This window comes from Podarcis vaucheri (assembly GCF_965113315.1).
Source record: "Podarcis vaucheri genome assembly, chromosome: 6".
NCBI classification, from domain to species: Eukaryota; Metazoa; Chordata; class Lepidosauria; order Squamata; family Lacertidae; genus Podarcis; species Podarcis vaucheri.
Genome location: NC_138764.1, coordinates 40358708 through 40814971, shown reverse-complemented (window position 1 = coordinate 40814971; position 456264 = coordinate 40358708). Strand labels below are relative to the sequence as shown.

General features: G+C 41.9%; 2 protein-coding genes and 1 long non-coding RNA gene across 10 annotated transcripts; 2 read left to right on the top strand and 1 right to left on the bottom strand.

Moving 5' to 3' along the window:
• The first annotated feature begins 11392 nt into the window (after nucleotides 1-11392).
• On the top strand, nucleotides 11393-296922 carry ST6GALNAC3 (ST6 N-acetylgalactosaminide alpha-2,6-sialyltransferase 3). 6 transcript variants are annotated; one of them, XM_082227313.1, is made up of 6 exons: nucleotides 11393-12313; nucleotides 12950-13087; nucleotides 141015-141206; nucleotides 193520-193929; nucleotides 285236-285343; nucleotides 288375-296922. In XM_082227313.1, the coding sequence occupies exons 3-6, from the start codon at nucleotides 141138-141140 to the stop codon at nucleotides 288559-288561; spliced, it is 774 nt and encodes a 257-aa protein (XP_082083439.1). In that variant the 5' UTR covers nucleotides 11393-12313; nucleotides 12950-13087; nucleotides 141015-141137; the 3' UTR covers nucleotides 288562-296922. The 6 variants fall into 6 exon arrangements, with proteins under 6 accessions (XP_082083439.1, XP_082083437.1, XP_082083436.1 ...); XM_082227311.1 differs by lacking the exons at nucleotides 11393-12313; nucleotides 12950-13087 and adding an exon at nucleotides 34660-34799 and having other exon boundaries at nucleotides 288375-288608; nucleotides 292353-296922; XM_082227310.1 differs by lacking the exons at nucleotides 11393-12313; nucleotides 12950-13087 and adding an exon at nucleotides 34660-34799.
• On the top strand, nucleotides 34736-449745 carry ST6GALNAC5 (ST6 N-acetylgalactosaminide alpha-2,6-sialyltransferase 5). 3 transcript variants are annotated; one of them, XR_014220874.1, is made up of 7 exons: nucleotides 293877-293968; nucleotides 364854-365054; nucleotides 366248-366550; nucleotides 430429-430838; nucleotides 441432-441539; nucleotides 448102-449530; nucleotides 449599-449745. XR_014220874.1 is itself a non-coding variant. In XM_082227296.1 (6 exons), exons 1-6 carry the CDS (start codon nucleotides 34782-34784, stop codon nucleotides 448331-448333), a joined length of 1272 nt encoding a protein of 423 aa, XP_082083422.1. In that variant the 5' UTR covers nucleotides 34736-34781; the 3' UTR covers nucleotides 448334-449745. The 3 variants fall into 3 exon arrangements, 2 of the variants coding, with proteins under 2 accessions (XP_082083422.1, XP_082083421.1); XM_082227296.1 differs by lacking the exon at nucleotides 293877-293968 and adding an exon at nucleotides 34736-34799 and having other exon boundaries at nucleotides 448102-449745; XM_082227295.1 differs by having other exon boundaries at nucleotides 448102-449745.
• Nucleotides 437617-448509, bottom strand: LOC309534857. Its single transcript, XR_014220894.1, has 4 exons — nucleotides 448371-448509; nucleotides 447327-447391; nucleotides 443263-443364; nucleotides 437617-437822 (listed from the first exon to the last, which is right to left on the bottom strand). It is a non-coding gene; the product is annotated as an uncharacterized lncRNA (long non-coding RNA).
• Nucleotides 449746-456264: the final 6519 nt, after the last annotated feature.

Genomic DNA, 456264 nt, shown 5'->3' with positions numbered 1-456264 from the left:
AGAGCATGAGGCTAAGCAGCTAGATCTCACTCAATTTGAGGGGGTAAATCTTCCCTGGATGGTGGTTGCCAGGCAACAGCTTTCGCTAATGTCCTCTTAGCCAAGGGAGTCCTGTAATATTTTCTGTTCTTTCTTTGTATACCTCCAGAGAGAACTAAAATTCTTGGTTTGTCAAATCTCTCATTGTCCTGGCATAACCCATCAAACCCATTTTGGGCGGGGGTTGTTCTACCAGGCAGATAAGTGCTGCCTGTAAGTGGGCACGTGGTCTTCTTTGGGTGGGGATATGTCTTCCGGTGGGGGTACTCTACCAGGAGGGGGATGTGGGTGGTAGTGTGGTCTAAACCACTGGGCCTCTTGAGCTTGATGATTGGAAGGTCAGCGGTTTGAATCCAAGTAATGGGGTGAGCTCCCATTGCTCTGTCCGAGCTTCTGCCAACCCAGCAGATCAAAAGCACACCAGTGCAAGTAGATAAATAGGCATTTCCGTGCACTCTAGTCTTCGTCAGTGTTCTTTTGCATCAGAAGTGATGTAGTCATGCTGGCCACATGACCTTGAAAGCTGTCTGTGGCCACTCTCTTGGCCTGAAGCAAGATGAGTTCTGCACCCCATCGTTTTCTTTCACTGGACTTAACCGTCCAGGGGTCCTTTACCTTTACCTTTTATACCAGAAGAGCCGTTGTGCTATATTACATAAACCCCTCCAGCTTGGTGGATCTGGAGTTTGATTGCACAGTATGTTAATAAATCTAAACAGGATTACACAACCTTTTTTCAATCACAGTAAAATATTTATGCAATGCATCCATTTTAGTCATTATGGATGCAAAGGTTTATTACTTGTGTTCTTATAAGTATAGTTTAATTTTGATATTGAGGACAGAGAGATTCTAACAGATGGATTTGACTACATTCTTTTGAACACATTGATTAGATGAGTATTCTCTTCACTTCTATAAACATGAGGAAAACAATTAAATGTAATATTTACCATTAGCTCCATATTTGTGGTAATTAAATCTACTTGTTAGAATTCATTCTTGACAATCATGTGAACATAACATTTGGCAATGCCATTTCCCCTAAGAATAAAAATTGCTTCTTGATTTGATGGGCCCTAAATAATACAGTGCATATATCTTTGCCATAAGAAGCGCCCTGCTGGGTCTGATCAAGGGCTTATCTACTTCAGCATCCTGTTCCACTGAATTCCCAAGCAAAATTCATTCATTCAGCATTTTTTTACACACCTTTCAGGGCCACAGTGCCCCTGAGAAGCCAACAAGCAGGACAGGTGGACAGAGTTGTTTTCCACTATTCCCCAGCAACTGATATTCAGAAGATGTTACCTCTGATCCTGGAGATAGCATAGCAGTCACTGGTACTCTTGTTTTCCCACTTGCTAGCATATATTTTTGTGCTTCACTTTTGACCTTAAATTTCAAGGTGACATTTTAAAAGCAATTTTTAAAACAAAGCATTATTAGCCTTTCCAACAGCTCAGGGCTGCTACAGTGATGAGGACAGGGAAGAAATTTCATTGTTTCTGCATTTTAATAGGGTTGTGACCATGAATCAGATGCTTCCTAAATAGATCAAACAAATCCCTGTCTTAAGCAATGACTTGATGGGGCATTATAAGAACAAGGCAATGAAATCTAATAATGCTATCCTTCCAACTGACATTGGAACGTTCTCATTTGCTATTAAGCTGCTGCGTGATAGTGAATTGTCTTGTACTACTAAACATAAGTGATTGTGTTATTAGCATGCAGAAGGATGTAAATTGTTTAGGATTATCTTTAAAAGCCCAGAATTTCAATTGGCTCATTATCGGTCTGCTTATTTCATGCTTGCTTCTATTACAGATTAAGAGACTCTAGACAACCTGTTTTTCCTTCCTGCCCCATTTATAAACCAGTATTTATTTTCCTGGTATAGTGCAGTGTAAATAAATAATGGGTTCAAGCAGAGAAAATGGAAGTGTGAGACCTACATAATAATAATAATAATAATAATAATAATAATAATAATAATACTGCAGAGAAAGGTTTTCCTGAGTCCCATTTGGCTGTCTCTTAATTATGTTAAGGTTAGAAGGAAGACAAAACTCCCCCCCTCAAAAATATGAAATTAATATGGATTTTGGAATTTTTGTTGGCCCTATTAATATGGTATTACCCTAAAATGGATTATGGAGGTAAATCCTCCTACAAAATCCCCTATACCTGTTTGTCTAGAATTTGGTGGGATTAATACACCATGGAAGGAATCCTATTTCATCCACTTGGGCCCAAAAGAGAAAATGTTATGGCTACTTTTAGACTCCCAAGTGAATGCAGAACACAACATTTTGTTTTATGTTGATGACCTCAGAAGCTGGAGAACAGAGCAAAGTGTAGAGTGCACTGAGCAACTCAGAAACAAACCAGAATGCTAAAAAATGCAGTTACAAGGCAAATCTTAGGGCATGTACACACCCATAATATATAGCTCCTGTCTAGCACTTTGTATTATCTACCACAATGTCCTAATGAACATGCCTGGTTTAACCAGGGTATAATAATACAGACACTCTTCTTCAATGAGCTTGATTGTATGAAGGCTGCATGTTTCACGAGAGTTTCATTCAGTATATTGCATTATTACATTTAGTTCTTTCATGTCTCCCAAAATGTGGTCAGCAGTGTCAAAACTGACAGTGACATCTGCCATGTGCTGGGTATATGATTCTAATGTAATGATTGGAATGGCATGTATAACCCCAGGATGCAAAAATCCACCCATAGGTATTTCATATTTCATACCTACAGGACCACCTCTCCTGGTATGCCCCACGGAGGACCTTAAAGTCCATATATAGCAACACCCTAGAGGTCCCAGGCCCTAAGGAAGTTAGATTAGCCTTAACCAGAGCCAGGGCCTTCTCAACACTGGCTCCGGCCTGGTGGAACGCTCTGTCTCATGAGAACAGGGCCCTGCGGGATCTGATTTCTTTCTGCAGGGCCTGTAAGACAGAGTTGTTCCGCCTGGCCTTTGGCTTAGAATCAGTTTGATTCCCTCCCCTCTTTCTTTTTCCTTTCTCCTCCTGTGAAGAGGCTGCATCCTAATGTTTTAATGTTGTATTTTAATCTTTTTTTAAATTGTATTTTAATCAACTTGTTTTTATTATTGGTTGTTAGCCGCCCTGAGCCCGGTCTTGGCTGGGGAGGGTGGGGTATAAATAAAAATTTATTTATTTATTTATTTATATAAAGCATTCACAATTATCAGTCCCACTGGGAATCTGCACACACAAGCTTTCATGTGCATGACTATTCCCTTTAACAGATGGTGTATGTGTGCACATACAATGTTTCATGTTTTGCTTCTTTGTCCTAAAAAGGCAGGTGGCACAGCTATCTAAAACATCTGCCACACAACAAAATAGTATTTTGCCCTGAATGCCTAATACTAAAACTTGCTATATATTTTTAACGTTGACTCAAAGAAAAATAGGTTTACTTGCAATATTTTTTTTTGTTTCTCAAGTGTGTGGTTAAAAACAAAGTGTAACAGAATGGATTTCTGCATTTCATAGTCATGGATGGAAGCACATAGATACACCCAGGTATAGCACATAAAGAAAACTGGACGTTTTAATAAAATCTGACAATTTGACCTGCTCAGAGCAAGTTGTTGCCTTGTTGCTTAGAATTCTGTTTATCTCTTCAAAAGAAAATTGCCTTGACAAATGCTATCCAGGCGCTTCCTGATTACAGGGATACAATTATCCAAGGGACAAACGATTTCACTACCATCTCCTGTTACAAAAGGATTATATTACTTTTGACAGAGAATCTATTCCATGTACCTTGTGCCCAGTGAGGTCATTAAAAAATTGCAAGGTCACCAAACAATGAAAAATTGACTGTCCCAGCTGCCTTTTTTATATGTTCAAGTAACACAGTATTGTCAGAAGAAATGATAATCAAATTTTAATGTCTTTGTCCTCCAAATATCTTTCAAGGCTGTCTTGCGATGTAAGAAAGGGTCAAAAGCATGTAAAGATGTAACCATGGTTTACTACTTTCATAAAGCCCTGAAAAGACTACCGGTAATCATTACTCTAGATACTTACCGTACTAAAAGGAGCTAGATTACTGTAAAAGAAGTTCTTTATTACTTAGGTTTAGGCTATGATTCCCAAAGTGAATGCTTTCCATCTGCAGCACCCAATTCCCACTGAAAAGCTGAATTGCTCTTGGAAGGGTGTGAGAAATTAGTGATTCCCCTGAATGAGCAGATATGTTCTGTTAGAAGAGCAGTTTAAAAAAAACACAAACCCAGGTAATTGATTTTATGTATGATTCCAAGTAATAAAGCGGACGACTAATTCAAGCCCCTCCCTCCGTTGATCAGCTCTCTGAAACTTATTCTTTAATGATTGTGAATCCTATGCATACTGACTCAGAAGCAAGTCCCGCTGAGTTCAAAAGGGTTACAGGTATACCGGAATATAGCCACAATATACATTTTGCAATAACCATGGTATGGATGGCAGAAAGATAAAGAACAGCTTCTTTTAAAATGTGTGGTGGCTATAACCTTGTTTATCTTGCTTATTGGAAAAGTCACCTTTAAGTCATCTTTTTATCAACTTTGGGAATACAAAATATTACAAAAACATACTAGATGCAAAAGGCCTTCGGAAATAAACACATTCATCATTATTGCTAAAAATCCAGATTTATCACCTTGCCTGGAGTTTCATGTTGTTTGAAGAGCAATTCTAACTTAACTTTTATTCATCTACTAGTTTTGGACATAACATGAAGGGAAAATCTAACCTAAGTGTCCTTTTAATCATAGCCCAAAAATTCAACACTTTCTCACGCAAATTGTGAGATCCAGTTTTCCTCTCCACAAGAAAGCTTTCCTGTGGGCTCCATCTCTGGACTTCTGACTGAGGGTTTCTGGTTCCAGGAGTGACTCAGCCTGTGGGATGCAGCCGGTAGCATTAGCATCCCTGCAATGGCTTCCCTGCAATGGCTTCCCTGTTGCTTATTGGGAGCATAGCTGTCAACGTTTCCTTTTTTTAAGGGAAATTCCCTTATTCCAAATAGGATTTCTCGCAAGAAAAGGGAAAAGTTGACAGCTATGATTGGGAGGGGTGAGATGACTGCAAGGCACACTGGTGGGAGCATTGCGTTGGCTCCACTGGTGGAGCTGGACATTCACAGACTCACAGGAATGTAGAGTTGGAAGGAACCTCAAGGGTCATCTAGCCCAACCCCCTGCAAAGCTTGAACCCAGGACCCTGTGATTCAGAATCTCATGTTCTACTAACTGAGCGTAATAAGCAGCGGCTGTGCTGCAGCCAAGGGTGTATCCAGGGCTTTTGTTCAGCTAGAAGTCTCCGGAATGGCATTCCGGCACCTCTCAGCTGGGGCCTGGAAGTGTGGGGATCTGACTAGCCTCAGCAAAGCCCCCCATGAAGAAACCCTCCCTGGAGCTCGAAGGGAACATCGTCTACGGACTCCGGAGAGGATATCCTCACGAGCCGGAGGCAAAGTGGGGCTTTGCTGAGACTCTTCAGCCGCCCAGCTAACAGTTGACATGTGGGAAAGCCACACCTCAGCTGAGGGAAAGGAGCCCACAGCTGCTCCGGTTCACAGGAGCCAGAGAGGGGCTCGTTAAGCTTTTCAGCTGAGAAAAGACACCGCCTTGCGCCTCAGCAGAGCAGCCTCAGCAAGCCTCTGGATGGAGAAGACCTGGGAGGAGCCGTTCCATCAGACTGGCAGGGGCATCTTGTTTTCATGAGACGTGAGTCATTTTGGGAGCTTTTTTGGCCAAGGAAGGGGTACAAATGCTCTAAAGAAAGAAACAAGGAGTCTTGGGGACGTTTGGCCTTTGGGCCTGAGCTTCCTGAGTTAGAGGATATAGGTTTGATGTCAGGGCAAGAAGACTATAAACACAAAAAGCTCTATTGTGTTATTATTAATATTATGTGGATGGCCCCACTTTCCATGTAAGATAAAGCTGTGTATTTTCATTTTATTGTGTGTGTGTGTAGGTGTGATGGGAGGGGGAGAGAGAGAGAGCGAGAACACAAAATGGTGCCTCCATAGAGTCGTAATATTTCGTTTCATGCTCCATAGCTACTAAACATTAAATATCCATTACCTATCCATGTGCCAGAAATTCCTTGGGACAACGTATCTGATTGACTCTATTTGTTGCACTGAGCTGGCAATTTGCACCGAGCTAATATATAAAATCCAGCTTGCTCCCGACTATCCCTGCGCACCAGATGTTTTCCATTAATAAGGCCCCCAGCTACCTCCTGCAGCAGAATGTTGCTTGTCTGCCTGTCACCGAGCTCCTTCATGGCTTTCCAGAGAGTACGGCACGCACCTGGAGCCGTGCAGATGCGTGGGTAAGACAAGGAAAAGGGAAATGCCGGGAGTGTAGAATAAATGCTGCATGCCATGCACATTTTTTTGACAGAGGCAATTGAGGGAATTTGGAATTATCAAGTTTTTTGAAAAGAACTACAGGCAGGGCCAAAGAATCGCCACACTGCGTTATAGCACTGAATTTGAGACCTTGCTCTTGAGTGGCACTGTTTTGATTACTCTGCGCAGCAGGGGTTACAGTCCCTGGTAATGCACCTGGCTCCTGATCATCCATGACCGGTATAACAATGGTCAAATCCTTCCCAAGGTTCCTGGTTCCTGGACACATGATGTTGGATTGTTTGTGGGACAGCAGTTCAGGGTGTTCGTTCCAAATGGGTGATACTGTTGAATGATTTCATTGTGCCAGCTCCACCCATCACACTACCTACCAAATAACCCAAAGTCCAACCAGTGTGACTGATGCTCTTCCAAGTGCCTGTCCACCTCCCCGTGTTTGCAGTCATAGACAGCGGGGGGTGGGGATGTGATTTCTAAAAGGAAGTTTTCAGCAATTTCTTTGAAGTTTCATAGCTCAAATAAAGCAGTACTTCTGCTGTTTCCAGCTCCCCACTTGCTGTATGGCCAGCTCAAAAAAAACATTTTTCTACAAAGACCTATGTACTTGCAATGGAAATATTAGTTTATTTCATGCTGAAAAATTAGAAGCCATACATAGTGCACACCTAACTTTCATTGCAGAAGGGGTCAGAAAGACTGCTCTTTGTGCTATTGAACTTGGGCAATGTTGTTGAATTGCTGACTTCCTTTACCAAAGCTGTAATCGCCAGCAGCCAGACAGTTATTAATTCACATCACACACTGGGACTTGGGATCTCATCTAATCAGGACTCTGCAATATACTGTCATATTTATGGCCACTGAACAAAAAAATGATTCAAGGTAAAATTCTTTATGACATTTAAGCAGGTACGGAAATAGCTAAGTAAGGCTGGCAAAATAATGTTCATGTCCAACTGTCCAGTCATGAAAATGTTTATATATAGGACCAGACTTATTTTATTTGTGTCTGTTTGTTTGTATGTGTTCCACCTGTCTTAGCAGCATGCCTTTCCAATCTCTCCTTAAAATGTTGTTTAAGCATGTTAATGGATCTCATACTTTTTCTCTCCCAGTTTGCCTTTATAAAATGCTGATCTGTACTCTTCCATGGTGGGAACAGGAAAGAGGAATAAGCATTTAATGTACTTTAAATTAGATTCTCTTTCCATCTTCTACTTAATGATAATTATACTTCCCTATTATTTTACTTCTTTCCTACTCTAACTTTGGCTTCAAACATATTTAATTCCAAGTGCTTGACTTCCAGAACTGCTGAGCACCTATCATCAACTAATGGTTTAAATTGTTATCATTGCTGGCAATCTTATAGGATAGTCTCCAAGGTTTCACATATGGAAATATTATAGACTCCCTTAGGGTATCCTTGGGTTAATTATATACTGTAAGTTAAATGAAAAAATGAATGGCCCTACAGTGTGTTATCATTGCTGTTGCAGTATATGAAATGACAGGTTGTCTACCCAGAAGTAAGGCTCATTCAGTTCAATGGGCCTTACTCCCAGATAATTAGATATAGGATCCCAGCCTTAATGTTCATGCGTGTGAAATTAAACTTGAGCAGAATCAGGATTAATTCCTTCCCCACCTTTCAATCAGAAATTTAATTCTGAGAGCCCTGGGGAACTGAGTGCAGAATGACATTTTAAATAATATGGACAGGTTTTTTACAAGGTATCACTAAATAGCAAAAATGAGGACAGTAGGTAGGTGTCAGGAATGGTTACCAGAAGGTAAGGACAGCAGTCAAGGGAAACTGGAGCATAACTCATAGCATAGGAATGGGAAATATGTGGCCCTTCAGATGTTCCTGGACTACAGCTGCTATCATCCTTGACCGTTGGCTTATGCTGACTCCATCTGATGCGAGTCCAGCCAAATCTGGAGAGTCATAGGTCTCCCACCACTGCAGAAACATAGGCCTTCTATGGCTAATGGCACCAGCAGATCTGTCTGAATTCATGATGCAAGAGCCCTGCACTCTGATGAGCAAAAGTAGCATTACAGCAGTACAGGTGACCTTGCAGTTCTGAACAACAGACAAGCATAAGTATAGGTGATGAAAGAGATGATATGTCTTTACTTCAAGCACCTATTCTAAAACAAGAATTCAGGAAGGCACATAAGATCAGGCAAATTGTACTTTCAAACACCAGGTGAATTTCTTGCAGTCATGCACTGATGAACTGACTCCTGGGCTGAATGCTAGCCCCCACCCTTTCTGGCTCAAAATAGTTCAACCCAGAAGGTAGATGCTTCCAAAATCACTCTAGCACATAGGCGCCGACTCCATGGGGCTTGAGGGGGCTTGAGCCCCCTCAAAAAAATTTTTGGGGGGGCTCAGCCCCCCCAATAATCTCGGGCGCCCTTGCTGCCGTCCCCCGCCTCCTCCCCACCTGCTCCCTCCCCAGCCAGCCAGCCAGCCGCGCGCCCTAGCTGGAGAGCCCCGGCCGTCCCCCGCGAGAACAGGGGAATCCCCGGGGGCGGGGGCTTCTGCCTCTAGCCCCAGGTTTCCCGCATATCAGCTGTTCCGGAGCTGATTAATAGGCAGCAGCACGCTCTCCCCTATTCGCTCACGAGGGGGCGGCGCCACTTCATTTGCATATTCATGAGCTTATTTGCATATTCATGAGCTTATTTACATTTCACGAGCTTTCCCGGCCCCCCCAATATTTTTTATAAGTCCGCGTCCCTGCTCTAGCAGGGGCAGTAGGTACTGTTTCGCTGCTTGAGGAGAAACAGGAAGTGGTGCTCTGCCCTGCCACTGCTACCTGCCCCACCTTTGCCACCAGCAGAGAAGATTTCCGATGCAATCTCTTTGATTTCCAGCAAGATGTCACACACCTGTGATTTCTGTGAGATCTCACAAAAAATTGCCAGAAATCAAGGTTGATGCTGGTGCTGCATCTCCAGGGCAGTGGAGGCAATGGGGTGGGCAGTGGCTCAGGGGTTTCTGCAGCCTGAGGCAGCAGCCTAATCCCACCTAAGGGCTGGGCCGGCACAGTCCTCTAGCCTAAACTAGTAACAGAAGTGATGTCAGGCTGTGAGAAAGATGGAATGTGAAAAGGAGTCGTGTCAGAAATAAACTATAGGGAGTAGGCAGCCTTGTGAAAGGCTCTGGAAGCCTTGGGATGTTGGTAGGTCCTACTGAGCTCTGGTCTCCCAGAATGAACTGAAGAAGGATTTCTGCAAGACATATACCCTTCACGCTAGTGAACTACTGTCAGTAAGAAACAACTCAATTTGACACCCATTGTTATATTGTAGCTCAGAGCAATTACTATTCATTTCCCCACCCTAAATTCAAAATTCTTTCTAGATTGACATTTGTGATAGTTCCTCCCTGAAATGATCTACTTAGTGCTATGGGACACACAGACAGGCACAGAAACTCAAGGTCTTCCCTGTCTCCCAAATCACAAGACTAGTTAAATTTGACATTTAGGGTTTTCTTTCTCCAGATTTATGATCCCTGGATGGCTTCTCTTTAGCCTTCTCATGTTACATTTGTCATTGTTTGAAAACATTTCTGGTTGAAATCCCCTTTTATGTCCTGCAGTGTCCTCTAGTTCAGGGTCATAACTAAGTCCAAGAGATGTGAGCAAGCACAAATGAAAGCAATATATCTACCAGAGTATTAATGATTGCCTAACTGGCATGCACAAATACTAGTTTTGTTACAAATCTTACAGTCCAATTAATGTGCAAGTTTCACCAGAGCAGAAAGAGGGCACTAGAGTCCTCTGTGAACATCTGTGCAGTTTGTAATGTCTTTGCAACTGCCAGGAGAACACATAAAAGCAAACATTATTTTACTCTCGTTTTTGTACTGTATTGCTTCTGCCTTAAGGATACTTAGCACAAGACCAATTCCTTCCTTTTTGGAAATGGGATAAATTAGCTCAGCATATTTTAGCAGACGAACGTGTGTCCATTTTAATGCAACAAGTTACCCCCATGTAGAAGGCATTTCCTTATGTGACATAGAAGCAAACTGGGAGCAGATTAAAAGATCTGCTGATCCAGTTTGAGGGAGAATTGAATTCTTTTCTTGGAATGCTTTTTGGGAGACTGAAGCATTCCTTATGTTTATCCAAGGCAGTTTATGGCATAAGCTCAGCTGGTGATCCCTGTGATCTCTTGTTAACCTGTAGAATTTGGAACCCCATCCACATGTAGTATGAGCTAAAAGTAAAAGGAGATTTGAAGCCATAAATTCTTGCCACCATAAGACATTCTGGGGATGGGACATGGATGTGAGTAACAACCTGATATTCCATGTCTTCACAGCAATGTAAAAGCAATTAATCCTTCAAGGAGAACTGTGTGAGTAAATAGACGGTTCACTTAACTTGCTGATTTCTAAAAACTATGCCTCTTTTATTAGGAAGGAACTTACCGTAAAATGCAGGGTTAAATGCCTTATTGAATGCACTTGAAGCTATGGCTTAAGCATACAGAAAACAAAGCTCAATTAACTACTGTGTTTTCTTTTACGTAATATTTAATTCTTTTTCCATATAGAAAATTACATTTGTTGCTTGACAAATAACCTTTTATATAGACTAGAAATGGTTTCTATTCTTCTAAATTTGTATCTTTTATCAGTGCTGTAAAATTTGCCATGTTCTCATACTGCTGACTGTGGTGAGTTGGGGAACAAAATCTCAGCTTGGTGTTTGGGAATGGACAAGGCAAACAGCAGAGGTGGATTTAGGGCTGTGAGACTGGTTCTGCTGCATTGGGTGCCGAGCCTAGGGGATACCGCAGAGCACTGCTACTACTTGTAGTAAATTGAGCAGAATGGAAGACGAGAGGCAAGGGGTGCCAAATTTTGGCCTCGCAAAGGGTGCCACAGAAATTTCAAAGACCAAAGTCTGCATCTGCAGACAGGATATCCTTTGTAGAAAATATTCAGGGCTGTAGTTTGAAATACACTTTGTGGTACTAGAAGGAGAAGGTAAGATACTTTCAGCATCATATTTGCAATTTGCAGGTTTACAGGCAAATTGCTGGGTGATTGATGGTTGAAAGGCAGTTGCCCTAGTGGCCCCAGGCAAGGGCTAGGCAAGGATGCAAAAGCAAGTAACAGACCAGGAGACAGAAATAGGTTGAAACTGGCCACAGCTTCATTAACTGCGCTGGAGACAGATTGTTATGCTAGTGGTGTTTTATTCTGACTCAGTGGGAGAATTTTTGAATCCATAGATCTGAACAGTGTTTCCTGTTCCATGCAAGATCCATAACTGCTTTCAAACCGCTTTTGTAATATCTAAAAACACTATTGCTGCCCTTAAAGCTGAGAATACATGTCTTCTATAATATATGGCAAGGGTTTGCTATGGAAAACTGCATACAGATCATTGCTTTCGCATTTGAGCTGATTCTGAGGCTAACAAAGTATAACAGCTTAGAAGCATGTTGGACTCCTTCACTTTCTCAGGAAGCAACAGACAGCTCAAGGTTACCTGCAAGGTCTGAATACCGTATATAGTTCTGCCTGAAACTGGTTCAGCTCACTGCTGTCGAATTGAGTTTCCAAGCTTCCAGTCTAAAATGAAGTTAACAATGAAATATTGAATATGTTCCCTGAGGTCACCATGGCGAACTGGAGATGAACTTCTGTACCAGACAAATCTTCAAGACTGCAGGAGACTGAAGAATTATGCTGACAGAATTGTATTTGAGGATTCAAAGTGCAAAAATGAGGCCTGTGTCCCAAATCCCAAAGAGAAATTGGGCTATAGTGGCAGAAGGAGTTTCAACAAGGAAACGTTAAGCCTTTACATAAATGGTAGGATTTTGTAGTCTCCTCTCAGCACTATAAAACATGTGCAAGGTTGGGGCTGCCAGAGATTCCAAGACAGCTGCTTTTCCCCTAGACACATTTGTGGTTTCTTTTATTATTAGGTACTTAATCTAAGCAGCTTGCCTCACTCTGAATAATGGTCCAGATGTTAGCATCTTCCTTCCAAAGAGCAACTAGAACTTTTCGTCTCCAGAGAAGGTCCAAATAGTATTTTCTTCTGGAAATAGGCATTCCTTTTTATGCTTTGCCCATTTTTTTTCTATTGAAATGAGCGTCTCCTTGGCAGTTTTTGAAATATGATTGTGTGCAAGAGCACTTCTAAAGTTTGGCTCCTAATTTGTGTGGTTCCTGTATTCTTGTTCTGACTTAGATGGATCTTGCTAATATATCCCCCATGAATGAGTTGATTTGGCATGGTAAAGGGGGAGTCCCACAGTGGATTATTATCAAGAACTTGATAATATTTCTGGGCTCTTATCACTCTGCATAAGGTCATTTTAATTTATATAAATGCATGCCTAAATTTACATGTGGTTAATTAGCAAGGGGGTGGGGACCCCCTTTTTTGTATATCTGGCATTGTATATGTTATAATTTGTTATCCTTGGATTATACTTGCAGGTCTAGGTCCTCCATACAGCCACTTGCTGCAGTTGTTCTGCCACTTTGGGACTGAAAATATTTGCAAAGCAGCATCTCTGAAGTGTCCAGCACCTCTGCAAATTAGAGAACCACTTGGGCTGACTACAAAGTTTGCAAGTAAAAAATGTTTTATTTTACTCTCTGTACATAGTCACAGGGACTGTTGCCTTGTTAATCTTTTAAACAAATTACTTATGCATTTAGCTCTTTAGGAGCATTTGCTGTATTCTACGTACATAATTATGTACATAATTACATATGTACATACATACATACGTACGTACGTACAGTTCCAGTTAAAGAAAATTGGCTTACCAGTATTTGTCCATTTTAATCCCTCCTAAGGCCCATAGGACCCAAACAGGCAGAGGTTGTGTTTTCTCTCAGGAGCGCTTAGCTGGCTGTCACACCCAGGCACAAAAAGATGCTCCACAGGTTATGGAGGAAAACCTGAATTGACTGGAGCTCCAGTTCCACTGACATATTAAAGCTGCAGTCCTAAATACACTTATTAGGCAGTAAGCCGCAACGAAGTAAATATGCTGAGGATTGCACTGTGAGTGGGTATAAAGTAAGAACAAACAAAGGACAGAGCTCTTGAAACAAAATATCCAAGGGCATAACCTGCCAAGGCTTTTGAAGAGGAAAATGGGTATGGGTGAGTGTAAAGCAGGAACTTTCCCAGGGTCCAAGTCAGGCCCATCTAAATTTTTCAAACACAGTTAAAATACTGTTAAAACACAAACGTCTTCTAGACGAGCACAAGCAGAGTCAACATTGAAAAACAAAATATTACAGCAGTAAATGAGTTATCTAAGGGAAGCTTAAAAAGTTGATTTATAAAGAAAGGTCCCAAAATCCTGGAGGGCAGAATTTAACCAAGCCTCTTTAGGGAAGACATTCCAGAGTACAGGCAGCATTTCAGAGGCTTTTGTTTTGTGTTTATGCCAATCTAATATTCTGGCTGGAGGAATCATTCCCATTTGAACATTCCATTCCCTCCATGCTTATGCCATATACATCACAGGTGCCCTGTTCCATTGAAGTGAATGAAATGGAATGGAATGTATGTGCATGAGAGACAGAGAATGTGCAAGAGGGAGGGGTAGAGGGAGAAAATATGGCAATGGTACATTGTATGAGGATTGGGGGCCCTGCATCCCCCCCTACTGGCAAGAACTGCTGCTTATGTACATATATTAACTTAGTCCAGCTTATATCACAGGGCTGTTGCAAAGATATAAAGTGGGAGGGGAGGATAATGTACGCAATTCCTGAAAGAAAAAGCAATATACAAATATTCAACCACAAATACAGATGATGTAAAGAAAAATAAGCATGCAGAAAGTGAGAAAACCAGCCCCCCTTGCTTTAACTGTGACAGTTCATAGTCCTGATTTCTTCTGTTCTGGGAGGCACCCCCCCCCTCCATCCTGAATCCCAGAATTTCTTCCTCTGGTTTCTTAGCAACAGTGATTGATTAAGCGACCTTAGCAACAGCAGATTCTTAGAAGCTTGCCTCCACGTTTTGCTTTCTAGATGCCTCCATGTTTAGATTTCTTGCTGACTTCCTTTTTACAAAATGAGAGCCAAGAGTCTGGGTCCACCGCTGGCTTGGGGATGGTCTATGAACTCCTTATGCTCACTTGTTGGCATCCCTGTGATTGAAAAAGACTAGAGTCATTTTCAAGTTTGTTAAAGAGGCTGCAGCTATGCATGTAGTTCATAAAATCGGTATAATAGCTGGTAAAGCAATTCTAATGTAAGTTGTGGCTGTCACCTCATTCAGATTCTGTTCCTCTTGGCTTCAAATGTTGGCATATTTTATGAGCCGTGGACATAAAATACCCCTAATGTGTTAGTTCTAGAATTAATTTAGCCAGCATGTGTACTGCAGGAAATCTTCTTACTAGTTTTGCCAGAACAAAAGTTTTGTTGTGTCTTCTAATGATCTTTTATTGTGTTGGGGCTGACTTAGAAAGCCTTGAGATAAATTATGACACCGGAATACCATAGGAGGGCTGTAAAAAAAACCAAGCATTTGCTTATAAATTATAGTTTTTTGGAGAGTGCACATGAAAAATACACACTTGGTGAAAGGCTGTTTTACTGCCTCCCAGAAATTGTGTGAATTATGGACAAATATAATATACAATAGCAGTAGCCAGCGTGAAATCCTACCATGCTTGCTTCTTAACCACCATGCTCATTCGTTTGTGAACAAATACAGCCAACAATACAGATGTGATAAGGATTGCTGAAACTCCAAATTGCTTGTAGCTAACAAGAGTTGCTTACTGGGGGAGGGGGTCATCCCAGCAGGGTGACCATTATGTGATGTCTGGGTGCGTGCACTGATTGGAAAATAAGATTCTTGTTTGGGATGTAAACTGGGGAGAGAAAAGACCATGGTTGGAATTGACTAAAGTGTTGGATTGAACCAAAATCATCACTATCTGCATAATAAACGCAGGGAATCCAGTGGCTTAAAAAGCAGGTCACACCATTACTTTGCAGCATGGTTGCTGCTTGAAAAGAGAAAGGTCTAGGGGTTGTCCTACATGGGAAGCTATTTGTGTGTAGTGGCTAGTCATAGTTTTCTGACGTTATTGGGACTAACCCCCCCCCCATTCTAGAGAATATACACAAAATGATACAGGAATACAAAAGAGTGTCGAGAATGACAACTTTAAAAGGGTATAAAATGCATGTTACACACACATAAACAAACATATATATGCACAGACACATTCAATGATAATGATTTACTTTTTAAAAAGAAATACTGCAATAAATAAATGGATTCTCATCCAAATCCCAGAAGGGTATAAAACTGTGTCAAAAAGAAAATAAAAACCGGGGGGAAATTAGTTAAAAGGTTTTATGTGGGGTTTTTTTTAAAAAATTAATTCCTTTCTCACTCAGATACTGTTGCTATTGTAAGTGGCAATTCTCTGGGGACAAACAAACCCTGGATTGTGGTTTCTAAGTGCTTTGTAGAGGTGTTCAAAATGAAAGTGAGCAATATAAAAACTACCGTATGTGGGTCTGTGGGTCTTGGTGAATGACAGGCAACATTCAGCTCTCCATATAAAAGATGGGGAAATGATGGAGAGAAGAGACCCAGGTGAGATCTGGAAGGAAACGCTGCCACAAGTGAGAAGTCTGCTGAGTACCATCCAAAACATGTAAATTAATTCTGGCGAGCTTATGTGGAATGCCCTGATATGTGCGTTTCAGGGAAGCTTTGACTCAACAGGAAGTGGTAGGCAAGCTACTCTACTGAGGTTTGCAGAGAAATTAGGCCTTTCATTGGGGGAGGATGGTCGTTTTGGTGGTTACTGTGGAGAGCTGGGTATTTTTTATTAAACTGTTGCAAACTAACTTCTTTAGGCTCCTGAGAAGGGCTTAAGTAGATCAGGTGTGGAATGCAGGAAAGGATTGGGGGCAAGTAAAGGATTGTGGATCTAAACCACAGAGCCTAGGGCTTGCCGATCAGAAGGCCAGAGGTTCGAATCCCTATGAAGCGGTGAGCTCCCATTGCTCGGTCCCAGCTCCTGCCCACCTAGCAATTCGAAAGCACGTCAAAATGCAAGTAGATAAATAGGTACTACTCTGGCGGGAAGGTAAACGACATTTCTGTGTGCTGCTCTGGTTCACCAGAAGCAGCTTAGTCATGCTGGCCACATGACCCAGAAGCTGTCTGCAGACAAACACCGGCTCCTTCGGCCTATAGAGCGAGATGAGCATGCAACTCCAGAGTCATCCGCGACTGGACCTAACGGTCAGGGATACCTTTACCTTTACCTTTAAGGTATCATGCGTAGGGGGAAGCTTGGCATGAGTGGGGAGGGTGGGTTATGTGATGTACCCATTTAGAGGGGTTTGTATTTGGCCTCATAGAACTGACATAATCAGATTTTCAGTGCTATGCTGAGTGCTGTTTGATATCTGCATGGTGCCATAAATGTGTGGCATATGACACCCTATTCTGTTTCTGCTTTTCATCTGTATTCAGATGTTGTGGTTGGTGTGCTAAACAGGTGCCTGACAGTGGTAAAGGACAGGATGAAAGCCAATAACTTGAAGCCTATTTCCCAACAAGCTGTGTGTGGGTGATTCCTCTGTCTGGATAAGTGGGGTTCAGCTAGTTTTGGAGGGCGAAGAATCAGGTTCAGAGTGTGGCAGCACCAATGTATCAACTTATTTTGTTATCTACATAGTGCTCTATAGGTATATTTAATATAAGCTGAATCCAGGGGTTCAGTGTTTGGCACAGTTTAACTCCCCAAACCTTGATTAAGCAGACGACGATAAAACTCCTATATAGAAGCTAAAAACAGCGAGCCTGGATAAGAGGGTGGGGGCTGAAATGTAGAGAGGAGCCTTTGACAAGTCAGGGCCGAAAGCCTGAAGAAAAGTGCCGCAGCTGTGAACTAAGATGGGCCAAGGGCATATCAACTCCAGGGAGTCCTTGAAAGCGAAGAGGGAGTCTCAAACTGTCAAAGCTAAATCTGATCAGGAAGGCTACACTCCTGCTCTGTCATGTGAGGAGAGAAATCCCATGCGGCGAATTCCAGTGGGGAAACCACAAAACCCAAAATGTGGAACTTCAATCTCACTTTGGTTGTTGAGGAGAAAAACGTATTCTCCTTTGAGTCCAACTTTCTTTCATTACCTCTTGGGAGCCAAAAGACCCAGAGAGGAAGGAAATGGAAAACAAGTCTTCCATGTGGCAGTTGTCACCACATGACAAGCTATTTGAGTGCAGCAGTATATTACCATTCAAATCAGGCAGCTTTCTCCATTATGCTGCAGGCCACCTTCCTTTCCACTAAAGTCTGAAACGGGGACAAAGGCAGACAACTAGGAAAGTCCTTAGTTCAGTTCTAGTGTCCATTTAGACGCTCACAGGTTCAGTATTGCTGGTTAAGGAAAGATCATGAGCACTGGAAAAATGTTTTTATTTACCTGAGGACACAAAAAGACTTTACCAACCAAAGAAAGAAAATCTGATTAGTTGGACTAATGGTCTCAGTATATGGCAGCATCATACATTTGTTTATAAATATTAGTTTTGGAGAATTACAGGTGGCTTGAGAGAAGCACCACATCTTGGGGTATACACCTGCTTCTGTAGACTCCACATTTGCCTCTGAATGTTTTGAAACAAATTTGCCAAAACTTGCAAACCCCATTCACCAGAGGCAAAAGCAAAATTCATTTGCACATCACAAGCAGGCAGTCCTTTTTTCAAGCTGCCTTCTGCTCAAAGAAAAAAGAAGAAACTATTTTCTGTCTTTGGACTTTGTTGAGTCACAACAGCGCCTACAAACAGCTTTTTTCTTCTGTCACCAGCACGAGTGAAGAGCCTCCTAGAAATGCACAGAGAGACTAACGCCTGATTTTCATGCTCCTCTTCTTACCGGTAGTTTCCTTTTGCTCTGGTTACATGAATTCATCCATTGTGCTCTTTTCATTAAAATGAAAGTAGAAATTACATAGCACCAAGGCATGAAATCACAAAATCCAGATATTCAATCATGGATGGGGTGCTGGTTCTATGAAAGGAGTCTGGGAAAGACATTACAAACTAAGTTTCAAAACACCATTAAGTTGCTTCTACAGTATAAAGAAGGGACGTAGGTGGCGTGTCTAAACCGCAGAGCCTAGGGCTTGCTGATCAGAAGGTTGGTGGTTTGAATCCCTGCAACGGGGTGAGCTCCCATTGCTCGGTCCCGGCTCCTGTCCACCTAGCAGTTCAAAAGCACGTCAAAGTGCAAGTAGATAAATAGGTACTGCTTTGGCAGGAAGGTTAATGGCTTTTCCCTGCGCTTCTCTGGTTTCGGTGCTCCGTTGCTCCATAAGTGGCTTAGTCATGCTGGCCACATGACCTGGAGAAAGCGTGTTCTCCAATAAATGAGAGCACGTGTTGCGGTGTGGGCCACCAGGCCAGGCCTCTTGTTGCCAGGCAGGTTAATAGTTGTTGCCTGGCAATGTGATTGGGTAACCGGGTTGCTGGGGCAAATTGTATGTTGCAAATTGGGTGGGTGGGACCATAGTCTTTAAATATTGGGGCACTCTGGTTTCTCTTTCTCTTTGCAGAGTGCATCGGATCACCCGCCCGCCCGCCCGCCCTCTTTCCGGTTGACCTTGCTTTGCCTGTCATGGGGTCGTCTGCTTTGGAGCAGGGGCCTAGTAGGAATTTTGCCATTTGGTGATTGGCTGTGCCATTTGGTTTTTGCCTACTACTCAGCAATTCGTCACAACTTGTAAGGTTGCAGTTAGGCATTGGTTATAATATGCTGGTGGTGGAGGGGTCAGGCTGGGCCTGCCCCTCCTATTGCGCTGAAGGGAATTCCGTTAAAGGAATCCTGGGGCTTGCCATGATTTCGTCCAATCCCTGTTATGGGACCAGGGCCGCCCAATCCCTGTTATGGGAATCCTTGTCATAGGACCGGGCAGGCAAGCTTTCGGGGAGCTGCTGGGGTGAGCGGCGTGGGTCCGGCGCTTAGCTCAAATGACCCCAAGTTTGACTTTCTCTTCTACTGGCTACCGATCAGACCTCGAGATGTCAGTTCTGTCCCAGGCGGGGGGACAGATAGTCATAACCAATGTCTAAACAACCACTCACTGATTTTGTATTTTAATAAAGTTGTGGCCAAAATAGTGCCCAAAAACCAAAACTAAAATTACGTGTTATGTGTGAAGTTATTTGAGGGGTGGCCTGGGGACCTACACACGCAAACTTTCTGCGGACAAACACTGGCTTCCTCAGCCTGTAAAGCAAGATGAGTGCTGCAACCCCAGAGTCGTCTGCAACTGGACTTAACTGTCAGGGGTCCTTTACTTTACAGTATAAAGTGAGTGTTCAACTTACACTCTGGACCAAAGGTTTGATCTCTCCTTGTTGCGCAGCTTGGCACCTTGTGACGGTGTCCTGCTTCTTCCATTCCTCCAGCCCCAACCCTTACATTGTTGGCAGGAGACTACATGGAATTGGCTGAAAATTATCCTTGTAGATATTGTGGGAAATCACCAGTGCTGATCAGAAGGTGAGTGTTTCAGAGCAAAAGCTCAGAACAGAACAATAGAAGACTGTGGAATGACAAAGCTTTTACCTTTACTCCTGTGGAATAGTAAAATTAATAAAACCGCAATGAGGCATTAAAATAAAAGAAACATTACCAAGCGAGGCAAATGATCAAAGTTCAAAGCCATGATCTGGTTCATTTATGTACTACACTGTGCACAAATACATAGTGCTCAAAGCAGTTCACACAAGGCAATTTAAGTGAAATAGAACCAAAAATATAGATGAAAATAATATGCTGTCATATGCCATCGATATTTCAACAGCTACAATTTATTTGAAACATATGAAAAGTTTACTTGAGGATGAAACATACCAACAATACACTTGCCAGTATCCAGCATCAATAATATCAACATTATGCCTCAATGACAGACTAGCCGTCAAGGAGAAAAGGGTAAAATTAACAGAATCGAACTACCTTTAGCAGCCACTAACTGCTCCTTATCCTCATTTAAATCAACTGGATAATAACAATGCACAGAGCTTCTGCTTGCAATATCCACATACGTTTAAGCTACGGTTCTGCACAATCTCTGCTGTGGAAATCTGACCCAATGCCTCATGGTGTTGCTTAAGCTAACAAGGTGGCATGCATTTTCCCTTCAAAGAGCATCTCCAATGAGACCTTTAGTCAAAGCCACAGAACGCCCTGGGACTTGGAAGTGCCTACAAATGAAGCTGCTGTCCGGATTCAGAATGAATTAGCTGCTGTATTTCAGCAATGCCCTTATTCCCTTTTTTGTTGATGCAAATGAGGCTCCTCTGCAGTGTCTCTGGGGCTCCCAGTTAACCAAGGCTGAAAGGAAGCAAACTGCAGGAGACTTCAAAGTGAAACTTTTTTCCACTGAGCGGTGCCTTCTTAATTGAATGCAAGTAGTTAGTCATGAGTTAATGAAAACTTTTGAGAATCTGCCTGATTGGCATGCTCCCTAAAGGTGCTAATTACACACATTCCTAATTGAAAGGACATCTGCTGCATCCTTTTAAGGCTCTTTCAAAATGTCTAAGGCCATATCTAAACTACAGGCTTAGGCTGTGCATACACTCCTGCATCCACTGGTTTGCGAAGCCACGTGTACAATATGTTAGTCGCAATCCATGCATTTATCCTGTTGTTTCTCATAAAATATTGCATTTTGATGCATTTCCCCCCACAAACCAGCTTCGACCCAAGTTGAGAAAAAGAACAACCTAGCTGCATTTTGAGTCGATAATGTGTGCACAGCTTCGTTTTAGTTTTATACCAGTGCAACTGGCTTCTTCCTGCCCTTCACAAAACAAAACAACAGAAAAGAACCCCACCCAACATCCTGGGGATTATAGTTTGACAAGGATGATTAGAATTATAAGTTTCAACATGGCAATTCCCAGTAGAGAGGGGATGACTTTTAAATCAGTGTATGCCTGCAGAAAAAGTACAACTGGATGTAAAAATGAAGCTAGGAAGTTGTGCAATGAGGCAGTGGGGAAAAGGGTGACAGTGCAACAAAGCTATGTAGCCAGTATACCTGGTAAAACTTTGGTTGCCTTGTGTGGCTAGATCCCATGATCCCTGGCAATGCTATTTCTTTATTGAACCAGTTTCTAGTCCAGGGTCTCTCAGGTCCCAGGAACTGCATATGGCCTCTCTTCTGGCCCTTAGAGGTCTCCCCTGGTCATACATCACTCGCTGGCCCTGCCTTGCACCCCAAGTAAGTTCCCTGCCCACCATGTGTACTTCAACTCTGATAGAGCATCTTGTTTGGATGGAGGACATAGAGGGCTGTGTGTATAAACTCGCCTACTGTGCAAAGGTTGTTCTGCTCACATTTGCCTCTGGCCCCACTGACCACTGTCATGTGACCCTCAGAAATGTAGAAAGCAAAGATCACAAAATTAAGATAGAACAAAGTATGGTACATCCTGTCAATATCCCAATAAAAATCCAGAATCAGTACACTGAAGCAAAACACACAATAATTCAATAGAAAAATCAACAGTCAGGAAATGCCCAAATTAACAAATGTATTTTTAATAGGCATCTAAAACATGTCACAGTTGATGCTTATTGGATTGCACAGGGGAACATGTTGCAGAGGGCTGAGGCAGCTGTGGAAAAGGCCCACTTTTTAGACTAGATGGCAGTCTGCCAGCCACAGCAGACTCAAGGCAGAAGCCCAGCCCACCTACTTAATTTCCCAAGTCACGAAGAAACTAGATGACCTGAGACTTGCAGCTCCATCATCCCCTGCTGGCAGCAGTAAGGAAAGCTGCAGCCAATCAGCCCTGGAGGAATCAAGTGACTGGGGAAACCAACAATCCCAGCTCTACTATGAGCCCAGGTGAGCCCCTGGACTCGGGTAGCAGATCAGGAATGGTAGCAGAGCCATCCACCCACCTGTTAGCTATCTGCAACCTACAGCCAGTCATCTGCATGCTTGTCCATTGCTTCTGCCAATGTGCCTTTGCCTACCAATGTCAACAGGCTACTTCCCAAAAAAATAAAGCAGGAATATGGGTATGCCTACTGATTGACCCATTCCCTCCCCTACAAGAAGTAGCCTTGGAACCCATACACTGGATTGTTTTGAGTGGTGCCATTTGCGTCTGACCCTGACAAGCCCTGACACCCACCCACTGCTAAAAATATTGCTGCAGATGGTCGCTTGGTCAGCCAGCTTGGCCTTGTCTGTGCATTAAATAATAATAATGGTAGAGTTTGAATTTGACATTAGCATTCTTTCTCTTTGCTGTAAGCTTTGTGTGTGCAATGGTGTTTGTCCTGGGTAGATAAAAAAAAAAGCTCTGAGCAATGGAAATGAAAACAGCATTCTGTAAAGCAAATAAAAATAAAGCAGCCACATTACAGGAATGTAAATGTCACTGAAGTCACTCATGGGCCCCGTGAGTCAGCTCTGAAGATTCACAGGTCTGGGCTGACATTCCTCATGCACCTTCTCCTGGGGCTGCATTAAAACAACAACATTGCACCTTAGGATAATGCTTGTCATTTCTGTCTCCATTTGCAAATGTGATTGGACAGAAATGTGTCGGCTTTCCATCTATCAATTCCACCCTGATGCCATTCTGGTTAAATTAGATGTCAGTCTAAAGCCTGTGCAGTTTCCAACTGGAACCAAGCTTTTCCTTGCAGAAACTATTGGCGCTGCCAGTGTCCTTGTTCTGAGAGGTGGTTTGTTTGTTTGTTTGTTTTAAATGGGACACAATTAATGGGACATAAATACAACTAAGCATTTAAAAAATATATATAATAAAGAATTGTATGGCTGCCATTTTTTTCTAATGCCTGACTGTGCAATATAGCTTCATTTTCATGCGTTATTCTGAAACTGTTAAAAAGGCTCTTTGTAGGAGAGTTAGAAATAACATTGCTTGGGCTACAGTTAGTCAGGCTGTGTTTTGGGTCAAACCTAATGGCAGAACTATGTTTTTGGACAATAAGAATCAGTCCCATGATGACCTTCCTACACCTCCCCACCACCACCACCACGTTTCCTTCTCTTGCACACTCTTCTTTCCTCCTCCACATCAATTTAGCTTGCAATTTTGTCTGAACTGGGTAAATTATGATTTGGGGAAGTGTAGGTTATCTACAATCCAGGACCAAAAACCCCAGTTCAAACTCTGCCAAAACGTGAAAGACCAAAACATGATTGGATGCAATTTCTGAACCAGCACATTGGCTTACTATACCTTTTTGGCTATTAATTACTGTTCTAGTGCATAATACAAAATTTCATAAAGCACAAAGAGAAGTGGAAAGGTGTTTATTGGTAGTGCAGTGGTACCTCGGGAGTCAAATGGAATCCATTCCGGAAGTCTGTTTGACTTCCAAAATGTTTGGAAACCAAGGCACAGCTTCTGATTGGCTGCAGGAAGCTCCTGCATCCAATCGGAAGCCATGGAAACCACATCGGACATTCGGGTTCCAAAGAATGTTCGCAAACTGGAACACTCACTTCTGGGTTTGTGTGTTCGGGAGCCAAAACATTCAAGTTGCAAGGCGTTCATCAACCAAGGTATGACTGTGTTCAACTATACTCATTTACCAGAGAGTCAGTCCCACTGAAAGCAATGTTGCTTACTTCCAGAGAGACGTGCATAGGATTGCACTGTTAAGTGAGAGGAGAACTACTTAAATCAATGGACTTGTCCATCACAGCTAACTGCTGCTAAGAAAATGAAAGTAATCACATAAACAAGCTACAGGGTAAAGTCTTATACCCAACCCATAACAACTGGGGCAATGTTTAACTCTATAATTACCCAATGCTGGCTTTGTATCCTGCCTTTCCTGAAAGACTGCTGCTTTGCCACTATACACCTCTGAATTCAGGTTAGAAACACAGAAACAGCTGTGAGCAGTGAGTGTGCAAATGCACCCAAAGCCACACAGATGAGACCAGAAAGGCCTTGAAGAAATTGCCTGAAGCAAAGCTCTGTCCAACAGAATAAGTTAGTCAGTGTTATTTCAGAAATGATAGTTTTTCAGACACTTAAAGGCAGTATGTAGGGCTATCTTTGCCTGGGGCTACATACATCTACCCCCACCCTATCCCACTATGGTTTCTGGTCAAACAGGGTTTTAAACAAAATTCTTATTTTATGATTTGTCAGGTATATACAACAGGTGAGGCCTGCAGCAAAATGTTGCAGCGTGTTCAGTGACAAGTTACATTTCTTTCCCAACGCTCAGTCTACAGCCCGTGGCTACTTATTGGGCTGCTCTGTTTTGTTTGAATATTTTGCTCTCGTATGCCTTTAAAAGAGACATTTTTGTACTTCTGAAAACCCCAGGGTTTCCCCAGAGCATGCTGATACCACCTCCTTGTTTCTCAGTGGCCCCAATTTGCCTTAAATGCTGCTGGCATTCACCACCAGTAGAAGGAAACTATGGGCATCAAAATGCCTCATTGTGCTGCTAAAGTGGCCCATGTAATCAAATCACAGAATTGTTGGAAGGGACCGTGAGGGTCATCTAGTCCAACCCCCTGTAGTGCAGGAAACCTTTGCCTAACATGGGGTTGAAACCCATGACCCTGAGATTATGGGTCATGTTCTACCAACTATAGGAGCCTACTCAACTTTCTCTTCTGTTCAATCACTCATTCAAAAATGTTTATGCCCCTACAGTTGCTCAAAGCAGCTTACAACATAGGCTGGAGAAACATTATATAAAATATACTAAACTCAATAGCTTGGTAGGTTTATTTATTTTTCATTAAATTTATATCCTGCCCTTCCTCCCACAGAAGCCCAGTGAAAAACAAGGAATAAAATAAAAATGTCAGTTTAAAAAAAACACAGTTTAAAAAGCAGTTGCAATACTGATACAGAATGGGAACGATTTCAATTTGGAAGGTTTGTTGAATGAGGAAGGCCTTCTCTAGGTGCTGAAAATATGACAGAGACAGCGCCTGCAACACAAAAGGCCCGATTCCTACAGTGTGTGGAACGGACTTCATGATAAGATAGCATCTGCACAGCGCAGTTATTGACTGGGTGTATAAGGGGAGAGATTATCTTTCAGGTATCCTGGGTCCAAGGTGCACAGCCAGCACTTTGAACTTAGGCTGGTAGCTCATTGACAGGAAGTTAACTTAAGAAAGTTCACAGAAGGAAAGTTTCCCCTCCTTCCTTTCCCTCTTCCTGTTAGCCACGTGTGTCCCAAAGAGTTTCTCTGCAGGGTCAGGGACCCTCCTGAATAACACGGGCAGGGCTGTGTGGGCTTCTGAGGAGATGACAGGGCAGGAAACTTTCTGTTTTTGAGCTTCCCTTCGTTAACCTTCCCAAGGATCCAAGTTTGCTTTTGGGCAATAGCCCATGTACCTGCCCCCCACATTGGTCCTGCCCCCCACAATTTGATCACCTCACATTGATCATGAAGACCCCATGGAAGACTTTTCCTTATTTACTTCTTTTTTAAATAACTTTTTTATTCAAAATTAAAACAAAACATATTATCCAGAAACATATCATCTTTATTCCCCCAATTTTCCTCCCCCTCCCTCCCCCCACAGAACCCACCCCCACCTTCCCTCAGTTCCAGTCTTTGATTTCTCTAAAAGTGCTGTTTTCTGCATGTTACACAGTTGTATAGATCCTCAAACTATTTAGCTGATTATTATCAATAAAAAGTTTGTGAATGTTTATTCAAAGCCAGCCAAGGAGTCCAGTTCGCTTTGTTGCATCTTCAAATACTTTGTAAAGGGTCCCCATTCACCTTTAAAGTCACAGTTATCCTTGTCCCGTAGCTTGTATGCCAGTTTTGCCAGTTCTGCATAGTCCCTCAATTTTTCTTGCCATGATTCTTTAGTTGGGGTTTCTTCAGTCTTCCATCCTTGTGCTATTAAAACTCTCACGGCCGTTGTCACATACATGAAGATGTTTTTCAGCTTTTTTGGCAGGTCTTTCCCTACAATCCCTAACAAAAATGCTTCAGGTTTTTAAACAAATATTAAATGGAACATTTTCTTCAATTCGTTGTATATCATTTCCCAAAATTTTTTCATTACCTTACAATCCCACCACCTTATTTAGTTAACATTTCTCTTCTAACTTTTATCCAAGGTGCTTGAAGGGGTATTCAACCAGGCCTTGGACTGATTAATATTCTACAGCCTTTTACATGTGTCTTTGGGAAGGGGGAAGTTATTGTTTTGCTGTTCTGTTTTACTTATTTTTATCCTAATTTAACTGCTCTGAGTTCCTATGGTGAAGGGCAGTCTAATAAATCAATAAAATCCTAAAGTGATCAGTCCAAGGTGACCCAGTGAGTTTCATGGTTGAATGGAACTTGAATCTTGCCCCCCACCCCCGCCGGTCTTAGTACAACACTCTGCTACACTCACTCACGCAATCAAATCTTTTATTATGGTCATAGACCAGCATAAGTAGGGTGGGGAACAACCATTTAAAATCTGCAAAACGTTTTGGAAAGCTAAAATTATTAAAACAAAGTATATATGAAAGACTATAAGAATCTAAAAGAGGCTAAAAGAATCTAAAAGAAGGGTTAGGAGCATTAAACGGATGTGGAAGAGCATAAAAGGTTAGTATATAAAAGGCTATGGCTATCAATTTACAGAGCACTCTGATATGAGTGTTCATTTGTGGCACAGGTCATCATCCGACGAATTTTGAATGCTGCTATGCAGAACCTAACAACATTGTATGTTGTAGCAGGGTTGGTATCTGAAAGCAGCAGGGGGTATAGAATTGTCCTGTGCACCCTGGGTACTTATGGAGTAGTGGGGAAATGAGGCCAATACAAATGTCTCTATAATATAGGCACTGGAGAAGCACATGCTATTGTTTCTGTTTGTCCAGAATCACAGGGGCATTGTCCCTCCGAGTAAGCAATCTTCCCAAATCGACCTTCAATGACAGCCGAGGGGAGGGTGTGACATCGTGCCAGGGTAAAGGCCCTCCGGTGCTTAGGGACTTTGAGATTAGTTAGATATGCCATGGGGGAGGCAGAATACCTGATGGATTCATTGGTAATAGAAGTTGGGGTCCACTCTGCTACACAATTATTATTTTTGTTGCTGTTGTTGCCCTTTATGGGTCATGGGATGCCCTAGATCATTGAGCACCTTTCAGCACATGTCATCACTTGAATAAAGGAACCGAGAAGATCCCATGTGTGTACACAGAATAATATGGGTGGAAATGGGTTTTTAAGTACTGAAAGTGGAAGGTACTTGTGCTACATAACTATCTCCCTTTACTTATAAAAAATCAGTCACAGGCACGATCTCTCTCTACATGAGGTTGAGCACTCCTGTTTCAAGCAGGATTTGCCTTTCATTTTCTTAGCAAGGCTTACGTTTCTGCGGCTGCCATGCTTCACCTAATGCTATTTAAAATAATAATTTGGAAGCTACTTTTTTTAAACAATTCTAATTATCTAAAAGTTCATCTTGAACTATAAAATGTGTTATTGACGATGCTGTGCAGAAGCATAAAACATACCATTAGGCATACTGCTGTCACATCTTGATAAGATGAAAACTGGGGAGTTTCAAAAATAATAATAAGAGCTTATTCAGATATGCTTCAGTGCCTTCAGAAAATTACAGACTATTTTTAAACTTACATTTCCAACTTATGAAGCAACTAACTGTACAATCTTATACACACCTACTCAAAGTAAGTCCAACTGAATCAGAGTATTACAGTATTTTCACAGTCGGGCTGTATGCTTACCATAATATGTGAACGGTCCAAGTTTCTGATTTCATACACATCTTAACATGAGAAATTTCCATTCATTCTAATGGCACGTGATGATTAGAGTGGAGGTCTGCAACAGAAGTGTTGCAGTGCAAAGTGCTTCCTTTCAGCCTTCCAGCTACTGCATACATTTTTCTCCTAATCTGACAGTCAGTCAGTCATCATTTTTCCTTTGGTTTCATGTGACATAGGATGTATACTTGATAAAGGTAAAGGGACCCCTGACCATTAGGTCCAGTCGTGACCGACTCTGGGGTTGCGGCGCTCATCTCGCTTTATTGGCCGAGGGAGCGGGCGTACAGCTTCCAGGTCATGTGGCCAGCATGGACTAAGCCACTTCTGGTGAACCAGAGCAGTGCATGGAAACGCCGTTTACCTTCTCGCTGGACTTTGACGTGCTTTCGAACTTCTAGGTTGGCAGGAGCAGGAACCAAGCAATGGGAGCTCACCCCGTCGCGGGGATTCGAACCGCCGACCTTCTGATCGGCAAGTCCTAGGCTCTGTGGTTTAACTCACAGCGCCACCCGCGTATACTTGATAGGGAGCACCAATTTTCTGATGAGTGTAACTGCTATTCACATGTTTACAGCGATGTGTCATATTCACATATAGGGCTGCTTCCTTTATCTCAAAAAACTGCACAAAACATAACATGTGATCACAACCTAACCTTTAAGGTAGTCAGTTTTCAGTGTTTACAAAGCAAGATGGATTGTATCCAACTACGTCATATTCAAAGCAGAACCATTGAAATCATGCACTTAGGTTAGTCATTATTAACTTGTCTGTTGATTGCAATGTACCTACTACTCCATAACTTGGTCAGATACAATACATTATGTCCAAATAATCAGATGCATTTTTTCAAGCTGTTTTTTTCTAAGCAGGTCAGCTTTATTAGTTGCAATTTTAAGCCTGATAGCAAAATATATTATTTGTGTGTAATGTTAATCATGCCAATTGCATTGTCGTGAAAATTTAGTCTACACCAGAACATTCTGAGGCTGACTTGGCTGATAATTAAATTTCTTCGCTGTCTTGAAACAAAGGAGGCTCTTTATGCATTCATGATCCAGCTATCCTTTCCTCAGAAAGAAGTAACACACCATCATTCTGAAGTTAGGTTCTCTTATGTCTAACTTTTGAGAGAAACACTGAAGCAAATAGACTGTAGGAACAGTCATTTAATCCAAACAGCCAGCTGGCAAAACAGTAGAATTCCCTTCCATGCCTCACATCACTCAAGAAATGCAAATCTCAAATGGAATTTTCTCTACTTAGCACTGTGTTTTGTTTAGGATATTGGCTTCAAAGGCCACCCATTTCAGGAAGGCGTCTAGCTAACTTGCTCGTGCTGCTTTTATAGTTGCTGTGTTTTTATTTGTTTATTAAATGTTATATGCATTCTACCTGTGTAATTGTTTAATGTTTTGAGTTTCTGGGAAGCTTTATTTCTACCTTATTTAAGAGATTTTTAAGGAAATCCTCTACAAAATGGCTTACAAGAAGCTTCAAAGCCAATTTGCACATAAGACATATTACTATACTATTAACGACAGTGAACTAAAACCCAGAATAGGCAACTGTTTAATCACATCCATGCAAGCAACCTTTATTTACAACTCCCAATTAAAACCTACAGAGAAGTCTTCAAGATTTTTTTTAAAAAGACACGAGGCATTGATAGTGGATGCTTATGTGGCCCCTATGAAAAAAATGCTGATCAGCTATTTTATACCTTTATCACAGAGGATGAGGATGGAGTACAGATTGAATTATATACACAGAGGATGGAGAATGGTAAACCTTTTTGTCACACACACACACACACACACACACACACACACAGTATTCAACCTTCTTGATTTTGGTTTCTCTTCCCAATATTTCCCCCTTTCCTCCCCCCCCTATTTTCTTTCAACTCCCGCCCCCTACAGCCCTAGTATTTATTTTTAACTGAGGGAACACAGGGATAAAGTTAAATTACTTTAAATCTAAATGTGGCAGGATTTACCCCATTTAACATATGGAGATTAAACAAATACATCAAAAGAAAAACCTAATGTAATCTTTAGATAGGAAACTCATTTCAGGATAGCAGAAGAGACTTTTTGAAATCCTTCTCTGATAAGAAATTATGCTGCTGAAGTTAGTTCAAACCAAAAGAGTTGTGATACAGATCCAAAATGTCCCTAAGAAGTTTACAGAAGAATAGAACTATCTAGATGAAGATTAATTTTTATAACAGTATATTTGAAGTTACTGAAATTAATACTACTGCTTTTTCTTCTTCTTCAGATAATGGGGAAGAGGATTATTATAAATAACTGATTCTAAAGCAGGATAAGTTCCTTTAAATGGGGATGTGGTTTTTTTTCATCAATTGGGAATCACAGTAGATTATTTAGTAACATTTTTGATACATTTTTGAACACTTGGTCGGCTCTAGTTATGTAATAGTTTTTATTGTGAATTTGATTTTCTAATGGATTGTACCACATTCTGAGATCTCTTATGATGATGTATTGTGCTAAATATAGAAATACAGTAAGGAACTCAACCTATAATTTCAAAGGCGTTTGGAACCTCTTTCATAAATTATTTTTAATAGATGCATGGAGGGGCCATTTTCTGTTGGAACAGAATTACATCAATTTTTCTGAAAAGCATAAATCTTGCCTTTTATCACACAGAGAATCTTAAAGGTTATAATATATGTAAATATTATCTCTATAATATGAGTATTGTTTATTTGTTTATATCTTCTTCGGCGATTGTCTTCCATAATCATGGTTTGAACAGTGAGTCCATAAGTGACTGTGGAGGCCAATTCTGGATTCACACGTCCTTCCACAGTGGGGACATTGGTTTCCGGGTGGGAGTTGATCACGGTGTGAATTTGCCAAGCGTGCCTTCCTCTTAGCACATTTCTCCCTTGTATCTTGAGTTCGAGTGTCTTCAGAGCCCATGGCACCTTTGGTAAAGGCTGTTCTCCAACTCGAGCACTCGCAGGCCAGTGTTTCTCAGTTGTCAGTGTGTATACTACTTTTTTTTTTAGATTTGCCTTGAGATAGTCTTTAAACCTCTCTTGTTGACCACCAGCATTACGCTTTGCATTTTTAAGTTCGGAATAGAGTAGGTGCTTTGGAAGATAAGCATCAGGCATCCACACAACATGACTAGTCCAATGAAGTTGATGTTGAAGAATCATTGCTTCAACACTGGTGATATTTGCTTCTTCCAGTACACTGATATTAGTTCATGTGAAGTGTAAAACTTTTCGGAGACACTGTTGATGGAATCTTTCGAGAAGTTGGAAATGGCATTTATAAGTGGTCCATGTTTTACTTACCAACATGTAAGTATAAAAATAACTGCACTAAACTAAAAATAACTTTCAAAAACCAATGAGTTTTCAAGACCTAAGCAAGAAGCTGTTCTTTTTCTTTATTTTAGCAATACAGTCTCATATTAATTGTTATATTTATATCCCACCTTTCCTCCAAAGAGTTCATGGTGACATACATGGTTCTCCTTCACCCTATTTCAGCCTCACAGCAACCCTCTGAGGTAGGTTAGGCATACATCTTGTGACTGGCCAAGCTCACACAGTGAGCTTCATGACTGAGTAGGGGTTTGAAGCCTGGTCTTCCAGACCCTAGTCCAACATGCTAACCACTACATGGCAGTGAATATGTTCATCTGCCTCATGTTTGGGACATAGTTAAATCACATATGAGGGAACAGTTTATTCATGCAAGCTTTCTTTAAAAATAAAAAGAGAAAACCAGCATATAGTATCAAAGAATGTAGTAAAATGGAATAATAGCAGAATAAAATTCCCTTGAGGGTAAGCAATTGTTAAATGCTGTGACGAAAACATTACAGTTAATGAATCCACACAGCATGGCCAGAAGACTGCTCTGGTCTAAATTTTAGTTATTTGAATCCAAGCACTAGCCAGGAAAATTATTACTAAGGTTATTATTGCCTTTGGACAATAGGCAATAGCATGGCTTTGCACAAGTATATTTCAGTGAAATCAATGATGCTTAAGCACACGTAATACAGTTAAACCCTTTCCAAACAATATATCCAACTTCATGGGGATCATGGGGGCAGGCTCACTAGGTAGAATACTGGTGATTAAATGTACCTAAAAATGCCAGGCCTATATACACAATAACAACATCAAATGTGGGACTAGGAGATTAATCAGAAAGCATGAAGAATTATCTCTGAAGTCAAGTCATGATGATCCTATGCATCTTATGCTCTAATTAAAAAAAAAAAAGTGGAATAAAAGCCGTAAATCAGACCAAACCTTTATCCATATGTTCTAATCAGTTGCAATGGTGGGATGTTGCATATTTTGATTTCAAGAAAGTTGGAAATAGTTTCTAGGCAGTTTGGCTTGCAATGCCTTGAGAGATCTTAATAAATTTCAGTAAAGGGACCTAATAAAGCTACAAATAGCTCCTATTAGTGTTTATGGAGAGTAAACAATAATAACCATTAAGCTCTACAGGACCCCGAAGAGCTTTACAAACAACTTTTTTAATTAAAAAAAATTATCAGAAAGGATGGACAATTGTATTGGTTGGGTAGTACAGCTTTGAGTTAAACCTCTGGATAAAACCAGTGTTCACTGTCATTTAGGTGGGGATTGCTGTGGTTTACATTATAAAGATTTTATCACTGTTTGTTCTTATATTGTTTCAGCACCACCATCCCTGAAAAACAGATTAACGGTAACTGGGTAGCTTCCTGGGCAGGCTTCCTGGCCAGAGATTAAAGTTTGCTTGGGTTTTTTTGTTTTTTGTCTTGCAATGTGTAAGTACTAGAATTTTAGCCTGGTTTACGGAAGTCACTCTGATTCAGAAGTCACCACAAACAAAATTACAGTTAGAATACAGATGTGTGGCCCACACAGCATGTTAAGAAGATAAGGAGAACCTCCTGGATTGGGCCAATGATCCAACAGGAAGCCTGACCTCCTGTTCTGGCTGGGTAAACACCATATATATAAAGCACATTTAAAGCTCCATCAGATTTTGGGCACTGTGGTTTTCAAAGCTACAATTCTCAGCACCCTTGACGTCATTTATTATCCATATGTTATACACATTTGCACTGAGACTTTGTTGGTGGTGCCACCACTAGGGGATGCCTGGTTGGTGCTGACTCATGACAGGCCTTTTCTGCTTGCTCTTGTTCATTGTTCCTGGATTGCCCTCCCTAGTGAGGTGTGCTTGTCTCTAGCATTATGAAATTTCAGGAGGAATTTTGAAACATTTACGTTTTTACCCAGGCATTTGGCAGCTGAAGAATACTGTTCCCGGCAACTATGAGATCACTGAATGAAATAATGTTTCTAACTGTAACTGTTTTTAGAACATTTTGTCTGTTTTAGGATGCCTTTAAAAAAAAAAGAGTTTATGTGAGGTTGCCCTTAAGAGTTGATTCAGATCTGTAGCTGAAGCAGAAGGTGGCTGCTAAGTTGCTCAGTGAGGCTTCCTACCATGAACATGTTACATCTGCGCTGAAAGAGTTTGAGCTGGCAGCTGGTTAGCTGCTCAGAACCTATCATTGGGAAACGAATTCCATTTATTTGTTCCATTTATCCATAAATTACATTTAGTTATCCATATATTTCCCAAGGATAGGTTCCGAGCTTCCTGGAAACAAATGGAATGGAATTTGCATACGTATTCTTTCCGGTAAGAACAGCAGCATATAAGTAGACACACTCAGGGCAATGCGATCCGGCGTGTGTGTGTGTGTGTGTGTGTTGTGTGTTGTGTGTGTGTGTTGAGTCAGGACTGAGTGAGCCTCTTTCTACCGCAGGCAGTTCTGCAGGACTTTCAGACAAAGGAAAGTTTGTTCTCCAGACGAGGAAAGACTGCAGCGTGGCATTTAATAAATGTTTGCAGATGACTGATTTGTGTATGTGTGTGTTTGTGTCTGCGTGTGTGACCCCCTCAACTACTGGGAAACACTCTTGTCCTTGTAAACTGACCAACGCAGCGGAGAAATGTTCCTTTAAAAAAAAATACTGGAATGATCGGAAAGATAATTTAATGAGCAACTCTTTAAAACCCAGAACATCTGCACAGTGCAGATTTGCTTTCGCATACCGTAAAGGCAGAGAGAGCATCCAGCTGAGCTTTTCCCTCTTAAATTGAAAAAAATAAAATCCCCCAGCTAGAGCCATGAATCAAACTCAGTCATGTGACGGAGGGGAGGTACTGGGCTGGCTTGCAGCCAGTGGCAGAAGCTGATGGGTGGAACAAACAGGGCATGAAAAGACTAACATGACTAACGGATCTTAAGAATTGTGGCTCCTTCTCTGGATCTCCAGGAATGTAGGCACGGGCACCCCCCGCAGCTCTCCGGCCAACCTCCTGCCTCAGACTGGATCTGTTACTCACAAAGCAGATCTCCTTCTGCTTTGCGGGCTGAGGAAGGCTAGGGAAGAACATGGCCTGCATTTTGAAGGTAAACCTCTATCTGTTGCTTGAATGGCTTGGTTAGAGAGAGGGAGAGAGAAACCCGTTTGCTGCTCTGTGTATGCAGTCCTTACATGGTCCTGCTGCAGCTTGGTCGTAATTGTACATTTCTGAGCATTGATCCCCACCCCCCACCCCCAAACCCCCGCCTCCAGCCCCGCTGGAATAAGGAAGACCGAGAGATTCAGAATCGCCCAGCTGTGGCTCATTTCCTCCTCTGCCATTCTTGTCCTTTTTTCCCTTGCATTGTTGGAGCTGCAGGCGAGCAGCTTGCGGGTGTTGGGAAAAGAGGGAGGGAAGGACTGTGCGCAGCAATGATAGGCTTGGCTAAGGAGAGAAGCGCCGGCTTCGCCTGCCTGACTTTCTTGTGTTTAGGTTTAGGAATTGCTGTAGGAGCCACAGTGGGGAGAGAAAGAGCATTTCGACTGGGCCGGAGAGGGTGTCGTCTTCTTCCATCGGTGAAAACACCGGAGATGTTTTTCTTCTTCCTCTTCTCCCCTCTCACCCTGCTCTCCTCTTCTTTGGGAACCGACGCTGCAGAACTTACCACTCCTTGCAGATTTGCAACAACCGTACAAGTTGCTCCACAAGCACACGCGCCCCCCCCCCCCCAGTTTTCAGCAGAGCCCAAACCTGGCCTTAAATCTGTTTGAGACGGTCAGACTCCACAAAACATCTTCTGGCTGGCTTCCTCCCTCGCTGCCTACAGGCAGCAGCGACATCCTTCTGGGTCGTTATCACCTTTACACCCAGTTCTTTTAGATACAGGGACGTGGGCAGGCCTCTATGCAAATAAATATAGCAGTGGTGGTATATGTGGATCAGGGGGCCTCCCAGGAGGCAGACGTGAGGGGTAGAGAGAACACTAGTTGCCTCTCACAAACCACATTTTCAAGATGCATCCGCACAGCCATCTGAGGCACCTTCTTTCTGGTTTCAAAGTCTCTGCTTTTGCTTTACCTGTAAATGCATGCATGGCCTCTGCAGGCAACACACTAGTCTGATTGTGCGAGTCCTTTCCCCTTATTATTCTTGCCCCTTGTTATTAGCCCCCAAGGTTCCTTACTCTGCTTGGTTCAGATCCTCAGGGTTGTTTACTGAAACATCTGCCCTTTGGGTGGGATAGAACCTGCTACCTTGGCATTCTCAGCACCGTGCTCTAACCAGCTGAGCTATCCAGGTTCTGCTTCTCACAGTGTGCCCTAGGATTAAGATATGCCCAACTTCTTGAAGTCCTTATTAGTACATATGCCAAGGAGGCTGTTTCCAAGATATCTCATTAAGAAGCACAGTTCCATTTATGGCAATAACTACACAGCTGGAAGAAACCTTATGCTGCGCCAGACCATTGGCCTGTGTAATTGACTACATCATGGGTGAGGAATCACCAGCCCATGGGCCTGTAGCACCTTTGCATCTGGCCTGCAACCTGCCCTCTTCCCCAGGGGCAGAGGGAGGCAGCCACTTCAAGGAACATTTGCTGGGAGGCAGGGAGTGGCCTGTGGCCTGTTGTGACTCTCCAGTGGGACACACTGTCCTGTGAAGCAAGACTCCACTGCCAGCCTAGTTAGCTTCTGCATGTGGAAGTGGGAGCGGGCACTGTCTTGTTCTTTGCCCCAGGCAGCAGAATGGCTTTGACTGACCCTGCCTGCCTGCCCTCCCCATTACAAAACTCCTATTTGTGCAAGTAGGGTATTCCCCCACCCCAACCTCAATACTAGAAGTTAAAATACTAGAAATTAAACCTGGGGATTTCTGTGCCAGGGAGCTGTCGACCTTCACTAGGCATTAAATCTACAGTCTCAGGGTTAATAGGAAGGCACCCTTACCTACTGAGCCAAAAGGCCCACTGGAGGAAAGCAGCGTTGCAAGAAAGCATTGCCAAAATGTGATGCTGAATTTGAGCTGTCCACATTCCGCATTTGGCATTAAGTAGATACCTTCTCCTATGTTTCAAACAGAAGCAAGAATGTGTATCTAGTTTCTGTGCCTTTATAATGCTCACACCTGACCTAGAATACCTAAAATAACATGCAAGAAGGATTCTTATCAGACTTGGAAAGACGATCTTGCTCAGACCAACCTCCACTCTCCCCACCTCCCCTCTTCCAGAGGCAATTCTTAGACATCACAAAAGTAGCTAATCCCCTTGCTTTTAAGGCTCTGGGCTAATTTAATTATATAGATGGCTATCAGAAAGATGTGGAAAGGTTAACCAGAGCCACTGGCTTAGTCACTGCTACATTGTTCTAAGAAGTTTCCAAATGTTATGGAAACTGGTTAAAATAAACAGAAGTAGCTTTAGAAGTGGATGAACAACTCAGTTTCCCAAGGACTCTCAAAGGAGTCTGACAAGGGGCAGTGAACTGGCCAGGCCTAAATGTGTCACCTCAGAAGCAAGCCCTGTAGAGTTCAGTGAGGTTTACTCCCAAATAAGTGGATATAGATTACAGTCTAAAAGTTATTTTTCATATGCCACTGTTGGATATAGAAGTTTAGGTCTTCTCTGCAGATCTTATAGGTTACCCCCCAACCCATTATTTAATAGTACTATCAAGATATGACCCTTTCCCAAGCTATTATTTTCCTTCACTGAAAAAGACTTAACAAGCAGGAATTGTGTAACCAAACCAGTATTGGCCAGGCTAATGCTTAATCTTGTTATTGCAGGAGGGTGTGAGGATAAAAGGAGGAAGGGATACTGGGAGATTAGCCACACCATAAGGCAAGCGGCAATGTTGTTCCAGTTAAACATCACTCAAGGAAAGTGATCTCAAATAACTTCTCTCCAGTGTTTACAGAATTGGCTCCAAATAATGAAAACTGAGTTCACATTCTGTGGGGTGGCTTTTTGCTCCCCATGATTACGAAAATGTCCCACCGAAGCTCTCCAGTGAAACTTATTGCTTTTCTCCAGTAAGGGCTTTTTATTTTTTTGACAGATTTTATTGCAGGGGTCAGCAAACTTTTTCAGCCATGGTCCAGTCCACCATCCCTCAGACCATGTGGTGGGCCGGACTATATTTTTTTGGGGGAAATGAACAAATTCCTATGCCCCACAAATAACCCAGAGATGCATTTAAAATAAAAGGACACATTCTACTCATGTAAAAACACACTGATTCCCGGACTGTCCGTGGGCCGGACTGAGAAGGCGATTGGGCCTTAGGTTGCCTACCCCTGTTTTATTGCAATGGTATAGCACTAAGCTATGATGGCTGGCTTCTGTGTTTCCATGATGCTTTCAGCTGCAAGACAAGCAAAAAATAAACCTTAGACTGCAACGGACAATGGTGTAGGAAAGGGCACTGAAACAGCAAAGTTGTTTACATGGTGGCAACTTTTATCTTCCCACTCCTTGCACATTTTGGCTGAGAGGTGCATAGTGCATAGTCTCTAGCCTCTTTGAAGGGGCTCTGGTAATGTCTTGCCAGAAATGCCAGAGCTTTGCTCCTGCCTCATCGTATCGCTGGTCAATGCCCCAGCACCTTGTATATTGACTCTATGCCCTATTGATAACTTATTTCTCTTGGTCAAAGGAAGTTAGGCACTTTTCATTCTGATTATTGTCATTGGATTTATGTCCGCTCACCTTTCCTCTGGGTTGTACACAACACAGGTTCTTTAAATATGTGCAGCTGACAGTGGTTCTTACATCAAGCAGTTCTGCACAGCAGTTCTGAAGAGAGCTGTAGACACATCGATATGAGATGTGTAATTCATTATTTATTTATTTATTAACTGAATTTGCATAGCTTCCCAATGGCCTAAGTTCTCTGGGTGCCTCATGTTACAATTAAACCATTAAATCAAGCTATTAAACCTAAAAACACAATTAAAACTTCAATGTTTAACTGGAAAAAAAGAACCAAACAAACCATATCTACAAAATTTTCCTCGCCTGCCCCGTACATCATGCAAGAGACAACGGTTTGCATGAGGCTGTGGTACAATAGAGTCGTGGTGCCTTAGAGATATGGGCATTTCTTTTGTTCGCTGTCATCTGTGGTAGAACAGGTTTTGCAAGCCTTTGAAAAGTGACAAAACTTACAAAATCTGTTTACTAGAAACAATTGTGGAATGACTGTACACACCGCAAACATTGATGCCTGCTCCAGATCTTCTCCATCATTCTGAGGCAACCATTGCATGCCTCTTTTGATAGACTTTGACCAGCCCCTTCTCATGCTTTAAAAACATGCATATGTGCCCAGTTCCCTACATTTATTTCCCAAAATTTGATTAGGTAATGGTTATGACAAAACTGACCCTTAGTATGATGACAGGGTACACAGATCTGAGTTATAAAGGATCTGACTCACCCAGTCCTGACAGTTAACATCTGCTGCTAAGTTCGTCATTCCCCTTTAAGATTAATGGGAGCACAGTCTAAATGGAAAGATGTGAAACTTGTTTTCCTTGCTGTTCCAGCAGGTTTTGTGGAAGCCACATGACTGTTCAAAAAGCTTGTTTTGTGGTTTCTGAAACCATGAGAAGACCTCTGACCTTGCCTTTAAGAGTAGTGCTTGCAGTTACCTGTAGTGCTTAAACATCTGGGGAAGCTGAGGTGTAGCAACATTGTATTTATGCATGGGGCAGTAGTTATGGTGACAGTAACTACTTCATAAACAGTGACAGCCCATGACTTCCTCAACTGTGAGTGAGTGCCTATGTGCTCCTTCTTCCCCCATCCACCCCTTTCCTGGCCTATTGTTCTGCCATTAAGTCACTGCTTCCAGGTTTGAACATAACAAGAACTCTGACTTAACGCAATCTAGGATCTCCATTGCAAAGCTAGTGTGGAATGAGGGAATACAAGGCGTGAGTATGTGTCTATGGCACACATACCATGGTTACTGAAGCTGTGGATGATGGTCCAAACACAGCCAGCGAGTTTTCAAGGGGTTACTTTGCAGCTCTCTGTAATCTGAGTCCATTTCCAATTTTTAGGATTTTGTGCATGTTAGTCTATAGAGGTCTCAAGAGATTTTCCCCTTCCATCAGTTGATGCGTTGGTGGGAAGCTTCTTTCTTCTCCTCCACCCCTTAATAAGAACACTCAGGCTAGCAAATACTGTGTACACCCAGCCTAAATAACTTGTGACTCATGAGGTCAAGCACAACCCACCAGCCATATATTGTGGTCTGCCAAGTACTAGCCAACTTTCTGCACTGTGTTTTTGCAAAATTCCAGACAGGAACTCAAAACAAGTGACTTGCCACAGGTCCTGAGGGCCAACATAGATGGATGATGAGCTGCGGTCAACTTGGTGCGTCACAACTACTGCAAATCCATTATAAACCATGCACTCGTAAGAATAAGTACCGTAGTTAATCGCCTGGTTTGCATGTCACATTATATTAACCATGAAAATAATCCATAAATCTTAATGTAAATATATATGTTAATATAGGGAGTCTATAGTTTACCTCTTCAGGACAAACCACAAGCTATAAATCAATAAAAAATATCTTGGTTATAGCTCATGGTTAGTCTGGAGATCGTTAAACCATGGGCCTGAGTTCAAGTGAGACTTTAAGTCAGTGATGGCCAGACTTGGCCCTCTAGCTGTTTTGGGAAAACAACTCTCATCATCCCTAGCTAACAGGACCCAGTGGTCAGGGATGGTGGGAATTGTAGTCCCAAAACAGCTGGATGGCCAAGTTTGGCCATCACTGTTTTAAGCCAAGCTATGGCTTAACTCAGAGTGTGCAGCAGTAGCAAAACAATCAGAGAGGAGCAGAGTGGCTGCATTTTCTTCCCTGGGAGCTCACATACTTGTGCATCCACACTAAGCCATGGATTGACTTAATTGTGATATGCAAATCAGACCTGTGTCTATAGTCTTCCTAGCCTTGACATCGCCACAGTCTTTAAATCAGTCTCTAAACACAGAATATTGTTTCTCCTTTTGCACAGCCAATCTATGCCTAAAGGAAAGGGTAGTATTTTTTAAAATGGAAAGTACTATGGCTTATGTGTATTGTCCTTTTTATATTGGCACAGATGCTTTCCTAAGTTGGAGCCAGATCAGAATATGTCTTTAAGAAAAGCAGGACTTTGTTGAGAAAAACTTGCTCAGTTTGGGTGTTGCTCTTAGCTTCAGCAAATAGATTTAGCCAAAGTAACCCCTGGTACTTATGTGATAAAGAAGCCCAGGTGGTGTGGTATTGTCTAGATATAATGAGGGCATTTTTCATAGATTATACACTTCCTTTTCCAAGGCTAGCATTTTCTTTTGTAAATCAAATTTCTTGTTCTCCTGATGTCAGCTTTTCATATAAATACAGCAGAGGATTACTGTATAAAGATTAGTGTCTGATCTTGGACGAATATGTAGGTTGGAGCTAAACTGAGAATCCATAAATGTGTTTTCATCATATTTTAGATTTGGCCGATGTGTGTGGTGTCAATAAAGAGTTGGCAGTGTTGAGAAGCAAAAGTTGGTGGTGTATTGTGGTTGCTCCCTGTTCCTTGGTACTTGAAAACTGAAGTTTGAGATAGTTATAAATATGACATAACCAGCATTCATATGAAAAGCCTTGAGTTACAGTGCAACGCTATGCATGTTAAATCAGAAGTCAGCAGCAGTGAGTTCAATGGGGCTTTATTTCATTTAAGTGTGTATATAAAATTGCATCTTAACTCACTCCCTTGCCAACTCTGTTTTTCTTGACAGAGACATCTCTAAAGTTATGGTCCATTGTAACCCTTTCATGTGGGAGGTATTCGGTTATTCTTATGGTTAGCTGAAGCTACCAAATTTACTGCGTGGACAATGTGTTATTCTTTACAGAATACATAACTAGTTGGATTAATTGCCACAAAACTGTTCTAACATTTGTCTAATTAAACAATCCACTGGCCTTTTAAATTCTGTGTGTATGGCGTATTGTTTTTATTTGTGATGCATTTTTGTGTGTGGTCTAAACCACTGAGCCTAGGGCTTGCTGATCAGAAGGTCGGCAGTTTGAATCCCCGTGATGGGGTGAGCTCCCGTTGCTCATTCCCTGCTCCTGCCCACCTAGCAGTTCGAAAGCACGTAAAGTGCAAGTAGATAAATAGGTACCGCTCCAGCGGAAAGGTAAACTGCAATTCTGTGCACTGCTCTGGTTCGCCAGAAGTGGCTTAGTCATGCTGGCCACATGACCCAGAAGCTGTACTCAGGCTCCCTCGGCCATTAAAGTGAGATGTGCACTGCAACCCCAGAGTCGTCCGCGACTGGACCTAATGGTCCTTTTACCTAATTCAGTAAGACGGCTGGTAGGTTCAGTACTGGTTATTATGTTGTTTACAATCCGCCTATCCTGAGTGAGAGAGGCAGTGGCTGCATTTCAAGGTAATGCTAAACTGTTGTTTAATGTTATATGAATGAGCCTACATAGTTATTTCCTAGACTTGTACACTCTCTTCCCCACCCCCTCCCCTCCCTACTGCACAGCCAGGAGTTGTAGTTCCAAAACTAATGCTTAACTGTGGTGTGTCCCTTTATTTAAACCAACAAACTATGGTCAATGCTAGCTATGGTTAGTTTAAAAGAATTTCGCTTCAAAACAAGGCTTATGAAATGGATTTGTGTACAAGCTGTCTTGCATTTAATGTTAATTGCTGTTTCTGGTTTGGGCAAACATTGGTTTAAGTGAAAGTGATGGCAAAAGTTTTCAAACATCTGTCAATTCCAAAGATAGCACCTCTGGAGTTTAGCTCCACAGATATCATTATAGTGCCTGTAATAGAAGATGGAATGTTCAAAATAGATTGACATTTAGGAATCATGCAAATTTAGAAAGAAAATGGATTGTTTCGTTAGCAATTTTTGAACCTGATGAAAACATTTCAAAAAGTTGGTAAGTGGCCCACAATCCTCATGCTCTTCTCAGAGTGGCTCTGCAGGAATTCTGCTTGCTGACTTTGCTTTCCTGGGGCTGAACCAATCCTCTTGTGTGCTGGCTTAAGTAGAGGTCTGCTTCCTTTATGGGTGATTCTCTGCCTGTTAATTTTTCTTTTTTCTTTTAAAGAAAGAAGAACCAGGCCTCACCTTGAATTTTGTTACTGCCCAACCAATTAAAAACACACTTTTACATGATTTGCTCTTTGCACTATATTTAAATTTAAGGACTTTTCATTACCAAAACGATGGAATAATACAGCATCAAGGAGTGACAGCGTATGCTTTATTGGCTCATTACTGTACAATCAAGTAGGGCTGTGAAGCTTCCCCAGGCATGTATTAATAGGCCCATAAAATCACTCCAGAGTATTTTCAATAATAATAATGACCATTATATTTTTTTGTGAAGCTAAGAGAATGCATTTTTCTCCCTGTGTATCGCTTGCCTTGAAACTCCACCATTCCCCCTGCAAAGCAAAAACCCACCCACCCCTTTTATTATGTTGTAGCATGGGTTGACAGTGTGGTGCCCCTGGGCACACAGGTGCCCTCAGAGGCCTTCCCTGGTGCCCTTAGGCTCTCATTTCCCTCACTTGAAAGAGAGCTTTTTTAGCCAATAGAAGACTTATTTTCAAGCCCAATTGCAGTATGGGGTCAAATACGGGACGCTTACAGCTGGGAGAAGGGAGTGCCGCGGCATGTATGTGGTGCCCACAACAGTTGGAATTGGAAATGTGCCCACAGGCTCAGAAAGCTTAGTTACACATACCTCAGAGTATTTATGGAAGAGAAGAATGTTAGCATTCCCAGAGGAGTTGACTCTTCTTGCAGACACAGTGGAGAGATAGAAATCAGAAAGTTGTTGATAACTGTGTTACTCTTAACCCTTGCTACATGACATAACAGTCCTCTGTTACTCTCTCTGAAACATGCAGGTTGTTATGCTGGCGAGAGATTTAAAGGGAGTCAAAGGTGGCATGATGGAACAATTTTTTAATCATGATGCATATCCACATTCCCTCATATCACGATTGTTTTGTAGGGAAGGCACTAGATAAACCTCTTTACAATAGAGATATGTACAGAAAGAGTGCACAACACGACTATGAGCGACACTGCTAGTTCAGTACCATATTTAACATTTTTTGTTCTTATTCTTTTTTTAAAAAAGCCTGTCTCCAGCCTCAGGGTTCCTGAGCAAGAATCATAATGTTGTTTACTTATTATGCATTTATTTTTTAAATGTTCTCTGGGTGTCATGCTGGAATATGGAGAGTTCTGTTCACATGCTTCTCATGCGCTGGAATGCCTTAATGAAGAATGCTGCAAATTTCTTTTTTAAAAAAATAAATATTTATTGCAAGTTTTCAACAAAAAACAAACCATCAAACATATACAATACCATCACCATAAAACCGAACAGAAAAAAAGAAGACAGAAAAAGTTTAAAAAATAAACATAGAATGGAGAGAGAGAAAAAAAAGTATAACAAAATCAATTATCCATAAATCATATTTTCATAATCTTTGGACTTCCTCGCATCACCCTTTCCTGCGTTCTCAATCATATAATTACAGGCAGTAATTTATTACCTTATTTCAATTCTTATTTTATAGTTCTAGAATATTATGTCCCAATTTTGGCTATTTTTATCATATGCTGAACTGCTTAACTTAAACATAATATTACTTCAAATTTCATCAATTCCTTAAACATCACTTATTCATACATCTTACAACTAAGTTACTGATGCCGTATTATTTTCTATCGTGCATTCTCTTAGCATTCATACAGCTTATAATGTTTTTGTAAGTAGTCTTTAAATTTTTTCCAGTCCTCTTCCACTGTCTCTTCTCCCAGGTCTCGAACCCTGCCAGTCATTTCAGCCAGTTCCATGTAGTCTATCAGTTGCGTCTGCCATTCTTCCAGAGTGGGCAAATCCTGTGTCTTCCAGTGCTTTGCGATGAGTATTCTTGCTGCTGTTGTTGCGTACATAAAGAAAGTTCTATCCTTCTAGGAAGAAAGATGCAAATTTCTTTTTTTAGGAGCCATGACTAATTTTAGGTTCAAATACTAGGTTTTCTAACACAAATCCTCCACACAAGGGTTGGATAATGACACAAAGTCTCAAAAGGGGAAGAAAAGTTTGACTGAAAGGCTTCTACTGAATCCCATAAGGTGGGAATGTGTTGTTCTAGAGTCCTGTTGCCATGTTCCTTCAGAGGCTGAGATTACAGTGTTGGATAAGCTAATGGTTTTTTATTGGCTCTGTGTGTTTCGGTGAGGGTGTACAAGCTTTCCAGTTTCTTCCTTTGTCAAATTCGCTTCCCATCATATCTGCCTTGATTTGAACTGCATCAAAATTTAAATGTGGGAACTGTGTATTACCAGGTTCTTGTTTTTTATGGCCATGGCTAGGTTCTGTAGAATTACGTCAAACCGCTGTTTATGCAAATAGCTAGGAAGAAAACATGGTCAGAGGGAAAAGTATGAAACTGAAGTGGCAATCCCTAATGACAGTGCTAACAGTTTCAGAGTAATTGGGTCACCGGGCAACAGAGCTCATTTGGGATATGGAGGCCTAATTGTCTGAATCTTGCCTGAGGAAATCTTAACTGTTCTTTTGTGACATAATTTTCCTGATCTCTCTCTCTCCCCCCCACCCACCCACACTCTCTCTCTTTGCAGTTTGAGCACAAAGTTCTTCAATATTTCTGTTCTGAATACTGGTAGCAAAAGCTGTCGGCCAATACTCTCAATTTTTTCACATATTCCTCCCCTCATCTTCAGTTCTGAAAATTCTGAAGTCTCAAATGCAAACCAGGGAACAGCCCCTGTGGTGAAGAGAGAACTCTGCCTTCCTAGTCACCCTGTGTGCTCAGTAGGTTATGGACCTCAGGAAATGGAGTGTGGCTGCTTTCAAGAACAGCATGAAAATGTTGACAGTAAAAGCAAAAAGATGAAAATGACACAGCCCACCTTCCATTTTCCTCTGCTTCTGAAAGCTGGCAAAGTGTCTCCCCCCACCCCATGTCAAGAAGACCAAGACTGGTGATGCATCCCAGTGATGCAAGGAACTGTGACTGACCGTGCTTTCCTAATGGCTCTATTAACACTTACTGCCTCAGCTTTATCTGAAAAGTGCCCTGTGAAGCGTTGCATGAACAGAGGCAGAAAGCACTTCATGGGGAAGTGTAATCCATTTATGAAAATACATATCCTTCTAGGAGGAGGCAAATGGAAGGTACATCAGTAGTTCAGGTGTAACCAAGGAAAGGCCTTGTATATTTTTTTTTTAAAAAATCACAACATACTGGAGTTATCTGAAAATTCTTTGCAGATTTAAGAAAAGCCCAAACGTTTTCTAACATGAGCAGAAGTACTGTAGCTTGTGTAAATGAACACAGTTTAACAGCGCAATGCCTTCCTGAAGTAAGTTTCATTGTGCCTACTGACCAGGGATAGCTCAGTCGGTAGAGCATGAGACTCTTCATCTCAGGGTTGTGGGTTTGAGCCCTACGTTGGGCAAAAGATTCCTGCATTACAGGGGGTTGGACTAGATGACCCTTGTCCCTTCCAACACTACAATTCTATGATGCTATGATTCTATACCGGCCCATCTTCCTGGTATGTGCATTTGGGATCATAGCCTTATTCTGCAATACCAAACATACTTAAAGAGTAACCCTGTTTATACTTACAGTGGTACCTATAGTTGCAATCAGGATCCATTCCGGAGCCCCATTCTCAGCCTGAGCAGAACGCAACCCGCGACTGCGCATGCGTGGGTTGCAATTCGCTGCTTCTGCGCATGCGCGTGATGTCATTTTGAGCATGTGCACATGCGCAAGCAGCGAAACCTGGAAGTAACCCTTTCCGGTACTTCCGGGTCGGCATGGGACGCAACCTGAAAAGATTTAACCCGAAGCGTCTTTAACCCGAGGTATGACCGTATTCAGAAGCAAGTCCCAGTGAGTTCAGTGGGTGTGCACAGGATTGCAGCTTTACTAGGGAGTTGTTTGGAGAGCAGCCTTCAGTGCCCTGCATTGTTTAACACAGGAGTTCCCAAACTGTGGTCCATGGAGCATCAATGGCGTGGGAGATTCATTCAGGTGCTCTGCCATGTGCCTACGGATTTGTGATTGAAGAGCGGTAGACAGCATTTCAATTGCATTAAATAGCCAGATAGATATTTAATTGTGTTTTTATTGCTTTGCTTTCTTATATTGATTTTTATTGTATTACACTTTGAATTCTGTGGAATTCAAATTGTAATATAACAAAATACAATATATAATAAATAAAAGAAGCAATAAAAATACAACTAAAAATGATGCTGCATCTAGAGCAGCACATTACAATTGCTACATTATTAGTCTGCCAGGATCTTCAGCAATTTTGAATAGTTCTGTGGTGGAGGGGGGGGGGGCTTGGGAAGCACTGGTTTAATAAATGTTGTAAGATACTTTTTGAACTCTGTAAGGATGTTAGGCAGAAACTAAAAAAAAAATCAAATTATTTTCCTCTTTTTATGACTATCAAAGGCAGAATATATTAGGTGGAATAAGCAAGTAGACGCAGGTGGGAATGTATGTAAGAATTTGGGTTAATTTTGCACCATTTTAAAGTACACGTAAGTGCAAATATACACAGTCCTTCCTGAAGTAGCTGCTGCCTTTTAGTTTTCATTGTTTTATGATGGTTTATGTTTTGCTTTTATTGTATTTTATGATTGCTATTATTGCCGTACGTTACCCTGGGATCTGTTTCGATGATGGATGGTTTAGAAAAATTTAAAATTACACCAGTGATAAACACTAAAAACACATCCACCCCCGTAAAAGCTCCAAGATCCAATAAATAAATAAATATAACTAAAACCATTTCATAAATTCAGTAACTCAATAAAAACCTGTTTAAGAGAATCAACAGTGAACAACTCTTTTTACAGTCTGCGGAGATGGGGCCATGATGTACCCACATTTGCAAAAGAATCCACAAATGGGAGGCACCTTCTGGGGGGTGGGGAACACTCTTGCTTCTGCCTTAAGGCTTCTGCAAACTTAAGGCTTGTACACACCTTAACAATGAGCATAGCTACAACCTGTCTCTACACATGTATAAGTGTTTGCATGAAAATCTGTACACTTGTTGATCCGTGAAGCTCAATTACTTGCGAGCATAGGAGCACAGGTTGTGCACTCATTGAATGTAACTTGTGAACACCCCTTCTGTTGTTCTCAGAGGCACAAAACTGTGAACAAGGCTTGTATGGATGGTCTCAAAGTGCAGCCCACAGCTTTATGGGCTTTTCAAGGGAGGTGGTTCAAAGTTGATGCTTTTCAACATCTACATGAAGCCGCTGGGAGAGATCATCAGGGGATTTGTGCTGGGTGTTCATCAGTATGTGGATGATACCCAGCTCTACCTCTCTTTCAAATCAGAACCAGTGAAGGCAGTGAAGGTCCTGTGTGAGTGCCTGGAGGCGGTTGGAGGTTGGATGGTGGCTAACAGATTGAGGTTGAATCCTGACAAGACAGAAGTACTGTTTTTGGGGGACAGGAGGCGGGCAGGTGTGGAGGATTCCCTGGTCCTGAATGGGGTAACTGTGCCCCTGAAGGACCAGGTGTGCAGCCTGGGAGTCATTTTGGACTCACAGCTGTCCATGGAGGCACAGGTCAAATCTGTGTCCAGGGCAGCTGTTTACCAGCTCCATCTGGTACGCAGGCTGAGACCCTATCTGCCTTCGGACTGCCTCGCCAGAGTGGTGCATGCTCTGGTTATCTCCCGCTTGGATTACTGCAATGTGCTCTACGTGGGGCTACCTTTGAAGGTGATCCGGAAACTACAATTAATCCAGAACGCGGCAGCTAGACTGGTGACTGGGAGCAGCCGCAGAGACCACATAACACTGGTCTTGAAAGACCTACATTGGCTCCCAGTACGTTTCTGAGCACAATTCAAAGTGTTGGTGCTGACCTTTAAAGCCCTAAACGGGCTTGGTCCAGTATATCTGAAGGAGCGTCTCCACCCCCATCGTTCTACCCGGACACTGAGGTCCAGCACCGAGGGCCTTCTGGCGGTTCCCTCACTGCGAGAAGCCAAGTTACAGGGAACCAGGCAGAGGGCCTTCCCTGTGGAACACCCTCCCACCAGATGTCAAAGAGAACAACAACTACCAGGCTTTTAGAAGACATCTGAAGGCAGCCCTGTTTCGGGAAGCTTTTAATGTTTGATGTATTATAGTATTTTAATATTCTTTTGGAAGCCGCCCAGAGTGGCTGGGGAGGCCCAGCCAGATGGGCAGGGTATAAATAATAAATTATTATTATTATTATTATTATTATTATTAGTAGTAGTAGCTTTGAAAGGGAGGGGAGGTTTAAAAGTCCACCCGACAGCTCCCAGAGTCTTTTACTGATAAAAGTTGGCAGATATTTTCATAGGTTGAGCCTTTTTATCAGGGTAATTTGATCATTAGAGCTCCTACTCACGCAGCAGAGACTCAGTTGAGACTTGACCCATCTTCTCTGCTACTCGGATGGTCTCAAAGTGCAGGCGGGCGAAGAACCTCCATGCCAAACTACTACTACTACTACTACTACTTCTTCTTCTTCTTCTTCTTCTTCTTCTTCTTCTTCTTCTTCTTCTTCATGGATGTCTGCATGGAAGGGCTCCCTGCTTTGGACAGTTGCCCCCAGTAGGATAAACCATCATGCTTGCCCTTGGTGCCTCCTTCAAGTGTTTACAACTCCTGAAAAGGGCTTGAGAGAAAACTGGATGTTTTTCACTTGCAATGGGGGCAGATAGCCACATATGCCCTCATATCCCTTATTTCACAGTGGGTCCTCTTGTCTCTCTTCCCAACCCCTGCTAATAGAAATGTTGTATATCTGTTCAGTTTGCAGCATTGATAACCAAGAGTAGAGCAGAGTAGCTCACCCAGCCTCGGTTGAACACCCCTTTCAGCAGAGGCATTGCTGAGGAGTTCTTTCCTTCAAAACCATAGCAACATGCCAAGTCTATGGGTTCTGCTTGTGAATACCAGCAGCTGCCATTTTGGCATATACCTTTCCAGATTGGTGGGCCCCTCTGTTTCACTTCCCAGTTTGCACTATGGGAGCTCATTCATCAGTATGCTTAACCTCCACACACAAACAAAACAGATTATTTAGTGGTTGCTCTCTCATAATTGCTTTCCTTTTGAACACAACCTTTCCCATGCAAGTCACAAAAGGACGTAATGGAACATAACAGGTGTCATTCTCTGTCTGAAAATGCAGCAGGAAGTGGTTTAATTTAGCCGATGTTGTTTCTTTGAAGTGTAATGGCAGGTTCAAAGAGTTGCAGCAAAGGAAGTTTAAGGCAGCATATGTTTTGAAACTCCGGCTTCAAATATCCATAATTAATACCACATTAAAAAAAGAGGCTTGTGGCTAAAACTTCCTTCTGGAGTCTCTGAAAGAACAGATAATGAAGTTCAAAGCCTGACTTTAATTTATATTTTTTAACTACTAGAATGCCTCTCCAGTCCCCATGGATTCTCTGAGTTTATATTTATGCTTATAATGGGTTTCACCTGCGACTTCCATTTCCTGATTTATTACATATTTTATCTCAAGATGATAAAACAGATGAGCTGTTCCCATCTTTGCTATATTCTTGTCATCTGATTGAGAATGAGGAGTCTGAATAAAGTCCTCCTGGAGATACTCTCTTAGAAGAATCCTATTATATGGAAGCCTCTTTAGCATCTGGAGTAGATCAGTTTTCACATTTAGAAGGCTGGAGAAACTGCACTCATTAGCAGGAAATCAAATTACGGTTACTTAGAAACTACTGCTTGACAGGTGTAAAGAGATTTTGTACTTACCAAAATGTTAGAGACTTCAGAACTTCAGTCAACATGATTCAAAGAGCCCAAACTAGTTCTGATTCAGCGATAAACAGGATAATTTATGGATTTTCTTTTCCATATAGATCAAATATGAAATGCACTTAACCTTTGCATCATCTTTCTTGTCTGCTGAATTTCAGAGCTTCTTTCATGACAAGATTCTTTGCAAAACTAATGCAAGCAGGCACGCTTTCAGCTTAAATCAGAAATCCCAATGCTGCAAAATGCCAGTTGTGAATTCATTCCTGACTTACAGTGTTCGGTACAGAAAGCCACGCATCTCAGTTCCCTCTCTCTCCCTTCCTCTTCTTCTCTCCTGTGGTCCTGTCACTTGCTGACTCACCACTGAGCTGTGCCATCCTCCTTTCTTCTGCCCTCTGCTCCCCGCCATAGTCACTCAAGTCTCCTCCCACCTTGCCGGACCTCCACGCTTCCCTGCTTTCTCCTCCACATTGCCCCCAGTCAGTCTGTTCTCCTACCACCCATCTCTCCACATTCCTTTCGCCTACAACAATTAGTGGCTGGCAGTTCTTTCTCTCTTTACATTTTTACGGGGTGTCTGGGTCCACTGTAAAGCAAAGACCATCAAGGCTCCAGCTGTCTACCGTCTTCATCTTACACCAGTGCCTCTGGGCCCAGATGGAATTGCTACAAGCAGATTTGGTGTAGCATTGTGGGTATTTTGATAGTACTTTTCAAGTACTCAAAATGGTTCATGTATATTTTCTCAGCAATCCTGTCAAAAACCTTCAACAGGTAAGATTTGAACTTGTGGCTTACACATATTTACACCGAACGCATGTATTTTCCCACTGGCCTGGCATCTTCCTTTCAATACTAAAAAAAATTAAAATAAAAATCAGCTAAATTCCACTCCTTTATTAATTTCTAACATTCCATAATTATGAGTGCCTTTGCACTTCCAAGCTCTGTTACCCTAGATCTGTAACAGAAATAGTAAAAAGAAATTGTAGTTTTCTAGAAGTGACTCAGCCAGAGAGAGAAAGAGACTTTTCTAAACCTGCAGGTTTCTCTGGAAATCTGGTGTTAGGAAAGTAGTAGCTCTTTGCCCCGCCTATGCTGTCCTTGTATATTTGAAAATAAACCAAGTATTGCAAGAACAATGTGTCTCCAGTTCTCCACCAAAGGAAGCCAAACCCCAAAACTCTTTTTCCTGCTGGAGGAAGTGAGATGTGTGCAAGGAGAAGGAGCTGCTCAGCCGCATGGTGGTTTAAATAGTGTAAACCATGCCCCCTGGTCGACTGGATTGGTTGGCCGCGGGGTGTGATGTGGCCGGGACTCCCCAAAGACGCGGGTGGCATTGCCAGCCCTCCCCCACTGTACATGTGGCCTGCCTGAAACCCTGCCCCCTGGGAAGGGGAGCGGCCCTGCTGAAGAAAGGCAGTGACATTGCAAAACGTCAGAACACTACTGCTCAGTGTATTGTTTCTACAGCTATCATTGTAACATAGTGAACAATGCAAAGCTAAAAAACAGCAGGAAGGAAAGCATGTGAAGTAGATGTGGCTGAGTTTTGTATATCAGCAGGTTGCACACTCAAGAAGCTTGATGGGTAGCCTTGGACAAATTCTCGTTATTGACTCGCTCTGCCTTCCGGGGTGACTGTGAGGATAAAATGTGATGGAGGCACTGTAATCCCAGCTTAATACTTGGGATAGGGCAAGAGGGAAATCTTGAAAAGATTTGACTTAAAGGAACTAATTCATGACTCCATCCCATTGATTACAGTCTAAGCCATAGACATCCATATTCCATTGAAAACAAACCAACCCTAAACTTTAGCTGGCAAAACTTATCCTACCCCCATCATGCATCTTATAAAACTGCTTGAAACTGCAGCCAAACTTCTGCTCCACAATTCCAAATAGATGTGATTCTTTCGGAGCCAGGGAAAAGCTGGTAGGAGTTTGTGAGCTCAAATCTCTGAATTAATATGCTGTTCTGGTTGCTGGTCATGAAGCTGATAAATCCCTCAGCTGCTTCTCTCTCTGGAATGGAGCGATGGAACCTTGTGAGTGCGAGAGAAAAACTTTTCCAGAATCAGTTCGCTGATTTGCAGCCATTTGCTGCTCTGATTTTCCCCAGGGCTCTCTTCAAAGTCCATATTCAGGTTGATTAAATTTCTCATAGAGAGAATATGACTTTGTGAAATTATACAACAGGGAGTTGGCATGAGGGAGGTGTGTAGCTCATTACCGACAGACCATTTCCATGATGTTTCTTAAATATTAAGCAACGAATAAGGAAATGCCTGATGCGTAAGATCTGTATTAGGACTGAACTAGGGTGACTGGATCCAGCAGTCTGTTCCTGCTGGAAGCTGTGCTTACGAGCTCTGAGAAGTCTGAGGCAATTTTATTTCATCCTTAAATAATTCTGGTTCAGCTTTTGCAAGTGTATGTTTAAGCCCTGTTGAGTTTTGCCTGTAAGGCATGTTATACCAGAGCCAGTCGAAAGCCATTTTATACTGGAAACAACAGCAGACTTGACTGGCACCTTCAGATATATGCTGGCACATTTCTCACATATCATGTCTGTTTGTTGTCTTATAGCTGTCATATATGCCTAAGTGAAGGGGCCTTTTCTGATCACGGCAAGACTTGTGATTGAAACTAAGTGTATATGGAAAATATGTGAGTTGTGCTAGCCAATCTCACGTAAATAAATCCACAGGATTCCAACTGAATTTTCAGTTGGAAAAATGTATACTTCAGTCCTGTGTAGATCAATCATAAACATGTTTACTCAGAGTAAGTCTCATTCAGTTCAGTGGGATTTACTCCCCAGCTCTTACGTTTAGTATTGCAGCCTAAGTTGCTGAGAGGGTACTTTAGGATAGAAGTCCAACGGTGATTTAAATGTTTTAATTTTGAACCTTTGCTCTTAGTCTACCACTGCAATGGAGATCTGAGCCCAGTGCAGTGATGGAGAAATCTACCCATCACGGTGCTGAGATGAAAGGAGAAGTTTAAACCTTTTTTCTGAACTGCGTGCTCTGATAGAGCAATTTTCCTTTTCTTGACAGCACTGCCCTGGGAGGAGAGGCATTCCTCCTCTCAGCCCAGGTTAAAAGATCGGGGCAGTACCAATGCAAACAAAACTGATTTTGAACATAAATGCATCAAGTTTGTTTATTTATTTTAATTGTATGATTAAAATTTAATACAGTATTTTGTCATATATTTTCATTTTAAGCTATTAATTTTCATAACCATCAGTGATTAGTAATGAAAAACCAATAGCATTATTAATAGCTTTATTAATAAAATTGGGTACAATAATGTCATAGCTGCACCTGCTGTCTAGGTAAACAGTTTTATTGGGCAAATGCTATACTGTATATCTGACAGAATTGATAATATACTATATTGTTATGGGAGCCAGAAACTAGCAGGTCATCATAAGACACTTGGATCTAGCCCCTGACTCCAGGGGAGGCTATTCTGAATATCACTACTGTACAAAGATCATCAGTTGTGATCTTCTGGGTGATCTTACATACCTCCATTCTTATGCTCTTCAACTACCTGACCCCAGAAATTTGCTCAATTCTGTTTATGAATCACTTTACTCACTGTTAAGGACAGCCTAGGCAATATTCAGTGCAATCTGTGCATGTCTTCTCAGACAAATGTCCCAGTGAATTCAATGGGACTTACTCTCGTGTAAGCGGATGGTGCTGCATTGTTAGAGGACTATTGTAAATGTGAATAGTATAGTTAAACTGGCTAGTATAACTATTTGGATAACTAGCCAGTTAAAAGGTCAGTACAGTGGTACCTCAGGTTACATACGCTTCAGGTTACATACGTTTCAGGTTACAGACACTGCTAACCCAGAAATAGTGCTTCAGGTTAAGAACTTTGCTTCAGGATGAGAACAGAAATCGTGCTCCAGCAGCACGGCAGCAGCAGGAGGCCCCATTAGCTAAAGTGGTGCTTCAGGTTAAGAACGGACCTCCAGAACGAATTAAGTGCTTAACCTGAGGTACCACTGTAATTGCCATATTGAGAACTAGGACTGCTCTCTTCTGCTTCATGGGCATTCCTTTACAGGTCTACAAGCAAGATTTCCTTTTGAAATGCTCTTTTATCATTTTCATGGTAATCATAATCATTATATGTTTAGGGAATTTTTTTATGACTGGTGTTTTAATGTATTTTTAATCTCCTGTTGGATGCCGCCCAGAGTGGCTGGGGAGAACCAGCTGGATGGGCGGCGTATAAGTAATAAATTATTATTATTATTATTATTATTAGTAGTAGTAGTAGTAGTAACATTTATAACTCTTTAGTTTAACGGACATTTATCATTTATAACTCTTTAGTTTAACGGACATATTGCTATGTGAGAGAGAAATGTCTGACATTTCTAATGCATTGCAAGTTGACGTGTAATAAGCAAAGTTATGTGGTAAATATGCAGTGAACTATGTAAGCTGAATTCTGGTAAGATGGAAGTCAAACAGGTGAATGGTTTTGGGAAATAGATGAATTGTCTGTTCTGGATGGAGTTGCACTCCCTGTCTGAAGGAGCAGGCACAATAATCTTCAGATACTTTTAGATCCATATTGTTGCTGGAGGAAAAATGGAAACAGTGGCTAAGAGTGCCTTTTACCAGCTTCAGCAGGGATATCAACTCTTCCTAGATGGGGATAAACTGGCCACATTGACCCACACATTCATAATCTTCAGATTGGATTACCACAGTGCTCTCTGTGTTGGGCTGCCCTTAAGCTTGGCTTGGAAGCTGCTTCCTGGCAGCTAGCTGCAGCCTGTTGAATCAGGCCTTCCAAGAACTATTTGTTCGGATTAGCTGACAGCTGTAGAACAGTGAGCTGACAAAAGGAGTTTTGGTGGCTGTCATGTTGGAACTTGGGTTCCCATCTCTGATCAGCCATCTGGGATGACTGCAATGCTCTGCGGAGTTACCTGGGAGTAAGTGCCATTGAACTCAGTGATGTTTACTTTTGACTGCAGAGGTTCATTTGGTAAAACACACTGTGCTTTCACTAAAGATCTTCGGCTAGCTGAAAGCCTTTTGCTTTTAATTAGAACTGCTAGCCTGAAAAAAGTGCAGGAGCTGCTCTGTTCATCACCATTTCTGGTCCACCACACCACCAATGTTCATCAACACCCACACCAGCCTGGCCTATCCCTACATCCTTGCTCAAAGTCGGATGGTAGTGGTGGTGATTTTAGGTCCTGAATTGCATTCCCCTGTTCCTTATATTTCCCCCCTGTAAAGTCTCTTCTATCTGCTGTCATGTGAATATAATTCAAGATTATCAGCCCAGGATATTTTGCTGCCTGTGGCAGAGCAGCAGATGTCCCCTTCCCTCCTAAATCACTGTATATAGTATCTAAAGCTGGTAAAATGATTTGGCAATGGAGGCAAAAAACCCCCACAACTGCCTCTCTTCCTTGGCACTACAAGTGCAATTCCAATAAATAAAGTAATTTAACCATTTGTCGCCATTTCGTGGCATCCAAAATTAGCTGCATGAGGCTGCCATCTCACTGTCTAATAGTTGGGCCAATCCTCTCTGGCTCCACGTTCGCACAGGAAGACAGGACTTGACTTAGTTCAGCTTGCCTGCCGTATATCAAACTGTATGGAGAGGCCAAATTGAAATGGCACAGCATCAACACGAACACGTTCCCAGGTTCAGGCCTTGGGAAGTCCATGTGGGGCAAGGACAAATTCCCTGTCTCAACTCCTGAAGAGCCACTGCCAGATAGCCTATGATAGATAACACTGAGCTAGATGGGCCATTGATCAGATTTGGTATAGGGCAGCTTCCTAGTATTAACAGTTGCATACAGGATTTGGATATGACAGAGGGAATGGTGTCGCAATGTCCTCACAGTGCACATATGTACATACCAAGCAGAGTAGTACCTGCCAGTGCCCTAATCCATTTTTAGATCCCTGCTCTCAGTACAGGAAGCATGTCATTAAAGTAGTCGCCGTACAAGCATCCAGAGTAATCATTTGGAGAGAGATGTCTTCAAGCTACTTAGCTTCGCTAAGAAATATGAGAAAAACATACTTCTTGCATGCTGTCGAATCTAAATAGATCTCCAGTTGTCACAACTTGATGAGTCTCCCCTCCCCAAAATCTTGCCTGACTCAGTTCTGAAGATGCTGACTCAGTATAAAGATGTTTACTTTGCTGCCTAAAAAAGAAGCGGATAGCTTACTCATCGGAGATGTCATTGTATGTTTTTTTTAAAAAAAAACCACCTGAAACCAGAACAAATGGCAATACATGCCAGTACTTCCCTTTGACCATTAGCCCTCCAACTCAGTCTTTTCTCTCTCTGCTCATCCAGTAGCCATATCTGGAGATGCCTGGGATTTAGCCTTCAACCTTTTGCATTTACACTGACAGGGTGCTTTTGTTGAAAAGCAGTTGAAACATTTTAAAATAAATGATATAGCCCATTGAGCCATTCCGTAAATTGAATCTATGCGAATTTATTGATTCAGTTAGAGTAACATGCACAGGAGGACTGTTTTATCATTTCTACCATTCTTGGATCACATTTAACAAAGCATAAATATCTGGCAGGATTCATTTTCTCCTTTCCTTTCCCCCAAGTCTCCTTTGTTTCCTAAATTAAGTTTGCAATGGAATTTTGTGGGGGGCAAGAAGAACCATAAGGATGAGGAGGAGGAAGAGGAGAAAATAGAACTAATAAAGTTCTAGATAAATACATATGAATATTCTGACCACCTGAGATCTTTAACTGGCTATGCCAGGGTTTTAGCAAATTGTACATGGAAAGCATGTGCTCTGTCTACTACAGAGCCTCTCAGTGTTATTCTTTCATGACCTATTTTTTGTATTGGAAAAGTTCAGAATATCATGGACGTCGATGGAACTGTGAGCACTACAAATTCTCCTCAATTTGCGATCGGATTTCTCTCAGGCTCCTTGCCCATGTATGTGTGTTTGTACAATTATATGTGCTTCTTTTATCATAGTTAGCTTTAGCTTGGTTGCATGGAATTCATTAGCTGCTCTCATGTGAGGCTTAAATTTCTGTGCATGTAAGAGAGTATCCTATTTCTTGCAGAATAAATGTTCATTTCCTGGCAGAAGTGTAATAATAGAATAGGTTCCCCCTCCCCTCTATTCAAAAAATATTCTGTTTACAGTAAAGGGAGAGAAAGCCACAGTAACTGGAAATAGCTATGCAAAATTATTCATGGGCAAGGATTGTTGAACTTCAGGAAGTTGCTTTCCAGGAGAGGCATGCAAAATACATTTCTCTTCAGTAACCAGACTACTGATGACTACGGCCTAGAGACACCATTTTGCTTTTCCATATTTTGCCAACCATGAAAGTGCTAGGAGGTATTTGATGTACCTGTGCCTCTTTTTTAAAAATACAACTTGCTCTCAGGGAGGGAAAAAAAATCCAATTTAAACAGAAACGAAAAAAATAAAGAAATAAAGATAGTTTGGGGATATGCGCAAACTGCAGCCAAGTGTTTTGGTATTCAGAGCAGATTATGCCTACTCTTTGTGAAGGCTTTTGCAAACAGGCTGGGAGATTTATATAAACTGGCACACTATTTAACAGGCAACAAATAGATGCCTTAAAAAAAAAAAAAAAGGTCAGGGCTTTAAATTCCCTGTTTCTGGATAGTGAGGGTAAAAGTTGGAATTATGCTGGCTGGCTTACTGGTATAAATGACAGGGCAGAGGCAGACATTGCTGGTGTCTCAGTGCAAAGCATTAAGGAATTTTGTGGTGTGGTTGTTGACTGACTTGTTTCAGTGTCATCAGAGCAGGCAGAAAGACATAGAGAAGATGGGTAGAAGAAGCACGAGGCTGAGAAAGGAAGAGGCAGCAGGCAAAGGGATGGTCTAGAAGACTGAGGAGAAGAAAAATGCAAAAAGATATGTCTGAGGAGGAGGAGACAATAGCTAGCAGAAGCAACAGGCAGGCAGAAGAGGCTAAGAACTTAGAGGTGAGGAGGGCTGAAATCCAATGCAACCAGTTTACCATCAGGAGTATGAACCTGCACAGGCTTGTGTTGTTCATTCTCTTTTTCCTTCATACATGTGTGGAGGAGAAAAAATGTTTCTGCTTTTGCCTTCGAACTATCCACAGACACTTGACGTGTCCAAACTCAATAAAGTGTGGCTTCATGTAACTTTAGTTACTTAAAATAAACCAGACTCAAACTCTTTAAGACCAGCATTAGCAGCCAGGACATCTGGGAAGCTGAGGAAGAGCATTTTCTAACATTGCTGTACATGCCACTTCCGTTTTGTCGCTGTCAGCCTCTGCTGGAGGAGAGAGTCAGTTGAGGGAGCCAGTTGTGAACCTTGGACTATAGCAAGAAGACCCCAACCCCCAGAACAATATTTAAGCCAGGCTTCTGTGGTTCCTTGGAAGGAAAGGAAGGGCCAGATTTTTCCAAATGTATACCAGGAGAAGACATGTGAATACATAAAAGAAACAAGAAAGAGGTCAAAGGTAAAACCAATGTTACTTGTGTGTTCAACAGGAGGATGGTAACACTAAGGTTGTCTACATATTACTCTGAACACAAGTGCAAGCTGCCTCTACAAAAGTACAAGTGTTTGTACTTTGATGATTAGTGCAGCTCATTTATTGTGTACACAGGTAGACCGATAATACACTCCATGAATGTTGCATGTGAATAACGGTGCAAACTCACCCATTTGCATACAGGTATACAGATCATACACTTGCTGAATGTAATATGTGAACACCTCTACTGTCAATGGATATGACAGGGGGAACTTAGGAGGAAAGATGAGAAGTTCATTGAGACGATAGAGAAGCATCCATGCAGAAATATCAGAGAAGCAGCTAGAGATGGAGGGTTGGATAGAGAGGGAAAGTTCTGGGATAGAATGACAAGGCTGGATGCCATCTGCATATAGTTGATATTGAAAGCTATGGGATTTGATGAGATCACCAAGGGACAGTGTGCAGAGAAAGAAAAGCAAAGAGCTATTTTTATAAACTGTGTACAAAAAAGTTTTTTTTTTAACTGTGTCAACCCTAACATTACATGTCTTAATGTTGTACTTCAGAATAAATAGTTACTCATACACATTTAACTCTATTTAACTATATGAGCATGTCTTCTATGTTTAGCTGTATGTCTGTAGTGTTTTATATGGAAAGTTACCTATTACTGCAGTAAACAGCTTCCTAAGGCTGGAACTGTATATATAATCTATGCACAGGCTGTTTTATAAATGCTTCATTAAGCAGTTGATCAATAACTGCTTTACAAATGAATTTACGACATTCACTAAAATTCTAAGGGCTGTCTACTTCATTATAAATGACTTATTGAACATCTATAAAGCAATTTTAGAGAGATGTGCTGCCTTTAAAATAATGCATCTCTAGTAGTGATAGTTATAATAAATACTTCAGAAATTACAGCCACAGTGCTTGGCAATTTACTGTTTATCATCTAAAAGTGCTTGTTTATGAACAGCTCTTTAGCATTTATTATTTAGTAATCTTTAAAGTACATATGGTTGAGATCTTGAAAACACTTGCACTACTGTGCTCTTACATTTCAGTGAGACTGAAGTACAATGAGAGCATTGAGGACTGGGGCTATAGTACTTCAGGCTTTGTCAAATGGGGCAATAAAATGGGGTTGTTTGTTTTTTACTTCAGTTTTTGTATTTAATAACATTATAATACTGTACTGGCTGCGAGAAGGGCCAGGGATTTGCGATACATTACGTGATTGGAAATTTTGAAATTGCTCTTGGGATTTTAACTTCAAACAGGTTTCAGGCAATGTATTGATAAGGGCCTATTTCAGTCCAAATGATTTTCTTCCTAGGGAGGCTACCACTCTTAAGAAATGGTGCACAGTGGGGTCCATTTTCAGATTCTACAGTCTTTCTGCAAGGAGATGTCAGTTGGTAATTGATTACAAAGCATCGTGTGTCATTTGCACATTGCTTATCATCTAGGCAGAGGATGTGTAGCACAGGAGGTTACTTGCTGTTCTTCATGCACAGACAGCTCAAATGTCAACTGTGGAGCCCAGAGCAAATTCCTGTGCAGATTTAATCGGCAACATGTGTGGCTCAGATGCTTGTATGTACGCTGAATACAAAAGCATTTTGAGGAACTTTCCCTTTTCCCGCACAAGCTTCCCTAACAGACCTCGTAGATACCAGCCATTCCATAAGGTGTAAACCATAGTAGTAAAAAAATAAAAAAATAAAGTTACTTAACTTTCAAACATGGAGGTGTCTCTCTTTTCCCATAAAGCAGCAAACCTTTCTCTTATAACTGTGCTTCTGGATACACATTTTACTTGGATGGCAATATAGTGGGTAGGATGAAGAAAACCATCTAAGAAAAACCCCTAAGAAAACCATCTGCTTGGAAGTTGGTGAGTGGGGTGACCCCTAGAGTGACAACATTAGCCTTGTTGGTATATCACAATCTTGGCCACTTTGCTCCCCCTCTTTCAAAAACCACGGTCCTTGGCTAGGTCACATCCCAACCCGGGACTGTGTTTTGTTATACTCCCCCTAAACCACTACCTGGAACAAAGTTTTGTTCTTGGCTTGGTGACCATGTTTCATTGCACCAAACCAATGAATCTGATCCTAGATTTGGACATTACACTCAGCCAGGCCTCATGCACTACCAGGGATGTGGCAAACAGCCCACAAAGTTGCATTCACAGCAAACCATTAAACGTGTTTACCGTAAATGGGTGAACTGGACCAGCGAAAGGAAAATCAAATGTCCAGCTTGAAAAGCAAACACTTAAGGGAACATTTCCTTTTGATTAGCTGCAGAACTCTTTCTGTGTTAGAACTGTGGCAATCTGAGGTGTGCAGAATTCTTTGTCATGCAGAAGCCAGCATATGCTTATACAGCAGCTTTGGAAATTGCAGATGTATGAATCTGCCTTACACCAAGTTGGACCATTAGTCCATCTAGCTCAGTATTGTCTACACTGAATGGAAGTGGCCTGTCAGGGTTTCTGGCAGGGAATCTTTCCAGGCCTACCTGAAGAAGCCAGAGATTGAACTCTGGGTCTTCTCCATTCAAAGCAGATCCTCTGCCACTGAGCTGCATTCCTTCCATGCTTCTCAATCATTTTCTGAAAAAACTGGAGATACCAGGAATTTCTGCTTACCCCCTCCAAAAGCTGGGCGGGGATTGCAACACTGCACAGGCTTCCTGGGACCAGGGAGCCACTCCCTGTGTTACAGGGTGGCCATCGCCCCGCCCCCATTTCGGCAGGCCAATGGGCTGCCAACTGGAGGTGGGGGGAAAGTCGGGAAAGGGGCCGATGCTCTTTGGCCCAAGTTTGCTTGTTTTCTTTCCAGGAGATACCAGGAATTGAATAGGAGATGTTCCTCATGTGAAGCATGTCCTTCGCTGCTGATCTGTGGTATCTCCCCAAGGAAGTGCCAACAGCCAGATGCGCAGTCAGTCTGAGCTCTGGCTGCTGACACTTCCTTACAGTGTCCAAAGGTGAACTGAAGTAGGGGAAATGTGCAGCAGTCAGCTTGCTGCATGTTTAATTAGTGTTGCTTCTTGGTCCAAAAGACAAAGAAAACCAGGCTGTTTCAATAAAAGACAGTGCCCAGGTGGGTTGTTTTAAGCCATGATTTAATTCACCCCAAAATAAGATTTATTTAAATGATGCATGTATGTTACTATTTCTCTTTGGGTTTCTCCCCCTCTTTTGTGGCCATGTGGGCATGCTATCTAGGGACGTGGGTGGCACTGTGGTCTAAACCACTGAGCCTAGGGCTTGCTGATTAGAAGGTCAGCGGTTCAAATCCCCATGACAGGGTGAGCTCCCGTTGCTCGGTCCCTGCTCCTGCCAACATAGCAGTTCGAAAGCAGGCCAAAAAGTGCAGGTAGATTAATAGATAGCGCTCTGGTGGGAAGGTAAACAGTGTTTCCGTGCTCTGCTCTGTGGACAAACGGCTCCCTCGGCCAGCAAAGCAAGATGAGTGCTGCAACCCCAGAGTCATTCATGACTGGACTTAACTGTCAGGGGTCCTTTACCTTTTTAGGCATGCTATCTAGTTGCTAAACAAATCATTTGAAACCAAATAAGAGCTTCCATACAGCCTAGGCACATGTCACAAAACACATCTTTAGAGACAGATTCTGTCTGGGCATTTGGTACACCTGCAAGGGTATGCATATCACTTCCTTGAAGACTCTGCAACCTGATTTATGTCTTCAGGTATTAATGTTAGTGGGCATGGGGAGAAGAATAGAGGCTTACCAGGAAGATTCCGCATTCGAAGTTTGTTTATGCTTTTATATAATTTTATTCATGCGTATTTTATTTATTTCAACATAATGTTAAAGAAATATTTTAAACGACAATAATGGGTCTTGCAAAATGAGATCCAGTTTTTGCTTCAATATGATTTTATTTGGGTTTATATACATTTTATTTGTTAACTTCCCTATGGATACATAGTTTGCTTTGTTAGTTTCCTTTGTCATGGCCTGATAACTGGATACCATCTAACAAGCATGAACCTCTGCCTTTTTATTTCAGACAGTTGTATCCCACCTTTTGGTGTCACTGCTTCCAGGCTAGCTAACAGGTGTATGAAAAACGATAAAGCCATAAATCAATTAATTGGTGTAATACCATTGTAGCTCAAACAAAAGCAACAAGGCAAATAAAGACCCCATCCCCACTGCAGCCAACTAAAAGAATCAATGTTTAAGAGGCTTAGGAAAATAAAAGTGTTGGTATTTGCAAAAAAAGTAAGACCGGGTACCAGGAGACCCTGCTTAGGAAGCGTGTTCCTAAGACCACACCTGCACCATAAACCATAAACATTATTATACCACTTTAGCAGTCATGGCTTCCCCCAGAGAATCCTGGGTACTGTAGTTTGTAAAGGGTGTTGAGAGGAGACCTCTGTTTCCCCTACAGAACTACCATTCCCAGAATCTCCATGACTGTTTGGGTATAAAGGTAAAGGTATCCCTGACCATTAGGTCCAGTTGTGACCGACTCTGGGGTTGCGGCGCTCATCTCGCTTTATTGGCCGAGGGAGCCGGTGTACAGCTTCCGAATCATGTGGACAGCATGACTAGGCTGCTTCTGGCGAACCAAAGCAGCGCACGGAAACGCCGTTTACCTTCCCCCCGGAGTGGTACCTATTTATCTACTTGCACTTCGACGTGCTTTTGAACTGCTAGGTTGGCAGGAGCAGGGACTGAGCAATGGGAGCTCACCCCATCGTGGGGATTTGAAACACCGACCTTCTGATCGGCAAGTCCTAGCCTCTGTTGTATGATTTGGATGTGGCATGAAACAAAATACAACAAAGACCTTTCCCTGCCTAACCTCTAAGTGGAAAGTCACCTAGAGAAAGGCCTCCAAAGATAATATTAGTGTAGCTTTCCCTAACCTGGTGCTCTCTAGATATTTTGAACTACAGTTCCCATCATCCCTGACCATTGGCTCTGCTGGCTCAGGTGGTTGAAGTTTTAGTCCAAAACATCTGGAGGTCTTCAGGAAGAGCATTGTGGGCAGGTTCACGTGGGAGAAGACACATTCTCATGTACTTTCAGGTACCAAGCCATACCAGCACTTTGAATTGTGCTCAGAAATGGACTAGTATCCAGCAAACGTACTTCAGAATTGGCAATGTATGTTCCCATTGTCAATTCTCAGCTAGCAACCTTGCAGTTGTACAGTGGTACCCCGCAAGACGAATGCCTCGCAAGACGGAAAACCCGCAAGACGAAAGGGTTTTCTGTTTTGGAGGCGCTTCGCAAGACGAATTTCCCTATGGGCTTGCTTCGCAAGACGAAAGCCCATAGGGAAATCTCCGGGGACCTCTTTTAAATGCTGGTGGTGGGGAGCAAAGCCTTTCCCCCCCTCCGGCCTTCAGAAGAGGTCCAGGAAGGCGGGCGGGGGCCGAAAGGCTTTGCTCCCCACCGCCAGCATTTTAAAAGCAGTCCGGGATAGCAGGGAAGAGCTTCCCGCTATCGCGGACGGCTTTTGAAGGCAGGCGGGGGGGGGGAGCAAAGACTTTCGCCCCCCGCCCGCCTTCAGAAGAGGTCCAGGACCTCTTCTGTATTTTGAACTGAACAGGGTGCATTTCTGAACAGCCATCAAAGGCAGCTTCATTTGGAAGAGCAATCTTGCTTCCCGGTAAAAACCTGCACAGGATCAGGCTTTGTCTCCAAAGGGAGTTTGGAATTTTCAGCAGAGATCTTATGAGAGTCTTGGCTACCCTGCAAGGCTATCAGACTTTACCTGCGAATTTCAGCAAGTTATGTTAGGGACTCTGGTCACTTTGTTCTAGAGATTTGGTCTCATAATGCTTCATCAAAATGAGATGTTGTTGTTGCTACTGAAACTGCAGTGCAAAAATCTTTTAACAGGCTTGTAACTGAATAATAAAATTTGATTGATTGAGTGCAAGAATCTACGTATTGAGTTTGTTGATTTGCACAGCAGCGCTCTCTCTCTCTCCCCCTCCCTCTCCCCCCTCTCCCTCTTCCTCTCTCTCCCCGCCCCCCATCCTGGCTCTTTCACTATTGGCAGGGCATTTAGCATTTCTTCTCTGGGCGATTTCATGTAGTACCATAAACGAACACTTGTTAACCTTTTGTTTTTGTCTTGAGTGTTCTAATCATAACCTTTCTCCAAGGTTATTCTTCTGTTATAGACCCCTTTTAGGTTCTTGTTAGGTTCATTGTTAAAAAGAGAGGGGAAGGTGCATGACTGAAAAAATGATACAGTTTTGCCAGGACAGTTGAATGGCTATTATTTGTGTCCTCCAGACAATCCCTAATGGCAGTGTTTGCTCTTGGTGTGCTCTAAACCTTTTGCTTCTATTCCTGGGATGAGAAGTGCACGTATGTCTCCTAACACCTGTGGCGGGTCACCGTCTAAACGACCTATTTTGAAGTGAGCACAAAATTGGGTTTTGTAGGAATGACACTGAAACTTCTGAACCTTCCCCAGCACCCCTAGTGTGTTTCTTAATGACCTTGGGACTTTTGAAGTCAAGAGCCTAGGATTCAGTTTTTCCTTCCTGCACAAGCAGAATCAGGTCCCTGCAGTCTCTTAACAGTGGGATATTGACTCCTAATTGATTCCAGAGACTGCTGGATGGGAATGTGTTGAGTCTTTCAACTCTCCCTCCAGGGTGTCAGCCTGAAAGTAGGTAGCTCAGTTGCCTAATGTGCTCCCCAGATTCATAATAACCCACTAAGCAGATGTCTAGGGAGGAACTGCAGATCACCTTGCCATAGCTTCTCTCCCGAACAATTTGCAAGCTGTGATGCAGAGCTACAGCCAGGATTTTACAAGATTAGGAGAACTTGGAAGAAATATTGGAGGGATTTCCATGGTCTGTTTATATAGGAAACAGTATTTAAACCATTGAGGTTTGAACCCCAGAAACACATGTAAACACAACCTGTCTTCATTTTTCTTTTATTTGTTACATTTGTGTATACCACCCATGTAACTTAAGTTCTCCAGGTGGTTTATGGAGCCATGAAAAAATATAGAAGCAAACCAGTATTTACACCATGTAAACACCTCTGAAACTAATTATAAAATGAATCGCAAGAGCTGTAACCATTGTAAGCATGTCAGCTAAAAAAAATATAAAACCAGAAAGGTGAAACTTGGTGCAGGGAGGGGAAGTCTGACACGCCAGACAGATGTAGCCATTGTAATGAAAAATCATGGGCGAACAGAAAGTTCTTCACTTGGTGCCCAGAGACCATAGGATATAGATCACCACGGGGGCCATCTAGTCCAACCCCCTGCAATGCATGAATCTTTTGCCCAATGTTCCTTAAGATATAAAGGCAGGGGTCAGGATTCCTGGAAGAGGAGTTGCAACTTGAGACTTCACAGGAGCATGAAGTTGTTCCAGCAATTAGTCCCACTTACCTGCCATGCTTTGAAACAGAAGCAGCGGGGGGGGGGGGGCAGGACTGCAGCTGCTTGCAAGAATGTCTTTCCTTCCAAAAGCTCCTGGGCTGAAACCTGGCAGTCCTTCTTGGGGACTGGGTCTGCTCCTGCCTCTTAATGCACCTCTGTTCCTTGGAGACAATGCCTGCCTTCCCTCCTTCCCTGACAGCTCAGTCTGTGCTGTGGACCCACCCCTCTTGCCTGGCAGAGAAGTGGCCTGCACAAAGTTGCATGGTCCTGTCTCCTTGCCCTTAGCCAAGGAAAAGGATGCTTGTGAAACTTTCAAAGGGAGGGTCTCAATGGACGTCACTGAGCCCCAAGTTAGAGGCTTGAGTGGGAGGGCTCTGATCCATGTCCCACTTCCACCTTTTTGTCATCCTTGTCAGAGTTATAGAATAAAATAATAGAATTGTAGAGTTGGAAGGGACCACGAGGGTCATCTAGTGTTTGGGAAATGCCCTGACAGATGGATGGAAAAATAAGTCTTTTCCCAATCCAGTGGACATAATATACTCCACACCTAACAAATGCAGCATTTGTATTTCCAGTAGGATTGATTAAGCCTTATATGTTTTATTGATTAGCTATCCCAAGCTGTTCAAATTTGTATTTGTTTTGTAAAATGACTTGTTCCTCTGTATTTAAGCCTATCAGAGAAACAGCAACTACAACTCATGGGCATTCTTTTTATGACTGCAGTGCAATTACAATTCATAGCTTTAATATGACCTCTGCTTCTGACCTCATCTTAAGCCCTTCTTTGAGTCTGAACAGCCAAATGCCTTGCTTTCTGAATTGTCAAAATTCCATATGCTTGAAGTGACCTAGATTTTGTTCCCTGGCAGAAACTGATAGAGACTGATCACCTGGGGGAGGGGAAAGGTGAGCTAAGCTGTTTTCTATTGGAGTCCTAAGTCCCCCCCCCCTTTTTTAATGTTAGAAAGATTATTACTACTTATTTTATTGTTAGCAATTTTGTCACTGGAATCAAGGTCAGGTGACTTAACAAGCCCTTCAAGTCCTCTAGCTCTGAATCAGTGACACCAATTCTGTTATCAAATTCAATGCTCACTGCTTTCTTTTTAAACAGAGGGGATCTCTGCCTCAAGACAGCTTTTCAAAGGTGACTACAGGGCTTTCAGTTAAGTGCTAGGAGACTTGGGGGTAGAGGGAAGCACCCTCATGGGACTTGAGATTTCTGTAGATTGTGCTGTAAGAAACTCAAGATGGATGCATGAAGTAATACTTGGTAGCTGCTGGAATTGCCATTTTGCTGGGGCTGACATCTGGCATAAACTAAGGTGGAAGAGAGGAAGGAGTAGTTCTCTCGTTTGGTCTGTGGTAGTTTGCAAGTGGTCCTATGCCAAATATGATCTGAAAGAGGTCACCACTTGTCTCTGTAGCTTAGGAAGATCTTTTCCTCCTGCTGCATATGCAAACATGCTTTCTGTCTGGGTGGGTGCCGCAGAGTCTCCTAGCCAGCTCTATTCTAGCAAGAGCACATCATAAGCTGACACAATCCCTCCAATTGCACCCCCCTTTTTATTCTTCGACTTGGCCTTGGGCCAGCATGTACATTTGAAGTCTTCAATGAAAGGCTTGCAGGTATTCCTGCCATCCGAGATGAGGGCTGTCCTCAGTGGCAACGGTCCCATTTCTGCAGCACTCATAAGCCCGTGACCCAACAAGCCAACAACAGCAACTATGAAGACTGTAGAATTGGCCCTAGTAAGGACATTTTGTATTGGTACAGGTCATCTCAGAAGTTCATTAACTTTCTGTTCCAATTTTCTCCATGGATGTTTTTCACCTTCATTAATAATAGCAATAGCTTATTGTTATTGCTGATATTCAAAGAAGAAGAAAGTTTGTCATTCCAGAAAGTTCAAATACCATACTGGATACTACACTAAAAGAATAAGGAAGGCAGATCTCATTCTCCCTTTTCAGACAAGGTAAAATAGAGGACCTGAACAGAATCAAAATGATAGGTTTAGGGTTTTTTTTAAAAAAAAAAGCATTGCAAGTTTGTCAAGGATATGGGAAGGATTGTTGAAACTTTTTCTCATGACCTAGATATAATTTTACCATGCAGTGAAGCAAAAAAGGTGTTTTGAAGGTATTGTTGCTTCCTCTAGTAATATGAGTATATTTAATAACATTGCTGCTCCGGTTAACAAACAGACTAGGAGGGCTTAAGTTAGCTGTACCTGTTATCCAGTGTCTGGAAAAAAACCCTTTCATCTAAGCCCCACCATGATCTGCCCTGCACCTTACAATCATACCTCATGTTATGTCCGCTTCATGTTACGTTCTTTCAGGTTACGTCCCGCCATGACCCGGAAGTACCAGAACGGGTTACTTCCGGGTTCTGCCGCTTGCACATGCTCAGAAGTGCAAAATGACGTCACGCACATGTGCAGAAGCGGCGAATCGCAACCCGCGCGTGCGCAGACGTGCCGCTGCGGGTTGCCTTCTTTTCATGTTGCGAACGGGCCTTGGGAATGGATCCCGTTCGCAACTAGAGGTACCACTGTATATGACATCAGGGGCAGGGCAGATAAAGGCAGGACTTTTTTCAGTCAGAACTCAGTTCTGGTACCTCTCAGGTGGGCACCATTGTCATCATAAGAGAAAAAGGTGCATTTTGGTTCATGGTGCATTTTGGCACCATGGCTGGCTTAATTAGGCTCCCACCCCTGAACCAAGAGAACAATCCTAAACTCAACTGAATGGCCTCAGAAAGCAGTGGAAGTGCTGCTCTGCTATTAGAGATGGCTGTCTGCTGGTGGTAGAACTGCTGGAAATCCCGTGGAGAGCTCCATGAGTGGCAATCCATCAGTTGAGAGGGGGAAATTTAGGAGATGCCATGTACAAACCCCTTTCATTTCCATGACATACTCAGAGAACCAGCATGCACACCCTGGGGCTGCTGTAGTTAATTCCCTCTCGTTGACTATGATGGGAAGGATGAAGAAAAGCGTACCTTTACCTTCTGCCCTTCCTGCAGTGATAAAGCAGGCAGTGGTTGCATGTATTTCTCAACCAGTAGATCTACCCCAGCCCCATGAATGAGCAACAGAATTGCTCATTGCAACAGAATTGTTCAGGTACTCGTTGGAAGTAACTCCATTCCTTGGGTTACAATATTAATTTCATTATTTCAGATTTCATACTTGTTCAGATTTCATCTACTGCTTTTAGAATTGCTTCCCAGAGATACCTTCCCCTTCACTCATTCTGCCTGTATAATTGCAGTTGTTTCCACTGAAATAGGTGCACCTGCCTCTGTAAATCTGGCTTTGCTTTCGCTGGGAACAGTTGTGAGGCCTAATGAGCACCTGCAGTTTCGGAATCCATGGCGTTAGTCAATATGTTACCTCGGGGCTACTGCTGCTGAGCCTTTCAGTTTTCATTTTCCTTTGTGCCAAATGATGCTCTCTTCAGACATCCCTGAGTAAATAGGCCATTATTCTCTGGAAATCGCCCACTGAAACCCTGTCTGAGCCGAAGATGGGCAGCAAAAAAAAGCAGGAAAGCTTCTCGGTTTATCTCTATTGTCTAAGTTATTTCCAGTCTGAAGAAAAGATTTGCTTTGCTTTATTTTTTATTGAGACCTGGGATATCTCACTGTTTTGGCCTGTAGGACGGATGACTCCCACAGCACTGAATTGAACCAGAGAACCTTGATGAAGTCTTCTGCTGTCGCAGGGGGAGAAATAACACAGAATAAATGCTTGCACAGTCTTTTGCCTCTGCCTTTTCTCTGTAATTCGTTCACATTTGTGAGGATGCAGAAACACAGCGGAACAAACTCGGGAAATCGGGCTAGAATAGCATAGCACGTCAGAAGGAAGGGAAGATGTGAAATCAGAAGCGACAAGCAGAGAGCAATTGTACCTGTTTTGCTGCCAATGTTACATAGTGGGACATCCTGGTAGGTGAGATGTTGTGGCACTTCCTCACACCAGAGGGCACTCTTGGAACTTTGAAAGTAATATTAAGAAGAAATAATTCACAGGGCCTTATTGAATTTAGCCTTGCTTAACAAGCTGAACAGATTCTATTGGTATTGCTTTTGCTTGACACTGGTAAATAAAAGTGGAAGCTTTAAACCACTTTGAGTTCTCAGAAATGTTTGATTTATTTTATTTTCTGCACTGGCGCAGGTCAATTAGAACTTTGGTGGTGGTAGGAGAGCACATGTGTTTCTAAGTACCAGATTTGAACAGAGAAATTTAACCGGTGTTTCAAAAGTGTTTTGTATCCATAGCATTCGTGTGGCAGCGGTTCTGGTCAAGTAGGTTAGGCAAAGCTGTCTTCTTGTCCTGGTTTGCAAAGCATATTTGTATTTTCAGCTGTTTTTGGACTACAGTTCCCATCACCCCTGACCCCTGGTTCTGCTAGCAAGGGAAGATGGAAGTTGTAGTCTAAAACAGCTGGAGACCCAAGTTTGGGAAACCCTGACATATTTGAAGCTACAGGCAGGGAAACTGTGGCCTTCCAGATGTTGTTAGGCTTCAAATCCCATCAGCCTATAGGCAGTTGCCAATGGATGATGGGGATTGTAGTTTAGCAACATCTGGAGAGCAAAGGGTTCCCCTACCAGTGCTAAATCCAAGGCTGTGTGCTGACTGGTCCTTGACATAGAAGGCATTGGGTAGCTCATAGCTTGTGTCTGTGCATGTGAGACATGTGCAAGTTGCTTTTTTCAAAGTGGTAGGATTAAGGAAGCATGGACAGAAGAAGCATGATTACTTTGCAGTTCTGTTTCAGCATCTTTTGGGATGCCCTCAGCACATTCCACACAGGCTTTGTCACTGCATGCAAGAAAATATCAGCCTTGTTACCGACTAAGGTTCTTTGGACTTTTGCGAAATGCAGCTGAAGAATAGCACCTAGCAAGCGCAGTTGATCAATGGCTTTTTATAGTGGCATATGAAATTGGTGAGAACTTGAGCTGTGTGTGTTGTTAGTGAGAGGAGAGAAATGTGCCTGGGCAGAGAGAGAGGGAGGGAGACATGTATATGTGCATGTGAAGTGTGTGTGTGTAAGTGAGAGAGGGCTAGGTGCATGTGTGTCTGTGGACTGTATGTATATGGTGAATTCATCTGTGTGCTCTGTGTCTGTGTGCAAGAGAGTGTGGCCACCTTCTATGCTTTCCCTGGTACCAGTGAATGCTCCCTACTGTGTGTGTGTGTGTGTGTGTGTGTGTGTGTGTGTGTACATACCACTTCCAATGTAAGCATTCGGGGAAGAGTGGGCAAGCAGCAATGACTAGTGTCTCTAGTTTTGTCCTGTGTTGTACCCTTACATTGTGTGCTATGCCACACACCCCATGGTAGCCTTTTTGTAACTGTTATCCTTGGTACCAGTCTCAATTTTTTAATTATTTATAACTCGAAAGGATAATCTATAAAACAGCATACATTTTTATTAGGTATTTTCTCAACGAAGGGAGCCTGAAATCGCACAACCCTTATAGCATGTGGGGTTCTACAAAAAGTTTAGAGGTTCAAAAGAGGTCCTCAGCCTGGCAGCATCTCTGCCCACTTGGCCTCGCCCATCTTTGCTGGATTCCTCCTCTGGGGACTAGTCCATGCCCTTTCCAAAGGTGAGATTCTCCAAAGATGGAGACAGGGTAACTGCTGGAGGTAAGGGCTTGGGGTGTGTGTGAGAGAGAGAGTGGAATTGCTCAAGGTGGTCTGTGCTTGCCCCAGTTCTGCTCACAACAATTTGAGCAGAGATGCTCACTTACAATTCTGTCACACCCCTGCTTTGAACTCTTGACTGATCTGTAGCAATATGTCTGGGCAAGTGAAAAACTCAGTTGCTTTGCCTGCAGGACATGCTGGGTTTGATGCCACCCATTTCCAAGTATGTCTGGAAAGGGCCTCCTCCATCTGAAATCTGCTGCCAATCAGTGCTGACGATACCGAGTTTTGGGTCAATGGTTTGACTTGATTGATGCAGTTTCCTTTCCGACTGTTTTGGTTGACGTTAGAAGAAGGAGACTTCCCATGCTCTCAGGTTCTGCCCCACCTCCCGCTGCTGAAAGGAGAATATACAGATAAGAACAAGTATTTATTATCACAAATTAAACCATCAAGCTAGAAGACCTGATAATTCCCCTCTCCCTCAGATCTATAGACTGTTATGCTTTAAATCAGCCAGGCTACCTAGTTCTTATTATTTCTGAAGACACTGCATGCTCTTATTCATTTGGGTCTCATCTCCCAGGAACAGCTACTAATCTACTCAGGCACCCCCCTGCCCCCATCCCCAGTCTTTTTAATAGAATGCTGGACTTTTGCAGCTGTTCCTCTGAAATAATTAGGGTTTTTTAAATAACAAACACACACGGTTTTGTGCTGGTTATCTATAGATAAATGGATAGATGTATACTGGAAGTATACGCCCTTTGCTTTGACAAGAGAGCTTCAGAACTAATGGTGAAATATTGGAAGTGTCTTGCAAACTGTCAGACCTTCATTTATAATTCTGTCAGCTATTTATGCCAGCCACTAATGACTAGAGAAGAGAAGGCATTTTGTTACTGGGCAAAAAGAAAGAAAAAACCTAAATTATATTCCAGACAGGTTGACACTGATGCCCCAAAGTGCAGGTTTGCAAGATAATTCCTAATCTCAATAGAAAAGAGGTGTCAAATTCAATTTCACTGAGGGACTGATCGCAATTTGCCTTTTAACTCCAGAAGTCCACTGAAGGAGGGAAATGGCTTGATTTCCCCCTCAAGTGTTTCCACAGCAACTTCCCTTCTGTCTGCAGTCTGTGCACAAATATCCAGCCCTCTGTATTCATGGTTAGGCTATGCTCTGAATCACAGCTCACTCTTTGTCTTCTAAATGTGAGGTTGTGCTGTCATATCGCATCCACTCGTACTGAGATAACACCTACAAGTTCATTTTGTTGACTGCTCTCCTGAAAATAACTCTGTGAAGTTTCATTATGGGCCACTCTTGAGATTTTGTCAGAACGTTTTGCCCCCTAATCTAGTGCTTTTAAGGGATGCAAGGCACTGACAGCTCCCATTTCATAGCAGTGGTTGGGGCAGCACTTTGGGGTGCACAAACATCCTTCTTCATTGAAATGAAAAGGCAATTCACAGCACACAGGACCTCCCTCTGCGGGTCTGTGGGTGTTACTCTGTGTTGCTTCTAAGATGTCAGAAGGGAAGATGCCTACAGTTGCTGCCTTGTTAGTTTGATAAAATGAAAGTCATAGTCAAGTGTGTGTGTGTGTGTGTGTGTGTGTGTATATATATACCGCATATAATACATCTATGCTCAGAGTGGTTCACATAACTGAAACAGTCCAAATACAGTATAACAATGCAATGGTGATACATAATAAAAAGTACATTGTTGCAATTCAACATTAAAAAAACAAATTAACAGTTAATCACACACACCTAGAGAGATGAAATGTCCTTGGATGTGTGTGTGTATGCAGACTCACATGCTTGTGCACACACGCACGCACGCACGCACACACACACACGTGTGGAAGGAGCCTTCTCTGCTCTTCTGGCAGTGTGCAACTTCTTCTTTCCATCTCTGGGATACAGCATTTCCTTATTCTTACAACAAAAGTCTGACCTCTAACAGAAGATGAAAGATTTTAGATGGGTGCTGTGATTCATCTGTGACTTTTCTGAAGAACCATATGGTGTTTCCAAGCGTGCATGCACATTATTCATTTAAATTCAGGGATGTAGTATCATGCGAGGCAAATACTCATGGATTCACGATTAATCAGTCTGCACAGGTGTTCCAAGATGATCAGCATCTAAAATGGGTATGTGAGGATTTGTGAGGTTCCACTTGAGCCTTAAACCTGCTTTTCCCGACCTGGTGTCCTTCAGTTGCTGTTGGACTACAAATCCCATCATCCTTGGCCATTGGTACACTGGTTGGGGAGTTATAGTCCAAGACAACTGAAGGGCACCATTTTGGTGACAGCTACATTGCATGGTTTATGGCTAGAAGGGTGTATTAAAATGTATGTGAAACCTTTCTTTTCATAATGGAAGCCCATGCCTTCTCAAAAAGGCAAGAGGAGGTAAGAAACAACTACCCTACGTCTAGACAAAAAGAATCTTCCAAATTCCCCCAGGTCTGCAACTTAATAGACAGGAGCAACCTTACAGGGAATACCAGAGTCTCATTTTGGAACTTTTGACCAGTCTTTGTTGGCCACAGCTAGAAGAGGACTGGGCTTATTCTAGTTAGGCAGAGAAGAAATAATTCACAGGGTCCTGAATCTGTTATTTCAGAGGGAGCACAACGCAACCCAGAAGAAGCAAATGCCTCCTTCTTTCCATTTATTGGACCTTATCCAGGCCACCATTGCACCCAAACAACAGTCCAGACTATGCACAGCCTCCCCTCCCTCAGATGTTATGGAGAAGTGGAGTTGTGTGTCATTAGTGTATGCCAGTTACTACGCTTCATATAGATGTTAATCAACACTGAGGACAAGACTGTACCTTGTGGCAAAGACCATGAAGCTGAAATACAGTCTCCCAATGCTAGTCTCCATACACAACCCTCTAGATAGGCTTGGAACAGCTGTAAAACAGTGTCCCCAGTGCCCATACCACAGAGTTCATCATGGAGGACACCAAGGTCTATGGCAGGATTTCCCAAATGTGGGTCTCCAGCTGTTTTTGGACTACAACTCTCATCATCCCTAGCTAGCAGGACCAGTGGTCAGGGATGATGGGAATTATAGTCCAAAAACAGATGCAGACCCAAGTTTGGGAAACCCTGGTCTAGAGTATCAAAGCCACAGAAAGATCGAGAAGCAGAAAGAGTCATACTCTCCTGTTCTTGATACAAGCCATCCATTATGGCAATGAAAAACTGTGCCTGGACCCGGATTGAAATTGAGGTAATTTGCATCCTCGGGGAACTCCTGTAATTAGGGAATTTACCTTTCACACACCACAGTCTGTCAAGATGTAGCAAGTGCCTCTGAAAGTACTGAAAGGACTCTTAGCTGAACTAGCATTACATAACAAACAAACAGGGAAGGAGTGGGGGATTCTGCTGATGGGTGACATACATTGGTCCCCACATGAGATGAAACAGACACTCGTGTGCGTGTGCACACACAGGTGTGCAATCAAAGAAAATTGTACTTATTTTAGTCCTGAGAAAGATGGAGCTCAGCTAAGCTGATGAATATTAAAAACCCACCCCATTTCCACTACACCACTGTCTGTTGCCAGTGCCTTTGCTGTGACATTCAGATCATACCAAGAAATTCTGGAAGTGCCAAAACTGTCATCTCATGTGACTTTTTGTCATCCTCCTTTGTCTCGGCACTGAAAGGAGCTAACGGTTTGCCCTTCCCTCCCTACAGATTCACAAGCTGCAGCAGAAGGCTTGCCCTTTCTGCTGTTGAATAGCAGCACCAACTCTTCCACTTATTTGCAGTATGACCTTGAACAGCTCATTCATTTCTCCCCAATTTGCCCAACCATGTGTGTTTTTTTAAAGGGAGGCTCACTGTAGCATTACTCTGGTATTGTGTGGGCTGATTAGTTAAATTTTGAACAGCACTTTGAATGGATAAAGTGCTATTATAGTGGAAGCTGAAATGTCAGTCACTCTTTTTTTTAATATAGAGGAGATGAAAATTAACCTTTGAAATCTGAAAGCCACCTTGGTTGCTGAATAGATTTTTTTTTTTGTATTAAAAGCTTTGTTCCACCTAGAGTTGGCTCAGCAGGGATAAGAAAAGGTTACTTAGCCTTGGCAGGAATTGCATAAATATAGGGTAATATTAGTAATTACATACATGAAGGCAGTATCCTTTTGTGATGCATCAATGATGGCTTAGCATAAGTTATTTGAGCTTATATTGCCTAAAGATACCTTGAAATCTAGAAAAAGAATATATTCCTTTCTGTTAGGGTCTATATGCTAGCAGGGATGGAGCCTAAGCAATAGGGGAGCCCAGTGTTACTTGAAACCAGGGGATGCTGGTTTGAATCAAGTGGAGAGCCTTTCTAGGGAGAAGACATGGTTGCATGGGAACAGAGGAGTCTGAATGGAATGGAGTGGCAAGTCCTCTTGGGAGACAAAGGCAGGGTTACTTGGCAGGATTGGTAGGAGGCTAGATGGCATGGAGTGATGAACAAGATGAGGAGCACCTGGAAGCAGAGCTGAGTGGATACAGTGCACTGCAGAGTTCAGTTAGGAAGCCACAGTTTTTGGCATTGAAGGTCACCAGAGTCAATGAAATCAGGAGGTTAGTGTCAGAAGCAAAGCAGGCAGCAGGAGGTTACTTCACACACACTTCTTTGGTTTTAAGTAAATGCGTGAATGCGTCAGTGGGGAAGAGCACTCTAATTCCACCTCCCATTGGCCTCCATGAGTTGGAGCGTGGCCTTGTGAAGAGAGGAGGCTGCTGCATTCATGGAAGCGCCACACTTGTTTTACAGTCATGGAAGACCAGGGTTCTGAAATGTGCAGAGACTCCATGCAGCAGGAGACTCTTCATTTTTGAAGGTCACCCTCTATGAGTTGGAACTAGGCAACATGGACAGTAATGTGGCTCATCACTGTGCTGCCGCTCCCCCACCCCCATGTTTACACATAAAGAATACCTGGAGAGGGTTTTGATCTATTCCAAAAGGGTTCTCCTTGCACATTCACAGTAATTTGGGAAATTTATTAATGCTTGTAAAACAACAAATTACTGGAATTCTAAAAAAAAAAAGAACAACCAACAACGCTACCCTGGCCGGGAATACAGTATTCCTAGTAAGACATATTTTTCAAGAGTGGCTGTTTTTATCACAGGCTTTATAAATATTCAAAGACGTCTTGTCTGTAAGCCAAAGGCTTATCAGCCTAAACTTGGGTAAGCCTAAATTAAAGTGAAAGCAAAGCTACCACATTAATGCTTAAAATGATGACATTAAATTACAAATGTAAAAGTCTTTATGAGCAACCAGAACTAACATGCCTCTATCAACCTGCACAGTCTGAGACCAGAATAATCAATATTTTCATTCAAACCAGGCAGAGCAATGCAGTTCAACTTTAGTATCAATTACGCTTCTTTCTGCAGCAGTAAATGGTTTGGGGTGTATTGAATCGCTCAGTTCAACTCACAGAATTAAAACTCAGTTGATATTTGAGTAAAACTGTGAAATGGCCCATAAGAGGGGCACAATTCTGGTTTGTTTTTTGTTTTTTTATAATAATATTTATTAGTTTTCCAACAAATTGAACACAACACTACAAAAAACCAAGAAAGAAAAAACATACAATAATACAATACAATACAAAAAACAACAACTGCAAAACACTAACATACAACTAACAAAACAAAACAAAAACCATTTAAAACACAGTCCAATTTCAATATCTTATCTTTCTTTCACTAATTTCCACGACCTCCTCACACCTCCCTTTTTGTATTCCACTTCTATTAATTATTTCAGCAATTCCTTTCCATCTTCCTCTGTTTTCTATCCTATAATTGTCTTAACACATTCTAACCTTATTTTTCCCTTTAATGCTCTAATAACCTATTTATACTTAATTACTTATAAGATTTCTACTAAAGCCATATAACTTCATTCCAACATCTTTCTAACATTCACCCAACTCTATGATTGTATGTAATTTTACAGTATTTCTGTAAATAGTCTTTAAACTTTTTCCAGTCTTCTTCCACCGACTCTTCTCCCTGGTCTCGGATTCTGCCAGTCATTTCTGCCAATTCCATGTAGTCCATCAACTTCATCTACCATTCTTCCCTGGTGGGTAAATCTTGTGTCTTCCAATATTTCGCGATGAGTATTCTTGCTGCTGTTGTTGCATACATAAAAAAAGTTCTATCCTTCTTTAACACCAATTGGCCGACCATGTCCAGGAGAAAGGCCTCTGGTTTCTTAAGAAAGGTATATTTAAATACCTTTTTCATTTCATTATAAATCATCTCCCAGAATGCCTTAATCCTTGGGCACGTCCACCAAAGGTGAAAGAATGTACCTTCAGTCTCATTACATTTCCAACATTTATTATCGGGCAAATGGTAGATTTTTTGAAGCTTAACTGGTGTCATGTACCACCTATAAATCATTTTCATTAAATTTTCTCTTAAGGCATTACATGCCGTAAATTTCATACCTGTGGTCCATAACCGTTCCCAGTCAGCCATCATTATGTTATGTCCAACATCTTATGCCCATTTAATCATAGCTGATTTCACCGTTTCTTCCTGAGTGTTCCATTTCAACAGCAAGTTATACATTCTTGACAAATTCTTAGTTTTTGGATCTAACAATTCTGTTTCCAATTTTGATTTTTCCACCTGGAACCCAACTTTTTTGTCCAATTTGTATGCCTCCATTATTTGATAGTAATGGAGCCAATCTCGCACTTTGTTTTTCAATTTTTCAAAGCTCTGCAATTTTATTCTCTCTCCATCTTGTTCTAGAATTTCCCAATATTTCGGCCATTTGGCCTCCATATTGAGTTTTTTCTGTGCCTTTGCTTCCATTTGTGACAACCATCTTGGGGTTTTATTTTCTAGCAAATCCTTATATCTTATCCAAACATTAATGCTTTTCTGACAATATGGTTTTTAAACACTTTGTGTGCTTTAACCTTGGGGGTTGTTGTTGTTTAGTCGTTTAGTCATGTCCGACTCTTTGTGACCCCATGGACCAGAGCACGCCAGGCACTCCTGTCTTCCACTGCCTCCCGCAGTTTGGTCAGACTCATGTTTGTGGCTTCGAGAACACTGTCCAACCATCTCGTCCTCTGTCGTCCCCTTCTCCTTGTGCCCTCAATCTTTCCCAACATCAGGGTCTTTTCCAGGGGGTCTTCTCTTCTCATGAGGTGGCCAAAGTATTGGAGCCTCAGCTTCATGATCTGTCCTTCCAGTGAGCACTCAGGGCTGATTTCCTTAAGAATGGATATGCTTGATCTTCTTGCAGTCCGTGAGACTCTCAAGAGTCTCCTCCAGCACCATAATTCAAAAGCATCAATTCTTTGGTGATCAGCCTTCTTTATGGTCCAACTCTCACTTCCATGCATCACTACTGGGAAAACCATAGCTTTAACTATACAGACCTTTGTTGGCAAGGTGATGGCTCTGCTTTTTAAGATGCTGTCTAGTCTTGTCATTGCTTGCAGTGATCATGGAGCCCAAGAAAGTAAAATTTCTCACTGCCTCCATTTCTTCCCCTTCTATTTCCCAGGAGGTGATGGGACCAGTGGCCATGAACTTAGTTTTTTTGATGTTGAGCTTCAGACCAATTCTGGTTACTATGTATATTATTCTTAGGCTCTTCAATGCATTTCTAAGGGTCTAGTTGTTTTATCTACATGTAATTTATTACATGGACATAAACCACATGAGAGCTATTACACATTGTAAAAAATTCCAGTACATATAATATTTGATTGAATGGATTTATAAAGTGCACCCTCTTAAAAATCAGACTGGAATATACTTTTATATATTAGTTATTTTATATAAGATGATAGACTTGTCCTCTCAGCCAGGTATGTCCCTAACCAGATTCCATAACATCCATTGCATTTATTCATTGTTGTGCTAGTATTGTCAAAAATAAGACTGCAAACTGACACACTGATCAACTAAAGATTGAGTTGGTTGATCTGGCTACTAAATGGATTAAAGACTGTAGCCCTCCATTTTACACTCGGAATACTGCATTCTTTATGAGCTTATAGGTTCAACTAAATACTTAGTCCTGGTTCACTGCTAAAAGTAAAAAATCCAAAGCATTCTAAGTTGTAGCATGTTTTATGGTGGTGACAACCACTCTCAGTGTACTTAGTGTGATTACTCTGCTACCATAAATCATGTAATAAATACACTGGATGATAACTCATGTCTCCCTTAATATGCTTTGGTGAAATATAGCTCTTAGTCTGATCAAGCAGACTTCCTCAGGGTATTTCAGTAGATATTATGTATGTAACAACAACAACAACAACAACCACAGCGGCAGCAACAGCAACAAATAATAATAATAATAATAATAGAATGCCATTTCCCTCCTCTTTGCTTCAAATTTACCTCTGAGAAGGAGACACAAGGCTGAATATGTGGATCACACCAGACTTGGTATTTTGCTGCTATTGACACCACTATAAGGTATTTTGTTCCAGTTTAGCAAAATGCCATTTCAGTATCACCATTTCTGAAGAACATGTCTGTGAGGTATTATAGTAGGGACCCAGATCTGCTGGCAACAATTTCAGATTTATTTTTATTTTTTGCTTATTTATTACACACACAGAGAGAGAGAGAGAGAGAGCACTTAATTACTTACGGTTGCCTCTAAGCAATGGGAAAAAAAAAACTAAATACAATGAAAACTCAAAAACTTCTAAAATCAGATTTCAGTTAAAGTACCTGCTGGAATTTTTGTTCTTTAAAAAATTTTCAGTAGGTGTTGGAATTTCAACAGGAGCCCATTTGACTGCAACTGGAAGGGAATTCTGTTTTCTGTGAGTCCTGAAACTGAGTGGTATCCAACCCAGTTTTACTCCAGACCCATTGAAATTAATGTACCTAATTTAGTTATTTTCATAATTTCAGTGGGTTTATTAAGAGGAAAAAGTAGTTGACTCCCGCCCTTAATATTTTCCCTGGAGCTTCAGCCTAGATTGATGTCCTCTCGACCATCTTTGATACCTTGGTGTTCTCAGAAGGACTTCTGGAAATCAGGTTTTAGGTTTTTAGTCATTTTTATTTTGCTTCAAAAAAGGAAAGAGAAACCACACTTGCTGTATAAACAATGAAAATCATAGTTTAAAAAATGACAAGCCAGGTTGATTTATTGCATGGGTAGGCAAACTAAGGCCCAATCGCCTTCTAAATCTGGCCCGCAGATGGTCTGGAAATCAGCGTGTTTTTACATGAGTAGAATGTGTCCTTTTATTTAAAATGCATCTCTGGGTTATTCGTGGGGCATAGGAATTTGTTCATTCCCCCCCCAAAAAAAATATAACCCGGCTCCCCACAAAGTCTGAGGGACAGTGGACCGGCCCCCTGCTGAAAAAGTTTGCTGACCCCTGCTATTAGGAAGGGAGCATCATTGTTCTATCATTAAAAAATCCAGAAATGTATATAATTATTCTAACCTCTTACCCTTGTTGAGGATCTAGCTGTACTTTATAACAAATTACTGTTTTCCAGAGATGATTTGGATACCCTTGCAATGTCTGCTATGCCTTGAGATTGAATAGCATTGGACTTAATTATGGCTTTCATTATGACAAATGGCTGATGAGTATGTTTCATACTACTAAAATCTAAGCCTTTTAAACAAAAATGTGTGATTGTTCCCCAAGCATTTGTCCTGTAATTGTTTCCTGTATTTTTCCAATGATGCAATCAACAGAGTGATTCTGTGTGACTTCTAGAAAAAAATATACCATCCTTTTTAAATTTGTTTTTGTGATTAACATTGTGTTATGTAACCATCTGGAGGTGATAGATTGTTCAGTTGTATGCAGGTCTGAATAGAACATTGTATTAGATTTCTGTGAAATGTGCCATTTATGCTTTTCTCCCTTTTTAGATGTTTATGCTCAACGTTATTCTTTTCCTTTTTAAATAGGGTAGTAAATGACACAGTATTTAATTTATCTACCTTGGAGTAAACAATGACACCACAGCCACTGCTTCTCAAACATGGCACGTCAATTTCTTTTTAAACTTTAACTAGATGCAAAAGAAACTGTTTATTGATCCTCTCTCCAGATTTTCCTCTAAAGGTCACTTTGCAATCCCCACGTAAGGTAATTTTATAATTTTTTGTTGTAAAACAAGCTCCATAAAGGGGAAACCTGACAGTCATTTTGTATATATTTCAGCAGCAGCACAATCAAACTAAAGGAGGTTCAAAGTAATGAAAATTTTGTCTGATGTTTTCCAGAAAAACAAGCTCCTCTAGAGGTCTGGCCACTAATATAATAGAATGTCGTTACCTGCAAGCTGTGCCGTTTTTAGTGGATTATTTGTATTCACTCAAAAATGGGACAGCTCATCAGCAGAAACTAGATGAAATGGAAACATTCAAACAATATCTGCATTGCTTATGTCGTTCTCCCAGTTTTTACTTTTGGGTTTTAATATAATGTAGAGCAGAGCAACTTCAGAAGAACATGAGACTCCTCCATGCATACTGAAAATCATCGATACATTGAATGTATCTGATCTTAAAGTCCTCTGTAAATTTTTTTGAAAGGGTACAGGGTACAATTTTCATGTGCTGCCTGCATCTTACTTATGATTTTGCCCCATTTCAGCCATTTCCTCAGATCATCTTCATCAGTGATAAGGGGATGTGATCTAATTAAGCCTGGCAGGACAGCTTATTCTATGGCCTTATCACCTTCATGCATTAATTGGGCATGTTGGTTATATGAGGCTGATTATCCCACACTGTGGCTGAGCGGAGACTTGAACCAGTGTTACCAGTCCAACATACTAGGCTAGTGTGATGTAGGTATGTTGGGTGCCTCCAGTGTGCTTGTATTTTGCAGGAGGGGTTGAAGTACATACCAGAACTTTAGGTTTTCCACAATTTAAGTGAATTAAATATCTCTGTTATTCCTCAAGCAAAGCATGGGAACCCATCAGGGAAAGTAACAGGGAAGAGCAATGCTGAAGGTGAAAATTAATGCGAAGTAGAAGGATACTCTCCATTTTGATACAGCATGAGCTGTTCTGTGCTTGGCATATTATGTACATTTAGTATTCAGTGGCTATCTCCTGCAGCTCCACTTCATAAAGCAAGTTAAATCCTGACCCCATGTCAAATATCTGAAGTGATGACCTTCAGACCAAGGAGGCTTTTATAATTTCATTTCCCATCAGTCACCCATGCATCTTCTTTCTGGCAGAAATACTGTGTAAATCTTCCTTAAGTTTGATTAACATGAACCTGTTGCACAATGCACAAAGAGAATTGTACCTAGAGAGGAAGCAGAAGGACACCAGCCAGGGATATCAGCTCTGGAGAACACTGAGATTTTGTAAATTCAAGGAAGAGTTTTCCCAGACTTATCTGTAGAGTAAAGCCTCATTACCCCAAAGCCAGTAAGAGGTGCCAGGGAAATATTTTCTAGCCACAACAACTGATCAGCAGCAAGGACTTTTTAATGAGTTTTAATGAACGTAGCAAGATTAGTTCAGTAGTAGCATTAGAAGAAATATATCCTCATGAGTAAGTGAAAACAGGGATGGGTTTAGATCACATATCTCACTGATAAAGGGCCCATGTGTCTCATAGGCAATCATCCTATTGGCCATTGTAGAAGCCAGAAGTGGTGTCACCATTATAGGCCTTGGGAACAAAGGCTCAAAATGGTGCTATAAATCAAAAGTTATCCAATAATATACCCCTTATAAAATACTGAAAAGCCCAACATGTTTCTGTTGAAGACAACCTTCATGAATTTGATGATACGGCACAAGTTTAGTAGCTGCTTCAGCATGTATATAAATGCACTAATATTTGAGATACCTAATTAGAAGTGGGTTTGGCAAAAAGCTTTTTGTAGAAATTGGCAAATATCTAACAAAGTTTTTGGGATACTGACCGTGTCAAGTTTCTCTTTTAAGGTTAATTAGGATGTTCTCTCCCTTTTACCATGAAAACCTTACTGTTTTGTAGGTAATGGCATTCAAAATGGAATGATCAAATCTTCATGTCAAACAAATTGTTATAATTAACATGCACTATAAATTGAAGCCCTTATTTTGAACTACTGTACTCAGAAATTAGCAACGAGAAGCTCAGTGAAACAAAGGCAAATTGCACTGTAAATGAAACACCAGATTATAGGAGTGATCTTTGAAAATGATTCTAGTCCTGGAGTTGCCATATGGTCAATGACACATTGCCAATATTTTAGCAAGAAGCTGTTGCAGAAATGTTCTCCTTCCTCTGAGCTTTAAGCTCCAAGGTTTTTGTTTTTGTTTTTAGAAAAGAAAGAAATGAAGGGACTCAGAATTGATTTGCTGTCCACCTTTCCCCTTCAAACAAAGTGCAGTGTCACAGAATGAAGGGGGGAGGAATGGAGAGAGATGGTGTACATGTTTCTGCTTTGTGTAATTATTATTATTATTATTTTCATTTTTGACATGTATCACTTGTTTCACTGATATAAAACATGCTTCATTTGCTACGGGAGTGTGATCTGACAAACACGGTTCCTTTAAAAACAAATTTCAGATAACATTTATTAGTTTTCAACTATGCCATTGTGGCAAAATTCCCCCTCTGAGCAACTGGTGGGGTGAGGCAGAAGCCGCCATGTTGTTTCAAGCAGGTGTGGCACTGTTGCTTATGGGGGGGAAGGGAGGGGCAATGTGAGGCAAGCACACTGGCAGGCACTCTGGATTGGCTCATCATGTGACACACCCACTGGAAGCTAGCATAATAGGTCCATCCCACCCAGCAAGCTTCCACTGGAGTACACAGCTGTCATTTCATTTTACCCTCAAAACAAAGTCGCAGTGGTGAATTTAGGGCAGCTCAACCAGTTCTGTCACACTGGGCTTTGAGCCTGGGGTCGCTGCAGGGCACCGCAACTATGATGTGTAGTGAATTGAGCAAAAGGCAGCGGACACTGAATTTTGGCCTCACAAAGTCTGCCCCTGCTCTATGGCATAACTTAGGCTGAGATAAAGAGTCTGAGCCAAAGTCATCCAAGGATCTTAATGACCAAGGAGAACAAGAGCACAAGCATCCCAGGTCCAAAACAAACCCTCTTTCCTCATGTCTAGTACTTTCTTTCTTTTTTAGTGAGGTGTAATACTTGCATCCCTTCTCACACCCCTGCTTCTTCGTTTTCCTCTAGCACTCCTATACACAGATGATATATATGGATCTACCTCTATCTACGAATCATTTGAGTGCTGACTGCATGCTGAGGCAGCAACCCAGCTGTGCCACAATCTGCACTGAGTCATTTGAGAATTAACTGCAAATGAACTATGGAATCTACGAAGCAGACCGATGTGACTGCCTGGTATTTGCATAGGTTAAGGAGCCAGGTTTTCCCATGCCACGCCACCCCTGATTTGTAAGATATTTTATACTACCCATGTACTCCCCATTGCCAGTTGCAATGCAGCAGCAACCCCCAAAGAGCAAATGCATCTAAACATAACACTGCCACTGATGTTACTTCCCTTATTGTCTAGTTCCCCACTAGGCTCTTGTAATTCATTGTCATTTACTTGTACTGTCTCTGCACAAGACCAAAGCTTTGTAAGGGGAGTGGGCGACTGGAACAAGACACATCTTAATCAAGAGGTCAGTTGCGGGATCTTTTCCCAGAAAAAACTGAATCCTACCTTCTGCCTCTCAGTCAGATAGACTTTTCATAGCAAAGCTGAAAGAAGAGAGGAGAGCAATCTGGTTTTGTCTTTGGCTCTGGTTCGCTAGAAGCAGCTTAGTCATGCTGGCTATATGACCTGGAAACTGTACTCTGGCTCCCTCGACCAATAAAGCAAAAAGAGCGGCGCAACCCCAGAGTTGTCCGCGACTGGACCTAACGGTGAGGGGTCCCTTTACCTTTACCAGCTTGTAAAGCAAGAGTGGGGAATCTTTTTTCATCTTGAGAGTGGCTGTTTTACCTTTTGGACCTGGGTAGTAGCAGCTGGCAGGGCTGTGTGGACAGGGCTGCATTGCTCTTCTGACTTCTCAACACTGTGCATTGCTGCTACTTACCAGGAGAAGGAGATGTGGGTGCAGTGGTGAAGCCAATGCAACACTTCTGCTGCTTCTGCACTCACACCAATCTCCTCCTTGGTAAGCGGCAGTGATGCATGAGTTGGAAATGCAGGAGAGCAAAGCACCCCTGTTAGTTGCTACTGCTTCTGGGGGTTACATGCCTGTTTTGGGCAGGGCCAGAGGCAAAAGCGAGTAGAGCACCATATGTGAACGTTACCACTCTCTATCCTGCACCCAAGAAACCAAGAGGCACTACCAGAGTCCAGGAACACGTTCCAGCCAGGCCAAATCACTCAAAGCAGGGCAGGTGAGGAATTTGCCCTGTGGATGGGGTGTGGCCTCGGGACAGTCCCAGGAGCTAGATAGAGAGGTCTGGAGGGCTGCTGTTGCCCCCAAAACCTGAGATTCCCAGTCTCTGTTGTATAGGCAGTGGATAGATTTTCAATGCAGCTGTGCACAATTTAACTCTGAAGGAATTCCCACTGTAGCTTGCTACCAGGTAAGTGTGCACTAGATTATAGCAGGGGTGGCCAATTCCCAAGAGACTGCGATCTACTCACAGAGTTAAAAACTGGCAGTGATCTACCCTCTTTTTGAAGGTTCAGGTCAAAGTTGTTGAGCTTTCTTTCGGAAGAAGGAAGGCAGACCAAATTTGTTGAGCTTTTTTTAGGGGAGCCAGTGATCTACCAGTGATCAAATTATAAATATTTTTTTTCTTGCTGCACAGGACTTTAGCTTGAAGCCACTGAGATGTTCTATAGCAAGGATGTCCAACTGGTTGATGACGATCTGGGCGGTTTGGGTTGACCGCGGTCAATCGTGGGCTCTTTTTCCTTTGCGGGGGAAAAATAGGATCTGGCCCTGCCCCCTCACCCCCTCCTCCATTCACGCATAATTGCTAGAACGGAAGACGAAGTTTTTGCTGTGGGGCTGTTTTGTTTCCTGATCGATCCCCCAAAAGAAACCCCCAGAAAAGGGCAACATACCTCCCTAAAAATCGCTCAACAACTTTGACCTGAACGCCTACAAAAAGGGGTAGATCACTGCCAGTTTTTTTTTCTGTGAGTAGATTGCAATCTCTTGGGAGTCGGATGTCCCTGTTCTATAGGGTTTTATTTGGGGGGGTTCCTTTAAGATGAGCTCCATGGGGTTTTTATACATGAAATTTATAAACTGTTTGATTGTAAAAAAAAACACACAAAAAAAACAACAACCCTCAATGCAGTTTGCAAAAATAAGACAATTAGATTAACGGTTAACAACAACAACAACAACAACAACAGGTAAAAGCAACATTCCGAAACCTTCAAAAATGGTTAAAATTGGTGATAAGCTAAACATCACAGTAAAGCACATGCCAGCATTCTTCATGTCTGGATAGTGTTGCCTAAACAAAATTGTTGCAAGTGGGCACCACAAAGGGTAAAAGGAAGATGCCTGTCTGATGTCAATAGGCAGGGAATATGGGTCCTTCCACACTAAAAGATTGATTTCTTACAAATGTGGAATGACTATTATGTTTCACCTGTAACAGTACCAGTTCTACAGATCACAGCAGTCACAGGGGCATATATGGGGCTGAGGTGATCTCGCTTTCCCGTTTTAAGAGTATAGGGTCTCTGGTTTCCCTATCCTGAGTGATAGCTTTATAATAAAACTCTTCATTAAGTGACGTCATATTCCTGGGCATAGCAGAGGCAACCTTCCTCCCCCTCCAATCTTGGTGCGGTAATTATTTGATGGCATTGGATCCAGAAGGCAATTATTGGCAGTCATTTGTAAAAGCAACCACTTGGCAAACATTCTGGACAGAATAGCAGTATGTCGGGAGACATAAGGAAGAGAGTAAGAGACCCACCCCTTTCTTTCAATAAAATATCTGCCATTCCAATTAATGGGTGCCCACACTGTGCTGAGAAAGCTGTGGTAGTAATTAAAACTGTCTCCAGCAGCCACTGCCAAAACAAATCACACTGCTGTCCAGCGCAGCAAAAAGTAACCAGCAACAACCCTCCTCCTTACTGACAAGGTACTCATTCTCTCTTAATGCCTGGTAGAAGGAAATTACTGCTGAACCAGGTGGCCTCATCAAAAAACACCCATCTCCTTATTGTCGGACAGGAGCTCCAGCTGGTTATCAACAACACTGCTCTTGGCCTGCTTCTTCGTAGCAAAAATCTGGGGTTTCACAACATTGATGTTTGGCTCTAGATCAAATCTTGTTTCCATGGCTATTAGTACTTTCACTGCTCACAGCACTATAAATGTACTATAGGCAGACTCATTGATGGCTTTGGCCGGTACAGTTTCATTGTTACTTTGCAAATTTAATAAACCCTTTAACTTTTATTACATGGTAGCTGGTGGAATATACACTGCAGTCTTTTTAATGCCTAACAGGGAATAGGTTCTATTGAACATTGTAAAACGTAATACTAAGTAAACATGCATAGAATTGAGGTGCATATCTTCAGCCAGCATCTGAAGTAGTGAGCACTGTCTCTGGTTCAAATTGCATTGCAGGCATGAATTTAAAGTGCAATACTATAGTGCAATACTATAACACCATAGTAACTTTAGTACGTAATACAATACTGAAAGTAAATTCCACTTCAGTTATTTGCATGAGAATGCAGCCCTTACCTTAGGGCAAACCACTCTTATTTGTGTTTACCTGGAACTAAGATCCACTGCGTTCATTTGGGATTATTTCCAGATGAATGTGCACAGAATTGTGGCCTACATAGCTATCTGTAGTAGGGGACTAATAACGCTGGTCTACCCTGGATTGTTATTGTAAGAATTACTGAGATAATGCAGATGATGTGAAGTTGTCTGTCAGTAGTTCTCACCTGGGCTGCAGAATGAGCAGAAACGTGAGCCTCTGGGTCACAGTTGTCTTCACTAGAGTGAGATGCATTTCTATTTACATTACACCAATTATTTCGAAATCTGCATTGTTACAAATAAATTAACATGTGCAATCTCTTCCCCACCCCACCCCACCCGCCTTTATTGATGATGCATAAGTGGACATCCTCAGGGGAAAGAATACTGGATTTGGGCCACGAAAACATGTTAAAATGCTGCTCAGCTACAAAAGTGCATTAATTGTCCTGGGCCAGTCAATATCTGTCAGCCTAATCCACCTTGGGAGGTGCATTGTGAGGATTTATTTATTTATTTATTTAAAGAATTTTTATCCTGTTCCTTCAGCAAAGCAAAAATAAACTGTCAGTGTGATTTATAAATATCAGTAATAAGACATTCCCTACCCCATACATGACACAGAAAGAAAAGCGAATGGGAGGGTAAAGAGGGAAAAGCAAAATGGAATCAGAATTTACTGCCTTGAATGTATGGGGGTGTATTGGAGAAAGAGGGAGTTTAAACGCAATCCATAAGTAAATTTCAGAGGCAATGAATCTGCGAGGTTTCTCTTCCCTTTAACCCCTACAACTTTGGATGTATGGTCCTCACATTTTAGAAACATTTTTAATTAAAAAAAGAATGGTGTTCACAGGGAGGATTGTTCAATGTCACTGAACAGCAAAATGATTTCCAAAATGCAGGAATAGTTCTGCCACAAAATTGGCATTTTTCTTTATATATTTTTTTTAAAAAAAACTCTGACAAAGGAAAGCAAATTTATTAGTATAAATTCCAAATTAAATCCCTGCGGAAGGGACAAAGCTTCTAAAAAGAACGTTTTTCTAGTTAATATGCATGATCATGATGTATTTTATGCTTCAAAGAGCTGAGAATTAATACTGGCAGTAAGGCCTAGATCTATATGGGGGTGAGTGATAGATTAAGCACAAGGGATTCTAAAGTAGATTAGAACTGCAGATGTCTGTATTATTATACATCAAAGTTCTGAATGAAGTTGCCGTATGTCTCCTATAAAAGCAGAGCTGATTATATTATATAGTTTATTCTCTGTTGGTTGGACAGCTGTCCATTTTAAGCAATTCACTTTGGTGTTTCATATTACCCATTGTGCTCTTCCTCAGGTAATAAATGCAGGGGCAGACTTAAGGTTATGTGTTCAATAGGCCACCTGAGCTAGTTTTTTGTTTTTCTAAATGCACAATAGGTACAATATAGATAGACCAATATTTAGGACCCCCCTTCTCTTGGACTAAGAGCATGCAGTATTTATAACTGCATTAAGCAACAGGCAGAATGGAGTGGATTTAGCTATAAACATGTATGAGGAGAAGGGACTGTCTCATTTGTCCTTGGACTTTTCATAGGAATGGAAGGAACTGCCATTGTCAGTCAAGCCATCTAGTTCAATACAGTCTACACTGACTGACAGAGATTCCTCAGAGTTTCAAACTGATGATCATTCCCAGGCCTATCTGGAGACGCTTGGGATTGAACCTGGTACCTTGTTTATGGAAAGCAGATGTTCTACCTTGTCAGGAAACTACAGATCAGTGCGAAATTTTCACGTCAATCTGTCCTCCTGCAGGCAGGTATATGCTGTTTTATAGGCCTTTGTAAAGGTATAGGCCTTTGGAAACAATTTTTTTTTTTAGGAAAGGGTTTTTAACTGTGCTGTGCTGTTTTTATCATCTTCATTTTAACATATTTGTTTTCATATTGTTTTAACTCTATTACAGTTTATTTGTTTTTAATGATTATCTCTTATATGTGTTTTGTTTTAGCTTTTTGTATTTCATCTGTCTTGTTTTGATTTGTGTAAGTCAGTCTGGGAAAAATGGTGGGATATAAATAATAATAATAAATAATTTTGAAGTCTTGTAAAGAAACCCATAAAGACTCAGAACTGGTTTTGTGCATAGGTTTGTGTGTGTGTGTGTGTGTGTGTAATTCTAGACTTTGCTTTTGGCACCTAAATGACAGTACAACAGTGTCTAAACAGGGATGGGCGGTTGGGTGCATGATCCAAAAACATAAAATGCAACAACCTAATCGAAGTAAAGGAGATTTGGCTGTTGTTCAGTGCCTGGGTGGGAAATCACTTGGTAATTTTCAGGTTCCCTTGAGTTTCATTATAGAGGAAAGGCGGGGTATAAATGTGCCACATATATACAGCTTCAAGGTGGTCAGCTCTTAACAGTGATGATTATCTCTGGAGGGCTGACGCCACATCCTCCCTCCCAACGGATTGTCAGTGTCAAAACTAACAGCCTCCATGATCTGTATAGGAAGAAAGGTCATTGCACTTATCAGCACGTGTGCAGCTTGTAGGAGGAACTGGGAACCTCTGGCTTGGAGCCAGTCTGTTTACAAAACCTAATGTGGCCTGTGGCGATACACCAAGGATATATTTTATTGTTATTTATTTATACATTACAATATTCTGAAGGGACTTAAAAGATGGGAAAACAAGCCATGCCTTTTGGATAACGCAAAATAGTGACCGTTGTGACAAATGCTTTAATGTTCGCTGCTCATGTTCTGACCTTTAAAACTGCCCCAAACTTCAAAAGTGCTGCTAAGCTAAGAACACACAAAAAAAGAGAGAACATATTGTGTGTGTATGTGTGTAGCAGAGCCAGTTGCTATTGGAATAAAGTAATAGATGTAAGAAGGAATTCTGCCTGACTAGACTTAACGGAAACGAATACCGACCTATTAGGGAGAAAGCAGGGAATGTACCTCAGTGCCTCACACGATTCCTGTTCTGTCACACCCATTTTTACAGCCTTGATAAGGGCAGGCCAGATAGCTGTGTGAGATCTTGATTGCCTGTGGGAATGGTGCCTTATGAATCATTCCTACCTTGGAGTTCTTGCCGCTGCTTAAACCTCCCCTGGCCGTGGTGAAAAATGTCAGCTAGAGCTCCTTTTCTCCCAATACTGAGCAAGCACGGAGCTGCTGGGAGAGGAGCTTATTAATTTTTGGGGAGTAAGGGACCATGTTCCTGTCATAATGAAGCTTTCAGCTTTGCTTGAGAAGACAGATTCATTCCCTTTGCTGGCTGTCTGACAAGAACTTTGTTGGGCCGGGAGCCAAGTGATACACAGAGGGATGAAGCCCTTCTAACACCTTGGATAGCTCTAAATTAAGGAATGTGCATCACACTCGTAGTAGCCTCCTTACTCCCCGATCTGCACTCAAGCCCTTGGAACTTGAAAACTGAATTGCTCATGTTACGCAGGGCTTTTTCCCCCAGCTGGAAACTCAGTTCTGGTACCTCTCAAGTGAACACCATTGCCATTCTAAGAGAACGAGGGGGGTGTTCACGGTGAGTTTGGCACCTCTTTTTTCTAGAAAAATAGCACTGATTTTAAGCACATTTGGGGGTGGAAGGAACCTTCTGCAGTTTATTCTCATTAGCAAAAAAAAATCTCAGCCTCATGTGCAGGATTATCCCTTGGCAGTTCAAGGGAATAATAATAATAATAATAATAATAATAATAATAATAATAATAATAATAATAATAATAATACAAACAAAGCCACTGGTCAGGATAATTGTGGCAGTAGGCCTTCCCTCCTCTGGTGGGTAAATGCTGTGGCAATGAAACAGGCAATTGATTATGTATACATAAACCAGATGAGGAGAGTTAGTTGCTGAGTGTTGCTTTGCTTATCTTAGGTTCAATTTATGGGGCACCTGAAAATGCAGCTTTTTATAAAATCACAAGGAGCTAGCACTACTCTGAGGGAATGATTTACCCATTATAACCTTACTTTTCAGAGATTGTGGCAGCATATAAGTTAGCAGTGATGTGTACAGATGTTCTCATTGTGTTTTTCTGAGGAGTACTGTTGTAATATGTCTTTCAGTAAAGCATGTGAAATGGAGTCAAAAGGAAAGAATGCTTAGGAAATATTTGGCTTTGATGTGGAAATGGGATTCGTATCTTGCCTACAGGTGTGTGTGGGGGGGGAAGAAGTGTTCATTTGCATGTCGGCTTATTTACATGTATATATTATGAGCTAATCCCCAAAGCTCTTGTTCTTGATTTTATGGTTACCTGCAGTAAATTTGCAAATTCTGAAGTCTGAAATGCAGGGTTGTAGCACCAATGTGCATGTGAAGCATTGTGCCCCTGAGCCACAAGCTATAGTGATGGAAGTTATAGATGTAAATTCCTTGGCAGAAGATGGCCTTTAAAATCTCTCTCTCCCCCCATCATTTTTTTTAAATAAAAAATTAATCTATTTTATAATAGGCTGTTCTGTGCCCAGCAACTGTTTCTTGTGGATGGCTTATGTCCAATTATTCATTTCTCATCTCCGATTTAACGGCATTTTCTTTAGGTTTATGATTTTATAATAGCTTACCTTTTGCCTCTGGCAGGTTTGGTGCCTGGGATAATAATATAGGCTATGTAAATATATTGTTGTTGTGTAGTAATGTGCCTAATTACTGGCAGAAGTCTCTCGTAAGCTGCTGTACGGAAGGCTTGATCGGCGAGACACTATACCTGGACACAAATGTTTGTTTAAAACCTTGTTGCTTTGGGAATGAAGTTAAAGCTAAAAGAAGATACAACTGCCTAGACTGCATGCACAAGGTGGAAACACAATTTTCAAGCTGGCATTTCGGTGCTTTTCATTTAGGGGTTTGTCTAGTATTCCTAACACTACAACTGCTAGCCACACCAAAATGCTGCAGTATGGACTGCCGCCTCTGTAAGATTCCAGCCACATCATTCCGTTTCGTACCCTGACTGGTTTGTGGTTTCCCCCAATAGCCAATCAGCATTTTGTGTCTACTTAAACACGGCTGGCTATTTTAGGTCATACCTCCATTCCTTGGTGCTATTGAACTCAGTGGGACTTCTGGTAGCCATGTGTAGAGTTGCACTGTGAGCACCAGTGCAATCTGGGCAGCGTGGGTGCTCCTATAACCCCTCTTTGAATAAAGTTGAAAATCCCTGAATTCACTATTCAGTTCTCCAGAATGGCTTCTTCTTTTCTTTTTCTTCTGAGGTGGGTGGGAGAATGAATGCAAGGCAAAATTATCCTCCTACATTTTACCAATTAAAGCGGCAACATTAATCTAATCAGTGCTACAGTTTTCTTCTGACTGGATGATTCTTTCAGTACTTTTAAAAAAAAACAAAAAAAACGACAACATGAAATCTCCTCTATTCATCATGCTTTACTGTTAGCACGACCTCCCCACAAATCTTTTTATTCTTCTTTTCATCCAAACACCAGTCAATTCCTATAAACCAAACTTTTTGTGTGGTCTTCCATGAAGCGAAAGGAAAAACCTTCCTGATGTTGTGTGTCAGAAATGACGGATAGTGTTCCAGAAAAAAGAAATTGTGGGTTCTTAACCTGCCCCAGCTAAAATTAATGGCAATGCTCTGATTGATTTCAGAGGAAGAAAGATTGGTCTGGTATGAGCTGTGAGGTATCTCGTAAAACTGTTTCACCAGGCTTTTTTTCAGCTGCCCAGGTTGATTAGTCCAGAATAAAGACCAAGGAAAGTTCCTTGGAGATTTCTTGAGAGACACTTGTTGCTGTTTGCAACTCATTTAACTATGCACTGGGCACCAGATCCATGGTTCAGTTTCAATTTGGTGTTGGGACTGATCTGCTGTGTGTCAGCAGTGCAATAAACTCATTAACAATGTGGAATGGGCACGCCTGCTGGTTCCATTGCGGGATTGGTGTATATGCTGTGACAATTGCTGTAAATGTGCTGAGTTATCTCGCACTATATTGTACATCTTTAAATAGTACTGTCACAAAGAGAACAGAAAGTACCTAAGAGAGATGCAGCTGTAAGTAGTAAGCACCGCCCCTTATTTGTTGTTTTGTTCAGAGAGGTTTATCTTCCATTGTGCAGTCTGAATCATGATGTTGTCTTTACAGTGGTGCCCTGCAAGACGAATGCCTCGCAAGACGGAAAACTCGCTAGACGAAAGAGTTTTCCGTTTTGGAGGTGCTTCGCAAAACGAATCTCCTATGGGCTTGCTTCGCAAGACGAAAATGTCTTGCGAGTTCCTGCGGGGGTTTTTTCCTTTCCCCTCCTTTTTCTAAGCCGCTAAGCCGCTTATCAGCTGATCCGATCAGCAGATAAGCCGCTAAAAGCCGCTAATAGCGCTAATCCTCTAATCTGTCAATGGGCTTGCTTCGCAAGACGAAAAAACCGCTAGACGAAGAGAATCATGGAACGGATTCTTTTCGTCTTGCGAGGCACCACTGTATTAGGGTTTCATGAGGAATGGACTGAGCCAATTGTCTCTTGTTTTAAACAGGGGACGACCCAGTTTGTACAATCCCTTTGCACTTGGCCATGTGAATTAAGCCTGCAGTGCACTGAAGTGATTGCATGATTGCAAAATAGCATCACTGCCCTGCCCATGACAACTTCAAAACTGATTTGCAGTCAACATTGTGATAACCGCTTCGTAATATTTGACCTGACTATAAATTGCAAATCATGATGTTTGCGTGTACTATGTTAAAGATCACGACATGGGAGAAACTGTGAAGCTGGCCATCGCTTCTCTCAAGATTCCTTGTCACCTTTGTTGCTCTATTCTGTAAAATAACAGTTGTAACAATATGTTAAAGGTAAGTAAAAATGCATCAGTTTTAGACTCCTAAGTAGTAGCAGTTGCCAGGGCATTCCATCGTTCGTCTCTACATAGTTTTGTCCTTATTTCAGACATAATGATTTACATATGATGGTATATAGTTCAAAATAGTATTCTCCGCTGAAAGGTTTAACTTTTTCTGCACAGTCATAGTTATACAGTCCAGTAAAATTGAGCAAATTGCAAGATGAGCATGGGTGGTGTTTACCGCATAGAAGAAAGAAATGGCAAATTTGAGATTGTTCAGGATTTTCATTTGTTTAGTACAGTTTCCCCATGCCAGTTTAGTGCTTTAGTTTGTCTTAAGGGGATACTGTTTAGGAGACAAAACTCCAGAAGTCCCTTCGTCTGAAGTTATCAAACTGTAAGTATGGGAAACCGATGTGCAAACATGTCCAAAGCCATCAAATAAATATTAGATGCCTTCATGGTTCCTACTCAACCTGGGGGGGAATGCAGACTGTGCAAAGCAAAACATAAAAACTGGATAGTAGGAAAGAAATAGTTGCCTTTTGGCAAGCTGTAAAAACAATATTCCTGCAGTGATCTCTTTCTTGAGCTAAGCTCAGTTTATTACTGTTTTTCTCCTTATCTGATGCAACACCAATCTTCCAATAAATAAATAAAATTAAAATTGCAACATTTATCTTAATAACATTCTGCTCCAGTATTCTTACTGCTGCACTTTGTTAAATGATGCAAAAAAGAAAGAAAAGCTACGGTTGAAAACAAGAAGAAGGAAGAAGTCTTGGGGCAGCTTTTAAGTTTCTAAGTCTTCTGCGTAGTTTCAGCCTTTTCACTGACTCCTCAACAGAAGCCACACAACACACATCTCATTATCTCAATTTCTGAGCATCTATATTTATTCCTTGTGAAAGGCTAATCAAGTTCCCTTTCTATTTGCTGGTATAAAAACAGAACAGATGACTTTATTGGTGCAAATATATTACAGCTGCCCTGACATTTATGTTTTCAACCGTGATAGCTGAATTATTTCAATCGAAGTAAATCATGTGCACAAGACTAATGGTGTAAAGCGCCACAATAGGGTATTTACTCCCACTCTGGCAAGCGATTGAGAGTTTCAAATAATTTTAAATTTGACTTTTAATATGATTCTCCACCCCTAGAAGCATTAACCTTAGGATCAAACACAAAATATTCCTATGACGGGTGGGAAGCTCCAGCAGAAAGGAGGCCAAATTTCAAAAGGGTTGCTTCTCTCCACAACCACTGAAACTCTTCACTGTATATTACTTCTTGATGTTCCTCCCCTCCCTTCTCCCCATCTCCCTCTGTACCACTGCCCAGTGGCTACTTGATAGGGAGTAATTCTTTCTGAACGCTGTACCCTCTGACCATATCTCAGTGAAGGAATTGTGTTTTTAAATGAACCAGTGATTCAGTATTTTGGTATATTACCTGTCCCTTCCAGAGTCTTGTCTGTAGATAGTGCCCCTGGTTGGTTCAAAGGTTTTGTTTTCCCATCAAAGTTAGTTGCATGGTCCCATTGAAATGAATGGAGCCTATGTTAGTAATTGTTAAGTTGTGCTTAGATTTCAGTGCGCTTGAAGTTCAACAACCTATTTGAAATGCAGACTGTAGGCTCCTCCAGATGAGCATTTCCCTTTCTCTCCCCCCACCCAAATCTTCTCAGGGCGGTCAAGAGAATCCTTAGAACACGGTGCAATGGGAGGATAGTTTCAGCTGGCAAGCAGAAAAACTTTTATTGATGCAGTGCAATGTTGAATTGATGCAGTGCAATGTTGAATTCCACCTAGAGCTACGATTCCCAGCACCTTAAACTACAGTTCCCATGATTCTTTGGAGTCAGCAATGTGCTTTAAATGTTATGTATACACATGTGCTGTGGGATTCTGTGGGATTCTGTGGGAAACATAAACTTCTCCATATGGCTAAGTATTATTTTATCGGCAGTTAGAGGAGAAGTAGTTAAAGGAGTTTTCTGCCAAATCTATTCAAGCTTTTGTTGTTGTTGTTTATGTGCAATAGTAGCTTTAATGTCAATACATCTATTCAGTTTCACAAGTCTCCTGACATTTCCCATACGTTTTTTATGCTCCCTATCTGTGATGCTACATCAGAAGCTATTATTTATAGCTACCTAGTATTCAAAAACACTTGCAACAAATCTCTAAGGCCTTTGTATAAAGTAAAAGCACATAAATATACATTTCTTTAAAATACACATAATTTGTTTGTTCTCTAGGGGATCATTCTCTAGCGCAGGGGTGGCCAGTGTGGTATCCTTCATAATTTTGTTAAACTACATTTCGCCCCATCCTTGGCCATTGGCAATGTTAGCTGAGGCTGCTGGGAGTTTAAGTACGACAGCATCTGGTGGACAACACATTGGGTACCCCTGTTCCAGAATCTTGAAATAAAGTAAAACTGCCATTATGAATAGTGTTCCTTCTACCTGCTATTCACTTGACCTGCAATGAGCTCGCTTTCATACATTGGTGTACCAGGTACCAGGGTGGCAGGATAGTTAAATGCTCTACTAGAAGGTTAGAACCATAGAACTGTTGAGTTGAAAGGGACCCTGAATAACACCTATCATCCAACCCCCTGCAATGCAGGAATTTGCAATTGTCCCATACAGCAATTAAACCTGAATCCTTGGCATTATCAGCACCATGCTGTATATCAGCTGAGCCATTTGTCCTGGAATCAATGAGCACAGAGGACACTTTGGTTATTCTGCTGTTCCCACTGAATTTTCTGAGCATGTACAGTAGTGTGGCAAAGCCAAAAGCTGCATGTCATCTAAGTGCATATTGGCAGAACCAGTCTGCTATAGTTTCTGACTCCTGGGGTTGGTTTCAGTTGTTGCAGCCCAAGGATTTAGACCAGAATAAAGAGTGTGATTCTGCTTGACCTCTCAGAGCTTTTGACACCATTCATCATGGTTTTCTTCTGGATTGACTCAGGAGGTGGGAGTTTTACAGTGCTCGTGCTTCTGATCCTACTTGCATGGTTGTGACAGAAAGTAGTACTAGTAGTACTTCCTGCTTGGCAGGGGGTTGGACTCGATGGCCCTTGTGGTCTCTTCCAACTCTATGATTCTATGAGATAGTTGCTCGGTTACATAGCACTAGGATGGTGGAGTCTCACAACGGTTCATACGTTCTAGATGAAACTGTTGGGAGTTGTCTTTCAAGAATTTGGAGAATGGTGTCATCAGCATGTTGATGACATGTAGCTCTGTCTCTCCATTCCATTGGATTCAGGTATAGCCCAAACAAAAAATGAAATTACCTGTATTAATGTGGTGTCAGGTGCATGACAAGGAAAGCTGCTGTGCCAAATTCTAACCTCTGCATAATTCTGGTGCCTTTTTTCTGTTGCCATGCATTTTAAAATTGGGTACACAGGAGGCTGCTTGCCTCCTCTAGTAGCACACTTAACTTCTGTGTTGGGCATAGAGGAGGGTTGGAGTTCTCTTTTCTCCCCCAGAAGCCCACCCACTCACCTACATGCTATTCATGATCACCTAAGTCTACCAGGCTAGTGGTAGACAAGGCTGGGTGACATGGACCTTTTGCCCAATGCAATAAGATGGCCCTAAAGTTCTGTTAAGGTTCTGTTGATCTCTAAATAAGTCCACAAAGTTTCAATATTTACTGGAAGTCTAGGTAATGGGTTGAACTTTTGACATTGGAGGTATATGAGGTCTTCTTATATTGAAATCATGGTTCATAAGCCTTATTTCCAAGGCATCACACTAAGAAAATTAAATTCTGCCAGTTGAAGTAGTGATTTGGAAGAGCTCCAGTTTTGTAACACCACTGACCTGTGGGAAACAGGGAAAAGGACCAGGCAGCTGAAACACAAAAAAGAAGAGGAAAAGCATGAAAGGCCAGAGTAGTAAAGCACTTTGCTAAATGTCAGCGAATACATTGAGACATTAAAATTCAGAAAATGGTGTGTGTGTGTGTGTGTGTGTGAGATAAGAGTGGAAAGCAACAGGAGCAGCACATGAATCTGCTGCAAGACAAAGATCAATGGGGTAAACCTTTTCTTAAAAGCACAAGATTAAAAGCCTAATAAATGTCTTTGCAAGCAAAGAGGGAGTGTTAGTAATTAGCTATTCGGTAATGTGTGCAAAACATCAACCCAATGACTTGGGGTTTCTTTCACTGTTATAAGGGCTGCAAAAGTGAAGAGTGCATGTGGTTGACTAATGCTCATGTTTCCAGTCACCACTCAGTTCACTGGAGTGCTAGTTGGTGCAGCATGGTGTTCAGCACAGATCCACTGAGATTTCATCATTCAACTGGACCCATTCAACTGGTGTCAGCAGCACCAAGGCTATTTTTTGTTTATATTGTGCTTGAAGATGCCTGAAGTAGCTTACAGAATACAAATGTAGATAAAACTCAAACAAAACCCCCAAACAAACCCAAGATAGAAATATCAGCGTCGCTCTCAATCAGTCAATAAAAAGAAATATAAAAAGTAGCAATTAATATGCAAAAGCTGATAAATAGCAAGGAAAGCTCACTTGGCTCCCTGAAATTAATAAATTAGGACCAACTACACCAGACGCAGATTTTTAAAAACCAACCAACAAAACATAAATTTATGTTAGTGTAGAGCAGGCGTAGTCAACCTTTTTATACCTACCACCCACTAATGCATTTTTCTTGATGGTAAAATTTCCTTACCGCCCAGTGGTCGATGGAAAGAGGATTCAGCTTGTGTCTAGAACCCCCTACCGCCCACCTAGAATCCTGAAATGCCCACTAGTGGGCAGTAGGGACCAGGTTGACAACCCCTGCTGTAGAGGATCTGACAGCAAGCTGGATTTTGACATTAATTTGGCATTATTGGTCAAATCCAAATTCAAACAGTCAGAAAATATAAATAATTAATGTGAATTTACAGTAGCAAAGCTTTGATCATTGCATGCCTTGTTTCCTACAAAACTGATAAATATCCATCATTTTCAACATTCCCCTCCCCCATCTATTGCCCATCCATATGCATTCTATTTAGCCACAACGTGTTATATCCCCCGCTTTCCCCCCTCTTTTTCTAATTATTCCCTTTGGTATTGATGCAATGAAGAGTTAACAATACATTTCCTGAGTTCTGTTGACTCCATGTCTGAGATATAGATGTAGCCTTGCCTTCAGCTTCCAGTCTCCTCCAGAACCTTGGGTTTACTCACACATGCAAAGGTTTTTTTGGGGGAGGGCAGGATCTGGGTCTAGAGTCAGTAGCAAAAACTCTTAATTCTTATGTGCTATTCTTTATGAAAAGACTGGGAAAGGGCTCTGGGTGGGAGGAAGTCAGCCCTCTTCCTTCTCACCTGAGATTTCACCCATTACTATAGATTCTAAACTTTAGAAACTCTGAGGAAAAACTGCAAACTTCAGATTAAGCACCAAGGTTTGGCAAGCTGAAATATGGGTAGATTATATTTGTGTGGATGGGTCCTTAATATTTCCTGACGGTCTTCAGTTGGAATCTAGTTTGCTGTTTATTTTAATAGGATATATGGCTCACCCTTGCCTTAGTTTCACTTTGTTTCACTTGCCTTGGATGCACTGCCTATGATGACTCATGAGTCGTGGCATATAGATTAATCATTTTGTCGCTATCTTGTGTCTTTTCCGCAATTAAGGAAATTGGTATTAGCCAGTGTTGGATAAAGGATACTACTAGGCTAGATGGACAATAGCTGTGGCCCAGGAGGCATGCATAGTTCAGAAACTAAAACTTTTGCTAGCTAAATTTAAAACTAAGCATTTGTCTGCAATCCAGCAGTGACCAACAAGGACACCAGGTAGACACTGCAACATTGATGCAAATGTTCCCTTAAATACTGTACTGGGTTCATTCAGCACAGTTTTGGAACCAGATGGCAGTGAACCTGAACTCTTTTCTCGACAAAATAAAAAAATTTCTTCCTGTAGCACCTTAAAGACCAACTAAGTTAGTTCTTGGTATAAGCTTTCGTGTGCATGCACACTTCTTCAGATACTTTTCTCGACAATTCAATATAACATTTTAAATGTGGCAGAAGTAATTCCAGCACTGTCGTGGTTTGTTTTAAAGACAGATAACGTGGGTTCAAACATCACACAAAAATGTTTATTTGCTTCCATGCCAATTGTTGGATTCTAATCAGCGAGATGTTTTGATCCTGTCAGCTTACTTTCTTGCTTCCACAGTACAAGGCAACATTTGCTGCTGAAAGTAAACACACACACACCCTGCCGTCCAGTTCTCTGCATGCCAGGAGCATAGGGATTCAATGTTGCTTCCTGTCGCTTTAATTTCTCTAAGAATAATATTAAATTCTATTTTCTAGCAAGTTTCTCCTATTTGAACAAATAACTAGCTGAGCCACACTTATAATTGAAGTTATTTCTGGATTGTTGATTGAAGGTTGAACTCGAGATTTGTAACTTTATGTCAGGACAGGTAACTACAATACAAAAATGTGAAAATAGAAAAATTCACCTGGAGAATTAACTCCTTTGCCAGAGAAGGGTAAAACCTTGAAACGTCTAGTTCAGTACTGATATATGAAAGAAAATAACTGAAATGTTGTAATGAAAATAGCAAAAGAATGGGAACCTAAGACAATGTTCCCATACAGGTGGATTAGTGTGATTTCTGATCCAGCTGTTGCACTTACATGCATGTAGTCCACCAGGCATGATTTGCCATCCTGTAAAATTTATCCTGTTGCATTGGAGCAATAGAATGTGCAAACACAACAATGCATTGCTTTCACACAAAAGCATGGCTTTATTATTCTAAGTGATTGTGCGGAGTATTGGGAGACTACCAAGACTTCTCATCTACATGTTCTTGTTACATACATGTTGCAATAACAACAAGCTTTTCTTGCTTGATTGTAGATGTCACAGGTGAACAAATGGTAAGAGGCCAAGCCATTTAAGGCACATTTAAGGTTGTTCCCAGAAGGTAAAGGGACACTGATACAGATGGCAGAGTACCTGTGTGATATCTTTGCATCAGTCCTGTCCTATCAGAAACTGGACTAATTTTCTGAAATAGCAGCAGGTTCTTAAAAGAGCAGCTCTGTGTTCCACCCATTGCACTGCAGTACTGAATACTGTATGTTTGTCTGAGGGGGCAATCTTTCTAGTGCATTAAAGCAAAACAAGTTCATGGCACCTTTCAAGACTAACTCTTTTATTGTGGCAAATCTTTTAATGTGTCAGATATCCCTTTTCGATGCAGGGAGTGGGAGCAACAGAGCAGCTAAATGTTCTGTTTTGAAGGTGGTTGCTGTCATATGAGTTTTTAGCCCAAGTAGGGCTTCCAGCAAGAGTTCAGGTTCAAGTTAGCACCCTGGACAGCTCCACATGAAAGCTCAGGCTGATGAACCACATAAACAGACTTTGATGTTCCTTCAAAAAGAGAACTTCATAGACTAAAACTTAAATATGTAGAACTGCATCTTAGCTTAGTTAACTAGTTCTGCCTCTGCTGGAAGAAGCTTTCAGTAGTTGCAGAGCTCTCGATTCTATGACTGTAATTTCTGGTCTGTAGTCATCAGGCTCCAAGGGTGGCAATGAGGCTTCCTCATGCTGGGAAGGTAGTGGCAAGATGTGCTGGGGCTTCTGGGAAAATGGGGTCATCCAAGATCAGGGCTCAGAGGAATTCCTTCTGGCACTTCACAACCGGCTCCAGGTCCATAGCCTCATTCCTCAAGCATGGGGCAACTCACCTCAAGGCGTTAGTACTCAAAGTACCCATGTGAAGTTGGCATTCAGTAGGAAATCAACAGCAAATTTGACATGGTAGAATTTGACCATGGCCAGTTTTGGGAGTGACTAACTCAACAGTACAAAGCAGTAGTCACTAGTTACGTGGTTAGACAGTCTTGCTATACCTGTTCATCATAACTAGATGAGCACAGCTGATAATGGGGGTTTTCTGTGTTCTTTCCCTCTGCATGCCACAAAATCATTTCCACTGTGAACCCTGAAATAGTAGCCTTATAGATTATCTTACTTTTTAAAACCTTTGCTCCCCCTGTACTGTTGTGATCATAAATCTCTGCAGATGCTACTGCTGAAAAAGTTGTGTCTTCACTCTGTGATGGTCTGCTTTTATTATGTTCCATCATTTGAAAAGTGACTTAACAGTGCTCCTGCTTCAAACACATACGATTTCCTGCATCCATCAAATGAAATTTCTATTATACTCCTAGCAAACGTGTACTTGTGTAAGGATCACTCTATTTGCACTTTCAAAGGATTGAGTTGTCTGACTGTCAGAAGATCCTTCTATCAATAAAAAAAATCCTGTAATTCCCTTAATCCCCAAAGTGCTATGCAAGTGAAATAATACATGTCATAATGTCAAGTCAATCACATTCACAATTCAGAAGAATTCATCATGAGCCCGATCTCATATGGGGCTGTCTAGCCGACAAAAAAAAAAAAGCAAGCAGATGCAATTATCTATTTAATAAGCTACATCAAATGAGTGCAACTTTTAAAAATTAACTTTAAAGACAGATGACAATTCATAAAGCTTTTAATATTAAAGTTTGAAATGGCAAAGGATTCAGATGCACAATCAGTCTGACACTTGTTGAAAACATGAGTGGCATTGTGCAGAGGTGGCTAGGGAGGAAATAAGAAGGACTCCTAATGTTCCTAATGTACAAGCAGCAGTGTCTACATCTTCTTTGCAGACGATCACATGTTTTAGATGTGGATAGAGGTTATGCAACTTGCCATAGGGGTGATGCATATGTTCCTTATGCAGGTGGAACAGTGAAAAACCTGCAAAGAAAATGTGTTAGTCACATGTGCTTTCTCATTCTTCAGTGGTTCTACATAGCATGTGGAACTGTTGCAAGTAGGTCTCAAATCCTGTGACTTTGAGTAGCATGCCTCCTTCATGATTAATCTGCTGTGTCACTGGAATCAATAATAGCTTTAATATGAATGTTAATCACATGGAACATGGGTAATTCAAAGCATGCCTAATGCATCTGGTACCCTACAGAGAGCACGAGCAGCTTTCAACAAACCACATGCCTGATTGCTAGGAAAAAGCAATTAGTGAGCTAGAATATCCTGTGTTAATGGTAGGCAGCACAGTGCCCTTCAGTTGTTGCACTCCAGCTACCATTACACCAACTAGCACAGCTAGTGGTCAGGGCTGATGGGAGTTGTAGTTCAACAACACCTATTTTGCCCCAAAAGCTTAACAACTTTGCCAAAAACAGCTCAACACCTTTTCTGTATGGATTTTCAGTTTGACATATGATGACCCTATGTAAACATGCAATGTCAGAGAGCACACAGGCTCTCTTAACAGTCATGGCGAGACTGTTGCATGGTAAGTGATGAACTCTTGCTAAAACACTAAGAAGTACTTTGCAGGATCAGAACAAAGACCACCAGGCCCAGAATCCTTTGCAAGACTCCCAGTAACCAAAAGACATTAGGTGTTCCACCATAAATTGATGATCTATGAGTAGACTGTGTTCTAGCTTTTGTTTGTATCTTTATCTACATGACCGTAATCATGGAAGATGTCTGAAGTTCTTTCTCACTCCTTTCTCACTTGAATTGCAGTAAGAAATCTTAATGCAATTCATAAATAGTTTCACAGGATGCATTCCATTTGAAATTAGATTTTAAATAATGCAGTGTCAAAAGCAATCTCTAATGGAAGAAGATTGCCCATAAAACCTACCAGGTGGTAGTTTGTGCAAAATTCAATCACTGTCTAAAAAAATAAATAAAAATGATGAAAATAATTGTATGTAATAGACAACTATCCTTTTATTTTATTTTCTAAGAATAAAAGTGTCAGTGCCTGGTAAAAATGCAAAGAATCTCCCACCCCCCACACGCAGCTAGCCTGCCAACATTTCGCTTATAATGAAATGGATATTATACCTTATGTTATTCTGTGCAGTTTTTATATGTTCATAGTTCATTTGATGAGGGAGACAGAGGGGAAATTGAAATAGGAATAGATAAGTTCTCATACCAGATTCTAAAATTGTGTTTGTTTTAGCCACCAGCCATAACAAAGTAGAGTTTATTAAGGATAACAAATAGAACAACTTTTGTTCAACCTCTTAGCTCAAGAGGTTTTGTTAAAGCATTGCTATTTTCTCTGATATAGCTACTACTACTTTTACAAATATTCATTGTATTTAGGGGCATTGGCTAACTAGGTATGGAAACAGTCCAGTAGTTAGAAATCTGGGCTGAAAGAATTAATTAATCAGTGAGATTAAACTGCCAATGGTTTGATTGAAGCTTTTAAAAATAGATTTCCTTATTAAATTGAAGCTGATATTTCTGCTTTCCCACTGCAAGCACCTTGACCTGATTGGCGCGTCGGGGAGTTAACTGTCTGTGAGAAGATTTGAACATGAAATGAGAACACAAACTTTGTTCAGGAGCTGCATAGAAATATAATGTACAGTTTTTGGGTGCAGCCTATTGCTCCTCCAGCACTCTTGGCCCCCAACCATACCTAAACCATTATAACTCTGTTTTCTTTATTATGTAAAAACAGCTGACAATGAGACTTAGAAAGAAGCGGTAGTTTGAATGGGAGTTTGTTTTGTACAGAGGAGAAGGTGATCCTCCCTCCACTACCAGTGCCGAAACACAAACTGCTAGCCTCTTAGCAGGATAGTCAATTTCTTCTTCCAGTGGGACTGGAATGGTGAGAAGAAACAATCCCATCAGTCCTCTGTCAGTTCACTGACTTTCTATGCAGACTGCAGGGGAAGAGGCTTTCTCTCCCCTGTGACTAGCTCAAAAACAAAACAGGCTGGTGCAGGAAGGGAGGGATGCATTCTCCTCCTCCGCTTGAGCACTCCCTCAGCTGCATTGACTTCCTGGTCAACTTTGGCCACCAGGTGAGTTGCGAACGCAAGGCTGTAATATTTTCTGTTGCTATGCTGCACATTTCTTTGCTACCTGTAGATGCTTTCCTTCCTACCAAACTTAGCTGAATAATCTAGTACAGGCATAGGCAAACTCGGCCCTCCAGATGTTTTGGGACTACAACTCCCATGCTCCCTAGCTAACAGGAACAGTGGTCAGGGATGATGGGAATTGTAGTCCCAAAACATCTGGAGGGCCGAGTTTGCCTATGCCTGATCTAGTAGAAAGATTCTGCATGTGTAGATTTGTAGTACCTGTTTTCCCAGCAAACTGCTGAGGGTGTGTGTGTTTGTGTGTATGTGTATAAAGATGTGGGAATCATTTAAAGGTAAAGGTAAAGGACCCCTGACAGTTAAGTCCAGTCACAGATGACTCTGGGGTTGCAGCGCTCATCTCGCTTTACAGGCCGTGGGAGCCGGTGTTTGTCTGCAGACAGTTTTTCCGGGTCATGTGGCCAGCATGACTAAGCTGCTTCTGGTGCAACGGAACACCGAAACCAGAGCAGCGCATGGAAATACAATTTACCTCCCGCCGGAGTGGTACTGATTTATCTACTTGCACTTTGGGGGGGGGTGTTTTTGAATTGCTAGGTTGGCAGGAGCTGGGGCCGAGCAACGGGAGCTCACCCCATCACGGGGATGTGAACCACCGACCTTCTGATTGGCAAGCCCATGAGGCTCAGTGGTTTAGGCCACAACACCACCCGCATCCCCTCATTATTTAACCTTAAATCATTATTTAACCTTAAATATATGGAATCTTGCTTGAAACAAGCCAAATATAAATTCCATGGGACAAACTGAATTGCCAAAACCTTTGCATACCTATTTACTAGAGCTAATTAATGAAGTTTATTTCAAGAGGCTTTTCAGTGCCGGGGTACAATCTTATTTTTATGAATGTCCTGGCACTTGACTCCATTATGTGGTGTAGTGTGTGTGTGTGTGTGTGTGTGTGTGTGTGTAACCTATGCCTTGCATATGCACACATTACATTTAAAGCTTGTATTGGATACTGCTGATGGTTGTTGCCCTGAATACAGATGCTGCAATCTAGCTAAGAAATATTGACTCTGCATTCTTTAAAAGGTCATTATTGCTCAGGATTGTGACACCAGCTTCCGCTCAATTGGCTGAAAGATTCCCTTCTTTTCAAGCTATGTGAATGCTGTCTCAATTTACACTTCGCTAGAGGGTGGGGGGAGCCCAACAAAAAGCAAAGCTGAAGGTAACAAAATAGGTAATTTTCACTGAGCATCTGAGAGCCTCAAGGCAGGCCCTTCATAAGCTCTGCAAAAATGACATTTTAAAAAATGAATATAAATTTCTAGTGGAGGAGCATGAAGTTAGCCCGAATAGGCAGCATCATATTTTGGATTAATAGAAAAGATTGTGCCTTTGAAGAAACTGAGCCTTAGTTAATGGTGGTCTAGCTAAGTTCTCCTACTGTTGCTACTATGATTATTTCTAAATATTTATTGATTACTTAAAATCCTAACAAGAGCCTTGCTGCATCAGACAAAGGTTTTATCTAATTCCAGCATCCTGCCAGATGCCTCTGGAAAACTCACATGCGGAACATCGTGACCCAGTATAGTATATAGTGTTTCGACTGCTTGACTAGAACCAGGGAGACGTGGGTTCAAATCTCCACTTGCCAGCAAATGTGAAAAGTATTTAATCAGGCAAATACTTTGGTCTAGTGTTCCTTCTCTTGATATGTGTGTTAGTACTTGCTTTTCTTTGGATAAACTTGTATGCTGCATGGGAGCTGTGAGCATCACTGAGTTTGTTGCACAGAACACCTGAGAACCAGATATCACATGGTTTCAGTAGTAGGGTATGAACCCATGCCTCCATTCCTTCAGAACCAGTTATTACACCTTCTGTACAAAAACTTGCTCCTGCTTATCCCAAGCTTTCTTAATTTTAGCAAGGGGAGAGTAATTTCGTTTCTGCTATTGCCAAAATGGTTTGGATTCAGAAATCCTTGCCCACCTATTGCAAATCACCCAGAGTCCCACCAGCAGATTCAGATCTTCTGCCGCCAGCCCCTTGGCATATACAGTGGTACCTCGGGTTACATACGCTTCAGGTTACATACGCTTCAGGTTACAGACTCCGCTAACCCAGAAATATTACCTCAGGTTAAGAACTTTGCTTCAGGATGAGAACAGAAATCGTGCTCCGGCGGCGCGCCATTAGCTAAAGTGGTGCTTCAGGTTAAGAACAGTTTCAGGTTAAGTACGGACCTCCGGAACGAATTAAGTACTTAACCTGAGGTACCACTGTACAGGTGCAAGTTTCTGTGGAATGGCAAACAGAATTAAAATGCCAGGTTTTTTTTAGGTAGGAGGAATGAAGACTTGGCGGGAGGGAAGAGGAAAATAAGATGCCAGGGAGAAAAAAAGGTGTGAGGGAATAAAGCCAGACAACATATAACAAAAGCAGAATCCAATCTACTAATAAGGGAATTGTCAAGACAGGGAAAGGGAAAGAGTACAAACCCGAGACATGGAGCTTGTGAGAGAGCACATAATGAGACAGGGAGAAAACCAGATTCAAAATGAAATCTTGTAATAAAAGAACTGTCAGGCATATAATGAGCTAAACCAAGACAGAGAACAAAAGAGCCTAGAAAAGGGGAAAGTGAGGTTCTCTTTTAAGGACTGGGGGGGGAGCAGAAATAACCTCTGGAGGCAGTTTTGGAGAGAAGGATGCTGACATCTCATGAAAAACTGGATATCATAGGTAGATAGGTAGATATAACATATTAATGGAAAATAATTGTTTAAGGGACAAATAGGTAATTCTTCAGCATGAAGACATTGACCTAAAAGGCTGGGTGAGAATGTATCAAATAAATAAATGATAAGGTGGAGTTTCACTGGAAACCAGCTCACTTCAGATAGTACTGATAATTTTTGATTGAATGAAAAATAAGTCTCCTATTAGCACACGAAGCCTTTATACACATACCTGGGAGTAAATCCAGTTGAACTCAATGGGGCGTGTGACAAGCCCTTCTCAGTAGCGGCACCAAGAAGCTGAAATTTTGCTTCCCAAGGAGGTTTGCATTGTTTGCTTGTTTTTCATTTTGTGGGCAGCAGATCTAGACACTTTCATTGCAAAAGATACTGTGGATCAGCTGTTTTTGGTGTGATTTATTTAACTGCTGGTATTTGCTGTTGGGTCTTTGTTTTAATTTGGGTTTCTGTTTTAAAGTTTTGTTTGCTACTTTGTGGACTTACCTGTGGGTGAGAAAGCAAGATTGAAATGTGCTAAATTAATGAAAGAACAGTCACGTGTGGCAGTGAGAAAATTGGTTTCAGAGGATACGAAACATACGTTGTTGTGTGAGGGATCTGTCAAAAGCGTAGGCGTTGTTTTATGTACTTAAAGGTGGAAAGAAATCTCCAGGCATCTTGCAATTTGACATACAGTAAACCCACAACTTGCGCTCGCTTTACTTGTGCAATCGCAACCTTACATTGGGGGTAGGGGTGAGCTAGATAAATAAATGGAGAGCAGGGGAAACCCACCTTGTAGGTTCCTGGGGTTCCTAACATTGCACAATTTTGTCTTTGTGCACAGACACACACACCCCGAACCAAATCCTTGCATAAGTGGTGGGCCCACTGTGTGTGTGTGAAAATGCATGATCTATCAAGCAGAGCAGAAAGAATTCAAAAATATAACCATATGCCAAAGCCATAAATATTCATGAATCAGATGGTATACCTGAAGGTAGGGGTGTGGGGGGGTGTAGATATGTATCCAGTTTAAAAAACCACTTCTCTCCTGTCTGCTCACCAAAGGAAATATCCCTTAGCACTACTCCCGAGAAGAAGCCGAGTTATTGAGGAATTCAAACTTTGGGGCTCAAGGCAATACGTGTCATATTTGGAGATGAAAAAGTTAAAAATTTATGTGGCTCTATTGGAATAAAGCTACCTGGAGTGCCGTATGCTTTCAAAGAGGACAAGAGGACTGCATGGAGAATGGTTCCTTAAGGATTAGAACTTTTGATGGTAGCAATAAATAATGTACAAAATTCAAATGCTGAATACGAAAGAGACTGAAGTTGCTTACCTCTTGCTGCGACTCCTTTTCACATGCTGCTATTCATGTTTTTTTCCTCTGCTGATATTCTTAGAAGCAGCAAGGCCACCTCGTGAGAATTTTATTGCAGGATTGTATATGCATTTCAGTGTGGTATGAAAGCAAATGTCTGACTGATGACAAAAATGCAGGAAAATAGGATCTGGCAGGGTTAAATCCAAAGATTAGGAACATTACGCTTAGTTACCATAATAATACAGTACAGAAGATCTTCAAGGAATTGAAAGTCACTATGGCATGGGTAGCATTCACACGTTTGTTCTTTTTTAAAACAACTACGACTAGCATTTTAAGAACTTGTCCTAGCCTTATGGCCCCTGGGTGTACGAAGGTATAATGCTGGGCTTAAACTTTCTTTACCTACATTTTTAATTTATAAGATTCCTTACCCCTCCCCTTCATTGGAAAGGACAGGGGACAACAATATAATAATAAAATATTATATCAGTTGAACAGTTTACATCAGAAGAACAGGGTCCCATGGTGGCCTACTATGCTGACCCAGTCCTATGTTGCTTCACATCCTCCTTATGGTTTGGATCTGAAGAAAGAGAGATGGAATTCTCTAACACATGCATCCCCAAACTCGGCCCTCCAGCTGTTTTGGGACTACAACTCCCATCATCCCTGACCACTGGTCCTGTTAGCTAGGGCTGATGGAAGTTGTAGTCCCAAAACATCTGGAGGGCTGAGTTTGGGGATGCCTGCTTTAACACAAATCCTTGGCTTAGAGCAGAGTGTTTTCATATCAGCCCCAACCAGTTGACTTCAATCATTCCAGTTAGGTACAGAATATCACAGCACTGGTGATACTAGCTTTATTATTCAATATGTGGCATTGGCACTTACACATAATTACTAGAATTAGCACTGCCTCTCCGGCTGCTCTTGCCTAATTTGGTCAATTACATAGCTACGTATTATTTTAACTCTTTCCCTGCCTCATATTTGCACAATATTTGCCGACCAAATGTGGTGCTGCTGTTATAAACTGGGTCTGGGGCTGTCCAAACGAAAGCACCCAAACTCCTCAGAGCAGATCACATTCTTCTCTGGAGCAGGAAAAAAAAAAGTGTCGTAATCATAAACTGAACCACAGCATCCTTTATAAAAGGAGATGGGAATCCTTGTAAGGAATTTTTTTGACATTATCTGCGCCATCTGCAAGTCTCTGTGTTATGGCCTTCAGAGGGTCAGCACAGTTATCAATCAAGTTCCTTTATCAGAACAAGCCTTTCTGTTCCTGAAGAATAGTCTGTTTTCATCTGAGGGATACAAAAGTGTTTCCTTTTCTTTAAATGCACTTGTCCCTGGTTTGTTGTACGCTAAGGCCAGTTTGTTGCTTTCATGCATGCCAGGAAGCAGCACTTGAGATGCATATACGGTACTGTATCTTCGCAAAATGTTTTTGCTCGATGCCCTTCAGCGGTTGTACAAATCGGAAATGTAAGCCTTGAGGTTGTAATCCTTTAAGACAGCTTTCTCAATCTTCTGGGCACAGGTATAATCAGCAGTATTTCGAAAATGCGCCGAACCACCAGTTGTGAGTATGCCTTCCACTGAATACAATTTAAGCCCTACTATTCCAATGGTTTGCTGTAAACATTCCACACTCAAATGCTAATTGAAGAGCATCAGGTTTCTCCTGTTCTCATTTCATTCTCTTTAAATTAGTCTTAACAGGAGGAGCATTTAAGAAGCACGCTAGCTGAATCTGGGTAATCCACAGCAGTTGCCCCTGGTGAATTGACTTTGTTTTGCTTTCATTAATTCAATAGCCAGTACTTGTATAGTGTTCTCATTTCTCCCTTGTTTGAATCAGATCAGCTACCATTCTCAAAACGTTTTAATGCATCAGGCATTTGTAAACACATTATTGCCTTGAAAATGCACTTAGAACATCCAGGGGAATGTCAACAGGGCCATTCGATGTATGTTTGTTTGGCCCTAAATTCAGGATTAAAAACAAATCAGAGTTTTACAAATAATAAACGGTTTACAGCAATATCCCTAGCTACATTTACACAAGAGAAAAGTTCCACTGAAATCCAATAACTTGCACTCATGTAAATGCGATTAGAATTGAGGAATCATAGAATCATAGAATCATAGAGTTGGAAGAGACCACAAGGGCCATCGAGTCCAACCCCCTGCCAAGCAGGAAACTAAGGAGGAGCTAACATTGTTTTTAGGTTTTCTATTCCATGGCATACCCACCAACATTTCTTCAATGAAAATAGGGGTGTCCTATTCAACAACAACAACAACGGTTTTATTTATACCCTACCCATCTGACTGGCTTGCCACAGCCGCTCTGGACGGCTTCCAATATATATGAAATCATAATAAAACCTTCAGAAGTCTTCTAAAGATTGTATAGTTACTTATCTCATTGGCTTCGGGTTGCATAACTCCATACCCTCCAATATTTCTCTGATAAAAACAGGAATGTCCTAAGGAAAAGCAGGACATTCCAGGATCAAATCAGAAACTGGGATGACTTCTGTAAATCAGGGACTGTCCCTGGAAAATAGGGACACTTGGAGGGTCTGTCATGGTAATGCTTAGTGAAGAAACAGATCCTTGTGGTTAGGGCCTATTTTCTATGATAGCACTAGTTCTAAAATCCATACAGAGGTGCTGTATGAGCTCTTAGCAATATGTGCAATTCCAAAATTTCAAAAATATATAACGATGCTGCCAAAATTAGATATGTTTTGTTGCTGTTGACTGAATACACTTGCTGTTAAATTTTTACAGTGAAATTTGCTTCCAAATAGGCATTGGCTAGAGATATTCTATAAAACACTGCTTTGCAAACTTACAAAAACTGAGGCACACTGATTTTTCTGAGTGAATGTTGAAGGCACAGTTCACCCATACACCCCTAATGATTTACTTTCCAGGAGGGAAAGTGTGACATTAATTTTGATTAGTAGAGTTAATAAATTAGTTCATTTACTATAAGTATGAAACACCTGGCTTTTCTGCACATTATAGGCCCAGTCTGATCTTGGAAGTCTTATTGATTCCAATGGGAGTGGGATTGCCAAAAGTAAGGAAATTCATTCAATCCATACTTTCTGCATTCATACATTTGCTAGAACTGTAGGTCCTGATTCAGCATTCTCTGGACTGACGGCACAAGTGCTGTTTCACTAGCGTAAGGGTGAGAAAAATGTTTGGGAAAGACTTCTGCTGAAAACATGGAGATCTGCTGCCAATCAGCGTGTAGACAGTACTGAAGCAGGTGGACCATAAGGCAGCTTCTGACGTACTTACACATATGTGATTTTTTTTAGGTTGGGTGGAATACTCAGGCTGTGTACATGCTATATCTTTTTCCCCCTCAAAGAATTTGGGACCCTGTAGTCCCAAATTTCCACCAACCCTTAAAAAACTACAGTGCCCAGAATTCTGTTTGTTATCCCAGAATTCTTTGTGGGAAGTAATGTGCTTCAAGTGTGCTTTAAAGGTATGGTGTGTGTACCCATTTCCCCTATCTGTCTCTCCTGACAGTTCCCAGGCCAGGCTACCCCATCTTTTCATTTCTGTTCAGTAAATGCTTTGCCAGGTTGACATTGATATATGCACATTTGCCAGGGAAAAGACAGAGTAATGAACTATGCATTTGCATTATTTTTGTAACATTAGACATCTGTTGGGATTTTCTGTTTTTAACATAATGATCTGTGTTGCCCCCTCCCCACTACCAAAGCCCTTTAAGTGCAATGGAAGCAGAAACAGCTTGCTTAGCAGCACCCTAGCCTAAGGAAAAGAATGTCTAGCCTTCCTGAACCACAGTTACAGACCAGGCATAACTTGTCTCAAGGATTTCAAACGCTGCTTGTCTTGCCCTGGATTCTTAGGGGCTCCCATAGAGACGTGCTCTGCTAAGAAATGCCCACGTACATCTCGTAAAAATATTGCAGCTATGCATTTTGTTTTCTATATTTACACACAGCAGACAGACCACACATCTAATTTAAACCTTTTTCAGCCTGTCTTTATGGGTGTTTCAAAAAGAATGTGGTGATTTGAAATACCCAGACATAGGACCAGAGGGAAGGAGGAGCAAGAGAATATTTAATCTGTCTCAGAGCTCTAGATACGGACATTAATAATGGTTAGCTTATTTCATGTGCAGTAGTACCACCACCAGCAGCAACCACCACCACCATCATCATAATGAAGAAAACACCTTTAGGTTTGTGTAGAGTGCACTCCCCCGATTGCATTAGTAATGACAACCCACCACTAAGTTAGGGGGAATCAGAGCTTTTGGGTGGGGGAAAAAATAACTGTCTGGCAAGCTTGATTCCCCGCAGCATTTTGTAAAGTGACACTAGAGCACGATCAGCTACAGAAGGAGGTTAAGCACAGCACAGGTTGCATGAAGGGCATGCCCAGAGCTTCTGTTCACTTGCTCTTATTCCCCGAAATGGCTTTGCCCCAACTGTTCAGCTCTTATTGGACTCCAAGTAACATCACCTAGAAAGAAGCCATTTCAGGTGTGTAAAACTCAGAAGTCCAGCCTGTCCTGGCAGTGTACTCAGTGCATACTTTAATATGGCTCAGCACCACCCACATGCTGACACACCAGCCATACTTCTGTCACAGTCTTTCATTAGAGAAGCTGCTTCCTTAGTGGACAAAATGGAGAGAATTCATGGATGGAAATGCTCCCCTGTTAGATGGAGAGGGAAGTTTAACCCAGCACTAATTTGCAGTTGACTATGTGTGCCCAGTTTGAAAAGCTGCTGTCTTGAGCTTTGGTGTGTCCCTGTATCTGTAGGGCCATAGCTCGGTGGTGCAGCATCTTTGTTGCATGCAAAATGTCCCTGATTCATCCTTCGCATTTCCAGGCAGGACTGGGAGAGATTCCTGCCTGGAGAGCAGCTGGAGTCAGACTGAGCTAGATGGACCAATAGACACTGCAAAGGACAGCTTCCTGCACCCTATGTCCTTTTTGTTGTTTGTCCTTTGAACCCAACTTGCCTTTCAGTCCTGACTTCTGACTTTGTCTCTCAGCTCCAGTCTCCTGGCATAGCTCCCAGCTCATCTCAGAGTTCTGCCTACCACTCAGCCCTGACAGTTGGGAAGCAAGTGCAAATCATACACACAGCCAATATATCCTTATACCTTCTTTGCTGTGGGACCCAGCCACCATTTTCTGGCTTGCTTCCCCACATTTGCTTTTCACAATGGAGTTGGTTTGGAAGGAGCCCTAGGTTGGTGCACAACAGGGATGCTTCAATTTGTTTTGAATGGGTGCTAGGCTTATTTACATCTTCATAAAATCAAAGCGGAGACTGCCAATACATTATAATATTGTATATGACTCAATATAATATCATTCTGGTTAGAGGAGTGTGTTCAAATTAAATCTCAGCTGGGTATTAAAAACTACTTTGATGGAGTGGTAATTACTTTAAAATCTCATTCCAGTGAAGTTGGAAGGTTTATATTTAGGGAAGAGACATTAAAGATAAATGGCTCCCATGCCATTAATTACCAGGGAACATCATAATTAAAGCATTGTTCATACTTTTAATTCAGCCTTGGAAATAAGGGTTGAGCATTGCCAACCTTTTTCATTTTCCTTCCCCACCTAGCAGGGTTTAACACCACCTTGACAGGCAAAAATGCACCAGGTGAAGCACTTCCTGGCTTGTCAATGCAAAGATGAGTAAAGCTTTGCCTCCTGACTTTCTGCACGGTTGAAGCACATGAGGGGAAAGTTGGTAGCCATTGAGGAGCAACCCTTTTCATTCTTGTCATTTTATGACTTTCAGATAACCCTTAGAGAAGTATATGAGGGTTTGTCATGTGAGTTCATCCTTCCTAGTGAAGGGAGAAAGGAATACGACAGGGGTTGCAAACCTCAGGCCTGCGCGTGCGCCCCCCCCCCTTTCTCTGGCCCTCAGAACTCTGCCCTTGCCTTGCTTCACACTCCCAAGTGTTTTTCCCTGGCTGGAATGCGTCCTTGAACTCAGATAATGCTTCTTCCTTACCTGGATGATGAACAAAGAGGGTGTTTGTGTGTGTGTGTGTGTGTGTGTGTGTGTGTAGAAACTAGTCTACTGGTACAAATTTGAATCTGTTGCCCTGACTTTTTTGCCTTTGGCCCCACCCACCACTGACATGTGGCTCTTTGAAAATTGCCCAGGAGGGAATGTAGCCCTCTCACTGTATTCCTCAGCTCTGGAATATAAGAACCAAGGATGTTCAGATGACACTCTACATATCCTCAGTGAATTGTGAGGGGTCAAGTAGAACTATGCCTGATGGAATCACCCCAGCATAAATTTGTTTCCTGTGCCTCTCATCTATAAATTAATGTGCAAGTAAGGAGAGCAAAGGAGAATGCCCTTAGAAGTGCAGACAGTATGAAGCTCATTGCTGAGCAAATAGCTCCAGAAAAGTTGAGATGCAATATAAGGAATAGGGAAGAAGGTCTGAATCTTGTATTAGAAGGGACCCCAAGGGTCATCTAGTCCAACACCCTGGAGTCTCAACTAGATCATACATGACAGATGACCATGCCAGCTCTTGTTTAAAAACATCCAAGGAAGGAGAGTCCTCAACCTCATGAGGAAGTCCTTTTCACTCTTACTGTTGAAAAGTTCTTCCCAATGTTCAGCTGGAATCTCATTTCTTATAACTGGTGTGGTTTCTAGCCTGCGGAGTAGGAGAAAACAAGCTTGGCCCATCTTCCACGTGACAGCCCTTCAGATAGTTGAAGATGGCTATCGTATCTCTTCTCAGTCTCTTCCAGGCTAATCATACCCAACTCCCTCAAGCATTCCTCATAAGGCTTGGTTTCCAGACCCTCGATCATCTTGGTTGCCCTCCTTTGCACACATTCCAGCTTCTCAATATGCTTCTTAAATTGTGGCACCCAGAACTGGACTGCGTATGAAAGGATAAATATTTTTCTCCTCCTTGTAGAGCTAATATAGCTTGCTAAAAATTGAAACGGCCCTCAGAGATAAGAACAGGAGAAGAACTTGATGGGCCTGGTCCAGCGTTGTGTTTTCACAGTGGCCAAGCAGATGGCTGTGGGAAACCCCACAAGCAGGACTGCAGCACAAGAACTCTATCCCCTCCTGTGGCTCCCAGCAACCAGTATTCCGAAGCATTGCTGCCTCCAGCTGTGGAGACAGAGCTTAGTCATTGTGGCTAGTCTCTTGCAACAGCCCTCTATGAATTTGTCTACTCCCCTTTTAGAGCCTTCTGTGTTGGTGGCTATTACTGCCTCCTGCGAGAGTGAGTTTCATAGTTTTAACTATGCCAGTTTTAGCAAGCATGTAATAATGCAGTGCATAGTATTAATAAGAAGGGTAACTGCAAGCCCAAGGGAAGGTGCAATGGACTGTGCTTCTGTAATCTCATAGTTTCTTTCTCCCTCCCTGTCTCCCCACCTTCCCATAACTGTCAGGTCAACACTGAAAGAAGAAGGGACTCGGGGGCATTTTGCTGCCTGGAATTCCGTCACTGTTTATCATGTCAGTCTTAAGGTTCTTTGAATGATGGAGGCATCTGAGCGGCATATTGTGAAGAAGTAGCAAGTGCCCCTTGGCCTCAATAATTAAAGCCCAGCATTTCTTTATTGGCTTCCCTGAGCTGTCGAAGCAGAACTCCTGTACTTTGGCTGGTTTCAGAGCATCAAGAAGCATGTCTATGATTTCCTTCCATGCACAGATTTCTGCTGCTTATGGTTGCCGCAGGCCTTTTATTTTCAGTCAAATGTGTCTGCTTTATTGTTTGGAGCTAATGAATCTCATGACAAATATGCAGCACCAAACAAAAAACAAAAGCAACAACCCCAAAACGCAGAGGATTTCAGGAGTGAAATTCTGTGTGCCCAGGTGAATATAGGTGGATTATGGACAAAACACTAAGCAAATATTTTCAGATTTATAGAAACAAGGTGCATAGTAAAGGTAAAGGTAAAGGGACCCCTGACTGTTAGGACCAGTCGCGAACGACTCTGGGGTTGCGGCGCTCATCTCACTTTAGTGGCCGAGGGAGCCTGCGTAGAGCTTCCGGGTCATGTGGCCAGCATGACTAAGCCACTTCTGGCAAACCAGAACAGCACATGGAAACGCCATTTACCTTCCAGCCGGAGCGGTACCTATTTATCTACTTGCACTTGACGTGCTTTCAAACTCCTGGGTTGGCAGGAGCTGGGACCGAGCAACGGGAGCTCACCCTGTTGCGGGGATTCGAACTGCTGACCTTCTGATCTGTTTAACCCACAGTACCATCCGTGTTCCAGATTCTTTCAGATTTATAGAAACAAGGTGCATAGTTTGATGCTATTTTAGACTTATGTGGGCAAGGTGGGCAAGATCCACGAGCTTTGGATCTTGGCAAACGCTGTCTAGCTGTTTTCTGTTTTTGAAGTTTTGGAGGTACAATAACTCCAAATCTTTAGTCCCAGTGCTCATATATATTGTTGTTTAAGCTGATCTACCAGTCTGTTATTCAACATTGATGGTCCTTGAAAATGAGCAAAACCAACCCCCAGACCTCCACAGAAGAATATGTTCTCCTGCCCAAATTTGCTAGGGAGGTTGTACAGGTAACATTTAGGAAGGGAATTTGTGGCTAAACTTGTGGTCATTGGAATGTTTAGTGCCCAGAAGCATCATTGGATTGTGCAAAGGTGCTGAGTGTGCACTGATAATGTCACTTGCCCACCCTGCTGTCTGGACTCCTTTGTGTAGCATGCAGAGTGTGGATAGGACTCCTCTGCTATTAGTGCTACAAAATTACCAGGAGAAGCAGCAAAGGTGATGACTCAATATGCACCAGCCAGCTGGAGCTTCTGAAGGGAATACCACTGCATAAATAAAAAGCATTCAAGAGTTGTGCTGGGCAATGGGATTTGCAGGTAGCATGATTCTAGAGAATTTAGAATGCTGTGCGTGATTGCAGGAAGGAACATAAGTGTTTCCACAGTGAGCACTTATTGAAATACTCTTTTGGGCTCCCATACCCAGTGTGGAATTTGATTTTGGGCTCAATTGTGCAGCAGCTCTCTTGCCATGTTGATCTGTCCATGGTTTGTTTAGAACACCTATTGCTATGGGAAGAACCATAGTTCAGCAGAAGAGCACATACTCTGCATCCAGTTTTAATCGCTGGTATCACTACTTTAAAAAATGGTCTTAAGCAGCGACTTAGGAAGCTGCCATAAGCCAGAATATACAACAGGCCAATGGTTTGACTCCATATAAACAGCTTCATAGCCTGTTTTACAGACATGGGATTGCTAGTGAGGATGGTGCAAGAAAGTAAGACTACTGATTAAGAATAATTGGACTCAGTTCTGCTCTGTGGCTGTCGTAATGTGCATTTTGCATGTGTCTGTAAAATTGCCTGCAAAACCAGTGCATGTAAGGTCTCCAGCTTGTAGAAATGTAATGACTGAACCACAATAAGTTGCCAAATGTGTGCTTGTGCATCTTTAAATTCTCTGCATTGTTAAAATGGACATCTATTAAAATAAAATATGATACATGCACCACATTACTATACCTGTTTCATGTTATGGGGGCCGTGTTTTAATGTTAGCAGATGACTTTCTGGATTGTGACATCTGTACTGACAGTAGTTTCATCAATTCCCATCTGGTAATTTTTTCGTTGGCCTTGTTTCAAGATAAACACCATTTATTGGGAGGTAGTTGATTCCCCTGAATTTCAGACCATGGGTTTATTTCCCCAAGAGCATGTGTTAATCATAATGTATATGGAGAACAGGCGAAGTCCCGGCAGACTGGAGGAGGGCAAATGTTGTCCCTATTTTCAAAAAGGGGAAAAGAGAGGACCCAAATAATTACCGCCCAGTCAGTCTGACATCAATAGCAGGGAAGATTCTGGAGCAGATCATTAAGCAAACAGTCTGTGAGCACCTAGAAAGGAATGCTGTGATCACCAATAGTCAGCATGGATTTCTGAAAAATAAGTCATGTCAGACTAACCTGATCTCGTTTTTTGACAGAATTACAAGCCTGGTAGATGAAGGGAACGCAGTGGATGTAGCCTACCTTGATTTCAGCAAGGCATTTGACAAGGTGCCCCATGATATTCTTGTAAAGAAGCTGGTAAAATGCGGTCTTGACTATGCTACCACTCAGTGGATTTGTAACTGGCTGACTGACCGAACCCAAAGGGTGCTCATCAATGGTTCCTCTTCATCCTGGAGAAGAGTGACTAGTGGGGTGCCACAGGGTTCTGTCTTGGGCCCGGTCTTATTCAATATCTTTATCAACGACTTGGATGATGGACTCAAGGGCATCCTGATCAAATTTGCAGATGACACCAAACTGGGAGGGGTGGCTAACACCCCAGAGGACAGGATCACACTTCAAAACGACCTTGACAGATTAGAGAACTGGGCAAAAATAAACAAGATGAATTTTAACAGGGAGAAATGTAAAGTATTGCACTTGGGCAAAAAAAATGAGAGGCACAAATACAAGATGGGTGACACCTGGCTTGAGAGCAGTACATGTGAAAAGGATCTAGGAGTCTTGGTTGACCACAAACTTGACATGAGCCAACAGTGTGACGCGGCAGCTAAAAAAGCCAATGCAATTCTGGGCTGCATCAATAGGAGTATAGCATCTAGATCAAGGGAAGTAATAGTGCCACTGTATTCTGCTCTGGTCAGACCACACCTGGAGTACTGTGTCCAGTTCTGGGCACCACAATTCAAGAAGGACACTGACAAACTGGAACGTGTCCAGAGGAGGGCAACCAAAATGTCAAAGGCCTGGAAACGATGCCTTATGAGGAACGGCTAAGGGAGCTGGGCATGTTTAGCCTGGAGAAGAGGAGGTTAAGGGGTGATATGATAGCCATGTTCAAATATATAAAAGGATGTCACATAGAGGAGGGAGAAAGGTTGTTTTCTGCTGCTCCGGAGAAGCGGACACGGAGCAATGGATCCAAACTACAAGAAAGAAGATTCCACCTAAACATTAGGAAGAACTTCCTGACAGTAAGAGCTGTTCGACAGTGGAATTTGCTGCCAAGGAGTGTGGTGGAGTCTCCTACTTTGGAGGTCTTTAAGCAGAGGCTTGACAACCATATGTCAGGAGTGCTCTGATGGTGTTTCCTGCTTGGCAGGGGGTTGGACTCGATGGCCCTTGTGGTCTCTTCCAACTCTATGATTCTATGATTCTATGATTCTATGGCTAAAGCCAAACAGAAGGAGAACATACCTAAATCAGAGATGTTCATAATGCCACCACTATCCATTTAAATTTGATTAAGCCCCACCTACCCATATGCTATTACATATAGACTTCCAGTACACAAATATGGGTACCCCAGTATGCCATGAGAAGTGTTCAGTGCCAGCTCTATTTTAGGGAGCCCCTAGGTAAGCTGGTCTCATTGGGCCCCTTCTGTGAGTGGGCTGGCTTCCTCCTCAGCACCGATCCTTCTATGTATTCGCTTGTCTTCTTCATCTGGATCAATCTGTCCAATTGCCAAGCAGAAGGACAAGGCAAATGAAGGATGCTCTTCCATCTATTCATTCCTGTTAATGCATACATGATTTGGATTGGTGATTAGGTGATCAGGCAGCAATAGCATAGAGAAGGAGGAGCAAGACCAAGACCCTGGGGCTCTGGGTGTCAGCAGTGAGTCCCCTGTTGGGAGGTGCCCAATGATTCCATTTTCTGACACCTGTCCTGTGAACATAAGAAGCTGCACCCTAACAAGGTGCTCAACGAGGGATATTCTGCTGGATGAATAGTTCTCCTTTTCTGTGCACTGTACCTAACAGAGTGTCCAAGAAGGAATTAACTATTTTGTACTTAGATGAATTATCATCGCACCCCCTCTTTATTGGATCGCAAACCTTTCCCCACTTGTTCACGTAAGAAGGATAAATCAGGTGTTATCTTTAATGTGACAGACTTATTTCAGGAGCTGACTGCTGTTGTACTAAGTAACTTTGGGTGGTTTCCGTATAACCCCTTTGGCATCTTGTATACTGTACTTTTAATATTTTTAAAATAAAAAATAAAAATAAATATTTCAACTCAGCTCTTGGCAGACAGTGGAGAAGATAAATTATTTAGTGTGGACATTCCTCTTTTACCATATTGTACTGTGACTGAAAAATAGGTTATATAATTTGACGCGAACAATACTGTCCTGGTACAATCTCCACATGACAGGTTTCCCCAGGAGACTTTCAAAGTACCATAGCTCAGATAGAGACAGTGACAAGTTGTGCTTTCAAAGTATTGTCTGAAGTGGTGAAATATTTAAAGGCAAGTACTTTTTACGAGGCTTCCTCTGTATGTGTGTGGTGTGTGTGTATGACAAAAACCATGTAGCTCCTTAAGGGACATGTTTCTTGGAAGAATTTTGCATCCTGCAATTCTTGCCCAGCAATGTGCCTCTTTTCTCTTATCTCGTCTTCTGGAGGCTAAATGATGGGAATATCTGCTCTACTTTGACTGTGAGCCACTCTGCTAACTTACACACCAGACAGGGATGAGAATCCTGTCATCATAGTCAGTGCTATCGCCATCCAGCCTGCTTACACGCTAAAGTGTGTGGGAAACAGGTACGACAACCCAAGGATAATAGTAAACCTGAGGACAAGGATGGGAAACCTGTGATCTTCAGGTGCTGTTGGACTCCAATCAACCCTACCCAGTTTGGGTCCAGGATTATGGAAGTTGTATTCCCCTTTCTGCATGAGCAGGACCCATATCTTTATTGGAATTTAACCAAGCCGAAGCAGATGTTTCCTTAGAACTTTCCTAGGTTTTGGCAACCACAAATCTCTCTCTGGCCAATCAATAGAAGTAACCAGTTCATATGAATTAGAAATAATGGGTTGTTTCCAAATAAGTCCTACTCCGGGTGGACCCATTTAAATTAACAAACCTAAATTAATCATGTCTCTTAACTTCCGTGGGTCTGCCCTGAGTAGGACTAGTATTGAATACCACCGACTAGACTGTCCCCAGCTATATTGTACCCAGAGTAGACCTATTAAAAGGAATGAATCCAAGTTAGTAATGTCCATTGATTGCAATGGGTCTACTCTAAGTAGGCCCAATACATTTTGACACTTGAGGTAGAGGAGGAGGCGTTTGGATTTGATATCCTGCTTTATCACTACCCTAAGGAGTCTCAAAGTGGCTAACAATCTCCTTTCCCTTCCTCCCCCACAACAAACACTCTGGGAGGTGAGTGGGGTTGAGAGACTTCAGAGCCCAGGTCACCCAGCAGCTGCATGTGGAGGAGCGGGGACGCAAACCTGGTTCACCAGATTACGAGTCCACCGCTCTTAACCACTACACCCCCAAATGTCCCCCAAATGTCACTCCCTTCCCTGCCAAGGAAGAAGAGTTGATGTAAGATCTTATTCCTGCTGCCCGAGGCAGTCATCTCACCTTGCCTCATGGATGGGCCAGCCCTGACTCTAAATAGGACAAATATTGGATACAGTACAGAGCTTCTTAAAACACCACAAAGGTGTTTTGCTGTGTGGTCCAGTGTTGGTCCTTATTCCTTATATTTCAGCAGGAGAAGGCTAAGCAATAGCTGTTTACAACAATCCTACAGTTCATTCTACTCATACCCTATCCTGCCCACAGTACAGATCCCACTTTTCAATCCTCCTTCAATTAAGTATTCTGCCTCAGCAAATCCTACTCTGCTACTTTGAATCTATGCAGTCACTTTGCAAGATCAGACTTCACTTTGACAGGAGGAGGGGAGATGCAGGCAAGGCAGTAGACTCCAGCAACTGCCATCTGTATAGGAAGTGACACGATCTTGGTGGTGTTTTGTTTTGTTTTGTTTTGTTTTGAAAACCACTATCATCTATCTATATCTATCTATCTATCATCTATCATCTATCTATCTATCTATCTATCTATCTATCTATCTATCTATCTATCTATATCTATCTATCTATCTATCTATCTATCTATCTATCTATCTATCTATCATCTATTTGTATGTCTTGAAAGTCATATTAAACACTTCTAAGTTCCTTTGGTTTCAGTAGAAGAGTTAAGCACATGGTAAGCTATTACTTCAATTGAAATAAATAGGATTTAAATGTGTTTAACTTCGGCTAAATTGTGTGCCTTAGGATGATCATATAAAGAAATGCTGATAATATTTGGGGATAAATGAACAGTGCAAGTAACTACAAAGTCTCGTAGCAAATATTTGCAATATGGGGGGCCTTTTGCGGGAATGTTTTTTTAAAAAACAACAAGAAGAAAGCTAATTTTTGCAATGTTTTAGAAACTAGAAACCTGGAATTGAAAACAGAAAAGCTTTGTAAGCTTACCTTCTAGGGTTTGTTGCGCGTATGAAAATAAGAAAATTGGAAAAAAGAGATCCTGATTGCTAGCATATTCAATTTTAAGATAAAAAATAGAACTAATGAAAAAGGAAAGGCTTCATTAATTTTAGAAGTCTGCAAGCAAATGAAAAATGATCGGCTGATGAGTGATATGCAATTTGTTCTCTAACTTCTCTAATAATGTGTGAATGTCACATTACATAACAGTTACAATGATTAAACCTGGTGATGAAATAAGATAGGATAGATCTTGTGTTCTTTCTCTTGACTAGTGGACAACTTGTCTCATTAATTTCTCTCAGGGGAGTAGTCTTAAATTAAATAAACAGCATTATTTGTTGAGATTTATGGTAAAGAGGAGACTTCCAGACCCACGAAGGAAATCTTCCCTACTATTTTTTTGACCCTGGAGGATAGTTTTGGAAGATTTGTGATGATAGAGCCTGACCATTAAACACTCCTGCTACTGGTAATGAGTGTGCAAACTCATTTGAGATCTTAATAATTTGACAACAGAGTTGAATGTGGTAAATTGCTAATGCCTGTGTTCACAGGAGGTTAAAGAGCCTGCTTTCAGATTTATTTTTCTTATCTGCAACTCCCACTTCAGCACAGGATGTCTGTGCAAAAGCTACACAGTGATAATGATCAAACGAAGACATTTGGTTAAATATATATATAGTAGAAGCAGTTATTAAGTCTCTGATTCCAGCTGCATTTACATAAGGAAGAAATATTTACTTTCAAGTTAATGTGCTTTTTGGAAGGACCCATAGCAGGGTGAAAGAGTGTAACTCAGGTAAAATCCCAGATTATCTCCAAGGAAAAGTATCTCAGATAGTAGGGCCAAGGAGGATCCATGCCTGACATCCTGGAAAGCTGCTGCTAGCCAGAGGAATGAATATATGTTAGATTGGCCCTCCCCTACCTGGTGCTTTCTAGATGTTTCTGATTGCAACTCCCATCAGATTTCCACATGGTCACAATTAGACCCATACCAGTCACAAAATGTGCCTGGCGCCTGGGACATTTCTAGCACTGCATGCAAGTCTATGATTAAAAATTAAGAAGTGAAGTTAATATTTATTTTGGGGTTCCATGTCTGCAAAGGTGGGTCTTGGGCTTGACCTATAACTAAGGTTAATCATTTCATTAGGCGAGGGAATAAAGTAGCATGGTTTTAGCTGAAATGTTCTTCAGTATAACTCCATTTATCACACTTCTTCAAATACTGGCATCACACCAGACTGATGTATTAGATTGAAATAGCTCTTTTGTTTTATTAATACTGAAGAGTCATTGGAACGATGGATGAGAGGGTCAATTTTTAAAGAATATAAAAGGCGTGGTGTGTATCATGGTCCCTTGCCGAAATTCAGTGCACTGAATCTTAAATCTGAACTTTGAGCCGAGTCTCTCTCTCCTCTTGGGACAGTTGACATATGGCAGAATTTTACAGTAGCAAAATGCAAGCAGGTGCTTGGCAAAGGACTTTAGAGAGTACCGTGTCCACAAAGTACAACATATTTAAAAACAAACAATGTTTTTTATATTGCCCATCCTCTGAAGATCCCAGAAAAAATACAAAATGAGGATGCATATTGTCAGGGAACTGACATCAGAGCCAGAGGCGGAGGGAAGGCTCTCAAGTGATGCTGGAGAGGGACCCAGCAGGGAGAGAGGTAGCTCATCTGCTGAGGAAGGAAATCAGCGTAACACCAGTGGAGAAGGGGGGCAGATGGGGGAATCGGAGAGGAATCTCCAAGACTCCTCGCCGGAGACTAGCGGAGAGAGTACGGGTACTCCGCTGCTCACACCCTCCCTGCGCAGAAGACTTCCGTGCAGGGAGAGTAGGAGGAGACTTGGCGTCAAACAGCTTTTATGCTGGAAAAGGTTTAAGAAACGCCCACTGACGGATTCTGCTAGCGACTGAGGCAGCCACGAAGTGAAGGGCTGTCCAGACAAAAAAGGTTTAACAAGCCAACTTAGCCAGGAGTGGCGGCAACTTACGCACGAGCAACCCCTATATTCATCACACATATGCTAGGATCAATCCTGAAATTTTGGCCATTGGGGCCAAGGAAGGTAACTATGCTGCAGAAGTTGTAAAAAGCTGTTTTTCTGTTGTTGGACAACAGCACAAATATAACCCTGCACAAATATTCTATCTAACAAAGTAACTCATCCCAACCAATGAAGTATAGTGTACTAGCAATGCAGGGCTTTTCATGAAGACAGAGACTGGACCGTCAGATTTGATAAGAGTGATGGCTGGTCAAATTTGATGAGTGTCATGCAAGTTTGAGGGAGGTCCTTTCCCTACCTTGCATGACATGGGTATTCAAAATGTCTGTATTGCAGAGGCTGTTTCGGTCTTACACCCAATTCACACAATGTAGTGCTCATTCCAGATTGGAAGCAGATACTGAGTTGACTTTCTCAGGAGTGGCCTGGTCAAAAGCACTGCATCAGAGACTTCTATTCTGGGTCTCAGTCAACGGAACCATAGAGAGGACATCTGCCCTACACATGTCCTGTCCTGTAACACATTTCTTGTTTCTCCTGCACCAACCTAGAAAAAACTTCTGCCTCCCTCTGGTCATGTGAAAGGCACAAACTTGGCTTGACAAGGTGCCCCAAAGATACTGGTACATGGACTTGTTGGCCCACAAGGAGAGCCTCTTACCAGAAACAGAGGAAGGAAGTGCATCTCAAACTACTCTTGAAACTGAAGATTCCCATTGCATGTTCAGTTTGACGAAACAATGGAATTGCTAAGATACTTTTTGTACCTGCAAGTAGCTAAAAGTCCAACCAAAAATTGGCTGAGTTGGAGAGTTAGAGATGTGTGAAATTGAAACAATTTGTCATTTTAAACTGAAATTCCTTATAGTTTTTTTTTCATTGGAGGAACCATCCAATTTGTTTTGAATTTTGCTTTTGGTCAGGGATGGGGAACTTGTGGTTTCCCAGATGTTGCTGTACTACAACACGCTCTCATCATCCCTGATCATTGGCTATGCTGGCCGAGACTGATGGGATTTTTGCATCCAACCACTAGAAGGCACTCCATTCTGTAAGGAAAGTGGTAACTGTGCATTGCACGTGCAAAGAAGTGGGTAGCACGAAGAACAGGTGATGGTCCTGCCCTTTGATTCCATTCCATTCTTCTATCTCCTGATCAAGGTTCTGTCTCCTGATCAGACAGGTTGATGCACTTCTTCCAGTCCAGACAGCTCCCTGACAGTTTGGAGCACATCACAACATAAATCAAAATCCTTTGTCTGCACAACACTAACTATAGTTTACATGCGTCAGTCCACTGAAACATTGAAGAAGAAAGCACTCTTTGTACGTGAAAGGGCTTTCTTTTGTTGGTTGCTAATTGAATTAAAATAAAATCATAAAGTGAATATGATTATGTGCTGTTAAGGGAAACATCCCAGGAAGCTATAGTCTTCTGTAAAAAAAAAGGGGGGGAGGAATGTAAATCTTTTATCTGATTAGCTTAGTTCTTCAGTAACCCATGCTGAATAAATCTATCTTCCCTTTGCGTGATTTGTCAGCGTTTATAGCTGGTTTGTACACACAGCTTTCACCATTATTTTCAAGGCAATAAAGGCAGCCATGCAGAAAAGCCACCCATAAATGTCAGGAAACAGAGATATTTTGTTGCATTCCAAGGGCTCTGAAGGTCGAGTTCAATTCAGTTAGCTCGCCCAGAAGGATAGTGGTGTGATATGATGATCGAATATGTGTTTAGGTGGGATATATATGTTACCAGACTTCCACTGTTCTGTCAAGAACAGTGAGACATTAGCCTTCACTACCTGGAGGAGTTTCTCTGGGAGAACTCTATTAAACGTGGTCTTTTCTCTTGTTCAGTGGAAATCATTATAAGAAGTAATGAAATCATGTTTGCACCCTCCTCAGCAAGGCGGCACCTTGCCTTTGGGCCTTTGGGCTGTTGTCATGATTTGAAGAACACATGAACTAATAAATAGTAATGGAGGGAAAATATGCTTATATATCACCTATTAAAACAAATGAGAATGCAGGCCCTTGCCACACATTCCAGACTTAGCTGCACTTCATGCTGGCAAGACCAGCTGCAACTCCTGCCATATAAGCACAAATAAGGCCAGCTGGAGAAAACAAGCACTTGAGAATATTTCAGAAGCCTTAATCAAGATGTTTCCTGCAAGAGAACTGAACGCTGCCTTTCACACTCGTCCTCCATACCTGTCTACATATTGGGGAAGAGATTACTATTTCCTTTCAGATAAGCCATGCCATTGTTTTTCCTCAGTGGGCCTGCTAGGAGGTGTGAATCCCTGCTAGCCATAAGGCCTTGGGTTCAAGCCCTCTGGGACACCTCCCAAATAAGAAAGCATCATAACTTAATGGTAGAAAACATATTTTTCATTCAGACCATCCCAAGTTCAGTCCTTGGCGTCATCTTGAGGAAGGGCTGGGGAAAACAACAGTCTGAAACCCTAGAAAACTGGTGCCAGTGTAGAGCAGTGTTTCCCATATTTGGATCTCCAGCTGTTTCTGAACTTTTCTTTTCTTCTTTTCTTCCCTGACCACCGGTCCTCCTAGCTAGGGATGATAGGAGCTGTAGTCCAAAAACAGCCAGAGCCCCAAGTTTGGGAAACACTGGCATAAACAATACAGAGTTAGGTGGGTCAACAATCTGATTTGGTATAAAACAACTTCCTATGTTCCACTTCCCATGCCTATGCTTGTTGCCCTAAATCAAAATGTGGATATCTTTATCCAGTGAGATGCAGGCATGCTCTTCGTATTGGGAGATAATTGTGGCAGAGGGTAGATGCAGAAGATCTTCAGACTTGTAAAAAAGCTACAGAAGAATGGCATGAAAGTTCCTTTACTTCCTGCCTTTCACATCTTGTAATGCACAAAGCTGCTCTTGTATACAGTTAGCATGCATTGTACAGTGCCTGTCTTTTCTCAGAGTGAGGCCCAGGCAGGGAGTTGGAGGTCTAGTGAGTTCAGGGTGGTGGCAGTTCACTTCTCCCCTTTTCTTGCCACCTGAGATAACGGTCTCATTCTGCCTCATCACTGGGCCAGCCCAGTCCACACTGGTATGCTGTATTGGCCTGAATATAAGCCTCAGTCTCCGCCCAAATTCTGACCATGATAAGTTAAAGTGTGGCTTATATTCATGACCTTAGGTATGCAGCCAGGAGCATGGGGCAAGCAGTGCCAGCAGCACGGCAAAGCAGCCCCACACATAGTCCCCCTGGCTTTCCCGCAAGGCCAGGAAGGGAGAGAGCAAGGAAGGGGAAAGGCCACCAGCAACACATCGTGCCCCCCCCCCAGTATGCAGACAGGAGCAGTGAGGAATGGAGTGGCTTATTTGGGGGTATTTCTCCCCCCTCCATTTTTAAACGTGTGGCTTATATTCAGGCCAATACGATATGATTTGGGGTTTCTGAGGCATTATGTGGGCCAGGGGTTTTTTGTTTCACCTTCAAGGGCACATTTAGTCTTCTGATTCTGTCCACAGTAAAGCTCTGAAAGCCTGAGCACTTTTAGCAAGCATTTTATCTCCTTTCATGCATTACTAGTGTGATGGAGTGCTCACATAACTGAGGAGCAATGAACTGTTCTGATGGCAATATCTTTGAGGTCTTCTCCATGTGTGATGTCTATATGTTAGACCTTGACATCCTGATGGTGAAAACTTATATGTGCAGATCTCTATGCACACAAAGTTCCTCATGAGCTAGAACCTTGACCAATGGTAGGATTCCTCCCATCCCCCACCCCGTAGTCTCTCTGAGCTATTGTGTGACATTACTTTAAAATGATTGAAATTCCTGAAGCAATTATGATAGCCAAATTTGTTCTGGGGTTGGCCAATCTTGTTTGCATAACAATCTGAGTTTCACAGTACAAACCTACACATACTTAATTCCAAGTAAGTATGCATAGGATTGCTGCCTTGGAGATTTACATTTCAGGGAACATTCAGGTTAAAAAAGAATAAACTATACAGTTGTAGAATTAGGTAAAGGTAAAGGGACCAGGTCCAGTGGCGGATGACTCTGGGGTTGCGGCGCTCATCTCGCTTTACTGGCCGAGGGAGCTGGCATACAGCTTCCAGGTCATGTGGCCAGCATGACTAAGCCGCTTCTGGCAAACCAGAGCAGTGCACGGAAACACCATTTACCTTCCCTATTTATCTACTTGTACTTTGACATGCTTTCGAACTGCTAGGTTGGCAGGAGCAGGGACCGAGTTATTGCCTAAAACAGTTATAAATGTTAGGCCGGGACAGTGTGAAAAATGCAAATCCTACATGAACAGCAGCTTCACTTACAGCTTTGTTATAAATTCCTACTTTGTACAGGCTGCAAATTATGACTTTAACAGATAGACCAGAAGCTGGAATGCAGCTAGACCTGAAGTGATGATATGTCCTTGGATGTGTGTGTGCATGCACACTCACCTGCTTTTGCACACGCACGCATGCACGCGTGCACACACACACACACAGAGAGAGAGAGAAAGAAACAAGCAAGTAAGATGAAGGAAAAGAGAAAGAACGAAAGTGAGTGTCTATATTTCACACAAAATATGGCAGCTTTTATCCTCAGATGTCTACTAAATCTGGTTGTCTGTCAGAGAAATATGGCTCTGCCAATTCTTTTTGAAGCCATAATAATCTTTTTGTTTTATTTCTTTTTTCGAGTCAAGGGTGCTGCTAAAATGGCCTCTTTTTCTCCCTGGGCTCTGAGAGCGAGCAGCTAATCTGATGGACACTTGAAACTCTAGCAAGAGTGGTGCTGTGTGGGATATGAAAGTCAGAAGGAAAAAAGAAAAGCGATTACCTGATTTTCTTTCATTTCAGCGCTCCCAAATAGTGCCTCACTTCTATTGCTGAGGTTAAATGCTTGGAAGAATTAGGGCTTGTTTCTACCCCAAACACAATGTGATGAAGCATCGTGTGTACATCTGCATACCACTTTATTTGTTCATTGCTCAGACAACATTATTAGCCATAAAAATAGAATCTATGTAACACGTTGCAATGCAGGGTATATTCATATGTATGCTCAGTTCTTGTGGCCCTTCCATCCCTTTGTAAGGGAAGAAAGAGGCCAGGATTTCTGATCAGATGGAAAACTAACAACGAGATTCCAGAGAAGTTAATGCGACTATTTTACCACATGGCTAATGAAGGCTGCTATGCACTTTAAAAAAAAAAAGTTGTGCAGGAATAGTAGCACTGACTTGCTCTTATAAGGGAAAGTCATGTAGATAAGTCATATGTACATATATACCACTATATATACTTCTATGCCAATATATCCATATCAAATATTGCATATATTTCAGGAGTATGGGCAATAAACCCACTTTTAACCACACAGGGTTTCTGGCTGATAGTTTTGTAAACTGGTAACTAGCTGCCACAAGTATTGGCTTTTCAAAGGAAGGATGTGCACTGCGCCTTTTTCTCGTTCCACTTTTGGTAGGAGGGGAAGGGAATGGAGAGTAGTTCCAAATATCTTGCCAAACAGCAGGATTGTGAAAGTCCTCCTTGTTTTTGAGTGGCCTGTAAATGTAAAATGAAATGGGAAGCCAGTTTCTATTGTTAGCGTCAAATCAGACGTGCCTTCTAGTGAGTGTATCCAGAATATTTAAAAGAAAGCAATCTTGCCCAGCTGGCAGTAGGCAATTTAGTCTCACTTGCTCAATGGTTCTGCTTTTCCGATGCGGTTTTCCCAGAAAGTACAAGCCACTTTCAGTCAGGAGGTTGCTTTCTCAGCCACAGAGTGTCCTCAGGTAAGGGAAATATTGGCAGGGCACAGTTTATTCTCATGTTCTACAATGACAAGATTGCCCTCAGGTTGTTTCTCAAAATCAGAGCATAATATTGACTAATGGGGGTGGAGAAGAGGAGCTACACTGTTTTAAGCTGTCTTTAACAACATGTATACAAAGGAAAGGTGTTGGCTTTCTGGCATAGTTCAAGGAGCTAGTGGGATTTTTAAATATAAAAACAACAACCTATGCATCCAAAATAATTTGACCCAACATACCTGTAATGGGTTTAGGGGTTGCTCGTGCGTAAGTTGCCGCCAGTTCTGACTGAACAGCCTCCAGCATCGTGACTGTCTCAGTCGCTGGCAGAATCCATCAGTGGGCGTTTCTTGAACCTTTTCCAGCATAAAAGCTGTTTGACGCCAAGTCTCCTCCTACTCTCCCTGCGTGGAGGTCTTCTGCGCAGGGAGGGTGTGGGCAGCGGAGTACCCGTACTCTCTCCGCTGGTCTCCGGCGAGGAGTCTTGGAGCCTCCACTCCGATTCCCCCATCTGCCCCCCTTCTCCACTGGTGTTACGCTGATTTCCTTCCCCAACAGATGGGCTGCCTCTCTCCCTACTGGGACCCTCTCTGGCATCCCTCTGGAGCCTTCCCTCCACCTCTAGCTCTGATGGCAGTTCCCTGACAATACCTTCTCCTTTCATGTGTTGCATTACAATTGGGGCAGCTAACGGCATCCTCCAGATGTGGTTAACCTCTGGTTATACAGTACCCCTCATGCCTGACCATTGCCCATGCTAGGTGGAGCTGATGGGAGTTGTAAGGCACCATGTTGGCTACCCCTGCAATACAATACAATCTCTGGATCCAGGAAGGGCACAACCATCCCCAATCTGTTTCCCTTCAGATGTTTTGGATGACTACAATAAGCTCCAGCCATCGTGCCCAATGGTCAGGCAAAATGAGAGTTGTAGTCCAACATCTAGAGGGCAATTGAGGAAGGCTGCTCTGGGGTAGATATCCTAGATGACTAGATGTCTTGACTTCTCCCCCCCTCCCCCTAAAAATCAAAGCTTTAAAGCAGCTGTGAAGAGGGGCTGTATGTTTCCCTCAGGGGAGTTAATGGTGACTTCAGAAACACATTAGGTAGGGAAATGTCATGGTGGGAAACATCCCCTCCCCCAATGCTGATGCTCCAATCAAAGTCACTGAGAGCTCTAGACTCAAATATATACTGCATCATATCTGCCCCTTCTTGCTACAGGTTCAGATTAAACAGGAACAGAAAGGGGCATCCTTGCCAAAGCCCAACCTTGAGCACCTTCCACAATTGTTGTAAGGCGTACCTGTTTGCGCTTCACCCATAGGCTTTGTGTTGCATTGGCCAAGGGTGAGAGAGAATGCCATGTTGAAATATGATGAATTATACAGTGGTACCTTGGGTTAAGAACTTAATTCATTCTGGAGTCCCCATTAGCTAAAGTGGTACCTCAGGTTAAGAATAGTTTCAGGTTAAGAATGGACCTCCAGAACAAATTAAGTTCTTAACCTGAAACTGTTCTCTGAGGTACCACTTTAGCTAATGGGCTTCCTGCTGCTGCCGCACAATTTCTGTTCTAATCCTGAAGCAAAGTTCTTAACCCGAGGTACTATTTCTGGGTTAGCGGAGTCTGTAACCTGATGCGTCTGTAAACTGAAGCGTCTGTAACCCGAGGTACCACTGTATTCAGTACAGGTGGGACTTGTGATGAAGTGTTGCAGTGTGGAGTGATGCTGTTCAGAATTCCAGCTAATCCGTTCCATTTCTCCCCTTCCCCACAATGCTCAGTAGGCACTCCATGGTGACTACTGAGCGTGCTCAGTCCTCATTGGGCTGCTTTTAGGGTTCTGCCTCTTAGGTTTTTATTTTAATGTAATGCGGTTTCCCTGAGGCTCCTGATATTGTTCCCTTGAATGTTTGTGGCATCATTTTGGCTATATAGGCAATGGAACTCTACCACTGATGACTGAAAATTGAGGGAACGATGGCTTGCTCTCCCCCTCCTTTTTTACCCTCTCCCTTTCAGAATAGGCAAGCTATAAATCTAAATAAATGTCCAGACCTTTAAAGATTATTTTAAAACTGAAAATTAGTAATATTGATGTAAAAGGCCTCTTTTGGAAGGCATTTTATTTCATACTCTCCCCCGCCATTTCAATATTTGTGATAGATGGTAGCATTTGGGTGAGAAGACTCTAAAGGACAAAATTAAATAAAACAGGTTTTACATACAGTAGTTCTTGAAATGAAACAAATTTACTAAGTGCAGCCATTATTGTTTTCAATGGATATTACACATGAGTAAAAATCAAATGAAGCCTGAAAACCTGCACCACTTTGACAATAAAAGTACTATAATGTGCAGGAGTATTAAAAAGTGATTGAGTTCTTCATTACAGTCATAAAAATAGATATTGCGAAACCGGTACAATATTACACCATATCATGTCATCTAAGAGACTCAAACCTTTTGCATTAATCTTTACCTTTGAATTGTCCTTCTAGGTTTGTCATTCTCATATATTCAGGAAAATTGCAGATAAAATAGGCCAATAAAAACCAGCTCATATTGTGTGTGTGTGTAAGTGTGCGCGTGTGTGTATGTGGTTACTCCCAGTGTGCTCCAATCACTGTGATTTAAAGTTAAATAAACAGAACCATTCTTAATGCAGGTCTCCATTCTCCAAGTTTCGACGGAGAGGGGAGAGTGGCTTGGGGGTGGCCCGCCTCTTTCCCAATCATTCTTTCCCTTAACAAACAATTAAAACTCATGACCCTCCTCTTCTTTTTCTTCATGGATAATATTTGTAGGACCAAAAAAAGGCAACTTTTTATAACAGAGGTAAAAATCAGCTGGCGCGATAGTTCCTAGACAAATTTGTCTGAACTTTGACAGGGTTCTTATCCAAAAGCACTTTCCTCAGGCTCACATATTCAAACTGAGTGCCCCCCCAAGGGGTTGAAAACATTATTTCTATTTCCCATCATAAAATGGTGGATTGCTGTGCTTATTTACTGAAATTAGGTAGGCTTCATCCCCTCAGAAAAAGCAACCACGTCTGTAATTCGCATCCAGTTTTGGCAAAAATACGAACGAGTATTGTATGTATGTATGTATGTATGTATGTATGTATGTATGTATGTAAAGGTTCCCGTCTTGAAGATCCCTGAATAAATCTACCCAAAATTTGGCAGTCTTAATCCATTCTGGAGGGACTCCGTTGCCTATAAATTCCATTAATTTATATTTAAAGGGGGGGGGGGAATCCTAGCTGATCTTAGAATCCCCATTATATTTAATGAGACAAAGCAGAGTTTCGGGTTTAACAAAGTAACTTTGGACCTGAATAACAAATCAAATAAGAACAACATACAGTGGCTCTGAAACAGATGAGGCTGATTCCAAATGCTACAGATATGAGGAAAATCTTGTGGTTGCTGCATACCCCTAAATTATACAGTCATACCTCAGGTTGAAGTAGCTTCAGGTTAAGCATTTTCTGGTTACGCTCCACAGTGACCTGGAAGTAACGGAGCACGTTACTTCCGGGTTTCACCGCTCGCACATGCGCAGATGCTCAAAATGACGTCATGCCATGCTCGGAAGCGGCGAATAGCGGCCTGCGCAGATGCAGACGCACGGATGCAGGTTGTGTTCGCTTCAGGATGTGAACGGGGCTCCGGAACAGATCCCATTCACATCCAGAGGAACCACTGTACTGCCTTGTCTAAGGCCACTTAGCATGTTCACAAAATACTTTGGCAGAGGATTCAGACAGAATCAATTGTCCTATATTCAAGAGTATGGCTAGATTTTTTGGAACAGTCTGGGCACATAGTAAAGAGGTGATACAGTTGCAATTTACTTCTCTACATCCTATTTTGCTGCAGGTAAATTATTGACTCTGCAAGCGACTATTAATTTCTACATGCAATAGATATTTCTTACCGACGCAACAACATCTGCTCTGTCTGTGGGATTGCTTTGAAGATGCTGGGTTTCCTCTGAGACCTTTAAATTGTTGCCACTTTAGGCTCAGCACATTCTGTAATATAGATATATTAGTTAAACCTGCCAGAAATTAGAACACGGAAAAAATAGAATTGTCATTTATAGAATACATCAAGTCTTAAAAGACAGATAATTCAATAATTAATTCAATACACCATAGTTTCCATTACAGAAATGAAACTAATGAATAACTCATGGTAAATACATACCTAATTAAAAAAAAATCCACTGTGAAGTGCTGCATTAAAATGAAAATTGAAAGAAGGTGGTTAAATTGAAACTCATCTGTTGTGATCACAAATCTTTGGCCTTAATCAACCCGTGTCCATGCTTAGCCCTATTTTAAAAATTGGCAATTATATTTATTAGCTGGTTGGGGAAGAAAAAGCAGATGGAAGGGACTAACAGAGCAGTAGCCCACCCCCACCCCTTTGCACCAGTCTGGGGTCGGTAGATTTGAATTGAGTGAATGTATTTGTCCACCTCCCACTGCCTGCTGTCAGCATCACTGAATGTGCAAGTGGAAGTCAGGAAGCAAGAAGGCAGCAATTTCCATACTGACCTGTGTTTTTCACAATCAGTGCTGTTTCCGCTCAGTTTTTGCTAATTAACATAAATCACACAACTTACTCAACTGTTTATGTAACTTACACAACTATTTACAAAACTTATGTAACTTACATTCATTTCAATGTAAAGGTGACATCCTTAGATAGGAGGCTTGCTAGTGAGACTGCCCCCACTGGTGGCAGTCTGTGGAAACCGGAACCCCCCCCCCCCCAAATATTGTGTACTGATAGTGGGTAGCAGCTAAGCTGGTGCAGGGTCCATTGGATTCCAAGACATCAAGACTAGCACAGGGATCTGCCTGCCCCTCACTTTTTGCTTTGACCACTGTGTGTGACAAGACTGGATATGGCAGGGGCCCTGCCTCTCTGTTCAGCCCTGTTGTGGCAGTGGATGCAATTAGGATTGCCCCTTATATTTTCCCCCAAACAACTGATCAGCACAGTTTTCCGAATTTTCTGATGCTTTTTTGGGGGGGAGGGGACTCTGCTACATGTGTCCAGCATGCTTACTGGTTTAAAAAGGGGGACTATCCTCTACTACTATTTACACATGCAGTTCCTAACTGAGATTGTGAACATACACAGAAGTCTGCAACTTAGCTGGAGAGGACTGGATGATGCTCAGTTTCCCTTAGAAATACTACCAGTAGACCTGCAGGACAGATTTTAAACTATCTTGTTCTTTGTCTTCAGCACACATAAATTTAATCCCAAAAAGAGTGATTCATCATGTCTTCTCCTTATTGATTTTGATATACGTGCCGGGCAGAATGATTCTGATTGCATAGTACTAAGTGAGACAAGAATCAGGGTTATCTTATTATTGAGATTGGATTTTTAAGATTGCTAGAAAAATAGGGAATCCTGTGTGGATTGCCAAGGCATGCTAGATGTGCCCGCAGGTTATTGCATTGTGTATATTAAACAACTTTATGTTCATTCAATTTTACCCTATGGAAGAGATTAGACAGAGAGCTTCTGAATTAATGTCTGCTTCAGTTATTCAGAAGAAGTAGTCATAAAAGAAAGAAAACCCCAAATTCAACCATAGTTCGACTATGGGTGCAATAATTTTCTTTTAACAGGTTGAATGGTGGTGTGTGTTAAAGGATCAAAGCATATTAAAACTATTATTATTATTTGCATGTATTCAAGCTGTAAATCTGTAAGGTATTTTATAGTACCTGCTAGGCAGTGGTAGTTTTTACAGAATATGGGCACAATTCACTGGGAGCTTTCCCTGTATATAAAGTTCCATTGAAATGAGTGGTTGATTCATCGTGTTTAATGTCTCCCTCTTCTTTTCCGAGTGGAGTTGTTCAACTTCCATTCATTTTAACAGAGCATGGCAAAGCTGATATCTCAAGTGAAGCATTCCCAGTTTTCATTCACCAAAAATGGACCAGGTTTTCTGTCCTTTTAGCAAACACAAGTTTAGCTGCAAAACATTGGTTTTGCAATGTTCCAGATGATTAGTTTTGTGGATGTTTATGCACACAGGCTTAAGACTAGCATTTGCACAGTAAATTATAAATACGCATTGGTCTCACTTGATAAAGTATCCTATATTAAATGAGTGCAACATTTATATTTCATTAATACATAGATGCCAACTTTGAGCAATAGGTATTCAGGAAGCAAGCAGCATATTAACATTCCGCTGAGTCTCATTGAACAATGATGTGTGCCCTTCTTTGGTGTCATTTCTTGGGTGCTTTTTCTAAATTTGGGCTTTAAAATTTAGTAAGATAAACTACATTTGACCTTTTCTGGATCCAGCCAATTTGAAATGTTTAGGCATAGAAGTACCAGTTTGCTAAGAAGCACTGCCAGTTCTGTATGTGCATTCTTCAACACCTACTCTCACACCTGTATAGGGATTGCGCTGTGCTCAGTGAACACATTGTTCTAGCAATAATTGCATGCAGTGTCTGGTGGTCGAACTTCAAAAGCCATCATTAAGACATAATGTGCACTTTAAAGAACACTGGTGTTTTTAAAAACTCGTTTATTTTAGTTTTCCTTATTGGAGCTCCTTTTCTGCAGTTTGCAATCATGAAATTGCTTTCAGTACGACGGTTAAATAGCAGGCAATGCAACATTGCAATATGAGATGCGATGCAGGTTGACCCAGGCATGAAAAATTGACAGATCTAATTTACACTTCTCCTACTCCATTCTCACTCTGCCACTCAATTTTACTCCATCCTCCCTACCCCCATCCAAACAACATTCCTGTAGCTCTCAATATTGGCACCCTGCATTCCTTGTCCTCTTGGTATCACTTGTATCTTTTTTTTTAGCTCATCACCCTGAGTCATTAAATAGTAAAGACCCTTGCTCTGTTGTTTTGATCTGTTCAGCAGTTGGGATGTTGTTGCTAGTAGTTTCGGAAGAGACAGATTTTGCAGTTTGTAGTCACTTGTAGATATATGACACAGGTTTTGCTTGCTCAAAGTGAATTTGAAGACCCTACAAGAAGTCACATTTCCATCTGTGCACTACTAACAAAAAGGGGGATTAAAACTAGGTCTATTTTTGGTAGGTTTTTTTTTTTAAAAAAAATAATGAACAAGAGAAACTATCCTCATAAAATACTTTGCCCCCAAACCAATTACTTTATTTTTGATAACTATGCAGCTCTTTACTTTCAGAAACATCTGCCACTTTAGCACTTTAGGAAACCCTTGCAGTGTTTTCACATGAGCGTCATGATGCTACAGCGGGGTGATAGCTGGTTTTCAACGTTGTGATGATCACCAGCTAAACATCACGATATAGCGATATATCATGATATGTGAAATAAGGATGGAGCTATGTAGAGGCATTGGCTGGCTTCACAGTTTTTCCCACATTGGGATTTCTGCATCGTGCACATGCGCGCACGCGCGCACACACACAAATAATGCTTTGTGATATATTGCCAGACCAAAAATTATGAAAAAATATCACAATATGGACTTCTAACCAGTTTTGGGTGATATATTGATATATTGTCCCACGCTACATGATGCTTGGACCAACTCCAGTGTGTCCGTGTACATGGAATGGCTTCCTAACACAAATACATATATGTGGAACAGGGAAGTGATGTGTGCATGCATTTCTTTGTCTGTGCAGCCTAGCTTCCTTTTATTGATATGAGCAGGGATCTCCACATGTGCAATTTCTCCCTGTGAATATCAGATCATATACAGCGATGTTGAACATAGGTTTGGGTATTTTCTCCCTCGCATAGGTTGGAAAAATCTTTTTTAAAAAAATTCTCTCTCATTTGCAGCGCAAGGCTATTATTGTGCTTGGTTTTGTAACCGCCTTTCTGCTCCTGATCATTGCCCGCCTTACAAACGAAGTCAGCTTTCCTCTGATATTCAGCTGCTTTGGACAAACAAGTGCCAAGTGGATGCCATTTTATACACAACGGCAACCTCTGAGGACACACTATGGATATATGAATGTGAGAACCCAAGAGGTAAGAATTCACATTAAAGCCTCTTTAATGTACATAATTTATTGTATTATCAGCAAAGCTAATGATTCATATAATTTAGAATAGTCCATATTTTGTCTTGTCCAGTAGAAAGTGACAATAGCCATATATTTTTAAAATCATGAGTATTTAATTGGTTAACCCTTCTCGCATGAGGATTTGCAGAGAGCTAGATATCTATGCTTAATGGTGCTTATTCCTGAGTAAGTGTGTTTAGGAATGAAGCCTTTGCTATTTTTACTGAGCATGGAAGCAAATAGCAAAGTAACTTCTGATAGCTTCCAAAAGCAAAATAACTGTTTGTCTTCCTGAAGGCCCAAGGGGCATATCATATGGAGCATAGCATCTTTCTTTTCAACAAATACAAGCTTATCATAACAAAATATAATTAATATAATTAAATGTTCCCATTCATATTTAGTATAAATTAATTTCAGAGAAAACATGTCGTGGTTAACTTTGATTAAAGCTGTGAATGATACAATGCTGTTGCTATGGTCTCTTGGAGCTGTAGCTATAGCAACGGTTGTAAGAAAAGTTTTATGTAAAATTTTAAAAAGTATGAAATCCCCACTGCAGAATCTTCCCCCAATGATGGAATCCAGTGTGCTTCTAACACTATATATAGAAAATACTAGCATAAGCTAGCATAAATTTTAAGGCAGTCATTCCCAATAACTTGCCCTCCAGATTTTCCAGGGTTCAAAAACAGTAGCATCCATGAATACAGGGGAGTTTTTCCTGGGAAGATAGCCGCCTTTGAATACATAGAGGGTGATGGGGGCAGAGGCAGAGTTAGAAAATTTGTGCAAGCTCACACCTTCTTGTTTGCTCACTTAAGCCCCAACGTTAGCACCTGAGCTAACAATTACACACACACACACACACACACACACCCGGTGTCCTTATTTCTGGCAGTTTTCACTTCTATGTATATATTTACAGTAGTTGTGTTTTAAATTGCACTACTATTTCTAGAATTATCTTTCCCCTATGCCAGTGGTGGGGAACCTGTGACCATCCAATGCTATTCAGCTCCAACTCCCATCAACTCCAGGCAACATGGCCAATGGTCAGGGATGATGGGAGTTGTAGTACAGCAACATCCGGAAGGCTACAGGTTCCTTGCGCCTTCTCTGTCAGCAACAATTTATGACAGCAGTCATACTCTCAGAATAAAAGCTTGTGGATGCTCTAGGTTAGCCACTCACCTAGCTTTGACGTAAAATGTTGTGTCCATTCAGTGAATCCAGGAAATACCCCCATGATTTGTGATATTCTCATATCTAGGTCAAGATCAATGGCTAGCAAGGGGATGGAGGGGTGTAGGAAGGGGGTTGAGATTGTATTTTGTAAATACGCATTTCACTGTCCAGTATGGATGATAACATGCCACATTTAGTGGTTCTCTTAGGCTGAATGGAGCATAAGGAGAGAGATCACTGTCACTGTTCAGCCAAAGAGTTGAGCGATATGAACATTTTAGGAGTGCCCTCTCTCTCCGTCTTAGTTCTTCACTGAAGCTGCACAGAATGACCAAGGGGCAGGATTAGGCCCAGTAGGGGAGCAGATAATTAGGAAAATTGCTTCTTCCAGTTTCCACCCCTGAACTCCTCTAACAACCACTTTGTTTGAAAAGCAGAGAGGAGAATTATCATTTTTTTTAATAAATATTTTATTAAGTTTCCACAATAGACAAGCATACATAAACAAAGAAAATCACAAAAAACAATACAATACAAAAGAAAAATACAAACATTAAACACATCAAAAAAAGGAAAAAAGATAAAAACACATATAATAACAAAAAACAAAAATTCCCTCTTTCTTAGTTTCACATTTTCAATTAGCTTATTTTCCCGACTTCCTCGCGTCTCCCGTTCTTGTATCCCTCTTTTTTAAAAATTAATTCAGCAAATTCATATCCTATTAATTTATCTGTAGTTAGTCCAATCTTACATTTTACTTTGTTGCTAAAGCCCCTGCTATTCATTTCAATGTCCTTAACATTCATAAATTTTACAGTGTTTCTGCAAATAAATTTTAAATTTCTTCCAATCTTCCTCCACCGTCTCCTCTCCCTGGTCTCGGATTCTGCCAGTCATTTCCGCCATCTCCATGTAGTCCATTAGTTGCATCTGCCAATCTTCCAAGGTGGGTAGATCTTGTGTCTTCCAATGCTTTGCGATGAGAATTCTTGCTGCTGCTGTAGCATACATTAAAAAAGTTCTATCCTTCTTTAACACCGATTGGTCCACTATGCCCAGGAGGAAGGCTTCTGGTTTTTTCGGGAAAGTATATTTAAATACCTTTTTCAGTTCATTATATATCATTTCCCAGAAGGCCTTGATCCTTGGGCACGTCCACCAAAGGTGAAAAAATGTACCTTCAATCTCTTTGCATTTCCAACATTTGTTATCGGGCAAATGATATATTTTTGCAAGTTTGAGTGGGGTCATGTACCACCTATACATCATTTTCATTATATTTTCTCTTAAGGCATTGCATGCCGTAAACTTAATCCCGGTGGTCCACAACTTCTCCCAGTCAGCAAACATGATATTATGACCTATGTCTTGTGCCCATTTTATCATTGCCGATTTTACTGTTTCCTCCTCAGTATTCCATTTCAACAGCAGGTTATACATTCTTGAAAGTATCTTTACATTGGGTTCTAGCAGTTCTGTTTCCAACTTTGATTTTTCCACCTGAAAACCAATTTTTTTATCCAAGTTATAAACCTCTCTTATCTGAAAATAATGTAGCCAGTCCCGCACCTTCACCTTAAGCTTATCATAACTCTGCAATTTCAGTTTGTCACCCTCCTGTTCTAAAATTTCCCAATATTTTGGCCATTTGTCTTCCATGTTGAGTTTTTTCAAAGCTTTCGCCTCCATAGGTGATAGCCACCTTGGAGTTTTGGTCTCCAAAAAGTCTTTGTACCTCGTCCAGACATTAAACAATGCTTTCCTGACAATATGGTTTTTAAATGCCTTATGCGCTTTTACCTTGCCGTACCAAAGATATGCATGCCACCCAAACACATTATCACTCCCTTGAGGAGAATTATCATTTTGACCCATTACCATGATGCAGAAATGGGGACAGAACTGAGAATGGTAGGGCCATCCTGCTCCCCAAAGCCATCTGGTTAGCTGCTCTGGAAAGCAGGATAGTGGACAAGATGGGTATACTGGTCTGATCCAACAGGACTCTGTTTATGTACGTACAAAGTTTTTTTCCCCCATTTATGTTTTTAATTCTACTCACATAGCTACAACACTGGATTGGTTAAGAGAGTGCATGATGAGGATGTGATATGAGAACTCTTGAGCCACCAATTAAGCTGCAATGGTGAGAGGCAGCCAGGAGCCATGCTGTCCTCATAGCTTCCTCCACCTATGCCAGTTATTGGTATAAGGGACAGCATTTGTGGATTGGTATATAGACTCTAGCATCTTTCATCAACAACAGCATCTCTAATTCAGAGATGCCTAATAAATAATTGTGGAACACTTAGTACTTGTCTGGTGATCATACATCTTCTGTAAGATATATGTAGCACTTAAGAAGGTGAAATGTAGCGGCACACCAAGGTGGTGATTGATCGACTATAGCACAGTGAATCAATGTTTCCGTATTTTCTAACCATTCGGTAGTTTTCACTCCAGGTTAAAAAACGCTTATGTCAGCAGAATGGTTTCATAATTTCACTGGAAGTTTAGAAATATAGCCCGTTGAAGTTATAATGACTTCCATTGGTACAAGTTTGGAGGTTCAAAAGAACAAAAGAAGAGGAAATAGGATGCATGCTATTGGTTGTGGCACCTAATGGGCACCGGCCACTACTTCTTGTGTGTATAATGGATATGGATATTGTGTACATAATATGTTCACTCTAATTGCTGTAATTTTCTCATGTCCCAAAATGTGTACCATACTTTGTACATGCAGTGGCATGAATGCACATAAGCCTACATTCTTACTGTGTGGTGTATATTTCCAGCAATGTGAACTGGCTCTAAGGAATTATTCATCCCGGGTTGCCCTTTGTGCAACTTTCGCAGTGACTGAGAATGTCAAAAGCACTTCCATATTGTCTGATGTGGCAGATGACACAGTAGGTTCTTCTAGGATTTCTATAGCATTATGCTTCTTCAGAGAGCACACGAAGAAAGGAAAATACCACTTCTAGCCCTTTCTTCGTGATTCAGGGGGACTTGAAAGAGGGGAGCAAAAGTGTTTAGAACTTTTTGATTCAGAGAGTGAAAAGGAAAATTTATTTCCACTTCCTTAAAGGAAGCATGGATGTTTTTATGTTCTTTTATCTAACTTTCCTGTATATTTTCTTCAACCATTTGATTCTCTTTTAAAGTCACCTCTAGTTCGTTTGGTTTTTCTCATTTCTCATTTTCCTTGCATTTCTTCTCCTTTTTTCTGTTCTATACTGGCTGGCTTCCATTATCCTATAGCATCCAGTTCAAATTTATTTTGGTAGCTTATAAAGGTCTCCATGTTCTGTCTCCTCCTTATCTTTCTCTTCACTTATCTCTTTATACTCTACTCCCTCTTGTTTTTATGCTCTAGTGGTACTTTACTTCTTGTCAAACCCTAAATCTCATATGTTATTTCTACACTGCACCTTTTTTGTGTGTCTTGCTGTTACCTATCTCTGAAATATCCTGCTCCTGCTATTAGGACATCTTCATCATTTGGTTTTTTTTAATGGTGGTTGAAGTCACAGGTGCTTCCGTTTTTCTTTATAGTTAACTCTCCTTGATTTTACTTCACTTTCAACCCTTCCCTATATATCCATGATTTTTAGCTTGTGTCTATAGTTCTATTTATGATGCAGCACATTATTTGGAACAGCGATTAACATTCCCCCACCCCCCATAATTACAAATGAAATGCTGGATGGATTGCACTTAACTTGCAGTGCAAACCAACAGATGTCCACTTAGAAGTAAATTCCATTGAATTCAGTGAGATTTACTTTCAGTTATGCATGTAGACCAGTCTTTATCAATCTAGTGCTCTCCAGATGTTTTGGCCTATGGCTTCCATTATCCCCAGCCATCATGGGAAGGAATTATGGGAATTCTAGTCCAAAATATGTGAAGAGCATCAGGTTGGTGGTGGCTGGTGTATAATAATAATAAAAATAATAAATTATATTTATATCCCGCCCTCCCCAGCCAAAGCCGGGCTCAGGGCGGCTAACAACAATAAAACAGTATAAAAGTATAACATAAACAACACTCTAAAATCATTCATTATAAAATTAATTAATCCAGGCCACTGGCAACCATTGGGCCAGAGCTCCGCGAAGATTGCCGAGGGAGGGAGTCAGGCTGTGCCCTGGCCTTAGGGTATAATCCTCAACCCATTTATTTGGGAATAAGTCATAGTGCACTAACTTCAGAGCCAATATGCACAGGGTGATAAAGTGTGCTTCCATGTTATAGGCAGGAAGAAGCGATATGAAATCAAACTGGACTGGATTATTAGAAAGGTAAGAGATCAAGATAAGATTGCATCAAGATTAGGAGAGAGGGCAGTGGAATTTTGATGTGCCTGAGCTAGATGGGCCTTTGGCCTCATCCATCAGAGCTCCTCTTGTGGTCTTAAATATTGTTCTTCATGGAGTCTCTCCATTTTTCATTCATGCTAACTCCACCCAACATCCCAACACGCTCCCCTGCTGTCAAACATTCCTCCACTCACTCTTCTGTTACAATGCTCTTGAAAGTAAGTTTTAAGAAAATGTCGAAGCTGTTTCTATATAAAACGTAGAGTTTGTATAGATTAGATTTATGTCATCTGGAAGCACAGACCCTCCAATGTCCCTGTTTTCCAGGGACGTCCCGGATTTTGAAAAGCCGTCCTGGTTTCTGATTTGATCCCAGAATGTCCCACTTTTCCTTAGGATGTCCCTATTTTCAGCAGAGAAATGTTGGAGGGTATGGAAGCACTTGCCCCTTAATAAACACACAGACCCTTTTCTGCTAGGAGATTATGCGCTGTGTAAAAAAGCTGTCCATGGGAAGAAGTGTAAGCGGCCTAGTTGCAAATTATCTTGCTCCCTATAAGAGAGATGGAAGGTAGCTGGAGTTTGGGCTGGCATTTTAAGCTTCCAATGTCATCTGAATTATTAATGTTATTTATTTATGTAAATTTGATTCCTGCTTTAGCTTTGAAAGCCAGGGATAGTTAATACGTTTTCCAAATAGATGGAACACATGAAAATAAAATGAAAATAAAATACGTTAGGGCAGCTATCGTTATCCCCTGAGCCACACTTCTGTTGTTCACTGTACTGGCTTTCTGGCATGGAATTAATATAATGACTGTTTTACCCTTTCTGCCCTTTAAATAAATGCATCGCTCTCAACATTACAGAGGCGAAAGATGCAAGCGAGCATTTCATGCCAAAGGAGCTGAATGGCTATCCTACAGAGGTCTAGATTGCTCTGCACCCTAGTCTGTGGCCTTTTGTGCTCCAAATCTTGTGTTCTCTGAGCCCTAGACATCTGTTCACTTGCAAGGGCTTCTGCTTCCCTCATTCCTTTAGCACACTGCCCCGGTTGGCACCTAGCTTTCGCTGCAGGCCACTTTAAAAGGATGGCAGGTAGAAGAGGGCCACGTCCACTCTTCACCTCCTTACCCTTCCACAATGCTTGCCAATAAAAGCAGCACTACTTGCTATCTCCATTGCCCAAATCCAGTGGAGTGAGAGGCATCTGGGAGGGTGTGAAATTGGACTGTACCCTTGGCAACTTTCACACCATTGATTTGTTTGGGGGTAGCCACCTGAGTTGAAATTAGTGCCTAACTTTCATGCTTTGCTGTTACTGCTACCCTGCATGAAGACAGTCGAGAGGGGGCAGGTGCACAAACTAGGAGTTTCATTTCTGAAGGGCTGCTCCCAATGCATTTTGCTCCCTGAGGTGATGACCAAGATGGTGCCCTCACCATTCCAAATACAGGAAACTGTCTGAGCTGGCAATGGAGTCTTCGCTGTGAGAAGTGAGGTTACAGGGAACCGGCCAGAGGGCCTTCTTAGTAGTCATGCCCACCCTTGGAACACTCTTGCACCAGACGTTTAGTGCTTCGTTGGAGCAAACATCAACTCAGGTTTTCTGCAGATTGCTGCTTGCTCCGATTGAGCTTTAAAGAGTGGATTTTTGTGGGGAAATCTCCGGAGCAAAAAAGAAAAAGAAAAGAAAAGAAGAGAAAGGAAAATGTGCTTGGAGACAGTGATTTAAAGCACAGACTGGGCCTGGAAAGAGTGATGGGAAGATAAGTGTGTATAAGCCCCCACTCTGCCTAAAGACAGGGCTGGCCCTGCCTTGTTGGGCTGTCGCAGAGAGTTATTGAGCACACTTCAACCTCACAGAGGAGCAGCACCAGCCAGGTAAAAAAGGAAGTTCATGAGACAGTTGTGGCCCTGCTTCCAATGCATCCATTGGCCCTGCACTTAATGAGTGTGCACAACAGAAGAATCATCTGCAGTGGTGTGAAAAGATTCTAGAGTGTGCCTTGGTTTCATGTCCTACCCTCCTGGCACCCTTTCTACTTCATCTCCTTGAGACAGAGAGATTGAGAAATGGCAGGCACTGGAAGGCACATTTGAGAGGCTAGTTGTGTCCTCCACCCCCACTCACTAAAACGGTTAGTATATAAGAAGAGCTGTGCTGGCTCAGACCAAAGGTCCATCTCAGCCAGCATCTTATTTTGCACAGTGGCCAACCAGGTGGTTCCATGAAGCCCATAATGTATGCAGCATTAAAGCAGTATCTTGCAGCTTCTTAGTACCTATTTTTCAGTGGCATACTATGTTAGAAACTGAAGGTTGCCTATAACCATGATGTCAAACCTTGGAATAGAACAATGTTCTTCAATGTTGGGTCCCTAAGTGATATTGGACTACATCTCCCACCACACCTGACTATTAGCCAAGCTGGCTGGGAATAATGGGAGCTGTAGTCCAACAACATCTAGGGACCATATCTGAACCCAGAGATCAAGCTTCATTCAGTAGAAATGTAGTGGCCTGTTTTACATGTAATGCAAGGTGAATTCTTTGGAAGAACCCTATCCCCCACAGCTGTGTAAGTGAGAAGGGCAGGCTCTTTAGACATTTCATTAGATCAATAATAAACATGAGCTTCACTGGCGATTATAGAAAGCTGGCTGAATAATAATACCTGAAACATTTTGCTGACATCAATCACTCCCTAGCTTATAAAAAAAATATCTCTGTTGCTCTTTAAGAAATCTTACACATTTTTACTGAAGTGGAAAATCATCTTTCATAATTTATTATCTTTCATAATTTAACCTCCCATCCCTAAGGCATCTCTGGTTTGCGTTGTTCTCCCGTCACATTTCTTTATCTTCAGAAATCTCCATATTACTATAATTGAGACAGAAGCGTACATTGTACAACATTCTACTAAGTGTAGTCCTGTGATTGCTTCATGAGTTGTGTAGATTGTGGGGTGGAGGGGTGGGGAGAAAGAGCAAAGCTTGCAGCATGTTGCATAGCGAGTCTTAATAAATAACCCTGGAGATGTTTAATTTAAGAGTAAATTAGTCTGTCAAGCTCAGTGGAGTTCAAACTGCTCTGCAGTAAGCTTGAAGCTTACCCATCAAGTAGTAAACCCCATACAGTGTAATTGCATCTGTTTTGAGAACGAACTGCAATAAGAGGTGAGTACAGGACCGTAATAATAATAAAAATGCAACTATTGCCCTATAAAAGAATTTAAGGGAACAAGGAACAAAAACTCCACATGATTCTTCTGAGGCAATTGTTAAATGTTAGCATTTTGACATTTTGGACCTGTTTTCTTCATCTTGTTTAGAGGGCTAACGTGCATGGTTTATGTAATGTAATGGGAGAATGTAAAGAGGGAGAAGTCCAGTTACAAAAAAATGGAATGCCCTCTTGTTAATCTGCTAAAAGGTCTCTTGCAATATCAAGCTAAGAATTGGCTAAAGATAGAGCATTGTGGAATCTCTCATTCACAAACTGGTACCCAAAAGGATTCCCCTGAAATATATTTTTAAAGGCCTCTTGAACATAAGATAACAAAATAATAATAATAATAAAGATATGGTTCATGAACATTCTGTGATCAGCACAGTCAAGGCATTTACACTGGAATCTTACTAGATATCACCATCATCATCTTACAGATATTTGTTCAATGCCTTCTTGTCTCATGCCTATTTCAGTGTACAAGAAACATTCCCAGAAGATTGCACATCTGCTCCACATTGCCAGGCTTCCCTAAATTCATATATGTTCCAGGACAGAGAAAGCACTGGTCTAATTAGCATCATTGATGAGTCGTTCACTTCATCCTGACATCATGGTAGTGTCAGTGGCGATGATGATGATGTGGTGCCCGGTATCATTAAATTCTAATTTGCAGTTACTGCTTGTTTGACAGATAGGGGCAGAGCTTAGCCAGGAAAGAGTTCCTCTTAAATGAAGAGAAAACATCACTCTAGCTGTGGAGGATGCTGATACTGGAAAATTAGTATGGAGGGAAAGTGACAAAACAAAAGCATTTTAAGCCATATTCCCAGCAGTAGGTAAAAATAATGTTGAGCCACATTCAAAATGATGGTTCTTCACTGCCTGGCAGAACACGAGCTAAATTTTCTGATCAGTAGAATTGGAGTACTTGTGGTGTGCAGTTTTTCGATTATCATCTGGGAACTAGCATCACAGTTCTCCTTCAGATTGCTGTTAAATGCTTTGCACCCATGCCAGTTAAGTGTTAGTTATTCTCTTGTTTTGTTTCCTGGGGAAGGAATGGCCTTGCACAAGGTCATTCCGCTTAGGGAATGCATTCTCTCAATACGATCCTGAGAATAATGCAAGGGCTACAATATAAAAAGCCTTCAGAATTCCCAAGTTCTTCCTGAGTTAAGAGAAAGCCAGCATGTTCCCTTGAAGTAGACGTCTGCTCTTGCTCTCGAGTCTTGCACAACGACAGTGGTGCTTCCCACATACAATACTGCTCCCTTTAGCCATGCAGTACTGTGGCTTGGGAATGCCATTTACAGCTAGCCAAGAGGAAGCAAAACATTCGGATGTTGGGTGCATGGCATTGTGGTTTATAAACCTGTGTCATGTCCCCATTGACTGCTTTTGGTGGAGGGTGGGACAGGAAGTCCTTCCTACTCATCGGAAGGTGAAGTTGTGGCATTAATTGACAAGGTGTTTTACAGCTTGGGTCCAGAATACATCAAGCACCACCTGATCCCTTGTATCTCTGCTTGGTCATTGAGGTCGTGGGAGGAGTCACTGGTCCCCAGTGATTTGGATTCACAGCTGTTATCTGCCATAAGCCATGTGTTCAGTATCATGGGCCAAATTTTGTGGAACTCCTTTCCAGTTGAAGTCACACAGGTCCCCTCCCTGGGTACCTTCTGGTACTTGCCAAAAACTTTTTTTGTATTCCAGCAGGCTTTTTAATTGAATTCTGATTTTGTAGTTAACTCATTTTAGTCGTATTGTATTGGATTTCCTGTATACCACAAATAAGCTACAGTTCTGGAGACTGTATTCCGAAAGGCTTTCCCACCTGCTATTTGGCACTATTGCCAATCATTTTATTATTCATTAAATCACACACACTGTATTAGAATTTTTCCATACAAATTTTTTTCCATACAAAAAACAACAACTTAGAACTTTCAGAGATTGGCAGCATATTTTAACACATCACAAATACAACCTTACAAAATATCAGAACAGAACTTCGGAAATGAAAATCAACAACAAATATAAAAACCCGCATTCAAAGCAACACAGTGAGCTGCAAAACAATATCCTTTTAAACACCTGAGTATGTTACAAGTAAAAATTTGGCACAAAATTGCAGTAAAATTCACACATGTTAAAGCACTGCAAGTAGCTAAACAAAAATCACTAAAGATGAAGCTGCACCCACGCTTCGCTTGGCAGTAACATTTCCCAAGCACATCCTTAGCACATTCTTCCACTTGCAAACCTTATTCTCATCCACTCCCAGCAATCATACCCATAACACAGTTAACCCCAAACCAACCACTTGTCACCAGGCAAACAGAGTTAAACATAATTTACAACCAGCTCATTCACCTACTTCCATATAAACAACAGCATAACTACTCACTCCCTATCTCCCACCCAGGTATACTCTATATTGGTTGAGTCTCTCACATTGAGTAGTATTAAGCAATTTTATAACTACAATAAATGTACAACCCTGGGCAGCAAAACCACAATTCTGTTTATCAGTCAATAATGCATCACTCCCTTTCTCCTCACTGCCCTCACCCTTGTAGTGACTGCAAAGGGAAAAGCTAAAGAGAGACCATTGCCTTTGGTGTCTTTTCACTGGAGTTGCAAACCCTAGGGGCGTTGACCTAGTGCAGGCAGCTCACCCCACTACAGCAGTGTTCTTCTCTAGTCCACACTGGGATACAAGTTAGTGAACTGCAGCTGTTTACATTCTCCTACTCAGGAATCAACTCCAACTTAGCATCAGCACCCTGGCTGGCAGGGCAACCAGGAAGAGAGTGGGCAATGAGATGAAACGGCCTCTCCCCTGTTCGTTGTTCCTTAATTCAAAGCAGGCCAGCATCAAGAACAAATTTGAGAGCAGGATTAGGAGCTGCAAAAAACCCCAAAACCTTTGACATCATAAGAGGGGACCTACAGAAACAGTCAGTAAAAAGCATGTTTCTAAAACTTGGACTGTCCTTGAATGGCCACAGAAAAGCCTTATGACATCATGGAGACACAATGGAGGACCCCCCCCCCAAGGATCAAACAATTCTTTTAATGACAAATTTGAGAGTTCCACAACACTCTTTTCAGGGCCTCAGAAATGGTTCCTGGGATGCAAGTTAGCCATCTGTGATCTATGTAATGAAAAATACTATACTTTCTTGTTTTCTTGTTTCTTATTGATTTTTGTACTTAAAGACTTTCTGGCAAGGTCTATTTTTTATCATCATAAAGACATTTGCAATCTCTGCTGCTGGGTTGGTTTGGCAGGCTTGCTCACTTCAGGTGTTAGTAGTCCATTATTATTGTGCAGAATATTATAAGAGAGGAGGAGGCCCCTGGCATTCATGTGTTTTGTGTGTGTTGGGAATGTTCTTTTAAAGTGTGACTGTTGTACAAGTTTTGTCTTTTCAGTGTGGGATATGACTTCCCTGCCTCAGTTTCGCTACTGCTTAATTAATTTCAACCTGCATCTCATAGTTTTTGAAATAGCATCTGGGATGTGCCAGTTTGACAACAGCAGCCTTCTGAGTCTGTGTTGGAAGGTCTTTGTTTTGGTTGAATACATTTGGACCCTAATCAAGAGTGAATTAAGACAAGCTACTTGAGTTGTGTGTGAGTTCTTAAACAGCTGCAGCAGAGATGAGCAAGGGGAACTGAAACTTATTTTCATGCAACTCCTGCTAATGGGCTCAGAAATCATGTGTGCAACACCTGTTTTCAATTCCCCATCCAACTTGGGATGTAGGCATGGAAGCTAGAATAGGACACTAGGCATCATCAGTTGCATGTCCTATTTCTATGTCAGTTAATATTTTCATGCCCCTGAATCCTGTAATTATGCATGTTTCAGTTTAGGTAGCAAGATGAGAAGACATTCATTTGAATTATGGTCACATTTGTTGCTGCACATGTGGTCTTTGAAATTCACTATTTATCTCCTGATTATTCAAGATAATCAGTAATATTAATGTAGATCCTCAAGTGCTATTTGATGCTCAGTTTAATTTTAAACCTCAAAATAATCTTGGCGTGAGCTTTGATCCTTGTATAATAACTTCCTGAAGGCTTACTCTGTGTCACTTTCAGTGGAATTTTAATCTGAGAAGGTGCACTGGAAGCTATCTAGAAATTCAACCTGTCTTGTAAAGGTGTATTTGATCTTAACACATCTGAAGGCTATTGAATGGCTTTATTATGAAACTTACTAATACCATATTATTTTACTATTAAATCTTCTTCTACCGTTAGGATGAATGCTTAAGAAAAAAAAGATTATCCTTCTATGACAGGTAGCATTTGCTACTTATTTCATTATGCAAGGTAGTAGCAATGTTTAGGTAGCTAATGCCAGTTAAAAAGGTGCCCTAGTCTATCAACCATTCTAAACCTATGTGCTTTGTAAAGGGTCCACATCATCCATTAATGGCACATAACAGATATTTCTGTCACCCTGCTGTGCATTTTCTCCATTTTTGATAAATTAGAATTAACTTTTTATTTTGCATACTTGCATGCCTATTTATCACATATATTTACAAACCTGTTTTAGTTAGTTGACAAAATAATCAAAACAACAGGCTCATTTGCACATTACACTTGTGACAGGGCTCATAACAATGCATGCAGCCTCCACAAATAGAAAGTGTCTCTATTCAATAGAGAGTGCACTTATTTTGATGTTCTCGTGCAGAGGAAGCAGCGATGGCAGCTCTGCAGTGTTTCAGTGTCGAACAACTTGTTTTTGTAATAGAGAAGATGCCGTAATTGGATTTAAGCACAATGAACACATTTTTGCATGCCTGCCATGGCAACCAAATAAGTTGAATTTTTGGTTTAGACTTTTACGTTGCCCTCCCCTCTTCAGTGTGCTTCTTTGATTTTTTCGTTTTTACAGTGCTCGAAATAGCAATGGAAAGAGCAATTTAAATTAAATAAGCCGTGCTCAGGGAAACAAAATACTCAGAAGCATTTTGGCTTAGGATCGGCAATATGCAGGACATGGAGAGACAAAAGTAATTGGTAGCTCAGCAGTGTAGGCTCCATGATTTGTGGGGCGGGAGCTGAGGATGGCATACTCAGTGTGGCTTACCAAGATGGAAGAAGTGGGACATTGAAACAACTCTTAGGCTCCATCTTATTTTCTGAGATAAATTGTGGAAATGTTAGTGTTTATTAGAGTAGTAAATGAATATTATATGCAATTGAGGCTTGTGAATGGGAAGAATGAATGGTTTGTTTGGGTGTGTGAATGGAATGTGCATGTGGTATATGCATGCATTGAGTCAGACCGTCTATGCATGTAGCTCATTATTGTTTACACCGATTGGCAGTAGCTCTCCTGGTGCTCAGATTGAATATGGGACTCCTGCATGCATCTACAGCCCCATCTCCTTAAAAGATGGCAGGAAGGTCAGGCTGGTTGCATGGTTGTATGTATATTGTGTGTGAACAGTGCATGGGCGCATGAATACGGCAGAATCTAGTTGGTGCCCTTGCATTCATGGAAGGGCCTTTGACCCAAAGGATGCTTCTGTTCATGGAAGAATATTGGAGGGAATGTTTGCTAATTCTGACCCCCATCCAAAGCAGACTACACCACTTCCTGCTATTGGCTCTGGTACATTAGGGGTAGGGGTGGGAAGTGTACCAGAACAGGGTATATAGTGGCATGGGGAAGGTGGTTGCCTGCGAATGGAGGAATGGGCTTAGAGAGCCAGTGCAGTATAGCAGAGTATAGACTAAGACCTAGGAAACTAGGGTTCTAATCCCCACTTGGTCATGAAGCTCACTGAGTGACCTTGGACCAGTCACCGCCCCTCAGCTTAACCTCTACCTCACAGTGTTGTGAGAGGAGGGAGAAGAACCATCTACACCACCTTCAGCTCCTTGGAGGAAAGGCAGCATATAAATGTACTAGACAAATAAATAAATAACTAGGCAAAATTGAGCCATTAGTGGAAGCATCAGCTGGATCCAAAAACCCTTCCATGAACACAATGGGATTCCACTCAAGACTATTGTTATATTTATCAGTACTTCGCCTTTTTTCCTGACACGGACTCAGGGATGGGAAAAGATGAGTATGTGTGTAGATAAGAAACGATATAAATATGATAGTTCAAATAAAAATGCATCCATGTATTTTCTCAGGCCGCCTCCTGGTGTAAATAAATTTGAATACTCAGAAAGCCAAATGAATACGAACACAAGTTCTGCACGTTGCCCTGTGTGCAGTGATTCAAATATCTAGACCTCGGTGGATAAGATATTTACAACACTATTGCTCATGTTCAGAAACATGAGCAGCTGTGCTGCAAACAAAAAACACACATCTCGCGTAAGACAAGCAGGCCGAAAATTATGTGCTGGCAGTTAGCATTTTTAGTTGTACACACTGCTATGCAAAGCTGAAAGGAAATATCACTCTTCTAGGATTAATACATTTTGCAGCATAAATGGAGAAAATAGCCTGTCAGCAGAGCAGGGTTTTGCTGATTGTAAATATGTTTTTGCTATTGCCCCTTCAGTGTAGATGCAAAATGACAACAATCAATAAATGGAAGCTTTCCTAGCCAAACTAATTATATTTCTCTGGCAGCATGGGTGGCCACTTTAATTCCCCTGAGTAGCCAAATGGATCCATTTTCTAGAAGAGAAAGAGGGAAATACAATGATCTTTGGAATCTCCTATATTACATTTCTTAGACACACATATATCTTGGGCAACATCTGTAGCACACAGCGCCTGTCAGCCTCAAATCTCCCCTCCTATTCATGTGTCTATATGGAAATTAGGTAGCTAAATCATTTGAGAGAGTATCACAGAAATGTGAATGTTTACAGGAATTGGGTTAATTTCAGATATAACTCACATATCCAAAGCCAGTGCCTCCAGCGGTTTCATCTGCGGTCTTTTGGAAACACCTCTAATTTGTGTCCAGCAACTGGGAGGTCAAAATCACCACTCTGCTGACTTTCTTATACAGGAAAAAATCTAGGATATCAGCACTGGTGTCAAAAAGATACAGATCAAACCTGTAGAAAGAATGTTTTCTGCCAGGGATTGTTTCACCTTCAAAAATGCCGTACAGTAATAAATGCCATTTGCTTGCATATTTTATGCTTTACTTGGCTAATGCGTGTGCTGCATGCACACTAGAGTTTTTCCACAAATGTGTAACTGTGTGTGTATCTTGGCTATGCCTTACATCAGGCATAGCCAAACTTGGCCCTCCAGATTTTTGGGACTACAACTCCCATCAGCCCTGACCACTGGTCCTGTTAGTTAGGGATGATGGGAGTTGTAGTTCCAAAACATCTGGAGGGTTGAGTCTGCCTATGCCTGCCTTACATGTTGGCTACATGCAAGTAACAAAATAAATAACTGCATATGTAGTTTAAAGTTGTGTTTATACCACCTGGAGTTTGTCCCACAGCAGGGACAGTGGCTTATAGGACTACTGGTATATTGTTTATAATGGAGGGCCTGAGATCTGTAATAACATTTGTTTGCATAATCAGATCACCAAGATTGAATATAGAATTGTTAGTAGTGATATTCAAAAGTAGCACAGAATGGTGAACAGAAGGAAGGCTTGGAAAGGTGGATCTAGAGAACCAGATTTACACCATGGAGTCACTACAGAGTAAGTGTAAGCTTATTGTTTGAACACAGTGCAGTGTAGCAGTTAGAGTTTTGGACTAGGATGTTGGGAGACCAGGGTTCAAATTCCTACTCAGCCATTAAGCTAACTGGTTGATCTCGGGCGAGGCATCATCAGACTAATTAACCTCACAGGGTTTTCTGAGGATGAAATGGGGAGGAATACTGTAGTGTCATTCCTCCTTGAAGGAAAAGTGAGATAGAAATGTAATAGATATAGATGATAGATAGATAGATGATAGATGATAGATAGATAGATAGATAGATAGATAGATAGATGATAGATAGATAGATAGATAGATAGATAGATGATAGATAGATGATAGATAGATAGATAGATAGATAGATAGATAGATAGATAGATAGATAGATGATAGATAGATGATAGATAGATAGATAGATAATAGATAGATGATAGATGATAGATGATAGATAGATAGATAGATAGATAGATAGATAGATAGATGATAGATATAGATAGATGATAGATAGATAGATAGATAGATAATGATGATAGATGATAGATAGATAGATGATAGATAGATAGATAGATGATAGATAGATAGATAGATAGATAGATATAGATAGATAGATAGATAGATAGATAGATAGATAGATAGATAGATAGATAGATAGATGGATGATAGATAGATAGATAGATATAGATAGATGATAGTTGATTAGACAGTTTCACTGAGATTGTGTCAGTCATGTTTGTTTGTTTGTTGACAGTATTTATAACCTGCCCTTCACTGGAAGGTCCTGGGGCAGAAAATATAAACATGAAAAAACAGATTTGCATTATAAAGGCTGAAACAAAACACACCAACACAAATCTCCATAAAATCACAAAACCATAAAGCTACAAGGCGGCAGCAGCAGCAAAAATGAAAGCTCAGTGCACCTCACTCGACCCTAGCAGCCTGGACAAAGAAATGCCAGAGTTCCAATGCAATGAGAAAAGCTGGGATAGCTGGAACAGGTTATAGAAAAGTAGCATCCACCTCCAATGCTTTGCCCACTTTCTACCTTGGGTAGATGACGGCAATATAATCAGAATGCTGTTTTCTCTGGCTAACGCATATCAGCTGGTGCACATATCTAGTTATGACTTCAATTGGCTGGATCTGTACCCAGTTGATACAACTGAAAGCACCTATGGTTAAATGGCATGCATCTCTTCACCATCCCTGGACTGCCTTTCTGTTAGTGCCATGAGTAGTCACTTCAGCAACCCAAGAAGGTCTCAAATGCTATGTCATAACCCCATCCCCAGGAATTCGTAAAAATGAGAATTGTTGTGATCTTTTTTTAAGGTAGGGTTGCTCAGCCTGACGACAACAACAATTTATTATTTATACCCTGCCCATCTGGCTGGGAAACACAGAACACTAAAATGCAGTAACCTATTAAACATAAAAACTTCCCTAAACATGGCTGCCTTGTCTTCTAAAGTTTGGTAGTTGTATTTCTCTTTGACATCTGGTGGGAGGGCGTCCCACAGGGCGGGTGCCACTACCGAGAAGGCCCTCTGCCTGGTTCCCTGCCTATCCAGATGTTGCTGCAGTTCCCATCATTTGTAACCATAGACTGTTACAGTGCAATGCTATGTGTCTCCCCCAGCCCAGAAGTAAGTCCAGTCCAGTTCAGTGGAATCTCTTCTTAGGTAAGTGTGTATAGGAATACAGCCTTAGTTTCTCTTCTTTCGCCAGCTGAATGTGCTTCACAGTATTAGGGTGCTAACATAGGGTGGATACGAAACTGCAGTGATGCCAGTCCACATATTGCTTGGCTTCTAAGAAAACATTTTATTTGTCTTTTCATCTACCATCTTAAAAGCATGCTTGGTTGTTCCAAGTTGACAAGTTTACATGACTGAATGTTATTTCAGTAACTGTCAATGGACCAGAATAATTATTGAGTATGTCTGTCCTAGAAATATACAAATTCAATGGAATGTGTGCGAAGAAATGTATTCTTGAGATATTTGTAGAACGTGTAAAGGAACATCCCCAACGTCACAAAATTAAGCAGATTCCATTTCAGTGAGGTATTTAACCAATTAGGTTTAAAATAATTTCTGAAATGATGAAGAATAGCTTGGCTTTCTTTTTTCATGTAATTAATTTAGAAATCTATTTTAGTTTTCTTTCAGTCTCTTCCAGCTCTGCTTGCTATTAATTATTTGTCACTTGCTAATAACGTCCATTCCACCCATCAACGGAAATGGATGACTAAAAAAATAAATAAATCTAAAGTTAGATTGTTTATTTTATCACCATGTTTTTGCCTCTGTTAAAGCAGACTTCTATTTTAAAACAACAACAACAATACTTTTAACTTTAGAAATGATTTGACACTGGATTGATATAATTTGACAATGAATTACATAATGTCATTACTGTTTTATCTTGCACAAAGTATGAAACATTAGAACCTTGCAGTCTGTTTTTCTTCTTCGGGACTTGCATTGAAACAGGATCTGGCAATCTCAGAGTGAAATGTAGGTTTCAGAAGCTTGTCACTTGCTCTATTGTTTTGATATATTTAGCAGGACTATTTTGGTCTCTCCCCCCCCCATCTCTTCCCTTCCCCTTCTCCTTCCCCATGACATGTTTTCCCCATAGCTATTAGGAGTTTTTGGGTTCACACCTATGCATAACATGCTGTTCATGTGAATTAGGATGGGAAATGTGTTGAAATAACACATTAAAATGTCCAGCTGGCAGCCAATTCTGCCAACTGTAGCGAAAGGGACAAGAGAAGCCTTTGTAAACTTGTAGATCAAGTCCTTAAATATCCAAAGCACTTTTACGATGGTGATGATGATTAAATGAATTTGTGTCCTGCTTTTTAGAAATGTGTCATCCACAAAGTATCAAGCATAGTACACAGTTTTTAAAACCCCAATAAGCAAAACCAAAGCACAATACACAGCCTACAAAAGAGATGCATGTTCATATTTCTGTGAATAGCCGTGAGTGTTTCAACATCACTGCCCCCTGCTACATCTCCCGCTTCCCAAAAGCTGCTCCTAAATTTGGGGGCTCTTCATATCCCAGCCCCTGTGGTGAGCAAGTACAGGGGCCTTCTTTGAATCAGAGCTCGACTCCTTTGTGAGAAGTTTAAAATTATATCTGTGGTCATGCACATGTTTATATTAGTTAATTATCATACAACAGGAGAATGAAACCTTTTGTGGGCTTTCGCACCAAATCCCACATCCCAGGTTCTGTAATGAGATATGGCTTTCCTCTCTTACAGCCATATCCTGCATATCACTTGTTAATACAGGGCTTTCAGGGATGCAGGTGGCGCTTTGGTCTAGACCACTGAGCCTCTTGGGCTTGCCGATCAGAAGGTTGGCGGCTCGAATCTGCACAATGGGGTGAGCTCCCATTGTTCTGTCCCAGCTCCTGCCAACCTAGCAGTTCGAAAGCACACCAGTGCAAGTAGATAAATAGCAGGAAGGTAAACGGTGTTTCTGTGCACTCTGGTTTCTGTCATGGTGTTCCGTTGCACCAGAAGCAGTTGAGTCATGCTGGCCACATGACCTGGAAAGCTGTTTGTGGACAAACGCCGGCTCCCTCAGCCTGAAAGTGAGATGAGCGCCACAACCCCATAGTCGCCTTTGACTGGACTTAACCATCCAAGGGTCCTTTACCTTTTTTACTTGTACCTAATACAGAGCTTCACCAGCCAGACTAGCCTGCTTCAGGTTTAGGTAAAAATTAGTCTGAGAAAGCATTCCCTTTTCAGATTCCCTGACCTGGTACCCTCCAGGTATCATAGGCTAGAACTCCAGCCATCCACAACCACCATTGCCAATGGAGAGGCATGATGAAAACTGTAGTACAAAATGCCTGTATGGTACCAGTTTGGGGAACATTGCTTTAGAGACTGTGGCACACTAGAGGCAGATCAAGCTGCTACCCCTTTTGGGTCTTCTCTTTTAATCACCCTTGGGAAGCACATGACACTCACACAACCTCAATTTGGTAAATTTATTCCCTCTGTCGCCTTCATGGCACCATTTGAGAAGCAAACATTTATATGCAGAGATATTTTGTTGAATCAGAACTTCCATTCATAAGAGATGGGGACAGATATTTAGTGTTGCTTACCTGCACCCTAATTTGCTCCCATCTCAAGGTCCTATATCATTTTGGTTGGCTCGTCCATAACAATGGGAATAAATCACATGTCGCATGGATCCAAGTAGCGTTCCTAGTTGTGCCTTTGAAAGTCAGACTTCAGCTTCTGCTATAGATACGTTGTACAGATGGTTTTTTAATGTATAAAGCATTGTGCAGATGGTTTTGATGTATAATTCATGATTGCTCCTGAGTCTTCCCACTGCTAAGGGCACTCTATTGTTCATCCTTTCTTTTTTATGTTTTAGCTTATATGATTGTTATTGCCCCTCTGCCTTGCTTACAATATTCTGTATTGCTCTACAAAAGTCATTTATTAAGACATGAGTTATGTCTACCAAAGTGCTGTGCTTTTCTATATCCCAGCTTGGCACGGCGACACATGTAATTTAGAAATGAGTGCTATGTAAGAAGCCCTTTTTACATATTGGATTTTAGACGGAAGGCTGCAGCTTAGAAGGTATTAGCAGAGAGATTTATGATTGTGCAGTGCTATATTGTGGTGAAGATTTTAATTTGTGGAATAGGTCACTGAAGCTCAGAAAAGGCACCTGTAGCTATTTGTGTTAATTTAACAAAAGAATCCAGTAGGGTGTTAGTCCATAACTTAATTGCCTTGAGTAGAATATTTAACCTGACATTACAGTTTGTGCCTGTATAGGGTAACCGGAAGCTGCTTCCATTCCGATTTTATGTAGTTTAAGTTCTGATCCCAGGACTATGGAGAGCTGAAATTGACATCCTCCTATATATATTGGCATTCCTCTCATGCATAGAAGTCTGCAAGTTTCAGTTGATGCTGAATGCCACATGGGCATTCCCATATAGTGATGGGAACAAGTCTAGCCGCCTTCTAGGCTCACTTGCTCCCCACACCTCTCTTCCGGCTGGTCCATGCAGAAGAGTTTCACCTAAGTATTGTTCTTAATGACAGCTTGCCATGTCATTTGAACCCAATAAATATGTTTTTTTAAACCAACCAACCCACCCACCCATGGTTTATGTAGTCAGCATTTCAACAAATGATATTTAAGATTAACCACAGTTCAGGTTTAAATGTAATACAGAGCTGTGGTTAATTAAAATAAGAAGCAAACCCTTCCAATCTCCTCTTTGTGGCTGCTTTAGAGGAGTAGAGGAAAGGGAAAGCATGCAAGCTCAGGGAGAGGCTAGTCTCTCCCCTGTCATGGGAAACCATAGTTTACCATGATGCCCAAATACTGTCATTGTTTCCTAGCCACAATTTGAGGAACTGATTTCAACCTAAATATCATAGCATCTGCTCTTCTATTTTCCATTGTGCTCTTCAAGCCTTAACTCGGAGCAACTTCTTAAGATCAAGAAAGTTTGGATGGGGAAACAAGCATTCCCATTGACTGTTCTGTTCACCTGGAGTAACTTTCAGATGCACAATGGAGCCTTTTTATTATGGCTGGTGTGATTGGGAAAAGTCAATGTAAGCTGGTTGAGATTTTTAGATCATGCTTTCCTTGTTTTTAAATATAAAATCCTTTCACTCACCCCTCTCCTACTAGGACTGCAATGTCCCCTTGAGGCAGCAGCCTTTCTTTTGAACTTTCTGAAATGTGCCTGCTGCTGGAACTGCAGCAAGAGAGAAGTCACCATGAATAGTTCACTTAACTAGTATTCAGCAGATACAGTTCTCTCTCTGTTTAGCCAAAGGCTGCTTTGCATTTCCCTGAAACAGTTGTTTCATGTTATCTCTGTTCCTCCTCTGTAAAATGGCAATCGTCCTTACCATATTCTGTTTCTACCAAGCTGCTGTAAATACAAAAGCCTTTTACAGATCACACTGCTAAGCATTATAAAAATACTGAAACAGGGAAGTACTTCACAGATAAACGGCAATGTGTTTTATTTATAAGACACCTTTGTTTTAGAGCAAAAGCAGCTTCAGAACAGATTAGGCCGCATCCCAACATCGATTTAAGCATCTATTGATTTCAATGGAAAGTGCACCTTCTTTTGACTTGCTGCATTTCAGAGTCCCTCTGTTTTATTTGATGGCACTAATGTATTCATTCAAAATGGCACCCTGCCATTGTGTAATGGTTGGCTGCATGGATGCTACATAACAATCCAGGATGCTCTTTGCATAACCCTCTATGTAAAAGAGAGGAGACGTGAAAATTACATTCATATAGTTCAATGGAAACAAGCTAGCCATTTCTCAGTGATGAATTAGAGGACCAGAAATAAACTGGAGGGCTAGGAACTCCACTTCCGACCAGTTAATTTTGTGAGGCAGAAGACACAAATCTGCTGATGTTTCCAAAGTTTGTTGTTGCCGCCACGCTCACAAGAGTGTGAGGGGTGCTAGTAAGTGCCGTACAAATAACACATTTATCCTGCTACAGTTGCCAACCTTCTGAAGTGAATGTGAAAAGTGAAGATAACAGCAAAGTTGCAATCACTTTAAGTTGCCAGGAAGAGGTTTCTGGAAATTATCAAAGGCTCTTGTTAAAAACCAATAATTGATGAGATTGCTGTTTTCTTTGTAAGAAGTAGTTAATAGGCCACTGTTATCTCCTACAGTTTGTATATTTGGTATATTCAGGTGCAATATTTTGAACCTTTCCTTCCTTTTAACAACACCATTTGAAATGAAGTGGTTATAGCAGGGTCCTTGTGATGCAATATATTTTTGTGCTTAGTCCTTGAAGTGTTTTGTTTTTCAGACAGCTTCACTTTCTTCATTTTGTGAGATGATTTACAGTTCCTTCTGCTTGGCCTCTTCCTCAATGCCATGCTTTCTTTCATTATAAATCAATCGAGTGGATGAAGCAGTATAAAATCCTTTCCAGAAATCCAGATAAATTATATCCACTCTTCTACCAGTGTGGAGATACACTCAAGAAATTCAGCAAATTTGTCATACATGATCTCCCTTTAAATAACCTCTTCTTACTGACCCTTAACTGTTCACTGAAACCAGAATGCTTTATCACTGCGATAACTGATGGGTGAAATTTTGCAATCTGAAATCCTTCTAGGAAAGAAACTTTGATCTGATTGTTTCTCAGATCCAAGGTTGCTACAGTGGATGGAAATGGTAGCGGGGTTCAAAGCCATCTCTACAATATGCAGCTAATGGGGCATGGCCTCTAGACATGCTGGGGCACCAGCATATTGTGAGAGTTCTGTTTTCTGCACTTGCCTCAGAAGTACCAGTGCAAGGCTTCTTCCTACCCTGGACAGCTCCATACAGGGCTCTGAGCAGGGCTCAGCTGTTGCTCCAAGGGCAAACATACTCAGTCTGAACCTTCAATAAGCACCTCTTAACTCTCAGTTGCTAGTTCCTTTAGTGAGAAAAGTGTCTCTGTATAAAATGGCCCATTTTGCTTTAGCAGTCATTGACTCCAACAGAGCAGGAGAGAACGTAGTTCCACTAGGGCTTCTGAGCTGAAATCCTCAGCACCAGAAGAGGGCAGCACATCATCCTCTGCCTGCAAAGACACTGGCACAAAAGGCTTCTCTTGCTTTTGGCTGCTTATATGCCTCTTGGAATAGCCCTGAGATCTGTTTCCTCTCTCACTCCAAATCACTAGCCTCTTGAGAGAGAGGTGTCTGACGCCAGGATCATGGCAGTATAGTTTCATATTAGGAGGACGCATTGATACAACACTACCAGTGGTGTAATTTGGTTTAGGTTAACTTCCTTCAAAGCCTGTCTCCATTAGTGTTTCTTTGGCCTAGAATAACGCTCCCCTCAAATCCCACTTTCTATGCAGCTATACTTGTTGCTACTCCACATTCTTTTGCTTTAGCTGGCCTTCATAATCAATACACCTTTGTAGCCACTTCTGTTCTCTCTGTATTTGGCTTCTTTTCTGGGCTCTGCTAGTTGCAGCTTTTACACAGCTGCGGCAGCTGCCTCAGTTCTTGGCTGACAGGGCATTGTGCTTATTCCCAGTCTTCAATCTCCTTTCCACTTTCGGCACCACCTCTAGACTTCCTCCTTTTCCTCCTTTTCCTCCTCTTCTCCCTGCTTTGCCTTTTCGCTAACATGCTGTTTTTTTGGCTGGTTTCTGCTTCTAATGCTTGCCTATCCTGTGGCGAGCTCACAGTGCCCATTTTTTGTAGGTTTTGGTTTGATTTTTATCTGCTTTTAATTTGTTGTGGTGGTTTATAGTTTTGATGTATAAGCAACTCTGTTTCTTAGTCACCATGGGGGCACACACGTTATAAAGGATGGTATAGAATTCAGTAAATACATACATACATAGTCTTTGCACCTAGCCTACCTGCTACTAAATTCTGAAATACTGTAATCATTAAGGGAAACTATGGCTTACAATTCAAATGTTTCCTCCTCTTCCCTTTCCTTCCTTCCTTCCTTCCTTCCTTCCTTCCACACTGTACACCAGCTCTGTCCTTGCTAAGAAAGTGAAAAATGCACTCTGTCTTCTGCTTTTCAGATTGGGCCACAGTAGGGATTCTCTTAGACCACAGGGCAGCTTGTATAAAAGAAACACTTTTCAGTACTGCTGACACTGTTAGAAAGCTTACTGAAGCAATTGAAGGCAGAACCATTTCCCCAAGAATCCATGTATGAAGGTCAGTTACCACCTTGACTTTCTCACTGATTCAAAGAAACAGTGAAGGGGAGGAGGGGATATGCTCTTTCGCTGAACCAGCTATGACATAAATCCCTCAGCATAATCATTCTATTTGTACAGGCAAGCACTTGTCTTCCTGTGTAGTTTGCTGCTGGATTCTTAAACTTATACCGGAACACAGGTGACTGTGAAGACACTCCAGCCCAATAATTGGTTGATCACTACATCGTGCTAATGAACTCAGAGACCTGTGGCTGGACTGAATGGCTTTTTGACCTGATTTAGCAGACCATGTCTTCTGTGGATATTGTCATTCCAGAAAAACTGTAGCCTTGTTCGGTTATTTCAAAATTGTATTTGTGGAGAGTCCTGTTTGTTTCACCTTGGCCTTCAGGAAGGTCTGAAGGAGGTTTGTAACTAAGTGTGTGTAGCTCAACAAGGCTACAGTCCTCCTACAATCACAGGTTCCTGATCACAGGGAGCACTGTAACTGCATTTAATCTCCCCTTTCAGACCTGTCTGCTCAGCTAGGGTAACTTGAGAATGTAGGGAGACAAGTTTGGCACTCAGAGCCCACAACCCCTCCATGGATTCAATGCCTGAAAAGCACATGCTGTTCAACCTGGCCTTTAATGCCTCTTTATGTTTAAGAATCACTTTTAACGTTATGAATTTCCTCTTCTAATTTGCACAGGGGGAGGGGAATATAAAAACTACCTATTCATAGTATCGCAATAGGAGGATCAAGCTGAGAAGCTTTCTTCAGACACAGTTTTTCTGCCTGAGAAATAGATTTATCTGTGCAGACATGGTGCATGCGTTTTGGACACTTCTTCCTACATGGAAGTGTTACCGGAACTTCACAGCCTTTTGAAGCAGCTCTTAAGATTTTGAAGTGGGTCTGACATCTTCACTGCCTTACTTTCAGGCAGGTCAGTGCCATTAATATAAATGAATTCATTACATTGTAAGCTTGGGGGCAGACGGGTCCTTCTTTATCTTTCGTCTATCTATAGCGCCTAGTATAGAGTAGGTGCCTTATAAATACTAAATGATAGTGATAATTACTCCATTGGTGTAAGATGAATATATTCAGATTTATAGTAGTGCTAGAAGTGATTTAGTTCACCTTCATTTATCTTCCTTTTTTAAAAAAAATGATTGCATTAATAGACTGTTACAGAAGCACATATACTAGCTGGTCTATAGCTTGACATTTTTCATATGAGCAACCCTGCTGAAATTAATAAGGAAGATGAACAGGGTCTAGGCCCAAGGCCTATTAAATGTTATTATGCAGTAGATTTTTTTAAAGTAATAATTACATTTCTTTGTACTGATGTACTATTACACTTCTTAAGTCTTTAAATGGTGTGTGCGCGCTCAGCGTACACACACAAGCACACACAAAGATTTTCGCTTTTACAACACAAAAGGAAGAAGACATATGACTGAGAAATATTGAAGAGGCTGATTGTGTTGAAAACAGAAATCTCCAGCACTGCTTAAATTCCTTTTACTTCCATAGAAGCTGTAATTTTGCAATTTTATGAACAAGCCCCACCAAACTCAGTGTGGCTTAATTCTGAATAGACATGTATAGAACTGAGTAGACATGGATAGTAAAAACCTGTAATGGAAGTGTTTGCTGATGCACTAGTTTGTTTTATAATGCAATTCTGCACCAAAGGTGTGCATTTCAATTTTAAAACATGCAAATGGGTGACTTGGACTGCCTTTGGGCATACCTATTAATGCAAAACTAGCTTATGAGTAAACCGATACCATAATAAACATTTGCTCTGACTAGCTCACATCTGTGCTGACAACTTTAGATTGAATGCTCATTTCAAACTGAATGTGAGCAACTTACTGAGGCTATAGACTTTTCCAAGGCTAAATAAAGCATTAGGAAACATGCCAGATTCAGCTTCCTCTTTCAAGAATGTGATGCCCTGAAGGAGACCTTTCAGTTGAATTTGCTAAGTATAAATCCTGTTATTTGATTAATTGTAACACGATGCTGAAAAAATATATTGTGCAGATAGTCCTGTAACAAAGTTCATCAAATCACATAAAGATTATAATAAAATACAAAGTCTTTGAAGATTTGCCAGTTTCTCTGGTTTGACTTCGACACCAGATTGGCTGCCCCTGAATTAGAACTTAAAACGTTTGTGGTACTTATTTATTCCCACTACTGGTGAGACTTGCTCCAAAGAGTCAGTTTCCTGCTTTTGGGGGGTTGGACTGTTGTAGATGTAGTGGAAAATGCCTGGTTAAATGCCAGGGTGTTTGCTTCAAGTCTTAACTGGGGGAATCAGATGATAGACACAAACTAGTGCATTCATGTACACTATTGAAGAGCTAACATCACATTCCAGTTCTTGATGCTCAGGCTGTATATTAATGGAAGCAGCTGAGCTACACAGATTTAGGTATCCCATGGTAAGTGCTGTCAGAGGTGGCATCTGACACATCAAAACCCATCGTTTCCTTCCTGGCCCTTGAGGAATTTTATGGAGTTAACTAGAAAAAGAATCTGAAACAGGTAGAAAAAACAAGATGTGGTTGATACACATAGTATTTATACGCATTGCTATTGCTTTCTAAAACACCCTCATAATTCCCTGTTCATGGTACACCTGAGCATTTGCACATCCCAGTTAATAACATCTTTATTTATTTCTCTGTGCAGCAATTTACTGGTTTTGCATATCAAATATCAACAGCCTGAAAGCAAACAATGTGCGAAATGCAAATGCTATATTTGATCTATGTTTTGTGGGTCAAGTGGCACAGCTACTTGATGATATTAAAAGTCTCAAAGCTGTGTAGTTATTCGTTAACACTTTTGATATATTAGCCGCCAAATACCATTTCCTAATTGACAGGTACCTCTGCTGCCTGTCTTAGAAGGCAAACACATACTAATCATTTTAAGAAAAACCTGCCTAGCAGATGAAGTGCACAGACTGACATTCACATCCAAAAATTTTGAGCAGTGACCTTTATGGCTCTGTTTTCCGCAAGCAATTAATAGCACCGAATTGGTTTTGCCACTACTATTTTCATGGTGTGAGTTATAGCAAAGATCTTTGTCAGCATGTGCATTGGTCCTGCCCACACCTCCTATCCCTGAGTTTGGCCAGGTTATACAAGGGCAAACCCTTCAGCAATTAGGTTTCTCCTTTATGTGGAATAACTCAACATACCAATGTGCATTGGTAGCTGTGTAGAGCCACTTCACATACCAGCTGAATGTGCAGACAGTGATAAGCATGGGGCAGGAGGTGGGGCTAGCCCAGTGTCCTTCAACCTTGGTTCCTCAAGTGTGATTAAACTACAACTCCTGTCGTACCTGGCCACTGGCTAAGCTGGCTAGGGGTAATGGCAGCTGCAGTCCAATAACATATAGGGACCCAGGTTTGGAGAATAGTGGGCTAGCTTACATAGCTGCACAATGATGCTGAACCATGGCTGAAGGTTCATAGCTATTATGGGTTTTCTTTCTTCTGTGGCAGCATCACACATCTATCTTTGGATATACACCTCTTCGAGTTCTCTCCAGTGTTTTCTGTTGTTGTGCTTGCTGCATCCACCTAAGGCTGACGTTAATTTTAGATATTCCACCCCTTGGTCTTTTAAAATTGTAGGTTCTCCACACTAGCCGTGCTTTATTACTTCTATTTGTATATCATTCTCTTCTTTAAACATTAGTCTTAGCTAGAGCAATCTTCAGCCCACTGACCTCAGGTAAAATACTGTGTGCCAATATTAATTTCAGTTCCACATATTACATTGCCCATCACACAAGACTTTGTTTACTTTTCCACCTACTTACTTTGGCCACTTTCCCATGGAATTATTCTCAAACTCCTGAAATGGTTAAGATAACCATTACAGTTCTTCATTTGGGATGTTATTTGTGAAGGAGACCCAGAAGAAAAATTTTCTGAAAGTTGTCCAAGGTAAGGAGAACAAAGCCACCGTCACAATTTCCTGTCTGCTTGATTGATTTTTGCGAGTGACATACTAACTACTTTCTGTGAAAGTTAAAAGAGAACTTTTAAACAGCATTTCTTCATGTTTTATAGCCTATTTATATCAGTCAAGAAGAGAGGGGCAGGGTGGAAGGAGGCAAGTCTTTCATTTTCAGTGTAGATTGAAGCTTCTAAGCTGCGATTGAAGTAAAAAAAAGTTCAAATAAAGACATTCATACACACACTTACTGCTCTTAGTGTGAAGGATCTGAGGCATGACCGCATTGTCTGCTACAGTCATTAGCACAAGGCACAATCCAACATGTTCTGAGAAACAGCGGATGATTAACAGCCTCAAAACAGGATTGCAGGAATCGCACAAAGGTCCTCTACCTCTTCATAATCCACACACACAAACAAACAAACAAACAAACAATTAAGACCCAGTTTCCACCTAGATGACAGTATTGTTTTCTGAAACCCATGACAGTTTAATTTATGATGGCATCTGAAATATTACTGAATTCAGAATGCAGTCCTATACCTACCTACCTGTGAATAAGTCTCATTGAATTCAATGGTACTTACTCTTGAGTGGATATGTATAGGATTTTTTTAGGGTGGGGGGAGAAAGGAAGAAGAAGTCCCATTGGCAAATGAGGCACTGGATGCAATCCATTTGATTTATACAGAGAGGCAACCTGGTCATCAGAGCAGATGGAAGGACTAAATGCCACAGCAGGTTCTGGACCAGGGACTACTTGGTTGGAGATTCTACCAACTCTGGCCAAAGAGAAAAGATCTCAGACAAGACAGAGGTCTACAGCATCCATTTGGCATCTCCTGAGATCTAACACCCTTAACAGAAATATATTTTTTATATAAAAAAGAACACTATTTAATATTTGTTAGTTCAAACTTAACGTTCCCAGGGCTGTATAGTACATGACAAAATATAAAATATATGTTGCAAAGCCCATAAAGAAGCAGTTAAACCAGATATCAAAAACCAGGAACATTAGAATAACAAAGAAATTAGAAGCAGTCCAACAGTCAGGAAGCTCCCCTCAGCTGTGACCCTTCTCTCAATCCTCCCCCCCCCCAATATCTTTACCCCTTTATCATCTTCTTCTTTTTTCTGCATTTGACATCATTTCATCTCCTGCTTCACATCCTCAGATGCATTTAACTGTTGCCATGGCACATTTTTATGCTTGCTTCCTTTGGATCCCAGGGCCTGTTGATTTTACTCAGTGTTACTTTTTTCTCTGCCTCTGTCACACAAACACCCTGCTGCTGCTGACTCTGTATGAAGGCACCTCCAATAACACATTTCAGAGACTCATCTTTCCTTGAACTATTCGTTTACAGATTTAAGCCGTCACAAACGGATGTGTTTCTGGTTGCACCCTGATTTTGTCAAACTTCCTTAGGGAAGGTATTCCAGTCACCAAGGGATGAAAGAAAAGAAAATCATAGAATTGTAGAATTGTAGAGTTGGAAGGGACCCCAAGGAACATCTAGTCCAACCCCATACAATGCAAGTATGTCAACAAAAGTATCCACAACTGATGGCCATCCAAGCTCTGCTTAAAAACCTCCAATGAAGGAGAGTCCACCCCACCCCCCTGAAGGAGTCCATTCTACTGCTGAATTGCTCTTACCATCAGAAAGTTCTTCCTAATATTTAGTTGGAATCTCCTTTCTTGTAACTTGAAGACCCACAATATCCTTTTCAAATGTATTGCTGGTAAGTCAGGTTTCCCTCATCTTATATTTGTGCAGCTGGCTCTTCCTGCCTAAGTGTAGAACCCTACATTTGCGCCTATCGAAATTCTCCTCCTCCTCCTCCTCCTCCTCCTCCTCCTCCTCCTCCTCCTCCTTCTAGTTTTGGCCCAGTTCTCCAATATGTTAAGGTCATCTTGATCCCAATTCTGTCTTCTGCAGTATTAGCTACCCATCCCAGTTTGGTGTCATCTGCAAATCTGATTAGCAGCCCCTCAATACCTTCATCCAAATCTAAATGAAAGATGGTGAACAACAATAGGCACTGAACACAACCCCGTGGCACCCCACTTCTCACTTTTTCACAGGATGGTGAGGAACCATTAGTGAACCCTCTTTGGGTTCAGTCAGTCAACCAGCTACATAGCCACCTAACAGTAACCTTGCCCAGCCCACTTCTACCAGCTTCTCCACAACAATAGTATGGAGGACCTCTGTCAAAAGCATTACTGAAATCAAGACACGCTATATCCACGTTTCCCTGATCCACCAAGCTTGTAATCAGGTTTGCAATACTCTTAGCAAACACATTCTTGCCAGCTGCTGTGAGGCGCAACCCATCTCTCACCAGAAGTCCTCCCTCAAGGAAGCAGAGTCCATGGTCCAAGAAGCCAAACCCTTGCAGACGACACCACCTGTATAGCTAGTGGTTTACTTCCAGTATTTCTGCCTTTCTTCCTGATGAAAAGACCACCTGTGCCCCATGGACCTTCAGCTGCTTGCCCAGAGTCTCATAGTCCCTTGCTATATGGCAAAGATTGTGTCTGGCAGTATTGCTTGTATGCACATTGTCAGAGCTGCCCGAGGTCCCAGCTCACAAAGGACCAACGCCAGTTCGTTGTTATATACAAAAGTCTTTATTGAAGTTCAGTTTCGCTTTAACAGCCGCAGCGTGCAGCTCTACGTCTGAAACTCTAGACCGCCGAAGCTCCGTCTGAATCTCCTCCCCCCAGACACCAGTTTAAGACTCTAGCCTTGCTCCACCTCTTCCTCTGCTCTTTCCTTCTCTGGTTCTGCCTGTCAGCTGGGGTCTCGCCCTTCCTTGACTCTTCTGACGCTGAGTCCCCTGAGTCTTCCCCCTGCCTCCGGCGGGCTTTAGGACCTGGTTCCCAATCCGGGTTTTCTGCTGTCCCACGCGCCTGTACATTCAAACTTGGCGTGCGCGCCCAGCCGGCAACCTTCCTCCTGACCGTTACACTGCTCCTGTCACTGCTTCCCCCTTCGGGGAGGCTAGCTGGACCTGACCTCCCCTCCATTCCCCCACTCTCCAATAGAGGCGTGGTCAGCCCTGACTCATCTTCTTTCCCTGCTGGAGGAGACGCTGGCCCTGACACATGGGACTCTTCCCCTCCACTACGCTCTGGTGGGGAAGCTGGTCCTGATCTCCCGCTGCTGCTTTGGGAGTCCCCGCTGGCCCCTTGTTTCTGGTGTGTCTCCCCTGGGACCCCCCTTGCCCTGACCATCGGCGCCTCCTTCTGGGAATCTTCTGATTCGCTGGAGAAGCTCATGGAATCTCTCGGGCCACTGTCATACTCCCCTACGCTGCCCTCAGATTCTTCCCCTTTGCTCTCCATTTCCTCTCTCCCCTGTACCTCTGTTCCTGAGCCCCTGACACACATGAATCAGAAGGAGGGAGTTGTGGTCAGTGGGCTTTATAAGATGTGAGGAGTTTAGTTTGATTCATATTTTAATGTGAACCTCCCTAATTTGCACTCCCCAAGGCAATGTGCAAACCAAAATGCAGCTGTGTTTCAAAATTATCTGAATTTTGCATTTCACCAACCAAATAATGTGGAGGTGGGAGATAATATAAAATGCATACATTGATCAAAATAATGCATTGTGCTAGAGAAATTTGCTTGGAAAATATATATATTAGGAGAAATGTGCAATAAAAAGCTGACCGATTTTCACAAGGACTACAAACTCTTATAGAAACGTGATGAATTGAATTGAAGGTTGGAAAGATGAGAAAATAAGAGAAACCGAAATTGACAGATTTGTCAATCTCTACTTTCAAAGACACAACAGTCTTTCCACTAGTGCCAGGCATTTTAAACCTGTGTAATACACCACCCTGTAATCCATAAGGATGAAGGCTGGTTTAGAAAATTTTACAATAAAATGAACAAAACTTCTTATAGCAACTGTTCCCCGCACCTCAGGACAATGGCTAGCAGTTTCTGTGATTCTCCCTGTGCCCTCGCCCCCTAGAGAAAATTGTTTTCCATAAACAAAGTCAAGCAAGGCGTTTAAATTGTTTTGTTTCCGTAGCGAAAGTGATGCTAAATAATTAGGGCACTGATTATCTTTTTCAAACATGGCATACTCTGTAGTAAACCTGCTGAAATACACTGGCGATTGTCACAGCTAATTACCATTTGATTTGAAATATGCACAAGTGAGTGGGAATAGAAAAGCAACTGCGCTGAATAGCTGGTCACCATATCAGGCTTTCCCAAACAACATTTAATCCAATTCATGTCAAACAGGTACAAGTGAAAGGTATTGTGGGATTAACCAGGTCTGCCAAGATAAGAGCTCTGCTCTCTGCATTTAGCTTGGTAATGCATAGGTGAAGGAAGAGAGGCAAACCTTTGAGCGAACAGGTTGCTTAGAGCAGCTGCTGGGTGCTTTGCCCTTTTCAAATGCACTCTGAATAAAAATGAAAACCACACTACTTGTTTTTGGCCATTAGATAGCATTATCTGTATGGAATGCCAATTCATATCTCCTCATGCTATGTGTAGTTCTCACATATGGGATTTTAATAACCTTCATGCTGTGCTATGAATTTGTGAGTGGGCCCAACAGAGGAAAAGCACCACAGGACTTCTATTTTTTCATTATTGCTCCTTGGGAGAGAGAGAGATAGAAGAAAAGGGGTGGCGGTGGCATTTCTGCAACGATCGTGTGGCAGAATTCATATTATTTCTGCTGCCAGAGCACCCTCGCTGCTAGTAAAGTTGGGATAAGCACAGTTTTATTTGCAATTTATTTTGCATCCTGGATAAATTATTTTTCACAATCTTCCATACCAATCTTATGATGTCACAGTTGCAGCTTTCCTTTTCTGATTGCATTTTCTGTATATGGCTGTATCCCCACAATGTAATACATGTCACATCCTGATCTCGTACTGAATACATCCTTTTAACCATGACTTCCTGTTTTCCAGGCTAGGTGCATGCCTTTATGACTGATGGCCGTAGGGTTGTTTCGTTGACTTTTGCTTTAATATAGACAGAACTCTTCGTGCTAGCTATGCAATAACATACATTCTTGGTGGGAATTTGGTGTATGATTCAACAATGAGCATTGACTTTCCACATTTGCAAATAAGGAGTTGTTCCACGATGTTTCTTTGTGAGTCAAGGCCCCGCTCCACGCTTGGTGATGAAATAAGGTACATGGACACAAGTATTTAGGTTAATGGGCTAAAAAAAGGCCACAACTTTATTGGTGACAGAATGTGAGTGGTATTGGCTTAGGCATTGGATCTGAACAGACGAAACTTGACTCCTGCCTGCTCTGCTGGGAGTCACACAAGGGTTAACAACCTGTAGGGGGAACTTGTGGGTGCAAATCAACTGGAAGCTTTCCCCTAGAGTTACCAGAGGGTCATGCCATGGCCCTAGCCACCACCTGAGCATTGGACAGGAACCACGACCACCGGATTCCTTTAACAGAATACCCTTCAAAGGGAGGGGTAGGTGATGGCCACAACACACAACGCATTTTCCTCCCCTCCAACACACAACGCATTTTCCAATGCCTAACCGCCAAACCTTACAAAGTTGTAACAATTTGCTACGAGGTAGGCAAAAAACCAAGTGGCTGGTGCCAATCTGCCAAGTGGAAAAAATTCCTACCAGGCCCCTTCGACAACCAAGGCAACCAACCAAAGTCCATAGCAAGGTCAGGAGCTGAAGCAAAACCTAGAGGGAGGGCAGGAGGCTGATCCGTGGAAGCTGGAAAAGCAAGGGAGAGCTCACGAGCCCACGGCTGTTTAAATCCAGCTAAACCATGCCCCGCCCCCCAGTGAGCCGGATTGGCTGGCTGAGGGGCATGACGCGGGCCCAGGGCTCCAGTGACACAGGAAGCCTAGCCACGCCCCCTGTGACTGCAGGAAGCGATTCCTGCTCACAACCCCTCCCCTCTGGGAAGAGGAGAGGCTTACTCATTTGGAAAAAGCATTGCAATTACTTGCAGCCAAAATATGTGATACTTTAAATGTGTGTTTGCATCTAATTGCTATTTTAGTATAGTTTTGTTGTGGGACAGCTAACCTGTAGTCCTTGTGATGTTGCGGACCTCTGGCTCCTATCAGCCCCAGAGAGCATGGTCAGGAAAAGCCAGCTGGGGGGGGGGGCTGTCATTGCTGTTTACTGGTTATATCAGGAGCACGGCAGAGGTGAGGTCAGAGTGACTCATGCACTGCACGGGAGTGCCAGGCAGTGCCCCAATGTCCCTTCACCTCACCCACTGCCAAGTCCCTTCCCAGTCAGTAGTGAAATGGAGTACCTTTGCAAGGTCTGACTATTTTAAGCTAGTCAAGTCCCAAAAATATCAGAAGCCTACCTCACACATACTCCTGCTGATATGTAACAAGTGACTCCTGTCTGTACTTTCCAGAAACAGTTGAAGACATATTTATTTTTGACAAGTTTTTCCAGTTGGATGAAAATACCCCCACCTCAGATATTCATTTTCTACTGTTTTAGACCATATCCAGCTATTTTTTGTACTTTTTTGATCTGTTTTTATAATGCACTTTTAAATCATCTTGACACACATGTGGGTGTGTCACCCACCCACCCACCCACACTTCCTTTTCTGTAACATCGATAGCTCCAGTGTGTATGGAAGCTCCACATTCAAGCTTGAATTTTTGTCAGAGATTTCTTATTTGTTTGTTATTATTATTATTTATTATTCTCAGGAGGGAGAAATTCATTGTGTTTTACTCCCCTTAGAGTCCGCTGTTTTTTAGATAATGAGGATGTAAGATGAAACATGGCTTACAAAAAAAGAAGAAGCCAGTAATAAAGCAGCAAAAGAATAATTTTTAAGGGCTTGCTGGTTGTTTATACATTTTCCTTTCAAATCAACCTCCCACAGATTCATTTTGGCGCTTTGCCTAACTTCAGGGTGAAATTGTTTTTGCTCCATTATTTACAGAGAATCAGCCATCATTTAGGACTTCACGGTTGTCACCCGTTTTGCACATTACAGCTACTCAGAGCTCTGTGGAGGCATTGTGGCATAACGCAGATCCTCCCATCCAAATGGGAGGCCCAAAGGAGATTGGTTTGAAGGAGAGTCTGCTAACTTTTAGTAGCAAAGTCCAAGCAGAGACTCTGAACCAAAACACTGTTCTTTATCAGGACATACTATATCTTCCCTCTGAATAACTGCATCTCATTGCTTAATTTGTTATGGGCGTAGTGCAAATCTGTGACTAAGTATGAATACAGAGGACCTCAGATAAGGTAACATTGCGTAACATTGAATGTTATTGTTATATGCTACCTTTTGGGACATCTTTTCATTAGAAAGGTAGGTGTTGGATAAATATTATCATAAATAAATCCAGTACATAGGAAGCTGGCAGCAGGTATTTTTGATAAAGTTATTATTATTATTTATTAAATTTGTATTCTGCCCTATACCCGTAGATTTCAGGGTAATTTACAACATAAAATCACAATACAAAAAAACACAAAAATACACAATAAAAAACAAAGACAATCCAATAACTCCCCACTTTCATGACATATTTGAAAGAGGCATCGGATGTCAATCAGCCAAAGGCCTGGTTACAGAGGAATGTTTTCATCTGGCACCTAAAGGTGTATAATGAAGTCCCCAGTTTAACTTCCCTGAGGAGAGCATTCCACAAATGGGGAGCCACTGCTTGTGGAGGAGGCACAAAAGATCAGGAGATGATCTCAGGGTCCAGTTAGGTTCATATGGAGATAGGCAGTCCTTGAGGTATTGCGGTCCTGAGCCATTTAAGGCTTTATAGGTCAAAACCTCCTCCTCCTGGTACTTTTAGGCCCTGGGAGGTGGTAGTGGAGGTATGGAGTGTCTCAGCAAGCACAAGTACAAGGTGACTGAACAGATGGCTGTCTCAATGCACAAACAGGTTCCAGCCTTTGCAGTCCTGTGTTTGTATGGAACTGGCTGTGCCATGCTTTGACTACTGCCTCCTGGTGCTTCAAATAATCCATGCCATCTGCCGGTTTCTATAACAACTAGCATTTCCTTCCTAGAGAACTATCTCATTGGCTGGCCCTGCGTGCCAGTCATAGTGCCCAAGCTGTGTTGAGTATTGACCCTATGTTCTGCCTATAATTTTAATTACATGTTTTTGCACATGTAAATGAACAGTCACATCTGGAATGTCTTGTATGAATTGACAACAGTAGGCATACATCTTTCACTATTATTTCCTGAAAAATCATTCCACTTAGCCCATTTCCTACAAGTAATGGTGAGGTGTGATCCTACAAAATAGTTTACTTTGGGGGTAGGTGGATGTAAGGACCACAAGTTTCACTCCCACGGCCCTACCATATTTAATGCCTCTGAGGCTAAGTGTGGCTTGGCTCTTAGCATTTATAAATGTGAATTTCCTCATGCATAACACTTTCAGCTGTTAAGTTAAATGCAATAGGGCAGACACATAGTACAGTGGTACCTCAGGTTGCAGATGCTTCAGGTTACAGACACTTTAGGTTACAGACTCCACTAACCCAGAAATAGAACATTGCCTCAGGATGAGAACAGAAATCGTGCTCTGGCGGCACGGCAGCAGTGGGAGGCCCTATTAGCTAAAGTGGTGCTTCAGGTTAAGAACAGTTTCAGGTTAAGAACGTACCCCTGGAACGAATTAAGTTCTTAACCCGAGGTACCACTGTACAGCTTTGTGTGCCATACTAGTAGCAATTTAAGCTTGCCTTTTCTAATGAGGAGTTGCACTCAGCAGTATGTATTAATAATTTGTAGTGGATTAAAACATCGGACACAATCCAGTAAAACAGGGGTGACCAACTCACAAGAGTCTGTGATCTACTTACAGAATTAAAAACTGTCAGTGATCTACCCCCTTTTTTGGGGTGCAGGTCTAAGTTGTTGAGGTTTTTTAGGCAGGAGGAAGGCCCATTTTTAGGGGTGCAAGGCAAAAAAGGGGAGCTTCTTTTGGGGGAGCCACTGATCTATCTGTTGGACGTGTCTGCAGTAAAACAAAGTCACAATACCAACAGATGAGGGGGTCGGGTTTCCCTTGTGTGCCTCTGTTCATGGAGCCTGGGGTAGGCTAAATGGGAGGGCTTTGTATCCTCCCTCATCCCCATCTGATCTTCTTTTCTACGCTCTTTGGTGCAAGTTATTTGAATCAATGTGAGAGGGACGACCGGGTGAGATGCAGGAAGTGCCCACACCAACGTCCCATCTGCAGGCTTACTCAAATGCAAGTAGGATGAAAGGATGGGCTGGATGGTGCCAGAGGCAAAGGACAAGATGGTGTGCCCTCCTCAATCCTTGCACAGAAGCTGACCAGACTGGCAGATTCTTTCACCAAAAAGCAGCAGATTAGCTTAAGGGGCACATGATAGTAATTCGTACAGCTTTGCCCTCCAGCATTTTGCCACTGTTTCCTACCCAGGCCAGTCCCTGTCATTAGGCAAAGTGCAGGAGCTTTCTCAGCTGAAGATGTACATAAAATGAGGAGCACCAATGTTGTCCTTCACTCAGAGCATCAAAAATGGTTGGTCCTTAGGGTATGAATTATCTTTGTCTGAATATCAATTGTAATTTTTATTTTAATGAATGCAAAACTAATCTGCAATAAAGGTGCCCTCTACAATAAACATCACCTAGATGTTGAAGCATTTAGCCTTCAGGTGTGTGGGAGTTGGGGAAAGGAACCAATAGCCTGGGATCTTGGTTTTCGTTGGTAAGCTTTCATTTTAGACTTTTCCAAAACAATTTTAATTATTGGATCTAGACTATAAAAAGATATTTTGCAGCAAGTTCTTAAGTATCTGTGGAAAGCATGCTTTGCAAACCTTGTTCAACCATTTAAATGCACTACAAACAGTCCCAGTATGACAGCGAGGGAAGCAGAAAGGTACATACATGGCCAGTGGTGTGCATGTGTTTTCTTAAAAGATAAAAATGCCTAGTAATTAAAAACATAGGACTTCAGCATCTTATTAAGGTTTGTTTGTGGGGTTGTTGTTGTTTTTTGGACAAAATGCATTTTAAAAAAACACTGCAGGCATAATATTACTATAATAATCCTTTTTGTTATTCTTGACATGGATTAATTTCTATTCAGGAAAAAACGGATAATTAACATTTTAGCTTATCACTTTCTGTCCATGCATACAAAACAATCTGTTAGCTGGTCTTCCAAGAATAACTAAATTAAATAATGAGTTTAGAAAGCAATGGAGTTCCAGTGAATTAGAGGTTACTTTATGGCTTGTTCCCAGTTCTTGGGGATCTGTATTTTCCACTTCCAGCTTCAATAGCCAACTCTGCAGTTTAATTTATTTGCAAGGTTTGCTTCTTAATCTTACTTCCCTTTCTTAGATCAGATCACAAATAAATTGACCCGAAGCAAGAGGTAGAGCTCATTTTGGAAATATTCAAGTGATTTATATTTTGCTGAAGGGAATCCACTCACGTTCTTGTAAGGAGATAAGATGGGCTTTGGTTATGTAGAGGTCAGTCTGATAAGTTCCTAGAGAGAGAGAGTGCTGAGCGGTATAGATACGTGTGTGTGTGCGCGCGCGCACGTGCGTGCGTGCACATACACACACACACATTCCCATGGACAGCCTGGCATATGAGGATTTGCTGATGATCAGGGTCCCTCTGACTGGTATGTTTGGAACTAGGTTGGAGTTTTTCTTTCACAGACATGAGTCAGGCTTATTTAATTAAACCTCCAAAAGCTGCTTGTTCTGCTGGCATTGTTCAACCTTCCAAATAGTAATAGTGTACTATGAAATCTATACCATTTACCATTTTTGTCACTGAAATGCCATTGTTGGAAATGGTGTAGGTAGGCTCTTGGGCTCTTACATTGCTTCCAGTCATGGACAATGCCTCGCTTAGGAATGGGTAACTGCCATCCCTGGCCATTGACCATGTTAAGTGGGACTGATGAGAGTCAAAATCTAACAATCTCTGGAGGGGTCCAAGTTCTGCATCCCTAGCCTAGCATGAACTCACAAGTACGTCCTACTTGAGTACGGTCTGCCATTTCGCTCTCTCTCTATGTGTGTGTGTGTTTGTGTGTTAGAGAACAGAAGGGTCATGCCTTTCAGTACAGATGTAATTATATGGCTTCATTGCCCTGTTCAACTCTGTGAAACTAGCAGCCAGAGTGGAGGCACACCCAATCATGTCAGGGCCTCTCTGAGTTCCTTGCACTTTTGTTTGTGGGTTTGGTTTGTCTACCATTTGCCTTGTTTGTTTTGCACCTCAGTGGACTAAAAGGAGAAGGCAGGATACTAGACCTTTTTTGGGAACTAACGGTTGCTAAAAACAGGGTGGGGGGAATAGATTCCTTCTTGCTTCAGGAACTGCGGAGATGGTTTGGGTTTCCTAGACCATAGAATTTCGAGGTCCTTAGAATCTTCAGGCATGTGGCGAATGCTGTGATCAAAACATCCCCTTTGCTTGTGTGACATCCCTCAGTGTGGATTATGTATTTTATAACATTCACTCCCATTTTAGGGAATTGTGCATGTACACCCTTGACTCATCCAGATTAAAAGAACAATCACCAACCCAGAATAATTTAAGAAATTGTGTTCTCTATCCCCCACTCTTCTCTCTGATTCATAACAGGACCATCCTTTCTCAGAAGTTATTTTCTCTCTAACTACCTCAGGAACTTTGAAGAGCAGAGTAAGCACATGGGGGGGTCCTCCTTTTCCTTTGATGTGCCTGCTCCTAAGCTGAGGTACAAAGTGAACACTAGCAGGTTGTGTAGCATATGGTTTATGTCCTTGGGGAGACACATTGCTGCATGTGGCTTTATGTGAATGGGCGTAACTACCCCCAGTTTCATTATTCTCAATAGCACTAATGAGATTGAGAATTCTCATTTCACCCGTGTGCTGGTAGGGAAAAGCTCTCTTTTAACTGCCCTAATTATAAGCATGACTGTGGTTCAAGCGTTGCAAGGCTGCACAGACCTTATGAGCTTGGTTAGGAATACCCTTGGAGAGGTGAGGGGTATCATCACGTTCAGCATCATTTCTGAGAGACTGCTTTCTTCTTTGCCAACCTGGTGCCCTCCGGGTCTTTCAGACTACAACTAGATGGGACTGATAGGAGTTGTAGTCCAGAGGACTCCAGGTAAGTGAAGACTGGACTACATGCATATAGAACTCTGCAGTTGAATCCCTAGTCACATGCACTATATCTATGCTGATGCAGTGTGCTCTGTTACAAGCTATGCTGAATGCATAAAAGAACAGGGGCAGGGTACACCATTCCATTCCCCCATCAAAACGAATACAATAAATATAACTCTTCTGCACAGTTCTCATGTTAATAATGTGCACTAGGAAATCTTTTTTTTTTTTAAAAAAAATGATATTTTATTAATATTTCACAAACAATAAAAACAAAATCCAACATTTAAACGTTTATGCATTTAACCTACAAAAACAAGACAAATAAAAATACACAGTAAAGAGATAGTTGATGGAGGAAAAAGGAAGGAAAAAAGATAGAGAATAAAAGATAGAAACAAAGAGAAAGACCAATAATCAGAGCTAGAAATGAGTTAATATTTTCAGATCTTATATTTTCTTCACTAGTTTCTTGACCTCCTCACACCTCCCATTTTGTGTTCCAGTTCAAATATTAAATTCAGCAAATCCTTACCCTCTAGCATTTATCCTTACTCCATATATTAACCTATTATTATAAATATCCATTTCCAATAATCAATCCCTAGTTACATTTTCTTAAGCATCTCTTTACCAGTACCACTTATTTTCAATCAAACGTCATTTCAACATTCCTTAATTTTACAGTGCTTCTGCAGGTAATCTTTAAACTTCTTCCAGTCTTCCTCCACCGACTCTTCTCCCTGGTCACGGATTCTGCCAGTCATCTCTGCCAGTTCCATGTAGTCCATAACCTTCATCTGCCATTCTTCCAGGGTGGGTAGCTCCTGGGTCTTCCAATACTTCGCGATGAGTAATCTTGCTGCTGCTGTCGCATACATAAAGAAAGTTCTATCCTTCTTTAACACCAATTGGCTGACAATGCCCAGGAGAAAGGCCTCTGGTTTCTTCAGGAAGGTATATTTAAATACCTTTTTCAATTCATTATATATCATTTCCCAGAAAGCCTTAATCCTTGGGCACGTCCACCAAAGGTGAAAGAATGTACCCTCGGTTTCTTTACACTTCCAACATTTATTATCGGGCAAATGGTAGATTTTTGCAAGCTTGACTGGTGTCATGTACCATCTATAAATCATTTTCATAATATTCTCTCTAAGGGCATTACATGTCGTGAATTTCATACCTGTGGTCCACAACTGTTCCCAGTCCGCAAACATAATGTTATCACCAACGTCCTGTGCCCATTTAATCATAGCCGATTTAACCGTTTCATCCTGCGTATTCCATTTTAACAGCAAGTTATACATCCTTGATAGTATCTTAGTATTGGGATCTAACAATTCTGTTTCCAACTTTGATTTTTCCACCTGGAAGCCGATTTTTCTGTCTAAGTTGTATAGCTCTCTTATTTGAAAATAATGTAGCCAATCTCGCACTCTTTTAGTTTCTCAAAACTCTGCAATTTCAATCTTAATTTGCATTGGGAAGTCTTAAGGGTTCACTCTTAACAGAAAGGCAAGCTAAGCTCCTTTTCTACTTCATTTCAGGGGGTTGGCCATCTCCTAGGGCAGGAGTGGGAATCTGTGCCCCTCTGGATGTTGTTTGACTGTAACTCCCATAATCCCTGAATATTGGCCCTTGCTAACTGGGGCTGATGGGAGCTGGATTCCAACAACACCTGCCCTAGGGAGTAAAAAAGACCCTATCTCAGCAATTTCCAGTCACTGAGATAAGAAAACACATTAAGGTCCATCTAGACAAGCATCCTATTCTCACAGGAGCCAACCAGATCACTATGGAAAGACCTTAAGCAGGACCTAAGTGCAACATCACTCTTTCCACTTCTGGTTCCCAGTATGTGGTATCCAGAGGCATGCTGCAGATGCAGTTACAATCTGCAATGCAACTTTGCTTATTAAAAGTGGGGGTTGTCACTGGAGGGGGTGGTATCCAAAAGGTATTGTTTGTTATGTATGTAAAATATTTATAACTTCCCTTCATCTGTACAGCCACCAGGGGAAGATACAAAAGCTAAGTACACTTGCCGGGTTGCATTGCTCATGGAGGTCAAGTGAGGGATGCAAAATGGATTGCAGTTATTGGGAATTCTGAATAATTGATGTTTGTGCAATGGGGGTTCTGCTGTGTGTTTGCTGCAGATGGGAACATCACATGCATTCTTTGCCCCATTGATACCTAGCTGGCTATTGTTCAGTGGAGGCAAGGCAAAGTCAGCCTGGCATTGGGTCTCCATTGTATAACACACTTTCTAAGAAAGGTTTACATGGTGTATGATGGAAGCATATTGTGCTGCGCGGTGAGATACTAGAGGTGAGAAACTATTTTGGTCCTCTCCTATTGAGAATCATTCACAATTCAGACTATGTTCTAACAGTATGTTCCTTCTCACCATGTACCCATCAGTCACAACTGACATTTCGCCTCCTGGTGTTTTCTGCTGTATGTCAACCAAATATAACTGGCACTGGGAGGAGGGGTGGGAAAGCCTTTTCCCTTTCCTGATTTCTAAAGCGTATTTAATTATGTTACTAATGATCATGTGAAAAGCTCTTGCAATAGGACATTCATCCAATACTACCTACTACTAACTGGACCCAGCACGCTGTACCTAAATAGCACTGAGTATTTTGGAGCAATATTCTTGCAAACAAATTAAAGAAAGTGGCTTAAAAAGCTTTAAGTAGGTGTTTTTGGGAAGTGGCGGCTGTCCCATATTTGAAGGCTGATTGCTCTTTGTTTAGCATACTTAGTACAATTTGATGGAACAGCTTCTTGCTCAAATGGCATATTATTGTTGGCTTTGCCTGAACAGCCGTGCAATGCTAATGAGGGGCAGGTGAGCAACATGGTGGCTTTTAAGATGAATGGCCTCTTGGCTTCCACATGCAACATTTGTTTGGACTGACTCCCAGTTCTCAAACTAATACTGTGCAGCCCAAGAATTATCCAAATGCTGTATGTGAGGGTTTTTGTGTTGGGGGGGGTGTTTTATATCAGTGACTCGGACAATCTCTTTACTTGTTTCCATCATGAGCTAAGGCATTCTGGCAAAATGAGAGATGTTCTAGAAAAGCAATTTATTAAATTTTGAGAGGCAAACAGGATGTGGGAATCTTTATTTTTTATTTTTAGGGGAAAGGGTTGTTTCCCAACTACATGCTTGTCCCAGCAGTCACAGGCAGGTAGTCTATAAAAATAGAAGTCACTCTTCAGATGATGAATAGATGTTGTTTTGCTAAGGTTTGGTAGAAGTCAGCATAGATGGAAGTCCATGACAACTGGGAAAATTCATTCAGCATAGGACTAAACTAATGTAATCTAGATCCATTTCCAAATTCAGTAAGCCTGTGTGTGTGTGTGTGTGTGTGTGTGTGTGTGTGTGTGAATTGGGGGGTCTGGCAGGATAAGAAACCTCAGGTCTTTCTAGTCGGCTCTCAAAACTCACACACCCTCTCCCACGTTTGCCTCTGGTTCCATCCACTTCTGGCAGCCCCCAAAGTTTTCCCCATGAGAAAACGTGGCCCATGGACTAAAAGACAAGGTTCCCTTCTCCTGGGATAGGACATATGTAGGTACTCAGTGGTGCATGCAGCTGTGTGTGTAATCAATAGGACACACCATGTATATTGTACCCTGAATGCTGTGATTTCAGCAAGAGGTTAGAAGCCATGCCAGGCTTGACATTAAATGTGTCTTTGTATTTAGTGTGCTGGTGTTTAATGCAAATAGCAGTCAGGTATAGTGGGTGTGGGTAGCGCCTAATACATTGGATTGCAGCAGGAGGGGAGGTTTAAAATCACTTTTATGTGGATTTGGCTGGAAGCTCCCATTGGTTCCATAGTGGGAATCCCCTCCCCCCACACAAACAGCATAGGGAGGTAGTAAGTGTCTTTCATCAAGATGGCAGAAGGGGAGGGGAGGGTTAGTCCTGGTCATTAGAAACCTCCCCTCCCTGCCCCCCAGCAGCTACAAACATACATTAATGTCACATCTAATTTGGTCCCAAACCACCTTTTTAAGTTATATATGTTGCACTGAGATTTTTAATAGTAGATATTGGTAGATGAATGGCAGTTTCCCAGCAAGATATCACCTTCATTTGGAAACATTTCCACTTGCATTGAAAGCACCAATTATTTAGCTAACATTTTTCCAGCCATAATATTTCTAGTAGACAGATTTGTCAGGTAAGTGTGGACACATTTCCTGACACACCTAAGATAGCATCACATTAAATTTAGGAGTCTATGATGTCACTCCCTGGCATTCAGCGTGGGCTGTGATAATTGAAACTGTTGCTCTAAAAGTAGCCAGATTGAAGTCTGAATATTCTGTAGATATGTGTATTTGTCACTTTACTTTTCAGACCTTTAAGACTGTACTAGAGGCTCTGCTCTCTGTCCTAATCCATGTATGATGTCACATGAGCCATATGTAATGTCACATACAAGACACAGGAACATATTTGTAATGGTGGCTCCATGATGGTGGGACTCTCTCCCAGTACAGAATCACCAAGCACTCTGCCATCTGCTAAATGTCAGGAAGAGAGATTTTTTCTAAAAATTCAGACTAGCTTTTAATAAATGTCCTGCTGTTTTATGCTGTTTATGCAGAAGTTTTAATGCTGCTGCCTCGGTTTAATTGTTGCTCATTTTTTCTGCTTTAAATTTGACTTTTACTTTTTTGTGTTGAACGTTTTTTTTTTATTGCAAGCCACTATGGTTGCAATAGCGAGTATGAATCTGAACTTCAGTAAGATAAAACTTTATCTAACTTATGCTCAACTGAAAAGTCTGTTTCTGCTGCTTGATAATGTCAGTTGCCTTTGCTTTCCCAGTAACAATGGATTTTCCTGATTGTTCAGTTTGCAGGAACTGCTTTGCAAAGGACCGCCATGTCGCACTTGTTCTGGAAACTGAAACCCAGGCTGACAATTTGCTTATTGTTAAATAATTTCCAAGTGTTAAAAGTTTGATGATTCTGAACATTAAATTTTATGAAGACAGGGATGCTTTCTGCAGCGTGAGGCCTGGAGCCAACTTGCTTGCTGTAGTAGGAGGAACAGGGGACTGAAACTCGCACATAAGTAATCAGATCCAGCTTGCGTCTCTGTGTGTATGTGCGTTCATGTTGGTTATAGTTTGTGATTTATATATAGCGCTCCTGAGAGCCACACTAAATTGGAACGTCAGGTTTGTGAACATGCAAGCAAATGCAGCATTGTCTTGCCTTCTAAAATATGCTGAGCATTCTTGCCTACAAAGTCTTTATCCCAGGTTGAGGTCTGTGGAAAGTAACTACATGTGGATGGAAACAGCTTGGCTAATTATTCCTGAAACAGAAGAAAATTAAAATACTTTTTTTTTCTTTTGCTTATAAGACACAGGGAAGCAATAAAAGCAGTGCCAGACAGTTAATGGCTCTTTTGTATCTTTCATTTGAGAGACCTCAAAAGAACATCAGGAAGAATCAAGGCAAATGCTATTCCCACCTGGTATCATTAAACATGTTGCATTCTCCAAAATGGAAAACTCTGATGATATTCTGGAAGAGCTGAAGAATAAATAGCACTAAAATGAAGTATGCATCTCTAGAGCTTTGGTACCTGCATTGTTAGAATCCATGCAAATTGGATAATTAGAAGAGAAGCTCAAATTAGAGGAGTAAATTAATGTGTGGTGTGACTTGTTAATAATTGTGCCTCTCAAACATTAAGAGGATTAATATTGCATTGTTTCTAAATTACAAAAAAAATATCCCATAATTAAGATAGCAACAGAAATGGTTTAATTTTGAATTTTCTGAATGTCCATGATAATTTAATCATAAGGCTCATTTTCTATGCAAAACACAGAACGTTGAAAGACGACTCTGCTACTGAGGAAATGAGGATGGGGCAGATCCCTTTTAATCTTTTGGACCAAATTCATTGTTTATTCTTCTTTTCACAATGGGAATCATGTGTATTCACACCACTGTGTCCATTTGGTAACACACATCAGTAAATACGCAGCAGCTGTTAGAAAATGCTAGTTAGTTTTGCCGATGACCTTTTCCGGTTTGGTTTCTTTCATTATTTAATAGTGTAACCTTTGATTTTGTGGAGCAGCTTCAATGCTAAATGCAAAGGTTTAATAATTGGAATTGCTTCATAAGTGACCTTTATTACATAGCTATCTCTTTGCAAGGGAAATCTCATTGTTTTTCAAGTCCTAATTCACCGTTTTAATTATGCTTTCTATTGACCACAAGCTCTAGTAGAAAATGGAAAGGTCAAACATTCCATTGTTCCTTTACGGATTTAAATGTAAGTTCTCTGCAACTGATACATGTTGCATTAAAAAAATAATAATAGGGTGGGTCTTTTCTATACATATCCAGAGTGAATCAGAGTTGCAGTAGTTCTGCTCAGCAGCATGGTTTTGCAGTCAAACAAGATGACAGGAAGACATTCAAAGACATCTCAGTATCTTAGTGTTGCATTTTGAACAGATACAACGATTCCTGGAGGATCAGAGCTTTTCAAGGGAGGGATTTAGCTCTTGAAAAGTTGGCTTGCTTCAGTGTTGGTATTAGGGAAAGTAGGAGCAATAACATGGGGTTCACAAGGAGAGGGGGGCATTCTGATCTGTCCTGCTGAGGGGCTGCGTGTTCTTGTTATTACATGCATGCAAGCCAAAATTCATTTCTGTAAGAGCGGTCCAAACAAGCAAGTGTATGCAATAGCTGATTATTGTGCATGAACAGCTATGCTGGTCATATTTTTCAGAGTGGTTTTTAGGCATCATTTAATATGAGTAATACTTCCAGAAATATTTCCTTGGACTTTGCATTATGGACAATGGCTGCTTGAACATTTTCTTGCCTCCCCCTTTTCACTAGAAATCATTGTTCATTTTAGAAGCTGCAGGGGGGAATTATTATGATGCAACCAATTCCAGAATTTCAGTTTTATGTAATGTTACCATTGTGCTAATGAGAAGCTGGCATGTAGGGTGTCAGGTGTGAGGCTGATAAAGACATGCCTGCAAAGGAGCCTTAAAGTGCACTCAAATTGTTCCATGGCTAGTATGGCTTGCAAATGGGAAAAAATAAACTTGGTGTCAAATGTAAAGCCCACTGGGACATTGCTGCACTTGGGAGCTCCCTATTGGCAACCCCCAAGTGCATCCGATGCCTGTCCAAAGTGGGGTTTGAATCAATTTCAGCTGAAAACTCTGCTGGGATTGACTGCACTCAGGAATTGCACAGTCAGATCTCACCAGGTTTTGCAGTAAGCACTAATCAGCTGCAAGCCACTTTCAGCAGGAATTTTCCTTGGCGGGGAGTGGGGAACCCTGGCAGCTTGTGTTTAAATGCAACTCCAAAGGAAGAAAGCAAAGAATTGGGAGTGCACTCTCAATTATTTCCTTTGAAGTTGGGTGTCAAGTGATTGACAGCTGAGTGGTCCTGCCCATCTATTAAGATGACAGATTCTGCCCCCATCTCTGCTATAACATTTTGCTATAGTCATTTTGGCTTTGACCGCCAACTCATGGAAAATGTTATAGATGGTACCTGACTTAAGTCATAGTCAGGGTAAACTCACTGAAAACAATGGACAGAAGTTAGTCACTGCCATTGATTACAGTGGGTGTGCTCCGAATATGACTCAGTTAATTATCACCTTATGTGAATATAAATTTGTATATGAATTCTCTACAATTGGGGCATAACATTAATTCCTCCAGGGAGAATATATGTCCGTTGTATCCTAAGATACTGCGCAAGAGTTCAACTAGGAACACTCACTCAATTTTATGGAGATTTTCCTGCTTCTAGGAGCAATAGAAAGGTAGCCTTCAGAACATATTTCATTTAAGTTACTACTTTGCATCATTTAAGTGATGAGCATCAATATGGCGGTCCCATTTGGCAGGTACAGCCTTTGGGTATATTAAAAAATAGTGCTTAATTTGATATCCTCAAGTATCTCATGACAGTCTTGCTTGTATGAAGCTGCCAGGGTGTACTATCGATCACAGATGGTTCATGCAAGAAACATCAATATTGAGAAAAAGCTCTGAAAAAGCCATTGTAGATTGAGTCATGATTATAAACAGATAAACGTAGTAAACTTATTAAAAACATCAGTTTGTAAACAGGCCATATTAATCCACATTGTGCTCAAAATCCTCTGGCAGAATCACTATTCTACACCAGTCCCACTGACATTATTATTGCTCATCAGTTTTGTAGCAACAGATGGTGGTGATGGCACAGCTGTGCAAATCCTGAAGTCAAGACACCAAACAAGCAAACCTAGAGAGGGTCAAATAATAAAACCAACAGCAGATCCAGTAGGGTGTGACAGATATTTAAGGTGGCAAAAGCTTTAATCTAGAAGGCTTCTAAAGCAATTGGATGGTGAGTAATAAAGGCTTGAACTGAATTTATTTTGATGGCAATAGGTGCTCTTTAAAAATGGATTTCCTTTTATCCAGTTAATGATGTTTGACCTAAAGCATATACAAACAACAATTCCATTTCTTGTATATTTTGGCAGTGTGTGTGTAGATCACATGTGAGTACACACCCACTCTCTTCTTGGTGTTTGCAAACACAAGTTTGACCCCAGAAGATGCCGTTGAACCAGACCAACCTTTCTACTTCATCACTCTCAGTTGCAAAAATCCCTTCTTAGGTGGTACATGACTCCACAGATTGCTGAGATAGATTTTACAAAATGATAACCACAAGACAATATAAAGGGGAAAGGCAATGTTCCAATAGGTTGATTTGTTACATTCCATATGAACATTTTTTTTAAAAGGAAAATGAACAGTGAAGAACAACCAAGCAAGCATACAGAAACCCATTCTTCCATAAGGAGGCCTTTTTCCTTCAGTGTTTTTTATGTTGCTCTTTCTTCTTAGCAATTGTTGTGGGAAGTGAGGGACAAGACAGGAAACTTCTGTGTGGATCCAACATACTGCTGATGCAATGGTTCCATCAGGACAAATATTTCTGCTTTTGCAATAGAATGTTTTGCCATTCTGCTCCTTCTGCTCCTCCTAAATCCATTTTAGGCATTTCTCCAACCCAATGGAGCAGATTTAGGGAGGGCACCTGGGGAAGGGAAGAATGGGGGAAGTCCCATTGTGCAAATGGAAATGCTTGCACAGACAGCATGCATTAGTAGACAACCATCCTCTGTAGTTTTGCTGACAGGATCATGCTCATTGGCACAACTTGTTGGTAGTTGAATCCACTTAAGCTCCAGCAGGTCCATGGCCAGCCCAACCCTGCCCTCTTCCCACCCCTGATAGACCAGCTCCCACCTACAAGGAAACTTATTGTGGTAGCTTCCACCTATCCACAGTTTAGTGGGACAGAGTCAGGTGCTTCACAGTGGAATGCTCTGCAATTTTCTTAGCCATCGTTTAATGGCTTAGCATTATGCACAAAAACAGCCAATAGCTAACAAGGTATGTTTTTCAAATGATTCATAATTACCATGTCATTATGAAATACTTAAATTCAGAGATAACACAGACACTACAATATTGACAAGATGTACCTGGGCAGCAGTATGATTAGATGACAAAAATGATTCCGGCAGTGGCAAATTACTTTGCTCCATTTATTATTAAAGACCCTAATGACCGTAATAGATCTTTTCCTCACAGAGCTAATAATAAATAGCTTTTATATCTCTAGAATGTATTACCTCTGTACGCATATTTTTTTTTATCAATATTGTCAAGCCAGTACAGTTTCCGCAGAGACCACCTTGACCAAAAAGCAACTTTTCTACCAAAAACACATTACATACCTTCAGTTCTAGACCTTTAAAAAATGAAGGGGGGGGGAGGCATCTTGTGCAGCATAATGCAAACAATTATTATCTAGTTGACTTAAAATTGCAGAGGGCAGAGATTACATTTTATTCAATGTTCAGTGATAATATAAGCAGGAGAAAGTCTCCCTGATGGCTTTGTTGTCATCCTGTTATTAAACAGCTTCACTTGCTTTGCCACGTGGGAGTTGACTCCTTTTCTCCTCGCTGCCACTGTGTTGTACTTTCCCTCTCTATTTTCTTTACAGCACTCTTCCAACCAGACACCATGAGTGCAAATGCATATTATCTAACAACAGCATGTAATCATGTTAGTCTTCTAATAATCATGTCTGCATTCTAATGGGCTAGGTAAAATTATTTGCCTCAAATCCTCCACAGGGTTCTAGCATTTATAATCCTCTCATTCTCTCTCTCTCTCTCTCTCTCTCTCTCTCTCTCTCTGTATGTATGTATATATATGCTACAATTGCTGAACTTCCAAAGTTCTCACTTCCACCCTGCACTTTTCTGGTTGCACAGATTTTAGCTGCATAACTGACATGCTCCAGCATGGAATCTCACAGAACCTCATTCCTGCCCTGGCTTTAATAGTTCCATGGGTATTTTATTGACTACCTTTCTGAGTTTTAATCCCAGACTTTCCCCCCGGCCTGTCTCAACTTCTTTTCCTCCTCTTTGACTAATTGGTACATGAGAATGGGCTTTTCCAATGGTGGTTTCCCATCTGTGGATGCCTTCCCTAGAGAAATATGCCTGGTGCCATCATGGTAAGTTTTTTGGGGCCAGGCAATGACATTGTATGTACTATGAGACTCTTAACCTCAACTCTCTTTAGTTTCTGTAGTGTTGGTACTGATCCAGCGACAGAGAAGCTAAGCATTGACAAATCAGTATCAGTGTTGGTCTTAGAATGCTCTGCCCTTGAATCACCTGAAATGTTGGTTGATTTGTTTCTGGTGCCATGCAGGCACTGGGTTAGGTAACATGCCTTGTCACATGATGAGGCAGGAGCATAGATTTCTGGGAAGTGGCCTGTCCCAGAAACTGACAGTTTATTTTTGTTCTCTTCTCTTCCTCCCTCACCAGCCTCTACAACTGGACTGTGACCTGTGTGCCATCATTTCAAATTCAGGTCAGATGTCTGAACAGAAAGTAGGATTTGAAATTGACCAGTCCTCCTGTATCTGGAGGATGAACAATGCTCCCACCAAGGGCTATGAAGAAGATGTTGGGAAGCGGACCACCGTGAGAGTCGTCTCCCACACCAGTGTTCCCCTTCTGCTTAAGAATCCCGAATATTTTTTCAAGGAAACCAACAGCACAGTTTATGTCATCTGGGGACCTTTTAGAAACATGAGGAAGGATGGCAGTGGCATTGTGTACAACATGCTGAAGAAGACTGTGGACAGCTACCCTGGGGCAAAAATCTATGTGACCACAGAGAAGCGCATGAGTTACTGTGATGAAGTATTTAAGAAGGAAACGGGAAAAGACAGGTAAGTCCTGCCTGGCAGATTGAAAACTTATACCAATGTTGAAAACAGATTTGCCGTTGTTGAGTTGTTTACTGTACATGCCCACAATTACCGTATTTTTCTCTCTATAACACGCAGATTTTTTTCTCCGAAAAAGGAAGGGGAAATGTCTGTGCATGTTATTGAGCGAATGTGTGGTCCCTGGAGCCGACGGGTCCGAGTGGATGCAAAAATCAGGCAAAAATCAAATCGCGTCTCGGAGAAGGGAAACCTGAAAAGAGGAAGCGGCTGCTTTCCTGCATTCTGCCTCAGGGTCTTACTGCCCACCCTCCTCTGTTTCATTGCTGTGTTTCCTCAAACGGAACAAAGAGCAGGGAAAGCCCCTCCCCTCCAGGCAAGCAGAGGGGAAAGCAGAGCGTCCTTCCTTCTAATTCCTCTCCTTGCTCCGGTGCTGCTGCTGCTGCGTCTAGGGACTCGCAGGCAGCCGGAAAACATACAGGGGGGGGGGAGAGAGAGGGAGAGAGAGAGAGAGAGAGAGAGAGAGAGAGAGAGAGAGAGAGAGAGAGAAAGCTGGCTGGCTTGTGTGGGTGGGTGGGGAAAAACTTTTGCCTTCCTTTCCTCACGTTATAGCCCTCTCCTGCATTCTTAGCCAGCTGCTTCTCTGCACACCCCTCTTGTGCTCCTTGTCCCTTCTGTGTTTTTCCTTCCCTCTCCACTTAAAATGTGGTTACAAAGCATGGATCCACATGGATCCTCAGGATCTTTGCGTCAGATCACATAGCATGTCCATGGCTACAGCCTGCCCCCCCCAAAAAAAAATCACGCACCCACTGTTGCCTGGGGCTGCAATGGTGCAAAAACGTGGTTAGAAAGCATGGATCCACATGGGTCCTCAGGATCTTTGCATTGCATCACTCCAAATTCACCATCAGATCACATAGCATGTCCATGGCTACAGCCTGCCCCCCCAAAAAAAAATCACGCACCCACTGTTGCCTGGGGCTGCAATGGTGCAAAAACGTGGTTACAAAGCATGGATCCACATGGATCCTCAGGATCTTTGCATTGGGTCACCCCAAATTCACCATCAGATCACATGTCTGTGGCCACAGCATGAAGCACAAAAATGATACATCCACTGTTTCATTCAGAATGTTTTTCCCCTTGTTTTCCTCCTCTAAAAACGATTTGCGTGTTATGGTCAGGTGCGTGTTATAGAGCGAAAAATACGGTAAGTAATTTGCTGAAGGCCATTGAAATGTGTCCATTGCAGGGACAGGACTCAAACTCATGATTTTTGGATCAAAGTCAGTGCTGTCCACTAGGCCATGTTGACTCTTTTGCCATGTTCCATATGTTATACTTTCAGCTCCTCACTCCATTGAGAGGCCTTGAATGTGACAGTGAAGTGTGTTCTGAATCTGAGCCACTGGGTAAGCTGTCAAAGAATAACTTAGCTCCATATGTGAGGGGAAATGGCTGTGTGTGCCTTGCCAAACCTTTAGACATTTGTTCACTCTATCGGTTTCAGACTCTCAATTTTTCTTACTTTTGTTACTTAAGCTAGATATTGTAGTTTCCTCAGAGAAACAACAGCCCTCACTTCCGTTGTTGCTTTAAACAGTGCACTGATTTTGCTGCAAACCAAGTTACAGGGAAGCCAAATGCCACTCCTATAGTAAAGGTAAAGATAAAGGGACCCCTGACCATTAGGTCCCGTCACAGACGACTTTGGTGTTGCGGTGCTCATCTCGCTTTACTGTAGCACCCTGCTTGTGGTTAACGCTTAGCTGGAATGAAATATTCAACGCAGCAACAGAGAAATTAAAATAATAATTTATTTGTCAGACAAATAAATAAGAGGCACAGTGGTATATGGTTACCAAGCTCTGGCCTGGCCTCCTGCCATTATGGCCAGCACTTATATTCCCTTAATCCAGCCCCCTTTGCTCCTCCTGTGGCTGCCTCTGTTCAATCAGCCTGGTTGGATTTCCTATTGGCTGATTGCTATAATTAATTCTAAGAGATACACCCATATCCTCCTGTCCTTATATGGAACACAAAGAGCTATATATTGTTTCATCTATAAATGACAAATAAGTAGTAATATATCTTACATGTGTCTCTTGCCTTCCTTGCCCTCCAAAACAGATGGTTAATAATTTTCATCTTAAACATATGTCAAGGATCTTGAGTTTCACATCAACATTGAAAGATCTCCTTCATTTGAAGGTTTCCAAACAAATGCCTGACCACTATATATCAGGACTGCTCGGACGGCGTCTTCCTGTCTGGCAGGGGGGGCTAGGCTGATGGCTGACTATATGAAATCTAGCATTTCTTAAATCTTTTGCATAATTACATTTAAGACAATATATTTAATACATAACATAGGTAGCCTTTTAAAAGGATAAACTTCCTCAAAGTAAAAAGGAAGAAACAGTTTACAGCCTCATTTCCATGTGCTCTTGGCCTTTTGTCCTGTGGCTCAAGTTTAACGGTTTTATTTTACTATCTACCCATTCCTAATTATGTTTGGTCTCTGCCCTTTTTATCTTCTGTAACATGTAGGGTCAGTGTCCTCACTCAGTCTGTAATTCCAGCTTTTACGACTTTGAGAATTGTTTTCTGCTATAAATCAAAGGGGGGCCCCTTTGTCTAGGAGGAAAACATTGTCAGTGTTTTCTTAAGCAGCTGGTCTGCCTGGCATGAAACTTTTGAAAATCTAAGCCCATTTAATTTAGGAACCTGATCAAGATATAAGCCAATATATGCCTTGATTAAAAATGCAGTCTATATTCAGATGCCACATTCCCCCCTTTCAAGCTCAAGGACCTTGCTACCAAGCGTCCTTGATAGCTTGATCTTCATCATATTCCTGAGTTAAAGCTCTGTATAGGGCCATGATATGAGGTAGAGTTTCATTCGAAATTATCTTGCTAATTGTACTTCTAAAACATGAAATGATACATGGCATCATACATAAAACCATCACTACTACTGTCAAGAAAAACAAGCAAGACAATAGTATCCCTTTGAGTCCTGTGACATTTGGTAACCAATTGGTGAGCCATCCCATATCCCATCCTTCCCATGTTTGTACTGGGACATGTGCTATACTTTCCATCTTTGTGGCCAACACACGGATTGCCTCACCATTATCTGAAATGTTAAAGCAACAGGCATTCCCTGTCAAGTTCAAGACTCCACATAGGCCTCCCTGCTTGGCAAGTACATAATCCATTCCCATTTACAGCTGCAAAAAGGCGGCTCTACTTTCATCCAGCTGTTATGCAATAAGTCTCAAACTCTGGGCCGTTACATTGGTTACAAGTTCCACTACTGCTTGCAATCGAATTATTCTGTTTAGATTATAAATAGGATCCCGTGCCCCTTGTATGAGCTCACCAGGATTCCAGGAGGCAGGATCATAATAGGCTATAATGCGCTCTGGTGGCCAATCATCAGTACCGCTCCAACTTTGGGTACTTCCTCCTGCTATATGAGAAATATCAGCGTTTCTTCGTGTTCGCTTTGCTGAACTAGTGGGCATAATCCACATTGGTGGTAATACCCATCCCAGGAAACAAGTCCCACTCCATTTGGAAGGGAGTTTCTTGTATGCCCATTCTCCACATATCCACCACAACCATCGGGTCTGAGGGTTTTGGTATGTGGAGTGCACAAGGCAAAATATCAAAAGAGGTAGAGAGTTCACAGTGCAGTATGTTAGATTGCCTTTTTCTGTCACAGTTATGTTCCATACCACTTTCCATGCATGAATAAAAGAAGGTGCACAGGGCAAGGCATTCCGAGTTCGATAGGTAGTACCGTTTGCCCAGGTATTCTTAATATTATCCCAAGTATAGTGACAATGAGAAGAGCCTATCATGGTAGAATCAGCTGCATCTGATGATTTATGTACACAGAATTCCCCTTGTACAGGTATAACTCGTAATGGTTTAGTTGAGTTCCATCCGGGGAAATTCTGTATTTCTGTTTGGTGTGGCATTTCGCTTACCATACCAATGGCATTTAATGGTATCGGTAATAAGGGCATACCTCCCTCTGAATCATCTGGCCCAAGAGAGCAAACAAGGCAATTGGTCCTATTTGCAACATTGGCTACCATTTCAGCTAAGCCTACCCACATATTGTGGTCATAGCGGAATCCATATTTAGCAAATCTAGTCAGATTCAAGGACCCTTCCCCTTCCCAAGGGATCAGGATTAATAATAAAATCATGTTGATGTCTAGCATATGCATTCCTTTCACAAAAGATTACCTTATTGTGATAGCATAAAACTATTAGTCCCAATATAATTTCCCCAGTGACAGAAATGGGGAACCACCAAGACCAAAACATATATCCCAAGGATCCCCAATGTGTAATATCTCTGATAATTGTTCCACAAGGGGGCAGTCAATTAATTGTATAAGAGAATCTTTCCGCTCACAGTCGCTGGTTCAGACGCTCCTAAAGCTTCAGGCGTGCGCAGGTCAGCCAGCTTCCAGTGTTGTGGCTGCAGCAGGCCGGTCGTCTAATGTTGCCCGTGACCTAGCCCGTTCCCCGTAGGGCTAGATACAGGGGTTTTTGGAGAGAGTCAGTTTTAAAGGATTAGAGGGGTCACCTTTGCACGTCCAACTGCCTTCGGACTTCTTCAAACGGGAGTGATGAATCCAGGGGGGGTCACCTCAACTACCTTCACCGCTGTTGGAGTAGAGAGCAAGACGGTGTAAGGCCCACGCCACTTAGGTGCAAGTGGATCTCGTTTCCACTCTTTCACCCATATGCTATGCCAGCCTGGAGCTGATGAATCGGCACGGCAATGCTGCACGGCGTGCGCTCGAGGGCCCACCTGTTAAGATAAAAAAAAAAAAACAAACACGGGAGAGAGACAAAAACACGGGAGAGAGACTGCACTTGTCCCTGTGTCGCATGGTCTCCTATTTGTTTGAGGTCAGTTGGAATATCCTGAACAAAGGAGGGCGGCCTCCCATACAGGAGCTCAAAAGGTGACAACTTAAGTCTTTTTGTGGGTGTGCACCGAACACGAAACAGTGTTATGGGTAACACGTCTACCCTCCTGAGACTTTAGACATATTAGTGGGCTTCTGGCATGCCCTGCAGATACCTTGCACAAGCGTCTGGCGGTAGGTGGTAAGCCTGGCCAGGTGAATTGCATTGTTTGGATCCCAATTAGGATCTTCCAAGGGAAAGTTGTCCTGGAGATGACGGTCAATATTATAAATATTTCCCACTCTGGCCTGCTCACGCAAATATATCTGTGCCTTTTCAATTATGTCTCTCCTTTCCTCAGTGGTGAAGAGAGTATTCAGGAGCTGGTGACAATCTGTCCAAGTAGGACTATGAGTATTTACTATTGAAGTCACCAAGTCCATCATAGCCTGAGGTTTTTCTGCGAAAGATAGGGTGTTTTCCAATTCATCAGATCCGTAGTTGTGAATGGAATGTACTGGAGGGTCGAAGTTCGAGGTGGCCGTGGTCCGGGTTGCCCATTAACCAGCACAGGCTCCTCAAGTGCATCAAATACTCTTCTAAGAGGGGCTAGTACGTGACCTTTCTCTTCGCTTTGCTCTAGGGGCCTCAAATCATAGGGGATGGTATCTGTCCCAAGGCGTTCTTTTAGCAGCCTTATACGCCTGGCTGTATTGCTTGCTGACCGATTAAGGTCTCCCTGTAACTTCTGTAATAATTCTCTAGGACTTGGATGTACAGGAGTTTGGGGTAGGCAATCAGTTGTTCCACTAAAAGAGACTGTAGATGGAGTTCTACTGGGACTCACAGGTGGAATAACCACTTCAGCTTGGGCTTCATTATAGGACTCCAATGCCTCCTGAAGATATTTATCATAATCTATCAAGGAATCAAGTTCTGTGACTCCACCCCCCATTATTCGTTCCACTTTCTTGCCTTGGGGTTACAACTGGTAGAGGGTTTGAATTAGGCTCCCTTCGATGTGGAGCATAGGGTGGAGATAGAAGCACCTCTTCCTCTGGTCCCTCAAAAATGGGTTTGAGTTTATTTGGCAAGATTCCTTTCCTAGCTTTGGCTTTTACAGCCAATAATTTGCATCGTTTGACTTTGCATTCCCTTATCCATGGAGGATTTTTATTTAATGTGCTCAGCCAGGAATCTATATATGAAAATTGTTCTGGGCACCCTCCAGTATCTTTGGCGATGTTAGACCAAAGTTTGCTTACTAAATTTATATCAAAGGTTCCTTGAGATGGCCATCCAGTATTTTGTTTTGGCCATTCTAGTTCACATAACGTTCTCAGGCGCTCTGGCGTCATTTTGACTCCATATGCCCCTGAGAAGGCTTTCTTAAAATTATTTAACATACATTCAAAAGGTGTATTTCCCCCCCCCCTTTGAACCCCCAACTCCCATTGTATGGCCCTGTGAAGTATCCACTCAGTCACTCACACACACACCTTACTGGGAAACGAAGTAGTACTCACTCCACACTTAGGTCAGCTACACATTGTACTTTCTCACACATGCAATGCGCCAGATACTTCAACCATACTCTACCTCCCAATCTTCCCTTTTCCCTACACCAGATCACCATCTGATGTACCCAGCCACCTAGCGTACTCAGTTCCCCTTTACTGAGACGCAGAAGTTTGATCAGGACTTCTCTTCCTCCCAATTAATTGGAGGGCCAAAACCCCTTAGTGCACTTACCCTTAGCTGGTTCCCTGTTTATTTCTCTGGTCCCCCCCCCCGGTCCGTCGCCGTCAGTGGGCAGGGTATCAGACAGACGAGACTGCTGCGTTCCCCTGGAAAAAATTTTTCCAGTGCGCGCTGGGTAGGCAATCAGTTGTCTTCTCTCTTGTACCCCGTCCAGTAAGGCGAAGGGGCTGCGTTCCAGCAGACCACTTATCCGAGTCGCAGGCACCATAAAATGTAGCACCCTGCTTGTGGTTAACGCTTAGCTGGAATGAAATATTCAACGCAGCAACAGAGAAATTAAAATAATAATTTATTTGTCAGACAAATAAATAAGAGGCACAGTGGTATATGGTTACCAAGCTCTGGCCTGGCCTCCTGCCATTATGGCCAGCACTTATATTCCCTTAATCCAGCCCCCTTTGCTCCTCCTGTGGCTGCCTCTGTTCAATCAGCCTGGTTGGATTTCCTATTGGCTGATTGCTATAATTAATTCTAAGAGATACACCCATATCCTCCTGTCCTTATATGGAACACAAAGAGCTATATATTGTTTCATCTATAAATGACAAATAAGTAGTAATATATCTTACATGTGTCTCTTGCCTTCCTTGCCCTCCAAAACAGATGGTTAATAATTTTCATCTTAAACATATGTCAAGGATCTTGAGTTTCACATCAACATTGAAAGATCTCCTTCATTTGAAGGTTTCCAAACAAGTGCCTGACCACTATATATCAGGACTGCTCGGACGGCGTCTTCCTGTCTGGCAGGGGGGGCTAGGCTGATGGCTGACTATATGAAATCTAGCATTTCTTAAATCTTTTGCATAATTACATTTAAGACAATATATTTAATACATAACATAGGTAGCCTTTTAAAAGGATAAACTTCCTCAAAGTAAAAAGGAAGAAACAGTTTACAGCCTCATTTCCATGTGCTCTTGGCCTTTTGTCCTGTGGCTCAAGTTTAACGGTTTTATTTTACTATCTACCCATTCCTAATTATGTTTGGTCTCTGCCCTTTTTATCTTCTGTAACATGTAGGGTCAGTGTCCTCACTCAGTCTGTAATTCCAGCTTTTACGACTTTGAGAATTGTTTTCTGCTATAAATCAAAGGGGGGCCCCTTTGTCTAGGAGGAAAACATTGTCAGTGTTTTCTTAAGCAGCTGGTCTGCCTGGCATGAAACTTTTGAAAATCTAAGCCCATTTAATTTAGGAACCTGATCAAGATATAAGCCAATATATGCCTTGATTAAAAATGCAGTCTATATTCAGATGCCACATTACTAGCTGAGTACAGCTTCCGGGTCATGTGGCCAGCATGACTAAGCCACTTCTGGCGAACCAGAGCAACACACGGAAACGCCATTTACCTTCCCGCCGGAGCGGTACCTGCTTATCTACTTGCACTTTGTGCTTTTGAACTGCTAGGTTGGCAGGAGCAGGGACCGAGCAATGGGACCTCACCCCATCGCGGGGATTTGAACCACCGGCCTTCTGATCGACAAGCCTTAGGCTCTGTGGGTTAACCCACAGCGCCACCTGCGTCCCTCACTCCAATAGTACACAAATGTAAAACTTTACTTGGAACCAGGGAGGTTTATTCCTAAAATATCAACTGTATACATGCTGTGCACCACCAGTGTATTGCTATAACATATTTCTGGCCTGGCAAGCCTCTAATGACACTTAGATGTTAGTTGATCTTGAGAAACAAAGTATTTCTAGCACAAGATTATCTCAGTTTTGAACTACCTGGTGATGGGGGAAAGCGATCAGGAGTGAGCTGCAAACAGGTCTGTGAAGCAAATAACCAAAGCATTTAAAATCAGTCATTAATATTAGTTGGTGGAAGAGGCTAAAACCAACCTCTATTAAGGAGCTAATGTCCACTAGCCTGTCACATTCCAAAACAGATTCCCTGTTTACCTAATCTGAACACAGAATAACTTCTGAAACAGGCTGTCAAAACCTGGCTGTTGTTGTTGACACCATGATGGTGTGAACATGAAGAAAATTTTGTTCTTTTTTGCAGACCCTCATTAGGGAAATATTTATATGTTTAAGGCAGTATGAACTTTCCTTCTTTCTGAATAATTGTTGTGCATAAATAATGCCTTTTCATTTTTATGATTGCGGAGGTGCTCAGAAACTGACAGCTTTTTCCAATACTTCATTAGCACTTTTCAAAGCTGCATTATGTATACAGAGTCAGATGAAAGGAAAATGTAAACTATGTTTATAGGGATGCCAACCAGTAACCAAATGTGAAAAGGATTTTCCCCCTTTGTGACTGTTTACCTGAATTCCAGCACGCTATTGAGTTGCCTTGAAGTTTAAAACCTAATAGAAAATCTTACAGCATCGTTTAATTAGTAAATAGCTGGGAAAGGAATCCTTGTAGATTCCATTAAAACAAAAGAGTTCATTCTGGTCTGATAAAATGCACTGAGCAGCTCTAAATAGCATTTAATTAGCTGGCACCAAAGCTGCTCCACCCTCAGGGATGCGTAAAATTAATGAAGGTTAGAAGCAAAGAGATCAATGCTACCATACACCACAGCCTTACGTGGAGGTGATGTGGAGGAAGGGAGTGTCTTGGTGGTGGGGCTCATTTTGGAAACCATTTGCCCTTAAAAAGCAGAAAGTCACTTTCACAGAAGCAATGCTCAAAATTAGCATCAAGCAACATTGCTGTGGGCTAGGCTGGTCTAATTTGAGCCAGCTTGCAACCCTCCTCACTGTTTATCCTGAACAGCCCAGATTAGCAGTGGTGCAGTGCCTTAAGCAAAAACTGTGTTGCAATCTGCTATCAGGCCCACTAGCTTGACTAGTGTGCCTCTGTTTAATTATTACACCACCCGCAATCCTGGCTACCCAGTCAGTGATCAACACATGTGGCTCTGATTGGTAATACTGTGTTCAGAACCTTGTATTACGCAATCCTACTGCTTAGTCAGATGTTGCTGAGATGTTTTGCTTTGGTTTGTTTTAAAAGATGGCTATAAACAACATAGTTACAGTATAGGTCTTCTAAAATTATTATAAAGAATTTTACACTACTTTTTATGTTGTGAACTGCCCTGACATCTACGGATGAAGAATGGTATACAAATTTAATAATAATTAAAAGATACTTAACTGATCATCAGCATATCTCAGAGTTGGCATTCACATCAGCGTCTCAAATCAGATGGGGGACCCACCAAATTACAGGTAGCTCAAATGCAGCTTCAGAGGTCAGCCAAGCTGCAGTCTCTAACAGCTGTTCTCAGCTATATCCCCAAACTCATGGGCAAACAGTGGTTAAACAGGCTATGCTTTGGCCTAGAGCTGTAGACTCCTAAGGCACAACACATCTCTTTAGCAATTATTCAATATAAGGATTTGATGAATGAGTAGAGTTGGAGAGGTTGGTTGGTTTATGAGTTGATTCCTTAGTAAGGTCCAGGTTGCTTACTCAGTTGGAGTAAACCATTAGTTCAGGATTCAACCCCAAGCATGGAATTGTCATACAGATGTTTGTGATCTTCTGCTTCTCAGTCGGGGCTACTGTTTCCTTTAGGACATGCCTGTTCCCTTATGCCACCACTTCTGGGCTAGTGTCTTAAGCCACCACATATGATGGAAGTTTCTGAGACTAGCATTGTTCATGTATTGTATTGATACTTATTTTTTTAAAAAATATAATTTTTGGAGCCAAAGGGCTTCCAAGGTGGTTCACAGTATATATCATAATACAATAAAAACCAGCATCAGAACAGCAGAAGTGTTGTAGCCACCTATGTTATCCTCAGAGCAGACCCACTGAAGTGAACTGACCTAAGCTAGTCGTGTCCATGAATTTCAGGGGGTCTACTCTGAGTAGATCTAGCATTGAATACTACCCTTGGAGTTACTAAACTGTTAAAAACTTGTGAAAAGCTGGCAGAATGAAAATGTTTTGGCTGCCCACCAACTACCCAAAATGGAGCTATTTGGATTTCCCCTTGCAGAGAATCCGTTAGCAGTGGAACATACCACATCACCATTTAGCCTCATCACTGTGGTCCCAGCCCTAGTACAAGGGGTTCTATCACCCTACTCTTGTCTGTGCCTTCTGTGTATTCATTTCCATTGTTCTCAGTTATGGTATGTTGCCATTACAAGGATATAAATAATATCTGCTGCTTACTCCAGTATAACCCAAGATGCACCAAGATTTGCATGGGGGCGGAATTAGTATTCTGTGCAAGACATCAACTCTGGTCCACCTTTGGAAATAAGGAATGGACAAAATGAATCCATTAAGCAAGTTGCATAATTTGAAAGGTAGTTAGTATTTTAGATAGCTCCGAAGGCAACAAATTGCTTTTGAGCTTCACAAGGCAGAGTCCTTAGTCTCCTCAGTATGTGCACCAGATGGTGCAACATATTAGGCTTTGAAAGTGATGTTTTATCATTTGAGGCAGGAAATGCATCATGCTGCTCACTGACTTCTAAGTCAGGATGCAAGGATATGGAATTGCTGAACCTGAGACTTTGATCAGCTTCCTTGATGCAATTGGCTTGTTACCATGACAATACATGTAATCCATGTAATCTGTGCTATAAAACTGCTTATTCCAAAGTAACTTTGTTGAGAGTCAATAACTTATGATATCCGTTTACCATTGGTTGTGATTCTGTCTGCTTGCAAAGATGAGGCTGACACAGATCAGTCACCTTCCTTCCATATCTCTTCATTTATTATATTTATAACTTCATTTACTAGATTTATAATGTTTCTGAGCACAATTCAATGTGTTTCTTCTGACCTTGGGCCAGTCAGTATACCTGAAGGAGCATCTCCACCCCCATCATTCAGCCTGAACACTGAAGTCCACCTCTGAGGGCCTTCTGGTGGTTCCCTCACTACAATAAGTGAAGTTACAGGGAACCAGGCAGAAGGCCTTCTCAGCAGTGGCACCCTCCCTGTGGAACACCCTCCCATCAGATGTCAAGGAGATAAAGAACTACTCAACTTTTAGAAAACATCTGAAGGCAGCCCTTATCGGGAAGTTTTTAATGTTTGGCGTTTTGTTATGTTTTTATATGTGCAGGAAGCTGCCCAGAGTGGGTGGGTAAACTGAACCAGAGTATAAATACTCATTCATTCATTCACTCACTCATTCATGATGGCATGTGTAAGATTCTCAAGTGGTCACTTATTCAGTTGCTTATCTGACCTGGACCTCCATATTGTCACTATAAAGTTGCTGCATCGGGGATATTGCTAGGGAATGGGGTCCCAGGGCATGGGGAAAATCTTTATTCAGATTGCCCCAAGTATTTCCAGGGTGTATAAATTTAATTGGGGGTGGTGTGATTTTGATTACTAGGTGAATATTAATTTGGTGGGATAAAATACATTTAGGTGATTTTATCTAGAGATTGTTTGTGGGGGGGGGGCAGGAATGGGCTTAATGCCAATACTAAGATATGCTAAAATGGCTTATATGCATGAGCTTCACAGTGTCTTAAACTTTGAAGCTCTTTGCATGAGGTCTTCTACAGTGCTAATGCAAATCAGCTCTCAGATCGGCTTCCCTAGGCAGCACGGACAAGGATCCGCTTTAGTTTGTTATCTGATCCATACAAATGTACATTTCCATGCAAATTTAAACAGCTGCCCTGCAAATATTGTTGTTTAGTCGTCTTAGTCGTGTTCGACTCTCCGTGACCCCATGAACCAGAGCATGCCTTGGAAACTCTCACTTTCTTCTCAAAGCTTCTCCTTTTTTATTTACATTGAGTTTTCTTGGCAAAATACTGGAGTAGTTTGCCAGTTCCTTCTCCAGGTGGATCACATTTAGTCTAAACTCTCAGCTATGACCTGTCCATCTTGGGTGGCCCTGCACAGCATAACTCATAGCTTCTTGGAGTTATTCAAGCCCCTTCGCCATGACAAGGCAGTGATCCACGAAGGGACTGCAAATATTAGTAGAATAATATACCGTAGCTTGTGAGTTGGCGTACTAGGGTACACCTAATAGGCACATTTAAGCTCATGGAGTGGCAGAGATCCAACCAAGAGCAGGGAATTGTTAAAGTATCCTTTGGAGTGGTAAAAATCTTGAACTTTGGTTTGTTTTTATTTTTTCCCCCATCTTCCTGTAGCAAGAGCAACAGTAAAATAGGTTTGTATGAATTGTACAAATAATTGTGAAAATAACTCATGGGTTATTTTAAAAACAGAATAGGATCACATATTATTTTTTCCCATCTTCCTGTAGCAAGAGCAACAGTAAAATAGGTTTGTATGAATTGTACAAATAATTGTGAAAATAACTCATGGGTTATTTTAAAAACAGAATAGGATCACATATTATTTTTATGAAGTCAAAAAGTACTGTTGGGGTGGGGTGGGATGAATCCATAACCTAAATCAATCAGATTAAAAATTGTTTTCAGGTGTGTGTGTGTGTGTGTGTGTGTGCGTGCGTGTGCTCTGGTATACTGTGGTAAATTCATGGCTTTGTAACTTTGACAAGGTCCACTTTATAAAGTGGGAGCACCCCCAAACTTTTATTGTGAGCATTCCCTGAACTATTCATTGCCCATCTCTGTTATTTCTTTCTTTTTTTATAAAGCAATTCTTTCAAGAAAGGTTAATGGTTTTGTCCATCTTCATTCATGGAATGACTAATAGCCCCTTTGTCAGTTAAGAGTTCTTTATTGGCTGAAAAAACAAAGGGTATGAAGCACAAAATGTTAATGAAATAAATAGATTTTTCATTATAAAACACTTAAAGCTCATCCTGTAACACTCCTGAATGCAAGAAACATTCCTGATAGCAAGTGTCTGGTGGAATGGTAGGGGGTGGGAGCAGGGAGGGAGAAAGAGAATGGTATTTGCAGAATCAACTGATGAAGTACTAAGTCCAGAACTGGCCTAGATTTTATCCTGATGTTTTATTATTAAGTGCATTTAAGTGCACCTCAAGGACTGCCTCTTCCCATATAACTGGCCTTGTGATCATAATCTGAGACCCTTCTTCATGTGTCCCCTCCACCAGAGGTCCAAAGGGTGGCAACACAGGAACAGGCCTTTTCTGCAGTGACTCCCAGCTTGTAGAATGCTCTCCCTACAGAGGCTTGCCTGGCGACTTCATTGCATATCTTTAGGCTCCAGGTGAAAACATTCCTCTTCTTCCAAGCCTTTGGCTAATTAAATAATACATTTTTGTAGGGAAGCGACGGCTGCTTAAAGTGGTATTATATTCCTGTACATGTATAGCGCAGATGGGGCCTTGGTTAAAAAATGGATAATTTGGGAAGTTGTGTTACACACAGAGAAAAGGCCAGAGATGAATATGGCAGATGTGTGGTGCCTATTGAAAATGTTTGGAGCCCAATAAAACATGTAGAACAGCCCTCCACAATGGGTGACTCAATGGGTCGCCATGTATCATGGTCAGCAAGGGGCTTGAAACCCCTACCCCTCAACTGTCCTGATAAAATTAGGAGCACAGTACCCCCAAACACATATTTTTGGGTACCACAATCTCACCCCCAAAAAGCGTTTGATGGAATGGTATCTATAGGAGGCCATCTGCTGTAGAGCATAGTGATTTGTTAGGCATGTGATACTTTAGTTTTTGTTGGGAAAGTTCATATAAAGCTGTCTCGGGTTTGTATATTTTCATCCTCACCCACCAGCAACCTACAATTTCTGTTAGAATATTATATTATATTATTATATTATATTATATTATATTATATTATATTATATTATATTATATTATATTATATTATATTATATTATATTATATTATATTATATTATATTATATTATATTATATTATATTATATTATATTATATTATATTATATTATATTATATTATTATAATATTAATACTTACTTTCACCCCACCCCAAAGTCTCCTCAGGATAAATGATCCCATCAAATTGGGTGACAATTAAATGATTATATCCGCATAACTGATAAACACATGGAGGTTACCATTAGCATTTTCCATCATTTTTATTATTTTTTTTAAAATCCTAGCTTTAACTTGGCCAGACTAAACCAGATCAGGCTCAAATTCATCATTATGTTATGAAGCACTTATAGATCAATCCTGTACATGTCACCTCAGCAATAAGTCTCATTGAGTTCAATGGAATTTACTTCTAGGTACATGTGCATTAGGACAACAGCTTCATCTTCCTCATCCAGACTGCCTCTTTCTGTCTATCCCCAGATAGGGTTTTCTCCATGTATAAATACAGTCTTGCTTGTTAATTCATATCTCCTTCTCTGTCCATAGTATTGACAAGTACACCATGACCCTAGTTTTAATACCGACCCATTAATAATTTGGCCTCTGTGGGCGGGCGGATTATTACAGGAGGCCTTAGAAATAATTGCCCACTAATGTGAAAAAGCAGAAATATGTACAGTATTATATTGCTCATAATGTAATCATTAAAATAACAATTATGTGATAATGAAAGGATTCATTATGCTTAAGTTTATCTTTACATAATGTTAATAGCTAACGAAAACTGCAAAGATTATATCTAATTAAATTGAACAACATTACCAAAGCCTTCTTTGTAGAAAGGCGATCTTTAGCACAGAATTTTACATTCACTGGGAGTGTAGTTCAAGTCCATTTTTTACGTATTCAGAAATGTGACCATTTTATAATCAACTGTAACTGATTCTTTTCCATTAAATGAATTGGAAATGCATTCACTCAGGACAAATCCATTAAATGTACTTGAAATTATGTTGATGTGAAGTCCCTGAATAAATGAGAAATAGAAAATTACACAATAATGTGGGCTATTATTATAATAATTATTATGGCCTGTCATTCTGGAATGGCTGCTGAGACCTGGTGTTGATTGCAAATAGTTCTTCAGAGGTCAGATGGCACCAACAAGAGGGCATTAACTGATGGAGCATTTCATTCATGCAGCCTGAGGTTCTCAAGTGTTGCTTGTACAGCAATCATCCAACAGCGAGTTCTCAGACAAGACCCAAGTTTCCCTCTGAGATAAGGAACTACCCAGAGAATTCTAATATTCTTCATGAAACCATTTATCTCTTACCACATGCTTCATACCTACCAGCTTGTAGTTAAATGCCTGCAGCCCTGAGATACTTTTCCAAGACCTCTGATTTCCCCCAAGGTCTCCATTTATTTCTCTTTTCTGGAAAATCTCAGAAAAACGTGTTCCTTCAGAGGGAGTTCAACTCCTCCCAGAACAGCTAACTCACCTGTCTCTGTATAACTTCGTGAGCAGAAACTTGTTCCAATGCATGAATTCTTGTTCCTTGCATCAAGCAGAGCACCTTATAACATCTCCAGTGTGAACAGCTAATGGTTAGAACTCATCAGAATAACTCATGGAAACATTTCAATAAATAATAGGTTGTTAGGTAGGTATGTGCACTGTAGCTGATAGTGCTCTAATGACCTCCCTGGTGATGGGAGGAACTGATTTCCCTGAGATGATTATGATTGTCGAAGACCATAACTACAGTTTACAACATTGATTCTTTTAAAAATTAATGTAGCATGAGTGAGTGGGCTTTGTAGCAAGCAGATTTCTTTCTGTTACAGTATTTGGAGAGGGAAACAGTGGCTGCTTTTATTTTCTATCAAAGGAACAAAAAAAACAGTCCAGATTTTATTAAACAATTACACTACGGAGTTATCTGTAGGGCATTCTACGGGTTGCACCCAATATGCCATTTAAAAAATCAAGGATGTATATACTCTGTATGAGATCCTATTTGGATAATTGAGTAAGTGGCCAGATTTCCAAAAGAGTTGCATAGACATGTATTATATTGGGGAAAACGAATCATACATTATGTGGAGAACCTGGGAAAATAAAACTCTGATTTCTCTTTAAAAAAAATAATCCTGTCTGTATTGTATTGTATTGTATTGTATTGTATTGTATTGTATTGTATTGTTTGTTCTCGTATTTGTTAATGCTTCAAAGCTTTGCAATGCATTATTCTTGTCCTAAAATTCAAACAAAGAAAAATGTGAAAATATGCTAACGGAACTGGCTTCATGCCAATAGTCCCATTTTAACTGCTTTCCAGTGTTGCAAGTAATGAAGATTCCTAAAAGCTCAGCAACATCATTTCTTATTTGCATGAGAGGTTGAGAGAAGCAGTGGCATCAAGATGCCCCCACTTTACACTTCGCTTGCTTAGTTATACTTGATTTTCTACACAAAGAACTAAATTGATATTTTCTTGTCTTGACTTAATTATTAAAGAATCATTCCAGATGGAAATATTTAGAATTATGATAATTCTTTCTGGGTAGACTCAGACACAACTGTTCACTTTCCAAGAGTATTTGTGGCTGAAGGGCAGGAAAACTTATTACAGTTCAGTTACCGCATCAGAAATGTATCTAAAATAATAAGAGCTAGAAACTCTGTATTTGTCCCATTCATGGCCCATCTCATAGCCTCCAACATTTCTACAATGAAGATAGGGATTCCCCATTCCATAATAATAATAATAATAATAATAATAATAATAATAATAATAATAATAATTTTACTATTTATAATCCGCCCATCTGACTGGGTTGTTCCAGCCACTTTGGGTGCCTTCCAACATATCTAGAAACATAATAAAAAATTAAACATTTAAAAACTTCCCTATACAGGGCTGTCTTCAGGTATCTTCTAAAGGTTGTATAGTTACTTATCTCCTTGGTTTGGAGGTTTCATAACTCCATACCCTCCAACATTTCTCCGATGAAAATAAGGAGATCCTAAGGAAAAGTGGGACATTGCAGGATTAAATCAGAAACCGGGACAGCTTCTGTAAATCTGGGACTGTTCCTGGAAAATAGGAACAATTGGAGGGTCTGCCATCTTGATGATGGTGTGTGCATTTGTGGTTGTGCATTCATAGGAAATTTCTTAGATCAGGTTGCATTGTTCTAGTGTTTAGTCTTTGGAAGGCTGGCGTGCAAAACCTAACCCCCAGCTGGTGAAGGTTGAGGTTCCTCTTATGTAGCTTTCATGAAAGATGAGGTTAACATTTCTGTGTGCACAGATATGAAAGGAAAACACTGCCAAGGTACACAGATTGGCTGCTCTTCCCAACTTAATGAAGGGCATGTTCATCAGAAAAACAGCTAAACATATTGCTAAATGCCAGGTACCCAATTACATGGAAGATGTTAACTAAAATGCTTTTATTATCACAGTGAATTAGGTGGATGTCTGAGGCCCTAATCCCTACTGTAGATAATCAGAGAAATGTGTTGTACTTTCACTCTTTATTTACAAATAGTGTATCCTGCATGTATCTTGCCACATGTTGACCATTTTTCTTGCTTCTAAATATTGGCATGGCTTTAGCTAATTGCACTGTCTGTGGGTGTGATAGTGCTGTCATTTCTTTCCTCTTTGTTACTTTCCCCACACTAGCTCTGAAATCTCAGGTGGAATCCATTGACATATGGTATGCACACAAAGTTAGAATTGAAGAGTTAATCTCTGAGTCTTCCATGTTGAACAGTATCTGCAGTAAAACTATTAGTAATATTTTGAATGAATTGTTCTCCAGTGTATCTGTGGCAATTAATACTTGATAAGCAAAATAGGAAGAGGGGGAAAACACCTGGGTTATAGGACCAGATCATAGATCCCATTTTTTCCTGATGTCCATATTAATTTATTCATGTTCCACAATACTTGCATATTATATCAGTTGGGAAATCTCTTGAAATGAGATAGCCACACAGTTACGCAGATTACGTCAGTCCATTGTTGCTGTTGGTTCATTTTCTGAAGTAGCCATTCCATGCCTGGGGTCTTTTCTACACACACACACACACACACCCCTTAGAAGTGGTCAGCACAATTGCTTTGTAATGTGAGCAAAACATCCAGACACAAAAGCACATTCAAATATGGGGGGAAACCACTTGTTTCAAACTGTAAAGGTAAAGGGACCCCTGACCATTAGGTCCAGTCATGGCCGACTCTGGGGTTGCGGCGCTCATCTCGCTTTATTGGCCAAGGGAGCTGGCGTACAGCTTCCGGGTCATGTGGCCAGCATGACTAAGCCGCTTCTGGCGAACCAGAGCAGCACACGGAAACACCGTTTACCTTCCCGCCGGAGCGGTACCTATTTATCTACTTGCACTTTGACGTTCTTTCGAACTGCTAGGTTGGCAGGAGCAGGGACCGAGCAATGGGAGCTCACCCCATCACGGGGATTCGAACCGCCAACCTTCTGATCAGCAAATCCTAGGCTCTGTGGTTTAACCCACAGCACCACCCATGTCCCTTGTTTCAAATGGTAGCTAATTTTTCTTCCCCTCATGCATGAAGGGGTGTGTAGAATTGCTGTATTTTTGTAACAATCAACTATAAATTTAGCAGCCATGTTGTTATGCTGAAGTGTGCAAACATCTATGCTCAGTACATCTAGAGCCCAGTAAGGAGGAGGAGTAGAATGGCATGTAAATAAGCAATGGGAATGATTTGTGGAAAATTCACTTATAATCCTGACAAATGTATACGTTAGTGCCAGTACAAGATTGTAGCCTAGTTCATAGCTTAGATGAGGTGGCTGAAGTGTTCTTGGACTGCTCCACATCAAACTGCAGGTGGGAGGAGAGGTTGAATTACTCAGTGCTCCCTTACTTGTTTCCTATTTAAAATGCTCTACACATATCAAAGTAATTGCAAGGGAGAAATGTTCAAGCTGTGCCTTCTTTCTAATGTGCTGGTTTTCTGTGTGTAAGGCATTTATTTCAAGAGGGTGTAATGGTATAGCCCAGGCCACCAGCAACTTATGTGAACTAGGCCTAGGAGCGCATCTACATAGCTGCTCTAAGGAAGCAGTCCAGATTCATAGAGGCTTTAATGGATGCTGAGCCTCCTCTTTTCCAGATAAGTTCCATCAAGGTTCCCCTCCACAATACCAACCTTGGTGCCAATTGAGGAGGTGTCCTAGGAAAAGATCTGTTTCTCCAGAGTATCAGATGCACTGTTAAAGTGCTGAACCAAGAGCTTGGGGAGTTCTCTCTAGCCTCTCCTAGATGTTATACTGAACCTGGAGTTATAGGAGGGTTGCTTGAAAAAAGAGTGTTTGTCCAACAGCCTAGCACTGGCATGGGTAATCTGTGGCCCTACAGATGTTATTGGCCTCCAACTTCCATCAACCTCTGCCAGCAATGCCAATGATCTGAGCTGAAGGGAGTTGTAGTCCAGCAACATCTGAATTGCCACAGGGTTTCCCATCCCTGACCTAGAAGTTTCAAGGTCTACCTTTTTGCGTATCTCAACAATAAAGTCCCCATGTAACACATTTTAAGTCAACTCTCAACCCACAATAGAAATAAATGTGAGGACTTTTGCATAATAGAGGTGACACCATGCTTACTGTATCTGATTTGCTATCAGGAAGACTAATTGGATAGAAAATGTGTTTCAAAGCAAGGAAAGGCCCTGTCATGTATCATAAACATAACCTACATACCCAGCTAGCAAGCCCTTAGAGTGATATGCCACTGAGAGATTGGTGCATTAATATCCAGAAAACAGGAGTATTAGATAGGAGGGATTGTCTCAAGGACCTTTATATCTGTATGCCTTGACCACTGCTAAGGTTTTTCAAAAAGCTATTATCTGTGAGATTCTAGCTCTGTGCTGTGGGTGCGTCAGCTTACCAAATTTGCAGTGAGGGCATCTCTTGCAAACCATCAGATTGCCATCCAGGGGTAATATTACAGACCTCAAATGTATTGGTCTTTCAGATTCTGGCAAGAATTAAATAAACTAAAATAGTATATTTCTGTGGAAACAGCAGCTTACTAATGAACTATAGCCAGACGTGGAGCGTTGAGGGGATTATGTAACTTACCGTATTTTTCGCCCCATAAGACGCACTTTTTCCCCTCCAAAAATGAAGGGGAAATCGGGGTGCGTCTTATGGGGCGAATGCCTGCAAGCCTCGCGTGCCCGGCAGGAGGTCCCGCCGGGTGCGCGAGGCTTGGGGCGGCAGCCTGTCGCCCGAAACACGGGGAGACCTTGGGAGGGCTCCCCCTGCTTCGGGCGAGTGTCTGCAAGCCTCGCGCACCCGGCAGGAGGTCCCGCCGGGTGCGCGAGGCTTGGGGCGGCAGCCTGTCGCCCGAAACACGGGGAGCCCTCGGGAGGGCTCCCCCTGCTTCGGGCGAGTGTCTGCAAGCCTCGTGCACCCGGCAGGAGGTCCCGCCGGGTGCGCGAGGCTTGGGGCGGCAGCCTGTTGCCCGAAACACGGGGAGCCCTCGGGAGGGCTCCCCCTGCTTCGGGCGAGTGTCTGCAAGCCTCGCGCACCCGGCAGGAGGTCCCGCCGGGTGCGCGAGGCTTGGGGCGGCAGCCTGTTGCCCGAAACACGGGGAGCCCTCGGGAGGGCTCCCCCTGCTTCGGGCGAGTGTCTGCAAGCCTCGCGCACCCGGCAGGAGGTCCCGCCGGGTGCGCGAGGCTTGGGGCGGCAGCCTGTCGCCCGAAGCACGGGGAGACCTTGGTAGGGCTCCCCCTGCTTCGGGCGAGTGTCTGCAAGCCTCGTGCACCCGGCAGGAGGTCCCGCCGGGTGCGCGAGGCTTGGGGCGGCAGCCTGTCGCCCGAAACACGGGGAGCCCTCGGGAGGGCTCCCCCTGCTTCGGGCGAGTGTCTGCAAGCCTCGCGCACCCGGCAGGAGGTCCCGCCGGGTGCGCGAGGCTTGGGGCGGCAGCCTGTTGCCCGAAACACGGGGAGCCCTCGGGAGGGCTCCCCCTGCTTCGGGCGAGTGTCTGCAAGCCTCGCGCACCCGGCAGGAGGTCCCGCCGGGTGCGCGAGGCTTGGGGCGGCAGCCTGTCGCCCGAAGCACGGGGAGACCTTGGTAGGGCTCCCCCTGCTTCGGGCGAGTGTCTGCAAGCCTCGCGCACCCGGCAGGAGGTCCCGCCGGGTGCGCGAGGCTTGGGGCGGCAGCGGACTGCTTGCGCGCACGCAGAAGCTTGGGGCGCGCTGAGCTCAGCACGCCCCAAGCTCCTGGTGTAGCGCAGCGATCCGCTAGCCCTGGGAGAGCCCCGCGGCTCTCCCAGGGCTAGCGGACTGCTTGCCGGCACGCAGAAGCTTGGGGCGCGCTGACCTCAGCTCGCCCCAAGCTTCTGGATTAGCGCAGGGGTCCGCTAGCCCTGGGGGAGGCGCCCGGCTCTCCCACGCTAGCGGAGACCTTGCCGGCACGCAGAAGCTTGGGGCGCGCTGAGCTCCGCACGCCCCAAGCTCCTGGTGTAGCGCAGCGCACCTGGGGGGGGAATAAATTTTTTTCCTTTATTCCCCCCCAAAAAAAAAACTAGGTGCGTCTTATGGGCCGGTGCGTCTTATGGGGCGAAAAATATGGTAAGTCAGTATGTGGCAGATTTTGAACTGAAAATGACAATCCTGCTTCCTTCCTAAGGAAAGGCTGATGCTCAGACTAAACTTTGCCATATCCTTATGATATGAATGAACCTTTGCTAAGGATTGATGAATTCCTCAAACAACAGTGCTTTATTTTATCTAAATCTGACCTTAATTCTCCCTTGGGAAGGGACTCGCACCTGAAACCATTATAGTGCCAACTGTGGTTTCAAAATAAATCCTATCTAACACATAACCACAATAGTTTTGAAACCCTGGTAATTTTCAAGAGGAAGGGCACCACAAAATTCTCTCAATATGTGATCTGCCAAAGCACTGGGCTATACCAAAGTGGCTGGGAAAGTCATTGATCCAGACATATTATACACCAGTGTGTGATATAAATATTTGAAAATCAGACTCAGAGTGTTATTTACATGTAGGGTTATGAAGATTAGAGTTGTATGTGAAGGAGAAGCCTTATTGGTTTCGAAAGACTCAGATGAAAGCAATAGCTGGAAGTATCCAATATGCAATCATTGATCTTCACAGTTCCGGGGGGGGGGGGTGTTGTTGTTCTTTCCAGTCCAATCGAACTTAAAATGCTCTTCCAGCTTTACACTTTAGAAAGTCATCTCTCTCTATAGCTGAAGGAGTCTTCTAGATTGCAGACTGGGGGGGGGTGGATTAAACTTGCATCCTCTCCACCCCCTGTTAAACTGGATGAGATACAAAATTGCCTGCCTTGCATTGCTCGAATCAAAGTTTCTCTTAATAATAAGCATACCATTCTTCTCTGTATTCCTCTTTGTCTCTCTGATTCCATTATGAAAACAGCACCAAAAAAAAAAAGAGCGATAAATCATAATGACATGAATCTTTTGTATTCTGTGATGCTCTGGCAGTGGATTCTCTGATGTGATTGCAAGGGGTGGGGGGGGGATCAGCAGCTATCTGATGGGAAATAAAGCAAGCTATTTTTCATCACAACTTAAGCAAACATTGGGGAGGAACAACCTAGAATTCTTCAGGGACCATTAGGTTTTATATCATCACACAAAGTATTCTTATGATTCTTTGTATTAAGGATAATACAGAAAATAAGTTTTAAATATATTTTGCCCCCTCTTCATTAAGCATTAAAGCGACACCAGCCTCGGATCAATCTTCTTTTAAAACAATGTTAATATTTATATTTGGAGATGTGAAATGTGGTGCTTCTTTTGCTTATTGTTTAATACACCTGCAATAACTGAAGGAACTTTCTAGTCCCGCATACCAATGGCTGATACAGATTGGTGACTCTGCCTTGATCGTCCATCTCCCTCCAGGCAGCAAAGCTGCTGAGCAGCAGGATGGCTAGTGCACCAGAAGAATCCCACCTCTGACTCTCTGACCCAATGCCAAATACAGACCCTCAAATCCAGCTCCTGAGAGGGCTGTCCTCCTGGTAAGGGATATGGAATCCCTGAGGGTGGTGGCAGCTACTTCCCTATCACCCAGCCAATGAGCTCCATAGCTGTAGAAGCGCAATGGAAAAGGTCCCAGTCAAATCTCTGCTGGAAGGGTTCACAGAGCAGCTCCTCACCCAGTGATTGTGGAATAGGTTCATATAGGAGAAAGCCTAATTTGAGAATTTCCATGAAATGACAACTATCAAATCAACAGATAGTTAACACAGGAAGTAGCTGGTGTCATTCACACATCATTAGCTGCACAGATGTTCAGCCAACTTGTTTTCTTGTTCATTTATGTGTATTTCTTTCTCATCCTGTAATGTAAGGCAGTTGTAGATTTGAGTGCCCTACCTAGACAGCCATCAAGCCCAATCCCTCCTCCAAGCAGGCACCCTCGACATATCATCAACAGAACATAATATGGATCATAACTTGCCAAATACCCAGAGTGCAACCAAACACAAGTGCCAGTAGAGGAGGCAGCAAACATAATCTTTTTATTTAAAAAATGCATCCTTACACCCCACTTTTACATTTCGAGTGAACTTCATCAGTGCAAGAATAGTGGGAACTACTGTGTGTATTCTTGAAGAAACATGCAGCTTTAATTGTACACAAAATATATTCATCTTAAGTTCGCAGTGATATATGTGGAGAGGTCAGAACCTATCCCAGTGCACATGCTCATCCATGCTCTGTCTTCTAGTGAGAAAAGGTCACTGGATGCATTTTCCATAGGTTTGCCAGCAACAGGCGCTCCTTCTGTGGTATCATTTCAACAAGCACAGAAGAGCAGGTTTACGTCAACAAACACCTGACTGGTTTGTGAGGTTCTGCAAGTAATGGGGATACAGATTTAAAACATGAAAGCAGGTGTATTTGCATCAGATATCATAGCATTATTTTATAGAAAACCCTGCTGTGTTGTGTTATAATGAATCTCACCAGCTCAAATGGCTTTCGTTTCTGTACCAGAGAACAGTAGCACAAAATGCTTAGGCCATTTTAATGTCATAGGTTAGGAAACTCTGACACTGAGTATTAATGTAAAATGCATTAGCATTGCCCAAGGCAAGCCCTCAAAACCCAGAACATTCTCTCTCTCTCTCTCTCTCTCTCTCTCTCTCTCTCTCTCTCGGATTGAATTAAGTGCAGTTAAGCAACTTGCATAGCATATGTATAATTCGGAATCTGTATAGATACATATGTGGAGTGCTTCATTTTTTAAAACACAAACAACCCAGCCATAGCATTGAGAAGCAGTGCAAATAGCACAGTTCCAATTTTCCTGTAGACAGTCAGAGCAATGGTATGAACTGGTTGTGTTTTTCAAAACCGTTAACCTGAAGGCATCATGATGTCACCGTACTATGCATCAGTGCCAGGGCTGGCCTGAGACATTTTCCTGCTTCACCCCAGAATCAATGAGGTGTCTCCCATTATCTCTTGAAATGCACATGGCTGTAAACACTCTGAAGAATTGTGATGTTGCAAGGATTCCATGCCTGTGGAATCACATGGGGACTCCTCTAGGAGAAATATACAACCTCAATAAATTGATTGATTGATTGATTGATTGATTGATTGCATGCTGCCCTTCACTGCAGGGCGCTTCACAACATAAAAATACAAACACTTAGATCAGGCATCCCCAAACTGTGCCCTCCATTTGTTTTGAGACTACAATTCCCATCATCCCTGACCATTGCTCCTGTTAGCTAGAGATGATGGGAGTTGTAGTCCCAAAACAGCTGGAGGGCCGAGTTTGGGGATGCCTGACTTAGATTGTTTCCATAGTTGGATCAACTTTAAACAGTGCTATTAAAGCAGCACACATCTCCACTCGATTCAGAGTATGCATCTCATACAAAGGCAATAGGACTCCTATATCAGCTTGTTTCAGTGACTCTGCTGTCATTCTGGACTACTGCAAGAAACACGATGAGATGCTGGTAGAAAGGGATCCTATTATCTGCATTCTGCTTAACAGCCTTTTTCCAAGACACTTTCATATACAATAGAAACAGGCTTCAGTGACCCAGCCATAGTTTACATGGGGTTTCACTCTGAATATAGAGCAATTGGATGGCAGTGTGACATGTATTCTCTGCCATGTGACTGACCCTGATGTGCTCCTGCCTTGCCTGAGTTGCTTGCAGGTCATCCTAGTCTATGGTCCTTCTCCATAATGTTATGTATGCAGGGGAAATGTGGTGTGATCCTGATGTCCTGGAACTGCCATTCATCAAAGCATCCCAGATATACTGTATTTTTCGCTCTATAACACGCACCCGACCATAACACGCATGTAGTTTTTAGAGGAGGAAAATAAGAAAAAAATATTCTAAACGAAACAGTGGATGTATGATTTTTGTGGTTCATGCTGTGGCCACAGACATGTGATCTGACGGCGAGTTTAGGGTAGCCCAATGCAAAAATCCTGAGGATCCATGTGGATCCATGCTTTGTAACCACATTTTTGCACCACTGCGGCCCCAGGCAACAGTGGGTGCATGATTTCTTTGGTGCAAGATGTAGCCATGGACATGCTATGTGATCTGATGGTGAATTTGGAGTGACTCATGTAAGCGGCTCCTCTCCTCTCCCGCTTTGCTCCTTTAAAGAAGCAGGCTCTCTGTCCCTCTCTCCTCCTCACTCAGCGGCTCTTCTCCTGCTTTGCTGTTTCAAAGCGAGCCACGGAGGGGGGAAGGAAGGGGAACCATGGATCCTCTGCTCACGACTGCAGCAGATCCCCCCCTCCCCGCCACCCGTAGGCATTCGCTCCATAACACGCACAGACATTTCCCCTTACTTTCTAGGAGGAAAAAAGTGAGTGTTATGGTGCAAAAAATACGGTATCTATATATCTTATTTAGGACAAGAGCTAGCTAAAATTCAGATAAAACCACACCAAACTTTTAACTCAATTACATATCATATCCTGTAGTGGCAATTCAAAACCTAGGCTAGCTAGATTTCTCCAAGCTGGTGTCTTACAGATTGTTTGTTATACAACTTTTACAATCCTTGACTATTGGTCATGCATACTGAAGCTGATAGTGCTTATAATCCCCAACATCTTGAGGACCCAAGCTGGGAAAGGCTGATCTAGATCATAATTTTTTTTGGCAGCTTCTTCCAGAGAAAGGGAAGGGAAAATATCCTAGAGTCCAGCCATCAGTTGTTGGTGATTTGCAGCTGAAGGTCTGGGAACTCATAAATGAATGCATTTTTATGGCCAGCAGCTTAATTGTAAACTAAGAAGCAGATTCTAACAATAGAAATCTATAAAAGTTTATACATTGGTATTTCCCACTGAGACTATTCTAGCCCCATAGATGTGGTTTCCATCCAAGGAAACTAAATCCAATTGTATTTTATTTAAAGTAGTATATAGCACCCTGAATGCTGTTACTAGGTATTGAAAAAAATGCAGGTTTTTGTCAATATGAATTAGATTCCTCCTGTTTCTACACATATTGAATTTTCACATAGTAGGAGGAAAGGGAATATCCTTTAGCATCACTTTCATTGATCTGGGGACTGCATGTCTTTTCAGAGGCTCTGGAAATGTGTTGGCATCTCAAAGTAATGTTATGCTTGCATTTATTGCAAGCAATGGATGCTTCTTGATTCCAAAATGTATTGCCTCCTCCGGTACAAAATTTCTGTTTTATTCTTGCAGAAGAGAGAGCAAGGGAAATAATCTACTGAGAAATCAAGTGCAAGTACTTGGCACTTTTCCATGTATAGGTTTTAGTAACTGTGTTTCTTTCTAAATAAGTTCAAAATCAAATCGCTAGCATTTATACTTACATAGAAGTACTGGGTTGTTGTTGTTTTATAAAATGTGAAAGTCAGCAATACTCAGCAATGGCACTCAGCAAGGAAAGCTCTTATCATGAAGGCAGAGATTAGGAGTAAATATATGGGACCAATATTCTTATGCAAAGGGAATTAACATATCTAATGAGACAAAGAAAGTAAAAGACCTGGGGGAGATGTTACAGTACAATCTAGCCTTCTTTGCTTTCATTTGTCCCCCAGGTCTTTTACTTTCTTTGTTTTGTTAGATATGTTAATGCCCTTTGCATAAGAATATTGCTGAGGATGGCTACAGGTGACTTCCTCTCCATGTAGTTGATGCTGCTGTGACAGCTTCAAGGTTGCCGTTCATCTCTTTCTATTCTCCAGAAACAACAGATAGCTGCTTTCTATTCAATACATTAATCCATTGATAGCGGCATAGAGTGAGCAACACCTTAGCCATTTTGCTAGATCAGAGCACAAATCCAAGTCTTCATACTCATGTTAACTTTCAGCAACAGAAGCTTTGTACCAGAGGTTCCTGTAGCATATCAGTAAAAATGCAATGAAAAAACACTCAGCGTCCAGCACAGTACATTACAATTGCGTAGGAGAGGTGGGGGGGGGGTAAAAACTTAGTGGTCCACCAAAACCCTCAGCAATTTTCAAGAGCTTCGTGGGGTAGGGGGAGTTTGGAAACCACTCCTTTAGATACTTCCTGCGGTGGGTAATATATTCAATTATTGTTAGGAAATTCATGAAACATTTCCCCCTGATAATATTCAAAAGAATACTAGATTGAGAAGTTAACATGGTTGAAGCCCCTAAAGGCTACTTTTTTATATAAGGGAACTAAAATAGGTTGCAAAGAATGTCCTTTTAAATAGGCTAACCAAAATAAATAAATACGAAACATATATTTAGCAGTGGTATGGCTGAAAATTGAAGAGGCTGGAGCGGCTGCCACACTTAAGTTTCTGTTGATAAAAAGTGACATTTAAAATTAAAATGAAGAAAATAATCCCTAAAGCAAGGCTTTGTGATGCTGGCCATTTGTGCCACCAGTTTGTATTAAGCACTGAAGGGAGGTAGAAAGACCTGTGGAGATTTGTTTTTCATTAAGGCATGAATTAACATTCAGGCAGCTGAGCTAAAATAGGTTTGCATAAAAGTTGGTGTTCTCAATTATTTGGAGTTCCATTCTATACAGTGAAATTAGAATTTTGAGTTATCATTTGAAAGTCTTTTCTTCCCCTCCTCCCGCCCCACTTGCAAAGCAAGATTATAATGGTTACTGGGGATTTCGATTAGGTGGCATTCTTATATATTGCTCACCTTATCTCATCACCAATTCTTTTCAAGTGACAAACTGAATTAATGTCATACATTAAATGCAAGAAGCTATGTAGATTCAACACTATGGCTGAGATTCCCCCCACCCACCCTGACAATAAATAAAGATATTCAAAAGCTGTATGCAGTACAGTTCCTTCTCAAGCATATATGCAGTATTATTAACACTAATCCAATGTGTGTACAAAATGTGCAAACTGACCTGAAATCAGCAACTGTGGCATTTGAGGAAGGTGGGGGGGGGGGACTTCTCACTAATTGCCTCGCACTACACAGCTTGAATTTTCAGGATTTCACATCACCTTTGTTATGCATGAGAAATCTAGTCTATCCTGGTTGCATAATATACAGAATTAATCAAGTCCATTTCACACACACATTTCCCCATAGATGGATTCCATGGTGCTGGGAGCCTCTTTCGTGTGATGCCTTCACACACTGCAGGGAACTGTTTTAGCGTTGTGTGATTCCAAAATGTATAACAATTCCATGAGAAGACCAAGCTGCAACACAGAACTTCACCACACTAAAGCAGTTCACATTCTTCAAGTGTGTGTGTGTGTGTGTGTGTGTGTGTGTGTGTGTGTGTGTGTGTAAAAGGATACTTAGCTTATTGTGCATGGATTTAGTTTATAATTCATGGCTAGCTGACCCCTGGCGCAGATGCCCTAGGAAGCATTAATAGTTTGCATCACGCTTGAACAGGAACAACTAGGTCTATGCACCTAAGTATGGCAATTGTAAGGCTTCTGCTCCTTTTATTTTTCCTCTTCTACACTGCAAGAGTGTATTATGTACTGTAGCGTAAAGTGGTGCTGATGTTTTGGTCTTGACTTACAGCTCAATTGACGAAAAGGTTAGCTGAACTATTATAGCAGCTTGCCGCCTCTCCTCCCTCTGTGTCTGCTGTGGGTTTTTGTGTGTGTGCAAAACAGATAAGCTTGCTTTTCCATTTAGTGAGCGGCTACAACCTCAGACGGGTCATGTTCTTCAGCAGCTCATTCTACACTTTTTATTTCCACTTGAATTTGGTTCTTCGCATGCAACCAAATGGGTAGGATTGGGAAACTTGTGGTCCTTAAAATGGTGCTGGACTCCCAAAGCCAATCAGTCTCTCAAACGACATGCCCAATTCAGTGATGATGGGAACTGTAGGCCATTAACATGTGGAAGGCCCAGGGTTTCCCATCCCTGAAACATAGAGTTCCAAAAATAGCAATCCTCTTGTTACATGGCACCTTTCAAAGGCACATCTAATGTTACATTTGTGTGTTGCTGTATTACATGCTCCCTTCATCTCTATGACTATTAATCCTACACCAGTGTACAGACACATTTAATCCTACAGTGGTACCTTGGGTTACAGACGCTTCAGGTTACAGACGCTTCAGGTTACAGACTCCACTAACCCAGAAATAGTGCCTCGGGTTAAGAACTTTGCTTCAGGATGAGAACAGAAATCATGTGGCGGCGGTGCGGCAGCAGCGGGAGGCCCCATTAGCTAAAGTGGTGCTTCAGGTCAAGAACAGTTTCAGGTTAAGAACGGACCTCCAGAACGAATTAAGTTCTTAACCAGAGGTACCACTGTATTCCTAACTTGTCCATCAGTAGGCTACCGTCCTGTTGTACTGTGTATTGTCTAGTTCTGAATTCTGCGATGGTTCATGCTGACTGCTTGCCCTCAAGGTTGACATCCATGAACGTTCTTCCCAATACTTCCTTTGCACAGGTGAGAAAAGCTTTGCTGAGAAGCTAATATAATAGGTTCAGTTCAAGAAATGGTGCCAACATGCATGAAACTCTCTCAGCTTGTTATGCTGATATACCAGAAGTTGATGCAGGCTGACCAAAACCCACAAGCTGAAACAGTCTTAAGTAAAGAAAACTACTTACCATATTTTTTGCTCTATAAGACTCACTTTTTCCCTCCTTAAAAGTAAGGGGGAATGTGTTTGCGTCTTATGGAGCGAATGCAGGCTGCGCAGCTATCCCAGAAGCCAGAACAGGAAGAGGGATCGCTGCTTTCACTGTGTAGCAATCCCTCTTGCTGTTCTGGCTTCTGAGATTCAGAATATTTTTTTTCTTGTTTTCCTCCTCCAAAAACTAGGTGCGTCTTATGGTTTGGTGCGTCTTATAGAGCGAAAAATACGGTAAACATAATCAGGCAAAAGTCCTTGTAGTGACTTTTCATAAACTTAGCAGTAACTCTGCAGCATTGCCTCCCCTTGACCCTGGAACTAAACTATCCTGGCATATCCTACAATGGCACTGCTGCTATGGAAGTGTATAGAACTATAAATTTTAGCAGAGCCCAGCCATCAGTACATTTGACTGCATTTATCAGCTCTGTTGCATTTAATAGCTTTATATTCACGGCGTGATTTAAGAGATGCTAGAGTCCCAGGGTAGAAATGTGAAGGCCTGGAGGGAGGGGGAACTAGTATAATTGGTGTTATCACAATCTTGCTGAGTTCTTTGATCTATTATTTCTGTTGTACTTATCTTGTACACATTTGATCTTTGCCTAGAAATTTCATAATCTGCTGGCCTTCTTGCAGTTCCATGGACTTTGGCCCTTCTGTTTATTTACACACTCTTTTTTCATGTGTACAATGTGTGTGTGTGTATGCACACACATACAAATATCTACCAATCGAAGACAACACTTTGTGCATCTGACAAAGTGGGATCTAGTCTGCAAAAACTTGTGCCGCAATACACATGTGTTTAAGATGCCACACCATCCTTTGTTTGTTTTGTTTTGTTTTGTTTTGTTTTGTTTTTATTTGCTGCATCAGACTAATACGGTTCTCCCTCTGGAATTTGCCCAGTAAAGGTTTTTGATTAAGTTACTCCCTCACAAAAAACTTAATTAAATTATGACCTTCCCCCAAGTTTGATTACCTACTGTGCTGCAGGAGGTTGATCGCCTAGCAGCAGCTTGATTGCCTAGCTACAGTTTGATTGCATGGCAGTAATTCAAATAAACAATGGCACCAGTCCCCCGGCCAAAACACACCAAGGCCAGAATCTCCTGTAGGTGAGTAGTGAGGAGGAGGAGGAGGAAGGTAAAGAAAAATGACCAGGAGAGAGAGCAGGTTCAAAGCACCAACTCTTCTGCAACTCAGTGCCATGCTTACAAAACTGGTGTCTAAGCATGGCAAAATCTGTCATGTCTGGAGGGCCAATGGTGTCTCTAGAAGCTCTGCTGTGGCTAGAGTGTCTTCGTTTCTCATTTTTTAAAGTGCTTTCCCTTGTAGCTCATCATTGCTGCTAAAGTGTTCAAATTTCCTCCTCCTTTTCCTCCTGTCTTCTAGCTGTAACCACTAGACCTTGGTATAGCCAGGGCTGGTCATGCCATGAATCATGCTTAGCCACATGACTCAAGTATCTGATTGGGAAGGGTGGCAGATCCTTCCGCCGCCATCTACTGCCCTCAAATCTGTCCTCTGCCACAGTTAGTAGCCTGGTTGCTGCTGATACTTTGGTCATCGCTGCCCACCCCTCCCCTCTTCCTAACCACCACAGCTGGCGCTGCCACCCATGACACAATTGAAGCAAAGTGGCAGAGGTGTTTCCTGGAAGTCCCACCTCATACCTTGCACTGAGGAAAGGGTTCTTCCTCAGAAGGAGTTCTTCCTCAGAGAGAAAAATCTGTACCACTGTTCCTTTGCACCAAATACAATATAAAGTTACTCACAACAGTACCTGGTGGTAGGCACTCTTGGGGACAACCTCTCCCACAATGCCTAGCTCTGAGGAAGGACTCCATCGAGGAAGGACTCAGTTGAGCTTGCCAGGACTGTTGGCACAAACAAAGCAGAACAATAATGATGGTGCAGAGGAGATGGGAAAGGTGGAGGCAGAAATCTTCAGATGTCCCACTTAAAACAAGACACTTGGAGGGTATGTAGTCAAGTTGCAAGGAACTGCACCAGCTTAACCTGTTCCTCTCTGTTTTTGCACACACACCCCATTAAAAACAAACCACACTGAGCATAAGAAAATATGCATATTACTTTTGTAGCACTGTAGTACTTACTGTAATACCAGTATACAAAGTACTTTACAATTCTTAATTAATTTTAAATCACACTAGAATTGCTTCAGCATCCCTTCAGTTAAAATAAGCATGGATGGACATGAACTGGACTTCATTATTTTGCAAGCTAAGTGAAATGTAAAAAAGGACTCTGTTAGATGCCTGTAAATAGAACCCTTTTCTTGCAGAAAAATCTTCAGTTACCCACTCTGGGGTTATCTTGCTAGCAGTATCCTTGGCATTGCTGAGGTGTCTTGGGGCAATTCTTCCTCTTATATGTAAGTGCAAATTAATATTTTGAAAGCCTTCACAATGACACTAAGGTGTAATCATAAGCCTCTTTCCATCCCTCTTTGCTTTGAAAGCAGAAACTGTGCAGGAAACAAGGCATATTCTGCAAGGTATGCAATGCAATATCACCCTGCTGAAACCTACCTGTGATGTTAAATTCCTCTGCCATGTGCATAACCAGATGGCAAGAGTAAAATGTCAACATGGGTGCCAATGGTAGGGAAAGCTTCCAAGGTCATTTGTGAGAAAGTTTTCCATATTAATTTGGAGCCCTATTTGAGCAATGTAGCGCACAACCAACCCAGGCCATAAGATAACAACACTGGTTTGCACTTCAGGGTTCTAATACACTACTCTAATTTCCCCTTCCCCCAAATTAATATAAAAGTAGACTCTATCTGCACTGGTGTTAGCAAAGTCATTTTTAAAAATGTAGAAGGCCAGGTTTTTTTAAAAAAAAATCACTTATTTTTGGTATGAAATGCAGAAGGGCAGTTTTTTAAAATCACTTATTTATGCTGCTTGACTTAGATTATGAGTCTTTGCTGCTATGTTTCATTCTTCAGTTGACACACTACAGCCAGATCACAGCTACACTAAAATCCCGGATATCTGCTTTACTTCTCTATGGAGAACCTATCAGCTCTTTCCCAGCGAACACCAACAGAAAGATTTTTTTAAAAAAATTAATAAGTTCACTTATTAATAAGTCCAGACAATGCTCCCATACTGAATCAGGCCATTGGTCTACTTCAATATTATCCACTAGGGCTGTGCACATGCACCCCACATTTACTCTGTGGCCCTTAAATGAGACCAGTCCACTCTGTGCCTCCTTCTGCTGCTGCTGCTTCTCCTTCTCCTCGTGATGTTGCTCCTTCACAAGTACTCCTTCACTGCACAGAAGAATGCCACTTACAAAGGAGCAGCAACTGGGACCATGCAGGACTAAATATTCCACTTACTATTTGGTAAGCGGGAGATTTCAATCCTGTGTGGTGCTGCTTCACAGGACTGAGAAGAGAAGGCCTGCCGTGATAAAGAAAAGTTTGAGTGGGAAAGGCATCCAGCCACCCCCAACCCCACCACCTCTAACTTGTTTCATGAAGATGCAGCTGCCACCTTTTCACAGGTTCTCCATCTGCCTTTCTGACACAATGTTAACAACAGCCCTGGATCACTCTGTGATGCCTAACCCATGGTGATCGGGGGTTGTTTTAACATGACCTGACTGATGCCTAGATCCTCTTGAATCAACCCAGATTGGTTTGGGACATGGTCATTTGGGGTGCCCAAGGGTTTTAGCCTTTTCTGTGCCTTTTAACATTTACATGAAGCCACTGGGAGAAATCATCCAGAGATTTGGGCTAAAGCATCAGCAGCAGGGGACAGCACACAGCTCCACTTGTCCCATCTATTTGTTTCAGGAAGGCTGCACTTGAATTATAGTGCACACTGGCACAACACTGTCTTACACTATGGACTTGATTTGTGTCGTTGTTGTCATCATCATAGATAGCTACCACTGTTTTAAAGCTGGTGGAGAGATTAGGCTATGAAGTGCATGTATTCTGCCATGAACAGCTTTGCACAAATCTTGTTATAATATAGCTCCAAGGATGGGAACAGTGCAATTGCAACAACAACAAAATCAAAATTCAATTTTCCACCTTCCCTTTTCTCTTGAATAAATTTAAAAACCAATTCATTGAGAAGAGCATTTGCAGTGAGTAGTCTCAACCTGTGCCTAACAAAACAAGGGCTGCAATTCAAGAAGTTTCCATCATCAGGGGCAGCCCCACTTATTAGCAAAGAGATGCTCCATTGAGAAAGAAAGGAGCTAAAACATTCATCTTGCCATTGAAATGCACATATGGTATTTCCCCCCACTTATAACATCATACGTCATTCCTTGAAGCTTAATTAATCCATTAAAATTAGTGTACTTTGCAATCAATTCCAAGTGAGATTGATGCATCCTGTATTAATTGCATCATTCACATGAGGCATGTCAAATGTCAGAGACTTTCCTTCCATACAGCTGCGCTTACACTGGGTCGTTCACACAAGTCCTTAATGGTAGGAATATGTTATCATTTCAATCAGGAAAATTATGCTGCACAATATGCTTTAAATCTTGCACGCCCTGGTTAGAAGATAAATGCTGTTTTTGATGTATCCCACTGCTCTTCCTCTTTGGTTCAATAAATGGTAAAGTAGCCCATTTTCAACGGTTTTCTGCTGCTGTAGTGCAAGAGGTATAATTAAATTGTGTCCCAGTAGTGAAGGTTTCTAAATGATGATGAGCCAAAACTAATTGTATTGATTTGTTTATTACTGGCTTAGGAAGCTCATCAAACAAATGGACTGAAACTATTTCCATATTCTTATCTGTTTGCTAAATGAGAAACAAATAATGTTTCCATATGTCTGTTGCACAGCGCCACTGCACTAATACTAATACTGATGAGAGACTCGAACACTAGAAGGAAGATTATTCACACAGTGTTGATGAGATTCTCGGGTGCACCAATTTTTCAGCAGGTTTGGAAGAGCACACATGTGAAACCTTTAAGATTTTGGATTGTTTGAGCCACGTTGCTGCCATACAGTAAAATCCCTGGAGGGACAGGTCTCCAATCCTCCACTGATATCATTTGAATGAATGATGTACTCCTCTTTCCCACAACGTGGCATGAACACAGATAAACCAGTAATGGAAGATCTGTAGACCAGTTAATCTATCTTGGGGTGTCAGGCACTGTTCACTCAAGCGTCTTCCAGCTCTAAGTTCAACTATGCCTTTCCAGATGCTTCTGCACAGAGGTTTTGAAGGTACCCTGTCACCTTGTATGGCCATCTCTTTCTTCCTCCTCACATGTGAGCCTCACTTACCAGTGGGGCTTACTTCTGAGTAGACATACATAGCATTGTGCTGTTAATGCCAGATTAGCCATCCCACATGCTATACACCTTGCTTTTGCTATAAAATATGCACTGAACTTTCTAATGTTAACCCAGAGCTAACATTTTGCATGCACCACACACTACACATTTTGGCAACTTTGGCTCAGGAGAGCAGGTTTTGCTCCCGAGAGGCTTCTGTGAACCTGGAGGCTGAATTACTCTTGCATCCCTTGAGAAGCTGATCTTGCCAGCTTGGCTGTGCTCTGCTCCAGCTGCAGCCCTGCGCATTACACCAAAGGGCTGTGGATAAGTTAATAGCATACTGGAAGCAGATCTAAAGATAGAGGGAATTATATTCCACCGTTATTAATCTTTCACCTTCCGTGTGGCTTTAAAACCATAAAGCCCCCTTTAAAAAGGACGTTCCAGAGGCGAGACAGAAACTGCTGAGGAGGAAGTGGCATTTTAGCACAATGCAAAGTTCAGGTGTCAGCTCTCATCTTCATAGTCTGTCTTCTAGCAGGCAGCGGAAAAGGAGCAGGGCCTGACCTCTTGGGTGTTAGCCTCTCGAATGTTTACCCACTGACTTAAGTGGAAGGAGAAAGAGGTTAAGAACTCCAATTTTCTCCACACCACTGCAGAAAGCCACATTTGGGAGGGCTCCCAAGCGGTGTGACAGAAATTGAAGGTTCTGCGTGAGAAGCAGCTCACCGAGCCGAGTAGCCTCCAGGTGGTGGGGTGTGAAGTGGTCACCTCACAGCTTCTCAGACATTGAGTGCTGCGATACAGAATGTGCTTTTGAAGAAGCAGCCAAAGCACCTGAACCATGGCTCGCTTGTGCACTTGCAGCAGCAGTTTTACAGCTTGCAAAGACTGATTTGTCTTCATTTCGAGCTCCCAGGACATCAAAATTGAAAATCAGGCACCGGTTAAGGTGCTGCTGGCTCAAGTGCTTCAAATCAGGAGTGGGCAATCTTGTTTCAGTCTGAGGGCCACATTCCCTCCCAGAGCCACCTGCCAGTGCCGGGTAAGGACCTTTAAATTTTACCTTTGTACGATAGGCTAGTTTCTACAAACACATACCTCTGTCTACCATCCAGCAAAGGGGAGGTGTCATCAGAGTTCAGGCACACTTCTCAGCCAGGACAAAACACGCAAGGAGGGTGCAAAGCACAGTGCCAGATTAACCCCTGTGGAAGCCCCTAGGGCAGCGGTGGCCAAACTTTGCCCTCCAGCTGTTTTGGGACGACAATCCCCATCATCCCTGACCACTGGTCCTGTTAGCTAGGGATGATGGGAGTTGTAGTCCAAAAACAGCTGGAGGGACAAGTTTGGTCACCACTGCCCTAGGCAGTCAAAATCTTGGGGGAAGGGGGCCGTTGCAATGATGTAGGTTTCTGAGTCAATGGGGGTTTCTCTTCCAAATTCAAATTCTTTCAAGATCAAATCAATATTATTTTGATCTGTAGTAGCCTACTCTACCTGAGATTCATCACCCTTGCTTTAGATAACCCTAATTTAGCCGCATGAATAGCTAGTCTTTATCCCAGTTTGTACGTTGCCAAGGTAGAATAGTTGTTACACACATGCACACACACACACGCACACAGAGGGAAGAAGCGGGGAAGAGAGAGAGAAAAAGAAAGAGATTTTCTCTGCATGTGTTTTATATCCTGCAACATATGTAAACTCTGATCATGTGATTAATCCTTTACTTCCCAATACAAATTCTTGTGGTTGTGGGAAGTAACAACACAATCAGTGTGAATGCTGGCACAAGACTACAGGGAGACAGTATTTTGAAGGCTATGAAGGGCCTCCCATGACATGCCTACAATTTAAGCAGCTGATATATTTTACCAAATAAAACCATCCTGTATCATTTGGAGTACATAGTTTATATATTTTACCTACACCGACAACTTTTGATCCCTGGGTCCGTCCATCCTATGTAGATGGCCAATTTTAACTTAGAGATGAAAATCGTGTTTGTGTGACTTGTATGCAGTGTTTTCCAGCGAATTGCCAAAGGCAGTATACAAATCAAATCTTCAAATTTACAAGCAAAACAATACCTATAAAACTAGAAACTGAAAATGACAGGTAAAACCATATGAGGAACAAGAAGGTAGCTTGAAGGAATGCAACTAATGAGATAGCTAAGAGCCTTTGTAAACAAAATCATAAAATGGTATACAACATGAAAGGAAAGTCAGAGAATTTCATCAGAAATGGAAATAGGAGAAGAAATTGCCACAATTCATGTGGTCATCTAAGATCAGGAGTGGAAAACATGCAAGAGAATATGAGCGGTATTGGTTATCAGAGGGTTTTAGTCCACAAATGTTGCATAAACAATTGTGTCATTTTCTGCATGGTTTTTGAAGTTTCCCTTCTTAGAGTGCACCCAAGTTAATTGTGTAATTAGCTACATAATTATCATGTTCATTTCAGCCAGAGTAGATAACAAGATGAACAACACAGGTTTTCACAGAAGCTGGACTGTAATGGAATGGAAACAGTGTAGATTGTGACAATCCAGTTTAGAAATCACTGCTTCCTTACATCCTGATTCACAGATCTTAAAAGGCTCAGAAACACAGTGCGTTTAATCATTTTGAAACCAGATAAAGAAACTGAGGGACATAATATTCATTTTGTTCAGGGGGGAATGGGACATAATGACATGGGAAAAGTCAACATCCCTCATGTTGTAGACCTAGATCTGTTCCCTGAGCTTCCCTCTTTGACCTTTCCTTCCTTTTCCTTCCCTTGTTCTTCTCTCATTAGCTCTAGGTGGAAAGTAATTCTTCAGCCTTCAGACCCACATGTAAGCTTTAGTCAGCAGTATTAACCCCCATTCCTCTGTAGGTGAACCTAAGATGACATAACAGAAGAGCCCTTTATACAGAGTCTTAGAGTCAGCCACCTGGTTACAGTCAAGTACACAATTGATGAATGACTGTGGAGCAACAGGTCAATAACCAATTAAAGAGAACCATAGAAGTAAGGCCACTGATCTAGAAAAGAGAGAAATTTATACTCTTTAACTTACCTTTCTTAAGACTACAGAGACATAAAAAAGCAACGAGAGGAAAATCTTGATGTCTAGATAAACCGTGAAATGAACATGAACAACAGGACTCCAAGAAATACAAAGAGGTCAATAAAAGAAACTATTTGTATTAGGAGTTGTGCCAAACTCTTGGGAAGGTCACCAGGTCTAAACTATCACAATTTATGCAGATCAGATTAGAAGGCCAACTGGGACAGAAAGAAAGTTGAAAGGCAGGAAAGCCTTTCCATCCCAGGTCTAATAAGGCTTGCTGGCTTGACCCTGCAATTGAGGAGGCTGGGGCAGCATGACTTGTGCATACGTGCTGACATCATGCGTGCATGCCATGTGGCGTGCTGGTGTCACACATGCTGTGTGATGTGCTGATGTGTTGTGTGTATGCCACGTGGCTTGTGCGAATGGCGTCAGCATGTCCTGCAGTGTGTGCAAGTGAAGTGAGCATGTTGTGCGTGGACAGCCGCCACAAAATTTTGAAAGGGCCCAACCCCCTCCTTGAAGCTTCTGTACTACAACTCTCATCAGCCCTAACCCACACATGGTGGTTGGTGCCGATTGGGCTGGTTATCCAAAACATCTGGAGGGCACGAGGTTACCAAAAGTCGCAGAGATTGTGCAGGCTAATCTCTGGTGAGATGGTTGGGTGTGACAGAACAGACAGTGATGTGATACCTTCCATCTGTCAATCTATGTAGCACTCGCCATTTGGTTGGAGGAGGAAACCGCATAATCCCTAAAATAATACACTTTCCCAAACTTCTGGCAAACTTCTGGCATACTTGATTTGCAATTTAAATTGTTTATAAGTATAAGCCCCCCTGCAGTGTTCCACACACTTCCTTCATTTTTAATTGCTGTAGACACTTCAGTTACTAATTAAACTTTATTGTTTATGACACACATTTTATTAATAGCTGTGATAAAACTTGTGTGTTCTAGCATCTTCCTTGCATGTTAAAATGGGAGTAGTATCACCATTTGCTGGAGAAGGCAGACATTGGCTCAGTTCGAGTCCCCACCCCCACCCCTTTGATCCACACTGATCCGTGCAGACGTAATTTAATTATGACAGTAGCAAACCACTCTGGAATAGAGGCTGGGATTTACCTGTTAATGATGCTTTGTCTGAGCCTGGACTCAATTAGAACCTGTCAACTTTGTCTCAATATTCAGTGGCAAGCCTTAGACTATAATAGAAAATGTTATGATTTTAAAAAGCAGAGACTCTGTATGTTTACAGAGTGAGGCCTCTTTATGTATAACATTTTTCCTGTATGGGAGATGGAGACCCTCTTTGAGGTTCTTTTTTTTTTTGTTTTCTAATCAAGCAGCAAATAAATTTTATGAAACAAGTTAAATAAAATAAATAGACATAAGAAAATAGAAAGCACCCTACAAAATAAAGCCAAGGTTGCTTCCAGATGATCTGCTTATTGCACATGCATCCTGATTTGTTTGTGCAAAGTTTGCAGGAAGGTTAAAGGATAATCAGCTATTACTTGAGCATTCATTCTCATTCGCTTGCAGAGAGGTTGCACAGTGATTTGTTGGTTGTTATTTCACAATTTCCAGTGCATTTCCCCATGACTGCCCTTATTACAGAAAAGTGATTTTTTTAGACTTAAGGGGTTGTTGCACAAGAGCACCAAAACAACTTTTAATTGTGCAACCTGAATTTGCTAGTTTGCTTCTGAATCCCATCTGAAATTAGTGCCAGTCTGGAAGCACCCAAAAAAGTACATCTGCCTAGAGAAGCAGAAATGGCCGTCAGAGTACCAGTTGGACTAACACTGTGAAAACCATCTGCTTCAGGGACTTCCTTTGCCATCATCATCACTAGCAGGCAGGCTGGGGAAAGGACTTTATATATCAGTCTCTTCTCATTCCCTTCAGTCACCATTACCCCTGAGACTTGAGGTCTGTTGATACCATCTGCTCACAGTGGCAACAGGAACACTTTTTGGGCTGGGGAAGCACCTCTGTTTCCCAACACCACCACTGAGAGGAGCAGAACAAGAAGCCACATGGTGCCCTTGTGTGATATGGGCAAGAGCAGCTGGCCTTCAGGATCTATCAGTGGGGGGCCAATATGATCTGTCTATAAATCTGATTGTTTCATTGGGTGATAATCAATTGAGTTTTACACAGAGTAGACCCACTGAAATTAATGTACTCATGTCTAATGGGTCTACTTTGAGCAAGGCTATGTTGAATACCACCAATTGTATACCACTTCGAGACTCTACAATGGAAAAGTGATGGACTGAATTAGTCACACACACACACCCAAATTGGCAGCCTATTCACAGGTGGCAAATGGGGCGCATCCATCTTGGTTCCATTTTAGGGACAGAGCTTTGACTCCCAGAGAGTTGTAGGGGAGAGAGAAGATAGCATGTGTTGGCTAGGACTGAAGGGAGTTGTAGTACAGAAGCTGCAAGGAGCTTCTTGTTAATTCCCAAACACCTTCCTCTTACGGTTATAAAAAAGTAGAAGATTTACAACAGACTGCAAAATTTTCTTTTCAAGGTGTAACCTAAACCCTGAATTATTGCATAGTACATCCCAATTTCAGCAGCACATTGTTGCAAATCGCTGGTGCATAACCATGTTTCATAGAATCAGAAGGGAACAATTAAGACACACAGGATTAAACTGGAGACATCATGTTATCTTGAGGCTTGGCCAACAGAGATTCATCTTCGCTCCCTGTTCTGGGAAGGAAGATAGTAGAGCTGCAGAGCTATGCTGCCGCTGATGCAGACATTTACACACAAGAGGATGTGTATGTTTCTCTCACATGCAAAACTACCATTTAAGTCATCTCTTCCAAAATGGCTCAAGGATGTTTGTACCACTCATCTCCTTCTCATTTTGGAGTTGGTTCAAGTGAAGTCATCCTCCCTAACCCCACCCCCTGCCATAGTGGATGGATTTCAAAATTCCGGGCCAAACAAACAAATATTCTTATGCCTTGTGAAGGGAAGTCTTAAGTAGTTTATATAAATGCATAAATAACACCGATGTCTTTCTGTTGTAGCAGTGGAAGATTCATAGCATAATTCCATATATGTCTTACTCAGAAATAAGTCCCACTGAGTTCAGTGGGCTTACTTCTAGCAGGTAAGCGTTGCAGCCTCGGAGTACTGTTTATCAGGGGGAAAGAACACTCCAACTTAGACATTGGTTCTCATGTGCTAGTAATATTAGAAGAAGATCCACAGCTCTGGGGCACAGAGCATCTGCTTTGGGTGCAGAGTGTTCCAGGTTCAATCGCCAGCATCTCCAGGTAGGACCAGGAAAAGGTTCCCTGCCTGAAATCCGGGAGAGCAGCTGCCAATCAGTGTACACTGAGATGCACTGAGCTATATGAACCAATGGTCTGACTCAGTATAGGGTAACTTATTTTGCTGTTCTTGGAATGGACTCCATTAAAGCAAGAAGCATCTGACCACCTGCAGTTTATAAGACACTGGCCTTTCACAGAAACCATAGTGTTCTGTCATCTAGCAGTCTCTAAAATGCCCATATGATTTTCTTTTAAGGGACTTCTTTCCTTTGTTCTTTAGCGGAGAGCAAATTCCAGTAGATGTGATAACAGCATTACATTCAGCACATAAAGATCATTGGATATAAGCATAGAACAGAATATATTTCTATTTCACAGACAATTGCATTTAGAGAGCCTGTTGCTCTGCTTGTGTTGTAATAGCACTTCAGCCCCAGAGGTTTCTTTTCAACATAAATGTATTGGTGTTTCACACAAAGGATTTCAAGGACATCTATTATTTCCTGATAGCTAAAAGTTGCTAAAGGACACATAAGGAGGATGAGTTGAACTGTTTAGGGGGAAAAAATTATTTAGGAAAATTAATTGGCTTCTTGAAGAGAATTAGTTAATTACAAGGATGGACCACAAACAAAGACCCATACAGGAAATTGCTCAGACCAAATACAGAGAGATAATATTATTTTATATCCATTATGGATGCTCCTACAGCTTGTAGTGGTGATTCCAATAAGCATTCTGTAACCGCAATATGACTTTTTCATTTTGGGGGAAGTATCCATGTGAATCTTAGGAACTGTTTAGATGGCATTCCCACCCCCACCCCCCAGGTGGGACTGTAAACGGGCCAGAGAGAGATTTAAGCTGTATTCAAGGCTCGTGGGGGCTCGCCTCATGACATAGAACCTGGGAAAATCAGGGTTTTACATTGCACAGGGAAGCCATGTGATCAAAAACAGGCTCCCTGCTTCAGATAGTCACCCTCCAACTTGTGACCAACAACAGGGACTGGAAGCAGTGTTAGCATGCTCATTCTCATGCTGCTCTGACATATTATATTTCTGAATTTCCAGAAGCAGCTGGGGTAGGCCCATACCACTGCCCCACTGACAGCAGTATTACTGCCACTTACCAGGCCAGTGCAACATACTTTTCAACTGCCCCAATTAGAGCAGAGCATCCTGTTTTGGGGCACCGTGCACTCAGCAACAGCGTGCAAAATCTTTGCTTCTTGCCATTTGAGCATCCTTCTTGCAGAGAATGCAGTTGCATACATGATTCAGAGCAGTTTCTTTAGCCCAATCGATGGGAAAGGCCATTGAAAAACTTTATTTTCACTTTTCAGTTCTCTGGAACTGTACGAGAATATGAATAGCCTCATTGTGATTCATAGGCTATGTTGCATCCTTATGCCAAAGTAGGTGATTGCATCACTAACGTAAACAGTCAAGGCATTTATTCTGCAATTGTGCCTGCATACCCAGCAGGTACAGTCCCCATATATGGTCCCCGTCCTTGGAAAAATGCTCTCCGTTTTGCCTATAGAGAATCCCTTTTGCAAACTTCATTGCACAGTGCACATGTGCACAACAGCTTCAATGTCCTTCCCTGGGCCTGCTGAAGAACAGCCAGGCATTTTATTTTTTTATATATATAATTTTTATTGGTTTTTCACAGTTTTTATAAACACTAACAATACACAATACAAACAAACAAACACACAAACAAACATGTATAATTTCATATCCTTTTTTCTTAAACCTTCCTTCACCGACTTCCCCATACCTCCCCTTTCTACATCCCAATTTCCAAACTTGTTTCAGCAAATCCTAGCCTTGGTTTTATCAAATTTTCCCCTTATTCTTTTCTTTTACTTAATCTTTTACAGCTGTAATCCCCTTTTTCCCCCCTAAAACCTCAACATTTCAGCATTCATTAATTTTACAATATTTCTTAAGATAAATTTTGAATTTCTTCCAATCTTCATCCGCCTTCTCTTTCCCCTGGTCACGGATTCTGCCAGTCATTTCAGTCAGTCCCATATAATCTATCACCTTCATCTGCCATTCTTCCAGAGTGGGTAGAACAGCCAGGCATTTTAGCTGCTTTGAATGGCCCAGAGCAACTAGGAGTGGCTATTACTGCCAAAAAAAAAGAGAGACAAAGTTCATTAAAAGACATCCCTCAAACTTATTTGTAAGTGCATACCCATCAACATTTCTGTGATGAAAATAGGGACATCCTATTCCATACCCTCCAACATTTCTCCAATGAAAATAGGGACGTCCTAAGGAAAAATGGGACATTCCAGAATCAAATCATAAACTGGGATGGTTTCTGTAAATCCAGGATGGTAAGTGCTTACTTAAAACAAATACTTTTTATGGTTTGGGTGGGGGATTTAATGCCAACATTAATACATGATACATTTAATGCCGACACAAAACAAAATGGATCTTCTCATGAACACATGCAAAAGTCAAGTGACATGAATCAGATTTAGCTTGGTCCATATAAAAGCACACACACACTAACACAAAAAAATGCATGTGCATTAATGCCACTTTCCTTCCAAAGCAACCTCCCTTCCCTGCGACACCCACAACCCTATGCCCAGGAATGTGCCATGCAGTACGCGAAGATGTCCCTATCTTCCTCTGTTAAATATTGGAAGGTATGTTGGCCAAGCCTCAAGATAACATGATGTCCCCAGTTTCATCCTGAGTGTCTTAATTGTTCCCTTCTGATTCTATGAAACATGGTTATGCACCAGTGATTTGCAACAATGTGCTGCTGAAATTGGGATGTACTGTGCAATAGTTCAGGGTTTAGGTTACACCTTGAAAAGAGAATTTTGCAGTCTGTTACAAAGCTTCTTCTTTTTTTATAACAGTAAGAGGAAGGTGTTTGGGAATTAACAAGACAATTGCTTCCAGAGATTATTGTTAAATATAGCTTTTGCTATGTGCTATTTACTGCTTGCATGCCTTTCTTGTGTCTCCTGATATGCAAAACTCTTCTAGCACCTGCCTGTATTTGTTCTTTAAAACGCACCTTCTTTTGATTTTCTATCTTGATTCTTTTCCTGTCTTTGGCTTAAATCTTGCATAGGTCTCCTTTGCACTATTTCCCCCCTCACCTCACCCTGCAAAATGGAGGTTTTCCATTCTGCCTCATTTTTAAAGCCTTGGATTGTGTGCCTGAAGGCAGGACCCTATGTATTGTAATGGATGTGCTATGCTATGCCTAGTATATTTTAGGTGCCTTTATGGAAATAAAACAATGATGATATTTGAGGCCATTCAGATATCTATATTTTCTTTTAAACCCGACAAACAGTTGCATTCCTGTCCACACAAGGCCACTGCAGAGTGTAAGTAATTCAGTTAACATTGCACAACAAGTCATCCTTGGAGTGTAGTATGTCCCTTCTTTGAAAATAATATGGCAGGTGTATTGATTACTACTTTGTTTAAAAAAACACAAGCGCACAGGCTCACAAATGCCTACTGAATGCTGCCTAGCTATCCTAACCTGTCAGAATATCTATCTCTCTATGTTTGCAATACAGTTATCTGAAGTCATATTGCAGAGGGCTTTGCTTTTTATTCTGTACTTTGTCTTTTCTCTGACTGCAGACAGGAAATTTTACAAGAATTCATACGTGAGCTAGAAAAGAGTAGAGGTCTCTCTTATCAGAGAATGGCAGGTAGTTAAAAAAACCTACTTTGGTGTGTCTGCTAAGAAAAAGAGAGAGAGCTGCAAGCTCCATGATAATAAGCAGGGAGCTGCAAAAACAATCTGTGAAAATGACAAAATAGTCCTGCTTACCTTCACTGGATTGTAAGTACCGCGTGTGGCTGCTTATAATGTATTTTTATGTGCCTTGGGACAAAATTCACAAGCCATTGCTCACAACGATACTTCCCAATCTCTTTGCTGTTCATGAACCAGAGTTGTATTTAGAGCACATCTCACTGGGTCTTGAAATATTACTAATTTCCTTATTGGGCCAGGACCAGGGGGAAATCAAACAAAAGTGCTGAAGACAACTAGATTTACACATGCTGATGTCTGGGATTAATTTTGCATTTGTCATTTGATCTTGCAGCATTTCCTAAAACTTTGATTTCCAGCGGGAACAGTGAATCACTGTAGAGTTTAATGGGTGCTCAGTATAACAACAGCATATTATTCTGTGAAGAGATTTATGCAACTCCTGCTCCCCTCCGAAAAGAAAAGAAAAACTTGAAAACCTACAGAGTTGTTTTATGAATCTAGCAGTAAATACTCTTCCATTTCCATTTTTGTCCCCAAAACAGTGGTTTGGGGCTTGAGAAGTTCATTACATTATACTATGGCCACATCCCCAAGCACATCCACAGTCATTTGGCTCCTTATGGGCTGGAACAACTGTGAAACATCTGGCTCTGATGTTTAGCTGTAGCAACTTTCATCTTATGCCAGTTTGCCTGGGAATAAACTTTGCATCAGCCTTTGTCCACCTGGTGTCTTCCAGATATTTTGGATTATACATCCCATCGACCCCAGCTAGCTTGATGGGAGCTATATTCTAACAACATCTGGAGATGACCAGGAAGGCAAGGGCTGATCCACATGGGCTGCTTCTTAGCAGGAAGTGCAGTGGCTGCATACAAACATTTTAAATATATTTAACAGTGCCATTATTGGATTTCCCCTTTGGGTTCCAAAACCATTTGTTGGTTCAAGCAATGGAGCCCATATTGTTCAAACATGACTAATGTAGAATAAGCAGTTCCTATAGGGTACAGAACTCCAGAGACATCAAAATATAGACATCAAAATATTATGCAGCACATGTGTAGATTGGAGCCAACTAATATAAGATAACCAAGCGATTTAACCACTCTAAGCCAGCTGCTTGTTATTATTTAGCCTTTTGCTTAAGCCACAAAGGGGACCAACTAGACATCATATACAGTTCCCCTCAGTAATTCTCCAACCAAAAGCACATGTACAAAATTGCATTTAATAGGAGAGTGTGTGCATAAAAATGCACATACAGTGGTGCCCCGCAAGATGAATGCCTCGCAAGACAAAAATCTCGCTAGACGAAAGGGTTTTGCGGTTTTTGAGCTGCTTCGCAAGACGAATTTCCCTATGGGCTTGCTTTGCAAGACGAAAACGTATTACGTTTTTTGCAAGTTTGTTTCCTTTTTCTTAACACCGTTAATACAGTTGCGACTTGACTTCGAGGAGCAACTCATAGAACGCGGTGGTGGTAGCCTTTTTTGAGGTTTTTGGTGATTTTTGAAGCTTTTCCAAAACTTTTCCGACACCGTGCTTCGCAAGACGAAAAATTCGCTAGACAAAAAACTCGCGGAACGAATTAATTTCGTCTTGCGAGGCACCACTGTATTCTTGGAAATAATATAATATGTGCATTATATCTGACAAAGTCATATCAAAATTTGCATATTGGGAGTAAATTGTCCTAAAACGCTGGTTAATTTTTGTGTGTTTAAAAGAAAAGAAAAGAAACAAATTAGACACTTATGTGGCAGTGTGACAAACTGAACTTAAGACTGGATAAATGAGAAAACCAAAGATGACATATTGATCCATCCTTATTCTCTACTGTTTACTTTTCTGCTCAAAATCATCAAACGCAGAGCCTACCTCCTACCAAACTGAGCTATCGTTTCCATTATAGGCAAGCAACAGGTTTTGTCTTGAAAACTCCGTTCAGCACTGAACCATTGTTTTCCCTGGAGGCCAAAACAAGCCACGATTCCTTGAAAGTATTTCAAGCGCTCTCATATCCTTCTCATGCCAGTGCTTTAGGGATCCACTGCAAGAAACAGTGCTGCCAGACTGAGATGAAGAGGCCCGTATATTTGGGGTGCAGGGAGTGGTTGGTTAGCGGAAGAAGCTGCAGATGCAGGAAGAAATGAAATGAATCCTCATGCACTTCTATCTTACGTGAATTTTCCATGATTAAACAAAGTTGAAACTGGTTTGTCAGATTCCCCACTTCCCCCATTTCCTCTTTAGAATACAGAAGAGCCTGTATTAATAAATTTGGCATTTTGCTTAATCAAGATGCGTCCCCCCTACCAAATTCACCACTAACTCCAAACTGAACCATTGTTGACATTACAGGCAAGCAACAGAATGTTTTTTCTCTATCTTTCCGAATTCCATTAAACATTTAACAAGCGCTCCTAAATAATATAATGCAGCCCACAGTTTTCTGTTTGGATACAAATAGGAAATCAATCCATTTCTCCTCCAGTTCAGCAGCCTTCAGTCTCATGGCAGACTTCTGAGCTCTGTTCATAGAGAGAGTAACAAACAGCACTTTGAATAGACAGAATTAGATCAATAGATGCATATCGCCCCCCCCCCCATGTTTACTTCTTTGGTTTTACATTGCCTTTGCAATCATTATATATCAACAGGCAGTTTCAATACCAAAGTATTGATATTGAAGTCCTTGTTTGCAAGCCAGTAAATCATTTTTAAATGTTAGGTATGGCAAATCAACAAAACAAAACAGCAACACCACAGCAACCCCCCAAACAAACCAACATCGTTGGCATGATTCAGAGAACGAAAAGAACCACAGGAAACTATGTGCTCAGTGCTGCATTGGCAGCTTTGAAGAATGCCCTGGATGGAAAAGCAGAACCTTTTTCCAGTGTTTGGTGGGACCATGTGTTAAGAAAGAGCTTCAGCTTCCCCTGAATTTTTCTTTCCCATCTAAATCTAAATTAGATAGGCATGCAGAGGGCTTCTTGCTCAGCTGTCTTATGGAACAAATCACATGTTGTTGTTGTTGTTGGTGGTGGTGGTGGTGTGTGGGTGTAAAGGAGACCCTAGGTCTAGTTCTTACTAGGGTAGGGATGAGAAACTGTTATATGTTGTTAGACTCTCCATATGTTGTTGGACTCTAAACTCCCATCAGCCCCAACGAATACGAACAGTTGCCAGGGATAATGGCAGTTGGAATCCAGCACTATCTACAGCATCACAAATAGTATGAACAGCCTGCTCCACCCCTGCCTGCTGCACCTTGCATAATCAAAGTGTGGAAGAGGTTGGAGCCTGCCAGTCCCTGGAACTTCTGCAGACTTAACATGGTCACTGTCTGGAATTTGTTGTTGTTGTTGTTTGTTGTTTAGTCATTTAGTTGTGTCCGACTCTTCATGACCCCATGGACCAGAGCATGCCAGGCACTCCTGTCTTCCACTGCTTCCCGCAGTTTGGTCAGACTCATGTTTGTAGCTTCGAGAACACCGTCCAACCATCTCATCCTCTGTCGTCCCCTTCTCCTCGTGCCCTCAATCTTTCCCAACATCAGGGTCTTTTCCAGGGAGTCCTCCTGAGGTGGCCAAAGTATTGGAGCCTCAGCTTCACGATCTGTCCTTCCAGTGAGCACTCAGGGCTGATTTCCTTAAGAAGGGATACGTTTGATCTTCTTGCAGTCCATAGGACTCTCAAGAGTCTCCTCCAGCACCTTAATTCAAAAGTATCAATTCTTCGGCGATCAGCCTTCTTTATGGTCCAGCTCTCGTCTGGAATTTACATATATGATATTGTGTGCCTAGATAGAAAACAATCCAAAGCATTTAGACATGAGCAAACTCATCTTTGCTCTTTTCAGATATTAAGGACTGTGAGATCCACTTCGATGGAGCATGGTGTTTTTGTGTTTATTTGCTTGTTTAAGATGATCTGATGGATGAGCTGAGGTGTCCATACTAGGGATGTACAAGTATCCTGAAGTTTCATATCAAAACTCAATCTGAATGAGGCACTTGCAAATGATTCACAAGCACTTGAGACACCTTCTGCTTGCTTGAATCCAAGAAACCTGCCTGAGGAAAGCATCTATGGGGAGAGTGGTCCCCGCACCACAAATGTACTTCTGCATCAGGTGTGGAATTGGCGTTAGAAGTCTCCTCCTCATCACAAGCAGGAAAATGATCTTCATTTTCCTTCCAGTGATGATGAAACTTGTGGCCCCATCTCTCGTGTAGAAGCATGCTCTTCTGGAAGCTCCAGAATGCTTGCCACCACTTGTCTCCTTCCCTTCTCCAAGGGCTTTAGGGGAGTCATATTTAAGGCAGTCACAGTTTCAGGGTGGGCGGGCCTTGCTTTCTTCCAACTTGCTTGGAAGTGTTTGAATGAGGTGCTCATTTTTCAAGCACCACTTGACACCCCTAACTTATACTACAAAAAACCACACATGTAATCTCTCAGGACCTAACTGACATGTGCATATGGCACACATGATTTCTTTTCAATCCATTATTGTGTTCTTGACATCTGTGAACTAACAGCACTGAAAAGTGTTGCATTTTGAGGTCACATAAGAGGATATAATACCATCAACAGAATGTTCACGGACCTCCAAGTGTCCCTATTTTCCAGGGACGTCCCTGATTTAGAGAAGCCATCCTGGTTTCTGATTTGATCCCGGGATGTCCCGGTTTTCCTTAGGATGTCCCTATTATCATTGGAGAAATGTTGGAGGGTATGGAGTTATTCAGCCTCCAAGCCATCTGAAAGCGATCTTATATAGGGAAGTTTCTTTAATGTTTCATTATGTTTTTATATATGGTGGAAGCTGCCCAGAGTGGCTGGGGCAACCCAGTAAGATGTGTGGGGTATAAATAGTAAAACTATCATTATGGAATGGGGCGTCCCTATTTTCATCAGAGAAATGTTGGAGGGTATGTGTTCATACCTAAGGCTGGCCTTAGGTAAAGTGAAGCAGGTGCCTCAGGCAGCAGCTGCTAAGGGACAAGGAGGAGCAAGCTACATGTGCTACAGATTATATAATTACAGATTACATCCATGGTGGCTCATGCACACATATAGCATCACTTTATCATGCAGTCAACCAGGGATGAAGATGTGTATGTAAACCAATCACAATCCAGAGAATCACAGAAGGAGCTAGTGGTGTTCTGCAGGCAGTTGCACCTGGCGTGGGGGAGTCCTGTATGGGACAATGCATACAATTTTGTAGGCTTTTCTGTTGTCCCTTACATCCAATGTAGCAGATCTGCACCGTAGAAACTTATTTGCATGCTAATTTTGTTTACGGAATCAGCTTGCCAGAGATCATTTGTGCACATTTCTGCATTATTTGCATGTTTAAAAGATATATTATTTATATCACAGCAAGAAAGGTTTTTATGAAATATTTGATAGTCCTCTACATAATTAAATCAGGTCCCTGTGTTGTCTTTTTCTTTTTGAAAGCACAAGGCAGCATAAGCAGTCATTGTGAGCAAAATCAGTGCCAACTGAAAAAAATGACTTTGTCAAACACATTCACCTTAAAATTGTGCAAAGTAAAAAAAAAATAAACACCCATACAAAGGAAACCTGTTTTTCCCAAATACCACCAAGATGGCTTAATCAACCTTCCCAACTTAACAAAATTAAAGCATATTGATGTCTTGTGCTTGGTAAAAAGGGGATAAAGTAAAACAATTTAGTTTGTCTCTTTGGGAGGCAGTTTCTTCCTTAATTTTTTTCTGTTGGGGAAAAGATTGCATTCACCAGTACTACTCATTTCAGTGCACATCTTAAAACAATTTAAGTAATATTTTAGTAATGCTGTGTACCATGGGGCTATGTGGAATGCTTATTTGTGCTTGGCTGTAAAATCCAGGAGGCGTTAACACAAATACACAAGTCTTAATGTATACTGATATGTGGTTAAGTATGTGTCACACTTGAAAGATACATACTGTACTGTGCTGTCCATCAATCCTGCCTCTGCCTATACTACATATAGTACTGGTTGTGGGCCAGAAATTGGATTCTTCCTAGTAGGGAACTCTAGGGACTGGTGCATATGCAACTTCACCAATGTGATACCTCTGAGAAGACATAATCTTGCTACTACCTAACTGCACTGTTCATTGTTTGCATGAACGGCCACTATGTCTGACCAGGAACAGCTACTACAGTGGATGCTCAGGTTGCAAACATGATCCGTGCGGGATGCACATTTGCAACCCACAGTGTTCACAACCCGCAGTGGCATTTTGCACATGCACAAAGCGTGATTTAGCCCGTTCCAGTACTTCCGGGTTTCGGCGGTCCATAACGCGAAAAAACACAACCTGAAGCATCTCTAACCCAAGGTATGACTGTACTTCATTTAGAGCAACCATTGCTTAGCTCTACCATGCATACTCACTATTGTCATTCCCTACGCATGTGGATAGCCCTTTATACAGGCAGCTGGCTCCTTGACATGATCTGGCTTCCTTAGCAGCCATGCCCTTGAGATAACTCATGAACCATTTCTGAGAGTTCTGCAGGTCTAACTGCCTGTTTTGCTTGCAGAATGCAAAGGCAAAACTCCAAACGGAAGGGGCTTGGCCCCACAACAATCAATCAATCAATCAATCAAAGTTTATCGTTGTAGCCAAAGGCCATGACAAACCTACGAAAGTAACAATATTAATAAAACAATACAGATCATACATCCATAGTATGAGCCAACTATCCATAATTTAAGAGAAGGGTTACCAGAGACTCCAACAAACTGAAATCCAGCTTGATTTCAAACTTCTGTATCAACACAAAAAAATTATAGCGATATTATCAAACTCCTTTTTCCTCCTTTGCCTCCCCCTCCTCCTTTTTGGTAGCCAGTGCATAGAGAGCCATTCTCTGTGTTATAAAGCTATTATTCTCACTTAAAAGAAACCAGACAGTCCATTTCTGCTGGGGTGTACCTGCTTGCTTGTGTGAACAAAGGTTTCAGAAAGTGATCTCTTGGGTCTCTGTATAAGGGGCAGGCTAAAGGTGATGTATTCCACCTGAGATTGACCACTAAAACAAAGTTTTTTCTTCCCTGCTTTGCAGGAACAAAAACAGCCTAGAAATTGCTGTTGTTTATTTGTGCAAGGGGTCAGACATCTATGGCTCAGGGGAGTGGAGGATAAGTGTCTTTCCCTTTCTGCTCTCTAGGTTTGGCAGTGTTGTGTTCCTCTTACTACAGAGGAAGTGTTGCCTGCCAATTTGTCTGAGGCATTGGCCTGTCTCTACCTGCAGGGCTCAAGCTACCATTGTCCCCTCCTCCGAGACTCTTAAGTCTTCATTGCACACTCTTCCACCAAGTGTTGCTCATTAGGTGGTTGACCTTCACATTGAGCCAGCCCTGGAACTTCCCTGCCCAGTGACATGTTTTTGACCTCTTCACACTTAGAAGGAGATGTCTCCCATGTTAAAAAGAACCATTCTTTAAGTTCCCATTGCTACCACTTCTGGAAGAGTGAAGTATGACAATATATGGTGGGTGGAATCATAAACCTAAAAATAAAATGTCAGAATATTGCTACTTTCGCACACACATATATATATCTCCCCACCATTGTCTCTATCAATAAGGGCCTTCATTGATTGATAATTCTCTGAGCAAAATGTATTTGTTGATCAACCCTACACATCTTGCCTCAAGGCTGTACTTCCATGGTAAAGCTCTCATGCTTTCCCAAGACTGAACCTGGGAGATACTTGTACCTGGGAAAACACTTCCCTCATCTTCTCCCCATTCATTACTATGACAAATGCATTGGCTGTGTGTGTGTCACAGTCATCTATTAGTATTGCTTGTTTGTAATGCAGGCAGGTTTCACAAACCTTTCATATGTTTCCTTCCGTTATTAACTTTCTCCTCTGCTTTGGAGGCTGCAAGCTGCACAAGAGCATTTATCTAACTGTATTTTGGGGAAACAAATATAGAGAAAGCAGCAAAAATAAGCCCAAAGAAAAATCCTGCCATTTTGTGACTCTTTTGTTTAATCCTCTTATTAAAATAACATCAAAGGCTTTTGTTTCACACCAGTGTTGGAGGACCCAATTGACTCAGCTTTATCTCGTATGCTCCTTGAGACAGGCACCATAACACCAGGTGTAATATATATATATATATATATATATATGCTTTCGTAGATTTTCACGGGTACAGGAATGCAGGTTTTGGTGTCTTCGGGTGTCTTCCCGTGTAAGAGTCGGGGTGTCTGTGCGACGTTTCGACGAGGTCTCACTCGTCATCTTCAGGCTGGTGCTTTCGGCTTCTTGTTACTGGAACCTATATATATATATATATGGGACGCGGGTGGCGCTGTGGGCTAAAGTCTCAACGCCTAGGGCTTGCCGATCGAAAGGTCGGCGGTTCGAATCCCCGCGGCGGGGTGCGCTCCCGCTGTTCGGTCCCAGCGCCTGCCCACCTAGCAGTTCGAAAGCACCCCCGGGTGCAAGTAGATAAATAGGTACCGCTTACCAGCGGGAAGGTAAACGGCGTTCCGTGTGCGGCTCTGGCTCGCCAGAGCAGCGATGCCACGCTGGCCACGTGACCCGGAAGTGTCCCCGGACAGCGCTGGCCCCCGGCCAATAAATGTGAGATGGGCGCACAAACCCCACAGTCTGTCAAGACTGGCCCGTTCGGGCAGGGGTACCTTTACCTTTATATATATATATCACACACTTTAAACCAAGGGGGGAAACAATAGCAAAAGGATTTTGGGAAACAGAGTGCCCTCCAGATGTTTTTGACTATAATTCCCATCATCCCCAGCCAGCCAGCAAGGCTAATGACCAGGGATGATGGGAATTATAGTCCACAGTATCTGAGGGCACCACGTTGGTTACTCCCTCTTTGAAACAAGGCCAGCCTCTCTCTCCTGCATGCTACTGGGGTGTTGTGCTGTTGTTACCAAGAATGGGTCTGCAAGGGTATTTCGCAAAGGCTAAAGTGTGGTTGTGTCATATTGACTGTGCAAAAACGCCTCTAAGGTGCATCAGTGGAATTCAGTGGAAATATGCTGTATTAGGAGTGCTGCCCTGTTTTGGGTAGTTAGTTGCTCAGTCCATCTCCAGCACAGCATGAGCTGAGTCTACCAAGCCGCATCATAATTTGGATCTCTCTGCAGGAAGACAAACTCATATCATTAGAGTCCTTCAAAGCAGTGTGTGTGTGTGTGTGTGTGTGTGTGTGTGTGTGTGTGTGTGTGTGTCAAACCCACACAGCTTCACTCTGCATTCAATTGTTCTAGACCAATGGTGACGGTTTGAAAACAGAGTATGAAGAAGAATAGGGAAATCGTTTCCCCCTCAAATGCGGAGAACACAGAAAACAAGATAGTGGGTTTGGAAATCCAGTGAAAACTGACACAGAACTATATTACTTAAGTATAGCTCACAGTGAGGTAGTAAGGCAGAATTGTACCACTTTAGATTGCAGGTGAGAAAAGATCGTGCAGATGTTTCAGTTTATGCAAATAAAAAACCCTGAGGACAGAAAACTAGCAAGTCAAACAAACGCCTGTTCTTTTGCCTGCAGTGCTGGTTTTCGATGTGCAGGGATATATATTCATGTGACATGAACCAGCCTTGACATCGGTTTAACACCTCAGCAAGAACCAAGAATTAGCATGCCGCTGTGCTGATGAGCCATTCCTTCAAACCCCAGGCTTGCCAATCACACCACTGATACGTTCATTGAGGCAGAATGAACAGAATGTCTGCCTGAGACAGACGTTCTCTAGCCTCCTGGCCCAAATATTTCCATGAGCCCATTTGCAAAAGATTTATGTTTAAATTGGAAATTTTTCACGACTGGACGGCACAAGGCAGTGTTTGTAGAACAAATGGCGTTTAAAAAACCCCAAGAGGCCTGGATTGGTTCAGCATCAAGCAAGACTCTTCCGTAAGCCAGCTGATGTTCTTTTAATGAGCGCTGCTCGTCAGGGATCATCCTTGCAACTTGCTGTATAAAAGAACAGTTTGCTGTGAGTTTATAAAGCAGCCTCTCTTTTGAAAGGGTTGAGGCACTACACCAGCCTCAGATGTGCAAAACAGACACTTATTTGAACGGAAAGGGGGAAATGAGATGCCAGGTTTTTCCTCCCCTCGTTCCACATTATGGTTGTTGTCGCTACTATCATTATTAGTTGCCTGTCTGTTGTTTGACAGGCTGTGTTGCATCTGTGCATCACAAGCTACATTAGCTCACACGGAAAGGAAATAAATCCTACTGGACTGTGAGCTCCAACATGGCTTAAGCAAGGAAGTGGGTCCACCAAAAGATGGCAGGTCACTGTAGGCTGCAGGTCAGCTGACATTTTCATGTGTGAAGTTATCCCACTGAAATGAGGGTCTGGTTAGGGATCTCTTGCGTTCCTTACCATTGGGATATCAAAAGGAGGTTCTGATGCAAATCAGTGTGATAAGTTCAAAGCACAAGCATGCTAATGTTCGTGTCCCCCCTCTTTTGTTGTTGTTGTTGCTTTGTGGAAACGGCGCCTTTCTTTTGCCAAATGTAGCTTTATTGATGTCAAGTTTGACAAGCGAAACTACTTTATGAATGCAGCTGTCTGAGGCTGCAGACCTGATTGCTTTCAACTAAAACCCAGTACCAGCTCTTCAGATGACTCAAAAGCTTTTTTAAAAAAAATAAAAATAAAAAGACTGTAAAGAGGAACGCTTTTAGTAGCTTTGTCATTAAACTGCTTTTCACAGCTCTTAATGTTATTTGTTGCTGGAGGTTACATTATAATCCTTTTTTCCCTTTTTTGTGCACCAGAAATAGCAACTCAATCAGTGTGCTCAAGGGCTAACATTTTCTGTGCAGAGGACCTGTGGTTTTCCCTTCCCATAGAGGTCTGAGGTTAAGTAGCAGACTGCTACCACAGACCCACATGAAGCCTTTTTTAAAAAAGCTGTAGCTGAAGGGTGGCCGCCAAAGCCATATCTCAGTAGCCAAAAGCAGGGGCAGCACTCACCACGGGGCCTATAGCACGCCCAAGCCCTGCATCTCTCCTGGGAGAGTCATGGTGGCTTGGGTGCGCACAGGCTCTGCACTGCCCATATGGTCCACCCGCTGCTTTCCCCCCCTCAAGCTGTAGGTCGGCTGAGTGGGAGGAGGCAGGCAGACTCTGGAGGCCCCACGGTGTGTCCCTGCCCCTATGGGCGGTTCGCCCCGTTCTTGGGCACGCCACCCCAGGGGCCCAAGTGGCTTCCTCCACCGCTAGCCAGAAGTCCCAGGTTCAATCTCTGACCTCTCCTCAAGGCCCTTAGGAGTCACTTTCTATCAGAGTAGATGATAAGGTAGTTTCCTGTGTTCTTTAGGCAAGTGTTAACATTACAAATCCGGGGCCAAGGCCGACCGCACACTTTTTAAAATTAAATAGGTGTTTGCTGAGTTTAATGAGTTCAACGAATTTAACTCGAACCCAACAGGACGCTTCTCGTTCTCCCCTGCAAAATGTGTCTTTATCAGTGTTCATATCGGTAGGATACCCTAGAGAGAGAAAAGAATTTTACAGTCTGATCAGTTATATAATGCCCATTTACCAGTAATAAGATGAAAGTCTTGTAACAATTCTCATTTGTGTTTAAGACTTGAATATTCATGTCCCTGTTTAAACAATAGCAATCCAGTGCAATACAATGCAATATAACTTCTCTCCCCACAGCCCAGCTCCACTCTTGGATGTGAGCTGCCGGGCGGGGGGGTGGGGGAGAGAGAGATCTCAAGTGGTAGAATACAAGGTAAGTAAGGTTGGAATGTGGGTGGGTGTTCCTATAGAAGACGAATAGACCAAAATATCTCTAACCTTAAGCTGGGGGTGGAGAAACATTTAGTTGTCTCTGCATTTCTAAACCAACCAGCCTAATCAGTTAAATAAAAGGAAATCAGTTAAAACTATAAAATCAGACTCCAGTTAAAATGCCTGCTGGAATGTTTTTTTAAGTCTTCAGTAGGTGCTGGAGGTACAACATGGAAGGGCCCTCTCTGACCTTAAATGGATCTAATGGGGGATTTATCTTTTCTTCTCATATCCTTTGTAATCCGTTCAGATCAAAACATTTTTATCAGTGATAAGTTTAAATTAAAAACGGTGCACAAAAAAGCTACATCTGTCCTAGGAAAATGAGCTACCTAACTTAATACAGATTTGTTCAGAGCTTTGAACTATGAGTAATGAATCTTTCAGACAATTTATTCAAGCAGAACTGAAATAGAATCTACTTAAATACATCTAGCGGTAGAGCTAAAACCTCCTAACTTGAACAGTTCCAAGATTCGTGAACATTCTAATTGGATACAGCTACAGAAAAATGTTGTTTGACTTTAATTAAAAAAAAAGGCTGTGGAGATGACTAGAATAATAACACTTTCGACTAAAGTTACCATCAGTGTGTGTTTAGTTGATTAATTGCCTTTTGATTGATTGATTAATTGCTTTATTAAGCCATGAATATCAATGCAATTGCTGTTTTGAAGATGTGTAATGAAGATAGGTTTTCAGACTAAATAAAGCAGACAAAGCATTTTTTTTTCATCTGATTATCTCAAATTGTTCCTAAAAGAATAACATCTACCCTAAACCAGTTTCTTTAAGGAGCAACTTTAGTTTAAAATGTATGCAAATCCATATGGGATTAGGAGCTAACTGTCTTTAGTGATTAATCAGCAGCAGTTAATAGTTTGAGACTTAATTTGCAACCTTCCTTTTCTGTTGAGCCAGATTTTGTTAACCCAGCACTATCAACCCTATTCACTGGTGCTCCCAATGCTCTTAGGCAAAAGCCTTTCTCTACCTGTGTTGCCATAGCTGCCCAACAACAATGTTCTTTGAGATGAGCATTGAGACTTGACATTTTATCCACGGAAACATAAGAAACTGCCTTATACCACATTGGTCACTTGGTCCACCTAGTTCAGTACTATCTACACTGACCAGAGGCAGCTATACAGGGTTTTCCAGAAGGGACATTCCCACCCTACCTGAGACATTCTGCATGCAAAACAGATGCTCTACCACTGAACTATTACCCTTACCCAGCCACTCTGTTGCTGAGCGAGCTCCCCGGTCCTAAGAAATCCTGCTAGCTTTGTATCACGAGTCTTTTCATACAAGAAAATATGGAGTCATACAATTGTAGTAGCAGTAACGGTGAAAAGCTGGGTTCTCTTTTTTTTAATAATAATTTTTATTAAGTTTTCCATTTAACAATCCAATCATATCACATTAATTATTCCAAATTATACCAATACATATCATAAAGTCCAAATATTTTGCCAAATTATAAATTTTTGTTAGGGGTTCCCATGCTTCGAGTTCATTAGGGTCCGATCATCTCATATTTCTGCTGCTTTTAGTCTTCACCAGTCCCATCTTTCAATCTTCTTGATGTTTTCCTTTTTCTTCTAAATAGCCTCTGAGTTGTTTCCACAGGCGAGTTAAAGTAAGCAGTATTATGCTTCTGTGTGAACTTTGTAAGGCTCTCCCTTTTTTAAAAAGCTGGTAAGTCTTTTGTTGAAAAGCTGGGTTCTCAAGGACTTACATCTCAACTGTCCCAATTAAATTGGGACATCCCATTTTGGGAGGCCGTGCTCTGGATACAGGGCTCCACCTGTCCCTTCTGATTCCAGACCTTCTTTGCATGTCCTCCAACAAGTCTCAGCAGAAAGGTGGGATGCACGGTGGGCAAAACCACATGAGATTGCAGTGCCCCAAACCGCATATTTCTGGGCACTGTGCTTTCGCTTGGATCACATGACTCGTGCAGGAACATGGCCCCAAAAGACACGCGTCCCTGTTTTCCACTGGGACATGTTGGAGGGTGTGTAAGGAAGGTCTGGAATAAGAAGGGACAGGTGGAGCCCCCTATCCAGAGTTCTCCAGCAGTTCCCAGGGACAACATGCTGGTGAAGGTCAAGATTCTTAAAACTAATATTCAATTGTATAATGCAAAAAAACACCCCAACTTAATTAAGAGCATTTGTGGTGGGTGGGTGTTTTAGATACCACTCAGTAAATACAGCAGCACTAGAATATAGAATGGAGCCATTTTTATTGAAGGATTTGTGCTTTGGGAGTGCATTTGTACTGTATGGGCTTATATACTTGGTTACAACGGTAATCATTGTGTAGAAACAGGGAGCTGGCTAGCGATGGGGTGCTCCTAATGAAAAAGGGTTCACCAATGTGCAAGGATAAGCATATGAGCGAGGAGAGTGGAGCAGCACTCATTGGCACTCCACCCTACACCATTCCCTCTCCAAGCCTTGCCATGGGTCAAGCGCCTGTCGGCAGCGGGAGGGCCTGCCAGACATGCCCAGGCTGTCCTGTGAGCTGGAACCCTGGGTTCTCACATTCAGCAGGAAGACCCACTGCAGGCAAACCATCAACTAGGTGATGGGTGAACCTGTCCGTTCAGATTTCTCTTTTTTCCTAAGCTCAAATTAGCTATCCACATTTCTGCATCAGTTTACAAATTGTTATTTTTTCAAAACCTTTTATGAGAATTGATCAGCATTTTTTAAGTGCCCATTTTACCCAATAGATACTTGCGTCTGTGCAAATTTCCCCAGAGCAATTCGTTTTTGTATTTTATTTTCACAAATGTAGTTTTATGCACATTTCTGTACACTTTGCAGAACCTCATCGCCTTTGTAAATTTCAAAGGAAAGCTCCATTTTGATTTGTGTTTTGTTTGAGAAAGTGAAAATTGGGTGGTTCCATGTAAAAAATGTGAACCAAATTTCTCCCCCAACCCTACTTGTCAGCCCCATGGACAGTCTTGAGAAGCGACTAGAAAACAATGAGGAATGTTATCTCCCCTCCCCACCCCCACCCCAAAAAGCACCCCTTTTTTTTAATCAGACTAGCAAAATTATTCAAATGTATTTTCTGGTGAGTAAATAATGCTGTTGAATTTCACTTGCAAATGTTGGAATGCGGGGGGGAGGATTTGTGGATATGCTTTAATGTACACTTACTGTCAGTTTTTCAGAATACATAGCTTGTTGTGCCATAGCATTGAGCCAAGAAGAAAGCAAGAGCTTCTTTGTCATTTTACTTCAGAACTGGTATTTTGCTCTGCTATTATATGCAGGTTTATGGCTATGTTCTCACAGTCATTAATAGTTCTCCCAAATAGTGAAACCGGTTTCTAAACAGCTCTGCTATAAGTCCTGTAATCGAAAATGGGCTCACGTTTCAATTTTCTCTTTGATGTTTGTCGAAGCAAAATACAGCTGTTAACGTTACTGTACATTTCAGAAACAGTAAAGCAGGAAAACATTACTAAAAACAAGTTTCCCCTTGTCACTTATTCTGGCATGTATTGCATATTGCTACAACATTTCTTCATTTGCCAATGGAAGCAGGGGAAATTATTTCAGCCAGCTATTTATATAGATATGTATGTTTTCCTAACAAAAAGATCAAAGTAAGCTAATGGCAAATGACTGCATGATGATTATTTTGGTCTGACCACTTTAGGTTTCATTGACATTTGGATGCTATGAGTGGACAAGGCCAGTAGGAATCAGCCTTGGGTGGTAATCCTACAAGGATGCTTATGTAAAAGGAAGAAAGGTTTTTAAAAAAATCAATGCCCATAATAGTATAGCAAAGTTCTGCTAAAAAGGAAAATGATTTTCATGCCTGTTGTATATGTCAAGTTACCTTCAGTATTGTGGACCATCCTATACCCACTTCCTTGGGAATAAACACTATTGAACATAATAGGACTTACTTCTGTGTATACGTATCTAGGATTGCAGTGTAAAATCCAGAGATGAAGACTTGTGTGTTGCAAAGTAGGAAGTCTGCACATACATTACTTTCAGTGTGAGAGATTATTATTAAAAATAGTCATGTTTGGCTATGATTACAATACAGACATCACAGAAACATAAAAAACACTCTGCTGACATCTTACCATGGCTTTATGGTGACTGAATATAGACTGGGGAGGATGTCTTTCCACTGAAGTGTTCCTTGTAAATGTAATTACTTGCCACTGACCTCTACTCATTTCCCCCTTTCCCAATATTACTGTTAGACTATCCAGCAGCTCAAGTGAAGAACTCTCCAAGAAATAGTTGTGTTTAATTCCATGAAATGTTTCTCATATTTGGTTTAAAGACTCATCAGCAGTGAACATATTCTGAACATATTTAGAACGTATTTTTAGCTGCTTCATCTATAACAGTTCATAAAATATAATATTGTCCCACATTGGCTGCCCTTGTGGGGACAGGGAACAGCAACAACAGTGAACCAACTGCAGCTGTTTCAAGCCATCAGAAATCTCTTAATCCCTTGGTAAAATTCCACAACTACTAAAGTGATTCTGGCATCATTTTATCATTATTGTGGTGAACTTAGAAACCACATTCTTGCTTGCCCCCTTGTAAGTTCTTTTAACTCTTAACAAATTACAGCTCCCAGGATTCTTTGGAGGACATTGTGTTTGTTGGATATGCTTTAAACATACAGTGTTGATCTGACCTAGTCTAACCTCCATGCAAGCTTTGTGCAAGCAAGTCAAGATGAATGCTCAATAAACGAGTTATCTAGGGGAGTCCTTTGTGTTGAAGGTGCTGCAAGACTCTTTGCTGTTTTTGCTGTCACAGGCATACAGGGCTTACCTTCTGGTAAAGGACTGTACTTACTGTGTCAAAAATCATTGAGTGACTTCAGTGCCTAAAGGAGATAAATGGTTGTAGGTGGTGTGACATCAGTACAGCTCTCCATCCAGCATGACAACAGTAACTACCGTATTTTTCGCCCCATAGGACGCACCGGCCCATAGGACGCACCTAGTTTTTTTGGGGGGAAATAAAGGGAAATTTTTTTTATTTCCTCCCCAGGTGTGCTGCGCTAATCCCGAAGCTTGGGGCGTGCGGAACTCAGTGCGCCCCAAGCTTCTGGGTGCCAGCAAGGTCTCCGCTAGCCGTGGGAGAGCCGCGCGGCTCTCCCAGGGCTAGCAGAGCGCTGCGCTAACCCTGAAGCTTGGGGCGTGCGGAGCTCAGCGCGCCCCAAGCTTCTGGGTGCCGGCAAGCAGTCCGCTAGCCCTGGGAGAGCCGCGCGGCTCTCCCAGGGCTAGCGGACCGCTGCGCTAACCCTGAAGCTTGGGGCGTGCGGAGTTCAGCGCGCCCCAAGCTTCTGGGTGCCGGCAAGCAGTCCACTAGCCATGGGAGAGCCGCGGGCTCTCCCAGGGCTAGCGGACTGCTGCACTGATCCTGAAGCTTGGGGCGTGCGGAGCTCAGCGCGCCCCAAGCTTCTGGGTGCAGGCAAGCTCTGGGAGAGCGGCTGTCCCACAGCTAGCGGATAGCTTCCTGAAGCCTGGAGAGTGAGAGGGGTCGGTGCGCACCGACCCCCCTCGCTCTCCAGGCTTCAGCGAAAGCCTGCATTCGCCCCATAGGACGCACACACATTTCCCCTTCATTTTTGGAGGGGAAAAAGTGTGTCTTATAGGGCGAAAAATACGGTAAATTTCCAGCTACTGAGATACAAATAGAGCTTGTGCTATATAAGCAGATGAATGATTAGGCCATGAAACTTATCTGGCAATTCAGTGGAGATCCCAAGGTCTGTGTATTGGCAGAGGTCATCAAATAAACAGAATAGCACTTGTGTAGCATCAGTCTAATCTCTTCCTACCTGCGATTTATTTTTATTCAGTGATTTCTCAGTCATTCCAAGATCATCTTCCAGGTCTGCAAAACTGAGTTAAAAATAGGAATGGAGGTTCCCCCCCCCAGCTTTCCTGAGTTTCATAAATTGTTGTAAAAATATAGGTTTGCCATGCCCATGCACTGTTGAGATCATGCCTTTGTACCGAGCAAATATAGGAGGAAAAGTAATATTCCACATACAGCCTTCTAGCACATCCCTGAAAATAGCCCTAAATTAAATGTGTGCAATTCAGGCTATATCAAATAAAGACAGTAAATCATGAAACATTATGAGAGGAAAGCTAAAGAGAATTTACAAGTAGCTAGCTAAATAGTAATAATAATAAATCACTGATTATTTAAAAAGCGAGCTGTAGAGGTCTATGAAAATTCCCAGGAGCACCAACCAGTCAAGAATAGTAGTTAAAACCAGCATGATCCAAATGGTATATTAATGGCCACTAGAATTGCTTGCACCAGACAACCTTACTTAAGTGATGAACATGCCATACTCTCCTACTGGTCATCCAAACATGAGAGATGCTTCAGTTTCCCATCATATTGCATTGCACTAGGACAGGGAAGAGGTACCCATGACCTTTCAGATGTTGTTGGACTGCATCTCCCATTGGTCTCACTGGCTGGTGCTGATAGGAACTGGAGTCCAACAACATTCCATGGACCAGCCTGCTCTGTTGCTTCTGTTCTAGCATTGGTCACATCCATGAAATACAAATATTTACATGGGGAAAGATTCACTATAGAATGATTTGAGAGAGTGAATTAATGGCAGCCCATACTTACCTGTTATGCAAAAAAAAAAAAAATCACTTATCCAAACATGAGGAATTAGTACCCAATCCTCACTATACAAACCATGGATTCAAATATCCAGACAGCGGCACCTGCATGTAGCAATGTAAGCAGCCTTAAACAACCCTTACCTTTCTGTGTTTTGTTGGTCCACAGCAGCCATTTCACCAGGAACCATGGCAGGAGAGAGAGTGGGAGAGACAAATAGTGGGAGAAGAGCATTTCTCCTTCTTTGTTTGCCTTTTGCAAGATTTCAGAGGGTTTTCCTGGTTTTTTTCGTCATTTTGAGGTCAAAAATCTGTGGTCTAGAACACATTAGAAATTTTCCCATAAGAGTCAACAGAAATTGTTGGCTCGTTATGATAGTGGAACCTGTGTGTAGTGGTTATTACATAATAAACAGTGGGTGGTATTCAGCTACATTTGACCCAGAGTAGGCCTATTGAAGTTAATGGTCCTGGCTTAGCTATGTTCATTAATTTCAATGGGTCTACTCTGAGTAAAATAGTGGTGGACAAACTGTCCTTCAGAGAACATTATATGCCATCACTGAACGTCTCATTAAGGAATGCCTAGCAAGTTTCCAAGGCAGCCTAAGGTTCTCTGAATAGTATGAAAATTACCTCCTAGATTGCAGGGGCCTCAAGCTGTCCTAGGACTGTAGAGTTGGAAGAGTTCCCATGGGTCTTCCAGCACAACCCTTCATTGAACTTTAACTACTATCATCCCTGGCAATTGGCCATACTGTCTGGGGCTGATGGCAATATGTGGATGGCCACAGGTCCTCCATCTCTGCCCTATGACACTGGGCCATTTCTATCGATGACTTTTGTTGTTTTCAAACTGTGAAGAGGGGGGAAATCTACTATACTAAAAGGGAGAATCTTGATCTGTCTTCTAACTCCCACCCATGCATACACCTTTGTGATCTCAGACTTGCTGTGATCTTTATTCCCTTTTCTAAGCTGCAAGAACAATAGCAACTGAGTGGATCTTTGGAGGATGTAGTTCTCCAAGTACCACTTAATTTAAATTAGGCTTCTGCAGGAGGGCAAATGCTGTATTGGATTTCTTCCCTAGACAATTGCCAAAAGCATGTTTCTCAAGAGTTGATAGCAGAGGTCCTGCAGAACTTCAGCTTGAAGTCCAAGTAATGTGAGCCCTTTTAAATTAACTTGCACTGGCTTTGGCAATAAATCTTCCTTTATAAATGGCCCAGGAAATATAAGCATATGATCACTGTTCTCGCAAAGGGACTTCACATATGACAGGTAGGGCTGAAAACCCCCACAGATAACTAATTCATACCATGTTGGCCAAAATTAAAACATTAAAATTTCATAGATATAATCAGATAATGAAAAATGTTCCTTTTCATTTTAGACCTTGGAAGTTAGACGCTTCTCCTTGCTACAGCTATTGATTTAGGCTGCTGTGATTTTTACCTTCATTTTGTGGGAAAGCAACTTTCTGAAGTCAAAGGACATGAAGCATTAACTGGACAGAGCATCAGGGAATACTCTGCTAGGGGAAATTGGCTAGAGCAAAGAGCCAGGAATGGGCCTAATTGGTCTTTTCCATCTCTTAGTCCTCTGACATGATGACAACTGTTCTGAAGTTTATTTTCAAGCAGACACACACATAAATAACATCTGTGGGAGTCATGAGCATGTACAACAGCAAAAACAAATCTCTAAAGAATAGAGTCAAATAAAACACATTATTCTGAGTGATCAACCTCCTCATATTTTAAGCTTGCACTCAACCAGAACTAGTTTTCTCTCCCTCCCTCTCTTGCTAGTTAAGTGAATTTAAGTGAAGCAGGATGAAACAGGAAATACCAGAAATACTTTAATATCCTGTACTGTTGAAACCACACAATATGGTCCATATCACATTTGGATAGTAAAGTGGATGTGTGGGTTCTATTGTAACCATTGAAATGACAGTCATACATAGGAACACAAATACTTTATGAGTGTTCCCTTGTTTCAATAAACCAGTTAAGATGAACCACAGTTTAGGGTTCAGGGATAACCTCAAACTGCAGTTACTCAAAGACAAAAACTTTGCACCAGAAGAGGAAATGTAAGGGAAACCCTTGTGAGCTTGAAGCTCACATAGGCTCATTCTTGTAACAATAAACTATGATTTATCATTATGTTTGAGTTCAGGATTCATGTGTTATATAGTGTAGTGGTTCACCTTTGAGCTGGAAATTTTCAAATACCTCTTCATCTATATGTCTCAAACTTCAGTCTTCAAGATGGAGATAAAAATATTAGTCTACCTTACAAGGTTCTTCTAATAATTGCTAATAGTGAAGTCTGAGAGACGTTTCAAAGTTTGAGGAAGAAATTGGAACATGCCTTGCCTTCATTCCAATGGATGTTTCCCTTTAAGACAAATAATGCATTCAAACCACCTTCATCATACTTCTCTGTCCTTGGCACACAGTTAGATGTTCTGTATAAATAATAAGTATTGTCTTAATAATAACTCAATTATTTCTTTTTTCAACATGCCATTAAGTTTAACATTTTAGGTAACACCCTTATCGTAAACTTGCAGCTCTTCACCTTTAGTACAAATCTGATCAGATCTTGCAAGCAAAGCATTCCAAGCCTGGTCAATACTTGGATAAGAGATCCTCAAGGGAAATGCAGGATGCTTTTTAGAAATCGTTCAATAGGCGACATTCTTTTTAAGTCAGCACAGAACCAATCATCCAGCATATGGTGATGGGAGCCACAAATGGAAAAAGCATGCTCCTTAAATTCCTCACCTGCCACATCGTATCGTAATGATGGAAACACAGCTTGCATGTTTTTGCTTTTAAGTTGAGAGCATTATGTGAGTTGGTGACACTGTCCCTGCACTCGATGGCCAGCAAGTAAAACCGCAGCATGTCCTTCAAGGTGAAAGATATTGCATATGCAAAGATAGTAAGCAACACTTCAGAGCACAATGTGTGCTCTGAAGTGTGCAGTTGTAAAATGCTTCGTGCTGGCTTGTCCCAACATGGACCAACTCATCATAGCTTTTCTGCCAGCTGGTCATTCCTGTCCACTTTTAGTTTCATCCCCATAGTGTACCTTTCAATGTCAGTGCCACATCACTTCAATATAGTGCCATTTAGGAGCTTTTTGCCATGTATATTCACTTAACACACAGCACATTACCTGCTACACTGAGTTTGTGGCAGGGACTGCTCTGCAAAATCTAAGATCAGACCACTGTGATTGGACTGGGCCCTGGGCAGCTTAGAGACCAGGAAGGATGGAGATTCCATGAAATCACATCCAGTTTAGCCCCCTGTCCTCTGTATTTTAAATGTGCATTATAGTCTCTTGCAGATGTGGCTCAAAGTGATGTTCCAAGGATAAGCAAGGCTGTTTATCCTTACAAATGCAGTATACAAAAAAAAATTCTATATGTTTATGTTTTCCAACATGAAGAGGCTACAACACTATACTTATTTTGCTAGCTTTTCAGTGTCCTATTAATTTCTTTTATTTATTTCCATACTATGGGTGTGATGACCATGGAAGCCTATCTATACTTTCTGTTGTTGTTATTAAATTTATATACCGCTTAGTATATAAATTATACAAGGAAGGCTAAAGCAGTATGTGGACCGAGAACTCCCAGAAGTGCAAGCTGGATTTAGAAGAGGCAGAGGAACCAGAGACCAGATTGCAAACATGCGCTGGATTATGCAGAAAGCTAGAGAGTTCCAGAAAGACATCTACTTTTGCTTCATTGACTATGCAAAAGCCTTTGACTGTGTAGACCACAGCAAACTATGGCAAGTTCTTAAAGAAATGGGAGTGCCTCATCACCTCATCTGTCTCCTGAGAAATCTCTATGTGGGACAAGAAGCTACAGTTAGAACTGGATATGGAACAACTGATTGGTTCCAAATTGGGAAAGGAGTACGGCAAGGCTATATATTGTCTCCCTGCTTATTTAACTTATATGCAGAATTCATCATGTGAAAGGCTGGGCTGGATGAATCCCAAGCCAGAATTAAGATTGCCGGAAGAAATATCAACAACCTCAGATATGCAGATGACACAACCTTGATGGCAGAAAGTGAGGAGGAATTAAAGAACCTTTTAATGAGGGTGAAAGAGGAGAGTGCAAAATATGGTCTGAAGCTCAACATCAAAAAACTAAGATCATGGCCACTGGTCCCATCACCTCCTGGCAAATAGAAGGGGAAGAAATGGAGGCAGTGAGAGATTTTACTTTCTTGGGCTCCATGATCACTGCAGATGGTGACAGCAGTCACGAAATTAAAAGACGCCTGCTCCTTGGGAGAAAGGCGATGGCAAACCTAGACACCATCTTAAAAAACAGAGACATCACCTTGCCAACAAAGGTCTGTATAGTTAAAGCCATGGTTTTCCCAGTAGTGATGTATGGAAGTGAAAGCTGGACCATAAAGAAGGCTGATCGCCAAAGAACTGATGCTTTTGAATTATGGTGCTAGAGGAGACTCTCGAGAGTCCCATGGACTGCAAGAAGATCAAACACATCCATTCTTAAGGAAATTAGCCCTGAGTGCTCACTGGAAGGACAGATCCTGAAGCTGAGGCTCCAATACTTTGGCCACCTCATGAGAAGAGAAGACTCCCTGGAAAAGACCCTGAAGTTGGGAAAGATTGAGGGCACAAGGAGAAGGGGACGACAGAGGACGAGATGGTTGGACAGTGTTCTCAAAGCTACAAACATGAGTCTGACCAAACTGCGGGAGACAGTGGAATACAGAAGTGCCTGGCGTGCTCTGGTCCATGGGGTCACGAAGAGTCGGACACGACTAAATGACTAAACAACATACCGCTTAGTTGACAAAGTGGCTTCTAAGTGGTTTACAAGTATAAAACACTTTTTATGTTGTAGAACTGAATACAAGAATAACCTCACTAATTTTATTTTAGGATATTCTTGAGAAAAGAAGTATTTTATTCCTAAATATTCTGGGCATTTTGAAGTGTTTGGTAGTTTACTTTTTCCTTATTCTTGTGATAAATGCCAGAGCCCTGAGCCTGAAGTTGGCTTGTTTGTTCCTTTAAAAGGTAGCTGTACATAAAAAAATCCAGGTTTCTACACGCTTCATGTATTGTGTTAATATTAAACACAATTGGAGTCTGTCTGTCTTTGTACTTTTGCAACGTCTCATTTCTTTCCAACTATAGCGCTTGTCATGGTTTTAATTTTTTTCCCCCTCCAAGTGGATCTCTTTCATGTTTTCTATTTACTCTCCTTGGCAGAGTCATTGAGCACAGGAAATACACTATATCTGCAAAATGCCAAAACGGCTTTCTTCATAGTACTGCAGTAATAGGGAACTGGATGATTTTAGGAAAAGATCTGTGCTCCGTGCTTTGCCTATTCATGTGTGGGGTTTTGATTTTATGTGAAATGAAAGGCGTAAACTCCAGGTCTGAAAACTAATAGAATTTCAGCATTTACCTGCTGATCCATAGCCTTTAGGTTAGATTGTGTGTCAGCCGGCAGTGAGCTTGTAGAACGAAGAATACTTTAACACAAAAATGAAAAGATTTCTGTTTGATGCACACCACCTGCCAGATACCGAGAATGATCCTTGTGGATTATTATTAGAAATATTTTCCACTCTACCTGATTGCTGAAAAAGTCGTGGGAAGGATACCTATTCAGATAATGCTGGCTTGTGAACCACAAGAAAGAGAATTGCTATCCTATTTTTCAGCCTAAAGTTATGCTGCTTCTTGACAAATCTTTAAAAAGTTATTGAAAAGCAAAGTCCTCCTCAGCATCATGTGGTATCACATATTGTGCTTACGCACATAGCTGATATTGTTTTTGTTTGTCCTATAGTATATACACTTAAGTTCATAATATACATGTTAACTATCTGTTGTGATACATTTGGAAGAGACCTTCCTATAAAGAAACATACGGTACATCACACTATAAACTTATTCATCTGAACATATGTCTGTTAAGAGTTAATGGGCATCAGTGTTTGCTGGCAGAACTCTATCTAGTCCCAGAAACGGAGATCCAGAGAAAGTCCACCTGCACTGGATGCAACAGTGTTTGCAGCACAATTTCTTGGCATCTTAAGGTAGCGGTCTGTAGGATGTGCTTCCAGCTCTTGAAGGGCCAAATTACAGGTTATGGCAGCTTTTCCACGAGTCTGGAGAAGGGTCATATTTCAGTGGTTAGAACCTCTGCTTTGCATGCAGTAGGTCTCAAATTCAAACCCTGGCATTTCCAAACAGGACTGGAGAGCCATAAGGATGTAAGAAGAACTTACTAGGTCGGGCCAGTGGCCCATCTAGTCCAGCATCCTGTTCTCACAGTGGCCAACCAGATGCTATAAGAAGCCTGCAAATAGAAATCTCCCTTCCTGCTAGTTCCAGGAATTGGTATTCAGAAGCATACTGCCAGCTATGGTAGACAGTGTTGAGCTAGATAGATCCCTATGTTCAATCCCAATCACACAGGAAGAAGGGGTGTGGTCCATTTCCATTTTTAAGAGGAAAAGGGACATGCCAGTGAGGAGTGAAGATGCTTTCCTCCCATTCATGGTTCAGTTCAGTGTTGGTTAAGTGAATATACACAGCACACCTAAATGCACACCAAAGATACACGCCTAAATGGCACTATGTTGCAGAGATGTGGTTTAGTCTTCCTCCCAGTTGCTTTTCTCTTTAGCCAAGATTTTATGACAAACGTCATAAAACCTTGTGGGGAAACATTTAGGGAGAGGAGCAGCACAGAGATGTCAAGGGAGAATGCCCCTATTTCTTTTAAAAGAAGGATGGGGAACCTGTAGCTCTCAAGATGTTGTGGGACTCCCAACTTCCATCAGGCCCAGCCAGCATGGCCAATCGTCAGAAATGATGGGACTTGTAGTCCAGCAGCATCTGAAAGGCTACAGGTTGCTCACACAGCAAAACCTCCTGGTTTCCACATGGTTGGGGGAAGATTAATATTTAAAAGCATGGATCTACTGCAGTCACTTCTAGCTTGGTTCCACTATGGTTAAACACATAGGGTGGAAGCAGTAACACAGATCCATATAAACAAAAACAGTCTGTAGATTTAAACTAGCAGATTTAAACTCAAATGCCTGCCAGGATTTGCTCCAAGGCTTACTATTCAGGCACTCTAAAGAAATTTACACTTCTAAGCCTTAAAGTGACTTCACCTCCATCTCTTACCCCTTGCAACCCGCCATGTGCCCTCAAAATCTACTTCAGAAGTTTGGGGTGCCCCCTGGAGCTGATTTTTGGGGGTGCACAGGGGACTGCAGGGTAGAGGAGAGGGAGGTGAAGTCCCATTTTACAAGTGGACAATGTTGGAATCCACCCAAAGGTGGTCTCTCCCCGCCCCCACCGCCCCGAAATAAATTTAAAGCCTTATTCTTAATGTTCTCAACAGGAATCTCGGAAATGTCTGAGTTCTGATCTGGGGCTTCCATTTATTGTTTCGTTTAACTGTATGCTTAGGACATAAAATGAAGGGTTATTTCTGCAAGGTGAAATCAATAAATAATTTATCAGTTGTCCCAGTTTGTATAGGAAATTGTAATTATCGCAATCCCTTGGTTGGCACAAGCTTATCAGACAAACAGGTTTCAAAAGCCACAGAAATGCTTCCTAAACATCAATGCAGTTACGTAATGTCAATTGTTATGCTCTTGCCGCTCTCCTGTGTGACCAAATTGTTAATAGTTAATCTGGTGTCTCCATTAGTGGTTACCTTTGCTTCCTAGCAACAATAGTGGATAAAAAGTTGAGGCAACAGTTGCCACTTTTGAATTCAACACACTTGGCTGTAGTTAATATGTTTCAGGGTTTCACCAAGACCATTTTTCTTTATAGGAAAAGTAAAGAAAATTATCCCTTTAAAAGCACAGTTATTTATTTATTTATTTAAAAATCAGTTTTGTATTTGGGAGGGGGTCAGTACAGTTCAACATAATAACTGTATTTTTTTTAAAAAAAGATATTTATTAGAGTTTCCAATTTTTTAGAAACAAAAGAAAAAACAAACATAAAAATATTAAAAACACTTAAATTTCACAACTTATTTTCTTGTAACTTATTTCCCAGACCTCCTCACACCTCCCCTTCTTGTATCCCCAGTTTGAGTTGTTTATACAGCAAATCCTTATCTCAACATCTTAAATTATTGTAGCTTTAAATTCTTGCTTACAAAAACAAAGTCGTTTTATCATAATTACAGCTTGAAACCACTTAATTTCAATCCAGCATCATTCAACATTCCTTAATTTTACAATATTTTTGTAAATAGTCCTTAATTTTTTTTCAATCTTCTTCTGCCGACTCTTCTCCCTGGTCCCGGATTCTGCCAGTCATTTCTGCAAGTCCCAAACAGTCAATCCGCTTCATCTGCCATTCTTCAACATAATAACTGTAAACTTGTTTTTCATGTTCAGCAGTTTTAGAGCATGCCTACTGCAGTTTAACACTAAATAATTTGCAGGGCACAATTTAAACTGAGAAACCAGTAGGAGAACACTTCAATCTCCCAGGACATTCTATACAAGATCTCAAAGTAGCTGTTTTACTACAAAGGAATTTCAGAAATAGACTGGAAAGAGAAGCTGCTGAATTGCAACTCATTACCAAACTTAAAACCATAGAGAGACCTGGTCTGAACAGAGACATTGGATTCTTATCTCATTATACATGACTTAGCCATTTCTCACCTTCTCACCCCTTGCCTTTTCCTGTAAGACCTATTACAGTCGTTAAGAGTCATCAACAGGCTCATCTCAGCTATCTGCCAATCTCCCATTCCCACCACCCTTCTGAGTAATACCCCTCCCCACCTTCTCACTATATAGAAGGATCTGGCAACTTCTGTTTCAGTGTATCTGAAGAAGTGTGCATGCACACGAAAGCTCATACCAAGAACTAACTTAGTTGGTCTTTAAGGTGCTACTGGAAGGAATTTTTTTTTTTTTTTTTGACTATGGCAGACCAACACGGCTACCTATCTGTAACTATAACTTTTTTTGTCTGTGAAATTTAATATGCTGAAGAGAGAAAGAGTATTTTCCCCCCATTATTTCATTAACGGACACTGGTACATTATTAAGTTCTAATGCCTTTTGATCATTTGAAATATTGAGCTAGTTAAACAAATTCATTGATGGATTCAGCAAGATAATTGGCTTTGTCTGACAGGACTCATGAAAGATGGCCTGACAGATAATTCTAGGCTGAACTGTTGTGAATGGTGGGGAAATAAATGACTTTCTGGGCAATTCTCAGCTCACAGTCAGCCAGATGGCTGCTTAGTAAGCCAGGTAGCTGTGTTGTGTATGTGACATCACAGGCTCGTGGCATCACAGGCCTACCGTGGCACCGAGCCATCCCCTAACGTTGGGCCGAAGCCAGCACCTTTGCTTGCAATCAAGTGGCATATTGTTTTTCTTGAATTAAATAAATAAAAACAACCAGCCAGAAGCCAGTATTATTTTCCAGGACAGATTAAAAATAATGAGTGTCTACAACAGACAGAATATAAATTATGAATCAGTCTTCAGAAAGCTGAGGTAAATGGCAGTGTTATTCCCAAGCACCGAAGAAAAGGAAAAAATAAAGGTGAAGATTTCAAAGATTGTAGGGGAAAGTTGCAATGTATCAGTTTTATTGTAATTTTACCCTTGGCAATGATGAGATTATTCACCACGTTGGTATCTTTGTAGGTGAATGGCAGCTTCAGTTTATTTTAATAAACTAATAATAATGAATAATAAATATTTGGAAACTTGGTGCAAACAGGAAGAAACCAACAGGATCCCCCTGCAATCGTCTTTCTTTCTTTCTTTCTTTCTTTCTTTCGAGAATTTGGAGAAAGTTATAGGACCAGAAAAGATGCATGGTCACGTCTATGCTAATTGCATCAGTGGCTCCTCTGAAGAGAGTGACTGATGGTTTGCATTAACATTCCCGATTCCTGAATTAAGATGCTACCCCCATGCATGTTCTGTTTCTGCCTCTTTCATATCAGAGCCATCTATCCTGATTTCACCTCACTCTTGTCAAACTTTAATTGATAATTCAGGATTCTTTGTATTTTGTTTATTTTTAAAAAGCTTTATGATTCTCTGTATTAAGGAATGCATAGAGAAAGCAGTCTTCTTGAACTGGATTCAAACATGGACATGTCTGCAGGTTTATAATATAGAGATTATGTAGAACTTGTCGTGTTAAGGAACATTGCAACTGTCCTTTCAGGATAGTATTGTTTCCACTGTAAAAGAAAGTGCAACGGTGTTTTGTTTTGTTTTTAACTTAGTGTCTCTCAAAATTAATGATTAATATTGGCGCATCAAGGGACGCAGGTGGCGCTGTGGTCTAAACCTCTTGGGCTTGCTGATCAGAAGGTCGGCGGTTCGAATCCCCACAACGGGGTGAGCTCCCATTGCTCTGTCCCAGCTCCTGCCAATCTAGCAGTTCGAAAGCACGCCAAAAAGTGCAAGTAGATAAATAGGTACCGCTCTGGCAGGAAGGTAAACAGTATTTCTGTGCGCTGCTCTGGTTTGCCAGAAGCGACTTAGTCATGCTGGCCACATGACCCGGAAGCTGTACGCCAGCTCCCTTGGCCAATAAAGCGAGATGAGCGCCACAACCCCAGAGTCGGCCGTAACTGGACTTAACGGTCAGGGATCCCTTTACCTTTACGTATGTGTCAGGGGTTCAGGAGCAGAGGCACAGGAAAGAGAAGAGATAGAGAGCGAAGGGGAGGAATCAGAAGGAAATATGAGCGAGGACAGCAGCCCGAGATCCCCGAGTCTTTCCAGTGAATCGGAAGACTCGCAGAAAGGAGCGCCCGTGGCCAGAGCAAGGGGGGGACCCAGGGGGACATCCCAGGAAGGAGGGACCCGAGGGGACTCAGAGAGCAGCAGTTGGAAATCGGGACCAGCTTCCCCAAGAGAGAGCAGTAGGGAGGAAGGGTGCCAGGTATCGGGACCCGGCAGCTCGCCACAGGAGGGAGAGCATGAGTCAGGATTGGCCACACCTCCGTCGGGGAGCGAGGAAACGGTCAGGAGGAAGGTGGAAGGTTGGGCGCGCGCGCCAAGTTCAAATACACAGGAAGGCGGCACAGTAAGCAGCCCGGAAAGGGAGCTGGGTCCCAAAGCCCGCCGCAAGGAGGGAGAAGGGTCTGGGGGGTCAGCGTCAGAAGAGTCCAGAAAGGAAGAGACCCAGGGGGGCAGAGGGACCCAGCGAAGAAGGGAAAGACGGAAGAGGTGGAGTAAGGCTAGGGTATTAAGTTGGTGTACAGGAGGCGGAGACTCAGACAGAGCTTCGCCGGTCTAGCTATTAAGACGTAGAGCTGCACGCTACGGCTTGAGAATGGAAACTGTAACTCAATAAAGACTTTTATAAAGTAAACGCTGGCTAGCGTGATCCTCTGTGAGCTGGGATCTGGAAGCAGCTCTGACAGTAAGCTCTGTCTCCTGAAACAGTTTGGCACCTAGAGCCTCGCAGCGGGAGTAAGCGCAGCGAGGGGTGGAGACTGGTGCCTACTCACGAGCTCACAAAAAGCAGACGAGATGACGACCGAACAGCAGCTAACTGACCTGCGAAATGCAGTGACGCATCTGAATGCCGAGATACTCGCATCCAGGAAGAGAGAGGAGGAGGCAGCTGCCGCCTACAAGGATCTCCAAGCCAGGTTGGAAACGCTTACGCAGCAAGGGCAACCGGGACCCAAGCCGGAGGGGATTGGGCTGAGGAGACGAGGAGGCAGTCTAGTATCTCATTTCGATGGGAATTTACAGCAGTACCCCCACTTTCGAGCAGATGTGCAGTGTGCGCTGCAACTGCTAGCCAAAGACTTTAGAGATGAGCAAGAGAAAGTGGGGTTCATCCTATCCCATTTGCATGGAGACGCCAAAGCCTGGCTGCGAAATCTGTGGAGAGATAAGGATCCGGCACTCCAAAATGCGGATGCTTTCATTAAAGCGATGGATGCGTGCTTTTTATCAAGCATAGACGTGGATCTTGCTCGGAAAGAGATACATGGGCTGAAGCAAGGGAGGGCCACTGTAAGGCAATATCACGCCCGCTTTTTTGCACTGGTCAGTGCCCTGGAATGGGACAGAGATTCAGCTCCAGTCAGAGACCTTTTTTGGGAAGGATTGAGCGGTGTGGTAAAAGACGAAATTGCAAGGGGGGAGAGACCCAGGAGCACTCAGGAGATCGTTCAGAGGGCGCTGACGGTGGGGGTGCGCCTGGAAGAACGTCCGTGGAGCAGAGACGAAGGGCGTGGAGGACGCGAATCAGCGAGAGGGTTCCCCTTCGTTCCCAGGGATGCAGCGCGTGCGCAATCCACGCCTCCGCCAGGAGGGGGAGCGGAACTGATGGAGGTGGGAGGTGCAAGGGCTCAGTCAGCTACCAGAGCCCTAGCGCCGGGAGCAGTCAAAGCGAAGCCTCCTAGAGGGAACCGGAAGTGCTACATCTGCGACAGTCCTCACCACATGGCGAAAGAGTGTCCCCAGAGGCTCCACAAGCACACTGCAGCCTCCGCAATGGTTACTGAAGCAGCTCAGCACAGAGAACCACAGCAGGGAAACGACGGAGTCTGGCTGGAGACAGAGGCACTGGGGCCCAGCCAGACGAGTCAGTGAAGCAGTCCCCAGGGATTTTGCAGCCCACAGACCCCCTCCCGCCCAAACCAGTGGTGCAGCTCACCGCATCGCTCCAGCTACCCAATGGACTCACAATAGACGTGCCAATCACCATTGACTCGGGAAGCAATGCGGACTTTATAGGGCAAGATTTCATCGATGAGCACGCTATACAGTTGCTGCCTGCCACGCTGCCTCTGCAGGTCGTCACGGTGGATGGCAGGGAGCTGCTAGGGGGGCAGGTGGTGAAGCAAACACCACCAATGGTGATGCGCCTTGGAAATCACAGGGAAGTCATCAGTTTTAATGTCACCCAACTGTCGGACACGCCTATTGTATTGGGCATGAGTTGGCTAGACAGGCACAGTCCAACGCTGGCTTGGTACCAGCGACAGCTGATCTTCGGCTCTTCTTATTGCGCAGAACACTGCATACTGCCCAGGCAGGAGGGAGAAGAGGAGGAGTCACAGCTGCAGTTAGGAACGCTGCAAGCGGTTCCCCACAAGTACGCAGAATTTTTGGAGGTTTTCTGTGAGAAGGAGGCGGACAAGCTACCCCCCCACAGGCCATATGACTGCAAGATTGACCTCCTGCCAGGGGCGACGCTGCCGAAAGGGAAGCTGTATTCCATGTCTGAAGACGAACTACAGGAACTCAAAGAGTTCATCGATCATAATTTGGAACGCGGTTTCATCCGAGAGTCCAAGGCAGTGGGGGGTAGTCCCGTATTCTTTGTGAAGAAGAAGGACACGCCCCAAAAAAGGCTCGTAGTTGACTATCGGACCTTGAACGCGATGACCAAGCCCTCGGATTTCCCCATGCCCAGGATCGACGACCTCCTCGCGACGGTGCGCAAAGGACGCGTGTTCACCAAGTTGGATCTGCGAGGGGCGTACAACCTCATCCGCATGCGGGAGGGCGATGAGTGGAAGACGGCCATGTTCATGCCCCTGGGCACCTACGAATACAGAGTTATGCCGTTTGGATTACAGAATGGCTCCCACTGTTTTCAAGCGTTCATGCATCACGTGTTGGCAGGGCTCCTCTACAAGAAGTGTGTCTGCTTCCTGGATGACATCCTGATATTTTCTGAATCGCAGCAGGCCCACGACCAAGACGTCAAGGAAGTGCTGCAAAGACTGCAGGAGCATAGACTGTACGCCAAGCTGGAAAAGTGCCAGTTCGACATGACGGAGGTGGATTTCCTGGGATACAAGTTGTCGGACAAGGGGCTCGCCATGGACAGCGCCAAGGTTCGCGCGGTGTTGGATTGGAAAAGCCCGTGCAACCGGAAGGAGGTCCAGCGGTTTGTCGGCTTTGCGAACTTCTATCGCAAGTTTATCAAGGGGTTCGCAATGCAGACGGCGGCCATTACAGACACGCTCAGCTCCAAGAAAAAGAAGTTCATCTGGACGGAGCAGGCGGAGCAGTCCTTTCAAACACTCAAGCGTCTCTTCGCGTCGGAAGAGCAGCTGCTACATGTCAACCCCAGCAGACCGATGAGGGTGGAAACGGACGCTTCAGACAGAGCCGTAGGAGCAGTCCTGTTGCAGCGAGACCCGCAGGGGGCTTGGAGGCCGGGAGCGTTCTACTCCAGGAAGCTCAGCAAGTCGGAACAGAACTACACCATCTGGGACAGGGAGTTGCTTGCCATTCATGCAGCGTTTAAGGCATGGAGGCACTTCCTGATCGGAGCCAAGCACACAGTGCAGGTCTGCACGGACCACAAAAATCTGGAGCACTGGTGCACGGCGCGGTTCCTGAACCAGAGGCAGATGCGTTGGGCAGAGTTCTTTGCGGACTTCGACTTCCGAATAGAGTACGTCCCAGGCGACACCAACGTCATGGCGGATGCACTATCCCGAAAACCGCAATACCTCGAGGAGGCGACGCCAGCAGCGGCCAAACACATCTTCGCACCGACAGCGTGGGCGTGCGCCTTGGCAACAGTGGACCTGGATGCGGTACGGCGCGCGTTGCAAGACGACTCGTTCGCGCAAGCTAAGATGGCAGAGGTGCACGGCGAAGAGCGACGAGTTCCAGGTGCGCGATGGATTGCTCATCCGTAAAGGGGCCATCTACGTGCCGGGGGACGAGCTTCGCGCCAAGGTACTGCAGCAGCTGCACGACGCACCCACGGCCGGGCACTTTGGCACGGAGAAGACGGTGGAATTAATCGCTAGAAACCTCTGGTGGCCCAGGATGCGAGGGGAAGTCGCGGACTACGTGGCGAGGTGCGACACATGCCAGAGGGCCAAGCCAGTCCACAGACCACCGGCGGGACTGCTGGAACCGCTGCAAACACCGTTCGAACCATGGGAAAGAGTGGCCCTGGACTTTGTCACGGATCTGCCCAGCTCGAGGGGCAAGACAGCAGTGCTAGTGGTAGTGGACTTGTTCACCAAGATGGCGCACTTCATTCCGTGTTCGAAGGTGGCCACGGCGGAACAAACCGCCAAACTGTTCATAGATCATGTGTTCAAGGTTCACGGTCTGCCACGGTCTATACTGTCTGACCGGGGGCGACAGTTCATCTCAAATTTCTGGCAGAAGCTGATGGGCTTCCTGAACGTCAAAATCAACCTAGCGTTGGCGAGACACCCGCAGACCAACGGGCAAGCGGAGCGAGTCAATGCCATCATGCAGCAGTACCTGAGATGTTACGCAAATCAACAGCCTGCAACGTGGGTGGATTACCTACCGCTCACCGAGTTCGCCTACAACAACACGAAGCACGTGTCCACAGGGGTGACGCCGTTCTTCGCCAACAATGGGAGGCATCCCAGAACCTTCCCGGGACTGGAAAGAATGGGGGAGGGGGAGCCGCAGGCAGCGGAAGCTTTCGCGTCAGAGTTGCAAGAGGTCCACGATCAGCTTCGACGGCAGCTGGAGCTAGCCAAGCACGCATACAAGGTGCAAGCTGACAGACACAGGAGGGTTGGCGAAGAAATCCAAGTGGGAGACTGGGTCTGGTTGGCAGCCCATGCAGTGCCGACCAGATCGTTAGTGAAGAAGAAACTAGGGCATAAGCAACTGGGGCCCTACCAAGTCGAGGCACAAGTCAATCCGGTGGCTTTCCGGCTGACACTTCCGGAGGGATCCAGGATGCATCCGGTGTTCCACAGATCAGTGCTCACCCCCTACAAGGCACCTCACAGATTTCAGGGGCCAGGAACGGCGCCGAGTCCATTCCGGGAGAGGACCGAGCAGGGGGGGTTGCCACAGGAGGATCCCGTCAACGAGGTCACAGAGATTTTAGACTCTAGATGGGGGGAAGAGGGGGTAGAGTACCTCCTCGCCAGAGAGGGCACCCGGCCAGTGCCAACTGCTGGGTGCACGACTACGCTCTGGAGGACAATCTGCTCAAAGACGAATTTCATGCCCTCTTCCCACACAGGCCCATGCCAGCCAACTTTTTCGACGACTGGCTGTTCACACCCACACTTTCATCCAGCACGTTCCACGGGTTCGACTCGGACGTGGAACCCACGCTGGGCACACGTTCCCCGGAGGGGTCACCCTCGGGATCTGCCTCAGAACCCTCGTATTGGTGGGATGATCGACCAGAGGAGCAGTGGCGCAGGAAGTGGCTGGAGGGTCCCGGGCGAGCTACGTACCCAGGAGAGACCGAGGGAGAGACTGACTTGGACGTGTTCGGAGAGGACCTTGGGTTCGAGCATGGCGGCACGGAGATGGAAGGAGAGGTGATAGAGGTCGATGAGCACAAGGAGGAAGAACCGGACTTATCCAGTTGGATGCACGCCACGGGAACCGAACTGTATCCAGCATTCACCCCCATGACATTGGAGCACCCAGCACCCGCACCTGAAGGAGGGGAGGGGGAAGGGGGGGCTTCAAGGGGGGATGGATGTCAGGGGTTCAGGAGCAGAGGCACAGGGAAGAGAAGAGATAGAGAGCGAAGGGGAGGAATCAGAAGGAAATATGAGCGAGGACAGCGGCCCGAGATCCCCGAGTCTTTCCAGTGAATCGGAAGACTCGCGGAAAGGAGCGCCCGTGGCCAGAGCAAGGGGGGGACCCAGGGGGACACCCCAGGAAGGAGGGACCCAAGGGGACTCAGAGAGCAGCAGTTGGAAATCGGGACCAGCTTCCCCAAGAGAGAGCAGTAGGGAGGAAGGGTGCCAGGTATCGGGACCCGGCAGCTCGCCACAGGAGGGAGAGCATGAGTCAGGATTGGCCACACCTCCGTTGGGGAGCGAGGAAACGGTCAGGAGGAAGGTGGAAGGTTGGGTGCGCGCGCCAAGTTCAAATACACAGGAAGGCGGCACAGTAAGCAGCCCGGAAAGGGAGCTGGGTCCCAAAGCCCGCCGCAAGGAGGGAGAAGGGTCTGGGGGGTCAGCATCAGAAGATTCCAGAAAGGAAGAGACCCAGGGGGGCAGAGGGACCCAGCGAAGAAGGGAAAGACGGAAGAGGTGGAGTAAGGCTAGGGTATTAAGTTGGTGTACAGGAGGCGGAGACTCAGACAGAGCTTCGCCGGTCTAGCTATTAAGACGTAGAGCTGCACGCTACGGCTTGAGAATGGAAACTGTAACTCAATAAAGACTTTTATAAAGTAAACGCTGGCTAGCGTGATCCTCTGTGAGCTGGGATCTGGAAGCAGCTCTGACAGTATGATTAAAATATTATTATGTCTCAATGAAAACTGTTCTATAAACATATATTTAATACATTTTGGTAGCTGTTTTGTTTTTTGTTTTTGTTTTAGCTGAGAAGTGCATCACAAAATTCAGAGAGGTTCCGCATCTGACTCAAAATACATTTCCATCTATATATTAGTCTGGGAGGTGCAAATTAAATTGGTTAACTTAAAAGTACTGACCATTCCTAGTACTGAATATCCATATATTTCAGCTGTTTCCTATTCTCCATACCAATCATACCCTGTCGTATAAAGATGTGATGAGAACCTTTAGAAATTTGTCTTCTTCCTGTTCCTTTCCTCACTTATTTAATTAAAGTACTTCGGGGGGGGGATTAATGAATACAATCCCTGGCTTTCACCCATGAGAATATGAACCCTTTCAATGACTGCTAGCCTTGACACAGTTAAGAGCTAATCAGGATGTTTCTTTTGTGTTCACCTACCATAGATTTTGCTAAAATATGCAGCTAGCAGCAGTACAGTGAATGTCCTTCTAATTTTGAAGAGTGAAGTAGGTGAGCAGACCTGCCTAATTAATTCTCTCAAGGGATTCTGGATGAACCTGAGGTCTCTTTATTTTAATTCTCAGCTATGCACAAAAAGCATGAATTGACTAGAATATATTTGGAGAAAGTGTTGCATTTACTCTGCTCATTTATGTGATCCTTTCACATTTGAATGCAGTTTTGTACTGAAGCTCTTTTATGTAAGGTACAAAAATTGTTTGAAGAGCACACATGGCTTTTCATGGACACACACAAAATAATCAAACTATTACTAAGTCAGTGTACGGTAGGGGCTTCCTTTTCTTATATCTTCAGGACAGTTCACACAACCTGTTTTCCCCAGTTGTTTGAAAGAAAGTGACAGGGGTGCCAACTTGAATAAAATATTGGGGGGATAAGCTCCGCGCCACATAATTGATCGCATGACACGGCATGCACGCGCGCGCACACACACACACACACACACACACATTGAATGACAATGCCCATCAACTTAGGCAAGGCCTGGACACTGCAAATATTTTATTGGGGAGAGGGACAAAGTGACTTTGACCCCTAAGAGTTGGCTCCTATGATAACTGGTGAGTTTGAAACTCTTCACCTCATCCTGCCAACAGATTGCTTGCAGATCAAAAGCCCCTAATAATACAAGTTGTTCTGTATTTCAGTTCTTCCATAAAATGCCCCAGTCAGCTTAGTTTGGGGGAAAAACACAACCAAACTGACTAGGGAAATGTCCAGAGGTCCAAGAGGTATTGCCATGGAGTATTTTTGATAGGTGTATAACAGGACCTTTGCCACACTGTTAACTCCTAGAGTCCCAAAATCGCTTCATCATTAATCTCTAAGGCTACAATGCCAACCCTTGTTTACACTGGGGGGATTTGAATTGAGCAAAAAAGCCAAATCATGGCTTACATAATTCTGGGGCAAAAGAAAACCAGCCCCAATTTATGTTTTGTGGTCCTTGTACACTTGCTTGTTCATGGTTAGCCATGCTTTGCATGCAAACTGGGCCACCATATTAACCTGAAATAAGGAGCACCTTCAGGTGCCAAGCTCCAGATTGTAATCAATGTGATAAGATGTTTCATGACTTGGGGAACATAAGTATAGTCTTGATCTCCCAGATGTAGTTTCCTCCATAGCATGTCTTGCCAGTATTCCTGGAAAAAAATATTTTTGTTGCCTCCGATCCCTACTTTCTTGGGTATCATGATCTGCCCAGTCGATCTTGATGTACCCATTTTCAGCCCCTATCAAAGTTATAGTTAAGATGTATTTATTTATTCAGCCTTCCTTTCCTCATTTTGTGCTTCTGAAGCCATGCTGCTGTGTCTGAACTTGGTAAACAAAATTGTTTTCTTCACTCTGAGTGCAGCGTACTCCTTTTAAGGAATCCTGCTGCACTTGGATGAAATAACTGTGTCCTCTTGTCACTTGAGTTAATGAGTGAGCAGGGATGCATCAAAGTCAAGTCAAGAAATCAGAAATGAGAACACTGTGCAACCGTACAAAGCAGAAGCCAATTCTTTTCCTTGGATTTGTGTTCCCCTCACCCCACACTCTCTATAGCTCTGGGAAAAGGAAAGCGGTATTGTATTCAGCACATAAGTAGAACGAAGGAAAGTGACTGCACAGAATGAATAGCAGACTCTATATATGCAAAAATGCAATGGAATATTGATATAGTTAAATATGTTCTGGTATATATGATGTTCTGCTTAGTTGCTGTGGGTTTAATGTACTTCTTCAAAGCTCATGCAGAAGCTATTTGGTTTCTCAGAGATACCAGTGATTTATTTTTGGAATTTCTGTTAATGTGCCTGCTTAATAGTACTGAGAAGTGTATGGGGAAATATAAAGGGTGGAGAAGCATTGAATCCTGAATCCTGTTTTGACAAGACCGAAGAATTATCACTTGTGACTGTTAGAAATTGAAGTTAGGTGAAGTAGATTTACCTGTTATGAATGCTTTCTCGGTTTCAATAATTAATTAACACTGGATGTGTTCCTTCCGCGATCCGCAGTTAAGGTGTTAACTTTCTTAACCTGTATATAACCAAAGTTACAAAGAGGATCGGTGTTTCTTTTATAAAATGGAGTCAATTTGATAAAAACGGGGGTCTATTTTCATGGATACTTTTGCCCCTGGCTTGAAAGAGCACCCCCATCTTAGGAGACATGAAGGGGTGATACACAGAAATCTGATAGGCTATGCAGCTATGTGGCACTGTTATGTTCTAATCAACACTATGGTGCTGACCAGCAAAGGGGAAAAACATAGTGGCTATAAGAACCATCAGCAAAAATGGGTAAGGCACAGATGGAGATTTTTCCTCACACCCTTCCCAGAGGTATTTCATGTTCCCCAAGCACAACTGTAGCCTGAGAACATTTGGCACAACCTTAAATATTTTATACACATGCCTCTTGACTTCAGTATGGAAATTAAGCACACCCCAGCCCAGTAGCCCCACAGCAGAACAGCTGGTAAACAAGCACAAGACCAGGTTTGAGGAACCTTTGACTTCCAGATGTTGAACTACAGCTCCCATAATCTCAGGCCACTGGCCACCGTGCTTGCTAAGGCTGGTGGAAACTGGAGGGCCAAATGTTTATTTGATTTATTATATTTCAATGCCTTTTTTCATTCCAAGTGGCTTACAAACAGTAAATAACAATAACATGATAGAACTTAATAAAGCATCACAAATGCAGCATAAATCATATAGAATAATTAACAGATCATCAGTGAAACAATTATAGTCTATAAAACACTTTTAACAAAGCAACAGCTAAAAAATAATAAGGTAAACATCATTATATGATTAAACAAATCAATGCAGCATTTATAATCTATAAAAGAATAGCAGCAACATTAACAAAATAGCAACCAGAAGATAAACCAAGCACTGTTAAATTCATACACACACTCTCCACAACCCCATGACTCATAATCTTTCACTCTATTCTGCTCATTAAAATATGCACAGAACGCCTATGGCTCCCTTCTGAAGGTTCCTAGGGCTGGAGGTGGCGCAGCCCAGGTGGAAAAAGCCATTACCCATGTCAAACAGAGTCTCTCTCCCCTCACGGTTCTTTCTTTGGAAACAGCTCCCTTAGGAAGGTTTCTAGGGCTGCAGGGTGGGGCAAGGTAGGTGGGAAAAGCCATTACCTGCTGGCCAACACAGAGTCTATCACCCCTCGCAACCGTTCCCCATCCCTGCACTAGACATACCAACTTATATCTTCTTCTTGTTGTTCTTAACTTACCATTCTAAAAGCAGATCTCAGATAGGGAAGTATGTGATTTATAATAAAGTATCCTTTCAAAGTTCTGACAATAACACATCTCTCACTCTTATGGAGTTTTTAAAATGGGATCACGGCCATGTTAACGGCTTTGCAGAAAGGGATCATGGCTCTGTTAAAGCAACTGAATATTTGAAACAGTCCTCAGAATCAAGCCACAAACAAAGCAACTTTAGAACCATTTAGTGTGCTGTATGCTATTGACTTTAGCATCTGACTTTGAACTTTAGAGTCTAAAGCATGTCACCTGAACGTACCAGCCACAGATGCCTATGTAGGACTGTTCACAATATATGTTCCCACGATGTGATTATATTGATCCTTTTGCTTTGTGGGAGGTGCTTATTCCTTTTACTAACAGAAAGGCTTTAGAGCTGACAAATTTCACTCATTCAACTATTTGTGGAGCTCTAAATCTCTAGAGAATAGGGGGGAAACACTTTTGACAAATTAGACGCCATTTTCTTTTGTTGTGGTGCTAGACTTTCTTCAATAAATATAGAGTTTCATTTATTTAAGAACAGGATATCTGCTCTCACATTCTGAGCTTATTGTTACTGGTGAAATGCTAGCATATATTGTGACAGCTCTGCCTATAGGATTTTTGGCAAGTTAATCTTGACAAATCCATATTATCTTCATTGTTGCAGTTTACTCTTCCTGTCATGTTTGGTTCCCCCCCCCTCACATTTTAACTGTATTTTACCCAGTGTATCTGGACAGAAGAAAAATGGGCCAAGCCAGCACAGTGCCATAAATTGTTGGCAAAGACCATATCTTAATTTCCACACAGCTATATTAAGGAAATGGGAGACCCAGAGACTTTTCAGAGGTGACTTAGAAAGCCTGGAGTAGTCATTCATCACTGAGAAGAGAAACACCTTCAGATGCTCCCACTAAGCAAGTTAGGCAGCCTCCTGAGTATATTGCAAACAGAGACCATTTTAAACAGAATCCATTAGATAAAGGTTTGTTGTTGTAGAGGAGAAGCCAGGGGAAAGTAGTGCTGTATATGGTGTATTTCCTCACTGCTTGAGTAAAATGGGATTACCAAGCAGGGCTCAAATATGTTCAAACCCTGAAAGTCCTGTGTCAGAATCTAAAACGGCACTGACCTCAATCTGATGGAGTAACTGAATCCATGTGCATTGGATTTTTTGAAAGCCTCAGGCATGCTGATGATGCTCATCTTGTCAAGAGAATTCAGTCCCTTCATATAGAAGGGATCTGTGGGGCCATGGCTCTGGTCCCACTCCTGGGATGATGTGGACATCTGAGGAGTGCAAACATTGGCCTGTAGGCCTGGGTTCTGGAATCAGGAAAACCAACCTGCCTAGCTGCCTACATGCCCATATTTCCTCACCTCAGACAACCATGTGAATGCATGGGCAGTGTGAATGGGACCGGGAAGACCTGTGCATTCTATACTCTTGGTGCTTCAAGGTATTGTGCCCTGTTTCTCAAACCCTGCCTCCAGCAGAGTTCTGGGGCCTCCTATTGCCTCTTGCAGTCATGTGGTAGTAAAGAGTTGCCCTCCTGCACTGCTAAGGGTTCTAAGGGGGAATCCTCAAAAGAAAAACCAGCATCCTTCGAAAAATTACTGGGCTACAACACATGTTATTCCTGACCATGGCCATTCTGGCTGGGATTGATGGAAGTTGGAGTCCAACACCATTTAAAGATCTACAAGTTCCCTGTCCCTGGTTTCATCTTACTGTATTAAGATTTGATTGGTCTATAATATTTGTATAACCATCTGTTTAAATTCTGTTGATCTGTCTTTAAATTGTTCTTGAATTACCATGAAATGTTGCTATATTTTATTATGCAATGTTCTTTTTCTAATGGTATGAGCCTCTTTAAATCCAGCAAAGAGTTTGCCATGTGTGATGAATGCACTCCATAATATAAAAACATGTGCCTTTGTTATATGGTATGTGGATTTTGCATGATTTATCAATCAGACATGTCTTTCTTGTAGGAAATCATCTTCTGCAAAGCATCCTTTATTATTTCTGCTTGGAACAGAAACTATCGCTTCTTGATTCCACAATATGTTTTTGCAGGATATTGTCAACAATATGACCTTTTGGGGAAGTTTAAAATTGTTTTCGCACTTCCAGCGCTGCATTCGTTAGCTTGACAGAAATATGTTTACAGTATAAAAATTCATTCTAAGGTGTTACAAATCACCCATTGTTGTTGTTGTTTCATTGTATTCCTTCATTAGCTGCGTATCTCCAGGAGGGAGGAAATGTAGAAAGTGGAATTTTGCTTTAAACAATGGAATCTGTATTCTGTCATGCTTTCCATCTCCCAAGGAAGGTATCTGAGAACTTACTTGTCTGTTTTTATTTAACTTGCCAGTGAAGTGTATTGATGAGAAAAAACAAGGTCCAATGGTGTTAAAACAAGACATGAAATATTGATTAATTCATTTTTAAAATTCCTTTTTGCTCCCAAGTATAGCCGTTTTAAGATGCTACCGTCAATATAGTACTTTCTAATAAACCTTCGCTATCAGAAGAATCCTCTTTCTTCATGGTACTTTGGTAAATGACTATTATCCTTCCAAATTGGGAGCTTTAAAAAGCTCAAGGTAGCATCTTTTTACTGCTAAGAGAGGAAGCTGGTTAGAGAGAGCACAGATAAATGCTGTTGTGTCTGACAGGAACTGCTCCTCATGCTCTCTCCAGAATTTGGTTGAGAACTGTGAGTAGTTAGCAGTAAGTATTCTAGGTGGCTGGAGGCAATGCTTTTCATAGTGGCTGGAGAAACTCAACAGACAGATAAAGAGAAGGGTTAAAAGAATGACAGTTGCAAGAGGCAAGAAACTGCTCTGCTTCAGTGTGGCTTTATTAGTGCATTGGAGTGAAGGACAGTTACAGACTCATCTCTAGCAGGTTTTCGTGGAACAAAAACCCACACTGTTAAATAGGACTTCATAGTGTGTGTAGCACTTTAGCCTGAATAAATATCAAAGTGCAGAGAATGAAGAAACAGCAGTGGTTTCATTAAGGAGGAAAGAAAGAGCTTGACACTTAGGGTGTGTGTAGAGTTTGAATGGATCTTGAGTCCTGAGCTGAATCAAGGTGCCTCAAAGAGATTTGGAGTCTTATCAGAGTCTTATCAGCAGCGAAGTAGGAGCTGGAAAAGGAAATACAAATCAAAGCATGGGTCCTAAAAGAGCTTCCTGGCACCTCAACAGTCCAGACTAAAAAAAATAAATGCTGCAGTTAAGCATCTTCTAAAATTCAAAGTACTGTACTTTTCTATGTATTAGACAAGGTTTTTTTTACCCTAAAACAAGGTCTAAAAACTTATACATGGGTAGTGGGTAAGTGTGACGGATGATCGGTTGCAGCCATGAGCTGCAGGTTGTCATTGGTGTGTGATTGGTAGCTGCAGCAAATGCTGCTTTGTATTGGCTGGTGTGCGTTAAATGGGTGTGTGATTGGTTGCTGCGTCAATTGCTGTTGTTGATTTTCTTCCACTGCATTAATTTGGCTTGTGATCTCCGCTGTCTGTGATTGGGCAGACACGTTTTGCAGATGCGAGTGATTGTTAGCGAGCGATGTTGAAGGTTGGGTTAGTGATTTACTTTACTTCCCCCAAAAAATACCCCAACAACCTTTGTCATTCCCCCCACTCCACCCCCCAAAAAGCTCAACTACTCTTGGCAACCCTCCCCAAAAAGCAACTCTGGGCCATTTTCTTAATTTAGAGTCCCCCAAAATAGGGGGCCTTATACAAGGGGGCGTGTTATACACAGAAAAGTACGGTAATATCCCCAAGCTTGTATTTAAGGAATGACACCCAGGTGGGATGATAGGGGGAGGGAGATAGAGCACTGGAATCAGGAGAGGGCAGATGGGGTGCTCCAATCCCAACTTCCAGGTCCAGTTTGTAATTGGAATGGGTTTCAGTTCTCCTGCCCAAAAACAACCCTAAATATTTATAGACACTTGATAGGTACCCAGACCATAACTCCTGAAGCTATTTGCCTGAATTTGGCAAGTTTTATCCAATATGGAGGGCTTGTGAAAAGAGTGGGGAAAGATGTAGTCCCTTTTTTAAGAGACAATGAAGCACCTTTGCACAATGTTCCGACAACCTCCCATGGTCATAATATGAATTCAGGCATTCATCCATGCTGTTAATGATCAGGTACCTGGATCAGGGTGCAGAAGTATTTTGGCAACATCCCATGTGGAGCTGTAATAGCTCTCCTCAAGTATCCATTCATGAGATTCAAAATTAAAAAGAAGCCCAAAGTGGGGGGGGTGTCTGCTGGCTCCATCCATGCTGTCACGTCCCCACCAATCCCAAAACCAGTGTGTTGTGAAGGGAACATCTGTAGACAGGAACTGGCTGTATATACATAGGCTCCCTTCAGGAGTTAGAACCCTGTACATCTGTTGTTCAAGTTTAAGAGAGAGAGAGAGAGAGAAAAGAAGCAACCATTTCATAGTAAGAAAAAGTGAAAGACCCAGTGAAAGGTCTTGGGAAACAGATGTAGATATGATCTCTTGCATGGGAAACCACAATGAACATCATGTTACAGTTTGAATAGGTTTGGAATGGGGAGTCAAAAAAAGATCAAGCTAAGATTCCAGTATAACTAGAGAAGATATGATGCTCTGGATTTTAGTCATCCCATGAATGACTTAGGTTTGTAGCAGCAAACCTAAGTTGTAACCATGTTTACATGTGACAGTAAGCTGAGACAACCTTGCTACTCTAGATGACTATGTTGATAGGAATATGTGCTTCTAATCACATAAGTCTCCTGCACACATTACATTTTAGGTAGGGCTGATTACCTAAACACACAGCATGTGAATCATTCTTGAGCAGCCTTCCCCGACTTGGTGCCCTCTAGATGTTGGACTACAACTTCCTTCATCCCTGGTGTGGGTCTTTGGGGAGTTGTAGTGCAAGGCATTTGGAGCACCAGATTGATGAAGACTAATCTTGGGAGGGGGAAGCAGTTCTTGAGAAAGCAGGAGTTCAGCTATGCTGATAGTTATGTAGCAGAATGAGTGAAGTGGGAACTGTGAATTTATGTTAATTGTGGGGAAAGGGCTTCATCAGGGTCAAAGATGGCTACTTCCCAGAAGTTCCAAGTTCAAATATGTGTCATTTTAACGTTACATGAAAGCATCTAAGTGTAAAGGTCACACTCTGGTGCTACACATTTGTTTCTTAAAGTTGTAAATAATTTTTCTACATTATCCTACATAAATATCCGGATTTCAGAAATGCATATAGTCAAATCTTAGGTATGCTTTTTTGCAGAAATAAGTCCAACTATGCAGAATGGAACTTGCTCTCAGGTGAGTGTACATAAAATCACAGCTTTAGTGTATAGCATTTCTTTTGCAGGCTAACCCAGAGAATCCAAGCCTGCTGGAGTGGGAGGACAACGATAAATAACTCAAAATAATTACATATTTTTGTCAGTTTGTCAAGTTGCTGAATGTCTTTTGTGCCAGATAATGGATGATATGTCTTTGAGAAAGTGTTAGCAATTGCTCAATGTGGTCTGCTGTGTGTTTTGTCTTTTACAGAATCCAGTCAGGATCCTATCTCAGTACTGGTTGGTTTACCTTAATTCTGGCTATGGATGCTTGCTACAGAATACATGTCTATGGGATGATAAATGACACCTACTGCAAGTAAGATCACAGGAAATTATTTTCATGCATCTACAATTCTGATGCCTTGTCAAAATTTCACAATTCATTTTAATGCCATAAATCCAAGAAATTGATTAGGCAGGCATCCCCCCACAGCGGTCTGTATTGATGTGGCACTTTATTGTCAGTGTATTTAGTCCCCATATGGCATGTGGTATTGATTAAATAAAAGCATTTACAAAAGTTTAATGTCAAATGTCATGAAGAAGTTTTACAATGAAAGACTTTCTGCCAAATCAGAATGAAGCCGGGGACACGGGGACACATTTCTGTGAGCTTCTTACAGCTCCTGTGCAGTGAGAGTGTACAGTATAAGAAGCAAAAATCTATCCTCTCTTGGAATTGAGTAAACTACTGCAAATAATTTGAAGTGATTCGCCCTGATACAGGTCAGGAGATCCACCTGCACAAGCAGCTGCTGGATCAGAAACCGCAGGCATGAATTAGATGTGCATTAAAATGCACATTGAAATGTACAAGTGCACAGCAGAGGGTGTTCCTGTCTGCATTGCATTACTTTCAGCTGCATTTGATAAACATTCTCACACAGCTAGTTATCAATAAGTAAATACCTTTTTATGTGCAAATTATAATTATAATTAATTATAAATATAATAGAAAAAATTGGAGTGATTATGGATTCCTTAATAATACGGATAATAGGTAATAATAATAATAATAATAATAATAATAATAATAATTAATAATAATAATAATAATAATAATAATAATAATAATAATAATAATAATAGAATAGACACACTAGCCAGGCACACTAACTATTCTTACTATATAGGATGCAGGCCTGGTCAGGACGGTTTTCCTGTTATAGATTCTGGGCTTGACAAGGTACGTGAGCCTCACCTGAGCCTTCTCCAGCTGAGGAATCACACACCTCCTCCCTGAGCTAACAAGCCCCACCTGGGCTGTGGAGCCTTGCCTGCCTTCCCTCTGAACTGACAGCTGTAAGTTCTGGAATCCTGAGGTCAGGGAGTGATATGTCCTATTTTGCCACTTAGGGCAAAACGAGAAGTGCCAGCCTGCTCTGCCACACCACCACCACCAGTGGGGCACTCACCACCACTGCGCCATCTGCCAGTGGCGACCGCAGCTGTACCACCAGCTGTGTCACCTCCTCCGCTTGTGGAGAAGCACTGAAAGAGCTTGCGAGATCTCTCCCAAATCTCAAGAGACATTTGTGCTCTCCTAGACATCTTGCAAGACTTTGATGAGCTCTCACAAGATCTTCCAGGAAATCAGCACCTATCCTGGCACCACTTCTCGGCCAGGACGCAGGCCTGGTGTCAGGATGCTGTCAGCGGCTCCTGACTGGTTGCCCAGGAAAGTATAAAGACAAGGAAGAGTTTCTTACCGTCCTTTTTTATTTCAGGCTTTACATAGAGAGGCTATAGAATCCAGCCTCTTGGATAATGGCTTTATCCCAAGCGAATCTCCACCTCCTGTCTCTCCCACTTTCTCATTCATCACTTCTACATGTGCTGCTATGTGCTCTTTGCTCTCCTACTTTTAAGGCTTGTCAGGTTTGGGGAGATGGAGGGTCTGGAATGCTTTCTAATGGCCACATTTTAGCCAGCTGCTGCTGCTCCTCTCCTATTATTTCCCAACTTTTTCTCCACCATTCCTCTTCTGCCCAGTACCTGACAGAAAGGAATGACATTTTCCCATCCTTCTAAGATCTGCTCAGCAAAGCTATTTATTCTCTTATATATGCAGATGATGGAGTTCTAATTTCACAGACATGGTTGGGTCTTGAGCTGTTACTGATTGAATTTGCTGATTACTGTAAAAAAGAAAAAAGAATCCTTAACTATCAAACATTCAAAATCCAAAATTATGGTATTCTCCAAGAAGAAGATGAAAATCTTCTGTGTCCTGTATAATCATGCATTTGATCAAATTGATTTGTATAAATATTGTTTCAGCTTGGGAACCCAGGGAACACTGACAAAGCCAAAGCAGAGCAGTCTGGGAGTGCAATAGTTTGTTCCCTTGTACAAAGGGTAGACTATTTATCCTAATGGCAATTTGTATTTTTCAAACAATATTGCATCGCAGGTTCTTTTTGGAACAACTATTTGGTTTCCATGTTTTAAAATCTCTCCAGAAGGTCTTTCTTCTATTTATATAGAAACCAATTTGTTTTTCAATGTTACTCTAAATTTGGAAGCTGGTCTAAGTTCTTTGAGCAGCCTGGCTTAGACATATTCCATTCACTTTTGACTTATGCAATTGGGCTTTCCTCCCCATCCCCAGCCCCTTAAAAAACACTTGATGAATATATCTGTATTTCCAAACACTTGTTTGCTGCATTTTTATTTTATGTGTTCTGGTCAGGAGTCAGTTAAGGCTGTTTTTTTTTTCTGAGGCAAAGGACACCATGCTCCCGTTCCTGCTTTGATGTCCTTCCTTTCCCCTTGATTTCCTGTTGCCATTGATGTTCTGCTTTACTTTATTGAAAGAAATGCACTGGAAATAATGTTTTCAAAAATGCCCCTGTCCCAATCTGAGGGTCACAGGCTAGTTCAGGAGCTGCATCATAGACCTGTGTGGCACACACTATTCTCAGAGGTTTTATGACATTCAAACAGGTTTTGTTAAATAAATAAAAAACCTCCAGAAGACGGGAATGGCTGAAGGTTCAGGAAGAGTAACCAGTGCTGTCCTCAGTATCTGCTGCTTGAGGTGATTGCCTCACTTTCCCTAATGATAGGGCTGGCCCTAGTTCTGGTGTGCACATAAAATATTGTAGGTGTGATGAACTTAATGAATAAATCAGCCCTGTGACTGTGTAAGCAGTTCGCAGACTTAAACTTCATTATTAATATCCATTCATACTGTGCTCTGCATGTTCCAAATGTGATCTCCTTCTTTTGTCCAGAAGCTTTTACTGTGACTTTTATTTAATGTGTACAGATGTGTTTATGGTAGATTTATTTACATGGCCCAGAAAATATATTTCAGTGACTTCTGTGTTTTGTCTTTGTTCCAGGTCAGAAGGCTTTAGGAAAGTCCCTTATCACTATTATGAGCCTGGAAGAGATGAATGTGATGAGTACTTTCTGCATGAAAATGCACCCTATGGAGGCCACAGGTTTATCACAGAAAAAAAAGTGTTTGCTGACTGGGCTAAGAGGCGCACAATAACATTTACACATCCTAACTGGACATTGTCATGATGCTGGTTCTCACGTCGTCCCTTAAGGAGCATAATGTTCCATTCAAGGCATGCCACAGTTTACAGGGATATTTTCAACTTACTTGACTTCCACAACTTTAGTGGCATGGAAGAAACAAGATGGTTCCACCATTTAACAAGTGGAGTGAAACTTATCCATCTATGGAAGACATGCAAGATGCTTATTCTATCTCTTAGGGTTGGGATAGAATAATGCACTTTGTTTTTAAACTGGACTTTATTTTTATTTTTTTAAAATCAAGATGGTAACAGTTTGGTTTTAATATGATAATGTTCTTAAGGAAGGAAATACACAATCCCACACAGTCCCACTATCCTGGCTGTCTGTGGAGAAATGATATAAATACTTGAATTTAGATTGTGAATTAGAGTTTTCATTACTAAGAGAACCTTCTTGTCTTAGGCACAGATTGTTAAGGGCCAGCTGCGTATGTGTTTGTTTGATTTTAAAAATATACGCGTGGCTACAAATTCACATTATATGAGAAAATTAGAGATGGGTTAAGAAAGATTCCTGAACTCCTATTAGTTTCTACACATGGGTATTTTGTATGTTTGAAGCCCAGGAGTACTTCATATGCTATGAATGACAACCTGCTGCAGCAGCAGTTCAACAATCCAGGCTTTCTGGACATTGCCTCAAATTTTCCTGGCATGCATCAACACAGCTACCTTCTGCTCTAAAAAATACTCCGTAGACATGGACAGCACATTTCATTAGGGTGTGCACCCAGGAATTTATTGAATACATATTCATACTCCATCATAAAGGATATTAATTGTATACATCAAATGAACTAAAGTAACTAAAACTTAACTAAACTCTTTTATTTTAATTAACAACTAAAATATCATTTATTTATTTAGATGTAGTGATTATCAGGTGTATACAAAGATACAGTCAGTTTTATTTTTCTTTATATTTATTTACACAACCAAAATTGACCAAAACAGATTAAGGGTGATTCATCTTTCTGTCTTAGAGAACGAGATGCTTCTCACCATGAGTTATGGACTTAAATTCCTCAACCACATCAATCTAATTAACTGAAAAGCAGCCCTTCACTCCCACAGATATCTCTACACAAAAGGTGACAAGTGGAGCTCAGGTGGAGACAGAGCTATGAGTCAAAAGAAGGCTAGGATGTCCAACTTCCTACCTTACTACCACTACAGGAACCAATCATCTCATCACTGCTTCTAGGGGCAGACTCAGGCAGAAGCTGCAACTCCACCCCAGATCCATTCCAGCCTTTTTATTCTGCCTGTGTCTCTCTGTCCCTTCCCTTCCCTTCCCTTCCCTTCCCTTCCCTTCCCTTCCCTTCCCTTCCCTTCCCTTCCCTTCCCTTCCACCTTTGTCTCTCTCCCACCACTCTTCCCCACAGGTCCTGGCCACTGAGGGAGCTGTGTTGCCACTTTGTTCTCTTTCCTCCACACCACAATTCCTGTTTTTTAAACAACAAGAAGAACAATGTTAGGGTGTGCCTAGGCACACCCAGCACACCCAATGTGCATGTCTGCAGTATGTACACTCCCTTTTTGGAGCAGAACTTATATAGCTGTTGTTTGACATCTTAAGGAAGCTCCACAGACCTGCATGTAGAAATAGAGGCCCTGGAATCTCATACCTCTAAAATGGTTTTGGATAGCAAATCCTTTGTGGTCTTGAGCAGTTTAGCTCAACTCTCTGCCTCAAACTCTCCATGTTGAAAAATGGGGATAATACCTACCTCACAAGGCCGTTGTGAAAATGAGTGTATGGACTTTTGGGGATAGTTCATTTGAATGGCTTCTTCCTAGCTGTGGGAGCTTCATACACATTCCTCTGTGTTTTGTACTTTGAGGAACATTGAATCTGAAGTGTGAATCCATGCTAGGCAATGATGGCTGCATTTGGATGTCATAAAAAAACACAGGAGTAGACCCAGCCTTTTTTGGAACTGATGCAGTATGTGCTCATCTTGCCTCCTCTGGTGTGGTGAAAGGAGGAGTTTAGAAGCAATCACTTCAGATTTCAATTAACCACAGTTTAGTGTTACATCCAAACCCTAAACTTTGGTTAATGTTAACTATGTTTTGTTGAAACAAGCCAGCTTCATAATCTATGGGTTGAAGTTGGCTTGTTTTCAACAAACCATACCTGACAGTAGCCACAGTTTTACAGTTGCGTAAAGCACAACAAGCTTTGGTTAATCAAAAACAGAAGTGAAAACTTCCAAATTCCTTGTTGCTGGATTGCAGGAAGCAACAGAACCCAGAGGGGGGCTAGGCTCTCATTGCTTTCAGTTTATCATGAAATCCAACCTCTAAATATCATCATTCCTATTGCAACCACTCAGTGTGCATTGACTTCTTCTGAAGGTTCTTGTTCTCAGAAAACTATCCCTTTAATGGATGGAGCTCAGGAATGTTTTCTATTTGCCCATTTCTAATTGAAATACTACCCTGATTTATTTGTTTGTGTGAGGATCATACAAAAGTTAGATAGTTAGCTCAGCAAATTAGTTATGAGCCTATGTAACAGAGACAAATATTTAAAGCAGAGGAGGTAGATGAGACAGATAATGACTGCTAATCCAGTAACTGCTAATCCATAGTTTAATGCAAGTGGGAGGAGGAGTTCAATAGCTTATGCTTGCATTTCTGCTTAACCGCAGCTTGTCATGCCATCTGAACCAACAAACTGTCGTTCATGTGAACTATGGTTTAATTAAAACAAACTAACTTCAAATGGTGTTTCAACAAGCCATAGTTGACATTAACCATGGTTTAGGGTTTAGATGAAATATGAAAATTGAAGTTAAGGGGGATAGGAAGCAAAGATTTCTAGACATCTCTTGCAGTTGGTTCAGAAGCCTGAGGCTCTAAGCACAATCACATTACACTAAACTATGGTTTAGCATGGCTTTTGAATACTGTCAGTTAATCAAAGTTTGGATAATGAGGTTTCTACTGTACAATGTCTCCTTATTTCCATTTACATCAGAAGAGGGTTTTTTCATATAAAAAATCTGAAATAAGTCTTAAGATCCATACCATTTGAAAAGATTCTCTGATAATAACCTGGGTATCAGAACAACACTGAACTAGTACTGCTAAAACTTGAAAAGAGGTTTATTGACCCTTACTCTTGTAGAACTGTCAAAAAGCCTAAGCATTGAAACCACCAGGCATTTTGTATTACTTTGCTGAATCATGAACAAGTGATTGCAAAATCCTATTTTTTACATGTGTTTGTATAAGGATTGTTATTTCCTGTTGTATATTTGTATATAGAGGTCTATCTTTTATATGTCCACAGTATATATATATATGTTCTCATTCCATCATCACCATTATTAAGTGCCACCTTCCTGCACTGGGGATTTTGTGCACATCATGCAGTTGTGTGATTTTACACTTGGGTAGTTGTCTTCTGCACTTCGCAGCATACTAAAGATGAGCTCTCATTTCTCCCCAGGTAGATTCTCACTCAACTCTAATAAATTACCTCAAGCCCTTGCTTTATTTGTGGGCTTGTAACTACCTCACGGTAAACACAACGAGTTTCTCTTGGTTCAGCAGTCAAGGGTTAGAACAGAATGTGTGCACAAACCTTGTCAGGAAAACATCATTCACCAGCAGTGCTCTTGAGTACTCCATGACTTCCTTGCCACTCCTGATATTAGTCTCATTGCTTTTATTCCTCCTGTGACTGTGCCCTTGCTTGTCAATTGTTAGAAATGTCTTCTACCTTTATTCATTGTACTTTGCTTTTTATTCTTTATACAGTTCAGCATATACAGGCAGAGCAGGATGAGGATGTTAGGAAACTGTGAGTAAATGCACCGTATAAACATATATTCCATTTTATACTAGTTTGGGGATATGGCTTCCCCTTCAGAATTACAGTTTGTTGAGGGTGCTAAGAATACTCTGCTAACCATCCTATTTATGTCCACAGTTTGGGATAACAGGATGACTGTTATACCACTTTTAAGGGAGATACTCCTTGAAATTAGTTGAATGTATCAAGACAAGTGGCTTCTCAACATACTAGTTGGGCATTTTAGTAAAACAGAAGAGCAATCAATTAGTACCCCATTTTAAAAAGTGCAGCTTTTTGTTTAACCATCCATCAATTGTGCTGTACAAAGTGCTTTGCTATCACTAGTCCCCTAGCCTAGCATTTGGTCAGATAGCAATCATCATAGAATTCAGCAGGGCCCATGTGTGACCTATGGATTGTGGGTCTTTACAATTGGTCAGTGTCCTCAAGGGGTTCAGTAATATGCCCTAACCAGATTCTAAGGAACATCAAAGGTTATGTCCCCTCATGTCACCACCACATTTAATTGTCATAATTATTTTATATTGTATTTTTGTTCCTTTATCATGATTTGAATGTACATTTACCCTTTCAGTGAGAGGATACTTGAAGATAGACAGAGAACATGTTCTTATTTGCCTGTTTCTCTGACTTTAACCATTTCAAGATTGCCATTTGAGCTTAGATTTGGGAAGAGCATTAGGATGTCTTCACCATTACTTGTAACGCTGAGACAAACGATGACTTAACATGAACAAGTGTCAGGATACACAGAGAGAAAATAATGACTGTTTTATTCCTCTCCCAGGCCTGCTGTACTACCTGGAACTAATGGTTTGGCTTAGCATTATGTATGAATCTAGTCTTGTGGTTGGTCTCACTGCAGCTAAGGTTTGTTCTTGACTTACCACTCATAGTTTACTTGGAGGAGACAAACCACAAACCTGGGTACACATGTAACATTCAGCCAAACCATAGCTTAGCACCAGGTAGCACAGCATCAGTAGGACAAGGGGAGAAGGCTGCCACTTTTGCTATGTTCACACATGCATTTGCTTGTTCATGCTTAGCTGTGGTTTGGCTTAATGTTATGTGCAAACCAGGCCAGAAATACTTGTTAGGTCTGATATTTCTACCCATGAATTTGTTCCTCCTAAAGTTTCTAATTTACAAGAAGCCACAGCACCTGTAATCTAAAGTGTCCATAATCATATTAACAGTGAGCAACATAATCCAAGCTCCATTGATTTAAGCAGAATTGATTTCCAAGTAAGCGTTTGGACTGAAGATGGGCTCAAATAAGCCCCAATGCCCTGAAGCATCAGCTGCCGCCTTCCCATGTTGAGTAAAAGTGCTCTGCTCTGATTAACATGGGATCTTGGCTCCTTTTAATCTAAACTCGTATGCCATCTGCTTCATACACAAATGAGGCCAATATCTCCCACTTTTCTCTGGGATACGTTTGCAGGAAATGGCAATGCTGCCCAGGGAAGGATAGCTGCGTGATTAACATGAAATGGAGTCAGCCAGTCACCTTGAAAAACATGTATATGCAACCATACTGCAATTACCACTCCAGGTACTGTTTCCTATTTATTTAGCACTGTGTTGGGGAAAATGAACCAACTCTAGGGCAAATTGGACAGAGATGAAAGGAGTTTTTAGGCCTTCATGAAGAATTATCAAGGCTGAGACAGGAAGTAAACAGAGTCTAGCTATTTATTCATCAAGGCATTCTGTATGGCGTTCAGAAGTCACTTTAGCTTTGTATCCTGCAAGAAATGAAAGATCAGAAAAAGCCGGAGCTGTTGAAAATGCAACACTTCCAGCTCTGAAGAAAATAAGTGGGGGATTGGACCTTTATAAAAGTCGATATCTGTTGTATGTAGCAATGTTGAAGGACACCTTTTACTTGATTTGTGGGCAGACAGACATGAAAATTTATCCAGTGCTATAAGCTTGAGAACACTCAACCAGAACCTTGTTTTTAGCATCAATAGCATTCTGTTTATGAGGTACTACCAGAAAGTATTTTTGACCGGGGGGGGGGGCGGCGGCGCTGGTTTTATAAAGCTCCTTTGATATTTATCTTCTTAGGGATATACACATTTATAATTCATGGAAGGGTCCCCCCCCCCATCTTTAAAGGCCATTTCTCTTTGATGAGCACCATCTCCTCCCATTACTTGCTTTCTAGCCTTCCTGCATATATTCAGGCCACAATCAAACACAAGTTGAAATAAATAGGCTTAAGTTTGCTGAGTTCTCTACTGGATTGTGGCCCTAGTAAATAAAGTATCAGTGGGATTCTGAACACACTTACTTAGGAGCAGCAGTGCAATCCTATGCAGTCCCTAGTAAGTGTGTTTAGGATTGCAACCCCATTCCCAATGAATTCAGCAGAGTTTATTTTTGAGTAGACATGGAAATGATTGCAACTGCATATTCACTAGGGATGGGGAAGCTGTAGCCCCCCAGATGTTGTACTACAGCTCCCATCATCCTTTACCATTGGGTGTGCTGTCAAGGGCTGATAAGAATTGGGAATCCAACGACCATTGGAGGGCTACAGTTTCCCCTTCCCTGACATAGATACTACTGTAATAAACCATTTCTTCCCTGTATACTATTGCAGTACTTTTTGAATCACTTTTTCTTGAGCAGCCAGGGAAGCCTTCACATGATAATATTCTTATAAGCAGTGCTATTTTTCTAGAAACAGAGGTGCCGGAACTCACCATGAATGCTTCCCTTGTATATAACTGCAATGGCGCCCACCTGAGAGATGCCAAAACTGAGTTCTGGTGAGTTCCAGTTGGGGGGAAAGCCCTGATTGTAGGCCTTCTGCAGACTGAGCTGGAATGACAAGAATGCAGCAGGAGTCAAAATAACGCTAATTCTCAAGCCTTTCTGATCAGTCCATTGCAAAATGGACTGTTTATCTATATGTATATAAAGTTTCCTATTTGATTCCTGTAGTGTTCAGGCATTCAAAAAAAATTTATGGCCCAAGTTAGGGATGCAGGTACATCCTTTGGTCACTGGTAAGGGCTGCTCCCTCCCAAAAAAAACCTTAAGGTGATCACAAAGTGCCCGCTAGCACCATCTCTTCTTCCTCACCCTACCCCAAACCTCAAAAACTTACCTTTAGGGCAAGAGGATGCTAATGTGGTGCAGACAGCAGTGGGCACCCCAAGGACACAGTTGAGTATCTTTGCCTGCCAAGGGTTGGTGTGGGACTTCAAGTTGCAGAATCCTCAGTGAGGAAATGATGCTATTTGCATCATTTCTACTAAGGAAAAGGAAACAACATGAACAGAATGATTTCCCCATGTCCCTTAGGATTCTGAGACTAGTACTCCGGGTTCCATTCCTAGTGGGGGGGAATGCTTTGGTAGGTTTCTGGGAGTGCCTGTCACCTCTTGAAATGAGGTGATTTCTTCACACACACCTTAGTGTCAAGGACTTGAAAATTTGAGGATTTGCCCTGGAGTCACACAACCTAGGCAGTTCAACAGGCCTTTAGTTTTCCCTTCTAGTAGAGGGTCTTGGAGGCAGCTTTGGATAAAGCTATTTCTGTTAAACTATTCCTCATTCTTGGTGCCTTTTCTCAGATCCAGAACCATTACACCTCTACTGCTTTATCCTTCCCTTGTCCCAAAGGGAAGTTCTTCAGCTTCAGAGCAGAGTAAAACGGCTGATTTGGGGACCAAGGTAGCTCACAAGAGCAATATTTGGAATGCTCACAAACACTTAGAGTTGGGGTTGCAGTATGCTTGTAGCAAACAGGTCATAACGGCTCCAGCACAGGTCTTCGTCAAAAGAAGGTGTGTCTGTGATATATTTACATACTCATATAACAAAGACATTCACATGGATAGGAAAAGAGTTGATCATTAACATGGGGGTGGGCTACATGGGGTCAGGCATAACCAAGGAGACAAGGTGGATTTCATTATCTTGCTTTACTGACATTGGCTGCAGTCCTGTGCAAACTTATATGGGAGTAAGTGCCATTGAACTGAGAGGGCCTTACTTCTGAATATACATGTTTAGGACCTTTAGCCACGCTACATGATAGGTATTTTCCACTCATTAGATTCCAGGATTCATTGCTCCCCCCCCCCCGCATATTTTTGCTTGCAAGCAACTATGTGTTTGTTTGTATATATTATATATGCAATCCAGTGTGTTTTTTATTTTTTAAAAAAACAGTGCTAATGTGCATTGCTAACAGAAATTATTTACAAGTCTCAATTATGTTCCTACATGTCTTTGAAGTTTGCTTGTGCTGACAGATGTGAGCATAACAGATTCCCCTCTAGAGTTTAGAGTCACTCTTACCGTCGGCATTTTAAAATGTACTTTTGACATTTTGCCATTTCTCTGTTTTCTTACTGTAAGTTATTTTGTCTTTCATTTTCCATTTTGAATTCTTATGTATTTGGGGGAGGGAGTATTTCAGGGGGAAATGTGCCTGGGGATATTTTAAAGCTTAAACAATAAATGTATACAGGGTTTTTTCCCCTTCCATGTTCTCTCTCTCTCTCTTTCTTATTGTCAGTAACAGTATGCAGATGTTATTCTTTGCTCCATCAGTGTTAATATACAAAACATCTTCCAAAAGAACTGGATTGCTGTACTTGATTGAACTTAAAGGTGCTTCTACATGTTACCTTTATTGTATCATGTCCATCTGATGGTGGGGGACCTATTGATCTCCGGATGTTGCTTGAGTTCATCTTGCATAATCCCACAGCTTCCATCCATTTAAGCAGAGCTAACATAAGTTCAAACATTCACTCATGCATCAAGTTTATAACTGATTACATGAAACCTAGCAATACTATAGGAATAATAGAAGCATCACTGGCATCAGCACCGGATTTAGGGTGGTACAGGTGGTTCTCCTGCACAGGGCACCAAGCCAAGGGAGCGCATAATAATAATAATAATAATAATAATAATAATAATAATAATATCAGTAAGGATATTATTGTATCCTTTTGTTTTGTATTGTATCCTTTGAATCAAAAGGAATTATTGTGGAAATAATAAATATTTAGGTGGTGAGCACCAAATCTTGCCCTTGTTCAGGGCACCATATTACCAAAGTCTGCCCCTAGTGGCATGAATACATGAGTATTTCAGACTTATTGTACAAAATAATATCAGGCAACAGTTCTTTCCAAAACCACAGACAGATACAGCATAACTGTCTACAACTTGCTCCAGTTCAATACAAACCACTCTTGGGTTATCAAAGCTCTGAAGTTCCTTCAATTATATCCTGCCAAGGGATTTGTTAAGAATATATGTTGTTTTCTAGAGTTTTCATTTCAATTCTCTTCAGGGTCATTAGGGTCTGAGTGGGAATGAATACTAATAGCACAATATAGTCTTCTGGGTAAAATACATGTTCCTTGTTTTCATGCTGATCAGATAGTTCAATACGGTTTTCTCGGTCTACATTCCTTCTGTATATAGCACCAGAATAAACGTCATGGATCCACCTGCTATTTATGTAACAAATTTTAATTACGGAAATGATTTCATGCTGTTGTGGGGGGGGAAGGCAACCCTTTACAAACATGGGCAGAGGTTCCTAGGCATGCATAAATGAAAGCATCTTTTTAAAGCCCTTTTATAAAATGTTGGTTTTTGAACATTTTTGTGCTATTCAGGAGTCTAGCTACATTTTCTCTTCTCGTCCTGCAAACTGTTTAATAAGAATATACACACTTCCAAACGACACAGCATTCATCTGCTTTATTGAAGGTATGTTTCTGGCTGACCACAAAAGTCTCCAGTCCTAAGGCTTAACATGAGTTTTGGGTTACATTTTGCAGTGTTAGGCCTTATAACAAGTCAGACCGTTGCTCCATCTAGCACCATATTGTCTACACTGACTAGCAATAACCCTACAAGATTTCGGACCAAGACTCTCCCAGCCCTACCTGGAGATGGCAGGGATTGGGCCTGGGACCTTTTGCATCCAAAGCATGTTGCTCAACCACTTTGGCTTTGAGCTTCATTGTAAGGAGAACCTTACAACCACCTACCTCTTTGAGAAAAACATTTTTTTTTTGTTTTTATAAAAAAATTATTGGGTTTTAACAATTTATATAAACATACACAATACATAACACAGACACACAGACATAAAGACAAACATGCATAATTTCAAATCCTTATTTTCTTAACCACTTTCCCAGACTTCCCCACACTTCCCCTTCTTGCATCCTGATTCCAATAGTTAACTCAGCAAGTTCTTATCTCCAAACTTTTACCTTATTAATATTTTACTTAATTCTTCTTAATTAACCAGATTTAACTTATAAACCTCAATTAAACCACGATGCTCATCATTTACATCCTTTTCTAAGTTCGACCCACATTCCCTTCCACAAATTTCCCAATTTTAAACTAATTAAAAAGAAAAACATAATAACATAAAACAAGATATAATTATAAACCCTTTGGATTCCAAAACTCTCACACACACCCTTTCCCAGTTTCGATCCCCAGAAAATATCCATCAGTCTGTCAGATCTCAGCCTGGATTCCTCACGTCCGAGGCCCTCAAATCTCTCTCAGTCCCTCTCTGCTGGTTTTGTTGGTAGTCCTTTATGTTGGACATCAAGTCTCGGAGAAGCTCTGTCCCAGTGGGGTCTATGTTTCTTCCAACCAGACCTCCATATTCAAGATCGGAGCCCAAATCATGTTTCTTGTTCCTTTTAAGTCCAAATGTCCCAAATGCCCCAAGAGCTCCAACTTTCGTCTTAATCAAATTTGTAATCCATAAGTCTTCCGATCTCCCCATAGGGAGATCTCTCCAATCTCCATTCTCAAATTCAAACCAAATTCTCATCATCCAGGTCGTGTTTTCTTTGTAATCCGTTCTTTCAGGCCTCTGGTTGTCCTTTTTCACCTGCGGCATTTCAGCTTCTCCTTCCCACTCCTCCAAATCAACACATATCTCCTCCTGTTTAGCTGCAGAATTTTCTTGAGTCAAGTCCTTGGCACAATCCACCAATTTATTTACTTTAGAGTTCAAGGTCGTTACGTCTGTAGCCAAAGCATTACTCTGATCTTGCAACTTTCCCAAGAGAAAGAACATTCTATCCAACTCAGCCTGTATTTTTCCATCTACAGCCATTGTAATGTCTCAGAACCCCCTCTAGAGGGATTCTAGTTACTTAGTATTCTTTCTCCAACAGTCAGGTTACTTTATTTTGTATCTTCTTTGTTTTCAACAACTTAAAGTCAAGTAAATCAAAACTAGCCAGCAGAAATAACAAGAAACAATTTTTTTCAAATTTTGACAGCTCGTTTGACAGCTGTCAAACTCTTTATACCTCCGAAAATTGGCTTTCAGGTGGAAAAATCAAAATTAGAGACTGAATTATTAGAACCCAATACTAAGAACCTGTCAAGGATGTACAATCTGCTGTTGAAATGGAATACACAAGATGAAACAGTTAAATCAGTTATGATTAAGTGGGCACAAGATATTGGTCACAACATCATGTTTGCTGACTGGGAAACGTTGTGGAACACCGGTATTAAATTTACGGCATGTAATGCCTTAAAGGAAAATATTATGAAAATGATTTACAGGTGGTACATGACCCCAGTCAAGCTAGCAAAAATTTACCATTTGCCCGATAATAAATGTTGGAAATGTAAAGAAACTGAAGGTACTTTCTACCACCTTTGGTGGACATGCCCGAAGATTAAGGCTTTCTGGGAAATGATATATAATGAAATGAAAAAGATATTTAAGTACACCTTCCTTAAGAAACCAGAGGCCTTTCTCTTGGGTATTGTCGGTCAATTGGTGCCAAAGAAAGATAGAACTTTTTTTATGTATGCAACAACAGCAGCAAGAATACTCATCGCAAAGTATTGGAAGACACAAGATTTACCCACCCTGGAAGAATGGCAGATAAAAGTGATGGACTATATGACATTGGCTGAGATGACTGGCAGAATCCGCGATCAGGAAAGAGAGACGGCGGAAGAAGAATGGAAGAAATTTAAAATTTATTTAAAGGACTGTTATAAACTTGATGAATGCTAGAATGTCAAGGTTTTCAGAAAGAAAGGGCTACAGTGAAACAAGATTAGATTAAAGAAAGGATTAAAATGAAAGAGGTGCGAAAGAAATAGTTATAAGTTGCTAAAAAACTATGGACACAGGGATGCAGAAGGGGGAGGTATGGGGAAGTCCGAGAAAAGAAGTTTATGAAAATAAGTTCTGAAATAATGCATGTTTTGTATGTTTTGTTTTTATGTTTGTTTGTCACAAAAAAGTTGGAAAATCATTAAAAAAAATTTATATTAAAAAAAAACTCTTTATACCTCCTCAACAGGCTCTCTCGCGGATCACTCCCGGATCCCGGGGGGTTGCACGTCAGCTCCTAAAAATCAGTTCTTATCCTCCAGCACAAAACTTCAAATGCCAAATCGTGTAATTAATAACTTTTATCTCACACAGAGAGAAATGGTCTCTCCACCTTAGTTATCCAATTCTTGCTTTGAATTGTCTGCAAGACGGGGGGGCGGACTTCCTTTTAACGCTTCCCCCGGTCGTACCAAATTTTTAAAAAAGGAGATTTTTAAGTCCAATTTCCGTACTACTCACGGGTTGTTACTTTTTGCAGTCCGAATGTTCAAGGAAAGAAGTCAGCGCTCTCCGGCCATGGCTTGCGGCTTCACTCCGTAGAAGAAGCGGTCTACTCACAGCACCACGCCACTCTCCGTCACCCGCTCCGAAGCCTTTAAAAAGGCTTCTTTGCGGGTTGGGGGGTGCAAATGGTGCCCGCCGAGTCACCAAGTCCACAGGCTTCCGCGCCTGTGGTTTCTGAGGGTCCCCGCGTCGTCGCCGCGGCAGGACCCGTCTTCCACGGAGCACATTCCCTCCGGAGCTCGGAGGGAATCCACCATTAGCCTTTCGCACTAACCTGGAAGTCGAGAAAAACATTTTTTGCTGTCTATATTGCAGTCCCCAAGATAGATGCTACCGCAACCAGACCAGGGAAGAAGAAAAGAAACCAACCTGGTGTGTGCCCCTGTGCCTTCAATGGCAGCTTGATCTGCCAAAACACTCCTCTTTGTATACTTGCATTATATAATGCAGTGGTTCCCAGTTAGCTAAGTACCGTTTTACAAAAGCCATGTCATGGATCCCTACTTATGGAATGTTTTATATCTCTGTTGTAGTTTTTGTTTTATGAATGGTGCCACAGAGCCCCTGATGTGTTCCACGGACCCCCGTGGGTCACCAATTTAGAACCACTGATCTAATCCACAACTGAAACCCTATGTATAACAAAGCTACTGATATTTTTAGAAGAGGGTGGGTGATGGTGCCTCTGGCAATAAATATTAGAAGGCTGGCCTTGACACAGAGAAGGCCATGCTAGTCCATGTGAGACTGTGCTTGGATGGCCCTAATGCAGGCATAGGGAACATGTGAACCTCTAGTTCTTAGACTGCAATTCCCATCATCCCACACTCACTCTTGGTCTAATTTATAAGGCCAGGCTGTGTAACTATAATAAATATGAAGTGCCCACTAGAAACATGTTGTACTTGGTTGACTGCTTTCTTTCCTTCATTGTATTTTTATGTTGTTGTTGTTGTTAACTTTGTATTTGCAAAAGAAGTTATTAATTATTTTGGGGGTGAGTGGGATTTAGAAATAATGACTTCCCCAAATTCACCATTAATATCCTTGCCTGAGTGGAGATTTGAACTCAAGTCTGTTTAGTACAAGGGACGCGGGTGGCGCTGTGGGTTAAACCACAGAGCCTAGGACTTGCCGATCAGAAGGTTGCGGTTTGAATCCCCACAACGGGGTGAGCTCCCATTGCCTGGTCCCTTCTCCTGCCAACCTAGCATTTCTAAAGCATGTCAAAGTGCAAGTAGATAAATAGGTACCGCTCCGGCGGGAAGGTAAACGGTGTTTCCGTGCGCTGCTCTGGTTCGCCAGAAGCGGAATAGTCATGCTGGCCACATGACCCGGAAGCTGTACACCGGCTCCCTCGGCCAATAAAGTCAGATTAGCGCCGCAACCCCAAAGTCGGCCATGACTGGACCTAATGGTCAGGGGTCCCTTTACCTTTTACCTGTTTAGTACAAGTCCGCAATGACTAATTGCTATTGGCATGCTGCACGCGCACGTGTGTGTGTGTATATATATATATATATCCCTGGTAGAAGAAAATAAATGACAGCATGCTGCTGGGATACTAACTCTTGCAAGAAATATGGGTGTATGTACATTGGAAGATTAAAAGTGCAGCCATTAGAATCAATTTAGTTAATGCACTGGTACTAAGTAAGATTTTTCTTCAGCAACTCCCACTGCTAAGCCCCTTCTGCCTACCCCATGATGGGCTACATCCAGCAACAATTGAGGGTACACTCTATGGCATACGCGTATACGTACTGGAAAATGTTGTAATGAAATTATAAGCTGCTGTGATAGTTTAGGGTCTAAAGAGCTTCTTTCCTTTGCTTTCAAAAGCACCCTTTTAAAATATTATCATTCTGCAGCAGCATTTTCTCAACTCTTTATCTTGTAAATGCTTTTGGACACACAGACCATGGGATTAATTATATATCGTGAGCAACAATTCATGAATATTTAACACTCTCATTTATTCTTAATGAAGAATTATGCATTTTGACAGTGTTATTTAATGTGTTTTAAGGAAATACTGCTCATTACCTTTCCATTTTTTATTTTAGATTTGCGGAATGGAATCAGAATAATAAGGGGGATAGATGGAGCAGTTATTTTAAATGTCATTGTTCCTGTTTGTTTTTCAATATTTCTTTTATTCAAATATCTGCTCATGGGGGGGGCAGAGTTATGACGTTTCTGTCTGTTTGAGTCATAACTCTGTGCTGTTATATTAAATCATGAATCTTCCAGGCACAGTCAGGCAAATCAGTTTAAATAACAATACAGTTTTGGAGTCTAACTTGGGATTCTGTCCGCTAAAAACAACAACTAAGAACAACAGCCGTCTCTCTCGTTGATTCCTATATCAGAGAGAGAAATGTCATGGTGGGAGAGAGAAAACGATAGACTAAATTCTAGAACCATGATCATGAATGGCCCAAAGAGATTTCCATGCCAGGGGCAAAGCAAAGGGCAAGATGGCACCCCATCATCCCCATTCAGAATCTGCCTAGGCTGGCAGTTGAATTTTATTTAATCTCTTCCAGGGCAAAAGCACCACACCTGAAGACAGCAACCTAGCTTCAGGTGCAAAGCAAGTTGTGTGGTGCACAGTAGTTTGACTTCCAACAGAGATGAGGAGGGAAGCTCATGAGGAATAGGTGGGAAGGCTGTCTGGTATCTGCTGTCTGAAGTGGCTGGCTCACTCTGCCTAATGCTAGGGCCGGTCCTAATAGTGATTACCTAAGTGTCATGGTGAGGGAACACCAGCCAGGATGGTGTACACAAACCACAGATCAAAAGAGCCCCGCATTGGAACCATCGGTCAGATTGAAAGTAATATAATTATCTAAATGGAGGTTTGAACTTTGACTCACTTTTAATAGGGTTTCTTTCAAAAGAGATTCTGACTGAATTAAATTACCTGAGTTCTAAACAATCCTCAGACTGTATCTATGCCTATATCTATGTACAGAAAGAGAAAGAGAGACCTGTGGTGCAGGGAGAATGAGGCAGCTGGCATCCAAAACCAGGAACAGCATTTGAGAGCCTTACATTCAGCAGGCAAACTCTGCATTGTAAAGCCTCATGACCTGACCTAAAGAATATCACCAGCCACTGCTATCCAATTGGCATACTGCCTTTTCCTGCTACACTTGGACACTGCAAAATTAGCCACCAGGCAGCCAGTCTGGTTCCAATTTGTGAAGGTAAACTACTTCCTACATGCAGCTCTACAATTTCAGGGAAAGCGTGTTCGGATCTCAATTATGTTTCCCAGGCTATTTGCTGCTGAAATCGCTGCACTCTGTGCTTCCATTTTGATAAGGAAGGAAAGCAATAATAAAAAAAATCCAATCTTTTACCACTTTTGCCATAGGGGAAATCTTGAATTTGTGGAAGGGGGTGACTGATTATATGCATCACGAAACAAAATGCATAATTAAACAGCAGCAACTCTCTAAACATAATCTACTCTTCTTCTGAGCAGCTGAAAGCACGGATGTTCCACCATCACTAAGTATTAAAAGTTCCTTCTTGCAATCAGCCTGGAAGCTTGCCAGATAAAAAGGTATTTGCTGAACAGACATAAAAGAAACAGCTTAATCTCCCCAGTGCCACACCTCTGTATGAGCCCAGAAAAGGATCTTATAAAAGAATTGCCTGCATATGTATGCAGAGAACAGTCAACGGTATACTTAGAGGAAAGCATCCCATCTGTCCTACTTGGTGGAAATGTCTTCTCTGTAAGCTTGCAGGAAAACATCAAAGAAAGATTAAACTTGTCTTTTCTCCCCATCACTTTGATGGTTTGAAGTTTGCCTGTGTGTCTTTTCTGCATGCCCTTCTTTAAAAAAAAAAAAATTACCGCAAAGAGAATAGCGATGATAAAAGATACTTTTCTGAAAAAGCGAAACAGGGAGCTCCACTGATCTTTTGCTTATAATAAAAGCAAAAAAGCACTATAGTCTCCAAAGAAATAATTTTAAAAAATATTTTAAAAGAGGGCCAGCTGAATTGCATCCTAGAGGAACACACTGGTTTAGTCTCACATCCTCTGTCTATAATTTTTGGGAAATGCTGGGAGTTCAGGAGAGATGCTGCAGGAAACAGACAAGTGCCCCAGTCTTCAAAAAGGAGGATTCAGGTAACCATAGGATGGACATCAATTTATTGATTTCTGTACATTCCTGCTTTCTACATGGATTAATATGTATTTTGACAAAGATGCTAAAACTCTGGAAGATGCTATAATGCAAGCAATTTGTAAGCAACTTGATAACAACAAAGTGACTTCCAGAAGCCAGAATGGATTTGTCAAGAATAAATTCTGCCAGACTAACCTTATCTCTCTTTTCCACTAAGCTAGTAGCTTAGTGGGTTGTAGGAATGTTATTGGTGTAATTTATCTTGATTTCATCAAAGCATTTGACAGAGTTCCATGTAATATTTTTGTTAACAAACTCTTTGAATGTGGCTTAGATCAAGCAGATTCAAAGTTGGTTATAAAACCCCACCCAAAGATTATGCATCAGTGGTTCTGTCTTGGCAATAGTGAAAGTGACCTTGAGATGGCATTTGGTTACAAACATAAGCCAACAATGTGATGCAGCAGCAAAAACAAAACAAAAAAACACCCCAACCCTAATGCAATTTTAGACATCATTAATATAACTGTAGTTTTCAAGTAACAAGGAATAATAATTTAGTCCTCACTAGTCAGACACCATCTTGAATTCTGTGTTCAGCTCTTGGTCAGTGCATACTGAGAAAGCAGACACATTGGCTTTGAGGCGAGCAATGAAGATTGCCATGTGTATAGAAAACATATCCTATGAGGAAGTAAGTTTGAAGGAAGTGGCTATGTAAAGCCTTAAAAGGAGAAAACTTAGTGTGGACACGATAACACTCCTCAAATACCAGAAAGCCTTATTCCCTACTACCTCAAAGCCTACCCTCAAAGGCAAGGACTAGATCTGATGAATTTGCTCTTAATAGTCACAGCTGTTTGATAATGGACATCTAGAGTTTCCCTTATCGGAGGTCTTTAAACAAGGGCTGGACATCTTTCTATTGAAGGTCTGAATTTCCAGGGTCAAGCAGTATTGGACTAAATAGCCTATGAGACCCCCTCCACCTCTGCGCTGTGAAAGAATATCCCCTGAGCTCTGTTGCTTTATTTGTAGTGTTTTGCTGTGTGGTGTTAAATATAAATGTATAATTTATTATTAACTTGTTTTCATTTGTATACCACCCTTCATCTGTAGATTTCAGAGCAATTCACAACAACATAAATGCATATGGCAAGAGTTTTCAGTGCTTATGCAGCCTCCAATACCCTTGGCACTAACCTACCTGCATTGAAGGGAGTTGGACTTGATGATCCTCAGGGTCCCTTCCAACTCTACAATTTGACATTTCTATTATTCTAACAGTTACGACTCCACATCTTTGCCAATCAGAGTCTGGCTGAAGATCTTATTTTATTGAACTGGAGACACTGAGTACTGGGGGGGGGGCTAGTTTTCTTTATAAAGATTTGGAAGCTCATGTATTTGTAGCCATGAAAGTCTCCATCTCTAGGGTATTCTTCCCTTAGCTACTAAATTCCATCCTAATTGATGGTTTTTCTTCCCCTCAAGAGGTATTAATGAAGTTACTAAAATCTCTTAATAAGAAATTGTTTGAGTTAATAAAGGACATAACTGTCCAAGCATTGCCAGATTTTTTAAAAAAGTGTTATCCTTAAAAATCTTCTCCCAATGATTTTGATAGATGATTTGTGACCCCGGGGTGTGTGTGTGGGTATGCAAAGTTTCTTTGGGTGGCATATTATTGCACAGCTCTCAGGTGAAGCGGACAGCAGCAGAACATGTAACTTTGCAGCTAATTATAAATTATTTAGATTTGTCGCAGGTTTAATAGGGGCCGAGCATTTTGTAGCTTCTATGAGCTTTTGTTAAAAGAGCTTTTAATTGGGCCACAGCCAAGGGAACTGCAAGTTTACAAGTACATTTTATGTTGCTTAGCGTTGATCCAGATGGCCTGTGTGATATGCCTTCTGCATTAAACATAGGATCTTTCCCCCACAGGAGCCTTAACACCATGATTAACACACAGGCAAGCTCCTTACACCTCCCAGCTTGATAACTACATAAATAAGTGAGATCCATCAGCAGTGGATCCATAACCTGATGTCTCAGTTCTGTTACTTCATCAGGAGTAGATCCATGGTCCAGCTGCAATGTCTGCTGCTTCAGCATGCGGTTAGGTAAAGACCTTCAAATATGCTGTAAGCATTAGTCCTGCTATAGGAGAACTAAGCATACAGTCCCAAGAGGAGGACTGCCAGGCATAAGCAGCTTGGCTAGTTACATGCTTTCACCTGTGCTAGCAAGCACTGCCTACATTTCTTTTAAAGCAACGGTACACCACATTAGCAACTCTAGATTATATTACTATAATGGGCTGCACATGGCAGTGCCTTTGAAGCCCAGTCAAAGCTGGTTTGTAGTAAGGCACCCAGATGGTTAACAGGCTTATTATAATGAACGTGTTTCACCTGTGCTGAACATTCTGTAGAGGCTTCCAGTTTGTTTCCAGGTGCAAACTGAAGTGCTAATTTAAACCGAGAAATTCCTGAAATGGCTTGGGGCAAGGAAACCTATCTACCTCAGAACCTATCTTCTGGCTGCTCCTCATCTGAAGTAAGGTAGGTGGCAAAAAATAATAAAATTCATCCAGTCCTAAGGGAAATGAACAACAACAACAGTAGTCACCGCCCTGTGAGCAATTACCACAGAGGCTTCTGCAGGACCTTATTGTCCTGAGGGGAGCAAAGAAGAAGCAGTTTTGCCACCTTCTAAACAAACAGTTATTGTAATTAAAACAAAAATGCTGCTTATGACTTTGAAAGTCTTATGAAAGCCACTTCATGAGGTCTGCTGGAAAAGCAGTATATAAATAAACAAATATATTAAAATAAAAGGGTAGAGGCCTTCTCAGCAATAGCCTGTGTCATATATTCCTAAACAAGGTCAACCTGGCTGTTGGCATTCAGATATCAGGTCAATATGGTGCAGCAGTTGAGGTAATTGTATTCTGGTTGTACCACTCTGTCTGTTTGTTTGTTTGTTTGGTTGGTTGGTTGGTTGGTTGGTTGGTTTTATTGTTGCTATTTGGATTGTGCTACTTGCTGCTTCCACAGACAGTGTTAATGGCTGCGAGTTGTATCTAAAATAGTGCTGTGTAACATGTCCTGTCAACACAAGGAAAGTGTTCTTGTGGGAGTGGAGATACTTGCCCTGAGGAGACATGATAGCTAGATACCTCACATTGTTTCATACACTGATTGTAAGTGGTGTTGGATAGTGTGACAGAAAAGCTGAATAAACAGTTAGCAAGAGAGCTGCCTGACTAGACATCTTTCTTGTGTATTTTCAGGAAGATATCTAAATCAGGGGAGCAGCAGGAGAAGACTCCTGGTGGAAATTCTGCATAGATGGTCCAGTTGTTATTCAAAATAATGGACTCTGACATTGGTCGATTTTACATATTAGAAATATTTTTAGATCTGTATCTTAGTGATGGCCTAGGGGACTTGTGAATTTCCAATATTGTTGGACTCCAACTCCCAGCTTACATAACATGGCCAATAGTCAAAATATGGAAGGCCACAGGTTCTTCCTGTTTCTGCTTTCTCGTTGCATCCTTACTTTTCTTTGAGGTGTACATGATGGCGTGTATGGGATTCACAGGTCATGTCCTATCTAGTACTGGCAAGATCCATAACTGCTTAGCTTCAGGAAGGCTGTTGTGTCATATGTTTGTGCATAATTATTATTATGAGGGGACCTTAGGCAAAATACTCTCTGGTGTGGGCTTCTTTAGGCTTATCTGGCAGTGGTGGCAATTTCAACACTCTGGTGGCAGAAAAGAGCCACCATTTAAATCTGAATGAGCTTAGATCAAGTGTAACTGTGCCATGTTAAATGCAACCAGGTGAGCCCAGACTGGCTCCCAGTGGGAGTCAATGGGGCCATTGGGGAGACCAATTGACTCCTCCTCCTTATCTTACATGGACATAAGCAAGGAGGGCAGAAAGACAAATTAGGATGATCCTCTGCAATACACCCACCCATTGATGTCAGACACATAGGACCACCTGCTGCAGGATAGAAACATGCTGGGATTTACTGCAGAAATAGGATGCTACAGTATTCAGGTCAGTTTAAAGCTGGCTTTGGGAAAAGTATAACAAATGGTAGTGTTTCATAGGAAACTACAGGATAGATCTAAATAATCACTGATGTGTACATTGATTAAAAAATCAGTGATGGGGGCACACTGGAACCAGAATAATGTTTATATGCCCTATGCCTGGCTTCATATATGGTTGCCTAGAGGCGTGGAAACTCAAGCAAAATGGAGATCTGGAATGTAATAAACTTTGGCCCCAAATGAGAGCTGGAATAATTCTCCTTGGTTTTATACTTCCCTGTGGGAAGGTGAAGCTCTTGTTCTCAGAACAGGCTACAAAAATAGAGGGAACAGCATCAGGAGCATACTTTGAGTACTCAATTAACATCTGTGCCCCTGCATCCGACAATTAGTCATTGAACTGAAGCCAAGACAAAAGACAACTCTAGTTAGCGTCCATTTTACAAAGTGAAATCTAATTACTCAAATGTATGGAAGTCAATAAAGAATACAACGTCAGAAAATGTGTAATGAAATATGACCTCCTTGTGCACATTATCCCTATTGTATTCTGTCCCATTGACATGTCAGTGGAAATGCTAATGAAGAACTATAACAAACTTGATAACTGTCATTTTATTTCAAAGGTTCTTTTTGCAAAAGCATGTGGTCTCCCTATACCATTCCTTTTCAGATGTATTCATTCACGGAATGGCCCTAAAACCTTAGCCCAGGGGTGGCACAGGAAACCTAGTCAATGTGGAAAGAGTGAGTGCTTTCCAAATCCTCTAGGTCCAAACCCAACCCCCCCAACATCTTGGATACATACTGTGTCTCAGGTACCTTCAAGCTAGGAGCCAGATCTGGGGTTAATCTGGGAAAACCAGCGTAATTTAGAGAATATTAGGGAATTAATTCATTCCTAACTTTAGTGTTCCTCTGTTTGGTAATTTTGAACTGCTGTTTGGGAATGACATGTTTTCAAGGAAACTAACCTTGGGCTTCATCCAGGGTTTGCAGGCTGTGCCCTAAGAATGTGTGACATGGGATCATGACATTCAAAATTATTTCTGTAAGCAATAATCATGATAGTTTCCAGGTATTATAGTGACTGCAGTGACCAGCATTAGTTGTTTCTTTGAAGGCTTCCAAGTGGTGCAAGCCAATTATGTTCAAAATTATTTCTGTCATTCAAACAAATTAAATGCTTCTGGGTATTTATTATACTGATTGCAGGAACTGGCATAATTTGTTGCTTTGAGGAGCACATGAAATGTTTTGAGCCTTTGGCTTGAGGCATTCTTGATTTCTATTTCTTACTTTTATGGTAAATTTGTGCCCAAATATAGAAAATACTTTTTTTATCTTTTGTAGGCCGAGGACAACCTCAGTAGAATTGACTCAGTTGCAGATTCAAACAGGCATTTTATAAGTACATAACAAATAATTTTTGTTATAATTTTTTAGTGATTAATTATACGGAAATGATTCACCTAGTCATGGAAAATGTTAACAGTTGTCAGGTTTGTGTAAACAAGTAAATATGTACCTTGCTGAAAATACATCTCAGGAAAATATGCCAGTTACATCATACATATATTTTCATTTATTAAACAAGCTCATGTTATTGCATGACTACCAATATTTTCATTAACAAAAGACAAAGGTGATTAGGATTGTTGTCCTATGCACACTTACCTGTGTGTAAGTCCTATTGAACCCAATAGGTCTAGATATATTGCAACATAGGAGACTATACTCAGAGCTTTCTAAACTGATATTATGAGTAGACAGGGGTATTAGATTGTTTAAATCAGGGTAACTTGATCAAAATGTTGGCCAGCTTTCCAAATACATTTTTATAGATTTCAAAAATGTAAATAAGGGTAGCTTGATCAAAATTCTGGCCTGTCTTTCAAAATACATCGTTATGGGTTTTTAAAATGTAAGCATATGTTTTGATTAGGTGCCCATTCATATTGATTTTTATAAGGGAAAACTACTACTTACATTCTAATACCGACCTCCAAAAATGACACTTAATATCTGGTAGAAATTATTCTAGTATAAGAGTTTGGAGGGTGCAGAATATAAATATTTAAAAGAAGGCGTATAATAGTGAACATATACTCTCAGTAGGAGGATACATAGCATTGTGTTATTCTGTAGGGTCAAGAAGATAAGAGATTGCATATATTCATCATGCACGGGGAAGTTTGTACTGTTTCTGAAAGTAAGGAACATGATAAGCAAAACAAGCAAACAAACCCAACAACTTTGAAACTCCCTGAAGTATACTAAACTATCAAAACAATAAGGAGGAATAGGTGGACATTGTAAAATGACACAGAATGAAAATTTGATTTCATTTGGGTTATTGCCTATTGCATGGCATGGGCTGGGTTGAGATGCACTCAAGGGAAATCCCAATGAGATGTAGCGTTAAGACCACTCCAATCAGCTGCTAAATATCATCAGTGCGACTCAGAGATCCAGCTGACAGAGCATTTATTCTGCCAGTTAAATACTTGATGCTTGAAGAAAGGAGTTGGAAAATTACATTTTGGGTGTCGGTTATATCTCAAGGGAAGGAGCTGTGCTATGAAATGAAAACTCTGTGTTATTAAATAGGAAATTGGCCCTTTGCACTCTGAAATTTTAGGATGTTTATCAAGAGAATCCAGAAGAAGGTTGTGTATGAGGAAGACACACTGAGAGCGACGGTTACTTTGCACACTCCATTGGTCCATGGAGACTGAGACAAAATTTGTTAAGCCTAGAGAATGATGGAAGGCTCATTTTGTTGGGCTGTATGTCTCCTAAGCACATCCATTTTTCAAAGTGAAAAATGTTGCCTAACCATAACAGGCTTTTAAATTAGTCTGGAGACAAACCTCCTCCTCCTTTTTTTTTACACATGGAACAGTTCTTCTGAAAAATAGAAATCTAGTTCCTCAGCTCATGTAAATGAACAAGGTTCCAGTGAAGTGAAACAGGGATTTAGCCAAGCATCTAGGTCTGTATATATATTTGGAAGCAAGTCCCCCGAAAATTCAATTTGCAAGTGTGCATAAGCAAGAATGCATTATTTGTACTCTATAAAAAATGGGGTATTTACTAGTATTGTTGTTATTATGTTTTATTACCCACCCTTCACCAGCAGGTCCCAGCAGCAATTACGATTCAGAATTAAAGCAGATTAAAATCACAGGAATAGGGTGTACCTGGATTTTATACTATTTTAGGTCACTTTGTTGCTACGGCACCTGATTCTTTATTTCAGAATGATTGTTATTTCGCAATGTGTCTATTTAGAGGCAGATAAGAAGAGAAGCATGGTGGCTATCCAGAACTGCAACAAGGATTTCCCATTGAGTTTTCTGGAAGCCATATTGTTCCACTCTACTTCCTGGTATTAGTTACAGTGCCCACACATTCACTTTATTGCTATCACCTTTGTACTTTGAATGGATTATCATTTTAAAAACAGATGTGTTGTTTTGTAGAAAGCTGAAGAGCAAACACTCTGGAGCCTTTGTATTCAAATTTCATTATTTTGCAGCATGCAGTCTGCAAATAGGCTTTAAAGTCAAGTTTGTTTAAAAAAAAACCAACAAAGATGCCAGCTGCAGCTTATCCAGAGGGACATTTTTGATTGGTGTTTATAGAGATATATATTATTTTCTGTATCTCTTTTTAAAGTACATCTACCATTGAAGGAAATCTTCAGTGTGTCTCCTTTCCCTTTTGAAGCCCCCTTCATAATAAACAGAGTGAAGACTGGAATGGGAGTTTATAGTCGCTTTCAACCCTACAATTCTATGTACAGTGGTACCTTGGGATGCGAACGGTATCTGTTCCGGAGCCTCGTTCGCATCCCGAAGCGAACATAACCCGTGTCCGCGCGTCTGCGCGTGCGAGGGTCACGTTTTGGCGCTTCTGCGCATGCGCGTGACGTCATTTTGATGGTCTGCACATGCGCGTGGCGAAACCTGGAAGTAACACACTCCATTACTTCCGTGTTGCCGCGGAGCGCAACCCGAATTTGCCTAACCCGAAGCGCATTCATCCTGAGGTATGACTGTACACTTATCTGCAAGTAAACCCCACCCCACCCCCATCATTATTATTGCATTTGTATGCCACTCTTCTTGCAGGTAGTATCCACAACAGGTTAATTGTGAGCTTAGAATGTGCTACAGTCGGGCACGCCAGCTCCTAGAGGCAGAGATGTCTTTGGTCCCCTCAATATCAGCTGTTGAGGGGGCAGAGGAGGCTGAGCGTGGGACCAAGTATGGTGCAGTTCAGCAGCTGGCTCCTCCTGAGCACAAGAGAGGAAACCATGCCATGCTGGACTCTACGTTCGGCTTCCTCCCAACGATGTGATGTTGGTGTGTGTTGCGCGTCATGCACATGACTGCACACATGCACGCCTCACACCGGGCCCCCTCAATCTTAGGCGCAAGATTGCACCTCTGGTTAGAGTGACTGGCTCAAAGTTGCTTAGTGAGCTTTATTACTCAGCAGGTATTTGAACCCAGCCTAAGCCTGGCACTATATTCATTAAACCATACTCACACACTTTCCAACCTACACAGTCATGGAAGTCACATGCTATATATGTGTTTTCATCTAAATATTTTCAAACCCAGCAGTGGTGTTTGTGAATATTAATTGCACAGAAATGATTTCAGGGAAAGTCTGATGGTCACCATCAGAGATCGTTCTGCAGGTACCACCTCCAATGAAGTGTTAAGATGGCTACACAAGAAATGGTCTTTCCTGTAGTGGCTCCCACCTCTGAAATACTCCCCTTGCAAAGGCATTCCTTTGACATCTTTTTGTCACCAGACCAAGACTTTTTTCTACACCCATGTATGTTAGTCTTGATTTCACTCTCCTGTGGTGGCTGGTTTTTATTCAGTCTCCTGTTTTAAGGTGATCAGTTTTGGCTATTTGGAGTTTTAATGTGTGGTCACTTTAAGATGACTGTTAGTGTTCAGTTTTAGTACTAACTTGTTTATTATGTAAGCCACCTTTAGACCTTTGGGTATGAAGTGACAAATAATCCAAAGAATGATAATGATGGTGGTGGTAGCAGCAGTGGCTGGGTAGGGAGAAAGCACTGGTATTTATGCTGGATCATGCAGCTGAAGCATGACTTATGCAGTTATTACTGTGAAAGGTAATAGTAACGAGCAGGGGATGCAGGTATCAGCAGATTGCATTAATGCAGCAACAGGTTTGAGTAACACATTCAAGGTCAAGAAGGTTTGCATCTTGTAAGCAAGAGAATAGGAAAGCCTTAAAATGCTTACAAGCCAGCTATAAGTGTCACAACTGATGCTTGTTATGAAAATTAATCTGTCTAGCTGTGGTCTAGGGAAAGTGCCTTGAGCAACATAAACTATTCCTTTGAACAGCATATCCGTGATACACCAGACAACCTGAGACCTGAGCTTGAACCTTGAAACCAGCTTGTCTCGATAAATGTTTCAGCTCAGCTCTGCTACTGCGCTAGAAGTGGGTGTGACAGCTTCCATTTATCTCTGTTTCTGCAGAGGGAAAGTATTATTCTGAAATATTCAAAAACAGAGAAGTAGAGCAGGCAAGATGAATGCTGATGGATGGAAACTTTGTTGTTGTATATGAATGTTTATTTCCTCCTGATTGTGTAGGCCGGTATGGCATGTTCTGAAGTGTGTGTGTATGCATGAGCATTGGAAATAAGGCAGTATAAACAGCAGTTGTCATTCATATTCACAAATGCTCTGTGAGTGGACCTTTGGCCTGGCATCTATAGGGAATTTGACAGACACAATCTGCTTCAATCCCAGCATTGTTCAGAAAAATTGCTATAACACTAATTAATTGACAGCCTTAATAAGTTGATTAAGAATGTCCTGGAGGACTCCTGGTTTTATTAGTCTCCTGTTTTATAGTTAAAACCTTCCCTGTTGCTATATCATAATAACTTCCTAAACATCTCATGCAGTCAACCATAAGAAATTGTTGACCAAGTGTTCATATGAATTCTTATGAATTAGTGCTATTCACATATACAGAGTTGTATTGGTCCCAACACAGGGAGTGTTTGTAATTCCAGCACATGCTAGCTGGGAGATGTAATCCAAAATATCTAGGGACACCAGGCTGGTGAAGACTAGTGCAAACCATATATTTTCCTGCAATTTTGGTTGTGTCCTTTTAATGAAATTTGGTAACAGTAAAAGTAACCTACTAGAAAAGACTATGGCATTAAAAAAAATACACTTTGGGGCAATAGGAGACCTGCTCAGTGTATAGGAATAACACTAATTCATATGACTTTTCTTGCTGGCACATGCTACCTGGGGCTGGTGGTACTTGTAGTTCAATACATCTGGGGAGCCATTTTACTTGCTGGAGCAATAATGTACAAAGTGCAGGTTTCCAGACAGCCTGCAAGTAAACAGCAATTTTTTTGGAAATGTATTGCTATAACAATCAAGGAAAGGCCCTTGAAGCCAAACCTGGTAATTAGAAGCATAATTGTCTATGAAAATACAGTGGTAACATTGGGTTAAGAACTTAATTCGTTCCGGAGGTCCGTTCTTAACCTAAAACTGTTCTTAACCTGAGGTACCACTTTAGCTAATGGGGCTTCCTGCTGCCGCCGTGTGATTTCTGTTCTCATCCTGAAGCAAAGTTCTTAACCCGAGGTACTATTTCTGGGTTAGCGGAGTCTGTAACCTGAAGCCTCTGTAACCCGAGGTACCACTGTAGTGCTTCTGCTCTTGACCATCATGGATATCAGTCAATGAAAGAAGTATCCTCCACAGAGTATAGCCATGGCTGTTGCCACCTTTTTTATAATTTATCAGACTAGAGGAAGATTGGCTAGTTTTTCTACAGTTCAGTGGCCAGGGCCATTTCTGCACAAATCCCTTGTGTCTCCTGGATTTCCCCAAATCTGTCCCTATGGTCAGCTGTTCCAGGAGTTTCAAATGGAAATGAATGCTCCTAAAACTCCAGAGTAAAGTTCTGAATGTTCATAATTTTTTCTACTGCTAGAATTCCTTTTCATTCCATGGCTAAATCCTCACTCTTAAAGCATTTTAAAAGTGGGGCTGCGTATAAACACTACTTCAAAGGCAACATTTATTTATCACTAATCTCCCTTAACATGCTTCAACTGCAGGAAACCAGCATTTCTGAGGGGTCTGTTGGAATACTTCCTTTCCCTTGAATGCTATAAATCATTCCCTTCGAGTGATGTTTAACTAATACTCTTTATTAGCGATAAATGAGCAGATAGCCAAAACCTGATTACAGCAGAAATGCTCCCTCTCCCTCTCCCCCCTCCTTTTGACAGTTCTCATTTCAACGCAGAGAACCCCAGGCTATGTTTATTTACTACTTTGAGCACAAATCTATTCCCAGCAGATGACAATGGAGGCTAACATCCTGCCTTAATGAAAATTTGCATGGCATAGTTTCTTTTCACTTTACCTTATTAATCGCCCTCCTGGATGTTCAGTTTGTTGCTGTTTTCCAATGCACACATCATTACTAATCAAACAGGTTATGCCTCTCAAGTACTGTATACTCAGGGCTATGTCTCCAAACAAGTGAGCCTGTGCTGAATGTGTAAAAAGGGCATGCACCCAGCTATAAAATCCAAGTGGTTAGAGTCACATTGGCAGCATAAAGCAAACACAAACCTACACTGCTTTTAAAAACTGACACAAAGGCAAAATGATCAATTGTCTGGAAGCCACTCTGAGTGTCTGGGGGGAACTCAGTCAGATGGGCGGTGTACAGTTGTTGTTGTTGTTGTTGTTGTTGTTGTCTGTGTTACACATTATGCAGCAACAAACACAGCAAACGCAGATTTGCCATGGTGGCAAATGCCACCTTTTAATTGATTGCCAGATCTCACCGTGTTAGCTGCAGGCTGCTATAGACCTACAGGAAGTCCAATGAGATGTGTTATAATGAGGTTAACTGTGTTCTTTCCCTTCCTTGGATTCTGTTTGGGAGAGCACGCATTCTCGCTCAGATCACAACATAAAAAGTCGAAAGTGCAGTATTTTCCTTAAGATCACAGTTCTCCATTGATTTCAAGATACTTCTGTTATTCTGTGTGTCTCTTAACCCACAATTATGGAATATTAACAGAAATATATCAACTCCTATTCCTCCTCTCATGCCATGAAATGTAACATTTGCACTGCTGCAACAGAGCAATATGCCTCATCATAGAGAATATTAGTAGCTATTGGTCATGACAGGGAAATAGGATCCCCCCCCAATCAGAGGTAGTAGGCCTTTGTTTTCAAGAAGCTGGTGACAAACAAGGAACATAGGAACATATGCCTGAACGTATCCTTTCAACTCGACAGCTCAGGGAAGTTACATAGCTTTAAAAATCATATAAAATCAACTCCTTTACCAGTTTCCTCCATTACAACACTATTTTGCCCTTGAAAAAGGGACTCCAGGAAGTGCCCAGAGGTGACAATTGCTGAGCTGATTGTTCGCCAAGGAAAGCCTAATCCCACCACCAGACTTGCCTAGGGGTCCAGACATGCAAAGGTAGTTCTGTTGTACTTTGGGTGGTGGGACTTCAGAGGTGTTTGCCTATGCTAATCTTATACCTGGGTCTTGCCCTGAGATGTCTGCTTATGCTAATCTTGTACCAAAGACTTGTCTGGACATGTTTGCCAAGGTTGAACTTCCTACCCCTCCCCTTTGGTGACATGTCAGTGATGTAAAGATGATGTATCAATGATTCTGCACGAACTGTATTCTGGGATATTGTGGGAAGTTTTAAAAGTCAATGTCGCCCCATGCTCTGGGTTCTTACTGCTGTTGGAACCTGTTGCACAACAATAAAAGATCTAAGTCTACTGACTGCTGTTTTGCTCCAAATTGCCTGGCTGGAATTTCCTTCTTTTACTGACTGCATGGACCCATGGGGGATTTGTACCCTGGTGAGCTGTGCTGTTGAGTAGTCTCCCAACCCAGAATTTTCTTTAACAGAGACAAGGGTCTCTTCTGGAGATGCTGGGAGTTGAACTTGGAATCTTTTGCATGGAAAACAGATGCTCTGACTTTGAGCTACAACATTGCCTTTGGAAACTCCAAAGGGTTTGCCTTGCCTGGAGTTTCCAAAGGTATCTTGCAGTTTACTGTTGGAAACAGGATGCTAATTTGGTTGGCCTTGGCTTGATCTAATGAAACATCTATTCTCCTGCCTTCCTCTGAGTTCCTATTTGCTGTCATTGCAAGTCCTAATAGCACACGTCATTCGGATATTTAATGGGCTAAATAAAAATATACTTGGCTCACTAATGTAGGACATGAGTGGGCTTTATAACGGTTTGGGGCTTCTCATTTGTCTTTGCTTGAAATCAGAAACTGAAGACATTTTATATTTTTGTGGGTCTATCTGAAAATTTCCCTGAACACTGTTTGGTGGCTTCTGCTACTGCTTTTACATCTTTGTTGTCTGTATTTGCTTGTAAATCTTTCCATTTTACAGGCTAGGGATAATTTAAGCCTGAAAAAGAATATCTGAAAATATATTACTTTTAAATAGTAAGATTCATCACATCTAAGCCTCAATGCCCGATCATCAAAAAGACCCGCTTTTATTTCTGAAAAGATCCATTCTGTCAGAGTAAACAGAATGCATTATTCCCCTTTAATAACCATTTTTAAGCATGCTTCTGTATTACTTTTCTTCCACAGCTGTATTGCAATAAGCCTTAGAGTAATTGCCAGTTCTCTTCTCTAATAGGTTCATTATTCTTTTGCCATAATTGCAGCCATTAAACGACCAATTGTTAAATTTCCACTCCTACATTTACTTAGCACTCCATTTTATAATAGGGTATATCATTACGGTACCCCAGTGGCCACAGCAATTGTTCAAAGCGTTTCTGAAAAGTCAATGAGATCCTTTTGAAATACGTCAGGATTTCTGATTTCCAAGTAATCTGTCTCTACTCTTCCCTCCCCCCTTCTCTGTATAGTTGTCTTTTTTTAGCCTTTCCTAAGATAGCAACTGTATTTAGGCAGTTTTTCTGAAAGCAAAGGAAGCTGACCTATTCAGGAAGATATAATGGTGTGATTCCCATATATCTCAAGCACTAGTTCCTTACCTTTAGGTAATGATTCATACATAACAAGGTGATGGAGCAAAGATTTAGCCAAAGAAATTAACACTTATGGCTTAATGGCTTTTTGAGGGCTTTGATTTATCTTTTCCCATGTTAAATTTGCTGGGCTTTCATCTGCACAGTAAGAGTGATCTAGCTACTGGCATTAGTTACAGTCATGGCAACAAAATGATCCATTTTATGACTCTTGCAATGTTGTTCAAAATTCTGAGACAAGCCAAATCGCTTATGTCAGGATTGGTGCACGTTTGTTGCTTTAGAGTAGTAGATTTTCGAGCATATCAGTAACAGAAATATTTTAAGGAAGGTATAAAGACACTTTAGATGAACATTTTGTTTAGAGCTATTAGCATAGCATTTCTTTGTTTTGCGTAACAGGGAGTGTTTCTCTGTTAGCAACTTCAGCTGTATATAATATATTAGCATTACACTTTTGGGGGGCAAGGCACAGTATCTTATCTGTACACTTGGTGGCTTTGTGGCACATTTCTTGACCTAGCATGTTTACTGTGACTGGGATTTGAGTAGTATTTTGGTCAAAACTTCTGTTATCATTTACATGTATTATATCTGATGGACTACACCCTCTGTGTAAGCTTTTAAATGGGTTTGATATGATGTGCTATGTTATATCTACATTCTGCTTATTAGTGTGATGACATTTTAGGTTCTAGTATGAATAAAGCTGACCCAACTATTATCAAAGAATAAAAATAAAAGCATGCATGCTCAGGGAATCAAAACAGACAATAGAAGCAGATCCTGTTGCCTCAGAATCCTGATTTGTCATAGGCAACCATTCCCAAGTAAGAGTGTCATGGAAGCCCACAGAGTGAACTCAGTTTCTGTAGTCTGGAAGAACCTACAGCAAGTGTGCCCTCCACATGTGTACCTTGGGCCCTCCAGATGTGGCTGAACTACAACTCCCATCAGCCCCAGCAGACAAGAGTTGAGATAGATGTTTTGGTGTTCTCTGTGTGTGTCTTCATCTTGTCTCAAAATTGCTTGCTGATCATAGATAGCAAGAAAAAAAGGCAGGCAGGAGAAATCTCATCCCAACTGATGCTGTTACATCAAACAAGTATTTTGTCATGCGGGAAACCTCAGGCTGGCACAGAATAAATCCCGCTCAAAATCATTTTGACACTTTATCCCTCAAATTGCACTGTTTTCATCTTTAAAAGTTATATAGACTGCTTTTCCAGCAAAACGCTTCCCATCTGATAAAGATTAGGCTGAAGTAGTCCTATGCTCCCCCCCCCCCCCAGTGAATGAGTTAATAGAAATAATATATCTATGGTTCATTTTCTAGTGAATCCTGACCCTTCATAAGTAAAGTGAGGGCATGCCCACATAAAATATGGAGAGTACAAGATCCATCATTATAATGCATTTGTTACGTGAAAGAAAAGGCAGTCAGCCCTTGTCAAATTGCTGAGGTTTGGCTTCAGCAGAAATTATTCTGGGAATCATAGACTGTGAATATCGTCACATACTTGTTAGAGGAAATTTGGAGGATACAACCTGTCCTCATTGGCAGAGGTGTATAAATTATCCAACTCTCATGTCAAGGTACCGTTTGGCAAACCCATGCAGTAATCATGCTTGCTCATGTCCCTAGAAGTTTGGAATACTGGGAGCCTGAAAAACCCTCACCCTTTCTTCCATAAAACAGGTTAATAGGGTAGGAGACCTAGAGGTTAAGAAACTGCTTCAGGTGGAAGCTAACACAAAAGAGCCACCAGGAGGGCTACATCTGTCTGCTAACTATTTGCATTCACAAAGCGTGTTAGGCCATTTTCTTCCTAATAGAAAGAATTTACTTTGACCCTGTAGGCTATAATTTCTGGATACTCTGAATAGATTGTTACAAAAGAAGGATGGTTTTAACCCACTTATAAGCATCTGTGTTTCTCAGCTGACTTCTAAAGCTGCAGATAAGATACAGCAGAATTGCTCCAAACTTACACACACACACACACACACACACACCTGCAGCCACCCCAAGGACGAATGAACAGCTCCTGTCTCTCATCAGAATGCCAAGTGTTAGATTCAATTTTCAAAACTATTCCTCAACCTAAGGGAAAGAGTTGACATGGTAGGTAATAGAATCGCACATTTGGGTGGTTGTAATTTAGATAACTTCCATCATTTCCTTGTGCTATTTATACGTAAAGAAAAACCTTTGCATTTAAAAAATGTCAGATGACTGGAAACAGCTTACAAACATCAGAAGGAATTAAAAAGCACATTAAACACTCAGCCACAGAGATATGGTCTCTTCCACAAAAGCAGACATGACTGTGGCAAAAGGAATCTATTATTGTAAATATAATTTGCTATTATTATTACACATTCATTTTTATCATTCTTTGGCCCCATTGCATCATGTTGTCTCATGTCTATTTCCATCTTTCTTATTCTTTCCTCACTCTTTTTCTGCTTAGGTTTCCAGCATTCTTTTATCTGCTGCATCCTTTGAAAACACACAACCCTGCTTAGTATCCCATTTCCCTTCTTTCTTTTTCATCCCTCTCTCTGAGTTCATGATATTAAGATTCTTAATCTAGCAAGGCAGTTAACATACTAAGACCATTTAGAAGCCACTGTCTTCCCCCCCCCAAAAAAAACCCACCCATAATGACATGTGAGTATCCAAGGCCCCAAATTATTTGCATATGTTCTTGTGCCGCATCAAATCCACAACATGTCAAGCCCTTGGGTCCAGGTTACCTGAGGGAACACCTTCCCCTGTATTGACCCATTTGGTAAGTTCATCAGAGGAGGCCTTAATGGTCATAACCTGCAGATTATCATTTTCACATACAATCATACTGTGTGGTGTGCAGGGACAGGGGAGAGACGGTAGAATGGCATCTGCTGGCAATGTCCCTGATATCTGTATATTGATTAGAACATCAGCACAGAGCATGCACCCATTACAGACATATGCACAATATGCTCTATATACTGTGAGATTCCAGGCACAGAACTTATACACAGTGGTACCTCGGTTTACGAACTGTCCTGTTTATGAACTATTCGATCTACGAACTCCGCAAAACCAGAAGTAGTGTCCTGGTTTGCGAACTCTACCTCGGTCTACAAACAGAAGCCAAATGGTGAAGGGCACTGGGGAGGGAGGCCACATTAGGGAAAGCGGGCCTCGGTTTAAGAACAGAATGGACTTCAGAAATGGATTAAGTTCGTAAACCAAGGTACCTGTACAGAATTCTGCAGCTGACATGTGATGGTTCAGGGTAGGGCCAGCAAATACAGCTCTGGCTTTTTCGTCCATGCATTGATTGTATGTGGTTACATTATTGGAACAAGACTTGTGTATAGTCCCAGGTCCTGGGTCATGGCCATAAGGAACGTGTCAAGAACACTTCTGCTCTCTACTTATACTGTCCTGAGTCCCAAGGGGGAGAAATGGGGCATAAATTTAATGAATGAATAAATAAATATAAGCATCACGCAGAAGCATTTTTAGCAGGCTGTTTGGAAGGTAATGTAGTTTTTCTTGCCGACGTGGGGATCCAGGGCGCAGTCCTTCAATGGCTGCGCTCGTTTCTCTCTGGTCGGGGACAGAGGGTGGCGCTTGGGGGGGAACTGTCATCCCGCCACTCCTTGGTGTGTGGAGTGCCTCAGGGTGCGATTCTCTCCCCGATGCTTTTTAACATCTTTATGCGCCCCCTCACCCAGCTTGTCCGGAGTTTTGGGCTGGGCTGCCATCAGTATGCTGATGACACCCAACTCTATCTGTTGATGGATGGCCATCCTGACTCGGCCCCAGACACACTGATCAGATGCTTGGAAGCTGTGGCTGGATGGTTACGTGGGAGCCAGTTGAAGTTAAATCCTTCGAAGACAGAGGTCCTCTGGCTGGGACGGGACGATATGGGATTGAGGGGGCAACTCCCATCTCTTGCGGGGGTGCAATTAGTGCCAGCACCGTCCGTTAAGAGTTTGGGTGTAATCTTCGATACCTCCCTCTCCATGGAGGCGCAGATTGCAGCTATAACAAAGGCGGCATTTTTTCATCTCGCCAAGCTAAGCAGTTGGCCCCTTACCTCTCTCGCCCTGACCTAGCCACTGTGATCCACGCGACGGTCACCTCCAGACTGGATTATTGTAACTTGCTCTACGTGGGGCTGCCCTTGAGACTGACCCAGAAACTCCAGCGGGTGCAGAATGCCGCAGCGAGACTCCTTACGGGGTCTTCGCTGCGGGATCACATTCATCCGGTGCTATACCAGCTGCACTGGCTCCCGGTGGAGTACAGGATCAGGTTTAAGGTGCTGGTTTTAACCTTCAAAGCCCTATACGGCCTAGGACCCTCGTATCTACGGGACCGCCTCTCCTGGTATGCCCCACAGAGGAACTTACGGTCCTCAAATAAAAACATCTTGAAGGTCCCAGGCCACAGAGAGGTTAGGCTGGCCTCAACTAGAGCCAGGGCTTTTTCGGCTGCGGCTCCAACCTGGTGGAACATTCTCTGTCACAAGAGACAAGGGCCCTGCAGGACTTGACATCTTTCCGCAGGGCCTGCAAGACAGAGCTGTTCCACCAGGCCTTTGGTTAGGGCACAGCCTGACTCCCTCCTTCAGCAATCTTTACAATACTTTAGTTTATGGTTGCCATTAATTTTGATTTTAATTAATTCTTATGATGTTTTTATAATGTTGCACTTTTTTAGTGTTGTTAGCCGCCCTGAGCCCGGCTTCGGCTGGGGAGGGCGGGATATAAATAAAAATTATTATTATTATTATTATTATTATTATTATTCTTTGGATCATCCCAGTCACTTCATAGATCAGTTAAAAGTCCAGATTTCTAACATGGATGATACATAACTGGACCCTGGAATCTTTTGTTTAAATTTTTTTTGTATGCCTTTTTAAAAATCCAACTACACACTTTGTTCACATTAGGATTTTTAGTGAGCAACATTATTTTGAAATCTGATACATACCCTTTTTAAGAGTGACCTGTCTCTGCCAGAGGTGGGGATCCTTTCGTCATGTAGATGTCATTAGACTCAAACTCACATCATCCCTAGCCAGTATGGTCAAAGGTCAGGAGGGTGCCTGGTTCCCCATCCTGCTCATTGCCAATCCAACTTAAGGGAGCATGCATTTGCTATATTTCCCAAATAGGTCATAGTGACAGGTGTAAAAAAATACTTTATTTTCTTTCATTTTTTCCCCCGGTCAAAATGTCTTCTAGAGTTTCCTTCTTCTGAGTCTTTCATATACTGGAAAATATAATACGAGGGGGCAGGGGAATGAGAATAAATTAAGAGGGTGGAAAACTTTTATTGAGTTAAGGTTTTCAGCTCTGTCCACACTATTACAAAAATATTTAATTGAATCCCAGTGTTTTCTTTAATGTGTCCATTTACATTTCTTTCCTTTCTTTAGCCAGACCTGGATTCCTTATTCTTCTCACGTTTTCCGGTCTTTTAGGATTCAGCACACAGCCGATAGGAGCAGATAGATTTATCAAGAACATTTGATTGTAGGTTCATGAAAGTGGTTCTTAAGAAGAAGCCCTTTTTAGTGCTGATTAGGTCAGCATTAAAACATGAACACTGAAGCAAAGTTTGCTCAAGAAAATGGTGTCCAGGCTTTACTACCAAGAGCAAATGTGTGTTTTCTAAACCTTCCATCAAAAATATTTTGGGTTGAATCTAGTCTTGCCCTTCTGGGAACAGAAGGGCTCATTGACTTCACTAAAAGAACCCAGATCCAGTGAAGGCTCCCACTGAAGGAAGTGAGGGAGGCAGTTTTCACAAATTCCCCCTCACCATGCAACTCCCAGTGCCATTTTACATGCTGTTGTATGGGCTCCTCTACCTCTCCACAACCAGGAATAGCTTTTTAAGGAGCAATGGGACTACAGGGAAAGGCAAAATTAGAGAATCACCCCCATGCCCACCTTTTTCCAGTGCAAGCAGAATTTCACTGATCACAGGTCTGCATCTAACCCTTTATCTCCAAATAAAGTTAAATGCATTATAAGGTGAGCAGTCCCATTCACAACCAACGCTACCATGCACGTTTGGAGGTTCATTTGCATGTTTTGTAGCACCTTTTTTGTCTTGTTCTCCTTCAGCTTCTAAAATTGTCATGGCTCTCTGGAGAAGGTGATGAAATCTGAAGAATTAATATTGCTGATGATTAACAGCCCAGATAATTTCTAGTTAAATTCATATCTCTCCATGGCTTGTCATACTAACACATTCAAAAGGCTAAATGGGTTTTCTATGAGTTACCCATCCAGCATTTGTATCTTGCAGATTATTTGAATGAAAGATGTAGGAGGGCAAAATAGGGAGGTAATTGGTTGGGGGGGGGATCTTTAAGCCAACTGGAAAAAATATGGCAACTATGTGTTAAGTATAATTGTTTTGACTGCACACTGAAATTGAGAATGTCTGTATGTATATTGTTGTTGTTGTTTAGTCGTTTAGTCGTGTGCGACTCTTCATAACCCCATGGACCAGAGCACGCCAGGCACTTCTGTCCTCCCCTGCCTCCCGCAGTTTAGTCAAACTCATGCTGGTAGCTTCAAGAACACCATCCAACCATCTCGTCCTCTGTCGTCCCCTTCTCCTTGTGCCCTCCATCTTTCCCAACATCAGGGTCTTTTCCAGGGAGTCTTCTCTTCTCATGAGGTGGCCAAAGTATTGGAGCCTCAGCTTCAGGATCCGTCCTTCCAGTGAGCACTCAGGGCTGATTTCCTTAAGAATGGAGAGGTTTGATCTTCTTGCAGTCCATGGGACTCTCAAGAGTCTCCTCCAGCACCGTAATTCAAAAGCATCAATTCTTCTGCGATCGGCCTTCTTTATGGTCCAGCTGTCACTTCCATACATCACTACTTAGTATGTATATTACTAAGAGTTTAACATGGAAAATTCCATTCAAGTTAAAGAAGATCAAGAAAACCTCTCTTAAGTGTTGATGATTAACTGTAGATGTTCTCTGCTCTGTCATGTGCCTGACTTAAATCACACGAAAGAGAGAGAATTACCTTCTATGCCTATGTTAATCTATGGGTGTCCATTTGTGTGAATGAGCAACCAAATGCGAAGGATGGGGTAACAGGCCTCTCCTGGAATAGTCAGCCTTAGGCTGGAATGCAAGCTAATGGAGTTTGTGTGTGGAGAGACGGGCCTCTGATTTTTGGGGTGTTAGAATTATTTTGGATTTTGTCAGAAGCTGGGCCTGAGCTGGACATGCACAATATATTGCCTGCAACTGTTTTGGACATATCGCTATTGTTTTTGTTCTGTTTTGAAGAAAGTTCTGCAAGTAAAGCTTTGAATAACATTTATGGGTCTGGACAACTTCTGGACAACTTTTATTCTAAAAGGACTCTGCTTTTAGGCATCCAGTTGCTTCATGCTGAGCACTATATTAATATCTGCAACAACTGCTACCCAGTTAAAAGAAGATAGGAACATAAATAGATCCCTGCAAGATATGACCAAAGATCCGACTTTGTTTTCAATGGAAACAAAGAAACAGTGGGGTCACTCAGAGGAGAAGATGGTGAAATGCAAACAGGGGACACAGAAAGGGCTGAACTCCTCAATGCCTTCTTTGCCTCAGTCTTCTCCGATAAAGAAAACAATGCCCGACCTGAAGAATTTGGAGCAAATGATTCAGCAAAGGAAACACAGCCCAGAGTAACTAAGGAGATAGTACAAGAATATTTGGCTAGTTTAGATGTATTCAAGTCTCCAGGGCCAGATGAACTGCATCCAAGAGTATTAAAAGAACTGGCAGATGTGATCTCAGAACCACTGGCAGTCATCTTTGAGAATTCCTGGAGAACAGGCGAAGTCCCGGCAGACTGGAGGAGGGCAAATGTTGTCCCTATTTTCAAAAAGGGGAAAAGAGAGGACCCAAATAATTACCGCCCAGTCAGTCTGACATCAATACCAGGGAAGATTCTGGAGCAGATCATTAAGCAAACAGTCTGTGAGCACCTAGAAAGGAATGCTGTGATCACCAATAGTCAGCATGGATTTCTGAAAAATAAGTCATGTCAGACTAACCTGATCTCGTTTTTTGACAGAATTACAAGCCTGGTAGATGAAGGGAATGCAGTGGATGTAGCCTACCTTGATTTCAGCAAGGCATTTGACAAGGTGCCCCATGATATTCTTGTAAAGAAGCTGGTAAAATGTGGTCTTGACTATGCTACCACTCAGTGGATTTGTAACTGGCTGACTGACCGAACCCAAAGGGTGCTCATCAATGGTTCCTCTTCATCCTGGAGAAGAGTGACTAGTGGGGTGCCACAGGGTTCTGTCTTGGGCCCGGTCTTATTCAACATCTTTATCAACGACTTGGATGATGGACTCAAGGGCATCCTGATCAAATTTGCAGATGACACCAAACTGGGAGGGGTGGCTAACACCCCAGAGGACAGGATCACACTTCAAAACGACCTTGACAAATTAGAGAACTGGGCCAAAACAAACAAGATGAATTTTAACAGGGAGAAATGTAAAGTATTCCACTTGGGCAAAAAAGATGAGAGGCACAAATACAAGATGGGGGACACCTGGCTTGAGAGCAGTACATGTGAAAAGGATCTAGGAGTCTTGGTTGACCACAAACTTGACATGAGCCAACAGTGTGACGCAGCAGCTAAAAAAGCCAATGCAATTCTGGGCTGCATCAATAGGGGTATAGCATCTAGATCAAGGGAAGTAATAGTGCCACTGTATTCTGCTCTGGTCAGACCTCACCTGGAGTACTGTGTCCAGTTCTGGGCACCACAGTTCAAGAAGGACACTGACAAACTGGAACGTGTCCAGAGGAGGGCAACCAAAATGGTCAAAGGCCTGGAAACGATGCCTTATGAGGAACGGCTAAGAGAGCTGGGCATGTTTAGCCTGGAGAAGAGGAGGTTAAGGGGTGATATGATAGCCATGTTCAAATATATAAAAGGATGTCACATAGAGGAGGGAGAAAGGTTGTTTTCTGCTGCTCCAGAGAAGCGGACACGGAGCAATGGATCCAAACTACAAGAAAGAAGATTCCACCTAAACATTAGGAAGAACTTCCTGACAGTAAGAGCTGTTCGACAGTGGAATTTGCTGCCAAGGAGTGTGGTAGAGTTTCCTACTTTGGAGGTCTTTAAGCAGAGGCTTGACAACCATATGTCAGGAGTGCTCTGATGGTGTTTCCTGCTTGGCAGGGGGTTGGACTCGATGGCCCTTGTGGTCTCTTCCAACTCTATGATTCTATGATTCTAATTCACTTTAAATATCTATATTTATGCTTTCATAGCAAAATCAGTTGGCTTTGTGTGTGTGGCTCAGATTCCAACATTATGTGGTCACATTGAGTGGGGGAGCAAAACTGTATGTAACTGATAGCTAGCATCCATTATAAGAGCCCCCACATATGCAGCTGTTCTAAGTGGGTATAAGCAGGACATGGAGGGCGGACATTGCCATAGCAGAACGTTGACTGGCCTACAAGCAGTCAGGCATATGTAACACAGTTCCCTCCTCAAACACTAATGAAGTGTCTAAATAAGGCTTCTGTTTACCCATGAATCATTATGAAGAGCTTGTCATATCTTTTTACACTGGGCCGATGTGATAAATATAATCATCATCTGTACATTTCATTATTAAGTTTGCGACATAGAATGTTTTAAGTGACCAGCCTCCCAACACGTTTCCAGAACCTGCATGCAGTGTTATTAGAGTTATTAGAGGTAGAACTTGTCTCACTTTTATGAACCTTTACTACTGTGAGTGTTTCATGCTGCAATTATAGTTTTATGTGGAATTCTTATTTAGGTGCATGATTGTTTACCAGTCCCAGTCTTATGCACAGCTAATTTAATGTGCTTTCTTTTGGTTTGTATATGTGAAACAGCGTCAGTTCACTGCAGTTTCACAGCAGGCACAGATAACAGTTAGGTGCTAAAAAAGAGTTGTCTTTTAATCTAAGGATAAATTGGTTTCATAATACGGTTAAAAGCTTTGAATTTGGGAAAGTAATTACAATGCTGTAGAAATTGAAAACATGGCTAGCAGATATAAAGGTACAAATGTTGAAACTCTCAGCAAGGTGCCTGCACATATGTGTACATAAAATATATAATTTTTGTAAAAAGAATTGGTTTCATGTTGTTGTCATGTCAAATGCCAGGCTATTTTTATCCCATCACGCAATGACTACCACAGTGTAGATACAGCCTATAGAACTGGCAGCTAATTGCACATATTATTTTGTGTGAAATCATTGGTAGTAACTGAAGCAAATGATTGAACTTTGCCTTTACATCAGGTTTATTCTAGGTGTGCTTAGAAACAGTACCGAATTAGGAAGATCATCAGATTCTCTTCTTTTCTATGTATCATCATCAACATATTGTCAATTGCATTCGTTAGCAAGAAGGGAAAGATACAGAATGCGTCTTAATTTTTCCCCATTTCCCATTATGAATTGCTTTTCAATTGGAGACAGAGAGAGAAAATATTGTCTGTGCTTGCAGTCATACTTTTGACAAATTCTTCTTCTAACTTGTAAGCAGAGCAACTTCGTATTTGGAGAGGATATGAAACTCCACAGTGGGTCTGCCCTTGCTTGTTCCAAAACCATTACAGTGACATTCCTGGCTGTGAATGTGTTTTCACTCCTGCTGTTGTATCTCCCCCCCCCCACCCCCAACAGTGAGCCAACATATCAATATAGCTTTAGAGAATAGCGTGTATTAAGCTGGTTTACAACACAGGCTCAACCATATTAAGCAGCTATTTTATGTATTCCTTACTTTACTATTTCTTTGGCTAGGCCTTGTCTGTCAGGAAAAAAATGTCATTCACTAAATGACAATAGGTTGCTATTTATTTCTCTGTGTCATCCAAAAGCAATCATTCAAAAAAAGAACTAAGATGATCTTCTTAAGGCAAAAATGTTTTCAGAGATGAAAGCTGGCAAGGCCAATTTGTTACCACAAAACACAGTGGCAGGGTGGAGGGGAGGCCAAAGCGCTTGACTATTTGGTGAATGGGCTTATTTTCCTTTTGCACTGTGTATCAATAAAATAATATCTTGTGCAAGCAGGTTTCTTCTCAAGTCTTAGGATTGTGTTGTTGCCCTAGCTTTCTTTGATAACCATCTGCAACAGACGCAAAACTGAAAAAGTGGGGAAATGAAGCAAAAGAGACATTGCACTAATGCTTCAGGGATGTTATCTGTACGGGTCAGTAATCATTACCTCTGCCTGTTTAAAGAACCAACAGGGCAATACAGAGAGTCTTTGATTCTATTATATTATACAACTAGGAGTATTATGGCTGTAAAGGGAAAGAGTGACAAAAGGTGGACATAGAACAAAAGCCAGCAACTGAAAATCATTCACATTTACCTAACCACATCTGATACACAGTGAAGACCAAAGAAGAAGAAGAAACTAAACTAAAATGCCCTCTCCACCCCCAGTGGTTAAAGATGTGCTTATTTAGCAAATATTTCAATTACTAGGCGCCTCTTTTTTTCCTCTTTTAATTTAATTGGCTTGCTTCTCCAGGCTCCAACAGATGAGAAAAGTTTTCCTTCAGTGCAGCCTGGGAGTCTGCCAAATCCAATATAGCCCAGAGGTGGGGAAGTTGTGCCCCATGAAATGTTGCAGGACTCCAGCTCCCATCACTGCTGACCATTGGCCATGCTGGCTGGGGATGGTGACAAGTTCCCTGTACCTGGAGGGTGACAAATTCCCCACTCCTGAAGTTAATGGTGATTTCTTATCTGCCCTGCACCATGAAGTTCCCAGGCAAATTACAATAATATTACAATACAATATTAAAATCAGTTAAAACCATTTACAATCAGGAGAACAGAGAAGCTCATTCCATATATCTATATATCTATAGCTTGACCTCACACCCTAAGGCACACTCCTCTATTGTCTCCCGAGACAGATGGATGCCAATACATCTATCCTCTATCTATCCATCTATCCATCTATCTATCTATCTATCTATCTATCTATCTATCTATCTATCCTATCATCTATCTCAGGTATCAAGGCTAGGGTAAAGAGGTGTGTCTTCATCAGCATATGAATGAAGGTGCCAGGCACACACTATAGAGAGGCAATTCTCTACACTCTATAACCCAGTGTTTCCCAACCACTGTTCCGCGGCACACTAGTGTGCCGCGAGATGTTGCCTGGTGTGCCGCGGGAAAAATTAAAAAATTCGAAAGATTTTTTTTTAAGTCAAATTTTCGATTGGGGCGCCGTCACTAGATGACCCCTGGGGTTCCCTCCCTCCCTCCCTCCCTCCCGCTCTGCACCTCCCTCCTCCTCCTCCTCCGGGGAGGCCCTTCCTGGCTCTCGGCCAAGGCTTGGCGGCTGCCACTCACTCGCTCGCCCACCCGTCCCTCCATCCCTGCACCCGGCCTCTCCCCCTCCGTCCCCGGCGCGGGGGCTGCCGGGATCCGTAGTCCCCTCGCCCTTGGGCTCCGCGCCCGCGCGGGGTGCGCAAACTACGTTTCCCAGCGTGGCCTGGCGGGCCGGGCGTTTTGTTTGAAGCGCTCTTCTCCCGGCCATGGAATGAGCGCGGCGGCGGCCGGGCGGGCAGGGGCTCTTCCGCGCAGACCCCGCGCAGCCTGCCTGCGCCCCCGCGGAGATCGGGCGGCAGGATGGAGCCCGGGGATCCCCGCGGAGGTGGAGCGGCGGAGGCGGAGGCTGCCCCCCAGGTAGGGCTGCGTCGGGGGGGTTATTTTTGCAATGCTGCATCCGCGCCGGAGGGGACGCATCGGACCGCGGGGAGACCCCTTGGCGGGCGTGCAAGGCAATGCATGCGTGCAGGCGTTGCATGGAGTGCAGTGCAATGCAATGGCAACACGGCGCCCTGCATGCATGCATGCAACTTCCACCGGCGCTCCGGACTTGGCAGGTGAGGGGGGTCCCCAGTGGGCGGCAGAGAGAGCCGGGAGGGCGAAGGGGAGCCGGGGGGAGCAGCGCTGCTCCCTGAGCCGAGCCCGGGGGGAAACTTCAGCGTCGTTGCGCCGGGTGTTGGAAGCGGAGGCTGGCGGGGGCCCCTCACCTGCAAAACCTGGTCGCCTCTCATATATTTCGTGCATTGCATTCATCGCCCGCTTTCTCCTCCAAGGAGCTCCCGGGGGCGCGCGTGGTTCTCCCCGTGTTATTCTCGCAACAACAGCCCTGCGAGGTGGGTCAGGCGAGTGGCCCAAGGGAGCACCCAGGGATTGTCCTGGCCAGGTGGGGTGATTTGAACCCTGCTCTCTGCCCGGTCTTCGTCCTCATTTAGCCCCCACATGTGCATGACTGTGCATGACTGAGGTTTTCCCCCCTCGTCTTGGCTACGGTGTGAGTCTGTGCTGTTAATTAATGGGGTTCTGCCTTCGGAGAAGATGAGCCAGCCCTCAAGGAGGTGATTATGTAATTTGCTAGCAATTCATGTCCCTCCCGGCGTGACGCTGCGCGCTGACGTCACGGGGCTGTAATGGTGGTGTGCCTCGATATTTTTTTCATGAAACAAGTGTGCCTTTGCCCAAAAAAGGTTGGGAAACACTGCTATAACCCCTCAACTAGATCTTGTTTTGTTTTTTGGTTTTTAGCATATGTAATAGAATTCAAGCTAACATTAAAATATATAGTAGAACAGATTTTATCCGAGGCAAGTGTCATTATTGGTACTAATGGTGCTAATGCCTTCTTCATACATTAGGATGAGGAACAGAATACTCTAATGTATTTTGCACCAGGTATTTTGCCACTTCATTTTGGCTAATAAGTGGATCTTTAGGAGTGGATGGTTAGCGATCAAATTTCTCTGAATCAGGACCTTTTCTCTTATGAGAGTTGGCATGCTACATTACTAAGGAGTGACTGATAATTTAGCAGGCTGATACCTAATGAGCTTTTAAGTAGTAAGTAAGTGATTCATAAGAAGGAAATGCATAGTCTTCTTTTTGCAAAGTCTCCTCATCAACCCAGTTATTCCTACATGCCTATAGTGGCCCTTAACACTTGCTGCTAGCCACCAGAAGAGCCATCCACATGAATCTCTGATGAGCCAGGATTTGCTTGGTTGACATGTGAAGAAGCCTCAATACTCTTATCATTCCACACCCCCTTTGACCCATATCTGAAGTAGTGTCAGGCAATGCCAGTAAATGCAATCCTTGTTAATTCTGCCATCCTAAAGCAAGGTGAGTGTGTTAAATAAGTTAAATAATAATAAGTTTTCCAAAGATGGTGATTGGGTTCTCAAATCACTGAATTGTTCCATATAACGGCCCCTCCAGAGAACCTGTTTATTGAGTAGTCATCCTATTTGTTTACACAGAGGTTAGACTATGTCTGGTCTTTACTGAGTGTTCGTCCTGATATGTTTCCCAGGCAGTTATTTGGCAATGTGCATTCATTCTGATTTGCTTGCAGCATGTTTATACATCTTCCCATTAATCCATTTATTTGTCCCACACATTTCAGTGCATCATGCTGTCACTTCCCTAGCCACAAAAAGTCCATTACCTTTATTTATGTATTTTAAGAGTTGATTTGTTGCACTAGGGGTCCACTTTAGTTGCACAAATCAAAATCTGTAGCATGAGCATGTGGTGTATTCTTCCTGCAAAACAGTGACAGTTGGGATACACAATAAACCAAAAAAAGTTGTGTTTTGTTTAAAATTCATTCACTTTGATGAATTATTCCAGCACAATTGAAAAATGGAAATTGAAGTTTCTTGGGCACTTTGTGCCTTTTCTTAAAGTTCCCTGCATGTTTTAGACCTACTTGGAGGCTTTGCCTCAATTTTTGCTGTCTTGTGTTTTGGTGATGGTATATATTTCCGAGTCTATTTTGTTAGCTATTCTGCCTTCTTTCCTTGTTTAAAGCTGAATATTAACATTTTTACAGTAGATTACAGAAGTTTTCTCATCACTTTCAGTCTGTGTTTTCTGGCACTTTGCAAAAGCTGTGAAGGTTTTGTGTCTGAGTGGTTGAAATATTCAACCACTTAAAAATCTATCATTTATATTTACTGGCACTGACTTTAACTTATGAATTACAAATAAGATTCAATTTTACTGTAGAAATATGCCTTGATAACAATGCTGCTGAGTACTTGTGGGCACCAATGGTTGTTATTAAAGTGCTTACAGCAGACAACAAGGATTTTTTTTTTTTATTCTAAACATTGCAGTCTAGTGCAGCTACTCAGAAGTAAGTTCACTGAGCTCCATAGAACTTATACGTAGGTATATATGCAGTGCATATAGATCTAGATATAGATATATAATTTGATGTGCATTTGAACTCTTTAGGGGCTTCTTTTCAAGCAGCCAGTGAAGGAATTCTTCAGAATTCATTTGCTCTGTTGGCCTTACTAAGGACTGAAATAATGTGTATAGTAGACAGAGATTTAGTAGACTGATACGAATTTAGGGGAAATGGTGGAAAGGAAATTTATTGGTTTACACATGCACCAAATATTTATCAGTTTTAGTTCTAGTGGAACTCCTCTTATTTGGTGGAGAAACATTCACTTCTCCTCCAAGGGAAACCAGCAAAGGAAGCTTTAAAACAAACGAAGAAGTTACCTCTGTAGATTCTAAACAACAGGTGTTTCACTCTGGCCTTCGAATTGTCTAGAACTGCTCCTCTAAATGTATTTATTTCATTAAATTTACATTTTTATTGATGGGGGGGCGACACACACCTCAAAGCAGTTTACACAAAAAGATACTGGTACAACAATGAAATTATTGCTTTAATTTTTTTACAGCCATAATTTAAATCATACAAAAAGTTTAAACCGCAACTTAAAACTCATACAATTTTTCCTAAACATTTAGGTAGACTTGTCTAAATGTCAATCATTGCTACAATTTCATTCGTTGGCTAAAAGCAATGAAAGGCAGAGATAGCTACTTTCTAGCCAAACAAATGAGCCTGGCAACCCAACCCTCTGATTGGCAGCTGTGGGCCACTGCCACATCCGCAGCTCCTCCCCCCTTGCCAGCTAGGGTGGAAGGTGGGGAGAGCAAGAAAAATGGCTCTTTACTGTACCACTTCTCAAGCCGTTGTCACATGTACATGACAGCAGCACAGCTGACTCAAAATCCAGCCCTTCGCCACCCCTGAAATGCCCTTTTTGGAATTTTCACCCAAGTAGCCACCCATTGTTTAGGCAGCTACATTAGGGTGCTCCTCCATGGCAGGGCTGCTTTACCAACTACCCACAGGATATTAGCAGAGCCAGGGATAACCCTGTCCATCCAAATCCCCTCCAACTTGTTGGACCAGTGTTTTGGTCCAGTAGCCTAAGAGGGAACCAATGCCATTTCCTGCATCTCTCCTCCTTTCTGCTCACTTAAATTAAGTGTATCTCATAATGTTATCTGTTCTCCTACTTCTTTAAAAAAGGAAACCTGGGAAATGAAGGGTTATGGGTGGACATCAACTAAGTTTTACTCAAAGTAGACACTTTGAAAATTAATGAACGTAGATAAGTTAGGTCCATTGAACTCAATAGACCTGCGCTGAGTAAAACCACCCATTGGTTCATCCAGAGGGGGGAATTCCCCTTCCCTTCTGGACATTCAAGGCCAGCAGATGTCCCAGTGCTGTAGTCACAAGAAACATGGACTGGTGTTCATGTTGCCACACTGCAGATTCCTTGATACTGTAGTCACTACTAGCACAGCGCAGACACCACATCTGATTCCTTTAATTAGTCTGTGTTTACAAAAGAAAAATTTCTACAGGTTTACTTGTCATCAGCAGTAGAAAAACTGAGGTTCTGAAACATCAACAGCACATTTCTGTGCCTGAAGTGAAAAGGGAAATTTCCCAACAAGCATGTGCAAATCATGCTGCTCCCAGGCATGGCTCCTGCTGTAAGAGAATATCAGGGAGCAGGTAAAAGTTAAAGTCTCTCCTACAGTATATGATAGTTCTGAAGAAAGCATAACAATTTTAAGACCTGGAGACATGGAGGATTCAAAACTGATATTCTAGCAACACTGCTTGCGTATCTTTTGGTTATCAGTGTATTATACAAATGAGACATGCATGGTGTTTTGTGGATTTCGATATTCCTGGATTTGAAATGCAATTTCTTACATATCAGATCTCTAATAGATTGTAATCCTTGTATGTATCTTGATCCTCTCTGCAGCTATGCACCCCAATGGAACTGCACAGATATTAGTAACCTAAGAGGGAACCAATGTCTTTCCCTGCATCTCTCCTCCTTTCTGCTCACTAAAATTAAGTGTATCTCATAATGTTATCTGTCACACTCCCAACATAACATGAGCTGGGATATGGAGTCTAATCTTAAAGATTAAGCTGGGAGGCCTTCATTCAGCAATGTTAATAAGCACAGGTCGTTTCTTGTTAAACTGGAAGTCCAAACGTGCAGTGAAGCACAATTACTTGTCAACAATGAAGATATGAAACACAATGCTTTGGTTAATTTCTCCCCACTCCCCGACCCCACCTGCATTGTTGCCCAGCAAGGCTGCCTTTCTTAGACTCCAGGTAAATAGACTGGTATATAGACTGATGATTTGGAAAGCTTCATGCAGCCAAGATGGTATGGCACAAAACTGGTTTGCTGCTATAGTGTGTCCTGGGTGCATCCACAACAATAAAGAGTCTTCTGATATTTAGAGGCTAACATGCAGTTGTAGAGATAATAGTAGTAGTAGTAGTAGTAGTAGTAATAGTAATAATAATAATTTATTATTTTTACCCCACCCATCTGACTGGGTTGCCCTAGCCACTCTGGGTATATATATAAACCAGCATATATATAAACATGACGACTGTAAGCAGTAAGGTGAATTGTAGTTGGCAATCCAGCTGCTAGTCCAGTTGCTAGGAGGAACAGAAGGGTCTCCTTCTGTTCCTCCTCCAGCTTCACAGCTTGCTAGTCAAATGGAAAGTGATGTATGGCTCAAGTTGCCTTTGCAAAAAGAGTAAGGTGGCAATCCTGTCCTCACTTACCTGACAGCAAACCTCATTGGATTCAAGAGGATTTAATCTTGAGTAGATATGGTTAGGATTGTACTGTAAGTTTGGGGAGGGGTCCTCAGTGCTTGACCAAGTCATGTACTGGTTGCGCTCAGATTTGTATCTACATAGTGATTATTGCTACTAGTTTCTGTACACCTACAATTTATCCTTAACAAGAATGTATTTCACACATATCAATCAATGCCTTGCAAAAGGCCGTTTAAAGCATGATGCTTCTTTTCACCGTTTCGTTTCTTCCTGCCCTCTCATCATATTGAATGTCAATCATTTATTATGACTACAATTCATTTTTATTCTATTGTTATACTACACATCAAATGTCAGTGATGTAGACCAAGTCAAAATAGTTCCTTGACTGTTGCAGAAATGGCCTTCAGCTCCAGAAAATATGAATTTATTAGAGTGATGTATGGGCCAGTTGGTTGCTTTGAATTAGCAATATGGAATGTACAGTACCAATCAGGGCAAAGAATTTCTGATCATGCAAATAACTACGGGAAATTAAAAGTGTTTGGCCTAGTATGACTACTAATGTTGAACAGTGTAATCAGACAGTTTTGCTATAGTTCTCCCCCGCGTTAATGCACTTTCTTGAGGAAAGGGGCATTGAGAGGCTTCCTCACTTGTGATATGGAAACGTTTCCTAGATATAGCTGATTACTTTCCCCTCTTCTTTAACTTTCTGATGAAACATCGGAAGTTGATTTATAGTGAGTCAGACCATTGGTTCATCTGGTTCAGTATTGCCTACAGTGGTCTGGTTCTCATTTTATGGTAAGCCAGACCATGACTTACTATGACCATGCAAATGTTCTGGCTCCTTTGTTTCTCCCTGAGCTTTTCAGGTCAGCACAGGATGGCAGCTAAGCCAAAGTTTTGCTTCGCTTGTTGTCCAAACCATGGACCATGGTTAAGGTCTCTTCTTAACCGTGACCAGTAAACAAAGGTCAAACCTTCACTATGCTGACCTGAAATGCTTGGGGAGGAGCAATGCCACTGGTATTTCATCCTTGGAAGCCATCCTTGGAGATGCTAAGGACTGAATCTGGAACCTTGCATTTAAAGCATGTGATCTACCACTGGGCCACGTCCCTTCCTCAAAGGTAACTCTCTCATATGGGCCAGGAGAGTGGTAGAAGAAGGTTACAAACAGTTGGAGAAACACATAGTAGCAGGCTGTAAATATGAAACATTATTTATAGAAATTACAGTTGCATTCTTTCAAATATATTCCCTTTTTCTAGACTCCTAGGTTACACCACCTAGCTGAAACAATCCACATCCAGTCACTATGCTTTTTGCTTATTGCATTCTATGCAACTATCTTTCTGCCACAGCACCCAAGGTGATTTACAATTTTAAAGTATTAGACTAAGCAAATGCTGCAAACTATCATCAGGCCAATTCAAGGAGCTGATGGCACTAGTTCCCTGGCCTGGGCTTCTGATTTCCCTCAGGATTTTCAGTAGCCACAGGGAAGGTTAAGACAGGGATGTCCCAATGATTATCTTAGGTCACTGAAAATCCATTCATGAGCTGGTAATTATGTGCTCCCTGGTCTGGCCTTATTGCATGCTTAGATCTTTGGCTGCACATGAATTTGATCACTGGGCATGTCAGTTTTAGGTAAACCTTAAGACTCTCTCCATTCCACCTCCCATTTACGCACCATATTGTTTTAAAAAATATGGTGCCAGTAATGGCAAATGTTTTGGGCAAGAAGGATCAGAAGCACCTCTAATGCCCAAACATTTCCTTGTAGTGATTCCTCCAAATCAGTTTAGCTGGGTGGGATACAGTATCTGGAAGTTGAAGAAACTGGAAGGCATGGAAGAAGTGGGCGTCCCAAAAGAGGCTTCAAGGGTATCTTCCCATTTGCTTTGGGTTGTGTGTCTGTCACCATCTCAGAATCAGTGCCGTATGCTGCTGTTAGTCTAGACAGCGCATGATTTTGCAGTAATGCCATGCTAGGTGCTTGTGAACTTGCAGCAATGCTCCTTGGAGATGTACCAAGGAGGCTGCAAGATGTTTTATCCATTCTAGTCTAGGGAGCAAAAGGAAAGAAGAGATGGCAACATGTGTTGCAAGGGGTATCCCTTTTCTGTTTTGAATCCAACCCCAAAAAAGCAGGGGTGGTGGAATTGGCAGGCACAAATACCAGCATGAATCCTGTGTGACTACATCTTATGTCAGAATTCTCTAGAACATTTTTGTTTCAGGTTACATTGAAAAGAGGATGGAGAGAACAATCGCAGCACTTGCATTAATAAGTATCATGCTTAATATGCTAACAGCATAATTATGCATATGGAAGTCTTTGTATTTTCAATTCCTACAAGGATTTTAATGGAAGGGGGAATTGAGCCCATAAGAGTATAAAATAGCTTATTAGTTTGTTTTTCTGTGCTTTTCCTAGACATAAAAATCCATGCTTAACATTATTAAGAACAGATTTTATCCTAATGGGGTCTAGGAGGGTCTTCATTGCCAGCCTCTTATTTAGACATTTGCTATGTTTCCACCTTACAGAATTGTTAGTAAAAACCTACAAAATGAGACAAACTATATAGGTGGCATTTAGTTCTGCTTTCACATTGGTAATCCTTTAAACAAAAATTAGATCCAAGCAATGCTCCCAATATGATTGCCATTTATTTGTTATCTTTGTTCAAGGTCTACCAAGCAATTTCGAAACCCCATGGTAAGGTAACTAATTAATTTTTGCACACAACATTTTAAATAAGGCACTTATAACAAGTGGTTTGCTGAAAGCCGTTTTGTTTAGCTATTGTATTGTAAAGCCATCAGTGAGCTTCCACTCCACCCCCACCTCCTGAATCAAGCTAATAAAATGTCATCACAAATTTTAAAAGAAAAAGCTGTAACATCTTTTTCAAGGCTGGGTCATTTTAGGTTTTGGGAACGCTATAAGAGCACTTAAAACAATCATATTTACTTGCTTAGTTCCCTGAAAAACCATAAGTGTTATCTTGTCTTCCTATGAACAATGAATCGGGTTACTACCAACACTCTACTCTTAGTAGGTGGTTGTTCAGTTAGTTGAGTATTAACTCCTTTTATTACTTCATGTTTCATTTACAAGTAATATGCTGTTTGCCACTGCGTAAACGAAGAACAGACAATTCAGTGTTGTTGTCTTGGCTGGAATTTCATTGTGTTTCTTCATAGCTACTCTTATGTCTAGTATCAAGGTGTCCTTTGGAAAATGTATCCCAGCACCATTGTGGACTATTGGAATGGAGCATTAACTGGATTAGTGCACTGGTTGTTAACATTAATGTAGAAGCTTAATAATTTGAATGAAAAATGTGATCATATAGGGGTCACATGGGAAGGTCTGGGGATCAGAGGTGGGGAACATGTTTTGCATGTAGAAGTTCAATCTCTTGCCTCTCTGAATATCAGTGTTGCAGTTAAGTAATTTTAGGAGCCAGACTTGACCATCTTACGAGGTCCTGCTCTTAATGTGGTAATGTGCATTTACTTCAAAGTGTCCTGCTGTATTTAGGGATGTTCCTGCTCATTCTTTCTAAGGGGAGCCCTGGATCTCTACCCCCCAATCCTTCCCTGATGGCACTACTGCTGTCTACAAAAGAGTCTTGGGTGGCAGGGCTCAGAAACGGAACTGAGTCAATGTAAGGCAACTTAATATTACTCAATAACTCAAAGGGAGGTTCAACCATGAGTTGACAATGTTGGAATATTCACAATTAATGGGCAAGGTGGGATGAAAGGCTTAGCCAAAAGCAGGACCCAGAATCTCTGGTTCTCCAGAATCTGTTGGACTCCCATCGCCAATCATCCCCAGCCCACGTAACCAGTTGTTGCAGGTGATGGGAATTGTAGTCCAGCAAGATCTGGAGAGCCACTGATTCCCCGTCCCTGACCTGAAATTCCCCAATTAACTTTCTATACTACCATTAAACAAATGCCAGTACTAATACCTTTATTTAGAGCCTTTAGCTTGCACGTGTTAAAATACAATGTACATTAACAGGCAAAGTATCAGGTTACATTTCTTATGTGTAGGCTAAAAATGCTACGTACTGTAGGCTTCATTTTCATTTAGTGTAGGCAAGTTGATGGCCTTAACTGTGATCCAGAATTCCCATTACTGTATTTTACAGTTCATTTATTGATCCCAATTTCGGATTTAAAAAGCCAAATTGGACATGGAATCTTTATTGCAGCTGCCTTTCCTCTTCACCAGGTTCTTCTCTTACTTCAGCAAGTAGGAAAGAAACGAAGTTTCCTATGTTGAGCTCAAGCAGTGTTATAGAGCTCCTTGTTGCAGGCTGGCTGCAACAGTAGGGACTGCAACATTTTGTCACCAGTCCGCGCTTGTCAATTGTATAAGCTGCTTTCTAAAATTGCATCACACAGTAGCATAGCCAAGAAAAAGAATTCTGGGCAGGGCTATACAAATGGAAGCAGGCATCCTCTTTAGTGGCTTGACTTTACATTGGTGAGATCACAAAAACAGAAAGGCAGAACCAACTTCTACCTTCTGTGCATCCCAGAGCATGTCCTCTTAGTTTTTGTTTCTTCTGTATAAGACAGGGCTGGTCTTCTACAGGTTATTGGACTCCAGCCAAAACTGGGCCCCAGATAACATAGTCAATGGTCAGGGATGATGGACATTGTAGTTCGACAACATCTGGAATGCCACAAGTTCCCTATTTACATAACTTTGGCTTTCTTTTGGAGCACAAGAGACTTGGGGATTTGAGCATTATTTAACTGTTGACTCACTCCCCCCCCCCAATTTGGATTAGACCAGAGTAGTCCACATCTACATGTATTTGAGGAACAATTTTAATCTTTCCAGCAGGCATTCCCTTTAGTGGTTGCCCATGCCTTCTAGTTGGCTGATTCTGTTGCATTGGCTAAGAACCAACAGGTCATGTGCTGCCATGCACATAGCTGAGTGCACACCATATTTGGGGGTGGGGGGAATTCCCATCCAGGAATTGTGGGAAAGCATAAAGGTAAAGGTAAAGGGACCCCTGACCATTAGGTGCAGTCGTGACCGACTCTGGGGTTGCGGCGCTCATCTCGCTTTATAGGCCGAGGGAGCCAGCGTTTGTCTGCAGACAGCTTCCAGGTCATGTGGCCAGCATGACTAAGCCGCTTCTGGCAAACCAGAGCAGCGCACGAAAACACCGTTTACCTTCCCGCTGGAGCGGTACCTATTTATCTAATTGACTTTGACGTGCTTTCGAACTGCTAGGTGGGCAGGAGCCGGGACCGAACAATGGGAGCTCACCCCATCATGGGGATTCGAACCGCTGACCTTCTGATCGGCAAGCCCTAGGCTCTGTGGTTTAACCCACAGCGCCACCCGCATCCCTGCGGGAAAGCATACAGTCAGACAATTGCAGATTTCACAATCCACAATTTTTGATTTATTTATTTTCTACACTGTTTGGTTGTTAAACAAAACAAAAATGTGGGTCATTTATGCAGTTTTCTGGTTTTGTGGAAATCGGAGGCGTCAAGAAATATAATATGTCTAAGGCCACACTTTGTTCAGTGGAAATAGGTACAAACAAGGCTTCAAAAGAAATTACCGTATTTTTCGCCCTATAGGACGCTCCGGCCCATAGGACGCACCTATTTTTGGGGGGGGGAATCAAGGGAAAAAATTTGATTTCCCCCCAGGTTTGCGCAGCCATCCCCAAGCTAGAAGAGGGAGACGGAGCGCTCCGTCTCCCTCTTCTGCCTTCAGGGACAGCTTGGCCCGCTATCCCGCGAGCTTGTGGGGCTGGAGGGGGGAGAAGCAGGCTTGCTTCCCCCCCCCAGCCTCCAGATCGGGTCGGGGAATAGCGGGATGGTGGCGCTCCGCCATCCCCCTATCCCCCGAGCTTGTGGGGCTGGCGGGGGGGAGAAGCAGGCTTGCTTCTCCCCCCGCCAGCCTCCCGATCAGGTCAGGGAATAGCGGGGTGGCGGCGCTGCGCCTCCCCGCTGTCCCCAGCTTTTGGGTGCAGGCTGCTGCCCGCAAGCCTTGCGAGCCCGCGGGACATCCCGCCGGGCTTGCAAGACTTGGGATAGCTTCCTGAAGCCTGGAGAGCGAGAGGGGTTGGTGCGCACCGACCCCTCTCACTCTCCAGGCTTCAGCGAAAGCCTGCATTCGCCCCATAGGACGCACCCAGATTTCCCCTTCATTTTTTGAAGGGAAAAAGTGCATCCTATAAGGCGAAAAATACAGTAACCATTGAGGCAGTAGCGGGCCGTGGAAAGTGGAGTAGCAGGAGCAAATTGTCTGTTACTTCCAAGTGGTGTGATTTGGAGCCCAGAATCCCCCTGTGTATTAGAGTGTCTCTGTGCCAGATAAACTGGAATTTACAGGGGGGAAGCATTTAGACTGGTGTTGTTTGAGGGTAACGTCATGTGGACTAAGCACATTAAATAGGAACATAAACAACTGCAAAGCTGATGGTGTTTCTGAAATATTGATTTCCAAAGGGTGAGTAGGCTGTAGCATAGGTGGAGGAAAGCAGCACTCACAAGATCCGTTACCTGACATGAGATTCCCAGAGAGAGGCACCCAACTCCTGAAGATGCTTCAGCCTTCAATTAATTCTGTGCATGCCCACTATTTTGAAACTGCTTCTGTTGATCTCCACAATAGAGAAAGGGGTATTAATTAGCCCCTTTCCTAAATGGAAGTAGGGATGGGGGTGCACCTTCCCAAAGACTAATGAATTACACTTGAGAGGACTCTGAATATCTGCTAACAATTAGCTCCCAATGAAGAAATATCCAGGAGCCATTCTGGTCTATTTGCATGCAATCTCCTGGGCCATTAACAAGCTAGCATCCATTGCAGCATTAATAATCCCTACAGTGCAATATCTTTCTTAATCAGTAGGTGGAGTGGGACAGTGTTCTGGATAGATACTGCCGCTAGACTCTGTTTAGAATGTGAGATGCCACTATGTCACTTCCATCTGTATTGCAATAAAATTCTGCTGGCATCTGTTTTCTATTCCTGAAATGGATGCTTTACCAATCACATTAGGAAGACGATAATGATCACAATATACAATCAAGACTTTTTTTTATTAAAAAAATGCCTCTACATCTCCAAGCATGGCTTTTCCACCAATGAGTGAAAGAAAATAGGGCCACAGCATTCTTAAATCATGCTCTGATATTGTTTATGATCGATTGTAATTACTGGAAAGAGTAGGGGTTGTATACATTTACAGCTACAAATTATTTTAAGTTAGTGAACATTTTAAAAACCCTGTAAATACAAATTAATGAAACAGAAAGCCAAATACTATACATAACTTTCCTCAGTTGCACATCCCATTCGCTAGAGGGGAAAGGAAAAGAATGGGATCAATAAATGCTTTTAAAATAAGATGAATTAGAAAAGTGGTGAAGTATTTGGCCCAGATCAAATCACCACCTGTGGATGTACACGGGGGGGCTTTTAGGTTCCTCTTTTGATGGCAAACGCCTGAATCCTTTTAACTTCCTTCTTGGAAGGTGAGGGAAACCTGGAGACTGGCACTTACGAGGCCCAGTTAGTTGCTTCAGCAGATATCCCCTCTTACCACCAGCACCGCTACCGTCAGCATGTGTGTGTGAAAGTGTTTTCAGTAAGTTTTCTGCCACTCAACCTATTATAGTTTTCATTCAAATGCAGTTTTATTACATGGCCATTTACACATTGGGAGATAATTTCATAACGCTGGGAAATAGACCACTCTGTTCTTTCATTCTGCCATCCATATTTTAAACTAGTATTGACATAGTCAGAATTGGATCCTAATCAATCAGTCTGTTGTTCAAGTAATGACTTAAAATGCAAGGTTTGCTCTAATTATCCACCCTTGTGTACTTGCTGCATTATTATCAGATCAGCATGGGTTTATTAAACTAATGTATGTAGTTTTATTCAGGGCTGTTTTCAGCATGTATAGGTCACAGAGTATAAATATATACCTGCTCAGCCACATCACCATAAAAAGGACATATATACATATTTTTCATAAAAGTAACCCTCACATTTATGATAAATTCAGTGATGGTAGAGTCAAATATTCCTTAGCAGCCTTGTGACTGAAATGTTATGAACTGGCTGTTTCATAGTTCATTTGATAGGAACGTTTGGAATTTCAGATCTGTCCATTTTTATTTCTTTCAGTTTCTCATTTTTCCAGTCTGAAGGTCAGTTCTCAGCATCTCCAGATCAGTTTGTGATTGATTGATTGATTGATTGATTGATTGATTGATTGTGTGACTGCAGTACATTGTTTATTGCTTTCATTTTATGGATCAATGGTCTCGTTAGACAGTAAATTTCAGTAATTTTTAAATTGCTGTTTTAGGGGTTGTTTTTAAAAGTCTGGAATGGATTAATCTCTTTTGCATTACTTTCTATGGGAAAGCATGCTTGGCTTTGGTTTTGGAATGGACTTCCAGAACGGATTAAGTTTGAGAACCAAGGTACCACTGTAGAATGCTTTTTAGGGTGTATGTTATTGTCACTAATATACAGTATTCATGCTTGAGCATGTTTTGCCCCAGTGTGTGTGTTTTTGTACACATTATTTGGTTGGAGAACTGTGCTGCAAAATTCAGAGAAGGGAGGATTTCAAAGGACAGCTCTGCATTGTTTCAGAAAGTGTTTCCATCAGTGCATTGTTTCAGAATTTCTCCCTCCCCACCCCCATCCCTGTGGAAATGCTTTTTTTTTTCATTTTCAACCACCACCATTTGAAAACCTGGGAAGTGTGCACTAAAACTGCATGTTGAAATTTCTACATGCTTCTCTTTTAACATGCTGCTTTGTAAAGGACTGTGACAGCAATTCTGAACAAACTGTGGAGAAATTAATACTGAACAGTGTGACTGCCTTCTGAGGAAACATACATAGGATTACCTTGTAAATTTGCCCGCCTTAAGCATTGTAACTAGCATTTACTTGGCTACAAATGTTTAGCATCGATAGTAAGTCAGTCCTTAGCACAGTGATGCACAAACGTTTTATAATAATTATAATTATAATTATAAATTACTAAACCCCGCCCATCTGGCTGGGTTTCCCCAGCCACTCTGGGCGGCTCCCAACAAAAGATTAAAAATACATTAAAACATCAGTCATTAAAAATTTCCCTAAACAGGGCTGCCTTCAGATGTCTTCTAAACGTCAGATAGTTGTTTATTTCTTTGACATCTGATGGGAGGGCATTCTACAGGGCGAGTGCCACTACTGAGAAGGCCCTCTGCCTGGTTCCCTGTAACTTCACTTCTCGCAGTGAGCGAACCGCCAGAAGGCCCTTGGCACTAGACCTCAGTGTTCAGGTTAAACGATGGGGGTGGAGACGTTCCTTCAGGTATACTGGGCCGAGGCCATTTGGGGCTTCAAAGGTCAGCACCAACACTTTGAATTGTGCTTGGAAACCTACTGGGAGCCAATGTAGGTCTTTCAAGACCAGTGTAATGTGGGCTTGGTTAGTGGATTTACCAAAGTGCCCTTCTCAGCTACAATCAGTTTCTAAACCAAATGTAAGATCTGATCCAGTGGTATAAGCTGGGCAATTGCTGATGCCACTCTGAGCAACCTGTCCAAGTGATTTCAGAATCTGATCTGAAATACCATTTGTAAATCGTTGCCATGAATATGATGGAGCAAACTAAAAGATCAGAAGTAGCCACTGGCCCTTCCACAACTGAGACTCCTGGTATATACTACAACTTACAGCTAGAAAAGCCCTCTGCTCACCTTCCTCTCCCCATCCATCACCATGCTCCCTTGGGGCAAGGGGAACCTTTGCCCCTTCAGGTGTTGCTGAACTACAGCTCCCATCAGCCCCAACAAGCATGCCTAATGGTCTAAGGTGAGAGGAGTTCGAGTTCAGCAACATCTGGGGAGCCAAAGGTTCCCCAAACCTGCTCTGGGCAAACGTATAGGAACAGTGGGCAGTCAGAGTGTGTAAGTCAGTTCATCTTATAGTTTGAGATTGTCAGCAGTTTCCATTTATTAGTTTTTAATTGTTTTGCAAAGCTGATCTGCCTTGAAGCACCAGAAGCAATTAACTCACAGCATATGCTAATAGCATGACACTTTAGAAAAAGGTTGCAGAAAAACTCAAAAGTTTCCAAAATAATCTCGGCAAGCAGATTGCAAAACAACATCAACATAGACACTGGGCACCCATTGCTGAAGATGATTTCATCACATTGCTTTCATAGCTGTAAATTCTTAGAAATAAAGGTGTTCCTGGTGGAACTGCTGATATTCCCTTAAAACCATGGTGGCCTGATCTAATTAAAGCAGGCCAATTGGGTAAAAAGAAATTTGTTGTTCAGCCAAGGCTCATTAAGATAGGTCATGTGGTCCAGTATGCATGGAGACACAGTTATTTAGTGAGTAGCAGATAACATGAAATAATTTCATTAAAATAAGAGGACAGTTTTAGAGCTATGTGCTTTTGAAGTGAAATGTAAGATGTTGTTTAAGGTCACAGGCACTTATCTCTACAAGGCCAACTTTTTCCAACCTCCTCTTGTAAAATCTCTGTAAAGATTAAACAGAAATGCTGCCAAAAATAAAAAAATTATTGAGTACACCAGAGTTTGAACCTTCCCTGCACCAGTCCAAAATGTGTGTGTGGGAAATGACAGATGACTTCATATTGCTTGTCAGGACAAAATATGGCTTTCTTTTGTTTAAATCCCACAGTGGATTTTCTGTTGTTCAGAACTGGCAAAGCTGTTGTCATTGTCAGTGTGGTTCCAGCCGGCATTTCCTTGACAGGGTGCATAAATATCTTGAAAGATCAGTTTTGCCCTCTTGCTAATCGTTATGTGCTTGTGTGTTTGACAGTAGAGCAAGGCTGTGTGGGTGGGGATTGAAGCTGCCATTCCCTGTTAAGGCTGATATGGTTGTAACAAGCATGTGACTCAGTTGTTCCTTTCAGCATACTCTTTGTTTTCTGCTCTTCTCTGCTGCCAGCTTTCAGTATCTGAAGGATGCTCTGAAGAATGACCACTTATTCAGTCCTGCATATAATGCTTTGATGACATGGCCACATGATCGAAACTGCAAGCTGGAACTTTGGGCGTTTTCCAGAAGACCTCAAAAAATAAAATTGATGTGGCTGTCCACACACAAAGTAAACAGACAGAAGCATTTTTAAAATGATTAGCAAGGAAACATGGACATTGTCAGAAAACAAAATAATGTCAGAGACTGGAGACTTGTATGTGCTTTCTCCTCTCTGTGAAACTGCAAGTGAGCCAGGCCTTAAAGCATACCCTCCAACCTTTCTCAGATGAAAATAGGGACATCCTATTCCATACCCTCCCACATTTCTCTGAAGAAAATGGGAATAGGAATTCTTTTGGGGATAACACAGGAAGGGTTATCCCCTAAATTATAGGTGTACACCAGGGGTAGAGAACTCCATTTCCTCATGGGCTACCTTTTGAGGGCTAAAGATCTGTGGTGGACAGGACCAATGATAAGAGTGGGTGAAGCAATGTTACATTTTAGCCACACAAAAACTGGAGGTTTCTACACATGTTTGCTGTGTACACATAGCTTTCCCTACAACCACCATATTCTTATCAGACAGATAAGAGGCATTAACACAATTCAAGGACACATTTCAGCCAAACAAAAGCAGGGTGGCCACTGGGAGAGTGCCAAGGCCCAAATAGGGAGCTACACTTGTCCCTTGAGGCTGAGGTTTCCCACCCTGCTATGTGCTTAAACTCCTACAGGTACACCTAAAAATCACAACGTGTGAAAACTCAATCTGGTAGAGGATTTAGCCCATCTATATTTATGTAACTGGAACACAAAAGAGTTTGTTAAATGTCACAAGCGTTAGGTTAACCAACATTTTGCCTAGAAGTAGCAGTGGTTCTGACCATGCCTGCATAACTATACCGGGATCTACAGAAGCCTGCAAAGACTTCTATCAAGCAGAACTAAACACTAGAAGAAATCTATAGGAATTTGCATGCCTTGCAAATTCAAGATTTGGCTATTTCATTGGGAGCTCTTAGAAAGAGCCAGTTGCAAAGGTTGGCAGATAGATGGCATTGCGAACAAGAGACATAAATAGCAAGAGCTTAGCTGACACATTTTTATTATTCGATTCAGAAATGTGTCACACCTACTTCTACGTCCTATGGAGAGGGAATACGTGCACAAACTGGCAGCATGTACTCATATGTGCAAATTGTATTCTGCATATGCATCAACAGATGTTCAGGAATATATGGGCATTTAAATAACATTCATTATTGGTCCATTATGCTAAGCTCTTATTAACATAAAGTGAAAACAGAAAAGATGATAAGCAGAGATACACCCTCCCTTGAGGCAATAGCAGGATGCATTTCAGTCAATCACAAGTGGGAAAGTAAGCATTGCTGAGGCACCTTTATATTTTGATGCCCCAGATGCAAGCTCAGAAACTGCCATATATTCGAGTAAAGTTACTTCTGGTTTCATGGAACATTATTTATATGGCAAATAAATAATGGCTAGCCACACTGTTTTTCTTGGGGGAACCTGATATAAAGTGTGAGGGAACAACCCTTAACAATGTGTTGCTTCTTTCTACATATCAATACTTTATATGAAGGTGTAAGATATATCAGCGCATTCAAAAACAGGTCCAGTGGGGCTTGAGGAATTGCAGCCTTAGATCTTAAACCCAAGGGTGGGGAACCACTGGCCCTCTAAAAGGCTCCCATTAGACCCAGGCAGCATGACCAATAATCAAGGGTGATGGGAGTTGTAGTCCAACCATATCTGGAGGCCACAGGTTCCCCATCCCTTTCTCAAACCCTACCAAGGCATTGGTATTGACTTGACAATAGATTGTTCACAATAGGTTTTGGGTTGTTGTGATTTCATGATCTTTCATTAATCTGTAGATTCTTCAGAGCTAACGTATGAGTTCAGTTAATTCACTGGCTTGATTTGTGGTGTTGCAATTTAAACGTTGCAGTGAAAAGGCAATATGATGCCTTATTCAACTAAATGGTCGATTATAGCATCACTTAAGCAAGTTCAAGCAATTTATTGTGATTTATTATTGTTGCAGACCAGTAAAATTCAATACAAAGGTAAGGGACAGAACATTTTAAAACAAATAAAAACAATTATAAATTTATCTTCTCTCAAAAAGCCAGCAAGTTGTGTGTTTTTTAAAATAATCTACATAGAAACACTTTAAGATCCTTTTCAGTCAATCAGATTTCTCAATACTATGAAAGCACACAAATTCAAAATATCATATATATAATATTTATTCTCAAATATAACTCATGACTTTGAAATTGCGTACATAATTCAGCTTTGCTCTGTAGAGCAAGCAATGCGATCTGACTTTATGCAACATCGGTTGAGACTTCATAGCACAGCTCTTTCCGTTCTTTCGTGTAATTGGATGTAGGAGTAACATACAGTGACTAAGAAAGCACAAGCCAGGCAAGGTGGGATCCTTGAAATGGACTATGTTGTATATGTGAAACAGGTGAAGAAATCGGCTGCAGAGGTTCCAGATTTTGCAACAAAATGATAGCTTATCCTTGTCATAAGTCAAATAGATTGTTAAAATAGAAGAGAGGAGATAGTTGTCAGGATGGGTTAGATCAAAGACTTACTGCAGACGGCAGCAATAAATTGGGAGGGTTATCTCAAGATGCCAGAGATGGCATGTTTCTCAGCCAACCACTGTCCAGAATCGAGCAAAAGGAAAGAGAGAGATGTTTCCTAAAGAGAGATTATAAGGCTAGAAGTCTCCCAACTACCTACCTTCTCACCCACCTACATGTAGCTGTCACTGTAAACCAAGAAAGAGGGTTACCAACAAACAACAACCACCACCCTGGGTCTTTCATGAAAAACTGGTGTTAGCCACAGGGCTCCAGTTAGCACATATCACTTGACATTGTATATACTCATTTATTTATACATCTAAATCACTTGGAGCTGAACCACTAAAACAAACTAGCTGAACAAGAAAACAACAAAAACAAAAGGTTCCACTGCCTCCCACCGCCTACAGCAATATGGATTTGATAGATGACTGCTCTGCTCATTTTCATTCTGAGCTAAGCCTGGCTCTCCAATGCCATCAATATCATCAGTGTTGTTACTGCAACTGCTGACTGAAGTTGATGCAATAACTATTAATTAGGTGACTCTGTCCTTTTGCAAAAGCACAGCCAAGCCTGTGTAGTTTCTCCTGGAGTTTACTTTAAGCCATTGTGGCTTGTAGAAGTCTCAGAAGGAACAGAGAAGTTGTGAATCTCCTCCTCCTCGGACTCTCAGCTTTTGATACCATCACAACCATGGTACCCTTCTGGACTGTCTGTAGGAGATGGGCCTCAGGGGGACTTTTCTGCAGTGCTTCTAGTCTTATCAGGGAGTGTTCCAGAAGATACTATTTACTGGGAGTTTCTCATCCCCTTGGCTCTTGGACTATGGAGTGCTGGTGGATTTGTCTCCGATGCTATTTCACAATGCTATTTTTGTTAAATCATATATACACTGTGTTGAATTGAGTGTTAGTCAGACTTAGAGTAGTCCCATTGATTTGTTAGCTCTGTTCTAAGTCTGGATCCAACTCATTGGTTTAGGTTTATTAAATTAAATTTATTAGACACCTTTATCTTAAAAAAAAAAGACTCCAAGCTTCTTACAGCAATTCAGTTATCTAAAAGTGAAAAAAATGAACACAGCAACATCCACAATACACTAAAAATCAAAACCCACCATTACTAATGAGAAACCACTAGGAATAATCGATTAGCATGATGCCAGTATTTAAAAACCATCCAGTCCCATCACATACTTAAGACTAGAGGAATCCCTTAACCCTGGTATCAAACAGATGATAATGTTGGTGCCAGGAGGAGGTCCCTGCTGGGGCTGGCCATGCCCCTTAGCTGATGCATTATCGGGGTGAGTCTGAAGGAACCAATAGGTATGCCCAAGGGCACAAAGTGAGGGAAGGCTGGTTTAGTTGTTTAGCTTTACAGGTGCATTAGCCACATCATACCTGATTTCTCTTCATCCTTCACCTGCACTAACCCTAGTTTTATTTGCACTTAGCAGCAGCAGAATCTGGGATAGGCCTAACCCAGGCATGGCCAAACTTGGCCCTCCAGATATTTTGGGACTACAACTTCCATCACCCCTAGCTAACAGGACCAGTGGTCAGGGATGATGGGAATTGTAGTCCCAAAACATCTGGAGGGCCAAGTCTGGCTAATACTGTTGGGCCTCTCCCTTGGCTAAAACACCAGGATGAAAAAGTAAAGAACAGACCTTTCTCCACCTGACCTCACTTCTTTTGTTTGTAGTACGTGATGATGCATTTTAACATTACAGTACACAGGTTGTTGTTTTTTATAATGGTTTTATTTTATGTGATATATTTTGTGTGTCTCTGTGTGTGTTGTGCTGTGCTCCGGGATTATTTTTAACGAAGAGCAGGCTAGAAATTCTCTCAATAAATATGTGAAAAGAATGTCACCGTTCCTTTCTTGTATTGTAGGAGCTATGCCTGCTGTTTTATCTGGCTGCTCCTGACAAGACCAGGTCCGGGGCATTGTGGATGATAAGAATAATTAACTGTACTACATGGGGTGGCAGATAGAGAAAGACTTACAACCAGCCCACAGCTATTTTCCTTCATCTCTAAGATCTTTGATTTGGTACCTCTCTGCACTTTATGCCTTGAAAGTTTTCCTTAAATGTGTCATTATCTCCTGGATAAACGGCTGCATCTCCCAGGGAAAGAGCACTATGAAAATCAGTGGTTTTGTCTTTTAGTGCATTGTGCTGCTGTGGCAGCTCCACTTAATTATCTTGTTGGGAATGGTTTATTTGCAATAGGAAAGAGACCATTGTGGCTGGGCATCCTTGGCCCGACTCCCTCTGAAAATAAAAACAGAAACAATATTGTGTCATTAGTATGCATCCTTGCTCAGAAAACTGTCACTGGTGCAATACATTTATGGGATTTTGTTAAAAAAAAATTCCATCATAGTAAAAGAGTAACTGCCATTCAATTCTGCGAAATGCTTTCTCAGCGTCAAAAGATGCTATTACCACTGGGCTGGCATCATCTTTCATCTTAAAGACGACATTAAATAAGCGTAGCAAATTCGTGCAGGCGAACCTTCTGCACTAAACATAAAATAAAACCCCATGTTGTTCAGGATGAATTATTTTAATACTTATGCTTTGGCTCAATTGGCCAATAACTTTTCCAATTGATTAAAACCTACATTTCAAAGGAAAAGGGGGCCTGAAGGACCCATATTCCTATATGCTTTGGTCTGCTTTGAATATTGTTGTCATCAGCACAGCAATGCAGCTTGGCCAACATCTGTTGGTCAGTACCCGATTTGCATAGTCCAGTGCTACGAAAGCAATGATGAATGTGAATACTTACTTCCAAGGGAAGTATCCTTTGTGGAAACAAAAGGTGAAAGATTTTTGAACTCTGTAGAAATGGGAAAGAGGTTCGATTAAGTTCGCAAAGTTACCTAATTTTCACTTTCTGAAACAAGTCACAGCCATCCTTCAAAATGTGCACCTTCACAGGAAAATGTTGATTAATTTTCATGTGGGTGCTTATTAAATCACAAAGTGACGTGAAAATGTTAGAAGTGAATTTCCCCCACAACTCGCAACTCCCACCATTTTTGCCAAATTGTGCCCTTTGCGCCCCACTGAAAGTTTCATATTTAATTTATTGATCATATCCTACTTTCTCATCACGAGGAAGGAAATCACAATGGATGACATCACAAATGATAAGGAGGCTGGGTCCCATCTGCCTCCTCTGTAATTCAACCGCTCTATGTTCCAGTTCCTCCAACTCATGAAGAGGATTGATGGCTAGCTCGATGTACAAAAAGCCCTATGAAATGAAATGCATCAGGGTTTTAAGCATCCCCATCCATCAGACATTTTGATATGAACAACATGTTAACTGTGCTTTTTTGTTACTGTTTTTGGCAGCAGCTGTTATTTTCCCCTTGATTTTTTGCTCTGCTTCTGTTTTCATCTGTTGGTATATTTTGATTAAAATGAGGAGCAGTCTTCAATAAGCTAAGTTTAGACTCAGATATGAATTTCTTAAGGTCAGAAAAAGCTGCAGGTTCTTTGCATTTGGCTCAGGTGACGTATACAGTGCACTCAGTTTTTAGTACACAAACTGTGATTGTTAGCTACTTATAATCTACAAAAAACAACCCAGTTACAGGACATAGTAACTGAATCTTCTTTTAAAATGGGCAGAAAAAGCACTAGATATGTTGAGTGAACTTTGTCCAGTATCTGAGGCAAGTATATTTCTAGGGCTTGATTTGAATATAAATGCTTGACCTACCTTCTCGGGCATAGTTTCTCAAGTGTGGATGATGTTTAGCTACCATATTCCCATTGCAAGAAGTCATATGACTCTGGTAAACACAGAGGAATGTTTTCCAAGCAGAAGTGCTCCATGCTGCAATGTTTTGTCGCAGAGTCCTACCTGTACTAAAAATATTTCCATGCCATCTCTCAAGGTGGCACACAGAAAAGATAAAAACACCTTAAAATAAAACAACATAAAAATAAGCATGGTGAACAAAACAATGATTCAGCTGATGAGGGAATGGGACAAACAAAAAACAAAACAAAACAATTACTGCAGTTATTCATATCATCGGAAATCTGGGGAAGCAGGTGATAGAATTCTTCATAGCATTTAGCAGAATGATAGCAGCTGATTACATGAACACAGCCCTGCCCTTGAAGAGAATATCTGCTGGCATTTTCCAATGTGGCACCTTTTCCTCTTTTGACAACCAAGCTGCAAATACAGCACACAACATTGCAGTCTGAACCATGTCCACTTAGAATTAAGTTCTATTGAATTCAATGGAGCTTGTTCCCAGATGAATTGGGTTAGGATTTATAGTTTAAACCCACCTTTCTTTTAAAGGACTCTAGGCTGGGCTATTCCTATTTGAACTACAATCTCCCTCATCCCAGCACCTCTCTGATTTCTACCCTATACAACACTAAATCCCTTCCACCTGATTTCAGATTTCAGAACCTGACACCACTATGAGATTTTCTTCCTTCCGTGTGTGACAGAAATTGCACCATTCATGCTTAATCCTGTTTTAAATAGTATTTTTGGCCTTCTGGCCTTCTGTGATGACGTCTAAGATCTTTTTTATCCATCACACTCTTCCTATCACATACAACGTCCCCTTCGTGATTCACATTCTCTCTCCCTATTTTAGTGTCCTATTTTCTAGTGTTAAAAAATAGCCTTTGTTCAGTAACAGTCGCATATTACAAACACCAAAAAAAGAACAGCACACACCGTTTTTGTCATTTGAAAGCCCTGCGATAATTAATTAATTAAATGTTACCTCCGCATACCTTTTAGTTTAGCTCCTTTGTGCTGACACTCTCCACAACACAGCTGGATGGCACTTTATTTTTCCTTTAAGTCTGGCTATTTTGTTTTCGCCCAGTACAGTATTATCTCCTTTATCAAAGTAGCCAGGGAAATGTTGCTGTCTTTGGATAATGCTAAGGAATATCTGTCACAAGGCACTCTTCAATGAAGCCAGAGGAGACCAGGAAGCTTTCAGACACAAGCTGGGCAGATTCCCTGTGGCATAGTCACTATCTATGCCTGGGATGGGGAACCTTTGTGGCCTGGGGGGTCATGTCTTTGTCTCTCTCCATGCTGTGGACCAGGGGTAGGCAACCTAAGGCCTGTGGGCCAGATGTGGCCCAATCACCTTCTCAATCTGGCCCGTGGATGGTCCGGGAATCAGCGTGTTTTTACATGAGTAGAATGTGTGCTTTTATTTTAAATGCATCTCTGGGTTATTTGTGGGGCATAGGAATTCATTCATTTTTCTTTTCAAAATATAGTCCAGCTCACCACGTGGTCTGAGGGAAGGTGGACTGGCCCACGGCTGAAAAAGGTTGCTGACCCCTGCTGTGGATCAACTTTGACAAGTGGGTGGGACCCACTGATTTCCCTCTATAAGTATTCAACACCTACAGGCATTGGTGTTGATCTTGTTGGTATAATAATAATAATAATAATAATAATAATAATAATAATAATAATTTATTTATACCCCACCCATCTGGCTGGGTTTCCCCAGCCCCTCTGGGCGGCTTCCAACAAAATATTAAAATGCAATAGTCTATTAAACATTAAAAGCCTTCAGATGTTTTCTAAAAGTCTGGTAGTTGTTTTTCTCTTTGACATCTGGTGGTCACAGTTTTGAGAACGTGTATGTGAAGAAACAAAAAATTAGGAATCTGAAGCCATGGCAGGAGATTTTAGTTCGCTATTTGCCTGCACCTTGACTTCCCATGCAAACTGATATGTACCCATGGATCTCTTAGTTATTGTGTTTTACACCTTGGAGAGATCCAATGCACATGCACATTTCTTTGCACATGTAGACATTTAAATGATTGGGGAACCTGTTGCAAGTGAGCTGAAGATTCATTTCTATCAAGTATTCCCCTAGTCTTGTTATTAAGCATAAAGCCTGGCTCCAATGATGTACCATAACCAGGGTGTATCTGATTGTTACTGATAGAAACAATGCAATATGATACAGTTGTATCCCAAAGTGACTCATTGTCCCCCCTCTGCTGTGCTGATATGGCTCCAAACAGTCCTGCAAGGCTGATGTACATTGTGCTATGTCCACATTTATGCCAACCCTGGGAAATCTACAAGTTTCACATTTTCACTGTCTGTGGGATACAAAATAACTGGGTTTGTTTTACTTAAACCTATGCCTCGCATCTCTAATATGAGGAATATATTGCTTTCAGATTATAATTATGGGTGTGGGCTCCTCTGGAGGATCCTGGCATCATTGGCTGTCATTGGGTTGCTCCACTAGTCAAAATCCTCAGTATCTAGTGTGGCGAATGAATGAGAAGGAGAGTTGCTATCTATACATATTACACAGGAACAAGTGTGGGGCTACTCCCTGGACACTGCGGACATCAGTGGCTTACCTCCATGCTATCCAATCTGCAAATGTGTGTTTACACAGTGCTGGCTGCCTCCCCCCCCCCCCAGCTACTTCCTGATGCTTACAAGGCAAACTTCTGGCTGTTTTGCTTGGTGAAGCATCTTACTGGCCACCAATGACAGCTACAGTACATAGAAGACCTTCAGGCCCGCTCTATCCCATAAAGCTAAATCATGTCCACCCTACAGAGTAACTATTGATTCCTTAGCTGCCTTTGCCCCTTTACCTCATGCATACAATCTCTTGTTTGTGAGAAGAGCAGCAATATACTTTTGGCCAAAATTCAAGAGCAGAGTTATCCAAGAGTTGCACTGCTTTCTGTCACACAGACTCCTCTTGCTTACAAAATAAGTACTCGTGCATGTGTCAAGACAACAAAATAACACCAAGTCCCTCCAAGCCTCAAAAACACACAAAACTCAATGACAAAACAAAAACAATTGCTAGGCTGATTTCGAAGATATTTGATGGGTCTCTGACGTGCCCCTGCTTGGATTTCACAGAAACAGATCCACTTGTTGTCAGTCTTGTGGTTCAGCCTGTCATCGTAAGTGATGTTTGTGTTTGTGTAAGTAACAGCAGGAGAACTCCCTCTGGGCTATCAACTAATACATAAGGCACTGAAAACTGCACCATAATATATTTTTATCTTTTAGTCCTTTCTCATGTTTTATTAATGCCTTCTTCTATGCATATTAGTTAGATGAGCCTACCCTCTTAATGCTAATTTTATTTCAAGTGCAACATTGTTCTAGAATATTCCTTAGACAAAATGGGGGGGGGACAAAGACAAATGCAGGCCGCAAATCACAATCTGCTACAGCCAAAGCACTGTTTATAATCCCTTCTTTTGAACATCCCCATATATTTCTGAAACAGCTGTCCAATAATTTGCAAAAATTGCAACATTTCACTTTGCTTTTATTAATTCTGTAGCATTCCATTAAATTAGCTAATTTTCTAGGTGGAGAATTTATTCCTTTGTCTTCAGCAAATTTACTTAAACTCATACACATACACAAATGCAAATGTCTGTATCTTTGAAATAGTAATAGGAAAAGAATAGGCTTGCCTTCTGCACTACAGTGACATCATTTATTTATATTCAAAATGTTTAAAAGGGAATGCCCTTATCCCAGATGTTTAAAATGCAGAAGATACGACTTTGTTAAACCAGGTCTATGTTTTTGAAAGAGACAAGCAACATGCATATTGTTTATTCATTGGTGGGTTTCTTCTATACTGCTTGAAAATATTTGTTCTCATATAGCTAATACCTTTATGTATACTACCTAGAATAAGGAGAACCCCAGGAAAAGAAATGTACTAAAATGGCCAAGTCAGCAGATCTTATCATGCCTTCCCCCGTGCATTTTCATTTGCACTTCTTCCTTCTCGGCAATATTTCATTCTTTAGCTGTTTGCTTCTGTCAGAAGTTCAAAGACAGCCCAATTTCATAAAAGGGAGATAGTATTGATTGATCCAGCATATTGTTTCCACCACCCCCTTTTGACCAGTTCTTGATGCACATTCCCAATTTTGAAAAGCATTTCATGAATCAGTGTGCAGTTTTTAAAAAATCTATAGAATGAGCTCATTACCATGCTAGTTGCTGAATGTTTTCCACTGGTTGCGTTTGCAATGCAAAGCTGATTTCACTAACCTTTTATCTCTGCAAAAAGGGGGGGGGAGTTAATCTATAAATAAAATATACAATGTATAGCTCAGTCGGTAGAACATGAGACTGTTAATCTCAGAGTTGTAGGTTTGAGCCCCATATTAGGCAAAAGATTCCTGCATTTGCAGGGGGTTTGGACTAGATGACACTTGTTATCCCTTCCAACTCTTTATAAACTTGTTGTGAGAGGCCCAAGAGACTTATTGGGATGTGGATTCATAGATTGCAGCCCATAACCAACTGCACCCCCAGGTTGATAGCATTGGCCAGTATGAGCAGCTCCCTCCATTTGCTGTCTTGAGACACTCTTTCTCCCTGATCTCTCATAGGCAGACTGTGCTCCTCCACTGTCAAAAGTAGAGTGTTTCCTGTCTGTGTTCTGATAAATTCCTTGTAGGTGTAAGCAATAATGTCCTAGCTTGTTTTAACTCAGTTCTATGTGACCCGACCCTTTGTCTTTCTGCTTTGCTTCCCCAAAATACCAGTTTATCCCCCCAATCACTAAAAACAACGAAAAAGAGAACAAAATAATACAACAATGCAAAATGCTGCAACTGTGAAGGGTTTTTCTCCCTCCATAGTTTGTTGGGGGTTTTTTAATGTCATAACAAAATCATCTATAGCTTGGTGATTCCACATCCATTTATCCTCTGAGCTCCCCTGTTTTAATGTACTTTCAAGTCCCACAGAGAGGGGATGAGGCGGCGTGCGATCCCATCTAGCATAGGAAATTATATTATAAATACAGGTGAGCCAGAGTAATATATGTTGCCCCAGAGTATTAGCACCGTTAAAAAACACAACAACCTGAAAATTAAAAAGTGCCTCACAGAGAGACCCAAAACAGTTAAACCTCTAAGAGAAAGATGTCATGAAAGGAGGAGAATGAAGCTGAACAGCTGTAGACTCTGCATGGCAATAGCTTGAAGGCATTCTGAACGCAGAGGACAGATGCTGACAGGCTGACTCTGGGATTATTATGGGGAGGACATTTGCATGCTCAAAAGTGGAAGCCCTGGTTACTCAACGGGAGTACAGCAAACAAATATGTCCATTTGAGCAACCACAAACAAGGACAGTTTTTTAAATATATAATTCATATCTTGTGCTGATAGGGTCCAGATCAAGGTAGCACTCTATTCTGCCTTGGTCAGAATCCCACCTGGGGGTTCTGGGCACCACAGTTTAAGAAGGTTGTTGGAAGCTGGAATGTATGCAGAGGAGGGTGACCAAGATTATCAAGGGTTCTGGAAACTAAGATTTGTAAGGAATGGTTGAGGGTGTTGGTTATGCTTAGCCTGTAGAAGAGAAGACCAAGGGGTGATGTGATATAGTCATTTTCAAATACCTGAAGGCATGTCCCATGTTAGATGGGGTAAGCTTGTTCTTTGCTGCTCCAGAGGGCAGGATCAGAACAAATGTGCTTAAGTTACAAGAAAGAATATTCCCACATTAGGATGGAATTTGTGATGGTAACAGCTGTTCAACAGTGGAATGGACTACTTCAGAAAGTGGTGGACTCTCCCTCATTGGAGGTCTTTAAGCAGAATTTGGATGATCATCTGTCAGAGATGATTTAGCTGTGATTCCTGAGGTGCAAGGGGTTGGACTACATGAATCTTGGGGTCCCCTCCAACTCTACAATTCTGTGATGATTCTGTTAACACATAGCACCACTGAAACTGCTTTGCTTTGGAAATATTGCAATGGCGTGGTTGAATTTTACAAAACAATTCTGCAATTTTTCAAAAATAAAAAACCCACCACTGATGCATGGTGTGTGGGCTGATATATGGTGATCATTTTCAGATATGGTGGCATTTAGTGCATGCACAGCTATATATACTATGTGCATAGTATAAAACGCATCACACAGGAACTCACACAGGAACTCATGTTACATATCCTGTAACAGCCCCAATTTTACACCATTTGTGGACATACATGTAGTGATCATTTTCATCTATGTCTGCTGTGCCATGCTGAAACAGAAGCATCATTTTAACCAATTGTGCATGCAGACATGTGTGCAATACCACACGCCCCCATGCCTGAAAATTATCACTATATATTAGTCGGTAACTGGGGTAAATTTGAAGATTCTCTCGAAAACAACATGACTGATCAAGTGTGCCATTGCACTACTGCCTCTCAGAGGCACTGAGGAAGAAAGGCAGCCTGGAGCAGTCACTCTGGAACTTGCAGCAGTTCTGAGGTTAAAAAGGGGGGCAGGAAGATCCCAAGATCACCTTCACTTCAAAAGCAGATCTGATGTTTGGGAGGACAGTGCCTGTTTCTTCTTGTGGTATCAGGGCCATTACTCAGTTTAAAAAACCCAGTTGGGCCTGAGATTCAGGAGTTCTGAAGAGTGATGGATTAGTGTCTCAGAATCGGTCACCCCATCCATCACCACTAGTGTGCCTTCTGTTAGTGCCAAAAAGTCATCCAGACAGTTCTGGGCATTGAGACTTTCTCCCGCTATGACTGTCACCTTAATGTTACCACTGGAGCTGATAAGATCTGGACCCACCTAGTGCCTAAATGACAGACCAGCCAGAATTCCTAATTGCACTTCTCTGATCTCCATGAATGGGATGGATACCAGTGTTGGGAGCGAGCCCAGTCCCTCCACAGGCTTGCACACTTCACCTTTTATCTCCTCCTTGGCACAGTTGCAAGAAGGCAGCAGAAGCTTTTGCTTCTGATGTTGATTGATTAGAGTTCAGCATTGCATCCAAAACCTAAACAGTGGTTAATTGTAGCTATGATTTGTTGATGCAAGTCAGATTCATAAATGATGGTGTGAAATTGGTTTGTTCCAAAAAACCATAGTTAAGATTAACCACCCTTAGCTGAGTTCAGGTGACACAGCAAGCTTCAGATAATCTCAAACAGAAGCAAAAGCTTATTAACTCCTCCTCCTCCTCTGGATGATGGGGACCCAGAGAATGCAAGGCCCAGGAGACACTAGACTCATTACCAACATGATAGACTATGGCACCTGTAGTCCTTCATATGTTGTTGGACCCCAACATCTATCACTTCTAGCAAGCCAATGCAGGTAACGGCCTGGGCTGATGGGAATCAGCATCTAGCAGCATCTTGAGGTCCTTAGGCTCCCCATCCCTGAACCTTGGCTTTTCATGACACCTGAAAGCAGCCAATGTGGATCTGTGACATACAGTTCTTAATACAGTAATGGGTAAAATGGCCTAGGATGTCAAGCAAGATTGCTGATCAGAAACTATTTGCATAAGGGATAATGGGTATAAAGCAAGGAGTAATTATTTATGTCTCCCATGCATTTAAAACAAGAAATTACAACTGCTATGAATCACTTTGCACTGAATCTAGCAAGTTAGTTGAACTCTTATAAAAATGCTTTATTGACTTGTTCCAAACTCAATTAAGTGTTTATGAACTCAGTCTATTCTGCTACTTGCTGCAAATTTAATTATTTTTGTGGAATGTGTCTGTTCATTTTTCCATGTAATACATATATGTGCACGCCAATACTGTAAAATAAACAGCTACAGAGCTAAAAAGCTTAATTTTGGTGACTTTAAATTGAAATTAGGTTAACTTTAGCTCTTTTCTAATTGACTTTTAAAATTTCCCTTGATACACTATGTCTACACATAAAAAACCACTGTAGAATTTACATTACACTATCTGTTTGTAACAGTACCTGTCATGGCTGCCAAGGGTTATGTCTATGATCATCATGGCAATCTAATTAAATATATAAGTATCAGACAACTGGACATGATTCAAGGCAAGCTCAACATTAAATTACAAAATTTAGATGGGCCACTTAATCAATAGACTCAGCAACTAGCTCTAGCTATCACCCCAACTCATACGCTTGATGGCTTGGTTAGACATACTGTGTAACAGATGTCCAACATACATCCATGAGCCTTAATCATAAATATGATGCTTTGATTTGGCATGGGATATAGGAAAAGTTCCTCAGATGCCAGCAACCTGCTTCCTCATAGCAGGGGGGTGGGGGTGGGGAGTTCTTTTAAAATGCATGAGCTGTCTTTTGTAGCCTGTTATGGGAAGACTTGGAAACCACCATTAATTTTGCTTTAAATAATCCATCAAGATGGTCCTTTGTTCTGATAATCTGAGTTTCAAGTGAGACCACATGACAAAGAATTACCAAGACCTGATGAGGTTCTTTTCATATTGCTTCTCCTCTCTATTGGTTCTCTTCAGTTCTAAACCACAAATTGAGTAAATGGCAAAAAAAAAACAACCCAGTGCCAACAATCTTCTTTGAAATAAGATAAAACGTGTTTACTACCTGATCGTTTTAGTATTGTACACTTCTGATAATCAGTTTTACTTTCTTCTTTTAAAAAAATCCTTAAGTGCTACTTTTGCAACAGACTAGTGATTGTATTTGTTCCACCGCTAGTCCATGAGTGAATTAGTAAAGATGAAAAATGGATTTCAGAGACAATTTCAGCCTTGAAAAGATACGATTTGCAACTATGGATAGGTTAGCTTGCTGATAGTTTTCTCCTAAATACTGAATAGATATAGGTTAGATGGGAAGATATATATTACAGTGTGATGGTTATGTGCAATTTGGAGAGAATGTGTACATAATTAAGACATGCATATTTATCTAAAGTATCATAGTGTCATTTTAATCACTTCTTAAGAAAACAACTTGAAGGGTGCAAGGAATGTGAGCAAGGAAAGTATGAAATTCAGTTTACTTTACTAAAGTTTTATACCAATGGAATTTGAATCATTAATAAAGAAGAAGAAAAAGCCCCAGGGAAAGAAAATGGGACACATAAAATAAGCAAAACAGTTTTATTAATAGAGAAAGCTATAATCTAAAATTAGTACAAAGCAAACATTTTAAGGCTAGGCACATAGCTAAGCTATGTGATATGAAAAGCAACCAAATATGCTTTATGAATGACTGGAAGGTAGGATATGTGATATGGATAACTGGCTCACAGACATAAGACCTAGAAAACATTTAAACTGTAGTTAAATTATCAAGCACTATGAAAAGATAATGGAACTATTCACAAAAGAGTTGCTTGGAAAACATAACAAAAGCCTAGTGAGAGATAGAGAGACAGAATTAATGGCCAGAAAACTACAGGCACTTAGGTCTTTAAAAAGGAAATGATTAGGTAGAGAATAGTGCTTAAAACAGGAATTTTGAAGAAGATAATTGCTGGTATTATCAGCCTGCAAGTACGCCTAGTATTTTTTTAATATATATATTGGTCAGGAAAGGATCATTCACTGATCGAATATGCCATTGTAGAGTTTGTAAGTGCAAACTTAGGATTCCTTTTCCCGTCTCCTGGAACGATCTTTTCCCCTCTCCACAAATCGGAAGAAAGTAGGCATCTGATTTTCACCTAGGGTTAATAAAAGCTAAACGTAAACTGTTAAAATTCTACCTATGCTGAGCCCGAGAAGGAGCTGTGAGCCGGCGCGGCTTAGGACCCAGAAGGCCCCGCCAGGCGGCAGTTGTGTAGATCACTGGGAGACTCTAAAAGGGTCCAGTTTTAATTCTCTCTCTAATCTCTGCAACAGCCGCGCTTCCCACAACAGCTCAAGGTTGGGCTGATCCCGACTGTGGCTTTGGATTTTTTATCCTCGCTCCCAATCCCCGGCGGAAACCGCATTAACCGGCTCCTTCGCAATGGAAACCCTCGAGGAAAAAGTGGCTTCAGTCGCTCGAGCCTGAGATCGCGGTATCTAAAGGAGAGGGGCACGAAAATGAAGACGCTGATGGTAAGTCAGTTTCGCAGGAACTAAAAATGGTCCCAGATTACGCTCCCCGGGCTCCGGTTGTCGGGGGAGACAGACAAGAGAGACCCCAGCCTTCCTTTGGGTCGGGTGATTTCAGCCTCTGTGCATCTTGTCCTATTTATTTATGGGCATCTTTGCTCCATGGGCATTTTTGCAAGGGGGTCTTGGGCTGAAAACCTTGTCAAGGAAGAGAAGCAAAGGAACTTCCCGCCTGCCTTATTTTTAAATAGCAAATAGGTTCACATGCCATGATGATGGCTGTTGGTGTTCAGCTGAACCGACTTGCCTTGCAAGGGAGGGATCTCGGGCGCTTAGGGCAATAATCACGGGCAGGCATTGGTCTCTCTCCCACCTAAAAAACTGCAAAACGTGGGAGCAGTGGGAATGGCAGCGAAAGGGTAAGCCGGGAAAGTGAGAGGAGGATAAGAGAGAGGGGCTTAGGAAGGCAGAAAGCAAAGTGTGTGTAGGGGGGGGTCAAATTCAGGAGGTAGCTGCACTTTTCAAGAGGCTTCTCTGCTTTGGAACTTGCAGGGGCTGGAAATAGGACGGTTCCACCCCTCCCCAGCCCGGCTTCTTCCGCCACCCCAGAGATTAAAATGGTAGCGCTGGGTGGCACCCGCCCGTTCTCAGCAACCTGCAAGGATCTCTCCATAGAGAGGAGACCCAACCCCTTCCAGAAGAAGTTAAAACTTGCAAAGGCTACCAAGACGCGGAGCTGCATTCTCCTCACACCCACCCGCATCCCCGCCATAAAAAAGGACAGGGGAAACTTGCAAAAAAGGGCTGCCTCACATGAGTAGACTGGCGCGGGTGTGCAGAGAGAGAGAGAGAGACGCCGAGCTTTTATTGACAACAATCAGAACTCCTCCAACAGTGGCGGGTTGCAAAGGCGAGGCGGGAAGCGGCAAGGCGCGGGCGGGCGGGGAAGGAGAGCGGCGGGGAAGCGGGAGACCTGGAGGGGCGGCGACTGAGCCGCGAGGGACTCCGGCGACGGTGAGCCGCCCGCGCGCAACGCCTCCTGGCCGCCGCCGCCGCCACCATTTCCCGCTCCGCTATCTCCACCACGTCCGGCCTCGGGCCCCGCAGCGCTCCGCTCGCCGCCTGCCTGGTGGGGAGCGCCCTCTCCCCTGCGCGCGACGGGTTCTCTCAGCGTGTCTCCTTGTCCCCCTTTTCAGCGCCATGGGCTGGCTGTGTCTTTAGCGCTCACCACCATGTGCACTAGCTTGTTGCTCATGTATGGTAGCATCGGAGGCGGAGGCGCTGGTAGTGGCGGCGGAGGAGGAGGAGGAGGAGGAGGCGGCAGTAGCGGCGACGGAAGCCCGAAAGAGCAAAGTCAACCGCAGCAGCAGCAGCAGCAGCAGCAGGTGGCGGTGACGGCGAGCCAGAAGCCGGAGAGCCCTCAGCAACTGGGCGGCAGCGGTCAGAGGCGCCTCCCCGACCGCCCCTTGGAAGGCTACATCGGGGTCCTGGACCACAAGGTGAGCGCAGGCGGCGAGGTGGGGGGAGGGCAGGAGGCGAAGGGCGGACAAGGGCGCCGAAGGGGGGGCTCCTCTGGGGCCCTTGGCTTGGGCCGACTGATGAAAGTTCTCCGGCAAAAAGGGGTGTGTATAGACATTTCTGTTCCATGAACTATGGGGAAATAGCATGGGAGTTAAAGTAAGGTAAAGGGACCCCTGACCATTAGGTCCACTTGTGACCGACTCTGGGGTTGCGGCGCTCATCTTGCTTTATTGGCCGAGGGAGCCGGCGTTTGTCTGCAGACAGCTTCCGGGTCATGTGGCCAGCATGACCAAGCCGCTTCTGGTGAACCAGAGCAGTGCACGGAAACGCCATTCACCTTCCTGCCGGAGTGGTAGCTATTTATCTACTTGCACTTTGACGTGCTTTCAAACTGATAGGCTGGCAGGAGCAGGGACCAAGCAACAGGAGCTCACCCCGTTGCAGGGATTCGAACCTTCAACCTTCTGATCGGCAAGTCCTAGGCTCTGTGGTTTAACCCACAGCGCCACCCACGTCCGGGAGTTAAGGAGGCCTGTACAATAAGAGCCACACTCTTCTCAGAGGCACTGAGAATGGAGTGCCCCATGGACATATAGCCCTGTGGGATGTTTTTAGGGGTCACGTTGCCATTCAAAAGGCTGCCCTTTATTGCAGGGGCAATCAGTCCAAATTATTCTGTAGATCCCTTTGGATCACTTTTTGTGGGGGGGAAAAACAAAAAGCAGCAAATACATGTTGTTAACAATAATAATGAATTCATATAGAATCCCATAGAAAGGACCACAAGGGTCATTGAGTCCCACCCTCTGCGATGCAGGGATCTTTTGCCCAATGTGGGGCTCGAACTCATGGCTCTTGAGATGAAGAGGCTTGTGCTGTTCCAGCTGAGCCAGTTTTATTTTATTTTATTAATATTGCCTGATGGGATATCTCAGAGCAAACACCACATACTGTCTACTGCTCGTTAAGAGAGAAACATTTCTTTTTTTAAAAAATATACTTAACATATTTTGAAGAACGAATGGAAAATGTATATAATTAATATATGTAAAACTCAGTAAAGGATAATAACAGAGAGAGAGAGAGAGAGAGGAATGTTTCATTTGTGTACAGTGGGTGGTATCCTAACTAAGGCTGCAATCCAAATCCCAAAGGAGGCATTGGATTGCGTGAAGATGTCCCCCGTCTGGTTTCTGCTGGCTCAACTAGCGTCCCATGTGTGGGTAAGCAGGCAGCCTACTGGTGTCTCTGCCAGCAGAGCCCAGCAGAAAGCCCCCAAGTGGGCTGGGAATCCCAGCTGGATTCCCAGCTGATTCCACAGCCAGTGCCAACCAGCACAGAGCCTAATTTGGGCCCAACGGCTGTGCCGTCTTCCACTGTTGCCACCATGAGTGGATAAATTCAATGGGTCTGTTCCCTGTATGGCTTAGTCAGATACCACCCACTGGTTTCACAACTGGGAAGTGTCTTAACAGTGAGTTCTATTACACTGGGAGCTTTTCCAGACAAAAAAAAAATTGGCATGGCCTAAATTATCAGAATCAAACAGATAAACAGGCTTTAATCACTCCCTTTTGCAGAAGTGTTTTCGTGAAAAGGGCACTACCTTCAGAAGGAATTCCTTCCTTTAAAGTAAGCTCCATCTGCCAGTTTGCAGGTCTGCCTATAATGGGCAACTTCTGCTTCTTAGCAGATCAAAGTCTCTAACATTGGTTTTGAAGGCTTTGCAGACCCCACAGAATCAATATTCTCAAGGGCAAAGGAAAGATAGTTGGCTTTTTTAAAAAAAAATAAAAATGGTGCATACAAATTTCAACCTCTCCATTGGGCCTTGGATACTGATGATGCAATGCTGTGCATGCTTTGTGTGTACTATACAAACCTATTTGCAGAAGTAAAATTTGGTGTTGTAGATAAGTTCAGAATGACACGCTTGTCAGTAGTAATATTTGCTACAGAGGATACTTTCAAGACTGATAGTCTCTAATTGCTTTCTGAAGCAAAGGTGACAAAAGTATGGTTTTCTTAATGCAGCAAGAAGTGTGGGAAGAGGTCTTAAATTATTGTGGTGTAATGGGATTTAAATGTATATTATGTGTGGAAAAACTGGATAAAATATGTGCACAGAAGCACATGCCTCCTAGGACTTCACAGTAAATTCTTAGCCTACAAAAAGCTACTATGTCACCAAGAAGGCATTGAGCCTGCCTTCTCTATTTCTACCTGCAGGGAGCTGGGTGTTGTCGTTGCTTTAACACATGGGGGCAGTTCAGACAGGTAATCTCCACCTATAGTCTGAAGACCATTCTATTCCATACAGGAACAGCAAGTGCTCTTTCTGCACATTTCAGGTGGCTGTTCAGATTAAATAGGCAAGATTTTACTGTGATTTTGGTAGTAAGCATTGTAGTAATTGTTGTCCTTTGGTTGTTTTTAAAATCATACATCTACTGATAGGAGTTACTTAAAAAGCATGATTAAGTGATACAGGAGATGAAGCATGGATTAATTTGAGATTTAAAAAAATTAATTACTGCACCTTTCTAATATAAGGCTATGGCCCCTGTGTACAGTTCTCTTGAAATAAATGCTTTACAAGTCAACAAAATTTAGGTAAGGGTGCTTCAGGACTGGAGCCCTTCACCACTGCTGAGGCATTGCTTTTCTATAACTAGCTAGGAGTAGAACTGAGACATAGGGCTGGAATTCAACATCATCCTATGTGAGTGTCCCATCCGTCAATCCTCCTGCTCCATGCTGTTCTGGGAGTTCTCCCATAACTGCCACAAGCCCATTCTGGCAGGCGCCAGAGGGTGTTGTGGCATGGAGGGGGGTGGGAGAAGCCCCATTATGCAAGGAGGAGCCCTCATGCAAGATTTGCACAGATAGGACTCATTGGGTGAATCCTGCCCAAAGGTTCCACACACTGCTTAATAGAGTGCTTTATTATCCAACAATGCCATTCCCAACGGCAACCCAGAAGACTGCTTTCTAATGCCTACTACTCACAAGTAAGTTCTTGTCAGTAAAGCTCAGTTTTCATGCTGATAAAAGGTTTTATTGCGCCAGATTTTTGGGGACTGAGTGACAAATAGCCCCTGGCTTATCACTTGAATGAAGTCCGTCTCAGTTGGTCCCCACGTCGGTTTCTTTTTCCTGTGGTAGAAGAAGTCTTTAATTACTGATTTCTTGTTATTTAAATCATTATTTATTTTGTAATGGTGCCTTTAATAAAGCATTTTAAAAAAGAAAAGAGAACAGAAGAGTAGAAGCCACCGCAGGACATTCTGCAATTTACGTTGCAGTCTTAAGCACTCTTACTAGGAAGCTCAATGGGGCTTCCTTCAGAGTATACATAATGAAGTTTGTTCTGTTAGAGAGACTATTCAATGAGCAAATCTGAGGCTATTTATTTCAGGAGTCCTCCACCACGCAACAACAGAAAGCAATAAAGCTGGCTGAAGATGCAAAGAGGAAGCATTCAGTGTAAAAGCACAAAATCCCAGAAAGACTTCAAACACTGTGCCTACCTACTGGACAGACTTTCTTACATATGGCATACGGCTATTTAGTTATCCGGTTGCAAGAATTGTGTTCTACCCATAAGCAGGTCTAATAACATCGGGGAAGCAATGGACTAACAATGACAACATGTGAATGCTCGATGAAAAGTGTATAAACAACAACTAGAAATTCCACAGAAGAGAGCAATTTTGGAAATACAGTGTATTTAGGAACAAGGTGTTGAAGGTTGTGTCTGACAGCAGTACTAACAGATACGTAGAAAACTTTGCAGTTTCTATCACAACTTCACCTGATTTTTTTTTAGCATTGTATTTTCTCTTTCCACGCATCATACATAATTCCTATGGGATCCGTTCATGACTATGTGTCAAAAGTAAACAGCTTCCTCCCTCCCTTTCATAGTAGGTTCAAACACTATATATAGCCTTGATTTGATGAAAGCAGGGTTATTCTTTCAAGAAAGAAGTATCAGCGCAATTTTCAGGTAGTTTAACAAAAACAAAATGAAGTTGACAGCAGTAACAAATACAGAAGATAATGTTGGTCACTTGCAGATAAATACCATGTACAGAACTTGAATGAAAAGACAGTTCAGTATTACTCTTAATACATGGAAAAATAAATAAAGGGATCTGGTTCAAGTGGCTTGCTTTTTCTAGTTACAATGAGATATTTCACTACTGACTTAACATTTGGAAACTGGAAGCAGGGAATTTTTCTATAGAAATAGTTGAAGGAAAACCTCCAAGTATTAACTGCTCTGAAGAATATGTTGCTTTCAGAGAGCATGATGACCAGCATAATTTAATTGTACCACACTGATAGATATACATATATGCATGCATATTATATATATTATATATATATATATATATATATATATATATATATATATATATATATATTAGTTCTGCAAATAGTTTGAAATCTCCATAGTCTCCAATACAAAACATACTTGGGGACATAATTACTTTGTATAATTGAAGCAAGAGAGAAAAGGTTATTGCTGTTGGAGAACAAAAATAATAATAATTCTCTTCTACGGAGACCTTTTTGTAACAGATGGAATCTGTTGAGGGTTGCTGCGTCATCTCTTGTGATGCAAGATAAGGCCATGAGGGAATGTATCTGGTACTCAAGCTTTACATCAGTTACTTCTCATTATGTTGGTGTATGTAGTTTTCAAATATCTTTCTTTAAAAAGCCAGGTATGCTTTGTTATCAAGTAAGCCTGCAATCTTTTGTTCACTTTCCTAAGAGTAGCACCCATTGAAAGTACACAGTCAAAGGGCTTGTGCTGAGCATATAGATAGTAATGGAGCATTTGCTGTTCAGTATCCACCAACAGGAGTCTTGGGGTGGAATTCAATGTATCATTAAGCGGGGCTATGCATGAGCAGACCATGGTCTGCTAGTGCAACGGAACTTTCTCCCCTCTGTTCCCCCTAAGTCCCCACCCCCTAAAGTTCCAGGGGTTTCCCCAGAACTTTGGAATAGGAGGCAATCTGGATGGTTAAAGATTACCGTTTTTGCTCTGAAAGGTGAAGCAGTTGGATCAGCTGTATGATCCCTTTGTTCTAGAATAGGCTGTCCAAAGGTTTCTATTCTATATAAGACGATGGAGATAGGCTTTCTTTCATGGTCACTTCCCATGAAAGCTTGAAATAACAAGTTTTTACTTTCAAACACATCACAATTTAATCAGAATTAATCTAACATTCTAAAAAGCATTGCATGGAGGGGAACAGGTCAAATAATCAAGTAACCAGTTAGTGGGTAAACTATCTTGTGTTTAGCATTAAAAGGTTAACCATGCAATCGTGTGCATGGATATGCAGAAGTAATTCCTTCCCTTCAGTTTCCTGGGACTTACTGTCTAGAAGTGTGCAGAGGACTGTTTAAGTATCCAGTCGCTGCATCCATTTACAGAGGAAATCTGGGGGTTCTTTCATTAATGTAACAGTTCCTCTTGACCAAATAATGCAAGCAAATCATATAGTGTTAGGAAACAGCATTGCTTGAAGGAAGAATCACAACAAACCAGTGATTGGTTTGTGCATGCTCACAAACTCATTTTGGATTCTGCTGTGCGCAGGAAAATAACAATTGGCTTTCTGTATGGATGAACCAATGCACAGTACTGCTGAGAGCTGGGAACAAATCACTACTAGCCTCTATTGACAACTATGATTCAGGATGTGAATGCGCATACAAGAGAACAGAGAGGCTACCAGATCTTGGATGAGGAGGATCAGTCACCCTGGTGTGAGGAGGCATGCTGCTAAAAAGATAAGAATCTATATCTATCTATCTATCTATCTATCTATCTATCTACATATCTACTTCAGATTGATGCTCAGCAGACAAGCCTGAAGGGTCAAATGACACGATAAGCCATTAGTTGTACATAGAATCCTTGTGGGTAGTTCTGATTTCCATAAAGGTCATTGATGTTACCATACAGTTACTCTACAACCTTGAGATTGAAGCCAAATATCTAGATGGATAGGTTCATTTGCATAACACATCAAACTAGCCTTTACCAGTCTGATGCCCCCCAGATGTTTTGGCCTATAACTCCCCCCAAGTTTGCACTACAACTCCCATGCATGAGCTGTAATAAAACATCTGGGCAGTGTCAGGTTGGCAAAGACTACATTAAACCATAGTTAAAATGAACTCAAGTTTAATGTGAATGAGCAGTGTTCAGTTCACGGTTTATTGCAGAGAAATAAACCACGAGTTTGTTTTGTCCCCAGCAGAGCAGGGAAGAGAAATTTGGAAACTCACATTAAACATCATTCAGATGTTGACTGCGCATGTTGTGTGTGTTCTGCTTTTTGTTCCCAGCAGCATTAACTATTTCTCTGAGCTTGAAAAATTGCATCACCGGTTCATTTCATTCTGATGATTCTTGTTTAAACTTTCAGTGTGCATTAAGTGATAACATTCTATCTGTATCACAAAGCAGTGGAACAAAGATAGAAAATGGTACCTTTTTCTCCATGCCAGATTGCTAGTTTCTTGCAAGCAGCTGTCAGTCTTGACTTGGCACCAGCTCTGTTTGTAATCCCTTGAAGTACTTTATCCCTTATTGCTACTAACTATGTATCAATCAGCTCAACATGTTGTGCATTTAAAATTCCACATCATTATGTATTTACTGTGGGAAAACATAGGAACTTGTTGTCTTATTGAGATACTTTTACTGTGCTTTTTTTGGGAGGGGGATAGTTTGACTATAAAGGTGTGAAGCTTTGCCCCAGCAAACAAAGCTGATTTGAATGTGACCAGAAGGCTGGAATTAGGCATGTTGGACAGTTCCAACAAAAACAGACATGGGAGCAGAAATTGCCAGTGTTCACCTATTCATCCTATGTCCAGAACAGAAATCAGTCAGCGAATATGATCAGTATTCACAGTTGTGGCTTTCACTCTGCAAACAATACGTAATTGATTACATTTCCCCCATTTCCATTGCATTTCCTTTGTATTGAAATGAATGGGGTGGAATAACACAATGCTAACACGTAATTAATTACATAATTGCGCCACAGTGGACAGTGAGACAAATAATACAGTTTTTTGCAGGAAACAAACTGCATTGGAACAGAAACAGTGCTGCATGTTATGCATATAGAGCAGAATGGAAAGTGATGCCTTCCTACATCCCTGGCTGGAATGGCTTATTATTAAGGCCCAGTGATGCGCTTGAGATGGTAAACGTAGTAAAGAGATGTGCTGTGGTCAGAAATATGCTCACTTCTCTCTGATAGAACTGGACACATTGGTAGCAGTCCATGGAGCAAGCCAGTTTGTGGAATTCAGAGACTCAGAAAGGGAATTCAACTCAAGCAAGGTGGCAGGACGCATAAGTAACAGCAGCAAGATGAAGTAGCGGTTTACTGAGACCTAAGAGCAAGGCTAATCCCTGAGGTTCTACATAATGTAGGGGCTGGTCCCCATTTCTCTTTCTGCTGCTGTGTGGCTAGAATTTAATCTCAAGCACTTGCTGCTAGGGTAGAAAAGTTCTATACTACTGTCCTCCAGCAGCAATAACTTATTTAATCAAAAAGTGCAGTAGTGCTATATATATGTGAACTTAATCGGCTAGTTACAGCTACTCAGCCTCTGGCCACATCATACATCCCGGGCATAATGCTATCCTACATAAATTCATAATCTTTGATGCGGCTTACTCATCACCCACACCTGCCCACAAGTATGGGAGCATACTAGTCACTAGAATTATAAAAAGATCAAAAGGTTTAAATTGCCTCAAAAATTGACAACTCTGCAAATGCATCAAAATTGCCCAAAAAATTATTTTGCATGAGTATTAGCTAGGTCTTCTGTCTCTGTGTAGTGCAGATGTCTTTTACTTACACACACACACACACACACACACACACACACACTATACCCCCAGTAAGAACTAAAGCATGTTAAGGAGACATAGCTGGCTTTTAATGTGATCAGCTGAAATAGAAATTCCTTCACCCAATAGCATTTTGCTGAATGGAAAATGTGGGCTTTAGCTTTTCGTATCTTTTTGTCACTGGCTTTTTGCTTTAACCTGCCCTGCATTGCTCAGTGACACATGCAGATAATGGTGCCCATGAAACAAAGGTGGCATTGATATTAAGGACCATGGTGTATTAATTTAGCTCCTAATTAGTGTAATCAACTCAACTGAGCTTTGGTGCTGATATAAGCTGATGTGACAGCACAAAGGCCACTTTCAAGGTGAGGCTGGATATTGCATTGTCTTTGCTTCTGTCCTACACAGGGTCTCTTCATTTCCTGCTCTTCCTGTTTAATTATGGAATAATTATGGAATGTTCTTATAGAGAACACGGTTAAGAACGGCCAACATTCTTCAGCAATCTTACATACAGCAATCATGTACATTTCTCCTCAGAAGTATGTATGAGTGGGTTCAATGAGCTTACTCTTATGTAAGTGGCTACAGTGTTGCAGTCTGTATATTTGGGGAAAAAAATCTTCACATTTATGCGTGATACTGTGGCTCTGAGAGAGAGAACTGGGATATCTTTTTAGCAGCACAGTGGAAACCTTTAGGGCAGAAAAAAATGGGTGTGGGCTGTTCAGCTCTGTGGTGCTTTCACAGCAGCATTGCTGAATCATGCCAAGGTTGCAGGGCCAGCCCTAACATTAGGCAGAGTGAAGTGCAGTTGATTGCCTCAGGCAGTTAATTTTCAGTGTCATGAAAAGGAAATGAATATATTATAATGGTGTTTTTTTACTGTCATAGAGAGGGACTTATGATATTTTATGTCTCAAGTGCCAAATGGCTTGACTGGCCTTGATTTGTGATGTGGCAGGGGTGGAGCGAGGACACCATTTTATGCTTAGCCTCAGCCAGCAAAATGTGTTGAGTCAGCCCTAGGAACCTGAAATGTTGCAGCTGTTCAAACGATAGTTCTATCGACTGTGATTCACAGAAATGCTAATACAATATGTAATAAAGAGTAAGTGTTACGTGGGGTTTTTTTTGAAGCAGCATTATTAATTGCAGTATCAGATTGGGTATTTTTGTGGAAGGGAGAAGGCATCTTCCTATCGATGTTGAGTCAAGGGAAGTTGTAAAGAGAAAATATATAGCACAAGTGGTAAAGGTGCATTTAATAGTCTTTTTTGTGCCATCTCCTTTTTGATAAGAAGACTTAACAACGTGACTTAGGAGTTTTGCTCTTCTGAAGGTCCTTTGGAAGCACTAGGGCAGATGGAAGATGTAGTCAAAACAGCTTGATGAAATAGGCTATTTGATAAGAAATAGCCTAGAAGTCGGAGAGGATACTGTCTCACAGCAAATTATGAATTGTGAACATGCCTTGCTTATTTCTTATAGACTGTAAAATTTGCCTTGCCAGCCGTGTCAAGTAACCTCTGGTTTCCAGTCTGTTCAAGTGTGTTATTAGTACATGTTAGATTTGCTCTGGTTTTAGTACCCATAAAATAAATATTTTTTAACATCCACCCTTTCCCTTATATTAAATTTGAATACATTTTGCCCTTTGGTTACAGGAAGGTCAGGAGTAGATGAAACAGTTGTAATAACACTGGATAGCACATTAGTCCTTGCAGTTCCCTCTAAGGGAAAATAAAATCCAGCAACTGAAGAGCTGTGGAAAACATGCACATCTATATATGAGGCACAGTGTATATAGGGACCTTTAGGGAAAAGTGTTGTACTTGGGAAATTGTTTAGTAAGAAATAATCAGGTATAAAAGGACATAGTGCTTCTGGAGATGGCATTTGTTATCAGGAACATGTTCTCCTCCAGTCCTCCAAATAGTGATAAAACATTTTGCCCTGCTGCTCGCGGCTCCAGAACGTGTTTCTCAACTTGTTTCTCCTTATTTCTCTTCTCCTCTCTTCTGCCTCCTCCTGCCTTCCTACACAACTTTATAATTTCATCGTCTGTGTACAAAACCTCTCTCCTGTTCCGGTGAAATTCACCTCCATTATGTTTCAGGAAAGCACAGGATAGCTTTTTTAAGCCTGTGGCCAGCATTTGCCTTCCTTCTTTTTTTATTATTTTATGCCGGGACTCTTAATGTACCAAGCCAAAAATGTAATCCTCCAGGGATGTGATAAACCTCCAGTTTTTGCTCCCTGTCAGGGGCTGGGATGGGTTATGTTTGGCTTAGTGGATAACAAGTTGCACACGTCTGTTATAAATACAGACCTTATGAACTTTCCTTATTTCTTCCAAAGCTCCTAGAGTGCACAATAATTACTTGATTGTGACCCAACAGACTAGTGATGACCTCTAAGCTGCATTCTGGATTATTGTCACAAATTGCTGCTGGCCCTTGGCAGTTGCAACTGTATAGTTAAAAGGGATGAAGACTTGAAACTACAACTAACCCAGAATGCAGCAGCTAGACTGATGACTGGGGAGCAGCTGCCGGGACCATATAACATTGGTCCTAAAGGATCTACTGGCTCCCAGTACATTTTCTAGCACAATTCGAAGTGTTTGTGTTGACTTTTAAAGCTCTAAATAGCCTCGCCCCTGTATACCTGAAGGAGTGTCTCCACCTTCATTGTCCAGCCTGGACAATGAGGTCCAGCTCTGAGGGTCTTCTGGTGGTTCTCTCACTGTGAGATGTGAAGCTACAGGGAACAAGGCAGAGGGGCTTCTTGGTAGGGGCACCCTCCCTGTGGAATGCCCTCCCATCAGATACCAAACAGATAAACAACTATTTGACTTTTAGAAGACATCTGAAGGCAGCCCTGTACTGGGAAGTTTTTAATGGTTAATGTATTATTGCATTTTTAATATTTTGTTGGGGGCTGCCCCGAGTGGTAGGGGCAACCCAGTCAGATGGAGACATGTTGTTGTTACCAAAAATGCAAATGTTGTTGTTACCAAAAATGAAATTGTATGAGTTTTGATTCATTTATTAGTTGACGTGTTACAATAAAATTGGTATTTCTGAAGGAAAAAAAACATGCTTTCTTTGCTTTTAGACAATGCTTGCATATTTCATAACATACATCTTTCTTTAGAAAAGCATTTCATTCCTCTTACAGACAGGATGTTGCTTGCCAATTTTTGCATGTACACGTATTAAAAAAATGAATAAAACAGCTTGCCAATTAATCAGGGGATTCTTATCAGTTTTTCTTAATTAATTAAGCAAACCAATTAATTGCTGCTGCCCTAATGAAAGCATCTTGTTGGATGTGGTGATACGTGGAAGGGACACATGCATTAACCTTCTGATATTTTCAGCTCCTCTTGGTAGCAGCTAGGGAGATAGTATTTTAGCTTGTGCCTGTATTTCACAGAATAGCATTATTGTGTTTATTTTCAAATATGACTTCATTTTCTGTGTCTTTTAAGGTTTTGTGTGTGTGTGTGTTATGCATGACTGCATTATGTCTTATTTATGTTGCGGTAAGTGAAAGACAGTGTTTTCAAGAATAATTCATACTTTTAACTTTCTCTTGCCATGATAATCTTGGAAAGTCTAACAGATGGGAAGGGAAGATTAATGCCACTTGAAAGCCGCAGATTTAAAGGAGGCTACATTAAACACAGTCTCGGAAGCTCTTAACAGACACTTTTAAAAATTGTTCCGTGTGCTAAGGTGAAGTCCATTGAAATTGTTTGTCTGGGTTGGGGGGAAGGTGGTAATCTTAGAGAATATTTAAGGTAATGTGTCTGACAAAAGTAATATGAAATTGTGTGCTCCTCTTAGATCCTGATACAAAGGTAGTTTTATTTTTTTGTGAAATCAGAATAATTATTTTGAAGCAAAGTTTACAAAGTAGTATAATTTTTCTTCCTATCTCCTCCCTCACTCCGCCAGCTAAATATTTCCACAATGGATGTAATATTTGCATCTTGGTCTCTAGATCATTTCATAAGCCATATTTCCCTTGTCTTTAGAAGTAAAAGTACAGAGCATTATAGTATACTGTGTATATTAAAGTTGTTCTCCATACGTGAGAAGTTTTATGAACCTTAAGGATAAAGTTAAGCTTCTCTTTCAAGCATGTTACTATGACAGGAGTGTTAATCTTCTACTGTCACAGCCAGGGCTTGCTGTGGTCTTAGTCTAAGCAGATGTAAGTGCAAATAAATTAAAAGGAATCAACCTCTCAGATATTTATGTTTTACCTTATTCTAAAGAGCAAAGGATAAAAAGGGGGATGCTGTACCAGATATCCTCTATAAGAAGGCTGAAGCTTATACTTAGCTGCATCATAAGTCCTTTTATGTCTCTACCTTTGGAAGATGAAACTAAATTTTCAACAACAACAAAATCCATGAAAATGAGATGTACACTTGGGGACAGGAAAATCATAACACATTCTGCTTTTCCCTAATTAAAATTCCATGGAGTTGTCTCCAGTATGTTCATGTTTTATTACATCAGTAATTACTCTTACTTTTTCCTTCCAAATTGCACATTAAGCCACTAAGGAAGAACGCATTGCAGTTACAGTGAATATTTGAACAACGTGTTATAATATTCACACAACCCTTCCCAAGTTATAGGAGTGGTTTGCATGAAAATGTTAGATATAGAGTTAAAGATTAAGCTTTCAATTTATAGACATGATAGGGCATGATATAGTGAATGTTTGCCTTCCTTAGGCATATGCTTATTGCATATTTAAGGCTCAAGTGCGTAAACATAGCATTCTTACCTGTAATGACCCATTCCATAATTTCAGTGTCTTAAAATTTAATTTTCTTTAAAGATGACACCTACAAATGTACCATCATTTTCCTCCCTACACTACACAGAAGAACTGGAGCAGTTCTGACTAACCAGGCCAACAAGTGGACAGCTCCTCTCTCTTCCCACATGAACACATAGAGATGGATCACTTACATAGGTATAAATTGCAAGGGATTTTAATGAAGTCACCCAGGTGGTCCCATTCAATTTGTATGTACATGAAAGGTAATTGATGATCCGTCTCCACGTGTACAAGCAGGGACAGTGGAGTTCGAGATGGCCTGCTGGGTGGGCAAAGAGGAGCCCTACACTCAATCTACCTGAAAAACCTAGATTATCTTGAAAATTGTTGTGTATGGTTGGCTGGTTTTATTTTGTTCTAAACTACTGTTTTGCTTGTTGTAACCCTTCCTGGGACTTTATGCTGAAAGATTGGTAAGGAAAATGATGGTGGTGGTGGTGAATAGGGAAACCTGCATACACGAGAATTTAATTGCTCTGTTGTAGGATGTACCTAAGATTTCCAGCTTTCCAATTCTGCTGGGCTGCAAACTCAATGGCACATGATGGGTGTAACACCTTTTAAGATCTCCCTCCCCTTCTGTTAGCTTATCCTATGGGTTTTCCCAGTGCCCTTTAATGGAGCTTGCACAGGCAGCGAGGGCCAGCCTAAGGCTGTTCCTTCAAACTGTCTTATTATTTGTGGCCCACAACCTGGCATGCTCCGCAACTGGCGCTCTCCACTTCCAATTACACAAATGTTCTGAAGGCATGCAAGCCGCTGCTTGTCGCTCAGTCATTCTCTTTTTACTAATTCTTCCAAGGCTTTGACCACAAGGCAGGTGCACAAATGTTAAGGTGACCCTGCAATGCTGGCTGTCTTGAATTTCCCATAGTGCCTCCATTAGCTTTCCTTCCCATGCTATCTGCACTGATAGTTCATGCACGGTTACTTGCTTACAGTCCTGGCCTTTTTGTCACAACAGTAGCACACAGCTGTGGCACTAAATGAGTGGTATCGGGGTGATAGCCTGCTACTGAGGGAGCATGGAATCCCAGCATTTTCATACTTTACACCATTGCTGAGTTGCAACCCTGGAGGTTTACTAAAAGGTCAGTGCTTTCCTTCATAAGCCACTGACCTTTCTTCTTGATTATCTTTGTGAATTGCTGCTGTCTTTGGGTTAATAGAACTTTGTAATCAAGGGGCTGAGACTGGGGGCCATGAGTAGAGGTGACAGATTGCTGATGTGTGGTAAACACAGGGAAACAGACAGTGGCATTGACATTATGGAAATGTAAACAATAACAACCCCTCCCTAGAAATACAGAGGAGTGCACCATAGATGTATTCAGCTTTTTTGAGATTTTGCCAGAGATAAATGTAATATCTGCTGGTAAATATCATTGCACAGGGCTTGCCTTAATCTGTCACTGAGCTCAGGGGCAACGTATTTTGTATATTCAGTAAGGCAGGTTTCTTCCTTGAGCTTCATATTTCTATTTCTTTATGGGCCACTGAGAATAGGCAAAGGTATTTTCTTTCCAATATTGTCCTGGTGCAGTAAGTAAGAACAAAGCTAAATTAGATCACTTTTGTGGAACTCTTCTTTGCACGACAATTGTCTATAATGCAGTTTTTAACCCAGTTAGTACAATTGTCTATAATGCCCAGTTAGTACTTGCTTGAAGGAGGTGGCCACATTAAAGCCACGTGAGAATGGGATATGTACTTTGTGTGATGGCTTTCTTATGGAATTGTGGTATTCTGGTATATGGGGGTGGCATGCGCTGCCCCACTTGGCTTGTGCCCAGAGTTGTAGTAGTACTGTGGTGTTCATTGGCACAGTATCTCAGATGAGTCAGAAGATGTGAATAGAAAGAAAAGAGTCCTGGTAAAAATCGGGTGAGGATATCAGAAGCTCTTCCGTTTTAAAATAAACACAGCTTGTTCTTCCAATGTTAACCAACCAAGTGTGCTTAATCTGAACTATGGTTTGTTGTGAAGCTTGTTTCAACAAGCCATGGTCAAAATGAACCATGGTTTAGGGTTCAGGTATATTGTTGAAGTGTCATTAATAATAATTTTAAAAAATAGTAGGTGTTTCCAATTTCCTGCTCACAGTCTTAGGGGAGGGGGGGAGTGTGTGAACCTGAGACTTGCTATGGCTAATTCCCATGATTATAAACCATGCTTTATCATCATTCCATAACTGGCCCAACTAATAATAGAGGAGTGGATAACTAAAAGCAAAGTATTAATGAGCCTCCTCTCACTCATCAGTCATCATGTAAACATAACCCTGAGAGTGTAAGCAAGTTATCCTGGGAAACTCAGAAAATCTTATCTGTAACCGCACCTTCTTGCTGGGAAAAACTGCCACAACTGATTTTCTGCCTGCCATGTAACCACTGAACAAGAGTCCTGCCAGACAATCCTATCCATAAAACCTGTTGATTTCATAGGTTGAATCAATGAATACAAACAGAATGTAGTAGATTCTGATTCATTTATGTGCAGGCATAAAGTGGCAATTTAATGTATGCATCAGGGGTTGCTAATATTGTTCGTTCTTCCTTTCAGGCCCAATTTTTCAACACTTTCATTCTTTAAGTCCTCAGGATAGATTGAACTTAATAGCCAAATAAATAAATTAAATTCCTAAAGGGTCTGTTGAGAAACAGCAACAAAATCAGCACCTTCACCTTATGGGAAATTTAACAGCTCCCATGCTGAATACTTATTTCCCTGTCTTAAGCAATTTGCTCAAGCATTTCTCTAAGCTCTCACTGGGGACATGGTGCTTGTTGGACCAGCGCTGATCACAGGACACAACTCCCAAACAACACTTGGTGATAAGTAGTTGTTGAGAACACAGCAGTAATAAAGCCTTTGTGTTGTTGTAATTGAAAAAAACCATTTTACAACCCAAATGAAATGAAATTTGAGGGTTTTTTATTACTGAATATTAGACAAACAGGAAATACTTGTTTTGTAAATATTGCTATAGTGTATTAGCCAATATGCTGCTTATGGTGCCACCCTAAACATGTCTACTTAGAAGTAAGTCCTACTGATGTCAGTAAGTACTTTTTAATATGTGAGCCACGATGCAGAATGCATATTTTCAACCATGTAAAGAGTCCTACAGCAGATTGATAAACACACAAAAGTAGGGAAGGTTGTGAAACACTTGGCACCTAGCTGTAGCACCTAGCTGGTGGACCACATTTGGCTCAGTATGTAGGTGTTTTCCACCATATTACACGGGAGGCAAGCAGCAACACAGGATTGAAAGGGACTGTGCCCTGCTATTTCACATTACCTGCTTTCTGGGAATGCCACAAACTTTTGCCTGTGGCCTATGCCACAGCTGGCCCTCCAGGAGCATTCTTGTTACTTCTCCTTCTTAGCTGGTGAACTTACTGACTTGCCAACAGCCACCCAGTTCCATTTAAGTTAGAGTTGTTTCATTAGCTTTATTCCTGTGCATACAAAGATCTCAAATAGTTCTAGTGACTCTGTATTACTGCTGATTCTCTACCACTGTTATAAACCAGGGACATCTAACTCCCAAGAGACTGCGATCTACTCACAGAATAAAAAACTGGCAGTGATCTATCCCTTGGGGGGGGGTTCAGGTGTAAGTTGTTGAGCCAGTTGGCCATTGATTTTATTAGGAGCTTAGCTAATCCAAATGTACTGGATAGTAGCTATCACTGTCTAGGTGCTTGGTCCTGGCCTGGTTTAAGCACCTAGACAATCACTATACAACACTGAACATTTGCCTGAATTTCCCAACTTAGTGTTATCTGGGGGTGTGTGGTTTTTTTTTTGTAACCAGCTGCTGTATTTTCAAGCTAGAAGTAGGTTAGATGAAGCAACCTTGTTAAAGATTGCATTACTTGATACAGCTTTGCTCTTGCAATGATACATTGATCAGGCATACTCAGGAAGCCAAAATGCAATCCTATACATACAGAATGGGTAACTTCCAGCCCTTGCCCAGATATGGCCTTACCCATGCCTTTCTACCTGGTCCACCAGCTTCCCTTCAGATCCACACCCTTCCTCGCTTTCAAAACTTTGTAATGTAAATATTATTTGTTTTGTATGGAAGCCAGACAATGCAATGTTACAGTTGTTGCTAAATAAGTAAAGGAAACTAAAATTACTTCAGCATAGCTGAAAAAGAGTCATTCTGCTTTAGAAGTGTAGAGAAAAAAGCATAAAATAATATGACTTGTATCAGATCCTGTAGGCCAGTGTTTCCCAAACTTGGGTCTCCAGCTGTTTTGGACTACAATTCCCATCACCCCTGACTACTGGTTCTGCTAGCTAGGGATGATAGTAGTTGCAGTCCAAAAATAGATGGAGACCTAAATTTGGAAAACCCTGCTGTAGGCATTTGTCTGTGACAGCTCAAGCCATAGCGTTCAACTATGTTTTACTCAGAGTCATGTTCATTAATTTCAGTGGAACTACTCTGATTAAAATTTAGTAGAACATCACCTGCAGCAAGCTATCTGCATTGTTATCTTAGCTGTATTTGTTACCATTGCTTTCTTTTTGTTTAGGGGGCTGGGAGCATTTTTTTTGTGTGTGGAACAGTCAAAACAGTTTTGGGGACAGAGAATCAGTGATTAGCCGAAACCTCATTATTCCTCTATGCCAGTGTTTCCCAACCGGTGTTCCGCGGCACACTAGTGTGCCGCGAGACGTTGCCTGGTGTGCCGTGGGAGGGAGGCGGGCGAGTCGGGCGGCGGGCGGCGGGAGGCGGGGCGGCGGCGGCGAGGAAAGGCCGCCCAGCGTGGGGCTCTCGCCGTCTGCCTGCCTGCCTGGCTGCCTGCGTGGCGCTGACGTCACGGGGCTGTAACGTGCCCCACATAGGGACACGCGGGGCGGCGAGGGAGCTCCCTCCCACATCCCACCGCCGCTCGCTTCGGCCGGCCTACTGGGCTGTCGCAGGCGGAAGGCCTGCGCATGCGCGAGGTTTTCGCGCCTTGGGGATTCCCTTCACGCCTTCCTCCTCCTGGGTCCTTGAGAGCGCGGGAATCGGCAGCGCGAGACCGGCGTTGAGCCTGGTAGGTATTGCGCTTGCCAAGGCAGTCATTTGGGAAATGAAAACTTGCAAAGCAAGCAACCAGTTCAATCTGAAGTACGTGTATGCTTAATATCCTGTATCTGAAACCTGTTCTGCCCCCTCCCCCACACTTGGTGCCATTTTCATCTACGCATGCAGCAGAGTAAGTTGACCCAGAATAGTACCAATTCAGATGGCAGATGGGAGAATGACAGTGCTGAATGCTTTCCCATGTAGAACAGTCCCTGCAAATAAAAACCTAGCATATTTGGAAGAGGGATGCTAGCCTAACCATTACCTTCTATGCTGTTACTATTTTTTTATTTTTTTTTACATAAGTAAAAAGTGACCTTTCCCCATCTGGCATGGTGGTGTGCCTCGAGATTTTTTTTCATGGAACAAGTGTGCCTTTGCCCAAAAAAGGTTGGGAAACACTGCTCTATGCTGTCTTGAAAGGACAGGTGACACGTGCAACAGGAAATCCTTCTCTTTCAAGCAGCCAAGAGAAGCTGAGGAAACAGGCTTTGTCTCCCTAAGAAAAAAAGAATATAATTTAATCACATGATAAGCTAATTAACTGAAGCGCTAAAGTCCTATTGTAGGTAAAGCCATTGTATTTTTAACATGAAGTAAATCCTACGGTTTGCTTTGGCCAAGAAATATACGGTCAAGCTGCAGTTGCCTAAGCTGTGGAACAACTTTTTAAACGCTTTGGGGAAAAATAAGCCCCAAACCCAGCACTTAAAAATACATTATTGTATGTATACAGATGCTGGAAAGAGGTGTAAAAAGGTAACAACAAAAACAGATACTGTAATTTACTCACACATCTTATTTTTATGGCATTTTTAGCATGTGCATAGATTTTCATCCTCCTATTCTGATGTGGAGCTTGGAATAGAACACTTCTGTATTATCTTTGATTAACCGGGTCTTTCTTCTTCCTCAGCCTTGTAGAAAACAAAGTTAGACCATCCTTTTCCTCTAACCTCCAGCTGTTTGCGTGGTGTGGCAGCCACGTTGTTTTGATGATTTCCCCACTGCAACCACATCAGAGATATTGTGGCATGTTTGGAAACTGCCTGGTCAACACCAAATTTACGCACCCATGTATCTCAGGATCTCAGTGGCACCTTCATCATCAGGATAATGTTTCAATCAATACCTTATCTCCAGGATCTGAGAAAAGAACAGTCTTCTTTTCCTCGATGTGCAATCCTCTTCATGGGGCAGTGCTTGTACAGAGGTTCTCAAGCTAAGGGTTTGCGTATTCATGCATTTCAATGCATTGTGTATTCCCGCATCCCAATGACCTTTGGGAACTCAGAGCATCTGCTGCTGTGCATTCAGAAGCTCCCAGCTTCAGTCCCTGGAATCTCCAGGTTGGAAAAGCTTCCAGAATGAGATCCCTGAGAGGTGCTGCCAGTCTGAGCTAGATACACAATGGTCTGACTAGTATAAGGCAGCTTCTTACATTCATAGAAGGTTTTATTTTGGTTTGTCTTAAATGAAGATACACGCACTGCGTTCACACCATACCTTTTACTGTTATGTCCTTTATTTCCTTTACTGGCAATATGCTGGAAATTGTGCATGGAAGAGTTCTAAAAGGTCATCATCTTCATCTTAATTTCAATAATCTTACTTTCACTCCTGGTTAATCATGATAGCAGGTGATGATAGGGCATGATTTATAATGCATATTTGGAAATCAATGCAACATTTTTTTTCAAAAAGCCAAGCCTGCTTGAGTGCAAAGCTTTATTTTAGAAACAAAAACAAAACAAGAAAACAGTAGCCATTTTCCATTAGTATTCATGTCATGCTGTATGTATTGCATTAGCTGTTTAATATAATTTATCCGACATGGTACATTGAACCCTGTTGAAATCAATGAGAAATGAGGATAGGACCACTCATTGTACACATTTGTTGACATTTTGTGCTGCTTTAGAGTTGTGAGTTGATGAGTATTATCACTTGATAGGCATTCATAATAAACAAAAGATGATTTCTGGGACAGATAGTTGTTTGCCTCCATGTAGTTTGGAACAAAGTTGCAAAGATACTGACAATGGGTAGGGGCTTTGGAGTTGTAAAACCTATTTATGGGGAGCTCAAGAAATGTGTATTTAAAAAGGAACACAATGTGCATGCCAAATATTGGTATATAAACACCTTGCACATAGTTGTAAATGCCTTATTGCTTCTGGTGAATAAAAATTCCTCCTTGCGATCCAGTATAGCCCTTCCACTGCCCTGTGTAGCTCCATTTTGTTGCCCAGAATGGGATATATAGCAGCCAGCTGCCACTACTCTGTTCTGTTTCTTTGTCTCCTGATTGAAAGAAGCTGAGAATGCTCAAGCTTGAGTAGCCATCAATGCCTACTAGTCACAGTGGCTAGGTGCTACCTCTGCTATAGGAGGCAGCATGTCTCTGAATGCCAGTTGCTGGGAATCACAAGTGATGAGAGTGCTGTTGCATTTGGGTCCTGCCTCAAAGCATCCTTCGGGCATTTGGCTGGCCACTGAGAGAGCAAGATGCTGGATTAGATGGGTCCATTGGCTAAACCCAGCAGGCTCTTCTTACGTGTGTTGTGTTTTCTTGTGACTGCTCTCAGCTGTTCAGGTGAGTTTTGGAGGATTCTCTTTCAGACCTTTGTAAGCCAGAATACTATACATAGAATATTTTGTAATCGGAATTGCTTGCCTACAGTCTAGGAAATAGTCTCAGTTCCTGGGAATGTTGATGAGTAGTTTGTGCCTGCACTATTTGACACAGTTTGCTTGTATGGGAATCTTGCCCGCCACAATTCTCTTGATAAAATTTGGTTTTGTGAATAGGTCTTTAGACTGAAGAAACCAAGAGGAGGACAGAAACAGCTCCAGGGGAAGGGAATTCATCCCCCAGCACTGGTACCATGTGCTATGTGTATTGGGTTCCGATATCTGACCAGTTGTACAATACAGTGGTACCTCGGGTTAAGTACTTAATTCATTCCTGAGGTCCGTACTTAACCTGAAACTGTTATTAACCTGAAGCATCACTTTAGCTAATGGGGCCTCCTGCTGCTGCCGCCGCGCCGCTGGAGCACGATTTCTGTTCTCATCCTGAAGCAAAGTTCTTAACCTGAAGCACTATTTCTGGATTAGCGGAATCTGTAACCTGAAGCGTATGTAACCTGAAGCATATGTAACCTGAGGTACCACTGTACTATTTATAGATTTGAGTTTTAATGGGCAGCTTAATGAGACCTTCATGAGCTTTTTAAAAGACTTTAAACGTTTTGGTGGAAATAACATTTGCAGCCATTTAAGGGTTCTCAAAACAGCCCAGTTTCACCTCTTACCTTGCAACTGCAGTTTATGGCAAATTTTGTTGCTCTTTACTCTTACTTATATAACCACATTTTATTCTGTTGGTCCCTGTTCTCTGCATGGATTTAATATTGTCAGAACCTCTCAGACTGAAATGGATAGAACCACCATAGGGGAGGGCTGTGAGACTCCCACAGACTGGAGTATGTGTTCAAACCAAGAGCAGGAAATTCTCTTCTCTATAACCATAGCTATAAATGACACACACTCTCCCCTTGGTCCTCACCAAATCAAATAACTCAGTTGTATACGCCTTTCCCCATCAGTGGGCTCCATATGCCACAGTACCCACCACAATCTGTTCTGGGCCCCAAGAACAAAGACCAGCAGTGAATCTGAGCAGAAGCAACCATTGAAAGGTGGAATAGTGGTAGCATCCATTCCCAGAGCTCTGCTTATGAGGATGAGATCCTGACTTAGGTGCTTCCAGGATGACTCCACTGGTGCAATAAGAAGAGTGAAACTACACGCTACAAGAACTCTCAGTTTGCCTGGTTGGTGCCGTTGTGACCATCTATAATGCCCAGTACCCTTTTGTGGCAACCCCTCTGGATAGTTCACCTGCTATTTCAGCATTCGTTTTATAGAAACTGCCTTTCCTCCCCCATTCCTCCCTTCCTTCTCTGTCGCATTTACCAGCTTGACATTTTCATGATTTGTTAGATCACCTGCTTTTGTTTGCACGAAAAGGGATTAGCATTTCCCATCAAGTCTGTGCCATATTTTCTGTTGTTCTTAAAAAAAATAAATGCTTTTGGGGGGGGAGTGAATGTGTCTTTCTATCCTACCCTTTTTATGTTTTAGTCAATCTGGGAGTTCAGAATTATGACAGGGTCTTTACAGTAAGCTGGAATGCCAAGCAGCAGGGCTATCTGCCTCCACCTCTGGAAAGGGCAAAGATTTTCTCTGGTTAATTGGCCTGTATTACAAAGGTACTTGCAAACTCTTGAGCAAACAAAAACACAAAACTCAACCATTTCAGGTGAAGGCCAACCACAAGCCAGGCACACCAGGAGGTAAATGAGTTGTTAAACTTTATGAAGGCACACAGCAGGAATTGGGAAAGAGTGCATAGTAACGTAAAGGTTATATTCTCTGGGATCATCTTGCAGTAGTATCTGGAGTTAGTACTGATCCCTCCTCAGGCACTTTCCTTTTGATAGCCAACCTTTTCTTGCCTGCCATGTTTGCTCTGCTGATGTGCCGGGTGCTTCTTTCATCCCCTTTTGTGTCTTAACCTGTTTTTGATGTAAGGCGGGGGAGGGGGGAGGGAAGCTGGAGAATTTCATCCTGCTTCCTCGCACACTTTAGAGAAATGCTTGAATTCGTAGGCAGCTCTTCCTTTCAAAACAGCCTAGAATCGTTATCCCTTTCTGAAGTTTCCTCTGTGATTAGCCAATACATGCGCAGACACATTGCAAAGCAATTGTTCTTCATTGGATTTTGAATCTGATTGTTGTGCATTCAGACATACGCTCTGTCCTAAATCTGCATAAGCATGAAGGGAGAGGCAAGATAATTACAGGTCTATGTTGTTACAAACTTCATTGTGCAAGATGCAAACTGTTAGATATATTTTGTTGACAGGGTTGTTGTTTTTTAAGGATCTCATTAGATTTTAATGAGTGGTTAGAGTCTTTTGCTGAACTTCTCCATGGTGGCTTTTTCATGATAACCAGGTGGCTCACTGAAAGAATCTTATCTTAAAACACAGAGCACAATCTAGTTGCTTTCATCTCCCTCCTACATAACATACCACTCTGCTCCTCTTTCTGTGTACAAAGAGTTGCCCTTGCAATGCCTCATAGGGTGCAGACTTTATTGTGCGCCTAGTTTTTATTATTTTAAAATGTCAGTTTATTTGGGCATCATCAGAATTTTGGGAACATTTATTATGATAACATAAAGAAGGAAGGCATGGTTATCTCACACTTAAAGCATTAAGATGAACACTTCAAATGAAATATTTTAGAATACTTCAGAAAATTCCTTGTTCCTTGCTGCAGAAATGTTCTATCCTGAAAGCATCCTTAAATATTCTTTCCTAGGTCACAGAACTTAGAGGTGAATGTAGATAATTATTCAAAAAATCAGTTGCACAGTTTTTGTTATTAATACGGAGAAATACATTTTGCAGAGTGTTGGATGAAGTTTTGATTGCTGACACTCTTGGTTTGTTTGCATGCATGTTTGTAAGCTAATATAATGTTTTGGCAAGAGTAATGAATATTTCTGTATGCATGTAATTAATTCCATTAAGAGTAACACATTTTGCAAATGATACAGAAGATACAGAAAAACTGAGAACACAGTGAATATTATGGTTCCCATTAGCAGGATAAATAGGCAGCCAGTATTTTCTTAGTTTTTCATAAAAGCTAGTAAATAACCTATTTGATAATGGGCCATTCCTCTTTTTGATTAGTATAATCCACCAAGCAGTGATTCAGCGTGAACCCCATTCATTTAATCGGGGCTCACAATGTCAGTGAATTCTGATCTTCAATTTATAATTGTTATTTAGCATTGGGGGAAAAAGGTTTTGAATATGTAAAGTGCATTGCTTCCTCTGTTTAGAAATTAAAGGCAGCATAAACAGGAAAGATGCTTATTTCATTTTGAGACAAAATTATTTCTCTGATAAACATTCAGCATTATTTAATGCTTTCTTGACTAACCATGCAATCCTCGCCACGTCTCCTGAAGTAAGTCCTGTTGAATTCCATGGAGTGTGCTTCCAGATAAGTGCAGTTAGGATTACTGCCTTAATCTGATTCCATTTATATGACAGAAATACAAATATTAATCTTTTGTCTTGTAGGCTACATCGGTATGTCTCAATGTGAGGGGTATCCTAGTCCACTTCATTACCCACTCACCAAACTAACTATTGGGAAATTTAAAAATGGCTGTGCTTAGTTTTCCTTATTTATAGAAGTAGATCAAATTTGCAGGCAAATTAGCCTCTCTATAGTAGATAAATATTGTGGAATTACAGTCAAATGGATCCAGAGTTTCTATCACTTTTAAAGTTTTGGTAACATTTGCAGGTGAGGTCGCCCCTTTCTGAGGTTGTTTACTCTGCCTCCTTACCACCTAGCCCGTCTATACCTCCTGGTAAGCACTACTGGTGCTGCTGATGGGAGGTCAGTTTCACAGTGGCACCCCTCCCTCCCTGCTCCTAGCAACTAATACACCGTGAAGGTAGAATATAGTGAATTTGTCCATGAATTTGTCAAATCCTCTTTTAGGTTACTTAAGTAGATGACCATTTCCTGACGTATGGCAAACCTGTGGTTCTATTACCATTACAATTCTATTTGAAAGTACCGTATTTTTTGCTCTATAAGACCTACTTTTTCCCTCCTAAAATGTAAGGGGAAATGTGTGTGCATCTTATGGAGAGAATGCAGGCTGTGCAGCTGTCACAGAAGCCAGAACAGCAAGAGGGATTGCTGCTTTCACTGCGCAGCGATCCCTCTTACTGTTCTGGCTTCTGAGATTCAGAATTTTTTTGGTCTTGTTTCCCTCCTCCAAAAGCTAGGTGCGTCTTGTGGTCTGGTGCGTCTTATAGAGCGAAAAATACGGTACGTCCCTCTGAGTTCTATGTAACTTACTCCCAAGTGTTCATAAGACTAAAGCCTAAAAGTTTAATTATTCCTATATTTGTCTTCCAAAGAATAATGCCACATTAAATAATTTACCCCATTGAATTTTGGAGTAAATTGCTTGGGATTTTTAAAACAATGAGAAATGTAAAAACAAATTCCAAGGCCCTATTTATTTCTGCAGTACAACATCCTTCAATAGAAATGGTGCTGTATACTGGTTTTTTCTTTCCTTTTCTTGACAACAGTGCAGTAGCTATGCATCCCTTTGAGTATTCCTCCACCATGCATAAGGAGGACAGAACGTTGCAAGATGTTGCAAACACTGACCCATAATTGTATTCATTTCCCAGCAGGATGTGCCTTCTCACCATCAGCCATTATTGGCTTCAGTGAATGAACTGACTAGACATTTTTGGATTTGGTTCAAGCAGCACCATCAGTTGCATTGAATAGTTGCCAGCGTGAAGAATGGGCTATGATTAACAAGTAAAGTCCTCTAGTCCCCATAGATGAGGAAGCATGTGGCTAACCTGGAACATAGAAAATACTCCCTTTGCTTAAAATTACACATGTGCTTGATTACCTTCCTGGCTTTGGGACTATAATGATGAGTGATGAGCTGTTTGTTTTGCTAGGATAATGTAACCATTGTTCATCACCCCATGGTGAGTGTAGATTGCCTTGATCCACTGCAGAGCAGTTCAAAGGAAGTCCAGGTTTTCCATTGGAACAAGATACTATTGAGACCATAAACATTCAGGGCCTTTTATTAGTTCTCTTTACACATGGTAAAATACAAAAAAGGTGGGTAATCAATGCCTGAAGCAAGTGAGGGGAGGAAAAATCCCCAAAATAAAAAAAAGCTCTCTCCCTCTTCCTGGCCTTTCTTGTTTTGTACAATATGAACATCATTTCAAAGTATGCAAATACACTTAGCATCTTCTGCATAGTAATAATTAATTTGTTTTGATGTGCTGTTGTAAGCTTAGAGAAGAAGGGAATCCATCTATCAAATCCATAGCTGTTCTTTAAACAAACAAAATTGAAGAGTATCCGTATGCTGATTGAATGAGGGTGGAGAGTACAGAAATTTATTTGAAAGCTGGTTAAAATCTAGTTACTGCAATTCAGCTCCTTGGGCAAAATATCATTGACCTTCCTCTTTTCACAAAATTAATATTGTGATTGCTAGTGAAAAAGGAATGTGTACAGTGCAGTGGACTTAGAGTCAATATGAAAAAGCAGAAATGCTGCTTCTTAGAAACAGCAAAATCAACACAGTAGTGTTTATATACATACCCTTTTGCATCTGCTGCTTTGATGCTTGAACCCGCTTGCGCTGTGCAGTAAACAAAAAGACCATGCCAAGAAATGACATGATTATACAAAAGAAGAAGAGCTAAAGATAACTCTGTAGCATTTTGATAAGAATGGAACAAAATGCCAGTTTCCTAAGAAATCGAATGGTTTTTTGGGGGGAAGATATCATATTGCGGTAGTTGAGTTAGCTCCAGCCTGCATGAGGTAATGGGAGGGGGTCCCTTTTAAGTTAAGATTAAAAAATAAAAAACTGGTTCTTACTGATTCCTTAGACACACATCTGAAGGAAACACTGGAATTCAGAAAACTGAATTGCTAAGGAACACCATTATGTCATCTAAAAGCAATCTGAATTGGAGAGGTCTGACAGTCTTGTGCTTTAACAGTTGTAAACTGTGCTTCCCAAAGTGAACGTGCCAGTGAAACTGAAATTTTGCTAGCAGACTATGTGAGTCATTTTAAAGAAGTGCAAAGTGTGTGGGTGTGTTTAATACTCTTTATGTTGTCTTATTCCGTCCTGCTGTAGCAGATTTCTTTTAGGAACTACCGTATTTTTCGCACCATAGGACGCACCGGACAATAGGACGCACTTTGTTTTAGAGGGGGGAGAACAAGAAAAAAAAAATCTCCCCCTCTCTGCCCAGTGCCCCTTCAGTGAAGCGGCAGGAGGCGCTGCACAGAGAGGGGGAGAACTTTCCCCCTCTTGTTTTCCTGCTCTAAAGGTGCCGTTTAAGGTGCGTTCAGGTGGCTACCTTGGAAGCCTGGAGAGCGAGAGGGGTCGGTGTGCACTGACCCCTCTCGCTCTCCAGGCTTCAGGTTCCTTTCGACCTGCTCTTTGGGGCTGGCGGGGGGAAGCCCACCACCAGCCCCAAAGAGCAGGTCAGGGAGCAGCGGAAAAGCGCAGCGGAGAGGCTCCTGCTATAGCCGCGCGTCACCTCCCCAGCCAGGAGAGAGAGCGCAGGGCTAAACCAGCCCCCCGCAGCCCTCTCCCGGCTGGAGAGGTGACGTGCAGCTATGGCAGGAGCCTCTAAAGCTGTGCGTCACCTCCCCAGCCGGGAGAGCGCACGCGAGAGGCTAAAGCAGCCCCCCGCAACCCTCTCCTGGCTGGAGAGGTGACGCGCGGCTATGGCAGGAGCCTCTATAGCTGCGCGTCACCTCTCCAGCCGGGAGAGGGTCGCGGGGGGCTGGTTTAGCCCCGCGCGTGCTCTCCCAGCTGGAGAGGTGACACAGGGCTGTAGAGGTTCCTGCCATAGCCGCGCGTCACCTCTCCAGCCAGGAGAGGGTCGCGGGGCTATGGCATCTTCGCTCCATAGGATGCACACACATTTCCCCTTCATTTTTGAAGGGGAAAAAGTGCGTCCTATAGAGCGAAAAATACGGTAACTTTTGGTCCTGTTGGGTTCTCCTTTTATGCATCCGCTGCAGTCAGTACAGGCAAACAGCAGCACAGGAATTACTGTCATCAGTATTCATGAACAGATTGTTAGCAGAAAAATTCTCTTAGCCATGGGTAGGCAAACTAAGGCCCGGGGCCCAGATCCGGCCCGCAGACTGTATTGGAATCAGTGTGTTTTTACATGAGTAGAATGTGTCCTTTTATTTAAAATGCATCTTTGGGTGATTTGTGGGGCATAGGAATCTGTTCACATTTCCCCCCCCAAAAAAAAAAATATAGCCTGGCCCCCCACAAGGTATGAGGGACAGTGGACCAGCCCCCTGCTGAAAAAGTTTGCTGACCCCTGCTCTAAGCCTCTACTTGTATGTAGCAGGTTGCAGCATTTCCTCATGGAACTGTTGGCAGAAGGGAAGGCTATCGTCACCTCTCTCAAGCAGATCTTTATTTGGGGAAGGATTCCAGCCTGAAACTTTGGTCTCTCCTCCCCTGATAATACAAAATATTGCTGCCTAGGGAATGTGTAGAAAATACGCTCTTGCTTATCTGCAAGCCGCTGTCTTGTGTGAAATGTGAGGTTCCACAGACTTGAGTTCTTAAGTGAGACTTGATCAAGTTGGGGCTCTTCCAATGGCACTATCTGAAATATGAGGGCCAGTTTATATACCGCTGCCACCAAATGGAGGCAGAATAACATTGCACAGTGGTGATATTCAGATGGCTCACCATGTGATGACCGGATTAGCAAGTGCACTCTACATGACGGCAATAGACAGGGGCAAGCGGTGTGGCAAGTTCCGATGGGTTTCTGGTTCATGATTGGGTAACAGGATAAATTATTCAGCTTGATTCTAAGGAGCGCAGCCAAGCCCGTTTGGACCCTCTATCTCCCTGAGATGACTTCTCAAAACTTGGCCATATTTAACAAGGTAAAACCATGCCTTAGAAGCAGATGCTTTCACAATTTATACCGTTCATATTTCCAGTCGTTCAAGATGAGCATCCCATGGGTACTCTGATGCCATCTTTGTGTCATGCAGACAGATTGTGAACTGTCCATGTACTCAGGAATAAATTTGAACTCTTGCTCAGCCACATATCACCTTGATGCCTTTCCACTTTGTTGGTTGCATTGTTTATCTTTAAAAGTCATGGGAGACTTCACTGGATTGGGGTTTTTTTTGGAGCAGGTAAAATAAATGTGGAATATTATAGGCTGCAACTCACTAGGTACTTCTACTTCAAATATCAGATTTTCACCCACAGCTGGTGCCTGTCCCCTAAAAGTAGTGAAGCACTGAGAGTAGATGCAGGTGCTGGCCCTGAGCAACATTTTCATCCACAGCTTTAAAAAAAGATATATACCATTTCTGAGTGAAGATCTGGCAACCCCAATTTCACCTGAAGCGTTTCACTTTAGATGGTATTATGCCCTCAGTACATCTCAGCAAGCTTGAGTGCAAGTACTCCAATGTTAATACGCTTGTGGACCACAGTATTAGAGACTTGAAGCATAATTGCAGTAGCATAGTGACTGCACAATGCACAGAAATAATAGATTCAAATGCATGTTCATTTTTTTTAATGTTGCGCCTAGATAGTATGCACAAACGTGCCCACTGACACATAACTGATCTCCAGCCACTCACTTTTGGTGGTTGACAAACATACCTGCTGACACATAGAATGATAAAATCATAGAGTTGTAGAGTTGGAAAGGACACTAAGGATCATTAAATCCAACCCACCTACAATGCAGGAATATGTAGTTGTCCCATATGAGGATCGAACCTTCAACCCTGGCATTATCAGCACCACACTCTAACCAACTGTGCTATCCAGCTCCATCCCAATCTTTCCAAACAAAGAGTTAAGACTGTTTCTATAGAACTGAAATATGTAGGGTTCAACTTTCAGCATACATCACTTAATATAGCATTATTCATGTCACAACGTGCTCCTTCTGGGGTAGTTTGTCTACCTTTTGTCCCCATCCTGTACTCAGCTCTCACATGTGGCTCCTAGAAGCTGTCAGCATGCTACAGCAGCCACACCCCAGGAAATGACTTTGAGTGGCTGGCTAAACCAGTTAAGGATAGCCAATGTATCTCAAACCCTTGGTGAGTTAGGGACTTCCTGTGCATGCAAAGACAGCCTCTGGTGGATTGAGCAAACGAGACCAATATGGGTCCAACCGTCAAGAAGGAAGTTTCCGCATGTATTGTAGAGAGAAGTGAGGTGCAGATGGGACTCGTCGACCTGGAAAGTAACCTGGCTAGGAGAAGGAAAACTCTGATCCCCACCTCTGCCTTGCTGATATCTGCAGGAGAAGAAAAGGCTAAGAAGTAAACCCTACACAAATCTGGAGTGGAGTCCCTAAGAAGGTTGCAATGCACCTTCTATGCCTCCTTCCAGCAACTCCTGCAGCCAAGCTGGTGCCAAACGTGTTGCTCTGCTTTCCTTTGGTCTTATTTTCTGGTCTGCCCATGAGCTCCACACACACTGTTCAGGCTTGCACCCCAGGAAGGTCACTTCAGTGCTGCTAACACAACAGTTTTACTGCATCCCCAGAGGCACACTGGTCTCTCGAGACAGATGCCAGCAACATGTATCTATGTAAGCTGTAAAACTTTCCAGTCTAAAAAATAATAATCCTTATATTCCAACACAGTTTGTGCAAAACATTCAGTGTAGTACATTAGGGCTTTGACCCTGAAGTAATTGAGTTCTGCCTGAATAATTAATGTACGGCCAGGGTCATCCATCAATCTGTGTTTTGGTTGTGGTGTGACTCTGTGTGTCTGTGTGTGTTTAAGTAAAGCAAAGTGTTTGGAAGGACTTGGCCCAAAATCTGCCTAATAACTTTCAATGAAATTCAAGATTGTCTGTGGTGCTTTACATTAATATCAAGTAATTATCTCAAACTAGGATGAAATGAGGGTCAAGACTGGTTCTAACTAATAAAGATGGAGTGCTTCCTACTTTGTTCAATGTGTTAATGCAAAACTATGTTGGAAAGAAAAGAAGCAGAAATGTACTTTGTAGTAAGTGCTAATATGAATTTTGATTATTGGTTCTTTGGATCTGTAATTTTCTTATGAGTTTCTACAACCCTGCCCCTAGTGGTGCAGCAATAAAACCGCTAGCACATTTATGAAGCTAAGCAGGATCTGGTATGGTTTCAAATTGGATAGGGGATCATGTGTTGAGTTGCCTTCATTGCAAGGGTTGGACTACATGACCCTCAAGGTACCTTCCAACTCCATGATTTTATTATTTCAAGTTATTCCCATGCTATTTAGTTCAGAATGCAAATTTCAAACTGTACCAGTTTGCTTCTTTTGGTGGGTTTTATTATGTTTTTGTTCTGCAAGCTTGCACATGGGTGGTAGCCAACCAAGTCATACTGAGTACAGACCCACTGAAATCAGTAGCTTAAGTCTGTTGTCTTGAATGGGTCTACTCAGAGTATGACTTAATTGGACAACACCTATTTCTCTATCATGTTGAAGTCTTAAATTGGTGATATTTTATATTAATCTCTAAACCTAGCATGGGACTTGAGGTTGGATCCAGAAAACTTTGATCAGAACACAATGGACTTCTATACCTTTCTTTCCCACTACAATCTCCACTCCTGAATGCTGGGAGGGGGGTGACTAAAGCAGAACAGGAAAATCAATAGAACTTGGAAGTTGCACAAGAACCTATTTTCTCTTGAGAAAGGCACCTTCAAATTTATTTTATTTTATTTTGAAAGCCTTCTATCATGCCTTAATTTTTTTTAAAAAAACATTCAAAGCGGCAAACAAGTCCAAACATACAAAAACAACACCCATATCAACCCCGGTTGGAACCATTAATGTCTTAAGAATCAGTCCTTCAATAGGTTAAAAAATATCAACAACAAAGTTTTTGCTAAATCTTACCAAATTTGAGATTTTGCTATTGAGCATTTTCATCGACCTTCAGTATTTATATGAAGCCCAGATGATGAAAATTTGAATGATATGCTAATATTACAAAGGAAAAGTCATCTAAGCAGATCTGGGAAACTAGCCCACTTTGTGAAATAGTGCACACATTCATATCCACTGAGATAAATAAAACTATTAATTGCTAACCAGCCTAGACTTTGATTTCTGGCTCTAAAAGAAGTATGCTGATACATGATTTATCACCCCTTTTGCTTTTGGAATGGCTCTTTAAATTAGTATTCCAATCTAGATGTATTCCATCTCTCCCCCACCCCCTTTCTCAGAATGGATTCTGTAAATCCAAAGGCAAACTATTCCATCCTTTATTTATGTTTCTTTGTTTTATCACATAGCAGTATGCTTTAGAGCCCAGAACTGCATCAAAATAACTCATACAGAAAAGTTTGGTTCAGGGCTGTTTTATTTTCCCAACTGCAGTCTTTTAAAATTGCAGTAGAACAACTGTGAATATTTGTGTGTGTTTTCAGGATGCCTTGTTTAAAGAGGGTGGGAATATAACAGAGAACCTAGCAGCCCACCTTCAGTTCAGAAGCCACATCTCAAGGGCATTTGAAGGGAGAGCAGCAGTCTTAGCTAGAGAGCGTATGTAACAGAGATTAATTTATTGTAGGTACTTTCTTCTGAATACCTTTAAACAAGCGGAGCTTGTGTGTTTTACCGAAACATTTCATCCACTGAAGGGTAACACAATTCATCCGAACATTTATGAGAGGAAAATAATAACACCCACATCCCAAACAGGGGTTTTTCAATATTTGTGCATTGTGGTTTTTCCAAGTCAGACATGCAATATTTAGCATTCTTTGCATTGTATAAGTAAATTGCTAATTTTAACAAGCAGCCATGGGAAGCCGCTAGGTACACTAGTTTAAGGTAATTAAATATGAAACTGAATGATCTGCTGGTTTTCTCTCTGCATTAAAAGTAGCAATTTTGAGACAGCCAAAAACTTGTTAATCCTGCTACTTTTCTCCCATGACTGCACCTGATCACAGCCACTGTTCCTCTCTTTTTTTATTTATTCATTCTGAACGAAGCATTAAGGATCACATACTTGATATGATGCTGCTGCATGTGTAAGTATCGTGAAGGGAACGTAAAGTCTATTTAGAGTGAAGGTATACTAGTCACATGGACTGTCCTTTTCACAGCTCTTTTGCAACTATTGCAAAAATTAAAAAGCCCAACAAGGACGCCCTGTTCAGTGGCGGAGCTTCATGCTCCGGCACCAGGGGGCGAAGAGCAAGCAAGGGCATGGCTGGTGCGTGTCCCAGGGGTGTGGTGCACATCCTGGGGGTGTGGCGCCCAGCGCTGGCGGGGGAGGCAGCTGCGCTGTCACCCCACTGGGATAGCGCTGCCGGGGATGGTGCGCTCCCCCTGCTCTCCTCTTCCTTCTCCAGTGGTCCTGTTTTGATTCTGACAAAATCAACCCTTTCAACTCAGTCCTAGGATTTACTGCTCATATAGTGGTATTTGAAAGTCTGTCTTGTTTTGTATCTTGGGAGTGTTTTACATTGTAAACCAGGGATTGGCAAGGTTTACCATGCCTGGGCCGGTTCACTCCAGCGGAGATCCTTCCGTGAGCCGGATCACGTGTGTGATTTCTGGCGCCATGGAAGTAAGTCCCTGTGCCGCGCTGCACCTGTTTAGCACAGCGCGGGGACTCGCTGAGTGGGCGGCTTGGTTCAGGGTGGACTCGTGGGCCGTCTAAACAACCCCTTGTGGCCCGTGGGCTTTAGGTTGCTGACCCCTGTTGTAAACATTTCAGTTCATAGAAAGGGAATTCTGCATTCTGAAGGGAGATATACTTGGAATAACGGCATATATTCTGATTAATGTTCAAAATAACTTGATTATATTAGGTACAAAGTGACCTATCCTAGTCTCTGGCATAACAAACTGAAGCCTATTGGTGCATTTAGAACTGGAACATTTAGTATGAAGGTATAAAATTAAGCCTTTCTTTTTATTCAGGAAGGGAATGTGGTGAACTGTTTTAGCTGAATGTGAATACTCATGAGCAACTCCAACCATCTTCTAGGAATTTCAAGGGAAAGCCTTGGACTTCCTTGGAAAAATTTCACAGATTTTGCACAAGCAGAAAACTCCAAATTCAAATTTGCTCAAGTGTCACTTCAGGCAGAATTTGGTTGTGATCAAACGTAATGACCCTCTCATGGAGATATTGCACATCTTATTCCCTAAATTTCCATACAAGTTTTACCCAAGTGTCTCCCTGAGTCACCTTGAATTTAACTTTTGTTAAAGTTTGGTGGTGACTGTATATGTGGAAAAGAAAGTTCTGAAAAAGAAAAAGCCTTTACTTTGTGCCTCTTACAGATTACTAGCAGCCTCACACCTGCTGTCACTTGGGAATTCTAAGAAACAAAAAAATTGGTGCAATTTTGCAAGCAATGCAGTTTTGAAAGGTTCAACCTGCCATCTTGATTTCAAATGACATCCAATCAGACTAAAACTTGCAGCTTGATCTCAGGAATCGTTGTGCAAAGTTTGGTTATGATATCTTAAGTGTCCAAATGGACGGCAAGCAGATCAACAACTTTCCAAAATATACTGTAGTTCCTGATGTGTACATTTGATGTGTTTGTTAAAATGTTTGTTTATATTTACAAGAAAGAAAGAAAGAAAGAAAGAAAGAAAGAAAGAAAGAAAGAAAGAAAGATGTGAAGCTTGCTCAGAGTTCATTCACCTGTGGGTTCAGTGACAGGCATGATCATTTTCTTTACCCTGTTTTCTCTTTTGCTATTTCAAATTTCACTCATGGGATTTTGTGAACAGTTTCTAAATACCTTTATTGCATCCAGTCTCCCAGAATTTCACTTGCAAACTGGCAGCTTGTGTCATTTCTTTGGTTGCCACCAATGGCAGATGGAGCTTGCGGGTATACGGAGATGGTATGAAAATTGGATTTAAACAATTGCTGCTGGTTATTGGACGAGCTCCAGTGGGTTGTACTGTGAAGGAGTTTGGATCTTACTGGTTAATTGATAGAAGCAATTGTATCAATGCTGCATACTAGTAGTTATGCAGCAAGTGCTTAACTTAATAATAATACCAAGCTAGCATGTAGCGTTGAACAAGCCTACAGTTAAATCTCTCGGCTTTTTTCTTTTCTTTTCTTTTTGGATGGCGTTTTTAAATTGCTTTCTAAAAATTACCTTCTGTCGATTAAGGTCTGCCTATGCATTTAAAACTGTAGTGGTGAGCAGAAAAGGAGAAAAAGGATGAACTGCTTAAGGATTTGAGTTTTTGCCTTTCACTTTGATAATTGTAATATTTGACAACTCCTACTAATTATGGTTTTCTTTTCGGTTTGTTTGTTTGTTTTTCATTTATCTGACTTGTGCTTGTCTTTTGGCTTAGTTCTTTCATAAGTTGCCCCTTACAGCAGTGGCGTAGCGTGGGTTGTCAGCACCCGGAGCAAGGCAAGTAATTTGCGCCCCCTAACCCAGTAGGGGCAGAGAGCTGCGAGTGCGAGCGCGCCCCCCCAGATGTTGCGCCCGGTGTGTGGCCGGCCCCCCTGCACCCCCCACGCTACGCCACTGCCTTACAGTGCTAAATATCTGTGTTCATTTTGTATTCTTTATTTATATTTTTATGTGTTTTAATTAAATGAGTGAGAATGACAAATCGTATACAAATATGTGTGCAATCTTACTGTCTTCTAGTACATTTTAATTGAAGAGCCATCTGATTCAAAAAGACCTATAAGAAAGGAGAGTAGAGGCCTTAGTCAGGATAGCAGACTAAGCAGGCACACAGGTCACATGCTTGTTTAAATTACAGTTATTATCTGTAAACTTGCATCGAGATATAAATTCACCCTCTGTTGGCCTTTTTGTGTGTGATGTATTTCAGCTTTCTTTCTTTCTTTCTTTCTTTCTTTCTTTCTTTCTGCAGTGCTTAAATGTCTATCCACCCCATACCAAGCAAAAGCCCCCTTTGATATTTTATCTCTTTCTATTCAGTGTACAGTGGTACCTCGTGTTAAGAACTTAATTCATTCTGGATGTCTGTTCTTAACCTGAAACTGTTCTTAACTTGAAGCACTGCTTTAGCTAATGGGGCCTCCTGCTGCCGCTGTGCCACTGCTGCATGATTTCTGATGGAACTGTAATTGTGTGCTTCAAGGGTTTTGGAACGCAATTAAAAAATTTGTAGGCAAGTGGTCAGCCAGCCTGAAATATTTGGGGCTGATTTTGATTGGGACCATTGTGTGGAGGAAAGGGTTAAAAACTCTCCTCTTACTGCACTCCCCCCACCCCTGAATCATGATGGCTGAGTGTGGGACAAAGTGCAGATGTGGGGGGAGAGAAAACAAACAGATATAAAAGTGAGTGAACAAAGCATGGTTATTTCACAGTAAATGCTCAGTGTGGAAGCAGCCTCTGTGTGGCAAACTTGGTTCTTAAGATACTGTCTCGGAGGAAAATAACAGGCTTTTTATCTCCTGTCCTTGACCAATGCAACAGCTCTAAAGTTTAACTCTCCTGAGATCAAGTCTCCCTTCTGTCTCCATTGGGAACCCTAGCAAGTAATTTCCCCAGATAACAGCCAAAAACTCAATTAAACTTAGATTAAAGAACAGAAGGATTTATTGGCTTTTTACGGGGTAGAGCAAGGGAAGGAAAATAAAAGATGGTAGATATTAAACTGCCTAAAGAGGGGAAGCAGACTATCCCATCACTGGCATTCCTCTTCGGCTTATGAAATAATTAGGAGATTTGTAGCTAGTTTACTGCAGAACAGAAAAGGCTTGGCTCTGTCAGAACTGCAAACGGAATGACATGCCTTTGTGAATAATAATAATAATAATAATAATAATAATAATAATAAATTTTATTTATACCCCGCCCTCCCCAGCTGAAGCTGGGCTCAGGGCGGCTAACAACAATCAAAATAATCCAACATTCTAAAAACCTTTCATTATAAAAATTAATTAAAATCAAATTGATGGCAACTATTAAGCAAAATTCTGTGCAGATTGCCAGAGGAGGGGGTCAGGCTGCGCCCTGACCAAAGGCCTGGTAGAACAGCTCTGTCTTACAGGCCCTGCGGAAAGATGTCAGGTCCCGCAGGGCCCTAGTCTCTTGTGACAGAGCGTTCCACCAGGTTAGAGCCGCGGCCGAGAAAGCCCTGGCTCTAGTTGAGGCCAGCCTAACCTCTCTGTGGCCTGGGATCTTCAGGATGTTTTTATTTGCAGACTGTAAGTTCTTCTGTGGGACATACCAGGAGAGGCGGTCCCGTAAGTACGAGGGTCCTAGGCCGTATAGGGCTTTAAAGGTTAAAACCAGCACCTTAAACCTGATCCTGTACTCCACCGGGAGCCAGTGCAGCTGGTATAGTACCAGATTAATGTGATCTCGCAGCAAAGACCCCATAAGGAGTCTCGCCACAGCATTCTGCACCCGCTGGAGTTTCTGGGTCAGTCTCAAGGGCAGCCCCATGTAGAGCGAGTTACAATAATCCAGTCTGGAGGTGATCGTTGTGTGGATCACAGTGGCTAGGTCAGGGCGAGAGAGATAAGGAGCCAACTGCTTAGCTTGGCGGAGATGGAAAAATGCCGCCTTTGTTATAGCTGTAATCTGCGCCTCCATAGAGAGGGAGGTATCGAAGATTACACCCAAACTCTTAACGGACGATGCTGGCACTAATTGCACCCCCGCAAGAGATGGGAGTTGCCCCCTCAATCCCATATCGCGCCGTCCCAGCCAGAGGACCTCTGTCTTCGAAGGATTTAACTTCAACCGGCTCCCATGTAACCATCCAGCCACAGCTTCCAGACATCTGGTCAGTGTGTCTGGGGCCGAGTCGGGATGGCCATCCATCAACAGATAGAGTTGGGTGTCATCGGCATACTGATGGCAACCCAGCCCAAAACTCCGGACAAGCTGGGCGAGGGGGCACATAAAGATGTTAAAAAGCATTGGGGAGAGAATCGCACCCTGAGGCACTCCACACACCAAGGAGTGACGCGATGACAATTCCCCCCCAAGCGCCACCCTCTGTCCCTGACCAGAGAGAAACGAGCGCAGCCATTGAAGGACTGTGCCCTGGATCCCCACGTCGGCAAGGTGGTGGTCCAGGAGTTCGTGATCGACCATGTCGAAGGCTGCTGACAGGTCTAGAAGAATCAGCAGCCCTGACCCACCTCGATCCAGCTGTCTACGAAGATCATCTGTTAGGGCGACCAGAGGCGTCTCGGTCCCATGACCAGCGCGGAAGCTGGACTGGAATGGATCCAGAGCCGATGTTTCATCCAGAAACCCACCAAGCTGTTCAGCAACCGCTCTCTCAATCACCTTACCCAGGAATGGAAGATTCGAAACCCGGCGGGAATTGGATAGATCTAAGGGATCTAGTGATGTTTTCTTTAAGAGCGGATGCACCACTGCCTCCTTCAGTTCCCCTGGGAATATCCCGGTGCCAAGGGACAAATTGATGATATCACCCAGGAGGGCCCGCACCTCGTCTGGACACGCTCTAATCAGCCAAGACGGGCACGGGTCAAGAGGACAAGTGGTGGGCTTTCCAGCTCGGAGGAGTCTGTCCACATCGGCTGGGGATATCCGGTCGAAGTGGTCCAATACTGGACCCGAGGACAGTCGAGGGGCCTCCAGTTCCTTCATTGTATCCAAATTGGCAGGGAGGTCATGGCGGAGCAACAGGACCTTCTCCGCAAAAAAGCTCGCAAATGCCTCACAGCTGTGTGTCAAATTGTTATTTAAATTTGGCTGTCCTTCAAGGGACGTTAAAGATCTAATTATACTAAATAATTGCGCCGGGCGAGAGCTAGCGGAGGCAATGGAGGCTGAGAAGGAGGACTTCTTAGCAGCCTTCACTGCCATCTCGTAGGTTATCATAAAAACCCTATAAGATATTCTTGAGGCTTCGTCACAGGCACCCCGTCATACTCACTCTAGCCGTCTGAGGTCCCGCTTCATTTTCCGAAGCTCCTCGGTAAACCAGGGAGCCCGGTTTCTGCGGGGTCGCAGAGGGCGCCTAGGTGCGATCTCATCGATGGCTGCTAGGAGCTGGATATTCCAGCCCTCAACAAGCTCAGTCAATGAGTTGCCAGGGGGAGCAAGGTCCCGCAAGGCCTGACGGAATCTATCAGGGTCCATCAGCCTCTGCGGGCGAGCCCAAATTGGCTCACCACCTAAGCAGGGTGGGGGTGGAAAATCAATCCTGGCTTTCAGAGCGTAGTGATCAGACCATGGCACCTTCATTGAAGGAGACATGATCACATCTATACCGACGCCAAAGATCAAATCCAGCGTGTGGCCTGCTTGATGTGTGGGGCCTGAAACAACTGGGAGAGCTCTAGTGTTGCCATGGAAGACACCAGGTCCAGAGCCTGTGAGGAGGGAGTGGCATCAGCATGGATGTTGAAGTCCCCCAATACCAATAGGTTAGGGAACTCCAAGGCCCAGCCAGCCACCGCCTCTAGCAGGCCTGACAGGGTGGCTGCTGGTGCGCTAGGTGGCCGGTACACCAGCCAGCCAGCCAAGCTCACCTCGGAGCCCCACACTAGGCCAACACATTCAATGCCGGGGATCGATGGCGATGGTAGAGCCCTGAAAGAACAGTCTTCCCGGATTAATAATGCCACCCCTCCCCCCCAGCCCACAGTCCGTGACTGGTGGAGGACGGAGAAACCCGGGGGCACCATCTCTCGTAAGGTAACAGCTTCCCCTTCGCATACCCAGGTCTCCGTCACACAAGCCAGGTCAACCCCCTGTGAGGTGAAGAAATCTCGCAGGGTGGCGGTTTTGTTGCCTATAGACCTGGCATTGCACAACACCAGTGACGGAGGTGAGTAATCCTTGCTCACCCTACCCTCGTCCCTCGGGATGGGGCGCAAATTGGAAGGGGTACGAGCATATCCGTATCTCGATCCCCTTCGCCTATGACATCTGCCCCCACCGCCATACCTCCCTCGCCCCACCACGGTAGCAATCCCAAGCCTCATACCAACCTCCATTTACAAAATAGAAAAGCAAACCAAACCAAATGAGCTAGAGTAACCTAATTCTTTGAGCTAAGGGTGTCACAAAAAATTTTTCTGGGATGCCACACTTTGTTCTGGTTTGGAGCAAGACATCCTTCGGGAAAGAAGACAGGAGCTCAGTGTTTTCATTCTCCATCCTCCTATAAACTACTACAATGATATTGTTATGTGTTGCAGGGTGGGGTTGGGGATAGGCTGTATGCTTGACCCCCCCTTCCAATTCCTAGCTCCAACATGGATTCAATTCCTAGACTACTCAGCCAGCTTCCTAGTTATGGGAGAAGCAAGACCCTCTTCAGGTGTTAATGCTGTGAACCCCTCCATCATAGGCTCAGGTATATATGTGTGTGTAAATAAACTATATATCCTAAAGACACCATAGTCTCTGCTGTTGCTCATTCCGAAGGAAACACAGAACCTGGACAAGCTCCTGAAACCCCTGGAATCTCATACTGCTAGGAGATTGGGGGGAGGGGCATGCAACAATATCATAATCGACTTCCCACTGTATTCTCTTTATTATCCAAAATGCTGTATTCATTATCTTTTTATTTATCTATTGAAATGGGCAAACCAAATAACACAGGGGTCAGCAGAATTATTGAGGAGCTTTAGATCATTTCCCTGTGAGACCACATTCATGTCTTCTGGTTTTTTTTAAACCAGATATGTTGTAGATATGTTGCAGTGGTTTTAGCTGGAGGTTAAACAAGTGCGTTATCAAGTGGGATTCTGTCACTGACTTTTTCCTGCTGATCCTTGATGCCAGCCCAAGTGGAGACAATATTAAGCACAATCTATTTCAAGAGCCTATTTGCTGGTGTAGCATGTGTTGCTATTACTTAATTATGATTTCATGTTGTTGTTGTCACAACAGAAGCATTGTAATTGAGGATAAGCACATTTAAGTGTCATTTATTTTACGTGTGTGTGTGTGTGTGTGTGTACACACACACACACACACACACACACACACACACTATATTTCACATATTGGAAATCACAATACCAGGATTCAGTTTCTTATTTTCAGCTGCACCTTCTAAATCACAAAAGGATTTGAATGCCATTGGCTATAACCTATTTTTTTCCTCAGGATATATATATACATGGATATTTACAGTTACTTTAATAGAATATGTAGTCAGAAAACTGCAAATTAGTGTCCAGCTACTGCAGAGAGGTTTGAATCCCCACGACAGGGTGAGCTCCTGTTGCTCTGTTCCTGCTCCTGACAACCTAGCAGTTTGAAAGCACAAAGTGCAAGTAGATAAATATCTTCTCTGGCGGGAAGGTAAACGGTGTTTCCGTGCGCTGCTCTGGTTCACCAGAAGCGGCTTAGTCATGCTGGCCACATGACCCGGAAGCTGTACACCGGTTCCCTCAGCCAGTAAAGTGAGATGAGCACCACAACCCCAGAGTCATGGGGTCCTTTTACCCTTTACCTTTACTGCAGAGTTTAAGAGTAAAGTCTCTGTAAAGCAATGGAACTGCAATATTCCACTCTTTAAAAAAAAAAGGAAGAAGGAAACTAAACTGAATATTTGTGCTCATGTTCTGTATTCAGACACAGGTTCAGTTGTGCAAGGAAGTAACAACTTGTGAAACTGTTTTTAACTTCGCATGGATGGTGTAACCAGGCTCAACCAAATTGAAAAATGCCTGCAAGGACAGACATTCAGAACTGCCTAGAAAGCGATAAGATTCAAGACTCAGATTTGTTAAGTGTTTTATACGCAAATTGCATTATAGCTCCATCTTCACTTGTGCTTCTGAGTGCCTTGTTGAATGGAGACCTAATGAGAAACAGCCCTAGTCCCCATTTTGTTAAGGTATTAACAATTTGTGGGTTTTCATTTCAAACACAAAGCATTTATACAAAAAGTTTTTGTTAACGTTGTCATTTACAGCACAGTTTTGTGTGTGTCTACCCAGATCTAAGACCCATTGAATTCAACAGTGCTTACTTCCCATATAAGTGGATATAGGAATGCAACCTGAGCACTCTTGTGATCTTTCCCCAACTTGAATTCATGATCCCCACCCCTATCTCACAGCCTATTCTGGCATAATTATGACTTTACCCTAGAGTATCTTGGTTTGGAATTATTTTTGTTTGTATTGTTATGAGTTTGTGGTTGTCAGACCTCTCTAATCCTTGGATCCAATAAGTGTTAGAATTTAACCAAAGCTTGGGGTGTTAAGCTGAGTGCTAGCAAGTGTTAAAAGGTAATGGGCCATTAAGAGAACCAAATGATCAAAGGGATTCTTCTAGACAGAAACTGGAGTGGGGCGCTCCCTTAGCAGATAAAGCCATAGTTCAAAGTGGAGAGGTTAGGAGAGATGTGACCTAGAAGGAAAACAGCAAATTGGAGAGAAAGAGAGGGGGAGAGAGGCTTCAAACTCTTGGCTATCAGAGAAACAAGGGGTGTTGATGCTGTGAACCCCTCAATCATAGGCTCAGGTTGTATATATCTGTAAGTAAACCATATATTTTTCACTGTGCCTCATTTCCAAAAGGAAACCCGAACCTTGGGTAAATATCTGGAATCCTGTACCATTCAGAGATTGGGATGGTGTGCAACAGTTTTATTGATTGATTGATTGTTTGATTGGCAGTGATCCAGTGGATGGGTTAAGCACAGCTAGGACATTCCTGTAATTTTGCTACAGTCACATTTCATTGCTTTTCTGTCGACTAGTAAGTGGCAACCCAGCCCATAATATGGAGTTTGGGAGCTCTTAAGCCTCACTTCAGTTTTCAGAACTGAAGCCATATGAGATACAAATAAGGAAATAAAAATGGCTGTGGTTCATTAGAGCTACTGTGGCACCCATCTAGGATTATGTGTTGGACTTGAACCAAGGAGATCTGGATTCATATCCTTGCTAAGCCAAGAAACTTACTAGGTGATCTTGAGCCTATCCGAACTCAGAGATTTATTGGGAAGCTGAAATAGGGTAATTTATTTCAGACACTCGAAAAAAGAGTGGTATGCAAATATGATAAATACTATTTCTAAAAAAAATCAATATAAAACAGATAATAAAAAACCAGCAGAGCCCTGCCTGTAGGTTTGCAATCTAAATAAAAACATCCTGCGATTGAATGTGTGTGGTAGTGCTGGGGAGGAATGGAGGAGGGGTCACGCCTCTAGACACATGCATTCAGTTTGATGATATCCTCAAGTCAGTGAATGCTGCAACATCAAGCCAGTAATTCACAGTCTGTGAAACAAGATCACATTTTCAGCTGGAATTTCAATCAGGCACATTTATATAAAACAGAGAGAGCTTCTGGATGGCATGTTTTGCTTGCTGATGTATTTGGTTGGTATCTAAAGTGACTGGAGATTTATAATTCCCCATTAGTACCTTTGGATCAAAGAGGAATGGTGGAGTACTTATTTACTTTTCTAGGTCAGGCTCCTGATGTCAGAGTTTAATGAATTTATGCAAAACAGGAGCTAAAGAAGATTAATGTCTTCATGGTGGAATGTCCAATCAGGTTATTTTAACACTTGGTTGATGCCCTTCTCTTCTCTTCTCTTCTCTTCTCTTCTCTTCTCTTCTCTTCTCTTCCCCTTTTTGTATGTATAAGTCCCATGCACTGACATTTCCAGCTAGAAGGTCTTGCGCACTAGGGCTGAGAAATATCTTTGCCTTGGGACATTTTTGCGATGTGAATAAATTGACCAGTAGACTTCTTGCTATTGGAAAGTGCCATGTGTTCATTTAGTAGCCATATTCAAGTGTTCAAGTTAAAGCATAGTGAGAGATTGGAACCATGCAAGTGTATCCCACCTCTTTCACTTGTATGGCTCTGCCCCACACACTGTTGGTTGTTCCTCACAAGTTAGCACTATGGTTTTCATGGAGGTGTAGGCATGGTCACCCCTTCTGAAAGGATGAAGCCTGAATATTTCAGAACGGTAGCTGCAGTGGTTCTCTCACAAAGGTGGACTTTTGCCATTTTGAGGTGATTACCCGCTCACCAGCAGCAACTCTGTTACCCCAAAGGGCAATGACTTTGTTACCCTAAGGGTGATGGATGGGCTTCTGTGCCCCCATGGGTTTTTGGAGATACTGCTTCCAGAAAGAGAAAGAGAGAGAGAGGTTTTAATCCTTCCCCAAATGATTGGAGTGTCCCAGGAAAATAATTCACTGTAATTAAACACTAAACCTGTCTGTAAAAATTAATGCTCTTTCCACCTCTCCCCTCCCCTCCTAAGCTCAGGGCAGTACCCCAGTCAGCTTACTTGCTTGCTTTTTGGAGAGCCAAGGCCAGAAAGGCACTTAGAAGCTTAGGGAATCCCTCACCCACTTTCAGACAGCTTATGAATGGCTCAGTTCAATGATGAAAGGTAAGAACCTTCCTCAAATCAACCCAATTTGCCTCATAATTCAGGAAAAACACAGATCCAATACACATCCCTAATCAGGGCCTTTTTCCAGCTGGAACTCGCCAGAGCTCAGTTCCGGCACCTCTGAGATGGGCACCATTGTCATTCTAAGAGAACAAGGGAGGTGTTCGTGGTGAGTTCTGGCACCTCTTTTTATAGAAAAAGAGCACTGCCCCTAATACATTTGAACATTTACATTGGGCTAATAAGTTCATGGACTGAACTTAAACTGCCTTCATGGTTGGAGGCTGTTTGCTTCCAAGTACTAGTTTCTGGAAACCACAGGAGGGGACAGTACTATTCTGCTGAGGTCCTGCTTGCAGGCTTCCCATAGGCCTCTAGTTAGCCACTGAAAGAACAAGAAGTTGGGCTAGATGGGCCACTGATCCAACAGGCTGCTTCTTATATTCTTCAGTTCCACAGTGGGGAGAAATGTGGGGTTTTTCCTAGTTCACCAAACAAATGGATTTATAAAGAGATCTGTGCTAGCTCAGAATAGGGAAAGTTTCCATTTTGATTTCTATAATTTCAAGATTTCACTAGTTTGCATATGTGGATGCTGTCATATATCCTACATATGAACCTCCTTGTGGCCATGTAGAAGCAGTAGTTTGTGAACCAAAAATTATATTCAGTTGCAGCAAGGACTGAATTGTGGCAGCTCTGAAAAGGACTGCAGCAGCCTCACTTTCACCAGCTTCACCCTTCACAATGACCATGGCTAAGTGCAGTTATAAGGACATTCATCTGTGGAAATGAACCATTGGTCTTTCGTGTGTGTGAACCAGCCCTTGTTAATTAAGTGATTAGGAGTTACCAGCGACAGAACACTGTGAGCACTCAGTTAATTTCCTTGTACGTTATCCTCACTAAGTATGAAGCATTGTTTCTTCCCTAGAAACATTTAATTTTCATGGTTTCTGTTTCTTCTGATCCCTGGCTATACAGAAACTTGATTAGAAACGTGATATACTTCTATTGTCGTGAGTTTTAAAAGGCACAAGCAGAACACAACTCAGACCAACTCAGTTTGGCCCAAGCGACCAAAATTTCACAGCTGAAAGGTATGAGCACATGAGAAACGGTAGTGGAAATATTGCTGGCCAGTATGATTTCAAAGTCACCATTTGAGAAGCAAATATATTGCTGTTTCTGACATGGTTGCTCATATGAAAGACATAGTGAAATTTAAATCTCTTGGGCCATCTGTGTGCCTGGTGAAAGGGACAGTGGAAATTATCAGGTTTTGCTTTAGATCACTGCAAACTGTTGCCTACGCTGGGAATGGAATCTGAAGGTTGGTTTTCATGTTAAGCACCCTGCACAGAAGCCTCTGAAGCAGCCCTGATCTGGTATGATCAAGTAACTTCATTGTATATAAGTGGTATATAAATTGTTAAAAGATTAGGGTAGGTTGAGCATATGGATTAGTCTTATTTATGGATTTCTGCTATTGTGTAAATTTCCCACCCCATAGCCAGATGCAGAGACTGGCGGTGGCATGGACACTCGCCAACTGATGATGGCAATCTGTATATTAAATCTTTCTAGGAAATTATATCCACCAGAGTGGAACGCTCATTATGCAGAGGCTATTTGGAGCAAGCTATGGGTTAGGAGTATAAGGAGCAGACCGGTCCCTAGATCTTGATCTCTTTATGGGCTGGGAGAAGAAGAGAGAGAATCAGCTTTACAAAAGGGAATATTCTTTTGCAGTCCCCCCCCCCCCCGGCACTGTGTTTTCTTCCAGCAAGAACTCAGAGCTGCCCTTGGCGCTGTGTCAACTTAAACAGTGTTGCAGAGCCTGTCCTGAAGCATATATCACTGGATACCTGTCACATTAGGAAGCTTGAGTGAATTTCTTAGAGCCACTGAGGGTAAAAGGTGAAACTTGCCAGGATTATGTGTTGCAAATGAATCCTACTTTTGTGGTTTGGTTCAGGCCAGCACTACACTGATGGGATAAATGTACACCACACAAGATGGATGCATACGTTATTTGTTTAAAATTATGTTAAAAATTAGGCACATTTAATTTTATGTAGCATTGGTTAATGAAGTGTTACTGGTGTCAGAACCTGACCTTGTTCAATGCCATAGACAAATTGGGATGGTTAAATCTGCATTCTTCAAGGGGCTGTCTCTGGGTCAGTTTAGAAGCATGTTTGCTTTTCTTCGCCATTCAATTGGCTCATGATTGGACAAAAATCATCACCAATAATAATAATAATAATAATAATATATAACGTAAACTATTCCTGAACACCTTGCTCAGCCATCTCTTAGGATCACCCTGCCAATCAAAGGGTTGCCTAGATTTTCCATGGCTGTATCAATCTGTCTTGTGTCCTGAGAAACTATTTCTGAATATTTTCAACTAGTGCCAATATTCCCGATGGGCATCATTATGTTGTTTTGCTTCTCTGGCAGCGTAGGAAACATGAAGCTCTTTTGTCATAAAAGAAAGCATCCAATCTTGAGCTTATTAGATGGAAGTAAGGCCTATTTAAATTGATGGGACTTGCATAGATGTTATAGGCTGTATCCACAAGATGACAAGCAGGAGGAAAATAGCCAGTGGTGTTTTTGCACGCTCTTGCTCAGGAGTTCATGCAGTGCTTTGATATGTAGGTTGAATGGTAGTTCTCATGCTTCCACTTGCACAAGCAGAAAAAGCCTATTTGGATCTCATTTCTTTCCTTCTTTTTGCACAAGGCTCTAATGCAGATGTAAAGCAGTTCTTCCAGGAGTGGAAGGCACCTTTCTGTGTGCCTAAGAACACGCTTTGATCCAACAATCTTCTTTTAGGAATAGGGTGTTAGAAGCAGCCTGGGAGATTTTTTTGAGAAGGATGGATAGTGTCCTGTAGGGAACTACTGAAAGTCTAGAATGGATGATGGAATGTGATAGAGAGAAGTAAAAAGTGAAATCTCTGCTTCATTGATTCAGCACTTGCTACTGGAAGAAAAGGCCTCTCTCATTATGCTATGTTCATTTCCATATGCAAGATTTTAAAACATGTATAATAATTGTTTATATACTTCTCACAGGCTGAAAATTGCAGCTCAAGAAAATCCATTTAGAATATAGTGGGTTCCCCCCTTCTTTTCTTTTTTCTGAGCTGCAGATAGCCTCTGAAATACCTGGATTCTTTTTCTTTATCCTTTGTATCCTATTTTATCCAGACTGCTAAGCAATTGTCATTTTTATAGCACTTGATGTGCAACTTCAGCCAAACGAAAAACTTGGTACTTATTAAAACCATTAGACAAGAAAAGCAAGGCTGGTAGTTTGAGGAGTTGATGTGTAAAAACTATTCAAGGATAACATAGATGCTTATATATTTAAATAGGTATTGTGTAAAGAATGTGTGCACACATATATAAAGTACTCATGCATGCTATACCTCAGAATAAAGTGAACAGAATTCAGAATTTTCCTATCCCAGAGGGCTTGTATGCCCATTATTTAATCATTATTGCTGAATGGCCCGTAATCATTTTCATAAATGTTACAATCTTGGCAGCTTTACTCTTCTCAGATGAGATAAGTTGAGTAATATTTAGATTTATTTTTTTTTTAAAGAAGTGGGAGGTTTATATAGAGTTTGCTTTGGAAAAGCTTTCAAGAGTTCTGCTGGCAAGGCAGAAGCAGAATTTCTGCCTCTTTTATCAGCCATACTGGTTACTGTAGTCAATCTATATAGAAAGCAAATTTCAAGCCTTCTGTATCATTGTCCCAGTGTTCTCTCACATTCTTGTGTGACCAAGAAACAAAACCCTGAGGATATGACAAGGCTTGATTCCTAATGGCTAAGAGTCACAAAAGGCAAGAAGTAGCTCTGTGCCTCACCCCAACTATGTCTTAGGTACAGCCCTTTATTATCTTTCATGTTTTATCAACTTTGGTTGCTAAGACAGCTGCAGTCATTTCTGGATAGGGATAGCTTGACCACAGTTGTCCGTGTATTGGTAGCCTCGCGGTTAGATTACTGCAATGTACTGTATGTGGGGCTGCCTTTGAGGAAGGCTACAGTTGGTGCAGAACACAACTTGTGAGGGTTGTTTGTGGGGGCAAACTCCTGCAAGCATAGAACACGTTGCCTGCAGGATTTGTACTGGCTTCCAGTTTGCCAAGTTCACAGTGCTGGTACTAACATATAAGGTTACTTGGAAGACAGCCATGTCTCTTGCATATCTAGTAGATAGCTGAGGTCCATGGGAGAGTCTCCTGCAAGTTCTAAAGATCTCAGAAGCCCATTCTGAAGTTTTAGTGTGATCTGTACTTTCCAGGAACAACTGAAGACATTTTTGTTCCTGGCTGGATAAATGGGTTTTTACCACATATAACCTGAGGAGGTGATCAGCAGCTTTAGCATTCTTCCTGAATCCTGGCAAACTGTGGCTAGTCTTAAGATGGGAGTTGTAGTCCCAAAACATCTGGAGGGCCGAGTTTGCCTATGCCTGTTTTAAGGAATTAAACATTCAGTTTGTCTAGATTCAGACACAATGCCAAACTGTGATTAGTGGAAGTGAAAATGCCTCACAGCCATGCTACATGAGCAGAGAAGAGAGGGGAGCTGATGAGCTTAAGTTTCATTCATGTAACACTAAACCAGAGTGTTACACTAAACCAACACAGTTTTGGGGTAAATACTCTTTAGTGTTCCATCTGAATCTAGTTGAAGTCACTAATACTAGAAAAGTGGGTAACAGCAGTCACAACCAAGTCAGATACACCCCTCTGTTAAAATCCAATAGTATGTGTTGCAAAGTGCTTGAAATTTCAGACTTCTAAATTTTACTTTCTTATTCCATGCACAATTATATTTTGATGGCAAGGCATAAGAATCATAAAAACACAGGAAAAGCAATCAATGCTGCAGCTTCACTATGATTGTCATTTCGTGATGGTGCCATGATTTGGCTTGAGGACATTGTGCAGAATCCCTGATTTTCATGCCTTTAACTAATTATTTAGTCAAGGATTTGGCAAGTTAGTCGATAGAAAGCTCATGTGCAGTAAATAAAAATTGATCACACCTCAATTCCCATCAGTAGTTGGGCTGAATGGTGATAGAATTATGCGAGGGTCATTTTTAAGTCATACTTGGGGAGAAACATCCCTTGTTGTGTTGCATAATCCATACTAATCACTGAGGGAGAGTGTCTTTTCATGTTAGTTTATGAATATTTGTAGCCTTTAAATGAGGGGTGAAACTAATCCTCACTCCATAATTGATGCTTCTTAGTAGTCCCATAATTGCCTAGCCTTGTCAGACTGTCCTCATGTGGTGGTGCTGTGATTTTTAAACTTGGTGATCATTACAGATAGTTTACTTTCCCATCTATTAGAGATTCAGCCATAATATAGCAGGAGTTCTCACTTAGAGCTCTTGGAATATGTCAGACTGCCTTTTGGATAAGCTTGTAGAATGTGTTCTTTTTGGTGATTTACTGGCAATTAGTTAGAGGCGCTTGACAGATTTATTATTCTCCTTCAAAGGGTGATGAATAAAGAACACATAATATTAAAGCCAGGTTTTCTGCCTATACTTATTCCAAACAGGTTCACACTGTTTAATGCAGGGTCTTGAGAATGGACAATATGATACAGCTACAAGCAAAATTGATAGTGTGGAAGTAGCATACATTCTACCCTAGTGGAGCATAAGGTTGTGTCTAGTGTTGGCCATACTGTATCACCTTTGAAATTAATGGGCGTGACTAATTTAGGTCCATCAATTTCTGTGGCTCTACTCTTGAGTACAATCTTGTTGGATACAGGGACAATGTAAACAAACAAAGTTCGGCATCACCACGGAAAAGGCCTGACCTCAGAAAATGGGTTCATGTAGAGAAGAATCTCTGAAGGTGACCCCCAATTGCAAGACAGTTTCAGGTGGGAGAAGGTGGTAGCTTTTAAGGCTTAGAAGAGTTTTGAACAGTGAAATTAGAAAAGAAGACGACAAACACAGAAACTCATGTTCAAAGGCTAAAAAAATTAGAAAAGATACATTGAATTTCTTGTAGCTCCATTGCTCCAGCCCACATTTTCACTTCTCAGGGAGCGGGTGGGGAGAGGATTAGGCTGTAAGAATGTGCATAGCTAAGTGGCTTCTACTGGCATCATTTCATTTCAGTGCTATTTATTTGAGCTATAGAGCAAAAGTAGTGCATTTTTTGATATAATATAGAAGTCTGTTTGCACTCTCTTAATGATAAAACATTAGGATATAGCTATTTCTTTAAATCCTGTATGCAGTTCATACGATTCTGGCTCAGCTTCATCTACATGGTACATTCCTGCCTGATGTTTTTTTCTTGGTTCGTTTTCTCTCTCTCTCTCTCTCCTCTCTCATTGTGAATATTCTTTTCTCTTCTCTGATTGCTTTTTCTCCTTAGATCATTACTCTTGGTTGATAGCTTCAGGTTATCACTGTATCCTATCTCCCTCTCCAATAAGCTCATGATTGATACTAATCTTCCTCCTGGGATGCATTTATCGGATGCTGGATGGAAACTACTCTCTAAATCTTAGCGTTATATCTACTGACAATTTACAAGGTTGCACCCTACATTACCATCAGGTGGCTTTGCCAGGGGCTGGTGGGTGGAGGGAGAGAAGCACCAGCACATTGCAGTCATAACTTTATTGGAAAGATGTGCTTCTTATGCTAAAAAGTTGCATTGTTTCATTTGTGTTTGATTCGAGTTTAAATTTTATAGATTAAGCAAGATGCTCCTTTCTTCATATCCTAGTATCATAAATTTGTACAGTTAGAAGCCACCCCGCCCCTTGGATCATCTGATTAAGCCTTCGAATTGCATTACCTAATCTCTCCTTTCCCAGATGCATGTCTAGCCTTTCCCTAAAAGGCATCAAAAGGATATTCCACAGTGTAGCTAGCTCACCACCTTACTCCCTTTATTAGTGGCTCTTTTTAACTCAGATATTTTTTGTCATAATGCTGAAACCAAGCCTTCCTAGTGTGGTGTAGTGGTTAAGAGCGGTGTACTCGTAATCTGGTGAACCGGGTTCGCTTCCCCACTCCTCCACATGCAGCTGCTGGGTGACCTTGGGCTAGTCACACTTCTCTGAAGTATCTCAGCCTCACTCGCCTCACAGAGTGTTTGTTGTGGGGGAGGAAGGGAAAGGAGATTGTTAGCCGCTTTGAGACTCCTTAAGGGGAGTGAAAGGCGGGATATCAAGTCCAAACTCTTCCTATTATAGAATGTGCATGCCCAGATACAATAAGAGAGACTCTGAATACATTGCTGATGTGATTGAGGCATCCTGCGATTCTCAACTAACCCAACTGATCTGGCGGGATGCATCATTGAATGCAAAGGGCAACGTGTAATTGCGGACCCTCCAAGTGTCCCTATTTTCCAGGGGCAGTCTCAGATTTATAGAAGCTGTCCCAGTTTCTGATTTGATCCCAGAATGTCATGTTTGTCCTTAGGACATCCCTATTTTCATTGGAGAAAATGTTGGAGGGCATGGAGTAATCTAATCCCTGAGCCATCTGAAGGCAGCCCTGTAGAGGGAAGCTTTTTAAATTTAATGTTTCATTATGTTTTGATATATGTTGGAAGCCACCCAGAGTGGCTGGAGTAACCCAATAAGATGCCTGGGATATAAATAGTATTATTATTTTATTATTTTATTATTTTATTATTATGGATGAATAGGGTGTCCCTATTTTCATCAGAGGAATGTTGGAGGGTATGTTATTGCATTCAGAACCAAAAAAAATTTATGTGTAAACCCAGCCACATCAGAACCATTGTTTCATTTCTGGTCCTGTTTCCCTTCTTGGTAAACAGCTGCTTTCCCGTGTGTTTCTGGTGGTATTTTTCTGAATATTTAAAAAGGTAGCCTCTTTCAGGAACCAAGTTGCATATTTCCAGAGAGGAGATGCATTTTAATTATTCTAATGAAAGGTTTAACTAGCAGGCAAACCCTTGAAAAGGAGTTAATGTGGCGGAAAACCCTTTCCCTAAGCAAATGACTTTTCATTGCTTAACAATACTTTTTTTAAAAGAAAGAAAGAAAAAGAAATTACTGCATTGAAAGCTTTATGGAGCATACCATTTTTTATCACCTTGACATAAGGGTCATGTTCTATAACCAGTAAATATTTGTAGTGAGATAATTCAAACTGGCTGGGATTGTGGAATGAATTTTCAGAAGATGCAATTATAACGAGCCTGTCGCCAAAGCCTGAAGGCATTCATAGAAAGTGCAAAATCAACCCTATATCAAAATGGAAGACTGTGATCACTCCTGGGTTGAGTAAGAAGCCAATCAACACATTTATTGTTAGATAACAAAATCAGTATCCATTTGTGTAATCAGGTTAATTAGTGTTCTATAGGAAAGAAGAAATGGTGAAATTAGCATTTTTAATGTGCAGTCAGAGAAATACAAAGGAATAGTGGGGTCTTAATTACACATTCTTTTAAAAGTATGGCTGCTAGAGCTGTTCAAAATGTATATATAAATATTAGCATTGTGAAAAACACTATTCCTAAACTCTGCTATTTGGTGGCAAATGTGACATTTGCAAATTAAATCGTATTAGACAGAATCTGCGAAATCTCAGGACCGCAAGTATGATAGATGCTGGATTCTGACCACAGAGGGGTATTCTCCACAGAATACACAATAGTATATTTTGATATTATCCAGTATTTCTACAAAGTACAGTTTTGGCTGACCCATAAGAGATTGTGAAAAGGGAAAAATTTGCTGATGAAGAGGTTAAAGATTCTAGAAGAATAAATTAATGTGTTCACAGTTTTTAGATTGGGGGGGGGTGACTACGGGTGGAGTTCAACATCACACCAAGGCGATTGTTCCATTAGCTAGCACTGGCATTTCCACTAGCAAGATGGGACAATATTCTTTCTCCACTAGTGTTTTTGTGACTCTTGGTAGCAAACAGAATGGAGGGCAGGTTGCTTTTTCAAACTCCCCAAGGAGCCTATTTCTCAGGCCCTTCAGTGACAACAGACACACCCCACCTTTTGTCCTGGCTGACACAAGGCTGCACGACTTCAATTCAGTGATGGATCTGTCTCTCCTTCTCTCTGAACCAGTGTTAGTGGATTATACAAATCCATGAAAGTTGGTGGGAGATATGTTTACGGATTACTGTTAGTCACAATATCTATATGGAATTCCCAGATTAACAAAGGAAATGTACCACATAATGTCAAATTTAGAGGGACAAGGAAGATTAATTGCCTTCATGCTCTGCTTACGGCTTCTTGGAAGCAACTGACTGTGCAACATCAGAAAGAGGATGTTTGGACTTCTGATCTGATCTAGAAGGGCTCTTCTTATGTTTTTATGTGTTTAGGATTGTAGTTGACAAAAGATCTCTTGACAGTTGTGAAGGCAAAAGACAGAAAATCCAAAGTCGGAAAATGCAATGCATGACATGGAAGAATTAAAAAAACCCTGACTATACACAATGTTAAGCTGTAATAAATCAACAGTTATCATTCAAGTGAAAGATACTGGGGACATTATAGCTAGCTCAATGAGAAGAAAAAATAAACCGAGTCTGCTGCAGCTGTCAGAAAGGAAAACTGAATGCTCCAGATCTATTAAGAATGGGTTAGAAAATAATACAGAAACATGGTCTACATATAAATTGATGGTGCCCCTCTTTTCAGAGTCTGAAAAAAAAACTTTAAAGCTTTAAAGAGTCACACATGGAGAATAAATTGAAGCCATGAAAGTTCTCAAATTTCCATTTAATAATTCATCAAAGCATTTCCCTTTAATATCTATCGTCTTATGAATGGACAATAGATGGAATTCAACAGGGATTGTTCCATCATTGCAATCATTTCTGCTTGCATGATGGAACAAATGCACTGCTGGGCCAATCTGTCCTCCTCTCAGTGTTCTGGGGGTTTCCCTACATACCCACCCCAGCCAATTGGGAGGAGCATGCAAAGCAGGAGGTGGGAAGCCTTGTTGCACTAGCAGAATGCCTTGTATGGGCTTCCAGTAGCAGGACCTGTTACAGTGGTACCTCTGGTTACAAACTCTTCTGGTTACAAACTCCGCTAAACCATAAGTAGCTGTTCCTGGTTGCGAACTTTGCCCCAGGATGCGAATGGAAATATTGCGGTGGAGGCGTGTGCACAGCGGGAGGCTCCATTACTGAAAGTGCGCCTCGGGATAAGAATGATTTCAGCTTAAGAACGGACCTCCGGAATTAATTAAGTTCATAACCAGAGGTATCAGTGTAGCTGAATCTGGGCAAGTTATTCAGTACCAAACTGCAGATTTGACTTTCTTCTTCTGAAGATAGATAGATGATAGGTAGGTAGGTAAAGCTTCCACAATTCAAAGGCAATGTGTATATGTGTAAAAGAGAGAATCTGTCATTGAGTGTGTGCCTCTATGGGATGTACAGCTTTTTATCACCCTGGACCCACCTTTAAGGAAAGAAGTGTCATCTTCCTTGGGAAACCAAAAAGGAGGCTAGTAAAGGTAAAGGGACCCCTGACTGTTAGGTCCAGCCGTGACCGACTCTGGGGTTGCGGCGCTCATCTCGCTTTATTGGCTGAGGGAGCCAGCGTGCAGCTTCCGGGTCATATGGCCAGCATGACTAAGCCGCTTCTGGCGAACCAGAGCAGCGCACGGAAACGCCATTTACCTTCCCGCTGGAGCAGTACCTATTTATCTACTTGCACTTTGACGTGCTTTCGAACTGCTAGGTTGTCAGGAGCAGGGACCGAGCAACGGGTGCTCACCCCGTCGCAGGGATTCGAACCGCCGACCTTCTGATCGGCAAGTCCTAGGCTCTGTGGTTTAACCCACAGCGCCACCTGCGTCCCTCTAAAAAAAGGAGGCTAGAGGGGTCTTAAAGCAGGGGTGGGGAATCTCAGGCCTGCGAGCTTCTCCAGACCTCTCTGCCTGGCCCATGAGACTCTTCCCAAGCTCCCCTTTCCAGCCCTGTTCCATACCTTCCCCAGATGTTTCCTTGCACTGTGAGAATGGAGGTGTGTGCCTTCTAAACCTCATGGCTGGAATGTAGCCTGCTGTACAAGTTTCACATCCACTGTTATGCCCACTTTTGCCTCTAGCCAGCCCACCACTGCAAGTTTTCCCATCGGGGTTCCTAACTCCTGCATTAAAGGCTAACAAATTTATTATGGTTTCTGGTGGAGTGGAATCTATTCTGTTAAAGCTTGTGCCATAATGAATCTGCTCTGGGTTTAAAACTCCTTTAACGCTTACAAAAACAACCTCCTACTCCTTTTGTCTACAGTGAACTAACACGCTTACCTGTCTAGGCATTGTTATCTTCTGTGTTGTTATATTGACTGCCTACTGAGGCGGTATTCTGCATTCGGATTTCCTTCCTTAATCCATCCAAATAAGATTAGGAATGGAGAAGAGACTTTGGATAAGTTCTCGGTGTTCTGTCCCTTTGCTCTTGCAGTACGTGTTGCATTGGATAAAGATTGCTTAGTCTGTTCTTGTATTATTGGCAAGACCTTAAAAGTAGGAGTGGCTCTGTCCTGTCAATTCCAGGGATACAAATTCCAAGGCCTGAATGCCTTCGGGCCCATGAGCAAATCAAAATTTCCCTTTTGCAAAATTGTAAGAGAATAATCAGTATTTCTGTACTCCTTGCACAGTGATCCAAATCTAGATAGCTTAGATCATGGTGGGGAAACCATTCTAAGCCTGAGAGCTGCATTCCAGAGCTTGTGTGGCGTAGTGGTTAGAGTGTTGGACTAGGACCCAGGAGACCAGGGTTTGAATCCCCACTCAGCCATGAAGCTCACACTCAGCCTAAACTACCTCAAAGGGTTGCTGTGAGAATAAAATGGGGAAAGAGAAGATCTATGTTAACACCTTGAATTATTTGGAGGAATGGTGGTATACAAATTTCCTCATGGGCCAGCTTCCAAAGAGCACATGCCATGGGTGGGTAGATCCAGGGGCAAAAGTGGATGGGGCAAAAGATGTGACTCTTACTCTAGAAAAGAAGGCTACATTCTGGCCACAGAAAGGTTAGAGGTTTCTACACATATACACGTCTCCCTGTCTTATCCTGTCTCTATCCAGACAAGCATGAGGCATTATCACAGGTAAAGGGTGTGGCTTGGAGTTTTCTGCAGGTCCTGAAGGGTTACATTTGGCGCCTGGGAATGAGGTTCTCCCACCCCTTGCTAGATATCAGCCAGTATAACTCTTCAAGAGGGAAACATTAAATTCTGTGGCTGTTTTGTGCTCTTAGATGCTTTAGTAGGTGGACTAGGCAGTTATTTTGGTATTTTAATTCGGCATTAAAAAAGCTTGTTACTTTCAGCTTTGCAGCAGAGCATATTCCTGTTGAATTTCATGCAATTCACTTTAATGTGTATGAAAACCACTCTTCCTCTACATAAAGCTTAAAAATTTACAGCCCATAGGGCAGCAGGCCGTCAATATAGAACAGAACAGTGGTATTCAAGATTATTATTATTTTTTTGCAGTGGTGGAATACTTCACTTTAAACAAAACTTGGGTGGAAGTTTTGCAGTAAAATCTTTTTCATTATTTTTTTTTAAGAGGAGGGTGTGCAAGAGTTATTGGGAAAGCAAGCAAGGGAAAGCCAGTCAGAGCAGCAACTACAGTGGTACCTCGGGTTAAGAACTTAATTCGTTCTGGAGGTCCGTTCTTAACCTGAAACTGTTCTTAACCTGAAGCACCACTTTAGCTAATGGGGCCTCCTGCTGCCACTGTGCTGCCGTTGCATGATTTCTGTTCTCATCCTGAAGCAAAGTTCTTAACCTGAAGCACTATTTCTGGGTTAGCGGAGTCTGTAACCTGAAGCGTATGTAACCTGAAGTGTATGTAACCCGAGGTACCACTGTATTCTGCTGCCTCGCTCCTCCCCCTTTTGTTAACCAGCAGTGATGAATGGCATTGAGAAGCCAGGTAAGCAACACTGGCTTCCTGGACATTAGTGATTTAACAATTGGGAAGGGCAGTTAGAGAAGGAAAGAAGGAGAAGAGATTCCTAGTACAATTACCGTAATTTTCGCCCTATAGGACGCACTTTTTCCCCTCCAAAAATGAAGGGGAAATCTGGGTGCATCCTATGGGGCGAATGCAGGCTTTTGCTGAAGCTTGGAGAGCGAGAGGGGTCGGTGCGCACCGACCCCTCTCGCTCTCCAGGCTTCAGGAAGACATCCGCAGCGTGGGGAGCCTTGCAGGAGTTCCCCGCAGGGCTCCCCACGCTGCGGATGCAGCCTGCCGCCCAGCGCGAGGGGCGCCCTGATGCAGAGCGCCCCTCGCGCCGGGCAGACATGGGCCAGCCCCACAAGCTCGGGGGACAGCATGGAGGCACAGCGCCGCCATCCCGCTGTTCCTCGACCTGGTTCGGTTTCCCCGACCTGCTTTTGGGGGGGAAATAAAGGGGGGGGGAATTTCCTTTATTTCCCCCCCCCAAAAAAAAACTAGGTGTGTCCTATGGGACAGAGCATCCTATGGGACAAAAAATACGGTACTTGAGTAGTGCATTTAATACCCATGACTGCAGTTCAATTGAAATCACATACTGTGTGTGCTTGTTCACATTTACACCTTTATTATTTATGGAACCCTTTAGGCAGCTTAGCAGAATCTCAAGGTCCCACAGGATACAGTTTGGGAAATGTTGCCTATTCACAAAACAATCTCCCTTCAATTAACAGTTGGCTAGACAGAAGTACGGTAAGCTGAGTGAGTTTGCTATGACTTCCTCGGATGTTCCCAGTCCTAACAAGTTACTGTGTAAATGAAGGTAGTCTATCCTTTTTTAGCCTTTGCCCCTTTAAATTGTATTTTAAATATTCAGAGCCTAGTACTTTTGAATAAAAGTTCACATGATTTATTCAGAAAATAAGACCACAACAGAGCACAGCTGTTAGAAATTGTAATCAGCAATGCAACTGTTAAAAGACAAAACTGACATAGGAAGTTACACTATACCCAGTGGACAATAAACAGCTGTTTATTTCTGCATAACTTCAGTCACAGACATGCAAGTTTTAAATGCAAGCTGGATGCAAGATACCTATGTATTTTATTTTATTTTTGCTTAAGCCTGTCATTCCCCCCTTTACTCCCTGTCTCCAGCTGGGTTATTACTGGTGCATTTGTCTTTATTTTATTAAATATCTGTATGCCCCCTTTTGTGCTGAATTACACCAAGGGAAGCCTACAGGAGAGAAAAAACAACTTCTATATAACACATGTTAAATGCACAAAATGAACACACTTGTTAAACAAAAGTCAACAGTGGGAACCAAGGGATTAATAGTCTCAAATACAGACGCTCAGAATATACCAAACACCCTCTGAAATAAAACAGCTTACTGCTGGAAAACTGTAAGGGTCAGAACACACAACACAGAAAATACCTCTCCAAAGTAATTCCTACCAGGCCTCAAACAATGAAGGGACCTAAAATCAAGTTAAGCAATTGTTTGATTTATATGAACCACTGCAGTTCCCCTTAACCCAGGCCACTGAGGATAGGGCTATCATGAACATTCACATAGCAGTGCTCATAAAAGTGAGAATTGCTACTTGAATGCTCACAAGTAGCATCAAAGTGAGCAGGGGCCCCTGATGGAAACACCTATAGTGTCAGTTTCCCCACTGAAGATTTTGGATTGCCAGCCCTAGTCCTCAACGGGAATAGCTACTTTGGGGAATACCTATTACCTTGCCTTGACCTGCCTCAAGGTAAGCTTCTGGGCCTTTGGAACATGGGAATGGGAAACGGCAGTGGGCCCTTTGTGGGTGCTCAGTGTGAGCATTGGTTAATGATTGGATTTAATTGCTGCAAAGCTCTCATCCCTGGAATGATCTCAGAGAGTCAGAAGCTTTTGGGCCAACTCCTAAAGTTTGAGACTTTACAGGTCAAAACCTGCACTTTAGTTGGACCTGGAAACCAACTGGAAGCCAGTGGAAGTGTTCAGAATTGGTAGTATTTCCTCTCTATTGCCCACTTCTGGCAAGAGCCTCATGGCTACATTCTATGTCATTTGTAGTTTTTGAGAGCTACATTTGTTGTTTTAAAGTCTCCTTGCAGAATGTGTTATTGTAATGGAGTCTAGATGTGACCAGAGCATGAATTACCATGGGTAGGTTATGTAGGAGTATACAGGTGAGAGATAGTTGGTTGTTTTTGTCTAAAACATATCAGCATTTCTTTTTCCAAAAATGTTGCTCTATTTATTTTCTTTTTTGGAACGTAGAGTCTTTAGTGGTTGATTCAAGATAAAAATGGATACATTCTTGATGAGTAGGCAAAGATCTAGTAGGAATTAGTTTCGACAAAAAAAACCCCCTTATTGTGTGTCTATTCTTACTTGAGTCAAGTCTGGTAGCAGTTACATTTTCCTCAACCTGACTAGCATTTCATCTTGCCTTTTCCAAGTATTGTGATAAAGTAGTTAGCTTACCTTTCTACCTTTTGGTTGGCAATCCATCAAAGTAACATGTAAATGTGTAAAGGTATGATGTGCACATTTCATTTGGAATCTCAGGTCACAAATGGCACAAATATTCCAATCCACTGTCATACCTCCCTTAGGAGTGTAGAAATTTTTATTTGTGAATGCAAACAGACCTGGATCTGTTAAGAATGCTGAGACGATAAAGATATTCTGCCAGCATGTAAATGGATTAATTCACCACAAGACTTCATTTTTGTTTTAAATTTTGTTACAGAAAAGCCATTGAATGTTTTCATACAGAAATATTTATTGAATTGTAATGTATGAACACATACGGGTAGCAGTGTTTTACATTTTTAATTTTTTTAGCATTTTAAGAAATACTTAGAAGACAAGCAAGTGCTTTGCCAAAAAAGGACGAGATGAGGCTTGCTTTCTGCTCAATGAAGCAATGCCACTGATTCCTGCTAATTTTAACCATGGAACATTGATTTTATAAACAGTTTCATACATATATGTCTCTCATACACTAAGTGATGTGTCACCATGCTGACTTCAGCTCTTTTCCTGTTAAGAACTGTAAGGGGCACGTGAGATTAATATATGGAGACACACTAGCTGTGTGTCTAATGACACATAGATAATTCACTGCCACAGGAAATCACGGGAGCTAATTTTCATAATGTAGTAAGAGCCTTCTGTCAGGCACAGAATGTACTTAGTACCTTCCAAGACCAAGCTTTTAATGCTTAATATGGAATAGCAGCTTTCCATTTGGCTGCATATCCCCAGGAAAGCAAAAAACAAACCATGCAACTAGTTAACTAGGGATGTCAGAGAATTCTGAAGGAAATGGGAGCGGAAGTTGCCAATGTTTGCTTATTCATCCGATGTCTGGAATAGAACTCGAGCCAGTGAATATGATCAGTATTCCCTCTTGGTCTGCAAATATGTACATGACCCCCCCCCCATTTGCATTGTTCTTTCTTTGCACTGAAATGAACGGTAGGGAGTAACACAACGATAACACATTTGATTGCATAAAATTCTGCCACAGTGGGCAGCGAGAACCGTGTCAGAACCTGAACTGTAGAATGGAGGTGGAACAGAAACAGCGTTGCATGCAATAAGCATGGGGTTGGATCCTTCTTGCAGATCCACTCGGAACTCATGAACTTACATGCCCATAAAGCAAAACTGTAGGCTAGTCAACCAGATCAACTTTTTTGGGAGCTCTTTTGTGGCCCTTCAGATGTCAAGGAGGGGTGCTTGCTTGGACTACAAACTAGGCCTTTGAGGAAGGGCCATAGCTCAGTGGGTAGGGTGTCTACTTTGCATGCAGAAAGTCACAGGCTCAACCCCAGGTGGAGGATTACGGATGGGAGAGATCCCTTTCTGAAATCCCGGAAAGCCACTCACTACCATTCAGTGTAGACAGACCAATGGTCTGACTCAATCAATAAAAGGCAGCTTCCTCTGTCCCTATTAAGTAGGGAGATCTGGTGGGAATACTCTTCTCACCTTAATTTTAGACCTTTGTTTGAAGGGCTCTGTCTCTTCTCTCTTATCTGCCAAACTAGACAACTCTCTCTTTCAGATTTCCCTCTACCTTGAGCTGTGTTTACCTCTTGTAAAAACAGTAACACTATTTCTGTTCACCAATATGTCAGGATATTATTTTGTACTGTAAGATATGTAGGGTGTGTGAAGATCTGGGCCAGTCCAATAAGGCACAGTTATATACTTCCAAGAGGCTTGCTGATTTCATTGGACTTCAGCATGCCTAATTCAACTGGATTATCGTTTACATTTACATCCAGTAGAAGGGATGTAAATGTTGGGAGGCTTGATCTTGATGAATTATCAATGGCATGTTTTAAGAAATATCCTTTAAATCAAATACTAGCTAAATAGTTCAGTTGGTAGAGAGCACGAGACTCATAATCTCAGGGTTGTGAATTCAAGTCCCACGCCTTGCATTGCAGGGGGTTGGACTATTTTACCCTTGTGGCCCCTTGCAACACTGTTATTCTATGAAATGCCTCTTTTAGGAAAGCTGCAGAAGACCGTTTGGCAAGAACTCAAATTCTACTTACCATTTGGTAAGAACTCAATTTTTGGGGTGGCAGTCTAAGTTGGCTTTGAAGAGGCTTGGTTAAAACTGCATACACGCTTCCAAGAAAACCAAATGTAATGGTGAAGTTCATCCAAATCAAAAGTTAAGCCTTTTTAAGCCTCTATGAATAAAATGGCAGAGGTTTAAGCATGTGTTTAAATATCTCTCATTGAAATCATTAGAAGTTACAGTAAAATTATATGCATGTGCATCCAAATGTAAGTGCTAATGAGTTTAGTGAAGCTTACTCCTAGTTAAGTGTGTATAGTATTTTAGCTTTAAAAGCGGTTGAATCAGACCTTAATCAACTGATACAGAAAACAAAATGTCCCATTGGACCTATAGATAATGGGTTTATTTTAATACTCCTGATTTAGAAAAGGGAAACTTTATCTAAACACTTCTAGCTTATTGCAAAAGAATTGTACAATTATGGCCATGATCTAGCCCACCAAAATAGCCAGGTGGTACAATAAAAAACAGAGCTAAATCTAGGACAGTATTAGAAACACAGTGGCATTCTTAACTACAGTGCAAGGACTACTCTTCCCTGAAGGATTAAATACTTGCTACATATTCTCATGTCCTGCAGTAAAATGTAACATCACAGTTGACAAGTTATTGCTATTTTATTGGCACCACTTACTCTAAGGCAATTGGACATAATAACTCAGAATACTTTATATGCTTTTTGACATTTCTTCTGTCCCTGCTGCTGTAGATGAGACTAACCGATACTTCAGAGCTTTGGGAACTCATTTAACACTGGAAGAAAATATGTGAATGCATTCCATTTTTGTATACCAGCTTCCAGATGCAGTTATATACAGAAAAACTGCGTAATGAATCACCTAGCTCCTGACTTGAGTCACAATATGTCATACCCAGGGCTGTGCTTTCACGTGTTATGTATTTCCTTAATCTCTCTCTCTCTCTCTCTCTCTCTCTCTCTCTCTCACACACACACACACACACACACCCCTACCTTATTTGCTCTCTTTGTTTCTAAGGGAGAAATTCAATGTTCTATGTCAAACATTCAATCAGCACAAGCATTTCAGCTTGCCAAATGAAATGGTCCAGCTCTCTTGACAGACACCCCCTCTGAACTAGTTGTGTAGGAGGGAAACCCCGTTGCACAAGCAGAAGTCCTGTGTGGACTTCGCTTTTGCTGATGGGGCTCCATAGGTGAATTCCAACCATTTATTTTTAAGTTCGGGATCACAGGGAATGTGATGAAACTGCAATGATACATAGCCTGTATTATAGCATCACAGAGTGTGCAAACAAAGCTAGCTCAGAGTGAGGGCAGTGCACTAGTTGCCTGAAATGCTGCTGAAAGATGTAGGCACTGTTTCTGTATGTGAAGAATGCTCCCCTTTTAGGTCAGCCATTCCCAATAGATCTTTCTTACTTTATTCTGGAAAAAAATCAAAAGAAGGAAGTTCTACAATTACTATAAAGTTCCTTCATAGTGAGTTGAGTCCTATGATTTAATCTTAATTTGCACTGTGTAATTTAAGATGATTGCCGATTATCTGCTCAGTAGGGAAGTAGCTTTGCACCTTTAAAAAAATATTGACATTTACACCCGTTTTCTGATTTTTTTGTTCCTGAAGCGCATTTTCCCACTACATTCTCCAGATCAGACAGTAGAAAATTATTGTGTTCACCATACTGAACATTGGACAAACTGGTTATTCTCAAATTCTAACTGGAGGTGCTGGTTGTCATTATGGGCATGATGATTAGGCAAGGATTAGCTGGAAACTAAGGCTTCTACCTCAACATCCACTATTATACTAATAAGTGGAAGGTCTCCTGTCAAACAAGATGACCAGGAGGGGAGGGAGATGCTCCAACCTGAACCTGCAGAAAACAACGTCAATCACAGATCCCGAACGCTGCACTACTTAATGTGGAACATTGCACATAAAAACACCCATGCCCATGTTTGACCACCCTGGATTTTTCAAAATGTCAGGGGGTCAGGGTTGTGTGTGTGTGGCTGTAGGAGGAAAACCGGTATGGTGAGGGAAATAAGCTGGATTAGTGCTAGAACAATGATTTCTTGTAGACCCCCAGAAAACAACAACTTCAAGCAGTAAGGATAGCAATATAAAAGCTGTATCTGTCAAGCTATGTGTCTACTCAAGAAGAAGGGAAGGGCTCACTCTGCATAATTATATTGGAAGCCTACCATTTGTATTCAGTCGTTTCTCTTTCTCAAGCATCCTCTCATTTTCTTTACCTCTCGGAGGATTTGGGTGTATATTGTATACTGAGACATTTCTTTCCCCGCAGCCTTTGAAAATGCACTGTGCAAGCTGTGCCCTAGTAACAAGCTCTGGACACCTCTTGCGAAGCCAACAAGGGAAGAAGATTGACCAGACAGAATGTGTAATACGAATGAACGATGCGCCCACACGGGGATTTGTAAAAGATGTTGGAAACAAGACAAGTCTGCGAGTCATAGCTCACTCCAGTATGCAGAGAATTTTGCGAAATCGCCATGAACTGTTAAATATGAGCCAAGGGACTGTATTTATCTTCTGGGGTCCAGGCAGCAACATGAGGAGAGATGGAAAAGGATTAATTTATAACAATCTGCAACTGATGAATCAGATACTACCTCAGTTAAAAGTATACATGATATCCCGGCACAAGATGCTTCAAATTGATGATCTCTTCAAGCGGGAAACTGGAAAAGACAGGTAAGAAGCAACTACATGAGAATATATTGGAGAGCCACTGCCATTGTTTTAGTAGAATGTCAGGTCTGTTGATCATAAGTTCATCAATGGGATCACACTACAGAATGTGCTTGCCTTCCCTTAGCTTCCAATAACCTGTTGCTTTATTATTTCATTTTATGCATCAAATAATAATGCTTGGCTTTTGCAGCATAAGCAACAAACATGCAATCAAATAATTTATTTGCCCATCAGTTTTTAATACTAAAAACCAGTGTGTGCCAAATACTTTCAGCAAACAGAACTGCAGAGTAGCACAGAAAGAACATCGATACTGAATTTAAATCTCACTTTAGGTAATATACCTGAAAGCAGATTTTTACTGGTTTTGAAAAATCAGAATTGATGGGTTTTGCTTTATGAAACCTATGCTGCCATTCTGTGAATTATAATGGCTACTTATTGAATATAAGCATTCTTGGAACATTGCAGCTGTAAAGCTTCTTGTAAAACAAATACACATTATTCATACATTAGGTGCCTCTAAAGTGTGCCTTCTTATACTTCCATCTTTGAAAGGCCAAGTTATTATGATACTTAGCTCTTTATGAGCCTATTTATGGCTTGCAAACAGATCTTCAAATCATTTAAAAAAAATAAATAGGTGACTAATACGTTTCTCTAGATAGGGCTGGAAATGATATCACCCCTCCTTCAAAAGATGCATTTATTTTTATTAGTTATTTACTCATTACATAGTAAAAACATAATGACAGCATAAGCACCACTTAATGCATTTATGTATAAATTAAGAGCTCACTTTAGAAAGAAGTAAATCTATCTAATAAAGTTATCTGCACTTTCCATTTCAAAATACCGTTATCCGCAATGGAAGTCTTTTGAGGCACACTGCTAAGGGAAAATATGATTTTCATATCCCAAGCTGCTGTATGCTTGGAAAAGTTCTTCATTTTGAAAGTGAACACACCTTCCTATCCTTTTGAAAATCCTGGACCTTCAAGTTTTTTGCTGTTCTGAGCAGCTTTTATGTGAATGAGGTGGTTGGCCTGTCATGTAAATGTTGTTGCTCTGAATGTGTGGTATTATGTTGGATGGTTTAATTACTTTATATCTTCTGCTTTAAATTGTTTTAAATATTTTTTTAAAGTGTGAATCACCTTGGGAGGGTCTGAAAGTAGGGTATGCCAGTGAGCACCATAAGTTAGATCTGTGGAAACAAAGAGACTACCTGAGAAAATGTGTCTAGGAGTAAGTTAGCGGCACTGAAGCTCTAGGCTCTCTCTCCCAATTCTTATTGGATATTGCATTATATAATAGAATCATAGATTTGTACAGTAGGGACTCCAAGGCTCATCCTGCAACACAGGAATCTCAACTTGAATCGTACATGACAGATGGCCATCCAACCTCGGCTTAAAAACCTCAAAGGAAGGACAGTCAGTTCTTCTGTCAAACAGCTGTTACTGTCAGAAAGTTCTTCCTGATGTTTAGTTAGAATCTATTTTCTTGTAACTTGAAGCCACTGGCCTCTGCAGCAGGAAAAAAACAAGCTTCCTCCATCTTCCATGCGACAGCCCTTTAGATATTTGAAGATGGCTATCATATCTCCTCTCAGTCTCAACATACCCAACTCCCTCAACTTATTCCTCATAAGGCTTGGCTTTTTTTTATATATAAAATTTTTATTGGTTCTACTAAAAATTTTAAGAACAAACAAACACTTAAAAAGACATACAAACACATATAATTTCATAACATTTTTTCATAAACCTCTTTTCCGGGACTCCCCCATACCCCCCCTTTCTGCATCCCAATGTCCAAAATTTTATAGCAGCTCCCAATTGTTCCTTTCCACCCTCTGTCATCTTAGTCTTTTCTTTATTCTGACCTTATATCACTGTATCCCTTTATTCCTGAAAACCACAACATTCTAACATTCATCAAGTTTATAATGGTCCTTAAGATAGCTTTTAAATTTTCTCCATTCTTCTTCCGCCGTCTCTTTTCCCTGGTCACGGATTCTGCCTGTCATCTCAGCCAATGTCATATAGTCCATCACCTTCGTCTGCCATTCTTCCAGAGTGGGTAGATCTTGTGTCTTCCAATACTTTGCGATGAGTATTCTTGCTGCTGTTGTAGCATACATAAAAAAAGTTCTATCCCTTTTTGACACCAAATGGCCGGCAATGCCCAAGAGAAAGGCCTCTGGTTTTTTCAAGAAAGTACATTTAAGTACCTTTTTCATTTCATTATAAATCATTTCCCAGAAGGCCTTAATCTTCGGGCATGTCCACCAAAGGTGATAAAAGGTACCTTCAGTCTCTTTACATTTCCAACACTTATCAGGCAAATGATAAATTTTTGCCAGCTTGACTGGGGTCATGTACCACCTGTAAACCATTTTCATAATGTTTTCCTTTAAGGCATTACATGATACCAGTGTTCCATAACCATTCCCAGTCAGCAGACATAATGTTATGACCAATGTCCTGTGCCCATTTAATCATAGCCGATTTAACTGTTTCATCTTGTGTATTCCATTTCAGCAGCAAGTTATACATTCTTGATAAGTTCTTAGTATTGGGTTCTAACAATTCAGTCTCTAATTTTGATTTTTCCACCTGAAAGCCAATTTTCCTATCCTGTTTGAAAAACTCCATTATTTGATGATATTGAAGCCAATTTTGTACTTTATGTTTCATTTTCTCATAACTTTGCAATCTCACTTTGTCTCCCTCCTGTTCCAAGATTTCCCAATACTTTGGCCATCCGACCTCCATATTGAGTTTCTTCAGTGCTTTAGCTTCCACTGGAGACACCCATCTAGGGGTTTTGTTTTCCAACAGATCTTTATACCTTATCCAAACATTATACAATGCTTTTCTAACAATATGATTTTTAAAGGCGCTATGCAGCTTAATTTTGTCATACCATAAATATGCGTGCCAACCAAATGCATTATTAAAGCCTTCCAGATCCAAAATGTCTGTGTTTTCGAGGAGCATCCACTCTTTCAGCCAGCAAAACGCTGCTGCCTCATAGTACAGTTTTAGGTCCGGCAGGGCAAAGCCCCCTCTTTCTTTAGCGTCTGTCAATATTTTAAATATTTTAAATTTGATTCTGGGTTTTTTGCCCTGCCAGACAAACTTCGAGATATCTTTCTGCCACCTCTTAAAACATTCCATCTTGTCAAGAATCTGCAAGGTCTGAAACAAGAATAACATTCTAGGCAATACGTTCATCTTAATCACTGCAATTCGGCCTAACATTGACAATTTCAAATTTGACCATATTTCTAGATCTTTTTTGATTTCTGACCAGCATTTTTCGTAATTATCCTTATACAAATTCAAATTTTTAGTTGTCAAATAAACCCCTAGATATTTCACCTTCTTGACCACCGTCAACCCTGTCTCCTCTTGAAATTTCTCCTTCTCCATATCTGTTAAATTTTTTCCTACAACTTTAGTTTTTTGTTTATTCAACTTAAATCCAGCTACCTGGCCAAACTGTTGGATTATTTCTAACACCTTTTTCGTACTAGTGTTTGGCTCTTGCAAAGTCAATACTAGGTCATCTGCAAATGCTCTTAGCTTGTAATGTTTAACTCCGACCTGTACACCTTTAACCTGCTGGTCATTTCTAATCATATTCAGCAACACCTCCAGAACGGAAATAAAAAGCAATGGGGAAATTGGGCACCCCTGTCGTGTTCCTTTTTCTATCTTGAGTTCCTCAGTTATTACATTGTTTACAATCAACTTAGCTTGTTCAGAGTATATTGCACCCAAACCGTTCTCAAAACCTTGGCCTACCCCCATCCCCTGAAGATTCTTTATCATAAAACTCCAAGAAATATTGTCAAAGGCTTTCTCCGCGTCCACAAAAATCAGTACTGCTTTAGTATTTATATTCACTTCTAATTTTTCCAAAATGTCTATTATATTCCTTACATTGTCTGATAGATGTCTTTTTGGGAGAAAGCCTGCTTGGTCCTTATGAATCTTCTCCATCAACACTCTTTTAAATCTTTTTGCCAAAATGTCTGCAAAAATTTTGTAATCCACATTAAGTAATGATATTGGGCGGTAGTTCTTAAGTTGAGTCTTTTCAGTCTCAGGCTTGGCTTCCAGATCCTTTATCGCCTGGGTCGCCGTCTTCTGCACACATTCCAGCTTGTCAATATCCTCCTTAAACTGTGGTGCTCAGAACTGAACACAGTTTTCAGATGTGTTCTGAACAAGGCATAATAAAGTAGGACTATTACTTCCCTGAAGACAGGAGTGCCTGGCGTGCTCTGGTCCATGGGGTCACGAAGAGTCGGACACGACTAAGTGACTAAACAACAACAGCAACGTTACTTCCCTTGACTATTACTTCCACTATACTTCTGTTGATGCTGCCTAAAATAGCATTAGCTTTCTTTCTGCTGCTGCTGCATCACATTCCTTAAGCTTGTGGTCTGCTTGGTCCTTTTCACATGTTCTACTGGCAAGCCAGGTTCCCCCCATCTTATATCTGTGCAGCTGGTTATTCCTGTCTTAAGTGTTGGCCAGGAGGCAAACTTAGTTGGCATAAAGGGTCTGTTAGTGTTTGACCTCAGGTGGATAGGCGAACGCCTTCAATATTGTATCCAAAAAGCCCATTTCAGAGCAAACTAGCATATTCAAAGTCAGCCTAAAACATGCTATGCAGAAAGCTTCCTGACCATTAGTACCTCTGTCTGCCTGGATTGAGCCTCAGCTTTTAGTCTACATCCAGTCTATCACTGTGTTCAGGCAATGGCTGCCTAGCTCCCTTGGCTTCAGTTGAAAATGAGAGATAAAGCAGGGCAACACATTAGCATCTTAATAGCACGCAACCCCAAATGACCCCAGCTAGGGGCTTCACGTAGATTTTAAAAGTGCAAGGGGTAAAACTGAGCCCCAAAGGATCTCACAGAACAAGGGACTAAAGTAATACTCTTTCAGCACCATGTTCCGGGAAATTCTAACCATTTAGGACCATTGCCCTATATTCCCATACTAGTATACTGTGAGCAACTAAATGTTTAATGCTACCAAGTGGTCCAGCAGAACCAACAGGGATGCAATCCCCTTGTACACCTCCTGGCATAAGTAAACACCAAGGCTATTTCAGTCCCCAAACCACACCTGAACCTAGATGTAGAAGTATCCAAAATGTGTTCCTTCAACTAAGAAAGTCTGAATTTGAGCTGGAGTTGACATACACATGACAAGACTTAACTATATTGAAACTAGGACTCTAGAATTACTGCCTAATAAAGAAAGGTTGAGTTAAAAGGAAATTGGGAGAAGAAAAGCTACTGTGAGTGACATTGTTGTTGTTGTTTAGTCGTTTAGTCGTGTCCGACTCTTCGTGACCCCATGGACCAGAGCACGCCAGGCACTTCTGTCCTCCACTGCCTCCCGCAGTTTGATCAAACTCATGCTAGTAGCTTCAAGAACACCATCCAACCATCTCGTCCTCTGTCGTCCCCTTCTCCTTGTGCCCTCCATCTTTCCCAACATCAGGGTCTTTTCCAGGGAGTCCTCTCTTCTCATGAGGTGGCCAAAGTATTGGAGCCTCAGCTTCACGATCTGTCCTTCCAGTGAGCACTCAGGGCTGATTTCCTTCAGAATGGAGAGGTTTGATCTTCTTGCAGTCCATGGGACTCTCAAGAGTCTCCTCCAGCACCATAATTCAAAAGCATCAATTCTTCGGCGATCAGCCTTCTTTATGGTCCAGCTCTCACTTCCATACATCACTACTGGGAAAACCATGGCTTTTACTATACGGACCTTTGTTGGCAAGGTGATGTCTCTGCTTTTTAAGATGTTGTCTAGGCTTGCCATCACCTTTCTCCCAAGGAGCAGGCGTCTTTTAATTTCGTGACTGCTGTCACCATCTGCACTGATCATGGAGCCCAAGAAAGTAAAATCTCTCACTGCCTCCATTTCTTCCCCATCTATTTGCCAGGAGGTGATGGGCCCAGTGGCCATGATCTTCGTTTTTTTGATGTTGAGCTTCAGACCATATTTTGCGCTCTCCTCTTTCACTCTCATTAAAAGGTTCTTTAATTCCTCTTCACTTTCTGCCATCAAGGTTGTGTCATCTGCATATCTGAGGTTGTTGATATTTCTTCCGGCAATCTTAATTCCGGCTTGGGATTCATCCAGCCCAGCCTTTCGCATGATCAATTCTGCATATAAGTTAAATAAGCAGGGAGACAATATACAGCCTTGCCGTACTCCTTTCCCAATTTGGAACCAATCAGTTGTTCCATATCCAGTTCTAACTGTAGCTTCTTGTCCCACATAGAGATTTCGCAGGAGACAGATGAGGTGATCAGGCACTCCCATTTCTTTAAGAACTTGCCATAGTTTGCTGTGTGAGTGACATACTACCCTAATTAATATAGGTTAATTTTGGAAAGGTTTTAACAAGCACCAGGTTGCCACAATAAATTGTAAATATCAGACTGCATAGGTACAATAGCTGACACCTCAGTTTCTATAATAATCTTTAGAACTGTGATTGAAAAGACTGGTGCATTATGCCCTGTTAAAAACATTTAGAAAATAACAGCCATTAAATGGGACAGCAAATGACAGGCTGAAGAACAATATACTTTTCTATTACAAACTAACTGTACTTGAGAATAAGTTTATAATTGAATAAAAGTCCATTAAGAAAATATGATTCAGAACCAATATTACAGTAATTAGATAAAAGAAGCATAAATGAAATAACTGCAGGAAGAGCATTTCCATAGAGATTATAAATGAGATTTTGATAGAGCAGAAAGGCCTTTAATTGTAATTTAGTATGCTCCACAGAATTATCAGGACAGTGTGTTACTTCATCACATAAAAGAGTATATGATTTCCTCAATAAGCACATGTCATGTCTTCATTTTCTTTCTTTACAACGTAGTAGGTGTAAAAGCAGGAGACAGTCTTTTGTAAGAACCCTTTTTCAGTTCTTTCTGAAAGAAACACAAAGCAGTGTAACCTTTACTTCGTTTTTTATGCTATAAAACCAATTTTAAAACTGGTCCTTCCAGATTTACATTCTTTATCTTGTTGGACTTTTCACCCATTATTTTCCATTAAGATTTATTAATAATCATCACCTGCCCTTCCTTTTGTAAGAGCCCACTGTAGCTAATAATGCTTTTTTCTAGCTAGTGAAATTATGAATTCTGCCATAAGTAACAAGCAGAATAATAAGACAGTTATTCTACTCAGATATGCTGTTGTTTTTTACACTCTGCTCAGCATACCTCTTTGTAGATAATTGCCGTAATGCAGCATGGACAAATCACATGCAGAAGAATGTTTGCACATCACTTTTCTGAATCCAGGCTAACATACATTTAAGAAGTGTTATGGTTTATGGTTCTGGTTTTTGGTTGAATTAATCTAGAACATCACAGACCCTCACACATTTTAAAGGTCTTGTTCAGATCCTTATCACCCTATGGTTTAATAAGGTGTTTCTGTGTTAACTAGAAATGTGTGGGGAACAGCTGCATGAGGTCACCTGAGATAGAAGATTCACATTCCATTGTGTAGCACAAAATAAAGGTCCAGGTGGTTTAATTCCTGGCATCTCCAGGTAGATGTGGAAAGAACTTTTGTTGAAACCGTGGAGAAACACTGACAGTCAGGGTAGACAATACTCTTCTAGATGGGCCCAGTGGTGTGACCAGCAGTATTATGTAAGGCAGGGACATCCAACTCCCAATACTAACAAAATAAAAAAAATGGCAGTGATCTACCCATTGTCATTGATGGACCAAAGTTGTTGAGCTTATTTCAGGAAGCCACAGTTGTTCCCTCCTCCCTTTGGGGGGGGGGGAGATCACTGAGGGGCCAAAGATCTACCAGGAACACCCCATGATCTACCAGTAGATCATGATCTACCTGTTGGACATGCCTGATGTAAGGCACCGGGTGGGTTTGGAGTGGCAGTGGCACAGTCATGGCAGCAGCGTTTGCCATGTTCATGTTGATGGAGTCATTTTTAGAGGAGTCTTGGCTCTGAAAGTGATAAGAAGATACAATCTGGTTTGTTTGGTTGGTTGGTTGCATGCTATAGGGAATTCGTCAGAACAGGTTTAGGCTTGTCAGTATCAGGGGTTAAACAAATAGTCAACAGATGGCAAATGAAACCTTGCTCTTCAGTAATAGAGGTATGTTGGCCCAATCGTGCATACATCTAGAGGAATATATACAATGTCTATAACCTAACCCATTATATAGTGATGCTAAGCTGGAAAATAGTTATTCTCAGCTGTCTTTGTTGACTAAAAAGCCTGTTTAGCAGTAGTTCTTTAGCTCTTCTGGTTTTTTAAAAAAAATAAAAGAAGAATAGCTCATTGAAACCCACCTTTTCAAGTAAGTGCTGCTTCTAACTAGCTCAAAAGGTTGATGAGGAGTTGTCTTCTTATGGAACACTTCACCTTAGCTTTCTTCCTGGTTAGTTTTCCATATGCAGGGTTTTATGATGAAAGTCACCTCATGCTATATTTCAGGAGTAGGGAATATAATATAAATGATGCCTGTGAGACAGACAGACTACTAACCTGAGCCTACTTCCTTCTGAGGAAGCAAGCCTCTGTCTGAGATATACCAAGTTAAATTGCAGATAGGGACTAACATGATTGCTCTCTCCTCCCCCCCCCCCCGCCTGCACTCCAAGGTAGTACATCTGAGTCACAAGCTTAGCACTTCAATGATAACTAGATCCAAGACAACTCAGAGTCCAAGGACTCACATCCCTGTCGTGTTTTCACATGGATACAAAGAGTTCAGATATAATACTGATTTCTTACATTTGAAGTAGCACTAATCATTTACATCGGTCCTTGGACTCCTTTCAGTAAGAAAATTTGGCATATTTTACTTCCCCTTGAGAACTTCAATCACTAGTTTAAAATCCTCACAGTTTGTAGATGCTCTGTAAGCTAGGAAATTAGTCATTCAATTAATATGCTATCTGTTCTGGGAAGAATCTTATGAATAAGTGTATCCTTTTTGAGAGGAAGTGTGAAAGCTTGATCTTGATAGGTTATTAGGTAAAGGTACCCCTGCCCGAACGGGCCAGTCTTGACAGACTCTGGGGTTTGTGCGCCCATCTCACATCTATTGGCCGGGGGCCAGCGCTGTCCGGGGACACTTCCGGGTCACGTGGCCAGCGTGACAACGCTGCTCTGGCGAGCCAGAGCCGCACACGGAACGCCGTTTACCTTCCCGCTGGTAAGCGGTACCTATTTATCTACTTGCCCCCGGGGGTGCTTTCGAACTGCTAGGTGGGCAGGCGCTGGGACCGAGCAGCGGGAGCGCACCCCGCCGCGGGGATTCGAACCGCCGACCTTTCGATCGGCAAGCCCTAGGCGTTGAGGCTTTAGCCCACAGCGCCACCCGCGTCCCTGATAGGTTATTACAGCACACCTGATTCATTATTCTGAAAGCAGAGGCACTGAGATTTCCTGGTGAGAACTACAGGATATTTGGTAGCCATGAAAACAAAACCCTAACGTAGTGGATTAAGCATGTTCAGAATGCTTAAACGTTTTGGGCTAAAATTTTGTTTTACCATCACGGTCTTAAACACATACACTTGAGAGTTGATAGGAATAACAAATTAAGGAGTATCTGCACTTATCACAGGGAAGGAGAAGCCATCAAATACAACAAAGATTTGCATTTGTCACATGCAAGGTGGCTCTTTTCCACCATTTTTGCTTTGATAAGGTTTATGTGGAACTGGTTCTCAAACATATTGCAATCACAGTTCAACAGCCAAGAAAATGTTTGCTGCTCATAAGGTGATTAGGGAGTTTGACACAGGTGGGACACTTTCTCAAGACCCTGTTACAAATGGAGCTCATCATGGAAGATAATATCCTGGCTCATAAGATCAGTACAGCTGTGATTGCTTGAATTATGTAGCCATATTGCTACAATGACATCCTGTGCTAGTCAAGTAGAGTAGGGCTCCTTATCTTTTCTAGTACCATTTGCTGCTGTCAGTTTTAAGTATCAGTTGCAACATTGTCCACATAGTTGCTTCATTAGTAGCATTAGTAGCATGGTGAATAACATCATTGCACAGCAGCAGAATTGTTTATTATGTTACTTAAGCATAATGCCTCAAGTTACCTTGAAACATCGCTTCAGTGCAATGGGATTGTTATGTTGCAGGATCTGTATATTGCACCCTGACTTAAAATGTGTATGTACATCCAGTAATTCTTAGATTAACTAGGTGAAGTTATGAAGATTGTTCCTTCCTGTTAATCAGCAGGAATAATGCAAATACAGGGTTTTAAGGTGACTATTATTCAACAAAACGCTAAGGTAAATACTTCTCTTTGCAGTATTATCGTGAAAAATGCAATTTCTAAATACAGTTGTTCGCAACTAGGACATAAGTTTATTGCATGGTGGGGGAGTATATATAAAGAATGTGGCTGCCCCAATGTTTATAACCTTTTAATATATAACTTTAAAAACCTGCCGTATCGTGGATATCTGTCACAAGTGTTATTTGTCAGCCTAGGATCTTTATTGTTTTTGCTTTTAGGAAGAAGTCAAACACTTGGCTGAGCACTGGTTGGTTTACAATGAGCATCGCATTAGAACTATGTGACAGGATAGACGTCTATGGCATGGTGTCACCAGATTTCTGCAGGTAAATTTTAATCTGGATTTATGATTAGCTTGCAAAATTCAGTGTTATGGATAAATATATGAGTCTATTTTATACTATCCATAAAACGTGTATGATTTTCTTGAGGCTGTTAATTAGTAGTCCCATGATTGGGTTCTGAAAACAACAAACAGCATTTAATTACACAGCATAAAATATTAAGTTTTTGTTTGTACTGTGAGAGAGAATTAATCCACATCTTGTTAGTTTCTTTTAGGCTCTGAATATTTATCAGCTAAACGTAATGCTGTAACTGGCATGAAATTAATCTTGGGGTGGGGGGAGAGGAGGAAAGCACTGGGAAATATTAATTTTAAAGATTTTGCAAACATTTTTTTCTTAGTGAAGAAGCAGAGTGAATAGTGTGTGTGTGTGTGCACAGACGTTTACAAAAAGTGGGAATTCAGTTGCATATGACCTCTTCACTTGGAGTGCTGTGCCCTTTAGATACTTCATGTGTCCAGGGAACAATTCAGGGGTTGGGGAGATTGATTCATGCAGAGAGAAATTTTGAGAAGTCTACCTCACACCATTCCCACCCTCAAACCTCTGCGAGTGGAAGAGATGTGGCTTCTGTCTCATATCTGCCAAAGGCATGAAGGAATTTGATGTGAGCTGAGCCTTAACAGATCTTGCTGAATAATCAACATTCAGGATGCTCTGTTGGGTAGGAATTATGTTAAAATAAAATATTTCATTTACTTCTATTCCCTACGTCACCCCAAAGGTGACAACATTATCACTCTCATTCTCCACTGACTTAACCTTGATTGCCAGGGACAGATTAAATAAACGTATCTTAAGATGCTTCTCAAAGTTTTGGTTATACTCAGCTCTGGAACTGTCTTCCAGAGGCCAGAGTCACTGAGAATGCCTCTACCTGCCCTCTTAGCGAATGAAATAAATGAGAAGCTGTTGGGTTGGGAGAGGCAGAGACAAATAAAATCCTAAATCTTTTACTAGTATGCTTGTCTGTAATGTATACTTGTGGTTTAATGATAAAGATTCAGGGTTTATTTTCTCCACTGAGGCAACATGATTGCTTCCTCCCAGAAGTAGTGCAATAACATTGTGCAAGTTCTGACAGCTGAATGGAAGAGACACTTGAGTTGCCTTTTCTTCTCCCCATCACTGCTGCTGTAAACACTGCTATATTTCTGTGCACTATTGATGGAAGATCTGGCTATTGTCTGATGCCATTTTAGGGAACTAAAGTGCATTTTACAATCAGCCCCTTATAAACATCTCCCAGCCTTGATATTAATAAGCACGTTAACTCTGACAATGCACTGATTAATGTCCAGTATCACAGAGCAGTAAAACAGCATCTGCTATAATATATTAATAAATGAGGATGACTATCAACTTCCTCATATAAATTGCTCATGCATTTCATTTGCTAGCATGAAAATTTAATTGCAAAGTGTGGGAATTAGAACATCATTCTTAATCTGGGTTATTCACACTGGAGAGATAAAATCATTAAAAGTTATCCAAACTCAGTTTGAAGGTGTTTGGGACTGGAGTAATAATCATCTGGCCCAAGAGACATTAGAGATCCCAGTCTACATAATGTTCTGTATTTTCAGATGAATGAGGGTGAATCAGTGGTACAGACGAGATCTCCTAGTAGGGCCATTTCCACTAACTAGCACTGTAGAAGCATAAAATAGTGAAAGTTGTTTCTGTTTATCTAGATGATCACTTGCTTATGCCTTTGTTGTAGGATATCCACATGCTACTTCCATCTCAAACATTGTTCTTAGCTGCTTTTTCTCCATCATCCCACATGTAATTCTTAGTTGAGCTAGAAATTACAAGAAACACAAAACCGCTATCACTCTGTGTTTTTTTTTTTATAATGTGCAGATGATGTGACCTCATAGTGCTGTTCCCACCAGTGCAGTGATTTTGCATACAGCACAAATGCCAGGATAGAGAGGACAACAAAGTGGTGGTTTTGTATTTCTTAAAATACCTACTTTTGCCCTTCCTTATAGGATCTGGTTGCAGATTACCAGCTAGATATGGATGGATGGGTGACAGTAATTCCAGTAGCCCTCCTGAATAGGATATTAGTAATAGAAGAGTTGACAGGGCAAACTACAGTGGTACCTCGCAAGACGAACGCCTCGCAAGACGGAAAACCCGCTAGACGAAAGGGTTTTCCGTTTTGGAGGCGCTTCGCAAGACGACAGCCCATAGGGAAATATCCGGGACAGCGGGGAAGCGCAGCGCGTCTTCCCCACTGTCCTCGGACCTCCTCCGAAGCCGGGCGGTGGGGCGGGAACACCTGCCCCCGCCGCCCGGGTTCGGAACGCTGCTCCGAAGCTGGGCGGGGGGCGAAAGTCTTTGTCCCCCCCTACCTGCCTTCCCAGGGGCTTTTTAATTGCCCCGGACAGCGGAGGAGCCTCCGCTGTCCCGGGGCGATTTTAAAATGCCGCCCGCCAGCATTTTAAGATCGCCTGGACAGCGGAGAAGTCCTCCGCTGTCCCGGGGTTTTTTAAAATGCTGGGGGTGGGAAGAAAAGCCCTTGCCCCCCGTCCCCCCCAGCCTTCAGAAGAGGTCGGGGGACAGACTGTCCCCGGACCTGGTCTGAAGGCGGTTTTCCTAGGAACGCATTAATTGATTTTCAATGCATTCCTATGGGAAACCGTGCATCGCAAGACGAAAAACTCGCAAGACGAAGAGACTTGCGGAACGAATTAATTTCGTCTTGCGAGGCACCACTGTACTTGCTTAGCGCCATTCATGTGACACAGCACTGCACATCTTCTTGCTAGAAATGAATTGCACACATACAGCTTCACAAATGTGCAAAGAACTCTCTTGTCTACTGGAGATCACATCCAAAGGGTGATCCATGCACAGAACCACAATTCAAGCTTTCTGGAGCAGAATATCTATATCCACATTTATGGCATCAAACTAGGGCATTATTATTATTTTACCTTTTCATATAATGAATTTTTTGTCGTGTTAAACTAAAATGAAAATCTTACATTAATTTAATCCACAACCTATTTTTGACACGTTTTAAAATAATTAAATGCATATATACCCATTTTCACTCCAAAGTATGGCTTTTGTAGATAAAGTTCTTGTCATACATTTTTCCAGCGGATTTGTGTAAGTTATAAAACGCTCATACATTCAGAAAAGCAATTTTTAATATTTGTATAAAATTAATGCCACTGTTGTGTAATGGAAAGCTAGACAGAATGAATTAAAAACACTAATCTAAATGGAAAGCAGCAATGTTAAGAATACACATGATACTGAGAGTGGCCGAGTAACAAAATGAGGAACTGCTTTGCACAGTTAAAGTGTTATGTAATAACAGATCAAAGCAGTATAGCTTTATAAATATTGCCTTTTGTGTCTATTTTGCATGTGCTGTTAACTGAATTCCTTTTTTATGTGTGCAGTACTGGTGCATGTTACACTGCAAAAAAAGAATCCAACTGTAGATATTTTTAACTGCTACACTCCCACTTGCCTTGAAACCTACAATAGATGGCAATGCACAAGAACACAAAGAGGAGCCTTGCAGGATCAGGCCAGCGGCTCATGTAGTCCAGCTGTCTAGTCTCTCAGTGGCCAACAAAAGCACAGCCTGAGCACCACAACATTCTCCTAAACTTATGCTTCTCTGCAACTGGCATATTGCCTCCCACAGTGGACGCAGAACATAGAAATCACTGTTATTAGCTGTTACCCACTCCAAATCCAGGGGCATGTATAACTGGCTAATATATTTTAAGTTTTTCTCCTTGTGGCATGTCCCAGCAGGGAATGTGGTGCCTCTGAGAACCCAGCATGCATCTGTGTAGAAGCTGACATGCCAACTCTGGCCTCGAGGAAGCAACTACCATGACCAAGACGGCTGAAAAATGTAGTGCCCTGATTACAGAAAAAGCTTCCAGGAGGCAGAGTCATGTAACATTTTCAGTGATGGAACACAGTTTGCATGCATAAGGCCCCAGATTCAATTATCACCATTTCCAGTCAGATTTGAGAAAAAACTAGGAGAGCCACTGCCAGTCAATAGCAAGCTAAATGAGCGTATGATCTGACTCTGTAGAAGGCTGCTTCCTATGTTCTCTGTGCAAATGTATTCCTGTGGGTGGTTGACATGAACCGCACAGAGAACACTCCAAATACATGGACCAGTCCTGACAGAATCCTGAAAAAATACTGTATTTTTCGCCCTATAGGACGCACCTTTCCCCTCCAAAAATGAAGGGGAAATGTGTGTGCGTCCTATGGGGCGAATGCAGGTGTTCGCTGAAGCCTGGAGAGCGAGAGGGGTCGGTGCGCACCGACCCCTCTCGCTCTCCAGGCTTCAGGAAGCTAACCCCCCAGCCGCGCAAGGTCCCAGAGCGATGCTGAAGGTGCGCGCACCTTCGCCATCACTCTCCGACCTGTTGGGGGGCTGGGGTCGGGGGAAGCTCCGGCTTCCCCCACCCCCAGTCCCGCAAGCTCCGGTAGTGATGGCAAAGGTGCGCTCACCTTCGCCATCGCTCTGGGACCCTTTCTGGGGGCTGGGGGAAGCTCGGGCTTCCCCCACCCCCAGCCCCGCAAGCTCTGGGAGCCACTCTGGCTCCCATTCTGGGGCTGGGGTCGGGGGAAGCTCGGGCTTCTCCCGCCCCAGCCCCGCGCCTGGGGGGGGGGGAAATAATTTTCCCCCATTATTTCCCCCCCAAAAAATCTAGGTGCGTCCTATGGGCCGGTGCGTCCTATAGGGCGAAAAATACGGTATGTATCCTTCCCACTGCCTAGCATGCAACAGCCACAAGATGCACCTGTGGTGCCGAAATGGTGAATGAAAGGATCTTTTCTCACTTGCAAACAAGACACAAAACAGAGATTTAATACATTACCAGTCCTCAGTTTCTTATTGCAGAATCAGTCATTTCCCTAGCTTCTCAAAACAGACTGATAAAACTCTAGCAGAGTTTCCACAAACATGCAGTCCTTCTAAACAATGACCCAAAACTTTCTATAAACCTTCACATCTGAGTTTAACACCCTTCCTTATTTTAATAATTGCAAGGTGTTTAGTCCCTCATCCTGGTTTAGAGGATTTTTGTAAGGAAGGAGGTGGAAAAAGTCACATTTTCCCCAACAGAACAGAAATGTTGTAATGCAGTACTTTTGTTTAGGCAATGTGTCCCCTTCTGACTGCCAGATTTATCATCCAGTACATAATTTGTATGTTTATAGCAAAAATTACAAATAGCACCTCCAGTATTGCATTGACAACATAGCTTAAAACAGGCATCCCCAACCTTTGGGCCTCCAGATGTTTTGGACTACAATTCCCATCATCCCTAACCACTGGTCCTGTTAGCTAGGGATCATGGGAGTTGTAGGCCAAAACATCTGGAGGGCGCAGGTTGGGGGTGCCTGGCTTAAAACATAACAGCCCAAATGCTGAAGTCTAACTTCCCAAGGATTCTGTGCCCCTGTATGTTAAAAGATGACTAATTCAATTTTAGGAAGCCTTTGTAAAGGGAAAGCAGGCCAGAATCATTGCTCTGCAGGCAGCTCATTTAGTTGCTGTGTGTAGCAGGATAGATATGGAACTGGTGCCCAGCAAATCTTCTGTTGTGGTCACTTGTACATTTTATTCTGCCAGATTGGTTTTTGTGTTGTCTTGTTTTGGTTTGCTTAAATTGGACACGACTTCGGTAAGGTGGAGAAAACTGTACCAAAGTCACAGTCTTAAAACACAGAGACAAAAGCAAACAAGTACAGGTCACTCACTATTTCTTCTTTGTTGAAATGGTGCTGGAATTAAATGCAGGCACTTTTCTTCCAAGAACCTACAGCTGACACAGAGAGAAAATGCATTTGAACCAATTCATGGCTAAAATTATTTGGGCAGATATTCTAAATGCTGTGCCCTAAGTTATACACACCCCACAGGATAGCATGGGATGGAGGTTATGTTTCTTTTTCTTCCTAGGACAGTAATTAGCTGTTTTAATGTTCACATACAAAAATAATAAAATGACTACTGCTAAATTAAATTTTCTTTGTAAACAACTTCCATTCCCATTAAAAATCACATGACAATGGCTATTGACATCCCACAGCTAGGGCTACAGTGAAATGTGCTTTTATCCTATGTGCCATGCTGGAAGGACTTTCATGCGTTTGAATTGCAGAATCAAAGGGCTGGAGTCTGCTTTCCATTTGGCAGCCTGTTCCTTTGAATGCCTCTGCAGGTTCTTTCTCAAAATCTAAGCTAAACATATACCTATTTCAAGCATCAAGCTTTCACATGCTCAATGTAACAATGTGGTGAATTCTCCCAGCACACTCAGCTGCCTTCTTTTAGAGTAGCAATGTTTTAGTAAGATTCAGAAAAATAATTTAAACACTGCTTAAAATACTATTTTTAAAAAATATTCAAAATTCAGCATGAGCTGGGACCAAAAGAAGGAGGAGGATTTTGAACCTGTCAGTTTATTAATGATAGCATCTCTTTTCAATTGTACACCTGGGCTTTCAATCTTTTTTCTCTTTCCTTCTGCAGGGTTCCTAATCATCCTTCAGTACCTTATCATTATTACGAACCTGTGGGACCTGATGAATGTACAATGTACATTTCACATGAACGGGGAAGAAAGGGCAGTCATCATCGTTTTATCACAGAAAAACGAGTGTTTGAGAATTGGGCCCGGACATTCAATATTCACTTTTTTCAGCCAGACTGGAAACCAGAATCACTTCCTATAACTCATGCTAAGATTAAAATGGTATTCTAATGAATGAACGCACAAAGTTGTAATCACAATCACTTACTGTATCAGGCTTCAGGGGAACTGAACATTGTATCAGAGTAAGCCAACCTGGAAAAAAGAAAGGTTAACAGGGTTTGCGGATAAAAACTGCTACAATATTCAGGAAGTTATTGCAAAGGAGTACCTAAAATGGACATTTGGTATCCAGTTGTATCTAAATTGAACATTTTAACTTCTGTCCATCAGCCTCACATATGTGTATGTGATTTGTTAAAAAGAGGAGGAAAAGGATGAAGAAACCTGTGGTATAATAAGAATAATTCAAGAGATGTTTAATTCTTTATGTTTTTAAGGCACGTTGCCGCTGGGTTTTCATAGTGACATTTAACAGTTACTTACTTAGTGGAGGTTTTTTAATGCAATCCAGTATTTTTCTATTTCACAATGATATGGTTATTTATCTTTCATAATCCCTCCAAAACTGAGGATTTATATACTGCTGCTGGTTTAAGGCCCAGCTTCTTGTTTATACATTTTCTCTTTGAAATATAAGATGATTCTATCTAGCATGTAATTAATATTTGATCTGGAAGCTATGTGCTTTATTTATTTCTTTTTTTACTCTGGGGCTCTGTTCCAGCATCAAGCCATTTGACAGCAAGCACATCTTTATGTGAAGCTCTAGCAGAGGCGGGTGCCCAAAATTACAGTATGCGGCATTACACACACAAATAAAGAGAAATGCAGAGGACCAGTTTAGGGACTTTCCATCTCTCAGTCATTGTTTTTAGTCTTTTCGTATTTCTAGCAACTCACTTTCCATAGTATCACAGCAGTCTGGCCTTGTGCTGCCCTCAGCCTACCTGACCAAAAGGTGTTCTAAGCAAGCTGAGCCACTAACGTGCAGGTGTTGGTGTGTTGTTTTTGCACATGATCTGCGAGCAATTGCTTAGTTTGTTTTTTTTTCAAATTTATATAAGCGTTTTACAGAAATCATTGTTATGATGATGACAAGCTATACAGGCCGACATGGGGGCAGTAATGAAACCAACAAAGGCCGACTGCATCCTTCTCTGGGCATAGCAGAGCCCAGACCTTTGTAAATACAGGGTTGGTGTATAACTAAGTAGCAGCTGAGGGAAGGCAGGTGAACACAGAGGAAGTTTCCACCTCGTCAACCAACTTCATGTAAGTTTTGAGGTGTGGTAAGCAGACTGCATGGTTCAGTGATTGAGTCCAACGAATTCTATGTGGATCTAGTATTGGTCCTGACTCAACATGAATAAAAGGTGCCGGTTTCTTTTGAGATGCACTGGACAATATGAAATTCTTTCAAATCAGACTGAATGGCACTAATAGTTCTGTATGTTGATACTTGCACATTTTGTTTTTGTGGGATTATACCTGGCTGATGAATAAAGAGGATTTCATTTTCAGTGTTATTTGTCCTTTCACCTCACAAATGCTCAAAGTCAAATCACTTCTTCAAAGGAATTGCCGAGAATTACTTGACCTATTGCACACTGCCATACACCAGTAGTTCAAATGATGAAATCCTTTCACATCACAGGCACTAAAAATAGAGTTAGGCTGCCATCAAGGGGTCAGGTTATTTTAAATTGCTCAGCACTGAAAACCATAATACACAGGAGCCGTGCCTTGGGGTGATTTGAAATTTCTCTTTCTATTTGAGCTTAACTTCAGAATCTGTAGGGATCAAGTAAGTCTTGCTGTATGATTCCCTAGTCTTACAGCATGGGGTGGGGAGAGAGGGGGGGGAAGGATTGCAGTACTGAACCCTAGTGCATACCATCAAGTTCCAGGTCCTCCAGGTGCCATAGAGGAACAGACCACTCTATGACCTTGGTAATATTGAGGGGAATTGTCTATCTTGCATGCAGCTGCTTCTGACTACTGAAAAAAATGAACTGGGGGCTGAGCCATATGTGAGTAGAAATGATACTGCCAGACAGCCTTCAACATATTGCAAGGGACTGTGAGATTCTGAGTAGGAAGTTGAAGAACCCTGGGGGCACATGTGGTTATTTCACCACTCCTTCCTGTTGAAGGTCATGGCCCAGGAAGAAAATACTGGAAGATAAAAACAGGCTGTGCAAATGGTATCATTGGGAAAGATTTGGTTTCTTTGACCATGGTCCCCACTTCCATGGAGCACTGCTTACAAGAGATGGATTGTACCTCACAGTGGCTGGCAAGAATTAAGTTTGCTTTAAACTGAATTCTGAGGGGGAGGGAGCTAATCAGAGGACACAGGGAACCAAATATTGAGGATACTTAACTGATGTACAGGAAACTGCTAAAATGCAGGAAAGAAACAAGAAGCAGCTGGAGGGAGTGCCTCGTGGTTCAGTTGTCTCAATACTATACTATGCACAGAGAATGGGAAACAAACAAGATGAACTTCAACTATTAAGATAGCAAATAACTGGCTAGGGTTTACTGAAACCTGATGTGATAAGACTTGTGAGTGGAATGTAATAACTGAGGGCTATCACCTATTCAAAAGGAATAGACCAAACATTATATGTAAATGATGTGTACACCTTTGACTTGGGGCATGGAAGGCATTTGGGTAAAAACTGCTATAGAGCTCCAAGCCAGACTAAAGACTTAGATGATGCCTTCCTACAGCAGATTACCAAACATTCAAAAAGGAGATATATAGCAGTCATTGGGTGCTTTGACAACCCTGGTATCCACTGGAATGCAAACTGCTAACAATGTAAGGTCCAACAAATTCCTCCATTGCCTAGCTGACAATTTCTAGTGGGTGAGAGATCCCATGGTTAGAAATACTTGAGTTCAAGATGGATGGGCATTTCTTAAAGGTGATATGTTGAAGATACAATTGCAAACGATGCCAACAAGAAATAAAAGTGGAAGGCATGTAAAGAAACTGATGTGGCAGATAAGGAGCTTTCAGATTAGCTGATATTTAGAAGGAGCATATATAAAAATGAAAGAAGGGGGAAATCATGTAGAAGTATTCACAAGGAGCCAAAACTTGCAGAAAGAAGAAGCTCAGGCTTCAAGCATAGATAGATTACTTTCAGGTTATGAACTCTTGACTTTGACAGCCCATGTTTCTCCAAGAGAAAGAATGGAGTTAGCAGTGTTAGCTAGAGCTGAGTATAAGAACAATGTTTGACAAGCCACACTATATACAGGGGAATGCAGAGTCTTGTATTTGTAAAACAAAATTCCTGAAGTAGGAATCTACCCTTGAAAATTCAAGTCATCACTTTGGGAGAGTGCTTATTATTATTATTATTATTATTATTATTATTATTATTTACAGATAATTTTAAGTAAACTGCATGGCCTTTTCATCCCCAAGGTGATTCACAACCATAAAGACGCAGCTTTACAATAAACACTAATAAAAACTAAAACTTTAAAAAACAAACTTACAAGCAGCATCAGAAGAAAATGACAATTCATTTAAAACTTGGCAGAATAAATATGTCTGGAACCATCTGTCTTTCCTAAGCATATCTGTTATTATGGAACTGCTTCTTTAAGAAATAGTTGAAGAGGGATCATTGGGAAAGGGAGGGAGGAAAGTAGGTTGTTGTTTTAGTGCCTGACCTGCAGCTTCTATATGCCTTCCAGATGTTGCTCAACTCCCAATTCCTACCATCCCTGACCACTAGCCATATGAACTGGTACTGATGAGGGCTGGAATCCAACCGTAGCTGGAGGCCATCATGTTGTCTAACTCTGATCTATAGGCAAGGTCCGAGTGCAGTACATTATATAGTCTATACTCCCATCTTCATCAGACTGTTGTCCCATGGCACACTGGAGTGGCGGGGGGGGGATTTTAGGTTGGCAAAAGTAGTATAATTTTGGGGAGGGGCAGAACCTACAAACCAGACAAGGTAGTGCTGCTTTCTCTCCTTTTGCACATTACCAAACCTAAGCCCTGTCTCCCAAGTTGTGACTCGGATGCTATCAGCAGCCCAGATACCATTTCCTTTAAAAGCATGGGAATGCCTCTTGTTTCTGCAGAGAACATTCACACTTGCACAATGTATTTGCCACAGTTTTTATTGATTTTTGTTATTGTGTGCGGCTGCTAACAGAAAAGAGGAAGGTGGATTGAATGCTGGATGAAAAAACACTTAATTCCATACCTGCTTGTACTTTAGGCTCCATTAGTGTTTGTGTCGTTAACACAAATACCAAAGCTTCCCTAAATAGAGACCCTGGGATGCTACAGCCTTTTCGGCATAACCTTGAAAGCACCTCTATTAGTTTCTACACTTACACAAAAGTACAACAAAGATAAAAATAAAAGCTTTGAGAAGTGGAGTTTTTTAAAAAACAGGTCACTATAGTGTGTCTCTGCAGGGATATTATTGTCATTGCTATTGTAATTACCATTCCTAGAAACTCATAATCACATACAACACCTATAAGAAAGGAACTGCAAAAACTGTCCTCAGAAAGGCTGGAGAACAGAAGAGTCTATTTGCCTTGGCTTGTACAGTATGCCTGCATTTTACGCAGACTTAATTTGTGTAATTTCAACTATGTGCAGGCAAATCGGGGAAGTCAGATTGTTGGAAGTCTCGTGAGAGCGCCCCTAACACTTCCAGAACCAGGGCACTGAGCAAGCAACGCTAAGAGCGTAAAAGCTCTTTTCGTGCTGGGTAAACTTAAGCAGCCCCAATGCAAAAAGAGCTTTAAGCCACACAGGTGTGTACTGTAAAAAGTGTGAACTAGATTTTGTACAGGGCCTCCGTTTCCTGGCCTTAGATTTTCTTTAAAAGGAACTCTGCCCTCCTTTCTTAGACCTACACTGGGCACAATCAAATGTGTTGCTAGCACTGCCCTTAATCTGGAAGTCAGACATAGCACATTAAGCAGCTTGGCATAGATATACCATGCATTACTGGCTCTGAATCTTCACTGTCTCTCCAATGTCTCAGGCATGTCAGATGCTGTGAGACTCTTTGGGGTCTATATTGAAGTATGTCAATGGGAATAATTTGTGTTGCTGGTTTGCCTCCTTATCTGCTCCCCTTGGACTTAGTGCAAGTCAAATATATGGCTACACAGAAAATAGAAGATGTGGAAGTCCCAGAGTTACACGAATCAGCTAATGGGCCATGTACCACACAGTTACTTGGCCTTAGTCTGCCTCTGACAAATGTATGCCATTTCTAAATAGAAGAGCACTTTTATTGCTTTACCTTGTAAGAAGATCGTAGATTTCCCAAGGTTCCCTTCCAAGATAGCTGCAGAAATCGAAATGGCCTTTCACCTTTTCTTCTACTGTAGATTTTATCAATGGCTTGGAGAAAACATTCTTTAGCCTCTTATGAAGAGTGTTCCTGGTTGATCAAAAAGGGTCTTTTTTAGTACCTTCCTTGAGGGGACTAATAAATCTGTTACTGAACAGGCAGCAAAATATCTGAATGCTTTATCTCTCATACATGCTATGATCGTTCATTATTCACTTGTCAGTGTTAATAAACTGGTTCTAGTGAGGCTGTGATTTTGTATTTTATACTTTGGTCAGTTGACTGCAATAGACAGATTGTTCAAGGTTCTAACCATATCCTATGGTACTCCATTGCACCCCTTCTCCCCCCCCCCATTTTGTACTCTGTGGCCACTAAGCATGCACAGCCCTCATTGGACTGTTCTGAAATGTAATGTTTTGGCCCCATAAGCTACTTACAGCCCATTCCGTGTTCCATGATAACTTTGCATACTGTGATGCATCTAGCAACAGTGCCTCTGCTGCTATAGTAGTGTCAACACACACTGCTGTACACGTCCAGTACCCCAGTTTGGTTGCAAAAGATTTCACCAACACTGGAGTCCTTCAGACCTTGAACGCTATATACTTCATGGGAGTGTGCTCACAAGAATATTAGATGCGTTCAATAATAAGCTGCTGGACACTGCAAGCGCCAAAAAAGGAAAAGATTGTGGATGTTACAATCCAAATGCTTTCCATTCTCTGTGCATCAAAGAATCATACCCTCAGACTCATTGAGCATGGATTGCTGCATTTCAATCTAATTGCTTTTCTCACCTCTGTTAATCAGCTTTGCCGGCATACTTACCGCTTTTTCCGTTTCATAAATTGTATTTTAATAACCCACCTAATTGCCTCTTTTCCCTAAGCAGATTATCTTTTCAGAAGGACGTCTTGACTTGTATCTCCATGTCTCCTCAGAATCCATCCAAAGTCTGCTGCTTTTATTCAGCTGGGCGGCAGTTTTTTAGGTAGAATGAGAGGTCTAGATGAGGCCTACAGAGTGGGGATGACAGAGTTTAATTGCAAGTGAAACAGGCCTCTATTAAATTCACTGTCAATGTGACAACTTATGTCCATAAAACACATTTATCGTTAGATTTATAAAATATGATAAATGCAAATGGAAAGAAAAAAGAAAAGTGGAATCATTGTCAGATACTTGAATCAATGAATTATACAGATAGAGCTTTAAAGACTAATTCAATGTAAAAAAAATGGTGTATCAGTATATTTCATTAAAAAAAAACTTTTCAGAACTTAAATTCCTCTAAACACTTTGTGCATTTGTTTTTAAAGAAAGCTGAATTTCTAAATGTGAGGTAATTGTTTGCAAAGGATTTCGGGCCAACTATCCTGAGAATGAAGCTTTCTTTACATCCACAAATCTGACAAAATGGTGTATTTGATCATCACAGGTTTGCAGGCGTACCTACCTCTAAAAAGGTGAGTTATTTTCCCATTTTCTGACATTTTCTTAAAGATAGTACAGGCAAGGTGGCTCATTTTATGCTCATTGTGGCCTAGAAGAAGCCTGTGATTGTATTCACAATGATTAGATTATCTTGGGTGTCGTTCTGACCCAGGCTTTGCTGGCCAAGTATTCTCAGCAACCATTATTCATAAATTTATCAAGAGGTGTAGAAAGAAGGTTATTTCTCACTTCCCGGTAACAGATGAATTGGCCATGCTGAGGAAATTATTTGAACCAAGTTTATCGCTGTCTCCCATTACTGAGCCATCCAGCTTATTGAGGTGTGGGCCAAAGAACTGTGAGTGAAAGGGGGGGGGGGAGAATGTATTGGTGCTGTTCAGTAAGCTCTTCCACAATCCAAGAGAGTATTTTCTCAGTGCAGTACAGGATGTGTTACAGTAAGAGAAGCACCAATTAGGAAAGAGACAGGCTAAAACATATACACACTAGCACTTAGGTTCTTAACCTGTGGTCCACAGACAGTCCATGAACCAGGTGCAAAAGAAGGGATGTTCTTCTATTTTCTTCCTGATACTTTGAAAACTGTGTTTGTGGGGTGGAAAAAAAAAATCATATCAAATTTATTGGGTGGAGGTCCATCAAATTATCAAAGAGGCCCATGACCTCCTAAAAGGTGAAGAACCGCTGCTCAAGTGATGACAAAGAAAGAACAAGATTTGGGCAAAAGTCTCTTGCAGTCTTGTGCAAGTGTCTCTCTGGATTTGGGCCACTTCTGATGTCACATTTCCTTCCTAGATCAGAAAAGGCTCTTCCGTGAGAAGAGGCAGCATTTTACAAAAGAAAGGACACCTTTGGATCCAGCCTGAAGTCTTCAATGCCTCATAAATCAGCATTTAAAAGTCACGGTTTGTTTTTATCCTCACAGATTGCCCACTCACCTCTGTATGATGTTGAGTGGACTGAAGGACAATACAGTGGTATCTCGGGTTAAGAACTTAATTTGTTCTGGAGGTCCGTTCTTAACCTGAAACTGTTCTTAACCTGAGGTACCACTCTAGCTAATGGGGCCTCCCGCTGCCGCCGCGCTGCCACCACGCGATTTCTGTTCTCACCCTGAAGCAAAGTCCTTAACCCAAGGCAATATTTCTGGGTTAGCGGAGTCTGTAACCTGAAGCGTCTGTAATCCGAGGTACCATTGTAAACATACACAGCTAACACCGTAATTGA

Coding starts and splice junctions, on each gene's coding strand:
- ST6GALNAC3 (XM_082227311.1), top strand. Junction 141,207..193,519: donor TGAATGTGAGAACCCAAGAG/GTAAGAATTCAC, acceptor CTCCCTCACCAG/CCTCTACAACTGGACTGTGA. Junction 193,930..285,235: donor AAGGAAACGGGAAAAGACAG/GTAAGTCCTGCC, acceptor TGTCTTTTACAG/AATCCAGTCAGGATCCTATC.
- ST6GALNAC5 (XM_082227295.1), top strand. CDS start 293,906: ATGGAGTCAGCCAGTCACCTTGAAAAACATGTATATGCAACCATACTG. Junction 365,055..366,247: donor CGAAAATGAAGACGCTGATG/GTAAGTCAGTTT, acceptor CCCCCTTTTCAG/CGCCATGGGCTGGCTGTGTC. Junction 430,839..441,431: donor CGGGAAACTGGAAAAGACAG/GTAAGAAGCAAC, acceptor TTTTGCTTTTAG/GAAGAAGTCAAACACTTGGC.